The 511,277-nt window shown below is 35.5% G+C and overlaps 2 protein-coding genes and 1 long non-coding RNA gene across 4 annotated transcripts; 1 reads left to right on the top strand and 2 right to left on the bottom strand.

The window, feature by feature from the left end:
• Nucleotides 1–83,791: 83,791 nt before the first annotated feature.
• Nucleotides 83,792–87,905, bottom strand: LOC145663606 (uncharacterized). Its single transcript, XR_014127192.1, has 2 exons — nt 87,557–87,905; nt 83,792–83,914 (listed from the first exon to the last, which is right to left on the bottom strand). It is a non-coding gene; the product is annotated as an uncharacterized LOC145663606 (long non-coding RNA).
• Nucleotides 87,906–94,400: 6,495 nt separating this feature from the next.
• On the bottom strand, nt 94,401–378,871 carry LOC145664219 (uncharacterized). Its single transcript, XM_081730676.1, has 14 exons — nt 378,608–378,871; nt 226,323–226,392; nt 221,287–221,397; nt 200,646–200,762; nt 199,909–200,006; nt 147,801–147,916; nt 145,915–146,125; nt 141,340–141,437; nt 137,890–138,090; nt 126,682–126,857; nt 123,241–123,459; nt 114,277–114,534; nt 110,849–110,931; nt 94,401–106,951 (listed from the first exon to the last, which is right to left on the bottom strand). The coding sequence occupies exons 1-14, from the start codon at nt 378,652–378,654 to the stop codon at nt 99,142–99,144; spliced, it is 9,615 nt and encodes a 3,204-aa protein (XP_081586802.1). The 5' UTR covers nt 378,655–378,871; the 3' UTR covers nt 94,401–99,141.
• A 45,509-nt stretch (nt 378,872–424,380) lies between these two features.
• Nucleotides 424,381–498,884, top strand: Hrd3 (HMG-coA reductase degradation 3). 2 transcript variants are annotated; one of them, XM_081730675.1, is made up of 12 exons: nt 424,381–424,515; nt 439,688–440,273; nt 448,127–448,350; nt 450,213–450,408; nt 453,187–453,341; nt 455,187–455,312; nt 464,572–464,800; nt 470,359–470,507; nt 478,822–478,987; nt 481,577–481,824; nt 489,016–489,138; nt 492,795–498,884. In XM_081730675.1, the coding sequence occupies exons 2-12, from the start codon at nt 439,694–439,696 to the stop codon at nt 492,927–492,929; spliced, it is 2,331 nt and encodes a 776-aa protein (XP_081586801.1). In that variant the 5' UTR covers nt 424,381–424,515; nt 439,688–439,693; the 3' UTR covers nt 492,930–498,884. The 2 variants fall into 2 exon arrangements, with proteins under 2 accessions (XP_081586801.1, XP_081586799.1); XM_081730673.1 differs by having other exon boundaries at nt 424,434–424,600.
• The last annotated feature ends 12,393 nt before the right edge of the window (nt 498,885–511,277 follow it).

Below are 511,277 nucleotides of genomic sequence, written 5' to 3'. Positions count from 1 at the left end.
CATTGCTACTCGTTCTCTCCGAATTACGGTCCCTCTTTTCACCCAGAATGAGTTGCCTCATATCAGTGTTATTATGGGAGGAGTCCAGACTGAATTTATGCTCGACACTGGCAGCCAGGTCAGTTGCGTCGGTTCCAATTTAGTACCGGAAAGTGCTAGGAGATATCGCATCAATACTCGTTTACGAGGTGTTACTGGCAAGTTTATACAGGTTTCTGAGTTGGCGATTCTCCAGTTTGATATTAATGGGAGACGTTTTTCTCATGTGTTTCGAGTTATTCCACATTTTGACTATGGTCCCTTGCTTGGAGCTGACTTTTTGAATATTCATAGAGCCTTAATTGATTACGATAAAAATACCTTTACTCTTTCTTACTTTGGTCGTTTACCGTCTCGTTCATTGCCGAGGCGAAATTTGGAGGTGCATTTATCCAAAGTCCTTACAAGTAAAGTTGCTAGCTGTTCCACTTCTGTTTTTCGAGTTTTTGAAAATACTGTGTTGCCACCGCGGTCACATACTTTGGTCCGTCTCCGAAGTTCGCTTGATATTACCGGAAAAAAGTTGTTGTTGTCCCCGTCTCAGCGAATTAAAGAGTTATTGGGAATTTTTATCCCACGAGTTTTGGTAAATGGTGAGACACCAGTCGTTTATGTGACCAACCCCACCACCACCCCAGTGAAGTTACGCATGGGAACAGTTCTTGGTCTGGCAGAGGACTTTGAGGAGGTGCCTGTTGATTCGGATGAAGTTGTGGCAAACACCACGGAGGAATACACCCCACCACCAGAGCAGTTAGCAGCATCACAGAAGATGTGTGATCCCACCCGAGTGGACGTCAATCAAGACCTCGCCCCGGAGGACAAGGAAAAATTTTACGATCTTATCCGCTCCTTCGCGGATGTCTTCTCTTGGTCGGACACAGACGTGGGCGTCGCTAGAGGCTTTGAACATGAAATTAGGCTACCTGATGAAACCCCAGTGAACAAGGCTCCGTATTCAGTACCTTACCACCTTCGAGATGTCGTCAAAAAACAGTTGGATCTTCTCCTACGTCAGAATGTAATCTCGGCAGAGACTTCCCCATGGAATCACCCTATTATTTTGGTCAGAAAACGCTCTGGAGACTTCAGATTCGTTTCGGACCTCAGATTTTTAAACCTGCAATCGATGCCCTGTAATTATCCGACGCCACCGATGGAGGACATCTTAGGACGCATGGCGGGAAAGCTTTTTTACACGAGTTCCGACATGAAAGCCGGATTCTTCCAAATTAAGCTTACTAAGAAGAGTAGGGAGTGCACAGGATTCTCAATTCCAGGCTTTGGATCCTATGTATACAACTGCCTACCGATGGGGCACATTTCCAGTGCTGCAGCGTTGAATAGGTTGGTGAAATTAACGCTTGCTGGAGTTCCTTCATCAAACATTATGTATTATGTGGACGACTTTTATGTAGTTTCTAGTAGTGTGGCTGAAATGCTCGACTTATGCAAGATACTGTTTGAACGACTTCGTTCCAGAGGTTTAAAGTTGTCCCCCGAGAAGACCAAAATCGCTCACCACTCTTTGGTCGTACTTGGCCACAAGCTTGGGAGTTTTGGGATGTCCGTTTCCGATAAGATGTTGGACACCATTAGAGATTACAAGAGGCCACGGACGAAGAAACAAGTCAAGAGTTTTCTTGGAGTTTGCTCCTTTTTGCGGCGTTATGTCAAGGATTTTGCGATTATCGCGGATCCTCTTCAGAAGTTGATGAAGAAGGATGTTGATTTTACCTGGGGTAAATCCCAGCAGGATTCCTTTGAAGCGCTGAAGACCGCCATCTTGGAAGCTCCCATCTTATTGGCCTATAAACCCGAACGTGACTTGCATATATACACGGATGCTTCGATCCGAGGTTTGGCTGCCGTCGCAAAACAACCCGTATCCGAAGATCCCGAATCTGAACTGGTGCCTATTGCATTCGCATCCCGTGCAGTGGGGCCTGCTGAGAAGAATCTGTCTGTTTACCATCTAGAACTCCTAGCTCTGCTATATGCCTTGCGTTCTTTCCGCTATTTTGTTTTGGGAAGACATTTTTTCCTTCACACGGACTCCAAAGCCATAACATATTTAAAGAATAGCAAGAACTTAACTGGAAAACTAGCTCGTTGGCTCACGGAAATTGAAGCTTACCATTTTACTATATCTCACGTCGCCGCAGCCAGCAATGTAGAGGCTGATGCTTTCAGCCGTTTTGTTAATCACAAGCGTGATATTACCGATGAGGATGCAAGTGCGGCGGATCCCCGGATATTTTTCATTGAAGATAATGACGCTATTGATCTCAGAAAAGCTCAACGAGAAGATCAATACTTTAGCAAGATTATCGCCCACTTGGAGGATGCTCCTGACAAGGATCCTGCTTTCCATGAGGAACTCTATCCTATACAAAGTCAATTCCACGCCTCTTGGGAAAGTTCATTTAGTCGCTGTGCCACTGTCCTTGAGAGACCGAGTTTTTGAGAAGTGCCATGCTGAAAAACTCGCAGCAAACCACGCTGGATTTTCCAAAACGTATAATTTGCTATTAAAGTCTGTATACTTTTTGGACATGAAGAAATTTGTCTATCGGAAGTGCAAGGAATGTATTGTTTGTCAAGTGTTGAAGAAGAGGAGTGGGAAGCCTCTAGGAAATCTACAGACCCATCCCAGCGTTCCACCCTTCTATAGGATATATATAGATTTTTCCGGGAAATACCCGAGCAACAACATCCTTAAACACAGTTATTTGGTTGTTTGTGTCGACGAGGGAACTCGATTCTGTATAGCTGCTTCTTTGCCCGATACATCAGCTGCTTCTGTATCTCAATTTTTGTACGAGCAAGTTATTTTGAAATATGTTTTTTTTTTCTGAATTGGCATGCGACCGTGGCTCAGCTTTTACGAGTCAAGTCTTCAAGGAACTGTGTAATATCTTTGATATCCAATTACACTTTGCAGATGTGGCAGGACACTATTCTTTAGGTCAGGTGGAAGTCGCCATAAGACATATTGAACAGCAACTGAAACTTGCATTGGACAAAGATAACCAGTCCAATTGGATTGAACTTCTACCCCAGATTGTTTTTTCCTATAACGTCACATGTAATTTGAGTATGCAGATTTCTCCATTTGAGTGCCTCCATGGCTTTTCTCCTAAACTGTTACATTTTGCCATGTTGGACACACAGTGTCAATTTTCAGATAACCAAGATCGATTAGAACGTTTAAGATATATACGGGAAAGAGCCCATGATAACTTGTATAAAAGATTTCTGATTTCCGCTAAATCGTACAACAAAAAGAAGAAACAGCAAACTTTTAAGAAAGGCGATCTGGCTTGGATTTTTGATTCAACCGTTAAGAAAGGTAACTGCAAAGCTTTCTCAGGGAAATACTTTGGTCCAGGTATAATTCAAGGAGGCAAACATGACAACAGTTACTATGTAAAGTTTCGGACAGGACATGGGCAAATTAAGATTGACTCTTTCGCTGTTGACCGTTTAAAAAAGTATTACCCACCAGGAAAAGATGCTGAAAAGGATGTTCAGAAGCTAGATGCCTCTTCCCCTACTGTCTTAGGTGAAGGTGCCAAGGATCCCGAATTACCAGCTGTTAATGGAGATTTCGCCCAATTCTTAGTTGAAGAACCAAATTTGGACAGAGATGATGCTGTTCCTCATTGTATGTTTGTCAGGGATATAGTTTCTATGGTGGACCTACCGACTTGGTACGACATGGCTCCCCCCACCTCAACCTTAAAAGATAAAATGTGCCCAAAGTTTTCAGCCAACCACGAGATCAACAAGAAAATAGCCCTATATTTTGGAAGTATTACTTCGCTCTCCGGAGACTGTATAGTGAACAGTACGAACACGTCATTGGAGCCACGTGGAGGTGTTGACCGAGCGATCCACCAGGCTGCTGGACCAGACTTACTTCAGGACTGCGAGAAGATTAGTCATCTAAAAGTTGGAGATGTTTGCGTCACTGATGCCTATAACCTCCCTGCCTCCTACGTCATACATGTCAGCGCTCCACCAGACAAGAACCCAAGGAAACTACAAGCGTGCTATGAAAAAGCCTTAAGTCTCGCATTGAAAAGTGGCTTTAGATCCATAGCCTTTCCAAACATTGCGACTGGGATTTTCTTTTTTCCCAAGGAAGAAGCATGCCGTATTGCTTTGGATTGCATACGGAAGTTCTTGGAAGAGAATTTGGATTTGGTGGACATGGTTGTGTTCTGTCAATTTGACAAAGAAAATCAACGAACGTACGAGCGATTGATGCATGTATACTTTCCACAATAGACCTGAAAGAGAACACATATTTTAATTATATTGGATTAGTTTGTTACTGGCCTACCAGGGAACTATAATCTAGATTAGTACGTGTATGTTATGGACGGACTATGTATAGTCGTCCTGCTGTATGTGTCAGAAGCAAAGAAAAAAAGTAACATGCAAGTTACCACCACCATTCGTGCAACCGAAGAAATCCCGCTAGAATTCTTTTTTTTCTCCCTTGTCTTTTGTCATTTACTCAATGACAATAATTTGAGATGACGTACCTGGAAATAGAGAAGTTTTGATTTATAGTAAAGGTTGATAAATGGGTTAACAATAATAGTAACAAGTATAATCTATTCAATACAGTGGTTCTGAAATGAGTTTTCCTTTTCTCTCATTTCAGATGTATTGGGTATTAGTTTTCTTTCCTCTACAAGTTATCTGTATTTCTTCTGAGTGGGATATAGACCATCGCAAGCTAGCTACCTTGGATAAATTAGGTATCGCCATTTCACATGCAGGATACGCTGTGCACACAACGGACACTGTCTATACTACTTTACGTATACATTTGGACCTTCATCTTTCAAATTTAAACATTACTTCATGTGAGAACAAAGTAAATCCTTTTAATGATGTAGTTACCATGGAACGAGATTTTTATGCTAAGTTACAAGCTGTTATACCATGTGCATTTCAGTATTCGAATAGTTCTTTACACTGTATGCATCAACACCGTCCTACTCGTTCCATAGTTTCATGGCTCTTAGGAATATCCTCTTTTGGATTTTCTTCCTACAATTTTGTTGAGACTCAACGAATAAAGCAATCCCTTAGTATTTTACAAGACCACGATGATTATTTGAAATCCGAACTTCAGAACATTAAGAAAGCATTTAATAATGAAGTGAAAATAGTACGTGGCGTGGTTCTGGCTGTCAAGCATGCCGTACTCCAAATTCAAAACGAGACTTCGAACCTTTTTTGTGATGTGATTACCCATGAAAGACGATTGTGGATTATGCAAAATTATTATGAATCCCGACGTAAGGTTGCCGAGATGTTAACTGATATTCTACAAAATCAACTAACCTATCGTATTTTAAATTCTGTTCAGATACTTTCTCTAGTTAAGAGCCATGCTGTTCTAAAGGATACTCTTTTCCCACATGATATTGGTCTATTCTATACGGTATCTTCAGTTTTTCTTATAAACTTCAATTTTGATTCCTGGAACATTGATCTCATGTTAAAGACACCTGTAGTTACTCCTGATAAAATCTCCCAGCGTTTTATGATTCACAACCTAGGTATTTTAATGACAAACAAGATTGTCAGGTATTCGTTGCCTAAAGAGGCCTACTTGTCAGATAATCATTTTGTAGAAATTGACAATCAACAGTGTGTTTGGAAGAAATTTTTATACTTTTGCGAAACCTCAGGTTTAAGCGCCAATAATCGATCAAAATGTCTTACGGACATATATTTTAATCAGAATTTAACCTTTTGCAACCTAGAAATTGTTCCTTCTGATGCAAAATTTGTTCATTTATATACGCCAGCAGGCTTACTTTTTTCTTCGTTAGTACCAGGTCATATAACTTCTAGAACTTCCCATAATATTTTACATACTACCCCTATTAAATATGGAATTAACCTGACTCAATTTATAGTATATGACAATTTTGAAACAGTGCTTATTCAAAATATGGTTTTACCCACTCGGAAAACGATAAATATGGAACATGAATATATGAACATTGATTTAAATTTTTCTCTCCCTCATCTAAATTTTTCTGCGTCTATCAAAACTCTTACTGAGTTAGATATGGAATTACAGAAGTTGAAAATTAACCATACTGAGTTTGTTGTTAAGCGATTTAATAACTTACATACTACTTATTTTATTGTGATCCCAATATTAGTCGTAATTTTGAGTTTGGCAACGCTCATTCAGTGTTTCTTAATATGTAATTTGAGACGTCAAGTCCGTTCTGCACAACCCAGGGAATCTTAAGTTTTTTCCCCCTTTTTTTGTATAAGCAGAATCGTTATATGCATTATTTTGTGTCTATGTTTGTTTGGATCTATGACTCATAGTTGTTGGACTCGGAATTTGCTTCTGTTGTTTGGTTCCTGTTTTATCATAGTATTCCCGGGATGATTTTGTTCTACAGGACCATACAGTGTTGTTTGTGTCGTGACAGATTGATTTGTCAGGTTATTGACGTTTTAGTTTATCTGTCCTTGGTGTCTGAAGTCAAATTCCACCTTGTGTTGAATGAGTCAAGTTATTGTTTTTTTTTTTTTCCAACACAAAAAGGAAGAAGGGAGTTTGTGAAGTTTACTTTCCGTGATGTGTCCATTTTTCGGACAAGAGAAATATTTGAGTTTTGTGGAGTAATTCTCCTTTGTGTTGAAGTGTTGCAATACCCTTTTTTTTACGATACCTTATTTGAGTGGGCACGTTTTGCCCAGCTATTTTTGGATAATAGCAGTCTTGAAAGATGCATATTTCACCCTAGAATTTCTGCTTTTGATTTAGCCCTGAAGATTTAGGAGGTACTAGATTTAGCCACTAAGCGATACAAAATATCAGTTTTCATGCTTATTTAGACATTTGTTTTTTTTTAGATACTTCTGGCTTTTTGCTCCTGTTTTTTAACAGTGAGAGCGGGAGAAACCTTCTCACTCCGTGACACCGCCTGGGTTGTTGTCCACGTGCTCGAGATATCTTTATTATCTATTGGAATTCTCTTACTTTATAAACTATACAAGCGGCATTCTAATGACCGATTCCGTCAAAATACTAGTGATAAGCAATGTCTACCCTTATCTACAGTGACATCTGTTTCGGAATCTCGCCCTATGATCAACGACACACGAGATTCTACAAAAACTCATTTCTTACGTAATTATCTCACTTATTTGTAGTTTTGCCGCTAGTTGCCTACCAATTTTTTTGGATAGAATTTGGATAGAATCCAATTTTTTTTGGATTTGGTTACGTTTCATCAATTTAAGTAAACTTCTACTGGGATCACAATTATTTTGATTCTGAGTATACCTACCCCCTCAACACTGAAACCTAGTGTACGTACATTTCAAACATGCAATTGGTCTATTACATTAATTTTTCTTTCTTCGGTCCCCCTTTTGTGCCCCCGACCCCCCCATGTTACTGGAATAGTCATAATATTATTTTTTTTTTAGCCGAGTGCTAGGCGGCATAACCTGGCCCCGTTCCTGTTTTTGAGAAGATTAGCTGAAACAGGAAATGGTTTCAGCCTTATGATTATTCTGGTCCCACCCTCATACACCCTCCCTCCCTCCAAGATTGCCTTGTGTTGATTCTGTGCTGTATGGTATTATTTGGTCGTTGGGCACCAATTACAAGTCATATTAATGCTTAATTTTTGTTTCTTTTTTTAATTTTGTCTTGTTCTTCCTCTACTTCTCTTCCCCCGTACGTTTACTTTTCGTTTTTCTACTGTACTAAGATTAGCCTTGCACTTACGTTCCACCTACTTAAATTTTTTTTTTTATTTTTTTTACCGCATCTACATTTTTGTAACCTTTTTTACTTTTCCTCCCATATTCTCATTCTACTCAGTCTCAGTTCTCTCTAGTCAATTCTATGCTATTTTAATTTCATACCTAAAACCTGTTTCTTTATCCCTCCCATGCCTTCATTAAGCAGCGAACGAAGAAGAGGTTACCATCCATCGTAGACCTTCAAGAGGCCACCACCCCCCTCCAGGAATGCTACATCGAGTACATTTGAATTGATTGTGGATCACTGTTTTACTTTTCCACCAAGATACAGTATTTTTTGCATTAATAGTAACTTCGGATGGACCGTTACGAGGATAGCGTCCCCCGACGCCATTTTGAACTTTTCATCAGAGACTGATTTTCGTGCCTGATATATACCACTTTTAAGCTGCAATTAACACTTCATACTTCCCCCTCCCCCTATTTTTTTATATACCTTTATTGTCCTCTTCATGCCGGTTCGCTGCCACTTTCGTCCATCAACACTAATAAACTATTTTTTCTCTGGACACATTTCTGCTTTGCTCTTCATGCCGGCTGGTGATGGCACTTGTTCAGACTACAGCACCGTCTAGTGGAAGCTTTTGGAACCTCCGCCTACAAGGCCATCTGCATTCTTAGAAGTGCTATCGTCAAAGACTACTGACCGATATATTTTCAAGGGCTCCGAGTCAGCAAATTTTTCTTAAGGTCTTACGTAGTTATAAACAATTCCACGTGCTTTTGTGTTTACATGGACATGTGCTTCAATGAACGCTTCTTTATACGTCAAGTGAACGTTTATTGTGTTTACAAATATATATATGGATATGTGTGCTTTTGTCCTTTTTTTTAACACAAAAGACAAAGAAAGAAAAGTGCAGTAATATGAAGAAGACTGGAACTTCTAACCTAAATATCGAATTATTAACATTTACTTTGTTTTCTGTGTTGTTTTCATTTTATTTTGGTGTTTTTTTCTTCGGTGATAAGTATATATACACATGATTATCAATTTAGTGGTGCATATTATTCAATGAACGATGATATAAAATAAACTTTTTTTTTTATATATCTTCAGTTCCAGACGGGGGAGTGTAAAGGAATCAATGTGTCTTTGCTTCGATTCACAAAGACTGTTATTAATAATGCATTGAGTTATGCAGACAATGACGTTGGTGACAGGTTTCTATTAATTTTATTTGTGTTTTGTGGAGTTTCTGTGTAGAGTGCTTGCGTCCTGAACTGTCAACAGTCAACTGGTTGTTGTTTTGCTACATCAGCAATTTATGAATGTTATGTATTTATTGTAATAAAGTTACGAGAGACACCTTCCTGTCTCCTCCCAACACCTAAAACCACACCTCCTATGACGCCTGGGACTCGCTTTCGATATCAACCAGAATAGTCACCGAGCCTGGGGGCCCTCCTTAAATAGCCCCGGTTACTTCCGTCTCGGGGAGTAGCGATATAGATTTGAAGCCGGGAGTAACGGTGCGGAGTGGAAGCTAATCTCGGACTTCTCCTACGATCTGGCGGATGCCCGCGATATCCCGCCAATAGTCCAGGACCAGATCCATAGCAAGATACCAGGAGACCAGAGAGGGAACAACGCACGCCCGGACGTCATGAAGGTACACCTTCCCTAACCGATAAACCTAACCCTAACCCTGTCTCTCTTCTTTCATAGAATTTCTTCGTTATTAACTCTAATATCCTAATGATCTTTTACTTCAAAGGACAGCCGTCCGAATCCAGTGCCTATGAACTGAGCTAAATTCCCCACTTTCGTTCTTCTGACGGCTTGTGTGTAGGTGGAGTTTCCTTTCATTTTTCCTCCCCCACACACCCTTTATAATATATTCGATCGTGCTCAATGTGGACTACCAATGTTTTCCCTCCACCCGCATATTGAAATTCCCCCCCCCTTTTTTTATTTTTTTTTTTTTATTTAGCTATTGATTTAAGATTCGCAATTCATATAATGTTCCGTTCTAATCGAATTTGAAACAAAAGAAGTTTTCAAAGAGTTACTCAAAGAAATATTTTCAGCCTCCGGATGAAAATAGAAAGACACTTAAAAAAGAAACAACTTACTACCGGGCTTGAACACACAAACATGTGATTGATAGTGTATCGACCCAAACCACTCGACCGTTTTGTATGCCTTTGCACCTCTTCTTTTGCCTTTTGTGAAAGCAGTTTACTGTTCCATACTCGCTTTTGTTTATTCCGATACGACTATGAGTTCTCAGTAAATATTTGGACGTTACAGCTCTTGCAATGTATAAAAGTGTTTTTAGAATAAATCACAATCGATATTATGTATTAATAACATACGTAAAACAGGTTGAATTCGTGAAATGATTGAGGTTGGAGTGAGCGTAAATGTTTTCATAGTTAGGAGCCTGGATATGCAAACCCGCTTAACGTGGGGATTTAATTTTGTGAAATTTGGTACAGTCCATTTGATATTACTTGTCCTTTCTGACAGTTTCTTTCCTCTGTTTCTCTCCTTCTGCACGTGGTCATAACAAACAGGCAAGAAGAACTGTCTATGGCAACAACACGTTCCGCCAGTTATAGGAGCTCATTTCTCTCGAACCGAAATGATAAACATTCCACCCTTTCCGCACGTTGCTAATTTGAATACAAGCAAACGCACATTGTTTTAGTCGAATGTCAACTTGAGTAGTGAACCTGCTAGTTATTGAGAGCATTCTTTTTAGATCTTCTTTCTGTCATTTAATTTTAAAACTGAGATTTACTTGCAGTGTTTCAATACCCAAACGCAAAAGCTGGCAACACAGCATTGAGCACCACGTGCACGCAGCTAGCTGTCAGAAAGGATAAGTAGTATCAATTTACAGTATAAATCATGATAGAGCAATTTTATATATATATATATATATATATATATATATATATATATATATATATATATATATATATATAAGGCCCCTTTTGACATTATTACCCATACTAAGTGTCTTATAATAAAAATTATAACAAATTATAACTTAATTTAGACACATGAAAGCAATTTATTGCACTACTCATTCTATAAGGTACTCAATGTAAAAAATAATCACCAATAGAACCTTCAGGAGAACATAAATTAAAACCATTTACGTAAAATAACAGGAAAATTCAGCTATGTATACCCTGAAGAAAATCTATTCTTCAGAATAATGTTTATATGTTTCTCTTAACTTTTAATATGAATAAGTATTAGTAAGTGGAACCAAAGAAAAAGAAATCTATACAAAATTTTACAACATTAAAATAATGAAAGTATTTCCGTAACACTAAAGGCGAAAATGTATGGGTTTTGTGAATCATTTATTTCAAATTAGCTACACGTAAGTCACACATTTTATTCTCTGTCATGCTTTGTAAGCTCAACTCATTCTTCGTGTACAAACTATCAACAAATTATACACATTTGCATATCTAGTACTTTGCCTTCTTCGCATACAGTGCCTTCTGGACAATACCAGGGTTCAGATTCCTTATGTTTCCGCTTTTATTTAACCAATAATTCTTGAAATTCTTTTTGCTTCGATATTTTTGTCTTCGGTGTTGATAAAGTAACACGAGAAGTACAAGTAGTTGTCATTTCTTTCTTTCATTGTCTCCTTTATCTTCATCTTCACGTCTGAAAAGGTTTTTCTGTAAAACTATAGAAAGGCTGTTAACAGTTTTGAAATTTCGTTTACGGGCCATTGGAAGTTTTCCGTGAAGTTGGCAGTAACTCTTGGAATGAAATCGATGACAATTGATCATAATTACATAGTTCTTGCAAGATGCCAGAATCTTCGAAAGTTTGTGCCGATCTTAGTTGTGAAATTGATATGCATCCTGAAACAATAGCTACATTTTATAAACAAAGAGAAAGTGCTCACCACGCTAGATGCAAAACCATTGTCAGGAATTAAGCCACGACAAAATTAGTAAATTCTTGTGGCTGCGAAACTAAATTTTAAGTTCGAAGATGTGGCAACTTTGTCCCAAAAACTGAAATATCGATCCAAAACGTTGTTTTATTATCACACTGCCTGGAAGTTGCTTGAGGAAAAATAACGCCTTCTTGTCCCAATAGGTTTCCAAGTGGCCAAAAACAGAAGTTGAAGCTCATGCATTCTTTGGCTCGGGAAACAAAATAGGGTTAATGCGTATTTCTCAGCCGCGTCCTCAATTGAATAATCAAAATGACTGTTGGCACCGTCAAACATAAGGAGACAATTAACGATTGGTTTGTATCTAGAAAAATGGGCAAGCCATTCCTCGAAAATTTCACATGTCGTGCTTCCGTTTTAGGTCATAACTGCAGTGATTCCAGTAGGCAAATTATCCAACCATCCATTCTTCATTCTGGCACCTTTGAATATTATCGTGGATGGAATGAAGTGCCCAAGCGCGTTTCCACAAGCTACTTTTACAATGTTCTTGCACTACCAATGTACAGTTTTTCACCCCGTTCTTCCTTACACGCCGTTACCTTTTATCATTGGTATTATAATTTAATCTGGTTTACTCATTATGCCTATAGACAGGGTGCGAATTGGCGGGGGGGATGCCAGGGATTTCCCCCCCTGACAAAAATCTTTCCCACCCTGGAGAAGAAAAATTTTATCCCTGGCAGGGATAACTTTTTCCCCCTCTGGAGTATTTTTAAATGGACATAAAGATAAGATAGAAAAAGGGAACAATTTTTACTTTGCGTAGCTAACCTAAATATTACTTGAGTGAAAATTTATGAAAGATCTCACATCTCAACTGTTTTGTACTTGTTAGTGTATATATATATATATATATATATATATATATATATATATATATATATATATATTGTGTGTGTGTGAGTGTGTGTGTGTGTGTGTGTGTGAGTGTGAGTGAGTGAGTGAGTGAGTGAGTGAGAGGACTGGGTGCGCATATGGGTGAAATTCATCCCCCCCTGGGAAAATTTTTCAATTCGCACACTGCCTATAGAGGCCATAACTCTCTCAAGTTTCTGAAAGTAATCTCGGAGAATAGTAAATACGGTTATATTCAAATATCTTCCTGGATTTAATTTCAGGTATTTGCGTCGTTCGATTTTTGGTTGACGCGATGAGAACAGCTGCGATCAATCATATCCGGCTTTTTTTTTTTTTTTTTTTTTTTACTAAACCTGTGTTTATCTTGTTCACAGAAACTGTTTTTGTTCACTACTTGTACCCGCTTTTGATGTCAACTGCGAGCCAACATTACATAACCTTTTATTCTTTTAGATTATGCATCTTCAAAATTCTGGAGATATTTTTTTTCTAATGTTCTCGTACCCTTAATATTCTTACCAGTGTTCTTCTTGCTGTATCGAAACGTTTTGCATCACAGCACTCACAAAGCTTTTGCCTTCGCGTGTGGGTGTGATTGTTGCTTCAAGTACGTATATCCTTCAGCCATTGTGTACGTAGATTTCTTGTAATTACGTGGCACCTGAAATACAAATCGGAAGCAAAACAATAACTGCCACTGTCCAATATTTCTCCTTTTAACGAAGAGCAAAATGCAAAACTTGGCGTTGTTACTTCAAATTGAAGTTGGTGGTATTACCTCTAGTAAGTACACTTCTCTTTTGGAATGCGTTTTACTTGAGTTCAGATCAAAGAGAATTTGTTAACAGTATATTTGGAGAAGAAGTGTCCAAGTACAAAACATAAAATGCCTAGTAAGTTACATCTAACATGCATAATAAACTTCAGCATACTAACAACTTACACCTAAAATTTAGATCGGGACTGCTGAATAATTGTTTTCAAGACTTAAAGCACAATGACACTAATAAGAATGGCTCGCATCTAACGTAAATCCGTCACGTGGCATAATTGCTAGAGATGCACACACGACATATGCCACCTACCGAATTTATTTGAAACTATCTGAGAAATAGCCATTGGCGTTATTTCCTCGAGTCACCTTACCTAGGTATAAGTGCTTTTATTATTTCTATGCATTTAGGAATTTTGCGTTCATCTTTGGTGCATGTGGAATAGGGTTCGATTCCCAGTGGGAGAACAAGATACAACACTGAACAGATTACGATGGTTCGAATTCCACCATCAAGTGTAGCTTCACGCCTCATATAGTCTTGGAGCTGAAAATAGACCCAAAAATTTAATCAATCAGAACAACAACATTTGAGGACTTTCAAGCATGTGTTACATGTAAAAGAGATCAAAAAATATAATTTTGAAAGAAGAAACTTTTTTTTGAATGCCTTTAGACTAAGCTCGATGCAGTATTGCATTGTTATAACCTATGTATTGAAATGCTCGTTCGTAGTCGACTAGCTAACGCATAGTTGGGTTCAGTTCTCAGTTGGGGTATTTGTATCGGATACAAGCCCAAGTAGTGGTTCTGACTCCACTTTAAGGAGTAGGCCCGGTCTTATATAGCCATGGTGCTACAAATGGACTATACTTATGTTACCATATTTTTGCTTTCCAAACCAGCACTTTGGTGGGAAGTTCACATTCACTCTCTCCACTTGGAGGAAGTACTTAACCAACATAAACGATATTATTTATTTATTTCCATTGCTGTTGGACGTATGAGTAATATTTAAAGTTAACAGACATCTTCGATCCAGTATGGACAGTATGCCTTGACGTGGCGCCCGCTATCAATATTCAAGCATACGATGCAGCTTTTAGTGAAAAACTTTGTAATATCCAAAATAGGACTAATGTTTTAGAGTAGTATACAGAAGTAAAGACAGGATACACACACACACACACACACACACACACACACACACACACACACACACACACACATGTGAAAAGATTGTTACGACTGGAAACCGAGACGACTTTCAGGAGACTGCATCAAGAGCATTCAAACCGGGACTGTCTCAGTCACGATGGGATGCATGATATAAACCTACGTATGCTCCAACCAACCAAACTATGTAATGAAACTGTAAGGAATGTATATATCGATACTGTAAGGAATATCTACTTTAGTTAATAATAATAATAATAATAATAATAATAATAAAAATAATAATAATAATAATAATAATAAGGTTAGTCCATCCTAAGTGATCAAGCATGTCCCGCCGACCATTTCCAAAAAATCTAATTTTTTCATGAATGTTTATCCTATATAAGAATACTTCAAAACCACAATTAATTATTTTTTCAACATGTATGCGTTTTTCTAGCATGTATTTGTCCTACCAAATTGAAAATTGCTGGACGTCTCCAACTTGTGCAGAGCTAAAACTTTGACCTATTAACATTTTTGACTAAAACCACTTAAAAGGGGTAAAATCAGGGCCAATAGTAGCAATATTTTTGGACATTGAAGACATGTTTGGGGGGAGGAAGCAACTGACGTAGAGGTCTCAATTTGTATGTGCATGTAGTCCGGTGTCATAAGTTTATACTCAAAAATTTGCAGACCTGTAGCTGCTCCCAAAGGCCTGAAAAAAAAAACGTAAAGTTGCGGAATTATGCCAATTTGTCACATTTCACTATTCAATATCTCCAATGGGGCTGGATTTAAAAATCTGAAATGTTGGGACTACTTACTCCTTTAGTATACCATAACAGGCAACAAAGCTCATTTTGTGTTTTTGAGCGGAAGGGGATCAAAACACTAAGGAATGATATACTCTAGGAGGTGTTTTGATTACAAATTCAACTGGAAATTCGTTGTTGCGACGTAAAATAAAATAGAATGAATGGTTAGTCCAATCAAGGTTGTCAAGCTCATTTCTTTCTTCTAGTTGTAACTCACTGTCTTATTACACCCACAGCAGCACTAGTGAAGAACGCCGTTATCAGCAGAAAGCGAGGGAAGTCAAAATGTACACTAGACAAAAAAAAAGTCCGTAAGTACTCCTTGCTCCTTGCTGCTTGCCATATCAATAATATTTAATCATGTTTATTGTTTTAACTGTCAAGTCATGTAGGAGAATGTTGTCCTTTCGTTTGATCTACATTCCCCAGTCAGTGAACACTAATTCGCTGTAAACACTGTAGATCAAACGAAAGGACAACATTCTCCTACAATACCGCGGTCCAGTTCGACGATGGGTGTCGGGGTGCAAGGAGGAGCTAACCTCCTTACCATATAGACGTGGCAATGATCATGGAGCTAGAAAGATGGAACAAACGCCACTCGCAAGCTTTTCCACAACTGAACACAAACAAAAACGAGCCTAATTGCTGAACCATGCGAAGTTTTTGAGATCTAATGTGAAATATATCGAAACATTTCTTTTCCGGACTACGACAATCGTCACGTGCGTGCTTTCTTCGCGTTTTTACGTGTCCTCATTTTTTTCTCCATGTAATATGTCATGATTTTTTTTTTACATTAGTTTATTCACATACAGAATTTCTTTGTGACCTAAGCAGCGATTTTTAGCACTTTGATTTCCTGAGATATTACGTCACAAACATGGCATAAAAATCATAAACTTCAACTTTCGGACCCCCATAAATCTACGATGCCAGTAGTATCATTGGTGTGGACATTTCTACAGACTCTTTACAAGCAATAGTATTCAGCACAGAATTTATGAACCCCCATATTATGCCATTCCAAATTACAGCCCCTTTAAAAGTGTAATTTTCTGTACTTTTTTAGTGATTTCTTGTGTTGGTTTGCAACCCTGCATATTTATTTAGAAGCAAAAGTTTATTTTCTCCGTGTACCTCAGACTCACCTCTAAACATTCGTTTTTGTTTGGTGTTCGTCTGATACGTACGTCCTGAGAAACTGCAGTTTTCGTAAACGCTTGCAAATGCAAAAAAATGGCATTCCACCGACAACAAAGATAGTCGCCATTCAGGAACACTTGTATTATCTATCAAGAAAGTAAATGTACATCTATTTTTCGAGTCTGGCATTCCTGCGCTCCATCCATGGAGAGTATGAGAATTAAATCAATCAAATGTTTACTGAGGGGCAAGAAGAAAAGTCTAATCTGAATAAGACATTGGAGAGGGGCACAAGCTGTGAATACGAATAGTGCATAGTGTAAATAAAGGACGACACCGAAAGAGAAAGCCAGAAACAGCTGCTAAACGGAGAAAATAGAGTAAAAATTGTCGAAGTGGGAACATAAAACACAAATACAACAAATACGCCGACAACTAAACGTTTACAACGCCATGATCTTGGTGTAGTGGTTAAGGTGCTGGCTTACAAATGCAAAGGACGCCAGTTCGAATCCCCAACAAGGACATTTTTAAACATTTTTGTTAATAATACATACTGCTCATGCGAGATGGTAAAAGAGGTCGTATTTAGTATTTCGTAGCAATTATTATTGGTAATGTTTAGTACTAATTATACTTTTTGTCTTTGCGTATTGCTTTTATTCTTGTCTTCATTTCGAAAAAGAAGAATATCCGAACAAATGCCACCAAAATTCCTCTTATTTTGAATGTAAACGCTATTTGCAATTAGTAAAGAATAAAAATTGAACGTTCTGACGTAGCTGCAAAAAGTAAAAAAGAACATGAAAGTGGAAAGGTTCGAATCCATACTCATTGTTTTTAAAAATAAAATCTCTACATGCCTTACGCCTCTCGACCACGTTTCTACGTTAACAAATAAGAGGCTTGTGTTTAGGTTAAGCTGGTCAATGCGTTTTGCAGAGGCCCGGTTTAGCTCTGACGCAGCACAGGTGCGAGAAGGGAGCAAAACACTTTTTCTCTCTCCCTCTGTGTGTCTATTTATCTATCTATCTGTATATATATATATATATATATATATATATATATATATATATATATATATATATATATATATATATATATATATATATATATATATATATATAATATTGTAAGGATCCCCACGTTGCCGTACCAGGCAATAACCACGTGTGAACTACATGTGTTAGTAATAAATAAAAACAGACAGACAACGGTCCCGAAGAGGAGTCGATCACCATCGCCAACAGTCGGAAGGACGAGAATCAACGAAGGAAGCCGACAAGACAGGATAAAAAGGACCTGCACGCCTCGACCAACATTAATCTTCCCGGATCGAACGAAACACCTAAAACCCCTGTCACGACGCTTGGTCACCGAGAGTTACCCATCCTTAAACCCACGACGCTTGGTCACCGGGTTCCTTTCCTCTTTCTCACGACGCACGGTCACCGAGAGAGATATACCTAATGTACACCCCTCTCACGACGCTTGGTCACCGAGAGTACCTCACCTCAAAGCCCACGACGTTTGCTCACCGGGCTGCTATCTAATCTTACCTAAATATTAGAGGAATACTTATTATAATTTGTGTACATAAATACTTTTTGTAATAAGTCCAAATCCCGAGTACATTTTATTGCTCTACCCAAGAAATTTTAATATATATATATATATATATATATATATATATATATATATATATATATATATATATATATATATATATATATATATATATAACGCTATTTGAGAATGCCATAACCACCCTAATTTTCAGCGGATTGAGACGAATCTTGGAACAAACATTAACTGTTGAAATATATTGATGAGTTCGTTAACCAGAATAATCAGATGAAAATGTTCAAAATGGCGGCCCTTCAAACTCTTAAAAAGTTCCAAGAGAACCAAATTTCGCCCATAAATAGGTATTCAGAAAGTTTGGGTAATTTTTCCTCTTTTAGTAAAATATTTGTGTGCAGGGACGTATCCTCTTTTATTGAAATATTGGACCCGATTAATCGCCTAAAGAAGGTTCACGCCCCTTCGCTACGGTCAGGCTTTTTTTTTGCAGGAGGGAGGATATTTTCCTATCGGAACAAGATGATTGTTAGTGGTGATATGAAATTACACATTGAAAGTGAAGTAACTTGTGAGACGCGTTATTTGAAAGAATAATATAATAAATGTGTTTTCCCCTAACACAGAGAACTGTAAATCATGTATTTCGAGCTCGGGAGCGTGAATGGCGAGGAGTGTTATTTGATTTGCTTTTTAGTAACACTTTGCATTGCAAATAAAGGTAGGCAACATTAGTGGTAAGTGAAACAACAACAACAACAACAACAACAATAATAATAATAATAATAATAATAATAATAATAGGTGTTGTTTGTGGCAAGGCAATATCTTCCGCAATTCTCCTTCAAACGTAATGATTGTAACGCCATATTTCCCTTACAAACAAAATATTAGCAATTTATATCGAGAGAACGGGAAATTGTAGTGATGGGAGCAACGTTGAACAGTATGCACTCACAGTACTCAGAAAAATAAGCGATTTTAATGCAAAATGAACGAAGAGTCATTGTCATGGGGAGTCATGGGGCCACGGCAGAGCCCTCTTTAGCAAAATGTCGTTGACTTATATCGAGAGAAAAGGAGATGATAGTGGGATGGGACCACCTTTGGACACCGTGGACCCATAAGGTGCATCGAAAAAATTAGGGGGGCGCTAGCCAGCCTTTTATATATGCACATAATAATATAAAATTATATTCTCGAAATACACACACGAGTTAGCTAGTAATATTTCATATTATTATTATTATTATTATTATTATTATTATTATTATTATTATTATTATTATTATCAACAACGTCTTTTCATTACGTGTGCATGTGTGACATGAAACCAAAGAGAAGATCCATCATTCGTTGAAAGAATAAGAATAGCCAGTTACTTTAACTGTGAAGGACGGAGAAAAATACGAAAAAAATATCTGTAGCCAAAAGAAGCAATACTTTCTCTCAAATGGATAAAAAATGAAGCCGAGATAGATTCGAACTCGCATGGACGGCGCGAAAAGCAGTGCTTTGTCCACTTTTTTTAACTGACTCACCGAACTTGTTTCAGTAGCTTACTTTTGCTAATTTTACTTGCTTCACTCGTTTAACTTGCTTTTTCTAATAACTTATAACGACAGGGACACGAACACAGAAACATCGAGGACAGTTAAAAATCATAAATGCTCTCCCGCCGGGAATCGAACCCGGGACACCATACACCAAAGGCGCACGTGGTAGCCACTAGACCAGCGGGGAAGGCATCGATCACCCCCTGTGTCGTTAGGGATTACGACCACTGTATTGCCAGCTATCACTTCTGTGGGTCGTATACTATGATCACGTTTCTTCTTTGCTGGAAGAGTTAAACCTACATTCTATGTAATACATGAGGTATTTAGACCTACATGCTCTTCATATAATGTAATAAAAGGGTCATGCTGGGAATAAGAAAAAGAACATTCCTTGGACAAAACGGAAACTATTGGCATCAGAAATATTTATCTACGAGGCATGCGCAGTAGTGTAATTCAGAATTGTTACTGTTTAGTTCAGTAAACGAAGAAAGGGTATAAAAAAGTAAATATGTCGCGATCAACGAAATCGACCAGAGTTTACAGAGGAGGAAGCAGATGTGTAGTAATACAACAACTTGGTCAAATTGATAATTCGTTCTATATCATGTAGTAGATCGTATTACAACTTTACGGGAGAGCAGAGAAAGACTTACTAACGCTATCATATAATAAGCTTTAGTAAGACGATCATATAGACACAAATGAATGAAACTGTGAGTACTACAACTTGAATTTAACGAAAGACGTTTAGATATTCAGTGGTTTGCGGGGTTATATAAGACACAAAAAGATAAGAGACAATACAATTCTTCATACTAAGCTTCCAGTAGCTAGATACATGCAATTTCTGGTTAGATACTGAAACTCCTGTCGGATTTTAATACATGACGTATTACAGGATACAAAATGCTTTGCATTACTTGTTTGTAGACAGCTACTAGCTTAGTGTTCTGAATGGTTGTGTATAAACTAGGGATGGCCAATTCCGGAATGTTTACTTTCCGGACTCCCTGTTTCTGGATTTCTCTGTCGGTGTCGTCCTTTATTTACACTATGCACTATTCTTATTCCCAGCTTGCGACCCGCTTCAATGTCTTATTCAGTTTAGACTTTTCTCCTTACCTTGACTACACATGTGATTGATTTAATTCTCACTTTCCGCGCAGGACCGAGGAAAAACTATTATTATTATTATTATTATTATTATTATTATTATTATTATTATTATTATTATTATTATTATTATTATTATTATACTTTTAAACTTGCACGGCGAAATTACTGTATAATACGATATCATTTCTGTAATTTTACTCCATTGTATGTTATTTAGTTTATTAATGGGTACTAAATTGTCTCCAGATCATCGAATAAATTAACTTCGGCATGCACTTTGGTGGAAATACCATTACAGGAACATTACAGGTTCGTTCCAAACATCAGGGCTGAACTTAGCAATATTTAGCTTATGATGTTGCATGAGAAGATAATGTAGGGGTGAAGTGCTGGACTTGTGAGTAATACAGCTAATCAATATAGCCTCAAATCCTTTTCAAGTTATTTCAAAGCAATCGTGAAGAATCAAAGAGTGACTTCTCATACTAAATGAGCAATTCTTAAGAAAGTGGACGCAAACACTTGTATCATGATGGAGACGATTTACGCATGTTAATTGGGAAAGGGCAAGGAAATTACTAGGACATTCGAAACACTTCGTTCATCTGCAGTATGCACTTCTTAATTTATCGTTCTAAGGAAAAACACTACACCATTTGTTATTGTTAAACTAACTTTGGCTATCGCAATCGGTGGAATATGATGGACTCTGTAATAGGCACATTTCTGAAGAAGTTTGCCTATTGTAGAGTCTCACACGTGTGAAATTCGGAAAAATGTCGTTTTATCGATCACCGCCCTCTGATTCATACCCCTGATTAGATATACTTGCTTCCTCATTTTCGTTGTATCACTTCTCTAATAAATGTCAGTGGAATTTTTACCAAGTTTTCACTTAACATCTCAAACGGGTAATAAGCTCTCTTTTACCACCTCTCACGTGCTGTATGTATTATTAAAAAATCATTCTACTTGTAGTGGATTCGAACTTACGTCCTTTGTATTTTCAATCTAGCGTCTTAGCCACTACATTTCTGCATTCTAACCATCTAGAATATGAGAATAAAATTAATACAGAGAAAGCGGAGAAAAAGAAAATAGAAATTGTCGAAGTGGGAACGTAAAATACAAATACAAATGATCTTCGTGTAGTGGTTAAGGTGCTAGATTACAAATCCAAAGGACGGCGATTCGAATTGCTCCAAGGAGTATATATCTTTTTAGGTTTTGAAAAATAATGCATAGAGTACATGCGAGGTGGTGAAAGAGAGCGTATTATCCGTTTAATACGTTAAGTGGAAAAGAGTTTAAAATTTAGGTGAAATTTATTAGAGAAGTAAAACAATGAAAACGAGGAAGCAGGTATATTTAATCAGGAGTATGTATCAGAGGGTGATAATCTCAAAAACTGCAAATTTTCCCGAATTTCGCACATGTGAGTCTCTACGATAGGCAAATTTCTTCAGAAATGTGCCTATTGCAGAGACCTTCTTGCCAGAAATGCCGTAAAATTTCTATGCAATTTTACCCTTTTGTCTATCATCACCTCTGAAACGGAAAGAGAGAGAGAGAGAGATGTTCTCGGAACTGAGAGTGAGGTGCTTCCATTCAAATCAACGTGTTGACAAACAGACGCTTACATAATGAGAATGCGGAATATAAACAACTATAAAACATCAAAGTGATAATTGCAAGCATTATCACCTAAGGTTCCGGAACCGTGATGGTCAATGAAACATGATCCGATGTCGGACATCGAGAAATAATTTGATAATGAAATGAAAACAGAACTTTAAAAATAAATTATTATGATGCACTAGACACAACATGATTGCCTGTTTCTTCTCCTCATGTTAAATTGTCTCATTTTAGCGATGCGAAACGAAGCCTGTCTCGTCTCGTGGCTATCCCAGCGTCATCTCGTGTTTCCGAAACGAGACAAATTGTTATCTAGTCTCCTTTCGTCTAATTTTCTTTCGTAAACCTCATAATAATAGAAATAAAATTGGAAGCCATGCGACTTAGAAATGTAATGAAGATTACAAGTTAGAATTGATAATCGGACAAGAGAAAGCTATGGAATGCTTTCGAGACCTTTAAAACGCGATTAGTCCAGACAAGGACATGTTACGTCTCGTGTCGGAAAACGAGACGAGACAGACGCTTTGCCTCGTCTCGTCTCGGATTTAACAAAGCCTATATTATCTCTCCCATGCTGAATTGGAAACCTCTTACTAGAATTGAAGTGGGTCTTGTGTCAAGTGAGACATGTGGGTCAAGATGTGTAAGTCCGTTGGTGGGTCGTGGGTCAACAGGATGTGACCCACTGTAATCCACCACCCACCGTGACCCACCATAAACCAGCGATCCACCATAACCTACAGACTCACTACGACCCACCGACACACTCTGCTTAGTGCATTGTATATAGCATCCTCTGAACAAAGGTGAATATGTCTACATTTTACTCTTAGGGTCTCTATTTTTTTTTCTTTTTTGGCATTTGTTTCTATTTAATTACCTGAGATGACTATGTCTTACAAGGGAAAAGCAGACTTTGTTAAATGAACTTTCGGTAGGTAGTAGTGTGTATTTAAAGTGTTAATATTACAAACTGGGAGAGCGCAATAATCAGAAATAGCCTAGAAAATGCGTCTTAAAGTTTCGACTCTCCGTATATATGATACGACGCCTAAAATTCCTAAGTGATTGTGTGGCAGAGTGTGAAGCATTCACGATTCACGCGTAAAGGATCGCGAGTTCGGTTCCCGCTCGAGTTAACTTGTTTTTGCTTTTACCAATAAAGTAGTCGTTTATAACTATAAGTAAATTATTAATTCACCATATGTTTATAATGCATGAAACAATAGGAATTTTTAAATCAGTTGTAAAACTTTTCAATGTTTCATGTGAACTAGATACAAATATAACCTATTTCGTAAAGTCGCTAAATGAAAAATTTTCTTGACGATTCGTATCTGTATCTGTGGACAGAGTGCGAACTGCAAGGGGGATAATTCGGAAATGCCCTTTGCCTACAGCATTCATCCAGTATTCCCTAGCGGATTTCCCCCTCATCTCCCTTGCAATTCGTACACTGTCCACAGATATAGACACGAAACTTCGGACACAACGACTGTGGTAACCGTAATACAGCTAGTGATATCAATATGTTTATGAAATAAGTTATATTTTGTATCTAGCTCACATAAAACATTGAAAAGTTTTACAACTGATTTGAAAATTTCTATCATTTAGAATATATGAACATATAGTGAATTAATATTTTACTTGTAGTTATAAATGACTACTTTATTGGTAAAAAGCAAAAAAAAAAAAAAAGTTGACTCGAGCTGGAATCGAACGGTGGACCCTTTAAATGAGTGTCGTGAATGCTCCACACTCTGCCACACCACCACTTGATAATTTTAGGCGTCATACCATATATACGACGAGTCGAAACTTTAAGACTCTTTTTCTAGGCTATTTCTGGTTATTGCGCTCTCCCAGTTTAAATGTGCACTACTACCTTGCAAAAGATGGGCCCTAAGTTCACTTAAGAAAGTCTGCCTTGTCCTTATTAGTTATACTCATCTCAGGTAAGTAAATAGAAACAAATGCAACTGAAGAAGAAGAAGAAGAAGAAAATGGAGATCCTAAAAGTAAAATGTAGACAAATTCACCACTCTTCAGAGGGTGCTATATACAATGCACTAAGCAGAGTGTGTCGGTGGGTCGTAGTGGGTATGTAGGTTATGGTGGTTCACGGCGGATGGTGGGTTGCAGTGGGTCACGTTCTGTTGACCCACGGCCCACGATCTACTTCATCTCTGGTGATAGGCTTCCAATCCAGCATGGGCGAGACAATATAGGCTTTGTTAAATCCGAGACGAGACGAAACGAGTCGAAGTGTCTGTCTCGTCTCGTTTTCCGAGACGAGACGTGACAGGTCTTTGTCTGGACTCGTCGCGTTTTAAATGTCTCGAAAGCATTGCATAGCCCTCTCTTTTCCGATTATCAATTCTAACTTGTAAACTTCGTTACATTTCGAAGCCGCATGCCTTCCAATTTTACTTCTATTATTATGAGGTTTACAAAAGAAAATTAGACGAAAGGAGACTAGATAACAATTTGTCTCGTTTCGGAAACACGAGATGACACCGGGATAGCCACGAAACCAATGGCGGATCTAGAAGGTAAAAACTGGGGGGCTGCCTGAATTTAGACTATGATAAGTATATCATGACCTTACTATAAATTTTCAAAACTATATAAATAATAGCTTAAATTATTTTCGTCAATCTGAAAGTGCATGCCTAGGCCCCCCGAGCTAGATCCACACTGCACAAGACGAAACACAGGCTTTTTCTCGCCTCTCTAAAACGAGACATTTTCACATGATGAGACGAAACACAAGCTTTTTCTCGCCTCTCTAAAACGAGACATTTTCACATGATGAGACGAAACACAGGCTTTTTCTCGCCTCTCTAAAACGAGATATTTTCACATGACGAGACGAAACAGGCAACCATGTAGTGTTTAGCGCATCATAACCATTCCTTTTATAAAGTTCTGTTTTCATCTCATTATCAAGTTATTTCTCGAAATCCGACCTCGGATCATCTTCCATTCATTGACTGTCATTGCTTCCTTCATTAACTTGTGTTCATAATTGTAATTTTTATAAAAATCATTCTGTTTTCTACGGTTTTCATTCTACCCCTTGTGACATGGAACCTCTCTCTCTCACTCTCTCTCTCTCTCTCTCTCTCTCTCTCTCTCTCTCTCTCTCTCTCCCTCTCTCTCTCTCTCTCTCTGCAATAGGCACATTTCCAGTTTTTCCGGTCACCACCCTCTGATACAACCACTGATTAAATATACTTGCTTCCTCACTTTCATTGTCTCACTTCTCCAATAAATTTCACCGAAAATTTAAACTTGTTTTCACTTAACATATTAAATGGGTAATACGCTCTTTTTTACCACCTTTCATGTGCTGTATGCATTATTTAAAAAATATAAATACTACTTGGAGCAGATTCGTACCGACGTTCTTTGGATTTGTAATCTAGCGTCGTAACCACTACACCAAGATCGTTGCTTGATAAACACTTAGTTGTTGGCATATTTCTTGTATTTGTATTTTATGTTCTCACTTCGACAATTTTTACTCTATTTTCTCCGTTTAGCAGTTGTTTCTGGCTTTCTCTTTCGGTATCGTCCTTTATTTACACTATGCACTATTCGTATTCACAGCTTGTGTCCCTCTGCAATGTCTTATTCAGATTAGACTTTTCTTCTTGCCCCTCAGTAAACACTTGATTGATTTAATTCTCATACTCTCCATGGATGGAGCACAGGAATGCCAGACTGAAAAAACAGGTGTACATTTACTTTCCTGACAGATAATACATACGACAACGTGAATAGTGTTATTGACCTTTTCATGCACAAGGTTCGTTACGCTCAAAGTTTTATAATTTTTGGAGCAACCATTTTCCCCATCTTTGGATCACTTCATGTAGGTTGGCCCATAGTACAGTAGAATGTAATAGCAGGTGGTCCACTACGTAAGATGAACAGAAACAGTAGTATCAGTATCACGCATGAGTATCAACATTACATCACTACGAAAATACGCGTACAACATAACAGTAATAGTAATTTTTTGTTTTCGTGTTACTACTACACACATTTTCGTTTCCAAAATCATTGTTTTTCCCATTTCGCGATATATGCAATCCACTGAGCAGTACTATCTCGCTGGCTGCCTATACGAACGGCGTTTCCATCCTTCATGGGTGTAGAGATGCATCTTCGTGGATTGAGATGACTCTGCGTCTCTTTCGCATACGGACGACATATCCATCCAAAGCAAAAACGCGTATTTTATGTTTTCGTTTTTTCTTTCTTCCTGCTCCTTGCCACCCTTTTCTCTCATTTTTGTAACACACTGCGACAATGTTGTTGGTCCATTTCCTGATGTTCTGCTTTCTTCGCATGGGTGTGTTCTACCTCATTCCCTTGCGTCGACTATCGGTAGTATTTCGTACATTTAACTTTTTCCGATATATCTTCTAGTTCTAACTATATTCCACATAATCTCATTTCGGCCCCGTTTTTATGCCCCTATTTGACCTTTTCAATGCGCTTGTAGGCCGATATTAAAAAAAATACGTGTCACTTCTTTTTCGATGTTCTCTATGCCTGTGCAACACAATTGGCGTGTTACACCGAGATACCCTGCCTTGTTAGTACGTGCGACTTCGATGTGTGTAGCATCTGATTTTATTTCCGGTGGCAGAGCTAATTTTCTAATGTTGACCCAGACAATCGGGGAGCTATCTGAATTAAGAGGCAGTTAACTTCCTTCCAGAAAGCCAGAAATGATGGCGCCTTGAACCCGATGAGGTAATCATGCATCACCAGTAAAGACATGCCATTTCGCTTGCCGTAGCTCTTCATAGACTTTAGTACTTTTATCTGTGAGCTAATTTCATCACCACTTCAATATCGTGTAACCAAATAAAAGTAATAAGAATATAACTACTTTATTATATACCTCTCCTGCAACTCACTTCACTTTTGTATACTGAAATAAAATACTTAGTGCCACAGAATCCATGAAGGACTTTGGCCGGCATGAAGGACATTCAAAAATAAACATTTGCTATATTAAGATACGTACACAAAACCTGAAAGGATATGAAATTGGGTTCTTGAATCCCTGTGATAAAATTCTGCGTATGCCACTGTCAATTTTAATAAGGCAGAGAGCCCGATTTCTGTACTAATATACACTTAATAAAAATTTGTAGAAGTTCTTCTTCATTCTGTTTCTCTCACGAACAGCATTTTAATGTAACAGTATATTCTTAACATAAAAAGTAAAAAAAAAAAAAAAAGTACTGGGGTACAGCGGCTCAGTGGTAGAGCGTTCACCTCTGATGTGTGGGGTCCCTGGCTCAAGCCCAGCTCTCGTCAAGTGAACTTTGTGATGGACGAACACTGTGTGCGTGTGTTTTCTCCGTATTATCCAACTTTCTTCATTCCACTGTTATCATCACCCACCTCATTATTATCACCGTCTCTCTTAGCTTCAGTGTTGCCAACAAGTTGATACAAAAAGTCGCTAAATATGAGATGAAATGACTCCAATTTGGATGAAAAGTCGCTAAAAAAGTTTTCGTGGAGTTTTGCCTTTTTCATATATATATATATATATATATATATATATATATATATATATATATATATATATATATATGTGTGTGTGTGTGTGTGTGTGGGTGTGGGTGGGTGTGTGGGTGTGGGTGTGTGTGTGTGTGTGTGGGTGTGGGGGTGTGGGGGTGTGTGTGGGTGTGTGTGGGTGTGTGTGTGTGTGTGTGTGTGTGTAAGAAACGTGATCAATTCAAGCCCTATATACGCTAAAAGAACGTATATGAAAGACTGATATCAGGGCCGGATTTAGGAGGATGCAAAGGTGCACGTGCATACCCCCCCTTCGTTGTTAATATACACTACCTAAAGTGAGAAGGTAGCACTGAAAAAGGCAACACTTTCCGAAAATTCCTGCAGTCATGTTTCCGTTTGGTCTTGAAACAAAAAGAAGTTTTTCAAAATCGATAGTTTAAGTCAATTTTCTGAAAGTTGAAAGAAAAGGATTTACCGAGAACAGACACTTAGCATTTCCAGGACATTTCCTCACTCACACTACAGACGTCTTAAGGCATTTAAAAATTCCAACTCAATTAAAATGTATTGGAAGTTATTGGTGCACTTTCCCTAAGAAAAGCCTAGATCCGGATTATCTGCTCATATATAACTAACAATAATTTCACTTATATATATATATATATATATATATATATATATATATATATATATATATATATATATATGCATAAAAACTTAATGATCAATTTTGCTTCAACGAAATCAAAAATAAGTTTAGAAAAACGAACAAAATTCAAGGTCTAGGAAAAATCTTACTTCACTTCTACTCACGCTTCTACAGATAATCTGCTATCGTTAATGAATTATTTGTGCCTCTAAACGGAAGCTCTATAAAGTAAAGGACATTAAAGGCTGGAGTTGGTCCCCGTGAGAAGATGAGAGATATCAGCAATCAAAGCGGGAATATAGAGATAAATGTTATGTACTTTCCCAGTTCGTCAACATCTGCACTGATTCAAATAAGCAAAAGGAAAATACACAAATGTATCTGAACTGATTCGAGCTAATAGTACTTATTTTATGATAAGTTGTTCGCAGTACAAAAGTTGCTAGATTTGTAAATAAGTCGCCAAATCGTCATTCCAAAATCACCAAAAAAGTCGCTAATCGGAAAAATTATTTTTTGTCGCTATCCTGGAATGCGAACACCCTAGATTTAGCGACTTTTCCCCCAAATTGGCAACACTGCTTAGCTTGATGCACAACGTGGAACATTACATTCACTACGTCATTTCAGATTTTGTCAGAATGTGGCAAGATGCTCCTCCCACATAAGAATTTCCCGTTTTTTATTACTATATTAGTATACAATCGAAAGATATGGGCTTCTCACCCTCCTGCCCTCCCCAAATGACACTCCTGGTTAAACTTTTTTTTAAAAATAAAAAGTATTGGTTGGTCAGAGTATTCTGTCAACAATAGACGTTCGTTGAAATTAATATTTAAAAAAAATATTTTATTGTTGTAATAAATTTAAATATATCATATTCCTATAGTTACGTACAATAAAATTTAAACAGAAGATGGAAATATGGTGAGTTGATAATACTTTCATTTTTAACATTTTGGTTAAATCACTTGCAAAATTTACTACAAACTGTTCAGAATTTGGATTATTAAAGTAATAAATATGCATGTAGAATTTTCAATAGAAATAATTTTCGTAAACAATAATTTATGCGTAGATCTTCGACGAGCCTTGAAGTAAGGCAATAGGCCTAAGTAAGAACGAAAATTTACGTATGTTGGCGTAGACTATTTGATAAAATACTATATTATTAATATATATTGATGATTAATGTTTTCAAATTCACAACTATAATGCTTTAAAAGTATTTAGTAAAATACCTTTTAATATAACCCTATATGTATATAGCCCCATTTATATCTCTGGATATTGAGAAAAATGGCGGTGATTCTCGTTTGAAATTGAATATGGTTGTTCTAATCTAACAGTTGGCAATATGAACATAAATGCAGCTATGGTAGAGATTAGAAATGTGGGGAGAGCTATTTACAAAAATTAGGAGTAAAATCTAGTAATGATTGAAAAATAGCAGATTTCAGTGGCGTACGCAGAATTTCAAAAGGGAGCTTCAAGAACTCTTTTCTCTTGAAGAAGATCTCATATCTTTTCAGGAGGACAAGCATGACTACTGTATGTATATACCTCAATGTTTATTTTTCCATTATATCTTTCCCAATGTGGGATTTAACTCCGAAGTTCCCCTTGCGTGCGCCATTTACAAATTTACAATACACTACTTCAGTTTGTCTTCATGCTCTGCGTTGAAAAGTAAATCTCGTTTAAAGTGTTTTGCTACAAATTCCGTTGGCAACTATCGGTTAGTTTTGTAACATTGTCAGCGTTATGTCAAGAATGTCAAGATTGAGTTAGTTTTTTTTTTTTTTTTTTTTTTGCGACAGATGGTGCAATTGTCGGTTAGCTGTGTAGCTCTGTAGCATGTCTTCGTTTTGTCAAATTTGATATAAATTTATATTATTGTCTCTGCAACAGATGACGTTGATCCCAATCTGGATCAATTTTCCCGATAGATGGTGTTAATACAGCTGTCAGTTAGATGTGTAGAGCCTGTCTATTTCAGGTAAACCCTCGGAAAATATGCGAACTATACTTCGGCCCCACCCCCGCCACCCTCTGATGGAGGAAATCCTCCTTTTGCTTACGGAAAAGAAGTGAATGACCTCTGCCGTGTTGCCAATTTGTCATTCAGTCGTTTGGTCTTGACAAGTGAAGATCGTAGGCTACTTAGAATGGCTGACAAGACAGAGCACAGCGAAGTCCATGAAATAATTCATTGTGGCAACGCTTCTGCATCCAACAACTGAAAGATCTCGGCTGCAGCAACTTGTCCCTCCTCTTTCGAAGGAGGTACGGGAAAATACACATCGACAGTAGCGCCGGAAGAGGAACACCTGAAATGGAAAGGCTGTAGCATTTTTGGTGTGTTTGTGCTATTTGAGTAACTTTCTTTGAAAATTAAATTGGGTGTCCAGCAAGATGTGCATTTTACAATTCTGTGGTATTTTGTTAAAGAGGGTACAGTGCTGTTGTGTTGAGCATGAGCTTGGGTATCGTCTGTCGGGTTAGCAGGCATTCCCTTAAATGTGTAATTTCTTTTGTGATTTCTATTTAATTCTGAAATAGCGTTTAATACAGGTGTTTATTCTCAACATGCTTTATGTTTAAAATGCTCAAAAGAAGTACCACTTTCAGCTGCTGAGAAGGATATCAGCTATAGGGAGTGGTAGCTGAAGCAGGCTTTTTAAAGTTGACCATAATTAATGTAGCGTACTTACGTAATGCATCGTAAGGAGAAGCAAATACAGTACTCACAATGTAAACTCTCTGTCACCTAATATGCACTTTTCCAGGTATTTTAATACTAATTGACTAAAAAGTGCCATCAGCACTTTCGGCGCCCCAACCCTCACAAGGTACCTTCGCGAGATGTCCCATCGGGATTCGTATAAAATTGATATAAATGCAAAGTTCTTCGCGGCCCAACGTGTATTGTACTGATTTCAGCGGCCCATACGGGTAATTTGCAGATTTATGGACCCTCATATATCCGGAATTCAATCATACACTCGTTCGGACACAAATTGCTTTAAGTTTCTTTAGATGTAACTGGATATATGCAGAACAAGTTGAATCAAGTACTGCTTTTCTGACACATGTAACCCACCGCGGTCGCCATTTTGGATCCGCCATATTGGATTCAGCTTTTGGTTTTTCAAATGTGAATAGGTGTGTGATACATCAAATTCATATAAAATTTTCTCGAAAATTCATTGGTGTAGTGAGTTTTACCCTAGCTTGTACCGTTTGGAAGGTATTGCATATTAAATGTCAGGCACTTGACGAATATTGAAGCAAATAGAAAGTTGTGCATGGCCCCGTGTGTATATTTAATCTTTGAAGTGATTTATCGTTGACGAAGTATTCTCTGACGTGAATACATACAGACACACAGACGTAAATACGGAAATGGTAGATCTTCACCCACATCTAATAGTATCTGGATTTACATTAGGCATTTTGACCGTAATAGAATACTTCCTTGCTATAGTATAATAGGGCAGTAATAACAAAATTGTTATTACTGACAGAAATGTAATAAGATTATGACACCAATGTTGTAAAAAGTTTGTTTATGCCTACAGCATTTTTTTCCAGTTAGGGGAAGGTAGTCGAATTCTGCACTCCCCTGAGTTTGAGATTTATTTAGATTTTATCAATAAAATAGTGTTAAATCAGTGAAAAATGCCTCCCCCAAGCAAAAACTGATTTGACACTTTTGCCAGTAACGATTTCGAAGATTTTATATCATCTTTAGATGAACCAACTTTGTGATACCGATGATCATCTTCAGTCTATATTTTCTAAAGATCTTTGTGTTGTGTGCGGGGAATTTGGAATGGACGGTGAAGAATGGTGTCATTGTGTGCTTTGCGGTTTTGGTCGCAAGCAGAGTGCAGCGGTTGGGACACAGTAGACAGTTATATCTGTGACTTTTGCTTTTAAAAGGATAAAAAGCGAATGAGCGATTGGTTACTGTCCCTTCAAGCCAATAAGAACTCTCAATAAGCATGGCACTTGCTGTAAAGTTCATGTTATTGATACAGTATTATAATATTCTTTAAGTATTACCTGTTAAAATAATTGAAGATACAGTTATGTCATGTACATTTGTTACTATATTTTATTACAATAATATTCCTTAAATGAGCTTTTCTTTAGTGAATACGTATCTCATATCATTAGTTTTGCATTATAAGTCCCATTATTGTGAATCCAAAGTGCTCTTTGCGACATTGTTTTTTTTTATCATCGCACGCTTATGTCTTCAATACACTCAAAAGTATGTAGTATTTTTTAGTTATAAAACAAGTACAGAATAAAATATATAGTAAAACTTGTAGTCCACCTTGTCGTTCTTGAACTGAACCCACTCCATCAGGCATATAGCCAAGGGGGAGGGGTCCGGATCCCTCTCCTTCGAGACCAGAAATGAAAAAAATTAAGGAAGGATGAAACAAAATGAAATGAGAAAAAGAAAGATCAGCGTTAAAAATAAAAAAAAAAATACAGGAAGCTTTTGGTTACTCTTTCTTATGAGCAAATTTGTATTATTTGAAATACATGGTGGCGAGGTGAGCGAGATATCCTGGAAGAGTCAGGGAATTTGAAATTTCTTGAAAAGTTACGGAATTCTCAGAATTTCTGCTGCTAGTCAGGGAGATTTCAAGCGTCCGAAAGCATAGTGCCGTTGTGTAACAGCGTGGACATTTTTTATCATAATTTTTCGTCATCGCATCCTTGCAGAATCAAACAGGGTATTTCAAAAACAATTTTGTACTGCTCCTTTATTAACCTGTCATTTGGAACAGACAGTAGTTGACGGAATAATAAAAACAAAAAATATGTGGAAAGGAAGTTCTGTTAACATTTGATTCAACACAGAAAGGAACGCAGATATTGTAAAATATTTTACAATACTTTTCATAATAGTTGAGGTCATAATGAAAGGAAAATTGTTATATTTGAATGAACAGAGGAACAACTTAAATATTGTAAAATCTTTTTCAATACGTTTTTTTTTTTTTTTATTCTTTCACTCGAGATTTCTTCATAGTTTGTTATTAAAATTCTTACCAACACATCCTCATTTTATTGTCCTAACAAACCAATATATGGTGATAGTAAAGTAGTTTTGATTGATCGAGCTCCTGGGCCTTCAGATTTTCATGCTCGTCCCCCCCCCCGGCCCCGTTACGAAATCCTGGCTAAAAGAACTAATATATGTTCCAGTAAAATAGTTTAGAATGGTCGAGCCCCTCGTGTGGTGACCACAGTATTTCATGTCACGGACCCCCCTTCACGAAATCCTGACTACGTGCCTGATTCCATGTATATATCTAAGTATATTATTTGTTATGAAAATGTTTCCTTGCTTTAAACATATACATTTACTTCGCGCAGAATTATCCCATATTACGCGCAGTATTACCCACCTAGTTGGGTAATTCTACGCAAATGTATAATTCAGGTTTTTTGTCTATTATTGAGTACTGGCATGAGCTTTTATTCAAACTACGTGTTTGCCTTGTCTACTACCATGCTGTGCGAAGTTATATCGATATACATACAAAAACAGCGGAGAAATAATGATTTTTCCTTAAATATGCAGAATTCGACCACTTTCCCCTAGAAATTGATTTGATTTGTCAGTGTCAAAAACGTAAGCGTAGCTGATATTAGTCTGCAATATCTATTCGCGAAGTGCCTGGAGAAATTTAACATGCAATACCATCCAAACGGTACAAGCTACGATAAAATTCACTACGCCAGTGAATTTCCGAGAAAATTGGACATGATTTTGATGTATCACTTACATCTATTCCCATTTGAAAAACCAAAAGTTTAATCCAATATGGCGGATGAGAGATGGCGGCCGGGGTGAGTAACACGTGTCAGTGAGGCACTACTTGATCCAATTTGTTTTGCATTATTATTATTATTATTATTATTATTATTATTATTATTATTATTATTATTATTATTATTATTATTATTATTATTATTATTATTATTATTATTATATGATTGAGTGGGTCATTCTTCCTCTGTTGATTTTCGGGCTGCAATAAATTTTCGATTCTTGCTGCTTATCGCTTACAGTTGTATAAATGTGTAAGGCTCATATACTATACAACTTGCAAAGAATAACAAACAACTCAAAACGAAACCAAGCCCTTTACAATTGTCAGTGAAAGCATTTTTTCATTGTTGATTTATCAACAAACACAGCACAGCTAAGTACATTTATCTTTTTCACTTCCTTTCGCAACCCCCAGGTTGAGAAACCGCATGCTAGAACATACTGGTATGGAACGATTGTATCAATAAGGTTTACGTTGCTCCTGAAAACATGTCTTTAAAATGGAGATATCTGTTTCTTGCATCAAACTCTACGTATATAACAGGATTATTATAACATTTAACTCGTGTAGACATTACCAAAAGTGAACCTACCTTTATTAAATATAGGCCCGACTGATTTTTTTAAAAATCTTTCCCTTTCGAAGGGACATCATTGTGTAAGTGCTCTTGCCAACAAATTACCCTTAAATGTTTTATTATTGACATCCGACCGAATGCAGTACGAATATCAATGCAATTTCTTTGACATATAGGATTCATTATTCTTCGTAAGTTATCCGAAATGATTTTTAATTAGTTATGAAAACCAGATTCCCTTTCACCAGCTTGCGCATGAGTTTGTGTTTTACTTGTGTATATGTTAACTGGGAGTTTTACGTTCAGTTTCAGCACCGAGGCTATATGGCTCCCAAACTGAGTTTAATGGAGTTTCAAACACTGTGGGCTTATACCTCGAAACGAACCCGCGATTCCTGTAAACGTTTGAGATTGGGAACTTATTTCTTACCTAAAGAACACGAACGAAAATTATTTCAGAATGAAGCATGAAATCCCAAGTTAAAGCAGACAAGTGTAAACACGTTTAAAAGAAAACATAAGAGTATATGTTGCGTAAACTACAGGTTGTCCGAAGTGGGACTGACAATTTTTAAATATGTGTTATTTTAATATAGTAAACAGCTTACATTTCTAATACAAATTCACCCAGTTTTATTGCAAGCAATTATATCTTAGTATAGATTCACTGTGCACCGTGTGTTATACGGAGAGTGTCCATCTTGAATTCAATCACTCTCAACATGTTCTACGGCATTAGTGTCATTACATAAGCAATAATAGTATTGTGAATACAGTCCTTCAGTTTGTTATATCATATACTATTTCGTTAAAAAAAAAAAAGTCTTTGATGCCCCATAGAAAGAAGTTCAGAGGGGTAAAGTGGGTATTGGTTTGCATGGGTTATGCGTGAAAGTCTCTCATCGACTCTACAGGTTTATCTCATACTCGGCGTTTACCACTACCGTGACATTTTACCTCACTCCCTGTCAAAAATGTTTCCTTCAACTGTCGATAAAAATACCTTGATAATATTACGTGACGAAGAGCCCTTGTAAAACATACGGCGGAAGTTCCATTGTATTTCCACAAAAATTTTTGCCCCTTCCTACTACCACACACATTTTTTTTTAGCTACACTAGGACCACCAGCACCAAATTCATAAATATAGTTCTGATTTGAAAATGCTTTGTTAACCAAAAGATCCAATTGTTAAAATATGTAATAACTATTTAAAGGTTGTCACTTAGAGTTCGAGCACCCTGTATTATTCTGAGTTTTTAGAACAGTAATTGAATTGCTTTAAACCGCATCCTAATTATTATTTATTTTACTTCCAGATTATGTTTCCAGATTAGATATGGAGCCTAAACATTTAAGGAATGTGGTTCCTTCAACTGGCGAAAGAATCTGTTTTGACCCGAGTGGGTCACGTGCGCTGCTTAGGCAGCTTTGGTAAGCTCCTTATTAAGTAGAATAAAACAAATATGTTTGGCCTCTTAATTAAAGAATCATTATTTGCAGCTTTGTATAGCAATGATGATATCACTAGAGAAAATATATGAAAGACATTATGTTCATATTACATATCGTAAACATGAATATAAAATTTTATTAACGTAATTATCCACAGCGGAATTTATTTTGAGTTTAATGTCTCTTTTCAGCATTGATTTTTTTTAAAGTTTAGCGTTCCCTTTAGCAGCGAGGCTATATGAGACGTGGACCTACTGATTAACCTTGAATCCGAACCACATGAACTCCCGTCGGGAATCGAACCCGGGTCTTCCACGCCAAAGGCGCATACGCTAACCGCTTAGCTACGAAGGAGCTCTTTTCAGCATTGACTCTGTAGGAGACATGTACCGACAGTTTGTTGGGATTCAAATCAGTGTAAAGCTCCGTGGCTACGTGGTTAGTGTTCGCACTTTTGGTGTGAAACACTCGATCATAGACTGACTGTCCGACGAGTTAAATATTTCCATGGCTCAAACTTTTACCAAATAATACACAAAGACCTGTGTGTATATTAGCGAAATTCATGCCAAGGATTCTCACATAGGTAGTGATGAACACAATTTTGGTCTTGATCTTGCAAGACCAAGACAAGACCAGGGATCCCGATGCAAGACGAAGACTAAGACCATACCTGCAAGGCTCGCGCAAGAAACTTGCACACGTACTACTAGAATTTTTTGTTGAAGAAATTGTTTTGTTGAAGCAAATGTATGTGCATTTATTGCTGTATTGATACCGTATGAAAAGACAGGGCACCTGGCTTCGTGAAAGATCCGGCGAAACTACATTGTTCTTACCCCAAGAGCGATGAATCTAATTGGTTCACACTGTTCGATCTGAAAACAGGCTGTCGATACGTTTTCCCAGACATCGTACCTTATGGCACGGTTCATCAATTGATTAACATTTTATATCGATCCAACTAATTCGCTCAGTGTCCAGAGAGTGGGTGGGTTTCATGGCTCTTAGCTCCCACGCATTGTCTATTTCCGGCAGGGGGAGTACCTCTCAAGGAGTGACAATACATGATGCAATTCTTGTTTTTACCTGTGCTCTCAAAATCACTCGGAAGTATCCATGATCTTGAAGTTGTTTACAGTTTTCTGTTTTCTCGTTTACAGATTATGATTTTTAATTTCATTTTTCGTTTATTTTTTCTTCAATTAGTTAATTTATAACTATAATTAACTAATTATAATTAACTAATTGTTTTAAGTTCAAGGATAATTCCGCATGATTAGAAACTAGTTATTTCGGGCATCTCTTGCATCTTCATCTAACTTCAATTTCTTGTCTTTCTCTCACTTTTGTTCTTTAGTTCATGAAGAGAGAGAGAAGTACGTGCTAGTTCTGATGGTGATTGCAGTCAATTAACTCCACTGTAGCTTCGTGATACACATGCTGTTCTTGCGTGGTGTTTGCATTGCGTTCATTGCCACAATTGCATTTCTCTTGGATGTTCAAAATGTACTTCATTTCTGTGGCGACTAATTGCAAAATGTTCACCTCCTGGTGTTGACTGTTGTTACACACTGATTACTAGAGCAACCCACATTATGCTTTATTTTTTTTCAAATTATGCTTTATTGTTAATTTCAATCATTGTTTTACATTAATCGTGTATAATGTATAATATTTACTATACATTAAATATTCTAAATATCTTGATCTATTTATTAATAGTTTATGCAACCAGTTTCTTTTATATTTAATGAATTTTCTACCTAATGCACTGTAAAGAAATATGCTTTACTGGAGTCGTCAGGTTGTTTTTTTTTTGTTTTTTTTTAATCACTTGTGTGCGCTTTAGAGGAGCATATATACAGAAAGGGAAAGTAAAAGATGCCACCAGAAAAATACAGAAAGTGCTCAAGTTCAAGAGGTACACAACAATATAGTGTGGAGTTCTTGCACACTTTTTGTACATTTCGAATCATCTTACATAACTGCACAGTTATACGTGGAAGAAAACTTGTTTATTCATTGTTGGCATAAAGTTTTCTTCTTCTTTTCCTTGTTTCTTTTCTCCACTTTAAAGATTACACCGAAAAGTTTACAGAAATAAAAATAAGCTTTTCATTGTTGCGTTGTTATGTTCCCAATGATTTTTCGTTGTAAATATTGATTTTAAAAAAATATTAATACAGTATGTTAAACTAGCAGTTAAACAGCATTTTCCAAGAATTATTCTAATAGAATTTTCCAAGAATTGTATATATATTTTAAATTATGCTTTATGCTTTACTTTCTGAAATTATGCTTTATTATGCTTTTAAAAGTAGTTTCTTCTAGACCCTTAGACAACTACAACCCTGTTCAAGGTACCAACCATATGTGTAAATTGCTATTTTGCTTTTGATGCTTTTGGGTTGCCCTACTGATTACCTTCTGGATATGTTACATTTCGTTTTATTTCTCCGTATCTTTGCTGTGCTGTTCGTTTGCTGTTCTGCATTAATAATTCATGATACCCGCAAGATAAGCACCAGTTGGCAAGATATGACTATATCCACCGGATATTCACTGCAATTACTTCTTATTTTCTTCATACATAGCTTATCAATCATATGTTGTATAGTTTCAATGATGTTCCACGAGTAACTTGATGTCTCACGGTTTCATAATGCTATAATGCAACGCCCACACTTTCTTCTTGGATTCTATTTTCTCAATTCTCTCCCTTAACACTAGTACTATTGTCATTCGCTGACTTGGTCTCTTCCTACACTGGTCTCTCTTCTTCAGCTATCGGAGAAAACAGAGTTTGCGTTTCTATGTTAGGGCAAGGTCGGTAAAATTGTGTTTATATGGGACTTATAATATGAAATCCTCTTATTGTACGCTGTACACCTTTCTCACATAACAATATAATGGTTAGCATTTAAAAATATATATAATTCTATGCTTTTGCACACTTCAGAAAGTCCATAAGAAGTACGAATTTTAAATTCATATACTGAATCAACCAAAGCTGAGTATAAAATATACAATCTCATGCTATTATACGTACCTGATTAATAGACAATATCATTTAAATATCTATTATTTTAAAATGTGCAGATTCTTTAAAGCGTTCTGTTTTTACAGGCAGATTCTCATTCGTCAGATCTACCAATCAAAGGTCTTTGTATCCAAAGTAAATGGAAAATCCTTAAGGAATCAAGGCAGATAGAAGTTGCATGTGTCTTTAAGGAATAACGGATCTGAACTTATCTTGTATGGAATTAAAAAAAAAAAAAATCTTTGTGCCATGAGTACAAAAACCAATGGAAGTGACTTACGGTGCAGGGGGAAATTGTGTACATATAGTCATTAATCATGTCTTCAAGAAATGCTTCGGTTGGATGATTAAGTATCAGCTAACTTCAACTTATAGGAAGAATTTAGTAAGATACTTTGAAAAATATAGTTTGATAAGGCAGACATCTTCAACAAGATCATAAATAGAATGGACATACGTGTTAAACAGATGCAATAATTTCTCGATTTTAGAACATAGTGATTATATGTTCTAATACATATATATTTTTAAATCTTGGTTTACTTTGCGACGAGGACCATAACTTTTGTCATCCGTTAATCAGAAGATTTAGAAGAGTTTGGAGAAGAAACATTCAATATAAAACTATTATTCTCGAAAACGTTTTTGTAATTTTAAAGGAATTTATCAGGTTTTAAATATCAGACATTAAAACTGTGTAAATTAATAGTATCTATTGCACATCAATACATAAGAGATTTTTTTTTTTTTTGCAAAACTAAGCTTGCCAATAAATATCAGTGTCAAGTAAAAAAAAAAAAATGGTAGTAAAACTCAATTCGTCTAAATGATTAGAAGAATGCAGAGAAAATGATATTGAAAGAATTTACGATTGATATAATCTTCGTCAGCATATTTTTCTTAGTTCTTCTATGGGCATACATTGTTGAAAGATGGAAAAATGGGAAAATGTATTCTCAGTCAATTATAAATTACGTAAACAGCAAGATTCAAGATGAGATGCAACACTTGGAAATGTTCACAACACACTTACATCAAGACAATATTTTGTACAAAATATTTTAAGAGTAATTGGATGTGGAAAGTATACACAAAGACTCAAAAATTATTGAAACAAGAAGATTCAAGTTTTTAACTAGCAATCAAGTGTTCGACCAAAGAAGAATCAAGTTTTTTTACTCAGTGACTGTAGAACCATCGAATAACTCCCACCGATTATTTCAAGGAAGAAACTATAATGTTTCAGTGCTTCTGATTGATTATTCAACTTTCCTTAACTACTTCAAGACTTTGTTACTCATTCTTTTTGATACATCTGAGATTACAATCAATATCACCGTGTAATATGCAGCAGATACCACTTACTACATCTTCAAAGAGCTGAAACATTGAGCATCTGCAATGGATTGTTGCTGTTCCTGATTGTGTGATTTTGTACCCAGCTTCTACGATGCAACTGCGTCCATGCCTGCTTTAAATCCAGTGGATGTTAGTAAGTATAATGTTAGATCTAAACGTTAATTTGCTGTAGTATCTTACTCTTTCCTTTCAGAACAACAAGCAATCTTTACAAGAGTTTAACATTACTATATATAACCGAATGACGTGTAACTCACGCAACCTGCTGAAAAGTTCAAATTTATCACAGTTCCGAAGTCTCACCAAATTCCTTCGAAATGACTTTTCCCCGAAGTCAAAACTTAGGTTAATTGCTTTGTCTTACCCGAAAAGTATCAACTCACCCCATTTGATAGAAATTGTTAGGCAACCAAAAGGAAGAATATAGAAGAAAGGAATTCAAAGCTATTATTCAACTTATTACGCATCTTGCTTTCACCAGTAAAAGTTTCCCTAAAACCTGCCCAGTTGCACAGGACAACACCCTAACCTCTCTGGTCTATCGATTTCTGTATGATCATCACTGGACCTGGCCAGTTCTTTCATGAGATAGGTGGGGAAACAGATGACGTTGGCAATGTTGCTTTTACCTAGAATTTACTCTTCCTCTTGCCTCTCTTCCTGCGGACTACCATGGTCCTACTGCAGTTCCACACCATAGATTTCGTCGCCATACGATGCTGGTATTTCGTCTGTGTAAATTGAGGATAGGACATATTGTTGGTAGTAAGCAGCATTGATCTTGACTTTTGTTTTGTGTTTTGCTCTATAAGAAAAGAAAGTAACAGTCGAAAAACATTTCGTGAAATTTTGTTTGCATTGACGCTCCAAGTTACATCGGCATTTTTCGTGAACACTACTGTAGGTGATGACCAACCTTTCTACGGTTCCATAGGTAAATTTATACTTCCTCCATTGTCAGAACAAGCGTCCAGAGGTAACAGATAGGTAACGCTTGTACAATCTTCTGCCCTTTTCTTTCGTTCCGTGATGTTAACTCATGCAACTGGCCTTGTGGACAATTTACCGTCTCAATTTATGATGGATTGCATAACTCATCCCCCACATTGTTGGTTGGGCTATATATAAGAGTTTGGCCAAAACACGCTGAGGCAATGGATTCTCACAGACAGCCTTATTCCGGGTCGTCTTTTATCACAGACCTTGCGAGTTTCAGTGACGCCTTCTTTGATGCATTGGTGATATGGATTGTGGAGAACAATGCTGTTCATAATGATTTATTAAATCACCGACAGTGGTCCGTCCCAATGCAAAGTCATTGTTTCGACACTGTTCTAGTATGAAGGAAATACTAAAGTTTCTATGGAAAAAGCCATGATTCTTAAAAGCGAGTTTCGTCACACGTATTTTGCCAACTACAAGATCTTTACTCTGCCATACAACAAATGAGAGACTGATCCACGTGTGCGTACAATTTTGTTGCTTTGTAAAACCCAGCTTGACAGTTGTCAATATCTTCAAGTTGCTAGCTTCTTAACTGAAGTGCAGGGCCACCCCTACGCAATTTGCCCCCTTCTCCAGAAAGAAAAAATCTTAAAAGCCACGATTTTAGGTATGAACAACGAAGGGGAAGGAAAGATCTAAACACTACAAATACAATCTCGTTTTGTCTATTTTTTTTTCTTTAAATAATAATCTATTATGTTAGTGGAAGATAAAGCAAACACCTCCTACAGAGAAAAGATGCTAATCCTTTTATACAGCCCCGTAACTTAGATTTTTTTCTGGAGGGCAAGGATTAATACTCGTATTTGGGCCCCCTAGAAAAAGTTGTTTTTCTAATTCTTGGGCCTCATCCTTTCATCTTTCTCTTACTCTTTATGGGAACCCGGAGCCTGTGAGCCCTCCCGCACGGCAAGGTCAGCGGGGCCGTTAGTTACGCCCCTGGGCCCGTTCCACACATGACAAATTAATTAAGGGGACAATATTGATAAATCTCGAAGCCATACTAATACATATTATTTCTAGGACACCTAATAGAAGACACGTTTTACAGAAATGGGCGCACAACTCATTTTTGTTTTATTTACCTTTTGTGTGCCGTTTCGTTTACGTAATGTAGTGAATCTGTTTGATTTTTCATTCATAATTTCATGTTCGTTTTGTATAAAGAGTAAGAAAATTTTGCCTTAAAGTGGGTCCCCCTCGAACAACAGAAAGCTTCCCTGGGGGCAGTTGCCCCCGCTGCCCTCCCACAAGTTATGGCTCTGCTTTTATAGAATTCAATATCGAGCTTCAATCTCAATATATCAGTTTACAATTCCAGTGCAACTAACTCTTTTATGTTATTTCTTGATTTTCCTTCTACATCTGTTATTTTTTTTTTAAAAAAAAGCTTGTTTTCACCTTCAATGATAAGGAACTGCTTGTGACAAGACAAGGCTAATTTTCAAATCAAAATTTTGATAACCAACTAAATGGAACAGGTGTTCACTACTGTTCCAGAATTGAGTTCTTGTATTTGACAACAATCAAGTAATTTAGGTTAGGATTTGTTTGACAATTTGCTTTAGCACTGTCCATCTAACCTTAAACTAATGCGACCTAGCCATGATTTATGAATTTAGTATTCAAATAGAAGGTCAGCTTAGTAAATTTAACTACCACAATTATGAAGTCTGTTTCCAACAAGAAATCTTTATTTTAAATAATATAGTTATGACAGATTTTGACGCCCCTCAAAACTTGCCGCACAGTGTAAATACAAGTGTTGCACATATGGTAGAACCAGCCCTGCTGAAGTGGAAGGAGGAGCGAACTCTAGGTGAAGAAAAGCAGTAATAGCAAAGATTGGATTCTTATATATGTACTGATCATACAGTCTGTAACTTGAAAATAGACGGTTAGTCAGCTTAAATTCTTCGGGACTTCGTGCCCAAAAAAAAGTTGAGTTTAGTTTCTTTACATACATGTCTTTTACGTGTATATACTACATCTGTCCAGAATGTTGGCGTAGTAGTAGAAAGCTGGCGCGTGAAACTGTATAATGAATTGCCAATACATACTCGAAGGATGTGTAATGTCGATTTCGAAAACCAATTTAAAGCATTTCTTCTAAGTAATGTTATTTATAGCATTAAGGAATTTTAAGAAAAATATAAAGGTAACCAAGAAAGTTGTGTCGCTTTTTCACCTACTAACTTCGAACATCGATATGTCACCTAAGACGTGCCTGAAATATCAAAAATAGTACCCATCAGCATCCGCGACCTTCTGCTAACGTTCTGGAAGGCCATGGATTCCATCGCGGTAGGACTTGGTGGACCGTAAAGCGAAGAAGGTATCAAGTGCATTTTGCACCTCTACTAGGGATTTAAACTGGCGTCTTCTAACGTAATTGTCCAAAAAATAGAACAGGTGATAATCGGAGGTGCAATGTCCGGGGAGTATGTCGGCTACAATAGTGTTTCCCATCCAAGGCGTAGAATGGTGTCCCGGGTCATCCTAGCCATGTGGGGCTTGCCGTTGTCCTGTAACAGGAGGAACCCTTTGCGATGCAGAAGTGTTTTGACTTTTTCTTGAACATGGCTCAACTGCTGACAGTACACAATTACATTGATGCTCTGACCAGCTGGTAGCAGTTCCCGATTCACGATGCCGCAAGCAGTCCATCAAACACACATAAGTGCCTTCTTCTAATGCAGTGCTGGTTTCGGCTGTTTTGGAACTGGTTCATGGAATGCTAACCAATGATGATGCCACCGTGGAGCTTTGTACAGGACCCACTTCTCATCACATGTCAACACCCTGTCCAGAAGTGGCTCGTTTCTCAGGCAAGACGGCAAAGAAAGACAGGTGTTTGCTCGCGTTGCCCTCTGGCCCGGAGACAAAACATTTGGGACTCATCGACCCAACTTGTAGTGCTTCCCAAGTTGATAGGGGTGCTGCCGAATGGTTTCTTCACTCACACTGAATTTTAGTCCCAGTTCCTCGCATGTCTGGGCAATGTTCGCCTCAATTGCTACCTGGAGATCTTCATTATGTATATGTGTTGTTCTTCCGGCACTTGGAGCGTCTTCAAGTGTTTCGTCACCGTCCTTGAACTTGTTAAACTACCGCTGCACCGTCCGCGTAGTCACCAAAAGCCTGGCATATCTTCCGTCCCGCTGCCGCGGCGTTTGACCCCAGTTTGAACTCGTACAGCATACACGCCCTTATGACGCTCTGTGGAGGTCCCATATTCACTCTGTCCTTACGCAAGTTCATGGTATAACTGAGGTGCCACAACCAGGTAGTATGGTGGATATATCCACACCAACAACTGGCCTTCGCCTTATCTCCATTCGCATTGAACTCACGATGTGAGGGCCAATGGAACACAGACGTCTACAAAAAGCGACATAACTTTCTTGGTTACCTATATATAAATTATAAGAGTGATTTTTATATAATATTGATGCTGTCTATTGCAACATTCGTTGTTTAATGACAAAAATATTGTATTGTATTTTTTATTCTTTTCAGGTTTTGAAAAATGTTCACTACCGAAGAAGAAAGCATGGTTAAATCATCTTAAAATTCTACATAAAGAAGAGCAAGATGCATCTCTTCCCTCTCAAGAAGGTAAGTTTTGTCTTTATCTTTGAGTAATTAGACATACCTTCTAGTCCCATTAAACGTGAAACCTTGTAATGGTTTCGATTACAATGGGTTTAAACTTTTTGTGTTTATAAAATGTTACATATATTTTCAAGTATCTCAGTGCTGTATATTTATTTCTATTAATGGTTTGGTAATTTGTCATGCTCCCTTCTAACCAAAAGGCGATCTCATATGTCTTTCATGAAGTGTGGTTCCAAGTTCGTTTTCTGAGAATTCTAGTGTTAACCCACCATCATGGAGGTAACTCGAATACTCCAGTCTTTTACACAATAACACAACGACGAAGGAATGCGAAACGCTGACCACACACCAACTGCAATCCGTCTAGTCGTCCATGATACTTGGTACGTTGAGATACCAGAAAGATTAAGTAGTGCTTATAATCCATTTAGTTATATTATTAATTGATTGAATTGGAGTTTGGCGCCTCTGTCAGCATCGAGGCTATACAAGACATGAAGCTATAACTTAACGTGGAATCTGAACCGCATGATTCCTCCGGGAATCGAACCTAGGTTTTCCGCGCCGAAGACACGTATGCTAACAATACAGCCAGGAGGGAGCTCAGTCATCCCTGACGTAGAGGCCTATAAGAGTTTGCGATGAATTTAGCCACTTACCATGAAAGACATGAAATACTTGAAAAAAAAAAGAGAGAGAGAGAATATGAAACACAATAGTGTTATCTGTTTGGTCCATTCGGAATGTCCACTTTTATGTCTGGAACGTTGTAACGCAACTAATAGATGAGCCAAGTTTGCGTGTGCAACGTCAAAAACTCAGGGTTGTGTGAAAGTGCATAATGGAGAAGACACCATCTTTACGAGTTTAAACTGAAACATTCTACACATCATCAACAGTGAATTTTCGTACTGGTGATTCACCATTTAAACGTGAGCTATGCTGTAATCGACTAACATAATATTCTAATGAGCTCCTCACTTGTCTCCTGGAAGTGGACCTCGGAAAAGTATTGGTGCCATTGCAGACGAATTGAACATATTACCCTATCGCTATCGTTTGGAGGCTTCCTGCAATTAGTAAGGTGAAAAGTTGGACTCAAGGGTGACACATGAGTTGACTCCGTGTGACAAGGATATTCATATGTAAGCGTGCAGTTCTCAGAGTATATGGAATAACTGGGAAAGTTTCCTGCATTGGAGTATCAATTTAATGGAAAAAAAAAAATAGATCTACGACGACAATCATACACGGTCAGGACTGGTTGAATCGTGATCAATGCCCAAACTGACTTCTTCAGTTTGTCGTTATTGGTAGTCTATGGTGAAAGTGATCCATCATGTCTTTCTCCATTGTCGCGAAATCATCATTTCGAAACGTTACAATGATTAACTCCGTGAAATTCTCCGAAAACTTGCCCGTAAGCATCAAGCAATGACTGACATAATTTTATCTTTTTATTTGACGAAAATGAACTTTCACATGTCACTCGGAGAATAATGGAGACTCTCCTTGAGTTGCAGAATGAAACCCTTCATCACCTACCATATTCTACTGACGTTTCTTCTACCGCCTTTTCCAGTTATTTCAATCTTCTTGGCAGATTAAGTCCCTGATCACAGGATAATATAACGTGTAGTTAAGAACTTCGCATCGCAGACTCCAGACTTGTTTCGTCATGAATGTGTTGCTGCAGCTGAAGGCTACTCTTACGAGATATAATTTCTTCAGCCTTTGAAAATTACAAGGCAGCGGGATGTTTTAATCACACCAACCCAATACAAATATATATATATATATATATATATATATATATATATATATATATATATATATATATATATATATGCATGCATGTAAGTATGTGTGTATGTGTCTCATGACATCTATCAACAGTTAGAATAAGTATGTACATGTTAAAATTTTATTTGCATCATCTTCAAAACAGGTATATTGATGTTGTATCCATATTTGAGTGGTTAACCCTACAATGCATAGTGGGACAGATATGGGTCATAGTGATAAATGCAATCTGTGTTTTCCTACATAACGGTACGTAATTGCTAATGCATGTTGAACCAGATTGGGAACGTTCGAAGCTAGTTGTAATTCCATAGTTTCCGATATGATGGCACTTTAAGCGTATCGGTACTTCCGTTACTCATTTTTCTTTTCTCTTGCAAAATGCACTGTAGGGTTAAATATGATTTATAACAAAACTATTCCAGTGAATAACTTCGTTTGGAATATTTGGTTAATCATAATCATAATATTGTTATTTTATTCTCATGTCTTAACGGATTTAGCTATTATGGGGAAACAAAAGAAAGGATTTTATAATTTTAGTGATATTACAGGGTGTCTATCGGTCACTAAAGTCACGAATATCACGAAAAAGGTCACGAAATCAGAAAACGGCCATGAAAGTCACGAAATTTAGCTTTTGGGTCACAATTTTTTTTAACTGTACAAATGTAAGTACAGACTGGAAAATTTTATTCTGTGAAACGTCAAAATTCACGACCAAAAATGTCTATGGCTGGCTTTAGACGCTACCAAATCGCAAGCAAAGTACGTTTTTATCGCATGGATGAAAATTCAGCCTAATTCGCACGCAAATCCGCTCTTGAAAATGTTAGTAAATTTTATGATTTGGTAAAGAAAAGGTCACGAAAAAGTCACGAAATTTCATTTTGGAATTTTAGTAGACACCCTGTATTAAATTTTGTTTTATATTTTTTAGTTCTAGTTTTCTTCCACATAATTGTGAGGGTAACATCTTAGTGGTATAGTGCTCTATTCTGGCTGGAAACGTCATACATTAATTTTGGGCCATTTGTGTGCAAGTTGGTGACATTACACTTCCGCAGATTCTTCCGTCTGCTTCCACTTTCTCACTATTTTTTTAAACTATTCACTTTTACTATCAACTAAAAATATAATCCAAACATAGATTGTTAGCAACAGCATCATCCTCATGTCAATATTACAATAAACATATTCCGTTTGCTGTGGAAGGCGGCTTTATCTTGGTTTATTCGACTAGAAACCTCCACCTTGGAACTTTCATCCGGTGTTATCTCACAATAAAGATACGTAAAAGCCGACCCGACACATTCTGTAACTTCTCTCCGTGAAATTCTCCGAAAACTTGCCCGTAAGCATCAAGCAATGACTGACATAATTTTATCTTTTTATTTGACGAAAATGAACTTTCACATGTCACTCGGAGAATAATGGAGACTCTCCTTGAGTTGCAGAATGAAACCCTTCATCACCTACCATATTCTACTGACGTTTCTTCTACCGCCTTTTCCAGTTATTTCAATCTTCTTGGCAGATTAAGTCCCTGATCACAGGATAATATAACGTGTAGTTAAGAACTTCGCATCGCAGACTCCAGACTTGTTTCGTCATGAATGTGTTGCTGCAGCTGAAGGCTACTCTTACGAGATATAATTTCTTCAGCCTTTGAAAATTACAAGGCAGCGGGATGTTTTAATCACACCAACCCAATACAAATATATATATATATATATATATATATATATATATATATATATATATATATATGCATGCATGTAAGTATGTGTGTATGTGTCTCATGACATCTATCAACAGTTAGAATAAGTATGTACATGTTAAAATTTTATTTGCATCATCTTCAAAACAGGTATATTGATGTTGTATCCATATTTGAGTGGTTAACCCTACAATGCATAGTGGGACAGATATGGGTCATAGTGATAAATGCAATCTGTGTTTTCCTACATAACGGTACGTAATTGCTAATGCATGTTGAACCAGATTGGGAACGTTCGAAGCTAGTTGTAATTCCATAGTTTCCGATATGATGGCACTTTAAGCGTATCGGTACTTCCGTTACTCATTTTTCTTTTCTCTTGCAAAATGCACTGTAGGGTTAAATATGATTTATAACAAAACTATTCCAGTGAATAACTTCGTTTGGAATATTTGGTTAATCATAATCATAATATTGTTATTTTATTCTCATGTCTTAACGGATTTAGCTATTATGGGGAAACAAAAGAAAGGATTTTATAATTTTAGTGATATTACAGGGTGTCTATCGGTCACTAAAGTCACGAATATCACGAAAAAGGTCACGAAATCAGAAAACGGCCATGAAAGTCACGAAATTTAGCTTTTGGGTCACAATTTTTTTTAACTGTACAAATGTAAGTACAGACTGGAAAATTTTATTCTGTGAAACGTCAAAATTCACGACCAAAAATGTCTATGGCTGGCTTTAGACGCTACCAAATCGCAAGCAAAGTACGTTTTTATCGCATGGATGAAAATTCAGCCTAATTCGCACGCAAATCCGCTCTTGAAAATGTTAGTAAATTTTATGATTTGGTAAAGAAAAGGTCACGAAAAAGTCACGAAATTTCATTTTGGAATTTTAGTAGACACCCTGTATTAAATTTTGTTTTATATTTTTTAGTTCTAGTTTTCTTCCACATAATTGTGAGGGTAACATCTTAGTGGTATAGTGCTCTATTCTGGCTGGAAACGTCATACATTAATTTTGGGCCATTTGTGTGCAAGTTGGTGACATTACACTTCCGCAGATTCTTCCGTCTGCTTCCACTTTCTCACTATTTTTTTAAACTATTCACTTTTACTATCAACTAAAAATATAATCCAAACATAGATTGTTAGCAACAGCATCATCCTCATGTCAATATTACAATAAACATATTCCGTTTGCTGTGGAAGGCGGCTTTATCTTGGTTTATTCGACTAGAAACCTCCACCTTGGAACTTTCATCCGGTGTTATCTCACAATAAAGATACGTAAAAGCCGACCCGACACATTCTGTAACTTCTCTCCAACAATAAATTACCTTGCTTTTATTATTTTGTTCTTACCTTCTACCAATACTTTTTGTCTAAGAGCGATTGATCTTCATATTATACTTTTGGAGTACTTGATCCATCATATTAAGCGATGCTTCCAACTCTCGTTTGTCTTTTGCTAATTTATCTCTATCATCAGCAAAATCTAAGGAAGTTTATTTTGTCACAAGGGCGCCGATTTCTCTGTAAATTTGGGGGGCCCATTCAGTTGCAGAAGGTATATATACTGTATATGAAGATTTTAAGGCAAAATGCACTCAAATTATGCCAAATATTGTACACTCATAAATACAATAGGGGGTCCATATAAGCTTTGGGGGTACCGAGCCCCCTTGCTTTGTCACCATGTATTATCGCTCTTTTATTATTTTCCATTTTCTCTTGCCATTCGTCTATACCATGGTGAATATATATTCACCACATCTTATCACAACAGTTTCATCTCTATACTACCGTTGCATTACCCTCTTATTTCTATAATTTACACCTAGCGTATTCAGCATTCTAAACAATATTTTCCAATTCATTCTGTGAAATGCCTTTTTAGTTCGACAAAGACAATACACGTATCTTTATCTTTCGTATCCTCTGTTGAAGATTCCTCGTTCCTCCTCTTCTTCTAAATTCAACTTGGTCATCTGTAGGGATAGATTCCACCTTTCCTTCGATTCTCCGTAGAACGATTGCGATTAGTATTTTCGACACACGATTTCAATATTGCTCACATTTAATGGCCGACGCTTTTTTTTTTTTTTTTTTTTTTTTTTTTTTTTTTTTTTTTTTTTTTTTTAGGTAAAGGTACAGTAACACGTTTCTGAAAGTCATCCAGAAGTTTTGCTACCTCATACATCCTTTACACAAGTGGAAACAGTTGATTAAATGTTTGACAACCTGAGGCCTTGATAAATTATGTTATCAATATTAGGAGCATAATTTTCTGATATTGTTGGCATTGAATAAACTGTGTAGTACAGAGTACATTCTGTAAACCACTTCAGTCAGAAATGATATTTCTTCGTGTAATACATTCATTCAGTATTGAATTAGATATATTACAAAGAAGATGCAGGTTACCCTGAAGGACGCTCTTCTCAAATTTTCTTTCTTTAATTTAACATACTTTTACATGTAAGTCCATGTCTTAACTAATATTACTGAATACTTCCTAGCATACTTTTGTTGAGTTGAGTTGATTTTGAGTTTAACGTCCCTTTCAGCAGCGAGGCTATGTGAGACGGGATCTACTGATTAACGTGGAATCCGAACCACATGAGCTCCCGCCGGGAATCAAACACGGCTCTCTCACGCCATAGCATACTTTTGTATTCTGTGGTAAAAGGCTAGAAATTATGGGTTCAGCTTTGTGAAATGTTACAATTGGTTTCATCATCATAATCATAATTTCTCATCTTCTCTGGTTTAAAGGTTATAGACGTCAAATATAAAATTCAAACATATAAATCTGGCGCTGAGAAGTAAACTAGTATAAGTCATAAAATATTAATTTCACTTGAGAAGAGGAAAAGTGTTTTCAAGACGATATTTTGTTGAGTTGCGGCGATTGTTTATTGACGGAAAAATTGTTCACTTCCTGCGTTCCAGTTGTCCACATCTCAAAACTTTCCTAGTGTTCCTCGTATTAATGTAAGAAAATATATGATAACTCAGTTTCGGCCAAAAAGTGACTTGGCATAGTTTAGCTCCCAGCCCCAGAAATAGTTTTTATAATATTGAAATACTAGATCCTTTGAGTTCTGAATTTACGAAGTCTTCTCGTGGGAAAGGTCTGAATTCAATATCTTAATTACGTGATTAACTTTGCTGAACTCACCATTTTTAAACTAAACTGCATGCCTTAAAAATTATATATTCATCAAACATTGATTAAAACAAAAGATGTATTGGAGAGTACGAAAGGTGCTGAGTAGTGACAAAGAAGGAAGTAATCTACATACATCAATTTTTATTTATTTATTTATTTATTTATTTATTTATTTATTTATTTATTCGATATATTTATTTCAAAGTTCAATATGCTTAGGACATCTCTTCCGAGAATAATTAATTGATCTGCCGATAGAAAACTGCTTTTTGTACTTATAACGTCTAAATTCTTTTAAAATTTCTGTATTTCATTATCTATGTTTTACTAAATAGACAATAAATCATAGAGAGCAAAGTATAGTGAATATAGTGTATTGTTCATGCATTGAAACTACAAATCCTTTAAGCTACCCAGTGAATTACTACCCTAGTAATATGAAAAAGATTTGTTCTTAACGAATAAATTTATCTATCATTCTCGCATTTCTTTCAACGCTCCCTTATTTTCCCAAACACGTTTTAATTATAATCTGCATTAGTTCATTGACCCTTCTGATGATATTTTGTATTTGGTAACAAACTACTGCCCTTACTTTACAGTTAATAAAGTAATAAATATTATAATATAGTAAGAAAGTAAGTAATTGTTTATGTTCTTGTTATTTCTATTTCCTTCTTATTACAAAAATGTAAATAATAATTCTAAATATTTGGCACACTAAATCTATTTGTTATCAATTTTCAGATCACTCAGGGTACGAAGCATTGATTTTATGGTATGTTGCTTTGATTAAATGGGGTGGGTGGATCAATGGGTGGGTGGGGATAGTGTGCCATCAATCTTCAGACACTTCAAAGGGTCAAAGGTGAAGATTGATGGTGGCTGGATTGACAGACAGGGGAACAGGCAGTGGAAGGAGGCGTTTGGGCCGCTGGGCAGACGGTCGGATGTAGTTACATATTTTTTTTTTAAATCTGCGCTTTACATATTGATCTTTTTTTTTCTTGGGTGGCATAGGATTGGGTGCGTGGGATGTCTTACAGAGGCAATGCCACTAAAGTCTAGAGACATCCCAATTAAGAGGCATAGCGGTATTACTCTGACACACACACACATATACACAGAGACATATACACGTACGACACCACTTCCATGCACGCATACACATGTACATACGTATAAATATATTAAACTACACGTACCTCATCTTTACCAATAACACACCCACTCCATATATATACATATATATTAGAGTAGTCCTTATTTTTAAACTTTTGAGTTTCATTTAGTCTCACCCTCTAAACTGATTCCATATCAGACCAAAGTAACCCATGAGAAAACTTAGCTCATTTGAATAAAACACGGCAAAAAGCGACAATGTTAAAACGACTCAATTTGTATATCACTGTTAAGGTGTTATTTCAACATCAACACCCTAATTTTCCTATGGTATCATAAATATCTAAGAACTAACTGTGAGAGTGTATATTAGTTGTTATTTTTGCTATATGCAAAGCGTTACGCGGAACATTTGAAATTTATAGTAGTAAACGAACAATGTATTATATTTTATGATGGTGTTGTCAGAAAATTTATACGCATACAAAACAATTTTCGTTAACTAGTACAGGAAATTTCATACGCTTTTCGTTTATTGCTATAACAAAAATAACAACTAATAGGGTCTATACACCCTTACGGTCAGTTCTTAGACATTTATAGTACCGTAGGAAGTCGATGGTGTTGATGTCGAAACAATGGTAGGCAGATTGAGTCGTTTTAACACCATCATTGTTTGCAGTGTACTATATGGTGCCCCAAGCAACCTTGGGTTTCGAATGCATTTACTATATACAATATAAAGAAAAGTGACCTTGTGATTTTGCATAGACAATTGTAAGTTAGTAGACACATATTGTGACGCGTTCCATTTAGCGGATAACATAAACGCATAAATCGCATGTATCCATGAACTATAAGATGGGTGACAGAATAAAATTATTGTTTTATCAGGATATCGCGTGGCATCCAAATTCGCTTGACTTTGGCAGTTCCTGTGGTTCTTGTCTTCTAATTAGGTACTAGTATTTCTAAATACCAAGTGAGAGAGAGAGAAGGACTTAGACATGGTTAACTACTTATTCGTAATATTTATTCAGTTTATGTGCAATCATGTCATTCAACGATGTAGTTGTGGCGTAACAACAGCTTCTTATTACATACAGCTGAATATTCTGATGATTGGATAGAACTCTATTGTAACTTCCTATATGCGTAAGGAATTCCATTAATACAATAGCAAACATGGGTCATTCCATATTTGAAACTCCATGTACTAAATTTACATCACATACATACGTATTTAAAGTGGCGCGTACATTTCATCAAATTCCTTACGTCAAACCATTGTATTCATATTCTGCGATACATATGCAGTATATTTATCCTCTAGAATTTTCATAAGATAAAACCAGTCTCACTTACTTATACAAAACAGTCCATAAAGTTGTCCACAAACAATATGTTCTTTAAAGAGCCTACATTAACGTCAGTAAATTGAACAGTGGATCGGGCTGTTAACATAAGACAATTGATTATAATATAGGCTACTCGTAGATGCATAATGGATTACTAGTTGTTGTACGATATAAGATACAGTAGGCTTAACAGATAGAATGAAGATCGGGACGGTAAGCTTTTTAAGCTATCACTTTAGATATCTTATCTCATCGTTATTATTGGCAGGTCACTTGTCACAACTATAAGAAGCTTTCATGTCTCACAGTCTTCAGCTAACATTTGCGCCCCCACGTGCGATTTTTCTACTTTGATATCGTCCATTAATTGTAATCTCGCCCGCTGCCTCTCTTTCCTGCCACCATACCCTCAATAGCATCTAAAATTATTCTTCTGTTGTCCACCATTTCTAACACCTTCTCTTTGTTTTACAGCTCGACCCAGCTAATTCTCTTCATTCTTCCCCATATCTACATTTCGAAAGCATCCAGTCGTTTTTCATCACTTTTGCGCAAGTCCTGTTTCCGACCTATCCAGTACAATATTCCACACGAACCATTTTATGATTACTTTCTGAATTTTTTATTCAAGGTCCCACAAAATAGTATTTTCTTCCTTCTAAAGGCTTCTTTCGCCATTCCTATCCTTGCTTTTATTTCACCTTCAAACATCATACCATCACGGTTCGACCCCCTACCCAGGTATCAATATCTTTTCTATTTTCCCCTCATACTTCTATATTTGACACCGACCGCTTCGTTCCAATCACCATGATTTTAGTCTTTCACACATTTAGTTTCATCTCATATTCTTCTCAGTTTTTCCTCAGGCTTTCTAACATCTTATTGGTTTCTTCTTCAGACTCCGCCACATGTACCATATCATCTGCAAAGCGTATAGGCCTACTCCTTATCATACTACCTTTTACTGAAATGCCTCTTGATTATGTATGCTCTTTTTTTTACTATCTCTTCTAGATAGATATTAAATATTATTGGTGAGAGACAGCATTCCTATCGGACTCTCCTTTCAATTGCATTATCTTCTGTCATTTTCTTCCCTATTTTAATACTTACTTTTGAGTTCATATATAAGTTTCTTATGAGTCTTCGATCTTTTCATTCCAACCCAACTTTCTTCAGAACTTACAACATCAATTCTTAATTCACGCGGCCAAAACCTTTTTTTATATCAACAAATACCACATACACCTCTTTATCTTGTCTATAAATCTTTCATCGATCTAATCCAATTGCATCTCTTGAGCCCTTAACTCTCCTGAACCCGAATTGTTCCTCCGCAACATTTTCATTTGATCTTCCTTACAACTTTCTGTTCAGAGTTCGAAACAAATTTTTTGCTGCATAAGGTATGAGACTAATAGTTCTATAATCTTCACATCTCTCTGGGTTCGATTTCTTAGCCATCGATATCATGATCGTCTTCAGGAAGTATTTTGGCCACTCTCCTGTTTCATATAATTCATTGCAGAGTCGGAACAATTCTTTCTTGTCCTTGTATCCCATATTTTAATGAATTCGATTCGTATATTATCTATCCTGGTGTCCCTTCCATTCCTAATCTCGAATATAGCTTTTTCAAACCCATCCCAGAGAATACTGAACCCTTCATCGTATCTAAAACAACAAACTTATTCAGCCACCAGAATCTGTTTTAACTTTACTAATCTTAAATCAACAAATTTCTGCTGTAAAAACACATCTGGAACTGTCAATACACTAACAAACCAACTTTTAGATCAACTAGATTCATTTATTTTTTCGCTCATATGTTATTTTCCTTTTCTTCTTCTAAACTAAATAATTTGAAACAGAAAATATTATTATTATTACAAGCTTCAGTACAACTAAATATGGGATGTACATGTCCATGCATGATCTAAATTCATAAATACATGATTAAATTATCAACAGAAACAATAGCAAAATTATATAAAACAACATTAAACTTCGTAATTGAATAACTCGGATTAAAAAAAAAAAACAGATAATCTTTGACTTGCACATGGAGTTGACAAAGCATACATTAATAAGTAGGATAAAATGGTAATTAACTTAATACATTTTCTTTAACGGAGTAATGAAATGGTCCGTAACAATATTGTTAAGATAATAACTATAAAATGATTAGGGATAAATCTGAAATAACGTAACGTAAGTTCGTGATGAAAAGCTATCCCAAAACGGTATCCCACACGACCCCCTTTCTATTAAAAAAAATGGACTTGAATCCAAGATATTAAACTTCAAGATGGCTGCCATAATGGTACTATACAGTAATAGATGCGGTTCTATCTCTATTATTCTTGCTAATATATGGTGTCACCTATTTAACAGCCCCAAACTTACAAAGTACCTTTGTCTCATATTGAATACTGCAGGTGCATTCAAACTTTGAGATCCTTTGGGACATTATTTAATATTATTCTATTGAGCTAATTTTTTCGTGGATTATTTGGTCTGCTGGTACCATTTTAAGGAGTGAGACTCAAAGAAACTCGGAAGTCGAAAAGAAAAATAGGGACTACGCTAACACACACACACATACGTATATATATATATATATATATATATATATATATATATATATATATATATATATATATATATATGCGGTGACTCAGTGGTAGAGCCCTTATTTGTGGCGCGTGGGGTCCTTGGTTCGATCCTGGCCAAGTACGTTTTGTGTGGAAATGTCATGTTCGTGGGTTTTCTCGGGGTACTCTGATTTCCCCCCACTTTTCATTCCAGCAATTCTTCCATCATCATTCACTTGCCCTAATCATGGTCTCCCTTAGCATAAAAAGCATAATCGTTGGACGTTAAACTGAAATTTCTATAGTAAATCTATCCCGGTTAGACATTTACGGTTTGTAAAAAATTTTTAGATACTTTTTTTTTAGCTTAATTTTCCACCTTATGCATTGAGGCTAGGGGAGATAATGATGATGATGAGATGTAGGATAATGGTGAAATGACAAAAGTTTGAGGAAACGGGAGAACACTGAGAAAACCTACGCATATGATGTTTGTCAACCACAAAGCCCATTTGGTAGATTTAGAATTGAACCCGGTACCCCATGCGCCAGAGGTTATAGCTCTGCTACTGAGCCACTTTATATATATATATATATATATATATATATATATATATATATATATATATATATATATATATATATATATATATATATATATATATATATATACATTTACAGTAACACTACACTGATAATTCACACTACGCGCACTCTAGCTCTTTAGATCGTAAGTAAGAGGGAATACCCAAACTAACTAGAATTGCAATACAACACGCACGCGTTTTATAGTTACGGAACGCACGTCACTAGCGAAGTGCCGTCACTTATGTGGAGTTCGAATGTTTATCCTTGGTGCTGCTTTGTATGTTTTCCTGTTTATTGCGTCAAGTAATTATTGTGATGTACGACTACGAGGAGTGAATGGAGTGCCTGAAATATTATCTTCGTTAGAGAAAACTGCAGTTGAGACCGTTGTTATTCAGCAAATTATTAAGGATAATTATTTGAATAAATCATAAGTTTACAAGTGTTTTCCGGTTCATAAATGATCATTTCAATTAAAGACTTGCCACTACTTCAATTATTTCTGTACTTGCCACTACTTCAATTTAACAAGGCCTCACTGTTCTCTTGTGCCTTCTTGATTCCCGCAAATCCTTCCGTACAGCATTGCAAATCTCACTGCGGCCTTGTAGGTTCTTTCTTTTATCTTGGCACTTATTCTTTTATAACAAAGAATACCTGAGGTCTTTCATCCTCATTCACCGTAGAACCTAGGTATTTAAATGTGTTTACTTTCTTTATACTACAGCTTCCATCTACACGGTTTCCTCTCCACCTCCTCCGAAGCTGATATATTCAGTTTTCTTCCTACAGATTTTTAATTTACTGTCCTCCAACGTTCTTCTCCACTCTTCTAGTTTTTCTTCAATTCTTCTTTGTTGGTGTTAAGTAAGACAATATCATTTGCAAGTAGCATACATCAAGATGATGCATTTCTAATACCTTCAGATAGTACAACCAAAGCTAAGTTCAATATTTATGGGCTCAATGAAGATCTTCATGTAATCCGACTGACAAGTATCCAGTCTGTGTAACCTATGCTGCTCTTAACCTTTATTCTATCTTTTTCATATATATCTTGGACGAGTCAAACGTGCTTTTCTGCTACATCTCTACTTCTCATGCATCTTCAGATGTGTTGACGTGATACTTGGTCCTAAAGCTTTCTCAAGGCTGATAAACACTATATATATATTCTTCTTTTCTTAGTTTTTCCATCATTTGTGTAATTGCAAAAATCGCATCTATTGTTCCCCAGCCTAGTATCAATCCGCATTGTTCCTCCTCTATCGAAGTCTCCTCGCGAATTGTCTCTCAATGATTTTTTGACCAAACCTTCGTTGTATGGAATATTAGCATAACCTGTCTATAATTATTGCAATCTTGAATATCACGGTTCTTGAAAATTTGCATTATTATACTATCTCTCGCTTCGGCAAATACCTCGTGCATTCAATTTTACGATAGATCTATTTCTTCTTCGCCGAAGCATTTTCAACCTTCCGTAGGTACTTCATCCGGCCCAGTTTGCCTTGTCATTTTGCGTAGCACTAATATTATTTCTTCTTATGTTGTCAGCAATTCCTTGGTCTGATACACCGTTCTTCAAGATTATTCTACAGTTTCCTTCGTTCAATATCTCTCTATATAGTAGTTTTCCCATTTTCTTTTGATTTTACGATTTTCCTGTAGTATTTCTCCCTTTTGCTTTCTTTTCTTTTTTTTTTATCTATATAATATTATGAGAGAAATCTTTTATTGCTTGTCTCGTGTAATGACTGTCAGTAGAATTTTTTTCTCATTTTTCTGGTTTCGAATTCTTTACACACTTTTCGCCAGGCTTTTCCCACTTCTCTTTCAGCACTTGTGCACGCTTTCCAGTATTGTTATCGATCCTCGACACTTTCTGACTTATTTTATTTTCGCGCTTCTTTTCTGTTTAATTTCTTTCTGTTTTCATTCCATCGCAATCTGCAGCAACTGTCCGTGAAATTTTCTAATATTTCCTCTCCTCTTTGTTTAATGATCACATTGTTTTTCTCCCACCATTTATTGGCTCATTTTACGGGTTATAGTCTTCGTAATACTTCTTTGAACTCGCATCTTAGATTTAACTTAGAGTTTCCACTATTTAATTTTAGGTGTAATCCTCTTACTCAGCAATTCTTTTTCTTCTGCAGATGAACTCACAACCTAATGCTAGGACTCTGTGTTATGTTCTAACTGCTTCTCCGCTGATGATTATACAATTCTTTCTCTCTTTTAAGTATTGCCTTCTGCATAAGTGAAAATCTATTTGACTCTTTCTTGTTCCACCGTTATATTTAACTAACTGCTTTGTATTTATTATCAGGCTTGGGACCGACACTAAGTTGCAGTGGTTTGCACCCTCAGTGGTTTAATAGTGACATATAGTATCCTCTATAAATCCTTTCTATTCGATAATGAATTTCAAGACCATCTGAACTTTCTGCTATCTAAAAGTGCACAACTATCCGCTGTTTCTTTTTTGAAGCCTCCATTACGCGTCACTTTAAACATGAAATGACTGGAGACGGCTGCTCGGTTATTACTGCGTTCAATCCTTCTCACACTTAATATCGTTTAGCGAGTAAAACGCAGGCGAATAGTTTTCGTGTCACCAGCAACAACATTTCTGGTTCGTCTCCATATTTCTAAATACCATAGGGTTTGTGCAATATCTTCTGTCTTATTATTTTATTGACTGCTGCTTATTCATTTGTTCACGCCAATAAAAATAATGACGGATACTTTTTGAAGAAAACACCTATTCAATTGATATATTTCCATTTTTGAAAGGGCAAAAGCATCCTGAACTTTTGATTTACACAAAGAATTATTCTTAAGTGCTTAATGAGGGACAATTGTAGTCTCGGCTGTAGATTTTTCCCAACAAAAACAACTTCAGACATCCTCTTTATTCTTTGGGTCATGCATCACAATAATCACAAGACGCGACGAATAGAAAGACACACAATGCAGCACCAACAAGGCAGGGTACCCAGCTGTAACACGCCGATTGTGATAAGATTGCACAGACATAAAGAACATCGAAAAAGAAGCGACACGTATTTTTTAATATCGGCCTACAAGCGCATTGAAAAGGTCAAATAGGGGCATAAAAATGGAGTCAAAATGAGATTATGTGGAATATAGCGAGAACGAGAAGAGATATCGGAAAAGTTTAAATGTACGAAATACTATCCATAGTCGACGCAATTCAATAAGGTAGAACGCACCCATAAGAAGAGAGCAGAACATCCGAAAATGGACCAATCACGTGTACAACATTGTCACAATGTGTTACGGAAATGAGCGAAAAGGGTGATAAGGAGCAGGAAGAAAGAAGAAACGAAAACAGAAAATACGTGTTTTTGCTTTGGGTGCATATGTTGCCCGTATGCGAAAGAGACGCAGATTTATCTCAATATGCGAAGATGGGATAACACGCAGGAAGGATGGAAACGCCCTTCATATAGACAGCCAGCGAAGCAGTACTGCGCGGTGAGTTGCATATATCGCGTAATAAGAACAACTATGAGATCGATGTTGGAATCGAAAATGTGTGTATGCAGTAGTAACACTAAAACAAAATTGTTACTATTACTGTTATGTTGTACCCGTATTTTCGTAGTGATAAGATGTTGATACTCATGTGTGGTACTGATATTAATGTTGCTGTTTATCTTACGCATGTGGACCACCTGCTATTACATTCCACTGTGCTATGAACTTTTCTTCCCATTACCCGATACATGCAACCCACTGCGCAGTACTGTCTCGCTGGCTGCCTATACGAATGGTGTTTGCATCCTTCCTGCGTGTCATCCCATCTTCGTGGATTGAGATAAATCTGCTTTTTTTTTTTCGTATATGGGTGATGTATACACCCAAAGTAAAGACACGTATTTTCTGTTTTCGTTTCTTCTTTCTTCCTGCTCCTTATCACCCTTTTCGCTCACTTCCTTAACACATTGTGACAATGTTGTACACGTGATTGGTCCATTTCCGGATGTTCTGCCCTCTTTTCATGGGTGCATTCTACCTCATTGAATTGCATCCACTATGGGTAGTATTTCGTACATTTAACCTTTTCCGATATCTCTTCTTGTTCTCGCTATATTCTACATAATCTCATTTTGACCTCATTTTATGCCCCTATTTGACCCTTTCAATGCGCTTGTAGGCCGATATTAAAAAATACGTGTCGCTTCTTTTTCATTATTCTTTATGTCTGTGCGATCTTATCACAATCGGTGTGTTATACCTGAGTACCCTGCCTTGCAAGAAGGAATCACTCTACAGAGTGACGCCACTCCTGACATTGGCAAGGAAACCCCAAGCTATAATGTCTAGTGGCACATTCCGTAATTACAAAACGTATCCATACTGTGTTGTAATTCCGGTATTTTTTGTACCCTCACCTATTGCTGATAGTTATATGAACAATTACACTGTCACACGACGCCATACCTTACCTGTCTCTCCGTATGTTATGTTTCTACCATAGCTTATGGCATTTTCATTAGCACCCTAACACTTGGTCCGATGCCTACATTTTCATCTGACCCGATGTCCTATGGCCCAGATGTTTTTCCTGAAGTTTTCGGGCTCCTTTGTCTGTCTTCCCCCTATCTAGCCATTCTTTCAGCCACCCCATTGAAGCTGGTAGGAGAAAAGTCTTCAAGTTGGCCTGATTACTGAGGAACATAGTGAGTAGCTATTCAAGATGGAAAGTTCCCTTCTAATAAGAAGTTACGCTAGAAGATATTAAGGATTCCTAATTTAGAGACCACTGAATATAGCCAAAGGAAATAAGAAGCATTTCAACAAATGGTGACTAAAGGAGAGGAAAGAGTCCATTAGTAGCTATTCAAGATGGAAAGTTCCCTTCTAATAAGAAGTTACGCTAGAAGATATTAAGGATTCCTAATTTAGATACCACTGAATACAGCTAAAGGAAATAAAAAGCATCTCAACAAATGGTGACTAAAGGAGAGGGAAGAGTCCACTATCAGCAAAAGAAGAGTTGTATCGTCAAAATACACAACACAAACGTTAATGTTGGATATATATTTTCCTGTCAAAAACATGAATTGTGTTTACATAAACGCTTGTGTTTTATAAATAAATGTAAATCTTTGATTTCAATTATGGGTTCCTTTTAACTTCGTCAGTAGGTTTCTTAAATGTGTTTTTTTTATCAGATATGTCTTAAAGATGTTATTTACCTGCGCCATCTTTACTTTCAGTCTATTGATTTATTTGGTAAATTATTATTGTTTTCTTTCAAATGAACAGGAATTTTAACAGATTTACTTTATTGCTTCTTCAAACGTCCTTGAATGTCTTTTTGTGAATATTCTGTAATTTATAATTTAAATAGTTAATAACCAAATTTAATTTGAGTAATATTGTAACGCAAATTTAGTTTGAAAAAGCAAGGGACATTTAACAAGATTTGAAGAACAGCCATTCCACCGAAAAGTGTTAATTTCACGAGAAATGTATATATGGAATCTAAAGAATAATGCTGTCTACACTGGAGATCATCCTTATATTGTATAAAAACAACTTATGTGTGCACTTATTGTACCTCTTTGTTATATACAGGGTGTAAATAAAGTAATTTCCACCCCGTGTATCTTCGAATTGACTGCGAATATGAGAAAACGCAAAAACACGTCCATCATTATTTTAAGGGGCTTCAATTTCGAGCTATAAAAGGTCCACCCCAGACATTCTCATATAGGGGTACGTGGGGTTAACTTGAAAAATTTAAATGACAAAAGGGGGTCGAGTAATATATTATTGGAAAGGACTCGACAAGAGAAATATTTCGCCGAAAGTTTAAAGTCCCTATGTTGACCCTATCCAAAATGGCGGGGGTTCACATTTCGTGCCCATAAAGTCCATTGCCACCCCGTGTATCTTAGAAACAACTGAGAATATGATAAAATGCAAAAACACGACCCCTCGTACCCCTATCTGGGGGTGTCTGGTGTGGACCTTTTATAACTCAAAATCCAAGCACTTTAAAATAATGTTGGGCGTGTTTTTGCGTTTTCTCATATTCTCAGTCGATTCGAAAATACATGGGGTGGCAACGGACTTTATGGACACGAAATATGAACCCCTGCCATTTTGTATGGGGTCAACATAGGGGCTTGAAACTTTTGGTGAAATATTTCCCTTGTCGAGTCCTTTCCAACGACATATTACTCGACCCCCTTTGCCATTTAAAATTTTCAAGTTGACCCATGTATCTCTATATGGAGGTGTCTGGGGTGGACCTTTTATAGCTCAAAATTCAAACTTCTTAAAATAATGATGACTGTATTTTTGCGTTTTCTCATATCTTCAGTCGTTTGGAAGATACACTGGGAGGCAACACTTTATGGACAAGAAATGTGAACCTCCGCCATTTTGGAGGGGTCAACATAGGGACTTTAAACTTTCGGCAAAATATTTCTCTAGTCGAGACCTTTCCAACGATAATTAACTAGACCCCCTTTGTTATTTAAAATTTTCAAGTTGACTCCACGTACCCCTATATGGGGATGTCTGGGGTGGACCTTTTATAGCTCAAAACTCATGTCCCTTAAAATATGATGGATGTGTTTTTGCATTTTGTCATATTCGCAGTCGTTTCGACGATACACGGGGTGGCAACGGACTTTATGGACATCCTGTATTTATATCACCGACTGAAACTGTTAGCACATTATCAAAGTTGCGTTCAAACATGATGAATTTCGATAGCTTGTATCAATTTAGTGGACGAAGTAACGTAACATATTTTGGGGAGGAACAAAAGAAGCACATGGTTTTCCAGAAAGAAATAAGTATTGTCAAGGCAGGTACTGTTAAACTTAAGCAGATTTTGATGAGTAACAACACGATGTAACTTCTGTTACAACAAATATTGATAAATTCATGCAGTGATTTATCTACAACCCCTAACACCGCCAGCACCCCCTAAAATTTTCAGATACTCCCTCCGGAAATAAATTCCTTACACCCCGACTAGGGGGTACAATATTAAAAAGATTTATTCTCGTTGTTACGCTAAGCCTTGCCGGAGTTTGAGTCCGATTGGAGTCGAACCTCGGTTTAGCTGAAAACGCTACAGATGCGAGGATTCGTCCGCTGGGTCGCCTAAATATGACTTTGCCTCCTACTTCACTCCAAGACCAACCCCTCTCCGAACGGATTCCAGGGCTTTGGAAAACGGAAAGTCCTTGGAATAAAAAAATGTTACGACTGCTAAACGAAATGCTTTGCTTTCGATCTTCTTTTATACTACACACGCTGCATAGCTGAAAAAGGAAAATGTTTCTTTAACTTTTGACTTTCTGGGAATAGCTGCACTGACTTTCATTTTTCTGTATGATTACTACAAGAAGAAAAACATTGGTAGCTAGAAAAATAATTAGAAATTAATTAGCAAGAAAAATATTGCCAAGTTATTCGTTAGAAATTTTAATATTTTAAATGAGAGTCAGCTAAGCTAGCTCCCTATGTAGCAATACTCAAAGATTTGTTGTCTTGCCTAAATTAAGATGAGGGGTAATTTAAACTTGATTTAATAGAAAAGATAACACTGAACTTGGATAACACTGATAGAATTTTTAATTTAGATAAGAAAAATAGCAACATATAACAACATCTGATGAAAATATCATTTGCATTTCAAAAAATTGCATACTTAGTCTATTGAAATTTTACTGTAAATGTTATTAATTGAAAAGAAATATTCATTTTAATATATTGACATTGAAGTAGCTTTCTAAACTTTAATGATTACAAAATTGCATAATACTCAGTAGCGTCTTCTCTGGGTATGCAAATCGTGTATTAACACCCAACGAAAAATGAAGACAAGAGTATTTTAATTTAATTTAACTGATCGTTAGAACTATGGATTTTTTTTATTTTCAACGAGGTAGAATCAACGGCTGAAGTGCAGAAGAACCGAGAAGTACTATGCGATTCCCGTCATGTTTTGAGGAGACTCCTATGCGAGTAAGTCGTTGGCAACGCTTTCGCTGAATCTTCACTGTTTTAAAAGATTCATATTGCGCATGCGTTTCGTGTTTTTCACCTCCTGCTTCTGTGATCCAAGGCGTTGTTTAGGAAATCAACGTCTTGAGTTTAACGCTTCTCTCAAGCGTTGCCAAGTCTGTAGATTTATCAGTGGATGTACAGATATTCTTATAGCGATACGGAATTATTTTTTTGGAGGGGGATATGATCTACGCTCTAGTTTTATTGTTAAGCATATCGATCAATTCATAAGTTAAGGGTACAATCGACTTCTTGCTAAAATACATTTAAGGAATACGATGAAAAGAAATATAATTTTAATTTTTGGGAATATTTCTGAAAAGGAATATAATTTTTCTCTCGATCCAATAAAGTTGCATTCGCAGGGTCAATAGATATTTTTTAAAAAAGCTGGACGTTAAGCTGCAGAACGGTTTTCCATTCTGCCTTTTTCTTTCCCTAATTTTCCCTAGTTTTAATCCTCAGGAGTTATGGTTTCGGGCCCCCTATTACTGTTTCTAAAACAGTAATCCAGAGATTTCTACGCAAAGAAAGACAAAGCGAGCTGGAATTCAAGTAATTGTAAGTAAATAATTGCTTGTTTTCGATTTTCAGTTTCATATTTTCAGGTTATATCCTAACTATATATAACACTACATGAACTGACATCAAGGGGTACTTCCGGTTGACGTGGAAAGTTGAAATTCAGCATGATTATAGGTTTCCAAGAATAATTCTCAGGAAAATTGCCAAAAGTGAATATTTTTAATTTTTAGAGGCAAAGGAAGGATGAAGAAATTCCCCATGCAACTTAAATGAACCTTTTTTTGAACCTATAATCCCATGTTTTAGATACTTAGAATTGAAATAAAAACTTCAAAATTTACTTATATAATTATTATAATTAAATTATTCCTTACGTAATAACATCCTCTTTGATTCATCTTTATAATTTGGAGACTAAATTATTAGAAGAGAACCACTATTTATAGGTTGGCGTTTTATGGAGGGAAGGTCATGGTTCTTTACTACCGAAAATTGCGAGATATTCCAGGCACAAACTATATTCAAGAAATAGATGGGTGGGCAAAGTATAGTCATTATTAAATATTCGTATGTTGAATGCAAATGCCACTAAAATAGTTATGCTTAAATTGATGTAAATTTATCACTTATTTTCGATTAGTAAAATAAATGTGGATGGGTCCTGGGAAGAGGGGTACCCCTCTAGTTTCGCCTATGGTTGGGAGTGTTAATACATTTTTCCTTTCTTGCCAACGCCCGAACATCCACGTCAGGAGACACCACTGATAATACTGATATGTAGTATGTAATACAAACGGCATTTTAAACCAAATTACGATTCTTTACTTAAAAGCAAGATTGTAACAATTTTTTAAAATTACAAGTTAATTGTCATTACTCCATCTGATAAATTTGAATAATTTTCCTACCGTATACAAATTACCAGCATTGACAATACCAGATATTGAATCATGGAGAAGCTGTTTGATTACTTTGATTAGTTACTTAAATGACGGAAAACTTTTAGAAGAGTAATTGACGAATAGCAAGATATAATATTGCTTAATGAAAATTTAAGATTATAGGGGTCATGACCTTTAATTTTGAGAGTTTGAAAGAAGATTGACAAGAAAAGTGAAATATAGTGAACAATATATATTTTTAGAGTTAGAGTATATAGATTCAGTTTCATCATTTGCTTTATATTTATAAAAGAAGTTAATCCTAATACAAAAATATTATATTTATATTTACACACTTCACATAGATAATTCACACTTGACATAGATATACATAACTATATATTAATACGCAGGAAATTAAATCACAAATCTACTTCTAAGGATCGATCTTTCATGGCCAACGTTTATATTCTAAGTTACTCTAGGTCGTGGACGCCTAGTTTTCCAAACAGACACCTATATAAAGATCATAGCCTAAATATGTTTTAAAATTAAACATGATATAACACTTTATGTTAGCGTGTAAACATTTCGTCAAATGTACTCAATTTTATTTACGTCGCACAATAAACAAGAATCACCTATAGTACTTTCTTATAACAGAACTTGAAATATAAGAACAGTCTATCAGTAACAAAACAAATACTTCGTGTTAAAAATTCTATTGTAGTCGTTTAAGTTATTTTTATCTTAGTGAAGTAGATAGTTATAATAGTAACGAATTATATTTGGAAAGTTACCGTATTTAAGACATTTACAACTACGCTATCATCTGAAACATTACATTTCTTTTTCTTGGTCAATATAAGAATTAGCAACAAACATCGAATTACTCATTTTTCCAACATTATATATATATATGTATATATATACTATAGAAAGACGAAGCTAGTTTCCGTAATGTCGGAAGATGATTTATTCATACTGAAACTGCACTTGAATATTTTCGTGAATCACTTCAGGATTATATAAAAAATAATAATTCAAATATGTTTAGCGCTGTCTTTATCCAACTATAATTTTTAAAAAAGTGTGAGTAGCATTTAATAGACCTGGAGAGTTTTGTACACAACAATGGCCCAGCAGGTTGTCTAATTGAACTGGTATTCTGTGTACATCCATGTCAGTGCGGCCAGGTGCGGTCGGACAGGTTATTAGGAAAGGAAAGATTTATCACCTAGCCGTTAGATTGTCAGACGGGTTTCTGGAAAAGTTGATCGTTTAGTTTCTTGGTGTATAGTTTCTAGAACAGGTTGGATGATCTGTATCTTTTATTCTTTCATTTTCATTAAAATTATCTGTCTCATAATAAATTACTCAAACACTTTGTGTGTGTACTAAAATTGTTCCGAAAATTATGAAGGCGTAAAACAGCAACGATGCAATCATATTAAAAATAAAATTAATCTCGAACCCAGATTATTTATCGGAACGATTTTTATTTATTTCTTACATAATATTTTAATTGGATCCTATTTGGTCTAGGAATTAATTCGTGCGGGTGGACAAGAGATGGCGCAACGAACGGAGCGTCCCACAGTTCCGTGTATCCACACATGTGTTGCAAACCCCTGTCATCGCGAATCGTTCGTAGTATAGGGCAGTGGATTAAAGCGTCAACAACACCAGTTTGTAGTTAAGTGAACATGGTGCAATTTGTGCCTGATAAAGTGTTTTTGCGGGGTGTCCTGCTGCATTACTTTAACATGCAGAAAAGTGCGACTGAAAGTCATCGTATTTTGGTGGAAGTGTATGGTGACCATGCTCTAGCTGAGCGAATGTGTCAGAAGTGGTTTGCACGGTTTAGAAGTGGTGATTTCGGCTTGGCAGACCAAGAGCGAGCTGGACAGCCAAAAAAATTTCAAGACGAAGAATTGACAGCATTGCTCGAGCAGGATTCGTGTCAAACCCAGGAACAACTTGCAGCAGCATTAGGCGTTGATCAAACAACAGTCTCCAAACGCTTGAAAGCCATGGGAATGATTCAAAAGATGTCACATTGGGTTCCACATGAATTGAAAGACAGAGACGTTGAAAGACGAAAAACCATTTGCGAATTGCTGCTTCAACGACAGAGCAGAAAGGGGTTTCTGCATCGAATTATTACGGGTGATGAGAAGTGGATCCATTACGAGAACCCTAAACGAAAAAAGGCCTGGGTGAAACCAGGTGAACCAGGTCCATCACAACCAAAACGAGATATTCACTGTGCAAAGGTTATGCTGTGCATATGGTGGGATATGAAAGGTGTGGTGTACTATGAGCTGCTGCAACCGGGTGAAACTATGAATGGAGAACGTTATAGACGACAATTAATGCGTTTGAAGCAAGCTCTGGCCAGAACACGACCAGAATGGGAGAACAGACATGATAAACTTATTGTTCAACATGATAACGCTCGCCCACATGTCGCAAAACCGGTCAAAACCTATTTAGAAAATGTCGGATGGGAAGTTTTACCCCACCCGCCGTATTCACCAGACGTTGCTCCTTCGGACTACTACTTGTTCGATTGCATGAACAACGATTTGATTGGACAGCGGTTTACTTCTTCAGAAGATATCGAAACATGGGTCTCTGACTGGATCGCTTCCAAGGATGAGGACTTCTTTCGCCACGGAATCCGTACATTGCCTGACAGATGGGCGAAAGTGGTGGCTAGCGATGGACAATATTTTTCTTAAGGTATTTATGTATTTTGTGTTTGTACTACAGCTTCAATGTGTGCGTACCAACCGCACGAATTAATTCCTAGACCAAATATATACTTTTATTTTTGTTATATTAAATTACTCGAACACATTTTGTGAGGGTACTAAAAACTCCTCGAACAATCTTTGATTGTGATCATATTAAAGATGGGGGTGGGAATAAACTATTCATTGGGGGAATAAAGATGGGGAGGGAATAAAGATGGGCAGGGGACACATTGTCTATTCTCCGTCTGAAAGACGTCGTGTACTGAGTACGTATACAGAGCGTAGTTCTCGTACGTCCTTTGCTGGTGAACTCAAGACGGGAACTGACATTTTCGCGCGCTTTTTGGAAACCGGTTATGCGGAGTAAAAGATGACGTTGTCGGGTAATGACCTTACAGGTACGTGTTAAAACATGAAGACAAATACAAAAGAAAACCGACGCCGCGTCGGGTAGACATCACAGAATGGCGACAGAGTAATAAAAACAAGTTAATGGCATGGTAGGTAAACATAAGACATTGTTAGCGAGAATACAAAAGAAGTTTGGCACCACGAATGGTAGAACATGACGCGACACGCAACGCGAATACAAAAGAATTGTTGATCCTGTTGAAACATGATGCGGTACTGAAAATGAATAGAATAGAACATGGTCACATTGATGTGATACCGAATGCGAATACAAAAGAAGTGGTAGTATGAAGGGTATTGACCATTTTATTTTACGTAGATGATATGTGATTGCTTGGTAGATGTTGTGTTCACGCGAATAATAATAAAAATGATGGAATGTTTTGTAATAGAAGATGTAAATGACTACATGAAAAACATATTTTCTTTTAAAAACATGTAAACTATTTATTTGCACACGGACTATGTAAATCTTTTCTTTGTACGTAGATGACAACTGATTGCTTAGTGCGCGATATGAATAATACTAGGAATGCAATGTATATACCCGATTGCAATGAAATGAGCTGAGCGAGCTTAAACTACGTAATCAGGAAGCGTTTTTCGGTGATTATTCCTCGATGGTACATCGGATTTTTGATTTCGACATATGTTGTCACTCAGCACGACATACTCTATCAGCGTGCTAAGTTTGGTTGAGATCGGCCAAACGGTCTAGGAGGAAGCGTTTTTCGGTGATTATTCCTTGATGGTACATCGGATTTTTGATTTCGACCTATGTTCTCACTCAGCACAACATACTCTATCAGCGTGCTAAGTTTGGTTGAGATCGGCCAAACGGTCTAGGAGGAAGCGTTCTTCGGTGATTATTCCTCGATGGTACATCGGATTTTTTATTTCGACCTATGTTGTCACTCAGCACGACATACTCTATCAGCGTGCTAAGTTTGGTTGAGATCGGCCAAACGGTCTAGGAGGAGTTCGCGGACAACCAAACGGCTAACCCGAGTATAAGAGCTTCGCTTCGCTCAGCTCAATTATTGGAGGAATACCGCTGTAAGACGTAAATGACCCTAGCACAATGTGAATAACATTAAAGATGCTGTTTCGAAAGAATGTTTTGATCAGGTGAATGATATATATGAGAACATAAATGAAATGTAAGTACATGTTTTCTCCGCCCCTATATCTATGAAAATTGTATAGAGAATTGGGAAAGTATATGTGAAAATATTTAATTATTGGAGGGGGAGTGTTTGAAAAATTGTTTTAAAGTACATGATATGACGTCGAAGGTAGTTTTCCTTATATAAGACAGGCATAGTATCATCATGGAGTCGTTTGACAGTCAAGTACAGAGATTAAATCGAACTCTGCAAGGAAGTAGACTGGGATTCTTCGTTTAAACTTGTTGAATGTACCAAGAAAAAGTTTAAACCCGTAAGAGGACCTTGCTACCGAGGTTGTTTACCGGTGAAGAAACCTGCTATTTCCCCCAGCTTCTTCAGATATTATTATAGAAAGGGAAATTATAGATTTGAGAGAGGACCCAATACTAATTCCCACTTCACTTCTTGGATCAAGAATAGCTTCATCATCATTAATACAGACAAAACCCTATCATCCTCACCAGTGCCAGGAACGGCTTTAGCAGTTGCAGCAGCAGCAGCAGGAAGATCGTAACAAACGTTTCAAGTTCCAACGATAAAGTGCACCCTCGTTGAAGAAAAAGAAGAAGAAGAAGAAAGACCAGCATCTCCCGACTTATTTAATGAAGAAGAGGAGGAAGAAATTTGTAAATTATTCGATGAGATAGATGATTGTAAACCGGACACACCATCACCAAGTGTTTCACCGTAGGATTTTCCAACTTCACTCCAAAAAGGTTCCGTTGGATTTGCGTGTCCAAACGAAACAGTGCCAGTGTGGTAGTGGATTTTCGAGTGAAATTTGTTAAAGACAGTGTTTTAAAGTGGGAACCAAAGAGTGTTTTAATTTGCCAAGGCTGTACGTTAAATTATTTCAATCAATTTTGCCATAGGTGTCTCTTTACAAGTAAACTAACATTAGAGGCACAAGCCTGGAAAATTATAGCCAGTAAAATTGTGAGAGACGAAGTGTGATATTTATGTGAGATCACATCTTAATAGCGATATAAACGAACAATTGTTTGTGAAAAAATATAACAACTTATTAAAACACTGAATATATTGAAATATCAGTGGGCATATTACTAGAAAAGGACAGAAACGCTGCAATGTGATTTCTTTTTGTATATATGCATATATTATCTGTATATATTATTTTTCTATAGTTGTGTGTGTTATTGTGTTTGTATATTTTTATTATTCTTTTTGTATCTTTGCTTATATATATTGATTTTATTCAAATAAATATATAAAAATATATTTTCTTAATTTTTTATTTAATAAAACCTTTTCCTAAATAAAAGGTATCATTGGTATTTTACAAGGTGAAATATGTATTTATGTATTCTATCATTTTTAAAAATTGATATTTGATTAGTGTTTTTTTATTTTTTCAAAATTTTTACTATTACTTTGAACTATTTAAAAACTTTGATGGGGATTTTTTTCTTTCTTGAAAATTCTACATTCAATTATTTACAAGTTCAAAATTTTTAGTATTTTCGGAACTTTTACGAGTGTTACTATAAATAACACGAAAGAATACAAAATCTGAGTTTTTAATAAAAAACGAAATAACACAAAAGCTGAGCTTCCTATGGAAGCGAACCATTAAAAAAAATAGAATATAAATAAGGAGTTTGCGCAACATTTTTTCTTCTTTCGCAAATGAAATTTGCTCTTCTGAGTTTTCATAAATGCAAACGAATTTTTTGAAAAGTTCTCAAATGAAATTAGTTCCGAAAAATTTATTAGGAGAATTACATAAGAATGAATTTCCAAACAAAAGAAAACATAAACTGAGTTTCTACAAGAATTTTAATATTCTTGCAACTATTTTAACATCGTTTGTAATTATAAATAACATGAGTTTTGTGTGTTCTTATGAGTTCTACAAGAAGCGTACCAAATAAAATTGCACAGCAAACGAACGAATAAAATGTCAAATCGAAGGTTGTTAATCAAATCGTTTCCCTTGACCGAGCGAAGTAGCTCAAGTGGTAGAGCGTTGGCTTCGCATTCGGGAGGTCGTGGGTTCGAATCCCGCTACCGACCACCCTGACTGAGGTTTTCCAGGGTTTCCCTCAGTCCCACCAGGCAAATGCCGGGATGGTACCTACTAAACAGGCCCTGGCCGATACCTTCCCAAATCCTTTCCATTGTTATTGTTGTTGTTGGATATCCAGTGTAAAATGGCTTCTGAGCTGTATCTGGTGATTGTTAAATAATTAAATAAATAAATAAATAAATTCTTAGTACGTTCACACAAAAATTTAACAACGAGTTTCCATGGGAAACGATTTTTCTAAGTTCACACTGTAAGTGTTCTTAGCACTTTACGTAGTATTATTTAACAGTACACAACTATGTTGCTGTAAGAGTATTACTGTAAATAATACTTATAAAATGCAATTTTTCACAAGCACGCGTTATAAAATGCAGAAAGTTTTCTTCATATTATAAAATGCAGAAACTGTTTTTACATACGCGAATTAAAATGCAGATTTTTTTCATATTATAAAATGCAGAAAGTTATTTTCATGTTATAAAATGCAGAAACTGTTTTTCATACGTGCGTTATAAAATGCAGAAATTTTCTCACTTTATTAAAATGCACAAACTGATTTTACGTACGTGAATCATAAAATGCAGAACTTTTTTACGTTATAAAAATGCAAAAAGTTTTTAACATACGTGCAATATAAAATGCAGAAAGTGTTTCTACATACGCGAATTATAAAATGCAGAATGTTATTTTTCATATACACATGTTAAAGTTTTTAATTGGAAGAAATAATTTTTCAAGTATAGTGATAAAATTTTTATTTACAAATTTCAATATATTTTACTGACAAATACAATTGTAATTTTAAAATGTTAACATTCCTTGAAATATTTTTAATTCAATCAATATTTATAATATATGTACAATTACATGTTGGCCAATTTAATACTGAAAGTCTTTTATCATTTGCTTTCGTTAAATTACACAATTTGTTTTTATTACAGAAGAGTTTTTATTTTCCATTATTATTATTTTACAAGTTTAAAATTGCATATTATATTGTAAATATTTTGTATGAATAACTGAAATTAACTGAATATTGTCGTTATTTAACAATATGTTATATATTGCATATGTAAATGTCCAATCATCGATTTCAATATCACTATGCACTGACACAAATTCTTCATATAAGTTATCAAAAGTTTGCACATTAACCATTGTACACCATGCATTATAACATTGCATATAGTCTAAAGTAATACACTCAAGTTTATCTAAAATACTGCAATTTTCAAAACAACCGTAACACAAAAGTTTATGCTGTGGTTTCCATCTTGAAATACACAGTAACACACATTGTTCATATACAGAAAAAGAACACTGATATTCGCAATGATCGTACACATTTAGGAAAACACATTGATACAGTGACGATTGTTGAAACACATGCTTATCCTGTTCAAGATATGCTTCTCTTAAATCAGAAATATGATAATCATTAAATGTAATCTCCTAATATATATAAATATGTTTATAAGATGTGGAATGTTTGCATCTATATATTTCACATGAATTTTAGATATTGTTTTAATATTTCTTCACATGTTGGTTTCTTATTTAGGAAATTCCACACAATACTATTTAATTCTTCATCACTTTCACTTACACATTTATGCACAGTTTCTTTCTCACTACGAATTGCACAACTTTCACAAAGTAATGGTTCAGAAAGTTTATATTTTTCTAGTAACTGTTTTACACAAACTTCACTTACTTCATTAGGAGTGCAACCACATTTCACATCATTGAATATCAAAATGTCATTAGAAAGTGTATTTTGATCTACTGCTACTTCCTCTTCAAAGGATATTTCATTTGGGTATCTAAAATCTCGTCTATACACAACATAACGTATTATATCTTGTGTGGGAAAAATAATTTTATATGCTTCAGTTTCTTCTTCAGGAATGTCAGGATCATTGGGGTGTACAAGAATATTTTTTTGTTTTTCAAGTTCAAAGCGTTTTTAACGTGGTGAAATATATTTAGACTACGTGTTTACTTTGCGATAAGGAAAAATTCATTTCAATTTCACCTTTCCTTTTCTTAGTATGAGAAGAATATGTTCTTACATGTTTAACATCATGGAAGTCTTTATTTTTCGCTTTGCAACCGCTGAAACAACTACCTTTTGAATGTACAGCTTAACACCGTATCACTCACTTTATTTGTGCTAGTAGAAGTACACGCATGCGCGGAATTTATAGTGCAGAGGTGGGGGCTGCGCTAAAATAAATGCGCAGAAAAGAAGTATAAATATTACATTTCATGTATTTTAAATAACAAAAATATTTAATTCGATACGTCTGAATAACTTCACTTTTATTTTTTATTCTTATTGAATATAATAATTTAAGAATCACGTTAATTATATACGTGATCAAATGAAAATATACTGAGAAAACATGATTTTTTTTCATACAATTGTAATTGGGTGATAATTCAGTATTTGGATGTTACAGCACTATATTCATGAGTAATGTTTCATAATACACAAAGTAAAGAAATATCAAAGGAATAATTCTGCTATATACGTGTAACCATCGACCATGTTTGGCTTATGCTGCACATTCATGCAGGAAGACAGTGTCAGCGAGTGTTTGCATAGTGAAAATGATCGTGCCATTACTAGAACGTTTTGTACCGCACAACTTCATAGAGCGCTACAAAACAAATATATCCATGAGTAATGTTTTATAATACACAAAGTAAAGAAATATCAAAGGAATAATTCTGATATATACGTGTAACGATCGACTATGTTTGGCTTATGCCGCAAATTCATGCAGGAAGACAGTGTCAGCGAGTGTTTGCATAGTGAAAATGATCGTGCCATTACTGGAACGTTTTGTACCGCACAACTTCATAGAGCGCTACAAAACAAATATAAGATACTTGCAATAAAGCAAATTGGGAATTCGAAGTCGTAGGTTTGGAGGATCGTAATGCACGTAATTTGTTCCGTGACTACGTGAATTATTTCCTTTAAATGAAGCAGAAATTTTAAGAATTTTCTGCATGGTGTAAAACGGAAGGAGACAAGCAAAAATACATTGAAGAGTATCATACCCATGAAGGCATACAACTAAATCAACACAATATCAGAACGAACCCACGCATGAAACATATTGAAAAAACATTCTACAATTTAATGTACGGAAAATGGACACAACGATCAGACTTACTGTAGACAAAAATTTTGACTTACTTGCTGTTAACGCAATACATGTAAACAGTAGTGAACCTTTGGTGACGAACATTTGATTGTCACATACATGGACACGAAAAGGAAAATAATTCGTTACAGTTTGAAAGGAAATGACAAAGACATTGGTAATGCTGAAGGTTTATAACGTATTGACAACAGTGGGATTTAATGTAATATTACACTGACAATATTATATTTGTGCAAAGTTCAAACTTACAGTTTAGTTTCTTAGTTAGGAGAACTAACTACTGAAGTTCAAGTAGGGTAAAATGTTATCGTTATATTACAAAAATATAATTTCGTTTTTACATTTGTTACGCATGGAATCGGTCAAACAACCTGATGAGCTTATTGATTTGGTTATGTTTTCCCTAACCTACTGTACTATACACGGACAAGAATAGTTGAAAATCACCATTCCAAGGGGATACGTGTAGCCAACGAAGAATATCAACATTTGTTGATCGAACTATAGACACATTTTAAAGCTGGACAGGATATTATTCTTATTTTAGCAGAATGTAAATTAGTATTTGATATCACTGATCGTTATCATGATATTGGTAAACTTGTAAAAAGAAAAAGTTCAATCAATTTATATTGCTAGGTAAAACATATGAACTTAACAATATCAGGACACATCAAATACAATGTATGGTACCACAATTTCAAATAGTAAAGAAAACATTTTGTAATTATACGTACAGTGTGCTAAAGGGAAAAGAAATAAGTATTAAGTGCTCGAGTGAAAATGAAATAAAAAATCCTGAATCCTATATCCGGGCACTATTTGATTTTGTAATAGATAACACGTTCAAACATATTGATAAGAACCTGTTGTATCATATTGATAAGGAATAACAAGTGAGAGCTTAACTTCATAGCTGAACAACCCTCTATATATTTCATTGAAAGGCAAATCGGGATTGAACTCGGAGTTCCTCTTTTCCGTAGTAGAAAACACCCTCAACAGTAATGAGATGTTCCTAATTGGAGGTAGTGTAACTGTTAACGTGTATAATATACATCTCCGAAGGGGAGAGGTAAGAATCGAACCCGGACTAACCAAAAAATCCTTCCGTTAACAGAGTTTTTAGAGGACAAACTAATTTCTGTGGAAAAGGATGTGTACTGCCTCCCATACAGTGTGATTTTGGGATGGCAAGGGCCGAACAACTGTATGCTAGAGTGTATGAATTGAAGAACAACCCAAAACGCTTGTTAAAACAACGAAACTAAGCATAAAATTCGAAGTAAATAAGGTAGATCAAAATGATTGTACTCTAAATGACGTGAAAAAATACAGAACCACCTGGCACCCAAGTACCAGTTCGTCATCTATGAGAAGAAAAAAATGAGTCGGGAGTATAAAGTAATATATCCGGGAAAAGCATTACCACTTGATAAGTAACATAGGTAAACTTTTGGGAACCGATGATTTTATCATCAATGCTTGCAGGATCTGAAATTTATTATTATTATTAATTTTAGTCAACATCTCACTATCACTTATTTAGTAAAATTGTGCATTCATTCTTAAATTATGAAACTTTTAAGACCCACCATCTGAAATTTATAAACACTTATTTGCTATACTAATAATTGTACCAAAGGAGTATCTTTCAATATTTTAAATTGGTTTGTACGTAGTTTTAACTTTGTAATGGGTTAATCAGTTCTTCTTTTGCAATATTTATCACTTCCTTCGCCTTATTATCAAAAGAAATGTTTAAATTTTTTGCACTGCACAGCACTACACACAAACTAATTTCAACTTTCTTAGACAACTACAACAGTAAGATTAATTTGTTATCAGTTTTTTACGCTCACAGAAAAAAATCAGGCCATACCATTTCTTTTACACTTTGTATGTGTAATACACCTACAGAACACCGACAAGATCATTCAATGAAACACAGTTCTATCAATCACAAACACATTTCAAACCTTTTTCTATTCACAAACAATGTTCTTAAATTAAAATCTTTCTGCAAGAATATTTCTATCAATTGTTTAACAAATGTATCATTATGAACTGCTTCATAAAGTACGGTCATGCATCTTCTGAAACTAATACCGAATTTCACCTTGTATGTTTATATCCGTAATAATGCTTATCACAATTGTCTTCAATATATTTTTATCTAACAGAATGCAGTCATGGTTTATTTTGCCTACTTGTACGTTCACTGCAAAGAAGCAAGCTTCTTCTTTTAGATTCCCACATTTGGAACGTATTTATTAAACATTGAATGCTTATGAGAATGTTATTGCATTAACAGAAGCACACATCTTCATACTATTTTCATTAGAAATTTTTACTTCTAATCTTCAACACCGGCAAAAAGAAGAAATAAAAGATCCGTCTATTCAACACTTTTGAAAATATTCTCTTCTTTTTTATGTATATATGTAAAACAATACGAAGAGAGAGACGAGCACAGTGCATGAAATACACACATAGATTTATCCTTTCTTAACTGTGATATTTATAGTTTTTAGTGACCTCATTGTAGAACTTTCACCGGATCTTTTTTGTTTTATTTGAAAGACCTACTTAAAACAGGTTTGAACAAGCATGAGTCGGTAAATGACCCTGAAACTTCCAGTTTTTTTATTTATTTTGTATTACCAATAGGCTACATTCTTTCATGATTATGAAGTGTATTTGTATTTTTATGTTCACTTTAAAACTCCTTTTCTAAGTTTAATGTAACATTTTTGCAACAGAATACTCACATTCTCGCTTTCACAGGTTTCAAAACTGTTTACAGTATCCACCTAATTATTTTTTCAATGTATATGTGCTCACAGGTTGAATTCACATTACATGCTGATCCAATAATATATTTTAATTTGTTTTCGTTTTAATAAAGAGTATCCCACATATAGTGTAATATAAAACATTTAAAAGTTAAAGGAGATGCCTTTCTAATTCTTGTCTACTAGATTCTCCTATACTTAAGTCTTTGCATTTGTCATTTTCCCATTTTGATTATCCTAAGCTGCACCTATTCATCATTTTCTTACTTTTGATCATACTTAGGTCTCTCTCTAATGCTGAGTTTCCTACTTTGAGCACGATCATCACATCCTAATAGTCATTTTTCAACTTTGAGTATCTTACATTTAAGCCTTAGCGGTTTACTCCCTTTTCTGCCTGCTTTTGGCATTCCTTGCAAAACAATATACATTCATACACTATTTCCCGAGTAAAATTCAGCAGAGTTTGTCACCAGGAGGCAATAGCTGTTCTACTATCGCAGAAAAGTATGTACAGAGATAGCTACAACGAACAATACCTGAAAAAAATACTGTTCAAACACAATAGGCATAATCAAATGGTAACAATAACTCGTGTAAGGGTTAAGGACATAACAATGTTCGTTGGCATTACATGGTGTAGGTTGAAAATATATCTTGCAGTTCGTGCCCTAACCAACTGTTTTGCCTTTGCTACAAACACATGCAAATTATCATGTTCACTTGATAAATCTCCGAATGCTAATATTGATCACAGCACAGTACACTTTTTATCGTTAGATAGATACTGAGACCTTCATAGCTAACATTCTTAAATGCTGATAAGCCAAAGAAACAAAGAAAAAATCAAATTCCTAACAATATTTATAGTAAACTGTGCAATTATAAAATTTTCAACACCACCTTCCCCCTCCTCCTTCCTACGGCCAAATAATAGCTTCATGAAATTGGAATTTATTTTTAGGGATAAAGTGTAGTATATCTCCTATTTATCTGTTTTCTCAAACATATATGTTGTACATTAAAACAACAAGTACTTATTCGAATACCTTTATATGTATATATAATAGGTTACACATTTCTGATATGATGGTTTCTGATTGGATCTCCCACTCATGTCTTCCTTCATTTATTCAATTGTCTTAAGAGGAGTTCCTCATTCCCACTAGAAACAAAGATTTTAGTTCAAGTATACTTTCTGACTTCAAGTTCTTAAGACCATTCATCTTGTTGGCATTCAATAGCTTTAGCTATTTGACGTACAATGTATACTACGTGTAAATTTTGAAGTGCTTACTTATCACTTATTTAGTGTTCAAAACAGTTTTAACAAGGAGTATGCTATGCATACGAAATACGGAACACTAAATACGGAAAGTTACAGTGAGAACTATTAAATTGTTGTAGAGAAAGATAGGAGTTTACTGAATTCAAACTTTTTGTAGACTGCAATGGATCAGTGATAAAGTGTATATCTCTTGTGCATCTTGTTTTGATTGGTAATCATTTGTCAGCATTATCCATCTCTCTTAGCTTAAAGAACATGAGCACTGGGACGTTAAACTGAATAACCAATGTAAGTTAAATGGTAAAGCACTCAGGATAATTCCAAACACTATCAGAGTTTGCCCATAGCTAAGCGGTTAACACACGTGTTTTTTAGCATAGAAAACATATCCCAGTTCCTGGCAAGAGCATAGTTTCCACTTCAGGTACACGTCCCAAATAGCCTCATTAGTAAATTAATAATAATAATAGTTTCTTTCTTCGCTCTTTAATGTCAGGTACCTATGAGACGGGATGAGATAAAACAAAACTTCTTTCATGGTTAAGCGGTTAGCGCATGCGCCTTTGGCATTTAATTTTAATTCGTATGATACATTTTCTAATTTTACTTTCCATTTTTAACAAGTAGCAAACTTGTACAAACGAATCAGCAAAAACTGAAATCGATCCCTCAAAATACAAGTTGCAAAAGCAACTGATCCAATAAAAATAAATAATACGCGAGAGAACAAATAAGCTAACAGCGACTTTTTCATTCGATCACAAACAAATTTGTTCTGAGCTCCCTACGGCAAGCGAATGTGTTAATAATACAAGTTAAATAAGAGGGTTCGATTCCCGGTGAAAGCTTTAAAGAACTTTAAAGTCTAACACTTTACTGTGTAAGGACTACAAAAATAGCCTTAATGGTGAACAGGACGCTAAACTCCAAACAAATCCATAAACACCAATGCTACCTTAGCTGAAGTTTTCCTTAATCCTACCACGCTAATGCGATGTCAAATAAGATCGTTTTCACGTTACGTGCAAGTGTTCACAAGTTCAAAACCAAACTACGTTTTTCACCAATTAAATGTTAGAATTATATTTAACACACAACTTATACCCTGCTTTTCTGTCCTCCGTTTCCACGAATACGTATTTCAAACTAGTTGTTTAACTATACTTCACCTTAGATGGTTCACCTTAGATGGTTGGGATCCAGGGTTCAATCCTTGGCCAAATAAGAGTGTGGTGAACAATATCGTGTTCATAAGTTTTCTTGAGGATTCTCCCGTTTTCCCCCACTTTCTTCATTTCATTATTCCTTCATTTCTTATCATTACTGTCTTTTTTAGCCTCACCGACATAATCGTGGAATGTGAAACTAACAGATTTCATTTCATTTTAATACATAGCCAAGGGAAATCATTTCAATACATAGCCAAGGGAACTTCAAACCCAGAGGAGATCGCTAATTATTTATTCAGCTAATGAAGAACATGATTTCAAAATTTCATTGTATAAAGCTGGCAGTAGCTCTGTGGTAGTTTTCCCTGGTGCTGGGGGTCCCTGCTTCCATCAGACTTTGTGGTGAACATCATCGTGTCCGTGGACTTTCTTGGAGTTTTCCCGTTTCCTTCAACTTTTCTACATTCCAGCATTTCTCATAATCACTGTCTCCTTGCGCCTAAGCGGGTTGAAAGTCTGATTAGTTTACTACAACAGAAAGAAATATTACTGCTAAAAATCAATTAAGCATTTAGAAAATACTACTTCACTTCTCATTTTTTTCAATTGTTTAGAAAACTTCAAAGTTTGTACACTTTAGTGTGAGAGAATACAAGATATAGCCACGATTTTTTAAAATAATATTTTATTTTCTACTGTTGAACCGTGTAACACCTGTAAAACAAGCAAAATAAAAAAAATATTTTACTAGTTCTTTAATGGGTAAGTAGTTACTGCTCATGGCTTTGACTAAGTGGTTAGTGCACCACCCTTTGGCGTTAAATTTTCATTTCCACGATATATTTTCAAATATCACTTTCCATTGTTTACAGTCATTGAGGATTCGATTCCCAGTGGAAGGTTATGTGACTCGGATTCCATGTTAATCAGTTATGACAACGTCTCATAGAGCCTTCTTACTGAATAGGGGCAATAAACTCAAAAAATTCATCCATCCACGTTTCCTTCAAAAATATAATTTCAAGTGTATAAATGAAAAAACCTTACGTATTTTGCACAGAATGAATTTTCATTACACAATATTTACTGACCAGAAAATATAGTTACACATTTTTGAATACTGTTACGAAGGTTTAAAAATTCAAAAGAAAACATTTTCACAGCACCCATCACCAATAAACAATTTATTTACAAAATATTTACAACTTATTTTATTTCAAAGATTTTTCTTTTAATTTTCTCACCATCTCTAGTATTTCGAATTTTTTCCACGCCATTATTATTACTTCATCCTCCCCATCGTTCAAAAATATTTCAAGTTCATCAACATTAACCCTCTCCCCAACATTTCCACTGCTGCATCAACGTCCAGTACGCGCACTTCGTGCACCGGTTTCACTTCCTCTTCTCTTCTTGGGTCCATTGGTACTTCTACTGCTAGCTTTGTGCGTTTAACTACCACTGGTGTGTATGTGCGGATCTTCTTTTCCTCAGCCTTCGTCATCTTGCATACTTGTTTTTCTTCTCTACCGCTGCGTCCTCCTCCACCTCTTCTTTACCTCTCTTTTTCCTCTTCGTATTATTTTCATTCACTTTATCTAACAATCTGTCCAGACTGGAAAATCATGCCTCTGGATTATAAAATGATGTCGAGGGTTCTGACTCCGTTTCTTCTGCAAACTAAAGAAAAAACTGTTATTAGTACAAGATATTTCACCAAAATAATACAAATTATAATTATTGTTTGTAATATACACAATATATACTTAATAGAAATAGACATAAAACTTATGTTATTCTAACCATGTACGAGAATCAGTTTCTTTAGCGTACAAAACCTGTGAAATATCTTTAGTTGGTAAGACTTTTGTATGATTCTGAACATTACTTCATACATTTTCGGATTCTAGATAAAAGCAGTAGAAATAAACTATCCGTGTTGTGTAAAGCCCAAGGCTAATTTCAATAAAATGTTCATATAATTCGATTTGCCCGTTACAAAGAATATTTTTCTGAGAATCTACAAGAAATATCGCTACTAAACATGACGTTAAACTCAAAGTCAACTTTAGTAGTCCCGCGTAGTGTAGTCGCTAACGCTCTCGCTTTGAGTGCGAACGGTCCCGGGTTCCATTGCCGGTGGGGGACTAGTGGTCCCGCGTAGCGTACTCGCTAACGCTCTCGCCTTGAGTGCGAACGGTCCGGGTTCCATTCCCGGTGGGGGACTAGTGATCCCGCATAGCGTAGTCGCTAACGCTCTCACGTTCATTGCAAACGGTCTCGTGTTCGATTCCCGGCAGAGGTTACGGTGCGAACGATCCCGGGTTCGATTCCTGGTGGGACACTTGATCAAAAAGTGTAATTTTTAGGGGTCTGAGGCTTTTCTCATTCACACCAAGCAAATGCCTTGGTTGGTACCTAAGTTATAGGTCACAGATCGCTTCCTTCTCTCTTTTCCGGATAGTGTGCTCGCCGAGGGACGTCATCCCTCAGAACGTAACGGATTAAAGAGTCTGCAATGTCTAGAGCCCGCAAATATAAAATCCTAATCAAAATCAACTCAACCTTTCGCCGAAGTATAAAAGATAAATTTGATTCCCAACAGAAACGCTCATAAAAGCTCTCTCAGTTGTAAAAATCCGATATTTTAATCCTATTGAAAAATCTTATGATCTAGATTTTCTCCCATCAACAAAGTTTGATGTTATAAAACAAAGTTCATACAAAATTATTTATTTAAAAGTGGTAAAGTGTTCACTTCAAACGTCTGGGGGTCTGTAGTTCGATCCCGGGTCATGCTAACTGAACTAACACTATGTTTATGGTTTCCTTATATATTTTCCAATTTTAATGTAACCGGCATAAGTGTGGGATGTTAAACTAAAAATTTCATTTTATTTATTTAAGTATAAAAGAGTCTCCTTGGTAAACAAAAAAAAGATTGTCCCAAGTAACTATTCAAAAGATACTCAAGATACAGAAAAACATTTGTTTCCTAGCAAATTATCAGGTCCATTACTCTGATAATAGTAATCTTATAGTATATCAATAATAAAACTATCATATATACGAAGATTGGTACCATCAGAGACACCTAGCGGCAGAATTCTAAATTAGAGGTTAGTTGAGCGAGGTTGATCTCCAGTGCACACGCATGTGTGACAGTGTTCCGTATATGTCTATATATTTTTTAACTTAAGTATAGTATATTTCTATTACATATGTTTTCAGTGTGTAATAAAGCCCTAACACATATTCGCTATTTCAATCTTAATGTGAGGCATTAGTTAATACTAACAGTAGCAAAACATGTCTTCCATGCGCTAAGTTTTCTCTCACTCATAAGATTCAAACATTTTCAATACTCCCATAGATATGTGTGTGTATGCTCTGGTGATCTTAATACTCAGTTAAAGTATTGGGTCAGTACGAGTATGACTAATCTTAATATTAAGTTAAACTATTGGGTTAAATAGGCGGCATAAAGCCCAGTCTTTCAGTAACGCAATTAATATTTAGTTGGGGGACTCTACCCACATCATTTGCGGGGCATATCTTCCTGTAGCAGCATTGCTGTAAACGTTCACTTTTCAATTCTATTACCAAAAAAGACGGAGTGAATGGTTTTCGGTGAAGCAAAAGTCTAGGAAGACTACGTAACAACAAACACGGGTAAAGCCTCCTCTCTCTCAGTGCGAAAGGGTGCGTTCGCTTTGGGGAAACCATCTAGCAAAAACAAGATAAATAGCGGTCAGTGATAGAAAAGTCTAGGGGTGAATTCACTGTTAACACGGTGGTAAAGCCACATCTCCCAACGATGCATGGTTGCTCTTCTTGCGTTTTCTTTTATATCCTAAAACCAATTCTAACAACATTTCATTGGCCTTATGCAGAGTCGTTTTGCAGTCCTATTAACACCATACTACGGGTTGACTAACGGATGTCTTGTCCAGAACAAGAAAACTCTGAGCATTGAGGGGCAAGAGGAGGGAAAAATGAAATCTTCCGTTCACTCAACTAAAGGAAGTGATTGACAAGTGTCTACCTTGGCTTCGGATAATGGTGGGAGGTGTGGCTAAACTGGACTTGCCTTACCAATCAAATACCACAGTTAGTTTCTGCATTGAGGCATTGGAAAACTTGGAAACCTACCATTTCACTTGAGAGATAGCAAAGATGGAAAACGCATTGGTGTATCTGTTTCTGCAGCGGAGGACTCTGTCATTTGAGAGCAAGGCTGGAAGGAAACCGAAGTTCGCTTCGCAGAGAAAAAATGAAAAATAAATAAATAAATATTCATCCTTCTTCCCCGTTCCTTCCCTTTCTTGGACATCTTATTTCTATTTCGTTCTGTTCTGTTAATATTTTCAGAAAAAAAATTTCTAAGTGCACAACATTTCAACAGCCAAATTATTTGTAGAATCATCGCAAGCTCTTCTTATTAGTTTCCCTGGATTTTTTCTATGTTAGCGTAGCTCTCTTAGGACTTTACGTAGTAAAATGAGCCAAAACAATCTATTAAAAATCATACTTTTGAAATATTTTCGGAACAATTTTAGGACGTTCACACAATTGTTCGAGTAATTTATTATAAGAGAAATAATTTTAATGAAAACGAATTAAATTAAAATGAATGAGGGATCATAATTAAATATTTTAGTAGGATCATAATTAAAAATTATTTTTCGATTAAATTAATGGGAAAAAGCTTGTGGGAGCTACGAATCGCGTTTTAAGGCTTATAGTTGAGTTCTAATGATCTGAAACATTTTAATTTTAATTTGATTATAATTTTTAAAATTTCGATTAAAGAATCGTGTGGGATCATGTTTGAAACAGCAAAAGAAGTCTTTCACTTTCCAGGACCACCTCAAATCCTTCTATTGCCCAGGTAATAAATTTTCCTCCCCCAGGGAACTACCCAGGGCCTGTGCGGCCCCACTGACATGGATGTACACAGAATACCAGTTCAATTAGACCACCTGCTGGGCCATTGTTGTTGTCAAAACTCTCCAGGTCTACTGCGTTTCTGCGAAGTTTACCATTAGAAATTCTTTAGACGTTCTTTTGTTACTTCAATTGTAAGCGAATGGCTGTTGACTCAGTTGGAGTCAACCACCGAATAGATGTGCCAAAAAAGTAATAAAAGAAAATGATAACACTGGTTCTATTACGACAATCTGGATACTTCCTAACTGACCCACATCACTCGAATTGTTTGGTACCCCATTTGGCATGTTTTAAGTAGGTATGCCAAGAAAGATTAATATGAAAATGAAAACACCTCCCAGTATGAAAGCATGTCTAACTCCTACCTTGTCTCTTAATTTCACACGATACGTGAAATCCTCATGTCCCACTTGGAGTCTGGTGTTCGAGCATCCAGCCGCACCTCGCACTCGCTTCGTGCAGAAAACACCGAGTTTTTCCTCCATATTGGACACACACATATACACTTTACTTTCAGTCTTCATGTTTATGTTTAAATAACACAGAGAGAGTTCGGAATGAAAAATTTTGGGATATTAACACCTTCGCTACTTCGGCACTAACAATAAAAAAATAGCTTAAATACATATTTGTATAATAATGATAAACAAAAATATACATATGTCTGCAAAGGCATTGTGAAGAAGGCGTTGTTTCTAGTGTTCTCGCTGCAAGTTTCCTGTAGCAACTGCATTCGTTTTCAAAAAATTAGCCTTTCCACTCTCTTCTGTTAATTTTAAAATTTTGTTTGTGTGTGTGTATGAGTGTGTGTCTGTCTGTCCGTTAAAAAAGCTTATATTTCTTCCCCATCCGAGAGCGATAAATTACCATGCTGACAGCAAGGATCCGTGTTGGATGTTGACCGGGATGACCACTGCTCTGGTTTTTAAAGGTATTTTCTTCTCTGTCCAGACTCCAAAGAGAACACAAGAAAAATGCATACAAAGTGATACAAAAATAAAAAATACAAATTTTATTTAATAATACGTACACAAATGTGGGAAGTGACGACTGTCATATCGTTCTGCCTAAAGTCCTCCAGCACTTTGTAGAAAATATTATAAATGACCTTATCTTTAAGCAGAACGGGAACTCCCGTTCTGCCTAATCTTCGGAGACAGGGAGTTCTATGCGAGAGGAAATATTTAGGAAAATGCAGCACCGAAAAGCTTGACTCCTAACGTGTTTGTATGCATATCGGAACTCATGTATAAAATGGCTGTAGTAACGAGGGCGGGAACTAAATCCAAGCGGTCAAAATGCAAGGAAACTTCTGACGAGGACAAAATCCAAGGGACAAAGTCACAGGAGTATATATTGGATATGCACACCCTATATGATTCCTTTTTCCCTTCAATTGTCATGTGTTCTAAAATGTTATCTGTATTTTTCAACTAAAATAATTTTCTTTTCTTTTAAAATGCTGAAAACTCAATAAAACATAAAAATGTAATAATAAAAAGTCAGATTATCCTTAATTACTTTCACACATACCCATATGAAAAGTTCTGGGTATTCCTATTTATTATACCTTTCATACATTTGAAATGCGTTTAGCATATTACAGTAAGACCATTCATTTTAATTACGAAAAGTAACTGTGATGCTATTTGATTTTTAAAAAGTCGCTCTTGTGTGATAGCATATAGCAGTCTTTTATTTTGAGTAATGTATTAATATTTATTTTAATTCTGAAATACTAATCAAGTTTTTTTTTTTTTTTTAAGTAAAGATCAAACTGTGAAATATACTTACTATGACAGTCTTAAGTCTTTTATTGGGTTTTCAGCATTTAAAAAAAGAAAAATCTTATTTCCGTAAAGTGAAGAATTTCAGATAACATTTTAGATGCAGAACAGTTGAAGAAAAGATAATTATTCTTTTATTAATCTGCGCCTATGATTCTGTCACTAGAATTTAATCCGTTTTGTCTTAATTTTCCTTGGGATTTGTCCTCTTGAATTTTGTCCTGCATTCGTAATAATCTGTTTGGCAATTCTAACAGAGGCTGTGACTAGAATAACTATTTCTTCGAGTTTCATCATAAATTTTATGTTATTCTTGTTCTTCTCGGAAAAATGACGAGGATACTTTTCTTTATCAGCAGTGTTATTCACATCTACTTTGGTAAAGATGAATGTGAGTTTTTAAAAATACCTGCGGGCAAATGGAAAATTGATTGACTCAGTTGCAAGAAAGCCAATTGACATTGTAAGTGAAACGAGCATAAAATAAACTTAATTCGGTATAATATCAAATTATTTCACATCAAGATTTTATTCATTTTTTCAATAGTTCATCTCTAATATGCTAAGAGTCGCAGTACGTAAAAGGTACACATCTTCAAGACATGTTTGGCCATATATTAAGTAAAAAGTGCAAGACGATGCATAAGGCTACTCTTAAGAAAGAATGTTACTGTTCTACATCATCATCCTTTTCCGGCATCACCTTACCAGCTGGTTTGTCTTATATATGTACGTAATTCTATACTATATCCAATGGTATCATATATACTTCTATTTTCATATTTACATTGTCAATGTAAATAGCAGCAATGCAAAATATCAATATTGAAATACTTGTATGTTTTTTGTAGTTTCAATCAAATCAAAAGATCAGGTAATAGGGGATAAGGGCAATCTTAAGCATCCTTTTGCATTGTTTGCTTAATATATGGCCAAATTGTCTTGAGGATGTGAATTGTGGCACCTTTTATGTACTGCGACTGCGAGTCTTAGCATGTTGGAGGTGAACTACTGGAAAACTGAATAAAATTTTGTTGTGAAATGATTTGAGCCCGAAGTAAGTTTGTTTTATTTTTGTGTCAGCTACAATATCAAACGGCTTTCTTGCAACTGAGTCTATTAATTTTTCATACCTTTTTTTTCTTAATCATATTCATTTTTACTGTAATAGATGTGAATAACACTGTTAATAACAGAACTGTACCCTCGTCCTTTTTCCGAGAAGAACATGTAGAGTAACATCTAAAATTTACGATAAAACTTAAAGAAATACTTATTCTTCTTACAGAATCTGTTAAATTACTAAAGAAAACTTCTCTTGAAGAAATCCCAGGTAAAATGATTAAAATATTTTCTACAAAGTGCTGGAGAGGCTTTGGGCAGAACGGGAAGACACCATTAAAATTCTTGCTATTTTGGTTTTCAAAAGATTTCAAATTCTTGTGTTTAATTACCAATACTATAAGTACCAATAGAATAAAACAACTCACTTTCGACCAGATAAATTTTCAAGCAAAGCACGCAACGCAAGATGGAATGGAAATCAACCTTTACATGGCCGTGATCGTCACAATAAGGTTTGATCAATCGATTACTAACAAGGAACCCTAGGTATCTATCAGAGCCCGATTTTCATGAAACTTTGTATATAAATAGAGTACCTCGGGAAATACGCACAGCCAAAATTGTAGCTGCAGAGTCCAAGACGTTGGGACACTAGGGCTCGAGAAAGATCAAATGCGGAACGTCAGTACATTAAGGATATGGTGAGAAAATGCAAGTTTTTCTTTAAAACTCGTCATTGTAACCACACGAAATGAACATACATGGATACGAGATGGTAGATATGATCTGTTAAAAGTGATGAAAAGAATATCTGCCATCTTCAAAGAGGCTATGTTGAAACTGGTGCGATTGCTGTAAATGAGAAGAGGGTCATGCGATGCATCAAGTGGAACATAAATATACACAAAAAACAGTTGGTGAAGTTTGTTGTGGGATTACATTATTTCTGTGCTTCTGGTAGAGTGGTTTATGTACAAAATGAGCAAAGGTATCTGATGACACTCGAACAGATGGAGGTTATGGTGCGCTATGAGTGAACTGATAGGTGTTCTGATTTCTGTTCGAATTAATGGAAATATAATAAACAGTTACAAATTAATGCTAATCATGGCATTATTATGAATAACCCATTGTATCAGCACATCCACACCAATTATATGTTGACTCTGACACAAATCATGTAGGGCTAAAATTATATTTTGCTCTGTTTTTCTAGTTGCACTGATCCCACTCATAGCGCACCATAACCTGCATCTGCTCGAGTGTCATGAGATACACTTTGCTCATCCTGTACCTAAACCATTCTGCCAGAAGCACAGAAATAATGTAATCCCACAACAAACTTCACCAACTGTTTTTTGTGTATATTTATGTTCCACTTGATGCATCGCATGACCCTCTTCTCATTTACAGCAATCGCACCAGTTTCAACATGGCCTCTTTCAAGATGGCAGATATTCTTTTCATCACTTTTAACAGATCATATCTACCATCTCGTATCCATGTATGTTCATTTCGTGTGGTTACAATGACGAGTTTTAAAGAAAAACTTGCATTTTCTCACCATATCCTTAATGTACTGACGTTCCGCATTTGATCTTTCTCGAGCCCTAGTGTCCCAACGTCTTGGACTCTGCAGCTACAATTTTGGCTGTGCGTATTTCCCGAGGTACTCTATTTATATACAAAGTTTCATAAAAATCGGTCTCTGATAGATACCTAGGGTTCCTTGTCAGCATTTCCAAATCTTGTGACTGCCCTTTGTTTCTACTTAGCTCTTCCTGTTATAGTTGCAACTGCTGAGCGATCATTCTCTAAGTTAAAATTAATTAAGACATATCCAAGAAACAGTATGATCCAAGAACGCCTTTGTGGTGAGGCCATGTTGCGCATGGAGCGAAAAAGAGCTCTTGAATTGGACATTTCTGATCTGATAAAAGAATTGGCAGCTTTTTTTATTTATAATTACGTAAAATCGTAATATACTATATAAGTCCAAATTTTACAAGAGTACGATATTTTTTAGTGAACACGTCACTCTGTCGTGTTTACTTTTAAAAGGCATATCACAAAGATATAAAAAGGAAAAACGGTCAATACCCTCCCATTGATATATTTTTGTTGTTGTTGTTTATGGCCGTTTCAGCGCGTACACATAAGTTGTATATTGTCATGCATGGGGTCTATTCGATGAGTGAGGAGGCGCCACTACGGATTTTGCCTAAGGGCGCCAAAGGCCAGTGTTATGCTACTAGCCTACTAGTCAGGGAAATTTCAAGCTTTCAAAAGCATAGTGCCGTTCTGTAACAGCGTGGACATTTTTAATCATAATTTTTCGTCATTGCTTCTCTGCAGTGCTTCTTTAACCTGTCATTTGGAGTAGACACTAATTGACGGAATAATGAAAACAAAGGAAGTTATGTGGAAAGAAAGTTCTGTTAACATTTGATTCAGCAGAGAAAGGGACGCAGATATTATAAAATATTTTGCAAGACATTATTAAATATGTAATATGTGATTTTATAATAGTTGAGGTCATGATTGAACAAAAAATTGTTATATTTGAATGAACAGAGGAAGGAACGTAAATATTGTAAAATATTTTTCAATACTTTTTTATTTTTACCCGAGATTTCTTCATATTTTTTTAATTAAAATACTTACTAGCATATCTTCATTTTATTGTCCTAACAAACTAATATATGTTGCCAGTAAAGTAGTTTAGATTGATCGATAAGCCTTCAGTATTTCATGTCCCTCACCTCCGTTACGAAATCCTGGCTAAATGAACTAATATATGTTTCAGTAAAATAGTTTAGAATGATTGAGCCCCTTGTATGATGACTACAGTACTTCATGTCATGGACCTCCCCCCCCCTTTTTTTTTAACGAAATCCTGGCTACGTGCCTGGAGGTGGAACTCTTTCTCTTCAGTATAGGAATCAAAATGCATCGCCTACGAAAACGAGTAAAGGCATTAAAATAGAAACAGGTTTCTCAAGTTTTTATTTAAGTTTTATTGATTTCCTTAGCGAAATTGTAACGCACGCGACTTTGTAGTGCGTGGTCCCTGATTCTACTCCCAATTTCACCATTAACATTTATGGTATTGACCGACTGAAGAGCAACGGTAGTTCAGTGGTAAAGTAGGTAGTCCCTGATTTGACCCTACTTCGCACCAAATGGGCTTTGTGATGGACAACCACAATTGTGTGAGTATTCTTGTGTTCTCCTATTTCCTTCCAATTCCTTCACCCCCGCCCCCGTTTCGTCCATGATCATAATCTCCCTTAGCCTTCAAGGAGAGCTTGGATTAGTAATTTTTTTAGTGTGCATGTGTGGTAAGGGTTGTGTGATGCGTGAATCACACTGGGCAGACACACGGACGGCAGGATAAATACAGTATATAGAAAAGTTTTGGTAAACCAAAATCCTTAATTAATACACTTGCGAGTCGTCCTTTGCCAGTGAGCAGCGATAAATTTCCAATTTTCCCTGATGTGACTTCCCTCAATATTTGCCATTACCAAGTTTTCAGTATACACAAATGTTCAAATTAGAAAGGAAAATGGCGTGTCAGCTGTCGTCATTAGGACATAACAAAAAAAAGTTTGAAAAATGCTTCAAATGAACATATTGGTATTATCTTGACTTGGAAGCCATTCCAAATGAGAAGAACTTTGAAAACGAACTTGCAACATCTAATACTTCAGTCGTAAAATTTACGTGCTATTAGTATAAGATTGCTATTCGAGTTTAATATTGTTTATCAGGAGTCATACTGCACGACAATTAAACTTTACGTTATTATCGATTACAATCAACATATTTGAGACATTTAATTCAATTAGAAATAATTCCTTTTTGTTACTTTCTTGGAGTTTAGCTTTCTTTTTCAGCATCAACGCTATGTGTGACGTGAGCTTACAGTTTAAGGTGGAATCCGAACAACAATAATGTGTTCAGTGTTGTCTCTTCCACCCGGAATGGAACCCGTGACCTTGTGCACCAAAGACGCGCGCACATACCCAATACACCAGAGTGGAGGCCTAAAATGATTCCTGTATGTGTGGGAGTAAGTAAACTAAACTATAATCTACAGCAACATTATCAGTAGTTATGAAGCTAATCACATCCATACAATACAGATAAATTAGTCTACTTAGTGTGGAAACGTTCTCTGTATATCTACAAATAGAAATACAATATACAATAGATTCGATTAACGAAGTCAATCTAGCAACATTAATTTCCTCAAATGTTTATCACTGCCACTCGGCTATTTAGGTAATACTCGTTCGATAATTTCGCTTAATTAAATAGGAAGTGGAATGAAAACACAAGTATTTAACTTAAATATTTATTTTACAATTCATTTTCATTAACTGTAAAAATATGATGGTTTGCTAACCATATAAATTACTGTAAAGACTTCATTATATATTATATTTTTACAATGTATGTACAAATTACAGGTCAAAAAATTTTTCAAAGTATCTACATTTGACCAAAAAATCATTAGACCCATATATTTTGGCAATGACACATAAAAATTTTCCTTTTACAGAGGGATTTATTAATGCTTTGGTAAAAACATTACGCCAGTTTATACAGACGAAAAATATAAATACAAATATTAATCAAATTTTATATACTCTACATTTGTAAAACGGTGATAATGTAAATATATATATATATATATATATATATATATATATATATATATATATATATATATATATATGTAACATTATATGTATGTCAATGAGCAATATTTTCAACCCTCTTTGACTAGTATTTTTCTTTTTTCCGCACATAATTACATTTTAAAAAAGAAGAGAAAATATATTTACAAAAAAGATAATATTTAACTTAATACATACTACTGACTTTGACAGTTTAGTTTTTATTTGCGAAACCAATAACGATTGTGCCGAATATTCCCATGAAGTAAATAGAACAAATGAATGCAATTCCATATTATGGCTATAGTAATGCTGTTTCGTTATTCATTTCAACTTATACATGGTTAATATCTGACTGTTTCTTACATAATGTCATTTGCAACTTGTCAATATGTAGCAAGAATTATTAAATCTGTACTGATAGTTATAGCTGCAAATATTGGCTACTATGGAGAAATATATTGAATTGCGACTATTTGTCTCTGCTTCATGAAAAGACGATTTTTTTATCAATTAAGAATAAAAAATACATTATTGTCTTACGTAAGAATGAAACGTATAGAACATATATGTTAACTTATAACCATAAAAATAAAGGATTTATGCATGAGAAAAACTAATTAACAGACTTATAATGACGAAATGAAGTAGCACATTGTATAATTTACTTTGTTTGAGAAACCAGACTTAAAAATTACTCCTAGAATAAATTGGTCCTGAATAGTAGAAAATTGTGAAAATAAAATACAATATTTTAATTATAATAACTATAAATTTAACGATTTAAATTCAGTTGTTTTTATCAAGTTAATTGTTTTAAATTATTGACAAAATATGACTTCAAAATAATATATGGTAGAAAATACTATTACTAAATGATATTGTAAGAACAAAAAAAAAACATTAAACATCTGCTCTATGCTACACACTTCAAGTTTTCTTCCAATCTGCTCTTAAGAGTAGAATATCAATTCTAGAAGATCAACGATGGCAGAAAAGTTTATTGAAACTAAAAAGGCATCAAGTGTAAAGAAGGAAATCGAAAAAAATATAGCATTAACAATCTATGTTATGGTTACTGAGTTTCTATTTAAAATATTGTTTTGTCTCTCAAATTTCGTTATTTTTAAAAATCAAAAATAAATAAATGTACACAATAGATGCTCTGTCGCATGGAGTTGTTAAAACTTAAGGAAAAATTTTAAAATTTAATATTACACAATTTGGCAATATACCAAATAATTAAAACTCAAACTCAACTTTCAATATGTACATTTTACATCAATAAAATAAGAAAAATATGATAAAATCACTAATTGTGTATTAGCATAGTCATGATTCACACAAGAAAAAGTCGTCAAAACCTCTACCTTCATAATTCCTATTTTATTTTAAGCTTAAGGATCATAAAATAACGAACTAGTATAGTCGTCAAAGCAGAATTGTAAATTCATATGAATGCCCCGAAGTCAATCCACGCAAACAAATCTGACCAGCCTTTCATTTGTACTTACATATATTTGTATTAATTAGCTACTAAATTTTAAAAATGATAGTGTTTCGACGTAAGATATCCACCCCTACGTAAACCTGGTAGTGGGTGAAAGCTCCAACTTTTAATTTCATACAAAAGATACTTAGAAAATACAGATCATAAAATTCCCTCTACATATTATTTCACGTACTTGATACAAAAACAATCTTGTAAAGTGTGCCTGATTTTGTTTTGTCACTCAGAGAAATAATACTTAACGAATCACGATCAAGTAAGAAAATACATAAGAATCAAACACACAGAAATCGAATTCTTGTGACAGAAACTTGTTTGATTTCTAGTGAACTTAATTAAAGTATACTCAACTCTGAAAGCACTTTACTTTACTCATTACTACGAATATTTTGTTCTATCGGCGAATGGCTAAATAAACCATTATTTACTGTTCAGGAGTCAAATAATTTTGATAGTGGGAGAGAATAATCATATCATAGACTTTTGTTAAATATTAATCATAGGCTTTGCTCAAAAGAAAACAGAGCAAAATTGTTGGAAATATATGGTTTTCAAGTTAAAATGATGGAATATTTTTCAATTGCACCAGCCGTTTGGGTTCCACACTGGTAAGGTGCCCTATGTTCAGTGAAAAAGCAATGTCTCAAGTTCAGCAGGTTATACAAACGGAACTATGTAATGACGGGGGAACATGGACATTGTAGAATGAAGGAACATCGAATTTGTTTTTCAACAATGTGTGTTGTTGCTATGGTAAGGACACAAGGGAAATGCCTGTTTAACTGGAAACTTTGTTTTTTCACTTAACATAGAGCACATTACTAGTGTGGAGTCCAAACGAATGGTACAATTTTCCACCACTTTAGATTGAAAATCATTTTTCTTGTATCTCTACTCATAACAGAGTTGACCTATGATCCCGAATTTTTGATACACCTTGTATAGTTTCCGTCCAAAATGCATTTCCTTCTAATAGGAGCACCGCTCACACAAAATCTATCAAGTGAAATCGACTTATTCCAATAAATAAATAAATTAATTAATTAATAAAATAAAAAAAAACAAAATGAATACGAAATAACAAAACAACTCACAGATTCAAAGTTTCAGTAAATTTGTCTACTCAAAACACTATGAAGTAGATTTAACATGATTTTTAATACACATGTTGATACGAACATAGAGTAAAACAAATTGGAAAAACTTTCCGTTTTACAACCATTGATGGAAATGTCATCAACGAAATTTATACAAACGCATTTTTAAGGAAAGCTCACGATTTAGGTTTCCAAAATTTTAGTTTTACAAATGTGTTTAAAATAATTAACGATAGCTTGAACTCGAGGAACCTCATCTCTTAGTATTGGGAACAACTGAATTAATTTTTAAATATTAAAACAATAATTATTTTAAAATTATTATTAATATCCTTTTATATGAATATCTTAACTTTTTTCGTATCGTTCGAACTCGTTTCGTAACCGTTTCTCAAACAACCAGGAGGAGATATTGAGTTACTGATGTTACATTACGCTACATGTATATTCTTATAATCAGAGGTTCCTATCTCCCTGTGGTTCATTACGCAAACGTTAAATTCACATGACATGTCACCTAGAAATGCAATATATATTTTGAAACTTATTCAACGGTTCTAATCTTTAACAACTCTTCTCTCTTAGGGTACGTCATTGACTTAAAGTACCTGTCGTTTTTGTATACATTTTAGTTTCTATCTGTTTAAACCTAATTTTCGCCCGATTAACTCCTTCCTCCAATATGATATTAGTACATCAACTTTTTAAAAAAGGACTAGCAGTAATGGCATTTGGTGGTCATACATAATAACGTGCCTGTTTTACTAAGGTTAATAAATGTTAGGAAGAAAACGATATTTTAAACAAAAATATTTGAAAAGAAATCAAAACAAGTGTTATATATTTGTATTATCATTTTTAATAATCTTCATTATATATATATATATATATATATTGATAATATACTGTGCATGATGTGTAATTCTGCTAAAGTCTTGTAGGATTTAAACCTTGCAGTTAATGACAACATCCAGTTTGTATTGAAAACGGAAACGAAGTAATTAGCCGAAACTAAATGAATTCTTTGTCTTTAGTGTAAAACCAAAGAATAAATTTAATCTGGAAATCGGCTACCACAGTATACAAATATCCGGACCAACAGTCCACAAATTTTCATATTAATCCATAATTTTGATTAATCTTTTGTATCAAAAAATTGTAAAATATAAAGAATTGTCTTTTCAAAATTTTTGTGTAAATTATTCCAACCTTTAAGCAAAAGAAAATTCGACTTTTAAATCAATTTACCTTAATTTGTTAGCAACGGTCAAAATTTCAATGAATTTCAATCTAATAGTAATATTTTAATTGTACTGAAAATATTCAAAAAATTTCCTATTGATACTTAATTGTTCGGAAACAATATCCAAATCTACTCGCACTCCATATCAATATGCTTTAGATCTTCGAAATAATCTTAGCAGTGACGGCTCTTGAGGAAAGTCACAAGGGAAGCAAGTTTCATACAGCTTCATAGAGGTGTGTATAAGAATTATTACATTTAAATAAGCTTCTTCCTCTTAGATTGTATCAATACAATTTTAATTTTTACCCATCTGGCTTCCCTCAATATTCGCCACTGACTGAATTTTGGCTTTTTTTTAACGATCTATTAGTGACAACAAATACAGAAACCAAATCAACTTCAGATTTTCTTAGTACCGACAAATGCTTTCAGATATAAGTATATTGTTAAAATTACGTAGTAAAATATAAACATTTGAAAAACATAATGTCATCACAATTTAAAAACAAATGATATTGTATAGTAGAACATTTTAAGTTTCTGTCACAACATTCTTGCTTTTACGTATATTTCAAAGAACTATTCGACAGTGACATTGTTCGCACTGATAGTTCGCTTTCAATACTACTTGAAGCATCCTTATCAACACGAGTTGCTCTCACAATTTCTCTGCGCACTCCCACAAGATGTTGCATGTAAGCGCGTGGCGACTGAACCTTCATTGATTGATGGTGGTGAGTCACTGTTTGTCTAGTTGTAACTACATGCTGTGTCCGTGGTGAATGACAAGATTGACTGACTAGTCGACGAGGAGATCCCCCCAGTAACTGGCCTAAACCCTGACACGAATTAGAACGTAACGGTGGCACAAAAGTGTTTGTTGACGTCTCTTTGATTTCGCGTGAATTCAATTGAGGCGCTGACCCACACCAGCTCCTTTTGCTACAAAAATGTTTCGATGACGTACACTCACAATGTAAACAGTAAGCACTTTGTTCGGGGGAAATGGTTTCGTTCAAATGTTGACAAGATGATGTGAAACGTTTGTGAACAACACACCGAACAGGTGAACACGTACAATTTGGTGGCACGGATTTTGAGTTGGCACGAACATCAGAATACTCCGGATCTTTCAGTGACGTAGCGTTTAAAGATTTCACCAATGGTTGTGGAGACATTGAATTACTACTGCTACGGCGACTAGACAATTGAGAGGCACTATCATGTAAGTGAGTCCATCTTTTTCTGGATTCTTCGATTTTCTTCTGTAATCTAGCACATGACTCTTCGATTCTTTTTTCATAAATAGTAGGTTCATACGTATATTTTCTAGAAGTGATGGTGGTTGTACTATAATCTTCAAAATCACTTGGAATACACTCACTAAAATACTTTTCGTTTCGTCTAGCGGTTGTCTTGTACTCATCACTCCAGCTGCTAGTACTAATTTCTGTATCGCTTTCCTCTAAATTATGAGACATTACTTTACCAAAACCATTATTTGTTCCTGATCTATAACGATTCACATTTTCTTTGTTGTTGTGTTTACTGTATCTCAAAGTATTATTATTTCGCTGTGACCGTCCTACTGGCTGTTCTAGAGATTCTCTAGCAATCAAATATCTATCAATTACTGAATTGCGGAAATATCTTCGTGGTGACGATGACAATGTGCTTAATCTGTTAGTATTAGTAACTGTAGTTCCTCTAGACAAACAGCTTGCTCTGTTACTTTGTTCAACATCCGAAGAATCTTCTGCATCACTACTGGGTGAGATGTCATCACAAATGGTGAAAAGTTCATCTGTTTGTACTTTATGATTATGTCGTAGTGATTCAGTCTGTACAGCTTGCTCTTTTTGTATCTGCTTGTTGTTTAGAAGTCTGGATGTATAATCGAGAAACATACCATGAGAATCCATTTCTTCAAAATCAGCGTGTACGTTATTAAATACTTTCATCGCATGTTGTAATTTTAACTTGTTTTTCTGTATTTTAGGACACATTGGATATTTCTTTTCTAGAAGTGTTGAAATTTCATTTAAACTTTTCAGGAGAGTTGTTGCTTCTGCAAGAAAGGTAGTAATGGCTGAAAGATTGGCTGATGCTTTGTCAGTGACTATAGTGGAACCTCTTTTAGCTTGTGACATCAAATCTTTAATGTCCATCACACTCCAAGATCTTTGTGGTGGCGCAAATCTTACTCTTTTTCTTTGGTTTCGTTCAGCAGCATTCGAATAATTTTCACTACTAGATTTCGGAGAACTATTAGATTTGGCCCCTTCATCACTATGTTCGTTTTCAATTCTATCTAGTATAGATGTCACAAACTTGGGGGTTCCACTTTCTTTACTCGGAGTGGATGGTTCAGAGTAACATTGTCTTGGAATAACACAATCAAGAGGAAGATTGTTGACCTGAGTAGCAGCATCACTGAGTTGTGTTTTGTCCACCTCAATGCTATGATTATTCTTAGTTCTTTCTAGAATCTCTCTTGGTAATGTCATTGTGAAAGTATCATTACAATAATTTGCTGCCATGGGTTTATTTTCTATACTGATTCTTTTAGGAAGCAACGTTCCTGGTTTTGGGATGGATGCGGATAATTTTGAGCCACATGCTTCTAAAGATGAAGTTGTTCCGTTTGCACTACCAACGGGAGAAGGAACTGTCTCCAAAGTTGGTTTCTTTATAATTGGTTTAGGTTTATGACGGGCTGCCGTGAACGAATTAATGTCTGGATTAGTATCTACTTCAATATGTAATTTCCCACATCCTCGAAGATCAGTCCATGAAACTGTTTTCTTTTTGGCCTTTTCCCCTGAATCTTCAGAGTCAGTTTTGTCTTCTTTCTGACTCTTGTTCTCAAAAATATTAGTTTCACTTTGACGATGATCCGGATTTTTACCTAAAATTAGGCTTTCTAATTCTTTCCAATGTTGAGAAGCTAACGTGTTGCTATCTGTGGTACTTGGCTTTGTGTAGTTGTCATTTTGATTTTCGTTTACTGATTTTCTTGGTAATGCAGGAGGATGTACATCCGAAAACTCTTCATCTGTGTCAAAAGAAGATTCGTTAAGTGATTCAGAATTAGCATTCTCACTTGAAGTAGGAGAATTTCTGCCTTTATGTTTGCTGTCGGTCACACTATGAAGTCTCCCTTGTTCCAATATGACTTGGATTTCCTCTGGAATCAACGTATCCAAACTGTATGCTCGAGAAATGTCTCTCTTCCTTTGCAATTTCACGAACTTAGTAAGTGCTACCATAGCAGTATCGAGTGACACTGATCTTTGTAGTCTGGGCACCCTTTTCTTAGAGTAAATATTATATTCTTTGTTCTTGTTGTCTACTGTTAAACCGTGGCTAACTTCAGTATTAGACAAATCTGCTGAACTGCCAATACCTAATGCTTGTCCTGGTCTTAGACTTCTGCGAATTAGCTCCATAAGAACGGGAGTGCGTCGTGCTGGACCTACAAACACGAACGTTATGCTATCTTCTGAGGCAGTAGATACAGGAAAGGTATCAGAACCATGAAATGCTTTAGCCCTTGCTGTAGTATCTCCAAACAATTGTGAATCTATGCTGACAGGAACGTTACGGGACGGGCTAAGAATGTTAACGTTGAGAAACTGTCTCTGAACAGACGTGAGTTTAGGATCTGCCCAGCTACAAATATTATTATTTTTCATCCAATAAGCAGGATTCTCCAAGATATTGTCATTTTTCTTTCTTCCGTGCAGACCCCAATTCAAAACCTTTTCCTGTGAAGCAATAACTTTCTCATCGTTCATTTGTGCCTTATCTATAGCAGCTGACAGTTTCTTAAATTGAAACAATTCGTAAAGACGCGGTTTAGTAGATTCCGAAGAAACATTCACTTTATCAGTTATATTTTTTAGTAATCCAGAATTATCATTACCGGCTTCTGTGTTCAATAATTGAGCCAGCAAACTTTCCATGCTTCTGTGAATGTTTGCCAATTTCTGAATTTCAGCTATATTTTTTCTATGTGGTTTGTTACTAGGTATTGTCTTAGATCTTTGTACACCTTGTAATGGACGGGATGATACATTTTCGTTAGATTTTGTATTATTTAAAATTTGAGAAACTGTTGTGTTATCTGAAGAATTTATGGAATTGTTGGATTTGTTTATATTCACTTGGAAAGGGCTTGCAGCATTTGAACTACGTTTTTCTGTATTTTCAGGTATTTTCTGAGTTGAATCATTATTGTAAGTTACACTGACATTTTCTTCCTTCCTAATATTTTGTAATGTATCATTTTGCTGCTTTGGTGCTGTGTTATTTGTAGTTTGTCGATTTTCGCTAACAATAGGTTTCACCTTCCAAATCATTCCAGTTAATGATTTATCATCATGTTTCATCGATGGGCCCTTGTTTCCATTCGAATCAGGGTCTTTATTTGGCTTCAAAATAGCATCTTTGTCGGTTTTCTCATGTCTTCCTTCTTCATCAACTTTAGAAGGGCACACTGAGTCCGGAGAAGTTACAGAAATACTATGAATGTTTGTATCAGAAGATTTTTCCTTTTCTGAGTGTTCAGAAAGTTTAAGAGCTAACTCTTTGTTATTTAGTTTATCATCTTCTGAGATTGCAGCTTCTTCTGAAAATTCTGCAGCATTCCGAGGTTGTACATTTTTCTTTGATTTTACAGGAGTTCCAGAATTTGATGGTGTTAAGCTAGATTGAGGAGTATTGGATCTTGAAAGAGAGCTGTCAATATCACTCTGTTCACTGTTTTCAACAATCGTGTAGAGATGGCGATCTGGTTGCAGCAACATCGGTACTTGCTCTGATCTAGTGTCGCAGTAAACAAAATCGTCGGACGACGTTTCACTGGAGCATGTAATGTCAGACCCGCATGGAGATGTAAAAGAATTTTCACTTGAAGTAACATCCGTGTTTAGATACAGCTGATCTGTTGAGTGTTTTGGTTCTTTATCAATGACTTCCTGTGATGAGAATTCTGACAGAGATTCTGGCTGCGAATCAACAGCGCTGATTTCATTAATGGCCTCATTACTCGTGTGAGGAACACTTTCAGAACTCGACTCCATTGTTGATATATCATTAAACAGTATACCTTGTGCTCCAGTATTTTGAACAACGTCCTTTTCTCCGATAACAATAGATGGATTAGAGGATATTTCCTTCTCTGATGATAATTTGAAACTAGAGTTATCATGCGTATCTTTACAATTTCTCACGTCATCAACTTTTGAACTTGATTGTGGAATTGTGGCTAGCAACATGTCATCTAAGTAGTTCTGAGTCAGGAAACCCACTCTAGGGCTGGAATTATATTCTAGTTCTATGACTTTGTTTCCTTCAGAAGGTGTTTTATCGCACTGCAATGTAAAACTATAGTTAGAACCGTTGTTAGTAAGTACTTGCTTATTATCGTTATTAGCCTTCTCATTTGCATTTAAATTTATAATAACTTCATTCGTGTTGTTTTCATGTGCTTGACTTGCTTCGTTAGCACTAGGAGTAGAAGCATTGTCGGTGTAAATTTTATCTTTTTCATTGCCATCAACTTCGGGCTCAGAGTTATTTGATTCCTTCGCCACGTTTTCTGATTTCGTTTCATCTGATTTACAATTTGTTTCCCCTTTCGTTTGCCGATTTTCATGGGAAACGTAAATACCATTTCCATAATCACAACATGCGCTTTTAGTATGGCAACAGGTATTGATATTTAATAAAAAATAATCATAACCTTCTCTGTCTCTTTCTACTCCAAAAGAAACATCTTTTACAGGCTTTTGGCGTTGAATTCTGGGCTTACGTTGAATTGCTTTCCCATTGTCAATAGATTTGTTGCCGAATAATTTACTAATATTTGCCAATTGTCGCAATTTCACGCGACTATCAGATTCGTCAAGTGAATCATCATCCACATTGTCCTCACCAACGAAAAAACTCCGCTTATTTCGTTTAACATCTTCATCATTATCCAGGCTATCATCGGAAAAACATTCTTCGTCCTCATCGCTCTGACGTGTGTAAAGTAAGGGGGATCTAGGACTTCGTGTGACTTCGATTGTACATTCTTTGAAGTCATGGGAACAAGCTGATTCATTTTGTTCTGTCTGACTATGGTCCATCGATGCTAATGGTTTGATTGTGTTCAGGTTTTCCGAGCTTACTGATAATTTCATTTCAGATCCACTACGTCCTTTCTGAACACATTCTAGAACACAGAGTTTTGATTCTGGGATAAAAACTTCAGATGAAATTATTTTATTCGTTAAATTGGACGAATTTCCCATTTCACTTCTTATAACTAATGACCGATTGCATAGATCGTGTCCTGTTCCGACTGCAACCTCTCTTTTATTTTCCCCTGAGAAATCCTCGCTAGTCATGTCTGTCTGAATTTCTACTTCAGGATTTTTGGGAGGTCTCTTGCTCTTCTGAGCATTTAATAATATCTGTTTACTAAGTTCAAATAGTCTCAATTTTGGCTTAACACCTGCAAGTGGGTCTTCTGCTTTTCCGGAATTTGCGCTGGAAGAGATTGAATTCTGGTCATCTGATTTTGTTTGCTCACTTTGTGGTTGTGGTTGTTCCTTGTCTGGTTTCTTCCTTACAGTATATAATCGTTTCGTTACGCTGTCTATAATCGAAGCTTTACCTGGTTTTAACGAATCCCTCCGTTTCTTTTTCAAAGAGTCGGACTGAGCTTCAGTACTATCAGAAGAATCTGAATTCTTCCTTGATAATATTTTATTTTGGCCTTCTACGTTATCTTTCGTGGTGTCTTGCTCAATCTCTCCTGGACTTACCTTTTGTGAACTTTTGGTCTGATTTTCAGTTTGCTTTTTCAGAAGTTTACCTTTCTCTTCAGATTTCTGAGCTTGAGTTTCAGAAAGTTTCTTTGCAGCTGTCTTAAGATCACTTTCACCTGACAACTTCCTTTGAACAGGTTTTCTTTGAGAAGTCACAGGCTTTTTTATTACATCAGAAGATTCACCTGCAATGGAATTTTTACGTTTAATATTTTTCCCAACATTTTCTGGTTGAGTTTTCGCGACATTTTTGACATCTGTTAAACTTGAGGACCTTTTAGGATTTGTTTTAGTTTTAGAATCGGGTTTGTTTCTTAATGAAGCCGGAGCAACACGGCTGCTGGGATTTTTCTTAGTTGTGCTTGATGGTCCTGAAAGATTTGTTTGAGAGTTACTTCTACTTCTACTTCCTGCAATACCTATTGACGACAAAGAAACGTTTTTCTTTGTATTAGCTGTTTTCTTTTGTTCTGGTTTCTCTTGTACTTTACTTGGAGTATCCTGTTTTGTTTTGTACGTATTAGAAGTTCCATACACTTTATGTAAATTAGAGTCTAAACTTTGTTGTGATTCCACACTACAGGAAGAATTCAAGGAATTGTCCGAATCGAAACAGCTTAGAACACTAGAATTTGCACAACTGTCATTAGGACTTTTACCGTCATGAGAATCTTGCTTCATTTGAGACAAATCACAGGAACTATAAGCACGTCGCAAATCGGCATTTGCGCTGTCACCTTTAGTACTTTGGGTTGTAGCACTAGCACGTCTATCACCACTATTCACTGTACTCTCTACATCCATAACCGGAATAAGCGTATCACTCACTTCATGTTTATTTGGGCTGAGTTTTTCGTCACCGCGATTTTGTACAAGGTTATTACTATCAACATAATCCTCACTATTATTGTTCACTGGAATATCACTATTACGGCGGCTATTATTATTTTGATTACCAGAATCGTCACTTTTATTAGAATCATTATTATTCACAGGATTGCCGCTGTTATCGGAACTGCCATTGTTATCACTAGGATTACCCTTGTTATTGGAATCTCCATTATTATTTGCAGGGTTATCACTGTTACCAGAATTTCCATTATTACCAATAGGGTTACCATTGTTGTTACTGTTTTCATTACTATCTGCAGGGTTGTTACCGTTATCGGAGTTCCCATTGTTATTTGCAGAGTTGTCACCATGATCGGAGCTCCCATTGTTGTCTACAGGATTGTCATTACCATCTGCTGAGTTACCATTGTTTTCGGAACTGTTACTGCCATTCGCGTGATTGCTATTGTTATCAGGATTTCCATTATCGTCCACTGGGTTATCAGCAGCATTTAAAGAATGGTCAATCTCATTATGACTATTAGTTTCGATTGAAGGAGAAAGTTCTTCCTGAATGCTATTATTTCTGGCAATTGTATCCGGATCAATCAGCTCATCGGAAGGATCCAATTCCTGGCATGTAGCTTCATCATTTTCATCTTGATTAGTGTCTTCCATCACGGGAACGTTTTGTACTTGTTCAGTCTCCATTATATTTGTGCTGTAATGAAAAGAAACAAGCAAATTACTAATATATCGCCTTTATTCTTCAAATTAAAAGATATTAACTTATTAAAATTAACCAACAAATATGTTTAACAACATAAAGGTTGACAGCACAGCGTTTTACTCATACTTAAATTTCTTGAGAAAAATGTTTAGTGCAACAACAAGCAAATGGATTAATGAAAAATAGCAATGCGAAATTTCACAAATAGCTGTACCAAAGTCATCATATATGATACGGATAAAAATATCGAGTGAGCTAAATTAGCAACGTACATCATTCACATTGCTAATATGCAAGGAGAGAAGCGTCTGGGAAAATACCTTTCGAAAGGCCAGTAAGGAGTAGGAATAATATAAATATCGACCTAAGAAAGATGTAATAATAATAGACTAAATTGATACAGAATATCCAATGGTGAGTGTTCATTTGAGTTGTGAAAAAAAACTTTCGAGTTTATTAAAACACCAAATTAGTCAGTTCCATAAAACTAGAAAAGTCTTCAATAGAATTCAATCACCCAGCAAGTGGAAAGATTTATAACAAAATATATCCAACAATTCAAATATGTACTCAGTTTTAACTTAATTATAATACAAAACTTTTGAATGTAGTAATCTTATGATTATCTACAGAGCTCAATCCTCGAACAGACGGAAAACTACAAAATTCTGAAGTTCAAATACGGACTCAATTTTGAAGCTGTAAGTCCCCCGATTTTTAAAGTACGAAACTTTTGAGAGCAATAAAGTTCTCGGTTCTCTAAAAAGAATCCAGTTCTTCAACGAATGGAAACCAACAAATCCCGCAGTTCAAAATTGCAGTCAACTTTAACTTGATTATAATACGAAACTTCTGAATGAAGTAGGTTTAAATTACTATACTAAATTAAACAACAACTTCGCATTATTATTAGAATATACGAGGATGATTCAGAAAATAATGCCTCCAAGCCCGCTACTTGACCAATAGTACTGCAAACATTCTGAACTGTTTATCATTAATGCATTAGTGTTTAATCTATAGAATGCCACTTGTTTCACCTTCCTATCTCTTCTCGTTCCAGAGTAATGGACTAATCCATGGCATCCAATGGTGACGTCTGAGACAGCGGACTGTCATTGAATTTCTGACTGTGGAAAGTTGTGCGCTCAGGAACATTCATCGCCGGGACGAGTCGTGGATACATCATTACGACCCGGAAATGAAGCGTCAATCGATAAACTATCGCCACACGTCCTCTCCTCTGCCAAAAAATTCAAAGTTGACCTATTTGCTGGCAAAGTGTTCTTGACATTCTACCTCATCCTTAGGGATGCTCACGAGACGAGTCGAGACAGGATTTTCCTGACAAAATTCGAGTAGAGACACAGCTCTTCCAATAGAGAAATATACATTTTTCGAGTCGAGACATCACTTTTACAGCACATTTTCGAGACGACACAGCCACAAATCTTGTCTCGTGCGCATCCCTACTCATCCTGTCTATAGTCCCGATCTTGCGCCCTGCGACTTTTGGATCTTCCTCAAAATTAACGATCACTCTAAAGGTCAATGCTACAGTTGTGATGCAGAGGTGGAAGCAGCAGTTCAGCAATAGTGTCACCAGCAGCCACTACAATTCTTCTCCGACGGGCATGAATAATCTTGTTTCGAGTTGGTGCAAATGTGTTGCCCGTAATGGAGATTAGTTGAAAAATGATGCTACCATTTGTAGCTGACATTGCAAGCTTTGCACTAATACCTGTATCGGTGATATCTGGCAAACACAAATAAATGTATCACCTTGGAGTCATTACTTCCTGTATCACCCTTGTACAACAGATGAAGTGCAAACTTAATGAATAAAGTAATTCAGAAGTGCAGGAATCATTCTTTCAAAATTGTTTTAACCTGTCCTGTGGCAGTTTCAACATCGGCCACTTGAATTTAACTGATTTTTTTTTTTTTTTTTTTTTTTTTTTGTGAATATTGTCACCCAGAACAAAAAAGAAAGAAAGCATTTTTCTTTTATTACGTATTTGTTTTTCCTTTCTGAACGTTGATATTTTTAAATAAACACGAATTAACCGAAGCAGCAAGTTATGGTATGTTCCCAATTACATGAACAGTTTCCAGTGTAATAAAGATACTTTAAACATAAAATGAGACAATAACCCATTTTTCAAGGAAGCACTTATTGATCGCCAGATTAGGAATGGTGAAGTATGAATTTCCGTCGTAGATTGATAAACAATATTGCTTCTATTTTATTTTAACTCATTCAAATTATGCCTGTTTTACTAAGAAGCTTTTAGATAAAACCTTTATTATTATTATATGATATAAATCAAAACATTTATAGTTTTCTCTTATAGGAGACACTTTGCGAACCTTTCACAATTGAACTAAAGAAGTTACTTGTGATTTGACCTGGCCTTTGATTAAGGGAGATAAAGGATATTTAAATTCTTCTGCAATATGTGAAAATAATCCTAGAGATGGCAATGTCACGTTTAAATGAAATCGGTTGTATTACATTCTGTTAACATACAACAAAACTGTTGGCAAATAGAAGATTAGGTAGAACTTCCCATATAGGTAACGGACACATCAATAATGAAAATAAACCATCCATTATTCTATCACCAATCATCTGGATTATTTAAGGTTGGTTTAAAGGGACAAGTTTTGCCGATAGATGGCACTACAGTCGTCGTATCTCTCCCATGTATTTTTTATCTTTCACGAAAATTCACGATTTCTCTTATAAATTTCAACTTGCAGACTTCAAATTTTTAGAAAATGAACTTCATAATCTATCGAAGGCAATAATCCGTGCCGAATTTTATTTTAGTATTTTCCTCATTGTTGAAATGGCTTGATTGTTTTAATGAATATCCAAATCTTTAACAATAAAACTTTCAACAATGAAGAAAATTCTAAATAAAAAATCGGCACGGATTTACACCCCCCACCGGCACGGATTTACACCCGGCACGGATCGGCACCCTTTAATAGGTTATGAAGTTCCTTCTCTAAAAATTTGAAGTCTCTAGGTTGAAATTTATAAAAGAAATTGTAAATTTTCGTGAAAGGTAAAAAAATATATGGGAGAGATAGGAAGACTGTAGTGACATCTATCAGCAAAACTTGTCCCTTTTTAACTTCCTAAAACAGATATCAGATAATTTATTTTCTTATTATTTTGACCATTCGTAACATAAAACCTGCATTTCTGTACATAGGCGCCGACTTGAAGAAAATATTTGGAGGGGGGGGACAAAACAATGAATAAATATATCATCATATTCAGCCGTTTTCTATCAACTGTTTGATGAAGGCCCTCTTCCCCCCAGTTCTCGGTAAGCTGCATCCACTCCGCTGTATCCAAATTCACGACTTAATGCAAATTTGCCTTAAGGCTTTAAAACAAATTCAAGTTCAACATTTGAGAACTAAACTGCAAGTTTGCGCTCACACTGATCTTCACTTGTCACATCATTGCTGCCAGAGTGTTGGTTGAAGCTTCAGTGCTCCATTAAACACAGTTTTGAAAATGGCGTTTTCTATCGAATAAAAAGCTCTTCCTATATTGAATTAAAAGCACGACCAAGTTTACGACAGAAATTCTTGCTCCTCTTTGTTAATTCTTCCTCGACTGTATTATATTGGAGGCGCGAGGACCCCACGTATAAATATTGGGGGAGCCAAAAGCGTCTTCCCCCCCAAAGTCGGCTCCTATGTTTCTGTATATATTTAGAACTTTTAAAAATCTAACAAAAAAAACTCTCATAGAAAAAACAGTTATTATTTTTCAAGTAAACTGTTGGCAATACCCTAAATTGCTTCTCATTGAATTCTTTCAGACTTTTCATCAAAACAGAATTTATGAAATGAACTGTTAATTACCATGAATTCAGATTTATGATGGTATCTTCAGCATTATGAAGACGATAAGGTATAGGCGGTCCGACAGATTCAGCTAACCCATTCTGCAAGACAAACAAAAATAAATTAATACATTTTTTAAAAAAATATATATACCTCTAAAAAACGAAAAAATACTCTTTAGATAGCATACATTAACAATAATGTGGATAGTTCATAAGAGCTGCTAAGGCAAGATCCCAATAGGATTGGCTAAGACACAAGACATTACGAGATCAAATCAAGACAAAGCTCTTTCAATAGACACACTTTCCGAGACGAAATACCACTTCCAGGACACCTGTTCGAAATCAGTCTCAACTTGTCTCTCGTAGGTGATCCAAGTTCCCAGATTGACAATAAGTCCATAACAACTTTGATTTTTAAAAAAAGCAATTCTCATTACCTTCTTCATGATTTATTTACTTATTCTCGTGAGTCGTAATACGAGGTGCGTTTGGACAGTAACCTGCGACTGGTCACTGTGCGTGAAGTAGTGGAGGCAACGCTACCATCTTTGCACAGACGTGCGTGGTAGATCAATCTGCATCTAGCCGTGATAGAATGAAGGTTGGTTGATCACTAGTTCCACCTTTGTAGTGTCTCAAAATGTATGCTAAAATAAAAACCCTGCCAAGTGCGAGGTGCAAGCTGTTATACGTTTCTTACGGCAAAACAATATTCGGCAGCAGCTACTCATCGGGAACTTTGTGCAGTATATGTAACAAGTGTGATGAGTGAAGGAGTTGTTCGTGAATGGATTCGTTCATTTAAAAGTGGACGAACAAACATTCATGACGAAGAGAGGAGTGGCAGGCTATCAGTGATCATTGATGAACTCCTTCAGAAAATTTACAGAAAAGTTCGTGAAAATCGACGTTTCACAATCTCGAAGCTTTCCGATGAATTTCCACAAATTTCCAGGACTATGTTCGCAGCCTGGAAATTCAAAGGCTGGCTCAAGGCACAGGCAGGAGATTTTTATGCTCGTGGAATTTCTAAACTAATGCAGAGATATGAAAGTGCTTGAATGCTTATGGAAAATATGTTGCAAAATAGAGCAAATAAGTAGTTTTCAGATGTATATAATAAATTCTTATTTACTTTGGTGTTTTTTTTTTTTTTTTAATCAATTGGATATTACTTTCCGAACGACTCTCGTAAATTAAGGGTAATATACCTCACTGACAAGGTAAGTGAAGATCATGCGGTTGGATATATTAGTTTATTTAGTTCTTTAATGCTTCATACCGGTACATACATCTTACTAAAAAAGCCACATACATAAACAGCAAATAAAAGACCTTTTATTCCTCAATTGCGGGTTTCGAGAATTTTTATAAGAACATATGAATTTTTATAAGAAAGTGAAATCTTAAAATCATTGGTGCTCTTTAGCCCATTCCTTCATGACCTATGATGTGTCCCCTAAATTCTCTTTATATATCAGATTCCTTGCTTTGAAAATGCTTTGAAACTTACTCAATCCTTCTGAACTCCAATGCTTAACCAGACTACGTTGAATATTGCACTGCTTTACATTTTGTACATAATACACTTCCTATATTAGTTACTTAGAGGTAAATGTGGTATTATGAGTTCCTATAATATCTTTATACATACCGTTTTCAACCTGGTGGTACCGACTGAAATTGCTAGTTTAGTAATGCCTTTTGTCACCAGTAAACGTATTGTTTTGATTTTCGCCGTGTGAAAAACTTTGAAAGGTTAGTGTTTTGCTTTCAATTACAGTAATTATTCATTTAGTCCTTGTATATTATTACGGTGGATAAAGCATATTTAAAATATTGTTTCTGTGTACCGTAGATACTATGTAAGTTTGCAATTTACAAAGATTCGTTATGAGTGTTCCAATCCCAATATGGCGAGGGCTGTAATAGAGCCTTAAAGCAATGGCTGCTGAAAAAAAAAAGGAAAGAATTTACACTCAGCTGAAGGGAAAATGAAACTGAAGAATAAACAAGAAGGCTACCAACAGTCTACTAATAAAACAAATTTAAAAGATAGTAGAAGGCAGGCAGAAAAAGGGACCATCTTGAAGTTTCAGGTAGGAAATCATGTGAATCAGATGTTGGTTCTGGAAAATTTGTCTTGGAAACACCAATACGAGTGTAAATGTCCGGTAATGAAGTAATTTTTCTGTCCTATACAGGTCTATTTTCGACGGATAACCAAGTAGAGCTGTGGATGTAATGTGTTATCTATGAAACGTGGGTACAAAACGACTGCGCTGAATAGGAGAAGGATATTTACGTTTATATCTTTGCAAATGGACATTACACAGGAAATCTCATAAAACTTCTTAAATAGTTTCGCATTGAGCCTTTCAATTTATTTTTAATGGCCGCTTCCATTGGATCTATAATTATGTTTTCAGTGGTCTTGTTATATATAAAGGAAGTTTTTCACATCACAATATCTTTCTCTTTTAGGTTTTATAATGAATAAACAGTAGTTTTATAAAATATTGTAATTAAAATTTTCACAAAAATTAAACGAAACACTTAACAACTCAATTTTTAAAATATAAAAATTAAAACGAGGGCTAATAATATCACTTTTACCTCTATTGATTGTAAGTAATTATCTCTCAACACTTCTAAAATTTGAATGACGCACTGTGCGTTAAACATCCTTGAAAAGATTGAATTACTGAAACAATATTCAGTCAATTGAAATGGAAATATTTCACGTAAGAATCCACTGTACTGTACATATCTCAGAGTCGTGAGCCATTTCTTACTGGATACTCTGTGATGTCACAGTTTTCTGCTTGCATTCTCAGTAAATCATACAGAGAGAAAAAGGAGAAAACAATAAACGTAGCAATAATAGAACACAATGGTAACCAACCAAACAAGATGTGGCCGATGGTTTTGAAGATACACTTCTCATGGATTCATGACCAATTGAACACTGACAACACTTATTTTATTCCATTTAACCTTTTTATTAACTTCCCTTTAGCATTCGGCCTGTTGTCTTTCTCCAACCTCTGATCACAAAGGCTCGCTCCTATGTCATAAATCGGTCAGATGGAAATGACTGTTGTAAACAGTAAAACGCCTGTTTATCAACCGAATGATTCGGGTTGGGCTGAATTTATTCTTGGTTACAATGCAGCTCACGGGCTCGTCCACTCTCTGAAAAGGCTGCCGAAGCGAGGTACTGACTCCACAGCCTCCGATATATACAGAGTTCTCGAAAAATGTGGAACCTTAATTTCACCCATCTATAACCTTACAGTGAGTTAGGGCGAATAAGTTATCTTGCTTCACACTTACTATTCATATGTTTAAATAAGTACATGATTTATTTCTAGTTTTATAATCAAATAAAGATTAATTAAAATAATCAAATAGTACAAACATATGATTATATCCACTTACTTTCCACGTCGAACCAGGATGAGAGAATTTAAAATAGAAGGATTTTCCTAATTGAATGATGTCTCCATCAGATAAAAGAGTAGGATACAAGACTTTATTGCCATGAAGAAAACACGGAGCTCCCTCATTTGGTTGCATCACTATTTCATCATGTACCGCACAAAAAACACAGTGCAACTCGAAAATGTCTTCCCCTGGTAAAATAATGTCTGCTGGTTCACTGCTGACACAATTCCCCACAGTAGTTGGGCGATCTTTCTGTAAACAAAAGACATAAGCCACTAATAATCAAATTATATACTATTTGTCCCATTTCTTTCTTGCATTGAAAGTAGACTATCTATGTTGAGAACCATGGATGTTTCATACATGAGACACAAAATTACGCATAAACTGTAGAAACAGTTTTTTTTTTTTTTCAAAAAAAAAGGATGATTCTTCCTTTCAAATTTTGGACACAAATACGCTATCTAGTGAAGAGATATACAAATATTTAGACTACTCAATATCTTAATCTTTCGAAACGAAAACCTGTAAAACTAGTAACTATTATTGCAAGAGGTAATACACGTATTTTAGCATTTTCAGACTAAAATTTTTAAAACTAATAACTGTTATTGAAAAAGTTAGAATGTTAATATTTCAAGATTAAAACTTGTAAAACTATTATTGAAACTGTAAAACTGCAATTACGGAAGTTTTTGTTCAATAAAAACTAAGTTATTAATTTACATGTATTCCGCAAAGGTACTCTTGTTCGCATCATTTAATTAAACATAATGTTCTACAGTAATTATATAGAAATAATTCTGCCAAATCTAGCAAAAACTATTCTTAAATACGTTTCAATGAAATAAACTCAACTCTTCATGTTTGTTGTGCAATGATTTCTATTTCGACACCTCTGGCTCAAAATATGACAAGGAATACAACAGGGAAATGTATGATTGTGGTGAGCATTTTGCCGCTACTGGTAGAATTCAAAAGTTGACACATTCGAAACTTTAAGTACATTACAATCCTTACTTAACTTTTTCGTCTAAAAGTTGCATCCTTTAATACTGTCCACCAACATTAAGTTCCAAGATTTCTTCCTTTCCTCATTTTTTTCTTCGAACGTATCTTACAACACCTTCAGAATACAATTTCTGCTCGTGTTTTAAGTTTCTAGTCCTTCCTCTTTTTACAGTAAACTTCATCCAAATATTATTCTCTACTTTTTCAAATATTTATTTGTTCTTTCTGGAAAATCAAACGTATCCAGCTTAAGATTTGTTGCGATATTATTTATTTGTTACTTATTTGAAAAAAAAAATGGAGACTCTTTACTTCCTGACCTTCCTCAACAATCTTCTTGGTTTTTAACCTTCAAGATGTTGACGTAGTACCGAATACCTGTTGCCTGGCTATTGATTAACAGACGTTGACCTCTAGAGTAAGAATACCTCGTGAGTAAATCACTTACCAGTCCTTAGGTATATTCAATGATAAATCTTGACCTTAGTTTGACAAGGTTCGTTCTAACTGACATTTTTGTCATAATTGAGTTATATACAGTACGTAACGCTAGAAATTGAGCTTTATTCAAATATACTGTATAACTCTTATTATTGTAACTTGAAAAATAGACGGTCTGCTAATTTGACAAGGTTCTAACTGCTTCTTACTCTAATATAGTATTCAGTTTGACAAGGTTCTAACTGCAGCTTGAGAAGTTGCAAGCTATAGAAGTAAACCTTTTTAAAAAATAATAATAATTTACGCGCGTACTCTTTCTGTGTTACTTGTCTAACATTAAAGAGATAATTAAAATGTAAAATTTATTCTTTTAACTGACCTTGAGAAATAAATAATGATATTTTTCTTCCACTATTTGTTTTGGCACACCAATTATGAGCACACAATTTTGTTCCACTTCCTGGACCGTGCTATATAAAAATAACTAAATTGACAAATCGTAGATGTTAAACCAGATTGACGAAAGTTTAATATAAAATTATTTGTAGCAAGGTTCTAAACTCTGCAAGGTACATGTGAGGATTTACTGCCATATAGGCTATATTGATGTAAAAAATATACAAAATTTCAAACTTGGTCTTCGTAATTCAATGTGTGTTCAGGACAATAAAGAGAAATCAAGCGAAAATAGAGACAAGACTAAAATTCCAAAAACAAAGAAAGCTAAATCTCGTTGCAAGTATTCTTTTCATTACTTCTTCAATGTTAAAGGAGAAAAGGTTCAAGTGTGCAAAATATTTTATTTCTCGACCCTCGACATATCGGAAAAACCTATGTATACTGCACAAAAAAAATATATATATATATTAATGCAAACACACCTACTGTAGATCAAAGAGGAAAAAGCAGTAATAGTCGTCGGAAGCCAAAGTGTGAAGCAGATTTTGCAACGGAACACATAAAATCTTTCCCAACAGTGGAATCAAACTACTGCCGAGCTGATACTAGTAGATTCTGCTTAGGAAGTCATCTGAACATTGCAAAAATATATGATCTCTACATTGGAAAATACCAGAATGAAAATAAAACACCAATTAAGAAACCAATGTACTACCGAATGCTTGGAACGGAGTTTAACTTAGGTTTGCATTTGCCAAAAAGCGACAGATGCGATGTGTGCAAGGCGTATAAGGTGGCGAAAGAGACTGAAACCTTAAGTGGTGAGCAAAAGGACAACTATGAGATGCATAATTTGTGCAAGGCCCAAATGAAAGAACACAGAAAAAGGGAAAAAGAAAACAAAGATCTTCCAGTTATTGCCTTCGATTTGCATGTTCCCACGCAGCTATTGGTAGCTTATTTTATAAGAGAAAGTTAAATGTTTACAACTTGACCGTGTACTTTACTCTAACAAATATGTGCATTATGCTATCTGGAACGAAACAATGCAGGACGCGCAGGGAATGACATTACGAGTGCTTTCAGGAGAATATTGGACGCAATGCTCGAAGAAAATGAGATCACGGAACTGATTACTTGGTTAGAATTCCTGTGCACCACAAAACCGTAATTCCCATATATCATATGCAGTTTTGGACTTTTTATGAGAAAATCCGAACATCAATGAAATACTCTCTTCCAGGACATTCCTGTGTTCAGGAAGTAGATTGTGTACACAGTACGATTGAAAAATCAATGAACAAGAGAGACTTTTACTCTCCATTGGGTTTCGTAAGAATATTGAAGAGTACAGACTGTAACATCTCATACCGTGTAATTCAGATGAGACCGAGTACTTTAAAGACTTTGGGACGACGGTAAAACTTCAAAATTACAAAACCATTCCATTCAATTGAAGTAGCTAACTTGATGTTTACTTAAGAATTCACTACCGTATTGTTCAAATCAAGGCAGGCCCGAATTTAGGTAAGTGCTATTCTGTGCTCGAGCACAGGGCGGCAGAATTTACTGAGCGGTAAAATTTTGGATTTCTGTTTAAGATTCACAATCAATTAATATTTAAAAATCCCACGCAAGCGCGAGAAAATGTATGTTCAATTCGCTCTAATTACAGTACTTAGTAATTAGCTAGCTTATCTGATTATTTGTAAAATGTCATCCTCTCCCACCCCCACCCCAAGGGGTGAGAATGAACTTGAACATCATGAAAATTGACACCATTAAACTCAGCGACCCCTCGAAAACTATGAATTCAACACTAATATCTGTCGGTTTCCATTACTTTTGAAATCTTACCCCGCCCTGGGAAGTGAAGTATGACCTTGAAGTTGAATTGGATTAAAACTGTTACTATACATCACTGCGACCCCAAAAACTGAGAATTCAACTCTAATATAGGTCATTTTCGGGGGAGTGGCAAATGTTGTGCGGAGGTGGCAAATTATTTAGAGCACAGGGCCGCACAATTTATAAATACGTGCCTGAATCAAGTTATGGCAGTTACGAGACTGTTAATGCAACAAACATCGAATTTCTAGAAACTTGAAGACAACAGGCTAAATGTTCAGTAGTGGTTATGTTTTAGTAGTAGTTTGAGTGTTTTTGACATCAAATCAAAACAACAAAAGCATGTGTGAGGTTTTCAGAATTAGTGAAAAAAAAAAACATTAAAGAATCCCTTCTATTCATACCCCTGGAAGACAGGGAGTATTATACTGCACTGTTAAACTTGTAACTAGTATTCGACACATATTTCATGTAATTAAAATATGAATAGTTAATCTATTCAATTGCAGTTACAGCCTTATCGTCCTAAATCTCGTCTGTTTTCTTACTTTTTTTTCGTTATTTTGGTTTGACAAGGTTCTAAGTGCAGTTAGAACCTTGTGCCTCTGAAAATGATCGTTTCAGTAAGACAAGATTCTAACTGCATTTTACTGTGTGTCCAAAACAAACAAACAAACAAACAAAAGTAAAGCCCCATTTCCAACATCAATTATTTAAAGGTAAACCTTGTAGGGAGTTTATCATTGTGTAAAAACATCATAACGATTAGTTTATAAATAAAACAACTATAGCCTAATAAAACTTTAAACGCGTTTATCTCAAAATATAGTCACGTGCAGTTAGAACCTTGTCAAACCAAGGCCACAAAATGCTTTAATATGGTTCATTTTTTTTACTACAATTGTTATGTGTTGAAGATAGGATTTAGTTAAAAATTCCTAACATCTCTGGTATAATAAAACAATGTATAATTTGTTTGGAAAATATAAGTTACTGCTATGTAAAAATATTCTTCGTAAATGTGAAATTCAACCAAATAATATCGAAGTAGTTTAATATGTATTCGGGACATGTATAAGGGGATCAGCGAATTTAAGAAAGGCTATCAACCTCGTGCTTATATATTAAAGAAATCTGACGGAACAGTTCTCACTGATACGGATAGCCTCTTAAATAGATGGAAAGATTTCTTTGACGATTTGCTGAACACGCAGCCAAAAACTAATGTGCGTGGAGAAAAGGAGATACACACCGCAGAACCGTATACTCCAGAACCCAATCGAATAGAAGTGGAAGCCGCTATAAAGAAATTAAAGAAACACAAATCTCCGGGTGTAGATGAAATTCCGGCTGAGTTAATTTTAGCTGGAGGCGAAAAATTGTGGAACAAGATACACGAACTCATTATCCTTATCTGGAACAAGGAAGAATTGCCACAAGAGTGGAAAGAATCAATCATTGTTCCAATTCACAAGAAAGGCGACAAAACTGACTGTAATAATTATCGAGGCATTTCTCTTCTGTCAACATCCTATAAAATCCTTTCAAATATTCTGTTAGCAAGATTGACCCCATACGCAGATGAAATTATTGGAGATTATCAGTGCGGATTTAGACGAAATCGATCAACTATCGACCAAATATTTACCATTCGCCAAATACTCGAAAAGAAGTGGGAATACAATACCCCGGTACATCAACTATTTATTGATTTTAGAAAGGCTTACGACTCGGTTAGGAGAGAAACATTATACAACGTTCTTGCAGAGCTTGGAATACCGAGAAAGCTAATTAGATTAATTAAGATATGTTTAAGTGAATCCCAAAGTAAAGTCCGGGTAGGAAAATTTTTGTCCACGAGCTTCCACGTCGAAAATGGCCTGAAACAAGGAGATGCGTTGTCGCCATTATTATTTAACTTTGTGCTGGAATACGCCATAAGGAAAATCAAAGATAGCAACCAGGGCCTAGAGTTGAACGGCATTCACCAGGTTATGGCATATGCTGATGATGTAAATTTAATAGGGGATGATAGGAGAACAGTAGAAATAAATGCAGAGATATTATTAAACGCTTGCAGGGACATGGGTTTAGAAGTAAATGCAGAGAAAACTAAATACATGGAAGTGCGTCGGGACCGTAATACGGCAAATTGTGGAGGCGTTAAAATATTAAATAATACTTTTGATAAAGTGGATACTTTCAAATATTTAGGATCAATATTAACAGACGAAAATCATATTCACGAAGAAATTAAATGTCGACTAATAGCAGGGAATTCGTGTTACTATTCGGTTCAAAATCTCTTGTCGTCGCGAATTCTGTCGAGGAATTTGAAGCTTAAAATATATAAAACGATAATCATGCCTGTTGTTCTGTATGGTTGCGAAACATGGTCGCTTACTCTGAGGGAAGAACATAGACTGAAAGTATTTGAGAACAGGATCCTGAGAAGAATATTCGGACCCAAGAGGAACGAGAATGGGGAATGGCGGAAGCTTCATAACGAGGAACTACATAGTTTATACGGTTTACCCAACATTGTTAGGATCGTCAAGTCTAGGAGGCTTAGGTGGGCAGGTCATGTAGCTAGAATGGAAGAAAGTAGAAACGCTTTCAAAGTTTTGACTGGTAGACCCATAGGAAAACGACCATTAGGAAGACCTAGGCGCAGATGGGAGGATAATATTAAGATGGATCTCGCAGAGATAGGAATACAAAGTAGAAACTGGATCCAATTAGCTAAGGATAGAAGTAAGTGGAGAGCTTTTGTGAACGCGGCACTGAACCTCCGGGTTCCATAGGCCATAGAGTTAGTTAGTTAGTTAGTTTAATATGGACATTTTGACTTTTCGAGGATATGAATGTAATAAATAATGTGGTAATTTCAGGACTCTTGATATGTAGAAAACTATTATTATTATTTCCTTTTTTTCCTTTTGAAGTTTGATAATTAAAAAAAAAATGACAATGGTTTGTTTTATAATTATGTACTGAATAATTTATACATTTCTGCCATACTTTAATTTGGAAATTCGGAGAAATCAAATTGTGCATGCCTAGAAATCAGTATGCCCGTAAGGCTATTAGCTTTGTTTCGTTATTTTTGATTTTCTTTTATTTTAAAAAAAACTTTGTCACTTATTTCTTTTAAATTCATCTTTTGTTAGACTATTCAGTCATCCAAAAACACCTTAAAATAAGTCCGGTGCATCTTTCTCTTTATTTTTGACAAAAAAATAGATGCAACAGGCTTTTCTTAATTGTAGTTAAAATGATTAGTTTCATATTTCATTTTTTTATTTTGTTTTACTGTATGATTTTACAAATATTAATATTTTGCAGCGCAAGATTCTAAGTCATCAACATACCTCGAGATTTGAGGTTTTATTTATTTCAGCTCAAGTAAGCTTAACTTTTTCTTTTAAACTACACTTTTACAAGAGAATTAGTATTTTTAAAAAGATGTTTTGACATATCTTCGTTAACGTATTACTTTTCAATTAAGTTACAAAATTACTGTTTATGTATGAATGGAAATTAACTAGTTTCCTATTATATGAAATACAAGAGAGAATGTTTTAATTTACTACTTAAAAAATGTCAAGGATATTTCAGAAACAAATATTAGAGAACATTTTTGGAAGGAGGAAATTCCAGCAAAATCTATAGTGAAATCAAGCCCATGAGATTGCTATTTGAAAGCAAATCCTGCAAATAATATATTTGAGCAAACAATATAATTTATTAAATTTTTACAACGAATTCATTCATTGTTCTTCGTCAGTTGTTATGGACAAATGTGATAAAAAGAAGAAATTACTTTGTATTAGCAGTTCCCAAGAAGAAAGCAAATAAGTTCATGAAGCACAGTTGCCAATACATAATGAAATTACTTTCTGGTTTTGAGAAATCAAATTATAATGAATTACTGTTCAAAGGAATGCTTATTTTAATACAAATTTAATAATAATGTGGTACAAAGGAGATATGGAAATTATTAATATTACGTAATTAATCTTTCATTATTTTACTCAGGGTTGTCCTATTTATTGAACTATAAAGAAGGACATGTTACAAAACGCTTAAAAATAGATTTCTCATAAAATACACACCCCATTTCTCATTATATTCTTACTCATACTTTATCTAAGTCTGTTTGTTTTAATTGTTCTAATTTGAGCTGCTCTTTCATTTCCAATCATAATTTTTACAACATATTATTATTTGTAATTTACTATATAACTTTTTTTGGGCACTTTGTTAAGAGATTTCTATACTCAGATATCAATTCTTCTCCAATTTCCTGAGATTAGTCAAAATGAATAGATGTCTGATTAAATGGAGTCGCATGGACTTTAGATTTCATTTTATAAACTACAAAATTATCTAGTATGTTATCATTACTAGTAAGTATAATATATAAACATGACTTTCGTACAGGAAAAGAGAAAATCTGAAGGTCTATGAGTACACGGTTTTATCCACTTATGTTAGCGGGAATTTCCCCCCAAAATTCGTGTATTCTGCATGCCAAAAAATTGAAGATATAGGTGCAATATGCAGTGGCGGATCTAGCCCGGGGGCCTAGCCCGGGGGCCTAGCCCCCCCAGTTTTTTGAATGACAAAAATAATTGAAGTTATTATTATATCGTTTTGAAAGTTTATAGTAAACTCGTGATATGCCTATCATAAGGTGGGTTCTGGCTGCCTCCCCCAATTTTTACCTTCTGGGTATTCATTATTATTTACACTGGTAGTATGTAAATAATAATGAATATAATCTCCTTCTTACGGCTTTAGATTCTCTCTCGAAATTGAGAAGACTGGATAAAAAACACTGTCAGTATCCAGCCCATTCTTTTATGTTGCAAAAGGTACACATACACAAAATTTCAAATCGATGAGATTAGTAAGGCTAGGTTTGAGCCCCAAGATTCATATTTTGCTCATGATTCAACTAGAGCATTAATCTCAAAATGGGTTACATTTTTTTTAACCTTATGTAATTTGGCCGGTTTCAATAGATCAAACAACAGTCAGGCTTTCTCCCAGAAAATTTTATCCGGGGGTGGGGAGCAGTATTGAAAGTAAGGGCTCCACTGGGACACTATTTGCTAAAGAACGTTTCCTGCACATATACCGTACATTAGCTCCAGAGGAGAGGGCGTAGCAAACTCCGGATGGACTCTCCAGAAGTATGCCTGAAAGAAACACTACAACTAGTTGGTTCCGTTGTGTATAGCATAAACAACTTACTGCCAAGACAAAAGATTGCGGTCCTGCGTAATGTGGAGCTGATCCAATAACAAAGAGCTCAGGACTATCATCAGCGTCCTCATTATTGGTACTAGCTTCTCTATTGTTACGCCATTTGCTGATCCAGTTCTGAGTCAGCTCTTTCGCTCGGGATTCATTTTCATTCAGTAAATCCAGCAAAACTGTTCCATTATGACCATAATTCGTAAGGGATCCATTCTGTAAAATAGAAAACAAGTGATGTAGTGTCATGTCAAATTGCTATCAACATAATTTTCCTTTCATTAAACTTAAAGAATTGAAAATATTATAGTCACAAAAAAAGTAAAACTTTCAGTGTATTGAAAATAAAGTTGGTAAATTCACTTCATTATACATTTATCAATATTTAACATTTATCACTCCATGACACAAATATAGATGTTGAAAGTAAATATGTAAAATGTTCTTTTATACGATAGTAAATAGCAATCTCTAGTAAATCCACAAGGAATATATGTTGTCAGCACACCCTTTGTCAAAGTTAACCTCTGTTGATTTAAAGAATTTAAATCGCCAGAACTGACTCTAGTCGATATAAAGTGTAGTTTCCTCTTTCAATGATGGAATGAGCCACGAATTTCGTGCTCATGACGCGGAAGACCCAGAGGCAGTCGGAACCATGGCCCACCACATCTAGAACCCGAACAGACTCATGGTCGGAGTGATCCTATCTGACCTACGACTCGATGTGACCCGGAAAAACTCATGGCTCGAACAGGCCCAGTCTAATTCGGATAACCCGGACAGACCAGATCTGATCCGGAGATGAAACGTCCTCATACACATAGGGAATATGTGTGAGACTACTAATGCAATTTTGACAAATATGATTCTCTCCTCTCTCATTCCTTGTTCACTAAATTTTCTTTCTCGCTTATTGTTTACGTCTGTGTGTATCAAACTGAAAGATAACTATAAAGTTTATCAGAGTACAAACATGCCATGATCACAGAAAAGATAAGCTATAGGTTTCTCTTATATGGAGGATCGTCAAAGTTTAATCGATATGTAAACCTTGTCATTTAGAATATACTAGGTCCGAGGAACACGTGACTGGGACGTGTTCCGTCGGATGAAATTTGACTGCTTTTTCATGATAGGTCCTTGCTAGTACGCTTATAGTGTGTCACTTATTTACACAGTTTGTAAGCATAATGACAGGAAAGTGGGACACAAACTTGAGAATATCAGAGAAAAACTTGGGTACAATTACGCAACGAAATCAAAATTTATGTATATTATAGATTTTCAAGAAGTTATATGAAAAGTTATTTATTATCGAAAATCATATATGTAATAAAAAGAAATTATTCAATGCAAATCAATTCCTTAAATTCAGATACTGGGAAGTTATTCAGAGATATTATTTCATAAGCTAACAAAGCCTGAAGTTCAGGTATGTCTTCAAGTATGACAGCATTTTTGTAAACAGGCAGGTTTTGAGATATTATTTTACAAAATGACACACAAAAACCACAACAGTCAGGATTGTAACTTTGTGAAGGTTTGTTACGGTTATCGAAAATGAGCTGACATATAGGTATACGTTGTCTATTTGAGTAACAGACGAATTTCATTTCAAGCGACAGTTAAGATTTTGCACATATCCACAGAACGTTTCTGGTCAATAACTCATGATCAGTTCTATATGCACAAGCTTATGAAAGTTGGTTTCACTACTTTGATCATGAGATTAAACAGCAATCATGCTAGTGTCGCCACTCAGGATTCTCAACATCAAAGAAATTTAAAGCACAGAGATTTGCAAGCAAGGTGCTTGCCTCAATATTCTGGGATAAGAATGGTGTTTTGTTATCAGACTACCTTCCAAAAAGACAAACCATAATATCAATTAATTCAGTCTTCTGGCTAAGTTAAAGAATGCTACTAAATAAAAACGCTGGAGAAAATTGAGACGATGTGTGTTGTTTCTGCAGGACAATGCTCTCATTCATAAAACTGGAAGAACAATGGATTTTATGAAGGACTTAGGGTTTCAGAACATTGACTACCCACTTTTCTCGCCAGTCCTTGCACCCTCTGATTACTATTTCTTCCCTAGATTTAAAAAAGCCCTGATAGAACAGAAATTTAACAGTGATAACTAGCTTATGGCAGCTGTATGACAGATTTTTTTTATCAGACTAGGGAAAATCATTCTTTTTGAGGGATTAGCAGGAGCAACGATGAGCCAAGTGTGATGACCTTCGGAGAGAATACGTTGAATAGCCTAAAATATTCGTGCCTATAGCTAAAATTCTTTTGAGTTGGGCCGAGAACTTATCAGCTCCTCGTACGTATGAGTTATAATTTTTACGATTCTTTAACGACTCGCTTAACGTATATTGTGTAGTATCCTTTCAGACCTGGCAATTCTTAATCTCCATCTGCGTACTAAATTTAAACTCGATAGGCTGAGTACTAAATTAAAGTTCAAGAGGCGAAGTTATATTCGTAATTCGTTGGGACGATTCTCATTGCAGCCGAACCAATCATGCTGTGATATAGTTATTAATGAAACATTTTCTTCTGAAATATAAAATTGTATAGCGATTTGGAAAAATTTTGCCCTAACAAAACTCATCCCAAAAGATAAACTACCCGTTGTGAACTTTTCATAAGAAATAATTTATTCCAATGCATTCAAGTGTATTATTCCCAAATACTAATTGTGAACGGAAATATATAAGACCTTATGCAAAGTCGTTCTGACGCGTGATTAGTGCCATACTAAAGAGTTCGACTGACATGTTTCCTGCAGTAGTCATGCCTTTGGTATGACGCTAATCATGCGTCAAAACGACCCTGCATAAAGCCCTTAGTGTCTTCGTGATGTTTTAAAATGTTACATCTTCTCTATCTACAACTGAATAAAGACTATTGTATTCAATACTGCCTCAGATAGATGTTCCTGATAAAAGATTTGTGTAACTGCAAATTTGAAACTAAATTTTAAAGTCTTCATATCGATAAGTAAACTTTCACATGTTGCGAAAACTTTTTCTATTGATCTAGTGGCTAGCGAGCGTACCTTTGATGCACGAAGTCCCGGGTTCAATTCCCGGTGGAAAAGCACTCAATGCATTGCAGTGGTTCGTATTCTACTTTAAACTGTAGGTCCACGTCTCATTTAGCCTCGATGCTGAAAAGGAACGTAACCTTCAACAAACAAATAAACAAAAACATGGCAAACAGTCTCAGTAGGATTTCTGAAAGTTTTTGACGTACACGTGCTGAAACATCACTTTTAAAAGCATCTGGTTAATTCCTTAGTGGTTTTAACGTTAACTTAGAAGCTAAAACAACAAAATAGCCACGTAACTACCGTATTAAACTCACGTTTCTTCAAAAAGTCAAAACTATAAATGTTTTAAGAATTATGTTTAATCGAATACTTACAATTTGTATTGATGCCAGCAAATTTCTTAATCGTGTTACCTCTTCACGAAGTTCTCGAATAATTTTGACATTTGGATCCTCGTTGATAACTGGCTGGTTCACAATGCATTTGGTCCTCTGAGCGTACCGTAGGGTGTTCAGAGTTTCGTTATAACAAAGACTAGAAGGCGAAATAGCTGAAACAACAAAGTATAAGATTACTAGTATAATAAGATACTATAATAAGATTATTATTATAATTACGAGGGTAAGTCAAAAATTACCCGCAATTTTGACATAACTCTTCTTACATTGTTCATACTGTTCTCTGCCCCCCTTTATTATACTCTTATGCTGTTGTGGTCATGTCATGAAAGTTTGATCCTAATTCCTCCATTTGTCTTTCGTTTTTGCAGATAGATCGTAGCCCTCCATTAGAAGTTTGCACAAAAGAGGAACAATAAGCAGTGATCAGGTTTTAGTGATTGGAAAGTATATCGGGAACCATGCAGGGGCGGACCAAGGGCCGGGCAACCCGGGCGACTGCCCGGGTAACCAGAGTCAGAGGGGCGCCAAAACGAGCCTCAAAAAGTAAATTTTATAATGTGTTTTCTACACTGAGAAAAAAAGGACTAGGATTTCCATGTGGATACATCGTATTTATGCGGGTGCGCTCCTTAAATAATGTAATTTCATGTATAAAAGTACAACAGGTGGGAACACCATGCCAAGTCTGGAGTTCGGCGTCTGGATTTCATGTTAAAAACATCTTTCCTCTCTTTCCTTCTCACAGAATGATATGACGTCTTATTACTCTCGTAAGGTAGGGAGTCACAGATTTAGAAAGAACCAAGAGGGGCAGTCGTAGGAAGGTGACGTAAGTTACCACCGTCAGAATGGGTATGGCTTTAATTCTAGATTTAAAATAGTGCTCCCACAATACCAAATTTTCGCTGGACGATGGTGTAGATCGTACTACGGATGAAACTACATTACTTAATGTGGTGACGCGCGTAACCTGGTAAAAGCAGCATTTACATGCCGACTGGATTATGCATTTTTCTCCGTGTACTAACTTTTTTGGTTTATATTCTTGTAAAGTAGCGGCAATTACATAATCTTTTTCCATTTCACCATAGAAGAAAAGAGTTTCATAGTACTAAGGGGGCTGCATCCACAAATGGAGAGATGGAATGTAGAATAAAGAGTGAAGGGGGAGTAAGTATTGTTTGTTTGTTTGCTTGAGTTTAGTGTTCCACGGTTATGGTTTAATGGCCAAAGGAGATGTGGATATTGATTATAGTGGAATTCGAACCACTTTTATCGTTCAACAGTAACCCACCGGGAATTGGACCCGGGACCACAGAAGGCAGGCATTCTAGCCACTAGACCAAGCGGGGGGGGGAGGAGTTGGTATTGTTTATAGCGGGCCATATTCTTTGTGAAGTTTTCCTAGGTAATGAATGTCTTCTTGAAAAGTAGGTTTAAAGTATTAAAAACACTATGATAAAATGTAAAATATAGGCTAGTATTAGGGGGGAAGGCGCCAAAAAGTCACTCTGCCCGGGTGAAAATTTGGCCTGGTCCACCCCTGCGACCATGACTAATTTCCGGACAATATGCCACTTCATCAATAGTCACCCGCCTTTCTAACAGAACTATGTCACCTGCACGCTCAATGTTATCGTTTTTGGTCGTAGATGATCGTTCGGCTCCTTCTTCGTGTGTAACATTTGTGCAACCATTTTTGAATTTTCCAATGCACTCGTAGACACTCGGTTGCGGCAAGACACTGTTCCCGTATTGTGCCGAAAGTCTTTGATGGATTGCGGACCCTGACACACCTTCCAATCACAAAAACCGAATCACTGCTCATTGTTCCTCTTTGGTGCAAATTTCCAATGGAATGGTCATGATCTATCTGCAACAAACAGAAAACAAATGAAGGAATTAGGATCAAACTTTCATAGCATGGTTACAATAGCGTAACAATAAAATAAACGAAGACAGAGGTCAGTATGAACAATGTAAGAAGAATTTTGTCAAAATTGCGGATAATTTTTGACTTACCCTCGTATAAGATTTATATTTTTTTTCGAATAATTACGAATAGAATTTTAAAAATTATATTTTCGTGGCAACCTACATTATATTTGCATAATGAAAGTAATTACAGCCACGCTACTGATATTTCTATTATCGTAAATCCCAATCAATCAAAAGAAATCTTCCGAACAATTTCTGTGAACAGTACTTCACAGTAAATAACTCTACACTAAAGATAATTTTCATTGCAGACCAACAACAATCACACGAAACATGTAATAAAACGATTGATATTTTGAGAGCTGAAGTGAACTATCTCATTTTTGCATCTAAGAAATCGGAGGTTAATGTTTGCCTCTATTTTAATCATCATCTTTCCTTTTGGTTCAAATTTACATGCTACTTCTGACGCGTTCATTGAAAATGTTCTTGGAGATATGAACCTTTTACAGACGATAAGACACGTTAGAACACAGCAAGATTGCAATGCAGGAATCTTGACTTTATTCGCTAGTACAGAAGACTTGCTCCAGCTCTCAACTGTTCATTTGTTTGCCCAAGGGCTTCCAACCTGGGGAGTGCCCCCAAGGGGCCTAAAGAGCGAAAAAGGGGGTAGCAAGCTACTGACAGAAACAGACTAGGTCTACAATCTAATTTCAATTACGAATGTTGTAACAAAGAGGAGTTAAACACCTTGTAAACACAAACTATTAAGTAAGAACTATGGTTCCATTAAGAATAACACAGGTAAAAGAAAGATACAAAATGGTACCGCAGAAATCTGGTTGGAAATAATTATAAATTGCTAAGTATTATTATTATTGAATATTTTATAATTTAATGCTACATCTAAATACGTAGCAAAACGGGACAGACCACCGAGTGACAAGAAAGGGAGGGCGTGAAATATGCAGGATTCACGAAGGTGGTGCTAGGTATACAAGGTTGAAAACTACCGGTTTTCTATTAAAACCGTACCAAAATATGAAATTCTACAATCAGCAATAATGATAATAGCGCTTAAGTGTGAGGCAAATGTAAAGACTATCGTCTCTCACTCCTGAACGCTGAATTGTGGATTCGTTTTTATTTATTATTTTCGCCCTTCAATTGATTTTTATATTTAAATGAAAGACATGGGCTACCGCACAAAACATTCCGTCTATAGTTTCTTAAACTAAATCACGCTATTGCTGTAATTACTTAAAACACTTATTTGTGAAATACGAACAAAATTATAAGGTATTTACGAGAAAACTTCGTCTGAAGAAAACTCATTCCGAAAAGTAATCTTTTTTTTTTTTTTTTTTTTTTTTTTTTTTTTTTTTTTTTTTTTTTTTTACAAATGGGTGATGGTATATTGTCAGGTTATTAATGAAAGAAAAGCAAAAGCGGCTGAGTTGTTTTGAGATTATTGCCCGAGAAAAAAAATTCAGCCTCAAGAGTAAATTACTCTTTGTTCATTTTCTCAGGACAAATGAATTATGCGATATTGACAGGTTAGTAATGAAATATTTATTTCTGAACTACGAAGAAAATCGCCTGAGCAGTTTTTGAAAAAAGACTGATAAAGAACACACCCTAAGAGTTAACTACTTCTGGATTTTTCCACGAGAAATTACTTTTACCACAATATAGAGCTCTTAATGAAATACTGATGTATGAAAAAACAAAACGGTTAGAGCTGGTTTTTTAAATGTATTTTTTTATTTTCACTCTTCAGTAAACTATCCTTATTTGGGGGGGGAGGTGTAAAATCTTCCTAGAGAATCTTATAAAAAGCCTAAGTTTAAAATGTGATGTGGATACATTAAGCGATAGGGCCTCTAAAATTTGGAGCGGATGCAGTGTTGACCTTAATGAAATGCATTGAAAACATGTCCGCCAACACCCAGCAATGGTCAACAAACATGTCGCTCAAAGGATGGTGCAGACCTTCCATGAGTTGAAAAGTGGAACCCTTCCTCACCTATTATATTCTTCCTTATGATTCTCTCACGGACTACAACCTCTTCCGATATCTCGATCATTTCTTGGTAAGGAAGAAGTTTCCTAACGACCGTGCAATGCAAGGCGTTGTTAAGGACTTCATTGCATCGTAGACTCCAGACTTTTTTCGCGTTAGCTGAGCGATGGCAAAAATGTGTGGCTGAAACAGACTTTGAGTGACAACTTGTATTGTAGTTTTGTTTTCCTGGGAAGGGGAGAAATAAGGACTTTGAAAGTGCCACACTTCAAGTGGATATTTCAATCGCACCAACTGAATATATCCTGTCCTTGTGGCTGATCTTTTTCTCTTAAGAGAGATCAAATAAAAGAAAAAGGGCACGATCAAACATGTGCATAGAGAAAATCATACACTGGAACTTTGCAATCTGAACGAGTCACTAATGATCATAAAAATAATCAGGTAGACCTACTTGTAATGGCTTAGTTGCTTGCTTGTTTAGGAATTTAACGTCTATTTCAACACCGTAGTTGTATGAGACGTGAACCTACTATTTAAGATGGAATCCTAAGATGCATAAAACACCCGTATAACCTCTTTGGATGTGATATAACTTTAGCTAGCCGAATATTTAATGAAAATGTTTCCTTTTGCCCCTCCTGTAACCACTGATCCAAAGCAGTCACGTACGCAGAAATTTATTTCGAAGAGGTGGTGTCAACATTCAATATGAGGATAAATTATATTAAAATTTGTAAAACCATCCCTAAAATTAAACTAAATTTACAGAGAGAATCCGCATCCCCACGACCTACTTCCTGTATGTTCCTTGTTAAATCATCTGTGATGACTTCAACACTAGGAAATCTGAGGTCGAGAAATTTTCTTTTAGTTCTAGAAAATAATCATAGTCATTTAAACTAAACAAACAAACAAAAAAAAATGAATACGGTGAGTCTTCCAGAGTTTGGAACCCTACTTGCCTGACGGCACCTTGCGCTGCATTAGGTGTGTGCCTTGGGACTTTGTTCTGAAGAAGTAAGATACAGTGTCACAATTTTGCCCGTCTCTTTGATTTGATTACCTTATTTTTATACTTTAACATGGAAATAATACTTGTCATCATCGTTGATCTACTACAAGGCCGTGCCGTGGCGGGAGCGGGCGGGGCGACGACCCCGGGCGCCGAAGTAAGGGGGGCGAAAAATACGGAGAAAAGGGGGCAAAAGAAAGGAAAAATTACTTGGAATATATATATGGGGCGCCTTTGTATACTCTCGCACCGGGCGCTGATTTTCCACTGCACGGCACTGATCTACTAGCTAACGTATGTGTGCCTTTGGTACATGAGATCTCGGGTTCGATTCTTAGTGAGACGGCATCAAACGCACTGGTTCGAGCTTCGCTTTTAAACTACAGGCTTCGTGTAAATAGTCTTGCTGTTGACAAAAGACGCAAATACATATCAATTAATCAATGACACTTTTACTATAACGAGGCTTTATGGGCAAGATAAAACATTTTCTCGCTTTCAGCTTTTTCTTGTTTTCAAAAATGAATAGAGGGAGAAAAACACTTTTCTTTCTTGCACCAAAGCTAATAAAAGTTCATTCTTTACTTTATTTAGCACACTTCCCACTCTTTTCTCCCTCTTTTCTTTTGGATAAATAATTCAACAACAACGCGCAATATGACAAATTTGGAAAAGTGGGCCATTTAATAATACAACCTCGCATGTACTAGATAATAGTTATTTTCAAGATACTTCGAATGAAACAGAATTTGAGGGTCAGGAAAGTTCGACATCATGAACTGTACCTACAGACTGGTCTATAGCATTTGAACATCAGTATACTACTTTAATACTTAATTACCAAATTATCAGTAGTCCTCGCCGGCCTTGCGTTATTCATTAAAACCCCTTTCTTTATGATGAAGACGCAAATATTGAAACGGGAAATGCTAGCAGATTTCTACCACTTCTGGTTTGAAAAAACGAAATCATTCAGTTTTATGACTCATGTTTATGACCAATAAGCAAAAGAAGAGAGGCGATTAATGAATGTGAGTAATTATGAAGGAATTGGTGCAATGTGGATGTGTGGAAGAAAACGAAAAACAAAAAAAACTCCGAGAAAATCCACGGACATGATGCTATTCATCATAAATTCACGTGGTTGCTTATCGAAACTGAAACTTGACACTGGAGATGAGTGTTCTACAACGTGGGCAGCTCTGGGTTGCTGACTGATTTAAATAGAGGGATAAGAAAGAAGGTTAACCCATCATGTATCTAAGGCGGGAAAATCCCGAAGAAAGGGATTTTTTGGTCTAAATATCCCTTTTTTCAACTTTTGCCCCTATGAACCCCCCCTGTTTTAACGCAGAGATCTGAAAAATCTGATACTCGGTGGACTGAATGTTTGTGCAAAATTTCAATCTTCTACTTGCAAAAATAAGCCCGCCAAAATTAATGAACATAGGCTTAATAAGAGAAAATATATACTATATTTTAAAATTATGACGTCATCACCTCCTATGTCTGGATGCAGGAAGGTGTGAAACCATACCTAAGGTCTTCTACAATGCCTCTGGACTTGAAAAAAAAAAAAAAAAAAAAAAGCGGACGAAAAAGCTCAGATAGAAGACTTATAACGCAATATACCATGAAACACCCGTATGGTACAAATTGTACCGTCGGATCCCTTAAGGATTAAATCTATTCTTGGGATGCTAAATTAAACATTTCTCACTATTTCATACATTGTTTGCTCTATGAGAACAAATATTCAAGCCAGAAATTGTAGTAAATTATTACCACTCCCGAAAGTTATATGGATTATTCTTGAAATTTTAAACAAAAAAGAGCATTCCTATACCAACTGTCGTCATGCTTGTGACGTATGGAAATTATAGAGTAATCAAACGGCTTAATGTTTTCCAACAACGCTCACTCAGAAGAATCACAGTCTCTTGTCATGATCAAAGGTACCTCACTCACAGTCACGCTATAAATCCGAGACCACGCTCACATAATCATTTCTACACCGCTCATAGCATCACTTCACCACCACACTCACTCGACCACACAATTACATTTTGATCTCACCCTCACATCCCAGCCCTCACATCACGCTCACTAAAACTCACGATCACAAGATTCGATCTCACGATCACATGACCAATCTAACATCATGCTCACTCGACCTCATACATCACTTCAACCCGAGGTCGCTTCAACCTGACATGGCCACATCACTTCGACATCACGCTCTCTCAACCTCACACTCACTTCGTGAGGTGAGGTCGGGGAAGAGTGAGTTTCGAAGTTGTGAGAGCCAGTCTCACGAATTCGAGCACCTTTGGTCATGATCACATCAACAATAAAGAAAAAAATGTACGATAGTCAGGCTCTAAACCTTTATCAACAACAGCAATCGAGCGCCGAATGCAACTTGCTGAACATATCCTACACGTGTCCGAAAATCGATATCTGAAAACTGCACTTCAATGGATCTCTCCAGGAGGAAAAAGTAAAGAAAACCGGCCTCGAACACAGGTGCCACATTTTTATGAAAAACTTCAAACTCGTTAACGTCTCTTAAGACGATGCTGAAACTGTTGCAAACAACAAAAATCGCTGAAGAAAGCTCACTGTCCAATGTGCTTCGCACGGGACTCATAATGACGATGATAAGGGCAAAAATTACATCTATTCTTGGGACGCTGAATCTGTATCAAAAAGCCATTTTTCATTAACTATTGTTATTCTTGCTGTGATACCTGTCGACAGAGGGATGGAATTAGATATAATTCAAATGTTAGGCCTAGGTAAGATTTCTTCCTAATTTGTAACAATAAAACTATAATTTTTACTGATGTGATTTCTCTCAAGAGTCGCCATGGGGCCGCGTTGACTCAGTGGTAAGCGTTCACCTCTGGTGCATGGGGTCCTTGGTTCAATCCCAGCTCATGCCAACTGAACTTTGTGGTGAACAAACACCGTGTACGTGGGTTTTCTCGGCGTTCTCCCGTTTCCCCCTACTTTCTTCATTCCACCATTTCATTCAATTCTCATTATCACCGTCTCCTTTAGCCTAGCTGGGATAATCGTGGGACGTAAAACTAAGATTTCAGATTTCAAGAATCACCATACTGGCTCTATTAGCAATGAAGCTCAATAATGTTTATTGAGCTTACGCAATATTTTGAAATAAAGCCACGAGAAAACACACAGACTGGACGTAACGTTGAGAATTTTTTTACTCAAAACATTATACAAGATACATAAAAGTGCTCTAAAATGCATCAGATGAGTGAAAATTTATCGATTGCTTATGGCTGCATTTATCTTTTGAGAAAGTTTTTCTGGAACGAAAGGACGAATGAAAGGCATTTGTTTTCTTACCCAAATAGGAGAAGAGGGGTGTCTAGCGTGAACTAATTTGCCCTATGAATAACAGAAGTAAATTGTGTTAAAATTTTTAATAATTGGTAAATTCTCGTTGCAGGATTTTGGCTTGGAATATTGATTGATGAGAAGAAAGCAAAGGAGATCTTTCTCTTCCACACAAATGAGTTAACGGTCATCTACAAAGTTACGTCTGGCCGACGAAGCTTGTGTGGTGTGACACAAAACAACGACAATATGAGTAATGAAATGATTTCTGAGAGTGAGAACTTACTTCAAGCAGTTGTGATTTTATGTGATTTCTATCATTCCGTAATTGTGTGATTCTCATAGGAGTAAATAAATAAATAAAAGGTCCAGGTCACCGCACTAAGCTTTCTCGCTCCAATTCCTTAAACTACATTATGTTCTGCCGCAGTTATTACTGGAACACCTATTTGTGTAATAGGAACAAAATTGTAGGGCGTTTTCGAAGAACTTTATCCGAAGAAATCTCATCCCCAAAAGTAAATTGTTCCTTGCGGATTTTCATGAGGAATGACTTATGCCAAATATTAGGGATATTAAAGAAACGTGTGTTTATAAAATACAGATGAACAAAGTCGCCTTATTATTTATTTATAGTCACCATTCAGTAAACTACTCTTACTTTCTAGGTAGGAAGAAAATTCGAAATTTCCCCTCAAGAATAAAACAAAATCGTGTTTGAACGGTGTGCATACGTTGAATAGTATGACCTGTAGGCGAGTGGACATACATTGGGACAAACAAACAAACGAGTAGACTTTCACAAGTCCCTTTTTCGGCATGTAAGGGCCATGAAACGCATAACATAGTTCTACAGCAATCATAGTTTTAAGGTTTTGTTTTAGTAGCGCAAGTTACTAATATGGATGCAATGATTCCTGTCTCATATAGCCTCGGTGCTGCAAATTTTAATCAATATTACAACTCCCATTTAGATTTAGACGAGAAGAGAGAATTTTCATGAGGAGAAACGAAACAAGACAGAGTTCTTCCACCAGAAAATCACACACTTCTCCGGGACACAATATGAGTAATGCTGACAGATCACTTTCACGACACCTTGTTGAGACAAGTTCAACTACAGTCTCATAGGTAGGAAACCCTACTCCTCTATTAAATCATCCCATGGATCTCACAATTTCAAGAACGTTATATTTGCCCTTCGGTTTATCTTTATAAAGTCACTATCAATAAATCAAACGCTTACTAAATCAATTTTCAACGAAATTGATTGGTATATAGAATACAATAGAAGAACTACTCAAAAACAATAACAGCTTACACCGATCCTATTCTTCGTAACTATCAAGAGAGAGAGATCAAGTGAAAATCAATTTAAGATTGTCTCGTGAAAAATTTCATGTCATACAAATTTATTATTATTATTATTATTATTATTATTATTATTATTATTATTATTATTATTATTATTATTATTATTATTTCAGTAAATTTTATGTTATTAACCACGTGACCGCAATGAAAATTCAAAAGGCACAATTACTTCTTTTTAGTCAGCAAAGTATTACGTGACGCAGATCGCTGACTCAATTAGGAAGTGTTTTCTTCTCTTTGAAGGAATTTCTTAAAAAGTCTTTTAACATATACCGTATTACATGTAGAGGTTGGATATTTAAACACTGAATAGGCAGGCAAATAGTCATTTTTAATTTATAAGCAGGCACTAAAATATAATTCTAAATATAGGGGATTTAGGATTTAGATTTCCGGGTTTTCGGCATGTATAGTTATTTAGCCCGTCACGTATAAGGGATGACGTCCCTCGGCGAGCACACTATCCGGGGAAAGGAAAGGAAGAAAGCGGCCTGAGAGCTATAAGTAGAGCACTGCCCCGCATTTGCTAGAAAAACCTCATTCAGGATGGTTGGTCTGAAAAAGCTTTTTACACTTTTTCGACCGAGTGCCCCCACCGGGAATCGAACCCGGGACCGAATTCTAAATCCAATAATCGCATTGAATGACATAAGAAACTAAAATTACGTCAGGAATAGAACTCAAGTAACCTAGAATCATACCTGATCCTTGTTTGTAGGGAACATTTTCATTTAAAAGAATTAGCGTAAAATTCTCCCAGAATTATTTTAAGCACTTTTCACTTCATGTAAAAGCTTCATTTTTTTATCAATATACACAACAGTCCGAATTAAGAAATTAGTGGTCACTTTCGAAGGAGTAAATTATATATTTTGTCAGTCCGTAATTAAGAATCATTAACTGATTTTGAACATGTTAAGAAGGTAACTTTTTAAATCAGAGTTTTGAGAGCGCACCACATTAAATAAAAAAAAAAAAAAAACTTCAGAAAACAATCTTGAAACAAGGAATATATTTAATTATCCCAACCAAGTCCTAATTTTGAAGAAAATTCAAAGAATAGACAATATTTGGCACTTAGACAAACACGCAGTGTACATAGAGTGAAATAAGCAAAAGAAATTTTGCTGAAACTGAAGCGAAAACTCGCAAAATGAATTTCATCATGTTCACTTTTACAAAATTATTAATATAAAAAATAGGTATTTTGTCTAACGTCCGGTCTCTATATATTAAGAAAGACAAAAGAAAAAGCTTTCTTTACATATACAAAAATTCAGCACAACTTACCAGTCGGATCTAGATTGAAATATTAATTTTCAGAAACGAAACTGATATAAATATTGAAGCCAAAAGTTTTTTTCTATATTCATTGTTAATGTTATTCAGATTGTCATTATTATTATTTTTTTACACGAAATGAAAAAAAAGAAAAAAACTTTGTAGCTATTAGCCTACTTACTTGCCACCATGACAGTCTTGGAGTTTCCCCCTAAGGAATCCTTGAGCAGCCAGGTAAGAACTGAATCACGGTAAGGCACAAAGGGCTGCCAAGATCTTCGGGGGGAGGCGGAGGGCGAGCTCCCGCAAGACGCTGTTCCGGAGAGACTCTGCATCGATCCTGTCAAGCTATTCAAACTCCCCTCCACCACAAAACGCTCAGCTGAAATAATACATCCAATATATTACGATAGACTCAACTTTTCCACTTTTATTTCTACAATGTTTTGGACTTCGACCTACCTCAACTACAAGTCCAGCTTAAAAAACGTATCTCTTGCTTAGAGCCTTCTTCAATGCAAGCAGAATTACGAGGAATACTATTACACAGAAATGATGTATCATTCTGACAAACATAATAAATATATATAGTTCTCTCGATAACAATATGTTATTTACTTGTTAACTGCAGATTTTCAAAATTTTCAAACGAACAAGAGTACTATTATATTATTTATAAACAATAGGATAGGTACTGACAATGTCGCCATCGACTTCGGTGGAAGCAAAAGCTTCACAGTTGCGCCGCATGGTGTCGCTATTATCGATGGTAAAGGTAAATGTTCCAGAGCTGCGCCGCATGGTGTTGCTACCTTCGGTAGAAAACGTAAATTGTCCAGAGTTGCGCCACATAGTGTCACTACTACCGACAGTAACTGTAAATGGCCCGGCGTTGCTGCGTATGTTGTCGCTACTGTCGATAGTAAACGTGAATGATCCACAGTTGCGCCGCATGGTGTCGCTACTGTCGGTAGTAAACATAGAAGGTTTATTCAAATAGAGATGCTATCAACCACACTGGAGATCTGAATTGTCACCACTCCTCTGTTAAAGTTAGAACTGAGAGTATATTTGATCTGCGGGACTTAAGATTTTGCATTAGTTAAAGAATTCGATTTTATCGATAACTGATAATTACTGATACGATCCACCGAATTCAGCGAACACCCGAGGTCGCGTGCCGTCAGGCGCCAGGGATTCGCTGCTAACAATTTATAAACAATGAAGAACTTAGTAATGATAATATTACTATCACGCAGGTGCACCAAATCTTGATGTGTATAAGAAGAAAATTAGGAATTTGGTGCACCTGCGTGAACGCATTTGGCACCGGTCCGTGCAATTTATCCCAGCAGCGTTGCAGTGTGTGTTCAGGTGCACCGCTGAGAGTTGGCAACTCTGCTTGGATATGGAAGGCAGTCATGTCGTAATGTTATGATTTCGTTGGCTTATGATGTCTTCTATGGTATTATAAACACTTTATTTGAATTCAAATGCTCCTTGCCAGAAATGGTTACGGACTTCTTAGGCACCCTACTAAAACCCATGTTTTAAAGAAAATTGTGTAGAATCAGACTTTGATTTGTACATTTCGTTGTTTTGTTTGAATTCTTGTACTATTTAGGTATTACAAAAATATAGATAAATACTCCTGGATTTTATGCATAACATTGCATATTGCATTATATCACATTGTTAGATAAAATATCTCCACCATACGATGCTTTCTTGTCATTTTCGACAAATCACTTTTTAAAAAAAATAAAAAATAAAATAAAAACTTTCAACAAAATATGAGAATTCAACTTTTAACTAATATATTACAAGTACACTCTCACTAATCCATCATTCAAAAGGATTTTTCTTTTACATTGTCGCTATCACGAGGACGTGAAGAGATGGTCGTGACCATGGTGGAAAGACTACAAGGTGAATGCAATGCAGCGCTACATTCTTGTCGTTCTGGCGCATGACGTCATCTTGGTCGCAGACGTGCCCAACGAGAGGCAGATGAACTTTCAACAAGAGCTTGCTCGCTGGTATCTCACACGCAAACTTCTCTTGTATTTGTAGTGATCTTCAACGAAGTGAAAATTTTAGTACAAACAGTAATTGTATAAACGTAATGTAATCAATGATTAAGCTAAGTGAAATCAAAGGAAGATATTTACAATAGCAAAAGCATGGTGGAAAGACTACACCAGTCATTATTAACTTTGTAATCATGACTACAAGTCATTCTTAACTTTGTAATTCTGGAGGGAACTCCTAAATATGTATATATAATTATCCAAAGTTATGATTAAAATGAACAAAAATTCCAAAATCTGAGTGTAAAAATGTCCGGACAATGTCGCCCTGACATGGTAGGTGGATACTTTATTCTCTTGATCTAATACATTGTTATATATCTTTGTAACCGTTAATCGTTATTACGAACCTTCCATTCGTTAGTTAATTTGAAGTGCAAGGTCCCGTTTCAGCACCGAGGCTATAGGGAATGCATACCTCCAGAATGAAATGGGATTTGAACTACATTAACGCGTTCAATGCTCTACATATGCGTAACTGGAGGGAGGTAATGCCCCCTAGAACATCGTGCCTCCCTTCTCGAGTTACATGCCTGCCTCTGTGGAGAAAATTTTGTATCAATATCTTATGGAAATTATGATAGAAATAATCACCTCTGCCGCTCCTCCTCCCTCACGATTTCGAATCCGGGTCTTACCTCGAAGTTCGTCTTTTTAAATCGTACTATTGGATTTTTGTACGCAGAATAAACACAAGTCACTGTATATACTACTGTTACATACTATTAATACTAAACAGAAATTTCATAATGAAATGTGTTTGTGGAATTTCATTTAACATTGCATTTATTTATTATTTTCGTGTGAAACACCATATTTTAGGTTTATTTTGTCCTGTCGCCTGGAAGCTAAAATCCATTTCTGGAGACATTTCCCCTGTTCTTGAGGAAATCTAAAGTATTTTATATTAGTTTTCTTTACTTTTTCTGTAGTAATTATTACAGCTGTACGCTGCACAGTTAGGCATTCTCGATATCACTTAACAGAATAAAGTAACAAAGAATTTCCACTTGTTACTTCCAGCTGTGACTTTTCCCGTTGTCCCTTGCGACCCAGATGACGTCACAGCCACGACAGCGCTTCAGGCGACATGCGCATACAACCACCTTGTAGTGTTTCCACGATGGTCATGACAAAGAGAGCTCCGACGAGCATCTTCACTGAAACAAAGGAAACTTAGTGCCTTGTTTCGAAATGGGTAGAGAATTCGAAATTTTGTGTACTGTATCATGTACTGCATTATACAAAATTTGTGTTATTGCATATGACATTTGTGACTAAATTTGTCTGTTATCAATGTGCATTATGCTTGCAGTATCACGCAAATAAAGGCATATAGCGTAATGTTAAGTACAAGAAAATTTAAGCGCTCTCAATACAGTGGTACTTTCTCTAATATGGCGTCGGTCTGTGCAAGAAATGGCCCGATTAACAAGAGTGTACTAGCGTATCTTTACTTGTCGATACTACGAATGTTAAAACTATCTTGAATCAAAGCTATAGTATAGTTTATTACTGTTCTTAAAATTCAACATACATACCAAGTGAAGAGATAACGGTCCCTAGAGTGACGAGAGACTTATTGATGTTTGCACCCTCTTTCAAACGTTCTTTGCAATGGTCCTGGTTGGCTCTTTCACTGTGAAGAAAATTTATACAGTAATTTATAAAATGTATATCATCAAATTTTTAACAATATAACTACTATAGTATTTTAAAACATTTATTGGTCTCCTCAGCATTATTTCGTTTTAAAATTAAGGCAAAATTATATCATTCAGTAAAATTTATGATATAAAATAGTGTAAACGTTTTGAGATAGTGTTTATCAGCATGTAACTTCACTATTATGCTGTTTAATAATTAACTCTTACTAAATAGAAAAAAAAAAAGCTTTAAGGTGGATAACCACCCGGAAATCAGTACATATTTCAGCTCATTCCCGTAACTGCTGCGCAATGAAACGTTACATATTATAAATATTGTACGTACTATAAGATAGAGTATTGTTTCAGCTACAGCACAAGATACTGATTCATTTGGTTGTCTCCTGATATCGAAAAATGTAACAAATAAAAGAAAGTATTTGTTTCGTTTTACAATGAGCACACAAGATGGCAGTTGCTGTTAAATCTTACTAGAAGTGCTCCGTTTCATGAAATGTTTATTTGTGTGCGTAAAGTATTTTAAAGTAACAAACTTATCACGAAGTAGATATATTGTTTGACCATTTTTCGTATTATGTTTCATATGTTATTTAAATATTAATTTACATTTAAGGAAATACATTTTGAGACGAAACTTGAGCAGAACTCCATAATGCGTTGTTGACAAATTTGTACTTTACTGTAGTAGTCACAATACGAAAATTTCTGGATTCTAGCGTTGCAGTTCGAGAAGAGGAATCGCGGTAAAGGTCGAAAACTTAATTTCTCCTGGAAGTATCTAAGCAGAATTCCATGATTACTCCTTTTATTATCTCGCATCAGTAAACACTCGGCACTATCTGGCAATGCCGCACTATTCAAGTAGCTTTTAGCATAGCACCGAGAACACCTAGTGATCCACCTTAAACTTAGAAAATTCCATTGCACTGCATGTCTTCGCATTTATCTGAGAGAGCTTTAAAAATCTTTGGATTGGAATACGCATGTTTAATCTATCATATCCTCCCCTTTTCTATAATCATCTTCGTTTTAAAAGGTCACGAAAACAACATGTTCTCGGTACTGTATTTTCAAATGTAGAAAACACAACTTCCGTTAAAGAGTCAAACGTTTTTCATCTGTGCTTCATTAACACATGTTCGTTTCCCGCTCATCCGATGACATGCACAGCAGGAAAATCGAAACCAACGAACCTATAATTAGGCCACATGAGAGTTTAAACTCACGTGTGTGCACGCTTATGTATATATTCAACGATAGTGAGTGTATATACAAGATAGAATAATGTGCTAACAATTTAATCTGTTCAATAAATCCTAGTTTAAAAAGGCTAATTTTACACACAACAATGACCAATTTCTACTTATTTTATGTTAACGAGAAATGAATCGTTTACCAACATTTTTTTTATTATTATTATCGTCATTAAAAAGATATTTGACACTATACATGGGTTTTGCAAAGCAAGAATTGTTTGAGGAAAAAAGGTAAATAATTTCTGCTTCTGTTATATAAAAAAAATGTAATCTTTAAAAGACTTTACTTTAAATAATCAACTCCACAAGAGCAGAGATTCTCGCTTCAATGAGTAAGGAATAAAAAGCGAAAGAAATATTTTGTTTAACGTCCCATAATTATGTCCTGTAGTCTAAGAGAGAGGACGGTCAACGCATGCGGACGCTTATGAATAAAATATTGGAATAAAGAAGTGAAAAATGCGAGAAACCCCGAAGAAAAGCAAGTAACTAATGTTAATGACTAACTAACACGATTTGGAATCGAAAAGGGGCCCTTCGCAAGACAGATTAACAGTTTACTAGTGAGCAATCATTCTTCCTGTTCAATCTGTACCCCAGGGGCGGATCCAGGAGGGGGCGATCGGGGCGATTGCTTCCCCCGCAGGAGAGAATTTTTTTTAATTATATATATATATATATATATATATAATCCATCCCAGAGTTTGGAGCTCTTAAAAGTAGCTCTAAGTAGCAATATTACAACCCACCGCCCCTCAGAAGTCCATCCTGGATCCGCCCCTGCCCTGTATGTACACTTAAGTACCAAAGGTCATGGGTTACCAACCTAATAAGGTATGGGACCTCCTCGAACGCAATTAGACGTGACAGAGACGCGATAAGTCGCTGATAGTCCACTGGAGAGGTGTGTGGCCATAACTTCAACTGTCGTCCATAATTCAGTGGCTGTTGCAAGTGGAGGATCCTGGGCACGAATGGCTCGTTCGATAATATTCCACATATCTTAGATAGGGTTCATATCCGGAGATCTAGGAGTCCGAATAGAATGTTCCTCAAACCAGTCGTGCACCCTTGTGGCCTTATGACATGGCACATTGTCATTCTGGAGAATCCCATTGTTGGCAGGGTACACGAAGTGCATAAAAGGTTGGAGATGGTCACCAAGCAGCTAAACTTAGCAATGGTCGGTCGATTTTCTGTCAAACGAACCAGAGGACCCAAACCATGTCATATAAACAAGACCCAAACAACTATCAACCGATAACTTGAAGAGTGCCTTGTTGACAATTTGAGTTTATGGCCTCACTGGTCCTGTACCACGCCCGGACCCCATTGATCGCGCGTACCAACTTGAAATGTGACTAATTTGACTAGCTACTACCAGTTAATACCAGTCATCTAGGGCCCATTCCATGTCTTCCCGAGTCCACGTGAGTAACCGCTGCCAATGGTCAGCGGTTAGTAGGAGCCCCGTGTCGATATGTGTTTCAACACCGCATGCAGACCAAATTGCTAGGGATGCGCACGAGACAAGATTTGTGGCTGTCTCGTCTCGAAAATGTGCTGTAAAAGTGATGTCTCGACTCGAAAAATGTATATTTTTCTATTGGAAGAGCCGTGTCTCGACTCGAATTTTGTCAGGAAAATCCTGTCGCGACTCGTCTCGTGCGCATCCCTACAAATTGCGCTGTGTAAAGAGTACGATTGACATTCCTTTTCATTTGCATACGCGTATGTAAAAAAAAATAGCATTTGCATACCAATATTTAAATTTTAGGATAGTTGCATATCGGTATTTAAATTTTATTGCAATTAATTATATTATTCATAAAACTGTGACTAAATCTCATATAGTGTGGTTTATTTACTTTAAATGATTCTAAATCCTATGTTGTATTGAGAATTTATTGTATTATTATATGAGTGATATGAAGACGACGGAAAACGCTTGATAATGAAGATTTTTTTTTTTTAAATTTTAAATATGAAGTATAGAGCGAAATAAGAAGTCAGAAATCTAAGAAATCATAGAAATCATCTTCTATATATGGAGATTTTAGAAGTTTCAGTAAATAGATTTTTTTTTCTGAAGAACTAGCAAACAACATACTCAAGATGATTATGTTGTCTACTGTTTGGTGGAAAATTTGTATAATGAAAGGAAAGAATTAATAGATGTATCTGCAGGTGCCCAAGTTACTAGAAACAGTGCATAGATTATAGTATTAACTGCAGTAGCCAATATGCCGTGCCCTCTCTATTGTACTTTGCTAGTCTCTTTCTTCTAGCAGCTGAACGTGAAGTTTTACTTAGAATGGCTGGTATATTAACAAGCTTCAAAACTATTTCGATCGGTTTAACTGTACTGGAGAAACGAGCCTAGAGTCTGACAACTTGATTTAAACCCTTATTCGAAAGCAAAAGAGGGTTTTGAATGCCACTATTACTAACAAATAGTTGCAGGCATATGGAATATTTTATTCTTGAAATGTGTCCGTTTACTTCCCAAATTGCTTTACAAACGTGTATCCCTCCGTAAGAGTGTATTCAACTCCTTAGTTTGACAAATTTTAAAAATTTTCTTTCATAGTAGGTATTCTGTGGGACGGGGGTGAACCCCAATGCAGAAAGAACCTGTAGATTATTCTGCTATTTGACTTGTTGTTGTTGAATTTTAGTTTAGCGTCCCTTTCAGCAGCGAGGCTATATGAGACGTGGACCTACTGATTAACGTGGAATCCGAACCACATGAGCTCCCGCCGGGAATCGAACCCGGGTCTCCCACGCCAAAGGCGCGTACGCTAACCGTATTCTGCTATTTGAATGGTGCAAGAATGTTGTGAAAAAAACATACAAGCAAGGAACTTTGCACAATTGTAGTACTTGATTTCCTTATCAACACACTAAAAGTCCCCTAAAATTGACCTTGAGATTCGGCGCCATATTGGAAAATGACAACCGATTTTCAGCTTTTCACCGATAACTCCAAAATAAGCAGCGATAGCGTAAGAGTGATGTAGAGAATGAAAAAAAAAAAAAAACGCATTTTTGGTGTATAATACATCTATGAACCTTTCTTTCAGGAGATATGAAGAACAGTGAGGCTGTAATGATGAAAGAAAACTGTATACTCAATATTAAGTGACGAATTTTTTCTTTATCAAATAACGAAATTAATTGAATGGTAACTGACCTGCCCGCGAGGTCGACGAGATGTACTCTGCTGGTGACTTCTGCTGGAAGATCTCCTTCCATTTTGGCCTGATCAAAGGTCACCGTGAAGATAGCGTGGCTGCGACTGCTGCGAAGGTTAGCCTCTGTCGATGCTGTGCTGCGATTTGCGTTTCCCTCTGACACCAGCGTCATCAAAGAAGCGACGTCGTTTACAGAATGTTGGCTGAGATCTGAAACAAGCATACGATTAACAAGTTTTGCGCAGAAAATAAACATTCTCTGAGTAGATTTACTGTGTGTCAAGAAACTCTTTATTTGTAACATGAGAGGTAAGAATAATCAAATCAAAAAAATATACTCAAATATTTGAGGAAGCAATATGCACTAGTGCTGTTACAGTTATTCGAACATTTTTCTGCTCTTCTTCGAATACTCGAACATTCAGTTTCAATATTCGAACAACTGTTCAGATAATTATTAAATAATCGAATAATTTATTGAACACTTATTCATTGTTCGAAAAGTTATTCGTTATCCCAATAATGCTCGAATAACTTTATTCGTTACCCTAATAATTGCTCAAATACTTATTCATTACCCTAATAATTTTCGAATACTTATTCATTACCCTAATAATTGTTCGAATACTTATTCATTACCCTAATAATTGTTCAAATACTTATTCATTACCCTAATAATTGTTCGAATACTAATTCATTACCCTAATAATTGTTCGAATACTTATTCATTACCCTAATAATTGTTCAAATACTTATTCATTACTCTAATAATTGTTCGAATATTTATTCATTACCCTAATAATTGTTCGAATACTTATTCATTACCCTAATAATTGTGCAAATACTTATTCACTACCCTAATATTTGTTCAAGTACTTATTCATTATCCTAATAATTGTTCGAACACTTATTCATTAGCCTAATATTTGTTCGAATACTTATTCATTACCCTAATAATTGTTCAAATACTTATTCATTACCCTAATAATTGTTCGAATATTTATTCATTATCCTAATAGTTTCTCGAATGTTTACTCATTATCCTAATAATAGTTCGAAACTTATTCGTTATCCTAATAACTGTTCGAATAAGTACTCAAACAGTTATTCGAATACAGAATATATTATTCGAATGTTTGAATGTTAACAACACCAACGTGTAACATTAACATATTGACCATGTAGATTTTGAATACCATAAATATTTGAACTTTAAAAACGCAACATACCATTTAGTATATAAAACACAAAGAACCAATCTATAATTTGAGGAATTAACGCAGTTTTTGTCAATTCTACGATCTGAAATACAAATTTTAGTAAACTTCTGATTAAAGGACATAGATTTTAAAAATCGAAAAAGTGAAAATTCGCAAGAGAAATAAAACGAACTTTGAATCAACGTCTGTGAATGCAGCTAATGCATCTGATACTTCGGATAACTTATCACTTAATGGATTGTTTCTCTTTACGATTAATGATGATTAAATTACTATTTAAAGGAATTATTTTATAATCTAATTTTCACATTTTCTGGACTTTGAAATATTCTTTGTACTTTCAGTTTAGAACTGTATTACAATAATAATAATAATAATAATAATAATAATAATAATAATAATAATAATAATAATAATAATAATAATAATAATAATAATAATAAAGATTTGAACAATCTTTAATACTTCTCCTAAAATTTTAGATGCAAGGTTACTGAATTTTATATTGTCATATAACTATATATTATGTAAATTACTTTATGCTACGGAATATAAATCCTAACCTTTATTATAATATTAGATTAATCCTAATATAACTTTCCTTTGCACAAAATATAAGTTCGAGAAACACTATTACTTCCTCAAATTGCTTACAATGAACCAACCTTGAACATAGGGTCCAAATTTTGGATGCTCCCTCACTTTTAGTGTATATCGAGGTTTCGATGATGTCATAGACTGCAGGAGATCTCGCACTCTCTCATTGTAGATCTCCAGGAAACTGAAATAATAAAAGAATACAAAAAGATTATAATAAATAATTGTTTTTATAATGTTTCAAATATAGCCCAAGGGCCATTTTACATTCAAACATTAACAATAAGCTAAAAGAAAATTGGAAAATATCCGAAATTTGTAGATACAGTCCTTGACGTCTTTCCGAGCACGAAGCAGTGCCGATAGATGGGATTGGAACTGAGTAACAGCTCATTCAATATGTAGGTACCACTACGCAGTGTATCAAGGAGGAACAGCGTAGAGTTAATATTCGTCGGAAAATGATGACGAAGTATGGAGACGCCTGTCTGTCAAAGCGGCAAGTCTACGAGTGGTGCAAGAAATTCACAGAAGGTACGACTTTGTTAACTGATGCTTCCTGTCCGGCTCAGGCTCATTGAGTTGTAACAGAGGAGTCCATAGCCGCAACAGATTGGCTTATTCAGGAAAACCGGCGTCTTAGCCTGACTGAAATAAGTTTCTTGCTGAATATAAGCTTCGGTTGAATATAACATACAGTGAATGACAAACTTCGCTACAGAAAAGTGTCCGCCAGGTGGGTCCGCGACAGCTGACAAAGGAACTGACCACGCCAAAAGTTGCTGAGGCGTAATAAAGAGGAGGGTGATGATTTTCTATCTCACATTGTCACCAGGGGTGACAGATAACACATAATTTTCAATCGGAGACGAAACATGCGAGCAAAGAATAGCGACATGCTTCTTTGCCGAAACCAAAGAAGCTTTGCAGAATTTGCAGCAAGTGCAGTAGGGAAAGTCATGCTGACTTTTTCTGGGATAAGACTGATTCTATTCTGGAACACTATGCCTCCACGTATAGTCACGAATATTAATAAATGGAGGCTAAAGCCATTATTTCTTATGGCTCCAACCTTCATTTATTAATGTTCGTGACTGTACCACAATGACTAGTGTCACTTACACCGACCTTCGAAGAACAATTTGAAACCTGGAATACGCGCAAAGCGAAGGGGATTGCTGAGTGCAAATGTTTTGCTGCAATATGATAACGACGGTAATCATTCTGCTTGTGCAACCATAGAAACCATTGACGATCTAAGCTTTAAGTGCCTCCCACACTCATCATACTCACCAGATTTGGCACGATCAATTTACACATCTTTAGTCCATTAAAAGAGCACCTTGGAGGCCAGAAGTTCAAGTCTGATGAAGTCGTCCAATCGGTGGTGCACGAGCGGCTACAGCATCAACCAAAATATTTTTTTCTTACGCCGTATCGTAGCATTTCGTATCCGATAACGAAAGCGCATTGGACTGGAAGGACATTATGCAGAAAAGTAATATACAAGCAAACATTCTCCTTGCAGTAAAAATAATGGTGAGGAATATTTGAGGTTTTCATTTGATTCTCCCTCGTATATAACAATTTGAATTTACAGAGGTTACTTACTATTACAAATAAAGAAGATATAAGTAAAATCGTTTTTTTAGATACAGTACTTCTTTGTTGAAGCTTACTAAACGGTTAGCAACCGAAAGAAAAACTCAGAGCTGCTTACTAGTTTGTTCCTCTTTATGGTACAGTAGATAATCCATGATGACATAGAAATACGCAGTTACAGGGATCGCCCTAAATCTCTCCTCCAGTAGTTCTTTCAGAAAAGCTGTTCCGGTGGGACACACTTAGTATTCCAGGGGGGGGGGCACTGCTGGTACTATTCTATTTATTATTATACATGTATTATAGATGTATTATTTTGGTCTCCTCCGGGGGGCACTGTAAGAGCTCCGGGGGCGAGTGCCCCCTAAAAAACATGTCTGGAAGAAACATGCTCTCCACACAGACAAACATTTGAAATCAAACAAAAGTCATAATTTTCTCTTAAAAAAATATAGAATGACTAGCCTATCGAGAACTAGGAAAAAGCGCTATGGCCTGATAAAGCGACTTTCTGAGTGACAGGGAGCTCAAACAGATGTATCGTCCTTTAGTGTTGATCCCACGCTCCCTAAGCACAAATGTGTAACAGTAAAATATGTTATGATATTGAGTCCATTTAGCTATAGCGGTGTAAGTAAGTGTCCTTACCAGAAACCAGACTATGAACCATTTCGGCTGGTTTCGGCTCTTGAACGATGCATTGGAATCGCCCTTTGAAAACATTGGAGCGTCTTTCTTCATACAAGATCACGCTACACGTCAAGCAGTAGAAGTTATAATTTGACTTTTGATACTAGTGAACCTTACTTTGATGACTGCCCAGGAAAAAGCTCAGACTTGAACACAATATAAAACCCCTGGTTTATCTTCAAGAGGCGTCTAAGGAACAAGAATATTTCGGCAATTTCGACGCTATCAGGAAAAATTTAAGATAATTTGCTACTAAACATTGCCCAAACTTCGGCCTCAAGTGTCAGTGATGAAGAGCTTAAGCTGGGAACCGCGGAAGTGTATCAGTTTGCGGCAAATGCCTTGCCAATAATATAATAGAATACCTATGATGATAATTAATTAGAGTCAATATTGTAGAACTTTTCTTATCAATTATTTCATTTTATTATCATTATTTCGGACAAGGTAGGAAATAGTGCAGGCAACTACTACTATCGTTTGCCGAATAACAATACTACCTCAAACAGTAATTTCTAAAAATAATCAAAATTATTCATTCTGAAGCTGAAACAACTGAAATTTCATTGAAATTTTATGGAGAACCTACAGGAGAATATGGAACGAGTACTCAGTATCTCTTCATCAATATTACGTAGAACGAACCAACGTACTTGTTCCTGCATCTCTGGAAGTTACCTCTATATCGTGGAACGCAACATTAAAAAAAAAAAAAAAAATGAGTATCTTAATACACCAAAATACTGAAAACAATTTTGAAAATCTATAATTTATTGAAATGTATTAATTTGATTTACGTGGCAATAATGCTTATTACGTAATATTAAAACATGTAAATATTTTATAAAGAATGAATAACATAAATAAAGTAGATTATTTAGTTAATCTATATCGTCGAAAGGGGTCGTGTGGTTCAGTAATCCAACTCTCTTGGAAGTGGGGAACGGCCTCCTCTGTGAAGATTGATCTTACATAATGGTTTGTTCTTCCGCCAACACACCGATTCAAGCCCCGGTCGGAGCCCACGTTAATAGTAGGCCCCAAACTGCATAAGCTCGATGTTGCATAAAGCCACAAAAGACAACAAAGACTTATTACATTAATTTGTTTTTTTTAATGGAAAAATCATGCAAAATGTAGATAAATAAGAAGAAAACCAATGTGATAAAGTGTACAAGAGCAAGACAGGAAAGGGCAAACGTATGGCAAGATGGAGAGAAAATGGAAGACGTTAAGACACTCCCAGGCCCGTAGCCAGCCCAAATATGAAGGGGGGGGGGCGATCCATTTATATTATAGTTCATCACCATATTATAGTTCATTTGCAAGCCTACCGTGAAAATTTTAGGTGGGCCAGCAAAAATTTAGGTGGGCAGCCCCCTTGACGCCCCCTGGATACAGGCCTGGACACTCCCCTATTTAGAAAGTCTAATATCCTCGGATGAAAGAAGTAAAAAAAAAAAAAAAAGGCGTAAATTCCAGAATAGCGCAGGCTAAACAAGCTTTCAATAGGAAAAGAGGATTACTAACATCAAGAAATATGTCGCTGGACGTTCGTAAACGATTTATTAAGAGACTGGTATGGAGCGTGGCGCTTTACGAATCAGAGACATGGATATTGAGAAAATCTGAAATATCCAAGTTGGAAGCATTTGAAATGTGATACTGGGGCAAATGCTGCACATATCATGGACCGAAAGGAAAAGGAAAGAAAACGCACTAAAGAAAGCTAATGAAGGACGACAGATCATCAAGATAATAGGAAAAAGAAGAAACAGCATGCTTGGCCATTTTATTCGGCACTCCGATTGGATCACCGTATTGATAGAGGTAAAGACAGAAGAAAAACCAGGAAGAGGAAGACCAAGGATGTGTAGATGGAGTTACGAAGGAAACACCTTATCAAAGTATAAAACAGCTCTCCCAAGGGAGAGAAAAATTCCATATTTCCATGTTGCCCCGCAACCTATGGTCGCGGAGAGAATGGAGATTTTTTTGTGTAGCCATGAAGTATGTATTGAATGAATTCAGTATAAAATGACTTAATTTCAATGAAATGAGTCTATTAAAAAAAAAAAGAATACTCAGAAAAGACAATATAAAGAAAGTAGAGAATTCATGAGAAGAGGACTTAATTAGGAAGTGCTTAAGAAGTCTCAAGAGATCATTCATTAAAAAACAAAATTATCGTGTTTCTCATTCCTGTATCTTCTTATCCTTTCTATTACTCGTGTATAGGTTTTAACAGGCAGAGTTCGCGAGAAGCACCGTATTTTCCCATTGCTGAATGAGTCTGTGACAACCCGTACCGTGGCCAGAGAGAATTCAAAATCATTCTTTTTTTTCTTTTCTACCGCAAAACCGCTTCGACGCCGTTTGATGGCAAACACACACGCAAACGTTTATATATCTGTGATTTTCCAGTTCAATTGCACTTCAACCAAACAACCAACTATTCTGCAGGCGGGAGGGAAAGCATCAGTAAATGAAACCTTCTGCAGAAAATGAAATAAATGAATGAATGAACGAAAAAAAATATATTCTGGAATACAGTGTGCGTGTGACCTCACAAGTTTTATTGTGTGAGTAAATCATGCTTCAAATCCAATGACAATAGCTAAACATGTAATAGCTAAAACATTCCATTAGCATAATTGAAGCCCAGGGCACAAATAAAATTACAAATAGGCCAAATGTAATGTAATGAGGATATTTAGTGAAAATCAGAGCATTTTTTTCCATTTGACAAACACATTGGAACACTCTTTCTACAATTGAAGTGAGAGAAGCAACGTACAGAACAAACATGTATTTATAATATATAGGCTATCTATTTGATATACGATAGTTTTGTATTTCCCCCCCTCAATTTTGATAAAACATAACTCATGAGGTTTACCAATTATTCACAATAATAGGCAATCAAATCAATCATGAATAAACATTGCGAATTTAACCCAATATTGAGAGTTTGTGCATTCTGAAATGTCCAAATGATTTATTCGTACTTGTTCCTGCACAATTTCCGTTTTTATTTTTAAAAAATGATGAAGCATGATGTATTTCCTTTGAAACTTACTAATAACCTATGTATACACGGTAATTTTGGATAATATGGACAAATCTAATGTTTTTCATAGTATTACTAATACCAGAATTGCTCTACAACAGAACTAGTTAGTTGGTAACATTGCGTGAAACAGTTGAAGGCAGGATGAAGATATACACGGCAGTTGTGATATTATTTTGCGTTATTTTGGAAGGAAAAGATACGTAATTTTATCGTTATTTGCACTGCATATTTTGTTGTTTGTAATCTTTAGTATAAAGTATATAAGGTACTCACCCATTGTACTCATAGCTTTTGAGAGCAAACATCAGATCATTTTATTTCTTAAAAAAGCTGTCAAATTTTATTTCATAAAAATGATATATGAAGCAAAAGCTATATTCTACTTTTGTTACCATATACATTTAAATTTATCACATTTGAGTTCCCTGTCTAACATTGCAGTTTTCATGTAGTTAGGAATATTAAGATGCACATTGTGCATTTTCTTTCTAAAACTTTCATGTAGTCTGTAAGGTTAGCTCATAGCACATGCGTTAAGTATTTCGTACTACATCATCCACTATCATGTTTTGCTTTCAGTTTCTCATTCATGATAACTTAATTACTAATTAGAAGAATCTGCTCATTTTCTCCATAATACCTGTCCGTATTATATACATTTTATTGAATATAAGCATCTGCAATAATGTTAGTATTTTTAATTTTCTCAACAAGCATATAGATAATTTAAGTAGAAAAAAAAAACAATTATTTAATAATTTGGTACGTTTCGAGCTCATCCTTGGAGCACTTTTTTAACCTATCAACACAAAACTCACAATAACTAACCCATGGCCGACACACTGAATATTATATTTACATAGATTATTTACAGATGACAGTAGTATCAGATAAAAACAAATTAAAATGTATGATAACCTAAACAAAACACTATAGCTTTTTTTAAATATAACTTCGTATTCAACTCAATTTAAAATACATACTATGTATTATTCCTCTATTAAATTGTGAATAATCAGATTTTCAAATTTGATATTGTAACTAAAATTTTTATTTTACAGAATTTGTGACATACTTTTTTTAATGATCGAAGCAAGTTAATTAGAAACGCTACCAGCATCACGGTTTAGGCTAGATTCCTCTTTCACAATGAAAAAGATCTCAGCGACGAAAATGTTCGTTAAGTTTCTGATTTATGTTTTAATTTTGATTCTGCTATTGAGTAGTTGACCTACTCCCACGATATTATATAAAAATTCTATTACGGGATTTCAATGCGAAAGTAAGACGAGAAGATATTTTTAAACCGATTATAGGGAATGAAAGTCTGCATACGGAAAGTACCAACAACGGCGTTAGATTCGTGAACTTTGCAACATTTAAAAACCTTATCGTGAAAAGTACAAAATTCCCACACCCCGGCTTCACGAATATATATTTGGACCTCACCACCAGATGGAAAAATACATAATCAAATTGATCACGTTTTAGTAGATAGAAGACAGTTAGTATGACTGATGTCTAGACGCTTAGAGGAGCTGTGATAGTGATTACTACGTAGCAGCGATAAGAGAGAGATTATCGTTGAATAAAGGAAATATTCAACACTTGAAAACGGAGAGGTTTAATTCAAAGAAATTAGAGGAGAACCAGGCGATAGAGAAATACCAGATAGCAATGTCCAAATGCCGAACAGATTCTTGGTTTTAGGATGTTAGAAATGCACTACTATTTAGGATACATGAGCTGAAATTACAGATAGCATTAAAATTTCAACAAAAGAAAAATTGGGGCACGTTGAAATACAAAGAAACAAGTCATTGTTTGACCAAGAATGCACTAAACTAGCAGATAAGAGGAAACAGGCAAAATTGCATTGGTTACAAAATCCGAACGGTATAACTACACAAAATTTCGTTGTTATCAGGCGGGAAACTTCCAAAACTTTCAGAAGAAATGCGATTTTTTGAAAGCTAAAATAAATAAATTCGAAGATAATAGTAAAAATAAAAACATTCGGGACATGTATAAGGGCACCAACGAATTTAAGTAATGGTATCAACCTTGCGGTTATATATTAAAGAAAACCGATGGAACAATCCTCAATGACACAGATATCATTTTGAATAGATGGAAAAAGTTTCTTTGACGATTTGCTTAACACGCAGTCAAGAACTAAAGTTTTTGGAGAAAGGGAAATGCATACAGCAAAATAGTATATTTCAGAGCCTAACGGAATAGGAGCAGAAATGCTATAAACAAATTAAAGAAACACAAATCTCCGGGTGTAGACGGAATTCCGGCAGAATTGATTTTAGCTGGAAGGGAGAAATTGTGGAGCAAGATACATAAACTCATTCTACCTTATGTGAAACAAGGAGGAATTGCCACAAGAATGGAAAGAATCAATCATTGTTCCAATTTACAAGAAAGACGACAAAACTGATTTAATCGAGGTACCTCTCTTTTATCAACATTCTATTAAATACTCTCAAACATTTTATTAACAAGATTTCCCTTGTGGAGGTAGTTCTATGAGAGAACTTCCACTGAAGTAAGGTGGTGGTGTGACGAGGGAATAATTTACTATTTTCATTATCATCAGGTGATAATTAATTTATTAAATTTTCGAGAATGTAAATTCCCTACTGAAGTCAAAAGGTGACTTCCTTCTGGAGCCGCCACTACCACACTTAGCACCTTTATTGAGCATGAGAAAACAAAACTAATATGAAATATCTCAGGGATTTGACAAAATATCTCAGGGATTTATTTATGTTACCTTCAGTTATGGTCTCAGATGTTACTTGTAAAGGAGTATGCATGAAATTCAAACAGTTAAAAAAAAAAAAAAAAAACAACTTAAATTTTGTTTATTTTCAAGATGAACAGGTGGCAGCCTGTTAGAGTCTCCTTTACACTCATAACTGAAGAATTCAATGGTTCTATGGGGCAATACCTTCCCAAGCCCCAACTGGGAAGATTGTCAGAATACTAGAGTAGTTTTCTGGAATATTTCCTTAACTCTCCATCCTGTAAGAAAGACATATGAAAAATTGGCACTTTGGGTACTTACTACACAGGAAAAAGGAAACCCTCTAGATACAAGTAGGTGGTACAATTTTATTTCCTAGATAATTGAGGTTGTTGCACATGAATGCTGAATAAACACATATCACCAGACACTAAAATGGTAAGACACTAGAATGGTGCACCACTGCACCACTGAAAACACTAATTTAATTTTATATCTTTCATACTCTTTGAAAATCACGATATTTAAGAATTTTGTAATTTCAAAGTGATAATCAGATACAACCAAGATATACTATATATAAATATATGTATTAAAGAATTCACCAATTTGAACATCTCTACCCGAATAGAATATGAATATATTCCCTCCTTCTTTGACAGTTTATTTGTCTTTTTCTTTCTTTTAGAATGAAGATAAACAAACTAAAAAAAATCATATAACGATGCACAGTTCCAGTTTAGATGAATTTATTATTCCACTTCCATTGATAGTCTCTGTACCCGCCAATGGAGATTGGACAGTTTATGGACTATTTACACACAGCCGAACTGATCATAAGTAATTTCCTTGTAGCTAAACGCTGAATGAAATACTTTCCTACAGGAAGGCACTGACACGGTTAAACCATGCTAAAGCTTAGTCCATGGAAATACGGAAGTTCTTGGTTTCACCCAAAATGGTGACATCACTTGTGCTAAGAAGGGCACTGTATTGCTAAACAGGACAAATATAAATTTTCTTTAATCTGTCTCCTTCGTTACAAAGTTCAGGAGAGTCCTGTCCAAGGCGCGGACAGGCACCTAACTATTTCAAAATACAAGATCTTCAACTCCTGACGACCAAACGTTGGTGCATTGTACAGTATGAACATTAATTCAAACTACTTCGCTTAGAAGTAAATGCAGAGAAAATTAGATATCACAGAAATCCGCCAGAATCGTAATATTGCAAATTATGGATAGGCCAAAATATTAGATAACACTTTCGACAAAGTAGATACCTTAAAATATCTAGTATCAATATTAACAGACCAAAACTATATACACAGAGAAATTAAATGTCAATTGGAAGCAGGGAATTCGTGTTATTATTCAGTTAGAATTCTTTTGTTTTCGCGACTTCTGTTGAGGAATTTGAAGCTTAAAAATATATTAAACGATAATAATTACTGTTGTGCTGTATGGATGCGAAACATTAAGGAAAGAATGCACACTGAAAGTATTTGAGAATGACATACTGAGGTAAATATTCGGACCCAAGAAGAACGGGAATAGAGAATGGGAAGAAGAACGGGAAACGATGAACTGCATAATTTAAATCGTTTACCAAACAATGTCCGGGTCATCAAATCTAAAACGTTCAGGTGGGTAGCTCATGTAGCCAGAATGGAAGAAAGTAGGAACGCTTTCAAAATTTAACTGGAAATCCAACCCAATCAGAAAACGACCATTAGGGAGACCTAGGAAGAGATGATAGAAACAGTTAACTAAGGACAGAAGTTAATGGGGAGCTTCCGTAAAAGCAGCATTGAACTTATGGGTTCTATAGGCCATAGAGTATATACATACATATACAGGGTGTCCACAGAGTCCGTTGCCACTCCGTGTATCTTCGAATCGACTGTGAATGTGAGAAAACGCAAAAACACGTCCATCATTATTTTAAGGGGCTTGGATTTTGAGCTATAAAAGGTCCACCACCGACACCCCCATTTAGGGGTGCATGGGGTCAACTTGAAAATTTTAAGTGGCAAAGTGGGTCCAGTAATATATCGTTGGAAAGGACAAGAGAAATATTTCGCCGAAAGTTTTAAGACCCTATGTTGACCCCATCCAAAATGGTGGGGGGTCATATTTCGTGTCCATAAAGTCCGTTGCCATCCCATGTATGTTCGAAACAACTGAGAATATGATAAAATGCAAAAACACAATCCTCGTACCCCTATCTGGGGGTGTCTGGGGTGGACCTTTTATAACTCAAAATTCAAGCCCCTTATAATAATGATGGACGCGTTTTTACGTTTTATCATATTCTTAATCGTTTCGAAGATACACGGGGTGGCAACAGACTTTATGGATACAAAATGTGAACCCCGCCATTTTGGACGGGATCAACATAGGGACCTGAAACTTTCGGCGAAATATTTCTCTTGTCGAGTCCTTTCCAACGACATATTACTGAACCCCCTTTGCCATTTAAAATTTTCAAGTTGACCCATGTACCCCTATATGGAGATGTCTGGGGCGGATCTTTTATAGCTCAAAATCCAAGTCCCTTAAAATAATGATGGACGTGTTTTTGCGTTTTCTCATATTCCCAGTCGATTCGAAGATACACGGGGTGGCAACAGACTTTATGGCACGAAATGTGAACCGCCGCCATTTTGGGTGGGATCAACATACGGACTTTAACCTTTCGGCAAAATATTTCTCTCGTGGAGACCTTTCCAACGATATATTACTCGACTTCTTTGCCATTTAAAATTTTTAGGTTGACCTCATGTACCCCTATATCGGAGGAGTGGACCTTTTATAACTCAAAACTCGCGCCTCTTAAAATAATGATGGACGTGTTTTTGTGTTTTCTCATCTTCGCAGTCGTTTCGACGATACACGAGGTGGCAACGGACTTTATGGACACCACCCTGTACACACACACACACACACACACACACACACACATATATATATATATATATATATATATATATATATATATATATATATATATATATATATATATATGTGTGTGTGTGTGTGTGTGTGTGTGTGTGTGTGTGTGTGTGTGTGTGTGTGTGTGATAGTTGCAAATGTTAAGCTAAAGTAAATCTCATTCCTTAAAAGCTGTTTGATTAGTATCTTTCGTAGAACAACATGCGGTTATTTATTTACATTTGCCACTTATGATTCATACAATACATTGTCAGCCAAAAAAAGAAAGTTTTAAAAATTACTTCAATACCCAATAACTGTAAAGCTTAACATTTGTAATAACGACGTGTTTAATAATAATGCATAAAGTAATAATATTAAACAAGTTTTTTCGTATGCTTTGGAGATACGTTTTGTAATTTTCGTTCTATAGTTCGCGGAACTATCGAAGCATCACTAACCAGCTTAAACAGATAAACGTGCCGAAACTGGTGATGCTTGAATTGAAGGAACAACGTTATTTTGTTTTCAACATTAGATTATGTGAAAAGGTTTTAAAAAGTCACATATTAATGTTCGAAATTATGATCATATCATGTAACAAGTACAGAGCTATACTTTACATAACACTAAACGTAGTACTTGCTTTATGCTTATGCTGTGTATACTTATGTTTTTTGGTGATTGCACAAAGACTTCTAAGCAATACTGCAGAATACTTCTTAAAGGTGAACAGGTTCCTAAAGGCACGTTTTCCCATCTGGCATGTCCAAATACATGCTTCTTCATAAAATGAGCACCACAGTTCAGATGATCAACACACAAATGGTTCATTTTACATGCCGATTCAAAACCGGGCATTTCTCCCTACATATCAATTGCAACATTGGGACAGATCTAAATAGCGCAGACATTCTAGTATCCGAAAAACACAGCAAATCGGCTGGGAAGATTATATCTCAGCAATTGTTGGTGCACAATTTTTTGGAAAACATGATTTAGGATATATGTTATTAAAATGAAAATTCATCGGTGATCAAATAAAATGACAAAAATTAAATGATTTGGGGAGCTGAACTGGATGAATGGTTTCGCTCAAATAAAAATATATGGAAAGATAAAAGTAGTTTTATTATTTGAATAAAGTTTTGAAATTCCATCATAGCGAAACATTCCTATAATATATAGATAAGCAAAAACATCATATTATCATAATCACTGGGAATGAATGAAATGTTTGGTCTAATTTGTTACTTGGAAATGATGATAGTCACAGAACGGTTTGGCCCTATCCTAAAAGAACTTGGATCTTTTGCAATACATGGAACAAGGCTGATGTTTATCATGCAAAGAAGAACCGAGCAATAAAGAAAATCAAAGACGTCACTAGGACGCTCTACTTCGTTTCAATCAATATTTATTTTCCTTTCACGTTTAACAACTGCTATATATCATAGTCACGTGACAAATTGCTAGAATCAGTATCCTTCCCTTAAATATGTGCACGTAGCAATAAATAGCATAAACACAACTCATACATTTGTTTACATTTACTTAATTTTGTGTTATTTTTCTTTTTAGAAATACATAAGATTGACAATGAAAAATTGAACTTTTACATGTAAACAGAAGTTCACCGAAAAACTTTATTCATACAAATTTGGACCGAGTTTATTTTATTTTATTTTTTCAATCCCTTTAGAAGTTAATACTTCTGTTCCTTTTGTGAGCACCTAGAAGATAACAATTATAATTGTTTCAAATTTAATCTTTCTAAACCAAGGAGATCTGAAGATTAGGTGAGCAGTCAGGAATCAATCAGGAAATTTAGCTTTTTTTATTATTATTTACAAATTTGGACTTTGTTTAAATAGCCTCTTGAGCCGTTACTTTAGCAAACATTTTGCGTGCAGTTCTCAGTTGAATAGGTGAAACTAAGTTAAACTATAACAGTAATTCTCAGCTGGGAAGCTCATAGATGCATGTTACGACCTACATATTCAATCTACCATTTGTATTAAAACCATATATTTTTTTATATATATTTACTACTTTAATCACTATTCTTAGATGAACATAAGACAAGGATATCTCGCTCCGAAGAGATACCTTGAAAGTGATGTTTGTCTGAAAATGATATGTGTTTCCATTTCAAAGAGCTCTGTATTGTCATCTCGTGCAATTCTAACCACTGTATTGTTACCTAAAGAATTATTATAACAGATTTCTTGAATTATGTAGCTAGCACTATATTGTTGTTTGAGTGGAACCATATTAGTTCCGCATACTTCAATATGCTCAAACAGGAATGCAATAAGGGATGAGTTTAATACGAGAAAGGAAGAATTGTAAGAAAAATATATACATAGAATTACGTATCGCCAATGTCAATTTACTACAGAATCTCCAATTTAAATTCTAAAGTTCTTTATAAATGAAGTAACGATGATTAATGTGATTACAGACAAGCTGGGTCAACGTTGGGTGAAATGTTCTGCATCAGTGATTGTCAAATGGCGGTCCGCGGGCTGGACTCGGTCCTCATATATATTTCAACCAATTCGCGAATAAAAATGAATATTATGGTTTCCAAGCCTATTCTGCAAGGTAAGGTCGTTGATATCGGGTCGATTTTTTAAATGGAATTTCATAGAGTTACTTTCGAATGTCCGTAGCTCAGGCCCTAATTGACTTAGGTACACGAAACAAGAAGCAAGAACAAAGATTCACAAAATATATAACTTACACACACTCAGTAAATCATCACCTCAGGGCGGAGGAAAATGACTGTATGTTCTTATTTTGTCTTCGTCGGCAGTTGGATTTAAGTTGGCCACCACTGTTTTACAAGCACATCATTGCTACATATGAGTATAATTAATCAACTATTCAATAAAAATTCAGAAAACAATGATTCGATTAAAAGAGCAAGGTTATCTTCTAATATAAATAAAATAATGAGTTGGTTTGTGTATTTGTCTGTCTGTGTGCGGCCTGGGGACCAGAAGAGTTGACCGAGAGTTACCAAAGTTTGATGACGGATACCTTGCTGAAGACCCCAGACCAAGGCGAAGCTTTTTTTTAAATTCGAACCAGGGGGTCTCAGTGGGGCGTTTACCGGGACATATAAAAGTAGTAGAAAATGACCGATATTAGTGTCGCGGTTACTGAGATCAATGGTGAAACTCCTATCGCAATAAGGGGGGCGCGGTGGCTCAGTGGTAGAGCGTTTACCTCTGGTGCTTGGGGTCCCGGGTTCGATCCCAGCCCCCGCTAAGTGAACTTTGTGGTGGACAAACGCCGTGCTCGTGGGTTTTCTCGGGGTTCTCCCGTTTCCTCCCACTTTCTTCATTCCACCATTTCACTCATCTCATCATCACCGTCTCCTTTAGTCTAACCGACATAACCGTGGGACGTAAAACTCAAAGATTTCATTTCATTTTTTTCCCGATCGCAGTAACTTCCAAATTCACCCTATTCGGCTGCGGCCGGTGTCACCGGGGGGAGATACCGGGACATGTAAAAATAATAGGAAATGGCCGATATTAGTGTCGAATTCATAGTTTTCGCTGTCGCTGAGGTCAATGGTGAAACGCCGATCGCATGAACTTCCAACTTCACCCTATTCGGCTGCGGGCCGGGAATCACCGGGGAGAGGAAGATACCGAAACATGTAAAAGTAATCCAAAATGACCGATATTAATGTCAAATCCATAGTTTCGCGGTCGCTGAGATCAATGGTAACACTTCCAATAGCGATGACTTGCAAATTCAGCTACCATTGTATGCAGGCCGGGGATCAGCAGGGGGGATACCGAAACATGTAAAAATATACCAAAATGACCGATATTAGTGTCAAATCCATAGTTTTCGCGGTCGCTGAAATAAAAGGTGATATTTCCATAGGCCGTGACTTCCAAATACAGCCCTGATGCAAAGAATGGGTATAAATAGGTAAATAAATAGGTAAAGTTTGAAATTTTAAAAGGAAATGGTAAGATTAGTGAAAGCGTGTCTTATTAAGTAGTATTGAAAGCAGCAAAATACGAATAAAAAGAAATTTGTCTGCTTCTTTTAAAAATTCATAATAGTCTGAAGCACAAGCAAATCCTTTACTCCTGTTAATTTTTAAAATTTGCTTAATCATACGCAATTACTGAAAATTAAATATAGTAACAGAGAACTAACACACAAACAGTTTAGCCAGATGATGGTAAATACTGCCGATATAGAGGCAAGGAAACTTAAGGTTCTGCAAGGAAACGCAAATACCGTAGCTTTCACATATCTTGAAAAGAAACTAATCTGTAAGTGCAAGTAAATGATACAAAGTACATATAAATCGGTGAAATAAAAATAATAATAACCAAGGAAAGCTACGTTTAGTTTAAATGCACTAAAGAGGAAAAAACCCTTTTGTTAAGCCCAGGGCCGGATTTCCCAATAGGCCCGGTAGGCCCGGGCCTATGAGTGCAAGCTCCCAGGGGGCGCACGGCCGAGAGAAAAAAAATTAAAAAATATCTAGAAATAAAAATAAATAGCCATAACTTAACATATTTTTTGAATTGATTAAAAAATCAGGCTAATAAAGCATTTTGATTTTGAAGTTCATTGGAACAAATAATTGTTGGTAAAGTTAAACTATTTTTCAACATTATGCATCAACTTCATTACAACATTGATCTCAAACACGGGAGAACTGGATGTCGTTGAGCGGTACGCATCGTATTGCCATTGTGGAGTGGTGTTTAAGCAATTAACATATAGGCCTGATACAATTTTTTAATAAAGGTTTTTAGGAAAGTAACTTTAACCAGACTAGGGGGCGGAAAAAATTATTAGGCCTAGGGGCGCCAAAATGCTAAATCCGGCCCTGGTTAAGCCATGAATATTGATGGATTTTGCGTCTTTGATAAATAAAAATGTTATGAAGAACTGGTCTTTGCCCTGCCGTTCTTTGATATCCGCGGTTATGGGATTTAGGATAAAAAAGAAGAATAACGGTGAATTGTTATGAGACAATTAGTAACACGAGAACGTAGGGGAAAGCAGGAGAGCCCCGAAAAATCCATGGATACGATGTTATCCACCAGAAATTCATCTGGCTTGGAATCGAACTAGGGACAATCGAGCCAGAGGTAAGAGCTCTACCTGCGTGCCTCCTACTTACGCCTAGTTGAAGGCTTCACTGACCATTATGCAAAATACTCTTGCACAAAGCAGACTCTGTCCTATCACATCAACTCCAGATAAGACAGATGGATTACAGGACTACTCACGGCGAAGAAGACATCTCATTTAGTGATGGTAGTACGGAGATCGAGACTAGTCTCGGTCTCGTCTCGAATTATCCAGACGACACCGAGACCGAGACGGATTTTATATAACCGAGACGAGACCGACATAGACCTCTATAAATCGAGACGAGATTTAGGTTATTCTCGAAAGTCTCGGTCTCGTATCGAATATCAAGGTTATTAAATCAAGAAAAGAAAGTGTTTGTATTATAAATAGTGATATGTCCAGTTGAGAAAAAGTTTTTTCCATTGCAAGATTCCTCCCCGATAAATACCACCTTTACGAAGACACTTATGTGTCGGGTGGGGAGAATTGCGTGCTACAGTGAAATTTAGAGCTGTGTCAGTGGTAGTTCACTACCAGAAGGGCCACCCCTACCGAATTGGTCTAAATGGAGTAGCCAGACGAAGAGTGTTCTGGGAGAAGGCAGCAATTCTCCAGTAGCCAACTTGGCGGAAATCATAGTGATTGGTACGGCAACTTGGACAAAGTGACCAAAGTCTCAGGCGTGGTCAAAGTGACTTTAACAGCTGGGATACTGCGGGGTGGAAGGCAACGGGAAACCACCACTGTATTTTCCCTAGTTTGCTGGCACCAAAAATAGAACATGAACAATGGTCTTTCGCAGGTCAAAATGTAGTTCCGGAGGTAAAATATCCCCCCATTCGGATCTCCGGGAGGGGGATGGCTTGGGAAGGACTATTGGACGAGAAAGTAATATTGGGGAGAAGACAGACAGAGAAAGAAAGACAGGGAAGAGCAAAAGGTTTAGGATAGGGACATGGAACGTAGTACTATGTTACAGGGAGGAAAATTAGAAAATCTTAAAGAAGAAATGAAACAAAATAATTTAGATTTGGTATCCAGAACAGCTATGTCCATCTATCTTAAGAGGTATTAGAAGGAAACCAGTAGAAGATATTGAGAAATGCTTTTTTGGTATGGATTCAGTGCCCCGAGAATAGATTTTATTTCCGTCCCTATCCTTCTATTTCAACCGGAAGTTGTAAAAATATACAATTTCCGGTTTCAATGCTAACCGCAATAGAGCTAAAACGGTAAAAAATAAAGAGAAACGTTTTGATACGCTGTGATTTCAGCTTGTCAAGGATAGAGCCGTTCGCTGCACTGAGCAATCTACTAAAACCATGTAAAAGTTGAAAATAGAGGTTTCTGTTCGGGCCGCCAAATTTTCTTATATAGGTTATGAATTCGTGGGGCGTTGGGTTCGTGTTCCGGCTGCCACAATTTACCTTATGTGCACCACCGTTGAAGACACCGTTTCCGAAACTAAGATAGTTTATGACTTTATACGCCACTGTATCTGATCTGGGCCTGACGTCACACATATAAATTAAATGAAAGAACAGAAATGAGGATGTATACCTCTATGCTAATTAACCAAACAAAAGATTGAGCTACATGAATCACCGGAAGATAGTTTTCACACGGAAGCATGAGATCTTGAAAGGGAAAGTGACCTATTTGGGTTTCGAACCCACAACCCTGTTAATTAAATGTTTAATGATAAAGAAACTGAAGCCTGATTTCACGGTCATGAAATCCTATCTTCCCGCGCTATTCCAGGATTTTAGGAAAATAAGATTCCCTTAAACCGCGGGAGCAAGCGAAATTTTATTTGTTTTACTCTTGTAGCATATTTATATTATCATAGGTTGCAAAGCTGAAAAAGAATTAGACTGTAATGTTTGATATATAGAGACGAATTAGACTGACTTTCACTTTCCATGAAAATTGGAATAAACGAATTTTGAAATAAGTAGACAAATATCTTGGACTCAAATTTTGACTGAAAGTCCTGAAAATCAGTTTAATTCCGTCCGTGATAGATTGCACTAGAAATTTCCTGCATTTCCTAACATTTTACCTATCAAACCCTCATATAAACGGCATTATTATTATTATTATTATTATTATTATTATTATTATTATTATTATTATTATTATTATTATTATTATTATTATTATTATTAAGGTGAGGGATGCAATAAGTGGCTTGCAAAAGAAAAGTTTACAAATTTAGGTTAACAGAGAATAAAAGCTTTAATGATTAAAAATAAATGTTTAAAAAAATCAAATAAATACAAAAGAATAACAATGAATTTTGAAAGTATAATAACAAATAAAAAAGGGGGTAAGGCGTGAGGCCTTAGCACCAAAATGTAATCTAGTCAAACGTATTGCAATTTTTTTCCTTCTTGACCTTTGACTTGAATTATTTTCTGAATGATTTGACATACTTGAACCATAGTTCTTCGTAACAAGTTTTAACTACATTAATTTTGATTTATTATTACACACTGATTCTTGAAATTAAGGATTCAAATATAATTAACTTATTAACCTTACATTGACCAATATCGATTGACATAATTATACGGATTAGCAGTTAATTGCTATTGATCACTTGATACATCATCTCAAGATTTATAATATTAAAACGAATGTTTATAGTTTCTCTGGAATCTACCTTTGAATACCAAAATTCACAGTAAATTAGTGGAAAGAGTGACATAAGGAAATAGAGAAGTCATGACTTTTAAAGAAAATTGATAAGAAATTTTGAAAGAAAACTGGAACGGCTTAATAAAAAGAATTGAGTGATAGCTGAGTTTTGATTTTTTTACAACTACGACTAAACCCTGGGGCCTAGCTGATGCATATTTGTATATTTCGGTATTCGCAATAAACATATATCTATATTTATCTATCTATCTATCTATCTATCTATCTATCTATCTATCTATCTATCTATCTATCTATATCTATATCTATCTATCTATATATATATATATATATATATATATATATATATATATATATATATATATATATATATATATGAATGAATTACATTACATTGTCATTTTAGCACACATCACACACAGAAATATACTAATATACATGTATATAGATGAGATATTGAAATGCACACACATAACACAATTAATACATGAATATTATATATAGGTCTAAATATTATATATATAGATATAATGCAAAGACGTTTGTTCAAAAGGCTTTGGGTAAATTTAGTTGTTTTCTGCAGTTTTGTTATTAGGGTATATTATTATGTTGCAACATTTTCTTTTGACCTGGTCATTGATCATTGTCTATCTTGGTATACAAAACTTATATCAAACAAATAGTTTCTTGCTCCACAATTTTACTGCATGAGGATTAATATAAAACCGGAAGTTGTAGTAACACTTCCGGTTTGAGTAGAAGGATTAGAGTTGAGATTCAACCTGTTTCTAGAATAGTAAAATCATATAAAAACTTCTCGTTATTTATGAAGGTTTTTACTTTATAATCACTAATATTGAAACTATAAACTGAAGTGGATTTGTATCACTTCCTGTCTTACAAGATACATACGCGAAGTGTCTCCATAGGGATTCGTGTAAAATTAATTCAAATGCAAAGTTCTCCGCGGCCCAATATGTAATTGTACTAATTTTAGTACAGTAATACAAGTTAACACTTCTAGTTTTAACATACACTTTTATGGAATGGCAGTGTTAATAGATACCGATTATATATATATATATATATATATATATATATATATATATATATATCTTTATGATATGGATTCAGAGTCCCAACAATTGCTCTCATCCCCACTCTTAATCCTCTATTCAAGCCGGAAGTGGTAGAAATCTAAGATTTTCTGTTGTAGTACTGATTGTCAATAGAGAAAAAATGGTAACAAATAATGAAAAACGGTATGGATTCAGTGAAGGCAGTGTTTTTATTTCTGCCTTTATATCCTTACTGAAACCGGAAATGGTAGAAATCTACTTCTGGTTCCAATATTCATTCTCATAGAGTGCAAAACAATAGAAGAAGATGACAATATTGATACGGATGCAGATCCCAAGAATATATTTCATCTCAGCTCTTGTTATTATATTTAAGCTCGACTCCATTCTGGCTATATAGTTAGCGTACACGTCTTTGGCGTGGAAGATCAGTGTTCGAGTCCCAGTAGCAGCTCCTGTGGTTTGGATCTCTTTGTTAAGTTTTAGGTCCACGTAAAGTTATAGATTACAGCTCGTTAAGTTATAGTTATAAAAAATATGTATATTTAAGCCTGCAATAGTTAAAACTAGTACACTTTTAATTATTATAGAGCAGAAACTGTAAGACATGGTAATCAACTGTTTTGTGATATGGATTCAGCGTACAAAGAACAGGTTCCAACTCTATCAATCCAGATGTGATAGATCTACTACTTCCAGTTTTAATATTGAATGATTATAATTGGGAAGTTTACCCTAGTTTCGCAATCTGAAACAAAACGCACTTGAATTTCGACCCTTAACATTGCGGCGTCCTCACAGCGACGTGAGGACAATTGGGAAGCTATTTGAAAGAAAGGAATAGCGAACTTCAGTCTAGAGAGGAGCCCATGTGCTAATTACACATCACCCCAAAGGTATGAGTATTAGATTAGGTCCTGAGCGCCTAGGGACTGTTACGCTAGGAGTTGAGTTAATTATATGTACATATTAATTACTGTTTGCATATTAATAACAAAAAAGGAATAATAACAGTTTCCACTTACAGGGATGAATGATTTCTTGAACATATTTATAATGCAAAAGTATCATATATAATAAATAAATCAATTGAATATATAAAAAAAACATCAATATCAATTTCCTGTAGTGGCACGAACTTATATTTTTTAAAAGGTTCACTTTCAATTAATTTTCTCATGAACTCATTGTTAATTATTAATTGTGAGTTGTTATCGTTAATTGCTATTAATTGATAGTAGTTATTAACTCCTATTAACAATCATTACATGGACACTACTATTTACAAGTAATTACTCAAATAACATTGAAATAATTTTAACATTTATTTTCTCTTTTACAATTTTTTACATCAACGTTTTTGATATCTCGTATGAAATATTTAGCGGGATTCAGTGGCGTATTTAAGGGGGGCTTCCGGGTTTAAGCCCCACCGAAATTGTATTTATTATTTTAAAGTAAATGAAATATGTTGCAAATTTTCACACTTCCTGGAATAAAGTAACTAAAGCCCGCCCAAACAGTCGTAAATACGCGACTGGCGGGATTAGTGATATATAAAACGAATAATTAAATGCAAAACAATTACCGTATACGCATATAACAGGTAATGCAGCCTAAACTACAGCGTGGTCCGGAAGTGAGCGTACTCCTAATTGATGTTTTCTGACGGTTTTAGGTTTTACCCACATTTGTTGGATAACATTGCTTAGCAATATCTGGCAACATTGCTATCCATGTTCATTTGTTTTCTGCTGTTTTCTGTGCGCAATTACCTAAATCAGACGTTTCCTGGCCGCTGGATTGGAAGAGATTGTGCATCTTCACCAGCTCCCTTTGCCTGGCCTCCAAGAATTCTTGATCTGACGACACCAGAGAATGTTCTCTGGAGTTTCATAAAGCAACTAGTAAGAAACACTCGATATCACACGACGCAGGAATTACGAGCAGCTGTGGAACACGCCTTCACCGTCTTGACTCCGGAGTTTCTCCGCAAAACATCTGCGAAAACTTGACGCAGAATTCAGCTGTGTTACGACATGGACGGTGATCATACCGATGTTTATGACTCTTAAGACTTCAAGGTAACTGTGTACACACATTCTACCATAACTAACACTATACTATAGAAACAAAAAGGGGGTACGCCCACTTCCGGACCACCCTGTAGCTACCATATTTTACAACTGTTATTGAAATTCCTATTTTATTAAAAAAAATGCGTACAATCAAATATGTACTACGATTTTTAGGTTATAGCTCATTAGAACTTACGTCTGGAACATCACTATTCACCTTTAAATGGTGTTAATAAAATGAAATAAAACAATTATTAGGGACGGACATGATTCTCATCTCACAGAATAAGAATTTTAGGAATGAGAAAAAATGGATGAAAATTTTGCGATCTTGGCCAATAATTAGTTTGTGGATCAGGGGCCGCAAAAATTTTGAATGGCCCCTAAATCGAATTTTCGCATTTTCTACGGAATAAGCACATCATACTGAGTTAAGTGATAGTTTGGGTTTGGTTACACTATGTGTAGTTGTCCAGATATAAGGCATACAAGAAAAGTTTTGATTGAAATATACTGAATTTTTTGATCCAAAAACGGGATATTGAGTTACGCACTTTACAATTTTTTCTCACTTAGTTTCATGTAGAAATAACAGCTTTTTTAATTAAAAATGATATGCAGTTATTAGAGCACATACCGAACATTATTTTCCCGAAAGAATGTAAATATTAGTAAACTTCTAATATTAGAACAAAAAGTTTTGTAGTTTTCCGCTACGTATGTTACCTTACATAGTTGTAATGGACAGTTTAAAATTTGCTTAACTAACAAGGAGAAGGACAGTTTGTGCGCGTTATTTTTGCGAGGTGGTAGTGCACATTTAAAGAGTTAATATTACAAACTGGAAGAGCGCAATGGGCAAAAATAACGGAGAAAAACCGTCTTAAAGTTTTCTACTCAACGCATATATCGTACGACGCACAAACTTCTCAAGTGACGGCGTGGCGGAATGAGAAGAATCATCGACTTAAGTGCAAAGGTTCCCGGATTCGTTTCGCGTTCGAGTCAAACTTTTTTTCTTGTTTTTTGCTTCAACCAATAAAGTAGGCGTTTGTAACTAACTATAAGTAAAATATTAATTCACCATATGTTTATAATGAATAAAACAATATAAATTTTCAATCACTTGTAAATTCTTTTGATGTTCCATGTTAACTAGGAACAAAATTTAATCTCTTCCGTAAATATTATTGTTACTGCAGTCGTTGTGTAAAAAAAATGTTCTTGAAGCTTCGTGTCTATATCTGTTGACAGTGTGAGAATTACAAGCGGAATGAGGGGAAAATCTGCTTTGGTTATAGCAAAATACAGTATTAGCAAAGGGGATTTCTCTTCTCAACTCCTTTGTAAATGGCACATTGTCAACAGATATAGACACGAAGCGTCAAGAACATTTATTACACAACGACTGTCGTCAAGGGCGCCAATCATGAGGGGCCCGTCCCCCCAAACTCGTCTCGGCCCCATGTATTTTTATGAATATGTGTTTTCATATGTATTTTTATTGTTACATGAATTGTTGTATGTGTTTTTTATGAATGGGCCCCCCAAATTTACAGAGAAATCGGCGCCATTGACTGTCGTAACCATAATACAACTCCGTGATATCAGTATATTTACGGAATAGATTAAATGTTCTTGCTAGTTAACATGGAACATTGAAAGATTTTACAAGTGATTTTAAAACTTCTATTGTTTTATTTATTATAAACATATGGTGAATTAATATTTTATTTATAGTTACAAATGGTTACTTCTATTAGTTGAAGCAAAAAACAAAACAAGAATTGACTCGAACGGGAGTAGAACCCGGGACCCTTTGCATATGAGTTACACACTTTACTCACTCCACCACGCCGTCAGTTCATAAATTTTTGAAGACGGTTTTTCTCCCTTATTTTTGCCCATTGCGCTCTCCCAGTTTGTAATATTAACTCTTTAAATGTGCACTACCTCCTCGCAAAAAAATGGCCCGAAGTTCACTTACCAAAGTCTGACTTCTCCTTGTAAGATGAACACTCGATAATAATTGAAAGCAAACTAGTTCTAACAATGAATATACCAGGACTTCTCTGAAGTTGTTCTCAACAGAAAATTCTGACAACTTAGAAATACCTTGTTAGACATCATTAAGAAGAAACAGCAACATCCAAAAATAACTTTATATTTCTTAAAATCATTAATCATGTCACACTTTTAAGACCAATCCCAATAAAATACCTAGGTATAGATATTTGAAAATAGAAAATCCCCCCTCATGTCACTTTTCCCATGAAATAGCTCACCTATAAAATCTAAATTTTCACCAATTTGACTTACCCCTCGCCATCAGTCTAATGGCTAGCGCGTGTGCCTATGTTGCACATGCTCCCGGGTTCAATTCTTGGTGAGAAAGCACGAAAATTTTTTAACATTAATTAACTTAATCATCCATCTTCTTTAGCTAAAGGGTATAAACGTGGGATGTTAAACTTAATTTTTTTCGATGTGACTTCCCTCAAGAACCGTCACCGTTTAAATTTCAAAGATAACCCGAAACTAATTATATGTGCACACATTTATACCCTATTATATACTTGAGGATTAAGTGATGGGCTTTCGGTATGAGGTTGGATATCTATAAAAAGTTATGTTATTGCTACAAATAAAAAATCGGTCTTTCTTTCTTCATGTTTGTCATAGACACTGACTTCTGGAGGAAGCACTTTTTGCTTCCCAACATAAAAAGCCAGGAGTATTGAAAGGGCCTACCTTTTCCATTATTTTAAAGAATAGATTTCTCCTCAATTCATCAATTTTTAATCATCAATTCATTTGTTTCTAAGATTGACTTCTGAAACTAAAAGTGGCGGTCCATAACTGCACAAATAGGCCACGTAACGACGACAGTCGCGGGTTCGGATCTCATACAGGGCGTGGAAGTTATGTACGATCCTATTATCAGCACATCAGTAATGGCTTATTGTTTTTAGTCTAAAGAGCAGGATCGTGGGACATGAACCTAGAGAAAAAAGAATCACCGTGATTCTTCCATTTAAAGTTTAAATAAATCAATTAATTGCTACTTCAATACAATACTACTTTCAGCTTTTGCTAGGTGGGGAGGAAGCAAGACAGCTCGATTAAATGGAGTTTCACGTTTTTTCATTGATATATTATTATACTACTAGCAGAAGTACCCATTCTTCGCACGGACTATACTATGCGACCTGTAATACAATAGTTTCTCTCTCAGTTTAAGTCCCATAATTATGCCTGTTAGACTAAGGAAGACGGATGGTTAAAGCATTTGAATGACGATGGAACAAATTAAATGAAATAATATCTCTAAGTTTTACGTTCCACAGTTATGCCGGCTAGGCTAAAAAAAGACGGTTATGATGAGAAATGAATGAAATGGAGGAATGAAGAAAGTGGGAGGAAACGGAAGAACCCCGAGAAAACTCACGCACATGGTGTTTATCCGCCACAAATTAAACTTAGTGCGAGCTGGGATCGAACCAAGGACCCCATGCACCAGAGATGAACACTCTACTATTAAGCTACCGCGGCCTCATGACGATGGAAGAATTAGTGAAATCAGAAGGTGGAAATAAACAGGAGTACCCACGAGAAAACCCACGGATATCCATCACAAACTTACTTGGTCAGGGACCGAACCAGGACCCCCACAAACCAGAAGTAACAGCTTTACCACATAATATAGTGAAATGGATTGTCTAATTTGAGTTGCTCCTATACTTTTTCAACATCCAGAAAGTATGACTTTCCAATTTCACCTTTTTCAGCCGAAAAACAAACAAACAAAAAAAAAGTGCTTCTTATGTGATTAGATATGGCGAAGATTTATCTGTGTACGAAATTTGTTGGCTCTAAATGACTCTTTCTATGCGAAAACCTGATGACGAGAGACACATTCTATTACATATTACTACGGAAAAAAGATAAGGACTGATTAAAATGTATATACAACTAAACTGAGGAAGGCAATTAGCTTCTCTTGCAATCCTCTATGACGCCCCTACTTCAATACCTGAATTAACATAATTTGTAGTGTTAAATGTCGAAAAATCTTGTTACTAATACTGTAAGAACAAATATTAATTTAATACGTATTCAATGCACAGTAGTTCCACGCTTCAGTATTTTAACGAAGTCAGCGTCTATTTGATCTAATTTATCTGTGACTCAAATACGTTTCTTTCAATCCAACAATAGTACATAATACGTGGGTAGAGTAGTACGCGTGCTAGTATTAGGAAAAGACAAACAATAATAGAATATAATCTGCTAGTGAATTGTGTATTTTGTTACACATACAGTATACACAAATCAATAAATAAATAACAATTTCTTCGAGCAAAATTTAAACAAATATTTATTATTGGGAACAAACGACATACTTTTCAGGACCACAAACATTCGTTTTTCATTTTCTCAAAAAATACGCATGAAAATTTAACCATAAGAATGTAATTTTGTTCAGCCCAATGTAATCTATTGACTAATATAGACTATTGAATATTAGATATATTTATTAATATACTGTATGTCTTTTCTTTAGTCACAATTTTAGTTAAAGAGAAACTAAAATTTAAAAGTTAATGATAATTTTATTAGACTACCTATACTAAAATGTTAGGTTTACATGTTTGTGGCCACTTTTGTTAATGATATCTCGGAAACCACAAGTTCTACAAAGATGCCGTTTTCACTGATCGATTGCAAATTTTGTGTAGATTGTTCAGTTCTAATTGAATATTTAAAAATTGGCCGCCATTACATTTTTAGGGGTACAGTGGAAGTATTAAAATTTTAAAAAGTAAAGCACAATATACTATGGGTTATACATCCCAACACACATAATTGTATGCGGGGTTAGTATATCTCCCCGACGTTTGTTTCATGGCCAAATGATAATGAGAAATGAAGGATAACCATTTCTCCAGTCTAAGATGAATCTTTATTGTTTGGAGTATTTTGTCAGTTTGGAGTATATATAGAGTCCAATGAACACTATATATCACTGACGTTATAGTTAATTGTGTGTGTGTGATGTATTTGCTTATTACACAGTGCATGCAAGAAGAAAGAACACACAGATCATACATGAATTAGAAACTCCAACCGGAAGTACGCTCAAATTTGCGAACGCTGCGAGATATTGAAAAAAATCCCCCCTTTATCATACTACTTGCCAGTTTTTAACAAGACGTCTTTTACTTGTGTCTGTAAAGGGACATGTACAGATGTTGTGAGAAATGACAATGAGATTCAAGCTCATATGTGAATGATGCTCTGCGCTGTATAGAGAGCGCAGGTTCAGCTAGTATCACAGAACTATATATGTGTATTCTCGACTCGTTATAGTGCTGTAATAAAGAGCTTAATGAAAATATTCCAATATTATTTTCACTTCAATAACCGGCATTGTTTCTCATAGAGCATCAACTTTTAGGTTTTAAAAGAAATAAGTTTTTCTCCATCTCCTCGGAAACTACGCATGAGGTTTTACACTCACACATATATTTTTTCAGCTTCATAAGAGCTATTAATTGTCATGTGCCCCATTTTTGAACTCTTTTGTCGTTAAACAGTAACAATATTGTACAGGGTGCCCCAAAAGTAGGTATACAGTCCCGTACTGATCAGCTCATCACTTTTTATATCATTTCTTATTGTTATCCATCACGTAGACTTAGTTTCTTTATTAATTTGTTCTTAATGTCTTTTTACTTATATCTTAAGCTCGGAACAGCCGAAGCCAATAGACCTATAAGCTAGAATGTTATACTTGATCAATGCAGGGGTGTACATCTATTATACTTTTGAGCCACCCTGTATAATTTAAACCAGCGACGTAAACAGGAATTTATTATTACGGAGGTATCCAAAGCTTTCGGATGTTCCAACAGTGGTGGATCTAGAAGATAAAAACTGAGGGGACAGCCAGAACCCAGACTATGACAGATATATCATGAGTTTATAATAAAGTTTCAAAAATACAAAAATTATAGCTACAATTATCTTTGTTACTGAAAAAACTGGGGGGTCTAGGCCCCCTTGGCCCCGAGATAGATCCGCCACTGGGTTCCAAATTCAATATGGGAATAAATTATATTAAAATTTGTAAAATCACCTCTAAAATTAGACTAAATTTACAGGAATTCGGAATTTCGGGGATCTCTAATTTTAAGGAAACAATTTTGATTATATCAGAATTTTTATAAAGAATAATAATAACAGTACTACAGTACGCACCTGGTTGTCTTAAGATCCTAGCAAATGTATGCGAGATTCTCCCACAACACCACTGCAGGCAACGAACAAACAAAAACGAAACGACCACTTTCTGAAAGTTTTGATCGCCAACCCCGCGGTACTTCAACTACTGAAAAGTGAGCTCCATCCAATCTAACTGGTCATTGCTTTGGTGAGAAAAACAACGTCGGAGCCGCCACTCCGTCTACGATCACCCAACAGCATCGCCAGGGTTGCCATCTAAGATTTCGCTAACTTCCATAACCTAATCCCCCACCTGTGACTCTTCCCACAGCCAATGAACCAAAAACAAAACGTCATATCTCCGTGATTTCCAAATGCGCCGTAGTAGTAGTTTTCCACGCAAACACAGATGTCGCATTTAGAATGAACCATACTACCATGTCATAGAGAAAAGTGTCGTACTCAGCCACACATTCATCGTGTATTTACGATATCTCCAATTTGATCCTCTAAAGCTAACCCTAACTTAAGACGATCCTTTTTTTTTAACTACATAATTGATTTTTTTTAAACTACAGTAAAATCACCTTTAACGGACACCTCTCAATAATGGACAGGTCTTTGTGTCCGACCAAAAAATGTATACATTAATATAGAACGGACACAGACAGTCTTCTTCTTCCTCTTGTCCAGCATTTTAATAGCCTCTTCATAGCGGACAGAAAATATTCCAAGTTCATACTTACCTTGTACAGTATTTGGAAGAAAAAGATATTTTCTACAATGTGAAAATAAATCTGGGACACAGTACAGTATACAGTACAATAAACCTTGAGCAGAACTAGTGTCCGCAAGAAATATTTATACACCAAATATTGGAGATTTTTCGCAAAAAAATTTATAAACCCTCATAATTGGTGACTTCTTTCTATCTTATTGGTATTCTAAATAATATTTCATGTTATTATTCCGTTACTAATGCTTTTGATAAAGTCAAATGAGAATTCAGGATTTTTTTTTTTTTTAACAGAGAATCACATGTATTTGAAGTAAATTACCATATGGAAGTAGGCTATTGCAGTACACGCCCATATAAGCCCATTCACCAATGACACTTTTGATTTTTACAGAGAGTATTTCTCTCTCAACCTCTGCTACACCTAACTCGAACACTAAGTACAGTATTTCGATATTAGCCTGTATTTACATTTGAAATTCATGCATTTATTATATACTGCATACAATCATCGTATGAACTGATAGTAATCTTAAACTCATGTAACTCCCTGTAACTATCATCTCTCTCTTATGGACAAATGATCTTGTATCATTAGTGACTGTTATTTAGAGGATTCGATGTATATTAATTTTATCAGAATGGCCTCCTTTCGCATTTGACACGCATCATTGCTCAATTACCGAACTGTCACATCTACACCACAGGGTTCCTGGCCAGATCTCAGTTCAAGTGGTACACAATATTGTGTGTCTGAGTTTTCTCGGAGTTCTCACCCTTCTTTGCTTATCACTCATTTGCATTTGTCATCTTTTTCTTTTAGCACAAAGAACAGGACAGTACGACATTAACTAAAGATTTTATTTCAATTTCCTTTTCCATCTCTTGTATCTAGACAGGAGGGGATACGGTAACTCAGTGGTAAGCGTTCACTTCTGACGTAAGGGGTATCTGGTTCGATCCCTGATGTATGTAGTGAACAACGTCGGGTCTGTGGGTTTTCTCAGGTTATCAAGTTTCCTCCCACATTCTCATTCTATCAATTCTATCAAAATCATTCACTTTCATTAATCACTCGTCTCCTTTAGCCTCCTTAAAAGAATAACCGTGGGACGTAAACAAAAGATGTCATTTCATTTTTCAGACAGAAAACATGTTTAGAGATGAAACGATATAGGACTGCTTATACATGTTCACCCAAATGAAGGATTTCCTAATTAAAGCATTCCTGATTCTTACATTCCTCTGATCTCACGAATGAGAGAGTGGTGACCTGAGATGAAAGGTATAAAATTCCGGATGGATGAGGTGACAGTAAGTTCTGGAAATCTGCGTGAAGGTGGATTGAAGTGGAGGGGAAGTCTCCGTAAGGGATGGGATCATAAGAGTGAGGGCTTAAATTACGCTATAGGGTGAGGTGAGTTGAGGTTGAGACTATTATCACAGAATACGCATAAGATAGAAAGATGATGGTATTTACCCAGTTTTAAATAAAAGAAGCTACTATATTCGACTTACATATGTCGTACGTATGTATTTAGTGTTGTTCATGAGACAAGAAACACGGCAATTCTCGTCTCGGTTTCGAGACACCGATCGAAACAAAACTAGAAATTTCTAGTTTCGTAAGTAACACTAGTTCATTCAAGCCTTAGATTTCAAGTTGTAGTGTTACTTCACTCATAGTATAAAAAAGTATAAATTGATAAAGCGATTGTATGAACAGCATTTATCAACATTTAAAGATACGCAAATCATTACACAATATACTTTAATAATAAATATTGTTTAAATATTGGTATATCATGCCCTTATTATGGGATATCTCGTAATGCGGAATTATTCTGATAATTTCTAGATAAATTTTTAAAAAAATGTACTACATAAATTTTGTATAAATGTACAAAGTATAAATTTTGTATATAAATTTACAAACCGAGACGAGAAAACCTTTCTGAGACTCGAGACGAGCCGAGACTTTTTTAAAGTTTTAAGAGACGAGATAGAAAAAAAACTTATTTCACGTCTCATTTTATGGGGAACACTATAAGTATTAAATAACAGCTGTAATTATCTAAAACTAATGTATCGATTTTGACGTAATTTCAGCAAAATTATTCAGAGTAATTATACAATATTGTATCTATGCTTCTTCTTTTTTTTAAAAAAAAAAAAATTAAATACGGCTGCACTCGAATTGAAATATATTCAGATCTCGTACTTGTTGAAACGGTACTGGGGATGAGCAAACCGTTTTCTATGAAAACCTAAAATCAGTTTCTAGAAACACCAAAATTTCGAAACCCGGTTTGGTTTTACATCTAAATCGGTTTCAATTTTTATAAACCAGTTCTATTTACCGGTTGAAATCGGTTGATACAAAACCGAACTCATGTTGAGAAAATAAAAAAGGTTTTTGATGGAAAATGGAATGGGTTTTAAAATCGGAACATGTTTATTATAGGAAACCGTACTGGCTCTAAAACCGAAACCAGATTTTATACATAACTGAACCAGTTTTGAAAAACTAAAACCATTTTTTGAAATATCACATTGTAAAGTTTTTAAAAGACGACTTCAATTTTCCTGAAAACCGATTTTCGTGTCCATTACTAGACTGTACAGACCAGAATGTATAGGGTGGCCCAAAAGTAGGTATACAGACCAGCATCGATCAAGTATGACATTTTAATTTATTAAGATAATGAATTTATTTGCTTTGGTTTGTTCCGAGCTTAGGGTATAAGCGAAAATAAATTAAGAATAGATAAGGAAGAAACTAAGTCAATATATGTATGGATAACAATAAGTAAATTATATAAAATGTTATGACTAGAGACCGGATGTTTAGGCATTATAAACCTGGAAAATAGGTAGGCAAATAGGCACTTAAAATTTAAGAAATAGGCAGTAAAATAGGCACTAAAATAACTCGAAATAATAAAGTTAAATACTCAATACAATTTAAAAAATAAATTCGTCATAGATAATGTTCAAAGAATATAGAAAACATACCTGTTTTTTTTTTTAATTTTCTTTTGCTGTATATAGAGAAGCGAAGCTTGACATGCATTCCATGTATATTTGGTAAATACATTCTATATAGTACTTTATCACTACACATAACAGTCCAAATTGTATACATTTTTTCAGTACACACAGCAGTCCAAAGTTTTACAGCACTTTCTCAGTAGATGTAGCAGTCCAAAGTTTGACGGCATCTTATTACTACAAACGGCACTTATCTTTCTCGGAAGAGGCAGAATCCTTTCTCGAAACACTAAATTCCATTTTTCCAATAAAATCTTATTTTGAAGAAAATATATAGAATAGGCAACATTAGGCACTGAAGCAATTATTTAGACAGAAAAGGGCGAAATAGGCCAAGTAGGCAAAATAAAATTGGCTTAAATTGAAACTATAACCCCCACATGAACTTTAAAACGTTATTTTTCATCATATCTTTAATATTAAAAAATAGGTATTTTGCCTAACATCCAGTCTCTAGTCATCAGTACGGGACTGTATACCTACTTTTGGGAAACTCTCTATGTATTTAAATGCACAATGACTGAAGCTTATGCAACTTATTGGTTAGTTGTGTTTGTTGGGTTGTATGACTTTCTAGGCGCAAATAGGTCAAATCAATTTCCTGAGCGTCCTCGTGGCTAAGTGGTTGGCACATAGGCCTACGCATTTGGCGTGGGAGTCCTGGGCTCGATTACCGGCGGGACCTCACGCATTCGAATACCACATTTAATTGTACGTTCGTGCCTCATATAGCCTCGCTGTTGAAAGGGACGGTAAATTCTAAATCAAATCAATCAATTTCCCTTTTTTCGTAATATTTAACAATAATGTTCTGTAAATGAGGAATAATTATATTTCTTATTGCACTACGTAAAATAAAAAAGATATAAGTAATCCTCCTGTAAAATATTTTAACAAAATTGTACACTTTCAAGTTTTAAAAGAGAAGTTATTTCTGTGGTACTACATTTAAAAGAATTGAGTTTTAAATTTGTCTTAACAAAAATTTCGCTGCAAATTTAGTTACATGTGCATATTTCAGGAATATGCAGTCTCAGCCTCGTCTCAATCAACAAATAGCACTGTCAGCTTCGGTCTCATCTCGAATCGAAAATCGTCGTCTCGATTAACAGATTTTTGTCTCGATCTCGGTCTCGAGGGCGAAGTTTCGATTTTTCCTCAGCCTCGTCTCAAAATAAATTATGTGAATTGTAAAATTTACTGTATAAATAATAAAAGTTTACATTCTATTTCTTTCTTATTGTTTTCACTCCATTCTTGATTGTAAAATTACCGCAATGCCACATACTCCTTCATAGTTAAGTGTCTTATGATCATGCCTTCTGCGCATATGTTCACTGTTTCAGTCCCCAGTACGTGTTGTTTATCAAGTTTATGCCCAGTTCATCAAACTTTGCATAAAACCCAAATATTGATGCAAATCACACTTTAAGCAATAGATCTTGTCTCATATAATCTCGGTAATGAAAAAGAACAGTAAACTGTAATAAATCAACTCCAATATTATAGTTTAATTCATGTCTGTTGAACCAGTGTTAATCTATATAACATGTCAAATAAGACAGAAAATAGCACCAAAAATGTATTTAATCGAAATGTAATTTAAATTATACGAATTTTCATTTACTATCCATATACATTTTTCCTTGACTACTCTGCTAATAGAAAATCCTGCTCATTATCTTAACAAATAGCTAGGTATTTCAACTAAAATAACAAATTATTAATAGAATATGTTTTAGGAGAATGTTTTATTAGGGTATCATTTTAGTTTTCGGACTTCAATTGACCCTAACACAGGCTTCCTGCAACTTTAAGATCAGCTTAGCTCTTCGTAGTTTTATAACTAAACTCTCAACTTTGTTGTGTATGGACGAAGGTTGGGTCCCCAAAGGATTAGATTCTAACTCTGATACTTCGCATAATTCAAATCCCACTTTAAATATATGGTATTCCGTTTTTTATCCTAGTTTATAAGGTAGTATATCCTGATTTTCTTCTTCCGCCTAACAATATAAATAGTTCCAAATTGTAGTATGCTTTCGTTTGCAGTGGAGCAACATTTTGCTGCTTTTAATTATAATCATTTTAAAAAAAATAAGATATACAAAGTACAAATAGAAAATCAAATATCAAGCTTAAAATTGAATGCCTACTGTGATTACGAGTAAATATTTAAAAGTTAATTATGTTTTTCATTCGGCATTAATCGCTTAGCATTGCTATCTGTGAAACAGAAGTTTCTTCTTCTTCTTACTTTGGAACCAAAACTTACGCTGAATTTTAACTCATTAAACAAATATGTTGGAAGAAATGTCTTGTAGTTCTCAATTATCTGTAGCAAACGAGTCATCACAAGTTTGTAGTATTTTTTTAATGAGCTTTAGTAATTTACTTTAGTACGAAAATCACCGGTATAATAATTAAGTATATATTCTAATATTTTATTTAACTCAGGCACGTAGCCAAGGGGGGGGGTCTTTCTGACACCCCCTTCTAAACCAGTAATGAAAATATTAAGGAAGGATGAAACAAAAAGAAACGAGAAAAAGAAGAATCAGCGTTAAAAATAAAAATATAAAGTTGGTTCCTCTTTCTTATGAGGAGATTTGTATTACTTGCAATACATGGTGGCGAATGAGAGGGATATCTTGGAAAAGTCAGGGAATTCGAAATTTCTAGAAAAGTTACGGGATTTTCAGAATTTCTGCTACTAATCAGGGAAATGTCAAGCGTTCGAAAGCATAGTGCCATTCTGTAACAGCGTAGACATTATTTTATAATTTTTTCGTCATTGCTTCTCTGCAGTATCAAACATGTTATTTCAGAAACAGTTTTCTACTGCTCCTTTAACCTGTCATTTGGAGCAGACAGTAGTTGACGGAATAATGAAAACAAAAAAGTTACGTGCAAAAAATTACTGTTAATATTTGATTTAGCAGAGAAAGGAACGCAAATATTGTAAAGTATTTCGCAAAACATTATTGAATATGTATTTTTTATAATAGTGGGTATGTACTTTTTATAATAGTTGAGGTCATACTGAAAGGAAAATTGTTATATTTGAATGAACAGAGGAAGAAACGTAAATATAATTTTTTTCAATACTTTTTATTCTTTTCCTCGAGATTTCTTCATAGTTTCGTATTAAAATACTTACTAGCATATCCTCATTTTATTGTCGTAGTAAACCAATATATGTTGCCAGTAAAGTAGTTTAGATTGATGGAGCTCCTTCAGTATTTCATGTTATCTCCCCCCCCCCCCCCCGCATTATGAAATCCTGGCTAAATGAACCAATATATGTTCCAGTAAAATAGTTTAGAATAATCGAGCCCCTGGTGTGATGACTACAGTACTTCATGTCACAGACGAAATCCTGACTACGTGTCTGATTTAGCTGATTGAAGTTCAATGTTCTTTTTGAGTACGGAAGCTATATGAGACGTAGATGCAGAAGGAATTGGGAGACGTGCGATCCAAGCCACATGAGCTCCCACCGGGAATCAATCCGGGTCCCTCGCTCCGATGGTGTGTACGTTAATTTGACGCCCAAAAAAGAAGATGCAAGGGAAGCTCATATTAATATTTTACTTGAGGTAAAGAACAATTTATTATTTAAATGAAATGTAAAGAACATATTGATTATTGTTACAATCTAGATTTTTCCTGTACAACTTTGAAGAATATACTTTGAAAATTATATTTTAGAAAGGAAATAATAACTACAGATTAACATCCCATCAAATATATGAAAAGGAATCGACTCTTCAATGCATCATTTGAATATGGATTGGTCTATTAAGTCTGAAGAAGTTTAAATCCTTTCCTTATTTCTTAAATCAAAAGAAGTATTTTTAAATACTGGACTACATAAGCGCCAATATGCAATTTTAATTGTTGGGTCCAAAGAAACACTTTAATCAGAGTAGATTGATTATATAGCATGCACTATGTATGTAACTCATCTATACATTTCGTTAAAATGTTGGCTTTTTGCGAAACTGAAACACGTAATTCTTTGGTAAAATTAAAACTACAATAGTGTAGTCGCCAAGGCGTCTACATATCAACAGAGCCCGGTTTCAAATCCTGACGGAGTGACATAGGTGTAAACCAATTTCACCCTGGTTCAAATGTGGCTGTGGAGTTACCCAACCCCTGTCAAGTAGATATAGAGGCAAAGGCGCAAACAGGTGGTGCTAACTACTGACCAGATCATCTCCTCTCAATACGGAGGTTACGGAAGTTATGGAAGTGTGATGTAAAGCCGGCCTTCATACTGCCCGTGGACATTTGGCCTGCCCCGATTGAAGAGCATACTTATAACTTCTAATATAAGAAGTAACGTTTTTCACCGTGTGAAACTCTACTGAATTAAAGATGGACATTAAATGTTGTGCAGATAAATGTACAAAAATCCGTTTAACAACGAAGTAATACTAATTTTCTTTTCTTTAGATCCTTTGTAGGACTTTTATTTAGTATTTTGAAGAGATATTACTATACTTGTTATATAATTTGTTATGTTTTAATAATTATAACAAATATTCTGGTATAATTTATATAAGCTCCCTCTTTCCAGTTCCATATTCCATAAAGGAGCAGTTCGACTTAGAAACGCATTTTTTACAAATTAATTTCATTTGTAGAGTTAAAAATTCTAAAAGGAATGGTATTTGTTTGATCGCGATACGCTCAGTCGTTAGCGAATAACAGAGGAAAAAGGATTTTGTGATGTCATGAGCGGGCAAGCTGTGACAGTAGGCAGCGACGAAAGAGAAAAAAAATTAAAAAAAGAAGCTTGCACTAATACACAACACACACACAGAGAATAAAAGGTGAAGAACACTACATAAGTCAAGTACACAATAAATCGACAAAAATGTCACTTGAAATCACTCGAAATCTCCTGTAGTCCTGTCACAGGTGTACCGTACATTCAGTCGAAGCGAAATCGAAAGTCCGAATCCACTACGTAATCACTGCTCTTTCTCTCTCTATTTTTTTTAAAAATACTAGTGCTGTAGGAAACAACTAACAAAAACTCCCTCAAGAATTCAACACAAAGCAATACTACTAACGAACCCAAAACTATTAAATGCACTGTATTATTAACGTTTATCAGCTGCGCACCAGGGAGTGGTTGCTGGCACATTGAATTCCTTCCTAGCCCACAGGTGACGTCAGTGTTTGCGATTCATCAAAAACAAACGTGTATAGAAGCTGAACGAGACGGCCTATCAAGATTTTAAAAATACGTGTCCCTGAAACTCTTTCTATTGCACTAAACTTGTTTTTAACTCTAACTGCTCCTATAAGTTTCGGTATGTGTTGGCAACATACTCTTTGAATATAGAGGTCTATATGTAAAATGGCCAGAAAATATACTGAATTCCAATTCAAAATTGTGTGCCCTTTAAAACACTTTCGATATATCAAGTGATCAGAGCTGAAATTTCATCTGTCCCCCCGCTTTTTTTGTCCTGTATATATGCCTAACATTGCGGTCATCCAAGAACATCATTTCATTTCTCAGAACACAACGAATTTTGAATAGAGGATATTTTTGTCTATGTTCGAGACAAGGCCGAGACTTTTGAAACCACTTGGTCTTGTTTCGAATCACAAGTGTCTGTCTTGGTCTCGGACTCGTCTCTACTTTTAAACACCTGTCTCGATCTCGTCAACATCCCTACTTATACTTAGCTAATTATTGGACATTCGAATGGGCGATATGATATGTGTTCAGCGTGTCAGCCCTCAGTCCCATCTCACCATATTCTAGCAATCGTACGTAGGAAATTCTAACATTTGGCTCTAAATAAACACCTCGATTGGTCAAAGAAAGTCCACATTTATCTGGCTTAGTTCAAAGTGGGTTCAATTATTAGAATACATTATCATCATAGGCATTCTGCTAGTATTGGCAGATCATTTGCAGAAACTGAGAAGCTTCCATGCTCAACAGTTTTCCACGTGTTTTTTTTTTCTGTTTTGATATTGTTCATTAATTGTAGTCTCCTTCGCTCCCTCCCTATTCTTCCTGCCACCATACCCTTTAACACGTCAATCATGATACAGTTTCTTCTTATCCAATGTACCAATCAGTATCTCTTACTCTAATCAATTTCATCTAAAATTGCTCTTTTCTCCCCCAACATTTCTAACACCCTCTCATCCGTTTTACGCTCAACCCAACTAATTCTCTTCATCCTTCCCCACACCCACATTTCGAAAGTTTCAAGTCTTTTTTGTCACTTTTATGTAATATCCATATTTCTGTCCCCCTACAGTGCAATACTCTGAATGAAGCATTTTATGAGTCTTCTCAACTCTTTATTCAAGGTCCCACAAAATACTATTTTCTTCCCCCTAAAGGTTTCTTTCGCCATTCCTATCCATGTTTTTCTTTCACATTTGCACTTCATATCATTACTAATAATACTATCTAGGTATCTCAAAAACTAGTCACGTATTCAATACTTCTCAAATAGCGTTTTTTTCTTTTTTCTTTTTTTTCTTTCTTTCGTTTTTTTCTTTTTTTTTTAAATACAAAACCGTACACTGTCTTATGAGTCACAAGCTTTAATATGAACCATTTCAAGTTTGAGTAAAAGATGAACATTTAATAGGTACTTTCATTAACTCCATGACCAAACTCGTTAGTTTGAGGTGCATGTATGTTATGAAGAAAACAAAGATTATATTCTTATAACTCTCCTTTAAAGGTAGAAGTAGTTTTAAAACTTTGGTTTCTCAGTTCCTTTTTAAAATCGTAAAAATGATTTTCGCATAATATCATTTCAGTTACATAAACTAAAATTTTAATACGGGTATTACTTCTAGCAAAGAAGCATGTCCGCAACCAAACACAGAAGTTGGGGGATCATGGATAAAATAGGGGGGCAAGTCATTAAAAATTCTCTTACAAATATCTAAATTGTGATTTTTGTATTAATAATAGCATTTTGTATTGAGGTCTGGAGGGGCCATGAAAAGTTTAGGGGGACCAGGCCCCTCTGGGCCCCCTCTAGTTGCGGGCCTGCAAAGAAATGTATACTAATAATTAATAATATTACAGATTTGTAAGGTTAAAAAGTAATTAATTACAACAATGAAGTTAGGTCTACAAACTTTATCATAAGACTTATTCAGGTATTCTCAATTTGAAAGGTATTTGAGATTAAACGGTATAGAGACTTAGGAATACTGTAGATCTTTATAATAATAGTTACCATGCTTCATTCTGCCAAAATGAACACTGCTTGTTGCGTGACTCGAATAGACTCCGTTGAATGGGTGACTATACGATTGTCACTATTCTATGTCTCTAATGAGTGTATCACGAAAATCTTTTGTTCTTACATAGTATAAAAATGGTTGTGTTAATTTAATACAATGCCTCTGTGTCACTCGAGTTGTGTTTAACACATGCCTGGTGTTATTTCAACTTCATCACACTTTGAAATAAAGTGTTAAAATGGTAGTCGTTAAATTAACAACCTGATATAATGAGGAGTCATTTTAGGAGCACACGATTAGTATTGTTTTAAATACAGTTCCCAAACAACTACTTTTACAAACACACTTTCTTTTTTACTAGACAGCCATGAGTCTTATGAGCGACGATAAAGTATGACAAAAATTATTTATAAGCTGTTACGTAAAACAAAATCTAGTCGGTGACGAATAGGAACACAAAAACAAATTGCAACACTTTTACTCGGTAAATGTTGACAGAAAATTCATTTAAAGCTATTTTTGTGAAATTTTTTTACAGAAAATTTAACACATTGTCCGTTACTTAGTATACATGTGAAATACATCTCCTAAAGCTTTGGTCAAAGAAAAAATACAAACTAATACAAATTCTCGTTGCCAGCTACTAGATATTTATGATATTCCTGGAAGGCAATGTGAATGCTTAAAATTTCGGTATAGATGTGTCTGAAACACAGGATTTTGAGATACAGATGGAGACAAACTTAGAGATCTCTTGCCCCGACCAGTACCCACTTTCCCCCACACAACCCAGGGCTGATCTTAGGCAGCACGTGCGCTGTTATTCTCTTCAATGTTGCCGTACTTTCGTAACCTTTCATAAACTGAACAAAATTCAGCAGTTTTTAAAAAACCAATGAATGGAAGATAAAAGAAAGGGACAACAGAGGGATGTGGCAACGTTGATTTTGAGGTAACGGGGGTCATAAATCTCTAACAAATGTCTCCAAGAACAGGGGGGAGAGTTTTGAGGACTTTCCAGATTCCAGGAAAAAAGTATCTTTAATTGTGTCTACTAGTATAGTTGTGATACTTTAGTAAGTCATTGTTCTTAGCAAAGATGTATTTCTGACTACTGCCGAATAATATATTTATTAATATTAGTATTTCAATGAGAACTTATTAACCACGCATGATTTTTATATTGAGAGAAGTTCGTGGTGTTGTACTTTTTCCGTTTTCCTCCGTTCAATCACCTAGTTCCGTAACACAATTGCGATATATTTTCCACTGCTTAACACCATCTCTGTTTCATATCGGTACCATCAGACCTGTGTTAACCGCAACTTCGAACCCTTGATGTTGAAATAACACATTAAAATGGTACTCATGGTAGAGCCATCACCACCACTGGTCTGTATATGCATGAGAATAAATGAAATAATGGAATTAAGAAAGTGGAAGGAAACGGGAGAACCCGAAGAAAGCCTATGCACACGACCAAGGGCGCCCATCAGGGGGCAAGGGGGCGCTCGCCCCCTAGAGGAAATTGTACTTCAGAATATCGAAAATCCAATAGAATTTTTACATTAATTACAGCAAAATTTGAAACTACTTTTGAAACGTCGCTTATACTTGCTCCCCCTGGAAACCATAACATGGTCGCCCTTGCACACGACGTTTGCCCAACACGAAACCATCTTGGCGGAAGCAGAGATCCAACGAGAGGCGATGACTCAACCAATGAGCCACCAAAGCCCCCGGAACTTGTTTTCTGTTGAGTAACTTTTACCAACAATATATATATTTTAGTGTATCAAACTAGTTGTGTAGATATTTATATATTACGAAAAACAATAATTTGAACACAGCATCACTTACCTGTAATTTATCACTAGAGTAATAGCTATAAGACTAGCAACATCAGTAAAATCAACACCAATAAACAACTCATATCAAAAGACACATACACTTAAAGTAACACAGAATTCACTTGAACAGTTGACAGAAAAAGACACAAAACTTAATTCAGAGAGAATGCAGCGTAGAATGGACATTTTATCGTTTCACGTGTTCGAACACCTGATGTCGTGCACTTTAATTCCTAAACTGAAGCTAATAAAAACTTGAAAGCTAAAAAGATTTTTTTTACCAGATTTTTCCTTCTTTAAAAAAAAAATAAAAAATCTTTTAGGGTTTCACGAACAATCAGGAAATATCGTACCGTATTTACTACCTTCCCCTCATGTTCCCTATGTTCGTCAAAGAAGTACCTAGGAAGAAAGATCAAGGCGTCAGGAAGCCGTATAATAACTAAGTGAAGTGGAGGAAAAGTCCACTACGTAATAAAAAGCGTGATGGGTCATGACAAACTGTCGCTTTTGTTTCTACGGGTAAAAGTTAAGTCGTCGTGCGATGGAAGTAGCTGCTGTCGTAATCTACTTCACGTCTTTTTAAACTTTAGAGGTGGTCCCTTCTTCTTTTTCTTTCTTGGTAACGCGACCTCTGAAGAAAGAAAAAAAAGTTTCGTTTTTTTTTATATACTTCTTTAATTTCTTTTTTGCAAAGTGTTGTGGAATAGTTTACCAGAATGACGTGCAATTATGATGCTTGGCTGTACCGGCCGATGGCCACGATTGAGGACCAATCATCAACTTTCTGACATTAACTTTTTTTAAAAATAGGTTTTCTTCCTTTTTTTATATATGGATTTCTTACTGTGCTCCTTTGTCCTCCTTTAGCGCCAGAATTATAGTATTCTTTTCTTCCTTTCATCACCATTTAAAATAGTACTAATTTCTTTCTTTCTTTCTTTTTTTAGTTTCTACTAAACGCCAGTGACCAGTCAGTGGCGGATCCAGAAGAGAGGATCCCTCCTCCTAAAGGAAAATAAACTCACTTTGTGTTGGAAAAAGAATAATGAAAAATATAACGGATTAACATTTAAAATTACGGTACAGAAAACTAATTAAATTTTTTAAAAAATATCAGAAAGAATAACGGTTAAAATAAAATTATAAATTGCTTAAACTAGAAATACAAATCGCTGAGCAAAGCAACGTTTATTCAAAAAATAATAAATGTGTAACAGCTTCGCCAACTAACTGAACATATTGGCTTAGAAATAATAAATGTGTAACAGCTTCGCCAACTAACTGAACATATTGGCTTCAGCAGGCACTGTAACCCATAAAAAGCCAATATGTTCAGTTAGTTGGCGAAGTTGTTACACATTTATTATTTTTTGAATAAACGTTGCTTTGCTCAGCGATTTGTACTTCTAGTTTAAGTTATTTAAGATAGCAAAGTTAGTATGAACCAGTTAATTAAAAATTACTATTTCCTTTACATTTATGCAGTGAGAACTGTCTTGAGTTCTAAAAGCTAATGTAAAATTTACTGAATAAAATTAAGGTCGTGAGACAATTACTCAATTATTATGGCTGTTGTCAAACAAAACTGATAATTAATTAAAATAAAATTTAAAAAATATAAAATTGAGAACAAATATCACAGAAATTGTGTATTTTAATATAAGTTTTTGAGTATCTATTAGTTCTACGACGAACACAATATAATGTTAAAGTGTATATTAAAATAGTAAGTAATAAAGTAATAGTAAGTGATATTATGTCAAAGTCATACAAACTCATACTAGGAACATGTAATAATTTTCAATAATTTTTCATCGTTAAAAAATCCATGAGTCCATGAGCCAGATTTCACCGCAAGTTGGGGCCATTTTGGTAAAAGAGACTTGCATTTCTGTAGTGGAACAAGCGATGTAGTTTTCGAAATAAGCCACACAAAAAATTCCTGCAGAACATCCATTTCACATGTTTTTTTAGCATTATTTTTTAATCATTACGAACTTTAAAGATTAGACAGGCCTACAAAGATTTTGCGGTATGAAGATTTTATGACATATACGCTAAATCTAACGCTCCAATTACAAAGCCATTAGTTGTTTTGTCTTATAGCGTACAGATTTTGGACAATCGACGAATTTTATACATAGTAAGTAGCGTATATTGAATTTGAAGAAGTGCCTTTATCAGCATCTCTAGAACTGTATTTATTAAATGTTGTTTCGCCAAATACCAATAATTTGTTACTTTAGATTGAAGTGTAACTTTTATCATATTGTAAACCGATTTAAAGAAAAAGAGGAGGAGATTCTAAATTCGACCCATTTATATTGTATATCCACGCATAATTTGGGCATAGATGCATCTATTTTGATTTTGTTTTGTTTAAAAGAGTATACAATCTCAGTGGTCAAATGTAAATCTCATGAGGATCTAACAATAGTCTTCGAAGCCAGACCATAAAACTCCCAAACGACTAGCAGTATTAATACCAGAATTATGTGTATGAATCAGTGATGAAAATTTTCCGATTCATAAAAACATACTCCACTTATTCCTACATCGTTGTTTAGCCGTGATGTGAGGTGGAACATTTTCTTCTGTATTTTTCCGGAAAATTTTCCGTTCTTAACAAATATCGGTGATCAAGTAACAATTCCTCAGTATTCATAAAATTGATTGAATTCATATATAGAAATGTTAAAAATTGAAGGATCGTTTAAAGAATCTGAAAATTTTCATGGCTCAGACAATTTTCAGTACTATGTAGGAACAAGTGAAACAAGTTTTCATGAATCGAAAAATTGTCTATCCTGTACAGACGAAAATTTTCCGGAAAATTTTCCGACTCAAAAACATACTCCACTTATTCCTACATCGTTGTTTAGTCGTGATGTGAGGTGGAAAATTTTCTTCTATATTTTTCCGGAAAATGTTCCGTTCTTAACAAATAGTGATCAAGTAACAGTTCCTCAGTATTCATAAAATTGATTGAAATTATGTATAGAAATGTTAGAAAGCGAAAAATCGTTTAAAGAATCTGAAAATTTTCATGGCTCAGACAATTTTCAGTACCATGTAGGAATAAGTTAAACAATTGAATGAATCGAAATATTTCCTGTCTTGTATGGAAAACTTGAAGAACTTTTTATGAGTCGGAAAATTCTCATCATTTTGAAGCAAAAAGTAAAACAACTTTTTGTGAATCGGAAAGTTTTATTGCTCTGTAGAAACAAGTGAAAGGAATTTTCATAATCCAGACAATTTTGGATATTAGGTATAGTGATGTTTAGTGGAAAATTTTCCACTAATTTAACCACACATTCAGCTATAAAATTCAATTCCTGCAGAGGAAAGTTAGACAGCAACAAATTATCATTTTCCAATTAGCTTTCGGAAACCAGAAAATTTTCTAATATTTCAAGTTGGGAAGTAAAAATATACAGTGTTTCTCTTTCTCTCTCTCTCTCTCTCTCTCTCTGTGTGTGTGTGTGTGTGTGTCTGTGTGTAAAGTGCAGGGAACATACATCGAGTCCAGGGAACATGCTTTTAGAATGTAGCGCTAATAGTGCTGCTTTTTATGTTTCTTTTATTATTTTATTGGAAGAACAACTACACAAATCAGCTTCCTTATTAGCTATATTTCACTTTCTCTTCTGAATGAATATATGAATAAATAAATAAATGTTTATTTCCAGAAAATGGTCAGTATTTGCTTTCATGAGTTACTTAAACTTGGATTTTGGGTAGTCAAAAATTTGCAGTATTAACTTTATATTATATCTATTTATTTATAAATGTTGCAGTATGTAAATCTATAAAAGTAGTAAAGTTATGAGAAAACCGTCTTATGCGTATTAAACTGTCGAAATCTAATATTGTAAGATCAAAGGTGGATTCTGAGGGAAGAACGCATTGAAGTTTTTGAAACATTCTTGAAATGAAGAATCGTTAGATTTTCACTTCATGAAACTTTTAAAGACAATATTTATTACCAATAAATTTTACGGCTAAATAACGATGTAGGAATAAGCGGAGTATGTGTTTTTATGAATCGGAAATATGCATGACTTTTAATAGATTGAAATTTTAAATACTAGAATGGGATATTTGTACTCTACGAACTCAATGTGTGTTCTCTGCACTTTACACACACGCACGCACACACACACACACAGAGAGAGAGAGAGAGAGAGAGAGAGAGAGGAGTTGAATTGAGTTGATTTTGAGTTTAACGTCCCTTTCAGCAGCGAGACTATATAAGAGGGACCAACTGATTAACGTGGAATCCGAACTACATGACCTTTCGCTGGGAATCCAAGCCAGGTCTTCCATGGCAAAGGTGCGTATGCTAAGCGCTTAGCAACGAAGGAGCTCGCAGATGAAGAGAGAGAGACACTGTGTAAAATTTTACTTCCCAACTTGAAATATTAGAAAATTTTCCGGTTCCCGAAAGCTAATTGGAAAATTATAATTCGTTGCTGACTAACTTTCCTCTACAGAAATTCAATTTTGTAGCTGAATGTGCAGTTAAATATAGTGGAAAAGTTTTCACCTAAATCACTATACATAATATCCAAAATTGTCATGATTATGAAAAGTTTTCATTTGTTTCTACATGGTGATGAAAATTTTCCGATTCATAAAAATTCCTTTCTTTTGCTTCTACAGAGCAATAAAACTTTCCGATTCACAAAAAGTTGTTTTACTTTTTGCTTCAAAATGATGAGAATTTTCCGACTCACAAAAAGTTCTTCAATTTTCCATACAAGACAGAAAATATTTCGATTCATGAAAAATTGTTTAACTTGTTCCTAAATAGTACTGAAAATTGTCTGAGCCATGAACATTTTCAGATTCTTTAAACGATCTTTCACTTTTTAACATTTCTTTACACGAATTCAACCAATTTTATGATTGCTGAGGAATTATTACTTGATTACTGATAGTTTTTTAGAACGGAAAATTTTCCGGAAAAATATAGCGGAAAATTTTCCGGAAAATTTTCTGAAATGGAAGATTTTCCGCGGAAAATTTTCCACCTCACATCACTAGTATGAATGCGCGTAGCTTCAACATATATGCACCGATTTTAATGATTCTTGTTTTGTTTGAAAGAGTACTTTTCAATGGTTCCATATAAATTTCATTAGGGTGTAACGGCCACCTTTGGAGCTACATTATTAAACTCCTCAACGATTGACAGTGTTAATACTTCAATTGTGTGTATGATCAAACATATTTAATAACTTCCCACAAATGTATTGATTATTGATTTTTTTTTTCAGTGTCAAAGAACATACTTTCTCGCAGGTTCTACATAAATTTTATTAGGATATGATTACAATCTTTGGTGCTAGATTACGAAATTCTTCAATAACTGAAAATGTTAATATCTTGTATATATTCACCTAAAATTAATTTTTCCGTTATACGCTATTAAATTCCTGAACTACTTACAGCATATTTCAATAAATAAAATTTCATTATAAAAAGCCTCTCAAGCACCCAATAGGAGTGTTAGTCTTTATACATTATATATATATATATATATATATATATATATATATATATAATGGGTTAGAAACGTTATTGAAATATTGAGTATTATTATTATTATTATTAGCTTAGGAGCTAGAGGGAAGGGATATAATTATGAGTGCTGTGACTGATATAAGATCTGAGTAACTATTGATGTAGGGAGGTTTACAATTTTTAACAACTTGTGCTCCCCTCTAACGTATTTGTGCCCCCTCCCAAACTTCTTTGGCTGGCTGCAGGCCTACTAGGAGCATAGTGTGGATTGCGATACACGAGATGAAACAATGCCAACTACTTATTTCCACTTCAACAATATAATACAGGTAATAGCTGCAATAGGCAGCGGGAAAAAGCACAGTTCAGTGGGATAAGCTAAATATGAAGATACGGGCGAAAATTAACTTTCTGTCACCTACTACACATTCAAATAAACTTATAGAAATAAGCTAAATTAGCACACTTGACTCTCAAGGTTACAATAGTTGTAATCTGTTTAGATGACATCACACATGACGAAATACACTATATACTGTATACGTGCGGCCACATACATGAAAACATGCGGTCAGGAGGATCTATAACATACAGCTGACGTATGTAACATACGAATACGTATTTAACATACAGAAGACTGCTAGATGTCAGACATACTGCAGGAGCATGATGTAATATCTAAGCGGGAACGGCAGGTACGTATAGCATGCGGATAAAGTATGCTTCATACATATTTACGTAGTAAACATACATATTCCATATATTTCTGAAATAAAGCGTTGTCCGGATAACTGACTTCTCTCAGTGCATATATAAAAAGGTGTCACATTATACGTGCGCAAAAATGTAATCGTACAAGACAAGTGTTCACTGTTTAGCAGCTAGAAGAGTCCTGTTGGAAGTTTGAAAGCCAGGGTTTGTTTGTTTTACCGAGTTCTACTATCCTTAGTGTTTTTTTTTTTAAAGTTGGTCACATGTTCTGAATCGTGGTCATTATTGCGCAATGGTCGCCATCTTGAATAGTCCTTTCGTATTTTCTAAATTTTTCTGTGATCGTTTTAAATACATCTAGCTCAAGCTGTAATTGTCGCAAAGTTATCAATTATACCTCGTTCGATTTGCAATAGTACAACCTTTTAGCTGACATTATTAATCTCTCAGCAGTACACACAAGAGGGAAGTAAAGGTGGGAAATTTCAGAAATTTCCCTCAACCGATTTTTTTTACCATTGTTAGGTTGCAACTCTGGGTTTTAGGCGAGGAAGAAAAATTATGGACATTTTCGGTCAAGTGGTAATATATACTGAAGGTTTTGTCTTGATTGATTCACTAACAAAAGAGTAATAAAATATTTTGTATTTTATGATTTTGGTCACCTTAACAATCTGGGTATAATGAAAGTACAGTAGGAAGTCGAAAATTCGAACTAATTGGGACCACAGACAGTTCAGATTTTCGAAAATGACCAAGAAAATGAAATTTAGACTTAAATATACAGTACGGTATGCTATTTTTATCAATACAGTGAACTGTATTGATAATACTGTACTGTCATAAATATATGTATGACAAAGAATTACTTATGAATCAGCTTTGGTAAAAACACTGACTTCATACAAAGAAAATTAAATTAGTGTACTGTTACTAGTTTCTAGGGACTGCGTTCAGATTTTTGACGTTTCGGATTTTTGACGTTCGGTTTACCGACGTCCTTCTGTACTTTTATCACATAGAAAGACTTCTAGCTCTTAATATAGGTTTTTAGGTGGCTTGCCAGTAGTGCGTATGCGAAAGAATGAAAAATGTGGAAAAAACGCTTAAAAGTTTCCATTTTTCCCTTTAGCACTGTAAGTAGAAGAGGAAATTTCTCGGTGAGTGGGTTGGCAGACTGTTGAAGTTTTGCTATGACCAGAAGTCGAGATTAACGTCGAAGCAAAGCGAAGATTAATGATTTAAAGCTGTGATATAGAATTTTCTTCCTTATAAAATACTGGAGTTACTCTAAATCTATTGAATATAACATTGAGAAAAAACAAAACCACGATTAAATTATGGCATCAAAAGCATCAGGTACCAATGTATTAAGGCCTGGAATGCCCTTCCCCTAGGTATCAGAGAACTACAAACTTTTAGCAAATTTAAAAAAAAAAAAACAGCTAAACGAGTATTTAAAAAATTGAGACAATACCATGTTAATGTGCCATTATTATTATTATTATTTTTACTATGAACTAATTAAGTATTTATAACCTAATGTAACTTTGTGTTATCTACATATACTACGTATTTACCCGCCATCCTATAATATGTAAATAAATTCTGAAAGGGAGAACCACAAACAGCAGAAGCTCGGCCTCTCCCTGAATCGCTATAAAGATTGTTAAGTAACTGTTTTGTACTCATATACATATTAATAAATTCTATATTGACCGAATAGTTCAAAATTTACAAAAGATAGATTAAATACGGTTTATATCTCAAAGTGCTTACCTTTGATTACAAGGCATCATCAAGTACTCAACGTAGATGTGGTACCTTATTTCAGATACAGGGTATCTTATTTCTGAATACACAATAGCTTAAAAAAAAAACACCGTTACTTATCGCTAATGCTCAAGCAATACATCATTTAAGTAGATCCAGAACTCTCATCAGCATATTCAACTGTCATGGAGTATGCCGCAGTTGTGATGATGTACTACTACGTCACGATCAAATGCTAGTAAACAGAACTATTATTAGGGCTGAAGGAGACCGTATTCCCATACCACCATCAATAGAACCCGACATTCCTGTTCGAAGTGGTATGGATAATTTCGACAGAGATGAAGCTAGATTTTCTGGAATGGATGGAACTCATGACACAGTACTTGCCTTGTTTCAAGATCATCATCTGATTGATTAATTTAATGTTTCGTTAGAAGAACCTGATAGTCCAGAGAAATACCTGGGAACGTTTGGCATTGATGTCACTTCACGAGCTCTCACTGAAGATATAGATACACAAAAACTATTGTACTACACAAAACCAAAAACAAGGTGCAGTATCCTCAGTACTTTCGTTCCTAGCAGTGACCTACTTACAGCAAATTAAATAAAACAGCAAGCGGAAATTTGGATCTCATATGATTTCTTTCAAAATTTCTTAAAAAGTTCCAACGTACCTCAAGCAGATTTCCCTCAGAAAGTTGAGATTCCCTCCAGAAACGCTTTTGTGAGTGCACTCTCTGAACATCCATCTCACAGGACCATTACGAGATACATTCCAGTTCTAAACTATCCTGCAACTCAGTATGACTCTATTTATACAACAATGTGGAACTTCCAAGATATATTGCGCCAGTTAAATGTTGAAGACAGTTCACTGTGGTGTGACAAAGGCATATATTATATAGCTAAAGAAATCCAGTTCCTTCAACCCGAAAAATTTTCCAACATATTTTTTTGGTTTTGAAGGATTTCGTCTTCAAAAAGTTGTATTGGTCTATACCTCAAGGGCAGTGGAGCTTTGGAAATTCTTGCTCAAACAGAAACCATAGATCCACACACTGCTGAAAGCGATTTGAAAGGAAACCATCATAGTAGGGGAGTTAGAGCAATAGGAATGCTTTGTGAAGTAATGAAAACACTGGAGTGGAAGGTGTTCGTGAAACAGATTAATTTAGGAAATACGAAAGGACTATTCAAGATGGCGACCATTGCGCAATAATGACCATGATTCAGAACATGTGACCAACTTTTTCTTTTTTTCAACACTAAAGATAGTAGGACTCGGGAAAACAAACAAACCTTCTGGCTCTCTAACTTCAAACAGGACTCTCGTAGGTGCTGGATTAGTTATATATGTATTTAAATTTGTCATAATTTGACGTAATACTATTTCAAAACGAACGAGTTGCTAGTAAGTTAGCAGCGCTGCATTATTTATGACATTGGTGATATGCTTGTAGGCCTAGATTGCCTGCAGACGCTATAGTAGGTACTATGGTATCTGTACGTCAACAAAGTTGCTGATTGATTGTTAATATGCATTTTAAAGATATTTAGATTTATTTATAATATTTTCCAATTAGTTAAGTTCATGATCTGTAAAACTTGTTGTGTTATAATTTTATTATTTATGGTAATTTGTAGGTAGAACTTCACTAAAGTCACACCTTGAAGGGATCTACTAAATCCACTTCTCATATTTACTAAACTTCTTTTCCGCAAGGAAATATTCCTTGTCAGATAAAATTGATCCAATTCAAAGAGAAAAGAAAAAATAAATCTTTCCGTTTAACGTCCCATGTTTATACCCTTTAGGGTAAGGGAGACAATAATTAAGGCAAGTGAACTATGATGAAAAAATGGTGGAATGAGAATGTGGAAGGAAACCGGAGTATCCCGAGAAAACCAACGGACACGATGTTGAGCACCACAAAGATATTTGGCCGAGGATCGAACCAGAGACCACACGCAGCAGAGGTAAGCACTCTACCACTGAGCCACCGTATCCCTCCCTCCCAATTAAAAAAGAAGAATAATTTTTAAAAACACATACACAAAAAGCAATATCTTTCCTTCTTGTAACTGTGCATTCCATTCCTCATATTAGATAAAATATGTATAAAAATCTTTCGCCACAAAGGTTTCACAAGACGTAAATTTTGTAGAATTTTGTGTATTTTGTTTCCTTATACAACATGCAGGTTATGAAGGACAGGATTTAGTATAATCGTGGACTCCAAGTCACGAACGGAGCGTGAATCCGGTGCAGTGGCGGCTGCACAGAACATCGTTGTTTTGGGCTGTTCCCCACAATATATCCAAGAGCTGGAATTACAGCATCACGCCACAAGCCGAGGCTAACTTGATGTGTAATCCAAGCCATATGTAAGTCAATTGAACTCTTTTATTAGTGCAAATTGTAGGCTGTTCAAATTTCTAACCATTCATTCACTTCAAACCAGTGACACTTCTTGAGGCAAGTCGTATCGGTAAAATAATAATAATAATAATAATAATAAATAAATAAATAAATAAATAAATTTTATCGCAATAAGCTAAAGGAAGAAACCTTATCTAATGTATTCTTTTGTATAGCTTTCTGAAGCTGTATAATGCTTTCCTTCCTTAGCTTGTAGCAATTATGAGGCTTTCTTCCCTTAGCTTGTAGCAATTATGAGGCTTTCTTCCCTTAGCTTGTAACAATTATAAGGCTTTCTTCCCTTAGCTTGTAGCAATTATGTGGCTTTCTTCCCTTAGCTTGTAGCAATTATGAGGCTTTCTTCCCTTAGCTTGTAGCAGTTATGAGGCTTTCTTCCCTTAGCTTGTACCAATTATGAGGCTTTCTTTCCTTAGCTTGTAATGTAACTTCCCCAAGAGCACCACTGTTTCAAACTAAAAAACAGTGCAAGAGAGATTTTAATTGAAGAGACTCACAACACATATCTGTATGACTGTCTGTCAGTGATGCTTTACCGTGGTTATGAACTTTCAACGATTTCATTATTTAATATTTAAATTTAAAAAAAAATACGTGCTGTAGATGTATACTTACCTTACTTTTGTACGAAAAGACACTTGCTCTCCAGCTAGGACATCATCAATTCTAGAAAATAATCCTTCACATATCCTGGGTGTCAAGCCGGGTTCATCCTGAAATTAAAGCCAACACATCTTTTCATAGCACATTACATCGACAAATGAACAGATATTTCAGAGCAAATTCTAAATAGAATTACTTTATATTAAGACAGAACTGTATCTTTTGTACTTACTTCGAGGGAAAAAGGGCCCTTGTTAGTTTCGAACTCGACTAACACTTTTTTTTTTTTTTTTCAGCTGAAACCAGAACACAAACATCTTCAACTAAAAGTCACAAAACGTTGAAATAAATTATACACATACAGAGAAAAATTATCACTAAGACTGTTTTACGTATTTTAAAGCTTAAAAAATCGTATTTATAAGTTATTTAACCTATACGTTATCTATAAAAGGAAGTATTAATGACAATAAGAGTACTGTAATCTGCTCATAGCTCATAAGTCTCGCTTGAGAAGTGCACCAAATTCTAATAAACAAAATCTTTGTGAATTTATAGACGGACTAATTCCATTTAGCATCTAAATAAACTTGCACAAAACAAATATATTTTTTAGAAAAACTAAATAGTTATTCTTGCAAACTACTAATAAAAGAGAAAGAAATGTAAATATAGCTATATGTACTTATTAACTATGAGCATTAAAAACAAAAACAAATAAAAGAAAATGTGTGAATGAATTCGCCTACCTCTGTGCCCATCATGGAATAGGTCTTCCCTGAGCCGCTCTGGCCGTATGCCAGAATGCATGCGTTGTAGCCTTCGAAAACAGCTTCAAGAATTTCGGTACCAATGTCTTGGTAAATCTGGAAAAAAAAAAAAAGTTCTTGTTAATACATAAAGATGTCGCTGCACAATCATATAGATTTCAGTGATAGATTTTGATATTTACATTGTCATTACTTACATTGTAACATTCATATCTACAATGGTTTTAAATATGTAACAAAAACCTTTTAAAATTAATAGAATAATATATACTATAACAAGTAAAAGTTAAAAGTGTCGATTTTGTCACCCAATTGGACCACATCACAGAGATTGAATTAAAGCTTTAAAAAGCTTGTGAAAATTGGAAATAAGCTTTTGTAACATTTTTGAAAATATTTATTATTATTATTATTATTATTATTATTATTATTATTATTATTATTATTATTATTATTATTATTATTATTATTAAGCATTTGTTCACGATTTTACGTTATAAAGGAAAACCACCTTACATGATCCTGTGGTATCTACATCGTTCTTAGAATACAAGTGAAGCAACGTTGTTTGGTAAGAAACTCTTTAATTGATCTAAGTCTTGAATTTCAAGAGAAAAAATACTTTTCTCTAACGTCATATTCATTCAATCGTCTTGGCCAGGCTTTCTTTGATAACGTATGGTTGGTATTATTAGTTTCTCACGAGTCAAGAAAGATCTGATCTCATCTCGAGTCTGTTCTCGAAAACGAGATGAAAAGTATATTTTTCAATTCATGACGAGTCGAGACAAGAATCTCGTTTTCGAGACAAGAATCGACACAAGACGAGAAATATCACGATTTTGTGAACAGCATTAGTTCACTCAAGTCTTAGTTCTCAAACACTGCTTTAGTGTTGCACGATTCATAGTATAAAAACAATAAAGTGACCACTACCATCATGCTGCTTCAAGTATTAGTACTGTTCATGAGGAGACCACGTTTGGAAGGGACGGTATCATCAACATGCATAACATACACACGTGCGCAGATTCACTTCCTATGATACAGTTGTCATTCATCAACAACACCAATTTGGACCCAATGTAGACCTATGGTATGATATTGCCCATGATCCCAACTGATCGACCCATTCATGCTAGCCCGAAAACTGAATGAAGTACAGTATTTGACATTCCCGCAGGATACATGCCCGAATTACTGGAAAATGCTTCCCTAGCGACTCGCTGCAACATGCTCCAACAGCCGCATATTTCTATCAAGTACTCTTGCATGCGCACCGAGAGCGATATATATTAGGTGTTTAGGGTTTGGGTACAAAACCTCGCAGCCAGAACCTCGCGGCGACAACCTCGCCTCCCAAAACCTCGCCTCCCAAAACCTGGCGGCCCAAAATCTTGCCGGGCCGTTGTCACAGTATTTCATTTAAATCTGATTCAGTTAATTTTCAAAGAAGCAAAGGCAACCAAAAACATGTATTGGTCAGTGCTTACATTATCGGAAAATGTTTGTATGTACACGTTGTGGTCAGCACTCCCGTCTGGTCCCTAATTACAAACAAATTTGGCCTGCGTGTCTTTTTGTAGCGTGAGAGATTGAGAAATACTGTCCTCAGTCTTATTGAGAACGTCTTAAACACTGACACTAGCTGATATACCAGTTACGAAAATAGGATCAGGCAAAAGTTTACTTCTCGTCTTTTTTAATTCGTACATACTCAGAAAACAATTTTCCTGCACTGCATTTACGACAGTTCGGAGTACATTGTATTTAGCTTCTGAAAGGTCAAGATCATAGTATAACTCTAGCGCCTTAGTTGGTGTCAAACATTTTTGCTGTTGTAATCTTCGCCTCTGCTTCCACTGCAGCAAAACAAAGTTCTTCGGGGGATTTCGTTGCGATCAGCTGGTCGAATGGCTTTTGTAGCCTTCCAGAACACTAATAGCATTAGCAGTTCTCGTCGGGGGATTAACTAAATTACTTACATAGTCTGGCAACGAGCACAGCGAATCAAACCACTTTTCATATTCCTTCTGATCTCGATTATACGTTCTGTTGCATCTTCGCCACTTTTTGTTTATGTCTACGCATAATAGCTGACTGTATTTGTTTAGTGTGACATCAACATCATCTGAGCAATTGTTTAACCCAAACACCGACTGTAGTAAGGAATATACTTCCGCAGATTGATTTATTGCGTCACTTAACCTCTTCTGCTCAAAAACACAAAACACGCTTTGTTGTGTGTTATGGTATACTAAAGGAGTAACTATTTCCAAAATTTCAGATTTTTTGATCCAGTCCCATTGGAGATATTGGACAGCGAAATGTGCTAAATTGACATAATCCCCAACTTTACGACTTTTTTCAGGCCTTTGGGAGCAGCTACAGGTCTGTAAATTTTTGTGTATTAACTTATGACCCCGGATTACATGCACACTAAAATTCAGACCTCTACGTCAGTTGTTTCCTCTTCCGAAACATGTCTTTAATGTCCAAAAATATTGCTACTGCAGACCCTGATTTCACCCCCCTTCAAGTGATTTTAGGAAGAAATGTTATGAATGTTAGCTCTGCACGAGTTGCAGACGTCCAGCAATTTTCAATTTGGTAGGACAAATACGTGCTGAGATATTCAAAACAACGTAAACGCCTAAAATCGACAAAAAAAAAAAAAAAAACGCAAAATGGCGGCAGTCGTTGCGCCGCCAGGGACGTTGTAAAAAAAATAATTAATTGTGGTTTTGAAGTATCCTGATATAGGATAAACATTCATGAAAAAATTAGGTTTTTTTTGAAGATGGTCGAGCGGCAATTTCTTTTTTTTTTTTTTTTCGATCACTTTGCATGGATTGATCCTATATCAACAGTGAGGTATCGGAGATGTATCAAACGTTAAAAACTGTCATCTTGATGAGGCTGAAATACAGTATTACACTTACTGGCTTCCTGAATTAGATTATAGTACTCTATTCGAGGTAGGCTATATTTTTCAGCTTCCAAACTGAAAATACAACATTTAGTCAGAAGTTGTCTCCACATTCTGTAACACTGATACGTCTAGCAGTTGCTATACATTTGAACACACAATACATAACATACGTATGCAATAATGATTTGACAATATTTATGTATTGTGCAATTAAGGAAAGCTGGCGTCTGGCAGCTGCACATGATGTAAACAAAACGAAAGTAAAATCTGTTCGCCAGTCGCTGTAGCATTCTTCACGCTGTTTCTACGCAACCAAGGTCAGTTATTGCGCTGTTTCTGTGAGCTGAAAGTTGAATATTTTGTCAAATTGCATTACAAATAATCGTGTCACATTATTACGATACAGAATTATAAATTGTTAAATGTCCTAAAACGCCAGAGGTGCTGTCTCTACTGTTGCAGAACCTTTGGCAACAGCGCTTTCAGAACATCATCTCTATTCAACAGCACTCTATTCAACTGTCAAACGTCAACTTCCTTAGTCACACAGTACATCGGCCTATGTACAAAGGTATATTCATGAAAAAAAAAGAAGTCTCTTTTAAGAGGTGTGTTAGGTATGATCCAGACAGATTAACTACAAACTTCTAAATGATTCTATTGTTCGCATTTTCAAAGAAGGATACGCATCTCACGTGATGCACTGGAGGGAAAAAAATTTCCGCATTATCTTCCATACTTCATAAAAACATACGCATATTCTTGGGTTGACAATGATCAGCACGGTGTCAGTCTTCAACAGAAAACTCAAAACATAAATGTCAATCACCGTTGCCTATTATAGACAACTCGTTGTCAAAAATTCCTGAAGCACACACACAGATTCTTTATATTTAAAAAGAAAAACATTAGAAGACCTCAGCAAGAGAAAACAAAGAAAAATAAGAAAAAGCTAACTGACATTTTGCGTTCAAAAACAAAAGACGCTGAAATCAATAGCAGTGTTTCATCCTACTTTGCTAAATTTAGCGAGGAACATCAATTTTATTTTATGATATTTGTTACCTACGAATATATATGATATCACAGATGAAAACAACAACGTAAAACGAAACAGGAAAAAAAATGAAAAATTGATTTTCTTAGATCCACTACTACCAAAGGAAAAAAGTTTTGCTTGACGAAGAACCAGAAAAAGTCATAAAAACAAATATGCCGTGACTGTATTTGTATAGGAAGAGGAGTCCTCTTATACACGATACATAGGTTTCACGAAAGCCAATCAGTGGAGTTTTTTTAAAGTGAAAAAAACATATAAAAGAACATTCTCAAAAAATATTAGATATATCACAGGACACAGTCAGAAGGAACATCATACGTACCAAAGAAAGACATAAATCTACAAAGTTTGAATAAAATAAAATGAATGGGTATCTAAATGGAAATACGAATTTCATACAAAATGAACGGTGAAGTACTAGTGTGTATGTATTAATAATATGCATGACTCAAATAAATCTAAACTAGGGTTGCCACCTTCTAGTAAGCATAAAGCAGAACACGCTTATCCAAATGGTGAGAGTGCCGGTTCCCAGTGACGACGCTAGATGGGAAGGAGCAACGGGCGGGCACCCCCTGTGGCATTGCCTACTCCTCTATTTTAAAGTACGCTCACACATGTATTTTAAAGTACGTCAAGTAATATAAAAGTATTATTTTCAGTATATGCAAACATAATTTTGCCCCTGAAATTGTCGCTGTCATCCTCTTGTCAGCTCAAAGAAATTAAAGCTGGCGTCGTCAGTGCCGATTCCTCATACACAACTTTGTACATGAAGAACTAGCCGAACCTACGTCTTGATAAAAATCGGCAAGGGGTACCATAATGGAGAAATTTATCGATTATTTTTTCAAAATCTCACACCGTTTGCAAGATTTGAACCTACTTCATGTTGGAGTTTCTAATTCATCTATGATCAGTGTTTTCTTTCTTCTTATATGCAGTATGTAATAATCAAATTTATTACACACACAATTAATTATAATGTCAGTGATATATGGTGTTCATTCAGCAAAACACTCCAAACAATAAAGATTCATCTTAGACTAGAGAAATGGTTATCCTTCGTTTTTCATTCTCTTTTGGCCATGAAACAAACGACGGAGTGATATACTAACCCCGTATACAATTATGTGGTGTTGGAATGTATAACTCGTAGGATATGATGCTTTACTTTTTGAAAATTTCAACAGTTCCAGTGTACCCCCAAAAAATGTAATAAAGAAATAACGGCGATGTTTCTTTTTTTAAATATTCAATTAGAATTGGACGATCTACACAAACTTTGGAATCGACCAGCGAAAACGGCACGTTTCTAGCTCTAGTGGTTTTCGAGATGTCATTGTCGAAAGGATTGAAGACAAACATATAAACTTTTCTTAGGGGACAAACATATAAACCTAGCATTTTAATATACATATATATAGATAATACAAAGAAATGCCTATACATCAATTTTAGCGTGAAAATGAAAATTTGTTGTGGCAAGGTAGATTGTAGTGGCAATATAAGGATTATTACAAGATTAGGATTAGGAAATAGATTACTGGGCTTTTGGCATCTATGACCATGTTATCCCGTCACGTATGAGGGATGACATTCATCAGCGATCATACTATCCGAGGAAAGGGAAAGAAGAAAGGATTGGGGAAGGAACGAAGCAGGCTGTGACCTGTATATTAGGTACCATCCTGGCATTTGCCTGGTATGACTGAGGAAAACCTTACTGAGAATGCCTGGCCTGAAAAAGCTTTTGCACTTTTTCGATCGAGTGTCCCAACCAGGAATCGAACCCGCGACCGGTAGCACCAAAAGACTTAAATTAAAAACACAAGAAACAGAAAACTCGTAGCATCGGCTTGTTGGAGCTTACTTGAACAAAGGTTATGAACCATTGAACCGGTACAAACCAAGAATAACATCGTTAGCAGTGATTTCACTGCTGTCAAACAGGAAAACATTTTAATGATAAGTGTCATATCGATATCTCGATATCATTAGTACAGATCGTGAATTGAAATTTACAAGTCATTCGCATATTTTGTAAGTATTTGAGATAACTTGGCGTCCTGCCATACAATCGTAATGTTACCAAATTCCTCAGAAGACACCTTGAACGAATGAAGAAGTTTTAGAGGACTTCGATGGTTCCAAAAATAAATATCAAAAAAAGAAAAAAGTTACAAGCAATTGGTCATGTTTTGCTCCATATACACTAAAAGAAATAGATATTTTCCATCGCGAAATACGTTTGGCAACATAGCGCATGCTCAAGGGTAAGAACTTTACAAGATACTGCAAGATAGGTATGGTGTATTGGTTTGGTTGTGGCTTTATGTATTTGCCTTCCATCCTATACAATGAGTTGTATCTTCCCTTCTATACCTCTTTTTCTCTGCCTCTAGCTGTGTTGAAATTGTTATTTCATTTCCAGGTTTTGCATTAGATTTGTCAGACTGTATTATCAAAGATCTATCTTTATCAAATGGTTATAAAGTATGTTAACACGAGAAAATATATTTAGTCTCCAAATTATATAAAGAAATAAAACTGCTCTTGTAGGCTTAAAAGAAGAGGATGCTTCCGAGTTTCGTATTTTGATAATTCTGGATGCCATCCTCGTTGACAAATTTTATTTACTTTCCTCTGAAGTTTCTCTCTTTCTTAGCCATAACTAGGCATAGGAAAAAGAAGATTGTTTCTGGTTGACTATAAAGCCAATTAAAAGTTCACTTTCCCATAAAACCGAGTTCAGTACGAAGAGCGTACTATAATGATTTATACTTTCTTTTCTCGTTCCAGGTGCAGTGGACCACTTCAGTTGGGAAGGCAGTCGCAGGCAACTACGACCTTCGTCTACCAACTGGGAGCATCACTGGGAAAGGGGATGACAGCAGCGCCCTGTGCAGCCCATTTCCTGAACCCCTGTGAGTGTTACTAACGGATAACATATAAAGAGGTTATGAGGGACAATCCTGGACGTTGTGGTTCCTGTGGAAAGAGAGCATGGTCGCTCCTGAAATCCATAGGCGATTTGTGGCAGTGTGTGGAGAACATACAGCGATGCAGACAAAATAGAGTACAACTAGACAGAAGGTTGGAAGTGGGTAGCACCTCGACGAAAAAGAAGAGCAGTTCTGGAAGGAAAGTGACAGTGATAACACCAGCCATAATCGCTGTGGTAGACAGGACCATTCAAGGGAACAAATGCATCATCTTCTCTTAAAAGGAGGCTAGCACAGGGTTAATTCAATGTCATGTGCATGTGTACAGGGAACTTGGGGAACGCCATGATCATGATCCTAAAGATTTCATGTGTGGGTTTGTGACTGGTGAGGAAAACTGGCTCCACTGCCTTGACCCGACGACAAAGGAGGAATCAATGCAGTGGAAACATCATGACAATCCACCACCAAAGAAATTTCGAACACCGTTCAGCTGGAAAGCGTATGGCTATAGTGTTCTGCGACAAGAAAAGCGTGATACTGATCGACTGGCTGGAAGGTGGAGCTACGATTAACAGTGCAGTGTATGTGCAGCGCTGTGCTATCCAAAGGAAGCGGCCAGTAAGCTGGGCGAAAAGAATGCTTCTGCAACATGATAATGCATGTCCTCATATCAGCCGGAAATCCACTACTGTCACTGATCAATTAGGGCTTACAACGCTGCCACACACCCCTTAGTCTCCGGACTTGACTCCCAGCGATTACCATCTGTTCGGGGCAATGAAATAACCTCTTCGTGGTCATCGGTTTGCAGATGCTCATGAACTTGAACAAGCTGACTAAACATGGGTGCGTGGGACTCCAAACAACTGGCTGCTGGAGCAGGCCCAAAACCAGCCACAGAGCTTTGGGGAGGCATGAATATGTTAGGGGGGGGCAAATCATTAAAAATTTCTTACAAATATCTAAATTGTGCATCTTGTATTGAGGTCTGCAGGGGCCATGAAAAGTTCAGGGGGGACAGCCCCACTCTGGTTGCGGGCTTGTGCAGGAGAGTTTTTTGAAGCTGACATACCGCTGGCCAAAGTGCTTAAAAATAAAGGAAGATTATATTGTGAAGGTGAACATATCAGTTACTGTATAACTTGTATGAATATGTCTGAAAAATAAGTGTAAAACATTATAGTACGCCCCTCATGTAATTGGTAATTGTTTACTTCTTTTTCATTGAAAGGGCGATTTAAGAAGATGAGCTTCGAGAAAATCAAGAAAGAAATAATTTTGAGAAAATTGTTATTTCCTCCTTATTTTTACGATTTTTTATTGTCAACCATTGTAGATGATAAGATAAAAGAAGCATTCTTATTTCGCATGAGATGATGGACAGAAATCTTATTAATTTGTCATAACTGTGTAAAATACTTGGTTACGCGAAGCGAAGATTAGGCCAAACGATGCAAAATTCTTAATTTTATTAACACCATTTTCAAATGTTATCGTATCAACAAGATTACCATTTAGATAAATAGATAATGTACAGATATATGATTTATACATGTTTTGTTTAATTATAAGGACGACATATGACCCAGTGCGATTGCTCCCATTGCAAATTCCAAATTCGTTTGGATCTATATAGGGCGGGCACAAAGTCGCTTCTTCCGAAACAAGTAAGACAAGAAATAAGCAAGCTATCACAGAGGGCAAAGCCATTTTGAACTAGAACTGGCACTTTTGTGTTTCTTAGTGTAGCTGGGTCTGGGAACTATATTTTCGTACGTGTTTTGTTTGAGAGTTGTTTACTGAGTGAAGTTGTACCGAGTAGTATAATGAATCACAAATTAACAAAGGAACAACGTGTTTTTGTGCTACAAACTTGGTGGGAGCATAACAAAAACACAAATGTGGTAACAGCAGACTTCGGGAGATTTCTAGGTGTGGAACCACCACTACGCCATCAGAAACCTGAATCAGCGATTCCAGGTTGCAGGTTCTGTGTATGATCTACGGCGAAACAGACGCCCACAAAGTGTACAAAATGAAGGAAACACTGAACTTGTGGCTCAGAGTTATGTATCTGGCCCGAAGAGGTCTACCAGATGGCATACATGTGACCTAGGGATGACACGTAACTCCATAAGGAACATATTAAAGGATTTGAAGATGAAACCTTACCGGTCAAAGCTTTTGCACGCGTTGCACGAATGTAGTCCGGACCGGTGTGTTGACGTCTATGAGTCGTTTCCCATTTCGATCGAAGCTGACAGAGACTTCTGGAAACGAATTTGACAAATGAGAGCTCATTCAAGATGAGCAGTCACATAAACAGACACAATTGTGTTTATTGGAGTGATATCAATCCACACGATATTGTGACAGAAGAATCAACGTCTCTGGTCTGACTGTTTGAAGGGTGATATTTAGAGTGGATGTCGTAGGACCATTCTTTTCTGAAGGAACTGTTACCTTCAGATGATGCAGAAAGTTCTTATTTCAGAACTTGAAAATAGCCCTGTTATGAAAACATTCATATTACAACACGATGGAACACTGCCTCTCTTTGATATTGTTGTGAAGAATTTCTTGGTTCAACATTTCGATGATCGTTGTGGTACTAGGGTGCAGCGTTTTACCACTTTTTTTTCGGAACGAAATGTAATACCTGGCAAAAGTGGCCCACTCACATGGACAGTACAGGTATAGATTTTTTTTTTCAAATCGAATAATATCTTCTGTGAGAACTATTGCCTCAAAGTTTCAAAATATCACTGAAAATTACAAAAAATACCAAAGTTCTTCATGAATTTTAGTTATGTTAAAGTAAACATTTTTTGGTTAAATACATGTTAGTTGTTTAGAAAACTGACATTCAAGTATAAAAATACCAGTTATGTGCCATTGGGGGGAATAGAGATGCCTCCTCTGGGGCCAGAAAAGGGGGCAAATTCAGTACATTTAAGTGGTTGTGCATGTCCTCGCTCACCTGGTTATATAGCCTGTCCAAGCGTCCCAGAGTCTACCACGTGGAGGTGGCTGCACCTAGGGCTCCTGCGCCAGTCCTACCCAACCAACCAACCATATATAGGGACGGATGAACTCATCCAATTCGTCACTGTCAGGAAAAATTGTCACAAATTGGGACTTTGATTGCAATTTAGACACAGCTTGCCTAGAAAGTAAGGTTGACCTGATCATCCCGTTCCTAGCATCACTGCCACATACTCGAAAGGCTGCTTCAGTGATTAATTTCACTATCCGTTCTACTGCCATCGTGTGGCATGGATGGACGGTGGAGAATCATTCTGGCACAGTGTTGTCAGAAAGTGAAAATTTGTGCATGAGCTATTTGTTTGATACCGTCCTTAGAACTGGTGGTACAGTTATTTAAACATCAGTGCTTTCCCAAAAGATCATTTCAGTGCAATCTTTCGCCTCAAAATTCAGTCTGGGAATGATGTTATATCTAATAGTGTTATGAAGATTCTTTGCTTCGTGTTTTCGAGCACTAAGAATCTTATGTAATGCATTTTGTCGGACACCTAGTAGACCATCAGTCATCATGGCGAAAAGACAATTCTCTGGGAATGCGAAAAATGCATTCGTCTGAATGGATGAACGGATTACAGCCTGGTATTCATTTGGTAAGTATCTAGGCCTATGAATGGTCTCAAAGACGTGACCAGGACCATTAGCAATGGAAGACTTGAGATAAATATCTCAGGTCTTTACTGAGTTTTCTGAGCCCTTCTGACTATGATGAGGTAAGTCACATTTTATTGGTTTGAATGACACCACTGGAAACTTTTCACAGTCAGATAGTTTTGAACCTATGGGGCCTGTGTAAGAATAAGGGCTTGAATTAGCGCCAATATCGTGAAGAGAGCTCGGAAAGGCAGTTCATTAAAATGCAAGAGACAAATAGCCTGTTAGTTCCTTTAATTTTCGACGAATACCTCCTTTCCAACCAGTGTTAGTGCTTGTTCCATCACACCCAAGAACCTCTACTTCATCAAGGCCACCTTCGATTTGGTTTATGATGTACTCGAAAATAGCCGTGGTCTTGTCATGGCCAGAGCCAGAGGATGGTGTCACGTCACCAACGCATTGAGAGTTAGGTTCAGCCACAAGTGATAAGTGCTCTTCTCTAACGATGCCTGCGTGTGTTTTAGTGTCATCGTTTGGACCATCAAAGTATAGGCTTTTAATGGGATCATCATTTCTAGAACTTACTTTTAAAAATTCGGAGCAACTTTAAGTTTCGCACGCCTTATTTTGCTCCTGTTCACAATTAAAGCAGAGTTATGTTACTAGATTGTTGAGAGGTTATAATTCCAGCCTTTAAAGCTGCCTGAAGCACAGTTGATGTTCTATGTGCCACAGCCCTTTCGCTTACATTGTATCTCTGAGCAATCATAGCAGTTTCAGTCAAATCTAGCTTCAGTTAGATGTTCTGTCTCTGGGTTTGGTCTCTTCCTCAGAAGAGCTTTCCTCTGCTTTCTCTTCAAGGTCTGCTTCATTGTCACTGAAGTCATTTTTGTGATATAATAAATAATATTGACTTTTTTAAAAAAAGGAATACAGAATTTTCTGTGAAAATAGTGTTTAGCAAACTATTATCTGTAACGGCCAATTCATATAAGCTGAAGGCAACAGTAACCAAATATAGCGCTTGAGAAATGGCGTCCAATTTGAAGCGTATCCGGCTCGTTCCTGATAGTGACGCTGAGTTACGCAGATCGGGACAGGAGAAAGGCGTTCCAGTATTGTGAGGTGGAGGGGTGGGAGTGTCATGGTAAAAAGAAACAATGCTCTGCTACCACTATGAACCACCAGTATAAGAAAAAGGCAAGAACGAAAATAGCTGGAGAGACGCTTAATTGTACTGAATTTGCCCCCTTTGCCGGCCCCAGAGTAGGCACCCCTATCCCACCGCAGGGACATATAACTGGCATTTTGAGACTTGAATGTCAGTTTTCATAGCATCTGGCATGTATAAATCCAAAAATATGTTTACTTTAACATAACTAAACATAATGAACAATTTTGGTATTTTTTGTAATTTTCAGTGGAATTTTGAAACTTTGAGGCAATAGTTCTCACAGAAGATATTATCTGATTTGAAAAAAAAAATCTATACCTGCAACGTCCATGTGGATGGGCCACTTTTGCCAGGTATTACATTTCGTTCCGAAAAAAAAGTGGCAAAACGACCCACCCTATTGTGGTACTAAAGATTGGTCATCCCGTTCATGTGACCACACACCATGCGACTTTTCCATGTGGGATATCGTCAAAGACGAAGGGTTTTCCGGGCAACCGTAGGATTTGAATCACTTGAAGCAGCTAATCGAAAAACCATTCGAGCGATTGGATGCCAATCGCCGGTTATGCCATGATATTTGCATATCAGTGCTGAAGAGATGTACCTTGTGCATTGGACATGGTGGGAGACAGTTTTAATAGTATTTGTAAGTACAATAAAGATTGTCAAGTCACCTAGTTTCTTTTATTGTATTTCTTCACAAATTAGGGAAAGCGACTTTGTGTCTACTTTATATATAGGGGGCAATTGTCCACTAAATGACACTCCTGTATGCAAATAAAAGTTTAATACTGATTTAGAATTTTAGCAATGTAATTTTGTTTTCAATTTAGCTATGTAATTCAATATCCTCATTTTAAGCAATTGAAACAGTATTTGGTGATTATAACAGAGTAAATCCAAAGGAAAAGCTCAGTTATAAAGTGACTCGCACCGGAAATTAAACCCATAACAACCATTCAAATAAGAGACAATTATAAGTTGAATTGTACTTAAAATTTTTGGGACGTGCAGAAAATAGTTTGCTACAAACTCACATTGTAATTGGTATTTTATTTTTTTTTTTCTGTTGTCTCTAGGCAGTTTCGTGATGGCATATTTTTTTTCTTTTTTTAAACAAAGCTAAAAAAAAATCTTAAACGGAAACAGGAGGAACAGAGAAATCATGAGAAATTAGAGAGTAAAAAAAAAAAAAAAAAAAAAATACAGAAGCAATTACTCGCTTTCCACGCAGCTCCTTTGCTTTTAATCAATTTATCTCACTTATCGCGTGATCCAAGACAACTTCAATTCCCCCTTCTCCATGTCGACAATTTTATGCTCTGCTTAAAAGCGCTCCATAATCTGCAGTTAGTAAAATTTCTTCTCTCACTCCCAGGTGGCGCGACGCTCAACTATTTCTGTTATTGAGATGAATCATTGTTCACAAAAGGAATAGCGAGCAGTCATCTTCAAGACTTGTCAATAATTATCATCATACATTTCTTTGTGTGTGTGTGTGTGTGTGAAAATGTTATATTTATAAACTAACTTCCTGCTTGAATTTTCCTATTTCTAATTGAAGAGTTTGTTTCTGATCAAAAAAGATCCAACCTATTTCACTCAAAAATGTTCTTGTAGGCCTTATATCTGGAGAACCACTGGCGTCTCTGACATGTAAAATTTTGGGTGAGGGGGGGCATCAAAAAAGTGATTTAAATGGTACTACCTAGCAGTGGCGGCCGGTGGATTGTGGATTCGGGTGTTGCAGTGCGAGCGATAAGAGACAGAAGATATAAAGTTGACTCATTGACTAATCAGCATAACTTTAGATGCAAATGCTATGTGACATGTTAAATTAAATTAAATTCTGTTTTTAAAAAATAAAAAAATGCAAAACATTTTATCCGATTAATCACCTTAATTAATTAGTAAGTTCATTTTCCTCTCTTTGATTGGAGCAAATCTGTCTAATACATGCTGGTTGAACTCTGGTATTCTTATTGTAAGGTCTTTTTCGATGGAAAGCATAACCAATGGTGATAATCTTTCTTGGGACATTCAATTCCTTGAAAGTGTCAATTCTTTCTCATGTGGAAAAAAAACTTTTCGTCTTTTGCTGACGCCAGAGGTACTGTTAATATTAATTTCAAAGCTTTGTAGATTTACTAAATATTTTTTCTAGATTATTGCGAACGACTCATTCTAGCAAACTCAGTCCTTGACAGTGATCCGAATTCCTCTTCAGTGTTGACTGAAGAGAGTTCGTAGCAGAGATTAGTGTTATAAAAAAAATGTACATTGAACACACTTTATTCACAGTTTATCCAGGAAAATTTAAAATGAATTGAGGAAATGTATCTGGTGCAAACAACACTACTGCATAAGATGTCCTGTAAATTTAAACTGGAATTTTTTTTCGAACACTCTCCTGAATTACCCTTTGCTTGTTTTGTCTAAGATTTAATTGCAAATTTTTCCTCAGTTGAAAGCTGGTCAATGTTTCTTGTAAGTTATTTACAGAAGTCATGGTATACAATTCATTCAGAATTTGTAGGTTATTTACAGAATTAAAGCACACACAATAAAATTAAACCTAATAATTAAAAACCCAAACAGCTGATACAAAATAGGTACTGGTATATGAATTCCGAATTTCACATATTCATACATCAACACACACACACACACACATACATACACACACATGTGCGTAAAAGAAAAAAAAACTACATTCCAAATCATCCGTCTTGCTTGTTACGCAATGCACGATGAACACAATATACTTCCACATGAGTCGAAACAATGCCTACCAATGTGATATGTTTTGGAAAGGAAACCTCGAAACCCGCCAGATGAAGGATCAGCATGTAACAGAAGCCAAAAAAATCAAAGAACATCAAAACAAACAGTACTGCCAGTTCTACACCCAGAAATATTAACTGGGAGGGGTCCAAAGTATTTGAGGGAGGTCCAATACGTCTACATAATATGGAACCTGAATTATATTGCACCCGAAAAGACGATAAGTAATTCTTACTTACTATCACCTATATTTTTAGAAAAAAAATGATAGAACGATTATTTTTATAACAAAAGAAGAGTACATGATGAGGCGTAAAATAAAATATTTAGCCTACATCAATCGTTTCTGTGTTAGGAAAGTATAGTTTATTAAGAAAGTCTACAAATGTTAGTCAAGTTTCGAAATTTTTGGGAGGTCCGGACCCGGTGGACCCCCTCGTGGCTACGCCGCTGAGCATTGCTAATTAGTCCCAAATTTAATGTGGCGTTCCCCATCATACAGTTTTATGTGGAAATTACCAAGAGTATAAAATATACTTATTTTATAAAAGAAATATGTTTATACTAAAATACTATCCACAGAGGGGGGGGGGCGATTCTACATACTGACTTATTAATATTTGATTCACAAATTACTGTAGAAGAAGCCTTCATTATCAATATAAGCTAAGAATTAACTTGTAAATGTGGGTCTACTTTCATTTGTTTTCTCCTCTACTAGATATTTTCTTTCTTATTTTGTAATTTTGCAATCACTTTTTTTAATTGCCATTATATTGATTTACTTCAGTATGGTCCCGTAATTTAAAAATATGAATTCATTAAAACAAATTCCATTTGTTAATTGCTAGTGAAAGAAAATTCAGAAATCTTATTTAGCGCGAAGAACCTTCTCGTTCATTGGAAATCGTGCTGTGTTGCAGAAGCACTGCAACGACCAGTTCCTTTAACTTCTGAGATAGGGGAAAAGAGACTTAACATTTGCTCCAATCCCCGCGCTGAAGGAATCTGGTCGTTGCATGCTCGCTGCAACACAATGTAAATTACAGACTCTGTGAAGGATTATTTTTCGCTTTTTAAAATGGATTAACGGAACGGAGAGTTACAGAAGTAAAAAATATGTTATTTAAAGTGTATATATGCAAGTATTAAAAAGTATTTTTTTCTGTTCTTTACTACTATTGATAATAATATTTTTTTCTTGAAATACTTTGGTCGTTGCGCAACGATGCAACACTTACATTAGCCGCCACTGCTACCTAGCCCAAATTGTTTATTATCTTCGATTCCATTTGTTACCTATCTGCGTACCTTCACGGACCCTCTAAGGTATATCAAGAACTCTGTAATAATCGTTTCACAGCCTGAATATTATATTAAAAAATAAATATAGTTATTTATATGTTATTCTGTCTTTAGTAAATAAATTAAATTAGCATAAAATATTGAATATTTTGTGCTTTAAAATATTGGGGGGACGCGTCCCCCCCCCGTCAGAGACGCCCGTGTGGAAAACTACATATAGTGTAGCAAAACGCAAACTATCACTTAACTCAGTATGATGTGCTTACTCCGTAGAAAATACGAAAACTCGATTTAGGGGCCGCTCAAATATTTTGTAGCCCTTGATCCAAAACAATATATTTCAATCAAAAAAAATTTTACAGACCTTATATCTGAAGAACTACATATAATGTAGCCAAACCCAAACTATCACTTAACTGAGATGACGTGTTTATTCCGTAGAAAATGCGAAAACTCGATTTAGGGTCCGTTCAAAAAATTTGTGGCCCGTGATCCAAAAACTAATTATTGGCCAAGATCGCAATCTTTTGATCCACTTTTCTTATCATTCCTAAAATTCTTTTTATTTTATTGGTGAAACGAAAATTTGATATTGATATAGTTCTCCTGTCAATGGAACATGTTTCAGTGTTATAGAGTATGTTATGTAGGGTAATACACAAAAACATACGAACGTGAAAAGTGTCTGATTTGGAGCTTTAAAATAACACAAAAACCGATAACCATTGAAAATGGCAAATGGTAGTTGAGAACAAACTACTAAAATATGGTCTTTAACTCGTATAAGAAGAAATCTTGCGTCAAAATTAATGGTAAAGGAAAAGTACTGTATTTTTAAAATTTTGGGAAGAAATAAAATTGCTATAGATCTATCGATATTTGTATTCCAGCCGTATTTTTACCAGAAATAAAGAAAATGATAAAATAAATTGCGTTAATATCTACGTATTATTGAGTTTGACTCGAACCCACGCACTGTACAATGAAACTGAGATATCTGCAAAAAGACTATTGCTTATTGAGCAAAATAGGAGATAAAACACTCCATATTTTTGAATGAGTCATATTAGCTTTTTTAATGTTAACAAAACTGGACGAAACTGAGTAATTAAAACTTAATTTCTCGAGATTTTGTTTGGATCTATTTCCTTTCTTTCCAGTTAATATATGATGACTAAATTTAGTGTAGCTGAAGGAGCAATATAGCAGCCCAATATGAGATAGGGATTTGTGACGCGCATGCATAAGTGTGGAAGGACACAACAGAAAATCCATATGAAGCTGGATTTTTTTTTTTTTTAATAATTTTAGGAAACCTAAAAATGGATTAAAAGATTGCGATCTTGGCCAATAATTAGTTTTTGGATTAGGGGCCTCTAAATTCTTGAACGGCCCCTAAATCGAGTTTTCGTATTTTTTTACGGAATAAGCACAACATACTGAGTTAACGGATGGTTTGGATTTGGCTACACTATATGTAGTTCTCCAGATATAAGGCCTACAAGAACATTTTTGATTGAAATATATTGGATCTTTCGATTAAAAACAATAAATAAAATGGTTATCGTATCTTAATAAAAAATAGTAATATCGTCTATGCAAGTTCAGAAAATCGTCAACCTCGTGAAAAGCAGAAAATTTTACCATCGTTAATGGGGTGTTCACAAAGAATCGATAATAATAATAATAATAATAATAATAATAATAATAATAATAATAATAATAATAATAATAATAATAATAATAATAGACTTCTAAACTACGCTATGTGTAAGTGTCGAAAGTCATAGAACAAAAATGAAATCTTTGAGTTTTACGTCCCACGGTTATGCCGGTTAGGCTAAAGGAGACGGTGATTATGAGAAATGAATGAAATGGTGGAATGAAGAAAGTGGGAAGAAACGGGAGAACCCACGCACACGGTGTTTGTCCACCACAAAGTTCACTTGGCGGGGACTGGGATCGAACCCGGGACCCTAAGCACCAGAGGTGAACGCTCTACCACTGAGCCACCGCGGCCCCAAGTCATAGAACAGCTTTGCCCGTCTGTCGACAGGTATCAGAGCAAAAACGTAAAAGTTATAGAGAAGCCTTTTTTGCACTCGATTCAGTGTCTCAATAATAGGTCCTCCGCTAGCACCCTATTCAAACCGGAAGTGGTAGAACTCAACTGTTTCCGATTTCAACGTTTATCGCCAAGAAACAAAAACGGCAACAGATAGAGACGAGCTATTTCTTGCAATGTATTCAGGGTCTTGAGAGAACATACCATCACCATTGGCAACACTCTATCGAAAACAGAAGTGGTTGAAATTGAATAGTACTTCCGGTTTCAATACAGATTTTCATAGAGCAAACAGTGTAAAAGATATAGAAAAACGTTGCTTTTTTCAATCGATCCAGCGACCCCAAAATAGGTTCCATTTCGTCTGCTAACCCTTTATTCAAATCAGAAGTGGGAGAAATTAACCATTTCCGTTGATTGTTATAGAACAAAAAGGGTAATAAATGTCGCTTTGTGCAATCGTTTCAACGTTTCAAGAGAACATACCATTACCAACTCTACGGAATCAAAACTCGTTGAAATTTACTAATATTCCGATTTCAATATTTGATTTTCATGGGGGGGGAAACGTTAAGAAATATCGAGAAGCTGTTTTTGTGCAATTGATTGAGAGTCCCAAGAATAGACTCTATCTCCTCCGTTAATCCTGTACTCAAACCGAAAATGGTAGAAATCAAAGTTTCCTGTTCAACGTTGAACACCATACAACAAAAATGATCATAGATATTTTTTTCAGCAATAGATTCGTCGCCTCAAAAGAAAATAGCAAAGACATCCACAATAATCTACCAAAACCGGAAGCGCTGGAAATTTAGTAGTACTTCCGGTCATAGAACGTACTTATTTTCATAAGAGTAAGAACAGTAAAAGATATCAAAAAGCTGTCTTTTGAAACAGATACAGCATCTCAAGAATGAGTTTTATTTCCACTTTTATCTATCTGTTTAAACCTGAGATGATGAACATCTACGATTTCCGGTTACAGCACTGATTACATAAAGGATTAAAATGAAACAAATATCGACAAGCAGTTTTTTTTTTTTTTTAATATATGGATTAAGTACAACAAGAATATGTTTCACCTCTGATTTTATTCCTTGATTGCAACAGAGACTGATCGACATCAATTAGCACTTACCCGGGATGTACTTGAACCTGAACCCACAAAGTGTGGGTGATGTATATATTTCCTGAGAGCTTAAGTCAAGGTCAGATCAAAACCTGTTACCAAAATTGGGGAGGTCTCATGCATTCCGCTAGGGGACAGCACTTTATTAATTTTTATTAAAACCTTTAAGAGTGTCTATGAAGTCCATTGCAACCCCGAAAAATCTGAAACGGTGAGACAGATATGAAAACAGAAAAACATATCTTCCATCATTTCAAAAGTACAACGTATCAAAGTAAAATAAATTGTCCCAGGGTCCCCCGTAGGGTCCCAGACGGGGCCCAACTTAAAATATTTAAATGGAAAAGGGGCCAACTTACATATCGTATGAAAGTTGTGTTAAATGAAAGAAGATAAATCAAGTCTCGACTCTCTACGATAAGGCTGTGCAAAATAGCGGTGGGTCAAAATGCCAATACAAGCGACATTGAAAAGTCTATGCCCACTCCTATTAATCTGAAACGATGAGACAGGTGTAAAACAAACAAACAAAAAAAAAAAAAAAAAAAAAACAGAATGTTTTAACACGCTTGTGTTGAAACCCCACCGCCCACCGCCATTTTGCACAGGCTTATCATAAAGAGTCGAGACTTGTTTCATCTTCTTTCACTTAACATCAGCTTTCATACGATACTCAACTTGAACCCCTTTCTCATTTCAACATCTTCGGTTGGACCCCGTCTGGGACCCTGGAACATTTTTTTACTTTGAATCATTATACTTTTGAAATAATGACATATCCATGTTTTTGTGTTTACACCTCTCCCACCGTTTCAGATTCATACGAGTCGCCATAGACTTTGCAATAAAGATTGTGTTGATATTTTGACTCACCGCTATTTCGCACAGGCTTATCGTAGAGAGTCGAGACTTGATTTATCTTCTTTCATTTAACAAAAATTTTCATACGATGTGCAAGTTGACCCCTTCCCCCTTTTCCATCTAAAAATTTTGAGTTGGACCCCGTCTGGTACCCTGGGACAATTTATTTTACTTTGATACGTTGTACTTTTGAAATGATGAAAGTCATGTGTTTCTGTTTTCATACCTGTCTCACCGTTTCAGACTTTTTGGGGTTGCAGTGGACTTTATAGACAAGCTTAAAGATTTTAATAAAAATTAGTAAAGTGCTATCCCCAAGCGGAATGCATGAGACTTCCCCAATTTTGGTAACCGGTTTTGATCTTACCTTGACCCAAGCTTTCAGGAAATACATACATACACGTTGTGGGTTCAGGTTCAAGTACATCCCTAGTTAGTTTCAATATTAATCTCTACAGAGCAAAAACAGTAACATGTAGCGAGTAATAGCTTTTTAATATGGATTCAACGTCTGAGGAACAGGTTTTGCCTTTGATCTTATTTCTCTATTGTAATCAGCAATTATAGATGTACTTCTTTCAAGTTTGTGTATTGAATTGGGAGTCTATCATAGTTTCACACTGTGAAACGAAATTCACTTATTATTATTTTAAGTATTTAGCTTTATCTAAATAGAATGTCCATGTCTCTCACAATGCTTGGCTTATATTGACTTACCATTGCTTGTGACACGTAGCTTTCCTCTTCTGGAAACATTGAATTGTAGCAGTAGTCAAACAGAAAGTGACGAACCCTATCCCTGCTCTCCGCTTCATATTGTTCGGAAACCTAAAATTAAAAAGAACATTAAACGATATTTACATATAGGTGTATTCTATTCATATATATCGTATCGTGACATTGTATTTAGAAGCAAAGAATTTTAAAAAATTAAGCCACAGAAAAATTAACCTTGCTGCGATCAAGCATGTTGCAATGGTGTGGTATTTTACTATTTGAAGACATTATGGAATATTCTATTTCTTATTAACACGAAAGGTCAGCAGAGTGAGCACGGGGATGCTCAGTGATATTCTAGTAGTAGAACATTGTAAATGCTGTTGCTGTTTCATATTCGGAAATTGTACGTATTTTACATAACTATTATTGACTTTTTTTTTTTTTAGATTGTCGTTGTTTACTATCGCTTTCTTGCTCGACGTCATACTTAGCATCGTTACTATTGACAGTCATTGAACCTCTATCGTTGATTTCTGTTTAATCTTATTACTTAAAAGTCATTGAGAATAATAGGTCAAGCATTGCAAGCAAGAACCTAATATTTCCACAAGTAGCTCTATATATACATAAAGTTCAAGAGTCGGGCATGAAAAAATAACACATAGAAGCAATACTTATGACAATAGCTGGATTCATATTCTGGCTTCCTCTGGGACAACGAAATGATTTTAATAATAGAAAGAACAACGAACACCGTATATACTAGCAGCGGTTTCAACTAGTGTAATCCATGAGACTAGACGAGAAAGAAGGTTTTGTCGTTTCGTCGTAAATTTTGTAGAAGTCTTGTCTCGTTTCGGTTTTCAAAGAACTTTTCTTCAAATAGTCTCGATTCTCGGGAAAATTTTCTAGTTTTGTTTCGAAAATTTTCTCGTTTCGTTTCATAAATTCATGTAAAGAATTTTACTTTTTTTTTCTTTTTTCTTTTTTTTGCTTAATTTCACCTAGATGCTGACTTGCGTATCTTCAAAAGTACGCTCTTCATTCGTATTCATACAATCATTTTTTTTTAAAAATCAATTTATAGTTTCTATACTATGAATCATGTTACACTTAAAGTGTGCTTGAAATCTACCAGTTGGGTGAACTATTGTTCCTCATGAGACTAGAAAAACTTCTTGTCTCGTCTCAAATTAAAAAAAAATATATTTCTTATCTAGTGGGCAACTTTATTTCCAACCTGTGTTCCGGGGAAACTCAAGAGCCGAATGGGGACGTCATCATGTACTGACTTCTTTTTAGATCAATAGCAAGCAAGATCGCTCGATGGAAAACTAAATAAATTGTGAAGTTCTGTAGATTGAATGTTTCATGTTTTACACTTTGTTTGGAATATCTTATAATACATTAGAATCATTTTCGCTGAAAATATATTAATACAATAGCCTAAAAAAACGACTTAATACAAGATTAAACCTTCAATTCAAAATACACTATGTGATCAAAAGTATCCGGACACTTGGCTGAAAATTACTTACAAGTTCGTGGTGCCCTCCATCGGTACGGCTGGAATTCAATATGGTGTTGGCCCACCTTTCGCCTTGATGACAGTTTCCACTGTCGCAGGCATTCAGGTCCTGGAAGGTTTCTTGGGGAAAGGCAGCCCATTCTTCACGGAGTGCTGAACTGAGGAGAGGTATCGATGTAGGTTAGTGAGGCCTGGCACGAAGTCGGCTTCCAAAACATCCCAAAGGTGTTCTATAGGATTCAAGTCAGGACTCTGTGCAGGCCAGTCCATTACAGGGATGTTATGGTCGTGTAACCACTCCGCCACAGGCCGTGCAGTATGAACAGGTGCTCGATCGTGTTGAAAGATGCAATCGCCATTCCCGAATTGCTCTTCAACAATGGGAAGCAAGAAGGTGCTGAAAACATCAATGTAGGCCTGCGCTATGAGAGTGCCACGCAAAACAACAAGGGATGCAAGCACCCTCCAAGAAAAACACGACCACACCATAACACCACCACCTCCAAATTTTACTGTTGGCACTACACGCGCTGGCAGATGACGTTCACTGGGCATTCACCATCCGGGGCAGGGGATTAAAACTGAAAGATTTCATGGTTTTTTTTTCAGTTTTCAATTGGCAAGGGGGATTAAGTAGCACATCGTTTGAAAGCTGTTGTTAAATGAAAGAAGATGGAACAAGTCTCGACTCTACGATAATCCTGTACAAAATGAGAGAGAGTCAAAATGTAAACACAAACTTAATTGAAAAGTCTATGGTCACCTTGAATCCAAGATGGCTGCTTAAAACCTATGTTGAAAGTATAGGCACTCCAAACTGCTGAAGCTAGGAAAACTAAATTTGGCATGAATATTGATCAGTAAGCATAGGTGACGAAAAGATACAAAATGTTCAAAAACGCGACATCTTAAGTTCAAAATACATGCATGTCCGCATGCATGCCCGCACTAGGTATCAGATGCATGTCCAGCTCAAACCACTGGTGCTTGAGAAGTAAAATGTGGTATTTACGTTTATTGTTAATAGCAGATATCTACAAAAAGTCAAAGACGTATGGATCATCTGTAATCCAATATGGATGTCATTGTGAAAAATTAATTTGTATATAAATGCTGACAATCATGTTGGATCCGACAAGCACAGTTGACAATTATGTTGCATCTTCATTCATTCGACCCGTTGAAATAAAGAGACCTACGAGTGATCTGACCGAAATACAGTTGTTGCCACCAGGCGGCAGCTCTAACCACCACGGCAGATGATTGGAAACATCGTATAACGGAGACAACTATTGCTTTTTATTTATTTATTTGCCATTTCGATTATTTTTTATTTCTTTGATATTCTCACTTTCATTTTCTATTTTGTTTGAATCAAACATAAATTAGTCATTGTGAATCCATTTTCTTTCATTTCACAACAGCTTTCAAACGATGCGCTACTTAGTCCCCTTGCCTTCGAAACTTTTGAGTTGGACCCACCTAAGACCCTGCGGGGGCCCTAGAACAAGACGTTTTTACTTTAAATCGTGGTACTTTGAAAATAATGCCTCACATGCTTTCCTGTTTTCACATTTTTCTCACCATTTCAGATTTATAGGGGTGACAATGGACTTTTCAATTAAGTTTTTGTTTACATTTTGACCTGCCACCATTTTGCATAGGTTTGTCGTAGAGAATCGAGACTTGCTCCATTTTCTTTCATTTCATAACAGCTTTCAAACGATGTGCTACTTAACCCTCCTTGCCATTTGAAATTTTTGAGTTAGACCCCGTTTGTGACCATGTAGGAGACTTTGGGACAAACATTTTTACCCCAAAAAGTGTGCCCTTGAAAATGATAGGATATGTGTTCGTCGAGTTTTCCATATACCCAACCGTTTTCGAACAAATGATCCGGTTCAAGCTGTTCTGCCAACTAATAGCTTTTACATTACAAAATATGTTCTAACTCACGATATCCCGGCCGGTGGCACGTATAACTTTGGGATTCGAGTAGTTATAACATATCAAATGCAAACCAATTGTCTCGTTCGGATCTCAGGGGAGTCAGTTTGTGACCTTCACTTGTGAGAGTTAGTTTTCAGATTTCCCTGACTGTTGTGAAAGATATTTTAGTAAGATAAAACTTACCTGAGATCATCCATGGGGCAGAAAATTTGTCAGCAGCAGCAGCAAAGCCAAGGATAATTTATTTTTGAAGTTACATAATTACATCTACAACATATCAAACTATAGGGGAGACCGGGGCAGTCTTTATTTTTTTATGAGCAGATGGTGCACTGCATTGCAATGTAATGGATGTGTACGGACAGACCAATGTTTCCTCTAATAAATTCAATTTTTGTTTTTGTTTTGTTGCTTACAGTTTTCGAGAAATAAATTTTTCTTTCTTTTAAAACAGAGTATGCCAACCGACCCCTAGTAAGGGGCTGGTTGGCTGATATTGTGGGGCTAGTTGACATACTTTTTAAATATAGCAAAACACAAACAAAAATTGGATTTATTAGAAATAAACGTTATTTTTCTAAATTCTATTATATATATTGCAATGAAGTAGGCTTGTTGAAGTTTGAAATGACTTTTATTCACAATATTTAAAAGAATCAGTATTATGAAATATGAAAACTTCTTTCTTTCATTCTAGCTTGGTTGTCTTAACATTGAAAGCTACAAGATTATCAAACCACATCAGTTTTAATATGATTTGGTGTAGGTTAATTCTTCATATTATTTCAAAATGCTCTTTTATGTCAGCAGCAACAGCTCATTATGTTAATTAATGAAGGAGTTATATGCAGTTCGTCAACCAGCCCCGGTCTCCCCTATCTGTTCCCTTATGTTAATTTTCCAGGCTATTATACCTAAAGCAATATTTGAAGATTTCGCTGTGTTATATTTGACTAATATTTTAGTGTGAAATAATTCTGCATTATTTTTTTTATGCATTCTTCTTTCTTGATTCTGTCCTTCTCTGTCATTCAATTATATCTTCAAAGTGCCATTATGTATTTTACTTTTTTCATCCTTTTTATATCCTACAAATATGCCACGAAATGTAGGTTTTCAAGTTCTAAATCTAAAAAATTTAAATACAACCTAATTATTTGCTGAGCAAAACTATATATTTTCATTAAAATTCAACACGTGTTACAGTTTCACCAACTAACTCTTTGGCTTCATCAGGCACTATATGATACAGGATAACTGTACAATCATATGTGCATACTAAAAAATTTCTCGAAAGTCACGCGTACCCCCTTATGGTTCACGAGGGGACGCAGAAACATTTTGTTCCCGGGCGCTGTAAATCTTACCTATGCCTCTGAATCAAATTATGTCTAACAGTAAGTTACTTCTTTCATTAGAAGCAAGCTGGAATATTTTGAGTAATGCATGGCCCCTTACTATCTTAGCCGCTTTCATTATTTCTAAGTTTTCAAATTATGCGAAAACGTTAAAAGAAACATGTGTCAACGAGAAAAGTAAACTTCTGTACACTTACCCGTGGTTTGATTATAGTGACTTTATCTTCGTTTATTTCCACAATAATTCGTTCGTCCTCGTCAGCCTCTCTGTAAAGAAAGAACAATTTCATTAAGATTTATAATTAAAACACAGTGTCATATTGTGAGTTTTAACCTAGTTGGTATTTCATAAACAAAATTGGTTTGAAAGGTTTGAGACTTTCAATCTAGTTTAAAGTTCCATCAACAAAATTAACTTTATGTGAATATACTTCAATTTAGCAAAATATTTTATCTCTTAAAATTCGCAGATAACAATGAACACACTTTTCTGGTTTCTGTTCAGTGATTAGCAACATCTTTCCGATTCCCAGCCTTGTTTAATTCATTATGCAGATAGTGCACACGATGCTGAAAACATGGAACTTTAGATAAAAATTACTATTTCAAGTTTTCAAATTTCTTTAGCTATATCCTGATAGTTTATAAGCTATGTTCTCTTTCGAATTTTCAGATTCTTACACCTTCGAAAGGATAATTTTTCTCCATATCTATTGAAACTCTTCCCCTTCAATTGGTATGAGTAATCAATCATAAAATAGTGAGTAAATGGTTTGGGTGAAGTATCCTTCAATCACGTATGTTCCTAAATAGAGATAATTCATTCATTCCTGAATATAAGTTAATTTACAAAATGTTAAGGTGACAAATCATCTTATGGATTTTAAACTGTACGTCAGGAAGCCTCATATATTTCCTTCTCTTTATCCGTGGAATGTCAGAGATAATTAGACATCATTTTGTGTTATCTCAGAAGCACTAATTAACTTATATTACTTTTTCCTGCATGCTAATACAATAACTAGTATATACAATCCGAATATTGTTTTTATCTAGCAAATATATTAGGAAAGTCTGTAAGTGAAATCAGATAGTTTAGGAATATGCCGTATATGAATAAGACGGTATAGGACAAAATATCTCGAGGCCGAAACATCGCCGCTTAAAATCCCACGGAGCGAACTCCCAGGCCCGAAATATCGTCAGATTAAAATAATATAAATTCTGAATAATAATAATAATAATAATAATAATAATAATAATAATAATAATAATAATAATAATAATAATAATAATAATAAGAAGAAGAAGAAGAAGAAGAAGAAGAAGAAGAAGAAGAAGAAAGACTTACAAACATACGACCAGAAATCTCATTATAGACAATAGAAGCATAAAAATACTGACTAGTTCAAAAGGAATGGATATATAATCGTAAAAGAAACCCAAGTTAGGGGGAATTTTATCCATTAAATCTATTGTAGTTAGTAGGGGGCACGGTGACTCAGTGGTAGAGCGCTTACCTCTGGTGCATAGGGTCCCTGATTCGATCCCCGGTCAAATAAGTTTGTGGTGGACAACATCGTGTCCGTGGGTTTTCTCGGGTTACTCCCACTTTCCCATTCCACCAATTTATTCATCATCATTCACTTGCTTTAATCATCGTCTCCTTTAGTTTAACGGTCATAACTTGGAACGTTAAACTGAAAGATTTCATTTCATTTTTTTTTTATATTTTACTTGATTTATTTGATGAGCATAAGCAGCAAATCATCAGGGGTTCAAAATTTAAACCAAAACTCTAGCACCTTAGGAATCCCTTAGGTAAAGTAAGATTAAGCTTGGTTTATAAATTCCATATTCAATACGATATGACATGTGCAGCAATGTTTTTTCGAATATTTTCACTTTTAAGGAGGGAATGCGGCAATTTCTATATACTTATTTTCTCCATATTCAAATCGACATTGTCTGTCTCATTATCTAGCTAAAACGATTAAACTGTTTAAAGAATTTTGGAACACCGTACTTACCTCGAAAAGGGTTTTCCTTATGTCACTTTGATTAAATGAGTATCCTAAGGAAGGAGATGGAGGGAGTTCAAAATTTCTGCCAAAAACAAAGTATCTAACGAGCACCTCAAGTTAGGAAGATGAAACGCGGGAAGTAAACTCCTCATTAAAACTAAGCGAACTCGTATCTCAATATTTTGGAAAAATGCACTTTTAACAGGGAAAGGGACAACTCCCTATTTTTTCCTCACAACCAAATTCACGTTGTTGTCTGTTTGCTATCTTCACGTTTGCATGTTGTTCGGTTTCGTTTTCTCCATTCCCGAATTGATGGACTCCAGGCCCGTATCGAAGGGAGGTCTAGGGGGTCGGGTTCCCCTAAATTTTTACCACCCCCCATAAAATTTTCACGGTAGGCTTACACATGAACTATAATATGGTGATGAAATATAGTATGGTTGGATCAGGCCTCCTAACTTCTACAGCCCCCCCCCTAAATTTTTGGACTGGCTACCGGCCTGATGGACTCAACTGGGACGATGCTCACACCAAATGTTCTGCACGCATACTTCATCTGGTGACACAATTCGAAAGTACATGTCATGCATTTATGTATATCTTAGATTTTTCGAATTGTTTCCGGTTCGTGAAGAAAAAAAATACTTTCCATAATCTATGACTCAGCCCTCGTAGAGCGATATTTTGAATATTTTACACTGAGGAAATTGCTATGGCAAGATTTCATCCCACAAGATTTTGGACGGCGAGATTTCGTCCCGCGAGGTTCTAGTCGGGCGAGAATATAGTCCGTGAGCTTCTGGTTGCAATGTTTCGGGTGCGAGGTCTTGTTTCCAAAATAAATAAGGCCAACCTAACTAATAGACTTCCTGTGCGGAATAGAATTTAACTGGCGGTTCATGGTCTGAGTCACTGGCTCTGAGTCACTTGACATAATTAATAAGCATGGCGCCCAGCGTGGGCTTAAAACAGAGAAGTTTGAAGCAGATTGTAAAGGTAGACATTCTGAAGAATTTGTTCAACATTAACTGTTTTCATTCATGAAAGACATATTCTCTGAGATTACTCGTCCCTAAATGATAGCATTTCCGCTGCTGTTACGGCAGATCCAAGTTCTATTCTTGATGGGGCTTGTGTTTCTGATTCACGTCAAGAAATCTAATGCAACTCTCATATAGCCTAGAAGCTGAAAAGACAGTTTAAACTTCAAACAACAAACATATGCTTTTCAGACGCCCATGCTAGTAAAAATGTAAATAAAGTTAGAAAAACAATTCTTTTGACTCAACATTTTCATCGCTATAATTTCGTAATCGAATCTACATATGTCTTTATTTTAAAGCATAAAAGTTTGTACCATGATGACATTCCTGTTTCGTTGAGAAAAAAAAAAAAAAAACGGGTAACATTCTACGAAAATTATTGTTATTGTAGCTGATGCTGCGTGAAATTTCGGTACTTATGGTAACACTGTTTTGTTCTTCTTTCTGCCCAAAAGAAGTCATCACTGTGTAGTGCGGTAGATTGTTTCCTTTATAATAGAAAAAGAAAAGGGAAAGAAACAGACAAAATATGCAGAAGCAGTAGAAAATTTTCTCTGTGCCAGGTGTCATCCTATCTCCCTGAAGCATGAGTCTCGCAAGCATCCCCCCTGACCTTGCCACTACTGACTGAGTCATGCATGCGACCACTGACCTTCATAGAAGCCACGGAATAAATGAAAAAAAAGGAAAGGCATTTTGGTTTGGAAGGGTAAGACGGAAGTATAGCAATGGATAGCCAACATCTTTGAATTGTTCAGTTTTTCCCACAGTTTTTCTTTCATGCGTGTTGAAGTAAACACGACCTTTTAGGGTTTGATTCCTTACGAAATTATTTTTCTTTGTTCGCATTTTTTATACAGCACAATCAATTATTTACGTGTTCCTTCCACTACAAAAAAAAAAAAAAAAAATCAATATGTATACCGGGTGCGTCAAAAAATATGCAGTGACTTTGCATTGTCATTATTTTCCAACCTACAAGGTTAAATTTCTGGCGAAAAAGTAATACGTGGTAGCAGAATCCTCAATATGTGGTAGCAGAATCGTTGGTCTAGCTGCGTAACCCAGGTAGTAACATTCCATGACAGTAGCATCAAACATGGCGGACGGACGTTTGAACTTTGAATAACGGAAGCAGATTTTTAAGTGGTACTGGTTTAATAATATTGTTGTTGTTCAGAAACAGTGGAGATATGACTATGGGATTGATCCACTTTTAAGGGTAATAATTACATGTCCATGAGAAATTCGACGTTCACAGAACAATGAATGATGTGCAAAAAGGTCGATCTGGGCAACATCGTACTGCTACAAGTGCTGAACCCTCAGTTGCGGTGCTGGAATTGTTTCAGCGTACACTACAAAAATCTCACGGCAAGGACCACGTGAGAGCAGTGTAACTGCTAGTATTGTAAATATATTCCACGGCTGGTGCAACAGCTAAGTGAGAACGACCCACACCGCAGGGTACAATTTAGTGAATGGGTTCAGGAAATGTTTACATGTGAACCAGGATTTATGAGTCGCAATGTGTGGTCGGATGACGCATACGTTAGAATTAATGAAACTGTCAATAGACATAATTGTGTATACTGGACTGAAGATAGTCCCCACCTTACCATTGAAAAGGCTACGAATTTGCTTGGTATAAATGTGTAGTGTAGTTTGTCTACTAAGAGACTTATTGGGTCTTTCCGTTTTGACGGTACCGTAACTGAAGAAAAGTACCTAAGAATGCTTGGTGATTCCATTTTTCCTGCCATTCGTGGAATGTAGCTATGGTAACAACAAGCGGCACTATCACAGGGATGTGTGAGGATATCTGGATCAAAAATATACCATGCCAACGGATAGGACGAGGGGACCAATCGAGTTTTCTGCACGCTCTCCAGATTTTACGCTGCTTGATTTTTTCTTATGGTCATGTGGAAGATGTGTATCGTCATAAACCACGTAACTTGGACAGACTTTGGGATGAGATTCAAACGGTGTATGCAGAAATCCCCTTTGACACTTTTGTGCGAATTACGGAAGCAGTCGTGACTCGTACTCTAAATATGTAGATGCTGAAAGCTACTATTTTGAATACTCACTTTCACCACCATTTAGAACATTCAGATTGACTAGAAGATACACTTGTTTTCAAATTGGGTTGTAGCCTTATTTTTCTTAAAAGGAATCATGCACATGTGTAAATTTCATCCCGCTCTCTAAATGTATTCATGTACTCATTCAGACTGTAAATGAAAATGTGAACACATATTGGAATTTCTTTTGCTGCAAAATGACTGAATTACGTGGAAAACGCTTGGGTATCAATTTTGGAAGAAGCTAGATTGTGCACTAACAGAAACGATATCAAAGATTAACTGAACTTTCTACTGCGATGTCATCCCGGACACCCAAAACACATGCCAAATGCGTTAGGAAAATTAGCCTTGTTGAACGTTTTGCTTTACTCCCGTGGAATATAACAAATTCGCACAAAGCAGAAATATTATCAAAAAAAATACTGATTGGAGGTTCTCGGTTGCTGTGTAATGACGTATGACGCAAACGACTGAACTGTAAACAGTGAAGATTTGAAAGCTGCATCACAACAAACTATCGGATCTTCTTCATTGTATATGATTTGGGCCATTTTCATCAAACACAATATTCCTTTCGTTACTCACTACCCTCTCTTCCGACAAGTTTTCTTCTTATAGTTGGCCAAGATGAAAAGCCGCAAGAGAGACTTGATTTCCATCACACAATGATATTACGCAGACTCAGCTTTATTACATTCTTTAAAGTTCCTTCCAGATACCCGTTGATCAATAATAGGGAAAGATATATCTAAGATATTTTCAAAAGGAATTAACGTTTCAGACCAGTAGTTTTTCAGGCCAAAGGTCGGATACTTTCGGTATAGATCATGTAAATGTAGATATAGGGTCGTAAGTAAAATGGATAGCCGGCCAATTGTATATACCAATTACTTCCAATTGGTTCTGCGCTGGAGCGTATTCTACTCTTATACTGTTAAGGTAATGGTATGAGAGTTTGATCTTAATTGCTCCATATTTCTTTGTTCTGTTGGGGAGAGAAAATGGCCACCCTCCTGGTAGTGTACACCATGGAAGAACTGAAAGTAGTATCGAATTTATATTTAGTCAATACAACTTTTAATAATAATAGTTCTTTTCTAATAAGTTTTCATTTTGCACGATTATGTTAAATAAAACGTGTTAATAATGAAAATATGTAAAAATCAATTAAGGAGAAGTGGGTAAAAGGGAATACGTTCCCCTTTCGAAGTTGCCTTATTTAAACAATATAATAAGAAAATTAATTTCTTCGATAACTTTCGCCCAAATGATTCGATTTTGATCCAATATGGCATATATTTTCTTTAAAGCTTCCCAATTACCCCAGTGCTTGGGGTCACTCTACCAAAAATGTAAGGTCGTAATATTCCTTTCCAAACTTTTAAAAGAATCCACTATCCTTCTTGTTATTATTATTATTATTATTATTATTATTAATTTTGAAGCAATATAGTGTACCTAGGCACAATTTCTTTCAGGCTTTATAAAAATTCCCATGACATTGATTTAAAATCAGTGAATTGTAGGGTGAGTGGATTTTCACACACACATACACACAGAGACTAATATTCACACTCACACAATTACTTAAAAACATGCTCCACAATAACCTACAAAATATATATTCGATTTTCCTGGAACATCGTTTATATGTTTCTGAGGTCTTTACTCATCCCCATGACTTGGATTTATCAATTGAAAAGGAGGAAATCAATTCTCGCATACAAAAGGGCGTCAATTTCTCCGTAACTTACGGGGGGGGGAGCATTCAGATGTATGTTTGGTTGCAGACAATTGTCTAAGAAGGCATATACTGTATAAAGATTTTAAAAGAAATTAAATTCAAATTATGCCAGATATTGTATATTCATAAAATAATTCATGTAACAATACATATAACAATCAAAATATATATTCATAAAAATACATGGAGGTCCACGCGCACCACGCAATTTAGGGAATATGTCCAATAATAACTTTCGTTTAAAAACTGAAAATGAAATGAAATTTTTGAGATTAACGTTCCATGATTATGCCCTTTAGGCTACGGGAGACGATGATAACGCAAGTGAATGATGATGGAAGAATTGGTGGAATGAGAAAGTGGGATGAAACGGGAGTACCCCCGAGAAAACCCACGGACACGATGTTGTTCACCACAAGCTTACTTAGCCGGGGATCGAACCAGGGCTCCACGATCAGAGGTAAGCGCTCTACCACTGAGCCCGCAACTTCCTTAAAAGTATGCAATTTTGATTGAATGCAGTGTAAATGTTCAGTAGGGTTTCCCTATAATTCCTGCTGCTTGGCGTTGGAGACATTAAACAATGAGATAGTAAATTTATACCTCATTATTGGATTTAAAAAATTGCTCCGCGAAAATGTTGTAAGCTTATAATCTGATTTCTGTTAAACATATTGATATTGCTTAAGAATAAGATGATAGTCCTGTAAGCATTGGCAGATCGACATGAAGGGTGGCGCTCCTTCGTGGCTAAGCGGGTAGCGTACGCACCTATGGCGTGGGAGACCCGGGTTCGATTCCCGGCGGGAGCTCATGTAGTTCGGATTCCACGTTAACCAGTAGGTCCACTTCTCATATAGCCTCGCTGCTGAACGGGACGTTAAACTCAAAATCAACTCAACCCACATGAAGGGTGATAGTGGCCACTCACCTCCCAAAGGCTACCATTTCATAGGCTTAGATGTAAAATATTGCACTACTTTTTTTTCTGATTTGATGTATAGATCCGTATTTTAAGCCTACCTCAATCGTCCAAAAGGCAAGTTACCACTCCAAACGATCCTTCTGGATCCGCTATTGCCAGTAAATATACTTGTTCTTACCGAAGATTGAAACCGAGATCAGTAAAGATAAACGCACAAATTGTTATTATTTAGCAAATATTAAGGATCAAAGTTTGCAAAATACTGATAACTAAAATAAGTAATTTACAAAAATATAGTCGTATAGCCAGGTGTCATGTTACTGCAGCTCCTACAAGTATTGAACTTCGTCTCTTTTCAGATTTCGCTGCAAATATCACGAATTATTTGGAATACCGTACTAATGTAGATATTAAAAAAAAAAAAAAAAAAAACTTTCACATTTTCTATAACAGAAGTATTTGTGGTAAACGAATAAAAGCAACATGCAGTGAGCGTGCTCATATTACTATTTATGGAACACTATACTATACAGTTGTTTTATTAAATATTATTTGAATGTCTGTCTGTCTGGGCATTCTATCTGAAGGTGTATTCTAGCCGATTTACTCTAACTTGATTAAGCTAAGCCAGTAGAGCACAGGTAGGATAATCTGTTTCTTTCCCCTGTTTCTAAACAGGATATGGCGAACTGGAAATTTTAGACCTACGGAATAGACGAAATTTTACTGGAATAGACGGATAGGTTGAGAATTAAGATTAAAGGTAGCATGTATATACAATATCTGTGCAATTATGGTTAATTATACAGGTAGCCAGTCACTTACACCCCCCAATCAACATTCAGTCTCCGACGCAAAGCACTTTGACTTCGTATATTGTCAAAGAGCCAGATTCTGCACAAAGGGATATTCGAATGTGGCAATACTCGAAACCTTATTGGAGCCAAGCTCCTATTTACTCGAATTAAGCGTTCGTTCATCCGGATACTTCTTCGAGATGCCCGAACCATTCTTAACCAGATTTTACAGGGTAATTCGAGAGCGCGCGCTAAGTATCGTACGGGGTCACAAGTCCCAATCGGACATACCATTGAGAAATAATCACCACAAACCGAAATGCCCACATACTTAACATTGGAAAAATATTTGGCGCGGGAAGCCTCATTGTAAACAATGGAAAATAGAATTTTGAGCATTAGAAATAGAGCGAAGCCCTTTTTGTTTTGTTCGGCGAACATAATTCTTCAAAGAGAAGTTCCTCTTTACTCAACTTAGGCACTCGTTTGTCCGGATACTCCTTCTGAAATGCCGGAGAACAGTTCTTAACCAAATTTGATACAGTGATTCAAGAGCGCGCACTGAGTATCGTAAGGGGAATTATGTCCTGATCAGACATGCCATTGAGGAATTATCACCGAAAAACAGGATTCCCATACACTGAACCTTGAAAAAGCATTTGGCGCGCGAATTCTCATTGTAAATAAACTAATATAAATAAAACAAATAGTTTGTTTGTCTGTGTGCGGCCTGGAGACCAGACGAGTGGACCGAGAGTTACCACATTTTGGTCACGGGTACCTTGGTCCAGCCCCAGACCACGACGAAGCTTTTTTTTTTAAATTTTGAACCAGGAGAGGGGGTGTTTACCAGGACATGTAAAAGTGGTAGAAAATAACTGATATTAGTGTCGAATTCATAGTTTTCGCTGTCACTCAGATCAATGGTGAAATTCCGATCACATTAACTTCCAAATTGACCCCATTCGGCTGCAGGCCGGGGTTCACCGGGAGGGATACCGAGACATGTAAAAATAATTCAAAGTGACCGATATTAGTGTCAAATCCGTAGTTTTCGCGGTCGCTGAGATCAATGCTGACACTTCCATTAGCGATGACATTCAAATTCAGCTACCATTGTATGCGGACCGGGGTTCACCTGCGGGGGAAGGGAGGTTACCGAGACATGTAAAAAAATCTAAAATGACCTATATTAGTGTCAAATTCATAGTTTTCGCGGTCGCTGAGGAATGGTGATACTCCCACATCACGAAATATTGCGAAAGCAAGGACAAAGTACGATGCAGATATTGCGGATCCCTTCGCCACAAAAGTGAAGACTGTGAAGATAAAGGCAAAAAGGTATGCATTCCATGTAAACTCAGACACATATGCCAAACTCCAAATACGGAAGAATGTGTTTCATATCGGGTAGCGCGTGAAAGGATAATCAGTAAAATAAATTATGGATAAAGGACACAAAGAAGTATGCAAGAAAAAGAAAAACAAATCACCAAGCAAGGCCAAAAGGGACAAAAAACGTTTGGAGGAATTTTTGGATAGAAAAAGAAGAGCTATGGCATCTACAAAGGATAAATGTATACAAACTGAAATAGAAAAAGATAATAATACTATTAAGAAACCACCTGACATATATTGGAAGAAAAAAGACAAAGGAACTATTCCAGATCCAGCAGCAGAAGAAAAAACAACACTTAAGATAAATTTTGTGAATGGCGAGCAGAAATATCTATTTCCAATCAAAGAAGAACCAATTCAAGATAACAAAATTACATCAACTCAATCTCCGAAAGAAGCAGAAAATACGAAACCAATTTTGATGGAACCAAGACAATTATATGATAATATGAGCCATCAATATAGATTAGCCAAATTGGAGGACAAGAACATTCTTAGTGTGGCATTTCGACAAGTAATTAGAGATCTACATGACAAGGGACGGACGATAACATACCCTACGCTAGAAGAAATCGATAGAATAGAACTGAGAACATACGATCTTCCCGCTAATGGATGGGAGTTAGTAGATCTAATAAATGAAGTATATGAGAGAAGAGGTATACACTGGGAATTAGAGAACGTATACAAACAGATGGTGAACGCCCACGGCAGAATTTGTTTCGACTACAGCAAAACTGGTATGGACGCCTTTGTATATACCAAACATGCTTAACAGCTTACTAACATTAAAAATTGCACAAAACAACTCGCATAGGTCGAAACTCGCGACAATGGAAGCAAGACGATTTGTGGAAACAACAAATATCGATTTAATCGCTCTACAAGAACCATATACTTATAATAACAGATTAGTAGCTTTCCCAGCATCAGCGAGAATAATTTATGGTGGTGAGGCCTCCCTAGCAGTGATTGTGGTCATGAACAAAAATCTAGAAGTATTAAAAATCTCACAATACTGTGATAATTGGACTGTATGTGTTGAAATTACACAAGGAACTGATTCAATCTGGCTAATCAATTCTTATTTTCAATATAGTAAGGAAATTAAACCATTTCTAAATAAACTACAGCAAATAATCAGACAAAACCCTGGGAAAAAGATCATAATAATGTTAGATTCAAACGCCAAGAACATAGCCTGGGGTTCACCACATACCGATCAAAGAGGAGAGGAATTGGGAGATTTTATCATGCAAAACGATCTTGCGATTATAAATACTGGAAACAAGCCAACCTTCGTAGGATCAAGAGGTGAATCATTTATAGACATAACAATCAGCACAATAAACATTATGGACAAAATAGAAAATTGGATGGTTCACGATAAACAAACTACCAGTGACCACGAAGTCATAACCTTCGACGTAAAAATGGATAAAGGAAGGAATAAAGAAAGATTAAATATAAAGAAAATAGATTGGGAAGTTTTTAAAGACAAGCTAGACCTCCCCCAATTAGAACAAACAGAAGATGCTAACAATATGGTAATAAAGGTAGAAGAAGCCACAATAACCGCGATAAGAGAATCCACTCCGAAATTAGGGCAAAATGTAGGATACGGTGGCTTTTGGAAACCAAAATTAGAAAGATTAAAAAAATTGGTAAAAGCAAGAAGAAAAAGTTATCAGGCAACCCTAGAACCGAGGCTCAAAAATATTAGGCTCCAAAATTATAGAAAGGTAAAGGATGAATATGAACAGGCGGTATTACTGGAGAAAAAACGAAGTTGGGAATTGTTTCTGGCGAAAAACATAGAAATGGATCCTTGGGGTTTTCCATATAAATTAATTATGCAAAAGATTAATCCTACAACATTATGCACAATTAAAAATGCAGATGGAACGTATACAAAAACAAGAGAAGAAACACTAGACAAATTAATGCAGAAATTTTTTCCTAAGGATACGGTGGAAGATGATACAATGGGACAGATGCAGCTAAGAAGAAATCATGCAAGAGAAGCAACAGTAGTAGATGTGGACGACTCCGAATTGGTATCAAATGATGAAGTAGAAAAAATTATAAAGAAACTAAAAACAGGAAAGGCCCCAGGCCTCGATGATATAACAAATGAAATATATAGAAGGAATAAAGACATATGGGTCCCTTACTTAACAAGACTTTACAACATATTGTTAAAGAAACAAACATTCCCAAATGAATGGAAAATTTCGAAGTTAATTATACTACTTAAGAGCCTGGACAGAGACCCCTTAGAAATTGGTGCCTACAGACCAATATGTTTACTAAAGAACATAAGCAAAATTTATGAGAGAGTTATAGCTAATAGGATAAACAAGTATAGAAATACACAGAATGACACCCTACAATATGGTTTTAGAGCGGGAAGATCGACTGAGGATGCACTGAATGTTTTTAAAGAACAAATACAAAATAGTAGCTACCAAAAGAAATATGCTCTAGCGTTGTTTGTTGACATTGAGGAAGCATTCGATAATCTATGGATACCAGCGTTATTAGAGAATTTGAAGAAATTAAGGCTTCCACAATATCTGCAAAACGTAATAAAAGATTATTTCCAACACAGAAAAATAGTTATACAAACAGAAATGGGAGATAAAGAAATACAAAATGAAAAGGGCTGTCCACAAGGTTCAATCTTGGGACCCCTGATGTGGGATATACAACTACTGCCTTGCCTGGAGAAAATGGCAAAGAATGAGTCAATAGATAGAATCATAGCCTTTGCTGATGATATTGTAATAATAACCTCGGCAAATTCCAGAAGAGAAATAGAAACAAAAACTAACCAAGTAGTGGAAAGTCTATATAACTGGTGCTCTGAAAATAAATTAAAGCTATCAGCGAAAAAAAAACTAAGTTTATGCTTTTTGGAACCAAATTAACTAGGGAACCACAAATAAAAATATTAAATCAAAAAATAAAAAGAGTAACAGAATTTAAATACTTAGGCGTAACAATAGATGGAAATTTAAACTTTGAGAAACATGTACAATATATAGTTGAAAAAAGTAATAAAATTGCCAACAAACTAATGACAACTGGCAAAAATACATACAAGTTACCAAATAAAATATTAAAGCTATATCATGATACAATACTATGTGCGACTATGGCATACGCTTCAAGTCTATGGTACATCGAATTTTCGAGAACAAAAAAATCAAAGGTTCCATAAATAGACCTCAAAGAAATTTACTTATAAGACTAAGTGGAGCCTTTAACACAGTGCCAAATGAAGCATTATGTATACTACTACATATAAAACCACTACATCTGGTAATACTACAAAGAGCAGCATTCCACTGGCTAAAAAAGAAAGAAAACGAAAAGCTAATAGATCTTCTTGGCAAGGCAGTAACAACAAAGAAGGAGATCGAAGAAACTATAGAAGAAATATGGAACTTAGAATGGACAAACTCAAACAAATCAAGAAGATTATGGGATATTATTCCAACAATTAATAAAAGGAAAAAGTTAAAACATCTAGATCCAAGTCCAGGTGTCATTCACTTTCTAAGTGGGCACGGCCCCTATGAAACTTACCTGTATAGAATAAAGGCCAAAGAAAATACAATTTGTGAATGCGGCGAAATTGGAACACCAGAGCACCACATCTTTTGGTGCCCTCTGACAGAAGATGTAATACCAGAGAGGGAAAATATCAGACGTAAAAATCTAATACAAATAATCTAAAACGAAAATGATTTTAACATCTTAAAGCGAATAGCAAACAGCTATTCTGAAATAAGAAGAAGAACTTATTACAATAAAAACGAATAAGCATTGCATAAATGTAAATAGAATTAGAGTGGATGTGTCTTTGAGTGTTTTGAATGAATGAAATCTTCCGGACCGAAGAAAATCTTCAGGATGGCACTGGTATTCCGTGCCCCCCGGGGGAGAGGAGCGAGTGGATCATCGCATCCCCGGTTTACACCGGATGGAACTCCGGACGCGTATGGTCTTGTGTGTGTGCGTCGCATGTGTGCTTTTGTGTTCGTGGTCTCCGGGTTTTCGGTTTTCGGGTTTTTGGGTGTACCTCATTGCGTCATGGACGATAAGTGAAGAGGAGTGTCTCAGAGATAGTGAACTTAGTGACCGCTTCAGTCGATCTCGGCCGAAATGACGGTCCCAGCCTGGGTGTGCGGGCGGAAGGACACAACGGATCAGGATCCACACTAAGTGCTCTGAGTGGGTCCTGGACCTCAAGTCAGCACATACAGGACTGTGATATGGCATGGACACGAAACTGAGAACACTCACAGAACACTACATGAATAACTATTAAATTTATGTCATATAAGAGTGGAAGTTATTAGTGAAGTGAAATGTTAGTGTAAATGTGTTCCGTGACCAGAGGAGAGAACCAATCATACAGTGAAAAACCATAGTGATCTGTTTTGCTGTGAAAAGTGAAGAGGAGTGCAGTTTGATAAATAATCATACAGCATACGGGAGAGGAACCATTGTCATACGGTGAAAACCGAAGAAAGAAGATGAAGCAACATATTATTAAATAAAACTTAACTAAATAATATAAAAATTAAATAATTAATAAAGTAAATATAAAATTAATTAAACAACATCATTAAACACTCATGTGGAATAACAAGAGGGAAAAAGGATAAATAGTAGCCTAATTAATAAATGTATTAATACATGATAATAAATAATATAATAAACCATTAAACAAGAATAGGAAACCATAATTACATTTTAAAAAAAAAATAAAAATTAGAAACTAGGTAACTAAAAAACATAATAAGACTATAATCTTTAAAAAAAATCTTAATAATTAAGAAAAGAAATCAATCAGTAGGAACTAAATGGTTAAGAACTATAGGGAAATAATATATAAAAATAAACAAATAACAGCAAAATAGAAGAGTAGATTAGTTAGATAATATAGATAGATAAGTAGATAAGAATTAATAACAATAGAATGTATTATTTAAGTATTTTATATCGTATTCCATACTATTACAGTTGTTGGATCAGGAATTGAAATACTAAGTAGTATAGTTCAGGATAGGTGCAGATAGATTTAAGCTGAGTAGCACTTTGCAAGAAAATTGTTGTTATTTTTTTCCTCATAGTTTATTCTTGTTGTTCTTTGTTTTTTGTTTGTTTTGTTCTTGTGCTGTGTTTTTTTTTTTGTTCTTTCCTTTTTCCCTTTTCCTTTTCACCTTTTTTCTTTCAAACATGGATACCCAATAAAGATAAGAAAATAAATAAATGGCAATGATGATAACCCGTTCCGGTCAAAAGTTTCAGATGCCGGATCTGAAAGACGGGCCTGAGCCAAAAATAAATAAATAAATAAATAAATAAATAAATAAATAAAAACTCCCACTGGCGTTGACTTCCAAATACAGCCCCCATGCGAAGAATGGGTATTTCAGCTAGTTGAAAATCAAATTTTCAGCATTAAAAATAGGTCGAAGGCCTTTACGTTTTGTTTTGCGAATGTAGTTTTTCAAAGCTATTATGCTTTTCGCTGATATGCCAAATTCAGCTATTTGCATGTCGTGTTCGTTCACGAGAACAATTGTTGCACTAAAAAATTCTATGAATAATCAATAAAGGCCAATCGCTTCACTCAAATTTGCAAGTAATGTATTTATTTAGTTATAACAAATAGATTGGTGTTAAGCTTACCAAGAAATTAGCATAACTGCTATAGAAAAACAGAAAGAAGAAAATTTAATTTTCGAAGGTATGGTTGAATGAAAGAACTAGTGGATTCGAGTCAAGGAAATCATGACTATGTCAAGGAAACTATGACAACTAAACCTACAAATTGTTATCCACACACACTCCACTTTCAGATCAGTGGCTGATCAATTCAAGCTCTTTGAAGATTTCAGCCACGGTATGTATGATTACAATATTATTATTGTTCATTGAAGTTCCTCTTCAACACCAAGGTTATATAAGATGTGGACCTACACTTTACGGTGGAACCGGAATTTTCAACCTAATGTTTTCAAATTTCAACGCTTTCCCACCAGGAATCGAACCCGGGACGACGTTCACAAAAGGCGCACGAGATAGCCACTAGACCAACAGGGAAGGCTATGATTACAATGTAAAAAATACATCGACTATGTAAACACACCGAACTTCTAGATACATTTTTCTAAAACCTATTATTGCGCAGTATTTTTATTTTCTTTTTTGGTGGAGAAGTATCCTTAAATACTCCAAAACTACGGCAATCTATTATTGTTTCTCAATCCAAAGACACGAACTAGTTACTAGTTACACTAGGTAGTTACTAGGTCCAGTAGTTACCTAGGCCCCAGTCGTATTGTATGATTACTAGTGAATTTTTAATTTTTAAAATATGAACAAAATCGCCTGCGCCATTCTCGAGAAAATAGTCCAAAAGAAATTTCATTCACCATTAAATTCCCTGCCAGCTTTTTCAAGAGGATTAACTTATGCCAGATCATAATTTTCGGTAATGAAGTATGAATAAAATGGCATGAACGATTCTAGAGAAAATCGATCTAAAATTATTTGCCCTGCCGGTAAACTACTCTTTAATTTATTGGTTTTCACTGTCCAGTAAAGTATCCTTACTTTTAAAGCCAGAAGGAAAATTCGCACTCTCTTGGCAAATCCCACACAAATATTTGGTTTAAAATTTGGTTTCTTTATATTACACGGCATAGCCTAAAACGCTGTCAGATGGATGGCATGAATTGTGTAAGATTTTTTCACTCATATTGCAGCTACAAAATAAATAAATAAATGAATGAAATGAAAAATAGAAGGAAAGAAATTTAGCTATATGAATAATATAGTAGTAGATGTAGAATTTACAGTCTATAGTATGGCAACAGCTATTTTGCAGGTTGAAGATTAGATTGCAGCTGCATGTAAACCGTATGTGGAAGTTAAAAGTACTACACTGACAGATAACACGCAACATTGAATGAAGCAACAGTTTAATTACTTTTTGTGATTAGCTCTCACAGAGCCTCCATAAAAGCCAGAGAAGGTCATTTCCAAGGCGGCGATAGTGCTGCCCAACACAACCATTGCGTGCAAGTGTCAGAATAGGTTTACAGAGATTTTGTACAACACTTTGCGTACATGGATGGAGCTTTTACAACATTTCGGCACACAACTTATCAAGCATCAACATTATTACCCTTCAACAGTTCATTAGCGATAAATTCACCGCACGACAAAAATTAGGATTAGAATAACTAAATTTACAAATAAAGAGAGTTATGGGTTCATTGCCAACACTGAATCTCTCTCTGTGTCAACTTATTCCAGGTTTCTTGTTACCCAATTCTCCCACCTTCTTTTTAGTGTATCCCACAGAGATGGAGCAGATCATGAAATTGTGTAGTATACTAAGAGATGTCATTGAGGTATTTTTTTTTCTTTTGCATAGTCGGTGTTTAAAACCACTGCATTATTTTTCAGTATTGAAAGAATATAAACGAGATTATATTTGAAATAGTTAAGACGTCACATCTTGATTAAGAAATGACACGGCAGAAATCAAACACGAGAATATTTGAGCTCGAATAGGGACTCATTAATCCATCATAAAATAATGCACTAGAAGGGCTGGTACTTCGGCTGCTTCTGGGTCACTGGATCTCTCTAGGTAGTCCGGTCAGATCCAGACCCGCAACCAGTCACAGAAGTTTGGGGAGGGGGAAAAAAATAAGTCGTTAAGCACTCTAAACCACACATCAATAATTACTCAGACCTTATATGTGTTAAGTCTTCGACAGTCTTATCTTATCGAGACAAGACTAAATTTCTACAAAATTTACGAGACACGAGCACGTTGGCAACGCACAGGTCTTACATCTCTAATGAATCAGAGAGTGGTATATTTAACCACTTCCGGTTTTAGTATTAAATCTCCATAAATCAAAACAGTAAAAGACAGAGATTAAGGTACATAGTAATTAGAACCATGGGCGCCCGAAGAAAATTTTCTATGGGGGTCATCTCCCTGGTTGCTATATTATTTTCTTTTATTCGTATTAAGAAAATTTTTAAGAAATTTAATACATTTTCGTGAGCCAGGAGGCGGACCCCTGCCCTCCCTTCGGGCGCCCATGATTACAATTCACTCTTCAGAAGAATAACCCTAGTAACCCGTACAAAATAATGATTATCGAAAAATAATCAATTAGGTCAACAGCAATCCAAAACAATCGTTCATAACCAGTGCAATGTACGTTTCCAGAAATGAACAAGAAAAAAAAAAGAGAGAGAGAGAGAGAGAGAGAAATGACTAGGTCGTATTTTGTTCTGAGTGCACGAAGATTTAAAAGCCGGGAATTTGATGAGGTGACACACAGCAAGGTAGGCAATTTGTTTCACGATAATGTCCTACTGGTTGCAGACTTCCGACGAAGTTTTGAGTTTGAACACGTCTCACAAGTTAATATTATTTCTATTATTTTCTGAAGAAAATAATATGTTGTTATACTGCAGTCGAAAAGTTTTTTTTATTTATTTATCTTTTTACAAATGCACGCGATTGACACAGAAACAAATAACAAATTCTGATCGAAATGTATTTCCAGTAATGTATTTACTCCGTCCATCAACCATGAAAAAAGATAATACTAATACTAATAATACCAGCTAAAAAGTTCCAAGGTTGTTTTCATGGTTTGTTGTTTTATCTTTCCTGCTTTTAACATACGATCTTTGACAGAAGTAAAAGAAATACTTCAGTTTAACGCCACCCAATTATAACCTTTAGGTTAAAGGGCATGGATGATTAAGGCAAGTGAATGATGATGAAAGAAATGGTGGAATAAGAATGTGGGAGGAAACGGGAGTACCCCGAGGAAACGGCCACGCTGTTATCCACCACAAACCTACTAGGCCGGGGATCGAACCAGGAACCTTACGCACCAGAGGTAACCGCTCTACCACTGAAACACCGTGCCCCGTTTGACGGAAATGTTTCAAAATGAAATGATAATTCTCATTAATATAATTGAGATTGACATTATCTTACTTTACGACAGGGAAAGTATGTAATACAAAACGTTCGAACCACTTTGCTCATTTAAAATATTAATTTCGTCCTTCATTACATATTTTTCTCTTAAAAAATCAATATATCTTGTACTCGACTGATGAGACTCATTCGTTTGGATCAAATTTAGTACACACATACTGTAAAATAGGATTTTGGTTTCCCAGTTATGGACCATCAAAAATGAAGTTTGGATTTACGTCAAATTTTGGAAATAAATAAATAAAAAAATATATGTAATTGATGATACTAATTCAATTTTGACCAAACTTTGTACGATAGTGGACCTTGATGAGCAAAGTACACATATGAAATATTACAAGCTGCAGGCCTTTGGTTCAGGAGTTTTGAGCAATCGAATATGGAAGTTTAGATATTGTCAAATTTTATAGAAAAAATATCTAATTGCTCTTTAGAACAAAAATACACGGAGTAAACCTAGTACGAGAAGTAGAAGAAAGTGAGCGATGAGGCGATTGATTAGCAACAGTACGCTGCAATTACAGTGTGTGTCAGGCGCATACCCATTTGGTTGGGAGGGGTTCGATACTACAAGGTAAAATGTCTATGTAGTATTGAACGGGTATTATTCTGCACCTGAAAACAGGATAACTAACTGTAAAATACTTGCACCTATATTTTCAGAAAAAAAATGACAGAACTAGACTGTTCTTATAAGAGAAAGAGTACAGATGAAGTGTAAGATCAAATGTTTCATATTATATCAATCATTTTACTGTTAAACAGGTATACTTTTATTAAGAAAGTGTACAAGTGTATGTTGAGTTACGAAGTTCTAGCGAGAATCCGGACCCGGTGGACCCTCCCTACGTGGGTGCGCTTCTGGTGTAGGGTGACTGGGTCGGTAGTGGTAACCCTTTCAGTACTGGTCACCTAGGACAATAAATTTGAAGTAAGACTCGTATTGGCCAAGAAGCTTTAGTTTTTCATTTTTACTGTAATGCCTATTACCCTTTCTATATACTGCACCCCTAATGGACAGCTTTTTTAGTTAGAGTACGAGTCTAGAAGTTTTTTTTATGTGTATGTGGAGAATTTTTCCAATTTACAAATGTTGAAGGTAAACAAACCGTTCGATTTATTCCACTATGTTTAGTTAATTTATAAGAATTCTGAATCTTTTTAATATGTAAGAATTCGATAATGATCAGTTATTTCAAAAATATATTTACTTTTTACGCTTACATTGTTGCAGATGTGAGTTGTAGGGGTGACCACTACTAAAACATACAAATGACTACTTTTTTAGTAATGGTCACACTAAATTACCATAATTGAAAGCACAATTTCACTAGTGGATATAGAAATAACCAGAATAAAAATTAGTGGTGGGCACAAAAACTGTTTTTCGGTTTTTGAAAATTTTCAAGACACCGGTTTTTCACAGAAACCAGTTTTTACCGAAACCGGTTTCGGCTTTCTCCAAAAGCAGTTCGGTTTTCACCGAAACCACTTCCGGTTTCTTCCAAAACCGGTTCGATTTTTCACTGGATTCGGTTTCGGTTTATTCAAAACCGGTTCTTTTTTTCAAAATTGGTTCTATTTCTGACCACAATACTGTTTCGTTGTTCTGCACAGAAATAATTTTATGTTTTTTTTTCAAAGATTTTCACCGAAACCAGTTTCGGTGAAAACCGAAACAGATCCCGGTAAAAAAACAAACCAGTTTTTGGAGAAAACCCAAAACGGTTTCAGTGAAAAACGAACCGGTTTTTGAAAAAAGAACAAACCGGTTTCGGTTAAAATAGAGTAAATATCGAATTTTCGGATTTCGGTTTTCTAGAAACAGGTTTCCGGTTTTTATAAAAACCGGTTTTGCCCATTACTAATAAAAATATTTATTTAGTAACGGTCACACAATATTTCTGAAATTATTTTCTTTTCCTTCTTCTATCGTAGGCCTAATTTCCTTTCATGTTTTATTTTACTTTCTTTATTTTCTTTCTTCTACCGTACTCCTAGTCAATATGTTCTTTTTAAATATTTTTCCAAAACTAAAGAATGCCTTGTAAAAAGTAATTATATATGAATAACGAAAACTGAATTTGTTGATACGGTTTGCTTCCAAAATCACTTACATTACCTGGAATCCAAAATTGATGAGCAAACGTCAACAAGTTTGATTTTAGGGATTTAGGATTTAGATTTCTGGGCTTTCGGCATCTAAGGCCATTTAGCGCGTCACGATTTGAGGGATGACGTCCCTCGGCGAGCACACGTAATCAATCAATCAATTATTATTTATTTATTATTATTATTATTATTATTATTATTATTATTATTATTATTATTATTATTATTATTATTATTATTATTATTATTATTATTATTATTATTATTATTATTATTAGGGTCTATTATATTTCATACCATGTAAGGAGTAGACCAAAGCTACATTTAGGAGTTCGGCGCCCCCAACAAATTCTATCCGATTCTCTTCCCTCATTGTCCACCCGTCCCTTTCTAAATTAATGCATGACATTTGCATAGATTCGAAGTGCATTGTGTTTTTATCAAATGTAGAAACATTCTCTATTTTTCTTTTGTCTTTTTAAGTTTTTAGTTTTAATTTTTAAATTTTGCGCCCTTAAAAATGTTACGTTTTAGGCATGGGTCTAGTCGGCTTAATAGAAAATACGGGCCTAGAGTAGATGGTGACTCAATGGTAAAACGATCACCTGTATACGAAGGTTAGTACCCTTCGATCCAAGCCCATCTGAATGCGTAAAGGGAATATATCATTTTTTTAGTAACCTCATCAAAATGTCCATCATATACCACTGTAATAATAATGATAAAACATTCTAATTGAAAATACAAATGGAAAAGGAAGAACAAAAGCTCCATTATCTCTTCTTTTTCTGTTTTATCTCAATTTTTAAAAAGATTTTTTCTAACATCTTTTACAATAACACGTATGTTGGATATGAAATCATTTCAGTTAGATTCCATGAAGAGACATGTAACTTTTTAGGTAGTCAAATAATTCACGTTTGTCTTTGGAAAGACAATTGTCATGAAGTTGCATATGCCCAATAACAAGTGTCATGGTACCGCCATAAAACAAAAACAAAGGCATAGCGAGTAATGTCTTTTTCATATGGATTCAGCGTCCGAGAAACAGGTTCTTTGATCTTATTAATCTATTGCAACCAATAGTTAAAGATGTACTACTTGAAGTTTGAGTATTGAATTGTCATAGTTTGCAAGTTTACCGTAGTTTCACTCACTGTGAAACGAAACTCACTTCTTTTTATTTATTACTGTATAGATTGGAAGTACAAGACGCTTGTTTCAAACGTAAAAGATCCTTTAATTTGGCCTTGATTTTTAGTTTCTAACATTTTCTTAAAAAATATTTTTTATATTATTTAAAATTTTTTTCACCCTTAAAAATGTTATGCTCTAGGCATGGGTCTAGTTAATTTAATGGGAAATGCGGGCTTGGAGGAGTGAGTGAAGAAGTGAGACATTTTATTAATTAGGAACTTTTAAAAAATGTACAAAAATGCATAAGTTACACAAGAACAACACTTGAAATGGAAGATGTACTGAGGGAAGTTGAAATCAGAACCATTCAGGAATTTTATAAAAATGTTTTATGCTCTTGTAGGAACTCATAGATCATGGGGGGATGGGAACTTTTGGGTAAATAAAAGACTTATAATTACTTAACACTGATGCTCTTGGGTTTTACTCATATTATGCTGACAGTATTTTATTTTAAACCAAAAGTTCCAATATATATATATATATATATATATATATATATATATATATATATATATATATATATATCAGTGGTGCCCACCCCCCCTTATGTCTATGACGCACCCCCCCCCAATTGTCTATCCGTAGGTGTTCTTCCATGAAAAAATCTTCTTTTCTATTAATTTTACCCCCCCTCATCAAACATATTTATATAGATTTTAACCCCCCCCCCCAAATATTTCAATGACGCAGTTTGCGTCATAGCCCCCCCTTGTGGGCACCCCTGTATATATATATATATATATATATATATATATATATATATATATATATATATATATATATATATATATATATATATATATATATATATTAATGTACTTCAGAAGTAATTATGCAGAACAAGGAGCCCGAGAAATATCCTCTCGATCACAAATACATTCTCCAGCCATCTACCGGTTGCTTTTGAAATCTCGCGAGTCTCATGCTGCACAAAGTACTCCGCCATCTGCCGGAAGAAAAGCAAACACTCTGGATGCGATTGCAATCTCCCTCAATCTTTGTTAGATGGGCAAGGTGATAAACATCGAAAACACTAACAATTGAACTTTAAAGGGAAAATAATATTTTATTTATTTTATTACTATATCCTTCATTCTAGTCTTAATTTCGGAATTTGTTCAACAATAATCTAGAACCCAATATTGGAATGGTGGTTGAGTGGTAGTTCATGTGTTTTCTCGTAATTTCTTAGTTTCACATTCCATCAATTGTTCCAATATCATTCATTTGAAACTATCATCATATCCTTCAGATTACAAGGCTAACAGCAGGATGTGAAATATTTTTTACAATGGTATTTGAAGCAGGAAATACTATTTCGTAATTTGATATTTACGCGACTAAAAAACTTCAAAATTTTGTACATAAGTTACTCTCAGGGATGCCAGCAGGATTTTATCCAAGGGGAGCAAAATACCGACAAACAAGCAGTCACGAATACACACACTTTGTTGCACGTGTGCACGTAATACACAATATATATATATTTTTTTTTAAAACTGTTATTTACGTAGATATCCTTATTAACTACAACAAATAAACTATAAATATAGTAAGTACTACCGTATGTGAGAAAGCAAATTTATATTTGTACGAGCTGCTACCAAAAATATCCGAGAATGTCATTGAGATCACCACAAACTTACTTGGCTGGAAATCGAACCAGAAACCCCATGTACCAGAGGTAAACGCTCTATCATTGAGATACCCTGCACCCAGCAATCTCCAGAGAAATGTGGCCAATCAGTTAAGAATAACTGACTTAGAAAAATGTACTTACTGTTTCCGGACGAAGGAAACTCCGAATTCCGCATTCTGATCGTCTGAATTTTTTGTACATTAGTCTATCACACATAGTATTTACTAGACCGGTACATCTGTCAGAATCGTAGTTTTTTCTCCAAAGTAGGGGCAAGTGGTTTATTGATGGAGCTCTCACTTCTGGTGCGGGGGGAAACTTCGTTTGATCCCAGATCATAAAAGTTCGTGGTGAACATCATTGTACTCATGAATTAATTCGGGATTATTTGTTTTCTCTTACATGCTCATTTCTCGAATTCTTTCGCAATAATTAGCTTTCACCTATTTTCTGTCTACGTTATTGGATCGGATTTAAATTTAGCAGCCCTTTGGTAGCTATATGAGACTATATAAGACTTGGCGCTACGGCTTAATGTAGGATCCGAACCGCATGCGCTCCCGCCAGAAATCGAAGCAGTGCATCCTATGTTAAAGTTGCCTACACTACCCACATAGTCATGACTGGTCTCTCTGTTTTCATTAGCCTAGAAGATATAAAATTTAAACGTTATGGACTACATATCATTTCAGTTCTTCCCCCGATAGCCAATTCTGTACTGAAACAAAGTAAATCGACCAAATTCGTGCATCTCTCCTTTTCTCGAGTTCTAACTTCGACAATGTGTTGCGACTTGTGTTCGTTGAAACACCCTATATTTAATTGTAGTTAATTTACCTCAGTCAACGTTTGATAAAATACGACATGAATTCTTCAGATTTTTTGGGGGGTCACCCTTGCACCATATCGAATTTTGCATTAATGGAATCTACGGCTAAAAATAATGGACATTCCGTTTTACCCGACTTCGATCCGATATTTTGTTCTCAAGTTATGGCTGTTTTTTAATTTTTCCGACAAATTTTCGGCTAGTCATAGCGCCGAAAAGAAACATTTTGTGCATCGTTGTTGGTCTATACTTTTTGTTTTATCTTGTTGTCAGGGATCACCTGCCAAACGTCAGTGTTGTTTTGAAACACCCTGTGTAAATAGCTAATACAGTACTTTGTATGTAAAGCATCAGGTTGAAATAACAAAGATGAAACAAATTTGGAATACAAAATTGAAATAATCGAGATGACTCAGTTTATTATTATTATTATTATTAGTTTGTTTATACAGTTCGAACTGTCTCTGTTCAATTCAAATAAAGCAAACATGAAACGGTATTGAATTTTGTACGGTGAGGGTCAGATAGTCATTGCCTGTAAGGAAGAGCTTCTCAATCACAATTTCTTAACATGTAATAATAATAATAATAATAATAATAATAATAATAATAATAATAATAATAATAATAATAATAATAATAATAATAATAATAATAATAATAATAATAATAATAATAATAATAATAATAATAATAGTAGTAGTAGTAGTAGTAGTAGTAGTTTTACTTAAAATCATCTAGTATGATCACAATAAACATACAAAGTTTTAGTCATTCTACAGTGTGTCTGTAAAGTTACGCAGCCCAAAGTTTGATTGCGTATATCTTTTGAACTAAGAACGAAAAAGACCTGAGATTTGAAACAAATGTAAGCTTGTTCTATGTAGATAATTTCGAAATTATGACCAATGTTAGAATTTGTAACCTTTTTGTGTGGTAACGAAAGTGTAAAATAAAAAATGTACAAAATGAAGAAAATCAATATTCAGTTGCAGAAAACAGACTTCCTGCGGGTAGATCGCCGAGTATATGTGGAGTATACATCAGCATTTATCCATTAGTGCGAAAATGTGACAAAGCTGACGCAGTGGTCCTGTGTAAAAAGGCTATTTAATGCAAGTCCGTAAAATGGGTGCTTTTGACAAAAACGCGGGCCCTGCCAACACTGTTGTCGCAAAATTACTGCAACAGGTGAGTTTCAGGCTAATTAATGATAAGGAATGAGAATTTGCACATCATTGATAACCTGAGATTTTATGCTAAAAATTACTCACCTACAGCTGTCAACTCTGGCAACACTTCCAACGAAACATTAGATATACGTATTAGGAGATTTTTTTGGTGACCACATTATCTCCAAAAATTTGTAGCCCTCCCGTTCTCCAGACTTAACATCACCTGACTTCTTCTTACGGGGTTATCTAAAATATGTGGTGTACAAGTATAACCCCATGACCATTGAGGAACTGAAGACTAACACTGAAACAGAAATTTAATCAATCACCAGGAACACTCTTAAAAAGGTGTCAACAAACATGGTGAAGCGTGTAAATTTGTGTTTGCAAGAAAGTGGCAGCCACTTCGAGCACTTGCTGTAAAGTGCTCTTCTCTCTCCACGAGAATTTCAGGTTGCCAGCTGTAGGTAAGTAATTTTTTATCGTATATTTTCGCATAAAAACTCAGGTTATCAATTATGTGCAAATTCTTATTGGTTATCATTAACTAACCTAAAACACGCCTGTTGCAGTAATTTTACAACAACAGTGTTGGCAGGGCCCGCGTTTATGTCAAAAAGCACCCATTTTACGGATTTTACCCATTTTACCCATTTTTGTAGATTTAAAAAAAAAATATTTTACACTTTCGGTATTTTCTTTCGTTACTACTCAAAAACATTACAAATTCCAACAAAAGTCATGATCTCGAAAATATGTACATAGAACATGCTTACATTTGTTTCAGATCTTAGGTCTTCATCGTTTTTGGTTCAATAGATACACGCAATCAAACTTTGGGTTGCGCAAGTTTACGGACACACTGTATGTAGTTCAGTCTTGAAGAAACAAGCCAAAGGGAACCGAACTCGCAAAATTTCGGCATGCCCAAGCTCGGCCACCAAATATAGCAATCATTAATCTTTAAACGATGCGCTACCTGCCACCAAATTTGTACCGCGACCGTCCAACGGCCAGTAGTTACCGAGAAATAAAGTACGACATACGTACATACACACACAGGGCTGATAAGCCGTTGAGTGAGACGAAAGTGAAGCATATATAGAGGGACTGCGGTGGCTTAATAGTGGAGGGCTCACCTCCAGTGAGTGAGGTCCATAGCTCGATCACAGCTGTTTTGTGGTCGATGAACATGGTGTCAGTGGGATCTCTTGAAGCTTCTTGTTCCCTCTTACTTTCTTCATTCCACCATTGCTATATATATATATGTGTGTGTGTGTGTGTGTGTGACTTGTGACTAATCTATATTCGTCATCGCCGTACTACGACCAACCAACAAGATGCACCCTGGTAATGGCTATATTAGATCACTATGCATGGCCGAAAGTACATAGAGACTAATGTTAAAAAAAAAAATCAGTTTAACATCCCACGATTATATCCTTTAGGCTAAGGGAAACGGATGATTAAGGCAAGTAAGTGATCATGGAAGAATTGGTGGAACGAGAATGTGGGAGAAAACGGAAGTATCATGAGAAAAACCCATGATGTTCACCACAAACTTACTTGGCCGGGGACCGAACCAGGGACCCCACGCATCAGAGGTAAGCACTCTGCCACTTAGCCACCGCGGTCCACAAAAGTTAACGTAACTAGTAGAAAACACATAAGGACCAGAGGAGATTCTGCATACAGCTAAGTGTATATTTTCATTTGTATCTTATCTGAAAATACCTATCTTTTGTATTGGGCTTTTGTACTAAATGATTCTCAATCAAGTTTCCTACTACAAAGATAATTGTGGATAGCCTTGGAAATAGTAAATAGTTAAATCAATCCGAGTCTGCTTTCTGTTAAGACCTGTTTTTTCTTTATATTGTACGCAGTGCGGCAAATAGAACACGTGATTTTTTATTTTTTAATTTATTTTATTTTATTTTATTTTATTTTATTTTTATTTATTTATTTATTTTATTTTTTTTTTAATTTTTATTTATTTATTTATTTTGCTGTAGTTTGAGCACGATGGCTTTTCGTAGTAGTGAATCTTACGTATGACCTGAAGAATATATATAGATACTTCCAGCTCAGCTTGTCACTAATGTGCTGCACACGAAGCTAAGTACACATACTGGTATTGTGATTTTGATTGTGCGTAACTTACGTACCAGAAGCTTGCAAACCATAATATTTTACACACTTACATAGCACGTCAAAGCCTACAACTAAAGCAAGTTTGATGCTGATCTGATGAATTTGGTACATTTTTATTTTATTTTATTTATTTATTTATTTATTTTTTTCAAAAATATGACAACATTTGGCCACCCATAAGTGAGGAACCGAAAGCCTACACACAGAAAATTTAGGGGAAAAAATGACGTCCTTCAGGAAAAGACGTCCTTTAATAACGCCTCCTGACAGGGAGTAAGACATCAACCATCTATCTTAATTACGTGCCTCCCCTTTAGTACACTAAAGCATCTGTCGGTTAAGAGTGTATGTTGCAGTTTCTATCTTACGGAATACATTTACACGCGGATCTGTCAAAATATGTACAGTACATAGAAAGAAAGAAGGGTAAACTAGGAGATACGAAAACATGAGAAGATTTTTAACTCTTTGGCTTTGGTAGAGAGACAAAAATCTGGATTACAGAAAAAAAAAAAACTGTATCAATCATGCTACATTCATAATCAATTTATATGCCAAAACCACACTAGAAGGTGTGGCAAAAGTCTACATAGACATGTCTGTATTAATAAATTGATAAATTATCTGTTACTCCTATATTACAAAAACCTACATATCTTAATCTGTTATTATGTAAATATGTGGTTGTCTGTACTGGGGTATGTATTGTTAGTGGGGATCTGTTACTTTTGGACATGCAAGTTGGTCACCATTATCCATAGCCTCGCCCAGTCGTCATCTGTTTGCAGAGTGTCAGCTCCCTTTTCTAGTTTTCATTTTCCTTTTCTGCTTGTAGAGGTTTAAGTTTTAAGTTTTCTGCGTAGGTTGGACTTATAGCTGTCCTTCTGTTGTTGTGAGCGTGGTTGCAGTTTCTTCAGATATCTTTTTTAGTGGGAAGGTGGATGGCTCGAGATATTTGTTGCTGCTGGTCTTGATGTACTGTTGTTGTTAGGATGTATGTATGTAGTTCATGTGAAGATTTTGTTTGTTGCCTTTTCTATTTCTTCATGAATCCATGTTGTAGTGGCTGATCCTGTATGTTCTCCTTTTCTTCTTCAGTTGCGGTAACTTCTTGGTCCTGGAATGGGCCAGGTTATATGGTATCTTTTACTTCATTGTGTGTGAGAAGAGGTGGCATCCTTTTGAACTATGTATTTGGTATATCCATATTGGTAACAGTTATAACAGTCGATAACAAGGTTTTGTCATGGGTTAGTTTCTTGATGGTCCGTCGTGATGATGCCTATTGCCAAAATGTATTCGCTGTAAGATTAGCTTCTAGAATTCTTTTGCGTCTTCAAATAACAACCTTATTAAAGGTGTAGGATCCTTCTGCTCCTGGATTCTAGTTGGATTCTTGAAGTTGATCTGTTTTAGTTCGGTTTTGATGTATTTTATGCTTGTTTTAAAATGCACACCTTTAATAATGCATGCGAAGGTGTTGTTCTTTTTGTAGATTGATGTACGGTCCCTGATATTGCTGGTCTATCTGTTACAGTCCTTCCTGTTATGGTTCTTGTTTGCATGGTCCGGTTGGGATTATTTATATGTGGGTTATTTTCTCTTGTTTGAGTCTCCTGTAACGTCTTTTTACTTGATTTTCCTGGTTTCTACTTGTATAAAACCTCGTCTTCTATTACGTCGAGAGCTTGGATATTTACTTGTGTTTTCTTTCTCCTTCTGTTTCTCTCCTGGTTTTGGTTTGAATTTGACTTTTTACTTGTCTGTGGTTACTTTTAATTGTTTGATTTCTTTTCTGTAGGTCTTTATGGGTCTGCGTGGGTTACTGTTCGTCTTTTTCTGGGTAGGTTTCTCTGTGGATTAATGATTTTCTAACTTGGATTCTTCTTCTATCGTTTGCAGTTCATGTTGTGTTTCTCCCTTTGTGCGTTACAATCTGTACTACTAGTTCATGACTCTCGTAAGGTCGTCGTTTATGGAGATAATTCCAGCTTCTGATTTATCCGATGAATTTGCCTCTTCTTGTGTTTCATTCTATCTGATTGTTCTTCTTTCTTGAGTACAAGTCACTGGGTCCTTACTTTTGGCATTAGTACCACAGTCCTCATTTTGGAAGATGTGTAGGAAGAGCTCCCAGGTCACTGCAGGGCTGAATACCATTCTCCATTTGTACCTTTCTAAAATATGTGAGATCGTAGATACCACTGGATGAGATCTCCGTCGCTATTGTTGCAAGTATGTTATCTTTGTACGGGAAGCTTCTACTCCTGACATTGGTAACCTCTGTAGGTATCACTGGCTCTCCTGCGTGTTCTCCTTCAGCATCTTCGGTGTGCCCACTTCTTGATGAGGTAATTCTCTTTATAGATAGTTTCTTCGGTGGTCTCGGCATGGTCTTGACAAATAAGTTCGTCATAGATGAGGTGCGCCTGAAAAGGGCCGATTTCTCAAATTATGTGTATTTGCTTCTCTGTGCTATCCCAAAGAGATACTACTGTGTCCCCGTCAGCCGACTGTCGTCAAAGGCTGTACAACCTATATAGCCAGTATGAATCTTTTTCCACAATTTTGCCATCAAATAGAGTCACGCTACTGGGTCTTATAAATTGACCCAGTAATGTTAGTACGTCCGTTACCCCCACGACAACTCATGAACAAAACTATTTTCCTAACTCTGCTTTTTGTAATAGATAGCTAGAGCCATTATATTCCATCGAGTTCATTAATGCAGTCAATCCGTTAACACCTTAACGGGTAACAGTGACCTTAACGGTGATCCATATTCCATATTCTACTATTTGAAACAAAAGATGTATAAATGCTAGATGTCACAAATCACGCCGTTAGATGGCATCAAGCATTCTCCAGAAGGTGACATCTACCGGACGAATTCAAACTTATAGAAATAGAAATAAATGTACGTCTTGTGTGATTCTCTCTTATTGTCATTTAGCAGAGTTTATTTTTATCTCATCTGAAGTATTTTTTCCATTTTATTGTCGCATGTGTCTTTCCAAAACCTCAATTCAGAAGATAGTGAGGAAAATTAACCTTATATTCAAAAGTACATAGTAATTTTCTTGTAACTTAAAATTTAAAGTTTACCTTGTACTATCCTTATATATGTGCATACATGTGCATATATGCATATATGTGCATATATGTGCATACATGGACGTAGATTAGTAAAATAATACTAAAAAATTAAATAAAATATTAGTTTAGCATCCACTGGTATTTATGTGCGTAATGGAAATTAATACTTATGGAAGACATTTTGAAATGACAATGTGGGAGGAATCAAGAAAATCCCAGAAAACACAGATACAACGTTGTCCACCAAAAACTCATTTCTTGCCCTGAAATTAAACCAGGGACCTTTAGCAGAAAAGGTGAGTGCTCTACCAATAAACTACCGTGAACTTTTTTTAAAATTTATTTATTTAAAACTGTTGATCATGCATTTCATTGAATGTGCCTAATGATATGAAACATCCACTAATCGAAGCAAATGGGGAAAATCCAGTGAAATCATTCAAAAAGTAAGCCACTCACTGTTACACATAATGTAAGTCCTTGCGTCGCATGGTGCATTTCTCCTCGAGAGAGAGAGAGAGTGAAGACAGAAAGAGAGGCAAGGCCAATCAACCACTTACGCCAAGGGCCTGAGAAAGAGGTTTTAGGTTTTATCACGAGTTCCCCTTCAGCTGACATGTTATCGCATTCTTTTCGAGCTTCTGAGAGCAAAAGGGGAAAACAGAAAGAAAAGAAAAAGGAGATACTAAGGAGACGCGAACTTCGAAATTCTCAAAGGAAAACGAACAAGGTTTCAAAAGCTATACTTGTATACAGCATGTCTGTTTACATTACCTTCTCCTCTTATTTGCATAAAAAAGAAGAAAATACTAACAAGTTGAAAATGTGATCGTATTTTAGTGCCCAAAATTTTGTTTTTCTTTTCTAAAAAGTAAAATCAAATCGATCACATATGTGATGTGTTCCATTATTTATGTGGCGTGATGCATCAAAGTATAGTATTTGCAGGGAGAAATATTTTTTATAATGTTCCCTCCCTTAGATAAGACACTGGTAATTTTTGAATACTGGAGTTTGAGAACACAGACTATTTACTCTGCTCACTAAGTCTTGCTCCGTCCGACTGCCTAGTTTCTAAAAAGACACTGAAAGTGCAGAAAGTTTGAAAGGTTTGAGATAATAAGCATGAGCACTTTGTAGGGTTTTTTTTTTTTTTCTGCAAACTAGTCAGAAGAAATGGTTTTGAAAGAATGAAAGAAACTTGATGCTAGACTTTGAGGTGAATATTTCATCATCATCATCATCGCTGGTCAGCAATCTCTCGATTGGTTTGACTCAGCTTCCCACCCTTCCCTATCCTGAGTTAGACTTTTCATTTCTTTGTAGCATTTCTTCCCTATATTTTGTGTGATTTGCTCCGTATATTTCATTGGCGGCATTCCTCTAGGTATTTTTCCCTTCTGCAATTCCCTTCATAGCTACTAACGTGGTTTCTTTATGTTTCATTTGTGTCCAATCATCCTATCTCATCTTCTCGAAATATTCTTAACTATACTCCTTTATTCTTCTACCATTTCCAATGCTCTCTCATTTGTTCCTGTCGTTCCATCTAATTTTCATCATTCTTCTATAGCACATTTCAAAAGCTTCCACTTAAAAAGTTTTTTCCTCTTTTCCTAGTATTCATGTCTTACATCCATACAATACCACACTCTACACATACGCTTCATCAGTCTTTTCTTTAGTTCCATGTAAATGCTTCCGGTTAGAACCTTCTGTTTTTCTTCAAATGTTTTCTTCGCCTGAGCTATTCTGTCTGGACCTTACACCTTTTTTGCATTTATTATCGCTCGTTATTTAACTCTCTAAGTAGTAGTGAGGTGAATACTTAGCAGCAGTATTTCTCGTGAAATGAGACGAGAAATAAGGTTCTCTCGTCTCACTCTCATAAATTTTGTAAAAGTCTCGAATCTCGAACGATTCTTTCACATCTCGTTTCGTTTTAAATGCGTGTACAAAATTTATGACCTGATATTTTTAAAATTTCATTTAAAAGTTACTAGAGTCCTTTCGTGTCACGAGAGATCAAAACTATATTTATTATTGACAGTATAATTGTGTATTGACTTGGTATCTTTAAACGCTGATAAAATCTCTTCATTCTGTTCGTACAATAACTTTATCAATTTATAGTTTATGTACTATGAATTCTGTAGCACTAGACCACTGTTTCAGATCTTAGAACTGAATAAACTAGTGTTGCTCACAAGATTTGAGAAATTTCTCGCCTCGTATCGAAAATGTGACGAGAATTATTATGTTTCTCCTCTCGTTTCGAATTTAGAAAGGTCATTTTCGAGACGAGACGAGCCGAGACTCGTCTCATGGTCAACATTATTTAGCAGGAAAGTTTTGTGGCTCTATGGCTCTACCATTTTCTTCTTGGTCAGATCGGTCCTTTCAGCTTTCGCCCTTCTTCTCTCAAGATTTTCGTGCTTTTTTTTAAGTCACATCACGTAAAACTAAGCTGATAATATCTTCAGTATAGGGTTATACAAGGTCTAAGTACTGTATTTTCGGAACACAATTAGTTCATTAAGTATCTAAGAAGCTAATTCTTTAAGACAAATTGAGCTAAAAAAATAAAAAAAAAAAAAACAAGAGAAAGAGAGAATTAAGGTTGACAGTTCCGTGAACAACAGGAATGAGTATATGATCAATAAATTTCCGTACGTTGATGGGACGTCATCAGCGTTGACCACATCCTCCGACGCAATGTTTCCAAGAAACACTAACATGATATCCTTCTCACTAATTATATACCCAACAATAAACGGATGATGTTTGAAACAGAACTAAAATCCAGTTTTCCGCACGGAAAGAATTGCCTTATGAAAAATATTTGAAAAGTAGAATATGCTTGACTCCTCTTTCCTCTCTTTGAGATGCCTATCTAAATCAAAATGAATTTAAAAAAAAAAAAAAAAAGCCCGATCCATCATTTCAAAAATTCATTTTAAACAGTTTAACTATTCCGTCACGTTTGCCATTTTATAAATACAAAATACAGTACACTCTCGACTATCCGGGTCTCGATTATCCACCCTAGTTCCAAAAACGGAAAAACCCCGTAATAAAAAGGATTTCCTTCTTAACGATCTATTCGACTTGTAACGCTTTCATAAAAACGTAACTTTCCAAAGCAAAAGCAGTCATCTATCAGTTTTCCAAAAACTCATATTTTAGTATTATAGGCATATCTTTTCACATTTGTGAGGTCATTCATCGATGAACAGTAAAACACGTTTAAATCATATATTTAAAAATCAGACTTAATAAGTTTTACGTTAATATTTTGTTTATTTTAAAATTGTATATAATTATGTATTGTATATAATTACATTGTGTATCATTTATGTTTCCTGCATTTAAGTTAGGCATCATAAAATGGTCTTACAATGCATACAGTATATTTATTCTTGTGCTTTTTTTCTGCTATTATTTTTTAAAACAGACAGTACAGTAATTTGCAAAACATTTATGAAGTTCTGGTCTGTACTAAGATGTCAGACAATATAAGTAAGAGCGAGTTTTGGTATCAAAAGTGTGCACTGAGAAAAATCCGTTATACGGACAGCGCTATATTGTACAAATATATGGAATCCTTATGTTTACTAAGAAAATCAGTACAGAGCATACGCTATCCATATGCTACATAATTTTTCTGCTTAGATGTTACATCATGTCGTTGCAGGATGTATGACATCTAAAAGTCTTCCGTATATTACACGCGTATACGTATGTTACATACGTCAGCTATATGTTACATACGTCCATCTGTATGTGAGATCCTGACCGCTTATATACAGTTCTTTCGTTCGTGCGGAAAGTATGTTAATTCGAAACACTTATACGGAAAGTACGTATAAAGTATACTTTTTCAGTTATACGTTTGCTGTACGTTAAGTCCAAAAAGTACAGGATTTACCCATGTAACCTAAGTTTTTACGACGCCGCATACGTTTTTTCTTCAGTGTGCTTTTAATGGTATGGGTGAGACAAGAAGTGAGTGATTATAAAGCTTCAGCCTATTTGGCTTTCTTGTTATCGGGCTTGCCCTTCTGCCACATTAGGATGAATTGTATTACAGAAAATGTCCCTTTTTTCCGCACTTGAAAGCGGAACTTTCGAAGACAGCTTCTTGGTATTTGGGAAGTAAAAGGATCCGGAGCGTACTTACTGACTATTATCATCTCAACGACTGTCGAAGTCCAGAAGTGTGGAGCCTTTTACCTCCATACACAGCCTGTTCCGGAAGACGATTTCTTAAAGCTTCCACAAACGTTTTTGAAACACCTAACCGGCTCCAAAAAGGGCATACATGATATTTACGAGTATTAACCCACTTATTATGTAAACAATTGTAATAATATTGTACCAGTAAAGCTATTCTGATTCACAGAAAAAAAATTTCTAAATTCAGAATTTTACGGTAAACTTTGTGCGAAGATATTCATTCTCAGAATCAACATAATTAATATTAGAAATGGATTTAACGCATTATTACTTGGATAGAACGGAATTTCAATAATGATAGTTGTTACTATATTTACTGCAAAGTAGACCTAAACCACGCCTTTAAAATGCAAGGGAGAAATCAATGAAGACTGTATTCAAGATATAAATTGCTTTCTTAAAATTTCAATTTGGTTGGTTGGAGTTAGCGAGGTCTACCAACCACCTCTGAATTACACCTTTTCAAACCGAGGTTATATGAGAGACGTGAATCTTCAATTTAAGGTAGTAATGCGTTCCAGTTGCAAGGGTTTTCTACAGAGAAATTAATCGCGGGACCTAGTGCACCAAAGGCGCGCGCGTGCACTAGCCAATAGACCAGTGAGGAAGCCCTTAAAATTCGAAAAAGTAGTCTATATAAAGTAGATTCAGCAACAAATGTAATTTTATTTTTCTATATACCATAGATTTAATACTGGAAAACAATCCACATGCTACAAGACCTTAGTGTGATGGAAGAAAGTGGAAAATATAAGTAAACGTGAGGAGCGTAGGTTTAAAATGAGAAATCAGCATAATTTTAAACAGCAAACAACATTACGAAATGTCATAAAAGCTAATTTTTATAGATCGCGAATTTAAGCTGCATTTTTAACAGTTGAAATTTAGACTAAAAAGGGGCTATTTCGTTTCGCAAATGTACAGAGTTATTCAAAACCTAGATACAAAACTAGACTGTTTATTTCTTAATGAAACGGCATACAAAAAAGAAAAAAAGAAAAGAAAAAGAAAGGGGAAAAGATGGTTTTATAGCCACTTTTTGTAGCAGTTTGCATCAAAACCGCTAGTGGTGCTAGTTGTGTAATAGGTCTTCAGTAATAAATCTAATAATGCAAATGGCGTCTTGATTATAGACTGTGTGTATACTGTGTAATGGAATTTGCACGTACAGGATCTATCGTAATAGTGCAGAAACATTTTCGTACAAAATTCAAGAAACAAGTCCTGCATAGGAAGTGCATGTCACGTTGCTGCAGAAGTTTGAGTTTGTGCTCCATGCAAGGCAGTTTAACTTCCTTTCTTTTCTTTTTTTTTTCTTTTTTTTTTTTTTTACTGTATATTACAGTACTGTTATTAGTACTGCATATTACAAGAGCAAGTCATAAGTCTTACAATATTCTGGAACACGACATACCTCTATTTATTACAATAAAATGAAATTAGATTAATATTCAAAGCATAGCCCCTCAGTCTGTAGCCATCTTTCAACCAGTTTTTCGATTCCACGTCGATATCATTTCTTGTCCTTAAAGGTAAAGAAATTAGTCACTGCTGTCTCTATCTCCTACTGATTAGTGAAGCATCGTTATCTCAGGAAGTGCGCCATGGACCGAATCGGGTAGTAAACCTAATTCGAAGGGCCCAGGTCAGGACTATATGCCTTGTGTGACATCAGTTCGATACCACCAAGCACCTGAATTTTTGTTTGCATTTTTGAGATGAGTGGGGTTTTGCGTTATAACAGGACGCTCTTTCAGTTCATTAATGCAAGATACTTTTGCTATAGTGCAGCATACACCTGCTCCAACTTTTCGGAATAAATGTCGGTATTAGTAGTATGACCGTTACTCAAAATTGATGAACACAAAGTCAATTACACCTTCGTAGTTCCAACACACAAAGCATGATATTATGCTTGAAACAACCCTGTTTGACGACCGGTTCTAGAAGTTAGCCCTTGTTCAATAACTGTTTTTGCACATTCGGATTTCGGTGAAAAACACACACTTTTCGTTGCTTGTAACAATCCTTTTCAAGAAACGCACATCCTGTTGATTTTTCAGTAGGTATTGGCACACATACCGTCTCCTCTGTGCCTAAGCAAGGGTCAACCCATGTGGAACAATGCTGCTGCAGCTCCTGATAGTTTTCCCGAGCTCGTGAGGTTGACGCACTACGGTGGACTAGGACATGCCGAGGTGGTTGGACAATCGCTGCGTATTGCTTCCTGGATGTTTACCAATGAGTGTTGTATGACCTCAAAATCTGTTACTTTTGGAGCGGTCGGACCATGGCTGATCTTCGACATTTGCCAACCTTCACGAAATTTCTGGAACCAACGAGTTGCTGTGTTGTGGTTCACTGCACCTTTCCCATTACAAATGTTTTGGGTTGCTGCTGCAGCGCTACGCCCGAGTTCAAGCTCATAAAGTAATAGTTCACGTAGCAGACGTTGCTGAGTATTCAACGTCACTGCCATTAAAAACTGACTGAAGATACTGACGGAATGGCTGCCTCCGCGTTAAATACGTACTAATCTGCTTACCACATTACCTCTTGTGTTAGTTTTACCTTGTACTTATGGTCGGTCGATCGCAGCGTATATACACGTACCTAATGTTTAGGTTGTGAAAATATTGAAAGAGTTATGACGCAACTTTGTAGTATACAGTCGATTAAACAGTATGGATTTCTCAAACTCAGGGGTGGTAATTGTCCTCCTAACCTTCCCAAATGACGCCCCTGATCAAAAGCTCTGATCGACCAGGAAGATCGTGAATAGAATCCGTGCTGGATTTGAAAAAAAAACTTCAAGGAACTCGACAACTCGAACTAGCGGAGAACTAAATATGCCACAAATCACAGTACGGTGTATCGCAGAAGAATTGAAAAAAAAAAAAAAAAAGAAAAAAAACACACACACACATCTCTAATACAGTGGAGCAACCGAGGACATGCTGGGACAATGTCTGGCAAGAACTGGATTATCGGTCATACAAGATCATATTATCCAAGATGATCATATCCAGCACTTATAAAATCCCCTCTCCCCCCCAAAAAATACAATCTTCCTTCTTTCCGACCAATTTTGCTCCTTTATGTAGATTCACAACAATAAATACGCTTTAATTTTGCAACATTCTTCTTGAATAACCTTGTATTGTGAAAGCGTTGTCTGGTTTCGAAAAATGAATATGCTTCTATTGGAAGACATCTGTCTTGGCAGGAAAACTGTTCCATCTTGTTTCGTACGCGTGAGGGCACGGTAGCTCAGTGGTAGAACGCTTACCTCTGGTGCGTGGGTTTCCTGATTCGATCCCCGGTCAAGTAAGTTTGTGGTAGACAACAACGTATCCGTAGGTTTTCTCGGGGTACTCCCGTTTCCTCGAACAATTTCATTCCACCAATTGTTCCATTAACATTCACTTGCCTTACTCATCTGTCTCCCTTAGCCTAACGGGCATAATCGTGGGACGTTAAACTGAAAGATTTCATTTTTCGTCTCGTACGCAACTCTAAGGCTAGTTTTAGACGGAAGCATTTCTCGTAGCAGATGTGCTCTCAAAAATTTAATATAATATTCTATGGCATCAAAAGTATATGGTGTTTTTAAACAATAGCATTTTGATAAGCATCTGTCGTGACGTAGCAAACAAATCACTGGAGAAGAGCGCAATTATGGCTCCGAAATTAAGTGTGAGGTAGCTAAAGGTATAGTAATTGTAACAACAGTTTTCGCCGGTCATATTAAAAAAACGAAAATCACAAAGAGGTATGTGGGAAAAGAGCATCCCTACTCCAATTCATTTTTCTTTACTACAATTCAATTTCCCACACAAAACAAAGAGCATGGATATTTGGCACAAAATCTTTCGCTTCTTTTTAACACACCACGGCGCTGCAATCGGACCAGAAATGCTGAGGAAAATGCTACGAAATAGAGCAGGTTCTATCGACAAGAAATGCCATAGGATATGCCATGGCATGGGAAATGCTATAGCATTTGCCACTTTACACGATAGGATATCGACGATACGATTTTTGCTACAAGAAATGCTACGATAAATGCTTCCGTCTAAAACTAGCCTAATAGAAGTGTCACTTATTTCCGGGACTACGGTATTATCACTCAATTCATTAATTACACAAAATCGGAAAATGTAATCTTCACTTAATCTAGACATACTTCTAACCGAACACCTCTTCCCTCTCCTAAAACTAAATTTTCTTGATTTTTACAAGTCAATAGGGTAATTATTTTTGCGTAGGATATTTGGATAAGAGGAAACCAAATAGTCCTTAGCGTAATCACAAGTGAAGCCCGTCAACTCTTAAAGTCGTTTTCTTCTCTACTTCTTTTTTTTTTAATCTTTGCTCTCTCTCTCTTTCCTTATTCGACTATTTTTCTTATCTCTTTTGTTTTTGTGTAGTTTCTTCCCTTCTTTTTCAGTTCGTTAGCTCTTCCCCACTGATTTGTTGTCCCCCATGAAACATGGCGCGGCGCCATATGTCTACATGAGGGATTTTCTGTTTTTTGCCTATGTACATACAACATGCGTTTTCTAAAAATATTATGTTCAACCGACAGACAAACGGTTTTTTTCCATACATCATTCTTTCAGTCTTCTCCCACAAGAAAAAAAAAAAAAAACTGCGATATCTTTTTCCACTGATGCAACCTTATATTAGTTGTTTACTGTAGTTTGTATCCAATTAGAAATGTTCCCATTAAATTTGTATACATTTCAAGTTACTACTGTAAGATATAGATTTATTTATTTGGGTCATAAGTTTTAAAGGAAAGTTTGTTTTAACCAGGGTTTTATTTTTCGTTATTACACCTATGATTGAAATGTGTACGCAATTTTAGTTTTGTTCTGAAAATATGATCACTCAGAATTTATTTTTATACCAGTACGTATGAACACTATTGAAATTTAAGTACGGTAGTACGTATGTAAATATTAGTAGAAATAATACGAAAGAAAACACAAGATATTCAGAAACAACACCAAAAAACTTTGAGAAATGAATTCTCATACGAAAACCAAAACTATAGAGTGAAATCTGAACCATATTAGTGTGTCTGATGGTCTGCCAAAATGACAATGGATGCCCAAATGTGTCATTTTGGAGTTATAGCCTATCGAAAATTAGTCACAACGTTATAAAAAAGAGTTATAATTAGACAATGGATGAAGGTTGGGTAACAGAACGTAGTGATTATTCCTAGATTTCATTAATGCAGCAGTGGATATGGAATGTGTGCCAATTTTTCAGTTCCTGATCTACTGTTTTTCGTTTCTAGGAGCCCTCATAAATTTCCTTCTATGCTTTAAGGCTAACCTTGTTGTCGCCTATATTCCACATTCACTGGTACACGAATGGAATGTAGGCTCGAAATAATCACTATAATGACCTTCATCCGACATTTCGTTCTGGACTTATGACTCTGTAATTTATTGTTTCTATAAAGTTTAGATGGACTTTAGCTTCGAAATGATGCATTTGTGCATCCATGTTGATATATAATTTTAAAAATTTTCTCCCAAAAAATTTTGGCGTTGTTTCCGAACACACTGTGTTATATATGATTTTATTCAAATTTAACAGATGAGTGCGTAAGTATACAAGGTTCGATTTGAAAATGTATCAAGTGATACACTACATTGTATAAAGCTGTACATCAAGCTTATTGTAACATATTCTACAATTTGCCCCCTCGTTGGTGTAGTGACTTGGCTATAACATGTGTCTTTGGTGCCTAAGATTCCGTGTTTACTTCTAGTGGCAGACCATCAGACACACTAATATGATTCAGATTTCACTCTACATTGTACCACTTGTTCTATATAGCCTCGTTGCTGAAAAGTGACTTAAATATTGATGAACTGAATTGGATTAAGGAATCTGCAGATTCAAAATCCCATAAGTTAGAAAAAAACGCCATTGGATCCAATTAGGATTCTTATTACGTGTCCCTCTCAAATTTTCTTGGTTATTTTTATTACCCTCTCCCTCTTTTCATCTCAGCAAATATTTTTTTCAGCATTCCAACCAATACTCTACGTATTCCTTGTATATATCCTAAGCAAGTCATTGCCTTTGGCGTGGGAGGCCTGGGTTTGATCCACGACAGAAGCTTATGAGGTTCGGATCTCACGTTAGGCCCAAGTCTCATATAGCCTTGCTGCTGAAAGGACGCTAAACTCAAGTCAAAATAAACCTAAGCAAGTCATGTGTCCTGTCCGCCCTAGACACTTTAATATGATTGTTCGCAATCATGGCCAGCTCACATGGCCTTGGATCAAACCACAGACTTATGGTACCAGAGCGGAGTGCTTACAACTTGAGCTACCGTCTCTCCTCATTTGGAATAGAGTTTACGATTATGTGCTTCAAAAGTAAGCCTAAAGTCTTTTAGTCTTGCTACTTCTTCATCAGCACACTTACTTCTTTTCAAGTTCATTAGCTATTGTGTGTGATGCATAAAAAAGAAATTTGTACAAGTAAATAAACCTAACGCACACTATTCTTTCCAGAACACCATTTATCTAAGAATTTCTTGAATTTATTCTCATTTTCGTCAAAACCGTTTATTAGTGAAACAAAATTATGTACCCTACTAAAGAAAATTAACCTGCTATACAAGGGCGCCCATGTTGTGGTTTCTAGGGGGGGCAAGTATAAGCGACGTTTCAAATACAGTTTCGAATTTTGCTGTAACTAATGTAAAAATTCTATTGAGTTTTCAATATTCCCAAGTACAATCTTCTCTTAGGGGGGGCAACGCCCCACCTGCCCCCCCCCTGATGGGTGCCCTTGCTGCTATATAGGGGACTGTATTAGAGTGTTTGCTTCGACTGCATAAGAAGATAATAGAATGTTGCGATCTCGTGTTTTTTAATAAGGCGCCTTAAGATGGATCCTTCTTAGCAAATTAACCCAGTTAGTTTTATTATTTAATGTTTCGTGTAGGAACACAAGATCATACATACAATTGTTTTCTCATTCTCATTCTTATTCTTGTCCGAAGACGAGAGATTAAAATTTGTGTTTAATGAAATAGTAAAATTTCGAGTAGTTCTGAATCTGTATTGACATTAAAAGTTTCAAAAAATCGCACGTATATTTTCAATTTTATGAATCCGGATTTCATACTTGGAAACCAAATTTCTCTTTCGACCTAACGCTCATGAAGTGCCTTAAAGGAAACTTTTATAACCTAACCTAAATTTCCGGATGATTCATTTAAATGATCAATACATTATATTCATGTGCTACAAACGTTAGATGACTATTGAAACAGAACACACAAACACACAATATTACATCGTGGCTATCTTTTGTAAAGGCCATGTCAATTTATTCATTGAGTTTAAATTTTGTTCTTTGTGTTGGTATGTTTAAATTGAAGAATCCAGTGTTATTTCACGTTAAAAATCACACTTCCTACATGTATCAACACTCACATGACATTTTGCTACAAGCTGCATCCAATAGTTCTGTTGGAAAACGGAAAGTTATGACACTTCAAAACTAATAGGCTTAGATATTGAAGAATCTCTAAGCTGGTCCAGCGTTTCTCAACTTTTTTTTTTTCTTTGGGGCACATCAAAGTACGTTTCAAACTTTCGCGACACCCCTGCATGTGATTTTTTCTCTAGATGCAAAAAAGCAAACACACAAAAATACATACATTTTTTTATTATGGAATGACTATGACATACAAATCTCACAAGTAAATTACGTAAGATTCTTGAATAGAAACATATTAAGTATTACAGTATTAGTACGTAAATAGTTTCATATTAAGTCGATTGCCGATAAATTTTTATTTTCTTCTAAAGTCATGTTTTTTCTTTTGGTGGAAGATGTTAGAAGATATTAAAATTCTCGCGACACAGCGGTTGAAAAACGCTGCGCTGGTTCATCTGCCACGAATAACAATAATAATAATAACAAAACATGTATAGCAGTAGTACGGAGCTACACCTGTATACTCATATTACTACATAGAGAACATTTCGCTGATACCTGTGGATTGAAAATAAAACTTGTTGAGGTATTGAACGATTATTATTATTATTATTATTATTATTATTATTATTATTATTATTATTATTATTATTATTATTATTATTTTATGTTTCGAAAATTGCACTTGAACATATCAATTAATAGTTTTCGAAATAAGACACTTATTTTTTATACCCAGTAGGACCAACAGGCCCGTATCCACGGGGGGCAAGGGGGCGGGCCCCCCCTAAACTTTGGCTGGTCCCCATAAAATTTCACGGTAGGCTTGCAAATGAACTATAATATGGTGATGAAGTATAATATGATTGAGAAGGCCCCCCTAACTTCTACCGCCCCCCTCCCCTAAATTTTTGGGCTGGCTACGGGCCTGAGCACCAATAAGACAAAAAGTCATGTGATATCTATAATAATTTCCTTAGTAGTAGTAGTAGTAGTAGTAAAGGTACACCTCCCATTCAGCAGAGATTGGTGCGACCTGTATGAACTCGGCACATAAAGGTGAGGATGGCGTCAGCACCTCTCTGCGACCGCTGTTAATTTCCCCCACATGCCAATTTGACACAACGAACCCCCGAGCCGTATCTGGACGAAAGGAACACGAAAGAATAAATCCCGCTCCCAAGAGGAATCAAACCCAGGCTGTCCGAGTGGCAGATACTCGACCTTACTAAGTATGTAAGCCACCTAGTTTTCAGTAGTAGTAAAAATAGTAAAGTAATAGTAGTAGTAGTAGTAGTAGTAATGGTGAGCAGTCGACTACAAATAGAAGTGTTCTTATGTGTTTTAATGAATTCATTTTTTTGTTTACTGAATGAGGGCAAATCACGCCACAACAAAACCATTGCCCTTGAAACAGTTTTAAACTTCTTTTTTGCTGCTACATTGCTTTCTTCACATTTTAGTTCCACCATTAAGGACTTCTTTGTAGTCTCTATCTCTGTTTTATTTCTTTTCTTTCTTTTTTTTTAGTTAAACATAGTTGCACATTTAAAAATGCCCTTCTTGTTTGGTAATTGAGAATTGTCTGTAGACACTGTTTTTGATCCCTCAGCAAAGTTATTTCAATTCCAATTAGTTTTCGCTCATTGAATGCACTTTTCTTCTTTACACTCATTATCATCTTTCAAATGCAGTTGCTACATGGCTAATTTAAATTTTCTACAAGACGGTATTTTAATAGATTAGTAAACGTATTAGCCACTTCCAGTTTATTGACGCCGGAATTAGAGGCAGAATGTACTATTTTTGGCCTCTGTAGTACTTTCTATCTGGAAGACAAAATCAAGTCTATAAATAACACAAAATTAAATATTCAGGTTGTGTCATCTTTTAAAAAAGCATTTGAAATTCTTTTCAACTACGAAACTATTAAAGTATTACTAGGATCGCGAAACGTGTGATCAGGGTGTGTTCCGTCGGCTGAAATTCGACTGCATTCTCATAACGCATAAAACCAGGGAAAAAAAAAAAAAACTATGAACAATTTTTATTGAAGAGTATCTGAGTGACAAAAAATGTTATTTAATGCGAATTACCTTAAGCTACGATTGGGAAATTATTTACAGATAGTAATATTTTGGTAAGCTAAGCTAAAAAGCACGACGGTCAGGGTTGTCTTATACCATGAACACAGTTTTGTAAATAGGCAGGTTTTGAGATATTATTTTACAGAATGACATCACAAAACACATCAGTGACAATTGTAACTTTGTTATGGTATGTTGCTGTTATCGAAAGTGAGCTTAAACATTACCCTATTCTCTTTCGGTAACAATTACTGCAATCATGAAGATAAATTATAATCTTTTTCATTGTAGAAAGATCTTAGCTTTTTCATAAATCAGTACAGCTTATTGTAATAATTTTTTGCCACAGGTGATTAAGATTTGATTTGAGGCGATTGTTAGTTTAGCGTCTCTTTCAGCAGCGAGGCTATATAATATGTGGACCTACAGCTTAACGTGGAATCCGAACGATATGAGCTCCCTCCGGGAATCGAACCCGAGTCTCCCACGTCAAAGAGAGCTCCTCGGGTAATGCCTTGCATCTCGATTTCAGGCTATGAATGGAGTATGGCATCAAAGTTAAATATTTCATCAACATTTTGAAAACCACAGTATTTGTTAATCAAATAAACCTGGGAAGTGGATGTACAATCCGCAGCAAAAAACCTGCAATATGAGGATGTAAGTTTGTTGTGAAACTACGCCTAACAGCACAGGGAATGAACATAACGTCTAAGTGGAACGAATCACGTCAGGATAAACCTCGGCCTCCTCCCGTGCACACTTATTTTGGAGCAAAAGACTTAGTCATTTCACAATAAATTTATATGCTCATGTTGCAGGTTTTTTGCCGCGGATTGTACATTAAGGTAAGGCATGAAGGTTGACTGATGCTATCACTTGTAATATATTAAAAACAGTCAGCAACTGAGGCCTCTATAAATGTGTCAACAGTCATAAATTCATACAAATGGAAAGAAATCATGACGTCAATGTACCCGGGGATATTCAAATTTAATAGACTTGTTGTTGTAGAATCCAATCACGCACCACTGTCTTCATGTATTTGTTCACGAACTTGAACTCACGGTCCAGCTGATATAATGTAATTGTAGTTGAGCGGGACAGTTTTCGAATCTGGCAAGTCGAAACTACAAATATTCTCTTCCGTCAGTTGATGTGAAACTGGTGTTGTGCTTACTATTATTATGCTCAGATTCATTTCCTAATAGTTCGAGTCTGGATACGGGGCTGCTCAAGTTACCAACAGTATTTGTAAATTTGTCGTAGAACCTCTCTCGATAATTGAATATTTTGGAGTATCTAAATGATTTTTTTTCGTAAAGGAACAATGGCTGTGTTGGTAAGAAATGTTATGGTAGAATATACATGCTGTGTTGCGTAAGGTTAGTTAGTCTGTGGTTGTCAAATGATATCAGTTGTTGTGAAGATAAACAAGATGGGGAGTTCCGTGGAGATAGTGAAAGTGTGAACATCGCAGATAGTGAGCTGCTGAAGAGGAAGTGGATAAAGTGAAAATATATATCATACATCATCTACACTCATCACATTTAAACACGAAAACATTTTTACACATTTACAATCACTTTACACACATTCATTTCATCTATATTTCACTTTATTCAATATTTTCACCCCGATCAACTGGGTAACTGGCCCTCTTCTTCCCACTGGAACTCCATCCCGATTTTGACTACATTAATACCTAAATAAGACATTTCAATTATTACCTGGACTTGACATATTATCTCTTTAATTACATTAACATACTTGACGAACAATTTATACTTAAATAATAATTAATACTATATGTTACAGGAAATACGACTTGGAAGTCGACCAGAAAAAATGCAAATGGCGGAATACGCCATTTGCAAAAAATAGTTACAATTACAAGAAAAACATTTCAAATTTCATACATTTTTAGCATACTAGGCAAATAATGCTGATGCTTATATTTAAAACACCGATAGTTGGTGAAAGAAGACAAGATAAACAAGATGTAACGAAGATACAGTATATGTCGTAAGGACGAAGAATAGAAAGATTATATGAATTAGTAAGATTCAAAAGAGATTGTTATCAAAGGATTTAAGAACAAGAATACGATTAATTGAAAGAATAAAGAATTCAGGTTTCTATAAAGGTGAACATATGATTTGGATTTGTGGTGCAGTACGATTACGGATAGTTTAAGATAAGTATAATTGCAAGCTAACTAACCCACTAAATTCCTTAGAAAGTAGCACCTTACATTTTATAAAGTAACAAATGGACACTGGCTGTTGCTAAGGAAAGTAGGTGATATTATGTGCAAACGTCATGGAAGACAAGATTAGTAGTTGTCAGATAGATTGGATTTGTATTCTTAGATTTGGATATGAGTTCTAGATGCCGAGAACGAGATTTATGGTGATTTAAGATATGTAATGATAAACAGATGTTGTACTTGAAGAAGTGAATTCAATTGTATCAGTGCAGATTAGGAATAAAGTGGCTAAATGCTATATATAGTTTTTTGGTGTAAAGAAGTACTAGGTTAACTTTGATTTAGAATCCCTATAAGAAAAGCTAACAGGCTGAATAAGATGTCTTCAAGCCTTCGGACTAGAGACAACGCAACGTATGATATTCCGAGAGGCATCCCTTTCTCAGCAAGATCAATTACAATTTTCAGCAATGACAACTTGCCTGGATATGAGTGAATAATCATACCGTAACAAACAATGACCGTATCTGTAGTCGAGAGACAGTTTTACTATCTTTCCACCACGTTCTAATCATTAGAGGGAATACTATGGAGTTAGTAGGAAGTCGAAGCCCAGCGTAATTCGAAAAGTCAACCTGAGTCAGCTCACATGCTCATTTTGTCTTAAACTTGGACTTAATGTCAACGAGACTGTCACCAGTCAGTTTAGCGACACCGGAAACTAACGATTCGACGCTAATGTCGATCATTTCGGACATTTCATTTTTCATCCCCTTCTCACTCCAATTGTGGCTGAACTTGGGTTTAAACGACATCGAGACTATTATTATGGATCTCAGCGACCTCAAAGACGACGGATTTGACACTAATATCGGTTGTTTTCAATTATTTTTACATGTCACCCCCTTGCTATTCCCCTAGGTGTGTTAAGGGTGTCTTATCACCAATGTGTTTGTTTCCAGATTGTAAGTCATATGTGTACCAAGTTTGGGAAATTGTTCCATATGTTGGGTGGGGTGCTGACTGCCACAGCCAATTATTGGTGCTGATTGCCACGATTGGCACTGATTGCCAATATCAAGGTGCTGACTGCCACGATGGCGTGCTGACTGCCACGAGCCTGAGAGAAAGTTGCTAGAAGTAACATTACCGGACGCCAAGAAGCATGAAAGAAACTAGATGAACCTTAGGATCGTGTTGTTCAGACCAACACCTAACAAAGGTAAACAGGTCTCTGTATGTACACTCATGTCCAAAATTATTGTCGCATGACTATAAATATGATGTTCTAGTAATATAATTTGATAACGAATTCGCCCGGTATTTCTTATAATGTTAGTATGTATATAATCGGCAAAGACAAGTATGTGGTAAATTTCATGTCAAAAGAGCAGTAAATAAGAACAATAAAACGAAAAAAAATTCTTGTCCATTAGTTACATTTTATTTTACTCATTATGATTTTCGCATTTATAATTGTTTCCCTATGAAATTTACCACAAATATATTATTTCCTGATTATACACATATCAGTATTAAAAGTACTCTGCAAAATTATCAAATTATATTCTTACAAGAAGACAGTTATAGATATGCGACAATAATTTTGGACATGAGTGTACTTCAGATTTGTCAGGGAGCGGTGCGTACAAAATTGATACGATTTATGTATTCTCACTTGAACCCCCTATGTCAGCATGAACTGTGTACAGCTGCGCAAATTGTTACGAGCAGCTCTTGAAAGTTCCATCAAAAAAGCACTGCTGGCTGTCCCTCACAAGGGAAGTTCAGGATAAAGCACTCGCCTGGAGAGATACTAAGCATGCCATTTAAAGTCCCAATTCATGCTGATTACAACAAGCTAATAAAATTCCTGTACGGTTGAGAACGGTTCGAGATATTCAACTTCTTACAAGGTTATATGAGAAAATGAGGATATACGCATTTATACGCGTTAAGTACAACATAATTAGTAACGAATATTGACATACGAATTGAAAGCTATCGGAAGTAACAGAAAAAAAAAAGTGTTTCGCAATAACTAATTGGTTTGTTAGATACAAGTAGCCATTACATTGTTCACAATAATCATAGGTTAGAGATGAAAATTACCACTGTTGTTCTTCTGTTTTATGAACAAATGACGCGGGCAAAAGACTGCCTTGCACCATGAACATTTTATATGTGCAATTGCGTTGCATCCGTCAAGGGAACAGTTCGCAGAACCAAAGCAAAAAGCAAATTCGACAAGTGATTCAAAAGTTATAGGCCTATAATTTGTTCGTAACCTGCCTTGTAGAACGCAAACTGAAACAATCATCACTCATTTTCTCATATAAACTTCTAAGCTGAATATTTCGAATAGTTCTCAACGTACAAGAGTTTTATTACCTGTTGTAATCAGCATGAATTGGTCCTTCAAATGACATGCTTATTTTTCTGCAGGCGAGTGCTTCTCCCAAACTTCCCTTGTCAGCTGGCTTCAGACCCTCATATCCATTAAATAATACAATAAAACAATTAATATAAACAATGAAATGTGCAAATTGTACATATAACACAAAGGACAATCCCTTTATAAACATCCAAGTGTATGTCGTTCCACTTAGTGAGCAACTTTGTAACTTATAGGATGCCACATAGATTTGCTGTGATGATTACTAAATTAATCCCTAATTATTCTCTACTAAATTAATTAATAATCATAAATTTAGTATGAGGGATTAATTCCTCTCTTTCCAAATCCAGTTTCTCCCAGGCTCGTGGCAGTCAACACGCCGTCGTGGCAGTCAGCACCTATCCATATGTTGCACACTTATGCTGGAATATGCATATTATATATATATATATAATATATACAAAAATATAGTTTCTTGCGATTTATTAACCACCTTCTTAACTTATATTTAGTAACGTCCTCTCAGACCTGGCACTTCCTAATCTCTTCTGTGCACTAAATTTCATCTCGATCTTTTGAGCACTTTTTGCTGCAGCGAAGTACAAATGTAACATTCGCCATTCCTTGGAAAGATCAACAACTTGTATCATACCATCGAAGTAAGGTTAGCAGGTTGGATTACCTAAATGTGTTCTCCACCATTTTCAATGTTCTCCACCATTTTCAATTTAATTATATCTTTTAAACACAGGAGCAGATGTTACAACACTAAAGTTGTTGAGTGATATTTAACAAATCAAAGTAATACGTCTTTTCTTAATACTCCGGATTCGTATTCCTCACCCCAAAAAGTTTATTTTCCATTATTCCCGCGACAGAAAGTTCATTGGGCTGAGATCCGTGAATGCATAATTTGAAGTGTGACTTTTCACAGGATTAAAACCCTTTATGAAACCACTTCTTAGAATATAGTATTCACGAACGTATTGTTTACGTCAATCAGCTACTGCTAGTTCTAATTAATAACTGTATAACTACGCTGAGAAAAGTCTGTTCTCCGCACAGCGGTATATTGTACAAATATACGGAATCCTCTTGCTTACTACAGAAATCAGTACGAAGCATACATTATCCGTATGCTACATAGGCACTGCCCTTAGATGTTACATCACGCCGTTGCAGGATGTCTGATATCTAACAGTCTTCCTTATTTCACATACATATATGTATGTTACCTTCGTCAATTATATGTTATATACGTCCATTTGTATGTGAAATCCTGACCGCCTATATTGTAGTACGTACAGATGGAACACTTATACAGAAAGTATTATAAAACATATGTTTTCAGTTATACGTTTGCTGCACGTTAAGTCCAAAAGCTACAGGATTTACTAATGTAACATACGATTTTACGTACGCCACGTACACTTTTCTCAATGTATGTGTCAAGCTACTTATAACCCACGCGACAAAATGGACAAACGCAAGGGCTCGGAGGTAGACTACTTTCTTGAAGGGAAAAGACTATTTTTCCATAGCTTTTTCTTTGTTTGGAATTTTTAAAACATATCGACTCTAACGAAGAAATAACAGTATGTTCTAGCTTTTTTTTTTTTCATTATAATACGGAAAGGTATTCAATTACTGTATTCTAAAAACAGAAAATATGATAAATACATTAATCAAGGATAATCCATCATTCGATAAGGGAAAAAAGAGAAAATCTGTGGACACAATCGGTTTTCTAGTTCTAACGAGTTTTTTCTAGAGCTATTAGATTAATGTTCTACGACAAAAATGTTTTAGTGAAAATTTAATTATGTTAGCCATAAACGTTCTGAAAATGTAGTAGTTATATTTAGTTGAACACATATTACCATTTAGAATTTAAGCGTAAACTAAAACTTCAGCTTTTTGGGGCTAAAGACACCTCTTATGTAAAAAGTACACGGAATAAATATACAAGGTATTTAGACAGCACTTAATGAGGCTATTAAAATTCGAGCAAGAGAAGGTTTAAAACATTATCACAAGCTTCTTATCTCAAATACGAGCATATTGACACAATATAAACAAAGAAAGAATAAATTCTCTAAATAAATAATGTGCTTTTACTACCGTGCATCTACAGCAGGGTTTCTCAATGGCAACACACACTTGGGAGTCGCGAAGGTAAGCGGAAGAGATAAATATAATTAGAATCTAATATCGGAAAATGTTAAATATTATTTTGAATTTTGTTCTGATAGGAATATTTTTATTTTTATACATACTGTTAACAACAACAAAAAATAGGCTTACTAAACATTTTCAACAGGTTGTTTAAAAATCAATTTAAATGAAAGAGGTACGAAACTGCACATTGAAATACCAGAAAAATACAAATGCAACAAAACCTGCATATTGAAGTAGTCTACAATTAAAATTCAAAGGTAATGAGATACCTGATCATGATGTGATTTCACTAGTGCGGCAATGTCCAGTTCAATCTTCGTGACGTACATTATGAAGTTATTTAAAATACTCAATAACTTTTTTTAATAATTGTCCAAGATTTTTTAACCAAAATTAGAAATCACTTTTTTATTATATGACCCAAAATTAAGGGAGTTATGAAGTTTTAAAATTTTCAAACGGCTCCATTTTGAAACAGTATGATGGATCGGATTCAATATTTGTAATATGAATGAACTGACCAAACTTGATTTTAATCCATTCGCTTTTAGGAAAGTTACTGTATCCATTATATACAAGAAATGGATTCTATTATTGCAGAAATAGATATATATCGTGAGATCTCTGCAATAGGTATATTAAAAATCCCACACAAGCTTATTATAAACCAGAAATTATAAGTGGGTCGCTGGCAAAAGGATGTGATAAAATGGGGGTCATGATAGGAATTGGGTTCAGAACCAATGATCTACAGCAACGGAAGATTTTTTTTTTTAACAAAACTTATTTCTTTTTTTTTCTGTAATTTCGCTGCATAAGAGACTTTATTAACCTATTCACTCGAAATGTAGGAAATAACCGAATCATTTCATATTATATTTTGGGCCTAAAATTTATATAACTAACTCTATGGCCTATGGAACCCGGAGGTTCAATGCCGCGTTCACAAAAGCTCTCCACTGACTTCTATCCTTAGCTAACTGCATCCAGTTTCTACTTTGTATTCCTATCTCTGCGAGATCCATCTTAATATTGTCCTCCCATCTGCGCCTAGGTCTTCCTAATGGTCGTTTTCCGATTGGTCTTCCTGTCAAGACTTTGAAAGCGTTTCTACTTTCTTCCATTCTAGCTACATGACCCGCCCACCTAAGCCTCCTAGACTTGACGACCCTAACAATGTTGGGTAAACCATATAAATTATGTAGTTCCTCGTTATGAAGTTTCCGCCATTCCCCATTCCCGTTCCTCTTGGGTCCGAATATTCGTCTCAGGATCTTGTAATCTTTATAATATATAAATATATATATAAAGATGTGTGCAGCTTTCATTCTCGCTCTATACGTATGATAGTTTTGCAACCATCGTTAGAAATTAATCGTTCTGTCCTTTAACACTGACTCACTACTGAATGCAAGAGAGATCCACTACTGGCAACCAGCCAAAAATGCCATTCACATAGTTAAGCATACGAGGAGCTAAATTGACGAAATGCAACTTGATTAGGATGAACGAGAGGTCAAAGAAATTAAACCGTCAAATTAACACGAAAGCAAACCAACAAATATACTAAGTTTTGGTGTACAAAATTCTATTTTGGGAGTCTTTAAACTAGAAGATGACTATTGTCCTCATACTGGATTTATATAAATAGTCTAATTATTCTTAGTTTATTGTTTAATACTCGAATACTTCAATTTGCTACAACTTTATCTATAAAGAAACCTCACAGTATACAGTAGAATAGCTGCGTCATCTTTGTTTACTAGCCTACTGATTTACATAGGGACTTATTTTTCTGTATTCCTTGAATAAAGTGAAATTTTAATTCTTATTTTTTTAAAGTTACTTCTTCTTCCAAATATATTTAAACATTTCTTACTTCATTATAACATTAAATTCTACGTAAGGTTACCAAAATGACAGACTTTAAAAAGAGGACATTATTAGGTTTCGGTACTACTACTACTACTACCACTAATAATAATAATAATAATAATAATAATAATAATAATAATAATAATAATAATAATAATAATACCGTGTTTCTTCGAAAATAACATCGGGTCTTATATTAATTTTTTTCCCGAAAGGCATATTAGGGTTTATCTAATTACACAAATACAAATGTAGGGGAGAGGAAGGGAATGGCGATCAGTTGGAAATGGCGATCAGCCCACTTTGCTCTCTTGCGTGACCCGAGAAGAAGTCAAACTGGTGCTGTCATCTGCCTCTTGTAGCAAGGTTTCTTGTGTATTGTCGAGGAAGTTGTCAGAGAAGACCGAAGTATACAGCGTGCTGAAACTTGTTCTTGTTGATTTTCTTATAAGGATTTGCATATTTCAACTCACGATAGGTACAATTTTAAGTTTTAAGATCTTGAAGTTACTAAGATTCATAAAAAGTTACATTTACGTCTAATGCACGACACAGAGTTATATTTCAAATAAACTACATTTTACAGTATAACCAGCTCAATTTTCAAAATGGCGCAATGTTGGGAATGCCGATCAACGTGATCGGTTTACCATCATGGTGATCGCCATTCCTAACAAACATTTGGAATACTTTCCCAGCCAAAATTGTAAAAGAGGCTAGACCTAAGATAGATAATACGCCTACTTGAGTCAAACACTGAAACTTTGGTATCGGTGTAACTTTTGTGGATCATGGGTGCATGCTGACTGTACTGTTGTGGACTCACCACATGGATATATCTGTGACGTGTTTTTGAAAAAAAAAAAAAAAAAGTCTATAAAAATACTCAGTTGACGTTTCTCAGTCTTTCGAAGGCACAGTTTAGCAAAAAAAAAAAAAATAATAATAATAATAATAAATAAATAAATTGCCTATGAAACTATGTGTGTGTTATTAAGCTTGAACTGTGATCGCCATTACCAACATGTGATGGGAATGGCGACCAAAGTAGCAATTTGAGTGTTTCACATCGTGTTCCCGAACCGAAAGAATGATCCTCTTTTAATTGTACACACTTATTGTAAAAGGATTGGAGTATGTATTTATAAATTTGTTTCAATATATTTTTGAAATGAAACTACGTAATAACCCATTTTTCTTAGGTGATCGCCATTGCCCACCTCTCCCCTATGAATACATTGAAAATGTGAAAATGAAATGAAATCGTTAAGTTTTACGTCTCACGCTTATGCCGGTTAGGCTAAAGGAAACGGTAATTATGAGAAATGAATGAAATGGTGGAATAAAAAGTGGGAGGAAACGGGAGAACCCTGAGAAAACCCACGCACACGGTGTTTGTCCACCACAAAGTTAACTTGGCGCGGGCTGGGATCGAACAAAGGACCCGATGCACCAGAGGTGAACGCTCTACCACTGAGCCACCACGGCCCCTACATTGAAAATGTGTAACATAACTCGTTTCGAGTCCTGCAACTACTGGGGCATATTTTCGGGATAATTCTTATTCCTGGAGTAGAGCTTATATTACGAGCAATCTGAAAAATTATGCTAGAGTTTTTTTTTATGGGAAACACAGGAATAGAAGGAAGAAGAATGTTTACGTAACTTTACTCATAAAACACACAGACAATGTCAAGTAGAAGTATTTCGTTTCGGATGTTTAATAGCTGTAGTTTATACGATTATGCAAGTAAGTTACGCGTAATCAACATTTATTTAAAGTTTACTACTCAAAGCCTAAAATAGATTCTTCTTTATCTGCAATGTATAAAATTATAAATTCAAATATGTACTGTAATTTTGTAGCCTTAAATGTTATTACAAACTATTTTTTTTTTTTAATATGACTGTATTCGTTAAGAAAGTACTTCGTAATTCTAAGAAAATGTATACCTACAATGAAGAGAATTTCGGCATTCAGTAAGGTATGGTCAAGTGTAATCATATTACGGTGAATCATCAATATAATATGCGTAGGGAACGAGATGATAATGCAGTAGGTGATAGGGTGTCAAAATTTGATGGGAAACGAAATAGGAAGATACGAGATGATACTGAATCAACATATACTAAATTTCATTAAAATCGAATAAGTTTTACTAGAGTTATCGTGGGAACATATTGACGGACAGAGGGGCAAATGGATAGACGGACACACAAATGCCAATCTAGTAGCTACCCTCAGCTCAATCATTTACTTTCAAATAAACTTAAAAAGTGAAATAAACATTAATTTATAATTTCACTTATACATGAAGAGGATAACTGTGTTCAATTTGATGCAAGTCACACACACACACTGCAATAATGGAAGGTGAATTCAATTAAACCATCCTGGATGTTACATTTTTTTTTTCACCTAATATGTTGTAAATTAAATGTTCTCTCACAGCTTTTCCCAACCTTCGTAAGCACGAGATGCTCAGGCAGCCCGTATTTGTGCTATATTTAGATCCACACATCCACATTATGCCCGCAGACACATGTGGGCCAAGGAAGAAGAAAGCAAGGGAGATCGACCACATATGTAAAGAAGAAACGACGGACGGACTGCCCCCACATGGTTCGCTTGGCGGAGCAGTGGAGAATCACTTCACGTATTACATTGTATATTTTTGAGTTGAATACAACTTCAGTCTGAGGCTTCCTCTAGGTCTAAAGACGATGAGTCAGTCGAGTCCTCTGTTTCACACTGTTGTCTCTTCTTTGTCTACACTTGCAAATTGAAAAGAAGGGGCAAGAAAAACATAGAATGAAAAATTGACTATTGCTTATGTAAACTATTCTTTTAATCTGTTTTCTCTAGCATTAATTAGTCCATTTCTGATGCCTATTTAAAGACAGCATTATAAAATAGTAATTAAAGTTCAACAATTTCTTTCTTTATTTCAGGAGGTTTACGTAAGACAGTGAACTATTTTATCACGGATATCCAAATTTAAAATAGTATAATATTTCTATATGACACAAAATATCATTTGCAGTTTGCACCAAAACGATCATTTGTATTTGCCAAAAATACGAGCAAATTCGATGCTGAAGAAGAAACAAGAAAGAAAAAATAAAATTGGTTGATTGTGTTTTGGAATTGTAATCGTTTTTACACAAGTCAGTTAAACATTTTGCCACAGTTTCCAGATTTAAAATAGTACAATATTTTTATTTATATGACATGGAATATGTTTCCCAGTTAGCACATACAACCTGTATATTTTAATGTTTAATTATACTGGTTAACACAGGCGCATTATTTAGAGATAGCAGGCGAGGAAATTACTCCCTGAGTTTGGTATAGGGAGTGGTACTCCCACTTCAAACATGCCCCCATTCACCATACTCTTTCAAAATTTATCTTGCGTTTTCTTTTAACATTGGGCGCATAAAGAGTGTAAATTCCAAACGGCTCACCCGGTTAAAAAAAAAAAAAAAAAACTTCACTTTAGTTTAAAAACATCATATTTGGAAACTGTTTTCCCTTTTACACTTTGTTGTAACTGTGATACTAATAGTTACCCTATATCAGGGAACTTTTGAGACATTATATATATATATATATATATATATATATATATATATATATATATATATATATATATATATATATATATATATATATATGCACAGTATATATTACTGTGATATACAATTATAGTAATGAAGCCCTCCTACTTATATTGATGCCGAATCTTGTCCCCTCCAGCCCCGCAGCTAGGAGGTATACATACGGCTGACCCCCTCCGCTGTGGCAACCTTTAGCCTCCAGAAACTTTTAGTTGTTTATTGATATATATATGAACATAAGGCGAACTGAAGTTAGCCCCCAAAGAACTATATCCGATTCTCGCTGAGATCGAATCCCACGTTAAGTTTTAGATTCCAGTGACGAAAAAGATGAATAAACTAAACAATGAAGGATGTGTAAATAATGAGACGGAAATATGTGGTAATCGGGTCGTTTGATGTATATGCTGTGGGACAATAAATTATGATAACATGCAACTCATTCTATTACTTAGAATTCCTGCCAGTTCAGATACTCATGTCCATTTTGGATTAAAGTTGAATGTTTCTGCAACTTGTTGGTTAACACAGCGAACTCACAGTGTTTGAAAATAAAGTGAATCGGTTGAAAATTGGGCTAAGACCTTACTGCGATGTGCGAGTTGTAAGGAATGTGAAATCAAAATTTACACTAGGGGTTCTACGTTTTTGTAACGGACATTCGTTTCTTTAAAGTAAACTACACATAGTTGGCTAAAATCGTCTATGGTTCCTATTCTTAATTAATATAAATGATTTATTGCAATTGCCTCTTATCATGACTAGTAATATAAGTCGACTAGAGTAGGTAAGTAAAAAATGAGTATTTACCCTTTCCCTATTTACCCACCCATAAACTGGGAATTTTCTAAAAATGTAATATTTATGAAGTTGGCTGAATAGTTAGTCATGCTGGTGGTTTGTTGTATACTATATTTATTAAACAAATAGTTCCAAATATGGCACGAAGGATCCCTTACACTCAAAGGTACACCAAATATTAGTTTTGTAGGAATTTATCCCTCACGTGATTTTTCCCGATGGCGGTTTGATTATGTGAATAACAGAAAGACAAATTACTTTATTTCTACAAAATTATTTACTATACAGTATATCTACTCTTCGTATTCATTTAAATAACAAAAAAAAAACGTTTAAGATATATCGCAAACATATAATCAAGTGTTAGGAATTAGATTTCTACCTAACCGTGTAAAAACAACAAAGTGCCTTATTACGTGAATCCATACTTGTTTGTTTTGTTGTTTCTGCTAGTGAGAGGAAAGATCTCAAGATTGTCAAATATGTTTCTGTTCAAACAAGTAGGACTATCTTCATGAAAAGATTTAAAAAAAATAGTTTGTTATATAAAAGAGTAGAAGAGAGTGATTCATCATTGTCCAGTCCACACTACTATAGGCAAAGTTTTGAAATTTGGACAAAATACTACCTTTGTCACGAAAGCAAAGGATTTTTCGAAACACATATCCTAAGTGGGGTTCAAATTTTCTGGTTTCAAGTTAGCTCGACATATAAACTCTTCATTAAAAAATAAGGTAACATATATTTCAGCATTTTCGAAAATTCCATTTGGATAGAGAAAAGGGGGATATTTCTAAAATAGGCCTACTCAAATTTCTCTCTGTTTATACAGAAAGTAATGAATGTTATAATGTTCTTAATCTGGAGATGTGACATTATGTAAAGATAATTTCAATTAAAGATAAGGAAACATCTATTTCAGCGTTTCCAAAAATTTCCCTACAAAGAGTAAAAATGGGAATCATTTCTACATTATCCTTATTTTCCCTTCTTAAGTCAGAAACTGACGAATGTGAGGATTCCTTTAAATTGGAGATGTGAAAATCAGTATATAAACTATTAAAAAATAAGGAGAAACGAGTTTAAGAGTTTTCGAAAATTCTCGAAAGAGAATGAGACTCACTTATAGATGCCCAGGCCATACTAATATATCTACAACTATGAGGTTTTCTTTCCTATTGTTACGAAAGCAATGAATAAGAAATGGTCTTTTTAAATAGATATGCTAAGGGGAGTAAAATGGATTCAATTTTTTTGACCAGTATAGACTATTACACGAATCCTGAAGTAAGGAAATGAAATTAGACATATAGACTCATTATAGAAAATAAGCACGCCTGTGTCCCAGTTTCTTTGAAAAAATCACGTTTTAAGGGGAGAAAGAGACATTTTTTCGTTACTTTGAAATCGACGTTGTCTGTTTTCTGTGATTGCATTACGGAAGACAACATTTGCCGGTTTAAAATGAATTTTGGAACATAATATTTACCTCAAGCTTAGTTTTTACCATGCCACTTTGAATAAATGACATAATCTAAGGTGAATAAGAGAGTGCAAAATTTATGCGAAAAATAGAACGTCTTGTAAGTTCTTATTTTTACACTTTCATTCAAATGCGTATCCTAATGGGAGGGCAAGGAAGTTCAAATATATAAACTTATTCTTCCTGCGCGAAGAACGGGCACTTCTGCTAATGTATTAATAGTTATATTTTGTATATTAGTAAATGAACATACTGGAAATCAAATTTGTTCACCAAGACGAACTTTATTGCTTGAAATTTGTTCTTTAAAAGGATCTATATAGGAATATATAGGAAACGACACTCTTATTTCAGATTTTGCTTGTGTGGGGGAAGGAGCAAAATGTTCCATCCCATATGAATATAATATTTTTATTAGTATGTATATTACCATACAATTGATTAAATACATGTATTTCAAAAACTCAGTGGGAGCAATTGCTCCGTGCCCTGCCCAAATGATACTCCTGATATGTATATATCAAACTGTATATGTAATATTCGTAAACCACTCGAATGTTGCTTTGGTTCCCTATTGGATTCTTGGTAAGTATTTAGTTGGACGCAGTCAGAAGCATACTTAGCCAAGACTTAAGGGGTAGATTAACCAGCTCCTTTCCGCTAGGAGTAATAGAGGGAGCTAGTGGAAAAACAGATTATGGTAAATGTTGATAACTAGGCAATCAACAATGTGTTAATTATCGAATTCAATCCTAAATTACTACAGATAAAATGCCGGTTCATTAGTAACTACCGGTAGTGTTTCTTTGGAGATGATTCAAATAAGCAAGGAAGAAATTCAAATATTCATAACTTAAACCAGAATATCCACTAAAATATCCTTTTTTGGTAAATACGGGTATTTACCTGCTGAAACAAATACCCAGCTATTCTATATCACTAATCATAAACATCGTGTTATGCAGAGTGGGCCGCACTTAGTAGGTATGCACTGTACAGTGTATTTATATATATTTGTTAGAATCATATTTGTTTAATACTGTGTGTGTATATATAATCATTTAACACACTACATTTTAACATTCTACAGTTTAATCTCGTGAGTGCTCAAATTGATATCTTCAAAACTGGAACATCCTCGAACATTTCTATAAGACTATGATACACAGTATGACACAAAACCTCATCTGCATCAATTTAAGAGCTTTTGAGATGTACTCCTTTAGTTTATCCAATTGTGATGGAGACTTCTCGTAAACCTCGTTCTTTTCTACACCCCAAAAATGAAATCCATTGGTGTTAGCCCACGTGAACGTGGTGATCTGTTGACGCTGTCTCTTCTTCCGAACCAACACTGTGGAAAGTTTTGGTTAAGGTAGCAAAAGCATAATAGGGAGGTGTTCCATCTTGCCGAAAGAGTAGTTAGATGAAGTTAGAATGAGTTCTGGCACTACCTCGTTATGAAGCATTTCTTCATAATTTATTCAATCCACAATACTATCAAAGAAAATTGGTTTGATAACGCCTTCGCTGGACAATGCACTCCACACTGTGATGTCACGCTGGTTCAAGTAACCAATGAGGATTGTCATCAGCTGAGTACACGCAATTACACCTGTTCACATGACCTGACAATTTGAAACAAGCCTAATCAGACCAGATGATCTTATCCAGAAAGTCAGGCTCCAAACCAAACCTATTTGGTCAGGCACCAGTTCGCGGAACAGTAATCGGTGATCGGGGTCGTCCTACATTCTGAAACATAGATAAATGATATAGAATACTAGTTTGGAAAAATTAGATCTAAAACTGAAACCAACAGTCAAACAACTGTAAGGCTACTTTTCGCTTAGCGTGCATCCGCTGAAATGAGTGGCTTCATATATGAAAGAATATCAATGAGCTAGATTTAATTTGATTTGTCAAAGGACTATACCAGTTTATTTGTTAAAGGGCAATAGTCAGAATGAGAAAACATAACACCCGAAAAAGAAAAATGTTGATCAGCTTCTTAAGGATCCCAACAAAGTGTACTTTCCATATTGCACATTAAACTCAGATTAATGTAGAACTTCATCAGAACGATAGACCGCAATGATCAAGGTTTTCTCAGGAAGAAATTATTTAGACCAAATAAAGAAAATATGAAAAAGAGGGGAGATTTGTTGGCCAACAAATCAAGGAATTCGTGATCTAGGGTAGCTGTAAGTATACATGTGCTTATATGTATTGTAAGAAAGTGGCGAAAAACTTCAAGTGGAAAAAATCAAGCTCAGAACTGAAACTAGCTACTTAGTGAACTTCCTGAACACTATAAAACTCTTCGATGTCACATGTCTCTCAAAATTATATATTTTTATAAATATTTCTACTCCTCTCATCAAACTCTAGGGCATGTCAGTACGTAGAACATTTTCATCACAAAATATCAACGATGGAAACAACACTACTAAAATAAGTGAAATACAAAAATGCTCGACAAGGATCTATTCAGTGTGGTAAAAATCAAATAAATGTACATTTATATTGGTTTATAAAAGTTTCACCGTATTATACTTCATTATTAATGTATATAATTATTAAGTAGGGCTACGTATGTTTTACAGAAAAACTCCAAAATTGCCCTCGTGAAATTTTTGACAGATTTGCAATCACGCAAAGAAGAAATCAGAAGCACGTTCTCAGATTCATTTAACAAGAAAAGGTAAATATTACATATACGTATTCAAGAGATACTTAGATGACTTTTATCACAAAATAAGGGTAAACGGCTCGTGAACGGGACGTGTTATCATCTCCATGATCTTCAAATACACTCTCAATAATTTGTCAGGTTTCTAGCTCAGCAACCCACTATCGCACTTCATATCTCTCAATAACTGGCGCTTCATGGTTGAATGAACTTTCTCTTTTTCCTGAAATCAGCATTGCAACCTTCTGTCTTAAGATAAAAAATGTTAAATCTAAATATTTAACAGAATAAAGAGATATCACTAATAAGTTTCATTTCTAGAGTACACTAAGTAATACGAAGTACATCGCACATAATCTTATTATTAACTTCCTAGTAATGATAGGAGACAAGACTTGAAACTTGGAGTGGTAGTTAAGTCTTGCGAGTGACATCTTTCTGGACTAGGCTATCTTCTCAAGCGTGAATCAGTTTTATCAAAAACGACTCAGGTGATTCTGCTTATATTTCATAAATAAATATTTAAATTCAATAACCTGAGAATAATGTGTAAAACAAACTCTTATATTTAAAAAAAAACATGCAGGAAAGGTAATTTCCTGTTGGAGCTGTTTTTTTTTTTTTTTTTTTTTCTAATACGGCGTGAGATTTTATTGATACTTCTTTCAACTTGCAGAAATAACTCTGTTTGGGATTGCAATACATCAAGTTTACGTGAGGTAAAAAAGGTAAATTCTACCCCATGTTGCACGTTTGAACATGCTCATACAAAATAATTTTCCAGTGAAACCTACCGAATAAATTATTCGATTTTATTAAAATATGTGTACATTTATCTTCTTTATCGCATTCAAACAATCCCCACTTCCTGCGATTGAAAATAGTAGGATAAACGGGAACAAATACTCCAGACTTTGGATTTCCATATTTTAAATAATATAAGAAACTAATTTTCTGTGAAGACGTTCGCCAAAATTGGTAGATTTTGACATAATAAAGCGTATAGTTTGTTTATGACTTAACAAACATCCCAATGCATGTAGTTTAAATAGATCAAGACCCCCTTATTCTATCGATATTCTGAAAGTTATTTCCATGATAACTAAACGAAACTAATAACTGACAAAGGGAGTATACTAACCGTGCACTTGCTATTTAGTTAATGAAATGAATGATGACAAAGGGAAGTATATTTCAATTGTTAACTTTTAAGCACGCCAATGTAATGGTAATAATTTATACACTACCATTAAACTGCCAGTCCTAAGACTGAATAAAGTGTGAAGGGAAGTTAATATTGCGCCTCGAGGTTGTAGCATACTTAGTAGGACCTACTAGTAGACACCATATAATTTATCGTGACATTTTATAAATGTCAATATTGCATGTGATGAATTCTTGTGGATATTCTAACCAGCAGTATTTTGCCTAGGATATGCTAACACACTGAATAATCTCTTGAAGAAACATCCAAATTTTAGGCGCCAACTCCTGGAAACCCCCCTAAAAACAGAGAGCTTTAAAATGCTAAATTACACGCGAATATTAATCTAGCAAACAGTAGGAAATATTTTTCATAGTACTACTACTACTAATAATAATAATTATAATAAGCATCGCCGATTTTCTTCTGACACGGTCTTTTTTCTACTTTAATGTCCCATGATTATGCTTTGAGGCAGTGGCATAACGAGGAGGGCTCACCCAGCTCGACCCCCCTTAGTGCCGTAATATCGAATATAATTTTGACTACTTGCACGTATTCTTATTTGTGATTCTGATATTTTGATTTTTAAAAAAATACAATTTATCATCACAAAATGAATGTTAAAGTCACGTTAAAAAGAATACCTTCTTCATTCTTGATTGATTTTAAACTCAAGGAAATCCTGGTAACTTTCAGTCATCAGAAATAAAATACTACAATGCACATATTGCACTTTTTTTTTTTTTTAACGAAAGTTACTATTGAAGAGACTTTCAAGTGCCAGCTTGATAACATGCCTATGATTATCACCATTCTTCAGGAGTTTAAATCGCAAGCAATATATATACTATGTTGTTCAAAAGCGAATACTTTTTACGAAAGTTATCGTGGAAATAACTTTCAGAATATCGGGAGAATAAGGGGATCTTGATCAATTTTAACTGCATGCATAGGGATGTTTGTTAACCCATAAACAAACTATACTCTTTATTATGTTAAAATCTACCAATTTTGGCGAACGTCTTCACAGAAATTTAGTTTCTTATATTATTTAAAATATGGAAATCCAAAGTCTGGGTTAATTGTTCCCGTTTATCCTACTATTTTCAATCGCAGGAAGTGGGGATTGTTTGAATGCGATAAGGAAGATAAATGTACACATATTTTAGTAAAATCGAATAATTTATTCGGTAGGTTTCACTGGAAAATTATTTTGTATGAGCATGTTCAAACGTGCAACATGGGGTAGAATTTACCTTTTTTACCTCACGTAAACTTGATGTATTGCAATCCCAAACAGAGTTATTTCTGCAAGTTGAAGGAAGTATCAATAAAATCTCACGCCGTATTAGAAAAAAAAAAAAAAACAGCTCCAACAGGAAATTACCTTTCCTGCATGTTTTTTTTTTAAATATAAGAGTTTGTTTTACACATTATTCTTAGGTTATTGAATTTAAATATTTATTTATGAAATATAAGCAGAATCACCTGAGTCGTTTTTGATAAAACTGATTCACGCTTGAGAAGATAGCCTAGTCCAGAAAGATGTCACTCGCAAGACTTAACTACCACTCCAAGTTTCAAGTCTTGTCTCCTATCATTACTAGGAAGTTAATAATAAGATTATGTGCGATGTACTTCGTATTACTTAGTGTACTCTAGAAATGAAACTTATTAGTGATATCTCTTTATTCTGTTAAATATTTAGATTTAACATTTTTTATCTTAAGACAGAAGGTTGTAATGCTGATTTCAGGAAAAAGAGAAAGTTCATTCAACCATGAAGCGCCAGTTATTGAGAGATATGAAGTGCGATAGTGGGTTGCTGAGCTAGAAACCTGACAAATTATTGAGAGTGTATTTGAAGATCATGGAGATGATAACACGTCCCGTTCACGAGCCGTTTACCCCAAAATAATAATAATAATAATAATAATAATAATAATAATAATAATAATAATAATAATAATAATAATAATAATAATAATAATAATAATAATAATTTGAAGAACATTTAGGTTATTTCCTGAAATGTTGAACAAAGTGACAGATTCTAAGCACCACATACAGTGCTTGTACTGCTGAACTTAGAAGGACAATTGTTTTCTACTTTAATGAAAACATCACAGATTTAATCCATCAAAGATCAAAGTGCACCAATGCAAGCAAGACTACACACTCAGAACCTAAGGAACTTACTGCCTACACTAGTAACGCAAGCTAATTTCGATTAATCATATGAATAGAGATTTTCCTTTAAAAAAGATCACTTGTCTTTCAACGAAGTTTCCTTTTTTTTCCTGCAGAGAAGTTGAAAACACTTTTCTTTGGCATTGAATTTAACTCATGTTCTGAGCTACTCAGTGATCATTGTTGCTAATGGAAAAACGTACACTATCGAAGACAATCCTCCTTCAGACGTTATAAGTGGATCTCCTATGGTAGTAACACGTACTCATCAGCATTTATAAGGGTCTATCGTGTCTATCTGGTTAGCATAAGCACCTTCAGCAGACAAGAACTGGATTCGATTGCCAATAGGAGCTCAGGTGGTTCGAACCCCACGTTAAGCTGTAGGTCCACGGGTCATTTAGCCTTGATACTGAAAGGGACAGTAAACTCCAAATCAAGTATCAATAGAATTTATATGTTATATTCATTTATGCCATAAATTATTGTAAAAGAAAATGAAATTGTTAAAAGAAAGCGAAATCAGTGCATTATAGTATATGTGAGTACAAAATTAAAACTTTTATACAGTTGTCTTATGCACTTATATGCATTAATATCTGTCAAAACGCGCCCACTTGATGTTATTAATATGCTGACGTATACCTTGGATATAATTACAAGAGCAACCCACATTATGCTTTATTTTTTGTGTAATTATGCTTATTTTTTTCCAAATTATGCTTTATTGTTAATTTCAGTCGTTGTTTTATATTAATCGTGTATAATGTAAAATATTTACTATACATTAAATATTCTAAATATCTTGATCTATTTATTAATATTTTATGCAACCAGTTTCTTTCACATTTAATGAAATTTCTACTTAATGCATTGTAAAGAGATATGCTTTACTCGAGTCAGTTTTTGTTTCACTTGTGTGCGCCTTAGAGGTGCATATATACAGAAACGGAAAGTAAAAGATATCACCAGAAAGTGCTCAAGTTCAAGAGGTATACAACAATATAGTGGAGTTCTTGTGTACTATTCATTGTTGGCGGAAAGTTTTCTTCATTTCCATTTTTACTCCACATCAAAGGATTACACCGAAAAGTTTACAGAAATAAAAATTAGCTTTTCGTTGTTACATTGTTATGTTCTCAATGATTTTGCTTTGTAAATATTGGTTTTAAAAACTATTAATATAATATGTATGTTAAACTTGCAGTTAAACAGAATTTTCCAAGAATTGTGCTATATATTTTAGATTATGCTTTATTTTCTAAAATTATGCTTTATTGTGATTTTAAAATTAGTTTCTTCTGGATCCTTAAATAACCACAACCATGTTCAAGGTACCAACCTTATGTCTAAATTGCTATTATACCTTTTATGCTTTTGGGTTGCTCTAATAATTACCGGTATGTATTGAAGTATAAAGAGTGAACAAATTGGTTCCCTAAGACGATAAAACATTTTTTATTAAAACAATCGTCGATTTTTTTAATATGTAGTACTAATTGTTGTATAATTAGCCCATAAAGCTTACCTTCTGCTCGAAGAAAAAAAGTACGTCATTTTGTCTAATAAAGTGTTCCAATTAATTACGGTTGCATACGAAACGCGACGAGACACAGCTCTTCCGATACAAGCAGATATATTTTTCGAGTCGAGACCACTTTTATGACACAATTTCGAGACGAGACAGTCTTAAATCTTGTCTCGTGCGCATCCGTACTATTAATGTACAATTTAAGGAGAGTACAACCATGGGAATTTTCTTTTGTTTTTCCCGCCCCCCTTTTTTTAAACTTCGGTTTCCAAAACACCTTGCGGATTCTTGCTTTTCTTTTCTAATGTAAAGCACTCCTCTCTTACCACATATCATAAATCAGAGTTTACACAGTAAAAGGTGTATTTTAGATCATATTTTCTGGTATTCTGAAAGAACAACGAAATTGTTTGAAAATGGGGGAATGGCACTATATCAGGTTTCAAAACGTGTCTTTATGTGGCTCTTTTCCTGTAAAAATGAAAACTTTTCGTTAAAGTGTAACAGCCTTAGGCTACAAATAACAGATCTATGGAATACGAAGTGAGTTATTCTCGAAAAAAGATATACTTATGGTATGGGCGAACCAGAAACCCCAAGCTACGATGTACAGGGTTATTCAAACCCTACAGCGCTAGTTTGCGGCCCTACCACTGAACCACAAAGATCTCTGTGTTCATAAGGGCTTTGCTCTTTTCGTTTTCTTGGGATCTAACATCCTCTTCCAGATACAGAGTGGCCCAAAAGTAGGTATATACCCCTGTACTGACCAAGTACAACATTCTAATTTATGGGTTTATTTGCTTCTGCTGTTCCGAGCTTAAGGTATAAGTTAAAAGACTTTAAGAACAAATAATAAAGAAACTAAATCTACCTGATGGATAACAATAAGAATTGATGTGAAATACAGTGAGCTGATCAGTACGGGACTGTATACCTACTTTTGAGGGGGCGCGGTGGCTCAGTGGTAGAGCGTTCACCTCCGGTGCTTGGGGTCCTTGGTTCGATCCCAGCTCGCGCCGTGTGGACTTTGTGGTGGACAAACATCGTGCTCGTGGGTTTTCTCGGGGTTCTCCCGTTTCCTCCCACTTTCTTCATTCCACCATTTCACTCATCTCTCATTATCACCGTCTCCTTTAGCCTAACCGGCATAACCGTGGGACGTAAAACTTAAAAAAAAATTTTTTGTATACCTACTTTGGGGCCACCCTGTATATGAATATATGCAGAGGCATTCACCCCCGTTCCAAGATCCTGTGCGCAACTCCCTTCAAATTTACCATCGTTCCTGCCCCCAAAATAATATTCTTCCCCCAAAATTTACCATTCTCCAGTTTGACTGTACCATTTTTAATGACAAATTATCCCCCCCCCCGAAACAAAATATTTCAATGGCGTCTCCCACACGAGATCGGTCTTAGGACTCCCTCTCCAAAGACAAGGCAACTAACACGAATATATGAGAGGATTGTAGTAGACTAAGTTTTTCAGTTTATTTCAGCTTACCATTCAATTGATAATTTTATTTTCAATTCCCACAGGAAACAATCATGCGAATAAGTTAATTTTTCACATCATTTAGGCTGTGGAAAATACAATGCCACGGAACCTTATTAAATAGTGATCGTATCTTTGCTTCTTTCAATACATATATAAAGATTACTCGTTCTATAATCGAACCGTTCCTACGATTCAAAAAAGAAGATGAAGATGAAAGAGTAGTAGCACAAATTGTTTGCGGAAATTGCAATTGTATAGAGAAGAAATGTGAAGAACAGTTGCGTGAAATCTGACAACTAACCGAAACTTCATAAATTGCTTCTCCAACTTTTGTGATTAGTTAACGCAATCGGCCGTCACAGCAGCAACAAACATTGTGGCCAGCTGCCTGTGAAGGAAACCAAATGTAAAGATAAAAGAACCGCGCGGGTCGCTGAAGTGTGAATATATAGAACACACCATCTTCACTTGACAGATTCACCAGATGGTGCTTCTCTCTGGCTTTGAAGTGTGCTGATACATGCGCACCCTCATCTTTACACATATGCATAGGGCGATACTCAAAATTCACGAAACTCATATACTTACTCAAGCATCTTGAATTATGTGTGTTATATTTCTTTTTACTTTGTAGGTTTTTCCAGTGTTGTTCCCGATAATTCAACTTTGAAAGTGGATTGAGTGATCCAAGATTGTTTATTTACTAATAAATCTTCCGATGCAGCCAATATGATAAATGTTTAATATTGTAAACGTTGAACTTGAAGAAGAATATATAATGATACGTGTATTTTTCTACTTGTATTTCAACATCTTTGGGCAGAATGTACTTCAAATTGATGCACAAGCTATCTAAGAAAAGGAAGAAGAAATATATAGAAAGAAAAGGATATATAAATGTAATTGTTTTGCTGTTGATATACGTTGCTATTTTTATGTTAAAATAGAGATTCGTTGTCATAGCGAAATATAAATAACATATAATTCCAGAACCATCCTGTAAAAAGCTACACGCAAAAATCTTTAAGGTGTGTATTTATTGTAGTGATTATGTGCCATAATAAAAAGGGAAATATTAGAATGCAATGTGAAATTTTTTTGTGGTGTTTTAGTAGCCTTATTTATATACAAATATTAACTGAGGACCTTTATATAATGCAATGTGAAATGTTTTGTGGTGTTTTAGTAGCCTTATTTATATACAAATATTAACTGAGGACCTTTTGTCGTCATCGTTATAAATAAAGGAACTCGGAAACGGAATTGGCTAGGACCTATACATTTAAAAAGTTACTATCTACCTTTCTCCCCCCTTTTTAAAATAGGATTGAGAAAGTCCATAGTGTCTCGATTACAGGTGAAAACATTGAATGTTCACTTAAACCCAGGGTCTATACGATGATTTTTTTTTTTTTTTTTTACGTACACAGCATGATTGATGGAAAAGGACGATTTATCAATAATCAAGAAAAAAATCAGTTGACAATTGAATTACAATAAGCTATCTGGGTTTCTCAGTTGTCAAATTATGGCTGAATGCGAGACAAGATACTCTGAGAAATTCCAAAGGAAACGAGATTAGTGTGTGTCTCGGAAAAAGTAGACTAAATTATTTTGAAATAAGTATTCATTCGAGTCGCAGTATCTGGCTTGGAAACCGGGATCAACACTCCATTCCTAGGAATATATGATTTGTTAATTAATTCTGTGTTATAGGAGGTGATTTCTTACATCAAAAAGAAAAAGTTATAGTAGCCTAAACATGAGTCGGACAATGTCTCCTTCCAGAATTTATAAATCTACGTTTCAAAACGTCTTAGCTTAAAAAATATGGACCTCTCGCAATCCAATGGTACTATGGACTCTATCTAAATATCAATGTTTCATAATCCCTCAATATGGAATTGTATAAAGTAAGTTGGAGTATGGAAATATACTTTTTTAAGTACTAATTGAGCACTATTGTGTGGGTATCAAAGGATTGTAAAACATCTATATTATTTGCTGTTTAATTCCACGAACCGTTTGTGATAGGTCCCATAATTTTCAAGCCAAGGTGGTGATTTAAAACGTGATTTTTCGCATTTTCAGCGGTTATAACTCGGAAAAAGACTATTCCAATCCATATTTATTATAACTTTTTTCTTTCATTTCATATAAGTAAGGTATGTATGGATTTCTATGACTTTTTTTATCACGGCATCTTTTAACATTAAATATAAACAAGTTTCTGACTTTTGTAAACAGGAAATACAATGTTTATTAGTCATATAAATGCATATTTGAACCATATTTTTTTAGCTTTAGGTTATATCTGGGACCGATAAGATATAAAAGCATATCTTTGGACATATTTTACGCGAATTTCACTTATTGCTCAGGGATATAGTATTTGCCAGCGTTGGTAACGAGGTTATTCTTTTTCTTTCTATGAGACTTTTTCTTTTTCTTTTCTTTTCTTTTTCTTTTTAAAGAAATATTTGACCTTAGGTAACAGGATTTGAAGGAATTAGTGTGAGGGGGTCAAAGTGCTTGGTTGACCTGGCGTATCATCAATTAGTTCGAAAACAGAAATCGCTACCTAGGATTCTATCTGTTTGTCTGTCTGTCTGTCTCTCTCTCTCTCTCTTTCTCCTTCCTTGAAAAATATCTGAATTCCATTTCTTTTTTTCATATTGGTGGAAAAGATTCTTTCCACATTTCAGGAAGACATTAAATACGGGAGATGAAAGTAGTACTGCAAAAATACTGGCCACTCACATTGAGTACGATCGGAGATATGACCCCGGCTGGCTATCGCACAGGTCATTTCTTGAAAACATCACAGGTATTTGTAAGACCTATCTTTTTTTCCCTTTACAATGAACGTACGGACATTCTCTTAGTATCAGGGATATTTCACAAATGTTGGAGGGATTTTTGTTATGGAACCTGGTATCACTGAGTTTCAAGATGCCTAAAACAGAGTTGGCGTGGGCCAATGAAAACTTGACTCACGACCCACTGACCCACCAGCCACCATGACCCACTCTGACCCACCACCCACCATGAACCACTCTCATCCATTGTGACCTATTCTGACTCACCAAAATCCATCGTCATCAACTCTGACATATCACCCACGGCCTCTTCTCTACTGACTAAACTAAAGAGTTTACAGAGAATTTATATTTATGCATATTTAAACAATTTTCGGCGTAAGCTTTTGTTTCAAAATTCCTCTACGAATATTGCGGAAACTCCAAACCTGGAGACCTCCCGGGTTAACAAAGGTTTCCCGGCAATTAATTTATCTCAATCAAATTGTTCGTTCAGTTAATAAGTCACCTGAAGGTCGAAGTAGGAAGACCAGTTTTATTGAAAGCATACAACATTATGCATACATCATATGTATAATTATGAAATTAAAGTTTTCACATAATATATGCAAGTGTGGTTTCAGTGATAGTGTCATCCTCGAAGAAGAAAGATCCTATTATATGGCTGCTACATAATAAATTAGTAACACTTTTTCTTTCAAATCATCTTTTAAGAGGCTGGAAATACAACCTTTCTTTCAGTATTTTTTAAAAATTTTGTGTGCATTATAACACGTGCCTTAAATTCAGCAAATCACATAATCCACTGTCCCTTCGAAAATAAAACTTCGATTCCATTGAATCATCTTATTGCTTATTATTTGTAAGATATCGGTGTGACAATGCTGCCAGTTCCAATATTTTAAATTATTTGGCCCAATTGTTTCATGTTGATGACGCCCTTCACCCGAAATCCATAAAACTCCTAATCCGACGAAAGTTTTAAAACGCCCTGTATTGTACAGAGTGTATAATTTAAAACTGGTTCACGAACTGCTCAAGATTTGTAATCGATCACTGAACCGGAAATCTTGTAAAGTGTTTTTCTTTAGTATCTAAATGAAGATATGTATACAAAAATTAAGAGTGCATAGGTACCTAATGATGAACTGCTGTCTGCCACACCTTGATAAACTAATGCAAGTACTGTACGATCTAGATTGTGCAAATTTAAATATGCTAGTCAACTACATGGTAGCTACATGGAGGTCAACAACCTTTAGAGCACCTAATATTTATGGGTGGCTTCACTACATATTGAGAGAGAGTCTGTTTTTGTAATTGTACCCTGAAAAGTTTTTCTTTTCCCTTCAATGTTGATTCGTCTGAAGCTGAAATAACATTTCCTGCGGACTTTTGAAGAATTTGTTTGGTGACACATGGTCATTCGTCATGCAACATCAGCCCAGGAGCTCCGGAAATGTTTCCAAAATCACACAGGGAAAAACGAGAAGGAATATATATATATTGATGTTGTACGAGTATTTTTTCTGAATCAGGTAGTACGTGAAAACTAGATTTATTGTTGAAAGCTTTAATAACAGTTTCCAAAACTTCACCCTCACACATTTTTACTAGTCTCGTTCTTGCTCCTGATATGTAAGATCTTTGATTTTATGAAGCCTTCCTTTCATTTGTTTCAGAACGACCACATAAGCAGAATATAAAATGCACCAAACAAAGATTTTATGCACATTCGTGATACTGAAGTTATATGTTTTGCGTGTAAGTTTAAATTTCTCAATATAAAACAAACTGAACTCTATGGGAAAAACCGCATAAAAATTACACACAGGAAAACGGAAGATACGTAGGAATGTTATATTTTACTTTGTATGTATTATTATGCATTCGTTTATGGATTTGTTGCACAAAAAATATTTTATGTTCATGAAGCAATCGGTTTGTGCACGAATTGTCTGCTGAATTCTGTAGTCGAAAAGTAAGAATTAGTTACATGTAATATATGCAATTTTTCATGTGGCCTCAATTTGCACAGGGCCGTCGCGTGGGTTGAAAGCGCCCGGGGCGAGAATTCCATGTCCCTCCCCACCAGTGTGTTATGAGAAACAACCAGAGTTTGTTCTGTACTCCTATGGAATGTAAGATCATAATGTAAGATAAAAGAAGTTAGTATTATGTCAATTTTTTAAAGTGAATGGCTTTCGTAGTTAAACTATAAAAGTTAATGAAAACAGGTTTTGAATTCTTGAAATCGAGTGCTGTCAACGGCGCCGACTTCCCAAAATTTCTGTGGGTGCATATCAATGGTGGGACATGTTATATGTTTTCAGAGAAGTCTCGATATTTGATTTATTTTTAGTTAAAATATTTTATGAACACTGCCATAAAGGGATGTGGTGTGATGTAAACTATACCGGTACTGGATAGTTTGTAAGAATAAGTTGGGCCTGCTCTAGTTAGTCGGTAACACGGATGACTTAAACGCAAGAGAAATGAGTCCAAACCCGGGTCCAAACTAAAAATCTTGTGGGTGCGGCGCATGGTTGTATGGGGCTCTTGGTTCGATCCCAGCTCGAGAGCTCCTTCGTGGCTAAGCGGTTAGCATACGCGCCTTTGACGTGCGAGACCCGGGTTCTATTCCCGGCGGGAGCTCATGTGGTTCGGATTCCACATTAATCAGTAGGTCCACGTCTCATATAGCCTCGCTGCTGAAAGGGACGCAAAACTAAAATCAACTCAACTCAACGAACATTGAATGAAGCCGTTGATAGTAAAACCCAAATGAATAAATTTCACTTTTAGAAACGAAATAACTCTAATATAGTATCTAGTAATCTGGAACGATACCGATTGAAATATTATATTCACCAAGAGTTAGAGGTAACATCTCTGTTGGTTATGGTCCTTAGTTAAAGCATTGTGGTGAACAAGCACTGTGTGCGTGTAGTATCTTACTGACCTCTCGTTTTCTTCCACTTTCTTCATTCCACCATCTCGTTAATAATAATAATAATAATAATAATAATAATAATAATAATAATAATAATAATAATAATAATAATAATAATAATAATAATAATAATAATAATAATAATAATAATAATATTATTATTATTATTATTATTATTATTATTATTATTATTATTATTATTATTATTATTATTATTATTATTATTATTATTATTATTATTATTATATATTTTATACTGGAGTAATGAAGATCAAGAGAGAGATCGCTCTTTTGTAAATATACGTATGAAAACTTTAAAGAAAATACGAGGGTCAGCCAAAAAGTTAGTTGCAATGCTTAAGAAAATAAAACAGGATTGAAATTTTACAATAACTTTATTTGTATCGTAAAGTTTCATTCACAATCTACGTTTCAACGTAATTATCTATGTTATTTAAGCCTTTGTCGAGGCGTGGTACAAGTTTTTCTATACCTTCTGCAAAGAAATCCCGTCCAATGCCCGATAACCATTCTTAGGCTACAGCTTTCACTTCGTCATCCGAGTGGTATCATTGCTTTGAAAATTCGTTTTTCATGGGACCAAACGCATAGAAGTCACATGGAAGAATGCAATCATTCACGCGAGCAGCGATTTCCGGATTTGTCGCAGTTGATGGTCTTCCCTCGCGCTCAGCATCGTCAATATCTGTACGTCCGTTTCAAACATGTTGCACCACTTCGCGATAGCTTGACGTGACATTGCATGTTACAGTACTGTACACTTCATGCAACTGCCGATAAATTTCAGTGCTCTTACACCTTTTCGCCCACAAAAAAAAAAAAAAAAAAAACCGAATCAGTGCACGCATTTCCAATTTGGACACCACTTGCAGCTGTCGAGACACGTTTATGACTGATTATCAGACCACCTCCACTTGCCTCGTAAAAGCCGCTACGTTACTCGATACAGATACATGTTGCAGTGTTGCCACACAGTTTCATCAAAATAGCCTTTGACCGAAAATATTTACGAAGGAGTGCAACTAACTTTCTGACTGACCCACGTATTATATTTTATTTCTCACCTCCTTTTTTAAAGTTAGCACTAAACCACGGTAACTATTATAAGGATGAATGACATATATTTTGACAGTGATTTTTTTAAAATCAACTTTTGGTCAGTATAGAAATACAGATGACAATGAACAATAAGAGTTTACTATCAACTTACAACGTATTTCTCAATAGACTTCAATTTCAGATTGAATGAAGCTTTCGAGTATGTTAAATTTAGAAATGCAAATTTATTTAAATAAACAATAAAGAAAAATAACATTAATGTCATTGAAGTTCAACGTTCTACATAGAAACTCATGTGAAAACAACTATTTTATGCGTGGTTCCTGTACGCGTGGATGACTGGATGAATGAATATTCTTGTATAGAGAGAAGATGAGACGAGGGATTCCTGTGAATATGCAAACAAGGGCGATGGAAACTCACTCGACTGACAGGAAGCAACTTCCTGCCCGCGACACATCAGCTGACTATTAGAGAGGAAAAACCACGCAGCCTCTAGCAAGGGAAGTAAGTTACAACTTAGTTTAATTGTGTTTATGGTAAAGGAGATCACATGATATCAAACACATCAAAATTTTGCGTGCGTCGTTGTCACATACATTGTACAGTCAACGAGAAACTATATTTTATATGCACATTAAATATATGAGATACTTTTTTTAGTGTCAATGACTGCATAAAGGAAAAATTTCCTCCAATTTCCACGCATTTACTCGAATAAAAGTGTCCTTCTAAAAACATTGTATCGGTTTTGAGAATCTTGTTTATATGCAGATGCAAAGCATCCCCTATAACAGTGATGGACAAACTTTTCTTTTTAGGAAGGACCAAAGGAAAAAGAAAAACTTTAAGCAGATCATTATAATTTATTGAAAACAACTGTGCCTCACTCTCAAATGTTAACATAATACATGTTCCAATAAGGTGGATAAGTAAATAAATTACTAAGTGGTCTATAAGCTAAACATAAAAGGGAAGAAAGAAGAAAAATATTGGATAATTATTTATTTTCATTTCTTCTTCTCATTTGATCAAATTAGGAATCATGTCGCAGGCCGCACAGAACCTTTCAAGGGACCACATCTGACCCTCGGGCCATACCTTAGTAGTTTGATTTCCCTTGATGCGGTCACAAACAACAGACATCGTTTGTAACAAAAGAAACACTGATCAAAGCTTCAACACACACTGTATTTTAAACTATAATGTGTTACAGTTTCGGATATCTACCATATCTTTCGTCAGACACTATAGTCTAAAATGCAGTGTGTGTGTTGAAGCTTTGGTCAGTATTTCTTTTGTTACAATATCCAATGCAAAGCCATGGATAGTGCTATTATCGGTTTTGGACATTCTATTTTTTTTCCCCGTCTCACCTTTCATGCTGATGGGTGCTGAATTTAAGGTTGATTTAAAGGGACAAGTTTTGCCGATAGATGGCACTACAGTCTTCGTATCTCTCCCAGGTATTTTTTTTTTTACCTTTCACGAAAATTCACGATTTCTCTTACAAATTTCCACTTACAGACTTCAATTTTTTACAAAAGGAACTTCATAATCTATCGAAGGCAATAATCCGTGCCGATTTTCATTTAGAATTTTCCTCATTGTTGAAATGGCTTGATTGTTCAAATGGATATCCAAATCATTAACAATGAAACTGTTTCAACAAAGAAGAAAATTCTAAATAAAAAATCGGCACGGATTGTTCCCTTTAATAGGTTATGAAGTTCCTTGCCTAAAAATTTGAAGTCTCTAGGTTGAAATTTATAAAAGAAATTGAAAATTTTCGTGAAAGGTAAAAAATACATGGGAGAGATAGAAAGACTGCAGTGACATGTATCGTCAAAACTTGTCCCTTTACATTAACCTTAAACTTAAATGGCATTCGGAGTGTCTTTCTTCACCTCAGCGATCCCGAAAACTATGACTTGGGCACTAATATCAGTCGTTTCACATCTCACCCCTTCCCAGTTAGTGATAAGGGTGTCTTACCCACACAGTTTTTTTTTTATTTTTATTATTTTTTTTAAATATTGCAAGTTATATGTGTACCACGTTCGGTTCAATTAGCTTCAGATGTTCCAGAGTTATCTGAACATACATATATGCTTTTTATTTTGCATACACAGACTACATTGTATTATTATTATTATTATTATTATTATTATTATTATTATTATTATTATTATTATTATTATTATTATTATTATTATTATTATTATTATTATTATTAACGGGAAGCGAGCTAATGAAGAAAGGAAGAAGCGTTAGCGTCATTTCAGGTTTTGTTTGAAGAGGAACTGAAGGCTCTCCCCGTTATTAGTGAAGTTTTATGTTTTTCATTAGTATATATTAGTTGTTCCACCCAAGCCTTAGGCCCGCTGGATACTATAGATTAAGATCGTGTTAAGTAAAAGCCCTAATTGGTTTCATTTGTTTTCTTACGTAGTTTGCCCACAACGTAAACCATCCCAAACTCCATACTGCTTTCAAGGTTTACATTTTACCTACTTTGGACCATCTTAAATCCAATCATATCTGGGAATTCTGTTGGGAGCATGTCTGAAAATTATGACCTGTCTGTAGCCAATCTTTTGCGAATCTCTTAATAACACGTGTTGCAATTTATGTTTTTCACGGTTTTGGACGACCCTGGCCCTGAAACGATGCTCTTTTATCCCATATTCATTAACATTCTGTGTATATATCAAGCTCAACAGGATAACTATCTTCCTTCCTGACGGAAATGACATCCCTGGGAAAAGCTACACCACAATAAAGATATCAGAATAATTTAAACTTGTGTTATCTCCGTGTTATTTGGACGTTACAAATTCAGAAGATGAAACTACCACACGTAAGACTATATCTGCAACAATCAAAACTTTAACAAAATTAATTTTTATTTCGTATTTTGCTGGAAAAAAAAATCGAAGGGGAAGAATTGTGCGATTAAGGCATATTTTATTAGTAGTATAACCTACGCAAACCTTCATATAACATGTTGTACTAGTAATACTTATTTACCTTTTGTATCCTTAATTATTTACGGTACTTTTAGAGATAAACATTAAGATTGAAATCTGTTTTTCTATTTCTACGCAAGGAGTGGCAGACTATGCATCTCAAAGGATTTATTGCTATAAATGAAATCGCTTCTTACAATCCAAATGCTTTCCACAAGAATTTATAGCTTTTTATATGGATGAACTGTAACGACACAAACTTTCCTGATTAAAACAATAGAAAATACGTCTTTTAAACTAATCCAAACAATACTTCCTGTTTGAGAAAAACATATGCAACAAACAGTAATTGGCCAATCTTTGTCCTTTATATTTACTTTTCTTTCTGATGCAAAGGAAATTCTCTCACAGTGCATTTGAGAACAATTGAAACATCTTGGTAAACTGAGTTCAGCAAAGACCGTTGTAACTAATTTGCATGAAATCAAAGCAATTGTGTTTCTTCAATTTTTATTGTCCAGCAAAACAAAGAGTTACATGGTTTCTCAGCATTGATATATCACACATACAAACTATCTATTGCTTTCGGGGTCACACTCCAGTCTAATGTAGAATTCTTGATTACTGTATAGAACTTTCTGAATAAACCGGTGGAACTACCATACCAATCTTAATATTTTTCTTTCGGATTGTTCGAACACTGACAGTGAAAATTATAACTTTGATGTTCATAGTAGATATATCCTACATTTCATAGCCTATTAAGCTTGCAACTACACATTGGGATTTGTAGGACCCCGACCACACTTTAAATTTATACTGCGAATTAATTTTACCGAACTTATGAACAAAGGTTAACGCAAATCAGAGATACAAAAAGACATTTTTTAGATGGAATTTATTTTCATTTAAAAAAAAATACTTTTTTTAGGGGAAAACTGAAATTTTTGCTTTTATTACTTATGAGATGACTTTCCTATTAAAGTGTTTTCCTGTAATTGATTCTCATTTAAAAAAAAAAAAAATGCCTTTATAACATTCACTACTTATGAGTCATATGTTCAGTCCAGAGCTGGTTGTCTTTATTGATTTTCGAACTGACATTTCATTAGAATCCAGTAAAGGTAAGTCAGGCAACTCAACATATCACAAGGATCATGCTGGTTGCCTAACCACATTATCGAGTTCCTGAAAGTTCTATATCTTTTTATAGGTGTTGTACGGGATGCCTAAATTCAAATTGGCAGAGAAGATAAAAGTATCATAAACCAAGAAATATACAAAATCATATATATATTGTTATAGAATTTCGCTTATATTTCGTTCCCCGTTTGAGAAAAAACTCTTGTATGCTTGATATGCATTAGAACATAATATAAATTTAATTTATAAAATTAAAGCCATAAGTGATTAAATGCTTTTTCGTATTGTAATGGGGAAAGAAAGATTAAACTCACTGTTATTTCTTCATTAAAATTGAAATGTTCGAGAAACCTCAAAATTTCCCAGATGAAAAAAAAAAAAACTTTTAAAAACCCCTTGAATCTTTAATGCAAATTCAGTTTTCAGATTCAGTTTCTAAAAACATTATTTATAATTTTTGTAGGGGCAGTGGTGGCTCAGCGGTAGAAGACACCTCTGATTCGAACCTAGCTCACGCCAAGTGGAATTTGTGGTGGGTAAACACCGTGTGTGTGTGTTTTCTTTCTTCATTGCCATCACTTCATTCATTACTATCATGACGGCCTCCATTAGCTTTGGTGCACAATCGTAAGACGTTAAACACAAAACTAAATAAATCCTGTATATACTAGACCTTTCATGTGACGCAGGGGGTAAAAGTGACGAATCTTCGTGCCCCCCCCCCTTCCAAAAATATCTATAGCGTCCCCCAGTTCCTAAAAATACAATGAGCAAAGATTGGTACGGAGGACGGTGTGACGTCATGCGTTTACCTAGCTTTTCAGATTCACTTTTACTCCTGATGATGATGAGAGCAATATGTCTGTGTTTCGAATCAAGTACCAATGATAGACTTACTTTGCGATCGTCTACACCAGAAATTCACTTGACTGTCTAGAAAAAAAAACTGCCTAGGGCTACTTAGTATTTTCCTAATTACGACATATTCCAGTCATACACTTGTGTTTTCAAAATCATGTAAGAAAAATTATCTAAGTACTTCGGGGTCTGCCAGATCCCTGTGTAATTTTTAAACCAAAAACAGTCTATTACAAAGGTTAAAGAAGAATTAGCCAATAGTCTCTTCAACAATAACTATCATAAAAAATAATATACATAGTATTAGGTCTGTTTTATTATTATTATTATTATTATTATTATTATTATTATTATTATTATTATTATTATTATTATTATTATTATTATTATTATTACCAGCAATCACAGCAATAGTGGTAGTTGTTGATATTATTGTTTTTGTTGGTGCACATGAAATAGAATCAATAACCAAGGGTCTAAATAAATTTAAAATTTAGAAGTGGCGGCTCTTAAGGGAAGTTACATCCGTAAAAAAATTAAATTTTATCGCTACAAGTTGCGGGAAGAGACCTTCCCTAATGAACTAATTCTTGTACACAACTTTCTGAAGATGTTTAAAGCTTTCTTCTATTTACTTAAAGAGATTATATTTAAATGTTTACTAATGTGACATTCCTCAAGAGCCGCCACTAATCAAACAATAATTTTAAGGAAAAATCAAACAACAATAGATTGTTGCTTAACAGTCTATATATTTTTACATACAGTCCATTAATTTATAAATAAATAATGTATTCCAGCAGAAGAAAAAAACTTCCCACTCCATGGATCAGATTCGCAAAGAACGACATACTTTTTAACCCTAAAAATTCATATATATTTTTAGATATTTTCGAAAACTACGCATGAGAATTCAGCATGTCACTTTGTTCAGCTCGATGTGATCTATAGATTGATATACATGTTACATTTGGACACTGTTATAGTTAAAGTTTAAAAGTTAATGATAATTCTGGCCTATATCACATTAAGAGACACCATCACGGCGAAATTAAAATACCGCTAATTTTACAGTAATTATGTGATATCTTCAAATAGATAAAAGATACTAGAAAAGTGGAACAAGAGCTCGCTAGACAATATTATTTTACATGTGATACCGTTATCATGACTCACTTATCTTCTTTCGACTTCCAGCCATTTAGAAAATCGGCATTTATTTTCGCGTTTCTAAGTGGCTGCAAACGGAAAGCTACTAGGTGACTCTTGATAACGGTACGTCATGCAAAGTAATATTTTCTAGGGCGATCTTGTTCCACATTTTGATTATCTTTTATCTATTTGAAGATATCACATAATTACTGTAAAATTAGCAGTATTTTAATTTCGCAGTGATAAGGCCTCTTAACCATACAGTACTGTCTTTTCCTCGTGTCACAACGAAAACCTTGATTTGTGTAATGCCTAAGTATCAATTTCATCTTAATAGGTTTTCCTCAGTTGTAGAGCGTTCACTTCTGGTGCATGGGGTTCTTGGTTCGATTCCAGCTCGCGCCATGTGAGCTTTGTGGTGGACAAACACTGTGCGTGGGTTTTCTCGGGATTCTCCCACTTTTTCATTCCAGCATTTCATTCGTTTGTCATCATCACCGTCTCTTTTAGCCTAACCTAACGTAACCTAACCTAGCCGGCATAACCTTGGGAGGTAAAACTAAGATTTACTTTCATTTTTAATAGAATATCTACAATATCAATTTTAAGTTTATCAAAAAGAAATAGTTTTTCTCGATTTCCCGAAAATAACATATCCTGTCTTCTATATTATTTTGTTCGTTTCAATAAGGTGCCGATTTGTATATTTCTCATCTTTGGACACTATTTTTCGTTAGAGGAGCCCACATTATGCTTTATTTTTTGTTTAATTGTGCTTTATTTTTTTTTTCAAATTATGCTTTATTATGCTTTAATGTTATTTTCAATCATTGTTTTACATTAATCGTGTATAATGTATAATATTTACTCTACATTAAATATTCTAATATCTTGATCTATTTATTAATATTTTATGTAACCTGTTTCTTTCATATTTAATGAACTTTTTACTTAATGCACTGTAAAGAGATATGCTTTACTCGAGTTAGTTTTATTAACCACTTGTGTGCGCCTAAAAGGCCCATGTATGCAGAAAAGGAAAGTAAAAAATGCCACCAAAAAGTACAGAAAGTGCACAAGTTCAAGAAGTACACATAACAATATAGTGTGGAGTTCTTGTGTACTATTCATTGTTGGCAAAAAGTTTTCTTCTTCTTTTCCTTTTTTCTTTTCTCCACATCAAAGGATTACACCGAAAAGTTTAAAGAAATAATAATAAGCTTTTCATTGTTGCATTGTTATGTTCTCAATGATTTTGCATTATAAATATTGGTTTTAAAAAAAATATTAATACAGTATGTTAAACTTGCAGTTAAACAGAATTTTCCAAGAATTGTACTATATATTTTAAATTATGCTTTATGCTTTATTTTCTAAAATTATGCTTTATTATGTTTTTAAAATTAGATCCTTCTGGTCCCTTAGACAACCACAACGTATATTCAGGGTACCAACCATATGTGTAAATTGCTATTATGTTTTTTATGCTTTTGGGTTGCCCTACTAATAATATTCTAGTGTTTTTAATTATTTATTAAAATAATGCTTTTATTAAATATTTTTAACACTGTGTGGGAATAAGTGTAAAAAAAGCCCTGTAAAAATCTCTTAAGGTAAACGTCGTATTTCGCATTTGAAACTTTCCGCTTTTCTCAAAATACCTCACATAGATGAAGGTTATGTAAGTATGCAGCGGTCGTTTGGCCCCTTTTGATGGAACCGGCCCAGACAGGTATGTGTTGATTCCCTCCCTTCTCTTACACGATGTTTATGGGAGAAGCAACGAAGAAGAAAAATATAGTTAACCAGCTTCATTTGCAACAGCCATTAAAGAAACCTCTAGGTCAAATGCCATGGAAAAAAAGAGAGAAAAATCAGTAAAGTAGAATAAACGTGACATGTCAAACGCATACATACGCATTTATTCCAGTAATTCGCCAATGCAACTTTTTTTGTTCTTTTTTCATGTCAGACACAGTGACATTAAAATGTTTGTCCACGAAGCTGAACAGGAAGTTACAAATCATGGCTTTAAAGTTTTATAAAGAATCAGGCTATTTTAAAAGGACCTACATTATGCAGTATGTACTTTCTTGTAATGTATAACTCTATATACTATATAACTTATCAAAAATATCCGGACATCTACCTGAATTTGAAGTGAGGACTCACTGGCAATAACAGTGTGGGGCCACTCTTGGACTTGGTGACAGCATTCACTGTCACAGGCATATTGGCAACGAGGTGGCGAGAGATGTCTTGCTAAATGGCGGACCATTTTTCAGTGGATGTGGTCGGCACGGTCTCGCACGAAGTTGGCGTTCCAAAACATCCCAGAGATGTTCTATGGGATTTAAATTGGGGCTTTGCGCAGGACAGACCATAAATAGAACGTTGTTAGATTGAGACCACAGTACTCCACACCTCCCGCAGTGCGGATGTGTGCATTATCATGTTGAGACACAATCATAATCCCTGAACTGTTTTTGGATGGTGTGCAGCACGAACGTGGTTAAAATATCAACGTAATCATGTACTGTGATATTCTCATGTAAAGGAACGAAGGGCCTAACTCCTTCCAGGAAAAAACATGCCCACACTATAACCCCATTTCCACTGAATTTCTCAGTTGGCACTACATAGGATGCTAGATGTCGGGTTCACGAGACATTCGCCACATACATTCAACCATCGGTCATTCCACATCACAAATTACTATTGTTCTATTGACCAGTTGTACCGATTCTTACACCATTCGAGAAGGTATTTTGCATTTATGTTTGTGATATGAGGTTTATCGGAAGCCGCTCCGGTCCATGGTACCAAGTTTTATCACTTCACATCGAATAGCCATGGTGCTAGGATTAAACTGGGGGTGCCCTGGTTGCGAATTCCTTTGTGATAGTGGCGATTGATGATTGATAGTTCCCGCGCACTACCCTATTCAATAGTTGGAGGTTTCTGGATGTCAACATGGGCGCTTGCCACGAACGTTTTGCGGTTGTACACGTCTCATTATGTTTCCACTTTATAGACAGTGTAGGAGAACGGATATCTAGAGCAATGACTTGTTACATCTGTGGCATTTAATCACATCACCCAGTTCCTTGTACTGAGCCATTCTGCTATCTCCTGCATTTGCTATCTGCTGCGGTCCCTCGCTTTAGGTGACAATACAGTGTGGTCTATTATGCGCAACATACAGGCGCAACAACATTTTGCATGGTGTCCAGATATAGCTGGTAAATTAGAGTATATAAGAAGTCCTGAGTGATCAACGTCTAGGCCAAATTTATTAAGCTACAAACTTGAAATTTTCATAGTACATTAGGTTTTGTAACGTAAGGTATCAGAAAAGAACGTTTTTGAGGGAAGAAACTGAAATAGGAGTTAAAATTATTATCATGATGTCCATATCTCGGAGTACCTTATGATTACAGACATGATATATGATATTTGGACTTTTCATTTAAAATAATTAAACACATTTTTCAGTGTATTTTGACATTTGATCCAGAAGAAAAGGGGGAAGAGGTGGATATTCGACGAGGAAGAAATGAAATCGGAGTTACAATTAATAAAATAGGATGTGTGCATTATCATGTTGAGACACAATCATAATCCCTGAACTGTTTTTGGATGGTGTGCAGCACGAACGTGGTTAAAATATCAACGTAATCATGTACTGTGATATTCTCATGTAAAGGAACGAAGGGCCTAACTCCTTCCAGGAAAAAACATGCCCACACTATAACCCCATTTCCACTGAATTACTATTTTATTACAATTAATAAAATAGGACGTCCACATCTCGGAATATCTAAAGTTGAAGATTATTTATTTAAAATAATTAAATACATGTTTCAGCGATTTTGATACTTGACCTAGAAGGGAAGAAAACGGGGGTGAAGGTGGTTGGTTCACTAAGATATCAATAAGAGGTGTTCAAATTTCTTGCAAGACTTCGAATTCAGACAAATTCTATATGAAAGACAGGAGGAGGAACGTAAAATACTGCCCACTGTAACATGTGAGGGCATTTGCAATTGCAACTACAAACTTTAAACTTGTAAGCAGGGACGGTTTTCTTGTATATGCAACTCACGCATTTGCACGGCGCACCAAGTTTTGGACTCCGGGGAAGTAGTGGCATAAAGTATACAAAATTTATATATATATATATATATATATATATATATATATATATATATATATATATATATATATATATATATATATATATATATATGGAAATTATATTATTTAAAATAAATATAATTTGTTAGTGTTTGACTTTATAAGCAAGTCAGTTGTAGACTAGTGTAATTGACCTTCAGTAAATTTTCAAAAGCTTATTATATTGGCTATACTTATCAAACTTGCATACTAAAGTAATATACTCTTAATATTTCGATATTATAATATTGTATTTTGAATTACATAATAATTGAATAAATTTTAATTTTCAAATGACGTCATAATAATTTTATCTTTACGAGATGACGTCTAATAGAGAGTCACGTAGATTTTAAGATGGATTTACATCAAAACAAGAATTTTAGGAATGATCAATGAAAATTGGGAGTCACAGACTTGCGCACACTTATCTTCTTTATCAGCAAATGCCAGATAAGAGGTTGATTGACAGTATCTTTGGCCAGGATTGCGCACAGGATCGGGAATCGACGTTGCCACCGCGCCCACTTGCATTGATCAAGTATAACATTCTAGTTTATGGGGGGGTGGCTCAGTGGTAGAGCGTTCATCTCCGGTGCTTGAAGTCCCTGGTTCGATCCCAGCTAGCGCCGTGTGGACTATGTGGTGGACAAACACCGTGCTCATGGGTTTTTTCGGGGTTCACCCGTTTCCTCCCACTTTCTTCATTCCACCATTTCACTCATTTCTCATTATCACCGTCTCCTTTAGCCTAACCGGCATAACCGTGGGACATTAAACTTAACGATTTCATTTCATTTCATTCTAGTTTATGGGTTTATTTGCTTCGGCTCTTCCCAGCTTAAGATGTAAGTATAACACATTAAAAACAAATAATAAAGAAACTAAGCCTATCTGAAAGATAACAATAAGAAATGATATAAAATGCAGTACGGTACTGTACGGTACTGTACGAGCCTGATCAGTACGGTACTGTATACCTACTTTTGGGAGATCCTGTAAACATCTAAGTTTGGCAACGTTGTAAAAAAAACTGTGCGCAAACCTGGATTTTTGGATCTTGATCTGTATAACTGAAAAGTGTGCGCAATCTTGGATCTCAAGTGTGCGCAAGTCTGTTGCACCCTGAAAATTCATCAAAGGATTGCGACCTTGGTAAATAATTAGCTTTTGGACCAGGCGCTACAAAATTTTTGAACGGCTCCTAAATCGAGTTCTCGTATTTTTTACGGAATAAGCACATCATACTGGGTTAAGTGATAGCTTGGGTTTGGCTACACTATATGTAGCTCTCCAGATATGAGGCGTACAAGAAACGTTTTAATTTAAATCTATTGGAGCTTTTGATCCAAAAATAGCAGAAACATTGACAATAAACAAAAGTTACCAGCATACGGATTTCGTGGAATAGGATTAACAAAATGTTAGTAACAATCTTACTAGAAAATTTTCGCTAACTTTCACATACATTGTGGTGGACAAGCACCGTGTTCGTGGGTTTTCTCGGGGTTCTCCCATTTTCTTCATTCCACCATTTTCATTCATTTCTCATCATCATCGTCTCCTTTAGCTTAGCTGGCATAACCGTGGGATGTAAAATTTAAATATATCATTTTTTACATACGTGAACTAAAATTACTATTATAATTCATTGATTTCCATATTTTCATTAACGCTACTAATTTATGATGGGAACGTACTTGAATCGTCCTTTTTATTTAGAAATGCTCTTCCTAAGAAAAGGCAGGTGGTAAATCATGTTATTGGAGGTCCGGAAAATTGCCTAGAGCCGCCCATTCGTATCTTATTACCGTATACTATATACAGTATTTCTCCTATAGAACACCAATTATTACTATCCACTGAAATTAATTTGTGGTATTTTATAACGATATTATGATTTACAATAAGTAAATTGATATTTATCTTGAAAGTAAACTTCTAGCAGTTTCGGAAACGAACACAACGCTTACAACGTAAGCACTGTAGTTAACTATCGGATTATACAAATTATGTGTTTCAATTCTCAGTTATACAGTAACTGGAGTACGTGGCTTGAATTAACTTTTTATCAACTTTTCTGAGTGAATATGTTTATAGGCTATGTTTAGAAATAGTAACGAAAATTTTTTATTGTCCTTGCGTAACAGCGAAATTTATTTTAATTTCGCTGAATCTGGCACACATACTGAATACGTTTCAGCAATTTTCACCTTGGAAGCCAACTAGTTAAAATCTCTTTGGATGATCCCTGAAGGAAGAATGGCTCACACACGCTATTGCTTCAGAATATGATGGGTATCACAAAGGTAAAACGAGCGAAATATGAAACCTTTCACCTGCTTTCTGGTACTCAGAACGACCTTCATTTAAAAGAACAGGTTATAATCTCTCCCAATAGTTACGGGATAGGAGTTCAAACACATTTTGCTTGCAACTCCATCGCGACCAAACGGCACTGTTCTCATAGAAAGAGAGAAATCTGGATTCGATTCCTTAGCTCATACATAATGCTGAAAACATATTTAACTCAACGCGAAGAAAAGGGACTGCGGTGGCTAAGTGGTAGAGCGTTCACCTCTGGTGCTTGGGGTCCCGGTTTCAAACCCCGCTCCCGCCAAGTGAACTTTGTGGTGGACAAACACCGTGTGCGTGGGTTTTCTCGGGGTTCTCCCATTTCCTCCCACCTTCTTCATTCCACCATTTCATTCATCTCTCATCCTCACCGTCTCCTTTAGCCTAACCGGCATAATCGTGGGAAGTAAAACTCAAAAGATTTCATTTTCAACACGAAGAAACAAATTTATGAATTAACTTTCCTACTACAGTAGTACTCAAGAGCACACAATTACGTCGTAATAAACGAAAGTTAAGCTAAAAAAAAGTTACAACGTAAGTTTATCGTTTGAGAAACAAACTTCGCAAAATGTAAGCAGTTTCGAACTTAAGTTTGCATTTTCTGCTAATGACATCTTAAATGGATAATATCTTTTAATAATATTCGCAGTATTCACGATTTCAAATATGTTCCCAAAAATAGTTTTGCAATATATGGATGTGTTTCGCTACTTTGAAATCCCATTGTTACAAGTAGCATGGGTATTACTGTTAGAAGTATGTGTATTACTGTTAAGACAATAATATACATAAGTATATTTTGTATAAGCAGTACATAAATAAATAAACGATTAGTTCTAGTACAAAAAAATATTTGCAGCAAATAACTTTACTTTTTCTAGCGTCTTAAAATTCGTTTTCCTTGGAAATTACGCACGCGACTTTATCCTCAAAGTAATTCATTTTGTTCAGCTCGATGTGATGTATCGCTTGGCAATTGCCTCATCTTTGGACAATGTTACTAACTAACTAACTCTATGATCTATGGAACCCGGAGATTCAATGTCGCGTTCACAAAACCTCTCCACTGACTTCTATCCTTAGCTAATTGCATCCAGTTTCTACTTTGTATTCCAATCTCTGCGAGATCCATCTTAATATTATCCTCCCATCTGCGCCTAGGTTTTCCGGTTGGTCTTCCCATTAAGACTTTGAAAGCGTTTCTACTTTCTTCCATCCTGGCTACATGACCTGCCCACCTGAGCCTCCTAGACTTGATGACCCTAACAATGTTTAGCAAACCATATAAATTATGTAGTTCCTCGTTATGAAGTTTCCGCCATTCCCCATTCCCGTTCCTCTTGGGTCAGAATGTTTGTCTCAGGATCTTGTTCTCAAATGCTTTCAGTCTATGTTCTTTCTTCCGAGTAAGCGACCATGTTTCACAACCATACAGGACAACAGGCATGATTATTGTTTTGGACAATGTTACAGTTGACAAAACTTAAAGTTTCAGAGAACCATGATTTGGGACTGTATCTTATTAGTCTTACTGTAAACTATCGCCTTGGTGAGTCATAATGAAAAACTTAATGAGTGTATAATTCATAGTTTCATTTTACAAGATGATGTGGTTATCGCAGAGGATTAACTTTCAGATTTACAAAAAATATTTTTTTCACTATTTTCTCAAAAACTACGCATAGGGTCTTACACTCACCCATATCATTTTGTAAGCTTCATCTTTGAACAATTATTCTCGTTACACGCTAACAATATTGTCGAGTTTAATTGAATTTCATTTCCATACTAATTTACGTCAATGATAAACACAAAACAGAATCCCGCATATGCATTTTAAAATACAGGAAATAATATTTTTGTAGACGATGAGACAGCCTTGAAACGTTTATTTTCTTGCTACTATCTCTATGTTTAATTCTCTTTTTAAGAAAACAATTAATACACTCTCCAAAATATAATTTTTACTGTGAGAAATTGGCAATAGATAGTCCCATAGATAGTACTTGCTTCCATCGTAATCTCTGCATATTTTTTTTTTTTTTTAAAAAAAGAAGAAGTTGCTATACTTTTACTTTAACCATCTATATTTCATCGAAACATGAACATAAATTTGATTGGAAAAAATTCCCGAAAAATTAATCTAATCAATGATATTTCGTCAAATATTAACATAAATTTATTGGATTAACATTAATCGGAGATTTGAACTATGAATAGGCCTACTTCATCTAAAATTGTATATAGATAAACTACGTATATTTGACAGAAGTATATAGTGTATAAAGCAGAGGAATAAAATTCACTTCCAAACTACGCTTCTTTCTCTTAAAGCATACGCAATGTATAAGTTGAGAAGTCTTCTAGAACAATTCTGTCCGTTTGTCTATGTGTTGGCAAGTACGAAACATTGAGAGATAGCAACAAAGTGTATTCTAATATAGACTCAAAGAGTTAGAACACTAGCAACAAAGTGTATTCTAATATAGACTCAAAGAGTTAGAACACTAGATTCTATCTACCTTTGGCATGGGAGATCCGGGTTCGATTCCCGGTGGGAGCTCATGTGGTTCGGATTCCATGTTAATCAGTAGATCCCGCCTAATATAGCCTCGCTGTTGAAAGGAACTTTAAACTTACAATCAACTCAACTCAATAAATTCTATCTCCGCCCGTAATTGAAAGTGGAAGTGTGGTAGATTTGTTGCATCCAGTTTTAACGTTGAATCATATAGTTTGAATAACGGAATCTACCAAGATACGACATGAAACTGACTTGTTTGTTTTTAGTTTATTTGGAAAAAGTGTTATATTTCATTCATCTATCACTGATATAAACTTACAACTTGTTAGTGTTTGTCGCTATACACTATGTCCGTATATATATATATATGTATGTATAAAATAGATAAATATTGCACTTTCTTTTCAGTTGAGGACCAGAGTACGGCACATAAGCATCGACAAATGATACGACAGTTCGCCGCTAGTTCAGTTTGGGTCCCCGAAATTTCGAGTTCAATTCGAATGTGTGTACTACCGAATAAAATTTTAGCAGTGGCATAACCAAGGGGAGGGGTGCCATGTTTAAACGTCCCTTGAGCAAGCTATTTTGCAAAAATAAAACATTTACCATGTTAAGATATGCATACAAACACCTGAAATGTTATGAACTTGGGAGCTTGAACTCCCCCTTGATGAAATTCTGCGTATGTTACTGAATTTTATTGTAGTCGTTGTACAGTGAATGAATTAACTTCCAATAGAATGGGGAAAATTAAAGAACGTTAATTTCTATTAATTTATTAATCTTAACTTCAGTTAAGAACATTTTATTCCATTCTTTTCAGACAAAGATTGGTAAAGTTTCCAACACCGTTTAAAATTATGTGATTGCGAGAATTCGTAATTACAACTACCAAAAATTATTGTTGTAATGTTATACTGTACAAGGAAACGAAAGGAACAATATTTAAAAAAAATCCCACAAATTTGTCATTTTAGGTACAACTATCAATTTTAAGCCATGTTCTTCGTATCTCCGGAATGGTTTGAAGTATCAAACTGCTGTAAATAGCATTATGATCTTATTATACATGTATTGAAAACAATCTACGTGACTGAATGTATACTTATCTAACACCTTTTAGAAATAAAGCCTTTCGGGGAAAAAAAGCGGAAATTGTTTCTATTGAACTGAAACACGTCATTATGATTATCATAATATTTGATACCAAGATTCTCTGGATGTGTACTGCTCAGTCCGTCTTACTTGCGTTATTGATTACTGTTGTAGAAGTCTCCAAAATTTGGATATTTGGAATACACAATAATTGCACAATCATTTTGCCTAAAGAACATAACAGTTGAATATTAAACTGAAAAAAAGTACAACAAAATCAATATTTGTATCACTGAATAATAAACGTGGTATTGTAAGTTTTCGTTTAACATGCAGATTTGAAGCAAACCTATATAATAATCCCACCTAGTGCCATTTGAAAAAAAATACAACTTTATGTTTGGTTTAGAGGACACTATGCACCTGGTAGTATTGCAGATTATGTCAAACAATGATAAATGTAATGTCAAACAAGTTTTCCCTGTTGATATTTGCTTCATACGAAATTTCATTGTTTTCTTAATCAACACGTTACTTTAAAATTTACAAGGAGGTTTCGAGATAAATGATTCAACCTGTGATATATAGTAGCTATTCGTTCAGCTTATAAACTTGATGGCTTAAAGAAAAAGAAAATTTTAAGCGACCCTCACTCGTATATCGTATATCATCATGTCTAACCATAGTATGTTTTCATGAAGAATTCCAGTGTTAAATATGCAAATGGATGAATTGAATTTTTGTATGCATTATGTTCTCTAATTTGTTTTGAATTTCGTCTTTACTATGGCGGAAGAGATAAAAGAACTGATCATAATGTATCCGTGTATCTGCTGCTGAGGGTGACCAGTGACCGACTACACAATGGTGATAAAATGAATGCTAAGCTTGCTAACCGAGTTACCATCAGATTCACTCATACAAGCTCACTAGACTGTACAACCTTCATTGTACTGTCCTTTATAGTTATAATGAGCAAACTTACTTTCCCCTCCAAAACAGATGAAATCATCTCAGAAACAATTCATGAGGGAAGAAGGCTGTAATTCTGAAGGTTGTTACTTTTTTTTTTTTTTTAATTTTTCATTCGCTTTCAAAATTCAAGGTCCTGATTATGTCACGTGCTACGCTCGCTACCAATTTAGATGACATCATACATCCGTGTTGCAATCAGAGGATGAAAACAAAGGAAAAAATAAATGATTTTTCTCAGGATTCTACCTCTTTCTCTTTATCTTTCCAACTTTAAATTCTACAATGTTATTAGTTGGGGGGGGGGGGAGAATTAGTCCAAAGATGTAGACATATACCAACTGATTGCTCTGAGCTACACAAAATGATATGGGTGTGTGTAAATCCTCATATGTAGTTTTCGAAAAAGTAGTAAAAAACTATTTTTTTTTTTTTGGTAAACCCAAAAATTGATCCTGTAGGATATTCATATCACATGTTAAATTAAAACTGACATTGAAGAATATCTCCATCAAGCTCCTCATTAGCAAGATGTTACTCCACAGTATCGTTAATGAGATATAGGCCAAAATTATGATCAACTCTTTTGAAGCAATCTTTCGCCCTCCTCCTCCATGGGTGCTCTGTTAAATTTGTTATATTTGAATTACTTGATATAGTGATGAAGCCGATGATCCAATATTCAAATTTACCTTCCCATTTATATGTCAACTTTGGTTATGCTCTGGTTAATGAAGGCTTGCTCTCTTACATCGAATGAATGCTTGCTCTCTTGAATAGACTTCTTTCTTTCATTTTGGAGAAAGATTTTTAAAAAATGATGTTGAGAGGAATTAAAGAGATAATTAAGAATCCTTTAACGAAAGTATTAGTGTTGAAGTTTATTGCGAAATATTGAAGTAATGAATGTATTGATTAGTGCTTTGGGTAAATTATGCTGTGTGAACTTGATTGGTTGTCGAGTAAGTCAGGAATTTTTGTCATAAAACTTGAATTGCTTTTGATTATAATCTTATAAGATATTGAGAAATTTGGTGTAGATAGAGTATTTTTCGGAAAATCTATTTAATTGTTAAAACAGAGTCAACTATTCTATTTTTATTAGATGTTAGATTTTGATAGTTATTATCATTTGGAACAGAGATTATTGAAAAATTTGATTACTATTATAAACATGTTTGATTTATATATATATATATATATATATATACGAGAGACTTTCATTAGGGCTAAGATTTTTCAGGAAGAAAGAAACACTATCAAATGAGAAATTTATTATTGAATTTTAATATTTATGTTTGAAACTGGTGAATATATGGTCATCTAACATATAACCACATATTCACACCACCTTATTGGTGTAATAAAGTTGTTATATCATCGAAATTCATGGTGTTTAACTTGTTATCAATATTATTGTATGATATTTTGCTGTGTGTTTCGAATATTGGATCGTCGACAAATTTCACTAAGAGAGACGTATCTTTTCCGCTGCTACCCTCCGTTAGTCCCTTCTGCCAGTTTTTTTTGGGGGGAGGGGGGAAGAGGAACTCGGAATAAAGAAACTAACCTTTTTCATGAGTTTGATCATCTTGGATTCTCTCGGATGGGGACGTTACAAACTTCAAGTTTTTATTTAACTATAACACTGTACTATCCAAAGATAAAACATGAATCAATGGACAGATCACATTGAACTTAACAAAATGATATACATGAGTGCACAATCGCGTGAGTACTTTTTAGAAAAAATCAAGAAAGAAATTAATTACGGCACTGAAAATTATGTGGTTCTTTGCCACTAACAATAACTTATGGTTTTTATTCTTCTAGACCAGGTTGTGTATGTATTTACGTACTGTGTATGTAAAAGAAAAAACACCGTAAAGTAACAAATTATATCTATTGTTATTTGTCTTCTAACAGTGAAACACACAGTAACAACAGTGAAACAGACAGTATTAACAGTGAAACACACACTCCTAAAAGTGATTCAGATATTACTACTACTTGCAAACTCCAGTTTATATGCAACGATAAAATGTTGCTGTATTTATTAATAATGACATTTGTCTTAAAAATTGGGACACACGGAAATACATAGGAACAAACTATGGTTTGACCAGGAATGCAATAAACTAACAGAGAAGAGAAAACAGGCAAAATTACGTTGGCTACAAAATCCGAATTAAATAACTACGCAAAATTTCGCAGACATCAGGCGGGAAACTTCCAAAACTCTTAGAACAAAAAACGCGGTTTTTGAAAGCTAAAATTAAACAACTTGAAGATAATAGTAAAAATAAAAACATTCGGGACATGTATAAGGGGATTTAAGAAAGGCTATCAACCTTGTGTTTATATATTAAAAAAAGCTGAAGAGACGGTCCTTCTGATACGGATAGCACATTAAATAGATGGAAAGATTTCTTCGACGATTTGCTGAACACGCAGCCAAAAACTAATGTGCGTGGAGAAAAGGAGATACACACCGCAGAACCGTATATTCCAGAACCCAACCGAATAGAAGTAGAAACCGCTATAAAGAAATTAAAGAAACACAAATCTCTGGGTGTAGACGAAATTCCGGCTGAGTTAATTTTAGCTGAAGGTGAAAAATCGTGGAACAAGATACACAAACTTATTCTCATTATCTGGAACAATGAAGAATTGCCACAAGTGGAAAGAATCAATCATTGTTCCAATTCACAAGAAAGGCGACAAAACTAACTGTAATAATTATCGAGGCATTTCTCTTCTGTCAAAATCCTATAAAATACTTTCAAATATTCTATTAGCAAGATTGACCCCATACGCAGATGAAATTATTGGAGATTATCAGTGCGAATTTAGACGAAATCGATCAACTATCGACCAAATATTTACCATTCGAGAAATACTCGAAAAGAAGTGGGAATACAATACCCCGGTACATCAACTATTTATTGATTTTAGAAAGTCTTACGACTCGGTTAGAAGAGAAACATTATACAACGTTCTTACAGAACTTGGAATACCGAGAAAGCTAATTAGATTAATTAAGATATGTTTAAATGAATCCCAAAGTAAAGTCCGGGTAGGAAAATTTTTGTCCACGAGCTTTCACGTCGAAAATGGCCTGAAACAAGGAGATGCGTTGTCGCCATTATTATTTAACTTTGTGCTGGAATACGCTATAAGGAAAATCAAAGATAGCAACCAGGGCCTAGAGTTGAACGGTATTCACCAGGTTATGACATATGCTTATGATGTAAATTTAATAGGGGATGATATGAGAACAATAGAAAGAAATGTAGAGATCTTATTAAACGCTTGCAGGGGGAAGTAAATGCAGAGAAAACAAAATATATGGAAGTGCGTCGGGACCGTAATACGGCAAATTATGGATGCGTTAAAATATTAAATACTACTTTTGATAAAGTGGATAATTTCAAATATCTAGGATCAATATTAACAGACGAAAATCATATTCACGAAGAAATTAAATGTCGACTAAAAGCAGGGAATTCGCGTTACTATTCCGTTCAAAATCTCTTGTCGTCGCGAATTCTGTCAAGGAATTTCAAGCTTAAAATATATAAAACGATAATCATACCTGTTGTTCTGTATGGTTGCGAAACATGGTCGCTTACTCTGAGGGAAGAACATAGACTGAAAGCATTTGAGAACAAGATCCTGAGACGAATATTCAGACCCAAGAGGAACGGGAATGGGGAATGGCGGAAACTTCATAACGAGGAACTATATAACTTATACGGTTTACCAAACATTGTTAGGGTCATCAAGTCTAAGAGGGTTAGGTGGGCGGGTCATGTAGCTAGAATGGAAGAAAGCAGAAACGCTTTCAATGTCTTAACTGGAAGACCAATCGGAAAACGACCATTAGGAAGACCTAGGAGCAGATGGGAGAACAATATTAAGAGGGATCTCGCAGAGATAAGAATACAAAGTAGAAACTGGATCCAATTGGCTAAGGATAGAAGTTAATGGAGAGCTTTTGTGAACGCGGCATTGAATCTCCAAGTTCCATAGGCCATAGAGTTAGTTTAGTTAGTCTTAAAAATTCGCTTTTCTGAAGGAATCGAATGGCTTGGAGCTTGTGTAAAATTAACCGAATGTAAAAATAACCGAATAATCGTTAATATAATTTCCGCTCATTATTGGAATAATTATTTTAATAATTTTCCCCTCTATTCGCAATAATATGCCTTGTTTGAACAATTATTTATTTGAAAATTGTTTGATTAACATGTCCAAACAGTTCTTTGAATGATTATTCGTTTCTATTGGTAGGATTAGATTTAAGCGTCCCTTTCAGCACAGAGGCTATATGAGACGTGGACTCTTTAATGTAGAATACGAGCCACATAAGCTCCCACTGGGACTCGAATCCAAGTCTATATACCCTACTGTTCGAAGATTAGACTATAGGACTATCCGAATTTTAATAATACGTCTGGAATCCATAAATTTTTACCATTGAGTTCACTTTTTTTTTCTTTTGTAAAAGATAATACTTCTTTTTTTGGTTTTGGAAACATTATAAGCCTATAGGCAAGTAATACAAACTTTATCATCTGCTTTCACCAGGAAACAAACTGCTCAGTAATAGACAATATCACGAATAACATGTTGCTTCTATTCAGAGTATTTTTTAAGAGTTAAGTTTGTTTAAAACTAAATGTCTGATAGACCTAAAGATAACACTTGCAATCAAGAAAGAAATAATTAAAAAAAAAAACATAATAGAACTTCAAATGTTGACCCATAAACCTCTGGCGTAAACATCAATATAATTCATAAAGTTTAGAGTCAGTCCTATAGAGTTGCATGAGACTACCCATTTTTTCGCAGTGCATTTGTCCGTACATTCAATCCTGATATTCTACTGTTCATATGTGTCACGACAGTATTTAGCATTATTTTGAAATAACGAAACGTAAGGTAATAATAATACATTTGCTTTGCATTATTATTATTATTATTATTATTATTATTATTATTATTATTATTATTATTATTATTATTATTTAAATCTTATACAGAGCTGAACACTTATGAAATTATTCCGTACTGTTAAACAACTTGAGTTGTCGGAAATGCTATCCACTACAATCCAGGCATGTCTAGTCCCTTATGCAGTAATTCTGATTAGTCTTAACAAATAGATCAGTACAGTGATGATTTCAGAGGGTGGCTCGGGAGAAATTCCTCCCACCCGCGGAGCTATATCCTATCGTCATCAATATAGATTCCCAGTATTTTTGTAGTACAGTAAGATCTACCTTCAATGGACCCTTTATTAAATGAAAATTTGTCTTAAACAGAAGTATTTCACAATTCCATTTATTCACGGGCAAAAAGCGTGTTAAATTCCTTTCATTAAAATGAAACTGTTACACAGACAACGAAGATCAAAATAAGTTTAATCTTTTAACAGAAAATTTCAAGTTCCGGAATGCAGAGTTTAGAAAGTTTTTTGGACATTCTATGAGAGATTAAATATATATATAATACACTACCTTGTCAGCAAAATATACAGTGATGTGCAAACCGAACCAGACACAATGGATATAGATGCCTTAATTGAGAATTATACGGAAAGTCTGAAAGGAGTAAATGAGGTGGAGGATGAAGAGGAATATGGCATTCAGTTGGAAGAAGAGTGTAAGCTAAAGACTTATCAAGATGGTGTCAAAGATTTAAAAAGAATTACATCAATTTACCTTACGTTGAAATGACGCTGATATGCTTCATGTGGTTTCTAAGACTAAACTACAACAATGTATCTTAGGCGAAATGACACTGATATGTTTATTGTGGTTTCTAAGACTAAAGTGTTTGTGGAAAGTCAAGCAGCTAAGCACTGATGTGTACAGAAAACTCTTTAGACTATTGGGGGAAAAAAATTAACACGTGTTCAATATTTTTTTCTGTTTGTTGTAATTCTCATTTTCTGTTTGCGTGTAATTCACAGTAGAAATAAATGCTATAATTTAACTAAGATATCTACAGCATTTTATTTTTCCCCATTTTGTCCATTATATGCATGCAGTTTTTTTTTTTTTTTTTTTTTTTTTTTTTTTTTTTTTTTTGTATAGGACTGACTGCCTTCATTAAGCGGAAACCTACCTTTAACGGAAATTATTGCTAGTCCTGTTCTATTCCGCTAAAGACAGATTTAACTGTACTACTTTTCACTCCCAGTATTGAAATTCTCCCCAGAGAAATCTGAAGCAGTGATGCCAGCCCGTGGGAAAAATTCCATTTTGTGGGATTTTGTGACAATTTTTAGGAAAGAGATAATGGGAATTTTCGTCGAAATTACCAACATATATGGGAATCTTCATATATATAAAGTCCACGCCAACAAAATTCTCTAGAGGCGAAAAATAGAGATAATAAATGATCAATGGCACGAAACTAGTGCTAATTGTCAAATTTTGATCATATTTCATTTTAAATTAGAGAACACTCAAAAATTAAGCACCAAGAACGAAAATTGTACTCTCGTATTTAAAAATAGAAGAAATGAAACAAATTGAGCAAATGAATGAAAGAAACTAAACTATCAAAGGAGACATAATCAATGATTAAAAAGTTCCACGCAAAATGTATGATGGACGAAGTTCTTCTAGAATCATTATGCTCAGCATCAGGTGATGGCACAGAGGCGTGACGGAGACACTGCATTTCTATAAAATATACCTGTTTTCGATTAAGGAAATATTTATTCATAAATTATATTTCATGCGTGGAAGACCGAATAGTCTCATTTTCATATTATTATTATTATTATTATTATTATTATTATTATTATTATTATTATTATTATTATTATTATTATTATTATTATTATTATTATTATTATTATTATTATGTTTTAATTAGTATAACGTGGGAAATTTAAAACCAAAATAGGACTTTTTGACTTCTCGATATGGAAATTCATAACTTTTCAGTTTGGCATCATTGATCTGAAGACACCACTGGGTCAGTGTTACTAACAACAACTGACAAATTTAATGGATATGTTGGGATCGGGAATTTTATTATATTTGTAGTTTATCTATTTAAATATTAACCAATGGGTTGTTTCGTGCTGGAAACCAATGACAATCTTATCGCCGTACAAAAGTACAGCGCACGAAGCGTGATCTCAAACTTCTGGTTGGTTGCCTATTGTCAAAGCGGCACGCCTATATTAGCCTGCCTTATCTGTCATAACATACAATTTCTGAGCAAAGAAAAAATATTTAATTAAAATTTTATGGATGTTAGAATTATATAGGTGTATATGAGTGTTACAGTTTCGCAAACTAACTAAATATTTGGTTTCATCTCTGTGTTTGATGAAGCAAAATATTTAGTTAGTTAGCGAAACTGTAACACCTTTATAATTTTAATTAAATATTTTTACTTTCCTCAGAAACTGTACGTTATTTCTAGTTTGAATTATTAAAGGAAAGGTAACATGAATTGTATAGTCGTTGCCGGTTATGTTAGTTATCAACATGAAACACACGTGCCAGAATGAGCACTTCGAAAAAAATAAGAAATAAGAAAATTCTTTATACCACTATCTGCTGAGATATTCGTGTTTGTATACTTTTACATCCGGACATTATTAACATTTTAGTTATTCAAATAATACTACCAAACTACATATGTCGTCCGGACGTAAATCGCTGCTGTTGTGTATGTTCGCTGGAGAATAACAAAGAAGCCAAGAGTAATGACAGGGTAAACAGCCTGATACTTCCTTTTCTCATCTTGAATTACGGGTTTTGAGTTTTTCTTTCTTTGTGTTTTTTTCTTATCCTAAGAACGTCTTGATTCGTGCGCGGGAGTTGTACGGGGATTTTTCTCATTCAGTAAATGATGTCCACAGAAGTTAGTGGATTTAACCTTATAGGTCCACATTCTTCCTTTTCTTCTTCTCTTATTTTTTTTTATTGTGCAGTGTTGTATAGAATTTTTCTTAATTGTGTATTTTTTTTCTAAATTCATAACATCATTTTCAGAAATATCAAAAAATTTAGGTTAATGTGCTAGAGATATTTTACTTCATTTTCCGCGAGTTGCCGACCTTCAAGTTTCCCTTCCCACAGATTAGTGATGTTAACCACTATGATTACGTATCCAAGGCACAAATCAACAAAAAACTAAAACAGGTTGGTCAGATTCCTCTCTACATATGTTGCTTCCTAAACATTACACATACAACTGTGGGCAAACTACCGAAAATAACTCTAGCTGAATATGCAAAATAGTTGTAATTCAACTCCTGTATTATGCACTACTAATCGCATAAAAAGGACAATACCTTTTTGTTGGGTTCATATTGATTCGGTGATAGATCTTCTACCTCTTGTATGAAGAGTCCCTAGAGTTTGATCTCAGGTTGTGTAAGTTTGTGGTGAAAAACACTCAGTTTAACTGTTTTCTCTCCATATCCTCATTCCACTATTTCTCTAATCAGCATTTTCTTAAGTTTACCATTAATTTTCTCTAACCCAGTGGTTCTCAATTTAATTCCTACCACGACCACGATTTTATCACGTCCTCTTGCCAGCGATTCCTTTGTAATTTCTGGTTTGTGTAGGATTTTTAATATATCTATTGCGGAGATCTCACGATATCCACCTATTTCTATGATAATCCATTTCTTGTACATAGTGGCTATAGTAACTTTCCTAAAAGCGAATGGATTAAAACCAAATGTGGTCAGTTTATTATAAATATCGAATCCGATGTGTCATACAGTTTCAAAATGGAGGTCGTTTGGAAATTTTAAGACTTTATAACCCCGTAATTTTAGGCCATATGATTAAAAATAAAGTGATTTCGAATTTTGGTTTAAAAACTTGGACAAACAAAGTTGTTGAGTATTTTAAATGACTTGATAATGTGCGTCACTAAGATTGAACTGGACATTGCTGCACTAGTGAAATCACACTATGCTCATGTATCTCATTAGCTTTCAATTTTAATTGTTGAATTGATTTTGAGTTTAACATCTCTTTCAGCAGCGAGTCTTTATGAGACAGGACCTACTGATTCACGTGGAATCTAAACTACATGTTCTTCTACCGGGAATCGAAGCCGGGTCTCCCAATCAATTTTAATCATATTTCAGTATGCAGGTTTTGTTACATACTTGTATTTTTCTGGTATTTCATTATGCAGCTCTCATTAGTTTCATATTGTACCTCTTTAATTTAAATTGATTTTTAAACAACTCTGCGCCTGTTGCAAATGTTTAGTAAGACTTTTTTCCTTAACAGTATGTATAAAAATAAAAATATACCCATCAGAATAAAATTCAAAATAATATTTAAAAATATTTTTCGGTATTAGTTTCTAATTACATTTATCTCTTCGCTGATCTTCGCAACTCCCAGGTTGAGAAACGCTGCTCTAACCTATAGGTAACCAGGGTGTGAAATAACAGTCAAAGTGGATTTGTGTGTGAGTGGGGAAGAGACAAGAGTGAAAAGAAAAAACACTCTTTGCATTAGAATGTTTCGACATAGAAAGTTCAATATTTAAGCATCCATAATTATCAAACTATATAAGATTAATAGTAACCCTTACCATTAGTTCTCCAATTAATTGCATATTAAATGCATATGGTTGGTAATGAGATATCAACTACTGTAATTATTTTTGAAACTTCTGACAAAAGTGTCATTTTATTCATATACCTCAGTAAGTCATTAGTCGGGGGAGGGAGTAATTTTGTTCCAAAAACATTAAATGGGGAAATTCCTCCAACCCACCTCTCCAGGATTTTGCATGCTGCTTATAAGGACCGACTGAGTATTTAATTTTTGAAATATTTGAGCTTCTATCAATTATGGTAGGCAACCATCTAGATGGTACAGGCTAAAATTTATCTAGTTGAATGATTCATAACCCTTGGCTTTGGCACATAATACCATATTTTCGGTTTCCGTGGCCAGGGGCGTAACTACAGGGTAGTTGGACTGGCAAAATGTCAGAGGCCCGAAAGATAAAAGGGCTCACCCGTGACAAAGTACATTATATTTTGTATTTATTTTATTTTATATTTACTTATTTATTTATTTTTGCAAGAAAGCAAACATAATATCTGTATCTGCCATTCTTAAATCCTAAACACGGAAGATTGTATCTTTGCATAGGCAATATCCTCATGAAATGATAAGTACGTGTCAGATAATTATATTAGCAGCAGGTACTTGATAGTGTCTCAAAGCTTTCGGTTTTGTAATACTACACTAGCTATCTTTGATTGTGCAGCTTTTGGGGTAGTCAAGAAGGACTAGTTTCATGATAAGTTTCAAGGGTTTTGTAACCCTACCGACCCAAATCGATTCGTCTTCTCCACTGGCGTATTATACTAGGTATACACCTCTGCATTGATCAAGTATAACATTCTAGTTTATGGGTTTATTTGCTTCGGCTCTTCCGAGCTTAAGATGTAAGTGAAAACACATTAAGAACAACTAATAAACTAAGTCTACGTGATGGATAACAATAAGAAATGATATAAATACGGTACTGTATACCTACTTTTGGGCCACCCTATATTGTTCATGCTTCCTGTTACTCACTGGTTTTTATGTCAGTTTTTGAATAAGGCCATCTTCTTCCTCAGTTGCTTCGTGTAATTGCAAATCACTGTAAGCTGTTTCCGTTATATTAGTTGTAAAATTATATTATTTTTATTTGATTTATTTATACATATTTTTGGGCATTACCGGCATCTACGGTTTTAAAATTCGTCACGTATGTATAAGGCAGACAGCCCTCGATGAGCACACTACCCGCGGAGGGAGGAATGAAAAGAAGCGGCCTGGGACATGTATCTTAGGTACTACCCCAGAATTTGCACGATGTGAATGAAGAAAATCCAAGAAAAAACTCACTCAAGGTGGCTGGCCTCAAAAAGCTGTTACACTTTTTCGACCGATGGTCCCCACCGTATACTATTTCTAATGCAGTGTCTCTTAATCAATGGTCTTGGATTTTACACGTCTATAACGTCTTTTTTAAGAGGCTTAAGTGGTAGTGAGTAACGGAAGATTAAACGAGAGGAAGAAAAGAAACGCTATACACCCGATTACTTCTGCTTACTTAGTATCTTTCCGTTTACGACTTTAGAAAAAAATAGCAAAAATCGAAACCCTAATACTACAAAAACTATTCGCAGAAATAAGGAAATTAATAACGAAAGACAGTCTAATTCAGAAGCATGTAGCTCTAACAACGCTTTGTCGAGTAATGAACCTACAGCTATAGCCCAAGTTTCAAAAGCCAGTGAGGACGTTACTAACAAATTGAGAAGTTTAAAATCTTCGGAAATCTTTAAGTTTTACGTCCCACAATTATGCCGGCTAAGCTAAAGGTGATGATGAGAAATGAAGGAAATGGTAGAATGAACAAAGTGGGAGGAAACGGGAGTACCCCGAGAAAACCCACGTATACGGTGTTTGTTCACCACAAAGCTCACTTGGCGCGAGCTGGGATCGAGTTGAGTTGATTTTGAGTATAACGTCCCTTTGAGCGGCGAGGCTATATGAGACGTGGACCCACTGATTAACGTAGAATCCGAACCACATGAGCTCCCCCGGGAATCGAACCCAGGTCTCCCGCGTCAAAGGCGCGTATGCTAACCGCTTAGCCACGAAGGAGCTCTCGAGCTGGGATCGAACCAAGAGCCCCATACACCAAAGGTAAACGCTCTATTACTTTTATTTTAAGTTAACTGATTCACCGAACATGCCTCATTAACTTGTTTAACTACTTATTACTAGATTATTACTTGTTTTACTCGCTTAACTCGTTTTTCTATTACCGTAGAACCACAGGGACATGAACACAGAAACATCAAGGACAGTTAAAATTCCAAAGGCTCTCCCATCGGGAATGGAACCCGGGTCCCCGTACACCAAAGGCGCACGTGTTAGCCACTAGACCAGCTGGGAGGGTACCACTGAGCAATCGCGGCCCCGTGAAAAGTTTAGTAACAATTTAGAGTGCGTAGCTGGTTCACACAAATCTGACAGAGCAAATTTGAAAGAAATGAACGATCACGTTACAAGATTTGTTGTAGAAAATGGGCACTGTAAGATCAAAGATCTATTTCATAAAAGCAGTAGCAAAAGTTTTTCAGAAAAATAATAACTTCAAAATCAGGGCCAAAAATTGAGGGAACTCGGTTGTTAATCACCTACTCTAAACAAGACCACTATAAATCCTGCTGGCTTTTTAGATATAGAGGTTCAAAAAATAAATAAACAAAAATAAAACTAAAAAAAAATACATGGTATTTGATTATACAGTTCTTGAGATTGGAAATATATAAAAGAAGGAATGAATACTGTTAAATCTTCAAAGACACACTTAAGTTCGTGTCTTGTGTATGAACAGGAATTTATATCGTACGCCGTATGAAGAACTAGATATAATAATAAAGAAACGGAAGTCATTTTGGCGTCAAGTATTACACAGACTTCTTAATGTTACTTTCACTCTTAATCATGTGCATTCTACCATACCGAGTACACAGAGAAAAATAGGCAGTGAAGGTAGGGTAATATTCATTATCATTAGCGAATTGTTAAACATACAAATCCAGTTTTACAAGAAGTACTCAATAAAACTAAAGGATGGATTAAATTATGTGTATTGCAGTGTGCAGAATGAACTTATTAACTTTCTGTCTTTAAAAGTAGATAGCAAAATAGTAAATGAAATACAAGATGCTTAATTCTTTTCTGTAATAATGGATACCACACAAGATATTTCGAAAAGAGATCAGTTAAGTCAAATTTACCATTACTGTGTAATTTAAAAGCATGAGACTGGAATGCCTAAATCATTGGAAATCAAAGTATCATTTCTTGGTTTCCATGTAGCCATGGACCAGTTTGCAATCCCATGTACAATAAGTAACTTATGAGACCATGAGAGTAATAGAAGAGAGAAAGTTTCTCTGAAGAAATGTGAGCAAGAATAAGACAGTGACAGTAATGTAAGTGTATTTACAATGGTATCCAAAAAAAATACAAAATATTAGAAAATACACTTTATACACATTGTGCACTCATAATTTAAATCTTGCAGTGAGTGACGCAGTGCAAGAAATTGAAGAAATGAAAGAACTGTTTGATATAGTTCAACACCTGTATGTGTTCTTGGGCATAAAATCAAGCGATGGAGTATACAGGTATTCAGCAGTCTTTTGTCAAGCACAGATTACCAAAATATAACTGAAGAAAATTAATCCAACAAGATGGTCCAAAATATATGATGCATTTTTTTTTTTTTTAGTGTAATTTCAAGACATTTAAAACATTCTTTGTAAGGTAATTATGTTAAGCTCCAAGTCCGACGAAAAAATTAAGCTTAAGGACTGAAAAACCATATTAAAACTTATAAATGAAAAAATTGAAATTACACTTTTGACAGTTTTACGTCCCACGCATATTCCGGTTAATCTAAAGGAGACGGTGATGGGGAATGAAAGAAATGGTGGAATGAAGAAAATGGGAGAAAAGGGAGAACTCCGAGAAAACCTACGCAAACGGTATTTGTCCACCACAAAGTTCACTTGGCGCAAGCTGGTATCGAACCAAGGACCCCATGCACCAGACGTGAACGCTCTACCACTGAGCCACTGCGGGCCTTAAAATTATAACTGAGTTTACATAATGGTTTTCCAATGGAAAATATTATAGACAATTAACGTTGTGTCTTCAATCAAAGAATACGGATATATCAAAAAGAGTACAACTTTTACGAAAGTGTCTTGAACAGCTGAAAAATTATCGAAGCAAATTTGAAGAATTGAAGGAGGGAGAAGACATAATAGCAAATAGCTAGTCCATTCAACCTGAATTTCTTCATACTCGACATAAGTGCGAAGATGATACACGAAATTTCTCAAGAGAAACAATTAAGAGATCTTGAATGCTTCTTTTGAGTACGTGTTTTTTTCCCCGCATCCTAAATGTGATAACAAGATCAAATACAATTTCGTCTCAGTAGTTTGAATGAAGTGATATCAAACTTAACTAAATAACGGGGCCACGGTGACTCAGTGGTAGAGCGTTCACCTGGTGCATGGGTTCCCTGGTTCGATCCCAGCTCGCACCAAGTGAACTTTGTGGTGGACAAACACCATGTGCGTTGGTTTTCTCGGAATTCTCCCATTTCCTCCCACTTTCTTCATTCCACTACTTCATACATTTCTCATCATCACCGTCTCCTTTAGCCTAGCCGGCATAACCGTGGAACGTAAAACTCAAAGATTTCATTTTTAACTAAATAACATCAAAATGTAAGTAGTATATTTTGTTATTTTATCAAGATTTACAGCTTTTAGGCCAGTCAATGGGTCGAATAAGGAAAAAAAATGGTTGAAAGCTGCAACAAATTTTATTTTCTTTATATAAGTGTCCCTAACAACATACTAATTTTGCACCTCTCTACCACCCCGGATTTCGCCGGCATCTTGGAAAAATGGCGCCAAAAATTAGTTTTTTTTTTGTAAATATCTCCCATTGAAAGCATTTTAGAGCAAAACATGTTATTACAAAAAAATAATCTACATTAAATTCTCTACAAGAAATGTTCTCTTCATTTTTTTCTCTAGGATGTACCGTTTAGATGTTATAGGCGTGGCAAATTACGCATTTCTCTTTCAGTGTCGCTTTGTAGCAGAACCTTAACGAAAATTTCCTGATGCTATTTTGTTTTAGTTTTTTTTAAATATAAAATATAAATTAATATATTTTTCATTCATTGCAACTTGTGAAAGGATAAGTAATCAGGTCTATTAGATCATACATGTTCAAGCTGTTTCATCTGTGAGAGACTTCTCGGTAATTGTGTTACATGTATAATAAAACAAAAGGGATTGAAAACATTAGTAGACTGGATGAAAGATGGAATCGAATGTCAAGTTAAGGGACTGAAAAGTATTACACTTCATGAAAAATGTAGAAAAATTTTCACAAAAGCAGAAAGTAGCAAAGCGTTGCTATCACAACGTACTTCATCACATACGCCGATAACCCAGAGGTCAGAAATACTAAGATTTAATTTTCAAGAAGCTTTCCTGTTTTGTAGATAATGTATATCAGATAAATTTTAAAGAGAAGGAATAAAAAAACCTTTCTCTTGACTTGTAACGTTAAAATTATATTTTTTGCCAATGTGATGTTCCTCACGAACCTCCACGGTCCTAGTCATTTTCTTCAACTTTTTGAATGCTTTAGTTAAGTTATTTTTCTTTTAATCTCTTCAAGTTCAAATTTTGCCATTTAAACTTCACATCCTTCCATACTGACTAGGGTTCAGAAATCTCGTACAGACACGTAAACTCTATTACAATACCATATTTTCACACAATTTTCGCTGTAGTTTATAGTTTTTTCTGTAAAAATTAATTATCGAGCGCCTGCTGTTTATACAACGCAAATCCTCACTTGACTGTGGCTGGTTGCATACAACTAGGCTTTCTGTTGAATCATGTAAGTTTCAGCATTCACATATTTTTCCTATCCTTTAGTAAAAATTTTGAATGAACTGTTGTGTCTTGTAAAAAGTTCTTAGAAATTAAAACATGCAAGTCCCCTCATTGAAATCAAGTAATATTTTGAAGTTAAGGTAGTTAGGAATAAAGAATTAATTGCAAAATATTGAATTAACACTAAACAGTAATACTACTATATCTATACATTTGGAAGGGTAAAATGATGAAAAATAAGATTAAAAGCATAGGGCGCGAACCGCAACCTTAGGAAAATTGTCAATGTTTTTAGTCTTGTTTCTCATTCCTAGTGTTTTATTACTTTCTCTTTTTGAGTGAAGTTTATAGAACCATCTAATTTAACGTTATTATTTCGTAATATTCGCACTTCTGCTTCGCACAGCTACCACTGTATAGCTGATTTTTGGTATACATATACACAGGGTGTTTTAGGAATGAACGACTAACAACGCATACGCGTTCAGGATCTGAAAACAGGTTTATCATAGATGTAACTAGAGGGGAGTCAGAGATTTCCAGGCCTTCTAGGATACTGCTGCCTAAGGGTCTTTCAGTACTCAGAAGTAAGGGGCTATGGCTCCATAAGCAAAATATCCTACTTACGTCAATGGAACTATCTGCACATCTTGATTTTATTGGAAAGTATGTCTTAATTCAACAGTACATTCATTTCAGATGCGAGGGATTCCTATTCGATCACAGCCTATGTTAGTCGTTTGTATACATTATCGTGCCTGTATTTCAGTGGATTTTTGCAGGGTTCTTCCGCATCTTCTTACATTCTCAATCTACTAATTCTTTCTTAATAATTCATACCTATTCATCATATCTCCTTTAGCCTAAGGCAGAATTTCTCAAACTATGATCCATGGATCACAACTGGTCCTCAAGATATATCCTCGTGTTATCTTCGTTTGAACATGAATCCAGAAAGAGTAAACAATAAAATTCAAGTGAATTGCGTACCACACACTATAGCAGAGAATTTCAAACAGTATGCAATACTATATTAAATTTAGTAAAGATTATATTAGATTGGTGCGAATGAAATCTGGTGGCAAATTCATCTCAGCAACATATCATTGGAATGAAGCATCTAACGCCACAAACTCTGTACACGTCCAACAAACAGACTGGGGTTTCCAGACAGTCAGGGGGCAATGTGTTTTTTGAACAGGGTCGTATGGAAATGCCTCATTGAGAACACACAATTGTGAGTGATTTTATTTTACGAATTCAAAATAAGACGTACTGAGCAGCAAACCGTAAAAAAGTATTTAGACCAGGAATGGCGAATAAATGCACCATTCTCCGCTGGTTTGTCAAATTTCGCGTTCTGGTGACACAGCATTGCAAAATGAGCCCAATGACCACAGGCAAACATCATAGTTGCATACGTTTCACAGAAACATAGTGGAAACGAATCTTCGTTGTTCGCGTTATTGCAAACGAGTTAGTCATACATGACACCATCATATTATCGTCCGGGGCTTCGTGTGATCGACAAGTTGAAAAAGTTGGACTCATGGGTGTCACATGACTTCACACTGGCCAACAAGAATCGCCGTGTGTGTGTGTGCAGTTTCTGAGTGTAAGGAATAACCGAAAACGTTTCCTGCATTGAATTGTCACTTCAGATGAAAAATGGATACACTATGTGAATCGTAAACGTTGAGGACCATTACTGAATCTTGATCAAAGTTCTGGACGGCTTCGAAAATACTTGAAACATGTTGCTGCTTATATGGTAATCTATCGTGAGGATGATCCATTATGTCTTTCTCCATCGAGGCGAACCCATCACTACGAATCGTTATAGTAGTGAACTCCATGAAATGCACCACAACTCTGTCTAAAAAGAATCCGGAAATGTTCAAAACACATCATGTTCACATATTGCACGGCAATGCATTCGAAAATGTCGCTCAAAAAACATTGCAACCCCCCCCCCCATGGGTTGCAATATCAACACTGTTCTCATCTACTTTATTCTTCGATTTCACTTCCACTAACTACAATCTTTTTCAGCATTTCGAACACTTCTTGGGAGGGAAGATCTTCCGTGATGTTCGGACGGTGCAATGTGCAGTTCAGAACTTTTCCCAACGCAGACTCCAGACTTCTTTCGTCATGGAATTCAATCATTCGCTGAGCGATGGCAACAAAAGTTGTGCGGCGACTATTTTGATTAGCCAGGTACTGTAGTTTTCATTTTGTGACCTTTGGAAATGACGCACTTGGTGCGGGGGAAGGGCATTTTATTTGTACCAACCTAATACAAATTCTAATAGTTTATATAGATGTATTATAATAAAATATTCTCGATAGCCTTCAATTATTTAAATAAAAAACTAAAATGAATCTTCTTCCATTAATAACATTAAAAAATAAATGGAATTTTAATTAAAGCTATTTTAAAATATAAGTGTATTTATATATGTTTACAACAAAAAGAGAGAAGAGTCTTTCGAAGAGGATAAGAGTACAATGGTTTGTAGATCACTGGCTTATAAGAGTGATTTCCACTTAGAAAAATAAATGTTTGAGAAACGCTGCCCAAAGACCTTATATTAGATATTTCATTTTATGTTTTGTTGATTTTTTAAAGATTAACTCGTCATATAGACTCAGACACATGTGAGTGAAATCAGTACAAATAAAAACTTATCCTGAATCCTACAAACCTCATTAGATTTCCATCTTTAGAGCGATTTTCTAGTATATGCATGAACATGTTTAAAAAATCTTCATTTACAATTTAGAAATCACAGAAGCATACTCAGACTCGCTTTAAAATATATGCACTGCAAAATACAATTATTTCTCCTCACTTGTTGGTCCAAACAAGGCAGGCAAATGTATCACACATGTCTGCATGATTTCCGTACATTTTGTATTCAAAACAACAAGTTGGACTACATTCATTTATCCATAAATGTTTTCGTTAACAAATGGTAGTGATTTAAGACTGAAATACAAGCAAAATACTTCCTTGATGTTCTGTATCAAAGACCGTAGTATTAGACCCCTGGCATAATTTACATAATGGATAATGCGATCTGCTATTCTTATCTGACCAAAGAGCTTTCGACTGATCTTGTTATTTGCAAGAATCCTTGGCTCAGATTCAAAATACTTGATCTTCATTTGAATACGAGCTTCACTTGAATAAAAATGTAATGAATTTTCTTGTAATGAGGGAGAAAAATAAACATGACTTTTTAAAAGAAGAAAAAAGCTTGATATTTTGGTATACAGTATATATTAAATAGTCGTTGTCGTAATATTAGTAATCTTGAAGAGGTGAGCATTATAAAGGTTTGAAATAAGGATTGTTTCATGTCTATTTCTGTGGGATGTCTATTTATTTATTTATTTATTTATTTATTTATTTATTTATTTATTGAGAAAGAAGTAAAAGAACATTGTCATTTTACTTATTTTTTGAAAAGATTTCCTCTTATTGGCAATATGAAAATACAGTTGTCAACTGAAGAATTTCATATTTAATACAGTTGTTATTAAGGATTTTGTTGTTAGTTGAATAGTTCCATAATAAAATACGAATTAATAATCCCATTCTAACCAGTACATCTATCAAAATACGCCTTATTAAATTGATCTAATTGCTGCTTCTTTCAACTGATACATATACGCAAGGGGTAAAACAAGCGAAGAGTAAAAATGAAACGACAATATAATAATAATCTAAATATTATTAAATATCTTAAGGAGCAACAAACAGCACACACTATTTGGTGGTCACGTGCTTTGCGAACTACACAAGGCGACGCCACTGATGTAACATTTCTTTTCTATGATTCTCATATGTTTGTACGATGATAGACATTGTAGTTTATCTTCCAGTGCAATGCTTTGACACACACATAGACGCACACAACAAGATGAAGAAAATTATAGATTTAGCGAGAAGAGAGAGAGACGGGAGAAAAACATGTTTCATAGAATTACATTAGTAGCCTCCACATACATACACTCCATATATATGTTTGTGGTGGACAGAGACCATGTAAGTTTTTTTTTTTTTTTAAGGGTTCTCCCGTTTCCTCCTACTTTATTCATTCCAGCACTGCCTTCATTTCCCATCATCACCGTTTCCTTTAGCCTATCCGGCATAATTGTGGAACGTAAAACTGAAAGTTTTTTCCACATGTGTATGACGATTCCTCGTTGTCTCTGGGCCTGGGTATCGGGTCAACAAATCTAGTGAATCACGGATGTGACTGCTATCGAGTGAAGGTGCAGTTACAGATTTCTCGATATTAATTCGGCATCGAGGGGCAATGCGAGAGCCAGCTGATAGCAAACTCCAATGTTTCCTAATTCAGAAGAAGATTTCTCTTCTGAACTCCGGACATAGCCTTTTGTAGACTATACAAATCTATTTTATAAGTAAATTATATATATATATATATATATATATATATATATATATATATATATATATATATATATATATATATATATATATATATATATATATATATATATATATATATATATAGAGAGAGAGAGAGAGAGAGAGAGAGAGAGTCAATATATAAATGAAAGTGACTATGTTTATGACTTCACATCTCTTGAACCACACGACCAATCTCGATCAAATTTCCAACATAGATTAGGTTCGGCCTGGGGTGGTTTTTATCATTTCACTTTGACGATGCAACTTAGGGAAGGGAAAAGTGGGAGATATATAGAAATAAATAAAAAATAAATTGACTATGTTTGTGACAATAACTCTTGAACCACCCGACCGATCTCGATCAAATTTTCAACATACATGAGGTTCGGGCCTAAGATGCTCTTATCATTTCACATTAATGGTGCAACTTAGGGGAGGGAGAAGGGGAGATATTTGAAAATGATCGAAAATGACCGATATTAGTGATGAATCCATAGTTTTCGGGATTGCTGAGACGAACAGTGACACTTTCAATATAGTTTAAATCCAATTCAGTCCTTCATGTCCAAAATGAAACGTATTCTCCCCGTGCGAAGAACGAGATTCTGCTAATTTGGAACAAATAAAAAAATATATGTATTTGCAATTATGATTACTTTGCATTGCATCGAGCGAAAAGAACAAACACGTGTTACCAGCAATGGAAACAAAAGAATTTTCGCACCATGATTCACGGAAGTCACACGAACTTAATTGAACAAGAAGAGAATGTTATATCTACTTAACTTTTGACACGACAGCGTGGGAGAAGAAAAAAATGTATATTATGTATATAAAAGAAGAAAATAACATAACTTGAATCTATTACATCATTTACAAGGTGCTAAAATCATTTCTTTCGCACTCAAGGGCTTAAAGAAAGAAAAAGCAAGAATAGAAATATGCTCTGAAGAAAGTGTGCAGTGAAAGTTATTTGAAAAATACTTAAAGTGGCATCAAGTGTTACTAAATATGGTAATATTATCCATTCATCAATTATCATTCTGATGCTAATCTATATTAAATAAAGTAATGGAATCCAGAACGAAACAACATAAAAAGTAACTTGTTGTGTTGCCTGTGTGGTGCTTTTTGTTTATTTTATGTAAAGAATATCATAATTGTTATGGTAATGTCTGATTTTTTGTTACCATTCTTCCAGGGGTCATGGAGACATGGTTGAAAGAACACACTCAGCAACACAATATTATGAATGTGAGCCGTCTTTTCTTGTATTGCAACATGCTTTTTACTTCCTAGTAACTTTTTTTCTTAGAGACAAAGGGCCTAATAGCTGGATCTACGGTATGACAAACATTCATTCTGTATAGGCCTATTTAAACTTTCAAATGCTTAGGTATGTTCAACAAGATGGCGCTATGCTCAATCCATTCTATGGAGAGAGAAATGAAATCTTTGAGTTTAACATCCAACGATTATGCCAGTTAGACTAAGGGAGACGAGGATTAAAGTTAAGTCAATGATGACGGAAGAATTGGTGGAATGAGAAAGTGGGAGGAAACGGGAGTACCCCTAGAAAACCCACGAGCACAATGTGGTCCACCACAAACTTTCTTCACTGGAGATCAAACCAGGGACCCCACGCACCGGAGGTAAGTGTGAACCACTGAGCCGAAACTTTCACTTTACGGCCTACGTATATGCCCTATAGGCTAAAGGAAATGGATGACTGTGAAAGCATTGGTGGACTCAGAATGTGGGAGGAAACGGGAAAATCCTGCCAAAACCAACGGACACGATGTGGTCCACTACAAACTTATGATTGCCTGGGATTGAACTAGAAACCCTTCACATTAAAATTGAGCGCTTTACCACTGAGCTATCTTGTCCCCCCCTATACTCAAAGCATAGGTTTCGTTTGTCTGTTTATAGTAGTTTAGAGTTTCTTTTCAATATCGAGCCTATATGAGACGTGGACCCACAATTTAAGATTTAGTTTGTTGAAGTGTCACTTTCCAGCACCAAAGCTATATAAGACGTGGACCTATACTAAGATGGAATTCGAGCTACCCTAGTGGGTTCAAATTTCAATGTTCTCTCATGGTAATTGAAAATGGAATCCTATGCATCAAAGGCGGGAACACTAATCACTAGACTATGGGGGAAAAGCTAACTTTAAAAATTGTGTCACTATAATTCTTTAAGTTAGTCTTGGGTCTTAAAGTGAAATAATATTTAACCTTATTTATTATTATTATTATTATTATTATTATTATTATTATTATTATTATTATTATTATTATTATTATTATTATTATTATTATTATTATTATTATTATTAACGGAAACCAAGCAGAAGGGCTTCGTTGTGGCCATATAGTTAGCATACCGAGTTCCATTTACAGTGACTATTCATATGCTTTGGATGCCGCATTAAGTGGTAAGACTATGTCTTACACAGCCTTGGTGTTCAACGACAGAATAAGTTTCAAATCCACTAACAAATCAGCAAATCAAGTAGTTCAGAGCATTTTTCGATTTTGAAGACCGATAGAGACATTTGGTTTATGAAACTACTTGTACAGTACTCTGCAGCGAACAGCGTTTCTTTGAGAAAAAATGTTCCGGGGGGAACACTTAGTATTCGGAGGGGCAGATATTATTTTTCACATGATACTATTCTATAATAATACTACTATACTATTCTATAGAAAAATTAAATAAAATCTAAGTTTTACGTCCCACGATTGTACCGGTTAGGCTAAAGGAGATAGTGATGATGCGAAATGGATGAAATGGTGGAATGAAGAAAGTGGGAAGAAACAGGAGAACACCGAGAAAACTCATGCATACGGTGTTTGTCCACAACTAATCTCACTTGGCGCGAGCTGGAATCGAAACAAGAACCCCATGTACCAAAGGTGAACGCTCTACCATTGAGCCATCGCAGCCCCTTATGTATATATAGCATGATTTAGAAGTATAAAAATTAAGGAATTAAGAAACGTCTATACTATAAGGTTAACTGACATAGTATAGATAGTATAGTTCTCGTATCGTTTTCTTTTTCCTGGAATAATAAAAACTATTACTACCTCTAGCTTATTTGTTTTCGTAACAGCAGATACAATTATTGATGATTCAGTTATTACAATTCTTGAGAGTTTGTTAACATATTTTTAGGATTCGACAAATTGCTGAATAATTTGGAAATATTGTTGAAGTAGAAGTTAAGATTACAGTTGAAACAATAGTAACGATGTTCAATATTAAGAGCCTGCCTTACTAAAAATAATACCAAATTTACAACTTTTCTTTTGATTGTTTATTCATCAGTGAAAGGAGATAATGAAATGCAAGTTACCACAATCATAGATAATGCTATTCTACAACAGAAAATATGAAACTGAAGAATGTTCAGTGTTGCCATCCATAGAAATTACAGTGTTGACAGAAAAAACAATTTCCCTAAAATCTAAGTTAAGGCAGCGAGTAGAGGAACAAACTCAACTGCATTTGGTTACGTATCATATTGTTTTGGTTTCCTGTGAACTAATTTTTAAATAATAGTTGTATTTAGTTTGTAATAAACAAAATAGTTTTAACATACAGTTATTAAAACTAAATAATAATGTTAATTAAAAGGTAGTTCACAAGAAACCAAAACAACATGATACGTAATCAAATGCAGTTGAGTTTGTTCCTCTATTCGCTGTCTTAACTTAGATTTTAGGGAAATTGTTTTTCTGGCAACACTGTAATTTCTATGGATTGCAACACTGAACATTCTTTAGGCTCATATTTTCTGTTGTAGAATATCATTGTCTATGATTGTGGTAACTTGCATTTCATTATCTCTTTTCACTGATGAATAATCAAGCAAAAGAAAATGGTAAATTTCGTATTATTTTTAGTAAGGCAGGCTCTTAAGAAACCAAATAACCTAGATGTGGTGATAAGAGTCACGTCATTCACCCCTTGACATGCGAGTTTGTGGTGAACAACTTCATGTGCATGGAGTTTCTCGGGATTCCTTCGTATACTTTCCTATTCTCACTCCACCTATTCTTCTATTCATTCATTTGCATCTATCACCCGTCCTCCTTAATCTTCAGGGCACAGTGTAGGACTCCTATTACTTTTTCTATTAATTTCTTTCTTTGCATTCATAGTTAAACAATTAATAAACGAAAACAAAATTGGAAATATATAATCGTCTTGACCCTTAACTCCGGACATATTACACTAGGTTCATGAATCCTCTCTAAAAGAATAGGCTACAGGATGTTGACAAAATAAACTGAAAAACTCTGAGAGATGATTTCTCACATCAAAATAAGAAACAAAGTGTATCAGTGGATCTGTGGGAAAAAAGTGTGTATGTGTGAACTTTCAATATTTGTATAGTCTGGGTATATACAAACCATCCTTTCCGCTTAAAACTGAAGATCTATAGATGACATTATTTAAGGCAAGAATAGATCAATTTTCTTGAACCTACTGGAAACAATGTGCCTTGTGGCTACCGCTTTGCAACTGTGTTAAAATTTGATTCATTGACAACCTACGTGTTGTTCTAATAGACCTCTACTCTTTTCAAACTTTAAAACTTGATAAGAAAAGTTGCTTTAATTTGTAACTCTACTCTCGATATATCGTTCAATAAAAGTGAAAATGGCCAAGTCTACCCCTCTGCTCTTCCTTTATTGTTGCCTCGTCGGAACGTGGCGGTTCTCCAAGGAAGTCACACCGTTAAAACTTTAAATATTCTCGCTACAAAATGAAGGAAGAAAGCTTATTTAATGTACTAATGTAAATAGTTCTCTGAAAGTATATGAAACTTCTTTTTCTTAACATGTAGTAATAAAATTTATACTCTTTCACCGATATGACATCCTCGAAGGCCGCCACTGCCTCATAAACCATAACCATCAGTATTTTGAACTATAGAATATATATTTAATATATATATATATATATATATATATATATATATATATATATATATATATATATATATATATATATATATATATATATATATATATATATATATATTTAAATATATATATATATATATATATATGTGTGTGTGTGTGTGTGTGTGTGTGTGTGCATATGTGTAAGGCTTAATTACTTACAGCAAGGCGGGCAGATTTTCAATTTGTACTCTGATTCAAAACGATATAGTCGTGTCACGACTGTTGGATGACTGGATGCAATGTAGCACAGTTCACTTGATTAGTGGCAGCCTATAAATAACGATTTTCACGACATTTTCTCACTCACCACATGAATAACCTTGCCATCTTACTCCCGCATATATTCTTATGAGGAAGCAGACAGGCAACTTTAATTTTAATTACAACGAACAATGCATTTACATTCTTTTATCATTATCTTCCGTTTCTACAAAGGGGAAATGACTTGTTAGTGAAAATAATTAAGAAATTTAATTTTAACTACAAGTTAATCACATACAGCATTCTTTTTGTCTACTGCTTATTTTGCTCTAAGCACTAAAAAAGAATGTTCGGTATTTTTTTTAAATTATTACTTTTTCCTAGAGGTAAATGGTGTTCACCTCTGTGTTTTACACTCAGTCTCATCTGTCCGTAGGAACACAGTAGCCATATTTCATGAAGAATGAAGTGACTTATACCTCCTTTTGAAAATAAAATAAAATAAAATAAACATATATACAGGGGCGGATCCAAGGGGGGCTATAGGGGCTATAGCCCCACCCTTGACGCTCAGGTATACACTAGATTAAATGGCAAACTATGGTTTAGCCCCTCCCTTAATCATATCCTGGATCCGCCACTATATATGTGTGTGATGATTTTTTGATTTTTTAAATCAAAAAATCATATATATATATATATATATATATATATATATATATATATATATATATATATATATATACAGTGGCGGATCCAGGATATGATCAAGGGAGGGGCTAAACCATAATTTGCCGTTTTATCCAGTGTAAAGCTGAATTGAAGCCCATTTTATCCAGTGTAAACCTGAGCGTCAAGGGGGGGGCTATAGCCCCGTAGCCCCCCCCCTTAGATCCGCCCTTGTATATATATATATATATATATATTGGGTGTTCTAAAAATCATGCCTACGGACAACAGAGCGCTATTCCACAGGTTGCTATATGATGGTATAACCTCCGAGGCCTCCTTCAGCCGCTACGGGGAATCAACAACTTTCCTTTGAGGTAATCTCGTAGATTAACTATTAACATTGCTCTACAAATCAAGTTTGCAACATTATTAAAAAGTACGTAACTCCGAGAACTTATTGTAATTACACCTACCAAAAAGTATTGCTGTAATGTTATAGAAGCAAAACAAATCAAAAATTGTTTTAGATAGTACCCACTAAGAGTTTAACACTGGATTTAACCAAGAATCGACACATTTGAAGAAGAGTACAGAATTATTATTATTATTATTATTAGTGGTTGTTGTTGTTTCCTCGAGCCTTGGGCCTGCTGTACACTGTTGGATAAAACATGTGTAATTAAAAGCTTAATTGTTTCGACCAGAGACACAAATACGCTAGTTGTCTCCCGGGCAAGAACTCACCTTAGCACCCCAACCAAACCAAAACCCTCCCCCAAATATTTGCCCAATTTCTCACCCTTCCAATCCTGCGCCCGGGGCACAAGCCCTGTTTGCCCCCTAGTTACGTCATTAGTTTACACTTAACTTCTGTCTTTTAGTTTGCCTACCAACCACCCCAAACTTCATATTAAATTTATGTAATTGTTCAAGCGCTTCGTTATACACAACACTGGCTGATTTAGATCATTGAGTAGCAACCCATAACACATGTAGCGACTTCTATTAGCGTCAGACAAGCACGTGATAGCGCAGATTGTGTCATGTGTTAGTGTACAGAGAGTTTGATTTATTATTATTATTATTATTATTATTATTATTATTATTATTATTATTATTATTATTATTATTATTAGTTGCAGTAGTAGTAGTTGTAGTAGTAGTAGTAGCAGCAGCAGCAGCATATGGTCATGATCGAGAATATGATTATGAAACAACCAGGGCCTAGAGCTAAATAGTATTCGCCAGGTTTTGCGTATGCTTATGATGTAAATCTGATAGGGAGTGATAGAAGAACAACAGAAATAAATGCAAAGGCTTTATTAAACGTTTGCAGGGACATGGGTTTAGAAGTAAATGCAGAGAAAACTAAATACATGGAAGTTCACCGGGACCGTAATACTGCAAATTATGGATGCGTCAAAATATCAAATAATACTTTCGAGAAGGTGGATACTTTCAAATATCTAGAATCAATATTAACAGACCAAAATCATATTCACAAAGAAATTAAATGTCGACTAAAAGCAGGGAATTAGAGTTATTATTCAGTTCAAAATCCTTTGTCGTCGCGAATTTGAAACTTAAAATATATAAAGCGATACTCATGCCTATTGCTGTATGGTTGCGAAACATGGTCGCTTACTCTGAGGGAAGAATGCAGACTAAAAGTATTTGAGAATAAAATCCTGAGGCGAATATTCAGACCCATAAGGAACGGGAATGGGGAATGGCGGAAACTTCACAATGAGGAACTGCATAATTTATACCCTTTACCAAACATTATTAGGTTCTTCAAGTCTAGAAAGTTCATGTAGCGAAAATGAAAGAAACTAGGAACACTTTTAAAGTTTTTACTGAAAATCCAATCAGCAAACGTGCATTAGGAAAATCTAGACGGAGATGGGATGATAATATTAAGATGGATCTCACAGAAATAGGGGTACAAAGTAGAAACTGGATCCAGTTGGCTAAGAACAGAAGTCAATGGAGAGCTTTGTGAACGCGGCATTGAAACTCCGAGTCAAGAATTCGAGAAATAATTTTTAAATCACAGAATTCGTCAGTGAAGTAATTTTGTAATATATTAAAAAAAAAAGAAAAAAGAATGAAAGAAAGAAAAAGAGTCATGAAAAGACAAAAGATGACATGGTACCGCTGTGCAAGTCAGTCAAACTTCTTCCTTGTTCTATACATGTTAAACTATTGAAAGAATGTTCCATCCAGGAGGCAGTGAAACATATTACTGGAGCTTGGCGTGAGACCAAAATACAAGCGATCATAATAAATACCAAAGCACCAAACCAAAAGCGTGAGAAGCCCTCTCCCAACCTACATGTACTATGTATTGCCTTTAGCTTTTCTCGTTCTTTAGTAAGTCAATAACCAGGCAGTTCCTACAAGAACATTGTCATGCAACCATCACAAAGTTTGCTGTTCTTTCTTGGTTTATCATAAAAATACAAGGTTGCGCTAGATTATTATGAAACAAAGCGTAAACGTACGTAATGTCGAAAATACAGGAAATAGCCTTCGAGTATACAATCATGAATGTACAGCACCATGTTATCCGCAACTCGTAGTTTGGCTCAAAGATAGGTGTTCATCCATTACATCATTACTCATATCTTGTGTTTTTACATTTGAAATGTTCATGAGGTGACGGATATTTCTTTCATATAACATTAATAAAAATATACAGTACTTAATTAGTACGAGTAGTTTCTTTCAATACTTGTGCAGCAGGCTTGCGATGGCTCAGTAGTATGGTGCTCAATTCTAGTGTGTTTCGACCCCAGATCCCAACAAATAGGCTTTATGGTGGACCAACACCGTGCGCGCGTGTTTTCTCGGGATTCTCAAATTTCCTGTTACTTTCTTCATTCCACAACTTCAATTATTATCAACGATAGTCTCCCTTAGCCTCACAGCATAACTGTCGGTCGTTAAATTAAAAGGAAAAAGAAAACTTACGTACGGCTATTGCATTCCCCGCTAGTATAGTGGCTAGCATGCGAGCCTTTGATGTACAAGGAAGAGCTTTCAAATTTAAACGCATTAATAGTGTTCGGATTCCAATTTAAACTGTAAGTCCATGTTTAATATAATCTTGGTACAGTAAAGCGACATTAAACTCAACCAATCAACTCATGTACGGCTAACATCGTTACCGCATTTTAAATCCTCTACTGAATATATATATATATATATATATATATATATATCATAGTGTTAACTGCAAGAATTATAACTGCATATTATTTCATATTTGTTGCTAACGTCGTATACTAGATTTTGTTTTAATGATGAAAAAGTAGAAATAGTTGGGGGAATACTGATGAACATGGAATAAAGAACATGGATCCTCAATTTACGAAGTGTAATTTGCTAACTCGCGAAGTCGAATGTTATGATGCAAGACGAGGGCGTTTTGTCCGATAGCCAATACTGGTTTCTTCTGATAAAACTGATTGTTTTCTTCCATAACAACAATAGCAAGAATCTATAACTTTATCCTGTCAGATGAAACACGATGGATCAGTTGCAGATTACACAACCAGAAACATCTTTCGAAGTTGCAAGGGTGAGAGAAGAGCATTCCCTCTCCATAGACACTCCATGTTACCTAATTACTTTAAAAATCGTCAACTATTGTTCTATATATCATTATAGAGGAAACAAAATTCCACCCTGCATGGCTTGTTCATTGGACTCAAATGATTTTGAACATCTTAACCATTTATTTCATTATCATCCTTTCTTATTTTCTCTAACTTAAAGAGACATAAAAATCAAGTAAATAAATGGAGTTTCCTCCGAAACAGTGTAGAACAAACTTGATGAATGTAAATAGTTCAAAGAAATGAAAACTTCTGCGTCATAATTTATATATTTCTTATAGTGATGTTTTGAAGTAGTAAAAACAGACTTATGATTGTGTTTCTAATGTTTTAAGAATAAAATCCTACCTATACATTACTTTTACTTGAAGATGAGTTCTTACCATACTGTATCGTCTCTTATAAAATATTATATTATGTTATTTATTTTGTTAATTATGTGAAATGAAAGTGATGTGGTCTTTTAACAGATTTATTAGACAGATAATATACAAAGTCACATTCTGCCTTTTCGCTATTATAGGCACAGTTATAGAGACTACTTAATCATTTATATATATGTGCCATTAGCATTAGCATATCTTTTAAACAAACACATTAATAAATGGGAGCCAACTTGAGATTTGCATTCTCAAAAACAAATGTACTATTCAATCATGATAATTACATAAATTATAAATCTGAATGCTCAGTAGTATAAGTGAAGCCTGTTGTTGGAAGACCTACCAACAATCTGGCATAGCTAATGTCATCATAACAAATAAGCAGTTAGGAGAGAAAGGACAACTTACTGGCCAGGAGAGTGTGCTGCCATTCTTGAAAGACTTTGAAGAACCTTGGTAGTCTAATCAACTCGAATCTTCAAATCTTCCAAATCATCCCTTGTTGTTAAAACTGAGTCCTTTTATATGATTGTGGCAGAACACTTTCCCTTTCACCAGAAGTTGTTTACAATGATTTGTCCGTCTGATGAAATATCTTGTTTTCTAAAGAGTGTTGCTATTGCCTTTATATTTAAATGAGTTTTAAAAGTTTTAATTATACTCAAATATCATTATCAAATTTATATTAAACAACACAATACTGAGAAAATGCAAAAAAAAAAAAAAAAAAAAAAGGTGCTTTTCGGTTAGCCTGACGGTATACCTGACTTCGCAAAGTAACGAACTCCTGCCCAAAAAGCCATAAAAAATTGTGCGTGAATGGGTGCATTGTCCACGTATTACCGAGTTGAACATGCGAACTTTGGTCAGTATATAGCATCAAAGGCAAGATTTGGATGTTTACTTAAGAGCCTGCCATACTAAAATAATACGGAATTTACCAATTTTCTTTTGCTTGTTTTTCATAATTGAAAGGAGATAATGAAATGCAACTTACCACAATCATAGATAATGTTATTCTACAACAGAAAATATGAACCTGAAGAATTTTCAGTGTTGTTATCCATAGAGATTACGGTGTTGCCAGAATAACAATTCCCCAAAATGTAAGGCAACGACTAGAGAAGCGAACTCAACTGCATTTGATTACGTATCATGTTGTTTTGGTAACCTGTGAACTACTTTTTAAATCATAGTTGTATTTAGTTTGCAATAAACAAAATAGTTTTAACATAGTTATAAAAATTAATTAATAATGTTATTTAAAAGTAGTTCACAGGATACCAAAACAACATGATACGTAATCAAATGCAGTTGAGTTCGTTCCTCTAGTCCCTGCCTTAGCTTAGATTTTGGGAGAAATGTTATTCTGGCAACACTATAATTTTTATGAATGGCAACAATGCTTAAAAGGCAATACATCCACGCCTTAAGGGGCCTTGCCACGTTAAATGAATCTTGTAGCTGTCATAAATAAATAAATAAATAAAAAACTTGAAACCCTACCATATTTCACCATGTAAACATAGTCTTGAAAGGGACACACAACATTTTTTTTCCATCTTGCAAGGAGTTGAACCATGTGCAACTTTCTGGGACGTCTTGCTTGCTATCTACTATCGCTTTTCCGCTGACATAAAGGAAAAAAGTTTCACCGCTTCCGAAACAACGGATTCTTTTGTACAAGGAGGGGAAATGCGCCAAAATACACGTTTTTAATGAGGAGGTTCACTGTTTGTCCACTAGAGTGCAGTGCTGCATGGGTGGAAGTAGCTTTCTTGCTTTTAGAAAGTTGTAACTTCTAAACAATAAATAGAAAGATCGGGTTCCGTTTTTTTTTTTTTTTTTTTTTTTTTTTTTTTAATGACAGCTACAAGATACATTTAACGTGGCAATATGGTCTTCGCAGGACTTGAACGTGCGAAGAACAGATCTTTGCAATCGCCAGCCTAATCCTGGTTATCCTCTTTTCTATGCAATTTATAATTTTGCTCTTAATTTTCATATCTCCAGATTTTTTTTTCAGAATTAACTGAATGATCATATTCCTTTATTGCCATGTAAGAGTACTGCGTACCTGATTTTACGTTCCACGATTATACACCGAGTCTAAGAGGGATGGTGATGATGAGAATGAATGAAAATGATGAAATGAAGAAAGTGCTAGGACACGGGAGAAACCATGGAAAAAATACGAACACGGTGTTTGTCCACCACAAAGCCCATACGGCACGAGGTGGGTTCGAACCAGGGAGACTACGCACTAGAGGTGAGGGTTTCTAGTACTGAACCACTCTTGTCCCCTATGTTTACATAATGTTACTGCGTGAACGGAATGATGGGGTAGGTAGAGAGACTTGAATGGCTTTCTGCATTACTTTACAGGGTTGCCAGGATATATAAGTCAGTACAGATAGCCTACTTCTCGTTTTAATTTTTTTATACAGAAACGCCAGAAAAATTGTCACACAAGTAACTCGCTTATATTCTGAAACAACAACAACAAAACTATACATAAAGCATTAAAATTCTGTAGGGAAGGAAAATCTTACACCGTAGACGCAGTAATGTTAGTTTTTTTTAAAAAAAAGAGTTTGGCTTATCAAAACACCTTTATTTATTTCGCTGTCCGTGTATTTATCCATGAAACAAAAATCTCAAGACCTACTTGATGGATCACCACAGGCCAAATATGTAGGGGGGGCGGCTGAAATTAGGGGGGCCGATTCAACAATATTATAGTTCATCACCATATTATAGTTCATTTGCAAGTCTACAGTGAAAATTTTACGGGGGGGGGGCGGACTGCCCTAGACCCCCCTGGATACGGATCTGGGTCACCACCAATTTTGACCAGGATGTAGAGGGTCGAGAGTTAGGAATGAAGTTCGTTTGTGTATTTAGATTTGATTTCAGTTTAGTGTCTTGTTCAGCAGCAAAGCTATACAGAGATGGACCTACAGCTTAACGTGGAATCCGAATTACATGAGCTTCGGCCAGGAAATTTGGTTGATGGAGGTGATCCATCCAGATGATCCCAAGATATAGACAACCAAAAAACCGGTTCCTCATGTTTTTCTATGGGAGTAATTGTGGATATTATCCTTGCATGAGACAGACTACCCGCAGTATTATTAAGCTTAACTGGCTAGTATAATGCTCAGGATACAAAATACTAATCTAATCCGTGAAATATAACGGTAAAATGAAACTAAATTATTTTCTACGCAACAAATCTATTAACGTAAATATTTTATAGCTTCAAATATTCATCCATCTGACTAAAGTTTCTGAGTGGGAAAGAGAGGGTGAAGGGAGTGTGACAAACACAACTCTTTCATGTTTCTATATGTTGATACTGCTACTTGTTGACTTTGGGTTTAACGTCCCATTCAGCAGCGAGACTATATGAGACAGGACCTACTGATTAACGTGGAATCCGAACCACATGAGTTCCCACCGGGAATCGAACCTCGGTCTCCCACGCCAAAGGCGTGTACTCTAACCGCTTAGCCATGAAGGAGCTCGATACTGCTACTTGTATATACGGGAGCATTTGCCGCCCCATTTGCTTACCAAGGGATGAAAATCATTACTTTAGATGAACCAAAATTATATTTTCTGTATGTTTCTCATTTTTAAAATTCAGTTGAACTTAACAAGTCCATTGAGGTTAAGTCTACACTTTGCTACAATAGTTTACCCTAGTAATAGCAATAAAAACTAGGATAAATAATAAAAAAGGCAATAAAAAATCGGGTTTATTTTTGTTTCTATAATCTGTTTCATGTCGATTTAAATGGTTCTTTTAGACATTAAACAAACGCCTCCACCGGAAATTGTGGTTAACTTCCGACAGAGGTAAAGCAAAGAGTATAGAAAAAGTCAGCTGTTAGTTTTCCGAATGATCGTGCCAAAAAAACTTTTCCTTCTATTCTAGCGCCACCTGATAATTACACACACACACACACAAAAAAAAAAAAACTATCGTCAACAGTAGAAGCAATAGCACCAGAACCTATTTTCGGTTCCCGTGTGGGAAGGAAGCTGAAGTTCACAGGGAAGCACACAAACATTGCTTCTTTGTGTGATCCATATTTCTCCACGTTTACTCCTCTCTTTTTCAAAGTCGAAAAACAAAAGAGGAAAAGAAAAATAGAAGGAAAAAGTTTGCTCATAAATGCTCAAAATTACTATTTTGTACCGTCATTGTTCACAGAAACTCAAATTTTCCTTGATGGTAAGATCTTTCTAACGTCACTTTCTAAGCAGATTTCATCCCTATAACAACATTCAATTATATTCAATGTGCGTATAATAACATCGAATTTTTAGTATATAGATCAGTTTACGTACTTGCTCGACATTTTTAATGTCTATTATTTCGAAATTTGTAAGGATGTAAGCATGTTTATAGTATCGCGCGGTTAGAATTACTGAAAATATTGCGTAAAATTTAATCAGTTCATCAACGTAATCGCCTCTGGCGTGGGAGGCCTGGATTCGATTCCTGGCGGGAGTTTATGTGGTTCGGATTCCACGTTAATCAGTAGGTCCCGTCTCATATAGCCTCGCTGCTGAAAAGGGACGTTAAACTCAAAATCAACTCAACAACTCAGTTAATCTAATTAAGTAAGCAACGAAAGGAAATCAACGAATTCTACAAAAGACGGAAACAGAAATAAATAAAGATTAGACTACCAATCGATAGATGAATTGAGCTGAACAAAATGATACGCGTGAGTGTAAAACCTCATGCGTAGCTTTTGAGAAAATAGAGAAAACTTTTTTTTTTAATTGTTACAACTAATGCGGTCCAATAACCACTTTATCTAATAAGATGAAACCCTATATTCTCATAAGCTTTTCACTTAGACACCAGAAAGTCGACAGTACAGAGTTCCCACATCACTAAGCGGCAGGCCTGTATCCAGGGGGGGCTAGGGGGCTGACCCCCCCTAAATTTTTGCTGGCCCCCAAAATTTTTCACGGTAGGCTTGCAAATGAACTATAATACGGTGATGAACTATCATGTGGCTGGATCGGGCCCCCCTAACTTCAGCCGGGCCCCCCTACATTTTTGGGCTGGTTACGGGCCTGCTAAGCGGTTAGCGTACATGCCTTTGTTGTAGGGTTGCCAACTGGCCGGTTTTTCACCGGCCTGGCCGGAAATATTGCTTTTATTTTGATTAAAGCCGGTGACCGGTACAAACTTCTTACCAGCCCCTTGATAACCGTTTATTTATTTTATTTTTTTTTTTCAAATTTTTATCTGGTTCGAAGCAATTTCATCAGATCGAAGTATAGATTTAAAAAGTAACTTTCATTTTGCAAATCCAAAACTGTCACCTTTCACCACTTATCAACAATTAACATATTTTATTCATTTGTTTAGATAATTTTAAAAGAGATGACAGGGACCGTATCAGCGAAAATTTGAAATTTACTTGTAAGGAATTTTATACATTTATTGAGAGTGAAAAAGGTCTTCTTAAAGCAATTTCTTGTATTTGAAGTATAAGTTTAAAGAATAAATTTCGTTTTCCAAATCCAAAATTGGCAAGTAATAGGCTAGTCAATAAAGGATGATTTAGGATCGAGTAAGGAAAAAAATGGAGGAAAGCTGGAACAAATTTTATTTTCTTTATATAAGTGTCCGTAACAACATACTAATTTTGCAGCACTCAACCACCCCGGATTTGGCCGCCATCTTGGAAAAATGGCGCCAAACTTTTTTTTTGGGGGGGGTAAATATTTCGCATGGAAATCATTTTAAAGCGAAACATGTTATTACAAAAAATAATCTACATTAAATTCTCTACAAGAAATGTTCTCTTCATCTTTTCTCTAGGATGCACCGTTTAAATGTTATAGGCGTGGCAAATTATGCATTTTTCTTTCAGCATCGCTTTGTAGTAGAATCTTAATGAAAATTTTCTGATACTACTTTGTTTTAGTGATTTTTTATATAAAATATAAATTAATAAACATTTCATTCATTACAGGTGTGATTAAGGATAAGTAATCAAGTCTATTATATCATGTATGTTCAAGATGTCAGCTGGAAAATGTTTTATCTGTGAGAGACTTCTCGGTAATGGTGTTACATGTATAGTTAAAAAAAAAAAAAAAAAGTATGAAAACATTAGTAGATTGCAGTATTAAAGTGAAAGATGGAAATGAATGTCAAGGGACTGAGAAGTGTTACACTTCATGAAAAATGTAGAAAAGTTTACATAAAAACAAGAAATAGCAAAGCGTTGATTCCACAACATACTTCAGCATCTACGCCTTTAACCCCTTAGGTCAGAAGTACTAGGATTTAATTTTCAAGAAGCCTGCCTGTTTTGTAGACAATGTACACTCATGTCCAAAATGATTGTCGCATATCTATAACTGTCTTTTTGTAAGAATATAATTTGATAATGATTTTACAGGGTACTTTTAATACTGTTACTATGTGTACAATCGGAACATGTATACTTGTGGTAAATTACATAGGAAAAGAGTTATAAATACGAAAATTAGAACGAGTAAAACAAAATGTTGTTAAATGGACAAGAAAGTTTTATTTTCATTTTATTGTTCTTATTTACTCCTCATTTGACATGAAATTTGCCACACACATGTCTTAGCCGATTATACAAATACTAACATTATAAGAAATACCGAGCGAGTTCGTTGTCAAATTATATTCCTACAATAACATATTTATAGACATGCGACAATAATTTTGGACATGAGTGTACATCAGATGAATTTTTAGGAGAAAGGTACCGTATTTCGTCCCCACGCCTAATTTCGTCCCCTGGTTTATCTACGTTGATAAGTTCTCCAACCTGGTGGCACCTAACTGAAACTTCCGTGAAGGAGGAAATTGTGAGCTGGACGTATCGGTGCGTCAAGTCGTTTTGTTTTGTAGTGATTATTCTGTTGTTTAATAATTATCAGAAGCAAGAACGTTTTGTTTTCCTGGTTGTGACAACACTCTTAGCACCAAAGGTAAGTAAACACACCACAATTTTCCGTCTACAAATAGTTTATAATGTCTATTTTAAGGTTGGAAAGTTGTAATTGTTTGAAGCACGAGTACTATGCGCACTCGTCGTCATATTGGACAATGGGTGAGTTCCTAATTTTGCTCCCTCAGGTATACCCAATGTTCATCCCCGAGACGAAATTCTGAACAAATATTTTTCTCTCGTCTCGGTTTAGATGTTAATACAGTCTGATGATTCGTTTCCCACCTAGCTTCAGATGCCCTTGTTACAGGATCTCCTCACATGAAAAACGTCAGAAGGCAGATGAGAAGAAAAATATTTCTAACCGTGTATCTACTAATATAAATAAACCTTTAGAAAGGGGTACGAAAAGAATACTTCTTCTGGAAAATTCTACAGAAAGTAGCCGTAAAATATTTAGGTCTACTGAACCAAGCACCTCTACGTTTTGAATTGAGTCTCAGTAAGGATTATCTAGACCTAGGGGACGAGCAAATACTGTTTCTGTGAAGAACAAGAAGCCGAGAAGATCACTAATTGACCGTCATCAAGTGAGGAAGAAGAAGAAGACGAAGATACCCCACATTTATCGACTGACAATGAAGACAGCGAGGACGAGGATGTTAACGATAACATTTGTGGGAAGTCCTTCGCAGGCAAGAAACGGGCAAAGTGGAAACGGTGTACAAGGTGCTTTAGAAGGTGTCACGAATTGTGTTCTTCTTCTCCTCCTAGTAAATCATTATGTGTGATGTATGTCTAGTTTAATTCTTAAAAAGAAATCTCAATGTAGTTTAATAAAGCATAATATTTCGTTCTCTGAGTATTTCTTTGTGTGTGTGTGTGTGTGTGTGTGTGTGTGACGTTCCAAGTAGGAGACTATTACGAAGTGCACATAATTTTCAAAGAAACTAGTGAACCTAATTGCAATGTTTATAGGCGTCATATTTTATTTTTCCAGAATTTCTTTCTTTCTTCTTCTTCTTCTTCTTCTTCTTTTTTTTTGTAAGTGACATTGCATGCGGGCATTATATTTCATTTTCCGAGTATTTCTTATGTATTGGCGTTTTTATGTAGTGCCCTTATAAATAAAGCAATTTCTACATTTAGAAATGAAACTTACACATTCTCTTCTCTCAAAATGCTGGGGTGCGAAATTAGGAACACTTTTTTGAAAACCGAAAATACCTACTTTTTTATATTGTCAAGCAGTTCTTTTATTTAATTATTATCTTTTCAATACGGCATGTCTTAGTTAAGTGTCCAAACTACAATGGTACACCTTGTCTCAAAAAGGTTGAGCGCATTCTTTATTGGTGTTTTGAGGCAAAAATTTTCTAAGTCCAGCTTCGGGTATCTTCGGGAAAAAGTAAGCCAGGTTCGAACCTCCAAGCCAGCCTTTGCAATCGGGAAAAAGTTTGCAGATGTGTTTTTCTTCTTTTAAATATAATAAGACTTGTTACCAAGTGTTTAAAAAAGCAACATTGATTGAAATACTTAATGATACAATATTTCGAAACCTTTTATTAATATGAGCACATACTTGTTTGTCATTTAGCTCTCTATACGTAATGGAACATTTAAATACGTTAAAGAATCTTTCCATATGTAAAAGAATGCTCAAAGTTAAGAAATAGAACATAATTATCGCCTGAGTACTAAAATAAAAGTCAAAGTAGAACAGAAACAGCGTTTGTAATGGATATGAATGTCATAATTATCTTGAGATCCGTTATACATCGCTAGAAGCTTAGTTCTAGAAGTCCTTGTGTTAGCTCATTGGTAAGCTGTCGGATTTCAAATCATAAGGTCGTGAGTTCGATTCTCGTCTGGGTCAGTACTTCTTTTTAAAATTATATTTTCCGCAATGCATGAAAAATTTTATAAAATAATTACATTAAAATACATAAGTTGTTTATATATAAAACATAATAATTGCAGAACATAGTAATTATTATGTTTAAAATATAACATCTGAGATAATTTTCACAGTAGGTCGGTATTATATATGAGAATGTTAAATACAAGTTAGGAAAATCGTTTAATAGCAATAAATAAGTTATGTAGTGTATTTATTTGCAGCTATTTGTCATACAGATTTAACTTCTCAATATTCTCATTACAGTATGTTATTTATATTCGTGAAATACAGTATATTCCTACGGATATAGAAAGTGTATAAACAGAGTATCCAAAGTCGTATCCTGCTTCAGGACACATAACTTTTCCCGATCCCCTTAACGTCACGGGAAGAAACACAAATTCTCTTTAGAACGGAATGTCGTTACTTAGAGTCTCATTCGAATACGTTGAATATGCTTTTGTGTATTCATCTCTCTCTCTCTCTCTCTCTCTCTCTCTCTCTCTCGCTTTGTTTATTTGTGTGTGTGTGTTGCGGAATATCCCAAGTTGAATACAACATTTGCAAAGTATATGAGCATCATTGTCATCGAATACCAGAAATTGAAAGTCGTGTTTCTTCAGGTTGGGTTTGCGTGTTCATGTTAGCTCACTGGTAGAGTACGGACTTGCCACTGAAGAGGTCTTGAGTTCAAAGCCTACAGTTAATTATCATTCTTTTGTTAGTAGGATTGCACAGAAATCGGATACAAGGAGTGGTTTACTTCTAGAAATATTTTCAGAAGCGTTTAGGTAGCCCTGAAAAGGGCTGTTTTCGGGAGTTAAGGCGGGTACATTAATATTGTGTCCAAGACCCTTCTGAATTTATTACACGCTCCATTCTTCTGGGCATGGAATCTATTACATGGGTGACAAATCTATCTCCTTCCCCTACCTCCAGCCATGCTTCGGAAACAAGATGCCATAGGTCATCCTGAGTTTTTGGTGGATCTGCCTCAGGCCAACTTTCCCTTAGAGTACGCTTCACTTCTGCCCACATATTTTCCATGAGATTGAGGTCTGCTCCACGAGGCGGCCAGTCGATTAAATCAATCTCAGGGTGCCCTGCGAACCATTCCTGAACCACACGGGAAGTATGTGTTGGCGACTGGTATTGCTGGAACTGAATTACACCATCAGGATGAAATACTCGTACAGATGCCACCATGATATTACTGATAATGTCTAAGTACTGAGCATTGTCCAGATGTCCTTCAATTCTATGAAGCTGTCCTGCTCCGCGACTGGAAATCCAACCCCAACATAAAATAGATACATGCCCACTGCGATTGCAAGCAGCCACATATCCATGGTCATATCGGGTGCCTCTCGGACGATACACAAAACGGCGTCCCTCCTTTGATATTGTGAATATGGATTCATCTGAGAAAACTACGTTTTCCCAATTGAGACCCACATTCGCCTGTGCAAACGCGAGACGGTAAATTTTGTGGTCGTCTGAGAGTTTTTCCTTCACGGCAGCAACACTGCCACGTAACCCAGCATGACGAAGCCTTCGCAGAGCTGTATGCTTACTACCAGGAGCTTCCCTTAGCTGTCTAGACGCCCTTAGTGGGTCTAACCGGGCTTCGTTTACTAATCTCGCATCTTGGGCTTCGGTTGACACATGGGGACGACCAGGAGATCGTAAATTACCAGTCTGACCTGTAGCATCATATCTCCGTATCCATCGCCTTCCTGTAGAGGCCGAGACACCTACTCGCCTGCTAGCTGCAGTTGCAGAATAACCTTCCAACTCCCATAAAGTAATTACTGCTGTACGTCTATCCATAGTTACCAATGTTCTGAGCTGTGAGAAGGAAGCAATAGGTAAAAGCTAGTACCTGACGTGTGATTGGTTACTTGCACGACACGCCTATTGTGGGGAACAGCGTTGCCAGATCTAGCATAATGATGCTAGATCTAGCATAATTTGCATGTCTCTAGCATCTAGCATCTTGCTTTTAGCATCCTGCCCAAATCTAGCACAATTTCAGCAAGTTATCAAAAAACCGTAAAACCTGGAGATGAGAAAGAAGTTGGTCGTGGGAAGAAAAAGAACGGCAGAAATGTATCCTCTTCCATTGATTCATACACTCGGTAAACCATACAGGCAGTCTTATTTTCCGAAGTAAGTTCGGAACGGCTTTGGGCTTTTTTTTTGTGGCTCCACCCAGGGTTTTCTAATCCTCTAACTCCGAGGCATGGGCGGAGCTATGGGGGCCATTCTCCCCCCAACTTTTTGACAACTTCACCATCTTTATTTCTGACTTCATGATCATATTTATTCCTGAAATGACAGCTCCGAGACCGACCAAAAATCTGCCCCCCCCCCAGCAGACGATTCCCAACTCCGCTTATGCTGCGAAGTAATTTTCTTTCAAAATATGTAAACAAAAACTTTGCATTCATTTATACGATATATACGCCATTGAGTCTGGCAAGGACTGCAGTAATTTAGTTGAGTTAAAATTTTGGTGCGTGAAGTATTGAGTTCTATCCATGCATTCTTGCTCTCTGTGTACTTTAAGTTACGTTATCGTATCTCAACTTCGTTTTTTTAAACTCCTGAATTAGTAATTATGAGGATCTAGCATAATTTGACCGAATCTAGCATAAGTTCGATCAGGTTTTGGAATAATTCCGAGCTGTGAGTCTGGCAACGCTGGTGGCGAACGACTTGGTCAACGACTCGCGAAAGAAATCTGAAAATGGTGCGCCGTAATAATAATATTAAAAACAGTTTTTATAAAGGAATATTAATACAAACGAAAAGCTGTCTATAGAATGAATTGTTATACTGACTATAACATATACCATATACCAAACAGATTGAACGATATGATGATAGCTGTTTTGAGATGAACACTTTCGAATTCCAACTTCGGGTATCTTCGGAAAACAGTAAACTAAAGCTGCTGGTTCGAACCTCCAAAGCCAACCTTAGTAATCGGGAAAAGATGTACAGATATGTTTTTCCTTCTGTTAAATATAATAAGACATGGTGAAATGGTATTAAGTGTAGAAAAAAGTAACATTGATTGAAATACTTAATGATACAATATTTCGAGACTATGTATTCACACTCTCGTTTCGTCATTGTGATTTCCATACGGAAAAGAGCATTAGCTCAGTTATATGAGCTCAGTTATATTTCAGAAGCAGCTTCCGAAAAGCGGTCATGTTAGCTCAGTGGTACACCACCGAGCGTTTAAATCGTGAGTTCGATACCCGTTCAGGTTAGATTCTTTTATGATATTCTACTTTCCTCAATGCAGGAAAATTATGTAAAATAGTTTCATTACAATTCATCAGTTGTATATATATTTTCATATCATCAGTTGTATATATGAGTTGAATATATATTCATATCATCAGTTGTATATATCAGTTGAATATATATATCCATATCATTTCACGACATTAGTAATTCTTATCTTTAAAATATAACATCTGAGGTATTCGCAGAACGCCGGTGTGTTATGTGTGAATATTGAATACAAATTTAAAATATCGTGTAATAGCAATAAATAAGTTATGTAACGTATTTATTTGCAGCTACTTTCATCGCAGATAACTTCTCAATATTCGCATTACAGCATTTAGGTAGAGCATATCGAAAATCGGATCGTGGTTCAAGACAAAAAACTAGCTAGCCCCAAACTGTCACGTAAGAAATTCACGAATCGCAAAAGTAAAGTGAAGAGATTGAGAGCGGTAATTCCTTAATCGCTCTCTCTCAACTCTCTCTTATCTGCATTTATACATATAAAAGTGTATGTATGTATGTTCCATCATAACTCATGTATGCCTAGAGCAGGGTTTCTCAACCTGGGAGTCGCGGCCCCTAAGGGATCGCGAAGATAGGCGGAAGAGATAAATATAGTTAGAATCTAATACCAGAAATTATTTTTAAATATTATTTTTAATTTTGTTCTGATAGGCATACTTTTATTTTTTATACACACTGTAAAGAACAATAAAAAATAAGTCTACTGAACATTTTCAAAGGGTGTAGAATTCGTGTTACTATTCGGTTCAAAGTCTCTTGTCGTCGCGAATTCTGTCGAGAAATTTGAAGCTTAAAATATACAAAACGATAATCATGCCTGTGGTTCTGTATGGTTGCGAAACATGGTCGCTTACTCTGAGGGAAGAACATAGACTGAAAGTATTTGAGAACAAGATCCTTAGACGAATATTCGGACCCAAGAGGAACGGGAATGGGGAATGGCGGAAACTTCATAACGAGGAGCTACATAATTTATACGGTTACCCAACATTGTTAGGGTCGTCAAGTCTAGGAGGCTTAGGTGGGCAGGTCATGTAGCTAGAATGGAAGAAAGTAGAAACGCTTTCAAAGTCTTGACTGGAAGACCAAACGGAAAACGACCATTAGGAAGACCTAGGCGCAGATGGGAGGATAATAATAAGATGGATCTCGCTGAGATAAGAATACAAAGTAGAAACTGGATCCAATTGGCTAAGGATAGAAGTCAGTGTAGAGCTTTTGTGAACGCGGCATTGAACCTCCGGGTTCCATAGGCCATAGAGTTAGTTAGTTAGTAGAGTTGTTTAAAAATGAATTTAAATCAAAGAGGTATGATATAAAACTAATGAGAACTGTATATAGAAATACTAGAAAAATACACATGAAACAAAACATGCACATTGAAATACAATTAAAATTAAAACCTAATGAGATACCTAAGCATGGTGTAATTTCACTAGTGCAGCAATGCCCGGTTCAATCTTCATGACGAACATTATCAAGCCATTTTCAACTGATAAGCGATTTCTTATCTTTGTTTTTATGTTTACCATAAAAAAAACACACTTTCGCACAAGTACGATATAGCAAATGGAATTATTACTTTTAAAGCAGCAATCACCAGACCAGTATATTCTTCTCTCCTCATCAGGCAGAACTTGTCGAAGTCTTCGTTGCAAAGACTTGTCGCATGATCATTCTATTATTTGGTCAAGAAGTTGTGGGCTTAGATTGGATACGTTAATGGCCTCTTGAATGAAGGAGTTTAACATCCATCTTGAACCAGCACCTTCGTGGTTGGGAATATAGATATTACAGTTACTGTATCCACTGTCAGTGCCGGGCGCCGAAAAAAGGGGCCACACATTTCGGAGGAAGTGTGTTACTCATTATAGGAAAGTGCATGTGCATATGTGTAAAATAGAAGGAAAAACGTAATAAAATGTGCTCAAAATTAAGGAAAGGTAGGGTTTATTTTGAAAATGTTATTGAGCTTCGTGCCAACCATGGTGGCGCTTCGTAGCTAGTCTGTCAACGTCACTCATATATACGGTGATATCGTACTATACTCTCGCCCCGGGCAATGATTTTCCATGGCACTGTTCACTATAAACAAAAAATGGATTCTACTATTATAGAAATAGGTATGTTAAAAATCCCACACAAGCTTATTATAAAACAAATTATAAAAGGGTCGCTGGCAAGAGCGTGTGATAAAAGGGGATCGTGATAGGAATTAGATTGAGAACCACTGGCCTAGAGTAATTTTAACCACATTTCTTATAGTTTCAAAAAGAGTGCTGTCGTTTTACCTATGGTGAATGGGAAGGGGATACATATAAAAGATTGCTAGAAAATGATCGATATTAGATTCATAGTTTTCGGGGTCGCTTAGATAAATAGTGAGACTTTCAATTTCGCTTAAGTCCGATTAAGCTCTCATTAGTAGAGATGGGCACGAACGACTTTTCTTTGAAACTCGACTCGACTCGAAACATACATCTTTGAGGTCTACTCTTGGACTCGGCGCGAAAACTATCTTCCAACTCGACTCGGATTAGAGTCAAGTCGAACCAAAACGAGCCAAATCCTGTGTGTAGTCCTACCTAGACAATACATAGACAATAATTATTCTATCATCAATTATACTACTGTTACTACAAATAATAATAATAATAATAATAATAATAATAATAATAATAATAATAATAATAATTATTATTATTATTATTATTATTATTATTATTATTATTATTATTATTATTATTATTATTATTATTATTATTATTATTATTATTACAACACCGTGTACAAACATGAACGATAGATGGTTAGTAAAGGAATACTAAAAGCTAGTTGACTGCCGACGTCGGTAGTCATGAAGTCTACAAGGCAAGGACATCGTTCATTACCCTAAGCTGTAAGCGTCGGTGGACTACAGATGGTCAACTATTAACCTCTCGCCAGAAATTGGTGGCCCCGCAGCGACGATCCGTGATGGCCCAAGTTCCATTTTGAAAACTTTACTACCAGCAGCAGAGACGCGATGAAACGCCAACGAACCACAAAATTACTCTCCCAAAATATGTTAAAATGCCTATATGTGTGTTTTGTTTATATTTAGGTGAATCAAAAAAACACAAAACAAATACCCCGGGGTGGACGCGAACTATCAACATTACGATTACTAGGCACGTGTTCTTCTGACTTCCCCACGGAAACGATCATAAAAAGCTTGGTTGTTGAAGGATAAATCATTGACGTCTTAATTTAGCCAATCAGACAAACCCCTACATCTCGTGTTCTAGGAGGTGATACCGTGAACCGTTTCAGATTTATTGCTTTCTGGTGGAGTACTATCCATGCGCAAAATTTGAGCATAATAGCCGACATGCATCTTCGGTGCCTCTTATCTTTAGTACAATTTTAACCAGAGATGGTGTGGGTCAATGAAAATTTGATCCACGACCCACCATGACCCACTATCACCCACCACCCAAATGACCCATTGGCCCACTCTGACCCATCAACTATCGTGATCCACTCTGACCCACCACCAACTATGAACCACTCTGAACCATTGCGACCAACTCCGACCCACCAAAACCCATCGACATCAACTCTGACCGATGACCCACGTCCTCCTCTCCATTGACTAAAGAGATTACACTTGTAATAAAACAAGACTGTGAAATTATCACTTATCGGAGTTTGAATTTCTACCGTCATTGGCTCAAGCACCTCTTTGTTACAATACTGGTGGATCTGACCTTTACGATATATAATGGCAAAGTGTTTCTCATCTTCCGAATTAAAATGAATTTAAATTTATCATATGTAATTATTTCTTTGTTGCCTTACAGACACATTTCAGTAGAAAATAGGGCGAAATTTAAAAGTTTCGAATCAAGGAAAGGTAGACCAACGTTAAAAAAAAAAGAAAGAAAGAAAAAAAAAAGAGAAACTAATTTTCTATATAATTAAGCCTGCCGTACTAATTGAAAATGCCCATGTAATTAAGTTTAGAATACAAATTTTATGGCCATTTTCTCTAACTTTATTGCTTGATTGCCTTATGCTCGGAACGCTCCATATATTAAACACCAGCTTCAGCAATTATAAATAGAAAGCAGTGGGTATAAAAATCAAAAAGAACTTTAGTTTGCGTTACTCAATTTTTTTCTCAACTAATATCAATCGTTTTTGATTATTTTTACAAATCAACCCACTACCAATTTCCAATATATAGAAAATGCACCCCCGTCCCTCCGCTCATAAAAGACAATTTAAAAAATGCCAGGGCATATTCTCTTTATTTTTAATAAAGAGTTATATGCTGAATTTCAGCTCTCAGTTGAACGGCTTGTGAGATACTAAATTTTTCGCAAAAATTCGGACTTCTACTCTCCCTAAGGATATGTATTATAATGAAAGTGACACGCGTATGATAACTTCCCAGTTGGGATTGGAGCCTGATTATATACCAAACGTCAATTCATTTGACTTTGCAATTTGACCGTGATGATTACGCAGACATAGTTACTTTCAATTCTTTATGATACATATCCTTATTTCATATGTTACAGATGATTCAAAAATATTTTTTCAAGCAGTTAGCTCCTCTAGAATCTCACAGGCTGCATCCCAAAATCCAACTCCTACTATCCTATGACAATCCAAAAGTGACTGAACTTTTTTTATTAGGAACAAATTACAAAAGAAAAATGGAGATCTTGAAAGTAAAATGTTGAAAAGCTCGATGCCCCCAATAACTACATATTTCTCCGCCCCTTCATTCCGAACTTAAAAATAAAACTTAATTCGAATATGGTTAATTAGTGAATTCATTACAGTTAAATTTCACTCACTACATGCTACAGCTACAACTATGTAACAAAAAATAACAACTGTGAAACATGTTCTGAATTACTATTACATTTCTTACGCTATTATTAAACATATTAGAATAGTAAAAGAGGATTGTTCGTGAAATAGTATATTTGCTCATGATTTTTAACTTTTTCATACGGAAAAAATTAAAATATTATTCAAGTTTTAAAATTTGCACTCTGCAAATATGTTGCCCTCTAGGCAATGGGACTAATGTGGACTAATGGGAAATGCTGCACTGTTAGCGGCGCTGAAAACTTACGATTCGATTCTAATATCGATTGATTTCGATATCTTTATGTCGCTACGTAACCACCCTGGGTGCTGATGGGAGCTTAATTGGACTTGAATTGAAAGTAGAGCTATTCACCTAAGCGACCACGAAACTATGGATTCTATACTAATATCGACCCGTTTCTAGCATTTTTGATATGTATCCCGACAGTACTATTTTTCCAGACTGTAAGAAATATTGTTAAAATTGCTCTAAATATATCAGAATTATGTTGAAACACACACATAAATCCACTTTTATATTCTGTATAAATAGAGAGTGAGCGAGCGAGAGAGGGCGACTCAAGCCATCACCACTTCCACATTGCAAAAGCATATATCAGGAATTGAATTGAAAATCTATGTAAAGACTTTCTGCTGTGGCATGCTTCATAAGGACAATTCCAGTCTGCTCACGTGACCTTTGGGGCTCATGAATTTTTTTTGCGAGCGTTCCGACTTTGGATTTTCTGTTTATACCCTCTGTTTATGCATCGAATAACTTTTCAAGAATATAAATGACATTCTGTATTATGAATGTTGAGAATTACTCTCTATATGACAAATAGCTGCAAATAAATACACTACATAACTTATTTATTGCTATTAAACGATTTTCCTAACTTGTATTTAACATTCTCATATATAATACCGACCTACTGTGAAAATTATCTCAGATGTTATATTTTAAACATAATAATTACTATGTTCTGCAATTATTATGTTTTATATATAAACAACTTATGTATTTTAATGTAATTATTTTATATAATTTTTCATGCATTGCGGAAAATATAATTTTGAAAAGAAGTACTGACCCAGACGAGAATCGAACTCACGACCTTATGATTTGAAATCCGACAGCTTACCAATGAGCTAACACAAGGACTTCTAGAACTAAGCTTCTAGCGATGTATAACAGATCTCAAGATAATTATGACATTCATATCCATTACAAACGCTGTTTCTGTTCTACTTTGACTTTTATTTTAGTACTCAGGCGATAATTATGTTCTATTTCTTAACTTTGAGCATTCTTTTACATATGGAAAGATTCTTTAACGTATTTAAATGTTCCATTACGTATAGAGAGCTAAATGACAAACAAGTATGTGCTCATATTAATAAAAGGTTTCGAAATATTGTATCATTAAGTATTTCAATCAATGTTGCTTGTTTTTTAACACTTGGTAACAAGTCTTATTATATTTAAAAGAAGAAAAACACACCTGCAAACTTTTTCCCGATTGCAAAGGCTGGCTTGGAGGTTCGAACCTGGCTTACTTTTTCCCGAAGATACCCGAAGCTGGACTTAGAAAATTTTTGCCTCAAAACACCAATAAAGAATGCGCTCAACCTTTTTGAGACAAGGTGTACGTTATTTCTATGTGTCTAAACCTATTATTGTTCTAACAGGAGTAAAAAAAAAAAAAACCAAATGGGGGACAAAATTTGGTTATTTTCACCTAGAGAGACAGTAAAAAACTTGTGAGTGAGCGTGAGAGTGAACATTGCTTCGGAACTATTCAAGTTAAAAATTCTATTGTGGAAGCTAACAGGGAAGAGTGCCAATTTTCATTCAGTGAAATTTTTCAAGATTATAATGATGCACTGCCAACTTAAAAAAAAAAAGAACTAAATTATTCAGAAGATGTTATTATACCAACAAATAAAAACATAAAGCCCATAGTTTGCTCCCGTGATACAGGGCATAAAATTCTCACGGATGCATGGTATGATCGTCAAAAGCGTAAGTATATGGACGAAGAGAAGTTGAGAACCATAATGATAGCCGGGCAAATAATTGCTGAAGATATTAGATCCCAGGTTTACAAAACTGATCAATAGCCATCAGCAGATAATCTTTGAATTACGTTAATTCATTCATTTCTAGGACCTTAAAATGCCTTCTCGACAATACTACCTTGAAAAACAAAACAGGGGATTGCACAAAATGGGAAAGAAAAAGTATAACAATTTCTCACGTCATAATTGCAGCAGATACACTAAAATGTCTTTTATCCCCATTGCAAGTAGGACTTTTGGTGCATTTTAATCAAAAGTATGGTATTAAGCATCTTCTTAATGTTCTCTCTTCATTAGGACTGTGTGCATCATATGCTGAGGCAGCTCTCCTTCAAGTTTCGGTTCTTCTGCACCTTGTATTCTTTATTTGTTCATATAATAATAACTTCTGGCTGTGAGTGATTTTCTTTCAGTTTAGTTCTTATTTATTTTTTAGTTGGCAGTGCATCATTATAATCCTGAAAAAATTCACTGAATGAAAATTGGCACTCTTCCTTGTTAGCTTCAAGGTAGTTGAAAGCATAAGCCATGCCATCTGAAACAACATTATCTTTCGGACGACGAAGTTTCATTCCAGAAGATATCTTGTAGAACTTTTTTCATGCATGAAGAATAGTATCTACAACAACAAAATCATGAACATTGCCAATTTTAACACGAACTTCTTTGCCCCAGTCGTAATTTCTTCTGTCGGCTGCTTCCAAAATAGAATCTTTAACTTGAATGGTTTCGATGCGATGTACACTCTCACTCTCACTCACAAGTTTTTTACTGTGTCTCTTTAGAAATTCATCTGATGTATAATGTCTACAAAACAGGCAAGCTTCTTGAAAATTAAATCTTAGTATTTCTGATCTAAGTGTTATCGGCGTAGATGATTAAGTAAGGTCATTGCGTCATTGCCGGGGGAAAATGCACACTTCGTAAGAAAACGGACAATATGTGGCAGAAGCTGCTATGCTGAGCTGTTGTTCCCAACAGATAGAAGGACGTTCATACCTCTGCTACGTATTGCTGCACAAAAAAGGCAATTTCACTCACAACTACAGGTATATTATTGACAATTTATTATATGAATGTGTATGTGTGACATTAAAAAAGTGCTTGATATAATATTGAGTGTTTGTGTATTGTACTTTAGGAGAAAAATAAAAGCAAAGAGGATTTGGGAGAAAACGCCCTGCTACGTAGAGGGAAAACGCGCGCCTTGCAGAACAATAAAATGAATATATTTCTCTATGGAACTGCTTGACAGCTACATTTGTAAGCAGTACGGGAGGGGGAATTAACCTTTTAAAATCCACTAATGTCTTTTTTAGGTAGATTTCGAAAGAAATACTACCTATTACAGTCGTTAGCATGTTACTATTTTCGAAAAAAAAAAAGTACGTAACTTTGTTTCGTGGTACCTATACCTCAAAACGGGTTGCATAACGTAATTTACACTCAAATCTATATATATATATATATATATATATATATATATATATATATATATATATATATATATATATATATATATATATATTTAGTATGCAAATGTCGGAATGTACCTCAGACTGTAGGCTTGGCCGAAAGAGATTTGTTTACTTTCTTATGCGTATAGTTACGGGGGTAAATCAGCAACTGTTGGTACGGCACTCAGCGCTTTCCGTTAAACATAGATGCTGTTCCTGCATATGCTTACAGTCCATCTATGGGTTTACGATCTCCAACAGAAGACAGTCGCCAATGTCATCAAGAGAACCAGCTTGTACGGAATGTGAATAATGAGGATGCATCATTGCCCCAAACTAAACTCCATGTGTTATGCAGCAATGTTTCATGAGTGTCCGATGACAACAGCTCCACATCTCAATGACCATCGCCAACCACGTCATTTGCGTCATTGTATCCATTGCCACACAGCTACACATCATCTGCTACTACGGGAAGAAAACATCAAAGTGCTACTGTTCTTATATCTGATCACTATATGACTTGCTACGTCTGATAAAAGCTTCTACTACGTCTGATAAAAGGCTACTGCAAGGAAAAATAGGAAAGTCACAAACATGCAAAAATATTGCAGGGCAGGACCTTCATCATCTGCAATTCGTAAGAAAACTAATTATTGTGGTGTCTGTAATGGACAATTTTACGCAGAAGAAAGCGGATAAGAATGGATACAGTATATCAGATGCGCACTGTGGTATCATTTTTCGTGCGTATCTGCCCAAGATATGATCTTCGTCTGTGATCAGTGCCACAAGTAAGATAGTGTTACCTCTTGTGATAGTAACTGTTCTGTTTGTAACTGTTCAATTCATGTTATACCAACATAAGAGTTTGTAGTCTGTTCTGATGCTCCACTCCTATGTTAGAAGTTATAATACTTCAAAGAAAGATTTTGAGGTTTATGATTTATTAATACAGGAAAAACTATAGTACAGCATTCGTCTAATAAGACCAAAGCGTTGTGGTCATTAGTAAATAATGAACTAAAAATAAATGAAACAAGAGAAAATATTACTGAAATAAAACGCAATGATGAAGTAATTCATAACCCACAAATGATTTCAGACACATTCAATTCTTATTACACAAATTTAAGTAGAATATATGACAAACACAAAAAAAGCAACCAATTTGGGAAAGTTAACATAAGAAATAATCTAAATTCAATGTATATATATCCTGTAAATGTGACCGACGTAATAAAAATTATCAATCAAATGAAAAATAAATGGTCAGCAGGCATTGATGAAGTACCTCCTGCGCTTATCAAAAAAGTTGAAACAGTTCTCTAGCTGAAGCTTTATGCTATTTAATAAACCTTTCTTTCCAAACAGGAGTATTTCCTGATAAATTAAAAGTTACCAAAGTCAAACCAATTTATAAAAAGGGAGATAAAATGGATATCAGTAACTATAGACCAATTTCTCTTATTACAACATTTGCGAAAATATTAGAATTAGCAATGAACAAACAGGTTACACTGTATTTACAAAGTACTGGAACAATTTCAAAAGATCAACATGGATTTATTCAAGGAAAATCAACGGAAACTGCTATTTATCAATATCTGAATTACGTAAGCGAACTACTAGATAAAAGAAATAAGTGCATAGGATTGTTTTTAGACCTTACCAAAGCGTTTGACTTAGTGCCTCATAGAGAACTTTTATATAAAATAGAGAAATGTGGAATAAGAGGAGTAATAAGAAACTGGTTTCGTTCATATTTGACAGATAGAATGCAGGTGGTAGAAATAACTACAGTAGATGGGAGAAATTCAAAATTAACTACTTTCACATCTACAATGAATAAAATAAAATGCGGCGTACCACAAGGATCAATTCTTGGGCCATTACTGTTTTTGATATGTATAAACGATCTCCCGGATAATTTAAACTTTGCAAAAGCCACATTATTCGCGGATGACACAAGTGTAGCAATAACAGACGAAAACCAACAACGATTAAATACTAACATAGAAAACACCGTAAAACAGCTAACGAACTGGTTTAATCATAACAAGTTAATAGTAAATTCAGAAAAAACCTTGTCAATAAGTTTTAAATTAACAAACAACAATCTAGATAAAGGAAGTATAAAAATAGGAGAAAACGAAATAAAACAAGTTAGTTTTGTAAAATTTTTAGGTGTACATATATCAGCAGATTTAAAATGGGATTATCATATAGAAAAAAATGCGAATAGGTTAAGAAAAATGTGTTTTGCCGTACAAACCATCAAAAATACTATAAACCGAAATACAGCAAAAATATTATATTACTGCTCATTTGAATCTATATTAAGATATGGATTAATATTTTGGGGAAATACTGTAAAAAATAGAGATATTTTTGTTCTTCAAAAAAGAGTTGTACGAATCCTAGCTGGTGTAGGACCCCGAGAGTCCTGTAGGAAATATTTTAAGGAACTAGCTATACTACCTTTACCATGTTTGTATATATATTGCTTAATAGAATTTGTAAGATCCAACATAAATGAGTACACAACAAACGGTGACATGCATGGATACAACACAAGAAATAAGACTCATTTTCATCCACCAAACCATAGAACAGCAATGTACGAAAAGGGAGTAAAATATGCTGGTATTATGCTATACAATAAGTTACCAAACAAATTAAAGGTAATCAAGTCTAATGTTACATTCAAAAGAAAATTAAAAGAATACCTATTGTCACATTGCTTCTATACAATAGATGAATATAATCAATTAAATAGTCACAATGTAAATAGTAGTAGCAAAGTAACAAGATAGGTTCATTTATGTATAAGGTATGATGTAGTATTGGTATAATGGTATTTCAAATTACTGTAATGTATAAAAGTATGAATTATGTTTAACAAATGTGTCTAATATATATGTACTGCATCAATTAACCATGACGAATCCCATGTACTATCGGAAAATTATTTCCAAGTTTGTACAGAATGGAGGATAAATAAAATGAAATGAAATGAAATTCAGTGCTAACAGAAGGTTGTTTTTGTATTACAAAGAGGAAAAAAGTAAATTTGCGTTTCTTTCGTGAAAGTTTCTTCATATTCTTGGTATTTTCATAATGTAAGTTTGTAGTATTGCTTTATTGTATGATTCCATAACGTGGTTCTATATTAGGGTGTCAGATATTTGATGTATTGTTTGTCAGTAGTTTTACATTTTGGTTTGAAAGCGTAATTACACACAGTGCGCATATTACCCCAGCGTCGGGAAATATGCACTCTTATCACCCTTTGGCATATTTTGGTGTATGATGCCTTTCTGAAAACATTTTTTTATGCTTGCTATTGGTATTATGTACGGAGGTATTAACTTTGCAACTGCATACTAATTTTTGGGTTCCCTTTTTCTACTTGTGACTGAGAGCTCATTTTATCCTTAGGGGGCGCAAATTCGACGCAATGACCTTATGTTATTTATGTGGTGATGAACGCAAGAGTCTTGGTCTTGCAGTTTTTGCAAGAGTCTTGCATGCAAGACCAAGACCAAGACCAGGAATATCGATGCAAGACCAAGACCAAGACCAAGACCATACCTGCAAGACCAAGACCAAGATCAAGACTCTCGCGCAAGAGTCTTGCATAAGTACCGGTACTACTTGAACTCTTTTATAGAATGTAAAAAGGGGGAAAATCATTACATCTTTCACTTGAATTTCTTGGCTTCAGTAAAAATACCGCTGGAGTGAATGTGTTCCCAGTAGTTTATGCAATCCGTGTGAGTCGATCTTCCTCTGTAACATATAGCTACAGGATGTTGATTCCTGAATCGGTTGTTCGCGGTTTCAAGACTTCACTTAGGAACTAATAGGTGAACTATCCAAAAATCCATGTTTCAGAATCCTAAGGTACTCACGCAACAATTTTTATAGAGGGTGTTTGGTTATAGGCATATAATTTGAAGTACTCAGCAACTAGCTCTCTAAAAATTGTTACGGGAGTACCGCAGGATTTTGAAACATGGATATTTGGATAGGGCACATAGTAGTTCCTAAGTGAAGTCTTGACCCGACTACGCTAGGTCCCATAGGTTTGGAGCTATGGACCTTCAAAATTCATTTTTTCACGTTTTCAGCAGCCTATAACTCCGGAAGGAAACATTTGTGCACCCAGGTTGGTCTATAATTTTTGTCTCATCTTGGCGTCAGGAATCACCTCCCAAACGTTATCGGTGTTGTTTTGTAACACCCTGTTCCATCAACTACAGTCTCCTTTGCCTCTCCCTCTCTTTCCTTCCACAATACCCTCTAGTAGCTACCCCACAATGCTGCTACTATTTCTAACACCTTCTCGTTTATTTTCTGTTCAACCCAGCTAATTCTTTCCTTTTTTCTCCATGCCCACGTTTCGAAAGCCTCCAATTTTTTCATCGCTTTCGCGTAATGTTCATGTTTCTGTCCCCATAGACTACATACTAGAATCAGTAAAACAAAGTCTCAATATTTAATTAGAAGTTTGTTCAATACAAAGGTTAGCTAATCGAGATTGAAAACAAAGCATATCTGACGCCTTTAGAGTGTAAAAATAATTCTGCAATTCATGGTATTTCAGTAATCAGTACCGCCTTGATTTCCTTTCACGTGTCTCAGGGGTAACGTCCCTAGTTTGGGAACCAGTGGAGTACTGGATCTGTTAAAAAAATATATATAAAATTACGAAACGTTGTGATTTATTTTATACGTAGTGAAGCATGGGCATCCATTAAAAAGAAATAAAAGTCATCGCATATGTTGTACGCTATCATCATACGAAGGTAAACTATATTACATTTAGAAACATATATTGTATTTGCGTTACTATTGCCGCATTGTAGAATTTATTATCATTTATATCCAGAGTAAAATTTACCTATGAAAGACATAATATTTCTTAAAAGCAAGACTTGCAAGACTCTTGCAAGCAATACCAAGACCAAAACCAAGACTGGGTGTGTAAGACCAAGACCAAGGGTTCCAGTGCAAGACCAAGACCAAGACCGGGTGTGCAAGACCAAGACCACCCAAGTCTTGGTCTTGTATTTGCTTACCAGTAGTTATGATAGCAACGCTTTGCTACTTCTTGTTTTTGTATAAACTTTTCTTCATTTTTCATGAAATGTAACACTTCTCACAAGGGAACATCTTATACTGATAGTAGCGTTGCGAAATCAAACAATGTGCAATCAATAGAGGAGTAAAGAAAAGTGAGAAATCCAAAGTTTTACGGGCCGACACCCCAAAACACAGGAGATACAGAGGAAAGAATAATCTAGAATCATATAAAGATAGCAATGCAAAAGATACACTGACACAGAAAAAACAACTTCGAAATGATTAAAGTAATCAAAATGACGTTACACAACAGTATAATAACAAACACTGTACCTACAGACATGCTCAATAACATAATATGTAATGCAGTGTTGCCAACTGAGCACAAAATGAAGTTTTGTTAAATGGCACGGGACACAAATTATAACATCTAGAAAACTTAATTAGGAGTAGAACCATACCCGTGAAGTCGTGATGTACAGTATTGCCAACGTTTGAAGATAGGCCTATGTGAATTCCTATATGAATATCAGATGTAGAATAGAACATACAGTACACGATTCTAACTAGTTAAAACCAAAATATGAGACCACAAACAATAATATAATCACTGAAGCACGAAAATAAGGGACGAAGCACACTGTCGAAGCAGGTTTGCCCAAGTGGAAAATCAGAATAGTATCAAACACAACACACAAAACTAAAATGATGCATGGTCTTGGATTGACAATTGATTAGCAGGTACACGTTTCTGATGCACGTAATATTGTATCACCTCACATATTATTGGTAGTCAATTTATCAGTGTTGCTGTTGATAAAGCGCTCCGCAGTGTGTTGGTAATGTATGCACTCTTCAACATCCGAAATTCACGTAGGAATTCATTTACCCTATCTTCAAATGTTGGCAACATGGTACATCATGACTTCACAGGTATGGTTCTAATCATAATCAGATTTTCTACATGCTGTAATTTGTGTTCCGTGCCATTTAACAAAACTTCATTTTGTGCTCAGTTGGCAACACTGCATTACATATGATGTTATTGAGCATGTCTGTCGGTACAATGTTTGCCTACTATACTATTATGTAAATATCATTTTGATTATTTTAATCATTTTGAAGTTCTTTCTGTGTCAGTGTATCTTTTGCACTGCTATCTTCACATGATTCTAGATTCTCCTTTCCTCTGTATCTCCTGTGTTTTTGGGTGTCGGCCCGTACAACTTTGGATTTCTCACTTTTCTTCACTCCTCTATCGATTGCACATTGTTTGATTGGGCAATGCTACTATCAATATAAGGTGTTCCCTTGTCAGTCCCCGTTTCCATCTTTCACTTTAATACTGCGGTCTACTAATGTCTTCAGTTCTTTTTTTCTTTTTTTCTTTCTTTTTCTTTTTTTTTTTTTTTTTTTTTTTACTATACATGTAACACCATCACCGAGAAGTCTCTCACAGATAAAACATTTTTCAACTGACATTTTGAACATAGATGATCTAATAGACCTGATTACTTATCCTTAGTCACACTTTCAATGAATGAAAAATATATTAATTTATATTTTATATTTAAAAAATCACTAAAACAAAATAGTATCAGAAAATTTTCGTTAAGGTTCTAGCGTAATTTGCCATGCCTATAACATCTAAACGGTGCATCCTAGAGAAAAAAAATGAAGAGAACATTTCTTGTAGAGAATTTAATGTAGATTATTTTTTGTAATTACATGTTTCGCTCTGAAATGCTTTCCATGAGAGATATTTACAAAAAACTAATTTTTGGCGCCATTTTTCCAAGATAGCGGCCAAATCCGGGGTGGTAGAGTGATGCAAAATTAGTAAGTTGTTACGGACACTTATATAAAGAAAATAAAATTTGTTCCAGCTTTCCACCATTTTTTTCGTTATTCGACCCTTCATTGACTGGCTTAGAAAGATTAATATACTTTTATTCATCTTTTTCAATAATTCTAAAGAAGTGGAAGTTGCTGGTAAATACAATAAAGTGATCAATACTGATTTCAGTTTCTCATTTATAGCACTATTAAGCATGTTAGGGAATGTACTAAGGATGCTAATGCACTTTTGCTCACGATAGTACATTTTGTTCCATGGATTTGTCCGAACAGAGATACTTCACACTTAGACTTATATTATAGGGAATTTTGAGGGGGCGCCGTTTCTTTTTTTCAAAGTTGGCAACCCTACTTTGGTATGGGAGACCCGGGTTCGATTCCCGAACGGAACTCGTGTGGTTCTGGTTTCACGTCTCATATAGCCTTGCTGCTGAAAGGGCCGCCAAACTTCAAGACAAATCAAAGACCACAGTACACGGTTAATAAGAAACGTATATCTCAAAGTTATGATTAATTTTAATGTTCGTTTAAATATAAGATTTCCGAAGATGAGAACACATAGTAATCGATAGAACACATCGAGCTGAACAATATGAGATGCCTGAAGATCAATTCTTATGCGTAGTTTATGAGCAAATCGAGATAAACAATTTTTATGATGCTAACGTTGTCAACAATCGTTGATAGTTTATATTGTACTTGACATTCTGTTGGAAGAGATTATTTGCGCATTGTATATGAAAAATACAGTTAATTAAATAGCAGATGCGTATTTTCTAATGATAACACACATACAGTGACACACATGCAAATACTCGGAACGTTAACTATTAGAATAAATTTAATCCATAGTTCAATCAATATTAATTTACTTCCAATCAGTGACGAAGAAAGCACGATAATGAACAAGTAAAATTCAATCGTTTTCTAAAATGCAATGAAATTTATTCCTAAATAACATTCACAAGTTTCTAAAGAATACTCCGATCTCTACCGAATTTGGCCTAGTTTTTTAAAAAAAAATATTTTAAAAAAATAAATAAATACAGAGAAGAAAGAAGAAAAAGATGACCACTTCTCTACGTTAACTTTGCGCAACCTAATCACCAAAGTTAGCGTCGAAATTGCATGCTGTTTTAAAGACTTTTGAAGATGAATAGAACAGCAGAGGCACGCAAAGAATGTCAGTAGTCTCTTCTGCTTTCAATGCTTGCTTTTGTTTGATTGACTTTATTTTCAGCACGTCTGGCTATTCTTCTATTGCATTCTAAAAACAAGTAAATCTCAAATCCTATGTTTTTCTTGAGTTATTTTACGAGAGTTCCAAATGTGTAAATCTTAAGATCAGTAATTATTTCACATTTCCCCGGGGGGAAGGACTTCGAATAAACGCGGGGTGAAAGTAATATCATAGACTAACACGTAAGTTTTTTAATCTATTTGGTAATACTGCGAAAACATCGGTAACCCAAGTGAGCCCGATAGAATAAATGCTTTCCGCAGGGAGTTTGGCTACCGGGCCACCCTTGCAATTATCACTAGTCTAGATACATATTAATTTCCTTCCTACTTCCAAAAAAATACAGTTTCACCTCGATTTTTGTTTTTATCTAATTTTATATACGTATTAATGTTGTAAAAGGCCATGGTGGCTCAGTCCTCGCTGGTCTAGCGGCTAGCGCGTGTGCCTTTGGTGTATGTGGTCCCGGGTTCGATTCTCGGTCGGAGGGCCTTTGGAATTTTAACTTTCCTCAATGTTTCTGTGCTCGTGTTCCTATTCTTAAAGATTAATATACAAAGTACAATGAAGTAATTATTTAGGGAAATTAAGTTACTGAGAAACATTCGGTAAATAAGTTAACTTCAAAAATAAAGTTGTACAGCGCTCACCTCAGTTGCGCGGGGTCCCTGGTTTGATCGCCGCTCGCGTTAAGTGAACTTTGTAACGGGTAGACATCATGTGCATGGGTTTTCTTGGGGTTCTTCCACTTTCTTTATTCTACAACTTCTTTCATTAGTATTATCACCGTCTCCTTTAGCCACAGAGCGCGAACGTGAAATAAAATAAAATGTATTTAGCAAATCATTGTTAGATACTATAAAATTAGACTTAAAAAAAATCTTAAAAGTTTTACTGTAGTTATTTCTAATTGTATGTGTACTAACAAAACGTGTACATTCGCAACAGAAAGAAAATTAATTGATTAAGTTTAGAAGTAATTTCATGATAACTCACCTTTTCGACAAGGGCCTCGCACGCACAGCAACTTTGACATTGGCCATAGCGAAATCACTTACACTTCTTTTCTTTCATACATTTAATACCACTTCACTTTTTAGTCACAAATCTTCTCACAATCTTAATTATTACTAACCCATTTACACTAAAATAAATCACGAGCGTTCTTGTGCACACTCTATTCACAACTACATACTAACTTCACTATAACAGCAAAACACAAACGCTCATCCATTCACGCCTTGTGTTAACTTCGTCTGCTTTCTGCTGGGTTTTTGTTTTGTTTTGGTTTTGTAGTATTTTCTCTGCCGTTTCATGCACTTAATTCTCGTAACTGACAGCAGATAGCGCCAGGGACCAAGAAATTTCAGTTGAGACATAGGGCGACATCTGCAGCATATTATAAAAAATACAGTTGCGTAACATTCATTTTTTTAATGTTCTGTGATAATAAATACACATGTCAAAGGTTACAACATTTCAGGACAAACAAATTTATTTCAATTGTTAGAATTTATCGATAAGTGATTTGGGCAATGGTACGTTCGGGAACATATCCTTCCTTAAATGATTTTTACGAGAGAGAGAGAGAGAGAGAAACTGACAGAGGAGGAAAGAAAGAGAACACAGCATAACATAGTCGTATCCAGGCATGTTCAAGGGAGGACTGAAACCCCCTAGAATATGTATGCGCCCCCCCTAGAATAGTTATACACATGCACTGAAATATTTGCTTTTTTCTATTTATTTTTTTTTCGGAAATAACGTCTTAAAAGCAAAGATTTTTTTTAAAAAAGAAAATTAATTTCTTCTTTTGCCCAATCTAATTGTTCTAATTAACAAACCGCGTTCTCGTATAAAGTCGAAGTTAAATAAAAACTTAGATACAGACGGACACAAACGCTTCACAACGTTAGGGGAAAATGACAATATGTTGGTTATTGCAACCGACCAGACAACAAGTCGCGAGTTTTGTTGCGACAGATTCCTGCTGCTCTATTGCAATCTAGAACACAACCCCCCTTAAATTTTTTGCCCGCCTTGCACAAAAAGTCTGAACTCAATACAGGTCGTACCTTTCGTTCATTGTAATAATCATAATATACTACACCCTTATGTATATTTCTATTTGGAATAAAACGTCTCTTCCCAGTACAACCAGTGACTAGGCCTATACAAATCTTGGACCAATACAACTACAAGAGTTCCTACAGAAAATCGAACCCAAGTCTTTTGCACTTGCACCTATATCATATGAATGGCTATATCGTTATAAACTTGTATATTTAAATTCTTATTGTAATCAATTAATTACAAACTTTAACTTTAAAAAAGTAATATGCATAAATTTGTTCCAAATATATGTTGATTCCTTATTGAAACAAACAATTCACCAGAGGAGTAGCGTGATCATATTTTGGGAATCATCTGTTCATGATAAAAATAAAAAGTAAAAAGAATCTATTCATGTGAGAGTTCATGATAAAAAAAAAATAAATAAAATAATAGAAGGTACGGGTCACCGCACTAAACTATATATATATATATATATATATATATATATATATATATATATATATATATAATCACTTTTTTATATATCGAAAACGCAATAGTACGGAAAAGTTGTCAACTGATGTTGATAGAATACTGTACAAATTTCGTCGCTGAAATCGAATATCTTCGGGTGGCGAATCGCCAAAAAAGATTTCATGTATTTATAGGGTATGCAAACCCGCCGTACACATAACTCTTTTATGTTTCTACGGTAAATGAACAAAAGTATTACCTATATTTCCTATCATTAAGTAATATATGGAATTTAGAAAATATTTTGTGCATGATTTAGGCAGATTTGGAATCACAGAATAGCAAATTTGATCAAAATAAGAATCTATTTAATACAAAAAACACATTATTTTCTGTACCCCTCTGCTTGTTTCAGTGAAACGACCCAGGACCCACGACGAGGACGTGGGTGCAGGTCGGGTTCCTCCCATGTCTACCCTACCATCCATACACGTGTGTTCAAAATTAGATCTTTGGTTCTTTGTAGAGCATAGCTTGCGTTTGCTTCTACTTTTGGGTTTACAGATTGGGATTTAGTTTAAGTCTGTTAAAACTATCTCTGCCACAAACTGATGCAGATACTTCTGTTACAAGTTTCACGCAGTGTTCTGTATACTTAATGTAATAGCAATATTTCAAAGCTCTTTTTATGAATGATGTTCGTGGTTATTACTGTAGATTTCTCTATTCGAAAACAAGACAGCGCTGGAGGATGCGTCTCTATCGTTTGCATTGAAATTGAGCATTGGTAGCATATTTTTTATTTACATATGACTCCTTGTCTACTTTAAAAGGTCTTCCTGGTTTTGTCTTCCTACTGTTGCTACTATCATTATCTTTATTCTTCTCGTTCCTAGCCTTTCCCTTTGCGTTGACTGTCTTTCACCATGCCTCTTTTCTGACTTGAAGTCTTTGATTGTCAACCATAGAAAACAATATATTCTCCGGATTTTTGAAATAACAGTTATTTTGGATTACTTCCTGAACCAATTGCCGCACCTTTTGTGGTATATATCTTGAAGTTCTCATCAGCCACACGTGTTTAGCTCTCCATGTTTACAAGTAGGGTATCTTTCTACAAACATCCAGTCTTTTTTCTGCATTGAGTTTGATCTTTAAGACCATCAAAGTATAAGCCTCAAAGAACTTTTCCTTTGGCCATTAGCACTTCTTTTGTCGTATATTTTCCCTTTCTCGCCGGTTTTTTGAGCGGTCTATCACCTGGTCAGCATTCTTTGGATTCTCCTTTTGTCTAACCGGCATAATCGTGGGAAGTAAAACTTGTCACCTTGTTAATTTCTGAGCAAACAACAAGTTGCTAAGGTGGAACTTTCAAACTTCTGTACATCGTCAATCCATTTCGTACAGTTCATAGTTCATTATTCCAGCTTTTGAAGATGGGCACGAGCGAGTTTCTTTGAAACTTGACTCTAAAGTCGAAACAGACATCTTTTAGCTCGACTCGAGAACTCAGCTCGAAAAATTTCTTCCAACTCGACCCGAATTCAGATCGAGTTTCGAGTCGAATTGAACCAAATCGAGCCAAATCAACTGTGTATTTTCTAGTACTCTCTTCAAGTATCGTATATAGATAATATAATTATTACCAATGGTATTACTAGTTACAACTTATTATTATTATTATTATTATTATTATTATTATTATTATTATTATTATTATTATTATTATTATTATTATTATTATTATTATTATTATTATTATTATTATTATTATAACACAGCGTATAACCATGAAAGACAGGCGGTTTATATCTGAATACCAAAAACTAGTTGACTGCCTACCTCGGTAGTAGCGAAGTCTAGGAGGCAAGGGCATCGTTCACGAGGTTCTAAGTTTCAGTTCCGGAGGAGCAAGTATTCGGGCTCGAACTAAAATTGTTAAAAGTTATAGGGCGCCGGGGAAATATGTTCAAAACTGCTTGGCCTGAGTTTAGGCTTGTCAACGGCTTGAGCAGCTCGGGTCACAGCTCATTCACTATCGACCTAAACCGAGACATGAGCTGAGCTAAAAGCTCATCCAACCGAGCTGGCTTGAACCCTCAACCGAGCCGAACTCAGCCGAAGGCTTACCTAAGCCGAACCGAGCAGAGCAGCTTAACATCAATAACCGGGTTGGGCTTCTGCTTGTGTTAAATATTCGCAGGTGTCAGTTTTGATGGTTAGAACTACAGTATATACTTATATTGGTGCTCACGACATTCGAGGCTGTCTCCTTATAAAAATCTATTGTCTCGTTATCTAGACGAGACGATATGCGAGCAGTGTCCCCTCTTGTGAGCACCACTAAAAGTATTTGACATTACTGTTTACAAATCTCATGGCTTTCGCTTTCCAGTCTAATCAGGCCATGATTTCAAAACCAGTTTAAATGGCCTGTAGGAGTGAGATATATATCAAACTGGACTCGAAACTTGACCTTAAAATAGTGGCTTGGCTCGGAACTCGTCTCAAGAAAATTACCTTTGACTTGACTCGAAACCCGACTTGAATTTGAGTCGAGGTTTAGCTCGACTCATGCCTATCCCTAAGCTCAAGCTTCTCAAGCATTTTTTTAAGTGCAAGCCATTTTTTAGATTCTCCAGGACTAATTGCAATCTGTGGTCAAGATGGATGTAAATTGATTTTCTACGCTTCTACGGATTGTAACTTAAGCCCTGTCTTGCAAAGCATGAAAACTAGACGTCGCATCTGGTTTTAGTACACTTGCAAGCTTCAAGATATGTGGTGTACTGTTAGAAATGTTGCGGTTTAACTTATTGCGCCAACCCTCCACTGGATTGTTCTGTGTCTTTGACCATTACAGTTCTATATTTCTCTGAATGTTTGGAATATCCATCCATTGTTCAATGAAATAATCGTTTAACTCTTCGATTTTCTGGCCAGATGGACAGTCCTCCATGACTATGAGCCAACCTTAATCGATCCTGCTTGATGATATTAATGCTAAGGCACTAACATTCAAACATGATTACGTATATTTTCATTGTGGAGGTATTCTTCGACGAGAGCTAAACTCAAATTTCCACCAGATGCTCTAGTTAAAATGGTAATGGCAGCCAGAAACCTGTGAATTAGGAAACACTGCAAGCAATGCATTGATTGCTGCAAGCTCAAAATTCACTTTCAGCACTCGAGATTCGTTCTGGCCAGACAATATCTTAAGAACTGTAAACAGTTCCTTGTATTTTCGCTCTATTTTGTCTGGCATCAATGCATATGAGACTGATGTAAAACCAACGTCTTATTATTAGTTGTTTCTATATTTGCATGTATGGTGTACAATTGGGAAAAATACTTGAAGTTAGTATTAATTCAATTGTTCTAATTTATTTTAACATGTGTTTGTTCTTTTTCCGTTCGTACTTAGTTGACATTTGTTCTGTCCTCCCACCCCCTGTAGTGAAAGCGGTTTCAGGATTAATCACGTAATTAACAGGTGGACCGTGTGAAAATACACCACACCTGCAGAATGATTAATCCGATAAAGAAGACAGTGCGAAATTGCTCGATAATGGGCACCGTACGATATTCCACCGTGCGAGAATGCACGGAATCAATACTAGGATGTGGGTATTAATAATATACCCAAACAAGTTCACACACACATACATCTATCCTATAGAGCATTCATGGAATTTTTTGACCCAAAAAAGGTAAGACACATAGTTATTTCTAATAAAACAGTTTTCAAAAATGCTTTATTCGAAGAATGTGATAATATTTCATCTAAAAATACAGGTAACTTACAAGGAGACTTACGGAAGTGCCACTCACCGATTTGAATGAAATTTTGCATACTTGTAGAGCATCGAAAAATAATCGACACGTATTTTTTGTTTCGGTAATGGTGAAGATTTAAGGGTAAAAACCACCCTTTGAACGTTAGGGGTAGTCTCCAAGCATAGATAGAACAACCACTTAATATAGAAGAAACCATACTGCCAAGGACGTTTTAGGACAGATGATTCAGAATCTGACGTCAAAATTACAAAATTCGAAATTGCGGATCCAATATAGTGATTACAATTATAAAATGTCTTCTGGTTTGAAATTCTCTGCAGTTAGCCAAGAATAATTATAGTTGCAGGGATTACTACGAGAAGGTTGCAGATCGATTTGAAATTCCTTTCTATTGATTTGAAACCCCTTTATTGTAACGAAATGTTTTATTAAAGTGAGTCTCTGTACTTCTCCCTATTCGGGGTGTTTATGTATAGTGAGTCGCCTCGACTCTCACTATGTCAGAACTTCACATATCCTCAATTGTTATAATTAGGAATTTATTGAGAAAACGCTTCACAGTAATGATATTTAGTGAAAACTTTTTTGGCATAACGATGCATAAACATTGTTTACAGCAAGCTCACCTTATTACAGCAATAACTGTGACAAATCGCAATCGCGTGTCTCTCTAAACGCTATAGTGAGAGATGCAGAGACTCACTTTAATTATCACTAAACATCCCATTAAAATGAGTACAGAAAGGGGTTTCAAATTGGTCTGAAACCTCCTCGCAGTAATCTCTGCCAAATATAATTGTTCTTGGATAACTGCAGAGAATTTCAAACCAGAAGACATTTTGTAATTGTAATCACTATATTGGATCCGCCATTTTGAATTTTGTAATTTTGACACCAGATTCTGAATCAACTGAGCTATAATCCCCCTGGCAGTGAGTTTTCTTCTAAACTAAATGGTTATTTTCGGTCTATGCTTAGAGACCACCCCTAACGATCAAAGGGTGGTTTCCACCCTTAAATGTTCACCATTGCCGTAACAAAAAAAACAAAAAAAAAAACGTGTCGGTTATTTTTCGATGTTCTACAAGTGTGCAAAGTTTCATTCAAATCGGTGAGTGAAACTTCCGTAAGTCTCCTTGTTAGTCGTTCCCATTTACAGAAGACTTCAGCCAATTATAGCTGCTACAAAATATTAATCAATTGAAAATTGATGTTATTATTACTATTATTTTCTTCAATATATCAACTGTACGATTACTTTTTCCACTTACAATTTTAGCTATTTAGTTTTTATTTATTTATTTATTTTTTTATTTATTTTTTGTTACAAAGAGAAAATAGGCTTTATTTAAAACTCACTTCGTTAACACGTTCGCTGCGTTACGAGTCACCGCTGACTCGTCCGATATTTTATTTCTGTGCTGTGCCGTTTTATGCATTCTATTTATTACCTCTGTTCGTTTGTACAGATTTTTAACATTACTAGCATCCACGGACAAACCTTCAACGAGACACATGGTGACTCGTATAGCACTGACAGTGAGATATAATCTCAGTTTTACACTACCGCAGCGAACGTACACATTCGCTGCGTTACGAGTCACCGGTGGCTCGTGAGATTCTTCATTTCTGGGTGGTTCTGTTTTATGTGTTGTATTACCTCCATGCGTCTGTTGTATTTTCGTCTTGTATAGATTTTTAACATTACAAGCAGTGATGAAAATTTTCCGGAAAATTTGAAACGGAAAATTTTCCGATTCATGAAAACATACTCCACTTATTCCTACATCGTTCCTACATCGATGTGAGGTGGAAATTTTTCTTCTATATATTTCCGGAAAATTTTCCGTTCTTAACAATATCAGTGATCAAGTAACAATTCCTCAGTATTCATAAAATTGATTGAATTCATGTATAGAAATGTTAAAAAGTGAAAGATCGTTTAAAGAATCTGAAAATTTTCATGGCTCAGACAATTTTCAGTACTATGTAGGAACAAGTGAAACAATTTTTCATGAATCGAAATATTTTCTGTCTTGTATGGAAAAATTGAACTTTTTATGAGTTGGAAAATTATCATCATTTTTAAGCAAAAAGTAAAACAATGTTTTAATAATCGGAAACTTTTATTGCTCTGTAGAAACAATTGAAAGGAATTTTCATGAATCGGAAAATTCCCATCACGATGTAGAAACAAGTGAAGAAACTTTTCATAATAGGGACTATTTGTACAGTCCGCGGCATAAAATTTGTTACAAAAATTCTAAGTCCAAATTAATAACAAACTCTTGCCCAGTTTTCTTATGCATTCCCGCAATACATGTATCAAGCGATTAGTTGCTTCTAGTATTTATTCCAACTCCTCCCCGTCCTCCACCTCTCCTTGTCTAAAGCAGTGTGTGTGACGTAGTACACTCTTTCCATTCAGCTGAAAAAGAAACAGGAATCAAGTTTACAACGTTATAGCTTTAAAACAGTCTTTTCCATTCGTTTGTTCTGAAATATTTTTAAGAGCCTAAATTAAAGGAAAGTCACACAATCTTCCCAGAGCTTCATAAATATCTTTAGTTTCATTCTTTTCTTTCTTTAAAGAGTGCAAGCTAGCAAGATGCTCCCTAAGAAATCTATGGAAATTGCCAAGAGCTCTAAAATATCTACGGACAGAAACGAGTTTTATTCACTGATTCATTTCATTTATTTTCAGTAAGTGCAAGCAAATGTTTCAGGGGCGTCATTTGGGCAGGACAGGAGGGTGTAATTCCCCCTCTCTTGAACTTCATAAATACGTATTTTTTGATCAAATGTATAGTAATACACTAATAAAAAGTGAAAATCTTATGTCGCCGGAGAATCTCTTCCTCCCCCCCCCCCCCCGAATAAAGTCTAAAAGACACTGGTTTTAACAACAAACCTATAGAGCTACGATAGCACATTGCTAAAGAGCTTACATTTGGTTTCAAGAGTCGAAGGTTTGATCTCAAGCCATATGACTTCCTGGGTGACATTGAGAGAGAGAGAGAGAGAGAGAGAGAGAGGGATTCAAGTATGGAGACAGAGAGGGATGATTTGTATACACAGATTTAGAATTGGGGAAAAAATGATCGGACAGCATTCGTATTATGACGAAAATTCTGATTTTGTGAAAGATAAGAAGGGAAGTTTTCGAACTGCGAGGATCACATTAGGCAGTTGTCGAATTAATGTGGAGAACTCTTTTTAGAGCATCAGATGATTACGAAATGAGAGAAAGATCTTCAGACTACATGGGTATGGGTATGGCCTTGGCTCCAAGACTCAAGCATCCGTTGGAAATTTTTAATGTGTGTTCATAAAATTAATATCGAAATAACATTTTCATGACATTGACAAAAACTTAGTGCATGTGACCGTAAGTTTGATTTCATGGACGGATGCTTGTTGAATAATTGTTTATTAATATAACTTTTAGTCTCCTTAGGTATACGGCACATCGAGGATTGAGCGATATAATATTATACTACAACAATAAATCTACTTTATAAAATTGAAAGTGACTATTTTTGTAACCACTAATGTCTTGAACCACCCGACCGATCTCGATCAAATTTTCAACATAGATGAGGTTAGTGCCTGGGAGTGTTTTCATCTTTTCACTTTGACGATAAAACTTAGGGGTTGGGGAGAAGGGGGAGTTATAAAATAATAAATAAAACTTAATAACTCTTGAACCAAACGACCAATCTCGATCAATTTTTAATATAGATGAGGTTCAAGCCTGGAATGTTACATGTCAGTTCTCTTTGACGGAGCAACGTAGGGGAGGAGGAGGAGCAGGAAATGTGCAAAAGTCACTATAAATAAAAATAATAGTAACTAAGTTTCTGGCAATAACTCTTGAACCGATCTCAATCAAATTTTTAGCATGTATGAGGCTCGGGACTGGAAAGTTTTTTTTAGAATTTGTTTCATTTTGATGGTAGAGCGTCGGGGTGGAGGAGGTGAGAGGGATATATATATATATATGTATGTGTGTGTGTGTGTGTGTGTGTGTGTGTGTAATAAAACTTAATAACTTTGAAACACCCGACCGATCTTGATCAAATGTTCAACATAAATGAAGTTCAGGCCTGGAGCAATTTTTATAATTTTACTTTGATGGTGCAATGTAGGAGAGGGGGAGGAGGGAGATGTAAAAAAACTAAAAATATAAGTGACTGTCATTGTGACTTCATCACTCTTGATCTAGCCGATCGATCTCAATCAAATTTACAACATACATGAGGTTCGGACTTGTGGTGGTTTTTATCAAATCACTTTGACTGTAGAACTTAGGGGAGTGGAAGGGGATGGAAAATTAGGGATGGTACCGAGACCGAGACTACTCGTCTCGGTATCGTCTCGAATTATCGAGACAAGACCGAGACCGAGACGGCCTTTTATATACCGAGACGAGACCGAGACCGAGACGGCCTTTTATCTATCGAGACGAGACTGAGACCGAGACGGAGCTCTATAAACCGAGACGAGACCGAGACGAGACTTAGGTCAGTCTCGAAAGTCTCGGTCTCGTCTCGAATATTGTTATAGACAACTATTAAGATTGACCCTTACTCAAAATTTCTTTCGTTGCTGTATTAGGTAATATGGGAACAGTTGACTAATGTTCAGTAGCGTATTTAGGGGACGACTATCGGGCTGAAGCCCCTCACGAAATAGATTTATGATCATTTTTTCGCATTGCACGTACAACACAAATATTTCTTATTCGTTCTCAAGCCTCTCGCTAAACCATAGTTGACATTTTATCCAGTGTAAAGAAAGAAGTAGGATTGAATAGGATTGAGTAGGATTGAAGTAGGATAATACAAAATGACCGATATTAGTGTCAAATACATAGTTTGCGCGGTTGCTGAGATAGTGATACTCCCACAGGCCTTGACTTCCAAATACTGGTCCCATGCGAAAAATGGGTATTTCATCTAGTTATATATAATAGTCATATATATTAAAAGTGCTGAATTTTTTTAACATGTGTGAAATATGGAAGGGGAAATTCTTCTAGATACTCTGCAATACCATTAGATAAACAACCAATGTTGCCAACGCAACATAAAGTTCTAATTTCTCAAATTGCACTACGTTTGATATTACATATTTCTGTTCAGTTAATTTAGTTTAGTGCGTGGGTTTTCTCGGGGTTGTCCCGTTTCCTCCCACTTTCTTCATTCCACCATTTCATTCATCTCTCATCATCACAGTCTCCTTTAGCCTAACCGGCATAACCGTGGGACGTAAAACTCAAAAATTTCATTTCATTTTCTAATTGAGTTTAACGCCTCTTTCAGCAGCGAGGTTATATGAGACTGAACCTACTGATTAACGTTGAATCTAAACCACATGAACTCCTGCCGGGTCTCTCACGCCATAGGCTAACTGCTTAGCCACGAAAGAGTTCTACATATTTCTAATTTAGATATTAAATTAAACCACAAAAGCACATACATTATTCAGTGTAACAAAGGACAATACATATCACTAACATCAACATTTTGGAGATCTCTAATAACTCAAATGGCAGGAACATTATAACATTAGTGTACAGTAGTTTTATTTACAACAAGTCGCAGTTACATTATTTTAAGCAGTGTTGGGAACTTAAATAAATTTCTAAATATTATTATAAATATAGTGCAAATAACGTAGCTAAAGTGCAAAATAGTTTAAAATTATTCTTAATTTGTTTTATGGTGCAAGAATGTTTTCAGAACATGATGTTTTTCATAGTCTTTGGGCTACTTGTAATGTTAATGTGAAAGTTTTCGTTCCAGCAATACATTTAAAAGCAAATTGTAACTGAAATTAAACGTAACTGACAACTTTTCAGTAGCACTAGTTGTTCTCCCTAAGCCTTAGGCCTGGTGTATTTTTTAGATGCTGCTTTATTAAAATTTTAATTACACCCTAACTGCATTTCATTTGTTATAGTTTGACCACCGACCACCTCAAACTCGATCCATACCATATAACTATATGCAATTATTCAAAGACTTACAATTAGTAATACACATTGTGTTGATTTTTGGTTTGTTTTGTTTTAGTTTAACGTCTCACGATTATGCTAGGGCGGCTAAAGGAGACGTGGAGTTACTGATCATAGTGGAATCCGAAAAACTTCGGTCGTTGAACATTACCGCAACCGGGAATCGAACTCGGGACCATGCGAACCAAAATCAAGCGTACTAGCCAATGGCGGTTCTTAGATTGCCTTGCTTTAAATAATTGAGTCAGTGTTGCCAGATCCGAAGATCAAAAAGTAGCGTGTCTGTGCTCCAAAAGTAGAGGATATGAACTATTTGTAGCCCAAATATATAGAAATGAATTATTTGGCAACTAATGACTGGTACTAATGAAATAATGTTTAAAATAGACCGAAAAATGTGAAGGACATATTGCAAGCCGATATTATGATCTATAGACGAAAACAATTCTAGATTGGATACAACGTGACAAAAACAGCCTAGGAAATGTCCGCATGCAAGAAATTGTAACAAAATCAGGAACTACTGGGGAGTAACCTGGAAAAGAATTAACCAAGATAGATAGTTGTAGAGAAAACTTGGGAAGACTTCATCCAACAGTGGATTGATAATGCTTGATTTTATATCGAGACCTCAGAGGTAAACTAAACCAAGTCATAATTTCGTAATTTTACAGGAGAAGCGAAAAACCGGTTCCTTAACTAAGATCTATAATACTGTTTTTCAAAGTATACTAAGTAGTTACAAAGTAGTAAGATGGCTTTAGACTCACATTATTACACCACTAGAAAGAACATAGTCTATTAAAAAAAGTATTCTAACTCAATTTGACCAAAAAGTGACTTAACATAATCTACCACTAATGTACAGATATATATATACTGTATAAATTTACTAGGTAAGGTAGGGTAAAATTGGATCTAAAATTTAACGAGAGTCATACAGCGAAAAAAAAATATTTTTTTGACTATTTAATGCTTCATGTTGCTGCAAAACTACGAAAATGAATACAAAAGAAAACTAGAAAGTTAAAAATCACTTGTTTTGACGAGAGATAGAAAATAGATACAGCTAGCTCAAATTACCTATATACTTATATAATATGTATGTTCATGTTTTGCAAGTAATTTTCAATCAATATAAAATTTCAAAGTAATGAACGCACGACTGCTTTTGTCGAATAAAGATCACATGCCGCTAAGAGCTCAGGAATAAGCTTAATCTACGTTACGGCAGTGGATATACGTATGCGTATGTAATGCATTACAACTTTAGGAACTTATATAAGAAACAGAATGTACTTAAATTTAGACGCGAACTATGCGAAACATCTAACTTGTTTCGTGATGCAACCCGAGTCCACACATAGCAAAGATGAGTGTCGTAGCTCCCACCACAAAGTTCAGGAATTTCGTGTTATAAGATGTCAATTAAACACGTAGATGTGAAACGGTAATAAAGCATTTGATCAATTTTAAACAAAATATATTGTAGTAATAATTTACCCTATTTGTTCAGATAATGAACGTTATATTATGTTTTTAAAATGACAGTCAAAACAGAACCTATTGGATAATAAATGAGAAATTGTAAAATTTCAATTTTGGTACGATTAAATACATTCATGCTGCTATGTGTTGCGTTATCCGTTAGGAGGTATTGAACAATTCTTATTCTAAGGAAGGAAATAAACTACTGTATAGTACTGAAGTTAATTTAATAGAGTTTAATTGTATGGGCAGTACTGATGCCATATGAGAAAGTCTTTTGCTGAAAGTGAAATATGAGTTACTATTAGAATTTTATCCCAGATATGATATACCCACTGATGGTTGAAACTGGAACACACGCATGGAAGGCATCAGCGCTAGCAAATTAGCTCTGAAGAAGTACACCATACTATAATTCTATGTCAAGAATAAGGCCAAAAATAAGAAGCAGAAACGACAGACTTTACAATAATAATATTTTTACAATTTTAATTTCACCTATTTATTTCGAGACTTTCGAGACGAGACCGAGACGAGACCGAGATTTGGCCTTCGAGACCGAGACCGAGATCGAGACAAGCATTTGTTGACCGAGACCGAGACGGCGATTTTTGACTCGAGACGAGACCGAGACCGAGACAGCTATTTTTTAACCGAGACGAGACCGAGACTGTACAAAGTCTCGTCTCGTCTCGTCTCGATACCATCCCTATGGAAAATGTACAAAAATAAGTAAAATTTAATAACTCTTGAACCACCAGACCGAACTCGGTCTCATTTTCAACATAGGATCGGACTTGAGGTGGTTTCTGTCATATCACTTTGACGGTGCAGTTTAGGGGGAGGGGAAGGATATTTAAAAATGATTCAAAATGACCGATATTAAAATGGAATCTATATGTTTGTGGTCGCTGAGCTAAACAGTGACACTTCCGATGTTGTATAAATTCAAATTCAGTCCCGTAGCTTGGCAGAGGGAAGGGAAGAAATATAAAAATGATCGAAAAGGACTAATATTAGTGTCGAATCCATAGTTTCCGAGGTTGCTAAGTTGAATACTGACCTTCCGATACCGTTTACGACCAAATTCAGCCTCGTAACTTGGGGAGAGGGAGATACATAATAATGATTAAAAAAAATGATCAAATATTAGTGTCGAATCCATAGTTTTCGGGGTCGCTATGGTGAACACTGATACTTCCTATCCCGTTTAAATGCAAATTCACCACCGCAACTTGGGGGAGGAAGGAGATATATATAAAAAAAAGATCAAAAATGATTATTATCAATGTGAAACTCATGGTTTTCGAGGTCATTGGGAAGAACACTGACACTTTCGATGCCGTACCTCTCAACATGGGGGAGGAGGAGATATACCTATAAGTTTATAGAAAATGACCGATATTTGTGCCGGATCCATAGTTTTTGGGGTCTCTGAGACGAACAGTGACACTTCTGATGCCGTTTAAATCCAAATTCAGCCCCGCAACTTGGGGAGGAGGAGGAGAGAGAAATATATAAATAATCGAAAATGATCGATATCAGAGAGCGCTTTACTAATAGTAAAAAGTGACTGACTAACAAAATATATCACTATTTTTTTTTTTTTTTAGTTTAACCCAACGAAGTGAGTAATTGATGCTAGTAATCCATATTCACAAGTGAGACTTCAAATAACTTGGAGTTTGATGCCGTTATTTTGTATTTCTAATACAGGCCGAAAGTATTCATATAAATTGAGTTTACACAAAAGTTAAAGACAATTGAGTCGTTTTCAGTTTTCACTCAAATTATTCTAAAATATTAAGAGGTTTGATTATAATAATTATTATTTTAATTTTCTCTCTCTTTTTGCTCAATATTGCTAAACATTTCATCATCATCATCATCATAGCTATTCTGCCATTATTGGCAGGTTACTTGCTGCAATTGAGAAGGTTCCACGTTTGGTGGTCCTCAGCTCGGGTGTTTCAAAGTTATTAAGTTTTATTACACACACACACACACACACACACACACACACTATATATATATATATATATATATATATATATATATATATATATATATATATATATATATATATATATATATATATAGATATATATATCCCTCTCACCTCCTCCACCCCGACGCTCTACCATCAAAATGAAACAAATTCTAAAAAAACTTTCCAGTCCCGAGCCTCATACATGCTAAAAATTTGATTGAGATCGGTTCAAGAGTTATTGCCAGAAACTTAGTTACTATTATTTTTATTTATAGTGACTTTTGCACATTTCCTGCTCCTCCTCCTCCCCTACGTTGCTCCGTCAAAGAGAACTGACATGTAACATTCCAGGCTTGAACCTCATCTATATTAAAAATTGATCGAGATTGGTCGTTTGGTTCAAGAGTTATTAAGTTTTATTTATTATTTTATAGCTCCCCCTTCTCCCCAACCCCTAAGTTTTACCGTCAAAGTGAAAAGATGAAAACACTCCCAGGCACTAACCTCATCTATGTTGAAAATTTGATCGAGATCGGTCGGGTGGTTCAAGACATTAGTGGTTACAAAAATAGTCACTTTCAATTTTATAAAGTAGATTTATTGTTGTAGTATAATATTATATCGCTCAATCCTCGATGTGCCGTATACCTAAGGAGACTAAAAGTTATATTAATAAACAATTATTCAACAAGCATCCGTCCATGAAATCAAACTTGCGGTCACATGCACTAAGTTTTTGTCAATGTCATGAAAATGTTATTTCGATATTAATTTCATGAACACACATTAAAAATTTCCAACGGATGCTTGAGTCTTGGAGCCAAGGCCATACCCATACCCATGTAGTCTGAAGATCTTTCTCTCATTTCGTAATCATCTGATGCTCTAAAAAGAGTTCTCCACATTAATTCGACAACTGCCTAATGTGATCCTCGCAGTTCGAAAACTTCCCTTCTTATCTTTCACAAAATCAGAATTTTCGTCATAATACGAATGCTGTCCGATCATTTTTTCCCCAATTCTAAATCTGTGTATACAAATCATCCCTCTCTGTCTCCATACTTGAATCCCTCTCTCTCTCTCTCTCTCTCTCTCTCTCTCAATGTCACCCAGGAAGTCATATGGCTTGAGATCAAACCTTCGACTCTTGAAACCAAATGTAAGCTCTTTAGCAATGTGCTATCGTAACTCTATAGGTTTATTGTTAAAACCAGTGTCTTTTAGACTTTATTCGGCCGGGGGGGGGGGGAAGGGAGAGAAGGAAGAGATTCTCCGGCGACATAAGATTTTCACTTTTTATTAGTGTATTACTGTACGTTTGATCAAAAAATACGTATTTATGAAGCTCAAGAGAGGTCGAATTACACCCTCCTGTCCTGCCCAAATGACGCCCCTGAAACATTTGCTTGCACTTACTGAAAATAAATGAAATGAATCAGTGAATAAAACTCTTTTCTGTCCGTAGATATTTTAGAGCTCTTGGCAATTTCCATAGATTTCTTAGGGAGCATCTTACTAGCTTGCACTCTTTAAAGAAAGAAAAGAATGAAACTAAAGATATTTATGAAGCTCTGGGAAGATTGTGTGACTTTCCTTTAATTTAGGCTCTTAAAAATATTTCAGAACAAACGAATGGAAAAGACTGTTTTAAAGCTATAACGTTGTAAACTTGATTCCTGTTTCTTTTTCAGCTGAATGGAAAGAGTGTACTACGTCACACACACTGCTTTAGACAAGGAGAGGTGGAGGACGGGGAGGAGTTGGAATAAATACTAGAAGCAACTAATCGCTTGATACATGTATTGCGGGAATGCATAAGAAAACTGGGCAAGAGTTTGTTATTAATTTGGACTTAGAATTTTTGTAACATATTTTGTGCCGCGGACTGTGCATTATGTATAGTGATGTTTGGTGGAAAGTTTTACACTATATTTAACTGCACATTCAGCTATAAAATTCAATTCCTGTAGAGGAAAGTTAGACAGCAACAAATTATAATTTTCCAATTAGCTTTCGGAAACCAGAAAATTTTCTAATATTTCAAGTTGGGAATTAAAAATATACAGTGTTCCTCTCTCTCTCTCTCTCTCTCTCTGTGTGTGTGTGTGTGTGTGTGTGTGTGTATGTGTGTGTATGTGTGTGTATGTGTGTGTGTGTATGTGTGTGTATGTGTGTGTATGTGTGTGTGTGTGTGTGTGTGCGTGTGCGTGTAAAGTGCAGGGAACATACATCGCGTTCGTAGAGAACAAATATCCCATTTCATATCGATTTTTATACAGAAAAGTACGGAAGAATTTTATTCAGTTTCTGAATAGTATTGATAAGCCAGTTAAACGCTTCCACGTATCGATCTCCTTGGACCTAGATGCTATCCCCATATTTCGGAAATCGTATGACATACCATATGCCTTGCTGAATCAACACCACCTAGATTGAGAGTGGTGTTAGCTCAATCTAGGTGGTGTTGGCTGGATTCGGTAAAAGCTAACCTAGAATATCTTTGCTAGGCAAGTTCTCTACAGAAGGTATCGTAGAGAAGGTATCAGATTGGGCAACACTTATAGTGGTGATTAAGAAAAAGAACAGCTATTTAAGATTGTTTTGATTTTGCACAGACCGTCAAGAGATACACTGAAAAGTTCGCCTACCCACTTCCAAAAATTACTAATATTCTAAACAAGTTGCGAGGTGCTAATTTCCTAGTTCAACACAATTTATCAAGCTTATTAGCAGCTTAATATGGAAGAAAAATCTCGTAAATTTCTAGTAATTAACTCCCCATGGGGTTTATTCCAACAGAACCGTCTACCATTCGGCTTAGAATGCGCTCCTCAGATCTTCCAGAAATTTATAGACCAAGTACTGACATTTTGTGTTAGCATATTTAGATGATGTGATCATATGCAGGAGCGTCATTTGGGAGTGGCAGAAGGGAGCAATTGCCCCCCCCCCCTAAATTTGAAATATTCATACGTCTTAATCAATTGCATAGTAGTATTTTACTTATAAAAAAAAACGTAAAGTTCTTATATGAGTGGATAATCTCCCCCCCCCCCTCTAGCAAAATCTGAAATGATGATACTGATCATATGGGGAGAAATTCTTGAGTGATACTTCCACAGAACAAAAATGTTTTTAGACAAACTTCAGAGTGAGTTTGAAAGTTCCCATAAAGAATAGTGATGAGCAAATGCAAGACCAAGACCAAGACCGGGGTGGTCTTGGTCTTGGTCTTGGTCTTGCACACCCAGTCTTGGTCTTGGTCTTGGTCTTGCATGCAAGAGTCTTGCAAGTCTTGCATTTAAGAAATCTCAAGCTTTTCATAGGTAAATTTTACTGTGGATACAAGGGATAATAAACTCAACAATGCGCCAACAGTAACGGAAATACAATGTAGGTTTCTAAATGTAATATAGTTTAACTTCGTATAAGTATGATGATAGTGTACAACATAGGTGATGACCTTTACTTTTAATGGGTGCCCACGCTTCACTACTTATAAGACATGCCTAAATCACAACGTTTCGTAATCTGTTTATATTTTTTTAACAGATCCAACACTCCACTTGTTCAGAAACTGGGGTGCCTACCCCTGAGACGCATGAAAGAAAATCAAGACGGCACAGATTATTGAAATACCATGAATTGCAAAATTATTTTTAAACTCTAAAGGCGTCAGATATTTCTTTTCTACCACGATTAGCTAATCTTTGTATTAAACAAACTTCCAATTAAATATTGAGATTTTGTTTTACTGATTCCAATTTGTACTCTATGGAACATAAACATGGACATTACGCAAAAGCGATTTAAAAAATTACAGGTATTGGAAATGTGGGCATCTAGAAAAAAAAATGAGAGAATGAAAATGAGCTGTGTTGAAAGTAAAACGAATGAGAAGGCGTTAGAAATATTAGCAGTAGGGAAAAAAATAGAATTTTAGATTGTTAATCGGAGGAAGCAGAACTGGTTAGGATATTGGCTTAGGAGGAACTGTATTATGAGGGGCGTGCTAGAAGGTATTGTGGAAGGAAAGAGAGGGAGGGAGCGAAGGAGACTGTAGTTGAAGGAAGGTATTAAAACAGAAAATTACTACGTCAAGGCGAAGACACTAGCTGAGGACCACCAAACGTCGAACCTTCTCAATTGCAGCAAGTAACCTGCCAATAATGGCAGAATAGCTATGATGATGATGATGATGAAATGTTTAGCAATATTGAGCAAAAAGAGAGAGAAAATTAAAATAATAATTATTATAATCAAACCTCTTAATATTTTAGAATAATTTGAGTGAAAACTGAAAACGACTCAACTGTCTTTGACTTTTGTGTAAACTCAATTTATATGAATACTTTCGGCCTGTATTAGAAATACAAAATAACGGCATCAAACTCCAAGTTATTTGAAGTCTCACTTGTGAATATGGATTACTAGCATCAATTACTCACTTCGTTGGGTTAAACTAAAAAAAAAAAAAAAAAAAAAAAAAAAATAGTGATATATTTTGTTAGTCAGTCACTTTTTACTATTAGTAAAGCGCTCTCTGATATCGATCATTTTCGATTATTTATATATTTCTCTCTCCTCCTCCTCCCCAAGTTGCGGGGCTGAATTTGGATTTAAACGGCATCAGAAGTGTCACTGTTCGTCTCAGAGACCCCAAAAACTATGGATCCGGCACAAATATCGGTCATTTTCTATAAACTTATAGGTATATCTCCTCCTCCCCCATGTTGAGAGGTACGGCATCGAAAGTGTTAGTGTTCTTCCCAATGACCTCGAAAACCATGAGTTTCACATTCATAATAATCATTTTTGATCTTTTTTATATATATCTCCTTCCTCCCCCAAGTTGCGGTGGTGAATTTGCATTTAAACGGGATAGGAAGTATCAGTGTTCACCATAGCGACCCCGAAAACTATGGATTCGACACTAATATTTGATCATTTTTTTTAATCATTATTATGTATCTCCCTCTCCCCAAGTTACGAGGCTGAATTTGGTCGTAAACGGTATCGGAAGGTCAGTATTCAACTTAGCAATCTCGGAAACTATGGATTCGACACTAATATTAGTCCTTTTCGATCATTTTTATATTTCTTCCCTTCCCTCTGCCAAGCTACGGGACTGAATTTGAATTTATACAACATCGGAAGTGTCACTGTTTAGCTCAGCGACCACAAACATATAGATTCCATTTTAATATCGGTCATTTTGAATCATTTTTAAATATCCTTCCCCTCCCCCTAAACTGCACCGTCAAAGTGACAGAAACCACCTCAAGTCCGATCCTATGTTGAAAATGAGACCGAGTTCGGTCTGGTGGTTCAAGAGTTATTAAATTTTACTTATTTTTGTACATTTTCCATAGGGATGGTATCGAGACGAGACGAGACGAGACTTTGTACAGTCTCGGTCTCGTCTCGGTTAAAAAATAGCTGTCTCGGTCTCGGTCTCGTCTCGAGTCAAAAATCGCCGTCTCGGTCTCGGTCAACAAATGCTTGTCTCGATCTCGGTCTCGGTCTCGAAGGCCAAATCTCGGTCTCGTCTCGGTCTCGTCTCGAAAGTCTCGAAATAAATAGGTGAAATTAAAATTGTAAAAATATTATTATTGTAAAGTCTGTCGTTTCTGCTTCTTATTTTTGGCCTTATTCTTGACATAGAATTATAGTATGGTGTACTTCTTCAGAGCTAATTTGCTAGCGCTGATGCCTTCCATGCGTGTGTTCCAGTTTCAACCATCAGTGGGTATATCATATCTGGGATAAAATTCTAATAGTAACTCATATTTCACTTTCAGCAAAAGACTTTCTCATATGGCATCAGTACTGCCCATACAATTAAACTCTATTAAATTAACTTCAGTACTATACAGTAGTTTATTTCCTTCCTTAGAATAAGAATTGTTCAATACCTCCTAACGGATAACGCAACACATAGCAGCATGAATGTATTTAATCGTACCAAAATTGAAATTTTACAATTTCTCATTTATTATCCAATAGGTTCTGTTTTGACTGTCATTTTAAAAACATAATATAACGTTCATTATCTGAACAAATAGGGTAAATTATTACTACAATATATTTTGTTTAAAATTGATCAAATGCTTTATTACCGTTTCACATCTACGTGTTTAATTGACATCTTATAACACGAAATTCCTGAACTTTGTGGTGGGAGCTACGACACTCATCTTTGCTATGTGTGGACTCGGGTTGCATCACGAAACAAGTTAGATGTTTCGCATAGTTCGCGTCTAAATTTAAGTACATTCTGTTTCTTATATAAGTTCCTAAAGTTGTAATGCATTACATACGCATACGTATATCCACTGCCGTAACGTAGATTAAGCTTATTCCTGAGCTCTTAGCGGCATGTGATCTTTATTCGACAAAAGCAGTCGTGCGTTCATTACTTTGAAATTTTATATTGATTGAAAATTACTTGCAAAACATGAACATACATATTATATAAGTATATAGGTAATTTGAGCTAGCTGTATCTATTTTCTATCTCTCGTCAAAACAAGTGATTTTTAACTTTCTAGTTTTCTTTTGTATTCATTTTCGTAGTTTTGCAGCAACATGAAGCATTAAATAGTCAAAAAAATATTTTTTTTTTCGCTGTATGACTCTCGTTAAATTTTAGATCCAATTTTACCCTACCTTACCTAGTAAATTTATACAGTATATATATATCTGTACATTAGTGGTAGATTATGTTAAGTCACTTTTTGGTCAAATTGAGTTAGAATACTTTTTTTTAATAGACTATGTTCTTTCTAGTGGTGTAATAATGTGAGTCTAAAGCCATCTTACTACTTTGTAACTACTTAGTATACTTTGAAAAACAGTATTATAGATCTTAGTTAAGGAACCGGTTTTTCGCTTCTCCTGTAAAATTACGAAATTATGACTTGGTTTAGTTTACCTCTGAGGTCTCGATATAAAATCAAGCATTATCAATCCACTGTTGGATGAAGTCTTCCCAAGTTTTCTCTACAACTATCTATCTTGGTTAATTCTTTTCCAGGTTACTCCCCAGTAGTTCCTGATTTTGTTACAATTTCTTGCATGCGGACATTTCCTAGGCTGTTTTTGTCACGTTGTATCCAATCTAGAATTGTTTTCGTCTATAGATCATAATATCGGCTTGCAATATGTCCTTCACATTTTTCGGTCTATTTTAAACATTATTTCATTAGTACCAGTCATTAGTTGCCAAATAATTCATTTCTATATATTTGGGCTACAAATAGTTCATATCCTCTACTTTTGGAGCACAGACACGCTACTTTTTGATCTTCGGATCTGGCAACACTGACTCAATTATTTAAAGCAAGGCAATCTAAGAACCGCCATTGGCTAGTACGCTTGATTTTGGTTCGCATGGTCCCGAGTTCGATTCCCGGTTGCGGTAATGTTCAACGACCGAAGTTTTTCGGATTCCACTATGATCAGTAACTCCACGTCTCCTTTAGCCGCCCTAGCATAATCGTGAGACGTTAAACTAAAACAAAACAAACCAAAAATCAACACAATGTGTATTACTAATTGTAAGTCTTTGAATAATTGCATATAGTTATATGGTATGGATCGAGTTTGAGGTGGTCGGTGGTCAAACTATAACAAATGAAATGCAGTTAGGGTGTAATTAAAATTTTAATAAAGCAGCATCTAAAAAATACACCAGGCCTAAGGCTTAGGGAGAACAACTAGTGCTACTGAAAAGTTGTCAGTTACGTTTAATTTCAGTTACAATTTGCTTTTAAATGTATTGCTGGAACGAAAACTTTCACATTAACATTACAAGTAGCCCAAAGACTATGAAAAACATCATGTTCTGAAAACATTCTTGCACCATAAAACAAATTAAGAATAATTTTAAACTATTTTGCACTTTAGCTACGTTATTTGCACTATATTTATAATAATATTTAGAAATTTATTTAAGTTCCCAACACTGCTTAAAATAATGTAACTGCGACTTGTTGTAAATAAAACTACTGTACACTAATGTTATAATGTTCCTGCCATTTGAGTTATTAGAGATCTCCAAAATGTTGATGTTAGTGATATGTATTGTCCTTTGTTACACTGAATAATGTATGTGCTTTTGTGGTTTAATTTAATATCTAAATTAGAAATATGTAGAACTCTTTCGTGGCTAAGCAGTTAGCCTATGGCGTGAGAGACCCGGCAGGAGTTCATGTGGTTTAGATTCAACGTTAATCAGTAGGTTCAGTCTCATATAACCTCGCTGCTGAAAGAGGCGTTAAACTCAATTAGAAAATGAAATGAAATTTTTGAGTTTTACGTCCCACGGTTATGCCGGTTAGGCTAAAGGAGACTGTGATGATGAGAGATGAATGAAATGGTGGAATGAAGAAAGTGGGAGGAAACGGGACAACCCCGAGAAAACCCACGCACTAAACTAAATTAACTGAACAGAAATATGTAATATCAAACGTAGTGCAATTTAAGAAATTAGAACTTTATGTTGCGTTGGCAACATTGGTTGTTTATCTAATGGTATTGCAGAGTATCTAGAAGAATTTCCCCGTCCATATTTCACACATGTTAAAAAAATTCAGCACTTTTAATATATATGACTATTATATATAACTAGATGAAATACCCATTTTTCGCATGGGACCAGTATTTGGAAGTCAAGGCCTGTGGGAGTATCACTATCTCAGCAACCGCGCAAACTATGTATTTGACACTAATATCGGTCATTTTGTATTATCCTACTTCAATCCTACTCAATCCTATTCAATCCTACTTCTTTCTTTACACTGGTTAAAATGTCAACTATGGTTTAGCCCCTCTCTGGATCCGCTGGTATATATATATATATATATATATATATATATATATATATATATATATATATATATATATATATATATATATATATATATATGTTGAGAGATTGAGACAGAGATGATTATACACATCAGCTGTAAATTTTGTTTCGGGAGAGGCTTGAGAACGAGTAAGAAATATTTGTGTTGTACGTGCAATGCGAAAAAATGATCATAAATCTATTTCGGGAGGGGCTTCAGCCCGATAGTCGTCCCCTAAATACGCCACTGAACATTAGTCAACTGTTCCCATATTACCTAATACAGCAACGAAAGAAATTTTGAGTAAGGGTCAATCTTAATAGTTGTCTATAACAATATTCGAGACGAGACCGAGACTTTCGAGACTGACCTAAGTCTCGTCTCGGTCTCGTCTCGGTTTATAGAGCTCCGTCTCGGTCTCAGTCTCGTCTCGATAGATAAAAGGCCGTCTCGGTCTCGGTCTCGTCTCGGTATATAAAAGGCCGTCTCGGTCTCGGTCTCGTCTCGATAATTCGAGACGATACCGAGACGAGTAGTCTCGGTCTCGGTACCATCCCTAATTTTCCATCCCCTTCCACTCCCCTAAGTTCTACAGTCAAAGTGATTTGATAAAAACCACCACAAGTCCGAACCTCATGTATGTTGTAAATTTGATTGAGATCGATCGGCTAGATCAAGAGTGATGAAGTCACAATGACAGTCACTTATATTTTTAGTTTTTTTACATCTCCCTCCTCCCCCTCTCCTACGTTGCACCATCAAAGTAAAATTATAAAAATTGCTCCAGGCCTGAACTTCATCTATGTTGAACATTTGATCAAGATCGGTCGGGTGTTTCAAAGTTATTAAGTTTTATTACACACACACACACACACACACACATATATATATATATATATATATATATATATATATATATATATATATATATATATATATATATATATATATATATATCCCTTTCACCTCCTCCACCCCGACGCTCTACCATCAAAATGAAACAAATTCTAAAAAAAACTTTCCAGTCCCGAGCCTCATACATGCTAAAAATTTGATTGAGATCGGTTCAAGAGTTATTGCCAGAAACTTAGTTACTATTATTTTTATTTATAGTGACTTTTGCACATTTCCTGCTCCTCCTCCTCCCCTACGTTGCTCCGTCAAAGAGAACTGACATGTAACATTCCAGGCTTGAACCTCATCTATATTAAAAATTGATCGAGATTGGTCGTTTGGTTCAAGAGTTATTAAGTTTTATTTATTATTTTATAACTCCCCCTTCTCCCCAACCCCTAAGTTTTACCGTCAAAGTGAAAAGATGAAAACACTCCCAGGCACTAACCTCATCTATGTTGAAAATTTGATCGAGATCGGTCGGGTGGTTCAAGACATTAGTGGTTACAAAAATAGTCACTTTCAATTTTATAAAGTAGATTTATTGTTGTAGTATAATATTATATCGCTCAATCCTCGATGTGCCGTATACCTAAGGAGACTAAAAGTTATATTAATAAACAATTATTCAACAAGCATCCGTCCATGAAATCAAACTTACGGTCACATGCACTAAGTTTTTGTCAATGTCATGAAAATGTTATTTCGATATTAATTTTATGAACACACATTAAAAATTTCCAACGGATGCTTGAGTCTTGGAGCCAAGGCCATACCCATACCCATATAGTCTGAAGATCTTTCTCTCATTTCGTAATCATCTGATGCTCTAAAAAGAGTTCTCCACATTAATTCGACAACTGCCTAATGTGATCCTCGCAGTTCGAAAACTTCCCTTCTTATCTTTCACAAAATCAGAATTTTCGTTATAATACGAATGCTGTCCGATCATTTTTTCCCCAATTCTAAATCTGTGTATACAAATCATCCCTCTCTGTCTCCATACTTGAATCCCTCTCTCTCTCTCTCTCTCTCTCTCTCTCAATGTCACCCAGGAAGTCATATGGCTTGAGATCAAACCTTCGACTCTTGAAACCAAATGTAAGCTCTTTAGCAATGTGCTATCGTAGCTCTATAGGTTTGTTGTTAAAACCAGTGTCTTTTAGACTTTATTCGGGGGGGGGGGGAAGGAAGAGATTCTCCGGCGACATAAGATTTTCACTTTTTATTAGTGTATTACTATACATTTGATCAAAAAATACGTATTTATGAAGTTCAAGAGAGGGGGAATTACACCCTCCTGTCCTGCCCAAATGACGCCCCAGAAACATTTGCTTGCACTTACTGAAAAGAAATGAAATGAATCAGTGAATAAAACTCGTTTCTGTCCGTAGATATTTTAGAGCTCTTGGCAATTTCCATAGATTTCTTAGGGAGCATCTTACTAGCTTGCACTCTTTAAAGAAAGAAAAGAATGAAACTAAAGATATTTATGAAGCTCTGGGAAGATTGTGTGACTTTCCTTTAATTTAGGCTCTTAAAAATATTTCAGAACAAACGAATGGAAAAGACTGTTTTAAAGCTATAACGTTGTAAACTTGATTCCTGTTTCTTTTTCAGCTGAATGGAAAGAGTGTACTACGTCACACACACTGCTTTAGACAAGGAGAGGTGGAGGGCGGGGAGGAGTTGGAATAAATACTAGAAGCAACTAATCGCTTGATACATGTGTTGCTGGAATGCATAAGAAAACTGGGCAAGAGTTTGTTATTAATTTGGACTTAGAATTTTTGTAACAAATTTTATGCCGCGGACTGTACAAATAGTCCCTATTATGAAAAGTTTCTTCACTTGTTTCTACATCGTGATGGGAATTTTCCGATTCATGAAAATCCCTTTCAATTGTTTCTACAGAGCAATAAAAGTTTTCGATTATTAAAACATTGTTTTACTTTTTGCTTAAAAATGATGATAATTTTCCAACTCATAAAAAGTTCAATTTTTCCATACAAGACAGAAAATATTTCGATTCATGAAAAATTGTTTCACTTGTTCCTACATAGTACTGAAAATTGTCTGAGCCATGAAAATTTTCAGATTCTTTAAACGATCTTTCATTTTTTAAGTTTTCTATACATGAATTCAATCAATTTTATGAATACTGAGGAATTGTTACTTGATCACTGATATTGTTAAGAACGGAAAATTTTCCGGAAATATATAGAAGAAAAATTTCCACCTCACATCGATGTAGGAACGATGTAGGAATAAGTGGAGTATGTTTTCATGAATCGGAAAATTTTCCGTTTCAAATTTTCCGGAAAATTTTCATCACTGCTTGTAATGTTAATAATCTATACAAGACGAAAATACAACAGACGCATGGAGGTAATACAACGCATATAACAGAACCACCCAGGGCCGGCGCTAGCAGTTTTGCCGCTCTGGGCGAAACTTTCACATGCCGCCCCTTTAATTCGCAAACCTTATTTTGATACAAGACGTACAAGTGTCACGAAAAAGAAAGATGCCCTATTTAAAAGCATGTATGGAATGGAAAAATAAATAAACAATTGAACTACCCTTCTCGAATGTTTACATAATATTTAAACGACTACACACATGACACAATATTCAGTATGCTCGATTTCGCTGTATATTTGTGATATACAGAAGCGAATGCAAAAATTAAAATTTTTAAAAAATATATGTTTTAGTCACGACTAAGAATTTTAATTTTTAAGCTTATTTTATATTTAAAAGGTGTTTCCAACAGGGTATGGAGAATGAAGATAATATAGTGAATCAGATATTACGGCAAGCTAAGTGATTAACCTAAGCCTTATAATTTACTGAATAAATGAAGATACATAAAATTTAACATACCTTAATTGAAAGAAACTTTTCTTGCTTTGATACGAGCAAATTTCTGTATCACATCGAGTAGTCCAATGTTTCAGCCAATTCGTGTTCTATTCATATCGTCGCTAGACCATTCAAGTGTGTTTCAGACATGGAAGAACGTGGATAGTTTTTAATAAGCTTGTTTCGAAAAACTTCTCTCTCCACTTGCCACTGTTACCGGTAAGGTTAACAAAATCCTAAGTGCCACACTGACATTGGGAGCAAAGTCGTGTTCCTTAATTAATCTTATGGGGGCGCGGTGGCTCAGTTGTAGAGCGTTCACCTCAAGTGCTTGGGGTCCCTGGTTCGATCTCAGCTCGCGCCGTGTGGACTTTGTGGTGGACAAACCGTGCTCGTGAGTTTTCTCGGGGTTCTCCCGTTTCCTCCCACTTTCTTCATTTCACCATTTCATTCGTTTCTCATCTTCACCGTTTCCTTTACGTCCCAGCACCAGCATAAACGTGGGACGCAAAACTCAAAGATTGCATTTCATTTCATTAATCTTAAAATCTCTTTTGATGAACTTTTAGGCTTAATTATAACGGATAACGCTTTCAGTTCGTCTTCCAAATCACTGGGATTAATGTCTTTCGATTCTTCGTGTGTTAAAATGTTGGCAAGTTTGGTACAATTTTCAGACAAAAGTTCAGGTAGCATAATATCTTTAAGATTACTTATATCGTAAAGAAAATCGAAATACTCGCTGTGATGTTTAAGTTGCTCAAACATTTCTCTTAAAGCTAACACAATCACGTCTAGAACTTTGTAATAAAAATCGATCTTGTATCTTGTTTGTGGATCTTCATTTTGCTTCATCCTCTGCCTCGTACTGAAAGGGTCTCTTCTTTCGACTTCAAGCTTACAGTGTAGTACCTATCCGTGGATTATCCATATACAATGCTGATGCTAACTCCATCACATAAACTAAGTAAGAATGAAACTTTCCATAATTTCTGCCTCTTTCAAAGTACTCAGACGTATTTTCGAGAAACCCGACTGCATCCAACACATGAGAATGAATGCTTTGGAGACTTTTGCTTACTATGTTTACGTGGAGTAAAAAGTCATACCGGATATCAAGTGAGCAAAAGAAAGTAAAAGTCACGGACCTGGTTTACTATACACAGAGCATCGTGGGTAACTATTCTATCTGTTCTATTGTTGTTACTTATTTGAAGTAAGGCATCATAAGCCTCCCCTACTTGATATATAACGTAAGTAGAGTCAGAGCATCAATTCGGCTCTCCTACTTTGTGGTGCTTAATGGTTTTCAAGTGAGACTACTAATATGCTCCTTTAGTATGGCCCAACGTTGAACTAACGCAAAAAAAAAAAAAAAAAAAAAAAAAAGCCATAAACTTTTTAACTATGCAAAAAAAAAAAAAAAATGAAACGTCGTACTAAAATGCTGTGGCTGCATCGTTAACGCCAAGGTTTAGTGAATGACTACAGCAAGGAACATAGAAAACTCGGGAATTAATTTCTAAAATTCTCTTCTGAATACCTGAATGTTTGCCTTTCATATTGGAATCATTGTCATATCCTTGGCCCCTCACGTCTTCGATAAGAATGTTCATTTCCTTTAGCTGTTTAATTATTTCTTCTGTCAGTCCTAGACCAGTGGTGTGTATTATCGGTATTAGTAAAAGAAAGTGTTAACAAATTTTTACGAGGCATTCTCCATTATTGTGTGTAATTTGTACACAACGAACGATTATTGTCATTTGCTCTGTAGCAGAAAGACGGCAAGGGAAATATTGAATGGGATACCTGTGGCTAGTAGTTTGATAACTGAAAATGAAGGGAATGTTCTGAATTTCATGAATGTGAGTGAAGTAAGTTCAATTACATTCTCAGTTGAACACAATTTTATTTTTCCATGTAGGCCTATAACGAAGCATTATATTTTGATAATATTCTTTTCTTTTTTCAAATTTTGCCGCCCATCGGAGTTGCCGCCCTGGGCGGTGGCACGGCTCGACCCCCCCTCGCGCCGGCCCTGGAACCACCCAGAAATGAAGAATCTCACGAGCCACCGTTGACTCGTAACGCAGCGAATGTGTACGTTCGCTGCGGTAGTGTAAAACTAGATTATATCTCACTGTCAGTGCTATACGAGTCACCATGTGTCTCGTTGAAGGTTTGTCCGTGGATGCTAGTAATGTTAAAAATCTGTACAAACGAACAGAGGTAATAAATAGAATGCATAAAACGGCACAGCATAGAAATAAAATATCGGACGAGTCAGCGGTGACTCGTAACGCAGCGAACGTGTTAACGAAGTGAGTTTTAAATAAAACCTATTTTCTCTTTGTAACAAAAAATAAATAAAAAATAAATAAATAAATAAATAAATAAATAAATAAATAAAAACTAAATAGCTAAAATTGTAAGTGGAAAAAGTAATCGTACAGTTGATATATTGAAGAAAATAATAGTAATAATAACATCAGTTTTCAATTGATTAATATTTTGTAGCAGCTATAATTGGCTGAAGTCTTCTGTAAATGGGAACGACTAACAAGGAGACTTACGGAAGTTTCACTCACCGATTTGAATGAAACTTTGCACACTTGTAGAACATCGAAAAATAACCGACACGTTTTTTTTTTTGTTTTTTTTGTTACGGCAATGGTGAACATTTAAGGGTAGAAACCACCCTTTGATCGTTAGGGGTGGTCTCTAAGCATAGACCGAAAATAACCATTTAATTTAGAAGAAAACTCACTGCCAGGGGGATTATAGCTCAGTTGATTCAGAATCTGGTGTCAAAATTACAAAATTCAAAATGGCGGATCCAATATAGTGATTACAATTACAAAATGTCTTCTGGTTTGAAATTCTCTGCAGTTATCCAAGAACAATTATATTTGGCAGAGATTACTGCGAGGAGGTTTCAGACCAATTTGAAACCCCTTTCTGTACACATTTTAATGGGATGTTTAGTGATAATTAAAGTGAGTCTCTGCATCTCTCACTATAGCGTTTAGAGAGACACGCGATTGCGATTTGTCACAGTTATTGCTGTAATAAGGTGAGCTTGCTGTAAACAATGTTTATGCATCGTTATGCCAAAAAAGTTTTCACTAAATATCATTACTGTGAAGCGTTTTCTCAATAAATTCCTAATTATAACAATTGAGGATATGTGAAGTTCTGACATAGTGAGAGTCGAGGCGACTCACTATACATAAACACCCCGAATAGGGAGAAGTACAGAGACTCACTTTAATAAAACATTTCGTTACAATAAAGGGGTTTCAAATCAATAGAAAGGAATTTCAAATCGATCTGCAACCTTCTCGTAGTAATCCCTGCAACTATAATTATTCTTGGCTAACTGCAGAGAATTTCAAACCAGAAGACATTTTATAATTGTAATCACTATATTGGATCCGCAATTTCGAATTTTGTAATTTTGACGTCAGATTCTGAATCATCTGTCCTAAAACGTCCTTGGCAGTATGGTTTCTTCTATATTAAGTGGTTGTTCTATCTATGCTTGGAGACTACCCCTAACGTTCAAAGGGTGGTTTTTACCCTTAAATCTTCACCATTACCGAAACAAAAAATACGTGTCGATTATTTTTCGATGCTCTACAAGTATGCAAAATTTCATTCAAATCGGTTAGTGGCACTTCCGTAAGTCTCCTTGTAAGTTACCTGTATTTTTAGATGAAATATTATCACATTCTTCGAATAAAGCATTTTTGAAAACTGTTTTATTAGAAATAACTATGTGTCTTACCTTTTTTGGGTCAAAAAATTCCATGAATGCTCTATAGGATAGATGTATGTGTGTGTGAACTTGTTTGGGTATATTATTAATACCCACATCCTAGTATTGATTCCGTGCATTCTCGCACGGTGGAATATCGTACGGTGCCCATTATCGAGCAATTTCGCACTGTCTTCTTTATCGGATTAATCATTCTGCAGGTGTGGTGTATTTTCACACGGTCCACCTGTTAATTACGTGATTAATCCTGAAACCGCTTTCACTACAGGGGGTGGGAGGACAGAACAAATGTCAACTAAGTACGAACGGAAAAAGAACAAACACATGTTAAAATAAATTAGAACAATTGAATTAATACTAACTTCAAGTATTTTCCCCAATTGTACACCATACATGCAAATATAGAAACAACTAATAATAAGACGTTGGTTTTACATCAGTCTCATATGCATTGATGCCAGACAAAATAGAGCGAAAATACAAGGAACTGTTTACAGTTCTTAAGATATTGTCTGGCCAGAACGAATCTCGAGTGCTGAAAGTGAATTTTGAGCTTGCAGCAATCAATGCATTGCTTGCAGTGTTTCCTAATTCACAGGTTTCTGGCTGCCATTACCATTTTAACTAGAGCATCTGGTGGAAATTTGAGTTTAGCTCTCGTCGAAGAATACCTCCACAATGAAAATATACGTAATCATGTTTGAATGTTAGTGCCTTAGCATTAATATCATCAAGCAGGATCGATTAAGGTTGGCTCATAGTCATGGAGGACTGTCCATCTGGCCAGAAAATCGAAGAGTTAAACGATTATTTCATTGAACAATGGATGGATATTCCAAACATTCAGAGAAATATAGAACTGTAATGGTCAAAGACACAGAACAATCCAGTGGAGGGTTGGCGCAATAAGTTAAACCGCAACATTTCTAACAGTACACCACATATCTTGAAGCTTGCAAGTGTACTAAAACCAGATGCGACGTCTAGTTTTCATGCTTTGCAAGACAGGGCTTAAGTTACAATCCGTAGAAGCGTAGAAAATCAATTTACATCCATCTTGACCACAGATTGCAATTAGTCCTGGAGAATCTAAAAAATGGCTTGCACTTAAAAAAATGCTTGAGAAGCTTGAGCTTAGGGATAGGCATGAGTCGAGCTAAACCTCGACTCAAATTCAAGTCGGGTTTCGAGTCAAGTCAAAGGTATTTTTCTTGAGACGAGTTCCGAGCCAAGCCACTATTTTAAGGTCAAGTTTCGAGTCCAGTTTGATATATATCTCACTCCTACAGGCCATTTAAACTGGTTTTGAAATCATGGCCTGATTAAACTGGAAAGCGGAAGCCATGAGATTTGTAAGCAGTAATGTCAAATACTTTTAGTGGTGCTCACAAGAGGGGAGACTGCTCACATATCGGTTCGTCTAGATAACGAGACAGCATAAAATGTCGTGAGCACCAATATAAATATATACTGTAGTTCTAACCATCAAAGCTGACACCTGCGAATATTTTAACACAAGCAGAAGCCCAACCCGGTTATTGATGTTAAGCAGCTCTGCTCGGTTCGGCTTAGGTAAGCATTCGGCTGAGTTCGGTTCAACTGAGCCGAGGGTTCAAGCCAGCTCGGTTGGATGAGCTGTTAGTTCAGCTCATATCTCGGTTTAGCTCGATAGTGAATGAGCTGTGACCCGAGCTGTTCAAGCCGTTGACAAGCCTAAACTCAGGCAAAGCAGTTTTGAACATATTTCCCCGGCGCCCTGTAACTTTTAACAATTTTAGTTCGAGCCCGAATACTTGCTCCTCCGGAACTGAAACTTAGAACCTCGTGAACGATGGCCTTGCCTCCTAGACTGCGCCACTACCGAGGTAGGCAGTCAACTAGTTTTTGGTATTCAGATATAAACCGCCTGTCTTTGACGGTTATACGCTGTGTTATAATAATAATAATAATAATAATAATAATAATAATAATAATAATAATAATAATAATAATAATAATAATAATAATAATAATAATAAGTTGTAACTAGTAATACCATTGGTAATAATTATATTATCTATATACGATACTTGAAGAGAGTACTAGAAAATACACAGTTGATTTGGCTCGATTTGGTTCAATTCGACTCGAAACTCGACCTGAATTCGGGTCGAGTTGGAAGAAATTTTTCGAGCTGAGTTCTCGAGTCGAGCTAAAAGATGTCTGTTTCGACTTTAGAGTCAAGTTTCAAAGAAACTCGCTCGTGCCCATCTTCAAAAGCTGGAATAATGAACTATGAACTGTACGAAATGGATTGACGATGTACAGAAGTTTGAAAGTTCCACCTTAACAACTTGTTGTTCGCTCAGAAATTAACAAGGTGACAAGGTTCTCCTTAGAACTGCCTTGGAGTATGGAGCTAATGTTTTGCTTCACAAATCACAACGTTTTCGTATGCTCTGGGGCGGGCGCCTTTTTCTTCGATTTTGAACTTCCTTCCTGAATGCTCTGAGGTGTCGTTTATTTTATTATTTATTTATTTTAATTTGTGATTGTTCCATCTTCTATTTCTAATGATTTCAATTTTTTATTATTCCTTTTCTGTTCTTATTTATTTTCATTTGTTTTCTTTTTGTTCATCTATTTGAATTTGGGATAGTTTTTGTGTTATTTTTCTTATATCAAGTTTATATTTATGTTAACATTTTCTTTCCTTCTTTGTTCTGTTTCCTTTTCTTGTTCTGTCTTGTTCTTAACTAACTAACTCTATGGCCTATGGAAGCCGGAGGTTCAATGCCGCGTTCATTAAAGCTCTCCACTGACTTCTACCCTTAGCTAACTGCATCCAGTTTCTACTTTGTATTCCAATCTCTGCGAGATCCATTTTAATATTGTCCTCCCATCTGCGCCTAGGTCTTCCTAATGGTCGTTTTCCGATTGGTCTTCCAGTTAAGACTTTGAAAGTGTTCCTACTTTCTTCCATTCTAGCTACATGACCTGCCCACCTAAGCCTCCTAGTCTTGATGACCCTAACAATGTTGGGTAAACCGTATAAATTATGTAGTTCCTCGTTATGAAGTTTCCGCCATTCCCCATTCTCGTTCATCTTGGGTCCGAATATTCGTCTCAGGATCTTGTTCTCAAATACTTTCAGTCTATGTTCTTCCCTCAGAGTAAATGACTATGTTTCGCAGCCATACAGAACAACAGGCATGATTATCGTTTTGTATATTTTAAGCTTCAAATTCCTCGACAGAATTCGCGACGACAAGAGATTTTGAACCGAATAGTAACAAACTCTGTCTTGTTCTTAGTAATTTTAATCTCCGGTTATTTTCTTTATTATTCTTTCTGTGAAAGTGAAACATTTCCTAAACTCTTCTCTAGTATTAATTGCAATTGTTCATATTTATTTTAACTTGTGTTTTTTCTTTTTCTGTTCTTACTTAATCTATGGCTATTTGAGAATGCGTTTTCGAAGCGTTACCCCCCACCCTCCCCAAAGCGAACGCGACCTAGGTGGCTTCTCGGTAATTTTACTTTCGGCAGAGTTATAAATCATACTGTGAGCCAGTCAGGGTTTCCAGGTCTTTCTTGCCAGGTCCAGGTATATAATAGCAGAGTTCCAATACTCTGCGCAAAACATTTTCCAAGCAGCTATTTCTTTCTAAAATCCCCTTGCCTGGCAACACGTCTTTCTTTTTTACCTATGTTTAGACATCTTTTAAACAGCAGGCGGTCTATTGTTCCGAGACGCACCAAATACGTTCGAGCTACGTTTTCCCCGCGTTTTTATTGCTTTCGCGTTTGCAGCGCATTGTGATTAGCCACCCACATTTAAATACATGGTCAGGGTATTCCAAGGGTACGCATGAGCAATAAAAACGCTTAGCGAACGCTTTAAATAGCCTCCTACTTAGTTGGCATTTGTTCTGTATCCTCCTTCCCCCTATAGTCAAAGTGTTTTTAGGACGAATCAAGTGATTGACAGGTGGACCGTGTGAAAATGCACCACACCTGCAGAATGATTAATCCGATAAAGAAGACCGCGTAAAATTGCTCGATAATGAGCACTGTGTCAAATTCCATCGTGCGGAAAATGCACGACACCCCTAGTATTATGTCTGATGTAGCTATTTTGGATCCTTATCGTGCAAAATACGAAGTCATTATTGGGATCCATTTTTGCAGTTTTTGCCGAAGATTGCTATTTAAAATATTGATATAGTCCTTTGGTTCATCATTCCTTCTACAAAACACGAATTTCCTACACCAACAGCACTCATTGACCGCAAAACAAGCATAGATCCTCCAGCATGTTTCACTTTGGGAGTATGTTTTTTGGGACCGATTTCTCTTTTTTTCATTTTTCGCATAGTTTTTCTCCCATTTGACCCAAACCAGCTGCACTTACTTTCGTTGACGAAATTAACTTTGTTTCAAATGTCAAAGGGCTTATTTGTGCCATTCAGAGCGAATTCTAGGCGCTTCTTGCAATTACTGTTAATCCTCCAAGTTTTGTTTCTTGTAATACGGTAATTATGGCATGCTGTTTTCAAAGCATTTCTCACTGTATCGACTTGTCGGCCCTCGTAGCCGAGCGTGCTAGTGAGTGGGCTAGTAATCAGTTTTGTATGTGATCGTGGTGTAGTAGTTATTACATCTGTCTAACACGCGGAAGGTCCCAAGTACGATCCCTGGCGAGGACACTGATGATATAACCCCGCCATGGCCGGTCCCAAGCCCGTGCTGAGAACAGGGAGGGACTCCTTGTGTTGTGCCAGTTCAGATGCTTTGTGGTGGCCTGGTTAACCCTTAGCGGGAGATAACTGACAGGAGCTGCGTGGGAACACGTTTGACTCTTGTACGTCCTTCGCTAAGAGCTGGCAACATTAATTAGTTGTCAGTGTGTATAAGGATATCAACCTACCGGCGGAGGTGAGGCTTTGGCAATCATCCGAAATAGGCGACCAACTCTTGCCATTGGATCCGGGAGATCACGTGTGACCTCGTCACGTCCTCAGTGAGGTAGGTAGTTTTCAACTACCGCCCCTTCTGTTGGAGGTGTGACTTCGGGTATCCTCCGAAATGGGCACTAAGCCGAGCCCTTGGGTCTGGGAGATACACTACGTGGTACCCCAACACGTATGAAAGAGTGGATAGTTGGTGTGTCCAGGGAGGTGAATCCAACGGCCTACCGGGAGGATGATATAGGTACTGTCTTCAAAGAGCGTGTCGTGCGTGCTCTTGGGTCCGGGATGGGATACTCAGTATCCTAACGCACACTCGTACCTCAGAAGCGCTGATGTAGTGTTTCTGTAAACTTGTTGTCATTAGCTAGGTGCAGTATTAACAACCCTACCAGTGGAACCGCCGTTCCCAAATGGCCATTGTCTTTAAAGGGAGACAGTCTACATCAGACATTGGGTCTGGTAATGTACGGTGTACTTCTACCGTAAATTAGAGGAAGTTCTGTATTGCTTGAAGGACCCTACCGATGGAGAGTGTGGTGGTCCCTCCTAATGGTGGTGTGCACGTACCATTGGGTCGGAATATTGCTTAGCTACCTCGGCTTGTTTGGACGGGCCTGCCAGGGAAGATATGGCTGCCCCGGGAGAGATGGCTTCCAAATGACAATGTATGTCTTGAGCAGATGGTCTAAATCAGTCATTGGCTCTGGTAATGTACGGTGTACCTCTCCCATAATTAGAGGAAGTCCCGTATTGCTTGGACCATCCTACCGGGAGGGGAGTGTCAGATTCCTGCTTGCTGGGGGACTGAACAGTGACTGAGGAAAAGTTCCTATCCCAGGAATCTGGGTAACGGTTTCTGATCCCAGTGAAAGGGAGGAAACTGTGGGATTATGGGCTGGCACCAAACTAAAATGGAGACTTAACGCGTACCATAGGATGCGGAATGAGTATCTCGACGTGTGCGTGGTACCTCTACGCGCCAAGGCGGTTACCAGTTGAACGTTAGAGGTAGGCCGGGCCGGGATTGAACAAGTCCCCTGAGGCATGCCTGGGCTCCTGGATTAGGTCGGATTCTGCCGGTTTTGGTCATACTGTGGAATTCGCTATCTCATGGGAGCAATCTCAGGAATCTGGGTAACGGTGAGCATGGGGGGAGGTGAGCTTGCCTTGAAAGGCTCGGGCACCATACCTGCAGATTATGGGAGAACTGGCTCGCTAGCACTTCACCTCTACCAGTAGGTAACTGGTAGGTGGGGCTTCGGTTCTGCCGCGCAGTGGGTGTATCCCACTCCCTTAGTGAATAGGGATTACACGCTAAGGACTCAAGGTTAGGGGACAAATCTTAACGAATGCATTGTGTACACGAGGACTAAAGTCCAGATCGCGGAAAAACGGGCCGGGTACGTAAGTTAGTGAAACCGGTCCATTAAAGAGGACGATCGGCGCAGCGCGTTTCCGCCAATGCGCACAATAGCGTGGAGGTAGACCACTAGCTCTAAATATGTATCCAATGATACCTTTACTCGTCTTCTCTGCAGCTCATTTGCAATCTGAAGGGCACTTATCTTTGGATTAATTTTGATAATATGCACTATTATGTTCTTGTGTCTACTTGATATTTTTTTTTTTTTTTTTTTGCGCCTACTCATACATTCGTTTCTAACTGTCTTCGTAACGCTGAATTTCCCTAATATCAGTTGCACCATTGAGGGAAGTCGTTCCATGATTTTAGATATTTCAGACCTCGATTTGATCTAATTGTGAATCCTGATAATATTTTTTTCTTTCATCCTCAGTTGTTTCTTTTCCTTTTTGCCCTATCTTACCTTTCCCTAAATTTTTGTGGTGAACGGAGACCGAGAAATAGGTTGATACTTCTGTCAGCATCCTTCTGAAGCACCAATGCGAGAGTAATCACACTAATAGTGTTTGGCAGGTACCTTTACTACGAACAGAACTACGGTGTACGAATAATTTTTCGACGGCAGCAAACTACACTGAATAGGTGGCGCAACTGGTGAACTAATGGTGCAAGATAGTGTAGACTTAAATGTGTAGGGTTTATTTATTGTAGACTCAGCTACAAAAGTATCTCCCCCCCTAAGTGCTCTAATTCCATTACTTGGGGTCCAAGTCTTTTGCAGTTGTGAGAACGGCTAGACAGATGCAACCCAACTTACACGTAACATTTCTCGGCACTGACAGCAGTTGGTAGCCCTGATTCAGGTGTTTATCCAGGTAAAATTGTAAAGTAGGTGACTAACAAAACAGTTATCCATTCTAAGATGAATCTCTATGGTTCGGATCGTGTTTTCCAAAGAACACGATATATTCATCTTAATATTGCTGTGTATGTAATGTATTATTTCTTTATATACTGTATGTTTAGACAAATAAAATTACTGACCACGCATGAATCAGAAAATGCTTGAAAGTAGCTGAAAATATAAAATCTAGAACAACTGCTGGAAATAAGTTAGTAAATGATTGTCTTCATTGAGAGACCTTTTCCAATTCTCCTCATTCCAACATCTATTTTTTCTGGAGGAGAGAAGATCTTTCTTGTCACACTGAGTATGTATTGAAATTAAAATTGAAACATTTGAAAAAGTTTCAACCTGGCCTGGATTCGAACCCGGGCTCGCCGAACAGAAGTTCAGTACGCTAACCACTTACCTACTGCGTCACTTAACCTTTTATCTAAACTTTTAGCCAGTTAAAATCGTTGCATGGAAAACTATACAAACTACTAATGCTCGTACGAGAAGACGTTCCTTATGAGTGTCACAATGACTTACTCGAGATTTCCTTCTTTAACTCAAAAGCAAGTTATATAAACCTTCGTCAATGAGGAAAATATCACGAAACGTTCTTCAAGTTGAGGCTACCTCATCGTTTTTAATTGCTCGCGGTTTACATTACTACTATTCTTCCTCATCGTAACTTCTAATTTCCAAACAACCTGAAAATATTAGAATATATGAAATATTGAGGAAATGGAGTGAAATAATATGGAACCTGAACAGTGGATTTTAACATCGTAACATGATAAAGTTAATCTTCGAAACTTAAATGGAACCCCTTTTGCCCCGAGCTCTCTGCATTGTGGGCCCTGTGGGCCCCAGTTACGCCACTGGCTATATCTCAAGAATTATTCGCAGTATTAAATTTGGATTTTCGCTCATTTAACATACTATACTTTCTCTTTTAAATGTAGTAAGAAACGTTTTACTGAGTGTAATAATTGTAGCTTCTCCTACCCCACGGTAGAGGTCTGCACGGGCCAGAATTTTCAGCCCAGGACAGGCCCGGTCCTTGAATTTATAATGTGATGCCCGACCTGAGTCCGAAATATGTTTCAGCCTTTAGGCCCGAGCCCTTGTGATAATCAAATGAGTCCGAAATAAGCCTGAATTACAGAAACTTACAGGGATGGGCACGAGCGGGTACGAGCGAGTTTTAATTGAAATCGACTCAACTCGAAACATACATCTTTGAGCTCGACTCGAGAATTCGGCTCGAAAAATTTCCTCTAACTCGACTCGAGTTTCGAGTCGAGTCGAGCCAAAACGAGCCAAATATTGTGTGTAGTTTCAAGTAATTTCTTCAAGTATCCTATATAGACAACTAGCAGCGTTCACCCCGCTTCGCTGCGGTCACCCCGGAACGCAATAAACTTTGTTACTTAGATAATTTTTACTTTTTCGCTTTCAAGTGATATGATAAAAACCATAGAAGATTGCACTAATGTTAACATTATATCGCCTGTCATTTATGTTAACCCGCCCCGCTTCGCTGCGGTCACCCCAACCCGCCCCGCTTCGCTGCGGTCATCCCGGAACGCAATAAACTTTGTTACTTAGATAATTTTTACTTTTTCGCTTTCAAGTGATTTATAGCGCCTGTCATTTATGTTAACCTGCCGAGTCACAGGGTCATGCGGGTTGCATATAAGTACGTTTATTTTTATATGATGAACTAATAACAAAGGATTTGTACGTATGGACACCTGAATGGTCAATTATCTCAAGACACTGGTAATTGAAAATTAAAGTGATATGATAAAAACCATCTAGGGTCCAAATCCTAACAACCCCCCAAAAATGAAAGAAATCGGTTCAACCGTATTAGCGTGATGAGCGGACAAAGGATTTTTTCTACGTATGAACACCTGATTGGTCAATTATCTCAAGACACTGCTAATTGAAAATTAAAGTGATATGATAAAAACCATCTAGGGTCCAAATCCTAACAACCCCCCAAAAATGAAAGAAATCGGTTCAGCCGTATTAGCGTGATGAGCGGACAAAGGATTTTGTGCGTTCTCTTTTATATATATAGATTATTACACTAGTCTACGATGGAAAAAGTGTTTAGAAACTAATAAGTGATTCTTATAGATTTCTGGGTGCAGATTTCAACGAAATAATCGAAGAAGCTCTATCCCGTATGTTTTTTTTTTCACAAACGCACATCTTGCTATATGCTTTGAATCTTTCTCTGAACATTGTGTAGGGAGCACATTGAATATTTTCTCGTTACATGGAAGGAAGATTAATGGTACTGTGGTTTCAAATTTTCAAGATAAACGTATAGGAAACAAATATATTATACTTCCTACTAATTAAATTTACTTCCGTTAAGCAAAATTCAGGCACCACTCTTTATTAAATTAAATTTTGTGCAATTGTAATGGTAAAGAACGTCATTTATTATATAAGATTCTCAGTTTATTTATGGGTATACCTATGCTACTTATAAACACCTGGTGAAACGACTTATCTTTGAATGTAAGCGCTGTTTGTTGTGCCTGTAAACTCTTCATAGTGTTCGTGAAGTCTAAATAGCTCCAAGGAGTTGTCGGAATTCACCAGATTCATTTGTGGAGAATATGTAGTGAAGAAATGTCAGGAGAACTCAACAAAAGAAGTGTTTTTCGTTTATTTTAGTGTAAAACTAGACGACCAAGATAAATTCTGGGCTCCCAACAAAGTGTGTTATCCGTGGTAGAAGAGCTTTGAAAGTGATGGAAGGGTAGAAAACAGTGGTATGCCTATGATCTGGAGAAAACCCCCGAAATCATACCAATGACTGTTTTTTTTTTTTTTTCATGTAACATACAACCAGATCTACCTTCGGTAACACAACCACTTTTGAATTGCTCAGAAATACTTATTCTGACCCGTCCAGAAACACTAGAGAATACCACGTTTTGAGCAAGATGATGATCAGGATACAGGTGAGTTTGAAGCTATTTCAGGAAACAATGAGCCTGAGCTATTTTCGCAGACAGAACTTAATGAATTTAATTAGGGATTTGGGTCTTACAAAGGAATGCGCAGAGCTACTGGATTCCCGACTGAAGGAAAAATCTTTTGGCACCAGGTACTTCTTTTTCTTGCTTCAGAAAAAGAGATTTCATTCCTTACTTTTGTGAAGAAGAAAGCCTAGTATATTGTAATGTCGCTGGGTTGATGGAGAAGTTTAATATACAAGGTTATTGAGGTTAAGGACCAGAGATAGTTCATCGACTCCTCGAAAAGAAGCATTAAATCAGTGTTCCAACGTAATGTCAGTAGATACGCTCAGTTCCAATTGCCCACTCTGTATTTAAAGAAAGTTATGAAAATCTTCTGTAATCGCCACAAAACTTAAGTACAATAAACATTGCTGGACAATATGTGGTGATTTCAAAGTTACTCCCATCATTCTAGGACAACAGGCAGATTGCACCAAATATTCATACCTCCTCTGCCAATGGATAGAATGGATAGCAATATCCATACTCCTCACTGGACCCATAAAGTTTGGCCACCTCGAACATCCCTATAGCCTGAAGGAAAAAAAATATAATACGGGAAAGCTTAGTTGATCCTATTAGATTCCTGCTCTCACCGCTTCATAGTCATCAAACAGTTCGTAAAGGGTCTGTCAAAAGAGGGAGAGCGTTTTCAATAATTAACTCAAAAATTTCCAGGACTTTCAGAAGCTAAATTGAAATACTTTGTATTTCTTGGTCCAGATATAAGAAAATTAATGGAAGATAAGGAGTTCGATTATACGATGGCCGTAACTGAGCAAAAGGCTTGGAATGCGTGTAAAGAAGTCGTTCACAAATTTCTTGATAACTTTAAGGATCCTAACTTCAAGCTCAATTTAGAAAACATGTTAGTAAAATGGAATGATTTGGGATGCTCAATGAGTTTGAAACTTCACTTTTTAATCCACGTTTAGACCACTTCCCTGAAAATCTAAGTGCAGTAAGTGACAAGCAGGGAGAACAATTCCACCAGAGTATCAAGGATATGGAGTGAAGGTACCAGGAAAGATGGAACATCAACGTGCTAGCAGATTACTGTTGGATGCTGCAGAGAGACCTTCCGCAATCGCCCACAAAAGAAAATGCCGAAGATGGAGTTTTTATGCAAAGAAACAACATGATGACTTTTAACATATTTCTTGGAGTTTTATTTAAAAACTGAAACCTAAACTTTTCATAAAATATGTCATAAAATAAGTATATGTAAGCTGTTTTTCTTTGCAGTTATGACTCACTTTTATACAGAAATCTTACGTAATACAGAAATATGAATGTTATTTTTGGAATTAGCGTACCAAAATACATAAAGATCAACAATCATATTTTAAAGACTTTTTAGTGACTTTAATTTTGCAGGCTAGTGTTATCAACGATACTTACTACTAATACAAATTATTATTATTATTATTATTATTATTAGTAGTAGTAGTAGTAGTAGTAGTGGTAGTAGTAGTAGTAGCAGTAGTAGTAGTATTGTGCACTAGCTTTCTTGAGATCCTCTATCCAGCTCGCCCAACACGTGGCTAGCGCACTACGCTTGCGCGAGTACACAGGCACCCTTCTTTCAGCAGTAGTACAAGCTCAGGGATTATAACACAACGTTCGTTCGGGGAGGAATGAAAATAGTAGTGACAAAATACTGATAACAGTCGCTAAGCACGCAAGTTCAGAGATATTCACCGAGGGAAATTTCGTAGCTTCGTGAGAGATAGTAGTCTCCTCGGGCCTTGAAATCATCACCAGTTCAATCAACTCCGAAAATATAAAGTAGAGAATCTAATATCACAATTGTACCTGAACCATTGCTCACTTCTTTCCAGAGGTGTGTGTGTTCCACACTGGATTGAACCTAATATCACGTGTACTGGAACTATGTTCAGCATTCTACTATAAAAAGATTTTCATTGATAAAATAAAGCTGTAGCAGGTTTTAAATTGTCTTAGCTGTGTATAACGAAAAAATCTATTGCATATTTCAATATCGATTTTTCAAATATAAGTGTGTGCGTGTGTCTTTATGATACACTTTTTTTTTTTTTTTTTTTTTTTTTGGAAAGCGCATAATCATAGTCCGTTGTTCTTATCAATAGGTTCTTTTCGTTTTCATATAATACTAGGCTCAGTTAGTGCGGATATCTTACTCTTCGAAAAATGAAATGTGTGTTCGCTTTCATTTTTATATGCAAAACGAGACATAACTGAACACGCAAACCAATGTGGCGTGAATAGCATACTCAAATCGCGATCACTAATGTTTCCCACGAGACGAGAGAAAAGGTTGTCTCGTCTCGCTTCGGAAATTTGCTAGTCTCGTTTCGTAAATTTATGTATAAAATCTATACCTTCATTTTTTTCTTAATTTTATCTAGAAGTTATTAAGAAGCATTCCGCGTCCACGAAGAATGTGCTATAATACATTTAAACCATGAACCTTATCTATGTTGAAAATTTGATTGAGATCGGTTGGGTGGTTCAAGAGTTATTAGGTTTTTTATATTTTTATATATCCGCCCCTCTCTGCTCCCCCTCCCCTAAGGTCTACCGTCAAAGTGATATGGTAAAATCCACCCCAGGTCCGAACTTTATCCATATTGAATTTTTTTAAAGATCGGTCGGGTGGTTTAAGCGTAATGAAGTCACAAAGACGGTCACTTTTGTTTTTATTCTTTTTACTTATATATATATATATATATCTCCCCCTCCCCTAGGTTGCACCGTGCAAGTGGAATAACGAAAACATCCCAGGCCCGAACCTTATCTATGTTGAAAGTTTGATCAAGATAGGTCTGGTAGCTCAAAGGTTATTTTCATTTATTTTTATAGATTTATCCCCTCTTCTCCCCCTCCCCTAAGTTCTACAATTAGAGTGATATGATAAAAACCACCTCAGGTCCGAACTTATCTATGTTGAAATTTTTATAAAGATCGGTCGGGTGATTTAAGCGTGATGAAGGCACAAAGATAGTCACTTTTATTTTTACTTTTTTGACATATATCTCCCCCTTCCCCTCCCCTTCAATGCATTGTAAAAGTGAAATGAAGAAAACGTCCGAACCTTATCTATGTTGAAAGTTTGATCGAGATCGGTTGTGTGGTTCAAGAGTTATTAAATTTATTTATTTTTATAGAGTCATCCCCTCCCCTCCTCCTTCCCTAAGTTCTACAGTTAAAGTGATATGATAAAAACCACTTCATATCTTAACCTCATCTATGTTGAAAGTTTGGTTAAGATCGGTCGGGTGGTTTAAGCGGATGAAGTCACAAAGACAGTCACTTTTATTTTTACTTTTTTGACATATATCTCCCCCTCCCCCTCCCCTTCATTGCACTGTAAAAGTGAAATGAAGAAAACATTCCAGGCCCGAACCTTATCTATGTTGAAAGTTTGATCGAGATCGGTCGGGTGGTTCAAGAGTTATTAAGTTTTATTCACTTTGGCATATTTCCCCTCCTCTTCTCCCCCTACCCTAAGATCTACTGTCAAAATGAAACGACAAAAAACTTCCCAGGTTTGAACTTCATATATGTTGAAAATATGATTGAGATTGATCGGGTAGTTCAAGAGTTATTAATTCACAAACATAGTAACTTTTATTTTATATTTTTTGATTTTTGTATATTTCCCCCTCCACCCGTCCCCGACGTTGCTCCGTCAAAGTCAAATGATAAAAATCATCCCGGTCCCAAACCTCACTTACATGGAAAATTTGATCAAGATTGGTCGGGCGGTTCAAGAGTTATTAAGTTTTATTTATTTTTTCTGTCCCCCCTCCCCTCCCCTAAGTTCCACCGTCAAAGTAAATAGCTAAAAACACTCCCATCCCAGAACCGCATCTACATTGAAAATTTGATCGAGATCTGTCGGGCGGTTCAAGAGATTAAGAGTCACAAACATAGTCACTTTCAATTTTATAATATAGATTGTAATTTATATGAATGCACTGTAATTATGTCATTTCGATTAATAATCTTATTATTGTAAGTTTTATTGAGACTTATTGTAAAGCTAGTTACTATAGAATATTTAATAAATGTTTTCTAACGTTCTATTAATAAATAATGAAATTAAAATTTATTTTAAAAACAAATCATGCAATATTTTTTATATGTGGTATCACATATAGATATTTTATTTTTCACAAAAAATAAACTCTATTGCAAATTGATCACTTTATCTTTATATAGTCACAATATTCAATTATTTGACTATTTGTAAAAAAAAGATTAATTTATTATGTTTTTAAATTCCGCTGTTTATCTTTCTCAAGAGATGATGTGATTTGCGAGCGTGCGGCCACGTAGTTCTCTTGTGGTGGATGATTAGGTGCATTACGATTGGCATTTGTTCGAAACCTGTCATGGGGGCATAAGTCTAGATGTTTGGTCGAATTAGGAGTTTAATTAGCAGGTTTATTTGTAAGTAAAGGAGATAAAGTAGTTTGAAATTAATTGTTCTATTCATATCGAACATTGGAAAAGTTATGATATTTTTGAAAAGCAGGTATGTGGAAAGACAACAATACAATATTTACGTAGTTGAATTTGTACTCTATACACAATAAGATCACCTATTAAGAGATTATATGCATAATACAATATAACGAAATGCTTTAACCATTATTAGTTATACAGCATTAATGTGAAATTTATTTGAAATATGAGTTCGATTACTTAAGTATCTTGTATTAAGGTACAGATTTATTTTAACAGGGTCATAACGAATAACTAGTTTTCAAAAGTCTTAAGTAAACAATACAGTAGTTGAGAATGAATTTATCAGGGACAAGCTCTTTAAAACGTATTTCAAACGGAATATTATGTGCAGTTATTTTGAGAGGGTGTAGTTCTGTTTCCCTGTAGACTGCTGAGTCATCGGAACGAAGAAATTGGGAGAAAAACACGATTGTTTCTGCTAAAATGATTTTCTGTTTTTGAATAATGCTCATTCCATTTGGCGCATTTACATTTCTTACAGTCGGCCACCGGTTTGCAATATGGATGCATATTGATAATAGCTATGACTTGCTTTTACGTTTTAAAAACATTTTCTTGTGTCGAATGACTTTTATGATATTGTTAATGCCTTTAACACTCGTAACTCGATTGACAGTTTTTCACTTGTACTAGGTGTACTTACACAAGATGATTTGTTTCGTAGCCTGTCGGTATATGTGGGAGCGTTAGTGTTTCAATGCAGGCGTGTGCCGCAAGCAAATGCGGATAGGGCGGAGTAGGTGCAACAAATCATAAGGTAGGTGTTATACAGGCTGTTGCAAAAGCAGTTTAAGCGTTTGAATGGTGAATCTGTGCATGAAATTAGCTGGAAAGTCAGAAATATGACCCGCCAGAATATCGGAAAAATGAGTATTATTTAGTTTCCTCCCCAAAATAATAGGTTGTAACCCTGACTCACTAGGTAATGATTATTGTTCGAAATACAAAGGGGACATATGGCATAAAAATTAGTGCATAAAACACAAACTTTTTGTGCTAGGTGGCCACTGAAAAGCACGAATGCTGTCTAACCGAGTCAGGGCCGGAGCGCAGCAGGGGGCCCGAGCGTAGGCGAAGGGTGCGTCGGTAGGGAGCAGGCGCGTCAGTGGCGGTGGCTATACGCATACACAAGGATAGTGTTAAAGCACTTTATATGTCTAAAATGCATGGCTCATATGCAGTTGTCGAAGTAAGACGTAATGTGGTGGTATGCCATACCGCCTCTGGTTTTTCTATGATGAAGGCATACCGCCTCTGGTTTCCCAGTGATCAAGACATACCATCCATTTTTATACACAGTAATTGACGAATAGCTTTACACGTAAAAGGATTTTATGTAGAAATAATTTCTAAGTTGACAACACCAACATTTTTGTTATCTTTTCCCTACCTTTTGTTTTTAAAAATGAGGTGTCTTCAAAGAAGTTCATCTAGTTTATATGTATTTTGATGTGCCATATTGAATTGTCTCTTTCTTATGTATGTGTATGTCTTCTTACCTTAATGCATATAAATACCATGTTTTGAGCATGGCGGATTTAGTGGTTGTCTACTCTGGGTACGAATCTTCCGGGTGTTTGGAATACCCCTTAGTCGAGTGGAGGGTCCAGGAGCTTTCCCGCAGGAAATTTTTTATATAAAGACTCGATTTTTGAGGTTTTTCGTGTACACTTCTGTATAATACAAAATGAGGGGATTTTTTTTTTACAGAAAGTTGTTGGCGGGGATCAAAGTCTCTCCATATTACCCCCCCCCCTCCCGTAACTTCAGAAAAGCTATCTAAATGCTTTTCAGTCATTATATAAATAGAAATGCAATATTTTAGGCAACATACCCTCACTGTATTTCAACAACATTTAGATAACCGGTATGTCGAGTCAAAATCGCAATAAAACATACCGCCTCTGCTTTCTTTCCACTTCGAACACTGCTTATATGTTACCAAAATGTACCAGATTAAGTTAGATCAAATTTGGTTAGATATTCCTCTTCTTTTCTGTAGTTTCAATTCGTTTCTACAATTACGACAACCTGTTCTGTTTAGTAGATCATGCCTTTCACACAATTTCAGCAACTGACACTCCTTATTTTTGTACAACTCGATAAAACTCAAATACGATACATGACAATCTTGTCATTTACGCACCATTTCCACGGTGCCTTTCTCATAGACCATAATAGTGTACCTATCCCTCAAATAGTCCCTTCCGCCTCCACAAAATAGTGCCGCTTACAACATCAAAAACAACTAACAGCAACAAGTATTTTCTTAGTTTCAACTATTCCCATCACCTGACTTTCACTCCCTCTTCCTCACAAACCAAAATAAATTCTGTAATTCAGCTGGTAAATTTTATAAAATTGGTCCGGCGATACAGCAGTTAACTCTTAAGGCGCCATAACGCAATACCAGCGACTACAGATAAAGCGGCGTGGTGAATTTTACAGTATCTGATATCTTGGGGTTTCAGAAATGCCAAAATAAGGATGAATGGGAACGTGCACAAGGAAATTCTCAAAACAAGGAAGGGGTTCTCAAATATCTTGGAAGTGAAAGTAGGTCGAAATGAGCCTAAATCAAACTAAAGGTATCACATCTTGTAAAATTCACCACATCGGTTTATCTGGCTTCGTTGTTGATTGGGTTGTGGCGCTCCAAAGTTTTCCCGGTATTTCGAGGACTCAACTCGGAAAGGGCACCCTACAGTATTTTTATACATAGATTTTCCGGCTTGTTTTCATCCATAGTATTTTGCAAGGGTCTCAAGTGTTGTAAACGGTATTTTGCAAGAGCCTGTACACACACATAATATATATACACATGTAATCATTGTCACTCAATTACAGAAAAGCACACTCATTAAAATATCGTTCGTTAGAAGAAAACTCGTTTTTGCGTACATTTGCATTATTCTTCCAAGTGATTTTCTTCACTCTTGTAACCAATTTTAATCATGACGAAATATTGGTTGGAATCATGGAATCGCACGAGATATTTAAACGTTTAAATCATACGACGACCGAAACTACGAAAGTGTAGCCGGTCAGTAAAATGAGGATAGTGCATTTTCCCTTGCAGTGTATTATCTTTGTAAGAACGTCTAATAATGTTCATTCGGTAGAGATTCCCTTTAGACATTTAAATCTGATTTGTATACATACAACAAAGCATTTAGGCTGCCTTCACACTAGGATCTTGTGAGCCGCTCAAAAGATCGTGTTACCAAAATGGCAGCCATGCTAGAGTCAGAAGAATCTGCAGCTTTAATCTTGGTGATAAATTGAAAGATAAGAAAGGAAAGGAAGATATTATAACAATGTGGATTCATCCTGTAAATCGTTCAAGACTGGAAGAATGTTCTTTTTGCAGCCTGTTTCCTAAACTGAGAGAAGACGAAAGAAAATTTTTCAATTATTGCAGGATGTCTATATCTTCGTTTGACGAACTGTATAATGATATAAAGTGTGCATTTAATCAGAGTAACACCAAAATGGGAAAATTTTCAACATCAAATATTTGTACACTTTTCTCCATTCCAACTGAGTTGATGCTCATGTGTGAAGGGTTCTCATAAGACTGACCGTTATTTTCTTTTCTTCGGCAAGTCTTTACTTTGGCCATTTCATTCAATTGAATCGTTCAATGAACCGATTCATAAGAAACCGGTTCCTCGGAACACTTTCGTTAAATATCACTAGGAACCTCTTACGAATTGAATCGGTTAGAATTATGGTGGTTATGACTGTAATCATTCCACTATTATTTACAACATTTTATCTTTCAAGTATTGGTACATACATAAAGGTAACCAAGAAAGTTATGTCGCTTTTTGACGCACCACGTTCGAACATCGATATTTCACCTAAGACGTACCTGGAATATCGAAAATAGTCCCCAGCAGCATCGATGACCTTCTGCCAACGTTCTGGATTCCATCGCGGTAGAACTTGGTGGGCCGTCAAGCGAAGAAGGTATCAAGTGCATTTTACACCTCTACTAGGGATTTGAACTGGCATCCTTTAAGGTGATTGTCCAAGGAATGGAACAGGTGATAATCGAACGGTGCAATGTCAGGGAAGTATGACTGATGTAATAGTGTTTCCCGTCCAAGGCTTAGAATGTTGTCCTGGGCCATTCTAGCTACGTGAGGCTTAGTGTTGTCCTGTAACAGGAGGACCCCTTTGCGTTTCAGAAGTGCTGGCTCCAGAGTTTTGAGTTTTCTTGAACATGGCTCAACTGCTGACAGTACACAGTTGCGTTCATGCTCTAACCAGTTGGTAACAGTTCTCGATGCACGATGCCGAGAGCAGTCCACCAAACACACAGGAGGACCTCCGTCTGGTCTAGTGGTGGTTTCGGCTGTTTTGGAACCGGTTCGTGGGATGCTAACCAATCACAGTGTACTTCACGAGTCTAGGTGGCCAAAAACCATATCCCGACAATAAACAGTCCAATTTCCGTGAAAGCTCGTATTTAAGGTGACGTTTCGATTGCCACTCCATGTAAATCTTAGTAATAATAGTAAATATGATAATTATACAGGGTATCTCAAAACTCCCCTAACATAGGGTAACTCTGTTATCAGAGTTACAACAAAATGTAAGAGGAGAAACTGTCTCCAAATATGATGTTTTCAATCTAAAGTGAAGGATTGTTTTAAATCGGACGAACCGTTTGGGCTGTACACTCTTTATGCGCCCAATGTTAAATGAAAATGCAACGCTGCCATTTACCTGGACCCACAACATAAGTGAATGAAGTTATTGTCTTTTACGCTAACGTGTCGATGGGCAGCCCCTATTCACTATACTCTTACAAAAGTTTAAGGGTTGACAGTAGCGGACTGATGAAGGCCTAGGATTCTACCAAACCACTACGATTTTTTGGTTGTCAATGGTAACAAACTTGAGTGGCAGAAGAGAAATGCTAAACAAAGATTCGTCCCTCGCTAATTCACCCACCACGAATTGTTTATAGCGGCTTTGATCGGAACTACTATCACAAACCCACTTTGTTAATAAGTTATATCCAGTGGCGGAGCCAAGGGTGGGCCTGGGGGGCCAGGACCCCTTGCTCAAAATCTTGCCCCCCCCCCTCCCACACACACAGAGTGATACTGCTATAGGTCGACAAACGGTGAGTTAATAGTGGCCGCAAGTTAAACTACTACCGAAACATATCTCGACAACAAAGTTACCAACTGCAGAATATCGTATGTTGCAATAGTCTGCGTTCCGAGCAAAAATCTTGAGGCTCCTTTTTGTTTGTAGTACAGCAAGATCTAATTTATCTAAATCTGTAAGGTGCATGCATTGACCTCAGCATCTGAACATACCTTTTAACCTCTGTCCCTTATCTGGTTGTCTTCTTTGTTTTCAACACACACACACACACAAAAAAAAAAATTACTTACAAATAGCATGCACTGCAGTGAAACATTACATTTGTGTTGGACGAAAGAGGTCTTCGTATACTAAGTAATTAATTTCCATCGATTATGGCGACATAGAACAAATGCATAGCATCCATTAAATAATTTGGTATTATTATTATTATTATCATCAGATAATATCGAGAGGTCTTGTTTAATATACAGTAAAAGAAGAGAGCAGAAGTTTTTATTATTTCTGTACTACCAACACATACTATTTACTACTGGTACTGGTTCTCCTTCTCGTCTACCTTCTGGTTTTGTCTCTAGTACGTCTAATTTCCTAACGGTCTTGGTCGTGGCAACTAAGTAGAAACCTTCTGCTGCGATGTTAATAAGCGATACTAGCGATCTCCAAGGAAGACGGAGTCAGCGCTTCGTGGACCTATTCTACTAACTAAAGTTTGGGGAAATGAGGCTAACAAAAGTCAGTGATTCTTTATAAATAAATCTTTCAGAAGTACTTTCTTTTAAACTATTTTAACTGTAGCTTAATCCCAAAACTGCTACCACTAGAGAAATTTCGAAATTTATCACAGAACCAGTGCTACAATCTCCTGATTACTAACCATCAGGTAAGATACCGAGATGATACAAATTGGTTGCGGCAGTAATGCTGTTTTGTGTAAAAGTGTAGTTACTCCCATAACCAGGCTGTATCATCCTGTTATCTGATGTTTGTGGGACTGGTCTACAGATATTCCATTCAGTAAGTTCAGTCAGTGAATACCAATTTTTATCACAGATTTATATTAATTCTGCGTCAAAATATGCATTTCTGAGAAAATTAAGCATTAAGCATTTCACAGAAAATTACATTGTAGGAATTATGCAGAACAGTAAATCATTGGTGACATGGATGAGGATGAGGGATTCCATTTCAAATCGTCCAGGGTGGTCCACACGACTGTCTCAGATTTAGTTCATTTTTTAAAATAAGAAACTACATACAAAATTATTAGACCCATATTTTTTCTTTTTGCTGAAAAAAATTTTTCTTCGACATACAGCCTTCCAAAATGGCCGCCCTCCTCTCAAATTGCTCGAAAAACTGAAAAACATGTCCAATTAAAAAATTTATTGTAGAGAAACGAGTGTACTTAGTAACGTAATCGCAATAGCAGGAAGAGTATAAAGTTGTATGTTTCGTTTGAGGGCCAAAATTCGTCTATTGGTCCAATAGGAATCGCGCAATTCACTCGCAATATTGCCAACTTTGATGAAATTTTTGCTAACTTCAAACCTTTTTTTTTTGTCCTCACGAGCAATATCAACCATCTGCTTCTAGCATCGAAATCTACTCCATAAGGTCTCTTGAAAATGTAAAGGACTTACGTTTCTGATTATTATATCCCACGTTATAGCATGATGAAAAGCTGAAAATTGCATTAAGACGCCATGTTTGGACGCCATTTTCTCAAAAACCCCACCTTTTAAAAATCTGAATTTTTTTACATGTATTGGAGAAGTACCTAAGTATTTAAAATCCGTTAACCGTTCATGCGGCTGCAGCCCCTAACATTCGCAATTAATTATTGAAATTTCGATTTTTGTACTTGCAATGTAAATATTTCCTATGGGCATTTAGGTCCTATACACAAGGCGATTTGAAAGGGAGTATGAACATTTTGAGAGATGGATCCTGACATCAAATCCAATAGAAAAGTTCCTATAAACATGAGTCGAATCCCTCTTCGTTTTCGAGTTACAGGGTTTCCAACTCGGGATCCAAAATCGGTTCGGGACAATAGAAAATGAAATATATATTTCGCGTTAAATCAGAAACTGTGTGTTGAAGCTTTGATAAAGTTCAGAAAGTTGATTTGTATCAATATGATGATTTTTACGTGCGTTGCAATTCAGTTGGCAGTGTTGCCAACTTGCTATAACTTTTATTTGTTTCCAAAAGACACTACGTGGATTTTATTTGATATTTGGTATTCATTAATGATTGCCAACATCACACGAAGCACAATTTTCCCTCACATCACCACAGTTTTCGAAAACTTACATGTATTTCATTAAAAGGTTTTATCTCGTGCGTTATTGATAGTTTGTGTGATTCGGTGTCGTGAACATCGTCCTAGTGTTCCTAAACCATGAAAAATTGTTTACACTGGTAGCATGACATTGTAGTGCATTAGTTAAGTGTTTGTGTGAATAACAATGGGGAAGTCCTATTACAATAAGGACCGTATTAAATGTGTTGATTATGCTAAAGGCCGTAAGGTGATTGAGCACAGAAAGAATTCTAGACAAAAAATTTATCTTGCGGTAAAATATATGGATTGCGTACAGCGTGTCAGCCCAAACGTACTATTAGGGGAGGAGGATTATTTGTGTCTTGTACACAAGGCGATTTGAAAGGCAGTATGAAAAATTTTGAGATGTGAATCCTTCACCGTAGTCTAGGTTTCACCGATAACGGCAGTTTTAATGGGGACACATTCATGTTTAGCATGTTCACTATCTGGTTAATGGTTTCCAAATTACATTCAGAGGAACAAATTCTTTATCTTGCTGGTGCATAATTTCATATTTACATCTTCTTTCGTGATCACCAATATATCACACACATTCACGTTGTTCACGGTAAATATTCAAAGCCCCCTTTACACGAATAATCATCCTCTCCTAATACTACGTTTTAGCAGACGCGCTGTACGCAATACATATATTTTACCGCAAGATAAAATATTTGTCAAGAATTCTTTCTGTACACAATTATCTTATGCCTTTTAGAATCATCAACACATTTAATACGGTCCTTACTGTAATACACTGAGAAAAAAATTGTAGGTGGTAACTTAAAAAGATAGGTTACATGCGTAATTCCTGTATTTATTGGACAACGTACAGCAGACGTATAACTGAAAATGCATGTTTTATAATACTTTCTGTATAAGTGTTCCATCTATACGTACTTTCTGTATGAAACAATGTAGGCGGTCAGGATCTCAGATATAAATGGACGTATATAACATATAGCTGGCGAAGGTAACATAAGTATATACATGTGATATACGGAAAACTGATGATGTAACACCTAAGGGCAGTGCCTATGTAGCATACGGATAACGTATACTCCGTACTGATTTCTATAGTAAGCAAGGGGATACCGTATATTTGTACAATATACCGCTGTACGGAGAACGGATTTTTCTCTTTGTAGGACTTCCCCATTGTTATTCACACAAGCACTGTAACTAGTGCACTACAATATCATGTTACCAGTGAAAACAATTTTCATGGTTCCAGAGAACACTAGGATGTTCACGACACCGAATCTCGTAATAAACTGTTTCGTGGTTGCAGCAGAACTTCTTGATTAAGTTCGAACTTGATGCGTGGAGTTACGAGAGGTTTTGCGATAATAAAAAATATTTTTCTTCTTCATCTTTATTATTATTATTATTATTATTATTATTATTATTATTATTATTATTATTATTATTATTATTATTATTATTATTATTATTATTATTATTATTATTATTATATTTTATTATTATTATTATTATTTTATTATTATTATTATTATTATTACAACTTACACAGACGTAGTTTTTATTCGACATTTTGGTTTTACTAATGATGGCATACATCAAGTGAAATTCACACGTAATGTTGCAAACTATCAATAACGCATGAGATAAACCTTTTAATGAAATACATGTAAGTTTTCGAAAACTGTGGTAATGTGGGGAAAATTATGCTTCATGTGATGCTGGCAATCACTAATGAATACCAAATATCAAATAAAATCCACGTAGTGTCTTTTGGAAACAAATAAAATTTCTAGCAAGTTGGCAACACTGCCAACTAAATTGCAACGCACGTAAAAATCATCATATTGATACAAATCAACTTTCTGAACTTTATCAAAGCTTCAACACACAGTTTCTGATTTAACGCGAAATATATATTTCATTTTTTATTGTCCCGAACCGATTTTGGATCCCGAGTTGGAAACCCTGTAACTCGAAAACGAAGAGGGATTCGACTCATGTTTATAGGAACTTTTCTATTGGATTTGAAGTCAGGATTCATCTCTCAAAATTTTCATACTCCCTTTCAAATCGCCTTGTGTATAGGACCTAAATGCCCATAGGAAATATTTACATTGCAAGTACAAAAATCGAAATTTCAATAATTAATTGCGAATGTTAGGGGCTGCAGCCGCATGAACGGTTAACGGATTTTAAATACTTAGGTACTTCTCCAATACATGTAAAAAATTCAGATTTTTAAAAGGTGGGGTTTTTGAGAAAATAGCGTCCAAGCATGGCGTCTTAATGCAATTTTCAGCTTTTCATCATGCTATAACGTGGGATATAATAATCAGAAACGTAAGTCCTTTACATTTTCAAGAGACCTTATGGAGTAGATTTCGATGCTAGAAGCAGATGGTTGATATTGCTCGTGAGGACAGAAAAAAAAAAAAAAGGTTTGAAGTTAGCAAAAATTTCATCAAAGTTGGCAACATTGCGAGTGAATTGCGCGATTCCTATTGGACCAATAGACGAATTTTGGCCCTCAAACGAAACATACAACTTTATACTATTCCTGCTATTGCGATTACGTTACTAAGCACACTCGATTCTCTACAACAAAACTTTTAATTGGACATGTTTTTCAGTTTTTCGAGCAATCTGAGAGGAGAGCGGCCATTTTGGAAGGCTGTATATCGAAGGAAAATTTTTTTTCAGCAAAAAGAAAAAATGTGGGTCTAATAATATTGCATGTAGATCCCATATAAATAAAAAAATAAATGAAATCTGAGACTATGATGGGGACCAATTGTGGTTTGCCTGGACGATTTGAAATGGAATTGGTCATATACTAATTAATGCCCCTCCTTCAAATCTAATCTCAAAACTTACAATATTAATTTAAGCATCGACTATAGGATAGTAGCGTTATTTCAACTACATTTGAATTTATTTTAAGGCTTTGAAACATCCGAGACTCAGAGGATAGAAATAAGGGAAATTAGTCAATAGGGCCACCGAGGAAGAATCTTGGTAATCCTCAGTTGAAATGTTTATCCGCGAGGGATCAATCACACCACCTTCCGAATCTTAAGCTGATGTTCTACCGCTGAGCTGTGGCCATTCGGTGTGGGTGTAAAGTGTTTGTGTATTTGAATTCACGTCAAAGTCTAAAAATTAGTGAAGGTAAATAAACGAAAGAAAGAAAAGGACTACATATACTTCTTTTACTGTAAGGAGTCCCGATTTAAATGTCTGTTCTAATACTGTTTGATATTAGGGAAAGAAAAACATATTTCCTCTTTTTGCTTCAAAGAGTACTCACTTCATCATTTTAATAACGTAAAGGCACATTCATTACTCAGTTTTAGAGCTCAAGGGTAAAAGTAACCAAAAGTAATTGAACTACGGCCAGATCAAAACAAGATCCTGAAACCGGGGCAGTTGCCCGGGCGCCAGCAAGCTAATATGTGTGTTTATTGGTTTGGATGTAGATGAAAGGGGTACTAATCGCAAAATTTGCCCTGGACACCAAATGTCTAGTTTCGTCACTGATTAGGCTACCATTTTTTAGAGCGTGAAAGTTTGACATTTTTCTGAAGTATTAAGAATACATGATAATTATTGGCAGTTTACTTTAGAGTGAAACTTAAGCTTCAAGAGCAAGGCTTATAATTTAAAGTGGGGTGGAACGGCAAATCACTGTCCTGTTAGAGTTCAGTTCCTGTTTCTGTGCGACATTTGTCTCGTAAGTACTTTTGTCCTCGTACATCACATTTTACTTTATTATTATTATTATTATTATTATTATTATTATTATTATTATTATTATTATTATTATTATTATTATTATTATTATTATTAATACAGTTTATCTACCAAACAACTATTTACATTATTATGCGGTATTAAACCAAATCTGGAACTTGTGATATTTATTTACTTTCATCATTCCATCCGGGAAATAATGTCATCTATACGAGATGGAATGTTTTCGGGTAAAATTTAATATTACTGCTGCCATGCTGTAACTTTGAGCTTCGCCTTATTTTAAGTAGATGCAGACATGTCGGAAGGTTTGATTCTTGTAGATTCACTAGTTCAAACGCTGTCTAAAATGTGGTCTGGAGAATATGACTCTCAACGAACAACATTCGAACAAATTTATCAAGAATATTTGTGGATATGTATAGAAAATCGTCCTGAAATTCCAGAGCCGGAAAGAGATAGGCTATAGAGGTTCCTCGTGGAAACGAATTAGACATTCCCCATCGAAATATCACAAATTCATTTTGGATTCATCTCTTCCTTCATTGGAGGCAGAAAACGAATTTTCTAAAGATAATATACTAAGAGACATTTTTCTGCCTACTATTGATAAAGCAATCACTGAGACGGAAAAACGCTTTGGATCATGTAGCAAAATCATTAGATCAATCACCACTCTACATCCAAAAGGTGAAAACTTTCTAAATTACAACATTGTGGAGCATATGGTCCAGTATTATGAAAGTGATCTGGAAATATTTAAATGTAAACTCAAAATTTTCCCAAACACAATTAAGTTGTATGAAGACGAGAGAAAACCAAAGTTTATTCCTTGGTGAATTTCGTTGATCTTTGCGTCTACAAAAACGCGTTTCTAGAAACCAACAAGTTAGATATAATCTCTGCGACTAATATCAGTTTCTAGTGCTACATGCAGGCCATTCTCATGTTTGAAAAGATTAAAGATACATAGGCAATTCAATGACTGATGATAGATTGAAAAACTTAGGATTACTTTATATAGAAGAAAATTGCTAAATCGTTAGATCTTGAAGTTGTTGATAAGTTTGCTGCTGCTCACAAGAATAGAAAGATTCTCTTTTAAGTAGAGGCATGTTATTTTCTAAGTTATTTCCTTGACTTGTAAAAGTGTATTTCTCTGTTTCCACTTAAATCTACCAGCCACACATATTTTAAATGGAGCGATTAAATTACTACTTACTTATATTGGAAATCAATTGTATTAATGTATCCTAGTTGTTTGAAGTAGTAAATTCATACATTTTCACGGTAAAAGAGTAAAATCATGAACAACAAAGATGAAAACATTCATCTTGAAAACACACAGACACATATTATATATATATATATATATATATATATATATGAAAAAAAAATCATTAGCAGCTGGTTAGCAGCAGTAAGTAATATGGTGGATACAGGTTACTTTTGTACGCCTTTGCATTATCTCGTAATTCCTTATACTGGTTAGAGATCAGTTGTAAATCTATCATCAGTGAGGGAGCTTCATCAGGTGACATACCAGACTTATCTTGCACGAACAATTTCGTGCTTTTTTGAACTTCGTTGCACGTTGTGGAGAGGCAAATGATCCTTCTTCCACTAGGCTAGTAGCGTACTTTTTTCCTGAATCACGTAAATTCTGAGCTGCAACCACTATTTCATCATGTGATCTCTCTTCCACAAGAGTTTTAACTTTTCTTCTCTTAGATTTTGCAGTTAATCCTGCAAAACGTTTCTGTGGACGTCCACGACTGTTGCTGCCCGGTGTATCACCTGCACCTGAAAAAGTGTCCTACTTCTACCATACTTCGTCCATCTAAATCAAATTTTCACACACAGGGTGCTAATACTGTTCTTCACTAGTTTCTGTCTATCTTCAGAGTGTTCCTACAAATTAAACTGTTCTTTTACGTACTTCCAAATGTCTTCATTACGTGCACTTTCGTCACATTTGTTCCACAACTCGAAAATAACTACGCGTTAACGAACACGTTGTCAATGAAACAATATTATTGTCACTCTGTTTGCACCTATTTGCAGCAAACACTTTTTGTGTCCCTTGAACAACATTATGAAAAATATAATTACAAAGTTTCGTGGCGGAAGACAGAAGTAATACCTTTTGAAAGTCTACATTAAAAAGTACAACTGGTGAAACAAAACAATGCCGCCCACCTACATTTTCGTCTCAGGTTACAATCAGTAATGCAGCAAATTTCGGTACACTGTTTAGCTTGCAGAAGAGTCCATACCTTCATGTATTATATCCGCCTCTTAGACCAGCATACACACAAACTCAGCTGCCTGCTGTGCTTTTCTTAAGCGCTCTTCTATACACCGTATATGTTAACCTACGTAAAGGACTCTGCGCTCGGGCATAATATGAAGGTCAGAGAACAAAACAAACCACACTTTCTAGTTAGAGAGAGTTTCGTGCACGTGATTATTCACCAATTGGGTTCAAGTCAGATTGTTGACAATAACGATTTTTGGCCACCTAGATTAGTGAAATTACATACTGTGCAATGATGACGGCATTGTAGGAGCTTCGCACAGGATCCACTTCTCATCACATGTCAACACATTGTCCAGAAATTACTTCTTCCTCAGACGAGACAGCAAAGAAACACAGGTGCCTGCTCGCGTTGTCTTCTGGCCCGGAGTCAAATGATATGAAACCCATCGACCCAATTTGTAGGCTTCCCAAGTTGATGGAGGTGCTGCCGAATAGTTACTCCACTCACACTGAATTATAGTCCGAGTTCCTTACGTGTCTGGTGACTGTTCGCCTCAGTTCCCGCCTGAATATCATTTTGTGTTGATCTTCCTGCACGTGGCGCGTCTTCGAGTGTTTCGTCACCGTCCTTAAACTTGTTAAACCACCTCTGCACTGTCCGCGTGGTCACGACACCCTCACCAAAGGCCTATCATATCTTCTGCCTCGCTGCAGCGGCGTTTGACTCCAGTTTAAACTCCTACAGCATATACGCCCTTATGACGTTCTGTGGAGGTCTCGTGTTCACTTTGTCCTTACGCAAGTTCACAGTATAACTGAACTCCCACAACGAGGTAGTGTCTTTGATATACCCACAACAACAACTGACGTTCGCCTTATTTCCATTCGCATTCAACTGATAGTGTGAGGACCAATTGAACTTAGACCTCCACAAAAAGCGATAGATCTATATATAGGTATAATAGGTATGATAGATTTTTAAAAATTTAATTTAATTGTCCATGTACCTAATCTCTTTTTCTAAATTGCTCGACTCGAAAGAGTTCATAGTTCAAAAGTAAACGAATTATTGCTTCCCATAATTTTTTTTTTTTTTTTTTTTTTTTTTTTTTTTTTTTTTAAGTGTACGACTGAATTTTATTTTTTTGTATATTTTTGTGGTTTAATGTGTGTACTTTTGGCCTGTTGATTGTCCATGTAGACACAGGGTGTACTTATCTTATCTTCCAAGCAATTTTCTTCACTTTCAATTACAATAACCTTATTTTTCTCTTCTCTCAATTTGCTGGTACGGTATACCTTTCCGACCAGGACGGTTCGCTTTCTTACGTATTTATACAAATCGTTCAGATCCACTGTATCATACACAATCTATTTTCACTATTCTCACATGCAAGATAATACATAATACACTATTTCACAAATAGTAACAGAAATATTATACAAAGAAAAGAAATTACTCTACAACTTTCTAAATAATATTAATTACAGTTAGATCATCAGAGAGAGAAATCAGTTGCAACATAGTAATGTTTACTTATTAAGTTGCTTTTAATTATCTACAGAAACATTTGAGCATTATTTTGTTATAAATTAAGCCTGCAATTGTAAATGATGTCTTACGTTTTTTTTTTTCGTTCCAGGTAAAAATGAATGAGAAGAAATTCTTGTTCTATTTAACATTATTACTTCTGGTCCTTGAGTGTGAGTTCGCAGATGATCGTGGTGAGAGAGAGGCCCGACAGGGAGATAACCATCCAGTGGATCAACATGAAAGACATAATCATCAAAGATTTACATTCACCTCTGTGACAATAAAAGACAAGAAGAAGCACGATGAAGTTGAAGATAATTCCGAGGACAATCTGCGTTCGGAAGGCAGGAGGCACAGAAGTGACGCCGATACATTAAATACTGACAATTTACTGCATTCGAGTGCAATTAGAATCGTTGCAGCTCCTGACTTGTCGAAAAGTAATGATAAAAGTGAGGAATCGAAGAAGAAAGGTGATGACGGTAGTGATTCTGGAAAAGTGATCGATAAGATTATTTTGGATGCGGATTCGTTGATTAAAGATGATACGAAGTGGTTCCAGAAAGTAATAGCGCAGGTAGAGGGGGATGAATATGATTTAGGAAAGAGCGGTGAAGATTCTGCAGACGATGATTTGGAAGAGATTCCGCCGTTAAATGTGCCACCGAGGGAACTCACTGAGCAGGAAAAAGAAGGTAAAATAAATTCTAGTTATATTAAGTTGTGAGGTGTTTATAATGTACGTTCTATAAATTTTAGTCGACCAATTCCACGTATTGGAAAATTTTAACAAATTCATACGTAGAGATCAGAAAGACCGTTTCTTGGATCTGGGAAGAAAATTACATCTAGCGTCTTCGCTTGTCCTTTGGTGCTGATCACATCATTCATCATGTTTCTTAGTTGTAGATGTTGAATTGTTTCCATAGATGCAAATCTTGGAGAATTTTCTTCGTCCCATGTGTTGTGGAGCAAATTGCCTACTTTCCAGGCTAATGGATGTTTATGTCTCAGCGTCTTCTTCTCTTACTGATGAAATCTTCTTTAAAGATCTGATGTCCACTTCATCACGTTTGGCGTTATTCTTCTTATTTTGATATTCTACGACGATTTTGTTCGCACTGTTAGTGAAACCTACAACTGTAGCTTTCTTGTTATATTTGTGACTGAACACTTCTGGGATCCCTTTCTTTTTCTGATGGTCCTTCACTAAGACAACATCCCCAATCTGGAATTCTGCTTGTTTGTTTTCTTGAAGAAACTTCTTAAGTTGCTTTTGATAATTCTTGATCATATTTTGATAAGCCTCTTCTCTTATCGTTTTCAAAACTTCAATGCGGTCTGCATTTTCGATGTTTTGCACTGGAGTCTGAAATTCATTTTCCAACAATGATCTTGGCTGATAACCATGTAGCAAAAAGAAATTGCTAAATTTTGTTGTCACGTTTGTAACATTATTTAACGAAAAGGTGAGTGCTGGTAAAAATAAGTCCCATGTGTGTCCTTTAGACGATACATAGTGTCGTAACGCTTGCTGAATAGTGTCTGCTGTTTTCTCCACCAAACCTAAAGATTCGTGCTGATTGACAGCTATGAAATTCAATGTGGTTCCCAACCTTTCTGAAAGTTCGGCCATTAATTTACTGCGGTGTCCGGGAAGTCTGTCCAAAAAAATTTTCTCTGGCAAACCATACTTGAGAAATACTTTCCGATATAACGAGTCAGCAATTGATTCTGCTGTTAAGTCTATTAAAGCATCTGTTACAATATACCTAGTACAAAGATCACATGTGATGAGAATGTATTTGTTATGCTTTTCAGACATTGGGAAAGGGCCTACCTGATCGATTTGGATAGTAGAAAAAGGCTGTGATTGAGCATATGTCTGTGGTAACATTTTTGGAGGTTTAGTGACTCTCTTATTTAATAAACAGGATGGGCAACTTCTAACCTTGTTTCTAATGAACGTTTTCATGTGTGGAAAATAAATTCTATGCAATGCATAGTTATATGTTCTCGTTTGACCTTGATGAGCAGAGGTTAATGGCGACTTATGAATCATATCAAACACTTTGTTTTGTAACTTAAAGGGAATACATAGTAAACGTTTGGCTACGTTTGCAAACTTATGTATTCGGTAAAGTTTTCCATCTACTAATTCATAGCATTTCGACATTCGTACTGCATTGGTGTTAGATGAAACTTCACCCGTTTCTAAATATTTATAAATATCTCCAAAGAATGTGTCCTCTCTTTGATAGCGGCCTATATCCTGTGGCTCTGTGAAATTCACTAAACATTTGTCTTGATCGATATTTTCTACTGAAAGATCTCCCGGCTGTACGGGAAGTAATGTGTAACGGCTAAGTCCGTCAGCTATATTGAGCTCACTTTTTACATGTATTGGCGTGAATTGATAATCTGATATATAAAAATACCATTTCAAAAGTTTTGGTGGCAAATTCTTACTGGTCTTCAGAAATGTTAGAGCTCTTGAATCTGTCTTCAGATAAAAATGTCTTCCAAGCAGGAAGTAACGAAATGCTCGAAATGAAGCTATAATTGCTAGAAGTTCAATTTCTAAAACACTCAATTTTTTCTCTGATTCTGTTAACAAACGAGAGTAGTATGAGATAACATACCATTCACCTGAATTTTCATCATCTGTCTGCAGCAAAATTGAAGAAATTGCTGTCCTTGACCCGTCAGTATACAAGCACAAGGGTTTGTTTTGATCGTACGGTGCAAGAGCGGGGGCTGCTAGCAATTTCTGTTTCAAAAGTTCAAAGATTTCTTGATGTTGAGCGGTCCATTCAAACCTTTCTCGTTTACGAACGAGCTTTTGAAGCGGTTCCGTGATTTCTGCATAATTGGGCAAAAATTTTCGAATATAATTACAAAGCCCTAAGTAGGATCGTAATTGTTTCGTATTTTTAGGTGGAGGATAAGTTTCAATAGTTTTCAAAATTCTGTCTGAAACTTCAAACCCAAATTTTGAAATTTTGTGTCCCAACGCTATGATTGATTTCATGAGAAACTGTGATTTCTCTACCGACACTCTTAAACCATAGATTCTCAGTCTATGCAACAGTTGTTCTAGAACTTCTACAAATTTCTCTTCAGAATTTGAAAATAGAAATAGATCATCCACATATAAGGCTATATTGTCGGGCTGTAAATTAGCTAGTACAACTGACAGGAACGTATTAAAATAAAAAGGAGAATTTACATAACCTTGTGGCATACGAAGGTATTCGAATTTTCCAAGATTTGGAATGCTAAATGATGTAAATTTCCTTGATTGAGGCTCTAATTCTAATGTGAAAAAAGCATTAGAGATATCCAAGTATCCGTAGTACAAGTGTCCTGACATAGTTGACAGTATTTCACTGACAGGAGGTAAACTAACACTATGATATAAAACTCGTGAATTCAATTCTCTCAGATCAATAATCTTGCGCAGTTTTCCTGACGGTTTCCTAAGAAACATAACCGGAGAATTATAAGGCGAATTGGATCTTTGTATCACCCGTTGTTCCAATAACGTATTTATAAATTGCGTAACTTCCGATTTCAGTGCATGTGGAATTGGAAATTGTTTGCGTGAAAACGGAATTTCTGTGTTAAGTTCAATTTTACATTGAAAATGTCTTGCTTTTCCGATCCTGTTAGGATTCCACGTAAACACATCAGCAAAGCGGTAGCAGAGGTCTATTACTTTTTCTCTATATTCAGGACTGGCATCTTGACCAATATTTAATTTAGAAATTTGGAATAACTGTTGTCCTTCCCGTAATAATTCCTCATCCACATAATTTTCATCTATTGATTGACAACATTGATTTGACTCTTCAATTTGAACGTCTTCCGCTTTTCCGATTACAAAATTCTTATGAAGAACGACTTTTGTGACTAAAGGGTTAATAATTTCAACTACAGGTTCGTTTTTATTTAAAATAGCTCGCGGCACTAAAATTCCTAGTTTCTCAATTATAGACATGTCTGGCTCTAAAATCACTTCTTGACCTGATTTCGAATTAATACATCTAAGTGGAACAATTATTCTTGTCCTTGGAGGAAGATACGTCCTCTTATGAGTGACAAACTTTGGATCATATGCCTCTGTCAACAAACAAAATATTGGCTCTGAAACCTGATGACCCGTATTACTCTGTTGTTGTGTGTTACGAGGAGGCTTTCCATATCTAAACAAAGATAGCATCTTATTAAGGTAATCAACACGGGCGTTATGAAAAATAAAGAAGTCATTTCCTAAAAGAGCTTTCGGACCAAAATTTTCCACTATTCTAAACCTGTGATGAAAGGATCGACCGTTGATTAGAAATTTGATTATGGCTGTGTGTTTCAGCTCTATAGGTTCACATGAAACACCAACAACTTTCGTAATTTCCTGTGACAATTTAGTTTTAGGAGATAGCAATGATTTATCTAAAATTGATATTGTACTTGCCGTATCTGCAATTATTTTTAATGGTTTCTTTCTCAGTTGAATTGTAAATCTAACCATGTCCCCTTCAATTTCTAATGGAGTCTGTATCTCTTCTCCCTGAACATTCTTTTGTTTATATTGACGGTGTATACTAGTATTATTAATATCTACGGGTGGGCCCTTTTTCTTGTTATCTGTACATCCACCGTCTGCATGTACAGACGTTGTCAGTTTAAATTATGAGTTCCCTGTACCTGATTCATTTGGGAAGGGTTTTGTACAGGAACATAATATGTTGTACCATTACTTTGCATGTGATGTACACCCTGCATTTGATTAAAAGTAGGTACTTGTTGTACATGAGGCACGTTAGTATGATGACAACAACACTGGTTGTTATGATAATTTGCGCGTCCTGATCTAAAATTACCGCGACCACCACGGCCTCGAAAATTGTTATTTTTCCCTCTAAAATTGTTGTATTGAGTATTGTTTCTACCCTGATTATTCTTAAAATTGCCTCTCTTACTACCTCGAAAATTATTTCTGTTATTCTGATGGGATTGAGAATTATTTTGCGCACAGTTGGTGTTTAACTTTTGCGAATCTGAAGAACCGCCTTCGATTCTCAGCGACAATTTTTCTATTTCTTTCTGTAACTGGCTAATGGAAGATGTAACCTCGCTACTTTGAGATGATGATGAAGGTGTGTTTGTGTTCTGAGTTTCCGAGTGTTCTGTTCTGTGTTGTTGTTTCTCTACTAATTCTCGAATTGCTTTCCTTTTATTTTTCTTGTGCCTATGTGACGTAATCTCGTCCTCGGACTCGGACGAAGAACTGTCAGTAACCGTAGATTCTGATTCAGAATCAGATGACGAACACCTACATTTCCCTTTTCTACACTTCTTCTTATACGCTTTCTTAATACGTGCATCTATTTCTCTCTTTTTCCTATTTCTAATTTTACATTCATTTGCTTCTAACGTATAGAGAGCCTGAATAAACGCATCTAAAGTGTCAAAAGACTCATAACCTAGGTGTTGAATATAGTACGGTTTCAACCCTGCTGTAATGATTGAAATGATCTGCTCTTCTGTCAAAGTCGGAGCATGTTTGTCTACCATGGATAAAATATCATAAACAAACGACTGAATGGGTTCATGCTTTTTCTGAATCCTATTCTGTACGGTAGAGAAAAAATCTACACTATCTCTAGCATTCTTGAAACATTTAATTATCTCAGCTTTACAATTCGCGTAGGTTGTTTCATCTGTAATGTTCTTTCTCTTTAACAAAGTTCGCAATTGTTCTTTTAGTTTCCCTGGAAACGCGGTGATTATCATTTGTTTTGCTATTTTATCAGTCCAATTATTTAACCGTACACAGTCATCATATTCATCAAAGAACTGCTGTATCGTGATTTTGTGTGGTTTAAATTTCGGAACTGGATAATGGGAATTGTATACATTAACAATAGGATTTTGAGCTCCCTGACCTTCACTGTGTTGTCCCTGCATTTTCTTAGACTTACTGTATTTCTGTTTTAGGGGAGGGATTTTTACTTTTATTGGAATCTTTTTGTATCTTAACGTTCTAAATTGTCCGTCTGAATGTTCTGTATCACTGCTGGAAGTATTATTCATATCCTATATACGAACAGAAAATAAACCTTCTCATTGCGGCTAATTTTGCAACCTAAGCAAAGTACACTGACCATTAGTTTGTAAATGCAGCAAATTCCTATATGACAACAAGAATCTTGGTGTATTGTCCGTTTCTTTAGTAACAAGAGGAAATGAATCTCGCAAGACTATATAGCATTATAACAACTGACGTCTGTAATTTCAGCATACTATGAGAGAGAGAGAGAAAAGAAAAAAAAAACATGAAACTCCTTTTACTCAACTTGACAAACTGATGTTATCGTCTAAATAATTTAAACTACGCGTGATACGCTTCATTCCCATATGTATGAGGCATCGGAATCAAGCATGATGTATCTAATTTAATGTAACTTGAATGGCCTATAAAATAAGCGAGATCTCCGAAATCGAAACATATGTGGTAAATGACCATACTCTAATTAATGTTGTCCGGAATCTTAATTTTACCCATAAATGGATAAAACCGGATGCTTCCACCATAACGTGTGCTACAAATTTCTAACCGGAATGATTTAGTATCTTAGAAACTTTTTATATTTGGGGGCAGAGCGTAGCTCATCTGAAATTTGTAACACCGTGTATTTAGACAACTCGAGGATGAATTTAACAAATCGTCTTAGGATAAGAAATGAAATACTCAATTACTTTTGGATATTTTCGACATCACACCACAAGCTATTAGGATTCGAAATGGTCTTAACTATAGAAATCTACTACATCGTAATGGCACAGAAACTTAACCATTATGGTTATCTAACATCGCAAATAGATGTAGTACTCACAGGTTGTTCAGCTCAGTTCAACTCCAAACGATGTCCTTCCACTCTCCAATCTTAATTACAACTCCCCGATTCTAGTCTTCATCCTCAACCAGCACAACCCCTTTCCGGGATTCAGGTGCTTCCTGGTTGTGGCGAAGAGCTTAGCTCAGGTCTCTTTCTGCAATCTCTTACTTCCTTATTTCCGTATAGGAAAACTTCCTATAATTGTGGTGTGATGCCGACGTTATCTGTTTTTATTTTTTTTTTTCTAAGCAGTATGACTATAACTTCCTTGTTTTATAATAAACAACATAAATTAGACAAACACATGTAAGGATTTTGGGTACTTTACAATACTGTTCCACGCGGTTTCGTTGAAGAGGTGTCTCACTTTCTTGAAGATTAAGGAATATTTTTCCAGTAAAGGTTAGTGAACTATTATTCTCGAAGTTGGCATTAACTCGCCTTCTCCGGTTCCAGCGTAGTTTTTATGAGACCGCGTTTAAACGAGTTCAGAAATGAGGATTATACTTACATCTTTTAAGAAAAGAAACTCCACGGAAAGCAGGGAGTCCTTACCCAAAAGTCACCAGTCTTGTAATACAGCTGATGGCATTGATAAAGTTAAAGAAATCGTATGGAAAAGTACCGGTACTATATTTTTCTTCCCTTATAAAGTAAGATCTTTTTATCTCTGAAGTACTCAGTATGTATCCTTATTTATCATTAGCAAATATTTAACAGATTCACTTCAGTTCATAGCAAAATCAAAGTTTGGTTTGCTAGTAGACACATAACCATCTGTGAGAAAGTTGCCCTAAAAACACACGTGCTCTACAGTTTATATCTCGACAGTCATTTTAATAGATAATTGGATCGAATCTTTGCGGGGGGGGGAGGGGGGAGTGCAGGTCTGTTTCTTTATCCAACTTGGCCATCAGTAAGAGCTGGAGACATTTCCTAACCATTAAATGTGGATAATTACATATAGTCTGGGTGTTTTAACTTCGTGCACTCGTGTAATCTAAACTAGTAGTTGAAAATCGCTTCTACTTCTATTTTGCACGAAGTGATGTTATCAGAGAGAAATTGTTTGACATATTCGGCAATACCAACAGACGAACAATGTTGTCAATCCAATATAAAACTGTATTGTTCAAATGACAGTACGTCAGATTATTATATATTTCAAATCTACATGTTAAATGAAAATTTACAACTACCACAGTTATTATTCAGTGTTAGAAAGTAAGCACGCTATGATATAACAAACATTCAAATTTTTGGAAACCTCTCAGTAACAACACAACTTTCAATGGGCGGGATAATGCACTATTTTTAAAAGACTTTGTAGTAAGATGCAAATGAGATGAGAATATTATAAGTAAATAGATTATCCTGGAATTCTAAATTAAACAATACTATTCGTAGAGCACGAATAGAAATGACTTTTTAAAAATAAAGTTAGGCTCATTTAGGTGTTTCTTAGATGAAAGATGAAATTTTTAAAATAAAGGATTTTTGAGTAGGGTACTGATTTAATGACAGATGCTTTTTGTGTCAGTAGGGACATTCCATTTCATCAAACCTTGGGTGAAAATGGACTTCAAATCCAGTCAAACGAACGAACAAGAAAGGAAGAAAGAAAACTGAAAATATTATTTCTGTTTCAGCTCAAACGATCTACGAGGCGGCCGTAACACTGCTGAATGCAACTCGACCAAACAAACAAGAAGCTTTTGAATTGTTGAAAAAAGCAGCAGATTTAGGAAATGACCAGGCTAAAGTGCGTATTGCCTGGGCTCGATTATTTGGATCCACATTGAAGCAGAATATAACTGCTGCGAAGGAATTGTTTGAGGAATTAGCAGAGAGAGGAGTGCCTGATGCCCAAATGGTAGGTATTTATGTGTTGCATTTCTGCATCTTCTGTATAGTTAATGTTTCAAAAGTATGTTGTAATCATTGTCTTGCTTTCAGTAGAAATTATATCATAACCTGCAGATAGAAAAGTGACGTGAATGGAATCCCGCTTTTTGCAATATTTTCTTAACCATTCGGGAATGGAATAGCCGTGCTTCCTTTAGTTACAGCATGTTCTTTCAGTTTTTCGTGTCCTGGCATTTGTATGTGAGCGTATCATGAGATAATTGGTTGAGTACAGTGACTTGTTATTCCTCTGCTTCCGTGCACCAATCTAAAATCAATCATAAACAGCACTTTAAAGGAGTATTTCTGATCTTGTCGGTCGGAAAGTCCTTTAATATCCATTAGTTCTAATTCTGAGATATCTCTCACATTGTGACTTAAATTTTATCCCATTTCCATACTGTACGGTCAGGCAGTCGCAAATAGGTAGATAGACATGGAAGAAACAAGTATTTTATTTAATCTCGTCCGTATGTTTCAGGTATTTTCTTAGTTATTTCACTCTATAATGGCACGCTCAGGAATTTTTACAATCATTTTACATACAAATTACTGTTATTCCTGGAAACACTTAGCATTTCGTAGCTTTCGGTTCCCCCGTGGAACCTTGATCACAGGGTTAAACACAGAAGAAAGAATAATAAAAAACAAAACGGACTGACGAGGGTAGAACAATGAATAAAAATGTCCATGGATCTAGTCACTCATCAAATAGTAAAGTAACACAGATGAAAGGTTTGAAAATATTTGAAGGAAGCACAACACAATATGAATGATTCAAGAATTTTATTTGGGGCCAAAAATAAAACAGAGAGACTTGTTTTTAAATATTTCTTTGTTTGCTTAAGGAATCTAAAATTGAATTTAGATACGCGGTGATCTAATGAGGAATGGGATGTGGTAATTGAAAAATATAAATAACATTAGCACAAAAATGTATATATATATATATATATATATATATATATATATATATATATATATATATATATATATATATATATATGAGCTGGCAGCCTTCCACTACAGAACAGAAAGTGTTTTTGCAGGGTTGGAATTTCCCCCAGCCCAAAAAAAGACACTTTTTTTTGGGGGGGGGAGGTAAAACCCACTTCCGAAAGTATACTTTAAAGCTTAAATTGAAAAGATATTCTTAATGGAATCATAATTTCGTCAATAGTGTTTCTCAGTGCACGCCTACTTTCAGAATTGGCTTTAACTGTGTATTACTAGAAGGGGATTTCCAGAACAGAATATCATTTAAAAACAAATATGTGTTTCAGAATCGTGCATAAGGGTCATTGCATGTCAAATTAGCTAGGGCAATGTGCTTCAGTGTCTCATTCAAATTTCTTTTCATACATAAATATCATTGAAATTATGCTAAATTAATTTTTTCCTTTTTTTTGGATGAGAAATGGCCTGAGGAGAAATCTTTGAAAAATGTGAATTTGGCGCCAATTTCATTTTCCGTCACTTATCATCTTGGAACTAAAATTAGCATAACTTCCTTATTTTTTTAAGTTCACAGTAAGCGATTGCTGTTCACTACAAGCTTAGAATAATATCTGTTTCACACATTTAGACTCAGTAAGTACAAAAATTATGCTGTGTTTGGGAATAAAAATAATTGAATACTTTTTGTGGTAAATGTGTCAAAGTCACCCCAGATACCAAAGCCACTCTAACTGACGGTCTTACAAAATTTAGTGGTTGCTGATAATGCAGTATAAATTTCATAATTTGCTAATAGTCTGTACGAGAATTACATGTTCGTAATTTAACATACTCATGTAAATTCTCTCCTAATATTGTTCTCTACATTTTCAGGGATTAGGATTTCTGTATGCGTCAGGAATATCAGTCATTCCCAGCCAAGCCAAAGCTCTTATCTACTATACTTTCGGAGCAGTTGGAGGAAGTTCGTGGGCTCAGATGGCTCTAGGATATCGATATTGGGCTGGTGTTACTGTAGCTTCAAGTTGTGAAAAAGCGCTGGATTTTTACAGGAAGGTTGCCAATACTGGTAAGATAATTGTATCTTATTCATTTGTATGTTATTGGATGTTTACTTTCTGATTTTTTGGGGCAGGGAGGGGGAGAAATCGAATCCGAAACTACGGAAGATACGGGAAGAAAGATAGAAACAATTCATTTTTTAGTGCTTCATTGGCCGGCACATTAATAATGAAGTGTCTCCCATTCTCACGCGCGCGCGCGCGGTATATATATCCGAATTGACGCATCTGTAATGTTCGAGAATAGTCAAATTTCGAGTTTCACTATCTTCTCTCTCCTACTCTATGGCCTATGGAACCTGGAGGTTCAATGCCGCGTTCACCAAAGCTCTCCACTGACTTCTATCCTTAGCCAACTGGATCTAGTTTCTACTTCATATTCCTATTTCTGTTAGATCCATCTTAATAGTGTCCTCCCATCAGTGCCTAGCTTATTAATGGTCGTTTTCCGATTGGACTTCCAGTTAAGACTTTGAAAGCGTTTCTACTTTCTTCCATCCTGGCTTCATGACCTGTCCACGTCAGCCTCCTAGACTTGATGGCCCTAACAATGTTTGGTAAACGGCATAAATTATGTAGTTCCTTGTTATGAAGTTTCCCCATTCCCGTTCCTCTTGGGTCCAAATATTCATCCCAGGATCTTGATTTCAAATAGTTTCAGTCTACGCTCTTCCTTCGGAGAAAGCGACCATGTTTCGCAACCATACAGAACAACAAGCATGTCGACAGCATTCGCGACAACAAATGCTTTTGAACTGAATAATAACATGAATTCCCTGCTTTTAGTCGGCATTTAATTTCTTGGTGAATATGGTTCTCATCTCTTAATATTGGTCAGTAATATTTGAAAGTATTCACTTTATCAAAATTATTATTTGATATTTTAAAGCATCCATAATGTGTCTTGTTACGATCCCGATGAACTTCCATGTATTTAGTTTTCTCTGCATTTAGTTCTAACTTCCACTATCTTAGAAAGTATGTAGAATAATTCTGATATTTTAGATGTTGGTTACCTACTACTATTTTTGTTACTATCAAAGCCATAGTTTATACAGAATAATCTTTAATGTACAAACGTAATGCGAGAAGTTCACCTTCCGTTCACTTCTCAATTCATTTTTGCTTAGTTGCTTAATTCCTGCGCATGTAAATATATGGTATAACACATAGTAAAGCATCTCTCCTTGTAGTTCACAGGCTCAGTCTGTAACTAACTTCTACTCTGAGATATGAGACACAAGGATCACCACAACAGATATATATAATAGTGGCTAAATAGTTGTAAAAGGTAACGGAAGAATTAAAAGTGTAATTTATTTATTTGTTGCAGTACGTGAATCCTAGCCACATTCTTTACAGAACTTTTTCTAAAAATATCTGAATAAACGAAATATAGCAACTTGGTGTAAAACAGTCAAAAATATGTAAAATAATATAAAGAAATAGGGACACGTACCGTAGCGTCTTTAGTTCTTGGAATTTGAGCGTCGATAGTTTCAATGCTCCACTGACATCTTGTAGATGAGTAAACCTTGAATTGTTGAGGTGCTGACAATTTACTTATTGATCTTGTGATTACTTCATCCAATGGAAATACTTAACTTTTCTAAACACTCCATAAATGTTGACACCCACCGAAGGAAATTTGATGTTAAAGATATTACAGTGTACTATATAACTATTTACATTTCAGTCGCAATCATACAAAGTTGTCAGTTACTGTTTAAATAAATTCTTAAAATATGAAAAATTGTTAAAGAGTTTTAAAGTTTTTTTTTTTTTTTTTTTTTTTTTTTTTTTGTTTGTTTGTTAAATCAGAATCATTAATGTGTGAAACCTACGTTTCTTCAAAATACCACACCTCCATCATACAATGATACCAATTATTGTTTTGTTTAATTCTGAAAGAGTAGTTATAATTTCTTAAAGAATTTTTTGAAGTATAAGAAAATCATTGTGTTATTTTTCAGTAATCTAGTGTTAATGATATTCAGAATGTACTAATTTAATAATATGATTACAGTTTTTGTGAAGTGAGTCTTGATCTAGATTAAGTTCCGCTTTTCTTTTCGAAAGAAAGATTCGTAAGTAGATCTTTAAATTTGGGAAGTGGTCTTATATAGCTTTTGTACCTTTTGGATGATGATATTCAATTTAAAGCACATCCAAAAGATACAATTGCTCCCTAAGATCACTTTCCAAATTGAAATATTTACTTACGAATCTGTCTTCATTAGAACTAGAGAACTATAACTTACTTACCTGGATCACAATGAAAATTCGCGTTTATACCTGTCTCTCGCACAATTCATGATTTTGTTTCTGTAAAATGAAGTGATACACGTGCAAGATCCGCAGAATGCTATTTCGGATTGGAGATGGCGAAAATTTAAGGATATTTGATTTATTTCCGTACATGACGTCGTTGAAAATAAAAAGTGATGCATATTTGGCTTTCATTATTCTGTTATGTAACTAAAAATGTAATGAAAATAAAACCTGATTCCTCTTACGGATAGGTACCATTTACAGAAGTATAACAGCGTCTTCTCCATCAAATTTCTCTCACAGTCAAAGTGACAGAAACACCATAATATCAATTGTGCAGCGGTATGATTGAAAACCTGCTGGGCAGAGTGAAATGGAGTGCGACAGTTGGCGCATACATGGCAAGATGAATTACGAAATGAAATTCCCCAACATGTTCTTAGTCATAGATATTCTATGCCATTGATAATATCCCATAGTGTCATCCCTTCTCAGATTCTTTAATTTTGTTTCAGTGGCGGAAGAAGTATCACTGTCTGGTGGCTCAGCCGTCCAGAGGGTGAGATTGTTAGAAGAAATGGAGAACCCAGGATACAATTCAGGAATCCTAGATAACGATTTGATTGAGTATTACCAGCTGCTAGCAGAGAAGGGGGATGTTCAAGCACAGGTATAATTTTCAATCCATACGTTGATTAGTAGACTTGTTTTTTTTTTTTTTTTTTTAAAGATCTTAGGACACAGAGTAGTCAAATATTTCAGAACATGTCTCTGGTATTAATATGTAACGGCAGTGTTTTATTTCCCTAGTTTTTCAGGATATTTTTTTAGTCGCATTCGAAACATTCTAGGATTGCACTTAAGAATTTTTTTTCTCTGAATATCATCTGATAAATGTACAGTTTTAGTGTCAAAGTAACGTAAATATGTACTTCAAATAATAATTTCAGAAAAGAAATAATTTAAAAAGTTAAAAGGTGATTATTGAGAAGTTGTTGAAAATAATTTTGCGAGATTAGTGAGCAGAGAGGCATTTGAATTGATGTGACAAAAATTTACCAGTATTACGGTACTGTTTATTACCAGTAACTTTTCTTTTATATCCCCTCAGAATCCTTATCGAAAGGTCCTCAGAATCCTTCCTGGAATGATTTCGGCAACCAATCCTGACATTAATAGAAAAATGTAGATATACAAAGATTATTATATGTTGTTTAACCATTTTGTTTTCAAAGAAAACACCAGTATCAACAATTCCCTTTTTTAACTATTGATAACTTACACACACTAAGTTAAGACTCACAATAAGATTTAAAACTTGAGGTAAACTACATTACAATACGTACTACCTACAATTTACAGATTTTTAATCTCGTGAGGGCACGATGGCTCAATGTAGAGCGCTTACTTCTGGTGCGTGGGGTTCCTGGTTTGATTTCCGGCCAAGTAAGCTTGTAATGAACAGCATCGTGTCCGTGGGTTTTCTCGGGGATACTCCCGTTTCCTCCCGCATTCTGATTCCCCAATTCTTCAATCGTCATTCACTTGCCTTAGCCTAAAGAACATAATCGTGGGGCATTAAACTGAAATATTTAATTTAATTTCGTTTTAAATCTCATATGGAGGTCGTTGTCATGTCACAAAAATTTTAAAAATACAAGGTAAATAAATTGTATGAGCACAGGTTAAAACTGTGGTGTGAATGTGTTAGCCTTCGTCTAATGTAGACTTCCCATATACCTTTGACCTTAATGATATCCAATAAAAGTATAATCTTTATACCAATATATATATATATATATATATATATATATATATATATATATATATATATTATATGAGAGAGAGGTTGACATTAGATATTCAGTATTGGGGGGGCGCGGTGGCTCAGTGGTAGAGCGTTCACCTCTGGTGCGTGGGGTCCCGGGTTCGATCCCAGCCCCCGCCAAGTGAACTTTGTGGTGGACAAACACCGTGCTCGTGGGTTTTCTCGGGGTTCTCCCGTTTCCTCCCACTTTCTTCATTCCACCATTTCACTCATCTCTCATCATCACCGTCTCCTTTAGCCTAACCGGCATAACCGTGGGACGTAAAACTTAAAGATTTCATTTCATATTCAGTATTTACATTTTACCTCTACTCACATGACGAAGCTAACACAAAACAGGCTTCTTCCCCACAGAGCTTTAATTTGTCTCCATGAAAAAAAAAAAGAAAGAAAAAAAGAAACAAACAATGACAACAGTGATTTAATTTTTGTTTATAGTAGGAGAAAACAAAATAGAAGTGTCGTACTATGAGAAAGTGGTTGGCAGAAGGAGGCACCATCACCAAGAATAAAAATATTGTGGTGAAAGAATCGCTTGGTGGGTGTACCCCGTGCCATGTTGTCTAGGATTAAGCATAAATATAAAGATCTATATTTCAGTAATGATAGGCCTGCACACGCATGTGCCTAATTCAGTTTTGAGAATTCAGTATTTGTGGATTTCTTTATGTATTTTTATTCTAATAGGTTGGTTTAGGTCAGTTACATTATCAAGGAGGGCGAGGCGTTCAACAAGACCATCAAAGAGCTCTACATTATTTCCTACAGGCAGCAGACGCAGGAAATCCAATAGCAATGGCGTTCTTAGGAAAGGTATGGGTTGCAGATGTATGATATTGTAAATTGCGCTCCATTTGAGTTTAAAAATAATGAAATACTGGTGAATCGAACTGGTATATTGTAGTATGGATACCTTTACTTGCAATTAAAGTAAGCTCGGATAATCAATTTCGCTGCATTCACATGTAAGAACACTGATTTTTCAATATTACTCCGCAGCAAGCTAGGCTATAGCAAAGCAAATATATCACGCAGAGAAATGTAAATTTAGAATGAAGTCTTGTTCATAGTGGCTCTGCTTCTTGTAATAATGATAGAGAGTTCTCAGAAGTTATATTGTAATTCAAAACGTGACTATACATTCAGATACTGTTTTAATATTCTTGATTTGTGTTTATTATCTTGGACAATAAATGGAATCCTTCAAATCTTATCAAGAACAAATAATATAGAGGTATTATGTGCTATAGTGGGCAATGCACATTTATTAAAAGTTGTTTTATAAAATTTGGTGAGTGTTAACTTCGTTATTTGGTTACGCATTCATGAAACCATTTTATATGAACATATGTTTACAGAGGGTGTCCCATAATAAAAACAATCAAATTTCATTCCAAACGACACATTTAACCGCTATTATGTCCTGATACATTGCTGGCTACACTGTGGCCTATATTTGATAACATTAGCAGTTGACCACGATCCTTGAAACGATGAAGGTAAAGTGACTGGGAGGGGTTCATTTGTGAACTTTCCCTCGCCATTATAGCCACTCAGGAATAGCGAAACAGTGCAAAGTAGAGAGTTTAATCGTTACCAGAGCTGATGTGTCCCAATATTTGACTATGTACCCACCAAACCCTTGCGGTACGTGGTCGACCGGAAGTTGTGACAAGAACACGACTCCAGCTCGCACGTACCTCCAGTGCAATGCACGCCTTTAGGAGAGCAGTGACAGTACAATTCCCCAACGCAGAGAAATCCGGCCATACGATACGGTGTCTCAAAAGGGACAAGTTCCAACATCATCCAGAAGAACTTCGTATTGGGAACTCGTCATAAAGAGCGCGGACACCACCTCACAGATCTCCACATCCAGAAGAGGTTAACATATACCAGAAAACTTTATGTATACCAGAAAACAGAATGATACAACGTAATAGACGCATTATTTATATCCAGAAGACAGGAAAACGCAAAGGACGGCGTGTCTTAAAGTCAATTAACATTTTCCGTGTAGAAAAACTTAACTTTATTGACGTAAGGACAAGCGTACTGAAAGGTACATTCGCTGTAAACATGAATCAATAGTCTCTAACAAGGTTACCTGATAATTGTAACTTTCACACATACAGGCGTACGTGTGAGAAATCAGTAAATTTCATTGTAGTAACCTTGTAATTCTACTCATGCTTCACAGCGTTGTTTTGTAACTCGAAATACTCGTTCGGGCATAGCTGGCGTAAGCTCTACTGCAGCTGCATAAATGCATTACTTTAACTGTTGCATGTTTGTCACTTATCCTATACACACGAAACTTAACGAAGCTCCCGAGGAAAAGTCTATTGGGGTCAGGTTAGGTAACCGGGGAATCCAAACCCTTGATCTGCACGACCAGTCTATCTTTCCGGAAAGGTGGTATTGAGGAATTCTCATATTTAGAGGTACTACTCAAGAAACAAAAGTGTCCAAAATGCCATCCTGGACCAACTTAGGGTCTAGGTAGTTTTGCAGCATGTCTAGGTAAATGTCCCCCGTTATTGTTCGCTCTGTAGATATGTAGTCGCTCTCCGTACACTTTCTTTTTGATAATACCTATCCATGCATTACCCTTAGTTGCCTCCCGCTCGCACTCTAACACTGCATCCAGCTACTCAAGTGCCCAAACCATGCAGTTGTGTCTGTTGATTAGCCCACATATGTGAAACGTGGTTGTATCATTAAACAGAACATTTCCCATTAAGCTTTCAAACCTAATAGCCTATAGCAAATCATATCACATCACTGCTCTCGCTACGTAGTCCTCTGCCTCCAGTTTATGCAGAATTTTGTACGTGTTAGGATCTTTCTTACAATGTGAAGCGTAATGTTTTCCAAACAGTTCTTTGAGAAATGCCAAGCTGCCTGCTGAATCATCTTGTCGATGCACGTGGTTTGTGGGTCACAGCGCCATGATGCTATGAATGATCTGTGAAACAAATGGCCTGCTAGATCGCTCTTCATTCTGCACGCTGCCAGTTCTCTTGAATTCATTGGAAGTGTTTTTAATAGCGTATCTTGTTGGAGGTTTTTGTATTTATGGGTGAAATCTTTTTGTGCTTATTCATATGTCCTGCCGCGCAAACGACATCATACTATGGCTCTTCATTCTTCAGTAGATCAGGTCAGATCAGATAATCTGCAAAAAAGATGAGGAAATATTCTAGATATTGTTGCAGGAATATTTTTTGTTGCTCATGCTCATTTGACTAAAAGCATTGACTACAATATATGTTCGTAATACAGTGGAATAGTACCAATAATAGAATTAAATAAATAAATAGAAACATTAACAGGTATTTAAATACATATTAACAGGTATTTTAATTCACTACTCACAACGGACGTATACAAAAGTCCGTCTCAAAACATCTGTCAAGGCGCTCGTATTTTCAGACAACGCCACGAGGTGACTCGACATGATTTAGATATGTAATTCAATCGTTGAATAACTATAACAGATACAGAACATGTTAAGTACTAGTCTATGCTTTGTAAATAAATAAATAAATAAATAAATATTGAGTTGAGTTGATTTAGTTTAGCGTCCCGTTCAGCAGCGAGGCTATATGAGACGTGGACCTACTGATTAACGTGGAATCCGAACCACATGAGCTCCCGCCGGGAATCGAACCCGGGTCTCCTACGCCAAAGGCGCGTACGCTAACCGCTTAGCCACAAAGGAGCTCTATAAATAAATATGTGTATGTATATCGTACATTACTAACTTTCGTCACTGGGTTAGAAAAAAAAACAGTATCGATTATCAATTTAAAAAATAAAAAAATCTGCTAGTTACGGAATAGAGAGCAGTATATATATTAGCAGTATGTGTATTAACATAAAAAAAATCCTTAGCGCAACGGTATCATTCTAAATTATCCAGGAACATGTAGCAGTGACACTTCCAATGGCGACTCTAAGATTGTAGAGAATATGATATAAACAAATTAAATTTATTTTCGAAAATTAATTTTATTAAAGTTAACTGGATTACTGAAGTCACAATTCTTGAAACTTGGACAACATATAACATGACGATTAAGATTCATTATGTATTTGATGTCCTGTATACATATGCTAAATCATTGTAAATTAACTTGCAATCTTTTGTAACAAAGTAGTTCTTGACATTTAAATTATATACAATAAAGCTAATAAAGGTTATCCTTATTCATTTGTTGACAATTGATAGGAATTACGTAACTACACTACTTACTCTGGATTTTTCTTTGAATTCCTAGCATATGAATTCTACTCTATGCTTGGTCCCTTAAGAATAGTTTTTTATACTACATATGTTCTATGTGAGTAATGCCATCATTAATATAGTTCATAGTGACAGGTTTGAAACGTAAATTCAACATTATTGTTATTCTTTTATTGGATTATACAATGATTTAGTCATATTTCCATGTATATATATATATATATATATATATATATATATATATATTCACATTTATCTGAATAAGGTATATTCATTTTAATTAATATTTATCTGGCGAAGGGAATAATCCCATATTCCCTTATTAATGAGGATTACATCTCGCTATTATCAATACTACAAGGTTCATTTCATTATGCAAGTTTATTCAGTAATTATAGTATTGGATCCAGCCACAAAATTCAACATATTAGCACATAATAACAATAATAGAATAATAATACTTAACCTAATCTAACACTACCTACTCTAACCTAGCTAACTTAATCCTATAATTGATGTATTTATTAGTATTGATAACAATAGGGCAATTAATATATATATTATTAATATATATATTGATGCATATATTTAGGGACCAACGCATAGGCATCATCCAGATTGAGTACAGGGTAGCAAATGAGATATTCTTATTTTCAATCCCGTATTTCATTTAACTGATCGTGTTATTATTATTAGCTTCTAGCTAATTACAACTGCCTAAGATTGTTTTTATTAATTGCTTAAACGCTATCAGTCTTCAATAGCTAATGCAGACCAATTATATCTCATTGAATATTTCAGACGTTATTATATTAATTAGAATTTTTACCATATATTCGCATCATTATTTTGCAATAAATAATCAGTTGTAATAGAATGAATAAATAATTCATTCTAACCCAACTATTTGAATAATCCAAAAGAACTAATATTCCACGTCAGGTTAACTATAAATTTCAATAATAAAGATAGACCTAACATTTGAAGCAAAACAAGTTAGGACATGCCCCCTTATAGCTTGTCTGTGTTGTGTGACAGGACGAGACAAATTACTTATTCATAATAACATCAATTTAATCAGAACGGATATACTGAAAGTCAATTATTAAAAAAAGAAAACATCTAATTTTTAGTTCATTGGGGAATAATAATCCACCAGGTGAAGCAGGATTTACTATAATATGGCTTCTTTATTATGTTCGAATTTAGATGATAATTATTTGAAGTGTCAATCTCGTTACCTGTGTTCTCCTTATTAAGTACATCTAAAACGCAGTGTATATATATTTTCTGCAACTACTTTTTACCACTTTACAGTTCTATTGTAGATTCTTCTGCTACAATTTCAATTATTTTTGCTGACACTTAATTGCAGGATACCAATTTCTTCAAATCTTCACATCGTACAACCCCGTAAATCATCGTGCCCTCTCGGGAGCAGACTGATGTTTACATCTATAAACAAATTTTGGAGTACATTAATCCCATTAATTTCAATACTTAAATTCTTTTCTCATTAAAAGAAAACTATCCTCTATATATTCGTTTCTAATTACACGATTCTCATTTTGTAAAATTAATTATTCTTTCCACTCACGTAGTCCATCCTGTTATCTGAGTTTACTTTCGTAATTCATCTAAAATACAATAAAAATTTATTATGCCTGTTATTTCTTAGAATCGCTGCTTTACCGCCGTGAATGACTAAAATTTTTACATATTACACATATCAGATTTAGATCTAATATGTAATGTTTGTTTACACCCGTCACATTTAATTGCCATCATATGATACAATATTCTATATTGTTCTACTTCGGTTACAAAACAAAAGGCTATATCCCTCCTAAATTGTAATGTTGTTAATAATTACTGGTGTTTATGTCAAATATGGTAGAAATCTGCGTGATTATGGCACGTAACTTGCCATAATTATAGCACGATTTTTTGACTAAGCAATGCTTATTTAAATGAATTTTTATTAAGCACTACTACACACAACCGAAATTACAATATAAAATTACACAAAACTAATATATTATAGACATGTACCCTTGTACATAAATTCCGTATTTAAACGATTAATGTTTAAAAGTAAACACAAGCAAAATCAACAATAATACGTACATTTAGTAACAATTAATGAGTGTAATGTTACGATTCGTGGAAAGCACGATCGTAACAGCTTAACAGACGAGCAAAAACGATGTGTTGATTTTTTACTGCGATGTTTTAAGTTGTAAGTATGAATATAAGAACAGAATTGTGAGATTCTATATTACGTTCGACGCGTTTAGCGGCCTCGGTGACTGTGAAGGAGCCTACCTAGTTATAAAGAAATTTCTAGCACGCGTTTCTTTCATTTTAGAGCGAAAATTAATTTTCCAAAAGTACTCGAGGTGCAAATGTTTCCAGTTCAGAATAGAGATAATTTTCCAGCACATTTTTTAGCCGCTTTTGTTGGAGTGGACGGATTTTATTCTTGTAATCTGTCCCCACTTCCCTTTCATCTTTGAGGGCGCGGTGGCTCAGTGGTAGAGCGTTCACCTCCGGTGCTTGGGGTTCCTGGGTTGATCCCAGCTCGCGCCGTGTGGACTTTGTGGTGAGTGAACACCGTGCTCGTGGGTTTTCTCGGGGTTCTCCCGTTTCCTCCCACTTTCTTCATTTCACTCATTTCTCATTATCACCGTCTCCTTTAGCCTAACCGGCATAACCGTTTGACGTTAAACTTAAAGATTTCATTTCATTTTTCCCCTTTCATCTTTTTTACTGCTTCGTTTTAAAATTTTATTCCAAATTTCCTGATCATCTTGGATTGAGTGTGCTGGAATTTTGTCAAAATGAACCAGTTTGTGCTTTCTCTGAATCCAGACGACGCAGATACCATCTCCAAAGCACACCGCTTTTTCAGCCAGAGTAAATTCGTGATTACAAACAAGCAGAAGTACTTCATATCTATGGTTACAAGTATGTGACCTCTGCCATTAAAAACTTAAAACAACGACGTAAAAAAAAAAAAAAAAAAGTAAAGAAAAGAAAAACATTGTGCTATCAATTTCTGTGAGATAGTAGTGTGTCACAGGCAACACTTTGCTGTGTGTGAGACATGTTTGAGAGTTTACCAAAGAAATGCTTGAGGCTAGTCTTCAAAGAATCCGAATGTTGTCGGATTTGAAACACCTACAGAGTTTTCATTCGGGATGAACACGAAGCTAGCTCCATTTATCTCTATAGATGTGGAAAGGAGCTTTAGCACTTACAAAGACATTTTATCTCCAAATAGGAACTGTTTATATTTAACGTCTGTAGAGATGCTTATATATATAGAGAGAGAGGTAGAAGGAACATACGCATTTTATATTGTTTTCAATTACAGTTGAGGGGGAATAGGACCCTTTTCTCCCCTTGTTTTAATAGCACTTTTCTCCTATGGAACCTTCTCCTAAAAATCCTAACGCTGATTTTAAATCAATGGCGAGCAATAAAACAGAACTTAAAAAGTAGACAAAAAGTTACTCGTAGGACAAAACGATCAGTGTAAATGGAGGCCACAGTGTGTAGAAGATTCTTCTTTGAGAACTCTCAGCTAGTTGTGTTCTCTAGTACAGTGAAACCTCTCTAAAGCGGACAGCCGTGGGGAATCAAAAATTGTCCGCTATAGAGAGGTGTCCGCCTTACAGAGGTTTCAATATTTTTTTTACGTAAATTAATAAACAAGGTAATATGCAATTAGGAAAAATATTTTTGCATGAATCACGTATTCATGAATATTACCAAAATGTTACTGTATCTGCATTATCTTGCGTCATCCAATTCCATATGTTCGAGGCACAACATGCGAAAAAGATGTTATAGTTCTCTGCACTTTACATTTATCGCTACTTACTACGTTTTCGGTGTGTTGCTTTAATTTGTAAGTTAATTGCAGTACAATAATGACTTTTTTTTAAAGACAATATGCGTACCCGTGGTCAAAAATACCAAACTTGTCTTCTGCTTGGTTAGAGATTCCAGCGGGACAGTAGAATGATGTGTCATTCCAAACAGTGGCAACTGTCAATCACTTTTGTTTCTGAAACAGGTTGGGTGGGAGTGGAATGCAAGCAAAGGATATAAGGGTGTTGTGAAATAGAGACCCTTCCTCAGAGTTGCTGGACAGACAGTTTAGGAGTCAAAATGTTTTCACACCCTCATGTTCTTCCTTGGTGACATAGTATGAATTACTAAAAGTATATTTTTACTGTACTTTTCAACTTGTTTTTAGAGAAAGTGTCCGTAATAGGAGGTAAATAATACCTATAAAAGACAAGAAAGACTGTCCGTGTCCGTACTAGAGAGTGTCCGCTTTAGAGAGGTTTGCCAATATGTTTTTTCCTATTACGGTGTTTGGGGATTACAAAATATGTCCGTTATGGGAGGTGACCGCTTTATAGAGGTGTCCGTTAGTAGAGGTTTCACTGTACATGCGTCATCACCATTCGAGGAGTTTTTAAACTATCAAAAATAAAGTTCTAGGAAAATTAAAAACGAAACACCATCTGTTTTCTTGCATGGAATGAAGTTTCTCAGAAGGCCATAGAGCATTTCTTTTGAAAATCATCATTGACCAATCATGTTTTGAGAAATACTTTAGCATACCTTCCGTAAAACAATGTCTTATGCAGCCATTACTTATCTGAGATGAGTGGAAGATACTCACAATTGAACAAATTCGAAGTTTTTTTGTTCTTGTGAGAGGTTGAAGAATAATGTAGAGTCTTCAAATGAAGAAGCAGCATATGAGGTTTCTATGTGCCTCCAGAAAGAAAAGTACCCAGAATTGATAATTTTTGGGCAAACATAGCAATTAATAAACAATATTATATAAATTACAGAATCACCTCACAGTTATTAAAAGAGTCCAGGTATGTAAGTATGTGTAGCAAGGTTGTATATTAGCGCTTCCACTTTTTGAGCGAAAATTCCTACTTTTAATCGTTAAAAGACGTTTGAATGTGGACAGATGTTTAAATGAGAGGACAATATTTACAACGGATGTTAAAGTCAGAGTTGCAGTGCAGTCTTTCTTGAAAAGCGTATCCTGAGATGAATTTTGGAAGATCATGCTTACCAAATAAAAAGAAAGGATGCATACCTGTGTCATCAGTGCAGGCTGTTACTTCGAGGGAGAGGAAGAGAAGGACTAGAAGAAGAAGAAATGTATTGATACTGACAACGATACCAAATATTTGTAAATTTACTCGTAAAATAAATATGTATAGTTAAATTTCTGTAGCCCAGAGAACCGTTTATCTACTATAACCTAAATTACCTCGCAGCCCTCTCTTTCGTTAGCTAATGAGTTGAACTACACGCTTGTATCGTTATCGGGTCACTCCATGGCGTTGTTGGAGAATACGAGCGCCACTGACAGTTGTTTTGGAACAGCTTATTTATGTCTATAACAATCGTAACTGCAGTACAAGCTTTAACTTGTATCAATATCCAGAACACCAGTATTAGGTAAGACATTTTATATATGAACAAGCGCTATGAAGTCAGACACACTAAAGTTCTTTAAGACCGTGCGTAACCAACTTAGGTTCGATTGTAATATTATTATTGTCCGAAAGCTGTATTAAAATATGAAGGGTAATATTCGGTACTGAAAACAGTCGGGGAGAAATCAGAATGAAACATCTAGTTGGAAGCGAGAATCGAATCTGTTAATTCTCTTACAGTAGCCTTGCTGTGTGTGTTGAACATCTTGTGTGTTTTGTTTATTTCTGTGTACACTTGCTGAGTAAAAGTTTGAAGCCATGTATATATTATTTCCTTTTGCAGATCTATTTGGAAGGTAGTGATATAGTAAAACAGGATAATGAAACCGCATACAAGTATTTTAAAAAGGCAGCAGATCTAGGAAACCCTGTTGGCCAGAGTGGACTTGGATTAATGTATTTGTATGGAAAAGGCGTGGAGAAAGATTATAGTAAAGCTCTTAAGTACTTCTCCCAGGCGGCTGATCAAGGTTGGGTAGATGGACAGCTTCAGCTCGGAAATATGTATTTCAGTGAGTAGTGAATAATATACTACGTGGTTTTTGTTACCATTAATTCTGTTAGTGAAAATCTTTTAAATTAACGAATATACAATAGTCTGGTGTTTTGGAATTCTTTTTCACTTTCTAGTTTTTTTTTTTTTTTTTTTTTTTTTAAATTTTATTTATTCCATACTTTACTATTACAATGATAAGAGTAAATATTTAAGAAATTTAATTATAATTCAAATGAAATTTTTTGTTATCTCTAGCCATCATATTTGTTCCAAAATAAACATCGGACAGCTTGACAACAATATCTTTCGGGTCTTTAACGATTTTGAGCAACAAAGTATAATCTGCAAATGTTGCTATCACTCCCAAAGTTACCGGTATTAGCCATGACTTTCAAGAATTTATATTTATCCAAACTGGATTCAAAACATTCCTCATGAACATAGTCAAAGTGGTTGTCAGCCTCCTAGGATGTCTCTACTTCCGTCTTATTGTGGGTTATAAAAGAAAAATCTCGTCCAGTTCTTTACCAGGAGGTAATGTACCTAAGATCGATGACACATTCCCGCGCTAGATGGCGATGCTGATACGTTGAAAAAGGAATGCAGTAGCTCGGGGATCACCAGTTTTGATTGCTATTCGATGACCAACTTCATTAATAAAATTAGATCCTTCGTGACCTCAAGACCCACTGGTTTCTATTGCTACTGTTACAAACCAATATTGGTCCAATAGGTTTGAGTATTGTTTCGTTGGCCTTTTTTCGTTTTTAACATTTATGTGTCGTTTTGTAAGAATATACAATACCGCTCAAAAGTTTTCGAACATCCTGGATTTTTGTGAGCATCTACAATGAACATATTTTGACACGAGAACTTTGCCACTGTGTGTAGAATATACTCCTGCCTCAAGCATAAAACTTGGCGACAGTTAAATCCAGATTAGAGAAGTACTACAGATCATATGTCCCGCAATCATATTTCCTAAAATTGGAACCAAAAAAGACAATTCTATATAGATATTGCATATTAAACAAAACTAGAAAATGAGGCAAGATATTAGTTTTTTTTTTTTTTTTTGAAAGATATAGACATTCAGGGTCAATGCAGTGACAGAAATTTGAAAGAAAATGCAGTTCAAATTTTGTAGTTCTTTATAGCTTGTTCATATGCTAACGTCCAAAAAGGCAAAAATATCGTATTCTGAAAAAGTGTTTCTGGTGATGGTTTTGTTATATTCCACGGTTGCTCGATGAAACAGCAGAAACGAACACTACGTCTACGCTCCCCACCAAGTGACAATTGAGCAGGAAACCCCATATATTGGCTATCGGAAACCTTTCTCGAAGTATGTTTTTTTAACGTTCGCATATCAACAAGCTATGAAGAACTACAAAATTTGGACAACTGCTTTTTCTTTCAAATTTGTACCACTGCGTTGACCCCGCATATCTATCGTTCAAATAAAACTAATATCTTGCCTCACCTTCTACATTGTTGTTTACAATATGCGATATCTACATCAAATTGTCTTTTTTGGTTCCAATTTTAAGAAATATGATTGGCATGTCATCTGTAGTACTTCTCTAATCTAGATTCAACTGTCGTCAGATTTTATGCTTGAGGTCGTATTTTCTACATACAGCGGCAAAGTTCTCATCTTCACTGTAAATGCTCACAAAAATCCAGGATGTTCGAAAACTTTTGAGCGGTAGTGTATGTGTAGAAGTGTCTATTCTGACTAAGCTATTAATGAAACAAAAGTACATACTAATATTGAATGAAAAATAATAATAATAATAATAATTTAAAGGTCACGCGAATTATTTTGCGTGTAAATAAAATTTTCATTCAAAGCATTGGCAGATAAATCAATCTCATTTGCTAAGGTTTTCGTTAGTTTAGGTTTGAGGAACACGTAACAATCGAAGAAAAATCACTGTTTCAGTAGTAAAAAATCCGCCTAATGAGAGACTCAGGTTTGATTTTCCATCTGTCCAGCGGGAGCGCGGTGGCTCAGTGGTAGAGCGTTCACCTCCGGTGCTTGGGGTCCCTGGTTCGATCCCAGCTCGCGCCGTGTGGACTTTGTGGTGGACAAACACCGTGCTCGTGGGTTTTCTCGGGGTTCTCCCGTTTCCTCCCACTTTCATCATTCCACCATTTCACTCATTTCTCATTATCACCGTCTCCTTTAGCCTAACCGGCATAACCGTGGGACGTTAAACTTAAAGATTTCATTTTTTTTCCATCTGTCCAGCAAACCTTTTTTTTTTTTTTTTGCGCTTTTTACAGTGCTGATTTTTTTAACACTTTTGAAGTGAATGTCAAGTCTCATTTCTTCATTTTTTACTTTCTCTTTGTAATTAGGCGCGAGAAACACGCCTTTGACTGCATTCTTGTGTGTTGCTGAAGGAGAACGGTTGGTAATTGAGCCCAGTCTTGAGTTAATCACGAAGTAACTGCTCAGGCAGTTACTCAGTTTAGTTTCATTAAATGTACCTGTTTAATTGTTAACATATATATTTCATAATTTCTTGTTTAAGATTTCTTCTTTTAGACTTGATTGACATAGGGTGGTCCCATGCCGAAACGGACTAACTACATTTTTGATGAAATTGAGATATGACAGTTTGTGAACTGAGAGTTTTATCATGCCAGAATGAATCAAGCTTGTAGGTTCTTTAGTTCGCCAAAGGATGGAGTAAGTTGTTGTGATGAGTGAATTCTATGGCGAGTGATGTACATTTTAGTTCTCAACACAAATATCACTCTATTTGAATTTTATCAAAAATGTAATTAGTCCGTTTTGGCATGGGACCACCCGTATCTTGTTTTGAAATTAATTTTATATGAAAGATGGCGATTATTCATTTGTGTAGTGAGCAACTGCTTCTAGATAAATACAGGAAATAGACAAGTGTTGTAATGATGAGTGATGCTGTTCATTACTAAACTTAACGTAGCTTTCAATTTTAAAACTGAAATGCCATTTGCATATCGCGTGAGCTTATAGCTATATAATGAGCAGTAGTAGTTTCTAAGTGTATAGAATTGATAAGCGTCCCGTCTACAAACTTAGAAGTAACGACTAAGGTAGTGAGAAAATATCGCCCAATTGAAAACTATTTGGCAAGCCCTAGCCGTTAACGACCTGGAAAGTCAGGGTGTATATAGTATCAGAAGTGATTAGTTATAACCAAAACTGGAATTAATGACAAAATGTCATATTGTAATTCTCATATTGTCAGAAAAAAAAATGCAATTACACAATTTAGAAGCAATTTGTTGCTGTTTTTCAATTTCTCTTCCATTATTCTTTATCCACGCATGAATAACACCATGCGTACCGAAAATTTAATTCGCTCATTTGCTAAGCGATCGCAGTGTCTGATAATAACTGCAGACTATTGCCGTTGGAATGTAGCAAGTGGAGGGGGATGCTAGTGCAGCTTCAGTTCTTGGAATCATAAGTGACAAAGATAAACGATGATGGTTACTTAAAGTAAATAACCAGGTGTGGGCGATGCAAGTTGCTGGCATGCGTGATATAGCTGCTTTTGGTGTGCATTTCGGTGTTTCCGAATGCCGAAAGTAGGCCCTTCTAGAAAGAGAAGATGGAAAAATATTGAGTGAGTTTGAGTTTAGTGTGTTTCAACAGACGGTTCTGTACTGTTTTGCAAATTATGTGAAACTAGTTTCCACTGAGAAGCGTTATTTTGTCACAGTGGATATAAGCACTGCAAAACACAAATCTGCAAGAACACACAAATCAAATGGCGTAAATATTCAGAATCTTTGAACATTCACGAATCTCGCTTCGCGTGCAAACAGTTTTGCGAAAGATCTGTGTGAAACTCTCATTAAAGTGGATGTTAGAAAATGTTTTCTTTAGAAAGTTTCTCGAGAAACACACAAAACAAGAAGTTCGAGATGAATTGTCTTTGAGGAAGACTTACGTTGATTGCTAGTACAATAAAACTATTGACGATACCCGGCTTTCAATTGATGAAACATGCAGTATTCTAGACGATTCCATTGCTAATCTTGTAGTTGGAACTTTGGAAGGGGGAGAAGGCACGCGAACTTATTTGCTTGCATAGAAGTTCTGGAAAAAGTAAATGATAAGGCAATTGCATAGCTTTTTACAAAATCACTCACTATTCTGTGCCTAGAATACGTAAAATACAATAGTTTTTTTTTTTTTTTTTTTTTTTGTGTGTGTGTGTGTGTGTCATGAATGGCACTGCGTTTCACGTGTCTGGCACACGCACTACATAGAATTATAGATGAAGTACGTTCTCATTTTCCCGCGTTGATCTCGTGTCAAATGTAGAAAAAGGTACTTCTGAAAACTCCCTCGTGAACCAGTACCTTTGGTGAATTAGCTCCTGAACTTCCGTTCCCACGACAACCCGTTCTAACGAAATTGTGTATATGGATTAGAGCTGTTCTCTCTTATGCTAAGAACTTCAAATCCTTCAAAATAATCATTGACACTTTTGATGAGAATGATGCGTCTTCAATTAAAGTTGCTCAAAGTTTGCTTAAGAATAATTCCTTTTAAAAAATCTAGCTCTTATTGCAATACGTTTCTCAAAGTTGCCAGATGCTTTTATCAATTTTTTTTTTTTTTTTTTTTTTTTTTTTTTTTTTTTTTTTTTACCCAGTTTTTCGAAAACCTTGATTGCTGCTGTCAGTGATCTGAGTATTGTACATTGTTCTCAACACCACGCACATTCGACGAAAATGTGAGCGTGTTGTAAGTGCTAATCTAGATTTGGAAAAGTTGAAGAACATTCCTAGTGTTGTAGAAAGAAATGATGATGTAACTGTTGACAATGAAATGAATCTTTCCGAAATTTCTTGTTTCTAGTATGCTCCAATGATACCTGTAGATGTCACTTCAATGATATCTGTGATAATCATTTTCACATTTAAAGCTAATTCTTTCTGACAGGTGACAATCTTTCGTTTGAAAATCTTAAGAAGTTGTTGATGAATTCAGAGAACAAAAGTATGAAATAACTTTCCAAATGAAAATAAACCGCTAGTGTAGTGTAAAAGAACTTGTGCTTTGAAGGTTTTCTAAACTACGGAAGGTTTATATAAGGTGTGATAATGTTTTTGCATTTATCATTTTGTTTCATTGTTACTACTGAAAAGTGATGAATGAATTGTTAGTTGTCGCCCTTTACGATTTACGTAATTTATAAGTTACCAGAAATTTTAAATTGTAAGTATTTAACTGCAAAATGAAATATGTTATTTCTTAGAATCCATATTCTTTATTCGATTAGTAAATCAATTATAGGCTGTTATTTTGAAAATATTTTAGTATCTTTTTTTTTTTCTCAAAAGTCCTTGTTTGTTGCTTGTTTTGTTTTGCCAGCCAGTATTTTGATTTCTGGATTTAGATTTTTATTTCGCAATTTTGCCAGTCAGTTTGAGATTTTTATTTTGCCATTAATTCCGGGCTCTAGTTACAATCAAAGTGTTCTAATTTGCTTAGTGTGGTATGTTGATTGTATTTCATTATATTTGAGTTTATTGGATCACAGCATTTATCATTTATTGTAGGTGGTTTGGGTGTGAGAAGAGATTACAAGATGGCAAACAAGTATTTCAGTCTAGCCTCTCAATCTGGACATGTTCTAGCATTCTATAATCTGGCGCAGATGCATGCTACAGGAACTGGAATGATGCGATCTTGTCCCACAGCCGTTGAGGTAATACATTATTATTATTATTATTATTATTATTATTATTATTATTATTATTATTATTATTATTATTATTATTATTATTATTATTATTATTATTATTATTATGGAATAATAATCGGCCACTTAAAAGTTTTTATATAGTCTTATTGTACAGTGGACTCTTTTTAATTCGAAGTCCAAGGGTACACGAAAAAACTTCGAATTATCCAAAATTCGAATTATCCAACAACATTTTTCACATATATAACAACAAACAAACCAAAGTACTGTGCATCAAAAACATATTCATATGGTGTAAACTTTATCTTTAAAGCAGCTTATTTGCGTGATCGAATACCGCAAACTAACAAACGACATTGACTCCACATAATTCGAACTACGTGTACAATGGAAAATATATTTAGTACAACACTACAACATACATTGAATAGCCCAAACAATTAAACACCAGTAACAATTTGAATATTCTGTTCTCACTTTTAAGAAGTCGTAAACCTCATTTGCTTAAATTTGATTGTTTTTGTACGGTCAATAAATCTTGAATTTCATGTATTGCGTGGAATACGATATAACATTTGGTTGACTTTATCAATAATTCGTCTTAAATTTTCAGCCAATTCTGAAACAAGATGAGATTGGCACACGTTCTCTATCTTTACTTCTTCCCCACTCACCTTCATCTTTATCATTACATAGATTTTCTATTTATCTTTTGTATTACTCTTCCCTATGGCTGCATCTGGATAACTGAAAACACGTTAAAACTGTATTTCTCTGTTTACATCTGTCCAACATTAAAAATTTCCAATTGTATTTAGTTCGAATTATCCAAAACATAGGTTCAAAAGTTCGATTTATCCACAATTTTTTACTATTGTTTCCAATACAGTTTTCAAGGGGAATGGACTTCTGTTCGAATTATCCAATATTTCGAATTATCCAAGTTCGAATTAACGAGACTCCACTGTATTTGTAAGTAATGATAAGTAGTGCATATAGAGGTCAGTACAAGTTTCTGATAACTCAATTTTTATAAGATCTTTTTTTTGTACGAGGAAAATGTTTAATAAAACGTAAGTTTTAGACAAGAATACACTGGAAATTACGTTGTGCACTGTATACCTTTGAAGTGTATTCGACTAAATAGGACCATACTATATATCAGGAAAGGACGACCATACCAACATGTCGAACAACTAGCTTAAGTTACTCCAGTATATTTGAACCCAAAGTGTAGTACTCTCCACAAAATTTGGATGCTTTATTTCAAGAGTAATACGGTTCGCTTAAAGAAAATAATCTATTACGTACTTCAATCACTCTTTATAAAACAAGGTTATATGAACTAGTACTGACGAAAGTTATAATCATAACAATTACAATAACAGATTTAATGTAGATGATAGTGAATGGTAAACGTTGAGCCGAGCGATAATTTTCATATTAAAAAAAAAAAGAAAAAGAAAAGAAAAATGCTACGGCGCCCTGTTGCCAATTGGATATTGTAATGGAAAAAGTACTTTCCAAATCTTAAAAATGTGGTAATAATACACTGAATTACAAATATTTGCTGGTAAAGCTATAGCATAAATACGAGATGAATTAACAGTAACTTATCTTTGTATCTTGTGAGAGATAGATCATTGTTAATTCATCGGATTTCAAACTTGAACTCAGTACTAAAGATAGATTATAGAACACCCATTAACTTGCAAACGTCGTATAGAGTATTGTTTACTTTTTTCTTTCCCCAAGAGATCCCAATTTCATTTCAGGAATGTGTAGCAATGTCTAAGTGTTAACTTTACTTTTTATTATCGCTATTAATCGCTGTAGATGATAAATTTATAATAGATTAGTTTTGACATGATTCAGAAAATGTAAGAGTGCAATTTATCCAGTGATTGATTCTATTTTTCCCGCTTACCATGCTGGCATGGTAATTATTATGTTGCTCAGTCTGTCCCCAGACCAGTTAACACATTTTCACTCTTGAAGTCGATTTTTAGTCGTATTAGTTGCCCTATATTTCTCGTGCATTTTTAATCTCTAATTTCTTTGGTGACCGGTAATGAGTAAATTACACCGTAAACAGTAGTCGTTGTATTACGCGTACCGCCTTTCCTATTAGAATAATAAATAATTTAACTGGTGAAGCGTTGTGTTCATCCATTGCTGTATTTCGTTCCCTTTTTGACTTGCTGGAAGCATCTTCTGGTAGGTATATTCAGAATGTATCCCAAGTGTCACTTTTCTACATCCTTCAAGTTGCTTCTGTATTTACAGAAAATAAAACTTCCACTTTTCCCTTTGAACAGCGTTTAAAGAAAGTGGTTTGCCAGAACATGTTTCCAGCTAAGTAAAAAGGAAATATAATATAGGAGTGGATTATAATAAAGACAGCGCTTCGACAGGTAAATTATTGTATTATTCTGACACCGTTATTTTTTGAGGGAGTATTTAGTGGTGTATAAATATTGTGATCTGTGAGTATGTGGTGGTCGATACAGCGAAGTCAATAAGTTAAAATCTGAAAACGTGATAGCAAACCATTGGACTAAGGATGCAATTATCAAAGTATCAATTTTTATTGGATAAGAAATTGGCAATATTTCATAGATAACTTACTTACATTTTAACATGTATCTTGTTGCGTGCTCCACTATAGACTGCTTCACCGGAACTGGCGTATGGCATCAGCCAATAAGCTCGCAGTGCCCTGTTAAATAAACCTTCAGGGAAAAACCTAATCATTCGTTATTGATTTTGTTCGCATTTGTTAATAATTGTGAATGATTAGATTCCTCCCTAAAGGTTTAGTAACAGCACGCTGCGAGCTTATTGGATTAAGAGGCTATTACATTACAAATACTTTTTAAAAATTGTTGAAGGTTAAAGAGTAGGTTTTGTGGTATACTACTTCATAAAAGAATAGGTATTAAAGCTTTAAAAGCCTTAAGTGGTGGTAACAATGCGTCTCCAAAATACCAGATACGTGTCGTTTATGACTTATTAAGAGGATTACGGTCAACGGAAGATGTCTTAGCTTCAATACAAAGGCAGCCTCCTGAGGACCGTTTGGCCGCGCCTACTTTTGTTTGTATTGTTGTGCATTTTGCACAAACAGTAAGCAAAATAGGATGTTCTATTAATAAAGTGATCTTGAATACTTCATAAATTTCATAAGCTCAGAAACTACGTTAAGACAGAATAACATTTATTTTTTAGTAATTATTTCCTTCAAAACATGATTAACAGTTAGTTTGTCCTCGTAAAATACTATTACAACAAAACAACATGCACAGTTTAACTGAACTAGATGTTTTAATATTTAACATACGTAATTTAGTTCTAAAATGAACCATCAGTTTGATTTTACTGTATTTGCTAATAAAATGAATTTCGTCACATAAAAAAAAGTTAGTCAAAGTGTAGTCAAGTTTCAGTGATCAAATTTTACCCACTTTTTACTACACAAATATAGATTGTTTTGTGAAAATCTGAAAGTTCCCAAGTGTGTTCCTTTTGAGTTATTTCAGATTGAACATAGCCGATTGTCGAGAAAAAAAAAAAGCAATGAAGACTCAATAATAATAATAATAATAATAATAATAATAATAAAATAAAATAAAATAAAAAATAATGTGATGGTGGTGATGGCGAAGAAGAACTTTGAGACTAAGATGTTAAACTGTTATAGGAATGAGTATGTCACGAAGCCTATATATATATATATATATATATATATGAAGAGTACGGGGGAATAACGATGAAAGTCCATTTTTAACGATTTTTATTTTATGGACGCCAAGGATAGAGGTCAGCATGAGCTTTCTGGACATATGTTCATTTTCCACAGAAACGCTTTTAGTCCCATGTAAAACGAGTTTTTAAAAACCTTGAAAGAGGGAAGAAAGATGAATGTCACAGCATACGCTGAATAAACGATGGAAGTCCAATTTCCTGCTGAACAAGTCTTTGTATTGTTACACTTTCGATCGAATGATAAGATTGTTTCGCAACGCTTTTAGCTGTCAGTAGAAATACGCCTTTACATAGAGCAGTCGTGTTGCTGAGAAATGCGTTAATAATAACACGGTTTTGGAGTTAACATGGATATTAACTCGGGCCCAGGTGCAAATTAACGTGGGAAGAAAAGAAGAGGACATGGACGTGTGTCGGACGCCAAAAAATTACGCCAACAAACTCATGAAACAGGTGCAGACTGTAAGTGTAGAAGAGTCAAGTGTTTTGAAAGTGTATACGGAAGTGGCAGGGATAATATCATCAGTCATTTCAATTCTTTGCCTGATCGAGATGCTCAACGGCTCCATTTAAGCGGTTTAATTGAAGTTAATCTAGTGAATAGGAGGCGCCCGCGAAAAAATCAAAATGAGGCTCACCTTCGTGATAATGCGTACAAGTCCAAAGTGAGGGTTAAAAGAAATTATGTGATGGACGAAATACCGGTTTGCTACAAAGCATTTTTGGCACTTCATGGCATATCAGCGAGAACTTTACAGACTATTTAAGAGCAGTTGAAAGAAAGTGGTACGGTAATCCCCGATAGAGGAAAGCACAAAATTCGATCACATTCTTTACGCTAGGAAACCTTACAAAAATTTATAAACACATTCAATCTCTTCGAGGTCGGAAAGCACATTACTCATTGAAGAAATCATCCAAGATTTATCTGCCGGCGGAACTCAATGGTAAGAAGCTGCATCACATATTTTTAACAATGTACCCTAACCACCATGTTTCATACGATAGTTACATGCGTGTTTTCAATACTGAGTACAACATTTCGTTTGGATATCCCCGTTCAGATACATGTTGTGCATGTGATGCAATGAAGGCGCAAGAGAAACTATTGCAAGAAGAATTGGTATCCAAAGCGAACTCAGATGACGATGGCAGGAAGAAGGAAAAGGACCTGCATAATTTGCGTATTAAGAAAGAACTACATTTGCGGCGAGCAGAAACATTTTATTCCAGGAAACGTCAGTGTCGACAACGCTGCGCACAAACCACAAAAGAAGCCGTTGCTATGGATTTTCAGGCTAATTTGCAACTCTCGAATATAGCTAGTAATATTGTGTATTATAAACGACAACTAACAGTGCATTTATTCAATATTCATCTGCTGCCATCGGGAGAGTCAGTCTTTTACGTATACGACGAGACAGTAGCTAAGAAAGGGGCAGATGAAGTCGTCTCAATGCTCCACCATTTCATATTTGAAATTCTATCCAATGATGTGAGGCATCTGCATATTTTCTGTGATTCTTGTGCAGATCAAAACAAAAATTTCACAGTATTTAGATATATACATTATGTTGTTGCATTTTGTAAGCGTTTGGACAGGATAACTATGACGTTTTCAGAACGTGGCCACTCATACCTGGAGTGGGACAAAAATATGGGACTCATTTCACGCTCTTCTCGAACTGAAGTTCCCGCAGATTGGTATGAGGTCATACGATCCAGCAGAGTCAGACCTAGCCCATTCCAAGTAGTCGAGTGCCAACAGAAGATGTTCAAGGCTTGGATACATTTCTTTGCCTCTAATGGATTGTACAAAAGGAAGTTACCTGTTCCCTCCAGACCCCTGAAGTAAGTCAAAGTAGAGATTGAACAGCCACGTATTATGTCTATGCGCTCCGCAAGTTATAAAGGTGCATGGGAAACAGTGGTACTTACAGAGGCAATTAAGAAGCAGACATAATTTGGGTTGCAGGAGGGTGAGTTCCTCTTACCAGGCAAAGTGTATTCCCACGACTTATCAATATCTGCTTTGAAGTGAAAAGACCTGCAGGAAATCTCTAAACTTCTTACCACAAAGCAGTCAGTGATGTTTTATTCAAATTTACCGTATCAGGAATGAACATACAGAGATGTATTCCCCAATTAGTAGTTATGTGCGTGAAGCATACTTCTGATTTGTTATCATTTTAAATCTTTTTGTGGTTTATCCGTTCCAGTGATGTAGAATTTTCATTTAAAGTTAGAGGAGAGAAATGTGACTTTCATCGTTTTTCACTCAATTTTCTGGACATTCATCTTTTTTTCCGCTTTTCTTTTTACGTTACAATGCTATTGTTGAATTTTCTCCATTGTTACCAAATATAACCTCTTGGAACATTTCTGGTGCATTGTCAGATTGTTGACCTTATGCTTCATTCCATTTATTCTTGCTCATTGTATCAAATGCATAAAATAAAGCGTTTCAAAGTTTAAAAAGCTAATATCTCCGAAGTGTGAAAATGTGACTTTCATCGTTATTCCCTAGTACTCTTCATATATATATATATATATATATATATATATATATATATATATATATATTAAAAGAAAAAGTTATTTTTTCTTTGAAATTTTTAATTTTAGGTATGATAATTTGCGTTTTTCAAACTTCAGCGTTCAACAGATTTTTAAAGTTGTTTGTAGTGTAGTATCCTTGAATGTGCACTGGGTATAAAACGTTGTACTTTTAATTTTCTTTCAAATGGTTTTCGTTTGAAATCAATAGGTAAAAATAACGGAGTTACGGCGTTTACCGCAAATATTTGCAAAATACAAACTTCGCTTATGCCCCTATATCAAATGACCGGTTAATTAAAATCTGAGCGTCTAAATCTGAACGAAGAGTGCAATTTGGTGTGCAAAAATAATAAATAAATAAATAAATAAATTTTGTCAGCAACTACCATTGATTGATTTCATATGGATTTATCCTAGAGTAGTAAAAAATGATTATAAATGCTACTGCTATTACCTCTACCATGTGACTATTACATAAATATATACTTGTTAATACTTATTAATTACACACTTCTTAATTTAATAAAAAACAATTCAAATGTTTGGTTTGGCAACGGTCAGGGAGCTACCACAGCCACTGGCTGTTAGTTGTGGTGTGTTAGAGCAAACTCTGTACTGCGTGAGTAGAATGGTAGTGTGCATACGGTTATAGTGTGAAATGTGCAACCTCTCTAAATTCCAAAGAAGGTAAATTGTTGGCGTTCGGATATGTGGGAACAGTGTCGAAAGTTGGCGAAACAGCTGTCGAAAGAAAATCTTCAGTGACAAGTCCCCCACTTATTAAAGCGGATTGTAATTGAGAGCCGTCGTGCGACTGCGGTGCAGCTGACAGAAGAACTCAAGCAACACCTCCCACAACCTGCGTCGGTAATCACTGTCTGCCGATGGATGAAAACACTAGTAGTGAGCCATAATGCTTTAAAACGATGACAATGATGCCACGAATATGCAACAAGGATCGCTAATGACTGAAAACCTGTGATACGGTAGAATGAGTCATCATTGCCTTATTTCAAACCACTGGTCGTCGTTTGTGTGGCTGATGCTCAGATAAACGGGTTATCCGCAGTCTCCACTCCATCGTAAAACATGCTAGCGGCTCTGTGATGTAGCCCGTAATAACCTGGTTTTCATTGGGTCCTGTGCTGACACTACCTGTCACGTCACTGCCTGTGATCATGTCGCCATTTTAGGGAGAGTGCATCCTATGGTTCAGATGTTATTTCCGATAAATTTTGCCATATTCCAGGATGATAATGCGCTCAGGCACAGGTGGAGCCATTGCGACATGGTTTGAAGAACATTGGGATAAGATAGAACACTTCCCTAGTCCGACTAATCTTGGAACCCTAACATAACGGAACATTTGTGGTCTTTTTTAGAGAGACAAATCCGTTGGAGATTTCCACTTTTATCCACTTTTAGGGAAATAAGTGATGTTTTGTACGTGTAATGATGTAATTTTCCACTTGCTGCCATTCACGACCTTTATGACTCAATTGCACATTACAGCAGAGCTATTTGACAGTGAAAGCTAGTCCAGCGCTGTATTAATCTGATAAATAGCACTTTTTTAAGTGTTCCCATTAAATTGATAAGTATCTCTCTTGCGTGTGTATATGTATACTAGAGGTAATATTGGTAATAGCATTAGCATTGTGAACGTCACGTTGGCTGAATGGTGAAGCGCTGATGCGAGTGGTTCGATCCTGAACCTTGTTTGTGAGACAACATTGTGTCTGTGGGTTTTCTCGGGGTTCTCTCACATTCTCATTGCACAAATTCTTCCATAACGCTTCCTTTAGTTTAAAGGGCATAACATGAAACGTTAAATATTTTTCTGTCTTTTTTAAATTATTACAAGACTAGAAACTGCTGTGAAAAAACGTGTTTCAGATATTTCAATTTGGTAATTTTTTCCTTCTTCATATCATATTTATAGTCCATTATTATTGGAATAAAAATATTAAGTTTTCTTATTTGGTATTTCCAGCTTTTCAAAAACGTTGCTGAACGAGGCAAATGGGGCGAAAGATTGATGGAAGCTCATGTGCACTACCGAGAAGGAAACATAGACGAAGCTTTTGTGCTTTATGCTCTCATGGCAGAATTGGGTTATGAAGTGGCCCAAAGTAATGCTGCATTTTTGTTGGACAGAGGTAAGGAATAATAATTAAACAAAATTAATATCAAGCTAGTTTACATTAAAATATTCGATTAATTTCTTCAAAAGTTCTCTTTTGTTGAGTATAATGATAGTATTGGGTTATTTTATTGTAACTAATTTATGATTTGGAAGCAGTTTTTTTGTTCGGTCATTCATAGAAGGATCAACAAAGCTTTGCAGTGTCTGCAAGTGATTGAGGTTGTAGCTTTTGAACTTTCAGCGAATAGAATGTTCTCATAACTAAGAATATCCATGGTATTGGGAATATTAGAACTGCTCTGTATGTGTAATCTAGTAACAAATTAAAGATGTATAATAATTCAATTGAACATTGATAAAGGACTTGGGCTTAAACATTTTAACATTAAATGAGGAAACTATTTCATTATTTATAATGTAAAATTCTGTTCCATATAGGTTGTAGGTAGAGTAAGGTAATAAAATGAGTGTCCGTAATCGACTCTCACTACCAGTTCTTATTATAAAGTTCACTAAATAACAGTATTTACAGGAATACTACAAAGTTATTCTCCTCCAAGTTTGTTAGGTTAGAAATAGGCAGTCCTTGACCGTGAAGTCGCGAACAGGATCTCCACAGAGTCCTGTGGCAGGCTAAGCAGAGTGGCGAAAGAAATCCTCTAAGCTCCGTGGCAAGCAGTGAGGAGGTTAGTAGTCACAGAGCCCCGTAGCAGGCTAAGCCAGGAGAAAGAAAAAGCCGAGAGTCCCGTAGCATACTAGAGACTTGGGGTTAGGTTACTTATAATGTTCCGTGGCAAGCAGTAGGAGGGACACCAGAGAACTGGTTCTGGTCCGCTGGTTGCCGCCAAATTTATAGAGCTCCAGGCGGCGGTGGCGCTGCTGCTCCGATGTCATCGTCTGCTTTGTAGGAGACGTCTGTTGGTTGTAGTGAATCCACGTGGTGCGTAGTATCCTGACGTAGAACCGTGTGGTGGTGGTTGTAAACACAAGCGTAAAGTATTGTTTGTACACAATACCACGTGGGATATTACAATATACATAAGATTTTTCAAAAAAATATTCCGTAATGTAACGATATATTAACGTGTCGTTTTATATGTTAGCTGTTTAAAATCGATGTGCTTGGGGAAAGGTTAATATAAAACGCAACGGTATTATGTAGTATTTTTGATTTTAAAAGTCTTTAACAGAGTGAATTGATAAATTTTATTGAAAGTGTTAAAGAAAGTTGGATCGAATAAAAATCAAAACTCAAATGAAATATGAATCAAAGGGTACGGGGTAGAATAAAGTAGAAATGACAGAGAAAGGTGTAATCGGAAGGGAAATTCGAAACAGAAATTCCAATTCAATATTATTCAATGTTCAGAGTGTTTGAAAACAACACCAACAATCTTTGGGAAATGAATCCTGAAACGAAAACGTGAAAAAAAAATTAATAGACAAACGTGTGTCAGAAATGCGTCCGTCATTTCAGAGCTGAAGTTCACCTACGATTGATAGGAACGAGAGAGTAAAGGGTCATAACATAAGAACGAAGTGTGCGATCAATGTTGGGTAAAAGAACATAGCGATTATTTCGAGCCTAAATTCCATTCGTATATCAGTAAGTGTTGAATAGAGGCGGCGACAGAGTTAGCTCCGAAGCATAGAAGGAAATTTATGAAATCTCCTAGAAACAACACACATTCCATATCCATACATAGTAATTCTTGTGTCAAAACAACAGAAATGACGGATAAAAGAGAGATGATGATATGAATTGATGACCGATTTTGAAGTTGGTGATTCTCGTGTCAAAACAACAGAAGTGAAGGAAGGCTGAAGTGCATGGGAACTTCTCAATTTACCGTAATAGACGTATCATATTTATTGATGTGCGTCATTTTTACTAATTAAATAAGAAGGAAAGAAGATCGAATATTTTTGAAGCAATTCCTATAATTTTTTAACGAAGTCGCATATATTCTTGTAGAAGCAACTATTTTTGTTCTTTCATTTTTAATTTTAAAAATCTAATTCCGTTTTTATATATATATATATATTTCGGCCCTAAAAATTTACATGTCACAAATATCCATTAGTAGCATGCAAATAGAATAGTAATGATTTGTATCTGTAAAACTTCAAAATTTGTAACTGCCTTTGTATCCGGACAATAGTTTTTGCTCCTCTCTTTACATATATCCATAGTGTAAATGAATGACATCTGTATTCTCAAGCAAAAAGTCTTCCTCATATCAAATTTAGTGCCTTTTTAGCATTAAATTTGAATCTTTCTTCCCCTTGTCCTTTGACTAATCAATTTGTCCCTTTCCTTATTGGGAGTTGAAAAGTGGAAAACCACGATTTGGATTCACACTTCCAAAAATCATTTTATTTTGTATCGTTTGTTTACATCGGGAAAAAAAAAAAAAAACATGTTGTCAATCCTTTTGATATATGATCTCCAAAGTCTGCTGCTTAAAGTAAATTAAAAAAATGCGTAGTTATATATATATATATATATATATATATATATATATATATATATATATATATAAAATTTTGTTATACTGAAATTACGGTAACATATCTAACATTAGTTTTTCTGTTTTTCCAGGTGAAGTTTCTTTGTTTGCTGAAAACGAGACGTTTGTGCGAGCGTTGATGTATTGGGGTAGAGCAGCGGCCCAAGGCTATTCTGCTGCCCAGGTCAAGCTTGGTGACTATCATTATTACGGGCTTGGCACACCTGTTGACTATGAAATGGCAGCTACACATTACCGACTAGCATCAGAGCAGCAACATAATGCGCAAGCCATGTTTAATTTAGGTTACATGCATGAACAAGGCTTGGGAATGAAACAGGTATATGATTTTCTTAAATTTCATTCTTAAAGTAATATGTTTTCACTTAGACACTTATTACATACTATCAATTTGAAATAAAAATGTTTGTGCTATAATATAGTAAATCATTATTCAGTTACAGGAAATATTACTTAAAGTACTAGATTTATTTTTTAAATACGGACCGTTTTGAAATAAAACAAAAACATGCAGTGAAGGAAATTTAGTTTTGTGTCAAAACGATCTTGATCGCTTTTCGTTCCCGAACGTTCTTGTGACCGGCCTTAAATAGACGTAACCACTTACATACCGTGCATTCACACATGACATTCTCTCCATGCACTTCACGTCACTGGTAATAAATGTCTGCCGCTTTGACATTTTCGCGGTCAAAATTCTGATCACTGATCGTATCTCACACTCGATAGAATTTTTCAATGATTTGCTGTCCGTCACAACCACATCCATCGTTTCACAACGTACAAATGGCGTCTGTTCACGTGTAAAGCATCTCGGTACCTAACGCACATGTGCCAAACGCCAAGCACATAGTTTTGCCAACGTGAGTACAAAATGGGCCCTAATTTTAAGAAATGAGCCTTGTATCAGATACGAAAAAAAAAAAAAAAAAAAAAGATTGGGTTTCATGTGGTGATACTCTAAGCGCCCCCTACTAGAGATGCAAAAAAGCCTACTTTTTGGGGGAGAGAAAAGGAATATTCGCTTTTTTATTTATTGTATTTATTTATTTATTTATTTATTTTGTGTGTGTGATTTTCTTATTCAAGTATCACCTTTGTTTTCCTGAAATAGATAATATAATTAAAAATGCGCATTATTTGCAACATTCAATACTTATGAGTCTTATGTTCAGTTCGGGGCTGACTATCTTGATTGCTTTTCAAACTGGTATTGCACTGGTAGCCGACAAGTGTAAACTATGCAATCCAAATAGCCCAGGTGGCATTTTATAGCTCAACTATATTATTAACTACCTCTTATTTTCGTACGAGTTGTTTACTGAGTGAAGTTGGACCGACTATTACAAGTGTTGAGATGAATAGCAAATTAACGAAGCAACAATACTTTTGTACAAGCTTGCTGGAAACAGCAAAACCACAAATGTGGTGTCAGCAGACTTAAGGAGATTTCCAAATATGGAACTACCATCACGTCAGCCATGGGAAACCTGAACCATTGATTCGAGGCTATAAATTTTGTGTATAATCTACAGCGAAGCGGACGACGACAATGTGTACGAAGTGAAAAACACTGAACTTGTTCTCAAAGTTGTGTATCTAACCCGAAGAAGTCTACCAGAAGGCACGCACGTGACCTGAGAATGATATGTACCTCTAAGGAATGTTAAAGGATTTAAGATGAAACCTTATCGGCCAGAGTTGCATGCGTTGCACAAAAGTGATCCGGACGGCCAGCGCTTCACAACGTCATATGATGGGGCTTCCTATTCATAAGTTTATGTTATTTCGTCAGGTGTTTCCTTTGGTGTACAGTCTCTTAAATATAGAACTCGGGATTCAATTGGATTCATTTTTTATACTTTCTTCCACTTTAGTGCCTGTAACACAGAAAGTTTCATCATTTCAGGAGTTTTCATTATAACTTATTGAAGCATATATCAATACACACGAAAAATTTTATTATTCTACATTAACTACAACTAGAAAAATCTTAATGAACTTCGCTCGTAAAACAGTTATGAAAAATCAACATTTGCAGGAGTTGGATGTGACGTAATTGAGTGGATTTTGATCCGAATCATTCTCAATTTTCCTCACAGAAAAACGAACTTATAACCATTATTACAGGACTAACTTCCGCATATCCATACCCTGTTCGCAGTTAGGTATACATGTAATTACTTGTTTTACGAATATTTGAATGGGCAGTGTAAGGATATAAAGTCATTAAAACGAACTTTTCATTATACTGTATAGTCAATACAATCTTCTCTCTTCGCATTTCACATTTCAGTGGTCCACGGATACATCTATTGTTTCCTCTTTGTCTTCAGTTCATGTTAAGACATCCAGACTAACTAACTAACTAACTCTATGGCCTATGGAACCCGGAGGTTCAATACCGCGTTCACAAAAGCTCTCCACTGACTTCTATCCTTAGCTAGCTGCATCCAGTTTGTATTCCAATCGCTGCGAGATCCATCTTAATATTGTCCTCCCATCTGCGCCTAGGTCTTCCTAATGGTCGTTTTCCGATTGGTCTTCCAGTCAAGACTTTGAAAGCGTTTCTACTTTCTTCCATTCTAGCTACATGACCTGCCCATCTAAGCCTCCTAGACTTGACGACCCTAACAATGTTGGGTAAACCGTATAAATTATGTAGTTCCTCGTTATGAAGTTTCCGCCATTCTTCATTCCCGTTCCTCTTGGGTCCGAATATTCGTCTCAGGATCTTGTTCTCAAATACTTTCAGTCTATGTTCTTCCCTCAGAGTAAGTGACCATGTTTCGCAACCATACAGAACAACAGGCATGATTATCGTTTTATATATTTTAAGCTTCAAATTCCTCGACAGAATTCTCGACGACAAGAGATTTTGAACCGAATAGTAACACGAATTTCCTGCCATCAGTCAACATTTAATTTCTTCGTGAATATGATTTTCGTATGTTAACATTGATCCTAGATATTTGAAACTATCCACTTTATCAAAAGTATTATTTAATATTTTAACGCATCCATAATTTGCCGTATTACGGTCCCGACGCACTTCCATGTATTTAGTTTTCTCTGCATTTACTTCTAAACCCATGTCCTTGCAAGCGTTTAGTAAGATCTCTGCATTTCTTTCTATTGTTCTCCTATCATCCCCTATTAAATTTACATCATCAACATATGCCATAACCTGGTGAACACCGTTCAACTCTAGGCCCTGGTTGCTATCTTTGATTTTCCTTATAGCGTATTCAAGAACGAAGTTAAATAATAATGGCGACAACTCATCTCCTTCTTTCAGGCCATTTTCGGCGTGCAAGCTCGTGGGCAAAAATTTTCCTACCCGGACTTTACTTTGGGATTCATTTAAACATATCTTAATTAATCTAATTAGCTTTCTCGGTATTCCAAGTTCTGTAAGAACGTTGTATAATGTTTCTCTCCTAACCGAGTCGTACGCCTGTCTAAAATCAATAAATAGTTGATGTACCGGGATATTGTATTCCCATTTGTTTTTGAGTATTTGGCGAATGGTAAATATTTGGTTGATAGTTGATCGATTTCGTCTAAATCCGCACTGATAATCTCCAATAATTTCATCTGCGTATGGGGTCAATCTTGCTAATAGAATATTTGAAAGTATTTTATAGGATGTTGACAAGAGAAATGCCTCGATAATTATTAGTCAGTTTTGTCGCCTTTCTTGTGAATTGGAACAATGATTGATTCTTTCCACTCTTGTGGCAATTCTTCCTTGTTCCAGATAAGGAGAATGAGTGTGTGTATCTTGTTCCACAAGTTTTCGCCTCCAGCTAAAATTAACTCAGCCTGAATTTCATCTAAACCCGGAGATTTGTGTTCTTTTAATTTCTTTATAGCGGTTTCTACTTTTATTCGGTTGGGTTCTGGAATATACGGTTCTGCGGTGTGTATCTCCTTTTCTCCACGCACACTAGTTTTTGGTTGCTTGTTAAGGAAATCGTCAAAAAAATCTTTCCATCTGTTTAAGATGCTATCCGTATCAGTGAGAACTGTACCGTCAGATTTCTTTAATGTATGAGCACGAGGTTGATAGCCTTTCTTAAATTCGCTGATCCCCTTATACATGTCCCGGGAGTTTTTGTTTTTACTATTATCTTCAAGTTCCTTAATTTTAGCTTTCAAAAAAATCGCGTTTCTTTGTTCTAAAAGTTTTGGAAGTTTCCTGCTTGATATCTGCGAAATTTTGTGTTGTTATTTCATTCGGACTTTGTAGCCAGCGTAATTTTGCCTGTTTTCTCTTCTCTGCTAGTTTCATGCATTCCTGGTCGAACCATGGTTTGTTCCTACGTATTTCCGCGTGTCCCAATTTTTCTTTTGCTGGACTTTTAATGCTATCTCTAATTTCAATTCAAGTATCCTCAACACTAGTGCACTCCGAATCTTCTAAAGCCGAGAATCTGTTCGAAACTTCAATTTGGTATTCCTCTCTTACCTGGCTTTCTTCTAATTTCTTTAAATGGAATCTCTCCGTTTCCGGACATTGAATACTACCTTTATTCAACGATAATCTCTCTCGTATTATCGCTGCTACCAGGTAGTGATCAGTGTCACAATCAGCCCCTCTAAACGACCGGACATCAATTATGCTAGATTGCATTCTTCTATCTATTAAACCGTGATCAATTTGATTATGTGTTTTTCCGTCTGGTGATGTCCAAGTGTATTTATGAACGTCGCGATGTGGGAATTTTGTACTCCTCACGATTATGTTTTTGGATGTTGCAAAATTCACGAGTCTAACACCGTTGTCATTGCTTTCCATATGTAGACTTTCGTTCCCTATAATCGGTTTGAAAATATCCTCTCGTCCTACCTTCGCATTGAAATCCCCTAATAGAATTTTCATATGGTATCGCGGGAGTTGGTCAAATATCCGTCCCACTTCTTCGTAAAAACTGTCTTTTATATCGTCATCCTTATCTTCAGTTGGGGCATGTACATTTAAAACAATAATATCACACCACCGTCCCTTAAGAGTAATAAAAGAAAGTCTGTCAGTAACAAATTCAACCCGTTTAATTGCTGGTAGTATTCGTTTGTGAACGAAATACCCTGTTCCTAACTGGTGATTTTTATTTCCTTCCCCGTAAAACAACGTAAAATTTCCGGAATTCACAGATCCATTTCCTTCCCACCTAACTTCCTGAACTCTACTAGGTCCATCCTGTATTTCTCCAGCTTACTCGTTACGGATTTTAACGCGCCTGCCATATAAAGACTTCTAATATTCCATGTTCCAAAATCCCATGTCCATTTTCTTCTGCTGAGGTCGTACCAAGTTATCAGTCCTTGTCCGAGGCTTTTGTGAATATTTCTGAACAAGTGCTTTTTTTTACAGGATGAGGTTAGCCTTACCCAAACCCCCAAGCTGGAGGACCACTCCTAGTCGGCTGTTCGCGACTGCTTATTCAGTATATTCGCAGCTAACCTCTATATCTAGAGGCCTTCTCCTCGATCCGCAACCTGAGGACGCGCCATGCCGTGGTGACAGGAACCCACGTTACAAGACATCCAGATTAGTGAAGAAAAATTCAAATGTTTAAATGATGTCATACTTCTTCGCATTTAACACACACTTTTGCTGCTTAGACACGCAGGAGTTATGATAATCATTCGGAAATCCAGACTATTGTACATTATCATAATGAAAGTGGATAAGGAATAAAGGGAATAGGCATGAACGTAGCCTATTTGCGTTACAAACTATATTTTGTAATTCATGGCTTTCATCTTTTGTGAACGCAATTCTCGTTCTCGTACGCTGTAGTTCAAAAATATGCAATGAACAAAGTAGTGGTGGAGCCCCATCTTCACATCATGCACGTGGAAAACCACTTTTATTTGAGAAACTGGAAAGTTTCTATTAGTCCTTCCCAATCTGTATTTTCGAAATAAAAGTAATATCATTCATTTGCGTACTCTGGCCAATGGTGAATAGTACAGTAATGGCGTTTTCTTCTGCAGCTGAAGAAATAGTAGCGTTCCAGTTAAAATTCCAGTACGAAAACTATGCCATCTGTTTTGTGTTCTTTGTGCTTCATAAACTGGCGTTTTGTACGTAAAATAGACGAAATTCATAGATAAAATTTTGAATTAGGAAGTGCAAAATATTTGTTACTGCTTATTATCTGTACTATTTTCAACGTATCGTTAGTTTCAATAGTGTCACTATACTGAAAATTACATTTAGAAGGAAAGAGAAAAATATACTTTGATCTCCGAAACACAAACCAATCCATCTCTTAGACGATCATTAATTCTGTTAGTTATTATTTTACATGTACTTCACAATCTAGACAACACTGAAAACAGAATTGTAATATGGTTTACATGTTCAGTTTCTTCGAGACGTAAAAATAAAAAAATAAGAATACATGCATAAATTTTATAAGATTTATGCAGATACAACCCAAAATTGATGGTAGATAAAGTATTTCTTCTCACAGGTATCAGCAGGTACTTTAGTATAGATAGGCGCAAAATAATTTTGAGATTTTTGTAACAAAGGGTTGTAGGTATATAATTTACTGTATGTTCTTGTATACAGCAAATTACTCATAGCATAGTACTTTCTGTAAGTGTTCATATCCCACATTCAACGATGAAAATCTCAACTCCGTGTGAACCATTGATCTAGTTGTATGTTGTTCGTAGCGTTGTATATATACAAGAGTAAATTAATATCAGATAATTATCTCGATTTGATTGTTTGTTGAAGTTAGCATAGTGGGAGAGCACCGAGACTATGTGAACATAGATCTTTAGTTTAAGATGAAATTCACACCAGCATAATGCGTTCCAATTTTAGATGCTCTCCTACTGGGAATCCAACCCACAACCTCATGCACAAAAGGTAAATGTGCCAGCTTTTACACCGCCAATCAGAAGAGCCAGTTATCTTGGAACAACATGTAACAACTTCTTACTACTACAGTTAAAGTAGCTGATAGTATCCTTCAGAAAAAGTCAATATAAAATGTTCATACCATTAATATATATATATATATATATATATAAGAGAGAGAGTGAGAGTGAGAGATAAAGTGGGGCATCATAATAAGTTATTGTGGTCCTAATTCCAGCGGTAGATAAAAATGCTTAAAGTATGAAAATAGAATTCATTATAATAATTTTACGGGACTGAGAATGACACAATGATAAAATACAATTAATCTTAGACTTGACGATAGTGATAGCAATGAGAAACAGCCAATGAACCTTTTGCAGTATCATTGGAATAAATTAAGAGGTATTTAATGTAGCAGATTAAAATATTTCTGAAATGCGCAGGACTGTAAGATATTATAGGAATAATCTTGACATTGGCAACACTGACATTGTAATTTGTCATCACACTGGAGGAGAAATTAGTCCGAGGGTAAAGAAGGATTTTTGAGTATCTAATATTGCGCTAAAATTCGCATATCACTGACTTTGTATAAGTAATGTTAATAGTTAATTTTGTTAATAGGATATGCACCTTGCTAAACGATGTTACGATATGGCTGCAGAGACTAGTGCGGATGCCAGAGTTCCTGTTGCCTTGGCACTGTTCAAACTTTCACTTCTCTTCAGTCTCAAATATTTCCAGGAGGTAAGTTTCTTCTAAATAATCGAACTTTTTTTGTTCATTATTTATTTTTTGATATGATTTTTTTAATGTTTATTAATTAAAGGTACTTGAAGTAAGTTGCCACTGATGTTAATGCTTAAATAAGCTAACATTTACTGAAACCTTGTATTATGGTAGTTATTTTTAATTGCTGTTTTGTTTTTCTCATATTTTTTCAATATGACTATATAAATACCATGAACATATACTATATATATATAATGATGGAATCACGTATAGCACGATATCGTGCTGTTATCATAAGTGCGTTTTATTATTTAAAATGAACATTATTGTTGTACACGTCGACAATGGAAACTAAAATGGTACTTTTTCAGATGTAGATTAAGAGAAAATACCTGCATTTTAATATACAAATAAAAACCAAACAAATAAAAAGTAGATTCTTGAGTTTAGTGCTATTGGCCTAGAATCGAATAAACTAGAAGTAAATTGGGAAGTAATCGCCACGTGGTAACCTGACGAGAAAGTAAGAGCAAAGGAAAATTTCTTGTGCGTAGGTGATAGAGATATGTCCCTGTATATGACAGCCATTGAGATAATATAAAGCACTAGAGATGCCCTTCTCTATGTCACAGTGTCGAATCGAGCGTGCTCTCGATTGTAGCGTTCGATTCGAGATATCCTCTCCCAAGATGGCGTATTCTGCAAGTTTCAGTCAGTGTATAAATAATGGTGGAAACCCCAGTTGGAAGCTCTCTAGTTTGTAATATGAAACCATAGGCAACGCTGTATGTGAGAAGTGCGTAAACTTCACAACAATCCTACGAAACTTGACATTTAGTAACATTTTGGTCCTTGTACCTTTTAGAAAATACTGTACTTACTAATGGTGCACATATGATGGGTTAGTTATCAACGCCTCTGCCATATATTGTATTACTTGTCATGTTTTTCAGCGCTCTGCTCTCGTGGTATTTAACTAAGCTTAATTCCTCCAATGCTGCAGATGTAAGCGAAATGGAAGTTAAGAAATTCTGTGGAAGGCAAACTTGGAACAAGTGCCTAAAAATTATCGTAGATTCTGAACAGTACCAAATGCTACAACCCTTTACGTTATCCGCTTTACGGTACTAAATCTGAAATTATTATTTTTAAAGGTAAATCGTAGTGCGTGTGATTTTTTAACTAATTCCACCAAAACAAAAATAATTGTACACTGTATACGAAATATGAATTTGATAGAACCGTCTACTAAAGTCCACATTAACCCATTTACAATGTACTCTTCTGTACAAAATATCGATAAATAACGTGCGACTTGTGAGAGAGATGCCTATTTTTCCTTTTAACAGTGAGTGAGGATTATCTTATGCAGTAATTGCCATCATTAGCAATTTTAACGTAGGTAAAGTAGGCCTACTTCCTCCACAACCAAACAATTGCCTTGCCAGGATGTCATGGAACACTTGTACATTACATAGTTTTGGCAAAATTTCCAACAACTCATAAACATATAGTTCAATAAATAAGCAAACTTAATAATAGTTTGACAATTCTCTAGGTAGTAGTCTTTACGAACCTTTTGACAGTGTAAATACAATGAATATGCCTATTCACCCAATGTTATTACAAGTACACAATCACATTATATTATTTACTGTTACAGGGTAAAAGGCGAAAGAAAATGACATACCTTTGACATATTATGAAATTCCAAAGAACGTTGATTTTTTTTTTTTTTTTTTTTTCGTCGTACAATTTTTCCTAGGAGCACAGACAATCAACAATAAAACAGACATAAATTACTATGGAGCTTTACATGAAAAACACCTCTTTGTCCTCTTCCAATATGGTGGATCGATTCGATATGCGAGTTCAATACCATCAAAGATCTCGCGTCAGGGCATCTCTAGTTCTTTACATTATCTCAATGGAAACAGCAGTATGTATTATCTTATGAAAATTTTTGAGGGCAGTAATGTCCGAATAAATCATGGAAAACGCGATCTCCTCCTCCTCCTCCTCCAAGAAAAAAAAAAAAAAAAATCTGATAGAATAAAATGGGAATGAACTAACAAGTAATACTGTACTGTACCTGAACAACGTAGATCGAGTAATACTTTGACAAAAAGGTTTTGAATGGCACGATGTTTGTTACAAAAGTTGTAATCGCAACTATGAAAGGAGCAGCTTAGAATTGAAGTAGTATTACTTGACAGCGTAGCCCGCTGACATCATATTGAATCCCAGCAGCACCGATGGTGGGCGCCACGAATTTGTAAGTCATTTTCAGCCAGATGTCCGGATACTTTTGATCACATAGTGTATATAGCACTTATAATTTGTTCCAGCAGAATAACTGACTCACTCAGTCTATAGCCTATGGAACCCGGAAGTTCAAGGCCGCATTCACAAAAGCTCTCCATTGACTTCTGCCCTTTGCTAAGTGGATTCAGTGGATCCAGTTTCTACTTTGTATTCCTATTTGTGCGAGATCCATCTTAATGTTGTTCTTCCTAATGGTTGTTTTCCGATTGGATTTCCAGCTAAAACTTTAAAAGCTTTCCCACTTTCTTCCATTCTGCCTACATGACCTGCCCACCTGAGCCTCCTAGACTTGATGACCCTTACATTAGACTAGTTGGTAACGATATAAATTAAGCAGTTCTTCGTTATGAAGTTTCCGCTATTCCCTATTCCCGTTCCTCTTGGATTCTAATATTCGTCTTAGGATCTTGTTCTCAGATACTTTCGTCTGCGTTCTGCCTTCAGAGTAAGTGACCATGTTTCGCAACCGTACAGGTCAACAGACATAATTATCGTTTTATATATTTTAAGCTTCAAATTCTTCGACAGAATTCGCGATAACAAAAGATTTTGAACAATAATAACACGAATTTCCATGCTTTTAGTCTACATTTAATTTCTTCGTTAATGTAATTTTGGTATCAATTATTAATGGCAAATCACATCATTTTTCGAGCCACAAAAAACCGCCTTTCTCGAAAAGTATGCCTGACAATTTACTTGTGGGCATATCATTTTATTCAGCTCGTTGTCATCTATCGATTGATGTGTGTTATTTTTCGCACAGTATTATAGTTAAACAAAAAATAAAGTTTCAGAGTTGATAATTTTGGGCTATATCTCATTAATCATACTGTAAATTGTTATTTTGCTAGTGTCATAATTAAAAATTAGATAAGTGTATACTTTAGCACAGGAATGCAAATAAGTAACAAAATTTTACTAGCCTAAGAAACAAGCTGCTAGCCCACATCCCACAATAGAAATCATTTACTTACCTTTGAAATAAATAATAGTGATATTAAAAACTCGTCCGCACCGATAAACTACTCGCTCCGGGCGAGTGGTTATTTACATCCCTGCTTTAGCATCAGTTTATCTTGATAAGTGGTATCGTTACCTCACAGCATCAAGTTTTAAGTTAACAAAAAAAAAAAAAAAAAAAAAAAAAAATCGAAATCTGCGCATGAAGATTTACACTCTTAAGCTAGTTCTATCGTTAGATATACTTCTGTTTCATCCTTGGATAACGTGTTTTTTTCTTCTTCCTCGTTAAATGGTGATAATAGTAGTGTAGATTTTATGTTGTAAATTATACTTTTCAGCAATTTATTAATGAATTGATTTGTGTTGTTTCTATTTGTCAGAGCAACTGGCAAGAATGGTTTAAAATTTTCGACCTAGATCGCTCCTTTGGTCCAAATTGGGATTTATACCTAATTACAACATTGGTTGGACTTCTGGGGATTGTAGTGTACTTCCGTCGACCTCAGCCTCAATAAATCCGTTAGTCATGTGATTTGTGATACGCCAATGATATATGCATAAACGGAAATGTGAGTCTCTTCCGCTTTTTTTGAAATATTATCATCCTCCAAATAAGGAATAAAAAAAAGACATCGGATTTATTTTTTTAAATTTTATTTCTCTGTTTGGGATATACATATCGATTTTTTTCTGAATGAGTTTCAGATTACAAAAAAAGCAGATGCAATTATAATGCATTTTTTTTTGCACCTCTATTCGTATAATTGTACGAATCAACAGATATGCAATCAATTATTTTTTTTAAAGCAGTAAAGAATTAGTTATTTTCTTTGATGGAAAACTTTGGTTGATTCTTCACAAACTGTGAGTTACATATAACAAACAATGCATCTCAAACTTAAAAAAAATACGAATTAAATTCCATATGTGATAAAGACGAACCTTATGAGTTGATTCATCTTAAGCCACTGGTTAACTGCAAATGAGTAAAAAGTAACTACTCAATTGATCTTAAGAACTGAAATATTGTTACCTTAGTGACGATATACTGTAAAAATGATTGTATATAGGTACAATTGATTATCGAAGAAAATGTTTTATTTTGTGTATATAGTTAACTTGAAAATTCTTATGTTGTAAAAGTGTGCACTACTGGTCATCTTGGTACATGCATGTATGAATGTATAATGTAAATGTATGAAGAGTATGTGGGCGGGTGTATGTATGTATGTATATGTGTGTGTGTGTATGTGTGTGTGTACATATACTATTATCAATGTATTTTTTTTCTCTTTTTTTCCTTTGTTTGTGAAGGTGTTGTATGAAACGGAAAGATGATTAAAAGTTTTACTGCAATACATGAAAGAAATAGTTGTCATGGCTGTTTAATATTTCCGTATACGACTGATTTCAGAATGTCAAAATCAACTCTCCATCTTATACATGTATTATGAAGGATTATTTCCTTTCAGTAGAAACGCAAGAAATTTCTATGAATATCCTTGACTACAACATATAATTGGATTCATTGTTTAGAAGTTACCGCTCGTATTATTATAAAAAATCTAATTTTTTATCTAAGACGAGAAATATACAAATAATTTAAACACAATTATTCATGAAAATACAAAGGGCAGTGGTGAGTATTACATATAATGGAAGAGTAGCTTTTTTTTTTTTTTTTTTTTTTTTTTTTTTTTTTTTTTAAGAATTCCGGAAAAATGGGATTTTGGGGTAAGGAAATTTAATTTAGAATTATGATAAAACTCTGATGTTATTTGTAGTTTAGACTGTTCATACTATGAAACGTGATGATGATATTTTCAAAACTATAACTCAAATCTATTATGAAAAACTGGTAGCGTTAAAAGTAATTACAAAACTATATTTTGTATTCGCAACAAATTAATTGAGGTTTGTTGTCTTGGGGAACTTAAAAGTAGTAGTATGATGAGTTATAGACAATCTGTCACTGAAAATTCATTTCTGATCTTTTGAAATTATATATATGTATATAACTGCTGGGACTGGAAATACTTTTCATTTACAACATAACTTCAACTTTTATTAAAGTATTAAGTAGTATATAGTACGTAATTTATCAGAAGTTTTACATTTTTTTGATAGTAAAATGGATTGGAAAAATCTGAAATCAGTCATTTATTGTGTATTAAAAAGCAAAAAATACGGACAGCTGTGATACATATATATATACTTTGGAGTAAAATTCTTGGTAAAATATTTAGGTAATATTTACTCCTTAAATTGCTCACTGTAGTTGAATTGTTTTCTTTTCTTTTTTTCGTTCTTTATTGTCGATATAAGTAATTCTTATTAATAAACGCAATCTTGGGATAAGTGTTTTTCTAGTTATAGAATCGTCAACGAAAGTGATACCGTCGATGCACATTTTTTTTTTTTCTCCATAAACTTAGGAACATATTGATCAATTTCAGCATAGTTTTCAACTCTATTCACGAATGGTATTCTCTTTACGCCAAAGAAAATAATCTAAATTGGTCGATGCGTTTCGAAGTATAGGACAGGCACCGGGAGGTATGCACTTTCGCTGGGGACTTATATAATTATACAATGTCTGACTAGACTATGACTTAACTCGTTTTAATTTATTGAACACTACACAGGTGAACCTACATGATGTCTGTCCCTTTTTGGGTAGGGGGAATGTAATTTAATATTTATTGTGTATTGTATGCATATTTTTTTCCTTCGTGTAATTTTCGTTGTTAAAAAGGGATATATCGCAGAATTGCAGTTTGGTATAAATTAGACTTGTGTGTAAGGGTTAAGTCAGATTCATAGATTAAGTCGAAACAGATTATTAGTATACTCTGTTCATATACCTTACAATAAGAAATTGTTCTTTCGTAAGGAATAGATAATAAGAATGAACAAAATGCATAATTATTAGGTTATAAATTGTTAAGCTTTCAGGTTCCCACATTATCTGAATATGTCTTAAATTGAAGTAGCAACAATAATGCATATTAAAATATAAGCTAAATTATTAATATGACGTATATAAAAACTTCACTGCATCTTATTCTTGCTTATTCTTTCGTTAGAAGTATTGTAACAGGTTATACCTTACTTTCACTCCTGGGCTTATATACCTATAAAAATTTCACCTTTTTGTCAGTTTAGCACATTTTTAAAAGATGTATATCAGGTAGTGAAAAAAATATGCGTAAGAAGTACGTGGAAAATAAATTTTAATACCAATTCAACATTTATTGTTGTTGAGTGAAATTGCTACCACATTACTCCAAACAAATGCTTTGTCACTTAATTTTTTTTTTTCAACAGAAACAATGTAGAAAAAGTGCAAAATTTGTTTATTATTCTTATCATTGGATGAAACTGCTACAATATTTTCTATTTGTTCTTCATTCATATATATATCCGTTTAGTATTACGAGGGGTGATCAGAAAGTAAGGTTACGAAGCCTGCATTGAAATGTGTAAATATTATTTCCTATAATCAATACAGCCAACAGATAAGACATGCATTAGGTTGTTTTTCGACATAGTCTGCATATCGGTTGAGACACTTGCATTTGGAATGAGTTTGAAGATTCCCTCCTGGTAAAAGTCTTGCCCTTGCGTGTTCAGCCACGTTGTCACGAAGAGTTTCACCTTCTCGTCTGCAGAATAATATGCACAATGTGACGAACGCTTCCGAATTACATTCCCAATTCTGCTATCAGATGCCGTAAAGTGATCCTCCTGTTCTGAATCAGCTCCTCTACGCGAGCTGTGTTTAAATCTGTTTATACCGTGCTGGGTCGCCACTGCACTCCTCGTCGGTGAACTTTCCTCTACCAGTCGCAAACTTTCGACACCATTCTGCGACATGCTCACGAGACATTACAGTCTCTCCGTAGACCTCTACCAGCTGCCGGTGCATTTCAACAGCGATTACATGTTTCGCCCACATAAATCGAATAACTAAGCGGACTTGTTCACAAGACCAGTTTTCCAAACGGGTCGCCATTTGTGCTTACCTACAAATAGTGTCGTAAGTGGCGGGTGGCTGAAACTTTGCACAGTTGCCAACTCCATGTATTACAATTACTGCACATTCCTCATTCCTCTATAACAGAGTAAACTCCAGAAATATCGGCCTTGTAACCTTAGTTTCTGATCCTCCGTCGTACTACTGAAAAAAAATGCAAGATGACCTTAACACAATTCAAAACGTATAATCATTTTAAGAATAGTCTAACAATAGTAGTTTTGTCCAGTTTAAACATTATCAAAATAAAATCCACTATTCTGTTCCGAGCAATTCTAAGAAATTCGCTGTAAGGAGTCTCATTACCAAATATATTCCTGTTGTGCGTGAGGTTTCTGATTCTATCTCAGCTCGCGCCAAGTGGATTTTGTGGTGGACAAACACTGTGTTCGTTTCCGTTTCCTCCCACTTTTCCTTCCACCATTTTCATTCATTCTCATCATCAAGGTCTTCCTTAACTTCGGCGCATAAACGTGGGACGTAAAACTAGAAATTTCATTTCACTTAAGAAATATAGTTTATAACCTATAATGAAAGTTTTAAAATTACATTGACTGTAGGACTAAATTTTATACTAAGACGTTGACATTTGATGTTAAATATTCACATTATAATAAGACAATAGGTTGTCGTTCATATTGTTCAAATACTTGAGTTACTGTGCTGCAATTGGTGGACTTATTATCTACGCAGCTATTTCTTTCTTCAGTAGGTATAACCAATGCTTTTTGTTTACTAGAAGTAAAGGTGTTAACATCCTTATAAAAGAGATATTTTAATATCGACTTTTACAAAGTAAATTTGATATTTGTAATAAATGTATTTAAGTGATCAATATATTAAATTGGTATTTTATTTGATACAGCAAATATTGTTTTCGAAAGTAGTTTGAAGATAAAAGATGAATGTCAGAAAAGCAGCATACGGCGCACCATCAAGAAGCACTGAAACATGTCTATAGCTAGTGGTAATTAGCGGTCGGTCAAAGTGAGACGACAAGCCATACCGGAATTAAAAAGATGTGCTTTTAGTAGTGTGAAATATATATATGTATATATACAGGGTGTTTCAAAAGTCCCCTGACAGGGTAATTCTGTTATTATCAAGGTTACGACAAAATGTAAGAGGGAAAACCTTCTCCAAATATGATGTTTTCAATCTAAATTGATGGAGTTTTTTAAATCGGACGAGCCGTTTGAGCTGTACACTCTTTATGCGCCCAATATTAAATGAAAATGCAACGTTGCCATTTACCTGGACCCACAACATAAGTGAATGAAGTTACTGTTTGAAATGGGAGCTGGCCTCGTACGTTAGCGTAAAAGACAGTCACTTCTTTCACTTACATTGTGGGTCCAGATAAATGGCAACGTTGCATTTTCATTTAACATTGGGCGCTTAAAGAGTGTACAGACCAAACGGCTCGTCCGATTTTTTAAAAAAATCCTTCACTTTAGATTGAAAACATAATATTTGGAGACGGTTTTCCCTCTTACATTTTGTTGTAACTTTGATAATAACAGTGCTACCCTATGTTAGGGGACTTTTGAGACACCCTGTATATAATGCTTTGACGCTGGTTATACAAGTGTTTTCAGTGTATATTAATAAGACTATTTTTACTTGTGTTTGAAACCACATAATAATTATCATATACCCGAAAGAACTCCATTTATTTTCGTAGAATTCCATCAGATTATCCTGAAAGGTAAGATATACCTATTCTGTCAGACATTGATGAGAAAAGAATAAAGACGATAAGTATCTAGCAAAGAAGGTTCAGCATAATCTTGTTACAAACTATATTAATATTATATGTGAATTTAATATGGCGCGAAATGTGTGGTGTGTTCCAAGAAAACTATAAGGTTTTGTTTTTACAAGCGCTAACCACCAGTCTACACTCGATCAGTAAATACAAATATTTCTTTTTGTGCCTGAGTTTGCAAAAGAGTATGTGCAGTGTGTGATGTTATTTTCGCAGTAGTTTATACCTAGTCAGCAAAGTTTGTAACTTGTCAAGGTTATAAGCAGTGCATTGTTGTGTATGTGACGGTTAAATCAATTTTACTTTCAAGGTTATAATTATTTTCTGCATATTGTTTGTGTAATATCAGTATTTTTGTAGACAGTTATCTTACCTGATCTTGATCAAACTGCAATTCTGATATAAATTTATGAGAAAAATCAGAAAATTCCATAATTTATATGCCAATAATCTTGGATGTAAATTATAAGTATGTATTGTGCGGGAGTGTGTTAGTAAATTAACGAGATTCGGTGCCAGGATATTTATGTGTGTGAATTATTTTTGTTTTCTGCAGAGGGGAACGATTTCACCAAAGGGCTGCACTATTTTGCATGTATTTGAAGGAATGTATGTTTTAAAAAAATGAAAGTTGTTAATAAATAAAATATAAATCGTTTTCCATAATTTGAATAACATGTGATATTTTATTGTTTGAATCATTTCCAAACCAGAATATTCTGTAATTAAAGTACGAAAGGACTCCGAACTAAGTACGAATTGAAAATGTTGAACGGTAAATCCGTATGTGTAAAGAATCTAAGCTACGATTTTAGATCCGTCGTAAGACCTACCAACTCTCAAATACAGGTTTACTATAAATTATCTCCTTGATTTCGTTCCAATCTTGTGTTAACCAAACTCACTGAAGTTTTAGCTCCAAATTACAAGTGCCCGGCATGCTCTCCCGTAGTCACTTATCCCAGGTTACTTCCAACTGTATTCACACACGTCGGAGCATATCTTGGTCAACCTTACTCACAGCCGCACTGATCCAATTCTTCTGATCAAAGCTGGCAAAGGTTGTTTCCACAGTACATTCCACACTGTCCACTATGGTATATCAAGCTCTTTGCTATTTTTATAATCGATTTGCTGGGGCTTTTCACATGAGATCTTACGCGCGCCTAGCGGTCAAACTGGTGTACTAAGGTCTCTCGCGATATCTGAAACAAAAGTTGGTGTATTTTTTTTTTCTTTCCTTTTTTCAATGCTGTACACCTTATGCTTTTAGCACAAGATACGAACGAACCAGGGAAATCATTTGTAGTATCCCTGTATTTTCCATTAATTTTATTATTTTACATGTAAACAAGAATGGCGCTTGAGCTATTATTTTATTATCTATATCATTATCATCATTGCCAACCTATATCAATAAATAGAAGAGAAAAATCCAGTTAAGAAAAAACATGAAACCAACCAATCGTAGGCAAAGCGCAACGTTAGCTCTCTCTATCGTCTGCTTCGGATTGATTCGTTCTTTTTCGAAGTTGTGATCCTTTCAACACCGAGTTAAGAATCGAGACGTACACTCAGTTTAAAGTGGAATCCCAATCACCGTATTGCATTCAAATTCTTTAATGCTCTCCCGCCGAGAATCGAACCTGGGACTACGTTCAGAAAGGGATGACTTAGGTGGCGATGAGGATATAACCTCGTGCGAACTTAAAAGACCTACTTTCCTACCCTGGTTTTCTTCAAGAAAGAAGACGGAAGAAGGTACAAAATTGATTGAAATATTGTGTATTTTCTCCACAGTTTGGAAAAGGGGGCTGAGAGTACACTGGTGACTAAGATAGGGTGACTAGACATCCATTTCTAACAGGATCCTCCCAGAAAGTCGTCATGTGTACCGAGAAAAGTACAGACCGCAGAAAGTCCGTTAAAAGAAGTCCAGTTTTTGACTCCTAATTATGTCGTATACTATCGTGTTTCCCTAATCAGATTAGAAGCTCTAGCATAATTTTTCAGATTGCCCTACTCCAAGAATAATTCTTACCCTAAACCTGTAAACAAAACTTATTTTGCGCGTTTCTTGCATGAACCACAGAGCACATTACTTATGGTTACGCTCTAAATTAGGACAATCTCTTCTGAAAATGAACCCTAATCCATCTTTTGGACAAAAGATTAATATAAGACTCTGTCTTAACTTCGGCGAAACACGGGACTCGCACGGTTTATTGAAGGAAAGAACACTTAGTAGCACTTGCCCTATTTCATCTCACTCTGATGTGATTTGCTGAGAGACATCACATTACCTAATCACATAATATGGCGTAATAGGAGTTACTGCCTACATGATTTTGGGAGGGGTACATAGGACCACCCCCTTAAATTTCGGAAATTACGAAGTTTTAAAATTAGTACTCGACCGGGAAATGTTCCTCTGTAAGTTTAGGTGGTTCATCTTGTTCCTTTTATGGATGAAAATGACCAAAAATATCAATCTTGGAGGTTTATGACATTTTATTCTCTTTAAGGGGTTTTTATTACCTTCTATATTTATATGGTTGAGTATAGGGGTCCATTCTCTTTCATAAGATGTGGGTACATTATTGTCCCTTCTCAAAACTTGGGAAGGGTACATTGGCTCACTTCTTAAATTTGGGAATTGTCAAAAAAATTTAGATGTTTCTAGAACCAAAATATATATTTCTGTAAATTTGGTTGGTCTTGCTTATCCCCTTCTATGAGCAAAAAATTGGCAAAAATATAAACGTTAGCAATACGTCGTACTAACGTACTATATGGTAGGTTATTAACCTAGTTGATCCTCTTTGATTAGGTTTTGCCATGTTATATGGTTCAGTATAAAGATCCATTCTCTATCATAGGGCATGGGTGCATTAGTTCTGCCATCTTAAATTTTGAGGGGGGGTCCGTAGAACCACTCCTTAATTTCGAGAATTGTTAAAAAACAAAATTTGGTACATGCTCACTGGAACTCAAATATACAGGGGCTTAATGAACTATACCGACAAACTGTAAGAGGTGATTCCTCATATCAAAATAAGAGAAAAACTTCCTATGGACCTATGGCGAAAAGTGCTTAGTTTCAGATCTAGGGCTGTCCAAAATCGCGCAAAAGCCAAAATTCAACATGTCCTATTTTGAATTCCAGAAACTGTGGATGGTGGTCATCAGCGTAAAGCAGCTACGCATACACAATCCAAAAGTGCATATTTCGTCAATTTTCAATAGGTCTACAGGACATTCCCTACAGGGTGTAATTCTCGCATATGCTCTCAATCGAGTTTTCAGTTATAACCTGATTTCAAGGAGGGTCCAAAGTAGGCAGGAGGTGAGCCTTGACAATTTTTTTTTGTTTGTTTGTTTGTTTGTTTGTTCGGAATAACGTGTGATGCGATGTATTTTGTCACGGTATATTTCACGTTTTCTTCATTTATAAGCGTGAAAGAAAACATTGCAGCTTGCGTTTTTCCGAATACTAGAGACCGTGCTGCTGACGATCCTTAACACTTCCCACATCGCGCCAAAGGATTCCATGTTCACTGCTATCAAGGCTTATGGTTTGCCTACTTTGGACCAATCATAAAGTCGGAACATATCTCAAAATTCGGTTGATGGTATGTGAGAATTTCACCCTGTATGAAACACACTGTACACCCATTGAACATTAATAAAATATGCATTTTTGGATTGCGGATGCGTGACTTCCTTTACGCTGATAAGGACCACCATCCACAGTTTCTCGAATTCGAAATAGAGTCTCTTGAAATTTACGCTGATAAGGACCACCATCCACAGTTTCTCGAATTCGAAATAGGGTCTCTTGAAATTTGGTTTTTTCGCGATTTTGGACAGCACTAGCTCTGAAACTAAGAACTTTCCCCCATAGGTCCACATAAACTTTTTCTGTTATTTTGATGTAAGGAATCGCCTCTTACAATTTGTCGGTATAGTTCATTAACACCTTGTATATTTCTGTAAATTTGAATGATCCTGCTTGTTCCCTTATATGGGTAAGAAATTGCCAAAATATTCATATCACCATGTAATTATTACGTGTAGACCTAATTTATCTTATTTGATGAGACTTTATCACGTTATATACTTCCATGGTTGAGTACAGAGGTTTATTCTCTTTTACAGACATGAGTACATCGATGTTACTTTCTTAGAATTTGAGAAGGTGTGTTGTGCACCCCTTAAATTTGGTAATAGTCATAAAGTTCGGTAAACATTCTTTAGGATTCTAATATTTAACCGTAAATTTGGGTGGTGGTCCTGTTTGTCCCCTCTGTGGGCAAAAAATTGCCAAATTATTCAAATTAACGTGTGTGTGTTCATCACATTGTTGATTATTAACTCAATTTATCTTCTTTGATGAGACTTTACTACAACATGAGGTTATATGGTTGAGTACAAGGGTCTATTCTCTTTCATAGGACATGGGTACATTGATGCTTTATTCTTAAATTGGGAAGGGTACATAGGGTCACCCCTTAATTTGGAAAATGTCAACATAAATAAAATTGGGAAAATAATCTCTAGGACTCAAGATATAACAGTAAAATTTAGTTGATTTACATTGTATTTATCTATGATTTTAAAAATGTCAAAACTACACGTAATATTTTATATTTGGCGAAATTTGAATTCGGGTGGGAAATTTGAATTAGCTTGTGGGATTTTGAATGTGGTGCTCTGAAACCTTAACAGCACAAGATGTGCTAGGCATGTGCCATTTAGGTGTCCCAGCTACTTTTTAGGTACCTGACACTTGGCACATATGGTATTCATGTGCTAACACGGGAGGGTCCCATAAGTTGTCGCTAAAATCTGATTGTCACATAGCACATTTGATAGAGCATCATGAGAAATAAAAATGAGCAAAATTTAAGGTGCTATGAACCAGAAGGATAGGAGCTAGAGGGCTTCAAAATTTGAATATCTAAAGAATTATATCATGGAATTAAAGTAATTATCTTGAAAACCATTAAAATAATCAAAACAAAAGTTGCACAATATAATGTGAACAAAATGCCTATCGAAAACTATAAACAGTGTTGCCATAGGTGACCCACTGTTGCCAACTCAGCATAAAAATATTTTATTTGAAATAGCACCATATACAAGTGTGCGTAGATTTAAAATACACTTTTATCACTAAACATAATAGTTAAGTTTAGTAATACAGTGTTGCACACTAATGAAGCTACGTGTGCTGAAAATGTACAATGGAGAAGTGTGATATGTGGCAACAGATGGTAATAAAAGAATATGGGTCTGATACTATGAATTTAGTTCAAATGCATAATACAGAAAGTATAACATAACAAAATGTCAGCAGTGTCACAAAATATTGATGTATTTGAAAAACGGAATTGAGTGATGCCATTTTTACCTCCTGTGTCAGCTCCGAAGCTATATATGAGTGTAAAGTGGGATCCGAATCACTATGAAAGAAAAAGATTACAATGAAATGTAAGGTGAAAAGTACAACAAAAACATGTCCAATGCGGGATTGGAACCCCCGATGCCTAATATGTCGGTTATCTAGCCTTCTAGACCACACGGCTATTCTGGCCGACTAAAAACGACATGAGGTAGTAATAAAATATTTCCAATGTTAATATGGTAGTATTGCAGTTAACGAACATAATCATATGTGATATCTTCCATAAGTAGAAGCTTTGCTTTGTTATAATTAAATATAAACTAATTATTTGCTGAGCAAAACTATATATTTTTTCATTAAAATTCAACACGTGTTAGGCTAGTTTCAGACGGAAGCATTTCTCGTAGCACATGTGCTGCCAAAAAATTCATATAATATTCTATGGCATCAAAAGTATATGGTGTTTTTAAACGGTAGCATTTTGATAAGTATCTGTCGTGACGTAGCAAACATATCACTGGAGAAGAGCGCTATTATGGCTCCGAAATTAAGCGTGAGGTAGCTAAAGCTATAGTAATTGTAACAACAGTTCTCGCCGGTCATATTAAAAAACGAAAATCACAAAGAAGTATGTGGGCAAAGAACATCCCTACTCCAACTCATTTTTCTTTACTATAATTCAATTCCCCACACAAAACAAAGAGCATGGATATTTGGCACAAAATCTTTCGCTTCTTTTTAACACACCACGGCGCTGCAATCGGACCAGAAATACTGGGGAAAATGCTACGAAATAGAGCAGGTTCTATCAACAAGAAATGCCATAGGATATGCCATGGCATGGAAATGCTAAAGCGTTTGCTATTTTACACGATAGGATGTCGATGACACGATTTTTGCTACGAGAAATGCTACGATAAATGCTTCCGTCTAAAACTAGCCTAACAATTTCGCCAACTAACTCTTTGGCTTCATCAGACACTATGTGATACAGGATAACTGTACAATCGTATATAGATACAACAGCTAAGATATCTTTCTTCTGATTGGCTACTGGCAGCAGGAAATCCGTTTCAATTATACTTATTTAAAAATTGCTATATAGATGCATTCCATTGTTGCTAATTACACAAAATGACGATCTTAACTAATTTAAACTAACAATTAATTAACTTAAACAATTAAGTAAATTACACATACACACACGCACACACACACTTTAAGCTTATACTTTAAGCTTTTGTAACAATTTATTCCTGGAGAAAGAGAAGAAAGAAGACAAGATGGAGAACGAAGTGAAGGAGGAATAGGAGAAAGAAAATGTGGTGGGGGATGGAAAGTTTGGGAGAAGAAACAGAAATTGTTAAAAGAATGTTGAAGAAGATGGGAGGCATATCAACATACAGAAAAATAAGCAAGAGACTACTGGAAGTAATAAGGGAGAAAAGAAGGAAGAAGAGAGAAGAGCAAGGGACAATGATGGAGAAAAAGGAATGATATACAAAATTCAATGCAGCGAGTGTGATATGTCTTATATTGGAGAAACTGGAAAGAAACTTAGAGAACGTATAAAACAACATAAAGATTACGTTAGGTTAGAGAGGGACAAAAATGCGGTCTACAAACACATAAGGGACACGGGACATGCAGTAAATTGGAAAGAAGTGAAAATTCTAGGCCATGAAGATAGAAGCATAGTCAGAAAATGTAAGGAGGCACGATGTATTGAAATGGAGGGTAATAAAGTAATGAACTGGAACTCAGGACTTAACATAGACCAACGGTGGAATAAATTGTTACAAAAGCTTAAAGTATAAAATATGAATATATATATTGATTGTTGTACATGTTATATGTGTGTCTATGTGTATATGTGTGCATATTTAGGTGTAATAGTGTTTATATGTTTATTTATTAATTTTATGAACTGGGATTCTGAAGTTCAAGATTGCTTGTCCACATGGTCATTGTTGGTGGGCTCCGATTTACCCCGACTTCAGTTTCAGGGCTAAACAATCCACATGGGAAGAACCTATCATACAATCAAATTTTTCATTTTTACTACAGTCTTCCGACAACACAGAAGACAAGGCCAAACTGATCGCTGCATCGTCCATTGAGGCAGGTGCTTGGCTCAAAGATTTGCCCTCACGTCCTCTAGGCCTTCACCTGAATGATGAATCTTTTAGGATAGTAATTGCGTTAAGACTGGAAGCAGATATTTGCGAACCCCATAAGTGCCAAGCGTGCAAAAATCCTGTTGACAAAAAAGGACTACATGGTCTCTCCTGCATAAAAAGCACAGGTAGACATCCTCGACACTCGAGCTGCAACGACATCACTGTGAGAGCACTCATCTTCGCAGGTATACCGGCAATAAGGGAGCCAAATGGCTGTAGTAGAACAGATGGGAAAAGACCAGATGGAATGTCCTTAATTCCTTGGAAGACAGCTAAAGCCTTAATTTGGGACTTCACACGCACAGACACTTCTGCACCTTCCAACCTTCCTTTCTCTTCAATCCAGGCGGGCAATGCAGCAGGTCGGAAAGAGATAGAGAAAAGAAGAAAATACAACAACCATATCAATTCGTACCAGTTGCAGTTAAATCTGGTGGCTCGTGGGGAAAGGAAGGCCTAAACTTCATAAAGGAAGTAGGAAAACGCATCACACACTTATCCGGTGATGAAAGAGCAACCAGCTTCCTAATCCAAAGAATAAGCATGGCGGTGTAGAGAGGTACTGTAGCCTCAATACTAGGAACCATACCTCCCAATAAAGCACTGGAGGAGATTTTCTTACTTTAAAATACATATACTTTACATTCTTACTTTAAAATAAAATGCCTTAAAACACTACGAACGAATAACGAAAATCCAAATTTTATGATAAATTAAAAAATTTTTACATTGTACTTGTCTATTATTGGCTTCAATATTATTTAAAAATTTATAACAATATATCTCAAGCAATTTTCCTATTAAATTTCCATGTATTTAAAAAATATATATATAAAATGATTTAATTTTAGGAAAAATGTTTAAATAATGTATTATTGTAACCCTGTATAATGAAATTTATATTATTGCATTGTAACCATATGTATAATAAATATTTCTAAATTAATAATTGAATAAACATGCAAAAACAATCAACAGAAAATAGAAATACTTCCGTATTTGTAATGTAACTGAACTGTTAGTGAACTGAAAGAAATAAAAATTAAAATGTAACTTCAACATTGATTTGACGATGAGAATTTAGAGCTCGTAATTTCAAATAAATAAAGATTGCAATTTTAATTGAATTAAGTAAAATGTGTTGCACCCCAAAATAATTAAGTAAATAATTACACACAAAAAATACTTAATTATTTAAGTTAATTAATTGTTAGTTTAAATTAGTTAAGATCGTCATTTTGTGTAATTAGCAACAATGAAATGCATCTATATAGCAATTTTTAAATAAGTATAATTGAAACGGATTTCCTGCTGCCAGTAGCCAATCAGAAGAAAGATAGCTGTTGTATGTATATACGATTGTACAGTTATCCTGTATCACATAGTGTCTGATGAGGCCAAAGAGTTAGTTGGCGAAACTGTAACATGTGTTGAATTTTAATGAAAAATATATAGTTTTGCTCAGCAAATAATTAGTTTATAATCATATGGTATGTAGGAAAGGAAATAGAAGAATATGTCACTTAACACGAAAGACAGAAACCAAGAAAGTACTCTTAAAAATATTGATAAGGTAATTGAGACCCAGTTACAGAATTAGAAAACACGTATTTCTTTCCTCGCCTGTATCATTTTGTTTTCGCGAGTTGTCTGCTTATTCATCGGAGCTACAGAGTATAATGCAAAATCCTCACTTGTTTCTGAAGTATTCCTTTATTACCCTTTGTTGCACATATCAGACTTCTCTATTGTACATTTTCAGTACATGTAGCTCCAATAGTGTGCAACACTTACCACTACACTTCACTGTTATGTTTAGTGATAATAGTGCATTTTAAATCTGTGCACACTTGTATATGGTGCTATTTCAAATAAAATATTTTTATGCTGAGTTGGCAACACCGCTTCACCTATGGCAACACTAGTTGTGATTTTCGATAGGACATTTTCTTCTCATTATATTGTCTAACCTTTGCTTTGATTACTTTAACGGTTTTCAAGATATTTACTTTAAACGTACTTAATTCCATGATATAATTTTCTGGATATTCAAATTTTGAAGCCCCCTAGCTCCTATCCTTCTGGTCCATAGCAGGGGCGTCATTTAGGGGGGCAGGGAGGGGCAATTGCTCCCCCTGAGTTTGAGATTTATATAGGTTTTATGAAAAGAATAGTAGTAAATCAATGAAAAACGAGAAATTTTACTTAAATCAAGGGGTCTTCGCCCCCCCAGCAAAATCTGAAATGACCCTCCTGGTCCATAGTACCTTAAATCTTGCTCATTTTCATTTCTCATGATGCTCTATCAGATGTGCTATGCGGCACTGAGATCGTAGCGACAATTTGTGGGACCCTCCCGTGTAAGTATGTACTTCATCTACCTAAAGTTTTAGGTACTTGTTACACTCAATTGATATTTGCGACTATGTACCACAAATGTAGCATTTATCTCAGTTTCGCACTGTGACAGACATTTGTTTTTATATGTCGTCACTTCAGACATATATCTTTCATGTGTTCGGTTCGTCTTTTAGGTGTGTAGTTTTTCAGATACTTATGACACATAATTGATATCTACAGCGACACACAAATGACAGTCAGCTGTTTGCATTTGCTCATGCGGAGTAATATGCAACGGTTTCTCGCGCTTTCTGCTTCACTTCCGTAACTGTTTCAAACGGGCAACTATAATAGGTATCTGCGTGTTATTGTGGAGTAAAAATAATAAGTCTATTACTATAAAGTGCCTTTGGAAATAGTGGATCTGAGTGGATCCACCAGTTGTGGACCTGAATGCAGTAGGTATGTACATATACGGTATGTTAACTGTTCTAATTTTTTTTATATTGTTAGATAGTATAATTTGTTGATGATATGCGATGGCAAAATTTTATTTGGGGCTGTTGAAGACACTGTGAATGGACTTTGCGCCGTTGTTTCTGTTTTATTTTTGCAGTGTCAACTTAAACTACCCTTGCACTCAGATACTCAATTTCTACACCCGAACCTCTTCCCTTACATAAGCAGTACTCTTAGTGAAATTGATACTTTTGAGTACGTTCTTATTCTTTATTCCTAACATACGTAAATAATTAACTGATCACATATGTATGAAAGATTCGTTTTAATTTTTATTCATCATTTATGTAATCTCTTCTAAATTCATCTCCTAAATTTGATGCATTTGCTGCGTCTTTTCACTAAGCGACTGCGTACTACAAGCAACGAATGCATCAAATTTGGGAGATGAATTTAGAAGAAGAAGATGGCATAACTGATGAATAAAAATTAAGATCAATCTTTCATACATATGTGATGAGTTAATTATTTACTTGTGTTAGGGATCAAGAAGAACGTACTCGAAATTATCAATTTCACCAATGGTACTGCTTTTTTTACGGGGTACGATATACTGGGGTAAATTTGACAAGTGCTAGATATATTCTTTTGAAGTACTTCAGGTACATAACGTACATGCCAGGTACATACATAGCATGTACTAAACAGCCCAAACAATGCTCTGTACGTGACTAGAATGTACCTAAAGTTCTGTGAATGATATTCGCTTCTGCCAAGAACTAGAACATACCAGGCATGTTCTCCAGGTACATGTCGAGTATGTGGCTAGGGGCGGACATAGACTGTAACTAACACTTGCATCCATGGGATTTCTCTTTCATAGGTACATAAGCTATACTGGGCACATTCCCATGTAACTGAGGACCATGATAGGCATATGCCTAATATATAATAATGCTGTTAGGGAGTCTACTAAGATAAGGTTTTATTGCAAGATATGGTCATATGGAATACATTGATTTCTTTTGAATAGGAATGAGTACCTTGAGATACTTCTCAATTTCAGGAGGGGTGCATATAGCAGGCATATGCCTATCATGTTCTGTCAGGTACATGGGAATGTGTCGAGTAGGTGCCTTATGTACGTTTGAGAAATAAGTCACATGGATGGCAAGTGATAGTCACAGTCTATGTCCGCCCCTAGGCACATGCCTGACATACACCTGGGGAACGTGCCTAGTATGTTTCCCATGCCGTAAGCATCAATGAACCACAAAACTACTGCCCCAACATATGTTAAGTCACCTATATGCGTAATGTGTTTACATTAAGGTGAGTCTAAACAATACTTTAAACAAGTAAAAGAATGGGGTACCCTAGGGTGGGTCCGAACCACCCACCTTTGGATTACTAGCCGCGTACTCTTCCGACTTGGCCACAGAGGCGATAAGAGAACGTCGCTTGTAAAGGGATAAATTATTCAGGTCTTTTGCATTCATCTAATCAGAGTGCTCCTTTAATCGCAAAAGCTCAGCATGTAATTTCATAACAAATTGACGAGTGTCTATTTATTTCATCCCAGACAGCATGTTTGCTTGCCGCAAGCTTGCCTGCCGCTTTTATTTGATTTTATTTCGCTTTGGCTTATACACAAAAGCTTATTTCTGCTTAGCGCAAGCCGTAGTGCGGGCAACCCACGCTTCGCTTGCGAGACGCTTTTCTTTAGATTGAAGTAAAAAGCCAGCGCGCGTTCGATTTTCAGTTGTTCTCAAAATCCACGTGACGCTGACCTCCTTACTTTCGGCGATAAGGTAGTGTTTGCGTTGTTAGTGTCTTGTTAGCATTCAGCTTGAATAAAGGACAAACTTAATTATTTTTTTTAATTGTTCCGTCTAGTACTCTAGTACTCTAGTCCCACGTACCTATAATATCGCTCTTTATTTCCTCATATTTCGGTAACTATGAGGCATAACGAATTGTATTTACGTATAAAGCATAAATGTGAACATAGATGGCAGCAGATTTGAGCCTACTTATTTCGCGAAAGAATACAGAACTGTTGCAGATATTTTAATATAAACTTCAAGTTTAACTTACAGTTTACTATAAACTTTATCTGAACGCTGCGTTTAAAGTATAAACATTTTTCTGCGTTTTTATATAAAAAGGTAGAAATATCAAGTACTCGCCACTAATATAGTAACATGTTAGATATTTGTAAGAAGCAACGGCGCGTTGCGTGTCACAAGTAAACCGTAACAATTATGCTTATTTTGATGTTTTGCAGAAGCGGATGGGAGACTTGGGTGTTTTCATGGTCGTGCATATGCTCCAATAATTGGGGAGGTGAGGGGATAATATATTGTAGCATAGATTTAGTCAAACGGTTAAATTATACTGATTTCATACTGTTTTATCTAAATTCGCTTAGTGCAAGATTCCATATAACTTCTTTGGATTGTGTTTCGCTTGCAATAAGCTTAATAAAGCTTGCCATTGATGAGAATACGCTTAAATTGGCTTGCGTTTGAGATAATTTGACTTGTGTTTAACTTGTGAAGACAAGCTTGCCCCAAGCCTTGCCCAGATGTAACTAACTAGCTTGCCACAAGCTTAAAGCAAGCTAATTGGCTTGCATAGTATAGCTTGCGGCAAGCTAATTTACCTTGCAAC

The sequence above is a fragment of the Thermobia domestica genome, chromosome 11 (assembly GCF_964235325.1).
Source record: "Thermobia domestica chromosome 11, izTheDome1.hap1.1, whole genome shotgun sequence".
NCBI lineage: Eukaryota > Metazoa > Arthropoda > Insecta > Zygentoma > Lepismatidae > Thermobia > Thermobia domestica.
Note: the sequence above shows the minus strand (reverse complement) of the source record. Positions and strands in the feature narration are given on the sequence as shown.

Coding starts and splice junctions, on each gene's coding strand:
- Hrd3 (XM_081730675.1), top strand. CDS start 439,694: ATGAATGAGAAGAAATTCTTGTTCTATTTAACATTATTACTTCTGGTC. Junction 448,351..450,212: donor GAGTGCCTGATGCCCAAATG/GTAGGTATTTAT, acceptor CTACATTTTCAG/GGATTAGGATTTCTGTATGC. Junction 464,801..470,358: donor GCTCGGAAATATGTATTTCA/GTGAGTAGTGAA, acceptor CATTTATTGTAG/GTGGTTTGGGTGTGAGAAGA.
- LOC145664219 (XM_081730676.1), bottom strand. CDS start 378,654: ATGGCCAATGTCAAAGTTGCTGTGCGTGCGAGGCCCTTGTCGAAAAG. Junction 221,398..226,322: donor TCACTATAATCAAACCACGG/GTAAGTGTACAG, acceptor TTTTAATTTTAG/GTTTCCGAACAATATGAAGC. Junction 123,460..126,681: donor TGCTGGCATCAATACAAATT/GTAAGTATTCGA, acceptor TCTATTTTACAG/AATGGATCCCTTACGAATTA.